This window comes from Camellia sinensis, chromosome 2 (genome assembly GCF_055761805.1).
Source record: "Camellia sinensis isolate YWXY chromosome 2, ASM5576180v1, whole genome shotgun sequence".
Lineage (NCBI taxonomy): Eukaryota > Viridiplantae > Streptophyta > Magnoliopsida > Ericales > Theaceae > Camellia > Camellia sinensis.
The window spans coordinates 144,230,821-144,807,536 of NC_138962.1; the positions used below are offsets into that span (position 1 = coordinate 144,230,821).

At 39.2% G+C, this 576,716-nt stretch overlaps 4 protein-coding genes, 2 long non-coding RNA genes and 1 pseudogene across 17 annotated transcripts; 4 read left to right on the forward strand and 3 right to left on the reverse strand.

Annotated features, from left to right (window-relative positions):
* Positions 1–97,559: 97,559 nt before the first annotated feature.
* LOC114304594 (serine carboxypeptidase-like 40) lies at positions 97,560–138,918 on the forward strand. Of its 2 annotated transcripts, XM_082915724.1 has the most exons (8): positions 97,560–98,346; positions 122,532–122,639; positions 122,877–123,151; positions 130,901–131,161; positions 134,258–134,376; positions 134,473–134,565; positions 136,834–136,939; positions 138,498–138,918. In XM_082915724.1, the coding sequence occupies exons 1-8, from the start codon at positions 97,968–97,970 to the stop codon at positions 138,657–138,659; spliced, it is 1,503 nt and encodes a 500-aa protein (XP_082771850.1). In that variant the 5' UTR covers positions 97,560–97,967; the 3' UTR covers positions 138,660–138,918. The 2 variants fall into 2 exon arrangements, with proteins under 2 accessions (XP_082771850.1, XP_082771851.1); XM_082915725.1 differs by lacking the exon at positions 130,901–131,161.
* A 5,836-nt stretch (positions 138,919–144,754) lies between these two features.
* On the reverse strand, positions 144,755–382,235 carry LOC145819125 (F-box/WD-40 repeat-containing protein At3g52030-like; annotated as a pseudogene).
* LOC145820353 (serine carboxypeptidase-like 40) lies at positions 301,666–339,237 on the forward strand. Of its 2 annotated transcripts, XM_082915726.1 has the most exons (8): positions 301,666–302,390; positions 318,194–318,301; positions 318,548–318,822; positions 323,851–324,105; positions 331,052–331,170; positions 331,267–331,359; positions 336,983–337,088; positions 338,807–339,237. In XM_082915726.1, the coding sequence occupies exons 1-8, from the start codon at positions 302,012–302,014 to the stop codon at positions 338,966–338,968; spliced, it is 1,497 nt and encodes a 498-aa protein (XP_082771852.1). In that variant the 5' UTR covers positions 301,666–302,011; the 3' UTR covers positions 338,969–339,237. The 2 variants fall into 2 exon arrangements, with proteins under 2 accessions (XP_082771852.1, XP_082771853.1); XM_082915727.1 differs by lacking the exon at positions 323,851–324,105.
* Positions 363,489–367,100, reverse strand: LOC114289988 (uncharacterized). 4 transcript variants are annotated; one of them, XR_014361671.1, is made up of 6 exons: positions 366,675–367,086; positions 366,493–366,562; positions 364,904–364,975; positions 364,606–364,713; positions 364,010–364,097; positions 363,489–363,816 (listed from the first exon to the last, which is right to left on the reverse strand). It is a non-coding gene; the product is annotated as an uncharacterized LOC114289988 (long non-coding RNA). The 4 variants fall into 4 exon arrangements; XR_014361672.1 differs by lacking the exon at positions 364,904–364,975 and having other exon boundaries at positions 366,675–367,081; XR_014361673.1 differs by lacking the exon at positions 364,606–364,713 and having other exon boundaries at positions 366,675–367,081.
* Positions 382,236–446,653: 64,418 nt separating the features above from the next.
* Positions 446,654–472,765, forward strand: LOC114298817 (serine carboxypeptidase-like 40). 2 transcript variants are annotated; one of them, XM_082915723.1, is made up of 8 exons: positions 446,654–446,909; positions 462,323–462,430; positions 462,658–462,932; positions 464,432–464,692; positions 467,692–467,810; positions 467,907–467,999; positions 470,704–470,809; positions 472,303–472,765. In XM_082915723.1, exons 1-8 carry the CDS (start codon positions 446,669–446,671, stop codon positions 472,462–472,464), a joined length of 1,365 nt encoding a protein of 454 aa, XP_082771849.1. In that variant the 5' UTR covers positions 446,654–446,668; the 3' UTR covers positions 472,465–472,765. The 2 variants fall into 2 exon arrangements, with proteins under 2 accessions (XP_082771849.1, XP_082771848.1); XM_082915722.1 differs by lacking the exon at positions 446,654–446,909 and adding an exon at positions 454,326–455,084.
* Positions 472,766–474,984: 2,219 nt separating this feature from the next.
* On the reverse strand, positions 474,985–521,803 carry LOC114298819 (F-box family protein with WD40/YVTN repeat doamin). 6 transcript variants are annotated; one of them, XM_028243449.2, is made up of 9 exons: positions 521,494–521,803; positions 519,934–520,134; positions 518,024–518,078; positions 516,731–516,829; positions 495,179–495,282; positions 492,324–492,413; positions 482,334–482,473; positions 478,945–479,029; positions 474,985–475,585 (listed from the first exon to the last, which is right to left on the reverse strand). In XM_028243449.2, the coding sequence occupies exons 1-9, from the start codon at positions 521,652–521,654 to the stop codon at positions 475,216–475,218; spliced, it is 1,305 nt and encodes a 434-aa protein (XP_028099250.2). In that variant the 5' UTR covers positions 521,655–521,803; the 3' UTR covers positions 474,985–475,215. The 6 variants fall into 6 exon arrangements, with proteins under 6 accessions (XP_028099250.2, XP_082771854.1, XP_028099251.2 ...); XM_082915728.1 differs by lacking the exon at positions 495,179–495,282 and adding an exon at positions 513,815–513,969; XM_028243450.2 differs by having other exon boundaries at positions 518,024–518,068; positions 519,939–520,134; positions 521,494–521,778.
* LOC145820354 (uncharacterized) lies at positions 482,358–494,694 on the forward strand. The gene is made up of 2 exons (XR_014361674.1): positions 482,358–482,493; positions 493,441–494,694. It is a non-coding gene; the product is annotated as an uncharacterized LOC145820354 (long non-coding RNA).
* Positions 521,804–576,716: the final 54,913 nt, after the last annotated feature.

Here is a 576,716-nt window from a genome sequence, read left to right on the forward strand (position 1 = left end):
TGTATGGAGCATGCAAAGGCCAACCAAACCAAACCAAAACAGAGTCATGACATGGTAAAACATCACCAAAAACATGCTGAAATGGGAAGAAAACAAGCTAGAATGACATGTCAAGGCATGAAGCATATAAAGCTAGTTTAAGGGATTTACACTACAGGCATGCATGGCAAGCATATTTCGACCAACAGGCCTCAAAACAAAGCTAAGGCAGCCCAAAATATGAACAAAATCAGTTTGGATCAAGGCCAAAATATGCTATAATGGAGGGCCAAACCATCATGCATTTCGAGCTAGTAAACATGATTTACACTACAAGCATATGAAGCATATGACAGGCTACCAAACCAACTAAAAATAGAATCATGGCATACCAAAAGATGGCCAAAAACCCACTGAGACATGACCAATACATGCAAGAATGAGGTGCTACTTTGATAAGCCATGAAAGAGATTACTCTACACATGCAAGAGGCAAACACAAGGTGACCAAACCAACCATAGAAAGAGTCTAGGAAGGTCCCAAAAGTCACCAAAAAGGGTCTGAACCAAGCCTTGGAAGTATGAAAGTATGTGCTCCTTTGAAAGACCAAAAATGCAAACAAACAAGACCAAAAGAGAGAGGGTCTCCCCTCTCTAATTTAGGCCCTCAAAACCACATGCCAACCACTAAAAATCCGCTAGATTTCAGTGGTTAAAAGGCCATGCAAAAATCAATACAAAGGCCTCATCGCATGGCACAAAACAAGGCTAAATAGAGCATGCAAGAGGGTAGATGACCCTTAACACCAAAAGAGCCTTAAACAAACATGAAAAACACTTAAATATGAAGTATTTTTTAGTTGACAACAAAGCTTAAATATGCATGCAAGTATGGCTAAGAGAATGATCAAGATAGAGCTTAAAACAAGGGAAAATGAGTTACCCTTGAAGCTCAGCAAAACCAGCAAGTTTTGCGACCAAAAGCCAACTCTTCAACCTCTGAAAATACTCTCCAAGAAGCTTAGATTAATGGTGGAGGTGTATGGCTATGAGGTGGTGCAATAGGTCAAGAACAATACACACTTTGAGCCAAAATATAGAGATATAGAGAGAGATATGTATTTTGCCCTAGGAAAATTTTCTGAACCTGTGCAAAGGAGAGGAAGGGCCTCTCTTATAGAAGAAACAAAGGGTTCAAGCTTCTTGGAGAAGCTAAACTTGGATGCAATCCCTCCATACACGTGTATGGAGGATACAGTCTGTGCTTTCCAGCTGGCACAGCTGGCATCCATTCAGTCAGACAAAACAAGAGGAAACCTGTCGACCAGAAAAAGTGGTCGGCCAGCCACTTTTAGTGGTCTCCCAAAAAAAAAGTGGTCTCCAAGGGTAATTGGTGGTCTCCACATTGAAAGAAAGCCAATGGTGTGGTGGAGACCAGTAAATGTGGCCCAAAGACCAAGAAAATCAATTTCCCGACCAGAAAATCGACTGGCGAGGAGAAAAGTGGTCTCCAAGGAGAAAAAGTGGTCTCCCACCCTTGTACCACCTCCCAAACAAGGAAAACAAGGTTCGTGCCAAAAATGAACCAACACAGATGCAAAACAAGAGTTCGGGAGGCAAAGCGCACGGCCGGGTGCCTCGAAAACTGACTGTTGAGCACCGAAAGTGGTGTGCGACCACAAAAGTGGTCTCCCAGGCCACAGTGTCCCTCTAGATAGAGGAAACAAGGTGTGTTCCAAAAACCATGCCAAACAGAGAATGTTAAGGGGTTCCAAGCCGAGGCGCGCGGTCGACGGCTCCGAAAATCAGAAACTAGTCTCCAAACGGGAACAGTGGCCTACGACCACGAAAAGTAGCCCATGGCCACTGAGAGGTGGTCTACAAGACCTCTCCCTTCCTCCGGGAAGAGAATATAAGACATGGTCCGCGGACCGAGTCAAAGTACAAAGGGTCCGGAGACGAGGCTTTCAACCAAAATTTTAAAACCTCAGAACGAGCACAATATGCACCATCACCGAGCACTCAATCGATGACGTCTGAGTCTTAGGGTCGGTCAAAAATGGGGTGTCTACACGATCTTGCGAAGACCTATGTGGAATCGCTCTTGAGATTGTGCAGCTTAGGATCGCTCTTAGCCTCAAGACCCAACCCCCTTTGCTTTCAAACCTTGAATCTCAATTTAGAATGTTCAAAGGTCAATCATGACGTGAGGCCCGTGTGGCCAGATTTGAAGTAGCCCTCGAACAAGAGGCAAGATAGTCAGATCAAGAAGGTTAGACGTCGTCAACAGAAGCTTGTGAAGTTAAGTCAGAAATACCCCTCGAATTAGGGGCAAACAAAAATGTCAGTTGAGCTCGAAGAGTCAAAATTGGGACATTTCTCAAGTTAACAAAGACTGTCAAGAATGCCAAATCCCAGAAGGGAGGAAAGAAGAAAGTATTGCCGAAGAACGATCGAGCTCCTATCCACAACACTAAGGGCAAATTCAGCCCCCATTGGATGGACTTCTATATCATCAGCGAACAGTAGCCATTCTCCTGGATTCAGATGGATTAAAGATCCTAAAACCATTTGACATGGACAAAGCTACACTTTTACCCTTGAGAGGCTCGTTGGGCCGAAAACCCGGAAGGGTGACCCAGGCAAAAGTTAGAGCAAAAAGAAAAAGAACAAAAAAAAAAAACAAAAAAAAGAAAAGAAATAAAAAAAAAGATGAAAAAAAAAGAAAAAAAAAAGAAAAGAAAAACAAAGCTCGCAAGGTTGAAAACCCGGAAGGGCGGCATTGGCAAAAGTTAGAGCGTAAAAGGTGAGGGTTAATACACGAGTGAACCTAAACCGGAACTACGTAAGGCTTGATTCTCATGTTTGGGATACGTAGGCAACTTCATTCTGAAGTCCAGCTATAAACACTTCCAAATCGATTATGTCCATGTAATGGTTTTGATCATCTTTGTCTTCGTTGTATCCGAGAATTCGGCTGCGGTCACCACTTTGAGGACTGGTTGCAGTGTGCTGCGATACTATTCAAACAAGGGACAACTTTTCGTTGCCATGCAGTATCCTTCAGACAAGGGGCAGTACTCCATCGTTGCAAATCTGAGGTTGTGCATCTTGAGAGTACATTCCATGTTAGTCGAGTAGTGGCCGTTTGCAAAAACAGCTTTTGAAAATTTTTACTGAGGTTGACTAATTTTCTTGAAAATTTATTCCATTTTTCCAAAATCGAACCATTTTCTTGGCCTCAAAACAGGAAAATTTTCAGTGCTCATAGCCTGACTTGCATGATTTCAAATCAGAAAATCGAACAGGTGTGTAAATCTAACTCTCATATTGATTAAAATTGTTTTAGTAGAAAGCAAAAACAAAAAGGGTCAAAATAATGAACTAGGGGCACAGTCAGGTGTTCTGTCTTTTCCCCATTATCAACATACTTGCCAAGAAGGGCACTCTACCTGCTAGAAAGGGTACAATTGAGGATAACAACAAAGGGCTGAAAGCTCTTACATCCTCCGAGCAACAAGGTATCAAGCCAAGTGCGAAGCACGAACTGGAATAGATCAAGATACTCTATTCCCTCATCCGGGGCATCAACTAGACATCATCGGAGGAAATAACCGCGAGCTAAATATACTGGGCATGAACCCACACCATTCCTGTTTATCCATTAACCACCCAAGAGAGGAATAAAAAATCAGAGAGATTGAAGAATAGAGAGGTGTGTGATGAGAGAAAAGTCAGAAAAGAATTTTGAGAGGAAAATAAAGTTTGAGTACCAGAGTGATGTAAGAATCACAAATGAGAAAGGGTGGGAACCAACACCCAAAGAAACTAGCTCCTCGTGATCCGAGAGGTCTCTCGTCTTTGTAATACATCTGAGTGTCGTATTTGTTGTCTGTCCCGATTCTTGTTTTGAGTCATTTCGGATGTTACTCGATGTGTTTAGGTTTTTTCCCCCTATTTTCCGTTGATTAGTCGTTTTCACTGTGTTCAGTCGAAGGCTCAATACCTAGTTAAGAACTCATTTTTCATATTCAAAAATAAATCGTTTTCTACTCGGAGTGCTATGTCGTTCCCCACATTTGTTGTGCAAAACAGAATTGGTTCTTTCATAAACTGGAAGGTTTAACCCAGGTCATGTCAGAACGGTAAAACCAGGACCTATTTGAAGCTATGGGCTCCGGATTGCGAAAAGAAGGAAAATAAGGAAAATTCGGAGCATCTGAGTCTGTTTCGACTCTCACAAATCTCGTCTTTCCACCCAGCGTGTTCAGAATGGACCGAGCATTGTGTTACGGGCTGTATGTTTCGAGTGGGCAGTGTTCGAAATGGGCTGACTATTCAGAATCGGCAATGTCCTGCATGAGCCGTGTGTTCAAAATAAGCAGAGTGCTGTGTTATGGACTGTGTGTTCGGAATGGGCTGTGTGTTCAGAAAAATAGAATGTTGTGTCACGGGCTGTGTGTTCGGAATGGGCCATGTGTTCAGAAAAACAGAGTGCTGTGTTATGGGCTGTGTGTTCAGAATGAGCTGTGTGTTCAGAAAAATAGAGTGCTGTGTCACGGGCTGTGTGTTCGGAATGGGCTGTATGTTCAGAAAAACAGAGTGCTGTGTCACGGGCTGTGTGTTCAGAATGGGCTGTGTGTTCAAAATAAATAGAATATTGTGCTGATTATTTTCGCGTCAGAATGGCAATCAGAATGTCCAGCCATAAACACTTCCCCGATCAACTTTGTCCATTTGATCACCTCGGTCATCTTTGTCTATTCGAGCATTCAAGAGCTCGATTGTGACCTCCGGTATAATGCTACTCAGACTAGGGGCAACTTTCCAGTTGTTGGAATCCGGAGTTGTGCATCTCAGTGACAAATCTCAGGCGTGTCCAGTTCTGATCCATATCGAAAATGGTTTTGACAAGTTTTAATGAAAGTTGATTTTGTTCAAATTAATCTTTTTACAACTTAGACCATTTTTGGACCAAACGAAAAATTTGCAGTACCACAACCTTCAATTTCATTGATTTCAATACAGAGTTCTCCTGCACTTGAATACAAAATTGAAGTTGATTTTCATTACATTCATAAAGAAAACTTGAAAGTTCTGATTAAAGCAAATAAATCCGGGGCATAGTCAGGTGTTCCTGCGTCCCCTCCTAGAGCTGGTTGGAGCCTCTGATGCCAAGCTAGGCCCGATTTGTGCCTTTTCATTAAGCCAATCTATGCACTCGTCAGAGAGGGTGCAACTGAAAACAGGAGCGGGGGCCAGAAGCTCTCTTATCCTCCATGCCATGGCATACCGAACTAGCTGTGCGCCTCGGACCGGAAATGTAGCAGGGTACTCAATCCCTTTTTCTGGGCAAGTCTGATCATGTCCAAACTGGCGCCAGAACCAGAACGGAAAGTAGAACAAGCAGTGTGTCAAGCCTATCAACTGGATCCCGGGCTGATGGGTCATATTGTAACTCATCGCCGGCAGATTGAGCCAAGGGAAACGCCAAGCAATGTGGTCCGCGGACAAATTTCACATCCAGCCGTACCACCATCCCTCATCCAGAGCATTGACTAAACGTCGTCGGAATGGATAGCTACGAGCTGAATATGCCAAACATGAGTCCACCACTCTCAGTTTGTCCATCAACCATACCTGGGAAGGGATGAAAAATGAGAGATTAAAGAATAGAGAGATGTAAGTTGAGAGAAAAAGTAAGCAAAGGGTTTTGAGCGAAAAACCGAGCCTGAAGACCCAGTGATGTGAGCAATATATGCGTGAGATGGGATAGAAAACATTACCTGCAATAGTAGTGGACTCCCTGCAAACCTAGCCGTCTCCCGACGATGAAAGGCGTCCAAGCCTATCATGTCTTGGCCAATGTCATGGCGATGCAACTCTTACCTTCTCTCAAACCCTCGACAACTTCGATCAAACGAGTACTGAACCTACCGGAGCTTGGTGCTAGTAAGAAATGAGATAGCATGCATAGGCAGAGTGCATGTCGTCGATAATCTTGCCAATGATGGTCGCCGCAGTCACCAGCATCAGAAAATCGACAAACCAAGCTTGGGATGTCCAACTCTCCATCATGAATCAATGACCGAGTGTCGTGCAAAGTAAGGCTGCACATCCGTCCTAAGGCTTGGACGTGGCCGAAGCGGAGTTGAGGCAAGATTTCTTCATCACGCTCGGATTCCATTAAAGCTTGGAAATCCTCGAAAGTGGGACACATCTCTTGCCCACCAAAGCTAAAGACATGTGTTATCGGATTCCAAAATCTTGCCGTGGCATAGAGGAACGGAAAACGCAACAGGGTGCGACCCAAGGTGAATAGTGCATTTATGCCGAAACCCCAGAAATTTAGCCTTTCCGAGCCATCCAAGTTGGCAATCCAAGTTGTGAGGTTTTGGACAAGAAACTCTTCCATTTGGTGCAAATCAGTGTTGAAATAAGGAAAACTACGAAGCTGAGGCTTTTGTAGAAGATAAGGTGTTGAGTGGAAGACAGGTGTCAACATTCTAGAGGTGCTTACCATTTTTGGTCGACCAGCCAAATGTAGTGCCGACCGATCATCATTTTTGGCCGATCGGCTAAGAATTTTGGCCGATCGCAATTTCTTGTAGCCGATGGCCTCTCCCTTTGGCCGATGGCCTTCCCTCTTGTTTTATGAGCAGTCTATGAGTTGAATATGCTGAGAATTTGTGATTGGCACCACTTCCAGTGCCATCTGGTGATGATTTTGCGAAGTCACGCCTGTTTGCTTATCGAGTTGTTGTACATTTGTTTATTGAGTTGTATTTTACATTCTTTAAGTCTTTGTTTTGCTTATCGAGTTGTACTTACACTTGGTTAACTTGCCAAGTTCTTTGTTTTGCTTATCGAGTTGTTTTGTCGTTAGTTGATTCACTACCCGACTTATCGCAATTTGAGTGTTTGGTTTTCAAAACAAAAGTTCAATCTCATTTACATTGTTATGTAATGCGATGCGATGCATAGAATATACAAATGTAACACTTTTTGAACAAAAGAGCTGTTTCATTTCATCATATGTCTTTTGCAAAAGTACATAGTTTTGAGAAAACAAAACCTGCCTAAGGCAGTACAATATGCTCAAACTACTAGTAAAAAGGAAAATAAAACAAAAAAGGAAAAGCAACAATGTCTAAACAAAGCAAAAAAAAAGAAAAACAACAATGTCTGGATCATCATCAAATCGTCTCAATCACGGGAATCCGTCCTGGTCCTCTTCCTGGACGAGGGTCCAGGATCACCACCGTCGGCTCCATAGTCAGAGTCTGACCTGTCTCCGGCCTCACCCTGGGACGACGCTGCCTCCTCATCGGAATCATCGGGGGAAGGCTCTCGCGAACTGCTCTCAATACGGGCGCGCCTATGTCTGCCTCGGCTGTGGATCGTCATCCTCCGCCTAACTCTCTCTCCTCTTCGAGCTGGTGCAGAAGGTCCAACTGGAGCACCTCCCGCAGCCGGAATCTGGAACGGGGCCTGAAAAGGACAAATGGCAAATGCATCAGTTATGCTACGCAGTACAGAGTATGAATACCGAATACGGTGTATGAGTACAGTGCATGAATGCTGTGAGTAGTGTATCAGTACAGAGTACAGTGTATGAATACAGTATGCGAATGCCGTGAGCAATGTATGATTATAGGGCATCAGTGCCATGAGTGCTGTGTATCAAGTGCCGTATTGAGAGTGCGATGCATCAGATCATGTATGGAACTGATTACGCAGAGTTTGAGACTGTAGTTGAAGGAACTCACCGGGATCCCGTAGATGGTGAGCAAATCGATGCTCCGCTGCAGCATCCCTATCACAGAGGCAGTCAGCTCCAGAGACTGCCGAGTGTACTCAACGGAAGCTTGCAAAAGTGTTAAAGGCATTAGTATTCTGCGGAATATCAAACGAAATGAAATGAAACGACTATACAGAATCCAAAGTATAGTAGTACATACCGAGGTTGAGCCGTAGATGCCAACCAGCTCGTGATCAGCCAGAGGAGGAGCGATGGGGATCTGGTAAGTCTCCCCACCTTATCCTCGGCATGTCATCGTCGTGGGCAGCTCCGGCCACCCAGCTCCCCGCCCTCTCCGAGATCCACTCTTGCTACGGGCCTGAGGTGCCCGCGATGCTCCTGCTCTCGCTGTTGGCGTTGCAGGTCTCTCCCGCTCAACTCGACGAGCGCCGGTTAGAGGCCGCATGATACAAGCCTGGATGTACTCGGCGTAGTCCCCCTCATCTTTGAAAGGCTCCGAGTCCCAGGCGATCGTGAAATCTGCCGTCTCCTCTAAAGTGTAAGTCTTTGTATGCCTCATGTGTATGGGAGGCGGCGCCGGAACCACCTGCTCCGGTAAACCTAAGGCCTGGCGCAACAAGCGCTCACCCAGGTACCAAGCCCGACAGACCGGGCCCTCTAGCAAGACCCTGAACTGGGCAGTCTCTCAAGCACCGGCATATCACTCCTAAACTGCGTCAGGCAACGGAACCCAAGGCTGCCAGGTGATCTGCAAATGATGTACAGTTTGTTAGCTACTATTGTTGAAAGTATAATGTAAAGTGAAGTAATGAACTGTAAAATTTCACATACCTCTGCGGTGGTGATGGTGTCGAAGTATCGGCGGAAGAACATGAAAGACTCCCGTGGCCTCCGCTCGCACTTCATATCGAAGCGGTGAAAGAACAGAACACCGAGGGGGATCTCCATGTCTGGCACTGGTGCAAGCCTAGGAAAGTAGGCATACACCTACAACTACCGAATGTAACAGAGCAGACATGAGTATGCTTATCAGATAAAGCAGTATACAGATAAAAGCAGAAATCAAAGAACAGTGTGCAGTGTATGGTGCAGCGTGTGTGCAGCGTATTGTGCAGTGTGTGCAGTGAATAGCTAGTGTAAAGCAGATTACGTGTGCGCAGTGTGTGTGGTGTACAGATATTGAAAAGCAGAATTGAAAAGACAGAAAGGGAATGTATACCTCCCAGGCTCACCGATAGCCTCTAAGCAACTGCCTGCTGCGGCAGAAGGATGAACTCATATATCCATAAAGGGTGGCCAAGCTTGCGCCACCCCAATCATAGGGGCGAATCCGCGTCACGTCCACCAGTGCACTCAGAAAGTAGAGGGCAACGGTGTTCGCCCAGTCGGCAAAAAGCGTGGTCCCCAGCAGGAACATAATGAAGCCACGGGCATACCGCTCCTCTTTTTCCCTGGTAATAGACGCCTGGACCCGGAAGTGGTCCTCGAACCACGAGTTCCTCACGAACCCTGGCCGGGCGAGAGGTGGCTGAGTGCCAAGAAAGTATAACTGAGCGGCATCTCACTCGTCCATATCGGTATCTAAGGGGATCGGATCACCCCCTATCCCGATGCCGGTGAGCATCGAGAAGTCAAATGGAGTCATCATCATCTCCCCTGTAGCAGAAAGGTGGAAAGAGTCAATGGTGTCCCACCATCTCTCCACCAAAGCAACCAGAAGGGGCCTACTCGCAGTGAGGCGCGAGAGTCCCGTGCAGAAGATGCCAAATCCGGCCTGGTCGACAATCCGGCGGACTCTGTCGGGCAGCTCCATATACCATCCTCGGGCGATGATGTTCCCATACCCTCGAAAGGAATGGGAATCTCCCTGTGTTAAAAAATAAACAGTTGCAAAGTAATGTTAGAAATACAGTGTTGAATGCACTCAGAATTAAAAATGCAGTGTGTGTGCATGTGTTGAGCCTACACAAATGCCAGGTGCAAGGGTGCTCATGATAAACTACAGCATGTGATGTGTCCGTATGTTCGGGTTATTCAATCGAAAATGTAGTGTGCGTGCATGTGTTGAGCCTACACAGATGCCGGGTGCAGGGGTGCTCGTGATAAACTACAGCATGTGATGTGTCAGTATGTTCGGGTTATTCAATCGAAAATGCAGTGTGTGTGCATGTGTTGAGCCTACACAGGTACCGGGTGCGGGTGTGCTCTCAATGAACTACGCATACGATGCATCAGTGTGTTTGGGTTATTCAGTTGGGAATGCAGTGTGTGTGCATATGTTCAAGACTACCTAGACTTCGGGTGTGGGTGTGCTTACAGTGAACTACAGCGTGTGATGCATCAGTGTGTCTGGGCTAAGCAGTTAAAGAACAGAATCGACTATTGCAGTTGTACATTCTACATTGCGAAAAATAAAACAGAGGAGGAGTGTACCTCAGCGGCATTGTAGGACAAATGCAACTCTAGCTCGAGCAACAAAAGCTCTGATAGCGCGCCTCGCACGTAGCTTCTAAAGTGGCGGATGCTATCAGGAGGAAGCACATGTATCGTCAACTTGTAGGTCGCCGGGTCGAATGGTCAAATGTGAAGAGGTAGGAGCTCGACCTCTTGGTCCACGTCCATCTTGGGGGGACCCCCACCCTGTGGAATGTCGTCTGCCATCTCAAGAAAGGTACAAAAATGGATTAAAGTGCGGAAAATGGGCGAGAATGTGAAAAGTCAACCCAAAAGTCAACCTCGAGAGGGTGAAAAATGAGAGAAAAAGTCGGAGTGTGGAAAAGACACGAGATCGAGGTATGACTCGGGAGAAACAAACCCTAAATAGTGGAAACTAAGAAAAAGGCATCGAAACCAAGATTTGTTTGGTTCAAAGTGTGCGAAATGGGAAGGGTTTTGCGAATCGAACGACGGAAAAGTGTCGAAAACAAGAGAAAAACACGGATCGAAGGAAGAAAAATCACCTAGGGAGAGAGGGGAACGGTTTTCGAGCTAGGGCAAAGTGAAAATATAAGGTTTGGAACCTTATATTTAAAGACCCGTGGCGAAAAGACAAAACTGCCCCGAAATTGCCATTTTTGGCTGGTTGGCCAAATTGTTAGCCGATCGGCCAAATATTTGGCCGATGAGCTTATTTTGTGGCCGATGGATGGCCGGTGGCCTCTCCTTGTGGTCGATGCACCTCCCACACCCTTGTTTGGGTCAAATATGATGTTTGGGACCTTCATTCCTCAAGAAAGTCCAAGAAAATACACTGTTGAAGCTCAAATCGGCCTCCGTGTTGACCTCGAACTGTGTCTTCTGTGTGCGATGCTCAGTACGCGCAAGGTGTATCCTTTTTCGTATCCTTTTTGTATCTTGCGAGATTCGGAAACTTCTTTAAATGCGTTGCATTACAATGTTTTTGTTTTGCTTATGATAGTCGCACATTTCTCGCATTGTTATGCATGTCTCTTATGTGTTGTAGCGCGCACCGTGCTTGCATTGTTATGCACGTATTATATGCGTTATAGCGCACACCACGTTTGCATTGTTATGCATGTTTCTTAAGCGTTGTAGCGCGCACCCCTTGCATTGTTATGCATGTCCCTTGTGCGTTGTAGCGCACACAACATTTGCATTGTTATGCACATACTATACGCGTTGTCACGCATACCATACTCGCATTGTGATGCACATCCTTCACGTTGCATTGTCTTGCGCCCCTCCATCCGCGTTGTTTCGCGGGTCTTATTGGCATTATCATATACCTTATCTTACACACATTGTCATGCGTACCTTACATGCATTGTCATGCATTTTAGTACATGCATTGTCATGCATTCTAGCACAATACATGCATTGTCATGCACGTCTCCCATGCATTGTCATGCACGTCTCACATGCATTGTCATGCATTTCAGTTCATGCATTGTCATGCACGTCTCCCATGCATTGTCGTGCACGTCTCACATGCATTGTCATGCATTTCAGTTCATGCATTGCCATGCACGTCTCCCATGCATTGTCATGCACGTCTCATTTGCATTGTCATGCATTTCAGTTCATGCATCGTCATGTATTTCAGCTCATTTGCATGATCATGCATTTCAATAATTCGCATTGTCATGCACTTCAGTAATTTGCATTGTCATGCATAATTTGCATTGTCATGCATTTTTTTCCCTTGCATTGTCTTGCACGTTTCTATTGCATTGTCATACGCGTCTCACTTGCATTGTTTTGCATACCCTTATAACTGGCATTGTTTTGCTCGTTATTTGCATTATTATGCATACCCTTATAACTGGCATTGTCTTGCTCATTATGTGCATTGTTTTGCACCCCCCTTATAACTGGCATTGTCTTGCTCGTTATGTGCATTGTTTTGCACCCCCTCTTATAACTGGCATTGTGTTGCCCGTTATGTGCGTTGTTTTGCACTTCCACTAACTTGTGTATTGTCTTGCACACCCTACTAACTTGTGCATTGTCATGCACTCCTACTAACTTGTGCATTGTCTTGCACACCTTTTAACTTGTGCATTGTCTTGCACTCCTACTAACTTGTGCATTGTCTTGCACACCCTTCTAACTTGTGCATTGTCTTGCACTCCTACTAACTTGTGCATTGTCTTGCACCATACTAACTTGTGCATTGTCTTGCACACCCTACTAACTTGTGCATTGTTTTACACTTCCACTAATGTGTGCATTGTCTTGCACTCCCCACTAACTCGCGTTGTTTCGCACCCCACTAACTTGCATTGTTTTGCAAACTATCTAACTTGCATTGTTTTGCAACTATCTAACTTGCATTGTTTTGCAATTATCTAACTTTCATTGTTTTGCAAACTATCTAACCTGCATTGTTTTGTAACTATCTAACTTGCATTGTTTTGCAAACCTTCTGACTTGCATTGTTTTGCAAACCTTCTGACTTGTATTGTTTTGCAACCTATCTAATTTGCGTTGTTTTGCAACCCTTTTAACTCGCGTTGTTTCACACCTTTTCTAACTCGCGTTGTTTCACATACCTTTAACTTACGTTGTTACGTTTGTTACTTACATTATTATGTACTCCTACATTGTTATGTACCCCTTTAACTTACACTGTTATGTTCGTTATTTACATTGTTATGTACATCATTAACTTACGTCGTTTCGCATGTTCTACCTGCATTGTTATGCACACTTTACTTGCGTTGTCACGCAGTTTTAATTTGCATTGTTATGTATGTTGCTAACGATATTGTACCTGTTGAGTTTCTTCCTTTTTCAGGCACGATATTGTATGTACGATTCATTTGAGGCTGGCGAGACTGAACAAACCACACAGGTATTGTATATTCTCCGTGTGAGACGTAGCGAGAATTGGATAATTCTCTTACATCCTTTCTGCATGTAATGTAGTTAGATTCGTATTCACTTGCTTAAAACTGTTGCATTATATGCTTCGTTACAGTTTTCTTTGCATGATCATAAGTTATGTTCGGCATCGTGCATCGTCTTTGCATCTTGCCCCTGCCTACGGTCGCATATCTTTATATGTATCTTGTATGTTTGTCTAAGTCTTCGGCCTTGTCAAAAATGGGTCATCTCTAGGCTTTGACATTCACTCACGTCATTGTTATGACTTTCGAGTTCTGTCAAAGAGGGGCAACTGTAGACACCCCATTTTTGACCGTCCTTAAGACTTGGACGTCATCATTAGAACACTCGATGATCGTCCATGCTCGTGTTCATTTTGAGTTCCCGGAGGTCTCAGTTGCGCGCCTTGCCTTAAGATCTCTCAACTTGTTTGTTTTGTGCTTGGTTGTGGACCAAACACTTGTGTTTTTGCTTCTGAGGGAAGATGATGGCTTGTCAACCATCCCCACACCCCACCGGCCATGGTTTGAGGCCATCGGCCTTGTTTTCTTGTTATCGGCCAATAGTGTTGGCAAGTCGGCACCGTATTTGGTTGATCGGCCGTTGTTTTGGTCGGTCGGCCATATTTTCTGGCCGAGGCCTTTTCTTTGCATTTTTTAGGCAATGTGCATGCCAGCTGTGCCAGCTGGTGAGCACAGACTCTTCCCTCTATACACATGTAAGGAGGGATTTGAACCAAAACTTAGCTTCTCTAAGAAGCTTGGAATTTCATTTCCTATAAGAGGGGAGCCCCCCTCCCTTTCCAGGGGTTCAGTCAATTAATATAGAAGATAGATATATCTCTCTCTCTATATCTCCTTCTCTCTATATATTTGTGTGTGTTTGTGACCTAAAGTGTGTTTTTGTTCATACTTTTGCACTAAACCACCTAGTATAGCACCTTCCTGTGGTTACTGAGGCTCTAGGAAGTTGGTTTCGGAGTTCTTGGACTGGTTTTGATCCAAGGAGGGGGCTGGAGTTGTGTTCTTGAAGGTGTTCTTCAAGGGTGAGCAACTAACCTTTTGTTCTCCCATTTTGGCTTAAGCTTTTAGACCTACTTGCATATTGTTTCAAGCTTAACCAAAAACTGAAAAAAAGTTCTGTTTTTACATGCTTAAGATGTTTGTTTAAGGTCTCTTTTGGGTTGGGGGTTGTTTACCCCCTCTTAGGCCTTATTTGGCATTATTTTGGGTCTTCCTTTTAGGCCTTTGTTCTTGTCTTGGCTTGACCTTTCTACCACTGAAATCCAGAGGATTTTAAGTGGTGGAAAGGTGATTTTGGAGTCTTGTATATGAGAGGGACACCCCCCTCTCCTTGTGGCTCATTTGCTTGTGTTAATGGCTTGTAATGGTAGCATGTTTGTTTAGCATGCTTTGGCTTCATTTCACCAAGTATTTGGTGCTATTTGGTCATGATATACCCATGTTTTAAGTTGGCATGATAGCCTCTTACATGCATCATGCACTTGTCTAGCAATCCTGTTATTCGCCTTAACATGAACCATACATTTAGACCATCATGCTTGCACCTCGGAATCCTCCTCGGCATCATCTCTACTACCGGAACCGGAACCAGAGTCCTCCTCTCTGACGGCGGATGTCTCTGATTGGGGATGTGCAGGCTCCTCCTCCTCACTGGACTCCTCCTCTACGACAGGTGCTCTGCGTCTGCCTTGGCCGCGAGTAGAACCCCCTCTCCCAGCTCTTCGAGGAGGCCTGGATGGCCCGGCCCGTGGCCCTGTATGTAGCGGAGGCATCTGAAAAGAAAGAGCGCAATTTGAATACATCAGCCAAAGTATGTATATCAGATACAGATGCAAGAAAACTACGAGGGGTGGGTGTATGCAGATACAGTACATGAATGTGGAGTGTGTCAGATGTGCTCTATACATACAGTCAATCAATGCAGTGAAATGTTCAAGTTCAGCATGTCGTCAGAAGTATGATAAATGCAAGAAAACTAAAGAGTATCGGGACACCGACGATGGACAACTGCGTCTCTCTCCAGAGGACCATGCCCTCGAGTGAGGCTACTAACCCAAGTAACCCCTTCGTATACTCCCTGGTAGGCTGCAGATACAAGCTCAAGTCATCAATGAGAAAACAAATGAGTACCTAGGTGGTAAACGAAAAGCAGTGGAACATACTAGTGGTGAGTCAGGATCGCTGACATATCGGTGATCGGGCATAGGGGGCTCTATCGGAATCGGGTATGAAGTCCCGTATCGCCATCCTGTCAGCTCAGTCGGGATAGCTGGTCATCCGGCCTGATAATACGTCGGGGGAATCAGGGGAACCAGCCCAGCCCCACCTCTAGATATACCGGCCCTGCTGGTAGAAGGGATATCTGCAGCCCAAGCTCGACTCGATGATGGTATGCCAGCAGACCTCCTCGTGGGAGTACGGACACCTGTCAATGGAGGCATCAAGTATGTATGACGGTAAGTCGCGTACTTCCCCTCCTCCAAATGTAGAAGTACGTCGGTACCTAACATGGCGCTATCGACATCCTGGGGAGTGAGCCCCTCAGTAGACTGCATATCGACCGGAGGTGCTGCGGGGACACTCTGCTCGGGGTAGCCCATAGTCTAATGCATGAGGCGATCCCCCAGAAACCAAGCCCTACCAACGGGCCCCTCAAATAAGATCCTGTACCAGGAAGCGGCCCACCCTCCAGCAAGCTGAAATCGGGTATTTCCACTCAAGGGCGCCCAGGGCTGCCATGTGATCTGCAGATAACCAATGCATGAGCCGATTAGAAATCATAAAGTGCAAAAGGAATCAGAGATGAAAACATGAAGAACTGAGAGTTCTGAATTACCTTTGTCGGCCGCACTATGTCAAAATACTGCCGCAGGTAGGGCAAAGTCTCTCGGGCCCTCGGCTGGTACTGACCCTCGAATACAAGTGAGTAAGGGATCCTGAGAGGCACTGCCACCTTGAGCTCCGGGGCTAGCGTCGGAGAGTACACGAAAACCCAGAGCTGTGGAAAACAAGGCAATAGCCATCAGAATACAGGATGCTGAGTGCAGAATGTGAATGAATGTACAGAGAATGCAGAATGCTGAGAGCAAAATGCAAAGTACAGAACATAAAGTATGCCGTGTGTGCAAGGTACAAAAAATGAAAAGTAGAAATGTAAATCAAGAGGGCAGAAGTACCTCCCAGGCTCTCCAATAGCCACCGACTATGTTTCCCCGCCCGCGGGAGGTCGCGCTCATATAGCAGTAGAGGGTAGCCAGGCTGGCGCCACCCCAGTCATACCGAATGACCTGTGGTAGGTCTACCAGAGCACTCAGAAGATAGAGTCCGACGGTGTTTCCCCTATCGGAGAATAGGATGGTCCCGAGGAGGAACATCAAGAACCCTCGAGTGTACTGCGCTATCTCCTCGGGAGTCTCGGGCTCGGTCCCCCTAAAATGTGTAGAAAACCAAGTGTACCAGACCCTGCCCGATGCTCTATCAACCGGTGGGCGAGCTCGCAATAGATAGATCCAGGCGGCCTCCCACTCGCCTATATCCTCATCATAAGGAATCGCCTAGCCTTCTACGTCAAGGCTTGTCAATACAGCAAAGTCGAATGGGGTCATAGTCATGTCCCCGGTAGCTGAGAAATGGAAGGAGTTGGTGGTGTCCCACCATCTCTCTACAAGGGCACCCATCAATGTCCTGCTAGCAAGATAACGAGATATCCCCGTGCAAAAGGGTCCGAACCCTACCTGGTCAACCCAATCACGAACGGCCTTCAGGAGCTTTGTGTACCACTCCCTCGCAACAATGGAGCCATATCCTCGTGTGACACGGGAAGACACCTGCATTCATAATGAACACATGTATTCAGTTTCAGAATGAAATGAATAAGCTACGTGCAAATGAAATGTATGAGCTGCGTGTAGACCAAATCAGACACTATGCTGTGAGCTGCGTGCAAATGCAAGTGTGTGCTGTGTGTTCACCTCAAATATGGGCTGCGTGTTCAGAAACTCAGAGTTTGGGCTGCGTGTTCAACTTTCAACAAGTGTGGGCTGTGTGTTCATCTAAAAGAATGGGATGTGTGTTCAGATTTCAAAGTTCGAGCTGTGTGTTCAACATCAAGTGTTTGAGCTGTGTGTTCAGATTTCAAAATCAGTGGGCTGTGTGTTCATCTCAAAGTTCGAGCTGTGTGTTCAACATCAAGTGTTTGGGTTGCGTGTTCAGACTTCAGAAATAGCAGGCTGTGTGTTCATCTCAAAGTTCGAGCTGCGTGTTCACATTCAAAAATGGGCTGCGTGTTCAGAAATTCAATAGTTTGGGCTGTGTGTTCAACTCTCAACAAGTGTGTGCTGCGTGTCCACAATCAACAATGGGCTGCAAGTTCAGAAATTCAACAGTTTGGGCTATGTGTTCAACTCTCAACAAGTGTGTGCTGCGTGTCCACAATCAACAATGGGCTGCGAGTTCAGAAATTCAACAGTTTGGGTTGCGTGTTCAACTCTCAACAACTGTGTGCTGTGTGTTCACAATCAATATGTGGGCTGCGTGTTCAAAAATTCAAGTGATTGAGCTGTGTGTTCAAGATACAAACGGAATGCTGTGTGATAGACTAAGTATTCAGAACAAGCTATGTGCTAGAATGAGCAGATAAACATAGCGAAAGCATGAAATGCACAGAAAATGCATAATACATTGCGGAAAACGTAAAAATAAAGTACATACCTCCTGTGCCTGATGAGAGAGGTGGGACTCCGGCTCCCGCAATAGCAGATCCACGGGCGCTTGATCATCAAAATCAGTAAAGTGGTAGAAAACGGCCCAAGGAAGGATATGCTCCCGAGGGTGATACCTCTCGGGGTCGAATGGTCGAACCCTCGGGGGTAAAGACATGATGTCTGGATCACCTTCGACACCAAGAGGACCTCCGCCATAAGGGAAATGACCTGCCATCTCGAAAAATCTGCAAAAAGAGCAAAAATGAGCAAAATGAGCCAAAATTGGAAAAATTCAACAAAAGTCAACTCTCGAGAAATGAAAAAGGCAACAAAAGTCAACTCCCGAGAAAATCTTCCAAATGTTGAGACAAACTTACCTCAAGTGGTGAAAATGAGGAAAAGAGCTCCGAAATCAAAATCTAATCGGTTCAAAGTGAAGAAAACTGAAAGATTTCGCGAAACAACTTTGCGTGGGGTGTTGAAAAACGCGTATAGAGCACAGATCTAAGAGGGAAAATGCTCTAGGGAGGGAGAGGGATTGATTTCAGACTTGGATTTGTGAGCAAAAGAGCTTTGGCCGAGTGTATTTAAAGAAACAAGGGTGAAAGTACCAAACTACCCCGGATTTTGGCTAGGTGGTTGGCCGACCACCTTTTCTGGTAGGCCGACCACCCCTCTTTACCAAACCTGGTCAGTGGCCTCCAATGACCTCCAAACCTGGTCGGTGGTGTTCCCAAGGGGGCCTCCAAGGTCTCTTTGAACTCCCTGCAAATTTTGGTAGTGATTGGAGTCCCCGGCACTCGAGGAAGTACAAGGAAAGTGCACTTTTAGTCGCGAAATCCCTCCGCGGGAACTTCAACTCCAACTTTCGATGCGTGTTTCGTCGTTACTCGTCAAGAGCGAGGTGTATCCTTTTTGAATATGTTGTGACCCTTCCGGGAGGTAAACCGGCGGCCGCGATTGAGTCGCCCTCATTAAAACTTACATTTCTTAGCTCGTTGTTTGTGTCAAATATGCATTCGAGTTTGCACTTATCCTGTATTGTTCTGCACGTCACTTGCATTCTCATGCACACCACTTGCATTGTTGTGCACGTTTAATTGGTATTGTCATGCCTCCATGTTTAACTTGCATTGTCACGCACATTTCTTCTTGCATTGCGATGCACTTTCTCATCGGCACCATGTGTGTCTGCGTTCGATATAGCGTTGGACATATGTTGCTAACTATGTTGTTCTTGTTAAGTTTCTCTCTTTTACAGGCATGATATTGTATGTACCGTTCATTTGAGGCTGGTGCGACCAGACGAACCGCGCAGGTATTGTATCTTCTCCGTGTGAGACGTAACGAAAATTGAATAATTCTCCACATTCTTAAACTGCATGAAATATAGTTGTTGCTTTGCATTCTTGCTTAAAACTGTTGCATCTATTGTGAATACTTGCCTCATTACAGCTTGCTGCTTTGCATGATCATGAGTTACGTCCAGCTCGGTGCATATCATTCTGCATCTTGCCCCCTGCCTGTGGGCACATCTCTTTTGTCTCGTCTGTTTGTCTAAGTCTTTGGCCTTATCAAAAATGGGTCGTCTCTGGGGCTTTGACATTCACTCGCATCACTTATGACTTCCGAGTTCTGTCAAAGAGGGAAAACTGTAGACACCCCATTTTTTACCAACCTGAAGACTCAGACATCACCGATTGAGCGCTCAGTGATGATGCATATTGTGCTCGTTCTGAGGTTTCAAAGTCTCGGCTGCGAGCCTTGCCTCCGGACTTCGGAGCTCTTTTGTGTTTTGTTTTGTCCATTTTCTTTTCCCGAAGGGAGGGAGAGGTCTCGTGGACCATCTCTCAGTGGCCGTAGGCTACGTTTCGTGGTCGTAGGTCACTTTTCCCGTTTGGAGACCAGTTACCAGTTTTCGGAGCCGTCGGCCGTGTGCCTCGGTTCGGGACCGCTTAACTACCTCCGTTTGTTTTGGTTTTTGGCACACACCTTATTTCCTCTCCCTAGAGGGACACTGTGGCCTGAGAGACCGCCTTCGTGGTCGCACGCCACCTCCGGTGCCTAACAGCCTATTTTCGGGGCTCTGGCCCGCGTGTTTTGGCCCCCGAACCCTCGTTTTGCATCGGTTAGGGTTCATTTTTGGTATGGACCCTATTTTCATTGTTTGGAAGGTGGTAGGATGGTGGGAGACCAACAATTCTTTTGAAAACCATTTTCTCTGTCCTCCAACCGATTTTCTTGACAGAAAGCTGGTTTTTCTCACTTTTGGACCTTAATTTCTGGTCTTTCATACCACCATTGTGTTGTACTCATCTGGGAGGCTACCAATATGGGTAGGCTGACCAGCTTTTCTTCTTGACCCTTTTGAACCTTGCTCGAAAGCTGGTTTTTCTCTCTTCTGGGTCACATTTTCTGGTCTCCCACTATACATCTATATTCTACTCATCTGGGAGGCCACCTTTTTGGTATGGCCGACCAGCATTTCAGCTTGACCCTTTTGAACCCTGGTCGGCCGACCAGGGTAAGTGGTCAGCCGAAAACTTGAACTGGTCGGCCAGCCTTCTGCTTTTTGGCCCTCTTGAGTGCAACACAACTGTGCCAGCTGTGAAGCACTTGACCCTTCCTCCGAGATTTTGAGCCTTTGTTTGTCTTCTTAAGGAAGATTTGATCCTTTTGCTTAACTTCAATGAGAAGCTTGACCCTTTTGGTTAAGCTTCTTTGAGAAGCTTTGACCCTCTCTTGAGGCTTCTCCAAGAAGCCTTGGCTCTCTTCCTCTATAAAACAATCATTCCCTCTCCATTTGCAAGGGTTAGAAACATTTGGCTGGAATAGATACACCCCACCCTCCATAGCTCTCTTCTTCAAGCTCCAAACCCTATTATTCTTGGCCATTTACACTACACCTCATAGCCTACCACCTCCACCATCCATTCAATCATCCCAAAGCTATTTTTCAGAGGTTGAAGGCTCACCTTCTTGGTCTAGAACTTGCTGCATTGCTGTGCTACAAGGGTAAGTCATCATTTCTCCCATTTTTGCATTATCTTGCTTCATTACTTAGCCCTATTTGCAAGCATTTCTGGGTTTTGTCTTAAACTAAAAAGTGTCTTATTTTGAGCTCCTCTTGAAGTTTGATTAAGGACACTTTTCTGTTTGAGGTACTCTACCTCGTTGTATGCTCCATCCCTCTTTGTAGGCTTATTTTGCTTTGTATCTTAGCCCTGTTTGCAAGCATTTTTGGTTTCGACATAAACTGAAAAAAGTTTTATTTTGAGCTTATAAACATGTTTTCTTAAGGTCAATTTTTTGTTTGGGGTCACCATCCCTTTTGCATGCTTCATTTCCCCACGTTTAGGACTATGCATTAGTGCATTTGTGTTGGCCTTGGATTGGTCTTTTAGCCACTGAAATCCAATGGATTTTTAGTGGCTTAAATGTGTTTTTGAGCTCTAAAATCAGAGAGGGGTGACCCTCTCACCCCTTGTTCTCTTTAGTAGCTTTGTTGGCCTTCCAAAGGACTCCCATTTTGCATGCTTTGAAGTCTCATTTTAGGCCCTATTTGGTGAGTTTTAAGGTCTTCCTTGACTCTGTCCGGAGCCCCTTTGGCCATATTTTGTGTCTATCATGCATGTGTAGAGCAATCCTCCTCAGGGCCTTTCAAAGAGACCTTTCATTGCATGCTTCATTGACCCATTCCAGGGCCTTTTTGGTGGGTTTTAGAACCCTCATAACCTATTTCCAGAGTTGGTTTTTCCATTTGGTGTGTCCATCATATAGGTGTGGAACAACCCCTTGCATGGCCCTCCAAAGGAGCCCATTATTTTTGCATGCATTGACTGAGTTTCAGCGGTTATTTGGGCATATTTTAGCATACCATATTGTAATTTTTGGCTGGTTTGATGACCTCTCTTGTGCTTCATATACATGTAATGTAAACCATGCTTACTAGCCTATGTTGCATGTTGTGTAAGCCCTTCATGTTAGCCTTTTTTGGCCATGCTTAGAACTGATTTGGTGCATGTTTAGGAATGCCTTGGCTCTGTTTTCATGCCTCATGGTCAAATAATGCTTGTTTTGCATACTTGTGGTTCAATGCATTTGCCTAGTTTTGAGTTTCGGGGCTTATTTCGTGCATTGGGTGACACGTTTCCATGATTTGGGACCATTGAGCATCTTATTTCAGAGCTGGAAATTACATGTTTGTATGCCATCTTTCATCCCTTGCCATGCTTTGGTAGAGTGGCATTTGATGCCTTAGGATCGGTCCCTTGCATCGTGCATGTTTGCATGTGTTTCGGTTATCTCATTTCCATCATATGGCCACTGATGTGGGTGTGGCTAAGGTCCACTCATATTGGTGTAAGTCCATCTTGCATTGAGCATGCTAGTTAGTTCATGTTGTTGCATGTTTGGGCTTTGCATTGCGTATGCTAGGTTGTTAGGTGCATTGTGCATGCCATGTCATTCCTCGCATTGTGTATGCTTGGTTGTTAGTTGCATTGAGTATGCCTTAGTTCATGAGCGTTGTGCATGTCATGTAGTTCATAGCATTTGTGCATGCTAGTCGCGTTTGCATCACTTAGTCGCATCGTATTAGGGTTGCATGATAGTTTTGCATTGGTGCATGCCATCTCATTGCATTGTGTTTGGGATAAGAGTTAGCCCAAATACGGGAAACGAGGGACGTTTCGTACTCAAAGTGACGAAATGTGTCTCAATTCCCGGTCGCCGACACTCCGGATTAACCATGATGGAGTCTAAGCCTTGTTGTGTTTATACTTGCATTCATTCCATTGAGTCGTGTAATTCGACTTCTCGGCCACCATGCATCGAGATACGTGATTGGTGGCACGAGGATCGAGGTCTACACTCCCTTGAGCTTGTGCAAGGACGGGGAGAGTGGTCTTGCACACATATGTTGAAAATACCTTGCTTTCTCTCCCTCTTGCCTTTGTTGCAGAAAAACCAGGATCTAGGGGCAGAAAGTGGTCGGCCGACCAGGTTTTCTGGCAGGCCGACCACCTTTTTTGGTTTTCACCACAAAGGGTGGTTGGCAGGTGTCTCCCAAGCCAATACCTGGTCAGCAGCCTTCCCAAGGTGGAGTTTCAGCCTTTTGGAGCTTTGTGCAAGTTTCTAAAATCAATTCCCAACAAAGGCGAGACGAGGCATCACGATGGAATTTCCCGACGAGGTGACTCGAGCATGCATGCATCTTTCATCATTCAGAACAGAGCTAAGGCGGTCCATGAATTTGCATACCAGTTTATTGCTTTCCTAGTTAATTTGTTAATTAATTAGGGTTTTGTAATATTTAATTATTCATTCGGACTGTAATTATTTATTCGGACTGTATTATTTATTCGGACCCTCCGAGCGAGGGCACAACTGTAATAAGTGTGCGTGTGTGTGGTGCATGTCTTCCAACCACACGTCTTTCTCCCTTTTATTTATCAGCTTATGATGGTTAGATTAGGATATGTTTCAATTTGCATACTTATGCTCGCATGTTTGCATTCATTCATCTGTCTTGCATGCACCGGGCTCGACGCATCATACTAACTGCATTGTACTTCAATTCCGAGTTGAATACTTGTTAGTCGTAGCATTTCACATGCCATCTTTAGAATAGCCGAGCCTATTGTAGTTGCATTCCTGCATGTGTTGCATTAGGCATTTCAGCATAGTTTGGATCATGCATGGATTTCTAACATAGCTTCTGTTTTAGCTTGGAGTACTCGGTAAGTGTTTATGCTTTAGCATCCTTGCATGTGTGTGAGTGACTGCCATTGTAGCATGCTTACCATGAGGCTATGTGCTTATGTGATATACCTGCCTGAATGCCTGTGGATAAAGGTTGGATTATCGGAATTGGAATAATGCATTGACTGTGAGTTTTAAGCCCACTAGATAGTGGCAAAACCATGTTTTCTAAGCCCACCCGAGGGTGGCAAATCCACATCTTAGCCTACTTTCGGGTAGCACTAACAAACCATTTTCAAAATAAACAAACCTGAGATGTGTTGTTCCAATTCAGGAGATCCAGTCTATACTTGTATGCTGTGCACATCACATAGTAAATCTAGGCTAATAACCGGAATAAGAATGCATAATGTTTTCAAAACTCGATATCATGGTTAGTAGAGGCCGATCTTTGATCGGGCAAGCGGGGGTGCTCACGAAGTGACCTTCCCCAATCGTACCCAAGTTCTCGAGCCGAGGCAACTTTGGTGATGACAGACACGTGGCCTTAGACAAACGAGTTAGGGTTTCCTAAATTCCCCCATAAAAAATATTTAGGTGGCGACTCTGTATCTGGCGAAGCAGTTCATGTTTGACACTTTTTTCTAAAAATCAGTTTTCCAAAACGATTTGACAGATTTGGACTCTTTAGTGATTTATCAATCTTGTATTGCACTTTGCAAAATCAGATTAAGAACCATGACAATTTGAGTCCGAACTGTAGTGAGCCCAAATGAACAAAACAGGATCTCCCTCCCAGGACGTTCGGGGACGTCTACAACTTCGCACTAGTTATTTCTGGCCTACTCTTAATCAAGATGCGACTGACTTCATGCTCAAATGTGATAAGTGCCAGCATTTTGCCAACATCCCCCATGCTCCTTCTACAAAATTGGTTACACTTTGCAGTCCCTACCCATCCGCCAAATGGGGGATCGACCTAGTTGGCCCATTGCCCACTGGCCGAGGCCAAACCAAATTCGCCATTGTTGCCATTGATTACTTCACTAAATGGGTAGAGACAGAACCCCTTGCCATGATTATTGTGCAGAACATAACCAGATTCATCTGGAAGTCGATCGTATGCAGATTTAGCATCCATCAAGCCATCGTCTCCGACAACGGCAAACAATTTGACAATGCCAAGTTCAGGAAATTCTGTGCAGAACTTCAAATCCAGCCATGTTTCTCTTCCCCAGGACATCCCCAAGCCAATGGCCACGTTGAGGTTACCAACTGTTTTCTTCTGAAGATCATCAAGACTAAGCTGGAAGCTGCTAAAGGACTCTGGGCTGAGGAATTACCGAATGTACTCTGGGCCTACCGCACTACCGCTCGAACCCCCACTGGGAAGACCCCTTTTCACTTAACATACGGCGCTGAGGCGGTCATCCAGTAGAAATCGGTCTGCCTACCCCAAGAATTCTACATCCGAATCTAGAACTAACTGAGGAGTTGTGTTGGGCAGACCTAGACCTAATTAAAGAGCTCCGAGAAACCACCGCTGTCAGACAGGCCTCATACCAATAGAAAATGAGAACACATTACAACTGCAAAGTCTGACCGAGGGAATTCGCCGTGGGCGACCTTGTCTTGAGCGAAGTAACCCTTGCCACCAAAAATCCAGCTAAGGGCAAATTGGAAGCCAAGTGGGAAGGACCCTACATTGTCAAAGCCAGACCTCATCCGGGAACTTACCGACTTTATGACATGGAAGGCCGAGACCTTCCCCATCCGTGGAACGCCGAACACTTGAAGTGTTATTTTCAATAAATCCCTATTTTTGTATTGATTAGTTATTGTATTTTCTTTTTGGCAATCTACACACTTGGATTTTCTTCTTCTTCTCTCACATGATGTAAATTTCTGATCAAATGGGCTACACTTTACACGACAACAATCTTATATCTCAATTATCTATGTGGTACCTCAATAACGTTTTGATTGCAGCACTCAGTTACAAGCCTCAGCCAGACTGAGCATGAAGAACTCAGCCAGACTGAGTCACTTAAAGCCTCAGCCAGACTGAGTACGACAAGCCTCAGCTAGACTGAGCATGAAGAGTTCAGCCAGACTGAGTCGCTTAAAGCCTCAGCCAGACTGAGAATGACAAGCCTTAGCCAGACTGAGCATGACAAGCCTCAGCCAGACTGAGCATGACAAGCCTCAGCCAGACTGAGCATGAAGAACTCAGCCAGACTGAGTCACTTAAAGCCTCAGCTAGATTGAGCACGACAAGCCTCAGCCAGACTAAGCATGAAGAGCTCAGCCAGAATGAGTCGCTTAAAGCCTCAGCCAGACTGAGTCACTTAAAGCCTCAACCAGACTGAGCATGAAGAGCTCAGCCAGACTGAGTTGCTTAAAGCCTCAATCAGACTGAACATGAAGAACTCAGCCAGATTGAGTCACTTAAAGCCTCAACCAGGCTGAGCATGAAGAGCTCAGCCAGACTGAGTTACTTGAAGAGACAGCCCGACCAAGTTAATCATGGCTCAACCCGAACTGAGCACGAATGGAGCGCTCGACCAAGGCCATTCTTGCAACTTCATGATTGTGGCATAGTTTCCATACTTAGTCAACTTCCAGTTTAACTTTTTCCAAGTCGGACAGGCTGCTCTCTGGGTCGTGATTCATAATTTCACTCTGCATTGAGGTTTTCTTACATTTTAAACTTCACTCTGCATTGAGATTTTCTTACATTTTAAACTTCACTTTGCATTGAGGTTTTCTTACATTTTAAACTTCACTCTGCATTGAGGTTTTCCTACATTTTAAACTTCACTCTGCATTGAGGTTTTCTTACATTTTAAACTTCATAATAATTTATACACAAGCCCTGTGTAAGTCACCACTTTCATTCTTTGCAGATCCTCAAACAATACAAACAATATCATAAAAACACAAACACAACTCATAATTTTATTCATTCACAAACTTATACATAAGTTTATTACAGAAATTCCAAAAAAAAAAAAAAACACAAAACAACCAACATTCTGAGTACAAATTTTGTTCCCCCCAATCATTCCTCTTCGTTTGAGATGAGGTCTTCTTCTTCAACGCCCTCGTCTAAGGCGCTCTGGGCCATGTTATCTTCGTCAATCTTCACACTGCTGAAGTCCAAGTCTGGGAACAACTCTTCTGCTTTGCGTTTAAACATCTTCTAGCCGTTGTCCTAGAACTCAGCCATATCATGTTTATAGAAGTCCGACCGTTGGAAGCTTTGGATCACTTCTTTTTCACTCTTACTCCCAGCGGTCGCCCCCGACTGGCCAGCCCCCCTCAGACCCCTTTCTCGCCAAGTTGTTGACGATCGCGGCATCGACAGCCATCTAAAAGTCAGCAGACCCCTTGAACTGCTCTACTGCTGCGACGCACAGGTCGGGGTATGCTGCCCTTTCAGAGGTTGCCTTGGTCTTTTCTTCCTCTAACTCCTTCTCCAACCCCGCCTTCTCTGCCGCTGCCCTGGTGTGCTCGTCTGCTAGATCCTTCTCCAACCCCGCGATTTTCATATTTGCTTCTTTCCTTTCTTTGATCGAACTGGCACGCAGATCCTCGTTACAAGTCATCGCCTCATCCCATCGTTCGTTGGCGACGGTGCAGGCTTTTTGGGTCTCTTCCAGCTACTTCTACTCGCTAGCCAGTTGGAACTCGAGTGACACCACCTTGCAGCGTTCGTCCTCTAGCTCCACTTTGGTCGTGCGCAGCTCAGCATGGGCATGATCGGCAACATTGCCCTGCACCACCGCCAACACCGCCATCTTCTTCGCCTTCTGAGCCTTCTCTAACCCCCAGGCGCATGCACTCCGCGCAGCCTTCCTCCAGCCTGTGCTCTCCTTCTTGAAATTCTCAAACTGGGCCTCCATCTGCCCCAACTTTTCCCTCTCCTTCCTCACTTCGCTCTTCGCCGCTGCCGCCTTGTTCAACAAGGCTCCTACCAAGGCAGTCACCTCCATCTGGGCAGAGCATAAACCCTTCAGCAGCTTAGCCTCAGTAAAACCAGCCACCGAGCGCACGGCTGCGTCTTCCACCACCCTTAAGAGGCGATCTGCAGCCATCCTGGCTTCTCTCCCTTCTCATTCCACTCGCCCAGACACCGCTGGGATGTGGTAGAAGGCAGTCTTCAACCTAGCCCTCTCTCATTCTCTTTGCGGCGTAAGACCCTACTTAAGCTGTGGCTCTGCCCTCTGCTCAATGCCGATCACCCCACTTTGCATTTGTTCTTTAGGGCCAGTCGCCTCACTCTCCACTCCCTTTGCTGCTTCCCCCAACCCCACATCGAGGGTCTCCTCCGCCGTCACCTCTTCATCCTCTTTAAGGCGGGCTCCCCCTCACTCTTTTCTTCTTCTTCAAAGTCTCCATCTCCTTTTTGTTTCTCTCCTTCAGAGGATCCACTGGGGGCGGTCGTGGCTCAAAGCCTCCTAGATCCTTCCCCCCCAGCGGCTTCGGGCGTGGTCAGATTCGCTTTCTCGCGATCGGCTTTGGGGCGGGCCCCAACTGTGTCTCCTTGTACTTGTTCGCTCGAGTGAACAGTCTCCTCTCCTCCTCTTCCTCCTCCTCTGCCTTTCTCTGCGCGTCCAGCTCTTCCCTTACTGGGTCCTCCCTCAACGGCTGTGGTCCCAATTTCAGGGCGAACAATGTTGAAGGCAGGACCAGCTCATCCCACCTCACCCCCTTCTCTTCTCTCTATTCCCTCACCCTTTTCATTCGATTCTCAGCCGCCTTGTCCAACTTGGTCTCGACTGATTTGGTTGGTACCTTTTACGTGGTACGAACTCCTGCCCCAGCGTTCGTCGTCACGAAGAACCATCTCGGCCTCCACTCCTTCACCGAAGATGGAAGACCCGTCACCAAACCTCGCCTCGCTACTGCTTGCAGCGTCACCCAAGTCTCCTGCTGACCGGAGGCCTTGTAGCACGAGAAGAACTCCTCTACAGTCATGGCCATCCCTCCGGTCGCTTGCTGCCAGGAACTCACACAGGCCATCAGTATTTTCTAGGCGTTCGACATCAACTGCTCTGGCGCCGCTTCTAGCTTATTCAGCACATTCACCACTACGTGAGGGAAAGGTAGCCTCAAACCTCCTCGCAACGGCTCCTCGTACAGACTGAATTCGTCCGACCGCACATCTGACGCCCTCTCCGTGGATGTAGGCAGCCTCAGCCCTATCTCCGAGGGAATTTGGTACTTCTTCCTTATGTCCTCCAACTCCGCCACGATCAGTACAGATCGATCCGTCTTAGTGTGCCAATGGTCCGGCTTCACCTGACTAATCGGTCTTACAGCCGAAATTATTGTCCTAGGGCGAGCTCGCACCGCCTGACTTGCTACCTCTCCCTCCCTGCGCTCTGTACGGTATTGTTCCGCCAAGTCCACTGCATCGTCGTCGCCTAAGGGATCAATCCTTGCGGTTGTTGCTTCCTCTTGGGCCATCTCTCTCGTGTGTCTGCGAATAGCTTCGGATGCGAGTACAAGAAAATTCACACAGTGTTGCAGGGGTGTATCACTACCGACGAAGGAGTTTGCAATTGGAATATTTTGGTTGTTTGCACAAAGATACATGAAACGGATAATACTAAAAGCCCAAGGTTTGCCTATATTCCAAGGGTCACAATTAAATTTCGCCAGTTTGAAATTTTTCAAAAATCTGTCAAAACTGTCTTTTTGACACCCTATAATGACTTATCGTTTCACTTCTTGCCCAACGCCTAACCTTCCCCACTACAAGATTCTGCCACGTGTACGACCACGATTCACTGCCCCCTCCCCCTACCCTGTCTTTTCCACTTCAAATCACTACGTGCCCCGCCGTCCTTGGAGCCCCGCACACCGCCACCCCTCCTTTCCGGTCGGCCCTCCTCTCGGTCGGTCCCTCCCTTCGACCACCCTTCGCGGTCGGCCCCCCTCATGGTCAGTCCATCCACTCGGTCACCCCTCGCGGTCGGCCCTCCTCATGGTTGGTCCCTCCACTCGGCCACCCCTCTCGGTCAGCCTTCCTCATGGTCGGTCCCTCCACTCGACTACCCCTCGCGGTCGGCCCTTCTCATGGTCGGTCCCTCCGCTCGGCCACCCTTCGCGGTCGGCCCTCCCCATGGTCGGTCCCTTCACTCGGGCACCCCTTGCGGTCGGCCCTCCTCCTGGTCGACCTTCACCTTGCTAGTCTCTCACAACCCACGTTTTCTTCATTATTCCCTTCGTTGGACTAAAGCAGCACTTGGGAATGAGGGACTACTGATATGGGTAAGCTCATAAAGATTATAGCCCACCATTTAGGGCCCAATACATAACTCAAATACTAAAGCCCAGCATTGTTGAAGCCCCACGTAGCAATAAGAACCAATGACATCAAGACACATGGCAAGAGAAGAGCAAGTCACATAAGCAGACAAAGATCTGCAAAGTTATTACCACTGCACATCGCCATTAATGAAGCCCCTTACAACATTTATTGCGATAAGCCCTTTCCGTCGAGATAGAACGTCTTTACCATGAACAAGGTAAGATAGAACATAGACTTTCGGCCAAGGTGACAGGTCGGAAGGGACAATGAAATGATTACCAAAGGATATAAGCAGACGTCGAAGACAAGAAGAAGGTTAAGCTTTCTATCTCTAATTCATCTCTACATTCCACTTTTCTCTCTAACTTGTTCGTTGGAGGGTTCGTTAGGGGACTCCCAGTTCCCCGTTGAACTCTTGTGCAGGTCTTCTGGTGGGCTTGGTCATTCGGACACAGGCTTGAAGAGCGTGGATCAATCCGATCCTTTCCACCTAAAAGAAACTGTATCATCAAAGATCATATATTTGATTGATGATAATTATTTATAAGTGAATGAAAAAGTGACACGGAAGCAAACTATTTGAAAATTATTCATGTAGATGGATTTCATTTACCATTAGTATTTCTCTTGTCCCACGTAAGAAATAAATAAAAAATTAAGTGACTTATTTAAGTCAAGTTTGCAGGAAGGCTTGAGTCCCAAGGCACTTAATTTTTGCAGAGACGGAAAGCCCAGCCAAATGTGGTATACAACCACACGCGCACAACGTGCTTGGGCCATGCCAATCGCATCTTTTTAGCATCTTTTTGTCATTATTGACTAAATTCTAACATTTCTGAACAAATTTCCCATCGCCTATATATAAACAATCCTTTTCAAACCATTCGATTTTTTTGCTATCGGCTTTCTTCTCTGCATCTCTCTACATACTTAGGTGTTATTTAGAAATAGATTATTTTAATAATTTTTTATAAAAAGACGTGCAGAAAAGTACATAGAGTAATTTTAATTTTTTGACTAAAATAACTACTCCCCAAACGAGGCCTTAGTATGTTCGAGAGCATAAAAATAGATCTCGATTCGCTGAACAGTGTGGTTGTAATGTTGCTTCAATCTACGAAGATCATTTTATTACTGCTTCTATCTGCAAAAATCATTTATCTTGGGAGATAAGTAACGTTCATTGATTTGTAAACATTAGTGCTATAGATGAATTTGCATTAAGGAAAAAGTATTAAACACTTCCCTTGATATGTTCTATTTGTTCTGCAAATTCAAATTTTCAATAAGTTTTGTTGTTTTGCTTTTTGTTTCGTTTTGATTATTGTTTTACATAATCATACATCTATACAAAAGATTATTCCATCAAAAGTCAGGTGTTAAACTTTGTTACTTTATATATGCATTATATACTACTCAAGTTTTCACATATTTAACTAAAGTGGTACAATTAAGTAATACATCCTCAATATTATATTTTAAAGTGTGAATGGTACAATTGAGAATCGAATTTCTATTTTGAAATCTCTTCTTTAGAAGATAAGATGCCTAAGTCACATTTTTCATTATTTATTATTATTTCTTTTTTGAACAAGTCATTATTTATTATTTATCTTGCCAAAAACATATTTGTTTGGTTTGATTTTCATAATCAATTTTTTATAAAAAAAAATAAAAAAATATTAAAAACAATTTTGGTGTATTTTTTTTTTTATAAAAAAAAATAGAAGTTATTTTCCTACGATTTTATAATTTTTGGGTAGAAATAATTTCAAAAAATTTAAAAATATTTTCTGGGTGTTTATATTTTAAAATTAATTTCTATTCTTTGAAATAAAAGGAAATAGAAGAGTGTACATGATAATATTGATTGGGACAGAATTAAAGAGTTGGATATACTCCCCTAGGAGGAGAAATGGGATTGGGCTGGGTGGGAATCAATATTCAAATGTTTGGGCCCAATGAGAATGTGGTTAATAGCATAGCACTCAACACTTTTAGTGGTGGTCTCCAATTCCAGTTGGTAACATCTACTTTACTTTCTGTGTTGATGTAAGTAGGTTGTGTATGGTTCTAAATGAGGGAAGCTTTAAATAATTTTTATTTTATTTATTTATTATTATTTTTTTTAACTTTTGAGATTCATCAAAAGGCATCGGGATAGATTTTTGACATTTTGCAATTTTTTCAACATTAATCTGGAAGGGGAGGCTGGTAAATGAGATAGTGCTTTTTGTCTCAAATTTTAAAATTCAAAATTCTCACAAGTCCCATGTTATAAATATAAATATATCTATACTATCTATATAACCAAATGTAATTGTTTTGTCAAAATCCTTCAAATATTTATTCTTAAATTCTCATAATTTTAAAACACCCTCTTTCCTACGTGGCAATCTTCTTTAATTGCCTTTCATGTTTTTTATTTTTCTTCATTTTTTATTTGTTTGATTAATTAAAATTAAAATTAATTTCATTATTTATGGATAAAGATTTGAATTTCAAAATTCGTCCATATAGATAAACATATAAAAACTGAAAATTAATTTTATAATCAACAGATAAAGATAAAAAATAAACAATTAATTTAAAAAAAATTAATTTCATAACTTATAGATAATTTAAAATTTCTTCCCATAAATAAACAAATAAAAGTTGATAAATAACTTATAAAAATTAATTTCATGGCTTACAAATAAAGATAAAGATTAAAAAAATTGATTTTTTTTTTTTAAAAAAAACAAAAGTACTCTCTTCCCCCCCCTCATTTCATACTTTAATAAATTTCATTATAGATAAACATATAAAAATTCATAAATAATTTATGAAAATTTATTTCATGACCTATAGATAAAGATAATTTTAAAAATTATTTAAAAAAAATAATTTCATGACTTATAGATAAAAAAACATATAAAAATTGATAAATAATTTATAAAGATTAATTTTACGACCTACAGATAAAGATAAAGATTAAATAATTGATTTTCAAAAAATTAAAATAATAAAATTTAGATAAAGATATGATTTGTTAATCTATATATCTATCAAAAACATATATATCTAAATCTTTATTTTGATTTACTCATTTTTTTTTTCTCCTATTACATATTATCTTTTTTTATTTTAAATTTTTTATTTTGTGAAATGCTTTTATCTATAACTTCTTATCTCCTATTAAATTCTTAACCTTCTCTTGATAATTTTTATTATTCGTTATTATCTACCAAATGATAAAGATTATAAAATAAAATAAATATTTATTCATAAATTCTCATTATTTTAAAACACTCTCTTTCCTACGTGGCAACCTTCTTTGATTGCCTTTCTTGTTTTTTATTTTTCTTCATTTTTTATTTGTTTGATTAATTAAAATTAAAATTAATTTCATTATTTATGGATAAAGATTTGAATTTCAAAATTTGTCCATATAGATAAACATATAAAAACTGAAAATTAATTTTATAATCTACAGATAAAGATAAAAAATAGACAATTAATTTAAAAAAATTAATTTCATAACTTATAGATAATTTAAAATTTCTTCCCATAAATAAGCAAATAAAAATTGGTAAATAACTTATAAAAATTAATTTCATGGCTTACAAATAAAGATAAAAATTAAATAATTGATTTTTTTTTTTAAAAAAAAAACAAAAGTACTCTCTTCCCCCCTTCATTTCATACTTTAATTAATTTCATCATAGATAAACATATAAAAATTCATAAATAATTTATGAAAATTTATTTCATGACCTATAGATAAAGATAAAAATTTTAAAAATTATTAAAAAAAATAATTTCATGACTTATAGATAAATAAACATATAAAAATTGATAAATAATTTATAAAGATTAATTTCATGGCCTACAGATAAAGATAAAGATTAAATAATTGATTTTCAAAAAATTAAAATAATAAAATTTAGATAAAGATATGATTTGTTAATCTATATATCTATCAAAAACATATATATCTAAATCTTTATTTTGATTTACACATTTTTTTTCTCCTATCACATATTATCTTTTTTTATTTTAAATTTTTTATCTTATAAAATGCTCTTATCTATAACTTCTTATCTCCTATTAAATTCTTAACCTTCTTTTGATGATTTTTATTATTCGTTATTATCTACCAAATGATAAAGATTATAAAATAAAATAAAAAATTATCGCTCTGAATGAGAATAGTATTAATAATGAAATAATAAAGGTTACATGGGAGAAAGTAGCACAAAAAACTCACAAAATTAATTTTCTTCACTATATTTATAAAAGGTAATAATTTGAGATTCTTTCTATTAGTTATTAAAAATAATTTGCATTAGATCATTATTATGTTTTTTTTTTAATTTTTTTTATAAGGTTGTCATTCGTTATAGTATTTCTTCAATCTCATCTCTAAATTCTCTCTTTGAAATTTTTGTTTTTTCAATAATTAAGTTTAGAATCAATTTCTTATCAAATTTGTTTTCTTGATCCTTATTTTATTGAAGGATCGAGACAAATAAAACTTTCATATAATATATGAAATTAATGAATATAATACAAAGATGATAGGAAAGTACTACATATTTGTCAATATCTCTATGTTATTATTAGTTGATTTGCTAGATTATACTATCAATTTAGAGCCCATATGATTTAATTCAATGTTCATGACTCTATTTGTATTTAACCATTTTTTCGTTGAGTAACCGATATAATTTTTTTTTGTTGTATATAATGATTAAAGCTATCATTTGTTATATTTTTTCAAGTACAATTCAAATAATTTTTTATCATTTTTTTATAAATAAAATGGATTAAAACTATTCTCTTATATAATTTTTATAATACTATGACATTCTTATCTTGATTAATTTTTTTAAAATGACGTAGGAACTATGCAAGTATTATTCAAACTATGGAGAATGATTTATACTTTGATATGATATGAGTATGTCATTGATAGAGGAAATCAAAGATAGAGAGTTGCTAATATAATCAATTAATGATTTGTTTGAGAAGTTCTTTTTATAAGCAAGGCAACAAACTTAGATTAAATTTTTTTAAAAACTACTTATAAATTATAATTAAAAGTTGACATTTATTCATAATTTGATCCCACAATAATAATATACACCACTGATTTAAAAGTCCAAGTAAATTTATGATAACTTTTCTGAGTTTATAGAATTTCTCTCTTTTAATGTTTTGTTTAGTTTGATATAAGTTATTTATGTTATCAAGTGATTGTGATACTATTATTCTCAACAATTTTTATAATTAATAATTTCTTATGCATATCAAATTTTATTGTAAAATTTTGTGAGTTAATTATTGTTAACATCTACCTAGATGGCTTAATATTATGGCTTGTCGCTATTAAGATATAATTTAAGATTAAGATGATTTATTTATCACATAAAATATATATAGTCTATTTTTTCGTGCATCGCACGGGTTACCGCTAGTATATATATATAGATTAGGGGTGAGAATTGTCCTATTTGTTTTGTGTCCTATTGTGTCATCTCGGATCAATGCTAATCTTATCCATTTGATTCATATTGTTGATGAAGAAATCTAACGAAAAAGATGATCAGAACTTCCATTTGATTGCTATCTACAAGATAGAGCTCCCCCAGCCATTGAACAATTGAGGGTCCTCCGATGCCCAAGTTAGTCTTTCAATATTATCAAAAATATTTAATGGACATATCATAAATAATAAATAACAAACAGCGTACGACACATTATAAATAATAAATAATAAACAACATACTTCAACCCATGGGGGTGTGGTCTATTTATAATAGCTAGTGACTTACCTATCAAGTAGTTTGAGTATTCCTGAAGTGTTTCTCAAACAATCTTCAGTTGTTCCTAAAGTGGTACAATTAAGTAATACATCCTCAATATGATACATTTTAAAGTGATTGGTATATTTGGGAAGTGAATTTCAATTTTAATGTGACATTTCATGATTGAATCTCTTTTTTAGAAGATAAGATGCCTAAATCTCATTTTTCATTATTTATTATTTATCTTGCCGAAAACATATTTGTTTGGTTTGATTTTCATAATCAATTTTTCATAAAAAAAAAATATTGAAAACAAATTTGGCGAAAAATTAAAAAAAAAAAAAATTATTTTCCTACGAATATTGAAATAAAAGGAAATAGAGGAGTGTATATGATAATATTGATTGGGACAGTATTAAAGAGTCGGATATACTCCCCTAGGAGGAGCAATGGGATTGGGCTGGGTGGGAATCAACATTCAAATGTTTGGACCCAATGAGAATGTGGTTTGCATTGAAGATAGCATAGCACTCAATACTTTTAGTGGTGGTCCCCAATTCCAGTTTATGACATTTCTTTACCTTCCGTGTTGATGTAGGTAGGTTATGTATGGTTCTAAACGAGGGAGGCTTTAAATAAATTTTTTTCTTTTGACGTTTGAGATTCATGAAAAAGCATTGGCATAGATTTTAGACATTTTGCAAGTTTTTCAACATTCAGAGAGGAAGGAGATTTTACTAAAAGGAAGCAACTCTATTTTATAATCTGGAAGGGGAGGCTCGAAAATGAGATAGTGCTTTTTGTCTCAAATTTTAAAATTCTCACAAGTCCTATGTTATAAATATATATATATATATATATATATATAGATTAGGGGTGAGAATTGTCCTATTTGTTTTGTGTCCTATTGTGTCATCTTGAATCAATGCTAATCTTATCCATTTGATTCATATTGTTGATGAAGAAATCCAACGAAAAAGATGATAAGAACTTCCACTTGATTGCCATCTACAAGATAAAACTCCTCCAACCGTTGAACGACTGAGGATATACACCTATGCCCAAATTAGTTTTCCAATATTATCAAAAATATTTAATGGACATATTTGTTGGCTTTTTGGCTTTTCGAAGGGTATTTTTGTGAATGTGAGCGTGCCAGTAAAGATCAATCAGTCCTTACAGAAATTGTGATTGCCAACCAATTATCAGACGATTGTGTTTTAGTTCTTTTCAGCCTCAATGAAGAGGACTTTTACTGGTGGCTTGACTTAGGAGAAATTAATAGAAATAATAGTAATATGAAGAACAATTGAAGTGTTTCATAAAAATGAACACTTACAATGGTTCGAACTCAGCCTCAGAGAGGTTTACAACAGCAATCTACTTGAATCTACTTGAAGCTACTCCTATGAATTGAAGTGCAGTGCGGGTATTTAAAGTGCAGGTATTTAAAGAATAGGTATTTAAAGACTGGAAATGTAAAAGACTGGAAAAGAAAATATATGAAGTAAATGACTGGTTTGTATGATCTGAGTCCGTCCTCTTTTTCTGGGGGCTGCTCTGCTATTTATACTCGTCAGTGATGACCTTCGAACTGTACTTCGAATTGTCGAACTGCTCCTCCATGATCGCTGATCATGCTTCCTTACAAGTAGCTCCATTATGCCATTACTGGCAGTTGAGTTTCCCTCTTGTACTTGAATTTGAATATGAGTAACCGTTGAAGATATGTCATCTTGCATCCCGTCATTGATCTAGTGTTACTCAGATCATGTGAGGACCAATATTTGTTGCCACGTGTACGATCAGGACTAAAGGCTTGAATAACCTCCCTTTATTACCCTTACTCTGCCACGTGTCGAACTGTAACTGGCTTTTACAAAATATGTAGCCAACATTACCCCCCGCACTAATATACCCAATACTTGGTGATATTAGTGGATTACAGTTTTCCCGCGCCTCTAGATCGTGTATGGAGTCCAAATTCTGGAAATACAACCGTCATCCATTTGGTGATTATTTGCATTAACTCGTTGAACATCCCAATACCTTAGTATTCGAACAGGCTATGGCTGCATCAACTTTCCTTACTACTGATCAAGCATATGAAGAGCCTTTGAGTGATGTTATTCCTCCTCGAAAGAATCTCCACGCATTCATTAGCCACCTTTATCCGCCCTTCTCTATTCAGGTAATGGAGGCTTTTGCAGATTATAAACCTTTGGACTACGAACACATTGCCTTCAATCCCTTGGTTTACAAACTTACAGACACAAAGAGTTCTTCCCCTAAGCTCCCTTTGTATTTTGACCGAACTACTCTCAAGCCTTTGCTTCGACAAGTTGAAAATATGGACTTAGGAAACTCTTCTTCACAGACCTCTGCATGGGATGAAATTGTAACCTCTCCACTCTCTGGGGCTTCTGGCTGGACAAGCTGGTCAACTCCTGAGACTTATGATTTAAGGGAGCGAATCAATCACCATTTTGTTGAGTTCACTGACCCCTTGGAGTTTCCCTCCTACGCTCGAAGCTCAGTGGTCTACCCTTACGTGCCCATTGACCTTCGACGTAGCTTGGAAGAGACTCTGCTTGTGGCTTGGTATACTTCTTCCATGCCTACAAAGATAATGCACCCTACCCGGCGACCAGAAGAAGCACAAGGGTATACCCCTTCATTCTTAGCCAAGAAGGCGAAGATTTGTTCTTCTGATTGGCTTGATTACATTAATGCCATTGTTCCTTCTGCTCCCGTGCCATCTCCCATAATAGAGGCATCCACACCCTCTTCTGCACCTTCTGAGATTGAAACATCTACTCCCTCCCCTTTGTCTTCTGAAGCAGAGCCATCTACTCTCTTCCCATCTTCCGAAGCAGGATCATCTTCTCCTTCTCCTTCTCCCATTCTTTCTTGGACAGAGAAACTAAGACTTGCCCTTCCAATGGACAAAATTTTTCCACCTTACCAACCTCCGTCACCCCCTTCTCCAACCGAGCGAAAGCAAGCTCAACTTTTGCTCGCGGCTTTCTCCCACCTGCCCTTCAATGTTCTTGAGGATGACATTCCTCTTAAGAACTTTCAATGGGCTTGTGATATCCTGACTAGGGGCCATGTCCTCAACCCTCTTGCCCAGGCAGAGCTTTATTTGTTTTTGGACCAACTCCCAGTGCTCCTCTACTGGCATCAGAATTCTAAGATCACCATCCAAAATCTGGATCAACTTTCATCTCTCCGAATTCATGCCCAGTATGAAGCAGAGAATTTTATCGAAGAGTTCGATGACTTCAGGAATAAAGATTCTGCGTACTGGGATGATTTGGTTATAGATAAATTGGAACAAAAATCGAGGGAAGAGGCTTTCGAAACAAAGGCTGAAGAACTCTATTATGAAGTGAGAGCTCATCAGCTTATGCAGTCAACTTTGGAAGAGATAGAAGAAATAATAAAGAAAGAACAGAAATTTATTGACCATTGCTGGACAAAATTTCATGACCTCGTTATTTATTCTATTCCTTATTTTTATGAACTTGAATTTGTACCCAGATAGGGTCACTTAATGTAATCGTCTTGGCTTTAATATAAACAAAGTCTTTCTGTACTTAACACTGTTTGACTCTGTTTCCTTTTATCTTTAACAGCTAACTCGTAACTTCGAATTTGAACAATCTCATCCTTCGAATCAAATGAAGTACTAAAAGAACCAATCATGTCTTTTTCCAATTCATGGTGTAAAATTGACAATTCTGGCAGATATTATTTTAGTACTTCGAATGACTTTACTCTTCAACACTAATTGTAACCAATATATGGTCATGGTTGATAAAGCCAATTAATTTTAAACTGATCTCTTTTGGCTTCGAAGGGCAACATATGGCAATTCCTTCTTGCTCATATAGAAACCAATGATTGGTCTTGGATGTTTCGAACAGTGCCCCTCTTCCTTAAAGAGTCCTAGGGTTTGCTTCGAATGTTGTCATTTTGACTGATAACCTTCAAACAGGTCTTTAGATTTTTTGAAGTAGACCAATACTTTGAGCATTCAAGCATTTTTAAGCATGTAGTATGCTCCGAACAGCGTTTCTCATACTCAGAGAATACTAGGTTTTGCTCCGAAGGTCGTTACTTTGATTTATAACCCCTAAACAGACCCATAACCAAGCAATTTAGCACCTTTAAGTATATACTAGGCTTCGAAGCCGACTTATGTATTTCGAAGCCGTTGTTATTTGATTTTTTGACGCCAAGATCTTGTTTTTGAAGCCAAATATTTCATTTCGAAGCTGGCCCCAATCCCTGGAATAAGCTTTTCCCTCCAAAACTATCAATATTGGAAGAAATTCCTCGCATTCGTACTTTTAATACTTAACGACTTACGGGGTATAATTTCGGACACAAAGGTTTTAAAACCCTCTCGTTTCGTGTTCCGAAATCTCTTGCCTTTTACAAACCCTTCTCTCTACTGGTTCTTCTAATCTTCTTTGCTCTTCTTTTGCTTACTACCAATGGATCCTTCCTCTCTAAAAGTACTTGCTGGCGACCATATCAGTCCTACCATGGCTTTGAAACATTGTATCGATGAAGAAATCAACAAGCTGACATCTGGTGAGTCAAGTAACATCGATGGTCGTCTTTTCGTTCCTCGCCACAGCAACAAACAGGAGTACGTCCTAGGTCCTATCTTCCAGGAGGTTCCTGCTCAACTCCCAGCTCTGTACCCTCGTTTGGAGGACCATTTCCTTCTTTACGAAGGAAGGCTTGATTGGGGAACTTGGAGGGTAAACCGTCCTCATCGCTGCTGGCCGACATTGAGGACTGACTGGGAGGAATGGTATGACAGAGTGGTGCCTGCGAGAGAAGATGACCTGCAAGAGCTTTATATCCTCGATGCCCTTCGACTTTCCAGGTTCATTATTCCTGCTGCCTTATGTTTTTGGAATATGGCTTTCAATTTCTTCCAATTTCGGTGCGGTATGATGGCCCCTACCGTTCTTGATATTTGCCATCTCCTAGGGCTTTCACCCCATGGTTCTCCTTTTACTCCCAACTATCCAGACCTTCCTGTCAAATTTTCTCTCCCAGCCCTAAACTCTTCTTATAGTGACTTCGTAAAGGCTGAAAATAAGAGAGAAGGTCCTGTGCGGGACAGAGAATTCTTCTCCTTCATATTATACTGGTTATGCAAATTCCTCTTTTGCACCTCATCTCAGAGGATTATGCCTGAGTTTGCTCCACTTGCGAAGGCACTCGTCTTGAAGAAACATATCGCTCTTGCTCCTTATCTTCTAGGTCATGTCTACAGAACCTGCTCCCAATTTTGCAAAAAACCCCTCGATGCTAACCAAGGAGGTCCCCTCTGGGTGCTCCAACTCTGGCTCTTTGCTTATTTCACTGACCTACATCCCAAGTGTTTAGGATTCCTTGTTCAGGATCCTAGTACTTACGGGGAAAAATATGCTAGGATTGCCCTTTACCCTGCTTCCTTTGCTTATTACTTCACCTTCTTTTATCAACTTCCTATCTCTCCATCTGCTTCCTTCTTTTGTCCTTTCGAAGCCAATAGAGGGCCAACCTGGCTACAATCTTTTCTGGCTGATAGGGAATGTTCCACTTCTCCCCACAAAGATATGTGGGCCTCTATATTATTACCAAGGGAGCTGTTCATTGGCACTCTGAACCCTCGAGCCTATAAATGCATATTTGAGGTATATTGCCCTTCTCAATTTGCAAGGCAATTTGGGCTCTCTCAAGGGATACCTGTTCCTCTTTGCAGTCTTTCAAATGTCCATCTTACTGCCAGAGATTTGAGAATACCCAAATCCAAGCCAGAGGCAGCAGTACTCAGACTGCTGAAGGAATTGAGTGAATTCCAATTTATCCCCTTTCGCCCCTTTGGCTCAGTCTTAAAAAGATTTAAGAACTGGTGGACAGCCAATATGGAAGTGCGCCTCTCTGCACACCCTCATGACTTGTTGGTGGGGTTGGGATTGCCTTCGAAGGATAAGTCAACAACCACCCAGAACACTTCTCCCCCTCCTGAAGTTGTCACCACTACTCCTGCCACTTTACCCCTTCCAGCCAGGGTTACTAGAGCTGCTTCGAAGAAGGGTGAGTATCTTCAAGTTCTTCTCCTCCTTTTTTATTTCTGAATCTTTTGTTGGTTTCCTTATACTCATGCTTTTGGTGTAGGGTCTCCACAAGAAGAGTCTCCCAAGAGAGCCGAAACTTTAGCTATTCTCAAGAAGAAACAACAACAAAAAACAAAAAGGAGACTAGTCCTTCCTCCTGAAGTACCTGAATCTCTTGAAGAAGAAAGAGAGGTTGAGTCAGAGAAGGAAGTGCCCTTACAAAGAACAAAGAGACAAAAGGTAGCTGTATCTTCATCTGATGTCATTGAAAATCCTGTTAGCGAGGCAACCACCATAATAGCGGAGAAAGAACTTATCTTCGGAGAGTCTGAACCCCGATCTGAAGAAGGGGAGGTTGGAAAAGAATTGGTTGTATCTCTGCCAAGGGAGAAGAGAAAGAAAATGACTGTTCCTGTCACTGACTATGTTGAGGACTCTACTCATAAAGCAGCCGCCAAGGCAGTCGAACAAGAACATTCCAAGGCAATCGTTGTATTTGAGAGGGCCAAGAAAAGATGGCAAGAGCAAAGAGAGGAAGCTGCTGCTGCCGATGCAACACAAGGGGAAATGGTAAGAAGGCAGCAGACTGCTGGACATTACTCTCTCCGCAGTTCTCCTATCAGTACTACCGCCTCTGGAACAAGTAATTTCTTTCATACCTCTGCTGTTTTTTACTTTATCAGCTTGTGGTATTGAAGTTTAACATTGTTCTGCATTTCTTCCTTTTGCAGTGACAACTACTGCACTCACCTTTCCAATGAGACCTTCCTCAATTTCGCTTGAGGTTGACCAAATACAGAATGTCAGGGTTGTTCGAGTCGTACTTCCACTTCCAAAGCCTATATTTGTCATACCTTCTTTAGACTCCAGTATTCCTGCATCTCCTTTTCTTGGATTAAAGCCATACCTCCCTTTTTTGGCTCGTATCCTACCTCAGTCTACTTTTCCTTTAAGCCTTGCTCTTTCTCCATCCTTTATAGAAACTCCAACTGCTACTCCATTCCCAATGGCAGTTGATTCTTCCACAGAAGACACTGGTAGCCCTTTAATTCATGGTTCATCACCAATGCTTGCTTCCAGTCCCTCTTCTCTTGATTTGCTGGTGGCCAAGACCATAGAGGCTGCCAAAGATGCTCCATCCGTTTCTCCCATCCCTATGCAGCCCTTTGCGTCTTCCACCACAACACTCTCTATGCCCTTCATGTCAAGGGATGAGGTAGACATTTTTGAAGGAAGACTAGCTAGTCTCTTTGACATACCTTCTACCTCTCCCACCTCCACTGCTGAAGCTGAGCCATTAGCCTTGGTTGACTCCCTATTGGAAATCTTCAAGAGTTCTCCTTCCTCCAGCAACAAGCCTTTTGCACCTTTAGTAGATTTGGACACATGCTTGCAACTGTTGACTTCTTTTTCAAGGATCCCCTTCGAGGCTCTACAAAGGCCCATCATCAGGAATGGGTTCCTTCAATGCTGTAACATTGCTGAGCAGTCTGCCATGAGTGTCTCATGTCATCTATCTCAGGATGCAGCTACTATTGATTTTTATCTCAATATTTGTCATGCTGCTAAAACTGCGGATGAGAAGCTGGCTAAGGACCAGAGTTTTGTTTCTCAAGTGCATACTGAAGTATCGACTCTGAAAGAACAACACTCTTCTGCCTCCCACTTTCGAGTCCAACTTCTGGAGAAAAAAGCTCAGCTTGAAGAAGAGTTAGCCGCAGTAAACCAAGCCTTGGTTCGAACTGATAAGAAACTGCACATCACCAATCAAGGGCTGGCTAATCGAAAAGAAGACATGGCTGTGGCTATCCAATTATTTCCTTCCCTTAGCAATAGGAAAGCTATTGTAGAAAAACAACTAAAGCATTGTAATGATTTTTGGGCCAATTTGTGGCACAATGTACTTGATTCTTTATGAAAGCACAATATTTTTGTATACCATTTGAGCAAGCTTGTGTTTTTGCATATGATGCTTGCATATGATGTTTACTCTATCCCCCGTGTTTCCCAAATGGTTGGAAAATAAGGTTTTAAATATCTGCCATTAATCTTTTTGGGATGTACATAACCATTCAAATTTCTTAAATGGTATGCTCTAAAAGGCAGAACCCTATGAATTTGATATGGTCCTTCCCAGTTAGGTGACCATTTGCCAAACTTATGGCTTTTAATCCCAATTGGGAGTATTGTCTTCCATACCAAATCACCTTCATCAAAGCCAATGTGTTTGACTTTCTTATTATAATTCTTGGCTGCTTTTTTCTTTTGGAAAAGAATGCTATTTAATGCCAAAATTCTGGCTTCATCTATGCCTTCTATTTCTAAGCACATACTTTGATGGTATTGTTCAGGATTCAATTGATCTTGACATCTTACTCTCAAAGATTTAACATTAATCTCTACTGGTAAGACTGCATCATGTCCATACACCAAGGCGTAGGGAGTGACTCCTGTGCTTGACCTCGGTGAGGTTCTATATGCCCACAAAACATCCAATAATAAGTTATGCCAATCCCTGGGATTGTCATCCACAACCTTCTGTATTCCTTTTTTCAAGGACTTATTGGATGACTCAGCTTGACCATTAGCTTGTGCATAATAGGGTGTGGAATTAACAAGGCTAATTCCAAATTTTGCCACAAAAGCCTTCACCATCTTCCCATCAAACACAGTTCCATTATCAACTGTTATGGTTTGCGGGATGCCAAATCTATGGATCAAATCTTTAATAAAACCAATAACCTCTGTTTGGTCTATAGCCTTGTATGGCTTAGCTTCGACCCATTTAGTGAAGTAGTCAGTGGCCACTAAAATGAAACAATGATGCTTCGAAGAAGGTGGGTGTATTTTTCCCATCATATCCATGGCCCACCCTCTGAATGGCCAAGGCTTCACTACTGCATGTAGGTCAGTTATGGGCACGTGCCTTATTGTGCCATGCTTTTGACATGCCTGACATCCCTTTGCATATTCTATGCAGTCTTTAAGGATGGTTGGCCAATAATAGGAATGCCTTCGAAGCAACCATCTCATTTTTACACCAGGTTGATGAGCACCACAAATGCCTTCATGAACCTCAGCCATGGCTGTTAATGCTTCTTTCGGGCCTAGACATTCTAACAATAAGCCATCTCCCCCCCTTTTGTAGAGAGCATTACCATATATCATATATTGCATAGACTGCAACTTAACTTTTCTACTGGCCTTCGAAGATGGACCAGCCAAGTACTGCATTATTGGATGCCTCCAATCTTGTTCTTGTAAGTCATTATAATTGACTTCCAAGATCACATTCCTTTTATTCAAAGGTTGTATTAATCTCTGATATGTTGTTTGGCTTATGTCCCTTTGGGTATTATCCCTTCTCTTGAAGTTCGAAGCCTTTTGAGCCACATCATTGGCTCTATTGTTCAAGAATCTTGGAACATGGGTTACATTTGCTATTTGAAACTGAGAAAGCAAATGTAATGCAACAACATAATATGGCAGGATACTTATGCTTTGACACTTGAAAATTCCTTTCACTTGGTTAACCACCAATTGAGAATCTCCAAATATGTCAACTGCATGTACTTGTAATCCAATAAGAATCTCTAGTCCCACAATTAAGGCTTCATATTCAGCCTGGTTATTGGAACAGGTAGCTTCATCCACTCTAAAACCATGGGTAGTTTCTGTACCCTGTGGAGACTTGATTACAATACCAATTCCAATTAACCCATTTGCTTTCGACCCATCGAACCACATTTGCCATGGCTCAACACTGGCCATACCAAGTTCCATTATCTCCTGGCTCTCTGTTTGAGATGGATGATCTGCCAAAAAATTGGCTAAAACCTGCCCTTTTACTGCCCTTTGAGGGACATATTCTAGATGAAATTCTGATAAGGCAAGCATCCATTTGCCAATTCTTCCCCTCAACATTGGTCTAGATAACATATATTTAACCAAATCCGTGGTTGCAATTACCAAGACAGTTGTAGGTAAAAGATAGTATCTCAATTTTATTGCAGCAAAATACAAAGCAAGGCACAGCTTTTCAACAGCTGAGTATTTACATTCACAAGAATTTAAAAACCTACTAAGGTAATAAACAGCTTGCTCTTTGCCTTCTTCATTGTCTTGGGCCAAGAAAGCTCCCAATGAATCTTCTGCTGCAGCTATGTACAACTTCAAGGGGTTGTTACCCTTTGGTGGCATCTGCACTGGAGGGTTGGCCAAGTAGGCCTTGATACCTTCGAAAGCAATTTGATGCTCTGCTGTCCACATAAATTCCTCTTCATCTTTCAGCCTTAACAAGGAAGAAAATACTTTAGTTTTCCCTGCAGTGTTAGAAATGAACCTTCGAAGAAAGTTAACCTGCCCAAGGAACCTTTGTAATTCTTTCTTACTTGATGGGGGTTTGGCTTCAATGATTGCTTTGGCTTTATTCTGATCAATCTGTATTCCTTTCTTGTGAACAACATAGCCCAAGAAATTTCCAGATGATACGCCAAAAGCACATTTAAGAGGATTGAGCTTTAACTTGAACTTCCTCATCCTTTCAAAAGCTGCTTCTGAGTGAAACAGGTGCTCCTCCATGGATTGGGACTTAACCACAATGTCATCAATATAACATTCCAAATATCCTCCAATAAGATCATGAAAGATAGTGTTCATGGCTCTTTGATATGTAGCTCCAGCATTCTTTAGACCAAATGGCATCTTAACCCATTCAAAGGTGCCAATATTCCCAGGACATCTGAATGCTGTCTTGTGGATATCTTCCTCTGCAATGCAGATTTGGTTATAGCCGGAATGCCCATCCATCATTGACAAGACATGGTGACCTGCTGAACCGTCCACCAGCAAGTCCACTATGGGCATAGGGTACTCATCTTTGGGAGTTGCCAGATTTAAATTTCTGAAATCAATACATACCCTCATTTTGCCATTCTTCTTGACTACAGGCACAATATTAGATAGCCACTCGACATACCTGGCTGTTCTAATAAAACCTGCCTTGAGGAGTCTAAGGATCTCTTCCTTGACCTTCTGAATTACTTCTGGACTCATCCTCCTTGATTTCTGCTTGTAAGGCTTGAAATTAGGCTTCATGGGGAGCCTATGTTCCACTAATGACCTATCCAATCCTGGTAGTTCATTATAAGACCATGCAAAGCAATCTTTGTATTTCTTCAGAACAACCAATAGCTGGTTTCTGTCCAGAGCATTCAAACAAGCACTTATATAGGTGGGCTGTTGTACAGAACCTTCCCCTAGATTTACTTCTTCTAAAGGATCTTGTGCATGAGAACTCCCTCTGGTTTCTTCTACCTTTGAAGTGATCTTCAAGCTTGGTTCTGCCCCCAGATTCTTCAATTCAATATCTCTGTCCTCCTCCTCATAGACAAAATCTGTCCACAAGGCTTCCTCTTCCTGTATCTTCTGGACTTTTGTCTCAATGTCCAAGGCACAGTACTTACCAAGAGTCAAGACTCTAGCCTGTTGCTGCTGCTGTTTGCAGCCAATTATCATGGCCTCTCTCTCTTGCTCCTGAACTTTCTGGACTATTGCTTTTATGTCCAATGCTGAAAATTTAATCAAAGCCAAGGACTTGGCTTCTTGTGGTTTCTCTCTTTGCCTATAACCAGGCATCATTGTCATCTCTGAGGACAACCTCTTCATCAGCACTTTTTTGGACTAAGTGCTTCAGGTGCGTCACCTCCTCATCAGCCGTCACTTCGGCTGAGCTGTCATCTTTCATCAGTATACTGAGAGGTGTCACTCCCTCAATATACAATTTAGCCTCTGCAAAGTCTGCACAGGCTATGAAGGGTTGAGGATCTGCATCGATTTCCTCTGTCTCTCCATTGCCTAAAGCCATCATGATTTTCTGATGTAAAGAAGAAGGCACACATTTGTTAGTGTGGATCCAATCCCTTCCAAGCAAAGCATTGTATTTAGCATTACTGTCGATTACGAAGAATGCTGTCATACAATCCCTGGTTCCCACACTTAAATTAATGGGTAGAATCCCCTGAGCCATTTGCTTATCTCCAGCAAAACCAGCAATGGTTGTGCTGGTTGGTATCAACCTGGGATTCTTTTTCCCTAGTTTCTTCAAAGAAGATTTCGGGAGTAGGTTTACTGCTGCCCCATTGTCTATCAGGACTCAGTTCAGCTGTATCCCATCAAAGAAAGCCTTGATGTACAATGGCCTGACGTGCTGCGTCATCGAATCTGAGGGGTACTCGAATGGATACGATAGATTGATGCTTACTACTTCCTCACTTTCATATTCATCTTCCATCGGGGTAACCATTTCGAAGTTATCTTGCACCATGCTTGCTTGTGAGTCTTCACTAGAGATCTGAACTAGATCAGCTTCCTGCCCCTCTTGATTTTCATCTCCAGCTTGGAATTCCTGTGGTAGTATGTGTACCATGTTCACTGATACTGGGGGAAACGAGCCAAACTGGATGGCTAGCTGTACTTGTTCACCCTCTTGGTTACTATAGTTGACTCCCTCAGAAACATCCTGCATGATGCATTCTAGTATTTCATTGCTAACTGATCCCTTCGAAGGATTTTTCTCAACTGGCTCTTCAGTCAGAAACGTTTGCTCAGCCATGAAGGCTTCGAACATCTCTTCTTCCACGACCTCTTTCTTCTGGCTTATGCTAATCTCTTCTTCGGTCTCGCTATCTGTCTCCATCAAAGCTTTCTCCAACCCTACTAAACTAGCCTTCTCTCTGGTTTTCAGTTCAGAATGAACTTTGGCCAACTGTTCTCGGCTGCAGACCACTTTGCTCTGTGGAACTGGCTTTGGAGCATGGTCTGACTTTGGGTTCTTCCTTCCTTCCGTTTTGACTGGTGAAGAATTTTCTCCACTTTCCTTCAGATCTTTTTGATACTTGGTGTACCTGCGCTGAATTTTTCTTCTCTGTGATCTTGAGATGACTGGGACCATATCTGGTTCCCTTGTCTTTGGGTGTTTAAGCAGCACCCAATTATTTGGAGCCACCATAGGAGGCCTGATCATCCTGCCTTGGTTTACAACATCTCCTCGAACAGGCAATTCTCTAGGTTTGTTTTGCATTACAAACCAGTCTGGGACTCCAGGTACCCATGAACTTGCTGATTCAGATGCTGAACTGCCCTTTTCCACCTTCGAAGCCATCTTCGAAACTGGCCGTAAAGGTAAGTGCTTGGTTTTGTCCTCATGTTTTGAATCTGATCCAGACCTTCGATAAGGGTGACCATTTTCTGTCCTGCGTAAAACTGGTCTAGGGGGCCAATCTCTGGCTTTGATTCCATGAACCGAACCTCTCTCCAGTTTTCTTTCAGAATGGCTACTCTCCATTCTATAATAGTTATGTGGCCTGGATTCATGCAAGAGCTTCTTGCCTTTGTCATGCATTCTGTTCACCACAGGCTCAACCACTGGTGGTCTCTGCCTATCACTAGCCGGATACGGCCTTTTGTTGTAAGCATTGGTTGACTTAGGACGTCTCTGAACGTCCCTGTAGTATTGCTTCCCATCAGTTGGGAGCCCCTTCAACAACTTGTAACTGAGTCTGCACCTGGGGCACATTCTCTGCATTACTGCTGCTTCTAAAGAATCATCATCCAGTGATTCTTCATCAGAATGTTCCTTCTGGTGCAAGAAACCTTGTTCAATAACTGGTAGGCTTCTAGCATTCTTCTTGATGTTGGTTTGATTAGCAACATGCATCTGCACATTGACTTCCTCCAATTCTGTCAAGGACAAGTTCTGAAAGTCTGATGTAATGACATTGGCTGCTGCCTCTCCAACTTCTGGAAAGGGATCACTGTCAATTCCCATGGCTTTTTCTGTTTTAGCTGAGAACTTCAAACTTCCTTTTCGAATCTGTTCTTGGATCCTGTCTCGAAAAACAATGCAGTTTTTAGTCGAGTGAGTCCAAGAATTATGCCATTTATAGTATACTTTTCCTTTTAGTTCATCTGGAGATGGTAGTTTTACTCCTTTAGGTAACTTAAGGAAATTAGCCGCGAGCAAATGATCAAAGATGTCATCTGCTTTTGTTAAATCGAAAGAGTATTTTCTATGAAAGTCTTTTTTTTTAAACTGCTGGTCTATAGTTGTATCCTTATGAATTAATGCTTCACAAATTACAGGTTCTTTGCCTACAATCTCTGCTGCATCTATTTCATAATTAGGATCTCTATAATATGTCTTATATGATGCATTATTTCGATCTTGTTCCTCTTCTAATAATGCTTCATATCGAGACACCTTATAGGTTAATTCGACCAAATCTCTGAATTCAGTTGAATCAAACTTCTTTCGAAGCCTGAATTCTAAACCATTTTGAGCCAATCTGACGAATTCTGGTTCTGGCAGGATGACTCTACATTTATTTCGAGCCTTTTTAAATCTGGCAATAAACTGAGTAGCCTTTTCTTCAGGCCTTTGACTCAATCTAGCCAAATCTGCCATAGATACTTCTGGCTCTGATTGGAAGAATTGGGCATGAAATGCCTCTTCCATTTGTTGCCAATTTTGAATGGAGCCAGGTGTAAGGTTGATGTACCATACGAATGCTCCCCCCGTTAGGGAATTTGGAAATAATCTCAGTTTCATATAGTCATGGTTAGTAAATTCACCGCATTGAGCGGCAAACCTAGCAATATGTTCTATCGTTGATTGATTTCCAGTCCCATAGAAAAGGGTAAAATCTGGTATCCTGAATCCCCTTGGGTATTCATGTACCCTATCTACCCATTCTGGGTATGGTTTTCTGTATATAGGAGTCTGGACCCCCCGAGCCATTGGTCCACATATCTCCCTAACAATATCAGCAATCTGGTCTCTAGGGACCATATTTTGTGCTTGCTGAACCACTACTGGAGGGGCAAACACAGGATTTGGTGGACAAACTTGTGCTTGTGGTCCTCTTGGTCCATAAGGTGGTAAATTTGGGGCTGGTTGTCCTTGCGGTGCAGGTTGCTATTGAGGGTATGGGTAACCCCTTTGAGCCTGACCTGCGAAAGGACCTGCAAAAGGTGCTAGAACAGGTGTCGTGTCTCTGCCATTTGTAGGAAAACCCTCCAACCCCCCGGGTGTAAATTCGAATAAGGGATTAGTGTACCCCCTTGTGCCAGGCATGGCTTCGAACATGGGATTTGTAACCATTCTTATGCCAGTTTCTTGTACTTGGCCAGATCCACCAACCTGTGTGGCTTCATTATTAAGTACTGAGGCATTTTGGCCTGCTATAGGCCTTGAAATGGGTTCATACCAAGACTGAGGTGATGGTCTTTCAAAGTTTTGGGTACTAGTTTGACCATTAGAATGTCCATTAACTTGCATAGGCTGTTTTTCTCTAGCCAATCTTTGTTGGGGGACATTTACAACTTCCTCCGTGTGTCTTGTGTTTGTTGGTTGGTGGGTATTCATTCGATCCAAAAAGGATGTTGCCCACCTTTCCATTGTTTTCATTAATTGTTGTCCCATGGCATTTACTAAACCATCCCATGGATTTGTTGGTTGAATAAATGGCACAGTGGACGGTCCAATTCCTTGGTTTTGTCCAATAATATGAACATATGGTTCTTGTCCAGAAGTACTGGTCTGTTCGACCATAGGTTCTGACAATATAGGAGTTTCCACAGGATGTGTTACCACATTATCCTCTGGATTTGGTATTTCTACCTCTCCTTCCACGCCTTCTTCCAAGCGTTCATTTTCTCCTTGTCGTCTTCTTCTAGCCATTTTTTAATTCGAGTCCCACTGGGCGTGCCAAAAATATATGTTGGCTTTTTGGCTTTTCGAAGGGTATTTTTGTGAATGTGAGCGTGCCAGTAAGGATCAATCAGTCCTTACAGAAATTGTGATTGCCAACCAATTATCAGACGATTGTGTTTTAGTTCTTTTCAGCCCCAATGAAGAGGACTTTTACTGGTGGCTTGACTTAGGAGAAATTAATAGAAATAATAGTAATATGAAGAACAATTGAAGTATTTCATAAAAATGAACACTTACAATGGTTCGAACTCAGCCTCAGAGAGGTTTACAACAGCAATCTACTTGAATCTACTTGAAGCTACTCCTATGAATTGAAGTGCAGTGCAGGTATTTAAAGTGCAGGTATTTAAAGAACAGGTATTTAAAGACTGGAAATGTAAAAGACTGGAAAAGAAAATATATGAAGTAAATGACTGGTTTGTATGATCTGAGTCCGTCCTCTTTTTCTGGGGGCTGCTCTGCTATTTATACTCGTCAGTGATGACCTTCGAACTGCACTTCGAACTGTCGAACCGCTCCTCCATGATCGCTGATCATGCTTCCTTACAAGTAGCTCCATTACGCCATTACTGGCAGTTGAGTTTCCCTCTTGTACTTGAATTTGAATATGAGTAACCGTTGAAGATATGTCATCTTGCATCCCGTCATTGATCTAGTGTTACTCAGATCATGTGAGGACCAATATTTGTTGCCACGTGTACGATCAGGACTAAAGGCTTGAATAACCTCCCTTTATTACCCTTACTCTGCCACGTGTCGAACTGTAACTGGCTTTTACAAAATATGTAGCCAACAATATTATAAATAATAAATAACAAACAATGTACGACATATTATAAATAATAAATAACAAACAACGTATCTCAACCCATAGGGATGTAGTCTATTTATAATAGTCAGTGACTTACCTAGCAAGTAGTTTGAGTACTCTAGAAGTGTTTCTCAAACAATTTTTCAAGACTTCTATATCAATACAATCTCATCTCATGATGAGTTTCGCACAATGTAAAAAAAAATATCATAGTGTTTAACAAGGATTTGACCACCGCTTTACAAGTGATAATTCATAACTGAGTCACGTGGTGGTGTTGGGACCCACGTAATTATTGTGTTGATTTTTATTCTCTTTCAGTTGCCTCTAACCATTCATTCTCTTTGAGCCCAGTGAAAGAGTAGAAACTTTCTGTTATTGCTTTGATAAAAATAGCTAGGTAATATTGCGTAACTAGAACGATATACGGATGCTAGGGCTTATTCCAATAATACCTAATGTTATTAGGATTAATTTTGAAAATGTCTAACATAATCATACAGCTACAAAAGATTATTTCAACAAAAGTCAGGTGTTAAACTTTGTTACTTTATATATGCATTATATATTACTCAAGTTTTCACATCTTTAACTAAAGCGGTACAATTAAGTAATACATCCTCAATATGATACATTTTAAAGTGTGATTGGTATAATTGGGAAGCGACTTTCAATTTTAATGTGACATTTCATGATTGAATCTCTTTTTCAGAAGGTAAGATGCCTAAATCTCATTTTTCATTATTTATTATTTATCTTGCCAAAAACATATTTGTTTGGTTTGATTTTCATAATCAATTTTTTATTAAAAAAAAAAATTAAAAACAAATTTGGTGAAAACTTGAAAAAAAAAAAAAGAAGAAGTTATTTTCCTACGATTTTATAATTTTTGGGTAGAAATAATTTCAAAAAATTTAAAAATATTTTCTGGGTGTTTATATTTTAAAAATTAATTTTATTCTTTGAAAAAAAATTTAAATAAAATTTTGAAATAAAAGGAAATAGAAGAGTGTATATGATAATATTGATTGGGACAGTATTAAAGAGTTGGATATACTCCCCTAGGAGGAGTAATGGGATTGGGCTGAGTGGAATCAATATTCAAATGTTTGGGCCCAATGAGAATGTGGTTTGCATTGAAGATAGCATGGCACTCAATACTTTTAGTGGTGGTCTCCAATTCCAGTTTATGACAACTTTACCTTCTGTGTTGATGTAGGTAGGTTATGTATGGTTCTAAACGAGGAATGCTTTAAAGAAATTTTTTTCTTTTGACTTTTGAGATTCATTAAAAAGCTTTGGTATAGACATTTGACATTTTGCAATTTTTTCAACATTTAGAGAGGAAAGGAAGCAAGTCTATTTTATAATCTGGAATGGGAGGCTGGAAAATGAGTTAGTGCTTTTTGTCTCAAATTTTAAAGTTCAAAATTCTCACAAGTCCTATGTTATAAAAAAAAAATATATCTATATATATAGATTAGGGGTGAGAATTGTTCTATTTGTTTCGTGTCCTATTGTGTCATCTCGGATCAATGCTAATCTTATCCATTCTATTCATATTGTTAATGAAGAAATTCAACGAAAAAGATGATTAGAACTTCCACTTGACTGCCACAAGATAAAACTCCCCTAGCCGTTGAACGACTGAGGGTCCTCCGATGCCAAGTTAGTCTTTCAATATTATCAAAAATATTTAATGGACATATTATAAATAATAAATAAGAAACAACGTACGACATTATAAATAATAAATAACAAACAACGTACCTCAACCTATGGGGGTATGGTCTATTTATAATAACCAGTGACTTACCTAGCAAGTAGTTTGGGTGCTCGAGAAGTGTTTCTTAAACAATTTTCAGTTGTTTAGGACTTCCATATCAATATAATGTCATCTCATGATGAGTTCCGTACAATATAAAGAACTATCAAAGTGTTTGACTAGGATTTGACCACCGCTTTACAAGTGTTAATTCATAACAGAGTCACGTGGTAGTGTTGGGACCCACGTGATTCTTGTGTTGATTTTATTCCCTTTTAGTTGCCTCAAAGCATTCGTTCTCTTTGAGCCCAGTGAAAGAGTAGAAGCTTTCTGTTATTGTTTTAATAAAAATAGCCAGGTAATATTGCCTAACTAGAACGATATACAAGTGCTAGGGCTTATTCCAATAATACTTAATCTTATTAGGATTTATTCTAAAATTATCTAACCTTACTAAGACTTATTCCAACAATGCCTAACCTTGCCACGTCTTATTCCAAGAATGCCTAGTCTTTCTAGGCCTTATTTCGAGAAAATGCCTGATCACAATTCATTTTGCCCTCGAATTTACCAAAGGGTAGAACAATTCGTCTTGCCCTTGATTTTACTGAAGGGAAAAGCAATTCGTTTTGTCTCCGAGTTTTCCATGGGACAGAGCAACTCGTCTTGCCCCCGGGATTACCAAGGTACATAGCAACTTGTCTTGCCCTTGAAATCCACGAAGTACGAACTTTATCTCTGCCTAGTGGCATATATGACCAAATGATCTCCAGTGGCATCCATTTAAAGAACATTTCAATGGCATGTTTGATGGCATATCCAACCAAAGAACATTTCAGTGGCATATCTGACCAAATGGTCTCCATTCAAGTTCAGTGGCATATCTAACCAAAAATACATATATCCAAGAAACTTCAATAATCTCATGTCTCCATACGATATCCATAATCATTCACATAATTTCAAGGTTTAAGTGTCAATTAAGCCAACCCCTATTATTTAATCAAGTTTAAAAACTAGGGTTTTTGATGAAATTGGGGCATTTCTCTCTTTTACACTTAAAGGGTCAATTTTTATCATCAACAACAATAATTAACAAAACATTCATAGTCTTCCTAAAAAAATGTGGGTATAAACACTTTTTATATAACTAAGAAAATATTACATATATCTCAAATTATAAATATATCAAGTTAAAAGTACCTCTACCTCAAGGGTGGAGACAAGAAGATGAAAACTCGAAGAGAGCTTTGAAGAAATCACAATCCAATCGGTCAAAATGTTGATCTTCACTTGTTCTTCACCTTTAATGCAAGATCTATAGTGGATTCTTAGTGAAAAATAGATGAAATCAAGGTTTTGAGATCTAGGGTTTTGGGTAAGAAGGAGAGCGAGAGAAGAAAGGAAGAAAGAATAAAAAGTTTAGATTAAAAAATGAAATAGATATTGGAACTAGCACTCCCACCAAATTCACAAATGACCTCTACTCAACAACGAGTTTCTAGAAGAGTCTCCCAACACAAAGGATTTCACGTGATGAATAAGAAACAACTTCCACGAAAGAAGATAAGGCAACACAATGATATAAGAGGTAGATTAACTCACAATAGAATTACAATCGCCACTCCAAAATCTAGTTCGAAATCTAGAAAAAAATTTCATTTTTCAGTCATATACCGGTATTCTATAATACCCCAAATGATATGAATAACAACTCGAAAATGGTGAGTCTCTCTTTCGACTCATTCGCAAGAAATACCTCTAACCAGCCACAAGAACCCATCGATCCTACAAAGCAAAAGTCAAGCAAAAGGTGTCACTAACATACCCTATAGTACTCGCATCTCAGATAAACTCAACCTCAAGGGAATAACTCTAGATTGTCTAACGACCTAAAATCTTAGAAAGATAAGCTCTCGCACCTCATTCAAACCCCAAGAAACAACTATCAGTAGCTTGGCAACCAAACTTTCAAATGATAACCTCACACCACATCAAAAGTCCTCAACCCCCTCTATTGAGAAATAAAAGATTCTAATAAGAGTTAAATCCACCAATCATGGCCTTCGACGAAACACAAAATTACGTTTTTACAACACAACTAGTATTCTATACCCACACATTACTCAATTTCATTTTTCGAATACTTAAGAACCCAAAATGCCCACACAAAAAAAAAAAAAAATATGAATTTTGAAATTAAAAGAGATTATTTTTGGTAGAAAGCCTTTAAAAATTTTTTAGATACATACAAGTGAATTGTAAAAATGAAGGGTTTGAAAAGATTTTTTTTTTGGGTTGAAATGGTTAGGAGTTATACACATCATAAGAATCGATACGCCCTCTTTACAACTATTTCTCCTTTACTCACTGATTTATCCATAACTATAAATTCTCAATTTTGGCAAAAACAAGATCATACCCAATAGGAAAACTCCATTATCAACTCTTTCCTCAAACATATTTCAACTAGTGACTCCTAAACGTCACCCAATTAATGATCCCACCACCATAGTGATGCCACTACCTAATCACAATCATACAAGCAACAACCATTCAAAATAATAACGATGAGGTTCAATAAAATAAACGAATACGTTTTACTCATAAACTTGGAAAATCGTTTTCCCTCACAACCACCATTACAATCTATCGACTACTCATTAAACTTTTCGAGCTTGCAAAAACAATTTTCGTAACTACCCTATCTTGGGAATCACCCGCGACCAACTAGAAACAATCAACAAGCAAGTAGCATGACTTGTCACTCCAGTGAGTGACACATACACACATACACACACACACACACACAAACACACACACACACCAATGAAGCAATTCTCATTCACATGCCTCATTACTAGACTTAAGACAAGTTTTAAGGTGATTCCCTATCAACCTCTCCTAACGCCACAACAATAGCTAACACACCACGTAAGAAAAATCATCTACCTATATGTGCATAATGGACTACATTCCTTGAAATCAACACCTTCACAATCCAATATCTTAATTCAAAGGTGAGCTACACCTCTTATCTAGGCAAAAACTTCCCAATTAACTATAAAAAGATAATCTCAAAGGTAACAGCTAGATCTGGAATTTTAATTATCTCAACTGATCAAATGTAAGGAAACTATTAACTACCTCAAAATCCAAACTATTTTCATTTACTAGGAGTTGAATACACAAGGATGACCTCAATAACTATGTTAGATTAACACACTAGTGCTCCAAAGTCTCCCCACACCTACGATGCATGAAAACCAAGACCAAGTCTCTAGGTCAACCGTTAAGAAAGAATTTCTTACCTGAAAATTACAATTACTCGTACTCACCGGCAACTAACTTAGTATAAGAAATTAATGAAAAGTAATCAAAAACTAAAGTCAACCTCTTACTTCCAAGGCCATTACACTCCAATCACTTAACAATCTCATCAAAATGAAAACGAAGATTTAACTCTCTTAACTAACATGGTCACAATACTATGGTACTAACTACCAACTCAACCGAACACAGAAAACTTATAAAGGAAGACTACCCCAAATAATTTCCATATTAACAGATAGCTCCACAAATTTGTCTAGCACCACTTACCACATCATTCCGACAATAGCATTGAAAGGCAAGGATATTGGTTAGCACACTTTCTACTCGTTATATAACTGTAACGACCCAAACCCACCCCTATAGGTTTAGCATTCTATAGGTTTAGCATTATAACCGGCGAGTAATCCTTAGATTACCAGAGGTCTCTTAACAGGATAATATTTAATTGGGGGCTGCGGAAGCAATTATACCAAATATGAATAGTCCATAGAGCCGTGCAAATATACATGGGACAAAAATTTGAAACCTTATGTGCTATATTTATATATATGACATCATGATGCATTAGTCTTCATCATATTTGATACTGTTGTAGCCCAAAAAAAGAAGATAACTTTTATACACAAAACAAAAGACTTGCTCGTATTACAAACAAAAACATAAGGTCTTTACTTATGCCACTCAGACTTGACTTGATCACACAAGGGAACTTCCTCGGAGGCACAACGGTTGGCAAACAAAATAGAAGTGCCAGATCCTCAACTTTGGGTCTGGTCGCGCGCCTGGTCACCTACATACATAATATAAACAGTGAACGGAAGCACAGTGAATAATAACAGAGTAAAGATTTTAATGAATGATGCCCAGAACAGATTTCAAATCTCGTAGCAAATCAAAATCATAATTAGGTTTATAGCAGAAACAGAGTTATAGTCTTATTTATATTCAAATCATGTGCGGTACATCCATTAGCATAAACATGTCTCTTTGGTCAAGCATATCAAGTTCCAAAAAGGAACCTCTGGTACTGGGTAACATATCTCATACATAAGCCGCGGTATTGTTTCCTCCGGGCGAGTGCTTGTGCCACGGTATTATCTCCCTCAGGCGAGGGCCTCGTGACCATAAGCCACAGTATTATGTCCCTTAGGCTAGGGCCTCTGCTAAGGATACCACAATTACTTTTTCAAGAAACTTGGACAATCATTCATTCATACAAAACGTAGCATTTCAGAAAACTGATCATTTCTTATCATCAGAAAATAATTAAAGTCAAACATAGCTTTACAGAGTTATTACTCACAGATAACCAGTGGCTCCAAGTAGACGAGTAGAGTAGGTAATTCACTTAACTTGAGGCGCGTGACCTACATAACATGACAGATACATACAATAAAGCACACGTTCAAATTGTACGTAACTTATTTCATTTATTTTAAGTGTGTTTCTAGCCTTTATCCTCATTATAGTGTTTTAATCTTGGCCTAAGAATGCTTTAGATGGAATGAGGATGCAAAAATGTACTTGAAAACATTTTTCAAAACTTGCTGAAAACAGGGTCCACGCTTGAGCTTGGTTTTCCTCGCTCAAGCGGACATGTAAAATGTGAAGGTATGCTCGAGCGTAACTTCTTTCACTCGAGCAGTCTGTAAACTTTGAGAAAAGTATTGGTTGGTTGATTTTCATGCTTGACGGACACTCGATCTTCGCTCGAGCATGGCTTTTGTCACTCGAGCGATCTACAAAACACATGAACTTCTGGGAGCATGCATTTTACGTTCGAACAAACTTCTGGTCACTCGAGCGAAGGTGCAAATTCTGGAATTTCCAGATTTGCTTCCAAGGTCCAAAACTCAATCTTAAAGCATCAAAAATCGATTTTTCTAGTCCAAAACTTGAGGGAGCACTTAGAAACTCATAAAACATCATGAATTAAGGATCATTTCAAGAAATCATGGCCCAATAGCTTGCCAATTGTGCAAAAAAAAAATTCAACTTAAAATTTGTGAATGTTCCATGAACATAACATGTATGAATTTCTTTGAACTTAAGCTTCTCAAAACATGATCAAATGTTACAAAACAACATGAAACTTGATGATTTCCCAAAATTAAGGTGAATCCAAAACATGCATGAGGGAATTCTTGGCAATTAAACTCAAAATATGAGAAAATATGCATGCATGTATGGTATGAGTTACAATTCTCCAATTCTAACTTAATTCTCTTGTCAATCCATTTCTCTCACTTGAATTCTTGTAAAATCTAACTCAATTACACAACCAAGAGTTTGATTCCTTACCTAGAGTCCTCAATTCCTTAAATGCCAATGTTCTCTTGCTTAATCTCTCTAATTCCCTTCAATTCCTCTAATAATTGCTAGCTTGGCCTCAAATTGACTCCAATCTCTCCCCCTTCTCCCTCTCTCACGGTTGGCATCAACAAAAAAAAAAAATGGTGAAGAAAAGAGAGTTGAGATGTATATAGAAGTCTTATATAGGCTTGGGCAAAAGTGTAATTATTTTTGGATCAAGTTAGTCAAGTAGACATTAAATTATTTTAATTTAATTGTTCTGAATCGAATTTCAATTAAACCTACCATAAAATTCTAATTAACACATAAATCAAGTCAATATCTGAATCGGATGCCGATAAAGCCTTCAATTCGTAATCCGAAACGGAAACATAAACAGATCTTTCTACATTAAACAGATATAAACACATATAATGCAATGTATGATGCAAAATTTCACTTTAATTTCTTTTTAGGTATAATTAAACATGGATTGACGTTAACTATGGGTTGGGGTTGTTACCGTTTTTCCCCCTTAAAGAGTTTGGTCCTCTAAACTCGAATTACCTTCGTTTCGGAAAAACGTTGGGTCCAACGGAAACAAATCCGGATATCTCTTAATCATGTCTTCTTTTGTTTCCCATGTAACATAATTTCCTCCGTAGTTTTGCGAATCAACCTTCACCAATGATATTTCTTTATTCCTTAATCTCTTGATTCGACAATTCACAATATGAATAGGTCTTTCTTCGTACGTTCAATCATCCTTCAAAAGCACATGTGTGGGTTCGATAACATGGTGCGGATCTCGTAAGTAATCCCATAACATTGAGACATAAAAGACATTATGCATATGCTCCATAACTAGTGGTAAGGCTACCTGATACGTCACCGGGTTGATTTTCTCCAGAACTTCATATGGCCCAACATATCTCGGTGCTAATTTTCCTTTAACACCAAACCGCGTTTGTCCTTTCATTGGAGTCACCTTAATAAACACATGATCCCCGACTTCATATTCTTTGTCTCTTCTTCGGACATTGGCATAACTCTTTTGCAGGCTCTGTGCAGTTTTCAGACATTATTAGATCAGTTTCGCTTTCTCGATTGTTTTTTGCACAAGTTTTGGCCCCAATAAAGGTCTATCACCTATTTCGGCCCAATATATCAGAGATCGGCATTTCCTACCATACAAAGCCTCGTAAGAAGCCATACCGATACTTGACTGGAAGTTGTTATTATACACAAACTCAGCCAATGGTAAGTAAATTTCCCAACTGCCTTGAAAGTCTAAAGCACACATCTGTAATAAATCTTCCAACATTTGAATGGTCCGTTTAGATTGGCCGTCTGTCTGTGGGTGATAAGTGCTGTTTAGCCTTAATTCAGTTTCCAAAGCCTGTTGTAGACTCAGCCAGAATCTTGAAGTGAATTTAGAATCTCTGTCGGATACAATAGATATTGGCACGCCATGTAATCTCACAATCTCATTAACATACAAGGTAGCTAACTTATCCACATTATACAATGATTTAACAGGTAAGAAATGTGCGGATTTAGTTAAGCGATCAACAATTACCTAGATAGAATCCATACCTCGAGGAGAGCGAGGCAAACCGACGATAAAGTCCATCGTGATTTGCTCCCATTTCCATTCCGGTATTGGAAGCGGCTAAAATAATTCGGTGGGTCATTGATGTTCAGCTTTAACTTGTTGGCAATGCAAGTATTTAGCCACAAAGTCTGTAATACACTTTTTCATTGCAGGCCACCAGAATTTCTGTTTCAAATCATGATACATCTTCGTATTCCCTGGATGCATAGCAAATTTAGAGCTGTGAGCTTCAGTCATAAGGCGTTTCCTCAAGTCAAAACAATTCGGCACACAAAGTCCATTCTAAAATTTCAAAACATTGTTTTTAAGTATAAACTCGGGCCTTGGTGTGGAGTCAATTTCATCTATGATCTTTTTCAAGAATTCATCTTGGAGCTATTTCTTTCTAATTTCTTCAATGATTGTAGGTTGTACGGAGGTAGCAGCTAAGATTCCACCTTGTTCTCGCAATACAATCTCAATCTCATTCTTTCCAAGTCGCATAATAATTCTTTTTGACCAGTGAGCAAACATGACAAATTTTCAATTGACTTTCGGCTTAAAGCATGTGCCACGGTATTAGCCTTCCCTGGATGGTACAAAATCTGTAAATCATAGTCTTTGATTAACTCTAACCATCTCCTCTGCCTCATGTTCAATTCTTTTTGGGTAAAGAAATATTTGAGACTTTATGGTCTGTGTACACTTCACAAGTTACTACGTATAAATAATGGCGCCAAATTTTCAAAGCAAACATTACAGCTGCAAGTTCAAGATCATGAGTCAGGTAATTTTTCTCATAAGGACGTAGTTGCCGAGAGGCATAAGCAATTACCTTCCCATTCTGCATTAGCACACAACCCAACCTTTTATATGAAGCGTCACTGTAAATTTGGAACCCATCGGTACCATTAGGTAAAGTTAAGATTGGTGCAGTCACTAATCTGGTTTTCAACTCTTGAAAAGCTGATTCACGCTGATCATTCCAATCAAACTGTACATTCTTTTATGTCAATTGTGTCAATGGCATGGCAAGTTTTGAGAAGTCTTTGACAAATCTTTTATAATAACCAGCAAGTCTCAGAAAACTTCTAACTTGTGATACGTTGGTCAACAATGGATTCAATTTTTTGTGGGTCTACTGATACACCATCCTTGTTGATCATATGTCCCAAAAATGCCACACTGTCAAGCCAGGATTCACATTTGGATAATTTTGCATACAGTTTCCTTTCTCTCAAAATCTGTAAAGCAGTTCGCAAATGGTTCTCATGTTCTTCCCTGCTTTTGGAGTATATTAGTATGTCATCAATAATGACAACAATGAATTCATCCAGAAATTGTTTGAACACCCTATGCATTAAATCCATAAACGAAGAACTGAATAGAGTAAATTAGTTTTGTTTGTTTGAACGCCCTATTCATTAAATCCATAACTATCGATTAGTTACCCCGAATGGCATTATTAAAAACTCATAGTGCCCATATCTAGTTCTGAATGTTGTTTTCTCTATATCTTCTGCTTTAACTTTTAACTGATGATAGCTTGATCGGAGGTCAATTTTTGAAAACACTTGGGCTTCCTGTAGTTGGTCAAATAAATCATCTATCCGGGGCAATGGATATTTATTCTTGATAGTTACTCTATTCTGTTCTCAGTAATCGATACATAATCTCAAGGACCCGTCATTCTTCTTAACAAACAAAACTGGAGCACCCCAAGGGGACGTACTCGGACGGATGAATTTCTTGTCTAACAATTCTTGGAGTTGGTCTTTTAACTCTTTTAGTTCAGAAGTTGACATTCTATATAGGGTTTTGGAAATAGGTTGTGTTCTAGGTACTACATCAATAGTGAACTCAATTTCCCTATCAACTAAGTTTTCAGGCAGGTCATTCAGAAACACATCGGGAAATTCACAAGCAACAAGAATAGTTTCCACATTAGAATTATCAGAAACCTTAGTCAAAACACAACACATATAACCCTTACATCCCTTCCTAAGCAGTTTCACAACTTTCATGGCAGAAATCAGGTATGGGGGAGGAATTACCCCATTCGTAGTAAACACAAACTCAGGTAAGCCAGGTGGACGAAATACAACAAATTTATTCACATAATCAATGGTGGCACAATACTTAGTCAACCAATCCATACCTAAAATACAATCAAAATAATCAATGTTCAAGGGTAGTAGATCAACATACAATGTCATTTCACTAATCATAAGATCACATGCCGGATAAACATAAGCATATATCATAGAACCCCCAGATAGTGTAGATACAGATAGCAAACAATTCATAGGTTCCAACGGTCTAGTTAATTTTCAAGAAAAAGCATGTGATACAAATGAATGCGTGGAACCAGAATCAATTAGCACATATGCATCCTGAGCACAGATAGAAATTATACCTAACACTACTAATTCAGTATTCTGTACATCCCCAGGCACCAAGGCGAATACTCTCTCTTGTCTTAATGTTTCATTCCCCTTGTTTTCCCTGGCATTAGTTTTGGAATTTGATCTGGCCACTGAAACAGACCCAGCTAAACTTGCTATGGGGTGACAGGCATTCCTGGATCCCAGTGGACAATCTTTTATCATATGGCCAACTTTGCCACATCGGTAACAGGCACCAGATACACGATAGCATACTCCTCTATGTTTTTTGCCACAATTTGGACAGTTTGGTATAGATCCACTACTTTGACCAGAACTACTAGATGATCTTGTGTTTTGTCTTTTCAAAAATGATCGGCCCTTCTTGAAATTAAACCTGGCCCTCTTGCCTTTCCATTCAGTCAGTGGAATTGTAGCTTGTTTCTTTACTGCTGGAATGGCCTCTGCCATCAGTGCTCTATAAAGGACGTCAACATATGTACATAATTTCAGCACACCTACTTGGTCATACACGTTCAAGTCTAATCCCCCTTCAAATTTTTGAGCCTTTTTGTAATCCGTGTCGACCATATGAGGAGCAAATCTGGCCAACTCAGTGAATTTAGCTTCGTACTCGGCTATAGATATCTTCCCTTGCTTAAGTTTTTGGAACTCGGACACTTTCCAATCTCTAAAGCATTGGGGAAAGTATTTGTCATAAAAGATCTCATTGAAATGGGTCCATGTCATATTCCCGTTACTTCCTCGAATTAACAGCCACCATCCACGGGTTTTATCTTTTAAGGTGTAGGTGGCCAAAAGAACTTTTTGCATCTCAGTATAGGGGAAGACCTTGAATAATTTTTCCATTTCAAGTAGCCATGATTCTGCCTTTAATGGCTCAATGCCACCCAAGAAAGTTGGTGGTTTCATTTTCATGAATTTTTGCGTTAGGTTGATGATGTCATTATTATCCAATTCAACTTGGACTGGAGGGGCTGGAGGAGGCATCGGTTGTTGTCTTTGTTGCTGTGCTATTGCTTTAGTTAGAGCGGTAATCATCTATTCCATTCGGCTCATGCGAGCCTCTAAGGAATCACTTGTATCATTACTTTTTGCATTCTCCATTACCTATAGGTAAACACAACAATTATAAATATAGGGATAATCTTGCTCATTTCCTTCAATTTTATTTGTCAAATTCAAATTCAGTTTTCACATTTATGAATGAAGATTACTACACACTCACACATGCTGATGAAATGTCCCTATTTCTTTCTAGGACATCCTATAGCTTTTATGGACTTGTGTGTGCGGCTTAACATGTGCTTTGATACCACTCTGTCACGATCCAAACCCGCCCCTATAGGTTTAGTGTCGTAATCGGCCAGTAATCCTTAGATTACCAAAGGCCTCTTAACAGGATAACATTTAATTGGGGGCTGCGGAAGCAATTATACCACACATGAATAGTCCATAGAGCCGTGCAAATATACATGGGACAAAAATTTGAAACCTTATGTGCTATATTTATATATATGACATTATGATGCATTAGTCTTCATCACATTTGATACAGTTGTAGCCCAAAAAAAGAAGACAGCTTTTATAAACAAAACAAAAGACTTGCTCGTATTATAAACAAAAACATAAGTTCTTTACTTATGCCACTTAGACTTGACTTGATCACACAAGGGAACCTCCTCGAAGGCACAACGGTTGGCAGACAAAACAGAAGTGCCAAATCCTCAACTTTGGGTCTGGTCACGCGCCTGGTCACCTATATACATAATATAAACAGTGAGCGAAAGCTCAGTGAATAATAGCAGAATAAAGATTTTAATGAATGATGCCCATAATAGATTTCAAATCTCGTAGCAAATCAAAATCATAATCAGGTTTATAGCAGAAACATAGTCATAGTCTTATTCATATTCAAATCATGTGTGGTACATCCATTAGCATAAACATGTCTCTTTGGTCAAGCATATCAAGTTCCAAAAAGGAAACTCCAGTACCGGGTAACATATCTCATACATAAGTCGCGGTATTGTTTCCCTCGGGCGAGTGCTTGTGCCACGATATTATCTCCCTCGGGCGAGGGCCTTATAAAAATAAGCCACAGTATTATGTCTCCTAGGCGAGGGCCTCTGCTAAGGATACCACAATTATTTTTTCAAGAAACTTGGACAATCATTCATTCATACAAAACGTAGCATTTTAGAAAACTGATCATTTCTTATCATCAGAAAATAATTAAAGTCAAACATAGCTTTACAGAGTTATTACTCATAGATAGCCGGTGGCTCCAAGTAGACGGGTAGAGTAGGTAATTCACTTAACTTGAGGGCATGACCTACATAACATGACAGATACATACATTGAAACACATGCTCGAATTGTACGTAACTTATTTCATTTGTTCTAAGTGTGTTTCTAGCCTTTATCCTCATTATAGTGTTTTAATCTTGGCCTAGGAATGCCTAGGATGGAATGAGGATGCAAAAATGTACTTGAAAACATTTTTCAAATCTTGCTGAAAATAGGGTCCACGCTCGAGCTTGGTTTTCCTCGCTCGAGCGGACATGTAAAATGTGAAGGTACGCTCGAGCATAACTTCCTTCACTCGAGCGGTCTGCAAACTTTGAGAAAAGTACTGGTTGGTTGATTTTCACGTTCGACGGACGCCCGATCCTCGCTCGAGTGTGACTTTTGTCGCTCGAGCGATCTGCAAAAACACATGAACTTCTGGGAGCATGAATTTCATGCTCAAGTATACTTCTGGTCCCGCGAGCGGAGGTGTGAAAACAAAGGTGGTCGCTCGAGCATACAATACTTTGCTCGAGCAGAGGGTGCAAATTTTGGAATTTCCAGATTTGCTTCCAAGGTCCAAAACTCAATCTTAAAGCATCAAAACTCGATTTTTCTGGGCCAAAACTTGAGGAAGCACTTAGAAACTCATAAAACATCATGAATTAAGGATCATTTCAAGAAATCATGGCTCAATAGCTTGCTAATTGTGCAAAAAAAAAAAAATTTAACTTAAAATTTATGAATGTTCCATGAACATGACATGCACGAATTTCTTTGAACTTAAGCTTCTCAAAACATTATCAAATGTTACAAAACAACATGAAACTTGATGATTTCCCGAAATTAAGGTGAATTCAAAACATGCATGAGGGAATTCTTGGCAATTAAACTCAAAATATGAGAAAATATGCATGCATGCATGGTATGAGTTACAATTCTCCAATTCTAACTTAATTCTCTTGTCAATCCATTTCTCTCACTAGAATTCTTGTAAAATCTAACTCTATTACACAGCTAAGAGTTTGATTCCTTACCTAGAGTCCTCAATTCCTTAAAAGCTACTTAATCTCTCCAATTTCCTTCAATTCCTCTAATAGTTGCTAGCTTGGCCTCAAATTGACTCCACTCTCTTCCCCTTCTCTCTCTCTCTCTCTCTCTCTCTCTCTCTCTCTCTCGGTTGGCATGAACAAACCAAAAAAAAAAATGGTGAAGAAAAGAGAGTTGAGATGTATATAGAAGCCTTATATAGGCTTGGGCCATAGTGTTAATATTTGTTGATCAAGTTAATAAAGTAGACATTAAATTATTTTAATTTAATCATTCCGAACCGAATTTCAATTAAACCTACCATAAAATTCTAAAAATTCTAATTAACACATAAATCAAGTCAATATCTGAATCGGATGCCAATAAGGCCTTCAATTCACAATTCGAAACGGTAACATAAACAGATCTTTCTACGTTAAATAGATATAAACACATACAATGCAATGTATGATGCAAAATTTCACTTTAATTTCTTTTTAGGTATAATTAAACATGGATTAACGTTAACTGTGGGTTGGGGTTATTACAATAACTAATGATTTCCCCTTAAGATTTTCATCCACCAAACGAGCAAGTACATTCATACCTTACGTATTTTGAAATAACCCCTCGAGGCTAAAAGGAATAGTAACCACTCACTAACTAGATTCACCTTTCAAAGAGTGGAACTCACTACGGTACACTCAAGACAACACTAAGACCAACACAATAGCTAGGGTAAAAGGCAATGGTTGAAAATTTTCTAGGCATTCTCAATTCAAGGTATTTGTTATCCACCTATCGGCAAACACACACGCCCAATTATGTTACAACTTAATAATATAGTAGATCAAGGTTCATACTTTGCAAGGTTTGCCTCACCCCCAAGGTGTAACAAAAATATTTCCCTTCTCACTAAACAACGGATACTCCCATATGCAACTATTTCAACATAATATACCGCAAAATGTCATCCTCACTCAAGGGGTAAAATGGAGGAGTTAATTTCAACTCTAATCACACAATTGACATAGTCACAACTCACACTCAATTCATTTATAAACACATGCATAATTCAAACCCTCGCGAAATTTGAGACCATTCCCTAAAACAACCATAAATGACAATGCTAATTATTATAAATTGAATATTTTATACTAAACTTATCTGCGGTACTAAACCTGTATATCAACGATGCATATTTCCATTATACTCATCGTGGGATAAGAATCACTACACAAATTTTGTGACTACCACACTCATAATACAAAATAATCATTACTGCAAGGAATAAGGACTTAGATTCATCTCCATTTCAAGCAACCAAATCACATAGTCAAGATACACCAAAGCCAACTCAAAAGGCTCACCCACAACTCCTACCTTAGAAATTTCTACCTATAGTTAGGAATGACCATAGCGTTTGACGTCAATTCATTTCAACATATCCAACAAGACTTTCCAAAAAAAGATCCCAAATTCTAACTACATTAGTAAATTTCAAAACACTTATCATCAACTTTTATGAATCTCAATAGTTTCACATGTTAACTCCAAAATTTAAGCTCAAAACAGACACACTTATAAGGGAAGAAAATCTTGGTGCTCTAATTATGCCTTCTTCTTCTTACTCCACTCGACAACCAACTCAAACATGACTAACTTCGTTCTTTCAAAAAATTTGGTTTAGTTCACTAGTTCCAGCATCCACATTTCTAACATTTGTTCTTAGTATATTCTAATCATCACTAAAGTCTCAACTGGACCATACCACACTCAATAGGTTTAACTTCTATCTCATTCTATTTTCAAAACTCTTCATAACAACAAAAAGTTCAACATACAACAAAATCTTTACTATCCTAAGGTCACAATTACTTCTCATGAACTTACAAGGTCGGTAAATTAAGGTTTCACACAAATCTCACAATCGCATTCTCATGTTTTCCCAAAACAATATATCTTACCAATAAAGTGTTGCCAATAATTCAAGCCCCAAAAGTTTTCCCCCATTTGGGGTCACACTCGTCATTACATCCTATAAGAAAAATAGTGGTAAGATTCAACCCACACTTAAGTACTCCACACGAGATCTCATATGCCACACGCGAGTTATACATAGGCCTATGCACGTATCCACTTCACATAAGGAAAACCACATAACCACATAGTCACATAGAGCCCATACGGATCACTCTCCTAAGATGTCAACTCGTCCCACGATGCTCAAAGACTTTCAAGTGGAACAAGAATTGATCGGGAGCCTTTTCAAAAAGATCTCAATGAATGCGATAGGCACAAATTGTGTTCTAGAAGCTTAACTCCATACCTACATAGTCACACAAACACATAAAGCATACAAGGTAAACTAACTTCCCTTCCTAGCATGATAAACTCATTGTGGCAAAAGTCACATCCCACGAGCTCAAGGTATTCAAAGCTGGTTAGCTTTGATACCAATTTGTAATGCCCTGATATTTATAATTACTTATCCTTTATTAATCTCCAATTTCACAATGTGAAGAAAGAGCTAAAGAAAATTAAGTAAAGTACAACCATTTCACAAGTCCAATATTTATCTCTTCTCATTAGATTTCTCATAGAAGTTACATTTCACTTTACAACATTAGTGTTTGAAATAATAATACATTATAGTTCAAGAAATAAAAGAAATACAATAAAATGTCTAAAGATGGCTTACACCTTTCAAGGCTAGGGCCTTGATTACACACATAAGTGAAATTCTATCCCAACCACATAAGTCCAATGGTTGTAATCACACAAAACATCGAAAGTGAGCTTCCATGCTCCATCAAGATCTCCACAAATTCCTAGCTGAATGGAGGCACATCATCACAACCTGAAATGTTTGTTCTGATAGGTATGAGCTAATCCCAGTAGGAAACGCTATTAACAAGACATATAAATAATCGAGATACATATGATCATGCCATGCACTAGTTAGAATAAAATTCATATTTTCTCTTTTAAAACTAAAAATGTTCAGTGCATTATTTCCATTCAGAGTCTCATCTACAACCATAAGGTGGTAAATACGATATGACATCCCTAGCAAAAGCCGCAAAACCATACATTCATATATAGATTTATATACAAAAAATATTCCCACATTTGTCAACTCCAAAAGCGGCAGGGCAATGGACAGCCAAAACCTTTTCGTTCCACATTTGCTGACTTTTGAAACGGCAAGCTTGTGGGCACCCAAAATCATATTTTTTCACATTTGATGACTCTAACAACAGCGGACTCATGGACACCCAAAAATCTTTCTCACATTTGTCTGGTGATAAAGACAAGACAATTGGGCACCTTGACTCCCCGCGCAGGTACGAAATACAACACACAACCCATTACCAAAACCCGACTCAACTACCTTGACTCATATGCTATTTACCCCCTTTGACATTTTCCAAACATCCACAACATTGTAAAATCATATGAGAAAATTATAATGCACATGATGCGTGAGTTTTCAAACCCAATTTCTCTAAGGTTTGTTCAATTCACAACAGCATTTGATAGTATCAACAATAAAGGGTTTCTCCAACCCCACCATTTTCCGCAATCTCAGTATTCATCAATTTTAATACATATATCCAAGAAAATTCAATAATCTCATGTGTCAACACTATATCCACAATCACTCACACAATTTTAAGGCTTAAGAGTCAATTGAGCCAAGCCCCCATTATTTAATCAAGTTTGAAAACTAGGGTCTTTTAGAAAATTGGGACCTTTTACACTTAAAGGGTCAATTTTTATCATCAACAACAATAATTAACAAAACATTCATAGCCTTCCTCAAAAAATTTGGGTATAAATGCTTTTTATTTATCAAACCCTCTTTATATCAAAATAATCATCTCATACATTGCTATGAGTAATAAAATAGCACATATATATCTCAAATCATAAATATATCAAGTTAAAGTACCCCTATCTCAAGGATGAAGGCAAGAAAAAGATGAAAACCCAAAGAGAACTTTGAAGAAATCACAATCCAATATGTCAAAATGTCAATCTTCACTTGTTCTTCACCTTTAATGCAAGATCTATGGTGGATTCTTGGTGAAAAATAGATGAAATCAAGGTTGGCAGGTCTAGGGTTTTGGGTAAGAAAGAGAAGGACAGAAGAGAGGGAGAAAGAATAAAAAGTTTATACAAAAAAGTGACTTTAAAGTGCCTGACTTCGAACAAATTGCTCGAGTGGTCAAAACTTGGCTCGAGCAGTGAAATTAAGCTCTCAAAATCTCAAAATGCTGAACAGACTGCTTGAACGGTCAAAAGTTCACTCGAGCAGACTTACATCTAACACAGTTGCTTAAATTTCAAAAGGGCATAACTCCCTCGTCTGAACACCGTTTTAGGTTATTTTGAGTCCAAATCGAAGCCCCAAAAACAAGCCCTTCGATGGTTCTAGCCTCACATCCAAATTAAAAGTGTAAAAAGAAAAAAAGATAAAAGAGTGAAGACTACTCATGGGACAATTATCTGAATCATTATTTTTGGTTTAATACTACTTTATCATTATGATACCACTCCAGTAAATACCCTAAAATGAATCAAAGCGGCTCCAAGTACGATACTAAGAGTGTCAAGAGAAATCTCACTAGTCCAAGGAATACGAAGTGTTTTTTTTTTGGGGTAAGTAAGTCATAAAATAAAACAATGAAATTTACAAGTTTACAAGGGGCATACCCCAGGCACGCCCAACAACAAATAAAAATGAACAAAACCAACATAAATTGCCGCAACACCCCCTAAGAAAGGGGGGTAAAACAAAAACAACTAAAGATATAAAACCCAACTCTGCCTATATATCCTCATTATAAATACGAAGTGTTATATACCCTTGTTATATTGGACTTTTCAACAATTTCTCTTAAAAATATGAAAAGTATTATACCAAACTAACTATTAGTTCAATAATAGTTAGAAAACTAACACCAAGCTCAACAACCACAACTAGCCCAGACTTACATACAAGCCCCAACAACCACATACAATTCCTATGATGGGAGATAATATTATAAATATTAAATTTCTCTCCATAAGAGTTGACTCGCAACCTCAAATTACAAAGTTGTGGTACACAAATCACTAGGCCAAGGACTTTGATTTACCAATATATTAGTGTAAGACACGAAAATTGATATTATAATGTCAACAATTGGGTGTATTTAAATTTGATTACAGTGACATTATTAAAAATTATAAATATAAAATCAATTTGGTTGTTTGAGTTGATTAGTACTTGCAATTTTCATATAGGAAGTTTTGAATTGGGTTAGGTTTCTCTTATGTTCACACCTCAACATGAGAGAATTTGAAGGGTTTGTGGAGCGCATCACATGTTCCGTTTAAGATTCGTTGAGTAAAATATTTATGCAAAAAATCAAAATAATAAGATATCGGAAACTATATGTTTAAATCAATTTTGTATTACAAAAAATGGGTGGTTATTCTTGAAATTATATTTGTCGTTTATTTTTTCAAAACAAATATTATTCAAATATATAGAAATCAATTCCAAAATGAGCCTATCAAATCCAAACGCTATCTCAAGTTGAGATGACAACTTGAGAGAAGCCCAACCCTTTTGAATTTGAACATTAAAGTGGATCAATGTTATTAATTCCTCATTTCTTGAGGCCACTCACAGCGTTTAGGGCCTGTTTGTTTTGCAGAGTTAGGTTAGGTGAGATTATTAGTATAGGGACTGTTAGCGAGAGAACTATTAGTGTGGGGACTGTTAGTAAGGGGATTAAAAAAAATTATATTTGTTTGTGATATATTTTAGTAAGGAGATTAATAATATGAAATACCATAAATACCCTTTGGTGTTTTTGATATATTTTAATATTAAAAAATTATATTTTATAAATATGTTTTATGTACTATATTATTTTAATATATATAATGACATAACACCAAAAAAGATTAAAAACCAAGCAAATACACAACACACAACATAGGCAAAATAGTCTTTTTTTCTAGGCTAATCCCCTCACTAGGTTTGAAATCCAACTCTTGGATGCCTTTTGCTAATCCCCTCCTACAAGGCCTATCACAGTCCTAAGGGACTATGAATCTCCTTCCCTATTTTGAAAACAAACACCATTATAGTGGGTCCCACATCTATTCTAGTTCAATCCTCTCATCTATCATCCAAAACAAACGACTCTTTGAGACTGAAAATTTCATGTCAAAATTACATAATTATTTATTTTTTAAAAAGAAATATATTATGATCACGTGATTATTAATATTCAAACTCTCTCTCTCAGTTTAGATAGGATAAAACCTCACATACTCCATCTATCTATCTGTGTATATACACAAAGATTGAGGGCTAGGCAAGTTCGCACACAACACTGATTTGTCGACTTTTTTTATATTTAAAAATATGCAGGACTTACGTTAAGTGCTAATAGGTGGACATATTATCCAATAGATCCTGTGAGAATTAATAGTGTTTTTCATTAAACACTATTAAAAACGTCACTAATTGTTAATTTTTAGTGACAACTTGAAAATTTTGTCACAAAAAATGTCACAAATTATAAGTTTTAGCGACAGTTTAAAAAATCATCATAAAAAAAGTCACTAATTTTTAAATTTCAGCGACGGTTTGAAAAATTTATCACAAAAAGTCACAAATTGTAAGTTTTAGTGACAAATTATAAAAATTGTGATAGAAAAAAAAATTCACTAATTGTCAATTTTTAGTAACATATGCAAAAAATAGTCACAAAAAAATTATTTTTAATGATAATTTTACTAGAACTTATTTTCAATAGGACTTTATGGGTTAATGTCTAACCAATTGGTAGTTTACCCTAAAAATATTGTGTAGACTCAACTCTAAAATTTTGCGTCTTCCCTTCTAAATTAATGCTTGCCCAAAAGTAAAATCATAGAGAAGAGAAATGGCTAATAAAAATATATGTAAGTGTAATTTTTATTTGAAAAGTCCTATAATACAAACTTTCATTTTGTACATCAAATGTAACTTGACATTTTGTGATTTTTTTTTTTTTTTTTTTTTTTGATCAGCAAAGAAAGAAAGCTTTATTGATGATATGAATATATATAAAGCAAAGTATACATCAAAAAAGCAGGGGGAGCGCTACAAGCATCATAACTAGACAAAGTGTAACACCCCCATCTTTTAATCCATTGGAGAGTGTATTTAATTCCTTTATTTTCATTTTTGGGAATCTTTAGAGTTGTTGAATGTTGGTTTTGGAGGAGTATGATTCGATTTAAACTCGTTGGGTTTGTTTTTTTGTGCTTGTTCTTGTCAAAAAGTTCCTTGGGAACATAGAAATTCTATTTTGGGGTTAACACCAGCCTTCCTAAGGGTCGACCCTTACCCGTTGGTGAAGGTTTTGGAAGTGTTGCTGGAATTTAGGGTCAACACCAGCCTTGGTGGTGTCGATACCTGCCTCTTGTTGCTGTCCACAAGGGTCGACACCAGTCTGGGAAGGGTCGACCTTTGTATATTGCAGAATTTGTATGTTAGTTGCTGAAAATTAGTGTTGACCCTTCCTGTCTAAGGGTCGACCCCTTGCTTGCTGCCAGATTGTCTTTTCTACCTGAAGGGTCGACACCTTTGCCCGAAGGGTTGACCCCTGTGTGTTTTTTTCAAAATTTTAGGGTTCGAATGGGCTCTACTTTTGGGGGTTTTGGACTTATCCTTTTTCATTGACCTTAGGGTTATTCTCTTCTACTATAAATAGACCCAAAATACACCTCTATCATAATTTTCTCCTCTTTTTCCTCTCACAGCCGAGAGTCTCTCTCTCTCTCTCTCTCTCTCTCTCTCCCTTTCTCTCAAAAACTCATTTTTTCCACTTCAATCCTTAGATCTACTCTCTTAGAGGTGTTTTCTCACCTTGATCCTTTGAGACAACTTGTAGCTCTCGTCAAGGGCTTCCTTTTGGTCTAATTAGTTCGTGGTTTCGTCTCCATTGATTTTTAGGTCGTCATCTCTTGGCTTCAAGAGGTAGGGGTTTCTAGTTCTCTTTCAATACTCTCATATATAGATGGATTTGTGGTATTTTCTTTATATAAATACAAAAGTTTATATTTTTATGCATATTGTGATTAATCATGAGATTGGGGGTTAGGGTTTGAAGAGTTAGGGTTTACTTGTTGGGTTATGGTTTGGGTCATGAGTTTGGGTGTAAAAGTAATAGAATGGTTGGAATAAAATGGGTTTTTGTGAAAAGCTTTAACTTCTCTTAAAAATCCTAGTTTGGCTCATGGAGATGGTTAATGGTTTTGCTTTAATTGATAGTAGAATCATGAAATTGAGGTGTTAAATTACACATGTACAAGTTTAATTGAAATTTTAAAGAGTTAGCAAATTTATGTAAAAGTTGCGATTGAACCCTCAATGTTGATGTTTTAAATTATATTATAATATGAAACCAAACTTGGGGGAAAAGAAATTACTAATGGTATGAATGATATGAGCTTTGTGTTGAATTTTGTTACGTATTATGTGAATTGTATTAGGTTATGTTGTGTTGAGTTAGTTGAATTGTGTTGTGTGGAGTTGAGTTGTGTTGGGTTGTGTTGTGGTTGGTACTCGTGGGGGGGAGTTGAAAAATGGTTTTTCGGTGCCCACGACCATCCGTATAATAGCCGGTAAATGTGGGGGATGGTTTTAAAAATTGAAAAATGGTTTTTCGGTGCCCATGGCCGTCCGTATAATAGCCGGTAAATATGGGGATGGTTTGAATTCAAGGTGCCCAATTGCCCTGTCTAGGCTTATCGCTAGACGAATGTAGGAAAAATGTTTTTGGGTGTCCACACCGTCCTGCCATATTATAGCTGGCAAAAGTGGAAAAATGATTTTTGAGTGTCCACACAGTCCTGTCGTATTGTAGCCGGTAAAAGTGAAAAAATAAATGGTTTTCGAAAATGTTTTGGGTGCCCACGTCCTGTTGTATAATAGCCCGCAAATATGGGGGATGATTTTAAAAAGTTGAACAATTGTTTTTGGAAAAATGTGGTTTTTGGAAGAAAATGGCTTTTGAGAAAATGATTTTTTGGAGTTCACTTCCCGCCGTATAATAGCCGGCAAAAGGTGGAAAGTGTTATAGATTGGGTGCCCGTTATCCCGCCGTATCAAGTCGGTAAAAGGTGAAATGTGTTGAGAAATGTATTGAGTCGATGATAATATGTGTGAATTGAGATGAACTTATGAAATTACAATTAATGTGTAATTTGGCATGGAAAGGGAATAGCTTGTATGTAGGATGTTATGGAATATTAAGGGAACTTGAACTTGACGTTATGACGTTATAATAAATGTAACTAATAAAAGGGGAGAATGGGAATAAAAAAAGGAATGTTAAGATGGAAATTTAATAAGGAATATTTTGGAATGGGTTAATAAATATAAAATGATGTGGTTCCTTAAACATATTTGTTTCCAAAAAAGGATTTATGGTTTTTTGATAAAAAAGATAGTTTTGACGGTCGAAGGTTTTCCTAAATGTTCAAAAAAATTTCGAGAAAAAGATACTCTACATATGATATTTTGAAATTACAAAGCATCACCTACTATATGGTATCACCTTGCATGCATGATCATTTCTATCTATAGGATGGTTATTGTTTTAGAACTATGAGATTCCTATTGGGCAATTGTGCTCACCCCTTGTTGTTTCATTTTTTTACAAGAAGAGAATTTCGAATTGATTGGTTGAAGGATTAGGAAGTTCATGTATATCTTGTGTGTAATCTCATTGTACTTTGATGTTTGTAATTATTTGTTTGTAACTCTGTAGCGGGAGCTTGGCATGTATTATTATTATTGTTGTATTCATCATGACAGAGACATGTACTATTATGTTTCTATTACTCAAGGGTAATAGATATTTGTTTTCAAAAAAAAAAAAAAAATGGACCTAAATTTCAAGCTCTTGGTAATGTTTCCGAGTAATTAAAATTCGGGGCGTGACACAAAGCAATCCCAAGTAGGTTGGCATCGCAAGCTAACACAATCATATCCTAGCAAACCCCTAGGTTAATGAGTAACCAACCAAAAGCAAAGAAGAATACAAGAACACCAACATCAGATACACCCAATTATCATTGGTATCCAAATAACCCAACCTTGATATGATCAAGATTGGTGACAATGTCCTGAACTGAATATTAAAGTCCCTTTAAATTAAATTTACTCCAAAGTGCTACCCTCACCTTCACCAATTCTGATAGCTCATTCCAATCAATTATCTTACCATTAAAGAGGCACCCATTCCTTGTTTTCCATACTGTAGACACCTCATTTTTGACCGCCCGCAAAACTTGTGCGCTTCGTCCAGGCACTCGATGATGAAAATAACATTGTGTTTGATCCAACTTCTCAATGAAGGAATCCGAGGATGGGCCTCAAAAACAATCCTAAAACCTTCATATTTACCTTGTTCTTACCTCAGAGGTCCATTTTTGAACATTATGGCATCCTCCACTGAACTTGGAACAGAGGAACAGGGGAGCACATTGGGGCCCGACCGTGCCTCATTGGGAGCCAGCCGTGGCCATTTGGGGCCAGCCGTGCCTTGTGGGCGATAAACACTATTCTGGGTGAGAGCCCACCAACTATCTATTTTTGAAGATATTTTGACCTAGTTTGCTCAAATTCTATAAATACAAGGTTATATCTCTGTTTTGAGGGTTGAACAATTTCTAAAGAGCCTATACACACACTTGAGAACTCATTCTTCCTTGCCAAGCCATCTTTGAGCAAGCTTACCATCTTTGAACTATATCTATATACCATACAAACTCTCAAACCTTAATCTTGGAGCCTTGGTTGAGCCTTGAGAATCATAATTCAAGCTTAAGAGTGTGTTTGGACCAAGTTTAATTCACAACAAAAGCTTGTCCTCTTCAAGAGGTATAACTTACCTTCTTTTCTATTGCTTTCATTTCTATCTCTTACTATCAATTTCTTGTGTCTTTGTATTGTTTTAGATCCATTTCAAGTGTTAGAACTTGGGTTTGAATAATTACGAAAGGTAAAAAGGTTTAACACCCTTTCTTGCCCCTTACTTCATAGCTCACACCCTTATCTTTACACTCCTTTTTTTCAGGCTTCAAACTGATTTTCAGAGTTCAAAAAAAGTTTAAAAAACGTGGTTTGTGGTCTCAAAAATGGAGGGGGTAGCCACCTCTCCTTGCTCTTGTTCACTAGCCTTGTAATTCCTTATTATTTCCTATCTTTTTTGTACTCTTCAAACATCATTTAGCCACTGTTTTTTCACATATTAGGGACTATTTTAGGGCTATCCTAATTTACTTAATTAGTATATGCTTTGAATACCTTACTTGTTGTGTTGAAAATCTTCATATCTTACTTGTTGTGTTGTGTTGTCCATGCTTTGATTATCTTTTAGTTATTCAAAGCATAGGAAAAAGACCTATGCTCAATGGCTTAATCTCTACAGAGGTTCATTGTCAATACATAGTCTCTTTTTCATGCTTAGGATCACTTCTCGTTTGGCATTTCTTTTCATGTAATGGATTAACCATCACTTTGAACAAATTGATTAAAGAATGGAAAAGACTAAAAAAAATGGACTTAAAATTGGACCAACCAACATAAACAAAATGAGTTAGATTGCTTGGGTTCGGCCAGACATTATGCCGAATCCTTCATGTCAATAGTCATCACACATCAATTCATGACGTTTTGACGAATCTTAAAGCGTCTCTAGCTCCCTCTTTGAGCTCACTTCATGATAAGAGGGAAGAGTAGTTGTTGTTCATTGCATTTATTGATTTTATGTCCAATTGTCTCCGAAATCATCAAGCGATCAATCTGCTTATTGATGGTTTTGGAACCAACTTCGTTCTTCTCTTCAGCTTTTCTATGACAGAGAAGAGCAGAAGGGACAAACAGAGCTTAGAAAGGCTCTGTCTGTACTGTTTTTACCTCAGAGCACAAAAATAAGGTTTTGCATGAAATTAGGGCCCGCTCGGACTTGTTTGGGCCCGACCGGGCCTTATTGAGGGCCGCCCAGGCTCCAATATTTGGTAAACAGTGTGTTTTTGCAGAAACAAAGGACAGTGGCTGAAGGTGAAATATGACAGATTCCTAGGGAGACAGACAGAGTGGTTTCTAGAAACTGTCCTCTATGATGTGCATGCATTGCTTTAATTCATTATTGATGTAATTAATTATTATTATTGTAATCATTATTGTTGTAAATTATTCTTGTTGTAATTAGTATTGTTGTAGTACTGGTTTATTTGTAATTATTATAGCTAGTTAAATTAGGTAACTAGTTTATTACTCATTATTAGCCTTCGTTGTAATAACTTAGCTAATTAGTTATTTATTCATTCATTTGGTTTTGTAATAATTAGTTTATTTCAGACACTTGGACACTCATTCGGACCCTCATGTGCGAGGGAAAAATTGTAATAAGTGTGTATGTCTTCTAACTCTCATTTCTTTCTCTTTTTTATTTCTCCGCTTATGATGGTAGCATAGAGCAACCCATTTTAATTAGCATTGTCCATGTCTCACATCCATTTGTCTTGCATACATAAGGGTTCGGCTCATCATTCTAAACCAACATCAAGATCAAATTCTTTGCTTGAATACATGTTTATCCCAAATCTTGGATTGAATCAAATGCCATGTTAGTAACCGAACTTGTTATTTGCATAATTGTGTGTGTTGTATTAGTTATATTGCATTGGTTAGGATCATGTATTTTTTTTTAACTCTTTTATCTTTTTGGCGTGCTTCGAAGTACTAGGTGAGTACTTATTGCTTTAGCATGCTGCATGCGTGTGATTGTTGCCATATCATCAAAGCATGATTCCATGAGGCTAAGTTCTTAAGTGATATATCTGTTTGAATGCCAGTGGATGAAAGCTAATTACTTGAATTGGAATAATTAATTAATGTACATATGAGCCCACTTTTTCAAGTGACGCATATTTAAAACATTTTTTTTTTTAACAAACATGAAATCAAATGTTCCAACTTCTACAAATTAGTCTATACTTGCGTGCATCACCTAGTAAAGTTAGTCTAATAATCAAAACAAAAGCGTATAATGTAAATAAAAATCACATCATGATTAGTAGAGGCTGATCTTTGATCGGGCGAGTAGGGTGCTCATTTCATGACCTTTCCCTCTCGTACTTAAGTTCCGGGCCGAGACAATCTTGGTGATGACAGACACGTGGCCTTTGGCACGAGTCATGGGTTTCCTAAATTTTTCAAAAATATGTAGGTAGCAACTCTGTATCTGGCAAACAAGTCCATTTTTGACATTTTGATTCAAAATTGATTTTCCAAAAAAATTGTCGGATTTGGACTCATTTGCGTTTATCTATTTCACATTGCACTTGTGGAATCAAATTCAAAATCACGAGAGTCCAAACTGTGGGGCTAGTCGTATCCGAAAGGAACATGAAAAGCTCAGCTACACATACTAGCCACATGACTGCTAAGTGTACTAATTTCCATATTTTAAGAACCATCTTATTAAATTTGGTACCTGCCCACCAAAGCAATAAGTCCTCTATTGAACTTGGCACAACCCACACCAAATCCCACCACTTTATCATACTAGTCCATACTTTCCAAACCAATGTGCAAAACAATAATACATGGTTTATAGACTTCTCCTCTGTTTTGCAAAATAGACACACTGAATTTGCTTTCTCATTTAGCACCCCAATCCTGTTCATAAAAGTTATTGTTTAAAGTCTGTCTCTCCATGCTAACCACCCTTAGAATTTTACCTTAGATGGAGCTGCATTGTTCCACAGTTCATTAGTTACTTTTACAAAAGGACCTTTTGAAGACTCCCACCAATTCCATGCTCCTGCTACTGTGAATGTACCTATTGGATTAGCCACCCAATTGCACGAATTTTGCACGAATCCTCATACTCCATTAAAAGGGTAGGTGTTTCCCTTAACAATTCATGAAGCCTAAGGGCCTCCTCCTCCTCCCAAGCTAGCAAACTTCTTCTGAAAAACAAATTCCATTCATTTGAAGGCCCCCTCCTTTAATAAACCTGCAAAATAGTACTTTCTTTTTCCTTTGATAAACTGTATAATCTAGGAAACTCCTCATTCAATCATTAATTATGAAGCCAATTATCATCTCACAACTTAATTCTTTCCTCATTCCCTACTTTTACTTTAAATTTTGATAAGTAGAACTCAACCAGTGCATGTCTGTGTGCAGCAAGCTTAAGAACATCAAACCAAATTCTAGAAACTGAACCATTATCTAGAATAATTGGAACCTAACTACCACCCACCACACCATATTTGCTAAACACAATTTGTTTCCAAAGAGCTTTATCTTCTATCCCAAACCTCCACCACCATTTGAGTAAAAGACAATCATTTACTTCTCTCAGGTTTCTAACCCTGAAACCCCCTTGATTTTTGTTTGCTGACATCTACTTCCAAATCACCATATGAACTTTCTTCCTAGTTTCAGAATCTCTCCATACCCGAAGTTTATCAATCTACTTTGCCACTCCCATAGGCATTCTAAAAATTGATAGAAAATATGATGGAAAATTAGAAAGAACTGACCTAATTAGTGTTAATCTACCAACAAACGAGAGAACTTTCCTCTTCCATGAAGCTAATTTCTTCTTCACTTTCTCAATAACTGGTTGCCAAGTTCTTAACCTTTTTGGATTTGTCCCAAGAGATAGGCCCAAATAATTAATGGAAGCTTTTAACTATGGCAATTAACACCTCACCATTCACACACCACACTCCACACTCTTATGAAAATTGATTTTTAATCCAGACAGTACCTCAAAACATCTTAAAATTCTCTTAATAATCACTATTTCCACCCTATCAGTCTCACAAAAAATAATAGTATCATCTATAAACTGCCAATGTGAGAATTTCAAGTCATTAGGACTCGCACATGCACCTTTTATAAGTCCTAACTCTTTTGCCCTTTCAATCTGCAAGTTTAGTCCTGCAACAATATTGAACAAGAATGGTGATAATGGATCAACCTGCTTAAGCCCTTTTTGAGGTATGAATTCTGCTGATGGAGATCCATTAACCAATACAGATATCTTAGCTGAAAATATGCATGATCTAATCCACGTCATCCATTTATCCCCAAACCCAAAATTGTTCATCATTGTTTAATGTAATAACAATTCCTTCCCAGATTCACCCATTTTCTCAAAACAATGTACATTTCCCCCAAAATAAATATTCAACAATGTTCAATGCAAATGAATGAGAAATTGATTTTTAATTCTCCTAACTCCTATGTAATTTCTAGAACAATCATAGTTATCCTCTTTCGATAGCCCAAAACAAATATCTCTAAACAAATAGATAATTTCAATAAAGATAAACTTTCCAAATTTCAAGTTGTGAGTGATAATACGCATCCAACTCCACCATCCTCATCTATAACAACTCAATGTCATCATTTCAATATCAATTCCATTTATCAATACAAAATCAACACTTGAGATTTCTAGGGCAGAGACCCTATTTCCTTTATAAAACCATTTCCTAAGATAAAAACCCTTATTTTCATCATGTCTCAACAATAACCATCTTTCTACAATCATTTTCGATAAACCATTTGAAAACCCCTCGTTTGTTTTCGAACCAAAACTCGAGATTGTTCAAATATCCATTTATTTCACAAAGTGATTTTATAAAAACAAATAACTAAGTTAAAACACATAAGGAAGTGTGGAAAATCCCTACCTCAAGCTTAGAAGGTGGAAGAGAAGAACTTGGAAACACTTGACGTTAACGAAACCATAAGCCACTCAAATTAAAAGAAAGCCCTTGAGACGATCTACAATCTATTTCAAATGACCAAGATGAAAGGATACCTCCAAGTGAGTAGATCTAGGGATCTAAGCGGGAAAAAGTTAAGTTTAGAGAGGGAATAGAGAAATCACAAGTTGGGAGGAAAAGAGAAGGAAAATAATAAGAGGAAAGTATTTTGGACCCTATTTATAGTGGCTAGGTATTAATAGAATAATAACTCCAAAGTCAAAATGAAAAGAACAAATCAAAAATCCCTAAATGTAGGGCCCAAGCCGAACAAAATATGGAAAAAGAGTCACAGGGGTCGATCACGACAGCGGTGTCAATCCTCAAGAAGAAAAGTTTAGACACTAGTGTTTGGCAGCAGATAAGAGTCAACCCTTGGAAGCAGTGGTGTCAACCTTATATTTCAGTAGACAACCCAGAACAACATAAGAAGAGAAGGGTCGACCCTGGGAACCTATGGTGTCGACCCTATATTTCAGTAGCTAATTTCAAGAACACAGCAGGACAGGTGTCGGCACCGCCAAGACTGGTGTCAACCCTCAGAGGCCAAAAATCAGGACAAGTGTTGACACCACCAAGATTGGTGTCGACCCTATTTTTTAGTAGCTCCACCAGGAACACAGCAACAAGGAGGCGTCGACACCACTAAGATAGGTGCCGACCCTGGGAGCAGAACAAAACAAGGAGAGGCAAAATGAACAATAACTATAGACATGGTTTTTCAGATTCAAAAGCATTAAATGGGTCGGGTCTAAGCCCGAATCGCTATAACCTTCCCCGTAAGGAATTTGGTCCCCGAAATTTTAAATTAACAACAATACCGTATTTAAGCCAATTACAATAATGATAGCAATTTAATTTCATCACCATGACCCATTCACCGGTCATTCATTCTCAACACTGTGATAAACACGTTCTCATTACTGAATATACAATTCATATTTCCAAAACATAGACAATGTTTATATTACGTTAACATGACAAGATTTTTCAATACAAGTTCAAACATTGACAAATAGGTTAAGGTATTTCTCACGAACTTTTGCCTCACATTCCCATGTTGTTTCCTCAACCTTGTGATGTTTCCATAACACCTTCACCAAAGGAATTGTCTTACCATGCAAGACTTGGTCTCGAGTATCTAAAACTCTAACATGTCTCTCCTCATACGAGGCAGTCCAACATGTGTGATGGATTCGGCTTATACTTCTGAAGCATATAAATGTGCAACATGTCATAAACCTCGAAAAGTTGTGGCGGCAAGGCCAAACGGTAAGCTACCTCTCCAATTCACTCTAGGATCTCAAAAGGACTAATAAACCTAGGGCACAACTTCTCACTCTTCCCAAACCTCATCAAACCTTGTCTAGGTGATATCTTCAAGAAGACGCGATCTCCTACCTCAAAGGCTAATGATATCCTCCTACGGTCGACATAGCTCTTCTGACGACTCTGAGCCGTGACCAACCACTTACGAATGAGCATAACCTTCTCTATCGTTTCCCGAACTAATTCAGGACCTAACATAGGTGCATCACCGACCTCGGCTCAACACACAGGAGATCAACAAGGTCGGCCATGCAAAGTCTTGAACGGTGCCATACTAATTACTCAACTAGAAGGTATTGTTATAGAAAAACTCTACTAAAGGCAAGTGTCTCTCCCATGACCCCTTAAAGTCAGAAACACAACCTCGAAGCATATCCTCAAGGATCTAGATGGTACGTTTTGACTGCCTGTCAGTTTGAGGATAATAAGCGGTACTAAAAGTCAACTTAGTGCCCAAGGCATTCTGCAGACTCTGCCACAATCGAGCTATGAAACGAGAATCTCTGTCCAAAATATTAGTCACAGGGACCAAATTAAGTCAAACAATGTCCCTGATATAAAGGTCGGAAAGATAATCTACTGAGTCACTCGTGCGCATAGATACAAAGTGTGCTGACTTAGTCAACCAATCAATTATCACCCAAATGGTATTATTATCCCGTTGAGTCCTCAGAAGACCCACAACAAAATCCATCTCAATATGCTCTCACTTCCACTTGGCTATAGGCAAGGGTTGCAACAAACCCGCTGGCCTCTGATACTTGGCCTTCACTTATTGATAAGTAAGGCACCTCGATACGAACAAGGCTACATTTTTCTTCATTCCCTTCCACCAAAACTGGCGGTCACAGTACATTTTTATGCCTCCTAAGTGCACCGTAAGGGGTGAATGGTGAAACTCTCAGAGTGCCTTTTCTTTACAAGACTCCAACACAAAGAGATGGTTAAGGTATCTAACAATCGCGTCATAATACACGTTCAAGTCACTCTATACCTTCCCACTAGATATCTTCTCCCAGAGGGCTTCTACCTTAAGATCATTTTGCTGTGCTTCTAAAACTTGGCTCATAAGTATAGGTTGTGCAACAACCGTAAACAAAGCAGTCGACTCGACGAACTCGCCTAAATGTAAGTCAAACTCACCAATAGCACCCAACATCTCCCATTCCCGGATGGCAATATTCACTACACTGCTAATGGCCTTTCTACTCAAGGCATCGGCCATTACATTGGCTTTCCTCGGATGATAGTGCAACTCAAAATCATAATTTTCCATAAATTCTATCCACCTCCTCTATCTTAGATTCATATCTTTCTGTGAAAACAGATAGTTCAAACTCTTGTGATCGGAAAATACCTTAAATCTGTCACTATTCAAGTAGTGCCTCCAAATCATCAAAGCAAATATCATAGTTGCTAGCTTTAAGTCATGCGTGGGTTAGTTTTCTCTCATGTGTTTAACTAATGTGAGCCATAGGTGACCTTCCCCCCTTGCATCATGACACAACCTAAACCTTCTCGAGATGCATCACAGTATACAGAATAGCCCAAACCTCTCTCTAAAATAATCAACATTGGGGTAGTGGTAAGTCTAACCTTAAGCTATTGGAACGCCTTCTCACAAGTCTCACTCCACACAAATTTGATTCCCTTCCTTGTAAGTCTAGTCAATGGTGAGGCTAATTTAGAGAAATCTTTCACAAACTGACGGTAATAACCAGCCAATCCCAAAAAACTACGAATCTCAAAGGTGTTCTTAGGTTGTTCCCAATCTTGTACTACTTTTATCTTAGAGGAATCTACAATCAGGTCTCGTTTGGGAACAGATTAATTTACTAACTTTTTGGCTATTTGGCTAAAATATGAACTAAAAAAAACTAGTATGTTTAGGATGACTTTTTGACTTTTTACGAAATATGTGTAAAAAGTAGAGAGAAAAGAGAATCTTTAACTTTTTGGTATGAGTTGTTGGCTTTTTGGCTAATTTAGTAACTTTTTGACTTTTTGGCTAAAAAGTTCGGTTGCCAAACGAGGCCTCACTCATTTCCCGGATACCATATGGTCTAAGAATTTTACTTTTTTCAACCGAGTTCACACTTTCTGAACTTAGCACATAATTTGTGGGTTCTAAGCAACTCAAACACAACTCGCAAGTGTTCCTCATGTTCTTTCCCAGAGGGTGAGTAAATCAAAATGTCATCAATAAAGACGACCACAAAACGGTCTAGGAACTCACAAAAGATCCGGTTCATCAAATCCATAAACATGACAGGTGCGTTGGTTAACCCAAAAAGCATCACTAGGAATTCGTAATGGTCGTACCACATACGGAATGCCGTTTTCTAGATATCCTCCTTCTTTACTTTCAAGTCAATCTTAGAAAAGCAAAAAGACCTCTTCAACTGATCAAACAAGTCATCTATATGAGGGATTGGGTATTTGTTCTTAACAGTTACCCAGTTCAATTTTTTATAAGTCGCAATGTGACATTCTTCTTTTTGGCAAAGAGAGCTAGTGTTCCCCAAGGCAATGTGCTAGGGCGGATAAAGCCCTTATCTAACAATTCTTAGAGTTGAACCTTCAACTCACTCAGCTCGGAAGGTGTAAACCTATACGGTGCCATAGAAATCAGTGAAATACTGGGCACTAAATCAATAGAGAACTCAATCTCATGGTGAGGTGGTAAACTAGTGAGATCCTCAAGAAAGACGTTCGGGTATTCACAAACTACCCTTAGTAACTCAACTAGAACAGTATCACTCTCAACACCCTAGAATATAGCAAGTAGGAGACTAGGCTCGCCCTGACTACGTGGATCACATACTGGCAACAAGGCACTATCAACTCTATCCCCAAGAAATAAAAACAATCACCACTCGAGGTACATATAGTAACCGTCTGACAGTAACAGTCTATAACAGCCCAATAAGATGACAACCAATCCATACCCAATATGACATCAAAGCTCAGCATATCAATTAACATAAATGCAAAAAGAAGTCGGTGACTGGCAACCGCTATCTCACAATCCCAATACCCCTGGTCCAACACAACCTCACCACCAATTGGTGACTATACCCTGATAGGAGATGCTAACCGAGCCATTTCTAACCCAAATGCTGATGTAAATGCAGACGAGATAAAAGAATGGGATGCACCCGTATCAATCAACACATTGGCAATATAATTATGTAACAAGAAGTTACCTCTTACTATAGAAGGTGTTGGCACTAAATCTAGCATGGTAATAGCATACACATGCCCTGTAGGTCTCTGCTTTACCTGCTCACCCCTCAGAGCATAAGTCTGATGCACAGATTGAGCCGAAGAGGTTCCCTGATTGGCCCTCAAGGCCTATACTGACTAGATAGGCTAGTGGCTCTGTGGCTACCTCGAACCTAACACACCAGATGTGCCACCCAATTAAGCTTAAAACCTCCTCACATGTCCAGACTACCCATACTAATAACAGATAGTCGGTTGTTCCTTCCCTTGACTCTAGCTCTGAGAACGAGCCACAGACAGTGCAGACTGTTGCCCTCATTCTCTCTATGGGCAAGCTGGAGACTTGTGACCCAACTGGCCACACTTAAAACAAGTGAAACCTTCCTGATTACCTTTCCCTGAACCTGAACTTGGCATAAGGAAGGCGGATCTAGATTGTGTTTCCTGAGACTGCTGTGGGGTGAAGCTCCTCTGTCTCTTGTTGTCCTTAGTGTTCCCTTGAACATCCTGACTCCTCTGCCTAGAGGCCCTCATCCATTCCTCTTCCGTCCAAATCACAGTCTCTAAATGAGCTACTGCCTCCACAAGGCGACCACAATCCCTAATCATAAACACGACCACCTTGAAAAGGAGTTCAGTCATCAACCTCTTCTCTAATTTCAAGCAACGACATTCCTCCATCGTTACCAACTCTAGTACAAATCTCGACAAACTAGTGAAAGCAACCTCAAACTTGGCCACTGGTGTGTTCAACTATTTGGGCTTCAAGAACTGCTCTCTCAACTTCTCTTTAACAGTGGAAGGTAAAAACTTATCTTGGAAGGCGTTGATAAAAGCCTCCCAAGTCCCTCCAATGCATCCTCGCAGAAACTTCTACCACTGACCAGCATCTCCCTTCAACTGGAAAGATGCCAAGGTTACTCTCAACCCATCGTCCTCGATGCCAAGCATCTCGAACGTCTTCACCATTTGCTCGAGCCACTCATCTGTTTTTAAGGGCTCTTTTGGATCCACCATAAACTCGTCTAGATTAGACCAGAAGAACTCTCTCTTCAGAAAAGATGGCCTTGTCTCCACTACTTAGGCTTGGACTTGATTCTCAACCCTGAGAATGTCCATGGATTTCTACAAAGCTTCGGCCATTTCATGAGCTAAAGCACCCATGGCCTGTTAACCAACCGGTTCGGCCACATTGGACTAAACAACCCCTTCCTCTTGTGCCAGAATACCATCCAATAATGGCACCTCCTGTTGTTTAGGCATGCTACGTCTACTACCACTACGACCACGTCCTGACATCCTAATAAAGGTAACACCAGATATTAGCACATTTACAAATGTGTTGAAGCTAACTCACTCGTGTTTTAATACGGTGGACTACAAATAATTCACTCCACATAAGCACATAATCACATAAACACATACGAACTTCCTTTCTAGATAGTGATTTTCCCGCGGCACTGCCAGGGTTCCAATTAGAAATAACAGTGATCAAGTACTCTTCTAACAGGACTTCCAAAAACCGATAGACCCAATCAACATCTTAGAAATTAAATTTCATACGTGTAGACGTCCCTCGAACGTCCCAGGAGGGAATCCCGTTTCGTTCATTTGGGCTCACTACAGTTCAGGACTCAAATTGTCACGGTTCTAAATCTGAACCAAATAGTCCAAATCCAGCAAATCGTTTTTGAAAACATAATTTTTGTAAAGAAGTGCCAAACATGGACTACTTTGCCAGATACAGAGTCGCCACCTAAATATTTTATTGGGGGAATTTAGGAAACCCTAACTCGTTTGCCTAAGGCCACATGTCCGTCATCACCAAAGTTGCCTCGGCTCGGGAACTTGGGTACGATTGGGGAAGGTCAGCTATGAGCACCCCCTCTCGCCCGATCAAAGATCGGCCTCTACTAACCATAATATCTAGTTTTGAAAACATTATGCGTTCTTATTCCGATTAATTAGCTAATCTTACTATGTGATGCGCATAACACAAAAGTATAGACTAGATCGTCTAATTTGGAACAAAGCATCGCATATCTGTTTGTTTGGAAATCAGTTTGAAATTTGCTACTCACAAGTAGGCTAAAACATGGATTTTGATGAGTTGTTCCAACTCAAACAATCCAACCTTCACCCACAGGCATTCAGGCAGATATATCACAGAAGCATATAGCCACATGGTAAGCATGCTGTCATGTTAACACTTACACTCATGCAAGGATGCTAAAACATAAATGCTTACCGAGTACTCTAAGCCAAAACAGAAACTAGTTAATAATCATATGCATGATCCTAGTTCATGTTAAGATGACTAATGCAACACATGCAAGATGCAACTACAATAGGCTCGGCTATTCTAAGATGGCATATGATGATGCTATAACTAACACATATTCAACTTGGAATTGAAATACAATGCAGTTAGTATGATACGCCGAGCCCGGTGCATGCAATACTGCTGAATGAATGCACGCATGCATAGCATAAGGTATGCTAAATTAAATATGCCCCAGTACTAACCATCAAAAGTAGGTAAGTAAAAGGGAGAAAGAAATGGGGGTTGGAAGACATGGACACACACACCCACACTTATTACACATTTGCCCTCGCTTGGAGGGACCAAAAGAATAATACAAACCGAATAATGAACCAACTATCCTAGCTAATTAATTATTACAAAAGTTCTAATTAATTAACAAATTAATTACAAAAACAGCCTAAATATGAAACTAAAGAGACCGCCGCAGCTCTGCCTCAGAATGCGTAGATGATGCATGCTCGATTTGTCTTGCCCGGAAACCCGCTGCCATGCCATTGTTGCCTCTGTTTGCACTGTCCTATACCTCTGAGGACTGTGAAAATCCTGGAGATGCCTCTGAATTGCTCCCTGAGCATTGTGAGATGCCACCGACCAATTGTTGAGCCATCGGCTAATTATTTTTGGTCGGTTGGTACTGTAGGTAGCCGGTCGGCCAAATCTTCCTGCAGGAACCTGTTTTGACAGCAGCAGAGGACAAACAAGGCATGGCATGGAATTTTCAAGCAAATGTGCGCATGTCCACTCTCCCTATCATGTTATAGACTCAAGGGAGTGTGACCCTTGGTCCTCGGGCCACCAATCACGCATTTTGATGCATAATGGCCAAAGGCACCAAGTTTGCAAATCAATGTGAATGCATGCGACAAAACAAATGAATGCTTTACGCCCTACCATGTTGAGGTCAAGGGCATCGGCGACCGAGGGTTGAGACGTGTTTCGTCATTTTGAGTACGAACACACCTCACCCCACATGCTTGGTTTGACACCCCAAACCAAACAAAATGTAATGCATGTATGCAATGTGGCTCAAGTATGCAACATGGGTCAAATATGCAACATGAGGCTAAGTTAACAAAGCATGCCAAATGTAATGCAACCTAAGCATGCAAATGTACAATGTGCTAAGCATGCAAGATGCAATGCAATGCAACCTAACATGCAAGCTAAACTAATGTAACAAGAACATGCAAACACGGTATAATGCAAGCCTGCAACTAGAGGCAACATGTCAAACATGCAACTATGTACAAGGATGGACTTAAACTGAAATGGGTGGCCTCAGCCATGCCCCAAAACAGTGGCCAAAACACCCAATTTAAGGGACTAAAAGGGGAGGCGGATACACACACAACATTGGCCCATAAGCTAGACCACTATGCACAACATTCAAGCATGAGCAAGATGGAGTAAACATGAGGATGTGGCAATACAACAAGCTCTGAAATCATGTCAATAATGCTACCAAATCATGCACCTAAGGTGAATAAAGCATGCTAAAGGGCTTAAGGTCCAAAGCTAGTCAAGATGCTTGAACTAAGGCCATATCAACCAAACCCCGCAAGGCCAAGATGACTAAAAATAGACTTAGGGCAGACCAAAATAAGACTAGAACATGCATGGAATATGGTCAAAACATGCCAAGAAATGGGCCCAAAACAAAGGCATTCAAAGCCACAAGGAGAGCACTCTACTACAACCACCTCAACCGCTCATGGCATGGACTAGACAACCAAAAACAGAGTTTCAATACATCAAAATGCACCCCAAAACCCACTGATATGGCAGCCCAAAGCCTCAAACACATAGGCATACACCAAGGCCCTAACATGGAGCATAAGATCACATCTCTTCAAGGCATTGAAAGGATAGCAAATACAAGCATGTAAGCACAAAACATGGACTGAAATAGCATAATAAGTGATTCCAAATCACTGAAATAGCCTAGGTAATGCAAGCTAATGACTCACACTCAAGGCTCACAAGCCAAAATGCAAAGAGGCTATACCAAACATGGCAAACATGATCAAATCAGCACCCAACAGACCTTAAGCATGATGAAATATGACCAAAAGCTTCATGAAGTCAAGCTAGAACATGCAAGCATTGAGGTCTAAAGGCAAGATGCATTTCTAAGCAAAATGGAGGAATACAAGGCAAGTATATTATGCAGGCAAGGGGTCAATAAACCAACATAGAACAGAGGTAAAACATGCTAAATAAACTCCAAATAACCTCTGAAACGAGACCAAACAAAACTAAGCGTGCATGCTACCCTTATGAGCCAAAAACATGAACAAATGAGACACAAAGGGAGAGGGGTGTCCCTCCCCTATGAAAGACTTCAAAACCTCTTCTTCACCACTGAAAATCTTCTGGATTTCAGTAGTGAGAAGGCCAATGCACAAAAGTATTCAAAGCTCAACCAAAGAAGGCACAAAAGGGGCCAAACAAGGCCTAAGAGGAGGAAGTCGACCCCAAACACAAAAGAGACCTTAATGAAACATCTTAAGCATGAAAAATCAAATTTTTTATCAGTTATACACAAAGCTCAAAACAGTATGCAAAGTAGGTTAAAGGCTAGTGCAAGATTGGGGAATATAAAACAATAGTGTTTACCCTTGAAGAACACTTCAAGAACAGCAAGTCCAGCCCCCTTTTTCTGATCAAAACCAACTCAAAACTCCAAGAACAAACTCTCAACACCTCCAAAACTGAAGTATGGTGTAATACTAGGTGTCTTAGTGCAAAATTAAAAACAAAACATCCTTTTAGGCCCTCTAACACACACAAATGAAGAGAGAGAGGGAGATATAGAGAAAGTGGTGTATATATGCTATATAACTCTGATTTGCTGAACCTCTTCAAAAGAGAAGAGAGGTCTCCTTTTATAGAGGAAGACAAAGGCCTAAGCTTCTTAAAGAAGCTAAGGCAAAAAGGTCACAGAGGTCAATCTTCTAAGAAAAGCTAAGGCAAAGGGTCAAGCTTCCTCAAGAAGCTTGAGCAAAGGGTGCAAGCTTCTCCAAGAAGCTTGAGCAAAAAAGAGTGCAAAGGGTGCAACTCCTCCATACACGCATGGAGGACAGGTCCGCGCACTCCAGCTGGCATAGCTGGTATGCACAATGCCTGAAAAAGGCAAAAAAGAGGTATCGGCCAGAGAAAGAGACTATCGGCTAAATAAATGGCCGGCCGACCACACAAAGAGCCAATACGCCTAACATAAGTGCTGACCGACCAAATATTTGGTCGGTAGCAGAAAAAGCAAGGCTGGTGGCTTCATGCCATGGCTGGTGAGTTTTAGGGGATGGCTAACAAGCCACTTCCTACCCTCAAGTGCAAAAACAAACAAGTTCTTGGTGCAAAACCAAGCACAGAATAGGCAAGTTAAGAGATCCCGAGGCAAGGTGCGCGGCTGAGACCTCCGAGAACTCAAAACGAACATGAACATAGATGATCACCGAGCATTCAAACGATGACGTCCAAGTCTTGAGGACGATCAAAAATGGGGTGTCTACAATACCCACTTAGTCACATAAGCATCTTATCATAACTATCTTTATCAAGCGAGATAAACCCATTGTGGTAAGACCCACTCCCCACGTACCCAATATATTCAAACTTGGTATGCTCTGATACCAAGTTGTAACACCCCGAAATAAACACAATAACTCAACTACAATATTAACAAATGACAACAACAAGAAGATAATTATATTCCATTAAGTTCCAGTTAAAGTTTATAAAAGAGTAACATATGTAGATATCCCTGAATCTATAGTATATATTACACAATAGAATGAACTTCAAGCAAAAGAAATGCCCTAAAGGCTTACAATTTTCCAATATGGTGCTTGGTTATAACAAAATGGATTTCAATCCCATACAGTTAAAACCCTAGGCTTGTACAAATACATACAACAAAATAAACAAGATGAAGCCCTCTCTTCCAAGTCCTCCCAAGTTATTGTCTTAGCGGAGGCGTATTATCAGCACCTGCAATGGTTTTCCCACATAGAGTGAGCTAAAACCCAGTAGAAATAATCCAAAACAACATATGAATCTTAACAAAGATATAAGGGTGAAATCTATATGCAATGCTAGTGACGAAACATTTTATATCTCCTTCAAACCATGCAATGACAGGTTTAGATCATAGTTCATAAAATATATTTTTTTCAATGGAAAACAGGACAGTGAATCATATCTCTAGAAATCTCCAAAACAAGTATCACATTTCACAAAAATTTCGTCCACGTGAAACTGTAAACCGACACCCATGTAAACATAGGCTATACAAGCACTATTATTGTCATTTTACGGATATTTCTTTTGCTAGATCGACACTCACATATACATGCATTTTTGGGATTTTCACCCTAGACACACATGCCAACTTATTTGATGTAACAACAATTCCTTTCTAGATTCACCCCTTTTCTCAAAACAATATACATTCTTTACGAAATAAATATACAACAATGCTCAATACAAATGAATGAGAAATTGGTTTTTAATTCTCCTAATTCCAATGCAATTTCTACAACAATCATAGTTATTCTTCACCGATAGCTCAAAATAGATATCTCTAAACGAATAGATAATTTCAATAAAGATAAACTTTCCAAATTTCATGATGGGTGATAATACATATCCAACTCCAACATCCCCAGCTATAACAACTTAGGGGTTGTTTGGGGTGTCCTAAATAAGTGCACTTTTTGTTTTTTTGGACTAAAAATTGAAGAAGAAAATATAGATGTTTGGGTTAACTTTTTGACTTTTTATGGAAAAATGTGTAATAAAAAAATTGTAAAAATTAGTTTGTAGGAGAAAATTAGGATTGAGAGTTGTGCAGCTGTAATTGTTGACTTTTGGTGAATAGTGTTAACTTTTAACTTTCTGAGTAACTTTTTGACTTTTTGGCTTTTCCTGGACATGCCAAACTTGGCCTTAATGTCACCATTTCAACATCAATTCCATTTATCAATACAAAATCAACATTTGAGATTTCTAGGGAAAATACCCTCTTTCCTTTATAAAACCATTTCCCAAGGTAAAAACCCTTCTTTTCATCATGCCTCAACAATAACCATATTTCTACAATCATTTTCGCTGAACCATTTGAAAACCATTTTTTTTTATTTTCGAACCAAAACCCGAGATTGTTCAAATATCCATTTCTTTCACAAAGTGGTTTTATAAAAACAAATAACTAAGTTAAAACTCATAAGTAAGTGTGGAGAATCCCTACCTGAAGCTTAGAATATGGAAGAAAAGAACTCAGAAAAACTTGATGTTAACGAAACCATGAGCCACTCGGATCAAAAGGAAGCCCTTGAGATGATCTATAATCTATTTCAAAGGACCAAGATGAAAGGATACCTCAAAGTGAGTAGATCTAGGGATCTAAGTAAGAAAAAGTTAAGTTTAGAGAGAAAAGAGAGAAATCATAGGTTGAGAGGAAAAGAGATGGAAAATAATAAGAGGAAAGTGTTTTGGACCCTATTTATAGTGGCTAGGTATTAATAGAATAATAGCTTCAAAGTCAAATGAAAAGAACAAGTCAAAAATCTCTAAAAGTAGGGTCCAAGCCGAACAAACCCTAGAAAGAGTCACAGGGGTCAACCTTCGCGACAGTGGTGTTGACCTTCAAGAAGAAAAACTAAGATACTAGTGTTTGGCAGCAGAGAAGGGTCGATCCATAGAAGTAGTGGTGTCGAGCCTATATTTTAGAAGACAACCTAGAATAACATAGGAAGAGAAGGATTGACCTTGGGAACCCATGGTGTCGACCCTATATTTCAGTAGCTAATTCCAAAAACACAGCAGGACAAGTGTCGACGCCGCCAAAACTGGTGTCGACCCCAAAAGGCCAAAAATCAGGACAAGTGTCGACACTACCAAGACTGGTGTCGACCCTATTTTTCAGTAGCTCCACTAGGAACACAGCAACAAGGAGGTGTTGACACCACCAAGATGGGTGTCGACCTTGGGAGCAAAACAAAACAAGGAGAGAGAGAATGAACAATAGCTATGGACATGGTTTCCCGGATTCAAGAGCATTAAATGGGTTGGGTCTAAGCCCGGATTTCTATAACTACCATCCACTAATGGCTACCAATGAATCCTCTGTTTATTCCGATTGGTGTTCTCCTTACATGTCTCCTTCAACTTCTATTGCTGAACTTCATTTCCATACGCTGCTATCCTCACCTTTAAGGCCTTGTCGTCACACCACAGTTCTTCAGCTTTTTAGATTACCATCATTGCTACAACCTCACAATCATATCTGACGAACTCGAATCTTGTTCCAGTTGCTTTCCCTCTTTTAATCAGGATGAATACATCCTTCACCACTCCGTAGTTGCTAAATAGGGTAAAGAGACTTCTTGGTTCCATAGATTCCGGTAGGTTATCCACAAAAATCGTGAACATCCCTGGTCCCCTTGATTGAACATGTTGATATCCTGGTGGCCTTCTAATGATCACCGAGTTCCACCATCCTCCTTTCATTTGTGTTTAAACCTTGACATTTTGTGATCTTAAAATCATTTTAATGTCAGTTTGCCACTTAATATCATTTTATTGTCTCATAACCAATAAATTATTTTTACAAAAATGTTATGTGAGACATTTGGTAGAAATTTTGGTAGAATTTTTAGGGTCTTTAGCATTACTCTTGTTTTTAATCATAATTAAAGAATCACAATCATAATTAAACATTACTTAAATCTTAAAGGGTTGACCAAGGTCATGAAGACTTGAAAATGAGAAAAATATTAAAGTTGTGTTAATTAAAACATAGTTGGTTCAAGAGAATGAGTACCTTATGAAAAAATTACTTTCAAGATGTCTTGGGTCTAACCATAATATGAGATATTGTGAAGTAAATGTCAATATTTAATGTCATTCATTATTAAATAAAAGGGTAAATTACAACTCCAACCCTTAATGTTTTCCAAAAATACATATTTTGTTCTTATGTTTTGAAAATTACAAATATTTTCTTATTAGAATTTGTCATTCAATTGACTTAACAGAAAAAATAAAATTATCTAAATATCCTCTAACATTAAAATAAAATTATCATATTACTCATTTTCATCCACTATTCACCAAATCACTCTACCAGCAACTACAATATTCTTCAATCTTCCTCTGCGACATACCAAATACTTGTATACAATAATAACGGTAGTGTTGATCAAGAGTAAGAACATTATGATGGTTGGTCAAAATGGTGTTACTAATTGAGAGAAAATAAAAAATAAAGGAGGTGAGATGGGGAAAAAAAGTGTATTATTTTATAAATGTTAATATATGTATTTTTTGGAAGAAAAAAAATTTATTACTTACATCATGCAGTATGTTAATTTGATTTAATAGTTTATTAATGGAGGTGGACATTTGTTATGTGATTGAAAACTTCTAATAGTAAAATATAATTTCCTAAATGTGATGAAAAAAGAAGTTATATTTTTTTATAAACCTCGTGGGATATATTTATCATTTATGTAAATTAAAATTACCCTTGAATATTGGTAATTAAAAACGAAAACTTTTCTATATTTATAACCCTCTTGTATATATATAAATGGATGTCATTATCATATTTCTTAAAAACTAATTATTTAAAATAAAATAAAATAAAATAAAAAGAAATTACAATGACTTGGACGTTTAAGTCAAAATTTGTGACTCATTGAAAAGCATCTTTCATTTAGCCGTTTGCCCACTCTCCACGCCTCTTTCTAAATTCTAGAACCACACGGTGTATGAACCAATAACAGCGAATATAATATAAAGAACACCAATCACGTGAGATCATGTTCTTCATAGCCCATCCCTTCTGATCTTCACGTGTCACAAAATGATAGGTTATTGATCATGCTTTGCCATATTGAGATTAAACATTTGTATTCCCGTAATTTCTTCCAAATCATTCACAATGATTGGATATATATTAAGATTTTTAAATCTTAAAATCCTCATATAATCTAATGATTATGAGTAATTTGAGACAGAAATAAGAATATTTAGGAATAGCGGATGCTTGCTCGTATTATCCGATCCTAGCCTTCCTTGTTGAGACTTTTACATATAAACATTGAACTCTTCCACCAAATTATATATAAACACACATATTTTGTATCCAAAACCTCTTAGCTATTTGTGAAGAGAGAAAGAAAGAGAAAACCAATGGTGAATAAGGCCTGTTTGTTAGTTTTCTTCTTTCTCTCAATCTCTTTATTTGTTGATATAAGCCATGGGAAGAAACAGAGTGAAGTTCTTGACGATCTGTACAGAGGCAAGTTGAAGAAGAACTCTGCGATCGACACGAGCCTTTTCGAGGCCATACGACATGTTGGTGGAGTTGAGGTTTATCCACAAGAGGGACTGAAGGAGAGAGATAGAATTGTGAGATTGCCGGGGCAACCGAATGTCGAGTTCACTCAGTATGGAGGGTATGTCACACTCAATGAGTCGGCGGGTCGAGCTTTCTATTATTACTTCGTTGAAGCGCAAGGACAACAACAGTCTAATCACTCATTGCCTCTTCTTCTTTGGCTTAATGGAGGTATTTTTGAATTTTGCTGCCCTCTCATTCCATACGCTTGTGTTTTTGGTTGGTGATGTAAATGTCACTAGCGTGAAGTAACTTGGTTGGGCTTGTCCTTCTTACTTTCCTCTCATTACTCTGTGTTTGATTTGAATTTTTTGGATTAAATTTTTTGAAAATTAAGTTTTTGAATTTTTGTATTTTTTTGTTTTTAGTGAATATTTTTAAAATTTTAAATATTTTTTTTATTTTTTTAAATACACATTACTTATATATATCTAAGAAGTAAAAAATTTGTGAAAAAAATTAATAAATACATAAAAATATAAAAAAATATACTGAATTATCGTATTTTTTTTTGTATTTTTGGTATTTAGTGAATTTTTAAAAGATTTTTTTCAAATTTTTTTTACTTTTTAGGTATATTTATGTTAGGTACACTACAAGAAAAAGCATTTTCAACGATTAAAAAATTCCCTTTCGTCGCTGAAAGTAGCATTTTCGGCGACTAAAAAAGCATTAGTAGTCAAAAGTGAAGACTTTTGGCGACAAAAACAATTTAGTAGCCAAATGTATAGGTATTGGCGACTAAAAATCTATTTGGTCGCCAATATATGACTTTTACCGACTACAAAAATTTTATTAGCCAAAAGTAAGGACCTTTGGCGACTAAAAGAATTTAGTAGCCTAAAGTGAGGCATTTGGCGACTAAAAACATGTTTAGTAGCTAAAAGTGAGGCTTTTACCGACTACAAACATTTTAGTAGCCAAAAGTAAGGCCCTTTGACGACTAAAAAAAATTTAGTAGCCTAAAGTGAGCTTTTCGGCGACTAAAAACATGTTTAGTAGCCAAAAGTGAGCTTTTTGGTGTCTAAAAAGAAGTTTAGTCGCCAAAAGTGGTAATTTTAGCGCGAGAAATTTATTTTTTAACAACTAAAAAATAATTAGTAACTAAAAGTATAAAATTGGCAACTAAAATTATGTTTAGTCGCCAAAAGCGGTCTCTTTTTTTCTACTAAATAATTTATTTTTAAATAAATTATGTTTAATAAAAAATGATTATGTTTATATATATACTTTTATATTAATACGGGTTTATGTAGTATATAAATAATATATGTTGCATATATAATTATATGGTGTTATGGAGGCGTAATGAAAAGAGTGTGTTGTATAAGGTTTATGGTGTGGGAGGTTCATGATTCGAAACTTCGGAAGAGCAAAGGGGTAATTTTTTTTTTCACAAATAAGCTTTTGGCGATTAAAATGTTTGGTCGCCAAAAGCTTGAGTATTGGCGACTAAAAAAATAGTCGGTAAATGTATAATTTTAAAAAAATATAATTGACCATTGGCGACTAAAAATTTAGCCGCCAAATGTATAATTTAAAAAATATACTTGAGCTTTGGCGACCAAAGTTTTAGTCACTACAGACTTAGTTTTTGGCGACTAAAAGTTTTTCTAGTCGTCAATACCTTTTCGCCACCGTTTTCCAGTGACCAAACCGGCGATTAAAAAATTTAGTCGGGGAAACTTAAAAACTGATTTTTGGCGACTACAAATTGACTTTTGGCGAAAAATTAAAAAAATTGCTTAAAATATTAAAAACATTCAGTAAAACAAAAAAAAACACGGAAAAATGATAAAATAAAATTTTCTGAAAAGTATTTTTGAAAAACTCTAACTAAGCAATAAGAAGTTCTTTTTTAAAAAGAGGTTAAAAGTCAAAATTATTATTATTATTATTATTTTTACATTATAAGGAGATCTTTTTTGAAAAGAGGTTAAAAGTAGTTTTTTTAGCTTTTGATCTCTTTTGAATCACATTATTTTTCTAATTTTTTTACACATTAAAAAAAATAAATAAAAAAATAAAAAAATTAACTTCTAACTTACTTTCCAGAATAACCCAAAATTAGTGAGTTAGTAATTCAATTATCATAAAAAATTAAAGGAAAATGTTTGGAACTCCACAAATGAGGATCCCCACGATTCCCATTGATGTTTTGACCATTGATATGTTTGAATTTTTTTTACTATCTCTAACAGTGATATGAATGATTCAAATCATTTTGAAAATTATGAAAGATTATTTTTTATGAAGATTTCTATAATTACTAAAAATTAAAATAATCCGTTGACTCAAATTCTTAACCTTTAATATTTTTACTATGGCTAATTTGGCATAATATAAAAAAGTCAAAAAGTTAATTATCCTATTTAAATCACATCATCTTATTTAAATTACATCACATCTCTATCATATTACTTCAAATCTAATTTATATTTTATAAAAAATCAAAAAATATACATATTTAAATCATTCTAAACAAACCCCACAAGAAACAGCTATATAAAGAGCACTTGGCCAATGCCCGAGTGTGAGTGGGATTTACTTTTTTCCAATGGTGAATTTTTCTTGGAGATACTAAAGATTCTCAACTACTACAACTACAATATGTGATATTTTGGTCATTGCAACTGTTAATCTTTCTTTGACACGCGTAGTGAATGGTATTATGACAATTATTTATTCCTTTTTTAAAACTTCTTAGTAAGAGTAGAAATTTTAACACAATTTAATAGTTATTTAGGATGTGTTATATAGATATATTTTTTAATTTTTTTTAGTTACAAAAATAGAGAAAAAAAGATGTAAATATGAGATAATTTTTTGATTTTTTACAAAAAAATGTGTAATAAAATATTGTAGTAAAATCAAGATGACCATTTTATCTTTTTGACTTTTTTAGTAGTTGAATTCAAAAGTCAAAATAATAATTTTGCCATAGTGACTTTCCCCACAAACTACCCTCGAATAGTATAAATTTTTTAACTTTTTAATAATTTTTTGATTTTTTAATTTTTTTAATTTATTTCAAACATGACCTTACTAATCAAGGTTGCTTAATTATTGACAAAAATATGTTACACGATACGCAAAAATATAAAAAATTGATGAGAAACAATATCAAACCAATATAAGTAACTCGCATAAACCATTTGAAGGTTGTTGCCAATTTTTGGAGTTATTTATGAACTATTTTGCATGACTTTTTTAATACCATCTTGTTATATTCTCCTAATTAAACTTCTCTAATATCACCTTAATGATGTGGATAAAAGAATAAAGTTTGAGAGAGAGACGGAGGAATGTGGGTAGGCCTTCACGTGAGTCTTAGCACGACATTGGAAGTGAAATTGGAAGCCCTCAATTGGGAATGAATCGTTTTTCTTTTGGATAATACAAAAATATTAATTTATATACAAATAAATATATCAATTAAAACACAAGACATGCATATGAGATATATAGGATGTGTTTGGTAACGTTTACGTTTTCAGTTTATATTTATAAAAATTTTATAAACTGATTTTTGTTTATTTTTTGTCTATTTTTAGAAAAACATAAACTACAAACGCGTTCGGTAATTGACAAAATGTTTAAAAAAAATTAAAAATATAAAAAAGAGTGAAAAACGACAGGTGATGGCAAGTGGCGGCGGAAGAGGGTGGTGGAAAGTGGTGACGGTGGGTGGTGGGTAGATGGTGGTGGGTGGATGGGTGGGTGGGTGGGTGACGGTGGCGAGTGGTGGGTAGTAGCGAGTGGGTGGTGGTGGTGGCAGGTGGATGGCAGGTGGTGGTGGCAGGTGGATGACGGGTGGTGGTAGTGGGTGGGTGACGGTGGCGGGTGGTGGGTGGTAGCGAGTGGGTGGTAGTGGCGGGTGGTGGTGGCAAGTGGGTGGCGGGTGGCGGGTGGGGGTGGGTGGTGGCGGGTGAGTGGTGGGTGGTGATGGTGGGTGGTGGGCGGTGATGGTGGATGAGTGGGTGACGGTAGCGGGTGGTGGGTGGTAGCGAGTGGGTGGTCATGGCGGTGGTGGCAGGTGGTGGGTGATGGTGGCAGGTGGGTGGCGAATGGCGGTGCTGGCGGTTAGGTAGCAGGTGGTGGTGGTGGTGGGTGGGTGGGTGACGGTGGCGAGTGGTAGGTGGTAGCAAGTGGGTAGTGGTGGTGGTGGTGGTGGTGGTAGTGGGTGGTGGCGGCAAGTGGGTGGCGGGTGGGTAATGAGTGAAGGTGGTGGTGGGTGGTGGGTGGTGGTGGCAGGTGGTAGATGGTGGTGGCTGGTGGGTAGTTAGTGGTGGTGGCAAGTAGGTGGCGGGTGGTGGTGGTGGCGGGCGGTGGATGGCAGTGGCGGGTGATGGGTGGTAGCAAGTGGATGGCAGGTGGGTGGTGGGTGGTGGTGGTAGTGGTGGTGGCGAGTGGGTGGCAGGTGGGTGGTGACTGGTGGTGGGTAGTTGCTGGTGGTGGCTAGTGGCGGCGGCGGGTGGTGGTTGGTGGTGGTAAGTGGGTGGTTAGTGGGGTAGTAGGTGGTGGTGGGGGGTGGGCGATAGGTGGTGGTGGCGGAAGACGGTGTTGGAAAATGGTGGCGGGTGGTGGCTAGTGTTGGGTGGTAAAAAAAAAAAAAAACTGAAAACTTAAAATGGAAACACATTTTTTGTGTTTTCATTTTTTGGCCAAATTTATAAACTGAGACCACTGATTTATAAATCAAAAATTTTACCAAACAAGTTTTTTTTTGAGTTTTTAAAATTTTTGTAAATATAAACAGAAAACTGAAAACGTAAGTGTTACCAAACGACACCATAGAGATGTAAAAATGACTGGCGACCTGTGGGTGGCCCAAAGCCCGCCCTCGGTCTGAGATGGGCCCGGCTCGTTTAGGCCTGCTTGGGCCAAGGCCCGAGCCCAACCCGAACCCTTAGGCTAGGGCTTGAGCCATCGTTTTGAAGCTCAACTCGGCTAGTGGGCCTGACCAGCTTGGCTCAGCCGGTGGCTTAGCCCATCAAGCAGTTTAAGGCCCACTTAGGGTTCGGCTCGCCCAAGGCCGAGTGTATTTTGTAGTGGAAAATAATAAACTTTTGGTAGAAAAAATTTTTAAAAATTAAAAAAAACTGATCAAGCCCGCCCAAGTTCGGCCCATGCCCGAGGCTAGCCCAAGTCCACTAGCCCAGCCCGAGGCCTGACCCACTGGGCCACCCAAGGCCTGAATACCCCTAGGCCTAGGCTAGGGCCTGGATTTAGGTTTTTGGCCTGTGGGCAGGCCCGGTCCGACCTGAATTTTTGACGAGAGCCTGCAAGGCCCGACATGGGTCGGGTCAGACCAGATTTACATCCCTAGAGATATACCACTTGACATATAGACAAAATCACATATCGTGTCTTCATGTGTGTTTATTTTTGGGATTTTTATTGATAAGTCCAATTTAGAAGTGTTTTAACCCAAGAAGTCCATGAAGGAATTTTTTAACCCATTTAGTCCCATGTATGTATAGTTTTATTTCATAAAGTCCATTTTCTTGATTTACACTATTTTCTTGGACACTTATGCCCTTATATTTAATTTTGATACCCATATAAATATTTTTTGAACGATTAGCAATTTAATGATGTAAACATTCATATTTTACAATTCACATTGGTAGGAATATAAAATTGGCCCATGGGCGGCCCGAAACCCGGCCGCGAGCCGGGGCAGGCCCGGCCCGTTGACAATGTGAATATTCACATTGACATATTAACATTCACATTAATAGAAGTGTAAAATTGACCCCCGTCCCGTGGCGGCACGAAACCCGCCTGCGACCCATGGCCTGCCCGGGGCGGTCCCGGTCTGGCCCGTCGACAATGTGAATATTCACATTGACATGTTAACATTCACATTGATAAGAGCATAAAATTGGGCCGCGGCCCATGGGCGGCCAAAAGCCCGTCCGCGGCCCGGGGCGGGCCTGGCCCGGCCCGTTGACAATATGAATATTCACATTGACATGTTAACATTCACATTGATAAGAGTATAAAACTGGACAGCAGCCTAGGGCGGGCCCGACCCGGCCCGGCCCGTTGACAATGTGAATATTCACATTGACATGTTAACATTCACATTAATAGGAGTGTAAAATTGGCCCCCGTCCCGTGACGGCGCGAAACTCGCCCGCGGCCCATGGGCGGCCCGGGGCGGGCCCGGTCCGGCCCATTGACAATGTGAATATTCACATTGACATGTTAACATTCACATTGATAAGAGTATAAAATTGGGCCGCGGCCCATGGGCGGCCAAAAGCACGCCCGCAGCCCGGGGCGGGCCCGGCCCGGCCCGTTAACAATGTGAATATTCACATTGACATGTTAACATTCACATTGATAGGAGTGTAAAATTAGCCCGCACCTCATGGCTGCCCGAAACCCGCCCACGGGCCGTGGGCGGGCCCGGCCTGCCTATTGACAATGTGAATGTTCACATTGACATGTTAACATTCACATTGATAAGAGTATAAAACTGGACAGCAGTCCAAGGCGGGCCGACCCGGCCCGGCCCGTTGATAATGTGAATATTTACATTGACATGTTAACATTCACATTAATAGGAGTGTAAAATTGGCCCCCGTCCCGTGGTGGCGTGAAACCCGCTCGCGGCCCATGGACGGCCCGGGGCGAGCCTGGTCCGGCCCGTTGACAATGTGAATATTCACATTGACATGTTAACATTCACATTGATGAGAGTATAAAATTGGCCCGCGGCCCATGGACAGCCAAAAGCCGGCCCGCTGCCCAGAGCAGGCCCGGCCCGGCCTGTTGACAATGTGAATATTCGCATTGACATGTTAACATTCACATTGATAAGAGTGTAAAATTGGCCCGCAGCCCGTGGGCGGCCCGAAGCCCGACCGCAGCTCGAGGCGGGCTTGGCCCGACTCGTGACAATGTGAATATTCGTATTGACATGTTAACATGCACATTGATAGGAGTGTAAAATTAGCCCGCGCCCCGTGGCTGCCCGAAACCCGCCCACGGCCCGTGGGTGGCCCGGGGCAGGCCCGGCCTGACCTGTTGACAATGTGAATATTCACATTGACATGTTAACATTCACATTGATAAGTGTGTACAATTGGCCCGTGACCCGTGTGCAGCCCGAAGCCTGATCTCAGGCCGGGGCGGGCTCGGCTCATTGGTAATGTGAATATTCACATTGACATGTTAACATTCACATTGATAGGAGTGTAAAATTGGTCCGCAGCCCGTGGGCGGCTCGAAGCCTGATCGCAGTCCGAGGCGGGCTTGGCCCGACCCGTGACAATGTGAATATTCACATTGACATGTTAACATTAACATTGATATGAGTGTAAAATTTGTCCGCTGTCCGAAGCTCGCCCGCGGCCCGGGGTAGGCCCGGACCCAAACTCGGGCAGCCCACGGGCTTCAGGCCGCCCGTGGGACGCGAGTCAATTTTACACTCTTATCAATGTGAATGTTAACATGTCAATGTGAATATTCACATTGTCAATAGGCCGGGTCGGGCCCGCCTCGGGCCGCCCACGGGCCGTCCACGGGCCGTGGGCGTATTTCGGGCAGCTACGGGGCACGGGCTAATGTTACACCCTTATCAATGTGAATGTTAATATGTCAATGTGAATATTCACGTTGTCAACGGGCCGGGCCCGCCCCGGCCCGGGGCCGGGCTTCGGGCTGCTCACGGGTCACGGGCCAATTTTACACTCTTATCAATGTTAATGTTAATATGTCAATGTAAATATTCACATTGTCAACGAGCCGGGCCGGGCCCGCCCTGGGCAGCGGGCGGGTTTCGGGCCGCCCACGGGCCACGGGCCAATTTTACACTCCTATCAATGTGAATGTTAATATGTCAATGTGAATATTCACATTGTCAACGGGCCGAACCGGGCTCGCCCCGCGCCGCCCACGGGCTTCGTGCCGCCCATGGGACGCGAGTCAATTTTACACTCTTATCAATGAGAATGTTAACATGTAATGTGAATATTCACATTGTCAACAGGCCGGGCCGGGCCCACCCCGGGCCGCCCCACGGGCCGTAGGCTAGTTTCGAGCAGCCACGGGGCGCGGGCTAATTTTATACTCTTGTCAATGTGAATGTTAACATGTCAATGTGAATATTCACATCATCAACGGGTCGCCCAGGGCAGCCCACGAGTTGCGGGCGGGTTTCGGGCCGGCCACAGGCCGTGGGCTAATTTTACGCTCCTATCAATGTGAATGTTAATATATCAATGTGAATATTCACATTGTCAACGGGCCGGGCCCGCCCCGACCCGGGCCCGGCCCGCCCCGACCCGGGCCCGGGCTTCGGGCTGCCCACGGATCATGGGCCAATTTTACACTCTTGTCAATGTTATTGTTAATGTTAATATGTCAATGTGAATATTCACATTGTGAACGGGCCGGTCCGGGCCCGCTCCAGGCGGCGGGCTGGTTTCGGGCCGCCCACGGGCCGCAGGCCAATTTTACACTCCTATCAATGTGAATGTTAACTTGTCAATGTGAATATTCATATTATCAACAGGCCGAGCCGGGCCTATTTTTTTGGCCTGTGGGCAGGCCCGACCCGACTCGAATTTTTCCGGGCACCCACGAGGATCGACATGGGCCGAGCCCCTACACATTGACGATATGAACATTTACGTTGACGGTGTGAACATTCACATTAAGGGTATTTTGGTAATTATGTCACCCATAGGACTTATTGAAGTATAAGAAAATAATGTGAACTAAATGGAACATAAGTAGATGAAAAGGGTATTTTGGTCTTCTTATCTCAAATTGGACCTAATGGAATAGTCAAAAAGAATATGGGTTGGATGGAATAAAACTCTTAGAAAATGGATTTATCAAAAAAGCTCCCTTTATTTTTTATTGGATTTTGTGCTATTTTGAAATATTTATCTAGCTATTTAAAAAAATCATGACTTAACAACCATGTTACTTGTACAAAAAAAACAAAAAATAAACATAAAAACAAAAAGTTTGTAAAAACTAAGACTTGATTTTCATATTTTGGACCCATTTCCTTGTCACACATTTGTAAATTATTTTGTATTTTATTTCCATAAATAAACATACTTTTTGGGGATTTATATTTTTAATCATTCGTGTAGTTATTTTAATTTCTACTTTTTGTTGTTTATTTATGAAGTTTTTTGGTTATATTAAAGTGTTGCTTGAGAAGTTGGAGTTTGGCTAAAAAAAATAAAAAATAAAATAAAATTAAATAACTAATAAAATAAAATATCACATCTTACACATCAATTAATTATTTTTTCTTTCACAATCATCTATTCAATTACAAAAAAGTTACAAATCATTTCAAATAAATAATTTTTTTTCATCTCATAAAATAGTAAAAAGGCCAACAAATTTTTTTTTATTAAAATAGCTAAATTACCAAACGAGTACTCATTAATATTGTCATTATAGATTTAGCACAAAATGTGTGTTTATTTGTGGACGGCTTAAACAAGTTGTGTTCATGTTAATAGTATCATGTCGTCGGTCATAGTTGAGTTAACGTGTTTAGATGAAATCAAAAGGCTTGTCAAAGTTAAGAAGTGCTTGGACCTCACCAAATCCCCTCTCCTCTGAACATGAGCTAAATTTATTGTCAAAAAATGAAAAAATCGAAGCTTGCATCAAATTTTAATCAAGTCCCACAGAGTCATTTTTTGCCACATTTAATTTTTTGCTAAAAATGCAACGGCTTTTTCCTACCAAAATTCACTACTTTATGAACCAAAAGTCGCAAATAAAAGTTTCAAAACTATTAAAAAAAATTCTACTAATTACAAAATCTAAAAAATAATAAAAAAATATAACTAAAATTTAAATTACCTCAATAATCACAATATATCTATCTTCAAAAAATATGAAATCAGGAAACCAAAAACTTGATATTGCTCTAAACCAATGATAGAGAAATAGTTTGATTAAATTAGAGTGGAGTATTCATAAAGTAGCCAGGTAATTGTGAAATGAAATTTAATTGTTAATCTCGTAATCCGTCTATAATCCATAAACATGTCATATTTCAAACTGTATTCATTTACATTATGTCTGTGAAATCGTCTATTTATATATGAGTTGAACGGATTAGACGAATTTTACGAATCGGATAAACCACCGGCCACTCTAAGATTAAAGAGAGAGTAATGCTAGAGATCCTAAATATTCTATCAAAAGTTTTACCAAATGTCTCACATGGGTGTGGGACTCACACAATGTGGGTCCCATGTGAGTCCCACACCTATGTGAGACATTTGGTAAAACTTTTGATAGAATTTTTGGAGCATCTAGCATTTTTGTTAAAGAGAAGCCTCTCCATTAATATTATTAAAATGGGTTTCATTGATTGATTGTGTGAACAGTATTTTAGTTGTAGTTATAGCTACTAAGTGCCATTTTGGGAACATGGTAATGTCCAAAAACGTGGCTGCCAAAAACGCCAGAAAAGTCATTTGGCAAGTGCCAAAAACGCAGGCATAAAATTACAAATTAGGGCGTATGAAAAAAAAATAAAAAAATAAATCTCTTATGTTGGGTAAGGGTATTTTGGTCATTTTAATTTGATTTGACACCATAAATAAATATTAAACTAAAAAACAAAAAGCCAGCTTTTTACCAACTTCCCAAATCACTTTCAAAAAAGCTAAAAAGCTTGGTAAAAAGCTAAAAGCCAGCTTTTTACCAACTTCTCAAAACAACCCTAAGTGTCATGACCTTTTGCCACCAGGTAAATGCGGAACGCCTGGTATTTCGCGCCGCTCGTTCTGTAACTTTTTTTTTTTTTTTTTTTGGTTTCAATTTTTTGAATCATAATGCTACGATGATACGTTTTCTTGCACCCTCGTTCCTTATTCTCATTAACTAATAATATCTATTGACATGGGTAGCCCACGAGGCATACGGCCCACAGCAAACCACCTCGAACCCATCGCTTAGGATCAATAGCATAACCCGGTTGGCAAAGCCCAGGACAGCTGGAGGCCATCTAGACATGGGGGGCTAATGGCATTCGGGCACATGGCAGGTGGAACACGGGCCACATCAGCAGACAAAGATCTGCAGAGTTATTACCACAACACATCACCATTAATGCATCCCATCACAGCATTTATTACGACAACACCTCTCCGTCGGAACAGAGCCCCCTCGCCCTGAACAAGGTAAGCTACGGCACAGGCTTTCGGCGGAAGGGGGGCACATCACGAGGGACATTGAAATGATTACCAAAGGATATAAGCAAGAGTAGGAAGACAAGAGAAATGTTAAGTTTTTTATCTCTCCATCTCTCTCTCTACATTTTCTTCTTCCTCTACTAATTCTCACGCCTGAGGGTTCACTGGGGGACTGCCCCGTTCCCCTTTGGACTTGCATGCAGGTCATTTGACGGAATCACCACCCCAAACCGGAACTTGAAGAGCCTGTACCAGCACGACCCATCCACCCGGGACGGATAGGGTCATCAGTTGGCGCCGTCTGTGGGAAACTTGTGGTTTATCCGTGCGCTAGTTGTGTTCGCTATCGCCGGAGCCCTCCTTTCTCACTATTACCTTTTTCCTCTCACCCGTCCAGGTGTATGGTCACGACTAGGTCCATGGCCTCCCACCATAATACTACCGATCATCAAACAGACCCTTCCCATCCAAACAACCCACCACAGTACATCATCGAACTTACTAACAGTATTAAACGCATGGTCGAGCAAAACCAGGCCCTGATCAATGCTTTGCTCCAAAGAAACCTCCCTGCTCCACCTCCAGACATTCCACCCAACCAAGAAAGAACCCCGGACCACACTGCTCCACAACCCCCTCCCCCCAACCTCCCCAACCCAGAAGGTTTACAACCCCCTCCTCCTCCAAATGTGAGCCTACCACCCCCGCCTCCACGCCCGCCGGTCGTGCCACTAGCCCCAGAGGGGGAAGCCAGCAGTGTCCAGCCCCCATTGACCGACCATGGCGACAACATTCCCCTCTGGAACGCAGAACTCCAAGCCATGAAACTCCAACTACAAGGGGTCATCCAGAACATCCAGCACAAGCCCTCAGCCACCGCTAACTCGCCTTTTGTTGCCTCCATCCGCGACAAACCGTTGCCCGCCAAGTTCAAAATGCCTACCATTGACTCCTTCGATGGCACGACGGACCCAGTCGACCATCTGGAAACCTACCGCACCCTCATGATCCTCCATGCTTTCCCTGACGAGATCATGTGCCGAGCCTTTCCAGTGACACTAAAGGGATCAGCACGATTGTGGTTTAGCCAGTTACCGGCGGACTCCGTCTCTACCTTCCAACACCTCAGTGACTCTTTCCTGAGCCACTTCATCGGGGCCCAGCGTCAGAGATACCCAGTCACCCAACTCCTAAACATTCGTCAGACCGAGGGGGAGTCGCTCCGCAGCTTCGTCACCCGCTTCAACACCGAGGCCCTTCAAGTAGCGGAGAATGACGACAAGGTCATCCTCACCGCCTTCATGGCCGGCCTGCGGTCGTCGGATTTCCTTTTCTCCCTCTCCAAAAACCCTCCCACCACCATGGCAGCCCTACTCTCCAAAGCCCAGAAATACATGAATGCTGAAGATTCCCTGGCCGCTCGGCAAAAGCCCACCCCTAAAAATCCGATCCCTAGAGACAAGAGGAAAGACCCCGAAAACAGAGCCGCCCAGTATAATAGCCAAACACCCCACTATAATGACCGACCCCCCCGTTCCGACCGATCGACTCCGACCCGACCGCCCGGTCGGTTTGAGCAACACACACCTCTCAGATCCAGCGGGACTACCCCCTCAAGTGGCCCCTACCTTCACGAAACCCTTACACTCGAAAAGATCAGTCCAAATATTGCCGTTTCCACCAAGACCATGGTCATACCACCGACGAGTGTATTAACCTCAATGATCAGATCGAGACCTTCATACGCCAGGGCCGCCTCAGCCGATTCACAGACACCCGCCCTCCACAGAGGCAAAGAACCGACCTCACCAGGAACAATCGCCGACAAACACCACCCCGCAATCAAGCCCCACCTAACCAAGGCCACGATCGCCCACCACCACAACCTCGGCCTCCTGGTAATCCCCCTCCACCAGTCGGAGAAATCCGAGTTATTTCAGGCGGCCTTGCTTGCGGGGGACCATCCCGCTCGGCTCAGAAGGCAGAACTCAGAAAAATCAAACAGGGCTCAGACAAAGCAGTGGTGACGGTGGATCGACCTCCCAAACAGTCAAAACAATGGATCGAACCTATCACCATCACCGACACTGACTGTGCAGGAGTCCGTTACCCACATGATGACCCCCTTGTCATTTCCGCCATCCTCTCCAACTACGAAGTCAGACGAGTCCTCATAGACAATGGCAGTTCTTCAGACATTATTTTCCTCAATTGCTTCCGCCAGCTCAAGATTGGGGAAGAAAGCTTGTCTCCTCTCCAAACCCCTCTGGTCGGCTTCACCGGCGACCGTGTGACCTCCATCGGCTCCATCGATCTACCTATCACCATTGGCGAGCACCCGCGGCAGACCACTAAGTTGCTCACCTTTCTGGTGGTCGACTGCCCCTCTGCTTACAACATCATCCTTGGCCGCACAGCCCTCAACGCCTTCCAAGCCATCACATCCACATATCATCTTGCCATCAAATTTCCCACCGATCTCGGTGTCGGAACTGTCAAAGGAGAACAGACCGTGGCCAGGGAGTGTTATGTCGCCTCACTCAAAGAAGTCAAGCTAAAAGAGGCCATGATCATCGAATGGCTCGACGTCCGAGACGAGGATGAGCTGGTCAGAGGTGAACCTGTAAAGGAACTTGTTGAAGTTAACATTGATCCCACCAACCCAATCAAAACCGCCAAGATTGGCAGCCAATTACCTTCCCAAGCCAAGGCCGACCTTATTGCTCTCCTGACCGAGCACAGAGATGTATTCGCATGGACCCATTTTGACATGCCAAGCATCGACCTCTCCTTCATAACCCATCGCCTCAGCATCGAACCCCACTTTCGACCCCACCGCCAGAAGCAACGCATTTTTCATCCGGAGCGCAACACCCTTATAGCCGCCGAAGTTAACAAACTCCTCGAGGCCCAGTTCATAAAAAATGTGGACTATCCTAGGTGGTTGTCCAACGTGGTCCTCGTCCGCAAACACAATGGCAAATGGCGGCTCTGTGTCGACTACTCTGACCTGAACTGAGCTTGTCCCAAAGACAGCTACCCCCTTCCCCGCATAGATCTGCTGGTCGACGCCACGGCCGGTCATCAAATGCTCAACTTCATGGATGCCTTCTCTGGGTACAACCAAATCCTGATGTACACATCTGATCGGGAGCACACATCATTTATTACCGACCGAGGTACCTACCACTATTGTGTAATACTGTTCGGATTGAAGAATGCTGGGGCCACTTATCAGCGGCTGGTTAACGCCATTTTCCATCACCAAATAGGTCGGAATATGGAAGTCTACGTCGATGACATGCTAGTCAAAAGCAAATACTCCTCCGATCACCTCACTGATTTACGTGAGACCTTTGCCACCTTGCGCAAGTACCAGATGAAGCTCAACCCAGAGAAGTGCGCCTTCGGCGTAGGGTCTGGCAAATTTTTGGGCTTTATGGTCAGTCAGCGCGGCATCGAAGCTAACCCTGAGAAGATCAAGGCCTTGGTTGAGATGCAGTCGCCTAGGACGGTCAAAGAGGTTCAGAGACTCACCGGCCGAGTGGCGGCCCTCAACCGCTTCATTTCCCGTGCGACAGATAAGTGCTTGCCCTTCTTCAAAGTTCTTCGGTAAACTTTTGAATGGACAGCTGAATCCGAAGAGGCCTTCCAACAGTTAAAGCAATGCATGGCCAACCCCCCCTTCTCTCCCAAGTAATCACGGGTGAACCCCTCTTCCTCTACCTAGCAGTATCGAGAACCGCAGTCAGTGCAGCTCTCCTCAGAGAAGATGGCTCAATTCAACGGCCGGTCTATTACATCAGTCGGGCTCTCAGGGGCGCGGAGCAAAACTACCCCTTGCTGGAAAAACTGTCCCTGGCCTTGGTCATTGCCTCCAGACGACTCCGCCCATACTTCCAAGCCCACTCCATAGTGGTCCTCACCGACCAGCCCCTGAAGAAGGTCATGCAGCAACCAGAACTCTCAGGTAGACTGATGCAATGGTCCGTAGAACTCAGCCAGTTCGACATCTCTTACCGCCCTCGGACAGCAATCAAGGGGCAGGCTGTAGCTGACTTCATCATGGAGTTCACCAAGCCGACCCCGACCACTACACCTTCGCCCCCACCAACTCCAACAGAGCCAGAAGATCCTCATTCTTGGACTCTTATTGTCGACGGTTCGTCCCGAAGAGAAGGAAGTGGTGCCGGCCTCATCCTCACCTCCCCTGAGGGCGGCTACTTCAAATGTGCCCTCCGTTTCTTGTTTGAAGCAAGCAACAATGAAGCCGAGTACGAGGCATTAATAGCAGGACTCCACCTTGCCAAGGACATAGGGATCAGCCACCTCCGAGTATTCAGCGACTCCCAACTCGTCGTCGGTCAGATGACGGGGGACTTTGATGCTAAGGAAGACACGATACGAGCTTACAGGGACCTGGCACTCTCCCTTGCTCGCCTCTTCAATACCTTCCACATCAGGCACATTCCTCGGGTGGAAAACTCCAAAGCAGATGAGATGGCTCAGTTGGCCTCTGCTGACCATCCTACTCTCAGCCATGATGTCCGCGTCGAATATCTACACCACCCAGCCATCTCACCTGATCTGCAGGCTGTACAATACATCCAAAACGAACCCATCCCTTGGGCATCCGACATTCTCCTATTCTTGACCACAGGAGCACTCCCAGATGACCAGCAGCAGGCTGCCAAAGTCCGATCCCAAGCGTCCAATTACGTCATTGTCGACAGTATATTGTACAAGTGCGGTTTCTCCCGGCCATATCTACAGTGCCTCAATCCAACTCAAGCAACTTATGTAATGCAGGAGATCCATGGGGGAATTTGTGGTAATCACTCAGGTGGCAGGTCCCTTGCCCAGAAGATACTCCGTACTGGGTATTTTTGGCCAACTCTTAATCAGGATGCGATCGACTTCGTGCTCAAATGCGATAAATGTCAACGCTTTGCCAACATCTCCCATGCTCCTCCTACAGAGTTAATCACACTCTGCAGCCCTTATCCGTTTGCCAAGTGGGGAATCGACCTGGTTGGTCCACTTCCCACCGGTCGAGGCCAGACCAAGTTCGCGATTGTCGCTATTGATTACTTCACCAAGTGGGTCGAGGCTGAACCCCTTGCCACAATCACCGAGCGAAACACCACCAGGTTTATCTGGCAATCGATCATTTGCCGATTTGGCATCCCTCAAGCCATCATCTCTGACAATGGCAAACAATTCGATAACGCGAAGTACAGAAAATTTTGTGCAGATCTCTAGATTCAACCATGCTTCTCTTTCCCCGGTCACCCCCAAGCAAACGGCCAAGTTGAGGTCACCAACCGTTCCCTTCTGAAAATCATCAAAACTAAGCTTGAAGCTGCTAAAGGCCTTTGGGCTGAAGAACTACCAAACGTACTCTGGGCTTACCGAACCACTGCTCGCACTCCCACTGGTGAAACCCTTTTTCGCTTAACATATGGCGCTGAGGCAGTTATTCCGGTAGAAGTCGGTTTGCCCGCTCCCAGGGTTTTACATCCGGATCTAGCCGCAGCCGAAGAACTCCATCGAACAGACTTGGACCTCGTCGAAGAGCTAAGAGAGACCACTGCTATCAGATTGGCTTCGTACCAGCAGAAAATGAGAACACACTACAACCGCCGAGTCTGACCACGAGAGTTCTCCGTAGGGGACCTTGTCTTACGAGAAGTGACTCTTGCCACAAAGAATCCAACCGAGGGCAAACTGGCAGCCAAATGGGAGGGGCCCTACGTTGTGAAAGCCCGACCACGACCAGACACTTACCGACTTCAAGACATGGAAGGTCGAGACCTGCCCCATCCCTGGAATGCGGAACATTTGAAGCGTTACTACCAATAAGTTCATACCTTTGTATTGTCAATATTGTTGTATTTCCCTTTTATACATAATGCAAATTCCGACTGGTGACCTCGGCTTTCATAATTCAACTGTCTCTATGTCGCTCCCATAACTTTTTCACTTGCAGCATTTCAAAAGCCTCAGCCAGACTGAGCACTTCAAAGCCTCGGCCAGACCGAGCACTTCAAAAGCCTCGGCCAGACCGAGCACTCAAAGCCTCGGCCAGACCGAGCACTTCAAAAGCCTAAGCCAGACTGAGCACTTCAAAAACCTCGGCCAGACCGAGCACTCAAAGCCTCGGCCAGACTGAGCACTTCCAAAGCCTCAGCCAGACTGAGCACTTCAAAGCCTCGGCCAGACCGAGCACTTCAAAAGCCTTAGCCAGACTGAGCACTTCAAAGCCTCGGCCAGACCGAGCATTTCAAAAGCCTCAGCCTGACTGAGCGCTTCAAAGACAAGCAGAACCACATTTCTTAACACTTAGTCACATTTTGAAGCTTCTTCATAATTCCAGGACCGCGTTTTTACCTAGTTAAATTCTAAACATGCTCTCACATATTTCATTTACTAATCAGATTATTTGCCGCCTCACCCAGTTTACAATTAACTGTTTAGTTACAATTTGCAATTAACTGTTTAGTCTTCATCCGTGCTTAATATTATGTTCTACAATTTGCTACTCCAATTTTTCGATCAAACACTATCATGCTTTCAATTTTCATACAACTCCAATCACACTCCGCAGGGAGGAACTTTTAACTTTAACTATACACGATATCTTTATTGACCCAATCTTTATGACCAGTTTTTATAACAACACTTCATTTATTCTGGCAACATAAACAAAATAAACAAAATTCAACTGGCAACATAAACGAAGTCACCTTTGTACACAAATTCATTACAATTAAATTCTTCATACATTCATTCATTCACTCATTCCTTTACATTGTGTTCACAAGTACATTACAAAAAAAAAAAAAAAAAACAAAAAACAAAACACACAAACACAGAGCACGCCCAGTTCTTCTTCTCCCTGGCTACTCCTCCTCACTAGACGCCAGATCTTCTTCTTCAATGCCTTCGTCCAGGGGGGTCTGGGCCACATTATCTTCACCTATCGTCACACTACTAAGGTCCAAGTGTGGGAACAGCTCTTCAGCTCTACGCTTGAACATCTTCCAACCGCTGTCCCAGAACTCGGCCATTTCGTGCTTGTAGAAGTCTGACTGCTGGAAGCTTTCAATCACCTCTTCCTCTGTCCTACCTCCAGCAGTCTTCCTTGATGGGCCCACCCCCCCAGACTCTTGCCCAGCCAGACTCCTGGCGACAGCGGCGTCTACCACCAGCTGAAATTCGGGGGACCCTTTATATTGCTCCACTGCTGCGACGCACAGATCCGGGTAGGCCGCCCTCTCAGACGCCGCCTTCGCCCTCTCCTCGTCCAGCTCCCTTTGTAGGGCCCCCCTTTCAGCAGCCGCCGTCGCCCTCTCATCTTCCACCCCCTTCTTCAGACTCTCCAGCTCCGCCACTGCCTTCGCCTTCTCTATTTCCCACTCCCTCAGAAGCCTCCCATTCTCCTCCTCCACTCTGGCACGCTCCTCCCCTAACTCCTTCAACAGATCCCCAATTCTGGAATCTGCTTCATCCTTTTGCCTGACCAGCTCTTCGTTGCTGGTCATGGCCTTTTCATGCCGCTCGACAGCCACGGCGCAGGCTCTTTTAGACTCCTCCAACTTTTTCTGTTCACCAGCCAGTTGGAACTCGAGCGACACGACCTTACGGCGTGTGTCCTCCAGCTCCAACTTGACTGCTGGCAGATCGGCATGGGCAGTCTTCCAGTCGGCACTGTCCTTCTTCAATTTGGCCAACTGGGCCTTGGCCTCCTCAGCCTTTAACTTGGCAGCCCCTGCCTTCCTAAGGAGGGCCCCTGCCAAGGTAGTTACCTCCATTTGGGCGGAGTATAACCCCTTCAGCAGGTCAGCCTCATTATATCCTGATGCCGCGCGCATAGCTGTCTCTTCCACAATCTTCACCAGGCGGTCTGACCGCGCCCTGGCTGGGCCTTCTTCTCCCTCCAACCTTCCAGCTACCGTGCGCGCATGATAGATCCCCGTCGCCAGACGAACCCCTCCTGCCTGGGGGTCAGGCCCCTTCTGGACCTGTTCCCTTCCGCTCGGCACTGCCTCAGTCAGCCCAGCCTCCACTTGCACTGCTGGAGCAATCTCCACAACCTCCACCATTGGGATGATCTCCACCACCTCTGGGGCGTCCTTAGCCACAGGGACCTCCACCTCAGTTGGGGCCACCTTAGCCCTCTTGGCCCCAGACTCATCTGCGACTTCGTCTGGGGCACTCCTCTTTTTCTTTTTCTTCTTCAGAGCCTCCCCCTCTCTTCTAGCCTGCTCTTTTACAGGGTCTACAGGAGGCGGCCGCAGCTCAAAACTACTTAAGTCTTTTTTCCCCAACGGCCTTGGGCGCGGTCGGATTCTCTCCCGGGCGATCGGTTGAGGCGGTCGGTCCCTTTGCGCTTCCTTCAACTTCGTGGCCTTGGCCAGAACGGCCCGATCCTTCACCTCCTGAGCTTTTCTCCTCGCCTCCAATTCTGCCCGGCCAAGGTCTCCGCCATTCGGCTGCGGTCCCAGCCCCGCCTCAAACAATGCAGACGGTTGGACAAGCTCATCCCATTTGGCCTTCTCTCTCTCTTTCCATTCCTTCACTCTCTTCACCCTCTCTTCCGCCACCGCCCCCAGTCTCGACTCCATCGACCTGGTAGGCACCTTCCAGATGGTGCGCACCCCCACTCCCCCAGTAGCAGACACGTAGAACCACCGTGGCCGCCACTCCTTGATCGACGTAGGCAGCCCCGCCACCAATCCCCTCCCCATCACCGCCTGTAGGGTGACCCAAGTTTCCTGCTGCCCCGACGCCTTGTAACATGAAAAGAACTCGTCTACCGTCATGGCCTCCCCCCCATTCGCCTTAGGCCACGCACTCGCACAGGCCAACAGAATCTTCCATGCATTGGGCATCAATTGCCCCAGCGCTACCTCCAGGCGATTCAGCACTTCAACCACCACTTGAGGCAGTGGCAACCTCAGCCCACCTTTTAACGCCTCCTCGTACGGGGAAAACTCCCCTGGCCTCGCGGTAGATGGCTTTTCCCTTGATGTTGGCAGCAGTAACTCTACCTCCACCGGAATCTGGTATCGTTCCCTGATAACCTCCAAATCCGCCGCTGTGAGTGTGGATCTGTCCGCCTTCGTGTGCCACTGATCTGGCTCCACCTGGCTTAGTGGCTTTGGAGCCAATATCAGGGCCGACGCCTGCGATTCCCCCACCCCCACCCCCACCATCCGTGTGTCCGTCCTGTATCGCGCTGCTAACTCCTCCTCATCATCATCCCCTAGCGGGTCCACCCTCACATTGACTACTTCTTCTTGTGCCATTTCTAGGGTTTACTTACAACTCACTTCTAGCACAGGAACAAGGAAGTTGAGAGAATGCTACACAGGTGTGTCGTACGCAGTGAAGGAATAAACACTTGGATATTTTGAGTTTTTGTACAAACGGTAGGTGAAACGCATTATACCCAACACCCCCGGTTTACCCGTATTCCATGGATCCACATTAATTTTCGCCCGTTTCAAAACCTTTCAAATCAACTGCCAAAACCGCCTTTTCAAAACCCCCCTCGTGACCTATCGTTTCATTTCTGCTCCAACGCTTCATTTCCCCCACGATATTACCACGTGTATGGCCACGATGCACTGTCCCCTCCCCTTTCCCTGTCCTTTCCATTTCAAATCATCACATGGCCCCACCCTACCCCCTCTCTTTTTGAGCCCCGTGCCGTCCTGGTCGGCACGCCTCTCGGTCGACCCCTCCCGCTCGGCCACTCTTGCGGTCGGCACGCCTCTCGGACGACCCCTCGACCGACCCCTCCCGCTCGGCCACCCTCGTGGTCGGCACACCTCTCGGACGACCCCTCCCGCTCGGCCACCCTCGCGGTCGGCACGCCTCTCGGACGACCCCTCCCGCTCGGCCACCCTCGCGGTCGGCACGCCTCTCGGACGACCCCTCCCGCTCGACCACCCTCGCGGTCGGCACGCCTCTTGGTCAACTTCTCCCGCTCAGTCACCCTTGCGATCGGCACGGCTCCCAGTCGACCTCTCCACTCGGTTCGAACTTCCCTTCCTTATTACTATTCCCTTCGTTGGACTAAAGCTGCACTCGGAAATGAGGGACTACTGACATGGGTAGGCCCACGAGGCATACGGCTCACAGCAAACCACCCCGAACCCATTGCTTAGGACCAATAGCATAACCCAGTTGGCAAAGCCCAGGACAACTGGAGGCCATCTAGACATGGGGGGCCAATGGCATTCGGGAGCATGGCAGGTGGAACACGGGCCACATCAGCAGACAAAGATCTGCAGAGTTATTATCACAACACATCACCATTAATGCATCCCATCACAGCATTTATTACGACAACACCTCCCCGTCGGAACAGAGCCCCCTCGCCCTGAACAAGGTAAGTTACGGCACAGGCTTTCGGCGGAAGGAGGGCACATCACGAGGGACATTGAAATGATTACCAAAGGATATAAGCAAGAGTAGGAAGACAAGAGAAAGGTTAAGTTTTTTATCTCTCCATCTCTCTCTCTACATTTTCTTCTTCCTCTACTAATTCTCACGCCTGAGGGTTCACTGGGGGACTGCCCCGTTCCCCTTTGGACTTGCATGCAGGTCATTTGACGGAATCACCACCCCAAACCGGAACTTGAAGAGCCTGGACCAGCACGACCCATCCACCCGGGACGGATAGTATCATCATCTATAATCTCATTTTTTAATTATATTTTCGTATTTTTAGAAGTAAAATAATGGCAGACTCACCCACTTGTATTTAGTCCTAAAAAATAAAGAATATAAAAATAAAATTATATATAACATTTTTTAATTTCAAATTTTATACAAATTTGTTGCACTTACGAAAATTAATTTCACCCTCTTAATTCTTAACGCCACTCACCACTACTAGTTTCGGCCACTTTTATCTGCCTTTCCCAACCCCTCCCACTATTTCCTAACCTCTCTATACAGTCCGTTCCTACTCTCCAATTCGTCACCACCCTTAGGTGTCACCTCTAGCCTTTTCTTACCCTTGGGAAGAATGAAAGAGAGACACAAAAGGCTGGAGAGGACTTGAAGGGTGGTAGCCGGATCTATGGATGGTGGAAGGAGGCTGGCTGGAGCTAGTGGTGGTGGGTGGTGGCTTACATAAGGCTAGGGTTAAAGTTAAAGCTTGGCAGGTAAGGGATGAAACAAAATTAAAATTTTATGAATGAATGAATTTGCAATAAATCTTTTCTTTTTGTATAAGTGGGGGTCAAATAACAAATTGGGGTGGTATTTGCCGCACCTATATGTATAGAAAAAAAAATACAAAAATAGACACACACAATAATAATAATGATGATGATGATGATGATGATGTGTGGCCATTTTTTGGGGTAGGGGGTTGAGAAAAGGAAAGGAAGTAGGAAAAGGAAAAAGTACATTTGCAATAATAAAACTTGAATTCAAGTATAACCCTTGACAACGGAGCAACTCAACCATGAGGTCAACCTAAAATTCGTTTTAAGTTGTATAGAATAACACAAAAGAAGAATTAGGATCATGTAATTAATTTTTCTTATTAATTAATTTTTTTACAATTTTATATACACCATTGTTGTTTAATGGAGGCACTAATGTTAATAGCAATGATAACTCCAACAGAAACACATGTGGATTCATTTCAATATATTTATGAAAATGGCATTGTCACATTATTATTGTAATTTTTTTTTTTGTATAAATTTTATGTATGGATAGTATTTTTTATAATATATTATTAAATTCCAATCATTTGGACTTAAAATTAAAAGTGTCAATTACACTAACACCCCCTTAATTATCAGTAAATATTAGTTTACCTCTCATATATGAGCCTGTACCTATATTGACTTCATCAATTATGAAAATCGTATAAATATACTTTTTTTAGAGGTGGCCTGAAGGGGGTCGCAAGGGTAAAGGTGATACATTTTGTAGTCGAGGGGGTCAAAATGTAAATTAATTGATAAGAAAATAAAATAATATTTACTTATAGTTGAAGGGTCTTGGTGTAATATCCCAAATTTAAAAAAAAAAAAAATAGTTATATGAGTCTTTCAGGGTCAATTATCACCTATATTTATGAAGTTGAGACGTATAGATTCCGACTGAAAAGGAAATGCCCAAATCCACCACACACATATGTGCCAATAGTTGAAGGGCCTTGGGTGTAATATCCCAAATTAATAAAAAAAAAAAAAAAAGGATTATATGAGTCTTTTAGAGTCAATTATCACCTATATTTATGAAGTTGAGACGTATAAATTCCGACTGAAAAGAAATGAGTCAAATCCAACATACGCATATGCTAATAGCTACAATGGTGGACAGAGTCACCCACCCATTTGTTAGATAGTCAATGCATTAGTTGTATTGCAAATTTGTGGCTAAACACCGAATATAGAAGTGGGACTACACCCACCCACAAGCACTTCTCTTATTAAATCCCATGCTTCAAAATTTGTATTACATGATGTATTATTTTTTTTTGATCGGCATGTGCTGATGTATTATTAATGTCACTACTGTTATTATATAAGAATTTCAGATAAATAAAATTATTTCCTCATCAATTAAAACATTGCATTTTTCTAGTGGGTATTAATTACATAACCCTTCTTCTCATTAATTTTCATATCAAATTTACTCATCACTAGAGATAGTGCTTTACATGTCACATTCATAAACTATGCCGTACAATACATGGACAAGAAAGATAGACATAATTGCTAGAATTTTCAATAGTTTATTGTGCCTCTGTTTGGCAAGATGGTTTTGAGGCTTTTTTGGCTATTTTAGCCACAAAAAACAAAATAGGCTATTTTAGCCATAACAAACAAAACATCACATCCAACCCATAATCATTACATTCTTCTCTCACAAAAAAAGCCAAAAAAGCCAAAAAGCCCTTCCCAAACCAAGTTTTTTAGCCCAGACTAAAATAGCCAAAAAAGCCAAAAAGCCAAAAAGCCAACCCACTTCCCAAACGGAGGCTGTATTTATGTAGCAAGATATCAGGAAGGTATAATATGATATGCACATTTTGTATAAAAATTTAATCATCACAACATTACATTTCCCCCCCTAAAAAGTTAATAAAATCAGGTAGCTTAATGTTACTACTTTATATGAACACAGGCCCAGGTTGTTCTTCTCTTGCCTATGGAGCAATGCAAGAGCTTGGACCATTCCGTGTCCATAGTGATGGCAAAACTCTCTACAGAAATAGATTTGCATGGAACAAAGGTATATGATCATCTTTCAGAAAAATTACATGTACAAAAAATATAAAGAAAAATCAATGTGCACTTCATTTTTATTTTAGGTATACTCAAAATGAATGTCACACTCGCACATTGATTTTTTTTTTTTTTTTCCTCGTCTTTTAATTTTTAATTTTTTTTTTTTAATTTTTTCTGAGAACCATGTGTTTTGAATATCTAAATTTTCTTATATATTCGAGTGTGGGGTGTTTACATACAGCTGCAAATGTATTGTTCTTGGAGTCCCCAGCTGGAGTAGGGTTTTCATACTCGAATACAACATCAGATTATGTGAGTGGGGGTGACAAAAGAACAGCTTCAGATAATTATGTGTTCTTGTTGAATTGGTTGGAGAGGTTTCCTGAGTACAAAACCAGGGATTTTTACATTGCTGGTGAAAGCTATGCTGGCCATTATGTGCCTCAGCTTGCACATACTATCCTTCACTATAACAAGGGCCCTAACAACACCTTTATCAACCTCAAAGGGATCATTGTAAGTCCCTCTCTCTCTCACTTGAAACTAGGTCCCTAGCAATTACAATTCTAAAATGTTTAATTAGGTGAATAAAGCAAAACTAAGAGGTGATGTTGATACCTTTATTTTTGTTCTGCGTATATTTTTGTGCATGTAACACGGCTCAGAGATAGACAAACATGGGTGGTCCATCCATGTGTTTTGTCCACATTGGAAGTTGGACTAATGTGGATAGAATAGAAGCATAGGCCAGTGCATATTCTTCCTAGCCAATTACAAGAACGAGAGTACAATTATTGAACAATATTTAACAAATTTACAAATATTGTTTATTCCAAACAGGAAAACTATAGAATTCTATTGTCACATAATTGGTGCATAGTCCAATCAGGCACTCAGGCCAGGCAAAACTGACCAGCCTGGACCTTTGCCAACTTCCACCTGTGAGTGGTGCTTATTGTTCCTTGCTCATAACATATAATTATATGAAAGAAGCATAGAATGCTAGAAATCAAAAAATAAGTAAATAAATAAAATAAAATAAATCTTAGAAATGTGAGTAGTATAGTGTGGGTGATACTCAAAACGAATCCTATCTACATATTTCATAGGGTAAATTACACATGATCGTCCTTGAGGTTGAAGAAAATATAGTAAGTTGCATAGTTGTGGCATTATTACGCTGACATTCCTTTCAGTAAAGTAAAGGAACCAAAACTAATGCAAATAGTGTAAAAACACAATAATAAACAAGATAAAATATATATTTGAATGTAAAACATATAACAATATCATTTTTTATTTATATGATTAACGAATTTTCAATAAAAAGAAAATTAAGTGTTTTGTGAAAATTGACGAAAGGTAAAATAAAATCTAAGATATCTTCATTGAATATTATAAGAGATTACAAGTCATATTTATATAGCAGTACAGGTAACAAACTAACAAACTAATTAACCTAACCACACTTCTAACTAACTACACATCATGTAACTAAGTAACTAACTAAAGCTGTTACAATCTAACTAAATCAGTTACAATCTGTTAAAGAATGTTGTCTACAGCTGCAACACATGACACTTGATGAACAGCACATTACACTGAATGATTACACTGAATGAACCTCTTGGACCTCTTCCTTATTAGGCCCCCTCAAGCTGAGAGGGGGAAGACCAACACGACGCTTGGAAGTGAGAAAAGAAAATCTGGCAGTGGACAGAGATTTGGTGAAGATGTCAGCCAATTGATCCAAAGAAGGAACATATTTGAGACAGAACTGACGACGAGCAACCTTTTCACGAATGAAATGACAGTCCACTTCAATGTGTTTAGAGCGGCTGTGAAAGACCGGATTAGCAACCAAGGACAAGGCAGACATGTTGTCACACTAAAGAACTGGTGGAGATGGTTGAGGAATGTGAAAATCAACAAGAAGCATTTGTAACCAAGTGAGTTCTGTAGCAGTGTGTGCTAAGGACCGATATTCAGCCTCGGTTGAGGAGCGAGACGCAGTGGACTATTTCTTGGAGGCCTAAGAGATGAGATTAGAACCTAAGAACACACAGTAACCAGAGGTGGAACGTCTGTCGGTGGCATCCCCAGCCCAATTAGAGTCAGAGTAGGCTGTGAGATGAAAAGAACCAGGAGCAAATAGAAGACCATGAGAAATGGAGCCTTTAATGTATCGTAAGATACGTTTAACAGCGGAGAAATGTGCCATAGTAGGGGCATGCATATGTTGGCAGGCTTGGTTGACAGCATAAGAGAGCTCAGGACGAGTTATAGTAAGATACTGAAGAGCACCTATAAGGCTGCGATAGAGAAAAGGTTGGGAGAATGAGAGAGAATTAGCAGCAGTAAGAGAAGGTTTAACTGATGTAGATGTAGCACAAGCCTTGCAGGTAGTCATGCCAGCTTTAAGAAGAAGCTCCAAGGCATATTTCTACTGGGAGAGAAAGAAGCCTTGAGCAGTGGACTGAACAGAAATACCTAAGAAATAGGAAATATCCTCTAATTCTTTCATGGAAAAAACATTGTGCATTTGAGTTAATAAGGAATGAAGGTAGGACTGATCAGAACCAGTAAGAAGAATGTCATCGACATATATAAGAAGAAAGGTAATGGAAGAAGAGGTAGAATGAATGAATAGAGAAGAATCACAACGACTCTAAAGAAAACCTTTAGAGAGAAAAAAGGAGGAGAAAGTAGAGTACCAGGTCCGAGGAGCCTGTTTCAAACCATAAAGAGCCTTGTGAAGTTTGCAAACAAGGGTAGGCTGAGAAGGATCCACAAAACCAGGAGGCTGTTCCATGTATACGTCTTCATCCAACTTGCCATGTAAAAAGGCATTAGATATGTCAAGTTGTTTTAGAGGCCAATGATGATGAAGAGCTAAAGAGATGAAAATGCGAATTGTGGGTTGCTTGGCCACAGGGCTAAAGGTATCATAAAAGTCAATACCATGTTGCTGATGAAAACCCTTAGCCACAAGTCGGGCTTTGTGCCGAGCAACTGAGCCATCAGAATTCTTTTTAACTTTGAAGACCCATTTACACCCTATAGCTTGCTTAGAAAGGGGTAGAGAAATAAGAGACCATGTGCCTTGATGTTGAAAAGCAGCATATTCATCAAACATGGCTTGGAACCAGACTGGAGAGTCAAGAGCAGATTGATAAGAGAGGGGCTCAACATCAGGAGAAGGAGAGGAGCCAGCAGGAGAAGTGAAAGTAGAAGAGAAACAAGTAAAATGAGATTTGGATCGGGTTTGCATATGATGAGAATTGATAGCAGCAGGAGGAGGAAGAAGTAAAACAACAGAAATAGAATTAATAGGAATGGATGGAGGGGAAGGATCAGAAGGAGACAAGGCAGAGGAAGGCTGTGCAGATATAGACTGTGCAAACTGGGCAGGAGGTGCCAGATCAGAAGACTGGGGTTGTGAAGAGGACTGTGGTTGGATAGATAGAGATGCTGGCTGGGAAGAGAACTGAGCCTGGGCAGATATAGACTGTGGCTGGGTAGATATAGTCTGAACACTAGACTTTGAAGCCAGAGCAGACTGAGAATAACTATGCTGAGGAGAGGGTGACCAAAAGAAATCCTGTAAAAGAGGAAGAGAAGAAACAGAAGAAACAAAAGTAGAAGAGGAAAAAGGAAACTCATGTTCATGAAAAGTAACATGTCTAGATAAATGAATGTGACCAGTCTGAGGATCTAAACATCTATAGCCCTTAACACTAGGATGATAACCTAGAAAAACACAAGGAGTCGACTTAGGTGCCAACTTATGAGAAGCATAAGGTTTAAGCCAGGGGAAGCAAAGACAACCGAAGACTTTTAGTAGAGAGTAATCAGGAGAAGTATGATACAACAACTCAAAAGGAGAGCAATTATTAAGAGAAATACTAGGTAAACGATTGATCAAATAGGTGGCAGCAGCGATGGCATCAAACCAATAAAGAAGAGGCATAGAGGACTGATGAAGAAGAGAAATAGCAGTTTCAGTGAGATGTAAGTGCTTCCTCTCAGCCACTCCATTTTGAGAGGGAGTATGTGGACAGGAAAACTGATGGTGAATGCCATGAGTGTGAAGATAATGTTGAAGAGGATGATTCTTGTATTCACCACCTCCATCACTACGAAGAATTTTGAGAGGAAAACCAAACTGTTTTGCCACAAAAGCTTTGAATTCCATAAATTTGGCACACACTTCACTTTTATAAACAAGAGGATAAAGCCAAGTGAATCTGGTAAAATCATCAATGAACAACACATAGTATTTGTAAAGAGAAGCAGATTTATTAAAGGGACCCCATACATCACTGTGAATCAAAGCCAGTGGATTATTTACAGTGGAATTAGACAATGTAAAAGGTAGCCTATGACATTTGGCTATAGAGCAATGTACACAAGAAAAGGTACTTTTATTGGAAACTACAGCCAAAGGTAATTTGTGCTTAAGCAAATGAAACTTAAGAGTAGAAGGATGGCCTAATCTCTGATGCCAAATGTTAGTAGAATCAGTAGAAGTAACTGAACTACTGTAGGTATGTGAGGAAGCAGTGGTTGGAGTGTGGAATTGATATAGTCCATTGGCGTAAAAACCTTTATGGAGTATGGCCTTGGAAAGCTTGTCCTGAATAGTAAAAGAAGAATGATCAAATGTGATAGAACAGTTATTATCTTTAGCCAAGTGATGCACAGAGACAAGATTAGAGTTAATAGAAGGTACATGCAAAACTTTGTTTAGTTTGAAAGAATGGTGAGGAGTAGGTAGTATACCTTGACCTGTATGAGTGATAGGAATGGAAGAGCCATTACCAATAGTGACTTGATTACCAACAGTGTAGGGTTGAATGGAGTTAAGTTGATGAAGATCATTAGTGATATGATCAGAAGCAGCTGAGTCCAAAAATCAGGGAGAACAAGAACCATTGTCCTCAGTTAAAGAGGTAACATATGCCTTTGATTGCTGAGACTGGTATGGCTGAGAGTGAGACTGATATGGCTTTGATTGATGGGATGGAGACACTTGTGAAGACTGAAATTGAGTATCTAGCCTATGCTAACAGTCATGAGCTATGTGATTAGCTTTACCACAGATTTGGCACACAATGCCAAATTGTCCTCTTCGTTGAGATCTGCCACGAGAGGATCTTCTTGAATAGAATCTATGAGAACCTCTAGAATCATCACGAGAAGAACCTCTGTTATGATGATAAGAGTTAAATCCTCTAGAAATATTAGAAGCAGCATGAGAGTCTGTCACAGTTGCATAAGCAACAGTTAGATCAGAACTGTGCTTTAATTTTCCTTCAATGTGAATAGGTTCTGAACAAAGTAGAGCAGAGAGATCCTCAATAGAAATAGATTATGTACGAGTTCGAATAGCTACTTTAACTGCATCATATTCAGAATGCAATCCATTCAATGTAAGAAGAACAATATCCCCATCTTCCACAAATGACGAAGCAACACTTAACTGATCAACAATACTTTTGATTTTGCTCAAATACACTTCCATTGAATCTGATTCCTTTGAAATAGAACTCAATTTGTTCTTTAACTGGTGAATATGAGACCTAGAGAGAGAGGTAAAGCGTTTATCAAGAAATTGCCAGACCTGAGCACTGGTGTGAAGATGTAACACAGAAGTGAAAATCGCAGGAGAGAGAGTAATAGTGATGCAGCTGAGTAGATGCGCATCAATCATCTTCCATCTAACAGCTTCTGGATTTTGAATTTCCATTCCGGCAGACTGTGGTATTGTGTCAACAGGACACTTCTTTGAGCCATCAACAATAGCGAGTAGATCTGTTGCTCGAAGCAGATTCTGTATTTGATTCTTCCAAATAACAAAATTCGAGCCATCCAGCTTCACTGTTACAAGAGAACTGAGATTCGATAGCAGTAGATTGAGATTGGAAGGAATAGCAGAGGACTCCATAGATGAAGCTTGAGAATTGCTCGCGAGAGCTTCTTGGTGCTCTGATACCATGACGAAAGGTAAAGTAAAATCTAAGATATCTTCATTGAATATTATAAGACATTACAAGTCATATTTATATACCAGTATAGGTAACAAACTAACAAACTAATTAACCTAACCACACTTCTAACTAACTACACATCATGTAACTAAGTAACTGACTAAAGCTGTTACAATCTAACTAAATCAGTTACAATCTGTTAAAGAATGTTGTCTACAGCTGCAGCACATGACACTTGATGAACAACACATTACACTAAATGATTACACTGAATGAACCTCTTGGACCTCTTCCTTATCAAAAATTAAGTGTTTTTTGAATTAAAACCTTTTTTATTTTTTATTTTTTTGTGAATTAAAACCTTAAAGGAGCTCAATACAATTACTATGCCAACCTCTAGTGCTTATTGTATTTTTTCATAACATTAGGGGAGATCAGTGTAATTTACTAATTTAATATTATGACAATTGTTGAAATATTTTTAAGGATGTAGCATTATTGTTTTAGCAAGTGTAATTATATTAAAAAAATAAAAATAAACTACGTATCATAGATCATGATAGAAACCTGTTATATAGCATAACACAAATTTTACCCCCTTTTTTTGGGTCACTTTTCATATGAATCTAATCAACAAATGCTATTTTTACATGTAGATTCAGTAAAACCAAAATCAATAAAATCAATAAGAAAAATTGGTCTACATAGTTATATTTTGATTTAAGATTTGAAAAAAAAGTTTGTGGATAAAAAGAAAAAGAAAAATTAGAAGGGAAAAAAAAAACAAAAAAAAAGTGACCAATATTTCCCTATACAAATTCATCCTCAAATCTTAAATCCGAATATAAGAAATGAAAAACTAATGAAATTGATGGGATGATGAATTGGAATTTGCATGATAAAATTAGCATATTGGTGTAATTGTACATAAAGTAGTAGTAGGTTGGTCTCTAAAACTCTCTCTCTCTCATTCTCTAAAAACCTCCGCCCCAGGCCTCTTTTGAGGCCGGCCGGCCGGCCACTGCCTTTGGCTATGGTGGTCGGCTGGCCTAGCACTTTTCGGTGTTTGTTTGTTAGTTATTTCCTTCAATAAACTTGATTCTCCCATTTTCCCCTCCTAGGTGTGTTTGCGTTACTGCGGTAAAAGTTTCTTTTTTGGTGATTCGAGGCCCGGTTTAGCTGCTTTATCAGGGGACGTCCAGGATCTTCATTCGAGCGCTCTTCTGCGAGTAGGAGCTTGAGGGATGAACAGTGGTTCAGATTTGATGGAGAAGTATCGATGCTTTGTTTGGACGGAAACATAGGTGTCGTAGGCGTTCCAGATCTGTTTGATTTTCATTCGTGCACTCCTCTCCGAATGAGAGTTTGAGGGGTGAAGAAGAGCTGCAGTGGGTAATAATTTTGGGTGATAATATATGAGTAATATAGCGGTGGCAATGAGTTAGAAGAACTGTTGGGAGATGATATAGGGGTGAGTCAGCGGTGGCAGTGGGTGATGAACTGCAGTAGGTGGAAATGCAGGGGAGCTGGAGCTGCAGTGGTTATCTTCGGCAGAGGTGTGGAGTGGGCAACAGCATAGGCGTGTTGATCTGCAGTGGGTGGAAATGCAGGGGAGTTGGAGCTGCAGTGGGTGTCTTCAGCAAGGGAGTTGTAGCAGGGGAGTTTTCCGGTGTTGGCTGTGGAGTCTTCTTCAGCAGGGGAGTTTTCCGGTGTTGGCTGTGGAGTCTTTTAGGCCGGATTAGCAGCATAGGTGTGGAGTGGTTGGTGTGGGCAGCAGCTCTGGCGTGGTTGGTGTATTGCAGAAGCTAAGGGGAGGCATGGGTAGCAGACTAGGCGTAAGTGTGGAGTGGTTGGTGTATTGCAGAAGCTTAGGGGAGGCATGGACAGCAGACTAGGCGTTGTGGGTTGATTGAATAGATTAGTTTGGGTGGTATGGGTTGCTTGGGTGTTGGAAAAATTGAGATTTGGTGGGTTGATTTTGTGGGATGTCTTGTATTTTATTTTTAGTTAAGTTCTTCTTAACTTTTTTAAAAAAAAAAAAAAAAACAAACAAACAAACACGAGAGACCAAGGAATTGGTTGTATAGTTGCGAGTAGTAGTAGTAGGGTATTGTTATACTTTCTGAATCTCTCTCGATGCATATAATTTATTTGTACTTTTAATTTCATACTGTTAAATGAAATTTTTCCTTGTGGATAAAAATAAAATAAAAAATTAAAAAAAAAAGTACTAGTAGGTTGGTGATTGGTGTTGTGTGTAATGTACGAAGTGCAGATTGGGAATGCAATAATAAATGATGAGACAGATACGAAAGGACTGGTGGATTACTTTGCAAGCCATGCTCTCATTTCCGACCAAACTTCATATGAAATCCAGAAATACTGTGATTTCTCACCCAATGCCACCACTCAGTCCAATGAATGCGATACTGCAATTACTGAAGCTGTCAAAGATATTGCCAATATTGATATCTATAACATCTATGCTCCTTTATGCACCTCTTTCAATGTCACTCCATTTCCCAAAAAGGCTTCTGTGAGTCTCTCTCTCTCTCTCTCTCTCTTCTATACATTTTACTATTCAATTTTAATGTTACAAGAATACTCAATGTTGTTGATAAAAAAAGAATACTCAGGGTTAGTTTGGGGTGTCTTAAAAAAGTGCACTTTTTGTCTTTTTACGAAAAGATATGCAGAAAAGTAGAGAGGTGATGTGATGGAAAAAAGATAAAAAGATGGATTATATAGATTATGCCAAACCAACCCTCAATGTTGTTCAAAAAAAGAATACTCAATGCCATTTTATTTTACACTCCGTTATTTCAGTAGAAATTTATTTTTTTAAAAAAATTTTGAATTTTTTTTCATAAAAACAATTTTAGAAAATATTTTTTTATGTTTAGTTGTATTTTTTAAACTAATGTACTAATAGTTACATTAGTGGCAGTAGTGGTGGCAACAGCAAGGTAGAAGTGGCAGTGAAGGTGTTAGGGTGGTGGTGGCGATAGTTGTGCAGCAGTAGTGATGTGGTGGTGATAGTGGTGGTGATGATAGTAATGTGGTGAAGGTTATAGTGGCGGCAACGCCGGCTTTGCTTTTTTTTGAGACACAAAGCATGCTTCTAATATGAGGGCTCTTATACACGCACATATGGATTGATTTTGTTAATCATTTTTGGTAAAATCAGATTAGTTGGTAATTCAAATTTTATTTAAAAATTTTGAACTTTGCATTTTTAGTAGCAAAATTACTAATCAAGCTTGTTTTAGCCAATTTATCAATCAAACTCATTCAATCTTTTCTTGTAACATAGTTCACTGAATGTATGATTTAATCAACTTTCAATTTGAAACATTTCTTTTTCCCATAAACAATTGTAAGTAATAACTAAAATCAATAATATTCTATAAATAATACATATATTTGGAAAACAACCATCAATTAGTTTTAAATATCAGTACTTTTTTTTAGGGTTTCTTTTTTATGAACAAGTATAACAAAAAAAATAAGATTTATTTGATATTTTTTTCAATTTTTTTGTAGTCTTTTTTCCAACCAATTTGCGGGGGCCCAAAGCGGCCACTTCTTCCGCTTGTGCCAAAAGCCGGCACTGAGTGGCAATGGGTTTAGGGCAGTGGAGGTGGCGGCAACGGCGACGGTGGTAATGGCGGTGGTGGTGTGTTGGTGATAGTAATGGTGGTAATGTGGTGGCATTTATAAAAATTTGATTCAGAAAACGTTTTCTGCTTTTTAAAGGTAGAAAATATTTTCTGATCAAATAGACTTGTTTTTTTATTAACCATAAAAAAAAAAAAAATTATTTTCCGTCATATCAAACGCTAAAAAGTACAAAAAGTATTTTCTGAAAAGTGTTTTCTATCAAAACAAACGGAGCATTATGGTAAACTTAGCATTACTCTTTACAATTATTATTTTTATCATAATACTTCAACCCACAAGCCTTTTGGCTTTATGTATTTTCTTACAAATTTTTCTTCGAATTGTGATAACTTTCATTAAGAATATAGAAACATCTTTGTGAAACCACATGACGCTTGATAAATTAAGGTGGTTTAACTCCCCTACCATTGGTGATCTAGTTGAAGAGGTACAATTGGGCATTGGTGGACCTATTTTGAAGGTTAATTTCAAATTTATTAAGAAGAGCATTCATGTATAAAAAAAATAATAATAAAAAAAGATTAATCGAACATTTATAATCAAATAGTTGAAATATATTTATCTTAGAAAAAATACTAAACTATTTATTTTGAAAACTATAATTGCCGTTCAATTTTATAAGACACATGATCTGAACATGTAATTAAGAATATTTTTTTAACCTAATTTTTTTTTATATAGATAACCTTCTCAAAATGTACACACCAAACCCAAAAACAAATTCATTTGCGCAACAGAAGTTGTGTCTGTTTGGTGTCCTTTTCTTTGGTTTACCAAGAGCTTGTTGTCGAAAACTATTTTTCAGAAGAAAATATTTTTGAAACAATCCAATTTTTAAAATCTACCTTTCTTCTGAGCTTATATACACTAGGGTTCGTTATATTTTGTACTCTTACATTTTTAATTATAAAGTTCAATCTTTTATATTTTAAATTGAATAAAAGTGTAATCTTACTTTTTCTTTCATTTAATGTTAGTAAGGCTTATGGAACTTATTATGTGAGTTATAAGTGATATTTTTCTCGACTCATTAATACTTTTATACTTTTATCATTTAAATTCTTACACTTTCATCAAAATATTTATTTGGTGATTTTTATTTTTAATTTTTTTCCAATCTCCTTAACGATAGATGGATGGACGAGTAACATTTCAACTCAACTTAAAATGTAAAAAGTTGATTATCACAAAGAAATTGAAATGACCAAAATGAGATTTTATTGAAAGTATAAAGCTGCTAAGTGTAATTAACTCTATATAATATAATACTAAAAATTATATAAACAAATATTTTAGGAACATATCTTAACCATATTGATATCTTATTTTTTTAATAGTACTCAAGCCAAACGTTTATTTCTGTAATTTTTATGCCTATTGGTCCAAGCTTAAATCTTTTTAGCTCAAAAGGACATTGATCTATCCAAAAGGATACACATCTGTCGTATATCCAAATGTCATCTATCTGTACATGTGTCACATATATATCCAAATGCCACATGTTTGTATATGTATCATTTATCTATTCACCTATTTGTCTATCTCACCGCCACTAGCTGCAGCAACCGGCCACTATTGCCAACCGCTTGCAACTTGTCCAACGCTGATTGCTTTTTTTGACAACATTTCAACGCATGTTTTATGACCAAAAAATATTAAACCTTAGACCAAATAATATATGACCCCATAAGTTTGAACCTTTTATTAATTAACATTTTTTTAGGAGAAATTTCAAATAAGGATAAAATTTGAAAACTAATTACAAATTGATGATAAACTTTATCAATATTAATAATTAAAATTATAAACTTTTCCATCCATATGTAATAATTTTTTCAAATTACAACTAAGGTTGATTTTCTCTTTTTTTCTTTAAAGGTTATAGTATTCCTATCTTATCATATCCTTTATCCATATTTCATAGACCTCTAAGGGTGAATATTTGTTGCAGGTGTTGAATTTTGATCCATGCAGTGATCATTATGTGTATGCTTATTTGAATCGTGCTGATGTTCAAGAGGCCCTACATGCCAATGTAACCAAACTCAGTTATGATTGGGAACCATGCAGGTATGTACTACTATGTGTTTGGCTCTCTGTCTCTGCTTGTGCCCAATAAGAGTATGAAATTATTAGCTGAAATGAAACTTAACAAAATAATTGCAGTCAAGTCATCAGACGTTGGGGAGATAGTCCATCAACAATTATTCCCCTCCTCCAAGAGTTAATGGCAAATGGACTTCGAGTGTGGGTATTTAGGTAAACACACACCCTTCCTTCTTTTCAATTCATCATCATTCATCATTGTTGTCCCCACTATTATTACTTCTATTTATAATGGTAGTGGGTAAAATCACGTCGTATGCTTTCCATTCCTATTAGGACAATGACATTAACTTTTGTAGAAAGAGAGAAATTAAAACGCTGACTTAATTATTGAAGTCGCCTTAATTAGGCAATAAGTATCACTAAATGAATAGGGGTCAAAACTCAAAAATGGGCCAATCAGAAGACCGAACCAGATTTGACCCATTCGGACCAAATGGCCCAGACCAAGAAGTGACCAAGGGAACTTGCTGAGGTACTACTTGCGGAGCTTCACTTGCTGAGGGAGACCCTACCTTTGCGCCACCATTTTTTATTACGATGCCTCCTTGTCACTTGTTGTCACTTGCTAAGGGAAAGGGAGTCGTAGCAATTCTAACCTCTGCAACTACCTTCTGAGGCACAACAGCCTTCGAGATAGGCCTCCTCCATATATACAAAACAATGTATAGACACTTGGGGTTGATAGTAGGCACCAAAGCATTAATAGCCAAGGGCTGATAGTAGGCCCGAAACTCATATAGCTTGGCGCTAATAGCAGCCCCAAAGCTTACTGGTTGGAGTTGATTTTAAGTACCAAAAATACTAGTATACCACGACGACCTCGTGAAGATGGGAATAGGGTAGCCCGAAAGTAAGGGACTCCCTTTTCTCAGCTCGGTTTCTCAAAACATGTACTCTCAGAACTTATGACCTGCTATTAGCCATACTGGTATCTACCTCAGTGACTCTTTCACCCTTAGTCACTTAACCACAAACTCCCTAGTTTCCTAGGACATGGGTCACAACAAAGGTTGTGCCTCGTACCAAACTCAATGGGGCTTTCTTGGTCTTGCTTGTGCAACCAAGGTGTCAGAGCAACTAGAACACCTCATTTTAAACCCTTTACAACTTTGAACTATGGACCTATTGTGGTCCAAATACATGATATACGTAAGACTTCACCTTTTTAAAGTGAAAAATGCTCATAATAGATGGACTGACCCTTGATTACTCTCTCCCTAGCTTCTACGTTCACAACTCAATCTCTAACTACTACAACATGGAATAAAAATTGAATGTTATGATGTTATTCACATGTAATAATTATATTTTAAAATAAAATATCATTTGAATGCCATTATTTAGATATAGTTTTAATCTAATAATTACAACTATATAAGATTCACTATGCCCACATCACATGCAGAGATAATTGTAGTGTGATCAAGAATATCATTTAGTAGGGTCATCATCAACTAGTAGTAATTAATTTCATAGGTTATATTTTTAAATTTACAAAATGTATATTGGAATCAACTTTCGTATGATGAACTATATTTTCTTACATTCTTAGTAATATTAACAAAGTAATTTGAACTAATCAAATGGCATGTAAAAACAAAAAGACATTAATTACTACTCCTTTAACAACACGCGCCCCCCCCCCCCCATAAAAAAAAAAAAAAAAGAAGTATATGTTTACAATTCTATAATTGTCCACTACAAGTTTTGCATATTTTTTAAAACGTTACAAGACAACCTCGTTATTTATGTTGTCAAACACATATTTTTCAATACATATAAACAAGTAATCATTTATCCACATTTTTTATATATTTTTTATTTTTTTTTGCGCATCCCCCCTCGTCATAGAATTTCTATATGGTGTTTTTTTAAATAAAAAAAAAAACCAAAATCAAAATTCAATGGTACTTAGATGCATGCTATACCCTTGAAGGACAGAGCTAGGATTTTTGACGTAACCATTACTCTATGCATTACAATCTAGATCGGGCAAGAACTCCAACAAAATAATCACGTTGAGTTGATTTTTATAGAAAAATCCGAATAATAAGTGATTTACTATTTCAGTTTGGATTGAGAAAATGTGGAATTTATTATTTTTCAAAATCCGAAGTTTGTGCTACTGCTACATCATATCACTTGTATACTAAATTTTTACTCGTGTGAATTGAGATATATGTGCTACTAAGCTATGCCTTCTGGTTGTAGTCATTTCGATCCTCTAAATTTTGATGAAATATTTCACTTTTCGTTGAAAACAAACTGAAAACAATTGAACGAGGGAAAAGTTATAAATAAATTAAAATAATCAAATTGTTATGAATGACACATTGAAACAATTAGACTATACCTTCATTATTTTTGTATATAGTGAAAATCTAAATTATTGAGTACATTTCTGTTGGTTGGTTGCAGCGGTGACGTAGATGGAAGGGTACCAGTGACTTCAACCAAGTATTCTATTAATAAGATGAAGCTTCATCTTAAGACTCCATGGCATCCTTGGTATCTCAATGGAGAGGTAATTAATTTACTTTATTTTATATTTTGTTTTCGTTTTCAATTTTTTATTTTTTATAATTAATTTCATTTGTGGTCGTTGTGTTAATGATAATATAATATGGAGGAAGGACTGTTTAAAATGATTAAGAATCACTTGTGGGCTCACAAGAACTTCCTATTGGAAATGGATTTTAGTGTTGAGATTAGGTTAGTTTTTTTGTTTTTTTTGGGTGTAAGTTGAGTAGCCGAATTTTGTCCCAAAGCAATTTTGTCAAACAACTTTAAGGAAAGTGTTAGGATATTTAACTTGTGAAAGAATTTATAGGGCAAAAATAGAAGGAAAGGGTAGAGAGAAATGAAGTAGGTACTTCTTTTCTTCCTTCTCTTCTCTGTTTTTCTTTTGTTTTTAACAAATTTCAAAATTTAAATATTTAATGTCATGATTTAAAAATAAAAATAAATAAATAAAAAAGTGGGGTGATTGAGAGTTACTTAAAAGAACCACTTTAAAATGTGTATATCACAAAAAAACAAAAAAACAAAAAAGGTTGTGCTTTTTAAAAAGGAAATGCATGTATATCACAAATTCCTTTTGTAGTTTTATATGTCCCAAATTCAGTAAAGTTGTTTTTATATTATGAATTTGTTAAGAGAAAAAACAAAGGACAAAATAAAAAAAAAATAAATTCAATCGACTAGACTCCAATACTTTGTTGTGAGAGGTTTTTGAGCGCTATAGTAGACACTTTGTGTTAGTGTCGTGGGACTCACAAGTTTCTCCTTGCTAAATGCTAATGAAAAATGCTTGGTACCTCGAATTTGTGTGGCCTGAATGGTTTGAATGTATCAAAACAACGTCATTTTACCTTCAAAACGACGTCGTTTTGAGACATTCAAGTCATTCGGGCCATGAAAATTCAGGCTACCAAGCAATGTTGAATGCTAATACATTGGGAAAAAGCAGTGCTTGGGTACAAATTTCTCTAAAAACTCAAGATCAAACAAAGCCTAAACAAAATTGTAAAAAATTACAAAAAAAAAAGAAAAAAAAAGGGTCCTTCTACAATACACTTTTTTTTGTGTGTGTGGATCATATACAAGTTATAACTATTTGTAGTGTTGATACCACAAATATCATAACTAAATCACTTCATGTCATAACTAAAAAACATACGATGAGACAAAACCAAATACCATTAGATAGAATCAAAGATGTCTTCAGTCATAACTAAATAATAACCATAATAGATCATAAACTAGCGTTATAATAAGTCAACCAACACAAAAATAAGTAATAACCAAACACCACTTGAGGCATAATCAAAAACGTTTGTTGTAACCAAAATAACAATCACAATACATCATATTTAAGTCTTAACCGACACTATAATGAGTCATAACTAAATTATAACAAATACCACAATTGATCATAACTAAAAACCACAACATAATCGTAATTAGGCATATGATACATTCTTTTTTAAAATGTGTATTATAGAATTTTTCTCAATAGAAAACAAAAGAAAATTGCTTTCCCATGTGATATTGCTTGTATTTGTTTGTGTACATATGATCAGGTTGGTGGGTACACTGAAGTATACAAGGGGGACCTAACATTTGCAACAGTAAGAGGAGCAGGGCACCAGGTTCCAAGCTACCAGCCTGCAAGGGCACTTTCACTTATTATGCACTTCCTGGCTGGGACTCCTCTCCCCAATTCTACAACACTTCTTCAATAACTATTACACCTTCTTTTTTTTTTCCCTGTTCTACTATAATCAACATTGTTTTCTGCTTGTTCCAAGGCCTCTATTTATTTTTTTGTTTTTGTTTTTCAATTATATTTTAGGTCTAATTATAGCGTTTGATTAAGGTTTAGCACCATTTTTCATTTCATTTCCAATGGTAATTTATCCTTATATGGGAAAATAATTAATGTCTATTGTATGAAGCAATTTATATTTTATAATAATCAATTTGTACAATGTTTACCTGCCATTGGTAAGTTTTAATAGTAACAAATTAAGCTTGTCAGTAGCTTCTTATTTTTTTTATGTTATCACAACATTTAATTTTGGAAGAGTTCTATTCCACACCCATGAGTGTTCTAAATATCTTTGTGTGATTGATTTATGTTTTATATATATATATATATATATTGTAAAATTTCTTGCAGATACTAACATAGAAAAGTAAAAATTTGAAATCAAATGCAATCTTCATTCATCAAGATTCTTTTAATTATAAACAAATTAGAAAATCAATTTACTACTTCAAAAAATAAATAAAAACATAGTGCCTTCTCTAGTCCTTTGCAATTTCGTTATTATTGCAAACTTCAACGTACATCCTACCAAGCCAATTTCATTTAAATAATTACGACTAAAAAAAAAGTTTGACAAGATTAATACAAAAATGGCATAACAATGGCAATTTTCAAAGGAGACTCCGTGATAGTTCCCTCATTATAAGTTTATAGGGTAAATTATGCTTTGTCTGCTTTTTGTTTGGTCATTTTTTTTATTTTGGTCCTTAAATTTTTTTTTTTCATATTTAAAGTTTTTCCCAATTTATCCAAAAGCTAACTTATATCCAAAATTAGACAAAAAAATAACTTATTGATAATCACATGACATAAAAATAATTTATTGTATATAACTTACACCTTTAACAGAAATCCAAACCTTATATAATAAAAATACTACATATAATCATATTTTTTACCTCATTTTCTCAATCAAAAATACAATTGGGTGGTTCCCTTACACATTTATGAATGTGGGTCCTATTGTTTTGTATCTAAAAGTGAGAAAATAAGAAATGACGTTATGTATAACATTATTTTATAATAATATATTTTTTATGTCATATATGACAGCTAACATGATATTTTCTATTTAATTTTGAACACAATTTAGCTTTAAAAGTAAATTGATAAAAAAAAATATCTTGAAACATGAATGACCAAAATGAAAAAAATAGTCAAACATAAGGGAGCAAAGTTTAATTTATCCAAAGTTTGCAGTCGTCAAATATTTTAGAGGTCAAATTTTTAACCAAAATACACTAAGACATAACTAAAATTTCAATGCTTTTTTCCTTTTAAATTATTTTGAAAACTTAGAAAATCTAATTACTTTTTTTATTCAAATTTAGGTTTTTCATAAATCTGCTATTTTAGAAATTAACCGTCAATGAATATAATGAATCTATTTTAGAAATTTTTAACCTATAATGAATATAATTTTTTTTTATTTAAAAAATACGCAATTGTTACAGAATTGTTATCCTCCAATAATGAGTCTATTTATGCCTAAACGTCAGTAAATTTTTCATTATACTGACCGCAAATCTCAATTGAGTTTTTAGAGTTGCAAAATTGGTGTACATGAACCACTCTTTCTTTATAAATAAATAAATAAAAAATATAAAAAATACATAATTTTTACAAAAATTGCTAACCTCCATTACAAGAAAAAGCACATTTGGCGACTAAATTTTTAGTCGCCAAAAGTCGACTTTTTACTTTCCCCAACTAATATTTTTAGTCGCTGGTTTTGTCGCGTATAGATGGTCGGCAGAGGTATTGGCGACTAAAACTTTTTTAGTAGCCAAAAAGCAGCTCTTTCGCGACCAACATTTTAGTCGCCAATAGTGATTTACACTTTTCAAAATTATACATTTAGCGACTAATCCTTTAGTCGCCAATATTCACTGAATCGCCGACTAATCCATTTAGTCTCCAAAATAAAGACTTTTGGCGACTAATAATTTCAGTCGCAAAAGGTGCTTCCGTGAAAAAAAAAAATTTACCAACTTTTTTGCTTTTTTTGAAATTCGAACCACGAACCTTCTACTTTGTAGACCTTTACCAACACACTCCCTCCACTATGCCACCACAAGATCACATGAATATATATGCAATATATATTATTTATATAGTATATTGACCCGTATTAATTTAAAACTATATATATAAATATAATTCTTTTTATTCAATATTAATTTATGTAAAAAATAAATTAATTATTAAAAAAAAAGGGAGCCACTTTTGGCGACTAAAATTTTTTTTAGTCGCCAAAAACCTTAGTTTTGGCTACTACCAATAATTTAGTCGCTAAAAAATTTAATTTCTGTCTAAAAATAACCACTTTCGGCGACTAAACTGATTTTTTGTCGCCAAAACCGCCACTTTTGCCGACTAAACTCAATTTTAGTCGCCAATTGTCCACTTTTAGCTACTAAAAATTTTTTAGTAGCAAAAAACCTTTACATTTGGCTACAACATTTTTTTGTCGGTAAAACACCTACAATCGGCGACCAAACCATTTTTTAGTCGCCAAAGCCTATACTTTTGGCTACTAATCTTTTTTAGTCGCCAAAAACCTTCACCTTTGGCTACTAAAATTGTTTTAGTCGCTAAAACCCATGTAATCAGCGACTAATCTGATTTTTAGTCGCCAATAAGTACACATTTGGCTACTAAATTGTTTTAGTCGCCAAAGGTTTTCACTTTTGGCTACTAATTCAATTTTAGTCGTCAATTGTCCTACTTTCAGCGACGAAATTTACATTTTTGGTCGCCAAAACTGCTTTTTGTTGTAGTGCTCAAACAATGAGTCAATTGAACATTATTTATGCCTAAACGTCAGCGAATTTTTCATTATAGTTAGTGAAATTTATAACTGATTGCAAATTTCAATTGAGTTCTTGGAGTTGCAAAATTAGTGTACATGAACCACTCTTTTTTATAAAATTTAAAAATAAAAAAGGTACATTTTAAAAAAATTGCTATACTCAAACAATGAGTTAGTTGAACATTATTTATACCTAAAACGTTAGCGAATTTTTCATTATAGTTAGTGAAATTTTATAACTGACTACAAATTTCAGTTGAGTTCTTAGAGTTGCAAAATTGGCATACATGAACCACTCTTCTTTTTTTTTTTTTTTTTAACATATAATTTTTACAAAAATTGCTATCCTCAAACTATGAATTAGTTGAACATTATTTATGCCTAAACATAAGTGAATTTTTCATTATAGGTAGTGAAATTTTACAATTAAATTTCAATTGAGTTCTTAGAGTTGCAAAATTGGTGTACATGGACCATTCTTTTTTTTCAAAAAAAATAATAATAATAATTTTTACAGAAATTGCTATCCTCAAACAATGAATCAGTTAAACATTATTTATGTCTAAACATCAGTGAATTTTTCATCATAATTAGTGAAATTTTATAACTAACTGCAAATTTCAATTGAGTTCTTAGAGTTGCAAAATTGGTGTACATGGGCCTCTTTTTTTTTTTTTTAAATATATATATATATATGTATATAATTTTTACAAAAATTGCTATCCTCAAACAATGAATCAATTAAACATTATTTATGCCTAAACGTCAATGAATTTTTCAGTATAGTTAGTGAAATTTTACAACTAACTACAAATTTCAATTGAATTCTTAGAGTTGCAAAATTAGTGTACATGAACCACTCTACAACCATGAAAATCTTACAAATATAACCCTTTTGAAGATAAAGAGTTAATAGTGTCACTCTCTCTCTCTCTCTCTCTCACTCTCTCACTCTCTTTCTTTCTCTCTCTCTTCTCTCTAAAAACCTCCTCCCCAAGCCTTATTTTGGGCCGGCCGGCCGCCGCCTTTGGCTCTGGTAGTCGGCTGGCCCAGCTCTTTCCTGTGTTTGTTTGTTAGTTTCCCCTTTAATAAACTCGATTCCCCTATTATTTTCCCACCTAGGTGTGCTTTGTTTGCTGTTGTAGATCTTATTTTTTGGTGCTTCGGTGCCCGCTATAGATGATTCATTGGGGTAGTGGTGTGTTGTTTTCATCAAAAATGCCTGGAACAAGAGTCAATATAGAGGAGGAGGTTGGTGTTGGACCGGCATAAAGGACGTCCAGATATGGTTAGGATCTTCATTCGAGCGCTCTTTTGCGAGTATGAGCTTGAGGGGTGAACTCTGGTTCAGATTTATGGACAAGTATCGATGCTTTGTTTGGGGGGAAACATGGGTGTCGAAGTCGATCCAAATCTGTTTGGTTTTCATTCGAACGCTCCTCTTCGAGTGGCAGTTTGAGGGGTGAACTTCATCCAGATGTATGGAGGTGTCTCAGCGGTTGTTCGGTGTTTGGATCGTCATCTTAGGAGTTTTGCAACAGGTGTGTTCAGTGTTTGGATAGGATAATAAGTTGTGTTCCGACCTTGTGGGTTTTCTTTTTTTTTTTTTGAAGGTGCTCCGGACATGGAGCAGGGTGGTTTCGATGCAACACTATTTGTTCAGCGAATCTATTCTAGAGCAAGGTGTTGTCCATGGGGGTGTTTGGCAACTTTTTTCTAGTGTGAGTTTGTTGTTCAGGTGTTTGCATAGAAGTTGGCCCTTAGGTATTGTCTTTGGATGTGTTTCGGCCATAGTTTTCGGTCCAGGGAGTTTTCCAGCCATGGAGCAGTCAGCTATGGAGTTTTTCAGCCATGGAACGTTCTTGGTCGGATCAGCGGAGCGTACGTAATGCTTTCTGATGCTATGGTATAGAGTTGTCAGGTGTGGGTCTTGGAATTGATTGGTGTGGGCTGTTGAAAAGATTTTAGTTTGGGTGGTGTGGGCATTGGGAGTGCAGCAGCATAGGTGAATAAAATATTTGGGTTGAATAGTAGAGTGTGGCTTGTTGAAAAGAGGAGTGCAGCAGCTTGGGTGTTGAAAAAGAAAATTTTAGTTTGTTGAAAAAAGGAATGTAGGAGCAGCTTCGGTGTTTTGGTTTTGGTTTTTGGTTTTGGGTTGTGTGGGTTGATTTTGTGGAGATTTTTGTATTTTATTTTTTAGTTAAGTCCTTCTTAACTTTTTTTGTTTAAAAAAAAAAATTCGTGAGGCCAATGGGTTGGTTGTATGGATGCGAGTAACAGTAGTAGGGGTAATTTGTACTTTTTGAATCTCTCTTGATACATGTCATCTTCTTGTACCTTTAATTTCATACTGTTAATGAAATTTTTCTTTGCTGATCAAAAAAATAACCCTTTTGAAGATGGTCTAGAACGAGTCTACTGGGGCTGAAAATGAAATATTTTTATAATTGAATGGGTCAAAATGTATAGATCCGTACATGAGAAAAATAAAGTAACATTAGCTAATAGTTGAAGGGGTCTTCGTATGAAATAACCTTGACACTCAACGATTCAATTCACTACCAAAAACAATTGAAGCAATATAACAACAAATAGAAGCAGCTGCCCTGTCGGGAAATGACTGAAGCACGTCTTCATTTGCTATTTTGATCAAGAATGAATGCTCAGCCCAAGAGGAGAGCTTTTCAAATCGAACTAATTTCTCCATGGCCGATAACTGGTGAATAAATACAGGTTCCAGGCTACACAACTGTTAGCAACAATCAAAATATGAAATAATGCCTCAAAAGGAAAGTAGTTTGTATTCCAACCAAAGAGATCCAATGCAAAAAACAATTGAGTCAATTGATGGAATGAAATAGAAAGACATTTAGTCACTTACCATGAATTGTGACAAAAGCTATATAAACAATTCATTCTTGAAGAAATCACCAAGCTACACCTCCCTCTAATGCCTTGAAGGCAAGATGAATAATCTGAAATTTATTGATCTAGTGTTGAAAAGATCATAATACATAGATAAGAGTACAACACACATAAATATGAAATACATCAAACTAATTGGAAAACTAACAATCACTTTTGATATTGTGGGAAACCATCATGCTTCTACAATGTCTGAGCCTATTTTTTTTATACCCATATTTTGTTCAACACTTCAAAGATCAAAATATCTGCTTTAGAAAAGAAACATTCAATTATCTATTGAATTTTCATATTCTGATATATTTTTCGTTGTGTGTTGTGACGACCTTTTGCGTTCCAACAGCCAAGCATCTTACAAAAGGTTGAGAAGTTCTAGGAATGAGATCAATGCGAGTGTCTTCTAAGATCCTTCTTGCTTTCTTTACTTGGACGACTCCATATGAATCTCTTGAGGAGTTTGATATGCTGCTGCTGCTTTCATTCATAATGCACCTTGAAAAAACCTCACTTGAGTCCTGCTCCAAGAATGGTAACACACCATCTATTCCACCCACAACTAATGTTGATTTGTCACTTCGCAAGTGATGCATAGAATATATAACATTTGGACTCACTCGGGTATTCCATAAAGTCCTCATTGTCCTGCAAGATAACAGAATAAGATCATATACGCCCTAGATTATGATTAGGTCTTCCAAAATAAAATCACAAAAGAACTTCCAAGCAAAAAAAAATGCCATCAATTTTTGTCTTAGATTTTCTAAAATCAACCTACATTTGATTTTCTATAGCACTGGCGCCTTTGTGTTCTTTTGTGTCCCACCATGGTTCACAATCAACCAATCAGTAGCAAATAATTCTACTGATTTAAGTCTTTGTAGTTCTACTAAAAATTTATTCACAAACCCATGGTATATATGTGTTAACCAGATAATTAAAAGTACAAAAGGTAGCCCATCGCATTTTGTGGTTGACTCAACCAATCACAAGCCGGTAGATTTACTGGTTTTAATTTTTGAATTCTACAAATAGTTGATTCAATAGGCTTAAATATGACAAGGTAAAATATAGCTAATGATAAGTAACTTTTGCCTTCCTGTTTATTTTTATGACAATAAATCCTGAAAGTACAACTACATCAACAAAAAGCTCCTCAAATGTCTCACTTTCCATACAACTTTTATTTCTCTTTGCTCGTCTTTCTTTCAATGTGCCGCTTACAAACTCCCAAAGAGCCACACACCGCAACTCTCTCTCTCTCTCTCTCTCTGAGCCAGGATTCAAATTAAATAATTATTAAAACGAATAAATCACTTAATAGATAAGCTATGAAATAAAGAGAACAATCTAAATGTATTCTAGCAACTTGAACTTCAATGATGCACCATAATATGTGTTGGTTATTAGTAAGAAGGGTATTATCGTAATCTTTTACATAAGAATAAATACTAAAAGAACACACTACAAGAAAATACACTTTTGGCGACTAAAAAACTAGTCGCCAAAAGTATTGATTTTAGTTGCCGAAACACTTTGCCGACTAAATAATTTGGTCGCTGGCTTTGTCGGGGATACATAGTCGTCGAAGGAATTAGCAACTAAAATACATTTAGTCGTCAAAAGTAGTACAAAATACCGACTAACGTTTTAGTAGGCAAAAATAATAGGTATTAGCGACGAAAAGAGTCTTAGTCGCTGATAACTGACATTAGCGACTAACATGTTAGTCGCCCAAACGGTTCATTAATTCCTTTAACTCACATATTTAGCTACTAAAGTTTTCATCGCCAAAAATTAAAATATCTACGACGACGACATTATTAGTCGCCAATAGTGCAACTTCAGCTACTACATGTTTAGTCGGCCATGATTCTTTTATTATGTTTTGGCGACTAAAACGTTATTCGCCAAAATATGTTGGATTTTAGCTATTAAACAGTTAGTCGCCATAACTGTTTTCGAGTTGTTTTGGCTACTAAATATTTAGTCGCCAAAAGTCTTTTGAGTTTTAGCTATTAAACATTTAGTCGCCATAACTGTTTTTGAGTTGTTTTGGCTACTAAATATTTAGTCGCCAAAAGTCGTTTGAGTTTTAGCTACTAAACATTTAGTCACCATAACTGTTTTTGATTCGTTTTGGCTACTAAATATTTAGTCGCCAAAACATTTAGTCACCATAACTCTTATTGGCCTTTCAAAGGGACATATCATTCTTGCATGCATTGATTGAGTTTCAGTGGGTTTTTGGTCATATTTTGGCATGGCATACTTCTATTTTTGGTTGGTTTGGTGACCTCTCATGTGCTTCATATAGTTATAGTGCAAATCATGGTTTACTAGCTTGTTTTGCGTGATGTTTTGGACGCCTTTCCTAGCATCTTTTGGCCATGCCTTAAACTGATTTGTGCATGTTTTGGACTGCCTTAGCTCTATTTTTGGGTCTCATGGTCGAATGATGTTTGTTTTGCATGCCTGTGGTTCAATATCCATGCTAAACTTTGAGTTTTGAGGTCCATCGCATGCATATACTGAGGTGTTTTCATGTTTTGGGGCCATTGCACATCATATTTCAGAGCTTATATGTATGCCATATTTCCATGATTTCCACTCTTTAAGTGCATTAGAGAGTCGGGCTTGTATGCCTCATTTACCGACCATTGCATGGGCTTCATTTGAATGCATTCCGGGCCATCATTTTAGACCAATTTCCCACTGTCTTAGACCTGCCTAGGGTCGTTTTGGGGTTGGTTTTTCCATTTGTGCATTGCTTTGTGTACCTCTAGTGTAACACACTTCACTAGTTTCGGTATTCGGGCCATTTAGCATGCATCGTATGAAGTGTTTGCATGATTCGGGACCATTGTGTATCATATTTCAGAGCTGGATCATGTGCCATTCTATGCCATATTTCATCCTTTGCCATGCTTTGTTAGAGTTGCATGTTGTGCCTTAGGATTGGTCCTTTGCATCCGTGCATGTTTGTATGTATTTCGGTTGTCTCATTTTCATCATATGGCCACTGATTTGGGTGTGGCTAAGGTCCACTCATGTTGGTTTAAGTCCATCTTGCATTGTGTATGCCATTTAGTTCACGTTGTTGCATGATTTGATCATTGCATTGTGTATGCCTTGTTCGTTTCGTTGTGTTTGTTAGTCTTCATATGGATTGTGTATGCCATATAGAATCATCTTGCATTGAGTATGCCATTGATTATTTCATAGTATTGTGTATGCTAGTAGCATGTTTGCATGTCATCCCTTGCATGTTTGCGTTATTCAGTGGCATTTGCATCTAGGTTGCATGTTAGAGTTGCATTCATGCATGTCATGCATATTGCATTGTGTTTGGAGTCGAGTTTAGTCCAAACACGGGAAACGAGGGATGTTTCGTACTCCAAGTGATGAATCATGCCTCAATTCTCGGTCGCCGACACTCTTGACTATCCATGATAGAGTCGTTGGCTTTAGTTGCTCATATGTGCATTCATGTCCCATTGAGTCGTGCAATTCGACTCCTCGGCCATTATGCATCGAGATGCGTGATTGATGGCATGAAGATCGAGGACTACACTCCCTAGAGCTTGTGTAATGATATGGAGAGTGGTCATGCATACATTTGTTGAAAATACAATGCATTTTCTCTCTCTTTCCTTTGTTGCAGAAAAACCAGAAACCAAAGGTGGAAACTGGTCGGCCGACTAGATTTTCTGGCAGGCCGACCACCCTCTTTGGTCTCCACCACAAAGGGTGGTCGGCAGGTGGTCTCCCATGCTAATAACTGGTCGGTGGCCTTCCCAAGGTGGAGTTTCAGCCTTCTAGAGCTTTGTGCAAGTTTCTGAGATCAATTGCAAACAAGGATGAGGCGAGGCATCACGATGGAATTTACCAACAAGGCGACTCGAGCATATATACACCTTTCATCATTCGGAACAGAGCTGAGGCGGTCCATTTAGCTTGCATGCTAATTTATTTGCTTTTCTAGTTAATTTGTTGATTAATTAGGGTTTTGTAATATTTAATTAGCTAGAGTAATTAATTATTTATTCGGACTGTATTATTTATTCGGACCCTCCGAGCGAGGGGACAATTGTAATAAGTGTGCATGTGTGTGATGTATGTCTTCCAACCCCACGTCTTTCTCCCTTTTATTTACCAGCTTATGATGGTTAGATTAGGGCATGTTTCAATTAGCATACTTATGCTTGCATGTTTGCATCATTCATCTGTATTGCATGCACCGGACTCGGTGCATCATACTAACTGCATTGTATTTCAATTCCGAGTTGAATACGTGTATCAGTTGTTGCATTTCATATGCCATTTTAGAATAGCCGAGCCTATCTTAGTTGCATCTTTGCATGTGTTGCATTAGCCATCTTAACATGAACTAGGATCATGCATTGATACTGTTTTGGCTTGGAGTACTCGGTAAGTACTTATGCTTTAGCATCCTTGCATGTGTGTGAGTGACTGCCATGATAGCATACTTACCATGAGGCTATGTGCTTATGTGATATAACTGCCTGAATGCCTGTGGGTGAAGGTTGGATTATCTAAATTGGAATAACGCATTGACTGTGAGTTTTAAGCCCACTTGAGAGTGGCAAATCATCTTGTTTTCTAAGCCCACCTGAGGGTGGCAAATTCGCATTTTTAGCCTACTTGCGAGTAGTAAACCATTTTCAAAACAAACATGAGGTGTTTTGTTCCAATTCAGGCGATCCAGTCTATACTTGTATGCTGTGCGCATCACGTAGTAAATCTAGGCTAATAACCGGAATAAGAGCACATATGTTTTCAAAACTCGATATCATGGTTAGTAGAGGCCGATCTTTGATCGGGCGAGCGGGGGTGCTCACGAAGTGACCTTCCCCAATCATACCCAAGTTCCCAAGCCGAGGCAACTTTGGTGATGATGGACACGTGGCCTTAGGCAAACGAGTCAGGGTTTCCTAAATTCTCCAAAATAAAATATTTAGGTGGCGACTCTGTATCTGACAAAGCAGTCCATGTTTGGCACTTTTTAAAAAAAAAATCTGTTTTCAAAAACGATTTGCCGGATTTGGACTCTTTGATGATTCATCGGTCTTGCATTGCACTCTGCGAGATTAGATATAGGACCATGACATTTGAATCCTGAACTGTAGTGAGCCTATATGAACAAAACGGGATTCCCTCCCGGGGCGTTCGGGGACGTCTACAGCTACCAATTGATTTGTCACCAAAAGCGTCATTTTATATTATTGTTTTGTTTGTTTCATTTTACTAAATTTTGTCTGAACCTGTGTACCTGTAATACGTATACAACCTATCTATATTATCACCTATTCCGTAATGCATGTTTCACTTAGAACCATGAAACAAAAATGAACACCTGCTATATATATTCCAACTACAAATAATAATGTAAACTTATGTACGAACCAACTATATATATTCTAATTACAAATAATAACGTCATACATTCCAAATACGTTACCAAAACAATGTCCTGTATACATAACATTTTTACTATACTATGCATTGTAATGACCATTTGACAAGGTACAAATTACTATGGTAATATGTACCACGACAAAAGGTAATCTATATTAATTAATACTAGAGCCATTAATACAAGCTCCAAAAATACTATGTACCCCACTAGAAATTATATGTACGATGCATCCAAATTCCAGGGTTCATTGATGCTATACCACCAGAGCAATTAATAAAAGCTCCAAAAATACTTTGTACCCTGCCAAAAATTATATGTTTGATGCATCCACTGTCCACACAAAAAGTATAGGACGATAAAAAACTTCCCAACTTTGCATAGGTGTGAATTATCTTCCGGGCAAAAAAACAGAAGATCTACATGTCAATGCCAAAAGCCATCTACACGACAAAAATTACACCCATTAGTTCCATTGTAAACAAAAAGTTATAGCCATCTACAAAACACAAATTGCAAGGATGCCAATTGTAATTGAAATTGAATGTATATATAGTTTGAATTTAGGAATTTCAATATAGTTTCTTTACACGTTAAATTGTATTTAAAGTGCAAAGAAATTTCCAAGCCAACCCCAAGTCAAGTTTAGTCTAATGTGTAAACATATATATATTTTATTCATAACTGTACATATATAGAGATGCTTATAGAACATATACATATTTGTATGCTTTAATATATAAGCTTTAATATATATGTATAAGCTTTATGCGTTTTTCACGCCAACTCCCAACGTACACGTGCTAATTACGTCCCGTCTGTCCCCACAGGTCGTATTTGACACGAGGAAGCTACCTGTGCCATCAATACAGTGGTTCGGGGGCTCCTCTCAATTTTCGGCCCTCGAAAGCCTTTTTTCGGCTAGTTCATGGCGTTTTCACGCCAACTCCCAACGTACATGTGCTAATTACGTCCCGTTTGTCCCCACAAGTCCTATTTCACACGAGGAAGCTACCCGTGCCATCCCCGCAGTGGTTCGGGGCTGCTCTCAATTTTTGGCCCTCGAAGGCCTTTTTTCGGCTAAGTTTATGACGTTTTTCACGCCAACTCCCAACGTACACCCGCTAATTACGTCCCGTTTATCCCCACAGGTCCTATTTGACATGAGGAAGCTACTCGTGCCATCCCCGCAGTGCTTTGGGGGCTGCTCTCAATTTTTGGCCCTCAAACGCCTTTTTTGGGCTAAGTTTATGGTGTTTTTCATGCCAACTCCCAACGTACACGCGCTAATTACGTCCCGTCTGTCCCCACAAGTCCTATTTGACACAAGGAAGCTACCCGTGCCATCCCCGCAGTGGTTCGCAGGCTGCTTTTAATTTTCAGCCCTCGAAGGCCTTTTTTCGATTAAGTTTATGGCATTTTTCACGCCAACTCCCAACGTACACGTGCTAATTACGTCTCGTCTGTCCCCACAATTCCTATTTAACACGAGGAAGCTACCCGTGCCATCCCCGCAGTGCTTCGGGGGCTGCTCCCAATTTTCGGCGCTCGAAGGCCTTTTTTCGGCTAAGTTTATGACGTTTTTCACGCCAACTCCCAACGTACACGTGCTAATTACATCCAGTCTATCCCTAGAAGTCCTATTTGACACGAGGAAGCTATTCGTGCCATCCCCGCACTGCTTCGGGGGTTGCTCTCAATTTTTAGCCCTCGAAGGCCTTCTTTCAGCTAAGTTTATGGCGAAGTTTATGGCGTTTTTCACGCCAACTCCCAACATACACATGCTAATTACATCCCGTCAGTCCCCATAAGTCCTGTTTGACACGAGGAAGCTACTCGTGCCATCCCCGCAGTGGTTCAGGGGCTGCTCCCAATTTTCGGCCCTCGAAGGCCTTTTTTCGGCTAAGTTTATGACTTTTTCACGCCAACTCTCGATGTACACGTGATAATTACATCCCGTTTGTCCCCACAGGTCCTATTTGACACGAGGAAGGTACTCATGCCATCCCCGCAGTGCTTCGGGGGTTGCTCTCAATTTTCGGCCCTCGAAGGCCTTTTTTCGGCTAAGTTTATGGCATTTTTCACGCCAACTCCCAACGTACACGTGCTAATTACGTCTTGTCTATCCCCATAAGTCCTATTTGACACGAGGAAGCTACCCATGCCATCCCCACAATGGTTCGAGGGCTGCTTTCAATTTTCGGCCCTCAAAGGCCTTTTTTCGATTAAGTTTATGACGTTTTTCACGCCAACTCCCAACACACACGTGCTAATTAGGTCCCGTCTATCCCCACAGGTCCTATGTGACATGATGAAGCTACCTGTGCCATCTTTACAGTGGTTCGGGGGCTGCTCTCAATTTTTGGCCTTCGAAGGCCTTTTTTCGGCTAAGTTTATGGCATTTTTCACGCCAACTCCCAACGTATACGTGCTAATTATGTCCCGTCTATCCCCACAAGTCCTATTTGACAAGACGAAGCTACCCGTGCCATCCTTGCAGTGGTTCATGCGCTGCTTTCAATTTTCGGCCCTCGAAGGCCTTTTTTCGATTAAGTTTATGCCGTTTTTCACGCCAACTCCCAATGTACACGTGCTAATTACGTCTCGTCCGTCCCTACAGGTCCTATTTGACATGACGAAGCTACCCGTGCCATCCCTACGGTGGTTCAGGGACTGCTGTCAATTTTCGACCCTCGAAGGCCTTTTTTGGGTTAAGTTCATGGCGCTTTTCATGCCAACGCCCAACGTACACGTGCTAATTACATCCCGTCTGTCCCCACAGGTCCTATTTTGCACGAGGAAGCTACCTGTGCCATCCCCGCAGTGCTTCGGGGGGTGCTTTCAATTTTCGCCCCTCGAAGGCCTTTTTTCGGCTATGTTTATGGCGTTTTTCACGCCAACTCTTAACGTACACGTGCTAATTACGTCCCGTCTGTCCCCACAGGTCCTATTTCACACGAGGAAGCTACTCGTGCTATCAATACACTGGTTCGGGGGTTGATCTCTATTTTCGGCCCTCAAAGGCCTTTTTTCGGCTAAGTTTATGGCGTTTTTAGCTGAATTACATCATTTGTATAATGCTTTAGCTGAATTATTATGTTTGCCTTTTTATCAGTGCATTAAGGTATGAACTCTTCATCAACTCAATTTGCCACTTCAGGAATGATTGGTTTATATGAGCCAATCCACCACCTGGTTAGCATGTGGGAGAACACATTTAATTGATTTTAGCCTGAACACAGGCGCATCTGCAATTGTACAGGTGGATGCAAGTGTAGGCAACAAGGTGAGGATTCATGGATTTTTCTCCCTTAGTTTAATGAAATTTGGTTGTTTATTCCTATGGCTATATTGTAACCGATTTCCTCGATTTGATTCTCTAGTCTGAATATACTTCTTATGAGTCAATAAGCTCTTGGAAAACAACAAAGAACCAAAGAAAATGTCTGATAAGGTGATTAGAATGCATGGCACACTCCTTCACCTTTCTCTCATAGAATCTCTTTCTCCTAAGTTGTAAGAAGTATGGAACAAGGGGGATTGGAGATAAAGAGAATGAAAGAGAAAGATGCACTATGCTTGTTGATTAACACATGCTTCTTGATTAAATGGTGGTGGAGGTTTGGTGTATAGAAAGATGCACTATGGAGAAGAATTATTTGCAGCAATTATATATTGGATGTGGGTAGTTGGCATTGTGTCCATTGCAAACCAGAATAATATCCTACTAAGGTTATAATTGTCAAATAAGAGTTGGGGATGGCCATAGAATAAAATTCTTGTCTGACAGATGGTGTGTTAGCAAGAGCCTGAAAGAAGAGTTTTCTATTCTATATAGATTGGTTGTGGATAAAGAAGTGTCCTTCAACTCAATGTCAGTGATGAAATAACGTGCAGGTGATTAGGAGTTTCAGTTTAGAAGATAGCTTATGATTGGGAAAATGTGGAGGTTTTAAAGATCAAAACTTTGTTTACATCAGCTCCTGTAACTAGGCCAAATCAGGTTGATAATCTGTTGTGGGCAGCCTCAAGCACAAGTGTTCATCCAAGCACAAGTGTTCATCCCAGCACGTTCCGGCCCACAACTCTTAACCAGTAAATTGGTATAGGTAAAGTTTATTCCCTCAGAGTGTAGTTCTTAGGTTGCTTAGTTTGGAAGAGAAGATTGAAGACAATTGAGTTTCTCCAAAAATAATACAAGCGAATAACCATATCAAAAAGGATCAACCTAAGAGTCTCAATATACAAATTAAAAACTCAAAAAACTGCTTTTGAAAAATCCAAACCAAATATTAATTTTCTTTTACACATTATTCAGTTCAAATTAGTGTTGGTTTTATTTGTATAGATTTATTATTAAGAAACTTAATATCACATATTCATTCTTCACAGTTACAGTTTTGAAATCAAAGCTCCTTTGTACTAGTTATATTGTACTAAATCAAAATTCATTTCAATTTCTCTTGGTTTCTTCAATTAGTCTTAAATCTGAAATGACATTCAATTGGACTTGGTTACCTTATGGAAATCAAATTACGGTCCTTTGTGTAATGTATCAAAGCACAAGGTCGGTTGCTGCAATGTCTACTCACATTATGCCTCAAAACCTATTCGAAGCACATCACAAAAAAATATTTGCATACCAACTTTAGAAAACAATTCTATGTCAATATGATCCATATTTTTTTGTAGAAGTTGCAGTACCTTGTCAAGAAAATTCTGTTTACCGAATAGTAGGATGACCATCTGAACCTTGCAACAGGGTTGTGAGCCGTGACACCACGTCGTTCAGATGATTGAGTTGTACTTGTTGTACCTCCCGTGCTTTTTTTTCTTTATCGACTTATTTGATCAGCTGCTCTCTTTCCCTCATAATTTCCTCCCGATCTCTTTGGTGCTCCTCTTTCTCCTTCAATAGCTCCTCCCGATCTCTTTGGCGCTCCTCTTTTTCCTTTAACAACTCCTCGTGATCACTTTGACGCTGCTCACGAAGAACCTCCAGTTTCGCTCTCATTGACTCCATATGTTTATCACGTGCTCGTGCTGCACTAGAAGCTGAGGAAGAGGGTTGTGGGCCTGTTCCACACACGCAAGTAATTTTTTTTTTTCCCGAGCACTTGCCTTGATATTTCTTCGTGGGTCAATGGCAACCCCGCATCGGTGGCTGCCACTTGTAGATTCACCATGTCATCCTGTAATGGTAAAAAAACAATAAAGTCAAGATGGGAGAAGGAATTTAAAACAACTTTATTAATTGATATGCATCACATTTGGTTTCAACATTCAATACTCACATGTAGCTCACCACATTTGGGGTCAATCCAATCTCCCGTCTTCTTGGACTTGTGTGCTTTCTTATAAAATTCAGGGAAATCTATATCTCCATCCTCATTTGCCTGTTACGTTAGGAAAAATTCCATTGACGAATTAGCACATGGTAATATTCAAAATCAAGAAGAATCAAGCATCCATTACATTACTAAATTAACTTCTCACCATAAGCGACATTGCTATAGGAAATGATCGCGATCCACTTGTATGATTATAGGGGAGCATACCCCTATTTGCTTTACTAGTCGTAAAGCATTTCTACAAAAATAGGAAAAAAAAAAAAAAACTCACATCAATAAGTTTCAGTGAAGAAGTTTGACATATATTAGTGAAGAAGTTTTACATATTAACACATAAATTAATTTCAATAATGGGGTTTCTAATTAATTTGTTACCAAGTGAGATTCGTCTTTCCAAGCAACATCAATCAGATATTTCAAGTCCTCCAAGCTCACTCCACTAGGCGGATGAGTATAGGGGTCATCAACACCCTTTTCCTGAAGTTCGAGGAACTCTTGCTTTAGATTATACCTCCAATCCTTGTATAGCAAATATGCCTTCCTATTGAGGATCTGTTGAGCTTGCTCATCATTATCAAAATCATCGCCGATAACAAACTTGTCCTACAAACATAGTAAGAGAATAGTAGAACAATTAATTTAACCAATTACAAATTACATAATAAAGACATTATGGCAAGATGAATCTCATACTAGCACTGCTTGGACGACCGCATCTTTGGTACTTTGATCAATTTTTATCCATGACTTCACGCTCTGAAGAGGGCACAACCATCTAATTTGAAGGCCCAACTCATTCGTCGCTAGGGTGGCATTCCCTCTTGTGATTGTGTTCAACACCTGATTGACATAGACGTGTAATTTCTCCCATTTTTTCCTAGCAATTTTTTTTGCACGCCTTTGCCTAATGTAGGTCCTCGAACACAAGTTGACCTCGTTTGCCCTAGTACAAAAGGGGAAGGTAGTCAAAATTACAAACATTACTAATGGACTACAAAAAAAAAATGCTGCTTCCTGGTCCTATTATTTTTTTTGCTGCCTACTGTTGCTGCCAGCTACCGTTTGGCTGCATAAAATCTTGGTAAATTATGCTACAACTTGGATAAAGTCTTGGTAAATTATGCATAAAGTCTTGGTAAATTGTTATGCCTATTGTTGCTGCCAACTTGGAAGGTTGTGTACCTAATATTTTATTTGTTGTGTAAGTGTCCTTGTTATGTGTAAAGTAATGTTTAGTTTTTTTTTTTCTTTGTTTTTATTTGTCTTTATGGGGTTTTCATTGCCTTACTTGATGACTTATGCACCCCCCCCCAAAAAAAAACCAAATTTTTTTTAAACAACTAAATAGTATGCTCTTACCCACTCCACCTGGCTGCGTCTCCTCCACCACAGTTTGTGTATCATCTGGTGGTTGCGGCTCATTAGAGAACGTCATCGGGGTGCCAATCTCCTGCGCACATGCTTCAGATGTTGATAGTATGTTGCCACTTGTTGCTCTCTTCCGTCGCCCCATCTTGATTCCCGAAACCATTGTGCCCACATTACGTAACAAACGTACATGAGTAATAAACATCGCATACATTAGTAGTGTAATTGCTGCAATAATGACACAACAATGTCTACCCAATAATAAATTGCTCGTTAAGCAATGGTAACTAATAAACTAAGAGAACATGATGATGATACAACAACAAACTTCTCAATTGTCCATTGTTCATTTAATACACTCATTACCCCAACAAATTTTGGAATTATTATTAACAACAAAATAATGATCAAATATCAATAGCACTATTCAGTCGACAAAACAACACCCTAACTCCGCCAACTGTCATCCTTATGCACAAGCTGTTCATTTTCTACAAATCAAATAACAATATAAAATGATAGACTATATGCTAAGGATATCTGAAATATACTATATACTTCACAGAACAGTGGCTTAATGTAATTGAAAACCGAATTCCAACTTGTTGAACTCATTCAGAGATGATCCCGTGTCCCTTAATACCTACTCATCAGTCTCGTGAAGGAATCTTATTCAACTGTGCTTTACTTGCTAATGTTAATGGAATAATTATTTTGCAGGATTTCTCTATGTAAGGGGATTTGACTAGTAACAACGGCACCTCGACCTCTCATTGCCAGGCTGCACTTTCTTGTGAGCAAGGTGACCATCACAAAAAATGAAGACAAATGAAACAAGGTGGCCATAGGATACATTGAAGAGTACCAATTTAAGGTGCCAGCCAGTTCTATTAATATATGGAGAAATATCCACCGTAAAGCATGGAAACAGATCATAGACTAGCATATTGTTGTACATTCAGTTGTTGCTCTTCTAACATGAGATGCATTCACATGTAATTCAATTTAGGTGGCAGAAAAGAATAAAAATTAAATCAAGTTATTTGAGGAGATCCCTGACAAGTAGGCTTTAGTCTTGTATAGTACGATTGTTTCAATTCAATGCTCAAACAGTGTCGTTGTTCAAAGACTAGCCAATGTCAAAAAAGAAAGAAAACGAGAAGAATAAGTAGAAGAACGTGGTCGGCTTCCAATTTTCGGCCCAAAAATTCTCAAATCAAAAGCAATCTTTCAAAGCTAGAGTATATATATATTTGGTGCAATGGTAACACAAAGCGTGAAGCAAACAATATGCAAAAAGATTTGCTACGATAAAGTATGCATATGCCACCAGAAACAAAAAGGATCATCCAGTAAATGAATGATATAGTTCCACATCTCCATAAAAATTTTATAGAAAACATTAAATTCAAAAGGGCATCAAAGTCAAAACAAACAGATACCAAAAGGGGAAAACTGATAAAAAAAATCCCGAAAAATCTGTTAAGCATTGGCTCACACTAAATTGCTCCCTAAAATAGCTCGAGTATAGAGAAAGAAGGTTTAGAAGATGCGGACTGGTTTCCCCATGGTACTCTTCAGGTGCAAGCACCTCACCTGATTTCCAATCAACAACAAAATGTCATTAAGATAATTTAACATTGAAAAATAAGAATCCAAACCCCCTAACAAAACACAGCAAAAGAGATTAGGATGAAAATTGCAATGAAGTTGTCAAGAGGTATTCGGCAGTGGTGTGTTCGACTTCTACACCGAAAACAGGAGTCCTTCAAAAGAGCCATGAAGAAATGCATAAAGCTTTATAAACTCGCCTTAACAATCATGGTCATCATAGCCATTTTAGGAACATGCTGCACTCTTTTCCTCCACAATTTTAACACACTATTATGGTGTGTGGCATATATATATTTCGATTCAATTTCAACACATTAATCTAGTTTGTGTTTATTGTATTAATTATTTTGATAAGCAATTTCACCACATTATTCTGTTATAATGCAGCTCTTCTTAAAGTCCTAAAGCTATGCTTGTGTGTAGCAGCTGAAATTTGAAAACATCGCAAATACACTAGTCAATTCAACAACCTAATTTCCTACAAAGGTAACTGTTCGATGATGCATAAGGGCAACCAATAATAGTAATATTTTTTTTATAAGTATTCTGTAAGAATCGAAATCAATAAAATGATTAAGATGGAAACGCCTAATAGAAAAGTAACAGCAGTGCCAGATTTGCTGCACAGCCCCTAGTAACAGTTGACTGCAATACTTCATGAATTCATGGCAACTTCATAGTTTAGTTGTGTAAAGAGAGAAAAATCACATTTTGCCAGGTCTTCTTCAACAATGAAACCAGAAAATTAACACTCATTTGCACATTTTGAAAAATATGCTTCTCTTCTATACTGAGGTTGCCAATAGCAACTCCCATGCAGAGAACCTTCTTCAGTTGAAATTTGACTGTCGCTTTAGTCTCAAATGCTAATTAGACTCGACAGATTCTTGATGAGTGACAAGGGTAGGAAACTTCCCTGCATTGGAAGAAATGGAACTAGTCAGATACGATCAATGGTAACTAACAAACTGACACATTCCACTCCAACCGTTGAGAATAAAAAGGATACAACTGCCTAATAAATGTAACTAGTCCCATATATAAAAATCATTTCCAGTGCAACTCCAACAAAGAGATGGAATGCACAGCACTAGTAGAATAATGAAGAACGAAAAAAAAAAAAAATTCAACTCTATAATCAGCCTGAAAAATATTTCAACTCTATAAATTACATAATCTTACAAATTTGTGGTACTACAGAACTTGGTGCCACTAATAGGCACCATTAAAATGAAATAAATAAATACGAAAGTTATATGAAGCAGAGAACAAATAAATAAATCCGAAAACTAAATTACATAATCTTACAAAATTGAGCATTAGTGACCAATTGGCCAAGAATAACAACCAAATCGATTAACAACCAAACAGCAGTACACAGCACAACAAAACAAGGCCTCACCAGAGCAGCATGAATACATTTAATCGACCAAGACAACATCCCAACTCAGCCAACCAACCATCCTACCATTAGCTGGCACCTAAGCATAGCAATGAAGCACTAAGCAGCCAAAGTGGACAAGTCATCACCCGAACTATCCAAGTCAGCAAACAGAGACAGTGCTGATTTGCAAATCTGCACAGACTGTGGGAAAAGCAGCCAAACAGCATAGCTGTCCGAATGGAAAATCTGAACTGAGTGTGAATTTGATTTTTAATTTGCTACCAAAGTTCATACAAATCGTAGAGGAAATTAAAATTACAAGGTTCAAATTACATGAAATTCAAGAGTAGGCATGAAATTCAAATTACAATTTCATCAATATTTTTAATTGCCCCATGACATCAACAAAACAAGCCGAACAAAGAAACAAACTGAGTTAAAACTCTAGGTCCGTATCTATATCAAAATCACTTTCCATCTCATCTTCTTCGTCATCACCCGAGATTGTTAGTTCATCATCTTCATCGCAGATGAAAGCATCAACCATAACATAGAAAACTTGTTGAACTTGGCTTGGGAACACAAACGAGTCATCTTTATACCATCGACTTCTTACGTCAACAGTTGTCACATGTGGTTCAACACGCAAAGTTCGACTACTACTAGTGTTATACCATTCATATTGGAACAAAACAACCCGATGTCCAAACAAATATGTCAGTTCCCACACTTTACAAAGGTAGCCGTAGAACTTTATCAACTGGCCTTGGTGGTCGCCTTCCACTACCAACCCACTATTTTGACATTTACGACAGTTATCACGATCAATAGTATGGAATCGGACGCCATTACAAATGCATCCCGAATATGTATTCACTAAGGCATTAGGTCCATTGGCTAATGACCACATCTCATCGGTTGCTTCGGGTGAGTTTTCATTTCGCAATTGGTTCATCTACACAAGAAAGTATGTCATGTCAATTCAAACTTAGAATAATTCAACGTTATCTCCACACTTTACAGTAACACGTTACATAATCTTACGCGATTTTTGAACCATTTAGGGAATTCTTTGCATTGTCGCATTGCAATGTTGCATGAACTTCCATATTTTTGTTGCAACACGAGCTTGTGTTCCCTAGTTAATACAATGTAAGTCATAAGTAATTGGAATAATGAAGACTTTAAAAAATAAAAATCATGTAGAAAAGGTATGTTGCATATATGATGAAGAAGCATACTCTAGATATTCGTCCACTTCCAAACTATTGTGTGGAACAAACCAATGAGCCAATTCACGGTCAGCTACGGACACATCAATTGCCCTTGGGAGTTGACCAAAAGGACGAAGATTTTGAGTGAAAATCGCCAACCCCGGGCCATTGTCAACCCCATCGTAGTTCCTTTCTTCCCCGTTAAACACCGTTTCAACTCTATGCAAATACATTGAACAAAACATCGTACACTCTTTCGATATGTGGGCCTCCGCAATGGATCCTTCTGGACGAGCTTTATTGCCCACAAATCCTTTAAGAAGTCCGAGCATCCTACACGTAAACATCAGTGTGATCGTTAGTATGTTCATATTGAACTATAATTACAAGAAAAAAGATCTGACTCGTTGTTATACCTCTCAATAGGATACATCCATCGATATTGGACAGGCCCTCCAAGCCTAGCCTCATAAGGCAAATGAATTTCCAAGTAGAGCATCACATTGAAAAAAGCAGGAGGAAAAATCTTTTCAAGCTTACAAAGTATAAGTACGATTTGTTCTTGCATTTTCTCCAAATCAGTCACCCTCAATGTCTTTGAGCACAACTGTTTAAAAAAAGTTCCAAACTCAAACAATGTGGTCCCAATCTCGGTAGGAAGGTATCCTCGCATCCCAATGGGAATAAGTCGTTGTAGAAGGACATGACAGTCATGACTCTTGAGGCCAACTAACTTACCACCATTCGCGGTGACACAATTGGATACATTGGCCGCCTAGCCATCAGGATACTTAATTGATTTCAAGAAATCAGAAAACCCTATTCGTTCTGCCGGGGACAATGTGTACAATGCCGGAGGCTTCTGGAAAGAGCCATTCGCATGCCTTATTAAGTGTAACTCCTTTCGTATTCGCATGTCCTCCAGATCCAAACGTGCTTTGTCGGTGTCCTTGTTCTTGCCATCAATGCTCAATAGTGTCCCAAGCAGATTGTCACATATATTCTTCTCTATGTGCATGACATCAAGGTTATGTCGAAGCTTAAGTGTTTTCCAATAGGGCAGGTCGAACAAAATGCTTCCTTTTGTCTAGTTTGGAGTTGGATTTTCAGTCCGTTGTCTTTTTTGGTTGGTTGGATGCTTTCCATACGGCTTGTACGTCCCCAAATTAATTTGTTCCAGTATTTGTTCTCCCAATAACTCCACAGGTTTGGACCGATTCTCAATTTCACCGTTAAATAGCTTACTTCTACGCCAATTATGATTCTTAGGTAAGTACCGCCGAGCACCCATATACCCTATCTTATTTCGCAAGCTCTGAGATGATGCATCCATGTTACAATTAGGGCAGGCCAGGTAACCTTTTGTACTCCAACCAGACAAGGAACCATATGTAGGGAAATCGTTGATGGTCCACATGACTGCTGCATGCATTGTAAATATTTGGCTATTTGAGGCATCATATGTTTGGACACCATGCTCCCACAGATTAGTTAACTCTTCTACTAATGGTTGCAAGTAAACATCGATGTCCCTTCCAGGTGCGGATCGTCCGGGAATAAGCAACGACATAATGACAAATGAATCTTCCATACACTTCCATGGGGATAGATTGCAAGGCATTAAGATTATGGGCCACATGCTATACGATGTACTCATATGTCCGAATGGATTGAAACCATTCGTGGCAAGCCCTAGCTGTACATTCTGAGGATCCGTAGAGAACGTAGGATGCAGCCTATCAAAGTCCTTCCATGCCTCACCATCAGTTGGATGTCACAATACTCCATTATCCACACGCTTATCTTTGTGCCATCTCGTGTATGCAACTATTTTTTTCGACATGTATAATCTCTTCAACCTCGGTGTCAAAGGAAAGTACCTCAGTATTTTGTGTGGAATTTTTTTACCCGTCTTGTCGTTTAACTTGTATCTAGACTCCGTACATGTAAGGTAATTCTCCAATGTGGCGTTGTCCTTCCAAAATAAAGTACAATCATTCTTGCATGCATGAATGGCTTCATATCCCAAACCCAACTCACGTAAGAACTTTTTCGCTTCATAAAGGGTCCATGGAACATTTTCACCACACTTTGGTAGAATGTCTTTGAAAACTTGCATAACCATATCGAAAGATTTGTTGCTCAATTTATTGTACACCTTCACGTGAAGCATCTTAAGTACGAAGGACAAGATGGAGAACTTTTCACACTCTGGATATACTTGACGTTGAGCATCATCGAACAACTTCATGAACTTCAACAAATTGTGCCTCTCCGAACTAGTACGTTCTTCGCCGATATGATCATCCATGAGACCACTCATCTAAATCTCTTGTAACATGGTTGGAAGTTCATCCACATTTTCGTGATTGGTTGTCATTCCAGCTCGGCCGGTTTGAGTATCATCATTTCGCATAGTAAGATGAGCACGAAACATGGGAACACGTTCCCCGTGGTGGACCCAAGTTCGATAAGAACATGCGATTCCTCTTCGAATCAAGTGCAACCGTACAACATGTCGAGGTAATTTTGTGTCGTTCAAGCAATCAACACAAGGACAACGGATTTCATCCTGCGGCCCTAAATTCTTCGTAGCGAACTCAATAAATGACTGAACACCTTGTACATACTCTTTACTTTTTAGCCTATTTGTTGTCATCATCCAACTCTTGTCCATTATTGGAACAGTACACATCAAGCGAAGATGAACCTGGGAATGGACGGCAACTTGGAAAAATACTTTGTAATGGAAGAGAGCTTGAGTAAGTTTAGGGGTTCGATTAGCATTGCTTTTTGAAGTGAACAAAATAGTAATAACATATCTGGATGTTTTGCCCCTTTATGTCAATTGCATATAGTTGGCTAATTTCACTACTAACTTGGCATGTATTCACATGCAAATGTGACATGCATTCACAATTCTATGTGAAGTCATCTGAGAGGGAGAGAAATAATTCTAACCAAATTTAAAGAGAAATTAAATTTGATATTCAATATAAACTTTCGTTGAATAGATAACAGCAAATACATTTTGTAAACATAAATTTTATGAAAATCAGATGGGTAAAACAAAAGTAATGAAATTTTAAAGTTTTGAAACATTTAAAAAAATAGAGTAATTGGTGTATACTATTAACTTAAAATAGACTATTAACCAAAAAACAAAAGTAATGAGACCACTAATGTAAATCTCATGTAAATACACTATTAACTTCAAATAGTTAAAAAAGTCAACAAAATCTAACAATCAATTAGTAAAATCCAAAATTCAAACCCAACAACTACTACTAATTACATTGTACATTTGGTTTAGAATGTTCGAATGTGATATATTTAGATAGATTAGCACCCCTTTATGAGTTCTCCACTTTCTGATGGCTTTCGTGTTCTTCCAATAAGGGCATTTTGGTCTACAGCAGAGATGGCTCAAGCCTATTGAGGGCCTAGACAAAAAAAACATAGTTATAATATGGTTTGGTGCCTTACATTGGCCATGGCCATTTTATTATTGTCCCCATTCTATAGTAACATAGTGCAACTTCTTGTGCAACTTAGAATGTAAAGTTAGGTGCTTTCAGAATCAACGGTATGGTTGAAAGGGTACAGCTATCCCAGGAGATCAGAGAGATTATTTTTCATCTTTTTTCAACAAATTATGAGTAAAAGGACGACCATGTTCTTTAATCGTCATATTGACCAGATTATACTCTATTGTTTCTTTGGAGTTCCAAAGGTTTGCAGTAGAAAGATGTGAGAGTATTTAGGTTATTGATTAATCACACTTTGTAATCCTAATTTCTTATGTGGTGGCCTCAGATTTCTCAACTGAGGCTGACTTTTAAAGAAATTATTTTCAATTATAGAAAGCAACGACAGTGTAAACCTTAAGTTTTTCGTAGTGTGTTTCTTGATTGGTCATCAACACGCCGTGATGGGGTATGTGTTCATAATGTATATGTTTCTCCGTTGTGGTCATCGAAGGTAGTTCTTTATTTTTTGAAATTTATTCGTATGCAATAAAGCTTACGTCGTAATGGGGTATGTGTTCACAAGGGTATTTGGCCTCGATTATTCTAAAAAAAAAAAAAAAAATCTCTCGTCTCATATATACCAGATAATCACCGGGCTTAAGCATTTGAAGTATATGTAGTTTCTCATTTTACATATACAAGATAATATTTACTTCTGATGTTGAAACCTATAAATCCTAGCTAACTGGCATAACCCTATTGGTTAAATGCTAATTTTATCTTTGTCTTACTCTTCTTGAAATGTCTAGAGAGAAGTACTGAACTATCTGAGTTTTAAGTTAGACAATAATCTATGGGTCATGAAGAGTATAGACTACAAAAACAAACCAATTTGGATGTGTCTAATTGTTTTAAAAGGTGAATCCAGATAGTTTATAATTTTAAACTTGCAATTCTTTATAAAAAAAAAAATATTGATTTGAGGTGTTTCAAACGACAACTACCTAACCCAATTTAGATGCAGAGCTTAATCACATCACTTGTCTTTCGTCTCTTGAATAAAGAAAATCAAGATAGGGATTGGGATATAGAATGACACAAGAATTTGGACAGACGATGTCATAAAGTGGTCAGGGGCTTATTCTCAAGTGATTTGGTGGATAGGAATTGGGATAGGTGATCTCATACGATGATCATCAGGCTTATTCTCAACTGATTTGGTGGTTAGGATTCGAGTTAGGGGAGAGCAAGGTTCAATTTGGTTTGGTTTTGAAGTAAACTAATATCGAATTATTAGCTACGATTTTATGAAATTTGGAATCAAACCGAATCTTGAAAATATTGAAATAAAACCAAACTATGAAAACGAGATTCATTCTGAATTTGGAACTACGATTTCTATAAACAAGTCATCATGCACAATATAATCACAACATTCTCAAATATCAAACAATATATAATCATTTTACAAATAATAATTATTTGAATAATTGTTTAAAATTAGTGTTATCATTATATAAGAACACACTTGCAGGAGAAGAGGGTTAAGAACTTATTTGCAAGAGGAGGGTTAAAAACTTATGAATATATAAGTGATATTGATAAGATACTTAAGTGTATGACAAATAACAAATCACACCATCGGTAAGTAGGAGGCACCACACGAGACTCATGTTCATTAGTCCTGTGTGCCACTGCCACTGGCTTCTTACCTCTATGTTTGAAGCCTCGTCTAAACTTTTCTTGTTTGACTCCACATCGAGTCATCCTCACAAGTAGTGGCTGAGCCAACAAATTAAGATAGTTGGAACATTTTATAATTTTAATTTTTTTTTCGATGAATTTAGTGGCTGAGCCAAAAAAAAAAATGAATTTAGAAATTATGTAATACACAGGATTGAAGAGTTCAGAAATGGAGCATTTTCGCCGAAACAGAGGCACATTTAAATGATAGAAAAAGAATCCAAAATCGACAATCCAAATCCACAATCCAAATCCAAATCCACAATCCAAAATCCAAAATCCAAATCCACAATCCGCAATTTCAACCACACCCATTCACGAAATCAAAAAAAGCCCTAAAAATTTGTTTACGAAATAAATGGAAAATGAAAGGAAAAAAACATGTCAAACCCTACTTGCATCGTGAGAGAAGGGGATGGGAGAGACATCGAGAAACAGATAGAGCCAAATCGACAGAGAGGGAGAGAGACGACAGAAACATACCTGCGATGGTGATGATCGCCGGTGGTGATGATTGCCGATTTGCAGTGGTCGTGGTGGCGAGCGCCAGTGGCCTGCGATGGTTATGATCGCCGGTGGTGAGTGACGGATTTGGTATGGACGGGTTTGGTATGTTGATGTTGGTGTGTGAGACAAAAGAGAACAAAAAAGTGTGTGTGTGTAATATATATACTGGGCGCCAAAATTAATTATTTTCCCTCTAAATTTTTTTTGAAGATTTAGCGACTAAATGACTATTTGTCGCCAAAAAACCTTAACAGCGACAAACAATTGGTCGCCTAAAGATGCTTCTTTGGCTACTAAATTCAAAAATTCGTCGGCAATATTAAATATACAACGACTAACCCGGCTTTGGTCGTCAAAAAGTAATAAAAAATATGCCCATTTTTTGGCGACAAAAATGTTTAGTCGCAAAATGAAATTACACGGCGACAAAATCAAATTTTAGTAGCCTAAATTGGTAACAAACGCGACTAAAGGTAAATTTGGTCACCAATTATACTATATGGCGACTAAAATAATTTAGTAGCTAAAAGGTTCAATCAATGCCGACTAAAGCAGATTTTTAGTCGCACAATCTGGTGTTTTTGGCGACTAAAATTGGTTTGGTCGCCAATTTTAGTCACCAAACATGCATTTTCTTGTAGTGACAAGAAGGGAACCTGGGGTCTCTCTCTCTCACATATCGGTGCCTCTCTTCTCTCTTCTCTCCTCTTTTTTCATTAATTCTTCAATATGAAGGGCCCAGCTAAATTAAGTACCACAAAATGTCAAAAAATTGTAATCCCAATACTATTTTCACATATCCCAAAACATTTCACAAATTTCAATACAATTTTTACACACTTCTTCAACACTAACAACAGTTGTAACTTGTAAGGCTGTTTTAAGCATTTTCCATATATGAATGGTAATGAATTACATACCACAGTGTAAAACATGTATATCATACAATTTTTTAAACAAAATCACAATGGTTCATAATTTTTCTCACCACAATAATTTGTAATATTTTACTGTTCATAACATAATGACAATAAGAAAAAGTAATAATTAATTATTTTATAGTAAAAAAAATATTTTCAGGAGATTAGGTGTATTTAAATATAGTATATAAATAATAAAATAAGAAAATTGGAGGGGCCAAGTATAATCACATTATATAAACTTCATAAAACTTACCCCATAATATAACAAGGTTAAGTGAAACTTAGCAGGCCCTTCTCTCTATGTCTCTTTCTCAATTTTCTGGCTCACATTTTCCAGTAGACCCTGCTACTACAGGATTACATGACTCTATCCTAAATTGACATTTTCCAGTAGGCCCTTTTAGTAATGATCAAACAGTGCTTATGCTGTATCCTTGTGGAGTACCATTTGTGGTGGCGTATGGAAAGTTATGGAAAGTTAGAACTAATACAGAGACTCAAGATTTAGATATTTTCATTCATTGATAGCTCTCTCACAAACATTACAATTCTCTCAAGATAGTATCTATATATAGAAGCCTAATACAATCTTCTAAAATCTCTAATAGATTTGCATATCACAAGTTAGTTATAACTGCCATATCTTTCAGCACACTTGGATTACATAACTACTTTTGCAACTGTGGCTGAAGTGTGACTTGCTTCTGCAACTGTGGCTAAAGTGTGGATGGAGCTGAAGCTGAAGCTGAGACTGCAGCTGAACTATGTTCAATCCTTGTTGGCTCAGTAGTCTCAACATTCCCCTGCAAGTTGATGGGCTGCTCAAAGACCATGAGCTTGTCCTTGAGATACTGAAACCTTGAAACAGACAAAGGCTTGGTAAACAAATCAGCTAGTTGATCAACAGTAAGAATGTACTGAATAACAAACTGTTTAGCCAAAATTTTATCTCGCACAAAATGACAATCGATTTCGATATGCTTGGAGCGAGAATGAAATACGGGGTTGGAAGCCAAAGCCATTGCAAATAGATTATCACACCAAAGCACAGGTGTGGTAGGCGAAGAGATACCCATTTTAGTGAGTAACATGACAATCGAACTAAGCTCAGCAGCAGTATGTGCTAAAGCATGATATTCTGCTTCAGTTGAAGATTTGGACGCAGTGGCCTGTTTCTTGGTAGACCAAGACACCAGATTAGCTCCCAAAAACACACAATAACCTGAGTTAGACTTTCTATCATGAATATCACCAGCCCAATTAGCATCTGAAAACCCATGAAGATCAAATGAATTGGGAGTAAAATGCAATCCATGAGGGAGAGTACCCTGCACAAATCTGAAAATCCGTTTAACAGCAGCAAGTGACCCACTGTAGGAGCATGCATGTGCTGACATGCTTGATTGACAACCAAAGATAGTTCAGGTCTAGTAATTGTAAGGTATTGTAAGGCTCCAACAAGACTCCTATAAAGAGCAGGATTATCAAATGGAAGAGAAGCATTTGGAGGAGTGTTGGGCTTGACAGATATAGGAGAGGAACAAGGTTTACAAGCAGAGAGACCTACTTTCAAAAGGACGTCCTTGGCATATTTTTACTGGGCGAGAAAATACCCTGTACTGGTAGACTAAATAGATATGCAAAGGAAATAGGAAATATTCCCTAATTCGTTCATAGAAAAAGCATTATGCATGTGAGTGATAAGATGCTGAATATGGACAAAATTATTTCCAGTAATTAAGATATCATCAACATAGATGAGTAAGTTAGTGACTGAGGTGGAAGTTCTCTGAATGAAGAGAGAGGAATCACATTTACTATTGACAAAACCTTGGGAGAGTAAGAAGGTAGAAAAGGTGGAATACCATGCCCTTGGAGCTTGTTCGAGACCATATAAGGCTTTGTGAAGCTTGCAAACATGAGTAGGGAAGGAAATGTCCACAAACCCTAGAGGTTGAAGCATAAACACCTCTTCATCAAGAATGCCATGAAGAAAAGCATTGGAAATATCCAATTGCTTAAGAGACCAGTTATGATGAAGAGCAAGGCAAAGCAAAACTCGAATAGTAAGTTGCTTAGCTACGGGGCTAAAAGTTTCATGAAAATCAAGTCCTCGTTGTAAGTACCATTTGGCCACTAATCGAGCTTTATATCATGCAATAGATCCATCGGAGTTCCTTTTCACCTTGAAGACCCATTTACATCCAATAGCAATTTTATTAGATGGAAGAGAAACTAAGGACCAAGTGTGTTGTTTTTGCAAGGCGTGAAATTTTTCAAGCATAGCCTTATGCCAGATGGGCGAGAGTAAGGCCTCTTTGTAGGAAGGTGGTTCTGAGTCTAAAAAAGAAGCAACAAACTTAGCAGTAGCTAAACAATGAGGAGATGCAACAAATTTGGATCTAGTGATCATAGGATGGATATTAGAGGAAGTAGAAGGTAACGGAGGTAACTGGATGGCAATAGATTGAATAGGAATGAGAGACACTGGAGGAGAAGAAACCAAGGGAAGAGAAGAACTAGAAGTGGCTGAATTGAGAGACTGAGAAGGAGTAGAGAAATCCCGATTCTGTGCCTGATTCTGATGATTCTGTGGCTGAAAGAAATGTTGATTCTGTGTTTGAGAAGCAGACAGTTGGGCCTGAACCTGGGGCTGTACTGGAGAAATATGAGAAGAAGAATGTGCTGGTGAGGATGAAGGCCAGAAAAAGGAATGTAAATGAGAAATAGAAGTAGTAGGTGAAGAGGAGGAAGCAAAAGGAAAGATATGCTCATGAAAGAAAACATGTCTAGAGAGATAAACTTTTCCTGATTTAGGATCAAGACACCAGTAGCCTTTAGCAAAAGGATGATAGCCAAGAAAGACACATAGATTTGGGTTGAAGTTTAGTAGACTGATAAGGCTTGAGCCAAGGAAAGCATTGACAGCCAAAAGTTCTAAAATAGGAGTAGTCTAGAATGGATTTAAAAAGAACTTCAAATGGAGATTTGTGATTAAGATTGGAGGATGGCAGTCTGTTAATAAGAAAGGTAGCAATAGCTATGGCATCAAACCAGTAGTGCAAAGGTACAAAAGAATGATGAAGAAGAGTTGTAGCTGTCTTAGTGATATGTATGTGCTTTATCTCAGCAATACCATTCTGATAGGAAGTATAGGGACAAGAATGTTGATGAATAATTCCATGAGTAGTCAAATATGTTTTCATTTTGGATGTAAAATATTCTGAGCCTCCATCAGTTCGTAAAATATGCAAAGTAGTGGCAAACTGATTTTCAACATAAGCCTTAAACTCCATGAATTTAGCACATGCTTCACTCTTATAAGCCAAAGGATAAAGCCAATTAAACCTACTAAAATCATCAACAAACAGGACATAATACTTGTAACCAGAACTAGAAGCATATGGGCCCCAAGCATCACTATGGATGAGGGAAAGTGGTGTATTTACAGTAGAATTGGACAGATGAAAAGGAAGCTTATGACTCTTAGCTACACAACAGTCAGTACAATCAGAAGTGCTAGACTTATGATCAGACTTAGAAACATACAAGTTAGGTATGAGATGATGCAACTTTATTACAGATGGATGGCCTAATCTATTGTTCCAAATAGAAGTAGAAACATGTACAGCAGCATGAGAAGAACTGAGATGAGCATGCAACATAGGAGGTGAGATGGCAGCAGCAGAAAGAGATGGATGAAAATGGTATAAGCCATTGATATTAGAACCTTGATAGAGAATTTTCTTCGAAGCCTTGTCCTGAACCACAAATGTAGAATCATCAAAAGTAATGGAACAATTATTATCTTTGGCTAATTTGTGAACAGAAACAAGATTAGAGGAAATAGAAGGAGTATGTAAAACATTGTTTAGTCGGAAAGAAAAATGAGGTGTAGGAAGTAATCCTTTACCAGTGTCATGTAAAGGAACTTTATTACCATCACCAATTGTTATTTGATCAGATCTGTGATAAGGATGAGAAGAACTGAGATTGTTCAAATTAGGTGTAATATGCTCAGTGGCTGCAGAGTCGAGGTACCAAGGGGCTGAAGAGAAAGAAGCTGTATGAGAGGAAGCAACAAAGGCCTTTGAATTGTTCTATGTAGAAGTGGTAGATTGACACTGTGGATCCATTCTATACTAGCAATCTAAAGCTACGTGATCATGGCCTCCACAAATTTGACAGGTCAGAGAAGAACCAGATCGACCTCTTCCTCGAAATCAACCACGGCCAGCATGATTCCTAGGATAACTAGAAGGATAGGAAGAACCAGAGAAATTTTGATTCTGATTCTGTGAATGACTATTTTGAGATCCATTTGATCCATATGAGTGACCTCCTCGTCCTCTTCTAGAATATCTTCCTTGAGATCCAGAACCTCGATAGGTATAATTCGAAGAACCTCGAACAGAAGAGAAGGCCACAGTAGGGTCAGTATGATCTTTGTGGTGTTTAAACTCAACATGTATGGCTTCAGAAAGAAGCAGAGAACTCAGTTCATCCATTGAAATGGATTATGAACGAGCTCTAATTGTCGTCTTAAATGCATCATATTTTTTAGGAAGTCCGTTCAAGATCAGAAGCACGAGATCTTCATTATCAATGAATGCAGAGGCAAGAGCTAACTGACTAACCAACTCTTTGAATTTTGTGAGATATGCCTCCATGGAATCAGTTTTCTTGGTAACACTGTTCAGTTTGTTCTTGAGTTGATGCACATGAAATCGAGAAAGTGCAGTAAACCTTTTGTGCAAAGCACTCCAAACCTCAGAACAACTATGGAAATGAAGAACTGTGGAATAGATTGCAGGTGATAAAGTTGCAGTTATGCAACTAAGAAGATGTGCATCTACAAGTTTCCATTGGAAATAGGCAGGATTATCAACATCTGATCTAGAATCATCTTTGATTGTGATGGATGGACAAGGTGAAGTACCATAAACAATTCCAAGTAAATCAGTAGCTTTGAAAATATTCTGAGTTTGATTTTTCCAAATCAGAAAATTTGAAGCATCAAGTTTGACATTGATAAACGAAGACAGATTTTATATTAGAAGAGAAAGATTAGAAGGAATTAAAGACATTGAATTAACTAGAATAGGAAGATGAATTAGATTTGAACACAGATGAGGATCAACTCGCAAGAGATTGAAGCTCTGATACCATGTGGAAAGTTATGGAAAGTTAGAACTCAATACAGAGACTCAAGATTTAGATATTTTCATTCATTGATAGCTCTCTCACACACATTACAATTCTCTCAAGATAGTATCTATATATAGAAGCCTAATACATTCTTCTAGAATCTCTAACAGATTTGCATATCACAAGTTAGTTATAACTGCCATATCTTTCAGCACACGTCAATTGCATGACTACTTTTGCAACTGTGGCTTGCTTCTGCAACTGTGGCTGAAATGTAGATGGAGCTGAAGCTGAAGCTGAGACTGCAGCTGAACTATGCTCAGTCCTTGTTGGCTCAGTAGTCTCAACATGGCAGACTCAGAAATTGTTATTTAGATTTTAGAGGGGACAAAGTAAAATTATTTAGATTTTGGAGGGACCAAAATATTATCCTTTCATAAGTATTCAAAATTGCATGGAACTAACCCAATTTTTCCACTACCAAGTATGATCATATTTTATGTTTAATTAATTTTGTTAAAGGTTCTCATTTTCAATCAATTTGTTCTAGCACGAAGATAAATCCAACTGTTAAGCTAAAGCTCAAGAAGAACTTTTTTCTATTAATACCTTTCTCTGTTATTAGAATCTTACGATTCGCGATTCGATTCTCAATTTTTGAAAAATCGATACGAATCTATGGGTGAATCTATTTTGGAAGTGAATCTCTAGTGAATCGTACGATTCACAATCGATTCACAATTTGATTCACTTTTTACGATTCATGCAATTTTTGAAATTATTGTATCCGACATATTTTCGACTTTTTTTTTCTCCATCTTTTTAGTGAAAATGACATAATACAGCTTCTAATGGCATTTAATACCAAAATAACCAACATATATATACATGATTTTTTGTTATTTTAGTGATCATGGAGTTTTTAATAGGATCCAATTAGATTCAATTAGACCCAACATATTTTTAACCTTTTTTTCTCATTTTTTTCCCCTTTAAAAAAGCACAATATATCTTCTAAAGATATTCAAGATTAAAGTTACACTAGAATTATCTAGGGTAAATTACAAATACACCACTTGAAGTTTGCTTAAAATACAGATCGTCCCATGTGATTTGAAAAATTACAAATACACTCTTATTAGAATTTTTTATTTAACAAAATTAACTAAAAAAATGAAATTCAGAATTGCTATCCTTTACAATAATAAAATTACCTAAATTATTAATTGAAACATGTTTTTAACATCATTAAAAACTATTAATTAACTTGATAATTTATTAATAAAAGGGATGATTTGTTATGAAATTAGAAATCTCAGGGAGTGGAATGTAATTTTCAAAACTATATGGGGCGATTCGTATTTTAATCAAATATCAAGGGGTGTATTTGTAATTTACCCAATTATCTATTGTTATTTTATTAAATTGAATATAATTGAATATTACATGTGTGAGATTAGTTATAACTTTTAAAATATTTTAGGTTTTAAAAAAAAAGATTTGAAATAATTCTTTCTTATTATTTACTTACTGTTACTTAAAAAAGTACATATGCTTATTGTCCAAATATTAATATCGTTATTAATTATTATTACTTTGAAAATTGATAGTTTGTCTATTTGGTTATTATCTTTATTAAGAATGGTTAATAAGAAATATCTATAAAAAAAAGAAAAGAAAAAAGGTAAGATAGTAATCTTACATAGGAACTTTTGTTAATTTTTTACCTATTAAACTACGTGATTATCATTCAAAATAACATTTTCATTGATTTAAGTCTAAATATTTTATATTCATAAGATATATTTAACATTTAAATGTGCAGATATAAGTTTTTAAGTAATTTAGAAAAATGACCAAATCTTTATGATTCACGATTTGATTCAATTCGCGATTCGGTACAAGACTATTTCAATTCATGATACGAATCTCGATTTGACAACTATGGTACCTTTACTTAAGCCACTGCATCAAGTTTTAGTTATTACCAAAAATATGCATTACTATCAGGTTATATATGAGAGAGAATGCAATAGCATGTCGTAGCTTATTTAGCATAAGTTCATGTGATATGATGGACCCAACCAATAAGAGAATTGAAATCGATGAAATGATACAGTGTCTTAACAAGTTTGGCATACCTAAGGTCCTAACAAGATACATATCCTGCAGCTGATCCAGCCAAGACTAAATGTGAACTAGGGTTGAAACACAAGATCCTTACGCCTATCATGAGATAAGAAACAAGTTCATGTTTTATTAACTGCAAGATACAATGCCGCAACAAATTCTAGAGAGAGAGACAGAAGAAAAATCTAGCTACTGCAAATATCAAATGAAAGCAATATACTAAAGAAATACACCATATTAAAATGCAAATTGTTAAAAACCTTTTACCTTTTCACAGTATGAAGAATACTCAATTTAACAAGGACAGAAGTGTATATGATCAAAGTTTCAGAGAGCCATTTATCAAATTAAAATACATAAGAGGTAACCAATAAATCATAGTCCTTACACAATTCCATTCGAGGAACATGTTAGTAGTGCCCTTACTGGTGTTAGAGATCGAAAAAATCATTGTTCAACTTGCACAGACATGTCTCCAAGCCAAAAAGGAAAATGAAAAGATGAGTCAAAATGTAGCTCAAAATGAGTAATTGCATGGTATCTCTTATTTCCATATTAACCACCATCTCTATACTGCTATAGTCACTACAAGAATTTTCACTTTTGGCGACTAAATTTTTAGTCGCCAAAAGTCAGTTTTTAGTCGCCAAAAGGCTTTAGCGACTAAATTTTTTGGTTGCAGAATTAGCAGCCAAAGAGTAGTCGGGAAAGCTAATTGGTGACTAAACTTATTTTAATCGCCAAATGTATTTATTTGCCGACTAAATATTTAGTCGCCAAAAGGTTGAAAAAAAATTAAATAAACATTTTCGGTGACCAATTTTTTTGTCACCAAAAGCCTTAATATTGTTAACTGCCAAAGATTTAGTTGCGGAAAATGTTTTTAGCTACTAAATATGTTAGTCGCCTAAAGTAAATACTAGTGTTTTGGCTACTAAAATTTTAATCGCCTAAAGTCAATTTTTTTTGGCTACTTAAATTTTAGTCGGCAAATAGTTTTTGTTTGGGCTACTAAAAATTTAGTCGCCTAAAGTCAAATTTTTTTGGCTACTAAAATTTTAGTCGGTAAATATTTTTTGTTTTGGGCTACTAAAAATTTAGTCGCCTAAACTCCCACATTTTTGGCTACTAAAATTTTAGTCGGCAAAAGTGTTTTTATTCTTCATTTTTTGTTTTTATCTACGAATTATCTTAGTCTCCAAATATTTGATTTTCTTTTGGTTACAAAACTTTTAGTCACCAAATGTTTGATTTTCTTTCGGCTACAAAACGTTTAGTCACCAAATGTTTGATTTTTTTTTTTTTTTGCTACAAAACTTTTAGTCGCCAAAAACATGTTATTATGTTTTATTGCAAATTTTATAATTTGTCCATAACCTATCTATATTCCATGCAACCTGTAATACATATATAAATAAAATGATACATATACTGTCAATCATTCCACAATCTGCATCCATATACAAAAAATAAATAACTTTAACTGTCAAATTACATACAAACCAACTATTGTCCAAACTAAAATAATAATTCCATACAAAATATAGAATCATACAAAAATCAAAGCCTTCCATATACAAAAATTACATTTACTACCATGTAAAATGACCATTTGGCATGGTACAAATTACCATCGTAATATGTACCACGACAAAAGGTGATGTATGTACCAAGACAAAAAGTACATCTATGTACCACGACAAAAAATCATATATATGTACGGCCACAAAAGGTGATCTATGTAACATGCCAGTAATTATCTGTTGGCTGCAAAAAGTTTTCTGTATCAGTAATAGGGAACTGCACAAAAGCTGGGGACGGCAAAAGTATTATATTAGTTCTATACAAAAGTGAAATTTCTTCTCCATACACCCAAATATTACTTTGAAAGTCTACGCAACAAAGTCATCTACAAAAAACAAAAAAAAAAAAAAATTAGAATTGAACCCAAAAATGCCCAACTTCATGAATGAATTTGGCAACAAGTGACAAATAACATATCAAAGAAGTAACCTTCCATGATGAATCAATTATCAGTATTTCTAAAGTCTTTTGTTATAAGAAGCATTGTTAAATGCAGAACAATCATTACTAAATCTGTCATTACTAACATAAAGCTAATGCAACAATCTTCTATTTGTATACAACGTGTATCCAAATTCTGTGGCTAAACCAATATCAAAGCCCAATGTGAATAGAAGTATTATTTTTACCAACTTCCTCATTAATTGTTTGCAAAAGGCACCTGAATCATTAGATTGGATACAAAACTATCCCTACTTTTTAATATCTGACAGTGCCATTTCATTCAGGATATTAGAACATGTAAGAAAAATAATAACAAAAATAAAGTTCAATCACAGAAGGAAATATGTAGATATGTATGTTGAGACACTTATAAATGGTTCATCAAAGAAAGAATACGGGATATCTCATGAAGCACATGGTCTCAGAAACACCATTTAGAGTTTGATACTTGTATGAAAGCTTAAATATAATACAACACACTTGTATACGTCAAGGAAATTAATATAATATAACAAGGCGTATTCGGCTGTTTTGACATTTTGCCCTCGAAACGTCATTTTTTGACTAAGTTTTGGGCGTATTTGGCTACGGGTCTGGATTACATTCCTTCAGTTGTCACAAGTCAATTTGTCATGGGGAAGTTGCCCGTGAGAGTCACACGGTGGTTCAGGGGCTGTTTTGAATTTTCGTCCCCGAAACGTCCATTTCGACTAAGTTTTGAGCGTATTCGGCTCTAACTCCCAACCTACGGGTCTGAATAACATTCCATCAATTCTCACAAGTCCTATTTGTCATGGGGAAATTGCCTGTGAGAGTCACACGATGGTTCGGGGGCTGTTTTGAATTTTGCCCCTAAAATGCCCTTTTTTGACTAAGTTTTGGACGTATTCGGCTCTAACTCCCAACTTACGAGTCCGAATAACATTCCGTCGATTGTCACAAGTCCTATTTGTCATGGAAAAGCTACCCGTGAGAGTAACTCGGTGGTTCGAGGGCTGTTTTGAATTTTCACTGTCGAAATATCCCTTTTCGCATAAATTTTGAGCGTATTAAGCTCTAACTCCCAACCTACGGGTCCGAATAACATTCTGTCAGTCGTCACAAGTCCTATTTGTCATGGGGAGGCTGCTCGTGTGAGTCAAATGAAGGTTGGGGGCTGTTTTGAATTTACGCCCATGAAACACCCATTTTCGACTAAGTTTTGGGCATATTCGGCACGAACTCCCAACCTGCGGGTCCGAATAACATTCCATCTGTTGTCACAACTCCTATTTGTCGTGGAAAGCTGCCGGCGAGAGTCACATAGTGGTTCGGGGACTGTTTTGAATTTTTGCCCTCGAAACGCCCTCGAAATGCCTTTTTTCGATGAAATTTTGGGCGTATTCATCTCTAACTCCCAACCTACGGGTTCGAATAACATTCCGCCAGTTGTCACAAGTCCTATTTGTCATAGGGAAGCTGCGCGTGAGAGTCACATGGAGGTTCGGGGGCTGTTTTGAATTTTCGCCACAGAAATGCCATTTTCCAGCTAAGTTTTGGGCGTATTAGGCTCTAACTCCCAACCTACAGTTCGAATAACATTCCATCAGTTGTCACAAGTCCTCTTTGTAATGGGGAAGCTGCCTGTGAGAGTCACACGGTGGTTCAGGGGCTGTTTTGAATTTTCACTCCTGAAACGCCCTTTTTCCACTTTATTTTGGGCGTATTTGGCACTAACTCCAAACCTACGGGTCCGAATAACATTCTGTCAGTTGTCACAAGTCATATTTGTCATAGAGAAGCTGCCCATGAGAGTCACACGGTAGTTCGGGGGCTGTTTTACATTTTCACCCTCGAAACGCTATTTTTCAATTAAGTTTTGAGCGTATTCGGCTCTAACTCCCAACCTACAGGTTCGAATAACATTCCCGTGAGAGTCACATGAGGTTCGGGGGCTGTTTTGAATTTTGGCCTCCGAAACGTCCTTTTCCGAGTTAGTTTTGGGCGTATTCGGTTCTAACTACCAACCTACGGGCCGAATAACATTCCATCAGTTGTCACAAGTCTTATTTATCATGGGGAAGCTGCCTTTAGAGTCACATGGTTGTTCAGGGGATGTTTTCAATTTTCACCCCCGAAATGCCCTTTTTCGACTAAATTTTGGATGTATCCAGCTCTAACTGCCAACCTACGCGTCCGAATAACATTCTGTTAGTTGTCACAAGTCCTATTTGTAATGGGAAAGTGGCCGGTGGGAGTAAGAAGGTGGTTCGCAGGCTGTTTTAAATTTTCGCCCCCGAAACGGTCTTTTTCGACTAAGTTTTGGGCGTATTCGACTCTAACTCCCAACCTACGGGTCCAAATAACATTCCATCAGTTGTCACAAGTCCTATTTGTCATGGGGAAGCTGCCTGTGAGAGTAACACAGTGGTTTTGGGGCTATTTTGAATTTTTGCCCCTAAAACGTCCTTTTTCGACAATGTTCTGGGCATATTCGGCTCTAACTCCGAACCCACGGGTCCGAATAACATTCCGCCAGTTGTCACAAGTCCTATTTGTCATGGGGAAGATGCTCGTGAGAGTCACATGGTGGTTCGGGGGTTGTTGTGGATTTTCACCCTTGAAACGGCCTTTTTTCACTCAGTTTTGGGCGTATTCGACTTTAACTCCCAACCTACGGGTCTGAATAACATTTTGTCAGTTGTCACAAGTCCTATTTGTTATGGGGAAGCGGCTCGTGGGAGTAAGAAGGTGGTTCGGAGGCTATTTTAAATTTTCGCACCCGAAACGCCCTTTTTTGACTAAGTTTTGGGCGTATTCGGCTCTAACTCCCAACCTACAGGTCCGAATAACATTCCGTCAGTTGTCACAAGTTCTATTTGTCATAGGGAAGCTGCCTATGAGAGTAACACAGTGGTTCGGGGGCTGTTTTGAATTTTCTCCCCTAAAACGTCCTTTTTTTATTATGTTTTGGGCGTATTCGGCTTGAACTCCTAACCCACGGGTCCGAATAACATTCCGTCTATTGTTACAAGTCCTATTTGTCATGGGGAAGGTGCTCGTGAGAGTCACATAGTGGTTCGGGGGCTGTTTTGAATTTTCGCCCCTGAAACGACCTTTTTTAACTCAGTTTTGGGCGTATTCGACTCTAACTCCAAACCTATGGGTCTGAATATCATTTTGTCAGTTGTCACAAGTCCTATTTGTCAGGGGGAAGCTTCCCGTGAGAGTCACGCAGAGGTCCGAGAGCTGTTTTGAATTTTCTCCCCCAAAACGCCCTTTTTCAACTAAGTTTTGGGTGTACTCGGCTCTAACTCCCAACCTACAGGTCAGAATAACATTCTGTCAGTTGTCACAAGTCGTATTTTTCATGGGAAGCTTCCCGTGAGAGTGAAATGGTGGTTCGGGGGCCCTTTTGAAATTTTGCCCCCAAAACGCCCTTTTTCGACTAAGTTTTAGATGTATTCGGCTCTAACTCCCAACCTACGGGTCCGAATAACATTCCGTTAGTTGTCACAAGTCTTGTTTGTCATAGGAAAGCTGCCCGTGAGAGTCAAATGGTTGTTCGGGGCCTGTTTTGAATTTTCACCCCTGAAACGCCCTTTTCCGAAAATGTTTTGGCGTCTTCGCCTCTAACTCCCAACCTACGGGTCCGAATAACATTCCGTTAGTTGTCATAAGTCATATTTGTCATGGCGAAGCTCCCTGTGAGAGTCAAACGATGGTTTGGGGGCTGTTTTGAATTCTCACTCCCGAAACTCCCTTTTTCGACTAAGTTTTGGGTGTATTCGGCTCTAACTCCCAACCTACAGGTCCGAATAACATTCCGTCAGTTGTCACAAGTCCTATTTGTCATGGGGAAGCTGCCAATGAGAGTAGCATAGTGGTTCAGGGGCTGTTTTGAATTTTCTCCCCTAAAATGTCCTTTTTCGATTATGTTTTGGGCGTATTCGGCTTGAACTCCCTACCCACGGGTCCGAATAACATTCCGTCTGTTGTTACAAGCCCTATTTGTAATGGGGAAGGTGCTCGTGAGAGTCACATAGTGGTTCGGGGGCTGTTTTAAATTTTCACCCCTGAAATGACCTTTTTTGACTTAGTTTTGGGCGTATTCAACTCTAACTCCCAGCCTACGGGTCTGAATATCATTTTGTCAGTTGTCACAAGTCCTATTTGTCATGAGGAAGCTTCCCATGAGAGTCACACAGAGGTCCGGGGGCTGTTCTGAATTTTCTCCCCCAAAATGCCCTTTTTCGACTAAGTTGTGGGTGTATTCGGCTCTAACTCCTAACCTACTGGTCCGAATAACATTCCGTCAGTTGTCACAAGTCGTATTTTTCATGTGGAAGCTTCTCGTGAGAGTCAAATGGTGGTTCGGGGGCAGTTTTGAATTTTTGCCCCCAAAATGCCCTTTTTCGACTAAGTTTTGGGTGTATCCGGCTCTAACTCCCAACCTACAGGCCCGAATAACATTTCGTTAGTTGTCACAAGTTGTATTTGTCATGGAGAAGCTTCCTGTGAGAGTGTAATGGTGGTTCGGGGGCCCTTTTGAAATTTTGCCCCCAAAACGCCTTTTTTCGACTAATTTGGGGTGTATTCAGCTCTAACTCCCAACCTACGGGTCCAAATAGCATCCCGTTAGTTGTCACAAGTCTTGTTTGCCATGGGGAAACTACCCGTGAGGGTCAAATGGTTGTTTGGGGCCTGTTTTGAATTTTCACCCCTGAAACGCCCTTTTCCGAAAATATTTTGGGCGTCTTCGCCTCTAACTCCCAACCTACGGGTCCGAATAACATTCCGTCAGTTGTCATAAGTCATATTTGTCATGGGGAAGCTACCTGTGAGAGTCAAACGGTGGTTTCGGGGCTGTTTTGAATTCTCACCCCCGAAACGCCCTTTTCCGACTAAGTTTTGGGTTTATTCGGCTTTAACTCCCAACCTACAAGTCCGAATAACATTTTGTCAGTTGTCAGAAGTGCTATTTGTCATGGGGAAGCTGCCCATGAGAGTCACACTGGGGTACGGGGGCTGTGTTGAATTTTGCGCCTGAAATGCCTCTTTTCGACTAAGTTTTTGGCGTATTCGCCTCTAACTCCCAACCTACGAGCCCGAATAACATTCCGTCAGTTGTCAAAAGCCATATTTGTCATTGGGAAGATGCCTGTGAGAGTAACATGGAGGGTCAGGGGCTGTTTTGAATTTTCGCCCCCAAAACGTCCATTTTCGAGTAAGTTATGGCCGTATTCGGTTCTAATTCCCAGCCTACGGGTCTGAATAACATTCCGTCATTTGTCACAAGTCCTATTTCTAACGGAGAAGTTGCCCGTGAGAGTCACACGGTGGTTCGGAGGCTATTTTGAATTTATGCCCTCGAAACGCCATTTTTCGACTAAGTTTTGGCCGTATTCGGTTCTAACTCCCAACCTACGGGTCCGAAAAACATTCCGCCAGTTGTCACAAGTCCTATATGTCATGGGGAAGTTGCCCATGGGAGTAACACGGTGGTTCGGGGGTTGTTTTGAATTTTCGCCCCCGAAACGCCCTTTTTCGACCAAGTTTAGGGTGTATTTGGCTCTAACTCCCAACCGACAAGAATGAATAACATTCCGTCGGTTGTCATAAGTTCTATTTGTCATGGGGAAGCTTCCCGTGAGAGTCACACTGAGGTTCGGGGGCTATTTTGAATTTTTGGCCACGAAACGTCCCTTTTCGACTAAGTTTTTGGCATATTCGGCTCTAAATCCCAACCTACCGGATCCGAATAGCATTACGTCAGTTGTCACAAGTCTTATTTGTCATGGGGAAGCTGCACGTGAGAGTCACACGGTGGCTCGGGGGCTGTTTTGAATTTTCGCTTCTGAAACGGCCTTTTCTGACTAAGTTTTGGGTGTATTCGGCTCTAACTCCCAGCCTGCGGGTCCGAATAACATTTTGTTTGTTGTCACCAGCCCTATTTGTCCATGGGAAGTTGACCGTGAGAATCACACGGAGGGTTGGGGGTTGTTTTGAATTTTCGCCCCGAAACGCCCTTTTTCGACTAAGTTTTGGGCGTATTCGGCTCTAACTCCCAACCTACGGGTCTGAATAACATTCCGTCAATTGTCACAAGTCCTATTTCTCGTGGGGAAGCTTCCAGTGAGAGTCAAACCGTGGTTCGGGGGATGTTTTGAATTTCGCTCTCGAAACGCCCTTTTTCGACGAAGTTTTGGGCGTATTTAGCTCTAACTCCAAGCCTGCATGTCCGAATAACAATCCGCCAGTTGTCACAAGACCTGTTTGTCATGGGGAAGCTGCCCGTGAGAGTCACATGGTGGTTCGGAGGCTATTTTAAATTTTCGGCCCCAAAATGCCTTTTTTCCACTAAGTTTTGGGTGTATTCGACTCTAACTCCAAACCTACGGGTCCGAAAAACATTCCGCCAGTTGTCACAAGTCCTATTTGTCATGGGGAAGTTGCCCGTGAGAGTCACATAGTGGTTTGGGGCCTGTTTTGAATTTTTTCCCTCAAAACAACCTTTTTGGACCAAGTTTTGGCTGTATTTGGCTCTAACTCCCAATCTGCGAGCCTGAATAACATTCCATCAACGGTCACAGATCCTATTTGTAATGGAGAAGCTATCCGTGAGAGTTACACAGCGGTTCGGGGGATATTTTGAATTTCACCCCCGAAACGGCCTTTTTCGACTAAGTTTTTGGTGTATTTGGCTCTAACTCGCAAGTTACAGGTCCGAATAACATTCCATCAGTTGTCACAAGTCCTACTTGTCGTGGGGAAGCTGCACATGAGGGTAACACAGAGGTTCGGTGGCTGTTTTGAATTTTCGCCCCTGAAACGCCCTTTTTCGACTATGTTTTGGGCGTTTTCAGCTCTAACTCCCAACCTACGGGTCCGAATAACATTCCGTCAGTTGTCACAAGTCGTATTTATCGTGGGGAAGCTTCCCGTGAGAGTCAAATGGTTGTGCGGGGCCTGTTTTGAATTTAGCCCCCGAAAAGCCCTTTTTCGACTAAGTTTTGGGTGTATTCGGCTCTGACTTGCAACCTACGGGTCCGAATAACATTCCGTCACTTGTCACAAGTCCTATTTGTCATGGGGAAGCGGCCAGTGAGAGTCAAACGGTGGTTCGGGGTCTGTTTAAATTTTTGCACCAGAAACGCCTTTTTCCGAGTCTGTTTTGGGCCTATTTGGCTCTAACTCCCAACCTACGGATCCAAATAAGATTTCGTCAGTTGTCATAAGTCCCATTTGTCATGGGAAAGCTGCCCGTGAGAGTCACACAGAGGTTCAGGGGCTGTTCTGAATTTCCTACCCCGAAACGACCTTTTTCGACTAAATTTTGGGTGTATTCAGCTCTAACTCCCAACCTACGAGTTCGAATAACATGCCGTCAGTTGTCATAAGTCGTATTTGTCATGGGGAAGCTTCCCGTGAGAGTCAAACGGCGGTGCGGGGCCTGTTTTGAATTTTCGCCCTCGAAAAGCCCTTTTTCGACTAAGTTTTGGGCGTATTCAGCTCTAACTCCCAACGTACGGGTCTGAATAAAATTTCGTCAGTTGTTACAATTCATATTTGTCATGGGGAAGCTGCCCGTGAGAGTCAAACGGTGGTTCGGGGGCTGTTTTGAATTTTCACCCCTGAAACGCCCTTTTTTCGACTAGGTTTTTGGTATATTCGACTCTAACACCCAACCTACGGGTCCGAATAACATTCCGCCGGTTGTCACAAGTCATATTTGTCATGGGGAAGCTGCCTGTAAGAGTCAAACGGTGGTTTGGGGGCTGTTTTGAATTTTTAACCCCGAAATGCCCTTTTTTCGACTAAGTTTTTCGTGTATTCGACTCTAACTCCCAACCTACGGGTCCGAATAACATTCCGTCAGCTGTCAGAAGTCCTATTTGTCATGGGGAAGCTGCCCATGAGGGTTACACTGAGGTTCTAGGGCTGTGTTGAATTTTTGCGACAAAAACGCCCCTTTTCGACTATGTTTTGGGCGTATTCGGCTCTAACTCCCAACCTGCAGATCCGAATAACATTCTGTCAGTTGCCAAAGGCCATATTTGTCATTGTGAAGCTACCTGTGAGAGTCACACGGAGGTTCGGGCACAATTTTGAATTTTTACCCCCAAAACGCCCATTTTCGAGTAAGTTTTGGCCGTATTTGCTCTAATTCCTAGCCTACGGGTCTGCATACCATTCCGTCATTTGTCACAAGTCCTATTTGTAACAGGGAAGCTGCCCGTGAGAGTCACAAGGTGGTTCGAAGGCTATTTTAAATTTTTGCCCCCGAATAACATTCCGTCAATTGTCACAAGACCTATTTGTCATGGGGAGGCTGCCCGTGAGAGGCGCACGGAAGTTCGGGGGCTGTTTTTAATTTACGCCTTCGAAACGTCCATTTTTTGACTAAGTTCGGGGCCTATTCGGCTCTAACTCCCAACTACGGGTCCGAATAACATTTCATCAATAGTCACAAGTCCTTTTTGTCATGGAGAAGTTGCCCGTGATAGTCAAACAACGGTTCGACGGCTGTTTTGAATTTTGGCTCTCGAAACGCCCTTTATCGACGAAGTTTTGGGTGTATTTAGCTTTAACTCCCAACCTGCAGGTCTGAATAACATTTCTCCAATTGTCACAAGTCCTATTTGTCATGGGAAAGCTGCCTGTGAGTGTCACACGGTGTTTTGAGGCATTTTTAGTTTTTGGCCCCGAAACACCTTTTTCGCCTAAGTTTTGGGCGTATTCAGCTCTAACTCCAAACCTACGGGTCCAAAAAACATTCCGCCAGTTGTAACAAGTCCTATTTGTCATGGGGAAGTTGCCCGTGAGAGTCATGGGCTGTTTTGAATTTTTGCCTCCGAAACGACCTTTTTGGAACACGTTTTGGGCGTATTTTCTCTAATACCCAACCTAAGGGTCCAAATAACATTCCATCAGCTGTCACAAGTCCTATTTTTAATGGGGAAGCTGCCCGTGAGAGTCACACGATGCTTCGAGGGCTATTTTGAATTTTCGCCCCCAAAACGCCCTTGTTCGACTAAGTTTTGGGTGTATTGGGCTCTAACTCGCAGCCTACGGGTCCGAATAACATTTCGTCAGTTGTCACAAGTCCTATCTATCATGGGGAAGCTGTCCGTGAGTGCCAAACCGTGGTTCGGAGGTTATTTTGAATTTTCGCCTCCGAAATGCCCTTTTTCGACTAAGTTTTGGGTGTATACTGCTCTAACTCCCAACCTACAGGTCTGAATAACATTCCATCTATTGTCACAAGTAATATTTGTCTTGGAGAAGCTACCCGTGAGTGTTACACAAAGGTTCGGGGGCTGTTTTTAATTTTCGCCACCGAAATGCCCTTTTTCGACTAAGTTTTGGACGTATTTGGCTTTGACTCCTAACTAGCGTGACCAAGTAACATTCTGTCAGTTGTCACAAGTCCTATTTGTCATGGGAAAGCTGGCCGTGATAGTCACACGGTGGTTCGGCGGCTGTTTTGAATTTTCGCCCACGCAACGCCTTTTTCCAAGTAAGTTTTGGGCGTATTCGGGCTTAACTTAGAACCTTCAGGTCAAAATTACATTCCTCCAGTTGTCACAAGTCATATTTGTCTTGGGGAAACTGCCCGTGAGAGTCACATGGTAGTTCGAGGGCTGTTTTGAATTTTGGCCCCTAAAATGCCCTTTTCCGAGTAAGTTTTGGGCGTATTTAGCTCTAACTCCCAGCCTACGGGTGCGAATAACATTCCGTCAGATGTCACAAGTCCTATTTGTAATAAGGAAGCTGTCCATGAGAGTAACATGGTGGTTCATGTGCTATTTTGAATTTTTGCCCGTGAAATGCCCCTTTTCGACTAAGTTTTGGGCGTATTTGGCTCTAACTTGCAACCTACGGGTCCGAATAACATTCCGTCGGTTGTCGCAAGTCCTATTTTTCATCAGGAAGCTGCCCGTGAGATTAACATGGTGGTTTGGCAGCTGTTTTTAATTTTCGCCCGCGAAACGTACTTTTTCGATTAAGTTTTGGGCGTATTCGGCTCTAACTCCCAACCTACCGGTCCAGATAACATTCTGTCAGCTGTCACAAGTCCTATTCGTCAGGGGGGGAAGCAACCTGTGAAAGTCACACGGTGGTTCGGGGGTTGTTTTGAATTTTTGCCGCCAAAATGCCCATTTTCGCCAAAATTTTGGGCGTATTCGGCTTTAACTCCCAGCCGACCGGTCTGAATAACATTCCGTCAGTTGTGACAAGACCTATTTGTCATGGGGAGGCTTCTCGTGAGAGTTGCGTAGAGGTTCGGGGGCTGTTGTCAATTTACGCCCCCAAAACGCCTCTTTTCGACTAAGTTTTGGGCGCATTCGGCTATAATTCCCAACCTACGGGCCCGAATAACATTCCGTCAGTTGTCACAAGTCCTATTTGTCATGGGGAAGTTACCCGTGGGAGTCAAACAGTAGTTCGGAGGCTGTTTTGAATTTTGGCTCTCGAAACGCCCTTTTTCGACGAAGTTTTAGGCGTATTTAGCTCTAACTCCCAACCTGCGGGTCCGAATAACATTCCGCCAGTTGTCACAAGTCCTATTTGTCATAGGGAAACTACCCGTGAGAGTCAGATGGTGGTTCGCGGGCTATTTTAAATTTTCACACCCAAAACGCCCTTTTTCGACTAGGTTTTTGGCGTATTCGGCTCTAACTCCAAACCTACGGGTCCGAAAAACATTCTGCCAGTTGTAAGAAGTCCTGTTTGTCATTGGAAACCTGCCTGTGAGAGTCACATGATGGTTCGGGGGCTGTTTTGAATTTTCGCCCCTGAAACGACCTTTTTGAACCAAGTTTTGGGCGTATTAGGCTCTAACTCCCAACTTACGGGTCCGAATAACATTTTGTCAGTTGTCACAAGTCCTATTTTTAATGGAGAAGCTGCCCGTGAGAGTCACACGGTGGTTCAGGGGGCTATTTTGAATTTTCGTTCCTGAAACGCCCTTTTTTGACTAAGTTTTTGGTGTATTGGGCTCTAACTCGCAACCTACAGGTCCGAACAATATTCCGTCAGTTGTCAGAAGTCCTATCTGTCATGGGAAAGCTGTCCGTAAGAGTCACAACGTGGTTCGGGGGTTGTTTTGAATTTTCGTCCCCAAAATGCCCTTTTACGACTAAGTTTTGCATGTATTCGGCTCTAACTCCCAACCTACAGGTCCGAATAACATTCTGTCAGTTGTCACAAGTAATATTTGTCATGGGGAAGTTGCCCGTGAGAGTCACACAAAGGTTCGGGAGATGTTTTGAATTTTCGTCCCTGAAGCGTCCTTTTCTGAGCAAGTTTTGGGCCTATTCGGCTCTAAATCCCAACCTACGGGTCCGAATAACATTTCGTCTATTGTCACAAGTCGTATTTGTCATGGGGAAACCACCCGTCAAAGCCACATGGTGGTTCGGGGGCTGTTTTGATTTTTCACCCTCGAAATGCCCTTTTTCGACTAAGTTTTGGACGTATTCGGCTCAAACTCCCAACCTACTTGTCCGAATAACATTATGTCAGTTGTCACAAGTCCTATTTGTCATGGGAAAGCTTTCCGTGAGAGTCACAAGGCAGTTTGGGGGCTATTTTTAATTTTCGCCCCTAGAACGCCCTTTTTTGATTAAGTTCTGGGTGCATTTGGCTCTAACTCCCAACTTACTGAGCCGAATTACATTCCGTCAGTTGTCACAATTCCTATTTGTCATGGGGAAGCTGCTCGAGAGTGTCATATAGTGGTTCGAGGGCAGCTTTGAATTTTCACCGTCAAAACGCCATTTTCCGACTAAGTTTTGACCGTATTCGGCTCTAACTCCCAACCTATGGCTCTGAATAACATTCAGTCACTTGTCACAAGTCCTATTTGTCATGGGGAAGCTACCCGTGAGAGTCACAAAGAGGATCGGGGGCTGTTTTGAATTTTCGCCCTTGAAACGCCATTTTTCCAATAAATTTTGGGCATATTCGGCTCTAACTCTGAACCTATGGGTCCGAATAACATTCCGTCACTTGTCACAAGTCTTATTTGTAATGGGGAAACTGCCCGTGAGAGTCACACAGTGGTTCGGGCGCTATTTTGAATTTTCGCACCCGAAACGCCCATTTTTTACTAAGTTTTGGGCGTATTCGATTCTAACTCCTAACCTACAGGCCCGAATAATATTTTGTCAGTTGTCACAAGTCATATTTTTCATGGGAAAGCTGCCCATGAGAGTCACACATAGTTTCGGGGGCCGCTTTGAATTTTCGCTGCCGAAACGCCCTTTTCCAAGCAAGGTTTGTGCGTATTCGGCTCTAACTCCCAACCTACGGGTCCGAATAACATTCCATCAGTTGTCACGAGTCCTATTTGTCATGTGGAAACTGCCCGTTAGAGTCATACGGTGGCTCGGGGGCTGTTTTTAATTTTTGCCACCGAAACGCCCTTTTTCGACTAAGTTTTGGACGTATTCGGCTTTGACTCCCAACCAGCGTGACCAAGTAACATTCTGTCAGTTGTCACAAGTCCTATTTGTCATGGGAAAGCTGGCCGTGAGAGTCACAAGGTGGTTCGGGGGCTGTCTTGAATTTTCGACCACGAAACGCCCTTTTTCGACTTAGTTTTGGACGTATTCGGCTCTAACTCCCAACCTATGGGTCCGAATAACATTCCATCAGTTGTCACAAGTCCTATATGTCATGGGAATGCTGCCCGTGAGAGTCACACGGACGTTCGGTGGGTGTTTTGAATTTTCGCTCCTGAAACGCCCTTTTTTTCGACTAAGTTCTGGGCGTATTCGGCTCTAACTCCCAACCTACGGGTCCAAATAACATTCCTTCAGTTGTCACAAGTGCTATTTGTCATGGGGAAGCTGCCCGTGGAGAGACACACAAGGGTTCGGGGGCTGTTTTGAATTTTCTGCCCCGAAACGGGCTTTTTCGATTAAATTTTGGGTGTATTCAGCTTAAACTGCCAACCTTCTGGTCCGAATAACATTTCGTCTATTGTCACAAGACGTATTTGTCATGGGGAAGCTTCCCGTGAGAGTCAAACAATGGTTTGGGGGCTGTTTTCAATTTTCGCCCCTGAAACGCCTTTTTTCGACTAAGTTTTGGGTTCGGCTCTAACTCCCAACCTACGGGTACGAATAACATTCCGTCAATTGTCACAAGTCCTATTTGTCATGGGGAAGCTGCCCGTGAGAGTCATAAGGTGGTTTGGGGCCTGTTTTTAATTTTCCCACCCCGAAACGCCCATTTTCAACTAAGTTTTAGGTGTATTCAGCTCCAACTCTCAACCTACGGGTCCGAATTACATTCCGTTAGTTGTCACAATTCCTATTTGTCATGGGGAAGCAGCCCGAGAGTGTCACATAGTGGTCCAGAGGCAGTTTTGAATTTTCGCCCTCGAAACGCCGTTTTCTGACTATGTTTTCGGAGTATTCGACTCAAACTCCCAACCTACAGGCCTGAATAACATTTCGCTAGTTGTCACAAGTCCTATTTGTCATGGGGAAGCAGTTCGTGAGAGTCACACAGAGGATAGGGGGCTATTTTGAATTTTTGCCCCTGAAACGTCCTTTTTCCAATAAGTTTTTGGCATATTCGGCTCTAACGCTCGACCTACGAGTCTGAATAACATTCCGCCACTTGTCACAAGTCTTATTTGTAATGGGGAAGCTACCCGTGAGAGTCTTACGGTGGTTGAGGGGCTGTTTTGAATTTTCGCCTCCAAAACGCCTTTTTCGACTAAGTTTTGGGCGTATTCAGCTCTAACTCCCAACCTACAGGTCCGAATAACATTCTGCCAGTTGTCACAAGTCGTATTTGGCATGGGGAAGCTGCCCGTGAGAGTCACACGGGGTTCGGAGGCTGTTTTAAAATTTCGCTCCCGAAACGCCCTTTTCCAAGCTAGTTTTGTGCGTATTCGGCTCTAACTCCCAATCTACGGGTCCGAATAACATTCCGTCAGTTGTCACAAGTCCTATTTGTCGTGGGGAAGCTTCCCATGAGAGTCCCACGGTGGTTCAAGGGCTGTTTTGAATTTTTGCCCCTGAAACGCCCTTTTTTGACTAAGTTTTGGACGTTTTCGGTTCTAAATCCCAGCCTACGGGTCCGAATAACATTCTGCCAGTTGTCACAAGTCATATTTCTCATCGAGAAGCTACCCATGAGAGTCACATGGTGGTTCAGAGGCTGTTTTGAATTTTCGCTCTCGAAATGTCTATTTTCGACTAAGTTTTGGACGTATTCGGCTCTAGCTCCCAACCTACAGGTCTGAATAACATTACATCAGTTGTCAGAAGTCATATTTGTCATGGGGAAGCTGCCCGTGAGAGTCACATGGTGGTTCGGGTGTTGTTTTGAATTTTCGTACCCGAAACGCCATTTTTCGAGTAAGTTTTGAGCATATTCGGCTCTAACTCCCAACCAACAGGTCCGAATAACATTCCGTTAGTTGTGACAAGCCCTATTTGTCATGGGGAAGCTGCCCATGACACTCACACGGTGGTTCAGGGACTGTTTTGAATTTTCGACCCCGAAACGCCCTTTTTCGACAAAGTTTTGGACATATTCGGCTCTAAATCCGAACCTATGTATCCGAATAACATTCCGTCAGTTGTCACAAGTCTTATTTGTCATGGGAAAGCTGCTCGTGAGAGTCACACTGTGGTTCGGGGGCTGTTTTGAATTTTCAACCCCGAAATGCCCTTTTTTTACTAAGTTTTGGGCGTATTCAGCTCTAACTACCAATCTACGGGTACGAATAACATTCTGTTGGTTGTCACAAGTCCTATTTGTCATGGAAAAGCTACCCGTGAGAGTCACACGGTGGTTCGGGGTTTGTTTTAAATTTTTGCCCTCGAAACGTCCTTTTTTTTACTAAGTTTCGGGCGTATTGAGCTCTAACTACGAACCTATGGGTACGAATAAAATTCTGTTGGTTGTCACAAGTCCTATTTGTCCTGGAGAAACTGTCTGTGAGAGTCACAAGGAGGTTCGGGGACTGTTTTTAATTTTTGCCCCTGAAACGTCCTTTTTCGATTAAGTTTTGGGCGATATTCGACTCTAAGTCCGTACCTACGGGTGCGAATAACATTTCGTCAGGTGTCACAAGTCATATTTGTCATGGGAAAGCTGCCCGTGAGAGTAAAACAGTGGTTTGGTTGCTGTTTTGAATTTTCGCCATCAAAATGCCCTTTTTTGATTAAGTTTTGGGCGTATTCGGCTCTAACTCCCAACTTACGGGTCCAAATAACATTCCGCCAATTGTGACAAGTCATATTTGTCATGGGGCAGCTGCCGGTGTGGGTCACATGGAGGTTTGGTTGCTGTTTTGAATTTTCGCCCCTGAAACGCCCTTTTCCAAGTAAGTTATGGGCGTATTTGGCTCTGACTCCCAACCTGCGGGTCCGAATAACATTCAATCTGTTGTCACAAGACCTATTTGTAATGGGGAAGCTGACCGTGAGAGTCACATGGTGGTCAGCGGGCTATTTTGAATTTTTGCCCCCGAAACGCCTTTTTTCAACAAAGTTTTGGATGTATTTGGCTCTAACTACCAACCTACAAGTCCGAATAACATTCCATCAGTTGTCACAAGTTCTATTTTCATGGGGAACCTGCCCGCGAGAGTCACACTGTGGTTCGAGTGCTGTTTTGAATTTTCGCCCTCGAAACACACTTTTTTGACTAAGTTTTAGGCGTATTCGGCTCTAACTCCCAACCTACGGGTCCGAATAACATTCTGTCAGTTGTCAAAAGTCATATTTGTCACGGGTGTAGACACCCCATTTTTGACCGTCCTCAAGACTTGGACGTCACTGTTTGAACACACGGTGATCTTCCATGATTGTGTTCGTTTGGAGTTCCCGGAGGTCTCGGCTCGCGCGCCTTGCCTCAGGATCCCCGAACTCGACTGTTTAGTGTCTGGTTTTGCACCGAACACTTTTGTTTTGCCTTAGAGGGGCAGGGAATGCCTTGTGAGACATCCCCATACACCACCGGCAGTGGCTGGAGGCCACCGGCTGGTCTTTTTCTTCCATCGGCAATTTTGTTTGCCGGTCGGCACACTTTATTGCCGGTCGGCATAATATGTTGCCGGTCGGCACTGTTTTTTGCCGGAATAGCTTTTTTGGGCAGCCGACCACTGTTCCTCCACTTTATGGAGATATTTTGTGCCAGCTGTGATAGCTGGCACCAACTCCTTTCCCCTCCATACACGTGTATGGAGGGATTTCCCTCTAGCCAAGCTTGTTGAATAAGCTTTGCAAGAGGGATCCTTATAAGAGGGAGGCTTTCCTCTTGGTTCTAGGTTAGAAAAACAGAAGCAAAATCAGCCTTTAGAGATATAGATACATATTATCTCTATACCTCTCTCCCTCTCCCTTCTTGTGTGTGTTTCTTGGCCCAAAAGGTGTGTTTTACCTTACTTTTGCACCATTACACACACCATTACACCTTAGTCCGAGATTGAGGGACTTGGGGGAGTTGTTTCTTGAGTTTTGGACTGGTTTTGATCCAAAGAAGGAGGTTAGGCCATTTGTTCTTCAAGGGTTCTTCAAGGGTGAGCATTTTCCCTTTTATTCCCCAAACTTGCATTGGTTTTCTACCTATTTTGTTTATTGTTTTGGCTCTTGTGTATAACATAAAAAAGGCTCATATTTTCCTGCTCTAACACTTTCATTAAGGTCACTTTGTGGTTAGATTGCAAACTCACCCTCTTAGGCCTTGTTTAGCCTATTTTGGTGCCATTTTGATAAGGTTTTGTTCACTTCAGCATTTTGATCTTTTGATCACCAAAAATCAGTGTATTTTAGTGTCAAAAAAGTTGGTTTGAAGTCTTGCATAGGGGAGGGACACCCCTCTCCCTTTTTGGTTTTGTTTCCTTACTTTTTGGGCTCAAAAGGATAGCATGTGTGCTTGTTGTTTCTTGGCTTCATTTCAGCATTTTTTTAGGCATGTTAGGTCATATATAACCTCTGTTTTTGGTCAAATTCGTGCCTCCTTGTATGCTTATAATACTTGCTTTGTATTGCTCTACTTTGCTTAGAAGTACACATCATGGTTAGGCCATGATTTTTGTGAGAGTTGGCTTAGTTCCGTGAAGTTCTTGGTGATGTTTTTCCATGCTTAAGGTTTATTGGTTATCCATTTAGCCATGTTTGACATGTTTGTTAGGGTTGCTTGGTATTCTAGCTTAAAAGCTTTGAGCATGATGGCCTCTAGCATATATGTTTGTGACTACCCTCTTGGTTTAATATCATCTAAGGACTTTCTTTTTAGTCCAAGAATCATGCTTACATATGTGCATGCATGGCCTTTTTCATGTCTTGAGGGTGTGTCCTCTTATGCCTAAGAATGAGCCTTAGGGTATTTGCTTCATGGGGGATATCTTAGTTGCCATATTAGGAGTTTTGGGGTCCTATTTTGCATGCATAAATTCTGTTTTTACTTGTTTTGATCATGCCATGAGTGGTCATGTCAATGGGGGTGAGTTGTCTCCTGTAGTGCCTTAGCTTTGGGACCATGAGTTTGCTTGTTAACATGAGTTGATTGTCTATCATTTCAAGCACTTTTGGCCACTGTTTTGAGAAGGGTAAGGGCCTGCCCCCTTTGCCACTTCAAGCCCTCTATTTGTCCCATTAAGCTTTGTAGCACATCAATTCCATGGTCAATTTGCTCCATGTTTGCATCATGTTTGTATCTTGTGCGCTTGGTATCATACATTTTGTCATGATAATTGCATATTGCTTGTTGTGTTTTATATCTTGGTGGCATGTTACATTTGAGGCTTGTGAGCATTACATGCATTGCATTTACTTGGTTTGGGGTGTCAAACCAAGTGCGGGAGTCAAGGACCATTCATACTCCAAGTGATGTAATGTGCCTTGATCCCCGGTCATCAGGACCTTTGACTCCAACTTGATAAGGCCCCGGTTTTCGTGTTGTTTATTGCATGCATTTTCATATCAAGTGGCAAATTCGGTCCTTTGACCCACCATGTACCATTGATGGTTCAAGGATTGAAAGTCATGCTTCTTTGAGTCCAAAATATGATAAGAAGTAGGACCATGCTTACATGTGTCCAAAAACTCCATGCTATGCACTGCCTGTACTCTGTTTGCTGTCAAATTGTCTATTGCAGGAAGTTTCTGCCGACCGGCAGAATTTAGTGCCGACCGGCACTATCTGGAGTGCCGATGAATCTGATAAAGTGCCGACGGGAATTTTGAAGTGCCGGTGGCAATTCTGTCTGGCCGGTGGTGCTCTGCAGGATGCAGAGAGCTTGTTCCAGTACTTTGGCAATTTTCAGAAAGACAAGGCAGTACAAACAGAGGCGACAAGAGTATAGTACGGGTTTTCCGGGCAGGACGGATTCGAGCATGCATCATCTGCGCATCCCGAGGCAGAGGCTATGGCCACCCTCTTCTTTCCTTTTGCTTCCTTTCTTTTAATTAATTAGAGAAATTTTGTAATAATTTTATTTGTTCATTATTCTGGGACTGTAATATTAATTCGAACCCTCTGAGTGAGGGGAAACATGTAATAAGTGTGGGTGAGTGTGTGTATGTCTTCCAATCCCCATTTCTTTCTTCCCTTTTATTTACCTGCTTATAATGGTAGATTAGGGCATTTTTGAGATTAGCATACCTTATGATATGCATGCGTGCATTCATGCATCTGTTGGCATGCACCAGGCTCGGTACATCATACTAACCGCATTCGTATTTTCAAATTCCAAAATTGAATACATGAAACAGTTGGTTGCATATCATATGCCATATTTAGGTTAACCGAGCCTAACTAAAATTGCATCTTGTATGTGTTGCATTAGGCAAAATAACATGAACTAGGACACGCATATTTGCTAACTAGTTTATTGTTTTGGCACGGAGTACAATGTAAGTGGTTATGTTTTAGCATCCAACATGCGTGTGAATGTTGCCATAAAAGTATGCTTGCCATGCGGCTAAGTGTTTACATGAGATAAATTGCTTGAATGCCTGTGGGTGGAGGTCAAACTGCTTAAATTGGGATAATGCGTTAAAACTATATTTGTTTTAAGCCCACTAGATAGTGGCAAAATCATCTTTTCTAAAAGCCCACTTGAGGGTGGCAAAATCCGCATTTTAGCCTACTTGCGAGTAGCAAACCATTTTCAAAACAAACATGAAATGTTTTGTTCCAATTTGGGCGATTTGGTCTATACTTGTTTGCTGCGCGCATAACATAGTAATTCTAGGCTAACAATTGGTTTAAGAACACATAAAGTTTTCAAAAACGGATATCACGGTTAGTAGAGGCCGGTCTTCGGACCGGGCGAAAGGGGGTGCTCATAGCTGACCTTCCCCGATCGTACCCAAGCTCCCGAGCCGAGACAACTCCGGTGATGACGGACATGTGGCCTTCGGCACCGAGTCAGGGTTTCCTAAATTTCCCCATTTTAAAATATTTAGGTGGCGACTCTGTATCTGGCAAAGCAGTCCATGCTTGGCACTACTTTTTCAAAAATCTGTTTCTTAAAACGATTTGCCAGATTTGGACTCTTTGGTTCAGATTAAGAACCGTGACACAAATTGAGTCCGAACTGTAGCATTGAGGCCCACGGGCGCGTCTACAACGGGGAAGCAGCTCGTGAGAGTCACATGGTTGTTCGGGGGCTGTTTTGAATTTTCACCCACGAAACGCACTTTTCCAAGTAAGTTTTGGGCGTATTCGGCTCTAATTGCCAACCTACGAGTCCGATTAACATTCCGCCAGTTGTCACAAGTCATATTTGTCATGGGAAAGCTTCTTGTGAGAGTCACACGGTAGTTTGGGGGCTGTTTTGAATTTCGCCCCTGAAATGCCTTTTTTTGAGTAATGTTTGTGCGTATTTAGCTTTAACTGCCAGCCTACGGGTCCGAATAACATTCCGTCAGCTGTCACAAGTCCTATTTGTAATGAGGAAGCTACCCGTGAGAGTCACACGGTGGTTCAGGGCTATTTTGAATTTTTGCCCCCAAACTACCCTTTTTCGACTAAGTTTTGGCCGTATTTGGCTCTGACACGCAACTTACGGGTCCGAATAACATTCCGTTAGTTGTTGTAAGTCGTATTTGTGATAGGGAAGCTACCCGTGAGAGTAACACGGTGGTTCGGCGGCTGTTTTGAATTTTTTCTCGCGAAAGGCATTTTTTCAACTAAGTTTGGGCGTATTCGGCTCTAACTCCCAACCTATGGGTCTAAATAACATTCTGTTAGCTGTCAAAAGTCCTATTCGTCATGGGGAAGCAGCCTATGAGAGTCACACAGTGGTTCGGGGGTTGTTTTCAATTTTCGCCGACGAAACGCCCAGCCGTCGAAATGCCCATTTTTGCCTAAATTTTGGCCGTATTCGGCTTTAACTCCCAACTGACGGGTCCAAATAACATTCATTCGGTTGGTACAAATCGTATTTGTCATGGGAAGGCTGCCCGTGAGAGTCACACAGAGGTTCAGCGGCTGTTATTAATTTACGCCCCCAAAACACCCCTTTTCCACTATGTTTTCAGCGTATTCGGCTCAAACTCCCAACCTATGGGACCGAATAACATTCTGCCAGTTGTCACAAGTCCTATTTGTCATGGGGAAACTGCCTGTGAGAGTCAAATAGCGGTTCGATGTCTGTTTCAAATTTTTACTCTTGAAACGCCCTTTTTTCGACGAAGTTTTGGTCGTATTTACCTCTAACTCCCAACCTGCGGGTCCGAATAACATTCCGCCAGTTGTCACAAGTCCTATTTGGCATGGGGAAGCTGCCCATGAGAGTCACACGGTGGTTCAGAGGCTATTTTAAATTTTTGTCCTCGAAACGCCTTTTTCGACTATGTTTTGGGCGTATTCGGCTCTAACTCCAAACCTACGGGTCCGAAAAATATTCCGCCAGTTGTCACAAGTCCTATTTGTCATGGGGAAGTTACCCGTGAGAGTCACACAGTGGTTCAGGGGCTGTTGTGAATTTTCGCCCTCGAATTGGACCAAGTTTTGGGCGTATTCGACTCTAACTCCTAACCTATGGGTCCGAATAACATTCCGTCAACTGTCACAAGTCCTATTTGTAATTGGGAAGCTGGCCGTGAGAGTCACACATTGGTTCGGGGGCTATTTTGAATTTTCGCGCCAGAAACCCCCTTTTTCGCCTAAGTTTTGAGTGTATTTGGCTCTAACTCGCAACCTACCGGTCTGAATAACATTCCGTCAGTGGTCACAAGTCTTATCTGTCACATGGAAGCGGTCCGTGAGAGTCACACCATGTTTCGGGGACTATTTTGAATTTTCACCCCCGAAATGCCCTTTTTGACTAAGTTTTCGGCGTATTCGGCTCTAACTCCCAGCCTATAGGTCCGAATAACATTCCATCAGTTGTCACAAGTAATATTTGTCATGGGGAAGTTGCCCGTGAGAGTCACACAATGGTTCGAGGGCTGTTTTGAATTTTTTGCCCCCGAAACGGCCTTTTCCGAACAAGTTTTAGGCGTATTCGGCTCTAACTCCCAACTTACGGGTCCAATAACATTTCGTCAGTTGTCACAAGTTGTATTTGTCATGTGGAAACTGCCCGTTAGAGCCACATGGTGGTTCAGGGGCTATTTTGAATTTTCGCCTCCGGAACGCCCTTTTTCGACTACGTTTTGGATGAATTCGGCTCTAACTCAAAACCTACGTGCCCACATAACATTTTGTCAGTTGTCACAAGTCTTACTTGTCATGGGGAAGCTGCCCATGGGAGTCACAAGGTAGTTCGGGGGCAGTTCTTAATTTTCGCCCTCGAAACGCCATTTTTCGACTAAGTTTTGTGTGTATTCGTCTCCAACTCCCGACCTACGGGTCCAGATTACATTCTGTCAGTTGTCACAATTCCTATTTGTCATGGAGAAGCTGCTCGAGAGTGTCACATAGTGGTTCGGAGGCAGTTTTGAATTTTTTCCCTCGAAACGTCTCTTTTCTGACTTTGTTTTGGGCGTATTCGGCTTTAACTCCCAACCTACGGGTCTGAATAACATTCTGTCACATGCCATAAGTCCTATTTGTCATGGAGAAGCTGCCCCTGAAACGCCCATTTTCCAATAAGTTTTGGGCATATTCGGCTCTAACTCCTAACCGACGGGTCTGAATAACATTTCGTCACTTGTCACAAGTCTTATTTGTAAAGGGGAAGTAGCCCATGAGAGACACACGATGGTTCGGGGGCTGTCTTGAATTTTTGTCCCTGAAACACCCTTTTTCAACTAAGTTTTCGGCGTATTTGGCTCTAACTCCCAACCTACAGGTCCGAATAACATTCTGTCAGTTGTCACAACTCATATTTTTCATGAGGAAGCTGCCCATGAGAGTGACACGAAGGTTCGGGTGTTGTTTTGAATTTTCGCTCCCGAAATGCCCTTTTCGAAGCAAGTTTTGGTCGTATTCGGCTCTAACTCACAACCTACGGGTCCGAATAATATTCCGTCAGTTGTCACATGTCCTATTTGTCATGGGCAAACTGTTCGTTAGCGTCACACAGCGGTTCGGGGGCTGTTTTTAATTTTTGCCACCGAAATACCCTTTTTCGACTAAGTTTTGGACGTATTCGGCTCTGACTCGTAACCTATCTGTCCAAGTAACATTCTGTTAGTTGTCAGAAGTCCTACTTGTCATGGGGAAGCTACCTGTGAGAGTAACAAGTTGGTTCGGGGACTGTCCTGAATTTTCGGCCACGAAATGCCATTTTTTGACTAAGCTTTAGGCGTATTCGGCTCTGATTCCCAACCTATGGGTCCGAATAACATTCCGTCAGTTGTTACAAGTCCTATTTGTCATTGGAAAGCTGCTCATGAGAGTCAAAAGATGGTTCGGGTGCTGTTTTGAATTTTTGCCTCAGAAACGCCCATTTTCCACTAAGTTTTGGGCGTATTCAGCTCTAACTCCCAACCTACGGGTCCGAATAACATTCTGTCAGCTGTCACAACTCATATATGTCATGGGAAGCTACCCGTGAGAGTCAGACTGTGGTTCAGGGGCTGTTTTGAATTTTCACCCCCGAAACGCCCTTTTACGAGTAAGTTTTGGGCGTATTCGGCCCTAACTCCCAACCTACATGTCTGAATAACATTCCGCCAGTTGTCACAAGTCATATTTGTCATGGGTAAGTTGCCCGTGAGAGTCATACGGTGGTTCGGGGGTTGCTTTTAATTTTCACCCTTAAAACGCCCATTTTCGAGTAAATTTTGAGCGTATTTTCCTCTAACTCCCAACCTACGGGTCCAAATAACATTCCGTCAGTTGTCATAAGTCCTATTTGTAATGGGGAAGCTGCCTGTGAGAGTCACATGGTGGTTCGGGGGCTATTTTGAATTTTATTCCCTGAAACGCCCTTTTTCGTTTAAGTTTTGTGCGTATTTGGCTCTAACTCGCGACTTACGGGTCTGAATAACATTCTATCAGTTGTCACAAGTCCTATTTCTCAAGGAGAAACTGCCCGTGAGAGTCACACAGTGGTTTAGGGGCTGTTTTGAAATTTCATCACCAAAACATCCTTTTTCGACCAAGTTTTGGGCATATTCGGCTCTTACTCCCGACCTACAGGTCCGAATAATATTCCGTCAGTTGTCACAAGTCATATTTGTCATGAAGAAGCTGACCGTAAGAGTCACCAGGAGGTTCGGGTTCTGTTTTCAATTTTTGCCCCCGAAATGCCCTTTTTCGTGCAAGTTTTGGGCGTATTCGGCCCTAACTCTCAACTTACGGATCCGAATAACATTCCATCAGTTGTCAAGAGTCCAATTTGTCATGAGGAAACTGGCTATTGGAATCACATGGTGGTTCGGGGTCTATTTTGAATTTTCGCCCCCGAAACGTCCTTTTTCGACTAAGTTTTGGGCGTATTCGGCTCTAACTCCCAACCTACGGGTCCGTATAATATTCCGTCAGTTGTCACAAGTCATATTTGTCATGGGGAAGCTGCCCGTGAGAGTCACATGGTAGTTCGGGGGCTATTTTGAATTTTCGCCCCTGAAACGCCCTTTTAAGACTAAGTTTTGGGCGTATTTCGCTCTAACTCCCAACCTACAGGTCCGAATAACATTCCATCTATTTTCACAAGTCATATTTTTCATGGGAAAGCTACCCATGAGAGTCACACGGTGATCCGAGGGTTTTTCTGAATTTTCGCCAATGAAACGCCCTTTTTTCGAGTAAGTTTTGGGCGTATACAACACTAACTCCCATCCTACGGGTCCGAATAGCATTCCGTCAGTTCTCACAAGTCCTATTTGTAATGGGGAAGCTGCCCGTGTGAGTCACATGGTGGTTCGGGGGCTATTTTGAATTTTTGCCCTCGAAACGCCGTTTTTTGACTAAGTTTTAGGCTTATTTGGCTCTAACTCGCAACCTACGGGTCCGAATAACATTTCGTCAGTTGTCACAAGTCCTCATTTACATGGGGAAGCTGACCATGAGAGTTACATGGAGGTTCGGGGGCTGTTTTGAATTTTCGCCCTCGAAACGCCCCTTTTCGACATAGTTTTGGGCGTATTTGCCTCTAACACCCAACCTACAGGTCCGAATAACATTCCGTCTGTGGTCACAAGTCCTATTTGTCATAGGGAAGCTTCCTGTGAGGGTCGCATGGTTGTTTGGGGGCTGTTTTGAGTTTTCGCCCCCGAAACACACATTTTAGACTAAGTTTTGGGTGTTTTTGGCTCTAACTCCCAACCTACGGCTCCGAATAACATTCCGTCAGTTGTCACAAGTCATATTTGTCATGGGGAAGCTGCCTGTGATAGTCACATGGTGGTTCGGGGTTGTTTTGAACTTTGGCCCCTGAAACACCCTTTTTAGAGTAAGTTTTGGGCGTATTCGGCTCTTACTCCCAACCTATGGGTCCGAATAACATTCCGTCAGTTGTTAGAAGTCCTATCTGTAATGGAGAAGCTGCCCGTGAGAGTGACATGGTGGTTCGGGTGCTGTTTTGAATTTTCGCCCCCGAAATGCCTTTTTTTCGACTAAGTTTTGGGCGTATTAGGATCTAACTCCGCACCTACGGGTTCGAATAACATTCCGTCAAGTGTCACAAGTCCTATTTGTCACGGGGAAGCTTCCCGTGAGAGTCACATGGAGATTCGGTGGCTGTTTTGAATATTCGCCGTCGTAATGCCCATTTTCGACTTAGTTTTGGGCGTATTTGCCTTTAACTCCCAACCTAGGGGTCCGAATAACATTCCGTCAGATGTCAGAAGTCCTATTTGTCAGGGGGAAGCTAACCGTGAGAGTCACACGGTGGTTTGGTGGTTGTTTTGAATTTTCACCCCCGAAACACCCTTGTTCGACTAAGTTTTAGGCGTATTCAGCTCTAACTCCCAACCTACGGGTCCGAATAACATTCCGCCAGTTGTCACAAGTCCTATTGGTTAAGGGGAAGCCGCCCGTGAGAGTTACATGGTGGTTCGGCGACTGTTTTGAATTTTTTCCCCCAAAACGCCCTTTTCCGAGTAAGTTTTGGTCGTATTCGGCTCTAACTCCCAACCTATGGGTCCTAATAACATTCCGTCAATTGTCACAAGTCATATTTATCATAGGGAAGCTTCCCGTTAGAGTCACACAGATGTTCAGGGGGTGTTTTGAATTTTTGACTCCGAAACGCCCTCTTTTGACTAAGCTCTAGGCATATTCGGCTCTAACTCCCAATATACAGGTCTGAATAACATTCCGTTAGTTGTCACAAGTCATAGTTGTCATGGGAAAGCTGCCCGTGTGAGTCACATAGAGGTTCGGGGGCTGTTTTGAATTTTCGCCCAAGAAACGCCCATTTTCGAGTAAGTTTTGGTGTATTCAGCTCTAACTGTCAACCTACGGGTCTGAATAATATTCCGTCCATTGTCACAAGACCTACTTGTCATGGGGAAGCTGCAAGTTAAGAGTCACACAATGGCTTGGGGGTCGTTCTGAATTTTCGCCCCCGAAACGCCCTTTTTCGACTAAGTTTTGGACGTATTTGTCTCTAACTCCCAACCTACGTATTTGAATAATATTCTGTCAGTTGTCACAAGTCCCATTTGTCATGGGGAAGCTGGCCGTAAGAGTCACAAGGTGGTTCGGGCGCTGTTTTGAATTTTTGCATCCGAAACGCCCTTTTTCCACTAAGTTTTGGGCGTATTCGGCTCTAACTCCCAGCCTACGTGTCTGAATAACATTCCATCAATTGTCACAAGTCCCATTTGTCATGGGGAAGCTGCCCGTGAGAGTCACACGGAGGTACGGTGGCTGTTTTGAATTTTCGCCACTGAAACGCCCTTTTTTGACTAAGTGTTTGGCGTATTCGGCTCTAACTCCCAACCCATGGGTCCGAATAATATTCCATCCATTGTCATAACTTCTATTTGTCATTAGAAAGCTGCCCGTAAGAGTCACACGATGGTTTGGGGGCCGTTTCGAATTTTCGGCCCCGCAACGCCCTTTTTTGACTAAATTTTGGGCATGTTTAGCTCTAACTCCCAACCTACAGGTCCAAATAACAATCCTTCAGTTGTCACAAGTCCTATTTGTGATGGGAAAGCTGCCCAGGAGAGTCACATAGAGGTTCGGGGGCTGTTTTGCATTTTCTTCCCCGAAACGCCCTTTTTCGACTAAGTTTTGGGTGTATTCGGCTCTAACTCCTAACCTACGGGTCTGAATAACATTCCGTCAGTTGTCACAAGTCGTATTCGTCTTGGGAAAGCTTCCTATGAGAGTCAAATGGTGGTTCGGGGGTTGTTTTGAATTTTCGCCTCTGAAACGCCCCTTTTCGAATAAGTTTTGGACGTATTCGGTTCTAACTTCCAACTTATGCGTCCGAACAACATTCCACCACTTGTCACAAGTCCTATTTGTCATGGGAAAGCTGACCGTGAGAGTCACGCGGTGGTTCGGGGGCTAGTTTGAATTTTCACCCTCGAAACGCCATTTTTCTACTAAGTTTTGGGCGTATTCGGCTCTAACTCCCAACCTATGGGTATGAATAACATTTTGTCGGTTGTCATAAGTCCTATTTATCATGGCGAAGCTGCCCGTGAGAGTCACACGGAGTTTCGGGGGCTGTTTTTGAATTTTTGCACCCGAAACACACCTTTTCAACTAAGTTTTGGGTGTATACGGCTCTAACTCCCAACCTACGGGGTCCAAATAAAATTCTGCCAGTTGTCATAAGTCCTATTTGTCATGGAGAAGCTGCCCATGAGAGTGACACGGTGGCTCGGGGGCTATTTTGAATTTTCCTCCCCGAAACGCTCTTTTTCGACTAAGTTTTGAACGTATTCGGCTTCAACTCCTAACGTACGGATCCGAATAACATTCCATCAGTTGTCACAAATCCTATTTGTCATTGGCAAGCTGCCCGTGATAGTCACATGGAGGTTTTGGGGCTGTTTTGTATTTTCGCTATCGAAACGCCTTTTTTCGACATTGTTTTCAGAAGTATTCAGCTCTAACTCCCAACCTACGGGTCCAAATAACATTCTGTCAGGTATCACAAAATATTTGTCATGGGGAAGCTGCCCGTGAGTGTAACACGGAGGTTAGGGGGTTGTTTTGAATTTTCGCACCCTAAACACCTTTTTCCAAGTATGTTTTGGGCGTATTTGGCTCTAACTCCCAACCTACGGGTCCGAATATCATTCCGTCAATTGTCACAAGTCTTATTCGTAATGGAGAAGCTGCCCGTGAGAGTCACATGGTGGTTTGGGGGCTATTTTGAATTATCGCCCCCAAAACGCTCTTTTTCAACTAAGTTTTGGGTGTATTTGGCTCTAACTCCCAACCTACGAGTCCAAATAACATTCCGTCAATTGTCACAAGTCCTATTTGTCATGGGGAAGCTTCCCGTTAGAGTCACACGGTGGTTCGGGGGCTGTTTTGAATTTTTGCCCCGAAACGCGCTTTTTTGACTAAGTTTTGGGTGTATTCGGCTCAACTCCCAACCTACGGGTCTGAATAACATTCCGTCATTTGTGACAAGTTGTATTTTTCATGGGGAAGCTACCCGTGAGAGTCACATGGTGGTTTGGGGGCTGTTTTTTTCACCCCTGAAATGCCATTTTCTAAGTAAGTTTTGGGCATATTCAACTCTTACTCCCAACCTACGGGTCTAAATAACATTCCGTCAGTTGTGACAAGTCCTTTTTGTCATGGGGAAGCTTCCCGTGAGAGTCACACATTGGTTCGGCGGCTAGTCAGAATTTTTGCCCCCGAAACGCACTTTTTTGACTAAGTTTCGGGTGTATTCGGCTCTAACTCCCAACCTATGGGTCTGAATAACATTCCGTCAGCTGTCACTAGTCGTATTTGTCATGGGGAAGCTACCTGTAAGAGTCACACGGTGGTTCAGGTGCTGTTTTGAATTTTCGCCCCGAAACGCACTTTTTTGACTAAGTTTTGGGCATATTTGGCTCTAACTCCCAACCTATAGGTCCGAATAAAATTCCATCAGTTGTCACAAGTTGTATTTTTCATGGAGAAGCTGCCCCGTGAGAGTCACACAGTGGTTCAGGGGTTTTTTAAATTTTTGCCCCTGAAACGCCCTTTTTAGAGTAAGTTTTGGGCGTATTCGGCTCTAACCCCCAACCTACGGGTCCGACTAACATTCCGTCCGTTGTCACAAGTAATATTTGTCGTGGGGAAGCTACCTATGATAGTCACATGGTGGTTCGGGAGCTTTTTTGAATTTTTGACCCTAAAACGTCCTTTTCCGAGTAAGTTTTCAACGTATTCAGCTCTTACTCCCAACCTACGGGTCTGAATGACATTCCGTCAGTTGTCACAAGTCCTATTTGTGATAGGGAAGCTAATCGTGAGAGTCACACGGTGGTTAGGGGGCTGTTTCAAATTTTCGCCCCCTAAACACCCTTTTTCGACTAACTTTTGGGTGTATTTTGCTCTAACTCGCAACCTACGGGTCCGAATAACATTTCATCAGTTGTCATAAGTCCTATTTTTCTTGGGGAAGCTGACTGTGAGAGTCACACGGTGGTTCGGTGGCTGTTTTGAATTTTCGCACCCAAAACGCCCCATTTTGACTTAGTTTTGGGCGTATTTGACTCTAACTCCTAACCTACAGGTCCGAATAACATTCCGTCAGTTGTCACAAGTCCTATTTTTCATGGGGAAGCTTCCTGTGAGGGTCACATGGTAGTTCGGGGACTGTTTTGAATTTTTACCCGCGAAACGCACTTTTTTGACTAAGTTTTTGGCGTATTCGGCTCTAACTACCAACCTACGGGTCTGAATAAAATTCCGTCAGTTGTCACAAGTTGTATTTTTCATGGGGGAAGCTGCCCGTGAGAGTCACACAGTGGTTCAGGGGTTGTTTTAAATTTTTGCCCGAGAAACGCCCTTTTTTTAGGGTAAGTTTTGGGCATATTCGGCTCTAACCCCTAACCTACGAGTCCGAATAACATTCCGTCTGTTGTCACAAGTAATATTTGTTGTGGGGAAGCTACCTATGATAGTCACATGGTGGTTCGGGAGCTTTTTGGAATTTTGACCCTAAAACACCCTTTTCCGAGTAAGTTTCAGCGTATTCAGCTCTTACTCCCAACCTACGGGTTCGAATGACATTCCGTCAGTTGTCACAAGTCCTATTTGTGATAGGGAAGCAGCTCGTGAGAGTCACATGGTGGTTCGGGGGCTGTTTCAAATTTTCGCCCCCTAAACGCCCTTTTTCGACTAAGTTTTGGGCGTATTTCGCTCTAACTCGCAACCTACGGGTCCGAATAACATTTCGTCAGTTGTCATAAGTCCTATTTTTCTTGGGGAAGCTAACTGTGAGAGTCACACGGTGGTTCGATGGCTGTTTTGAATTTTCGCCCTCAAAATGCCCCATTTCGACTTAGTTTTGGGCGTATTTGCCTCTAACTCCTAACCTACAGGTCTGAATAACATTTCGTCAGTTGTCACAAGTCCTATTTTTCATGGGGAAGCTTCCTATGAGGGTCACATGGTAGTTCAGGGGCTGTTTTGAATTTTCGCCCTCGAAACGCACTTTTTTGACTAAGTTTTGGGCGTATTCGGCTCTAACTCCCAACCTACGGGTTTGAATAACATTCCGTCAGTTGTCACAAGTCCTATTTGTCATGGGGAAGGTGCTCGTGAGAGTCACATAGTGGTTCGGTGGCCATTTAGAGTTTTTGCCCTCGAAACGCCCTTTTTTGACTAAGTTTTGGGCGTATTTGGCTCTAACTCGCAACCTATGGGTCCGAATAACATTTTGCCAGTTGTCACAAGTCCTATTTTTCATGGGGAAGCTGACCGTTAGAGTCACACTTTGGTTCGGGGGCTGTTTTGAATTTTCGTCCTCGAAACGCCCCATTTCGACTTAGTTTTGGGCGTATTTGCCTCTAACTCCCAACCAACGGGTCCGAATAACATTCCGCCAATTGTCCCAAGTACTATTTGTCATGGGGAAGCTACCCGTTAGAGTCACGCGGTGGTTCGGGGGTAGTTTTAAATTTTCTCTCCCAAAACGCACTTTTTTGACTAAGGTTTTAGTGTATTTGGCTCTAACTTCCAACCTACGGGTCCGAATAACATTCTGTCAGCTGTCACAAATCGTATTTGTCATGGGGAAGCTTACCGTGAGAGGCACATAGTGGTTCGGGGGATGTTTTGAATTTTCGCCCCTGAAATGCCCTTTTAAGAGTAAGTTTTGTGCGTATTCGGCTCTGACTCCCAACCTTCGGGTCCAAATAACATTCCATCGGCTGTCACAAGTCCTATTTGTGATGGGAAAGTTGTCCGTGGGAGTCACAGTGGTTCGTGTGCTGTTTTGAATTTTTGCCCCCGAAACACCGTATTTCGACTATGTTTGGGGCATATTCGGCTCTAACTGCTAACCTACGGGTCCGAATAGCGTTCTGTCAGTTGTCACAAGTCGTATTTGTCATGGAGAAGCTGCTCGTGAGAGTCACGCTGTGGTTTGGTGGGTGTTTTAAACTTTTGGCTCCGAAATGCCCTTTTTCGACTATGTTTTCAGCGTATTCGGCTCTAACTCCCGACCTACCAGTCCAAATAACATTCCGTCGGGTATCACAAGACCTATTTGTCATTGGGAAGTTGCCTGTGAAAGTCATACGGAGGTTGGAGGGCTGTTTTAAATTTTCTCCCCTGAAACGCCGTTTTTCAACTAAGTTTAGGAGGTATTCGGCTCTAACTCCCAATCTACGGGTCCTAATAACATTCGGTCCGGTGACACAAGTCATATTTGTCATGGGGAAGCTGTCAGTTGTCACAAGTCCTATTTTTCACGGGGAAGCTGACCGTGAGAGGCACATGGTGGTTCGGGGGCCGTTTGGAATTTTCGCCCTCGAAAAGCCCCTTTTCAACTTAGTTTTACGCGTCTTTGCCTCTAACTCCCAACCTACCGGTCCAAATAACATTCCGTCAGCTGTTACAAGTTCTATTTGTCAGGGGAAAGCTTCCCGTGAGAGTCACAGATTGGTTCGGGGGCTGGTATGAATTTTCGCCCCCGAAACGCACTTTTTTGACTAAGTTTTGGGCGTATTCGGCTCTAACTCCCAACTTATGGGTCTGAATGATATTCCATCAGCTGTCACAAGTCGTATTTGTCATGGGGAAGCTGCCCGTGAGAGTCACACGATGGTTCGGGGTCTATTTTGTATTTTGGCCCCTGAAATGCCATTTTCAAAGTAAGTTTTGGGCGTATTCGGCTCTAACTCCCAATCTACGGGTCTGAATAAGATTTAGTCCATTGTCACAAGTCATATTTGTCATGAGGAAGCTGCCCATGAGAGTCACAATGTGGTTCGGGGGCTTTTTTGAATTTTCGCCCCTGAAACGCCCTTTTCCGAGTAAGTTTTAGGCGTATTGAGCTCTAACTCCTAACCTATGGGTCTGAATAATATTCCGTCAATTGTCACAAGTCCTATTTATAATAGGAAAGCTACCCGTGAGAGTCACACAGTGGTTCGGGGGCTATTTTGAATTTTCGCCCCCAAAACGCCTTTTTTAGACTAAGTTTTTGGCGTATTCGGATGTAACTCCCCACCTACAGGTCCAAATAACATTCCATCGGTTGTCATAAGTCCCATTTGTCCTGGGGAAGCTTCCCATGAGAGTCACATGGAGGTTCGGTGGCTGTTTTTAATTTTCGCCCTCGAAACGCCCCTTTTTCGACTTAGTTTTGGTCATATTTGCCTCTAACTCCCAACCTAGGGGTCCAAATAACATTCTGTCAGCTGTCACATGTCCTATTTGTCAGGGGGAAGCTACCCGTCAGAGTCACACGGTGGTTCGAGGGTCTGTATTGAATTTTTGCCCCCGAAACACCTTGTTCGACTAAGGTTTGGGCGTATTTAGCTCTAACTCCCAACCTACGGGTCCGAATAACATTCTGTCAGTTGTCAAAAGTTCTATTTGTTATGGCTAAGCGGCCCGTGAGAGTCACATGGTGGGTCGGCGGCTGTTTTGAATTTTTTCATCGAAACACCCTTGTTCGACTAAGTTTTGGACGTATTCAGCTCAAACTCCCAACATTCAGGTTCGAATAACATTCTGTCAGTTGTCACAAGTCCTATTTGTTATGGCGAAGCTTCCCGTGAGAGTCACACGATGGTTCGGCGGCTGTTTTCAATTTTCGTCCCTGAAATGCCCTTTTCCGAGTAAGTTTTGGTCGTATTCAGCTCTAACTCCCAACCTATAGGTCCGAATAACATCCCGTCAGTTGTTGCAAGTCATATTTGTCATAGGGAAGCTTCTTGTGAAAGTCACATGGATGTTCGGGGGGTGTTTTGAATTTTTGGCTCCGAAACGCCCTTTTTTGACTAAGTTTCGGGCGTATTTGGCAATAACTCTCAACCTACAAGTCCGAATAACATTCCATTAGTTGTTACACGTCACAGTTGTCATGGGGAAGCTGCCCGTGTGAGTCACCTGGAGGTTCGAGGGCTGTTTTGAATTTTCGCCCATGAAACGCCCTTTTTCGAGTAGGTTTTGGGTGTATTCGGCTCTAACTGCCAACCTATGGGTCCGAATAACATTATGTCTATTGTCTCAAGTCTTATTTGTCATGGGGAAGCAGCGAGTTAGAGTCTCACGGTTGGTCGGGGCTGTTTTGAATTTTAGCCCCCGAAACGCCCTTTTTCGACTAAGTTTTGGACGTATTCGTCTCTAAATGCTAACCTACAGGTCCGAATAATATTCTGTCAGTTGTCACAAGTCCTATTTGTCATGGAAAAGCTGCCCGTGAGTGTCACAAGGTGGTTCAGATGCTGTTTTGAATTTTTGCCTCCGAAACGCCCTTTTTCCACTAAGTTTTGGGCGTATTTGACTCTAACTCCCAACCTACGCATCCGAATAACATTCAGTAAATTTTCACAACTCCTATTTTTCGTGGGGAAGCTGCCTGTGAGAGTCGCACAGAGGTTCGGTGGCTGTTTTGAATTTTCACCCCTGAAACGGCCATTTTTGACTATGTTTTTGGCGTAATCGGCTCCAACTTCCTACCCACGGGTCCGTATAACATTCTGTCAATTGTCACAAGTCCTATTTGTCATTGGGAATCTGCCTGTGAGAGTCACATGGTGGTTCGGTGGCTGTTTTGAATTTTCACCCTCAGAACGCACTTTTTTTACTAAGTTTTGGGCGTATTCGGCTCTAACTCCCAACCTACGGGTCCGAATAACATTCCGTCAGTTGTCACAAGTCGTATTTGTCATGGTGAAGCTGCCCGTGAGAGTCACATGGTGGTTCGGGGGCTATTTTGAATTTTCGCCACTGAAACGCCCTTTTTAGAGTAAGTTTTGGTCGTATTCGGCTCTAACTCCCAACCTACGGGTCCGAATAACATTCCGTCCGTTGTCAAAAGTCATATTTCTCATGGGGAAGTTGCCCATGAGATTTACACGGTGGTTCAGGGGCTTTTTTGAATTTTTACCCCTGAAACGCCGTTTCCCGAGTAAGTTTTGGGCGTATTCAGCTCTACCTGCCAACCTACGGGTCCGACTAAGATTCCGTCAGTTGTCACAGCTCCTATTTGTAATGGGGAAGCTGCCTGTGAGAGTTACACTATGGTCCGGGGGCTATTTTGAATTTTCGCCTCCGAAACTCCTTTTTTCGACTAAGTTTTGGGTGTATTCGGATCTAACTCTCCACCTACGGGTCCGAATAATATTATGTCCATTGTCACAAGTCCTATTTGTCATGGGGAAACTTCCCATGATAGTCACATGGAGGTTCAGTGGCTGTTTTGAATTTTTGTCCTCGAAACGCCCCTTTTCGACTTAGTTTTGGGCGTATTTGCATCTCACTCCCAACCTAGGGGTCCGAATAACATTCCGTTAGCTGTCAAAAGTCCTATTTGTCAGGGGGAAGCTGCCCGTGAGAGCCACACGGCGGTTCGGGGGCTGTTTTGAATTTTCGCCCCCGAAACACCCTTGTTCGACAAAGTTTTGGGCGTATTCGGCTCTAACTCCCAACCTACGGGTCCGAATAACATTCCGTCACTTGTCACTAGTCCTATTTGTTATGGAGAAGCTTGCCATGAGAGTCACAAGGTGGTTCGGCAGCTCTTTTGAATTTTTGCCCCCGAAAAGCCATTTTCCGAGTAAGTTTTGGTCGTATTCGGCTCTAACTCCTTACCTACGGGTTCGAATAACCTTCCGTCAGGTGTCACAAGTCATATTTGTCATGGGGAAGCTTCCCGTGAGAGTCACATGGATGTTCGGGGGGTGTTTTGAATTTTTGGATCCGAAACGCACTTTTTTGACTAAATTTTGGGCATATTCAGCCCTAACTCCCAAGCTACAGGTCCGAATAACATTCCATTAGTTGTCACAAGTCATAGTTGTCATGGGGAAGCTGCCCGTGAGAGTCACCGGGAGGTTCGGGGGCTGTTTTGTATTTTCACCCATGAAACGCCCATTTTCAATTAAGTTTTGGGTGTATTTGGTTCTAACTGCCAACCCACGGGTCCGAATAACATTCCGTCTATTGTCACAAGTCCTATTTGTCATAGGGAAGCATGGTGTTAGAGTCACACAGTGGTTTGGGGGCTTTTTTTAATTTTCATCCCCGAAATGTCCATTTTTGACAAGTTTTGGATGCATTCGTGTCTAACTGCCAACCTACGTGTCCGAATAATATTATGTCAGTTGTCACAAGTCCTATTTGTCATGGGAAAGTTGCCGGTGAGAGTCACATGGTGGTTCGGTGCTGTTTTGAATATTTGGCTCTGAAACGCCTCTTTTCCACTAAGTTTTTGGCGTATTCGGCTTTGACTCCCAACCTATAGGTCCGAATAACATTCCGTCAGTTGTCACAAGTCCTATTTGTCAAGGGAAAGCTACCTGTCTGAGTCACATGGAGGTTCGGTCACTGTTTTGAATTTTGGCCCCAAAACGCCCCTTTTCGACTAAGTTTTTGGCGTATTCGGCTCTAACTCCCAACCCACGGGTCCGAATAACATTCCGTCAGTTGTCACAAGTGCTATTTGTCATTAGGAAGTTTCCCATGAGAGTCACATGGTGGTTCGGAGGTTGTTCTGAATTTTCGCCCCCGAAATCCCCTTTTTTGACTAAGTTTTGGGCGTATTCGGCTCTAACTCCTAACCTACCGGTCCGAATAACATTTAGTCAGTTGTCACAAGTTTTGTTGGTCATGCAGAAGCTACCCGTGAGAGTCACACAGAGGTTCGGGGACTGTTTTGAATTTTCTCCAGCGAAACGCCATTTTTCGTCTAAGTTTTGGGTGTATTCGGCTCTAACTCCTAACCTACAGGTTTGAATAACATTTCGTCAGTTGTCACAAGTCGTATTTGTCATGGGAAAGCTTTCCGTGAGAGTCAAATGGTTGTTCGGGGAATGTTTGGAATTTTTGCCCTCGAAACGCCCTTTTTCGACTAAGTTTTGCGCGTATTCAGCTCTAACTCCTAACCTACGGCTCCGAATAACATTCTGTCAGTTGTCACAAGTCATATTTATCATGGGGAAGCTGCCCATGAGAGTCAAATGGTGGTTCGGGGGCTGTTTTGAATGTTTGCCCACAAAATGCCTTTTTCCGAGTAAGTTTTGGGCGTATCCGGCTCTAACTCCGATCCTACGGGACTAAATAAAATTCCGTCAGTTGTCACAACTCATATTTGTCATTAGGACGCTACCCGTGAGAGTCACACGGTGGCTGGGGGCGGTTTGAATTTAAGCCCCTGAAATGCCCTTTTTCGACTAAGTTTTGCGCAAATTTGGCTCTAACACCAAACATACGGGTCCGAATAACATTTCGTCTGTTGTCACAAGTCCTATTTGTCCTAGAGAAGCTGCCTGTGGGAGACAAACGATGGTTCGGGGGCCGTTTTGAATTTGCTCCACCGAAACGTCATTTTTCGACTATGTTTTGGGTTTATTCGGCTCTAACTCCCAACTTACGAGTCAGAATAACGTACCGTCAGTTGTCACAAGTCCTATTTGACATGGGGAAGCTGCCCGTGACAATCACACTGAGTTTCGGGCCTGTTTTCAATTTTCGCCCCTGAAATGCCTTTTTCCGAGTAAGTTTTGGGCGTATTCGGCTCTAACTCCCGACCTACGAGTCTAAATAACATTCAGTCATTAGTCACATCTCCTATTTGTAATGGGGAAGCTGCCCATGAGAGTCACACGGTGGTTTGGAGGCTATTTTGAACTTTCACCCCTGAAACGCCTTTTTCGACTAAGGTTTGGCTGTATTCGGCTCTAAGTCCCAACCTACGGGGTCCGAATAAAATTCCGCCAGTGGTCATAAGTCTTAATTATGATGGGGAAGCTGCCCATGAGAGTCACACAGTGGTTCGGGGGCTGTTTTGAATTTTTGCCCCCAAAACGCCATTTTTCGACTAAGTTTTGAGCGTATTCGGCTCTAACTCCCAATCTACGGGAATGAAAAACATTCAGTTGGTTGTCACAAGTCCTATTTGTCATGGGGAAGCTGCTCGTGAGAGTCACATGGTGGTTGGGGGGTTGTTTTGAATTTTTGCCCCCGAAATGCCCTTTTTCGACTAAGTTTTGGACGTATTCGGCTCTATCTCCCAACTTAGGGATCCAAATAGCATTCCGTCAGTTGTCACAAGTCCTATTTGTCATTGGCAAGCTGCCCGTCAGAGTCACACGGAGGTTTGGGTGCTGTTTTGAATTTTTGCCCCCGAAACGCCCTTTTTCGACAAAGTTTTGGGCGTATTCGACTCTAACTCCCAACCTAAGGGTCCGAATAGCATTTCGTTAGTTGTCACAAGTCCTATTTGTCATGGAGAAGCTGCATGTGAGAGTGACACGGTGGTTCGGGGGCTGTTTTGAATTTTCGACCCTGAAACGCACTTTTTTGACTAAGTTTTGGACGTATTCGGCTCAAACTCCGAACCTACGGGTCCGAATAATATTCCATCAGTTGTCACAAGTATTATTTTTCAGGGGGAAGCTGCCCGTGAGTGTCACACAGTGGTTCGAGGGTTGTCTTGAATTTTAGCCATCGAAACGCCCTTTTTCTACTAAGTTCTGGGTGTATTCGACTCTAACTCCCAATCTACGGGTCCGAATAACATTCCATCACTTGTCACAAGTCCTATTTGTCACGGGGAAGCTGCCCGTGAGAGTCACATGGAGGATCGAGGGCTGTTTTGAATTTTTGCCCCTAAAACGCCCTCTTTCGACTAAGTTTCGGGCATATTCGGATCTAACTCCCAACCTATGGGTCCGAATAACATTCCGTCAGTTATCACCAGTCTTATTTGTCATGGAGAAGTTACCCGTGGTAGTCAAACGGTGGTTCGGGGGCTTTTTTGAATTTTCACCCTCGAAACGCCCATTTTCGATTAGGTTTTGGGCGTATTGGGCTCTAGCTCCCAACCTACAGGTCCAAATAACATTCCGTTAGTTGTCACAAGTCATCCTTGTCATGGGGAAGCTGCTTGTGAGAGTCACAGGGTGGTTCAAGGGCTGTTTTGAATTTTTGCACCCAAAACGCCCTTTTTTGAGTAAGTTTTGGGCGTATTGGGCTCTAACTCCAAACCTACGGGTCCGAATAACATTCCGTCAGTTATCACAAGTCCTATTTGTCATTGGGAAGCTACCCGTGAGAGTCACAGGGTGGTTCGGGGGCTGTTTGGAATTTTCGCCCCCGAAACGCCCTTTTTCGACAAAGTTTTGGGACGTATTCGGCCCTAAATCTCAACCTACGTGTCCGAATAACATTCCGTCAGTTGTCACAAGTCTTATTTGTCGTGGGGAAGCTGCCCGTGAGAGTAACACAGTGGGTCGAGGGATATTTAGAATTTTTGCCCCCGAAATGCCTTTTTTTGACTAAGTTTTAGGCGTATTTGTCTCTAACTCCCAACATACGAGTCCAAATAACATTCCGCCAGTTGTCAAAAGTTCAATTTGTCATGGATAAGTTGCCCGTGAGAGTCATACGGTGGTTCAGGGGCTGTTTTGAATTTTCGCCCCCAAAACGCCCTTATTGACTAAGTTTGGGCGTATTCAGCTCTAACTCTCAACCTACGGGTACGAATGACACGGTGGTTGGGGTGGTGTTTTGAATTTTCGCCCTTGAAACACCCTTTTTTGACTAAGTTTTGGGCGTATTCAGTTCTAACTTCCAACCTACGAGTTTGAATAGCATTCCGTCAGTTATCACAGGTCCTATTTGTCGTCGGGAAGCTGCCTGTGAGAGTCACACGGTGGTTCGGGGGCAGTTTGAAAATTTCGCCCCCGAATCGCCTTTTTCGACAAAGTTTTGGATATATTCGGCCCTAAATCCCAACCTATGTGTCCGAATAACATTCCGTCAATTGTCACAAGTCCTATTTGTCGTGGGAAAGCTACTCGTAAGAGTAACACAGTGGTTCAGTGGCTGTTTTGAATTTTCGCCCCCAAAACGCCTTTTTTGCGACTAAGTTTTGGCCATGTTTGTCTCTAACTCCCAACTTACGGGTCCAAATAACATTCCGTCAGTTGTCAAAAGTTCTATTTGTCTTGGGAAAGCTGCCCATGAGAGTCACACGGTGGTTCGAGGGCTGTTTTGAATTTTCACCCCCAGAAACGCCCTTATTGACTAAGTTTGGGCGTATTCAGCTCTAACTCCCAACCTACGGTGCGAATAACATGGTGGTTCGGGTGTTGTTTTGAATTTTCACCCTTGAAACGCCCTTTTTCGACAAAGTTTTGGGCGTCTTCAGCTCTAACTCCCAACCTACGAGCCCGAATAACATTCCCCAGTTGTCACAAGTTTTATTTGTCATGGGGTAGCTGTCCGTGAGAGTCAGACAGTGGTTCAGGGGTATTTTGAATTTTTGCCCCCGAAACGCCCTTTTTCAACTAAGCTTCGGGCGTATTCGGCTCTAATTGCCAACCTACTGGTCCGAATAGCATACGTCAGTTGTCACAAGTCCTATTAGTCATAGGGAAGCTGCCCGTGAGAGTCACACGGTGGTTCGGGCGATGTTTTGAATTTTCGCCTTCGAAACGCCCTTTTTCGACTTAGTTTTTGGCGTATTCAGCTCTAACTCCCAACCTACGGGTCTGAATAACATTCCGTTAGTTGTCACAAGTCCTATTTGTCATTAGGAAGCTGCCCATGATAGTCACACGGAGGTTCGGGGGCTGTTTTGAATTTTCGCCCCCGAAATGCCATTTTTGAACAATGTTTTCGGAGGTATTTAGCTCTAACTCCCAACCTACGGGTCCGAATAACATTCCGTCAGGTCTCACAAGTTCTATTTGTCATGGGGAAGCTACATGATAGAGTAAAACAGTGATTCGGGGGCGGTTTTGAATTTTTACCCCCGAAACGCCATTTTTTAACTATGTTTTCGGAGGTATTCAGCTCTAACTCCTAACCTACGGGTCCGAATAACATTCCGTCAGGTGTCACAAGTCCTATTTGTAATGGGAAAGTTGCCCGATAGAGCAAAACGGTGATTCGGGGGCTGTTTTGAATTTTCAGCCCAGCCACAACCTTTTTTAATTAAGTTTTTGGTGTATTTAGCTCTAACTCCCAACCTACGGGTCTAAATAGCATTCCGTCAATTGTGACATGTCATATTTGTCATGGGGAAGCTGCCCATGAGAGTCACACGAAGGTTCGGGGGCTATTTTGAATTTTCGTCCCCGAAACGCCCTTTTTCGAGTATGTTTTGGGCGTATTTGGCTCTAACTCCCAACCGAGGTGTCCGAATAACATTTCGTATGTTACCACAAGTCCTATTTGTAATGGGGAAGCTGCCCGTGAGAGTTACACAGTGGTTCGGGGGCTGTTTGAAGTTTTGACCCCGAAACGTCCTTTTTTGACTAAGTTTTGGACGTATTCGGCTCTAACTCCCAATCTATGAGTCCGAATAACATTTAGTTAGTTGTAACAAGTCATATTTGTCATGGCGAAGCCTCTTGTGATAGTCATGCGGAGGTTCGGGGGCTGTTTTGAATTTTCACCCCTGAAATGCCCTTTTCTGAGAAAGTTTTGGACGTATTCAGCTCTAACTCCCAACCTACTGGTCCGTATAACATTTCGTCAGTTGTCACATGTCCTATTGTAATGGGAAAGTGGCCCGTGAGAGTCACACAGTGGTTCGGGGGCTATTTTTAATTTTCGCCTCTGAATCGCCCTTTTTCGACGAAGTTTTGGCCGTATTTAGCTCTAACTCCCAACCTACGGGTCCGAATAACATTCCGTTAGTTGTCACATGTCTTATTTGTCATGGGGAAGCTGCTCGTGAGAGTGACACGGTGGTTTGGGGCCTGTTTTGAATATTCGCCCCCGAAACGTCCTTTTTCGACTAAGTTTTGGGCGTATTCGGGTCTAACTGCCGACCAACGAGTCCGAACAACATTCCGTCAATTGTCACAAGTCCTATTTGTTATGGGGAAGCAACCTGTGAGAGTCACACAGAGGTTCAGGGGGTGTTTGGAATTTTCGCCAATGAAACTTCGCTTTTCGACTTAGTTTTGGGCGTATTCGCCTCCATCTCCCAATCTACGGCTCCGAATAACATTCGGTCAGCTGTCACAAGTACTATTTGTGATGGGGACGCTGCCCGTGAGAATCACACGCTGGTCTGGGGATTGTTTTGAATTTTTACGGCCAAAAATGCTTTTTCGACTATGTTTTGGGCGTATTCGGCTCTAACTCCCAACCTACGAGTCCGAATAACATTCCGTTAGTTGTCACAAGTCGTATTAGTCATGGGGAACCTGGCCGTGAGAGTCACACGACTGTTCGGGGCCTGTTTCAAATTTTCACCCCCAAAACGCTCTTTTTCGACTAAGTTTTAGGCGCATTCGGCTCTAATTCCCAATCTACAGGTCCGAATAATATTCCGTCAGTTCTCACAAGTCCTATTTGTCATGGGGAAGTTGCTCGTGAGAGTCACACGGAGGTTCGGGTGCTGTTTTGAATTTTTGCCCCTGAAACGTCCCTTTTCGATTAAGTTCTGGGTGTGTTCGGCTCTAACTCCCAACCTACGGGTCCGAATAACATTCCGTCAGCTATCACAAGTCCTATTTGTCATAGGGAAGCTATCCGTGGGAGTCACACAGTGGTTCGGGTGGTGTTTTGAATTTTTGCCCTCAAAACGCCCTTTTTCGACTAAGTTTTGGGCGTATTCAGCTCTAACTCCCAACCTACGGGTCTGAATAACATTCCCTCAGTTGTCACAAGTCTTATTTGTCATGGGGAAGCTGCCCGTGAGAGTCACACGGTGGTTTAGGGGCTATTTTGAATTTTCGCCCCTGAAACGCCCTTTTTCGACTAAGTTTTTGGCGTATTCGGCTCTAACTCCTAACGAACGGTTCTGAATAACATTCTGTCAGTTGTCACATGTCCTATTTGTCATTGGGAAGCTACCCGTGAGAGTCACACCGTGGTTCGGGGGCTGTTTTAAATTTTCGCCCCCGTGACGCCTTTTTTCGACTTAGTTTTTGGCGTATTTGGCTCTAACTCCCAACCTGCGGGTCCGAATAACATTCCGTTAGTTGTCATAAGTCATATTTGCCATAGAGAAGCTACCCATGAGAGTCACATGGTGGTTCAGGGGCGGTTTTGAATTTTCGCCACGAAACACACTTTTTTGAGTAACTTTTGGGCGTATTAGGCTCTAACTCTCAACCTATGGGCCCGAATAGCATTACGTCAGCTGTCACAAGTACTATTTCTATTGGGGAAGCTGCCTGTCAGAGTCACATGGTGGTTTGGGTGCTATTTTGAATTTTTACCCCCGAAACGACCTTTTTCGACTTAGTTTTGGATGTATTCAGCTCTAACTCCCAACCTACGGGTCCGAATAACATTCCGTCAGTTGTCACAAGTCCTATTTGTCATGGGGAAGCTTCCTGTCAGAGTCAAAAGGTTGTTTGGGGGCTGTTTTGAATTTTCGCCCCCAAAACGACCTTTTTCTACTAAGTTTGGGGGGTATTCGGCTCTAACTCCCAACCTATGGATCGGAATAACATTTTGTTAGTTGCTAGAAGTCGTATTTGCCATGGGGAAGCTGCTCGTGAGAGTCAGACTGAGGTTCAGGGGCTGTTTTGACTTTTCGCCCCTGAAACGCACATTTTCGACTAAGTCTTGGGCGTATTCGGCTCTAACTCTCAACCTACGGGTCCAAATATCATTCCGTCAGTTGTCACAAGTCTTATTTGTCATGGGGAAGCTGCCCGTGAGGCTCACACATTGGTTCGGGGGCTGTTTTGAATTTTCGACCCTGAAACGCCCTTTTTTGGCTATGTTATGGGCGTATTCGGCTCTAACTCCCAACCTATGGGTCCGAATAACATTTTGTTAATCGTAACGAGTCATATTTGTCATGGGTAAGCCGCTTGTGAGAGTCACGTCGAGGTTCGGGGGCTGTTTTCAATTTTTGCCCCTGAAACGCCATTTTCCGAGTAAGTTTTGGGTGTATTAAGCTCTAACTCCCAACCTACGGGTCCGTATAACATTCCGTCAGTTGGCACATGTCCTATTTGTAATGGGAAAGCTTCCCGTGAGAGTCACACGATGGTTCGGGGGCTATTTTTAATTTTTGCCTCTGAATCGCCATTTTTCGACTAAGTTTTCGCCGTATTCAGCTCTAACTCCCAACCTATGGGTCCGAATAAAATTCCATCAGTTGTCACAACTCCTATTTGTCATGGGGAAGCTACCCGTGAGAGTCACACGCTGGTTCGTGGCCTGTTTTGAATATTCACCCCCAAAATGCCCTTTTTCAACTAAGTTTTGGGCGTATTCGGGTCTAATTGCCGACCAATGGGTCCGAACAACAATCCGTCAGTTGTCACAAGTCCTATTTGTCATGGGAAAGGGGGCCGTGATAGTCACACGGAGGCTCAGGGGGTGTTTTGAATTTTCGCCCTTGAAACTCCCCTTTTCGACTTAGTTTTGGGCGTATTTGCCTCCAACTCCCAACCTACGGCTTCGAATAACATTCGGTCAGTTGTCAAAAGTCCTATTTGTCAAGGGGAAGCTGTCCATGAAAGTGACACGCTGGTCCGAGTGCTGTTTGAATTTTCACAGCCAAAACGGCTTTTTCGACTAAGTTTTAGGCGTATTCGGCTCTAACTCCCAACCTACGAGTCCGAATAATATTCTTTCAGTTGTCACAAGTCTTATTTTTCATGGGAAAGCTGCCCGTGAGAGTCACACGATTGTTCGGGGCCTGTTTCAAATTTTTGCCTCCGAAACGCTCTTTTTTGCCTAAGTTTTGGGCGTATTCAGCTCTAACTCCCAACCTACGGGTCCGAATAATATTCTGTCAATTCTCACAAGTCCTATTTGTAATGGGGAACCTGTCAATGAGAGTCACATGGAGGTTCGGGTGTTGTTTTGAATTTTCGCCCCTGAAACGCCCCTTTTTGATTAAGTTATGGGCGTATTTGGCTCTAACTCCCAACCTACGGGTCCGAATAACATTCCGTCAGCTGTCACAAGTCCTATTTGTCATGGGGAAGCTGTCCGTGGGAGTCACACAGTGGTTCGGGTGGTGTTTTGAATTTTTGCCCTCAAAATGCCTTTTTTCGACTAAGTTTTGGGCGTATTCAGCTCTAACTCCCAACCTACGGGTCCGAATAACATTCCCTTAGTTATCACAAGTCCTATTTGTGATGGGGTGGCTGCCCGTGGGAATCAGACAGTGGTTCGAGGGCTGTTTTGAATTTTTGCCCCCAAAACCCCTTTTTTCGACTAAGTTTTTGGCATATTCGGCTCCAACTCCCGACCTAAGGTTCCGAACAACATTCCGTTAGTTGTTACATTCCGTATTTGTCATTGGGAAGCTACCCGTGAGAGTCACACGATGGTTCAGGGGCTGTTTTACATTTTCGCCTCCGTGACGCCTTTTTTCGATTTGCTTTTGGGCTTATTTGGCTCTAACTCCCAACCTACGGGTCCGAATAACATTCCGTCAGTTGTCATAAGGGATATTTGTCATGGAGAAGCTACCCATGAGAGTCACACGGTGGTTCGGGGGCCGTTTTAAATTTTCACCACGAAACACACTTTTCTGAGTAAGTTTTGGGCGTATTAGGCTCTAACTCTCAACCTAAGGGTCCGAATAGCATTACGTCAGCTATCACAAGTACTATTGTATTGGGGAAGCTGCCCGTGAGGGTCACACGGTGGTTCGGGGGCTATTTTGAATTTTTGCCCCCGAAACACCCTTCTTCGACTAAGTTTTTGGCGTATTCGGCTCTAACTCCCAACCTACGGGTCCAAATAACATTCCGTCAGTTGTCACAAGTCCTATTTGTCATGCGGAAACTGCCCGTGTGAGTCACATGGTGGTTCGGGGGCTGTTTTGAATTTTCGCCCCCGAAATGCTCTTTTTCGACTTAGTTTTGGACGTATTCGGCTCTAACTCCCAACCTATGGGTCCGAATAACATTCCGTTAGTTGTCACAAGTTCTATTTGTCATGGGGAAGCTTCTTGTCAGAGTCAAAAGGTTGTTCGGGGGCTTTTTTGAATTTTCGCTCTCGAAACGCCCTTTTTCAACTAAGTTTTGGGTGTACTCGGCTCTAACTCCCAACCTACGGGTCTAAATAACATTCTATTAGTGGTCAGAAGTCGTATTTTCCATGGGGAAGCTACTCGTGAGAGTCGTACAGAGGTTCGGGGGCTGTTTTGACTTTTCACCCCCGAAACGCACCTTTTCGACTAAGTTTTGGGCATATTCGGCTCTAACTCTCAACCTACGGGTCGGAATATCATTCCGTCAATTGTCAAAAGTCTTATTTGTCATGGGGAAGCTGCCCATGAGATTCACACATTGGTGGTGCAGCTGTTTTGAATTTTCGCCTTCGAAACGCCCTTTTTTTACTATGTTTTGGAAGTATTCTGCTCTAATTCCCAACCTACGGGTTTGAATAACATTCCGTTAGTTGTCACAAGTCATATTTGTCATGGGGAAGCTGCATGTGAGAGTCACATGGAGGTTTGGAGGCTGTTTTGAATTTTCGTCCCCGAAACGCCCTTTTCCGTGTAAGTTTTGGGCATATACGGTTCTAACTCCCAACCTACAGGTCCGAATCACATTCCGTCAGTTGTCACAAGTCCTATTTGTGATGGGGAAGCTTCTCGTGAGAGTCACATGGTGGTTTTGGGGTTATTTTGAATTTCCGCCCTCGAAATGCCTTTTTTCAACTAAGTTTTGGGCATATTCGGCTCTAACTCCCAGCCTACGGGTCTACATAACATTCTGTCAGTTGTCACAAGTCCTATTTGTCATGGGGACGCTGGCCGTAAGAGTCACATGGTGGTTGGGGGCTTTTTTGAATTTTCGCCCCCGAAACGCCCTTTTTCAACTAAGTTTTGGGCGTATTTTGACCTCACTCCCAACCTACAGGTCCGAATAACATTCCGTCAGTTGTCACAAGTCCTATTTGTCATGGGAAAGCTGCCCGTGAGAGTCACACTGAGGTTCAGGGGCTATTTTGAATTTTCACCCCAGAAATGCCTCTTTTCGACTAAGTTTTGGGCGTATTCGGCTCTAACTCCCAACGTACGAGTCCGAATAACATGTCGTCAGTTGTCACAAGTCCTATTTGTGACAGGGAAGCTGCCCGTGAGAGTCACACGGTGGTTTAGGGGCTGTTTTGAATTTTCGCCCCTGAAACGCCCTTTTTCGACTAAGTTTTGGACGTATTTGGTTCTAGCTCCCAACCTACAGGTCTGAATAAGATTCTGTCAGTTGTCACAAGTCCTACCTGTCATGGGAAGTTCCCGTGAGAGTCACACGGTAATTCGGGGGCTGTTTTGAATTTTTACCCCCGAAACGCCCTTTTCCAACTAAGTTTTGGACGTATTTGGCTCTAACTCCCAACCTATGGGTCCGAATAAGATTTCGTCAGTTGTCACAAGTCATATTTGTCATGGGAAAGCTTCCTGGGCGAGTCACTGGAGGTTCGGGGGCTGTTTTGAATTTTTGCCCCTGAAACGCTCTTTTTCGACTAAGCTTATGGCGTATTCGATCCTAACTCCCATCCTACGAGTCCGAATAACATTCCGTCAGTTGTCACAAGTCCTATTTGTCATGAAGAAGCTGCCCGTGAGAGTCATACGGTGATTCGATGGTTGTTTTGAATTTTTGCCGCCGTAATCCATCTTTAGCATAGCATTTCTCACTCCCACCACCACTACTACTCTCCAAATCAAGATATATATATCTAGCAAAGAATGAGTTAGCTATTTGCCATTGAACTCTATGTGGTTAAATGGAAACCAATTTAAATTTATGTCCCCAAAATGTAATCTTTAGGGTGTTCTTTGATTGTAAAATCCAATTTAGAATCTGGTTTTGGGAAAACAGCAGCACAGAGGAGATGGATTTGCGGTTTAGATTCTGTTTTACCAGTTTGAGATAGCAAAAATTCATGTCTTTGTAGTTGGAGCTTGATGATCTTGGGTGGTCTTGGTAATTTTGTGTAATTTATTTAGTGGTTTCAGACATGTGTTCTTCATTATTTATTCTGCATTCAGATATATATATATATATATATATGTAAAAACTGCTTTTCTAATTTGTTAATTCAACCATGGAAAAAGAGAGGAACCCAAAAGGAGTATTAGCTTGTTGAAGAGTTCATAGATACCACCTTTTCTCATTTGGGGTTTTTTGAAATATTTCAATGCATATCAGAGGCAGAGATTGTTGTTCTTGAGTAGTTTATTATATAAAATGGAGACAAGATGGGGTTTAGTGATAGATTCTATCATCTGGGTCTTGAAAATCACGACAATCAGAGCTAGATTTCTTGCTTTTTTTGTGTTGATTTCAGATTTAGGGAGGTTGGTTTTAGGCCTAGGCTCATTGTCCTCCATTGCCATTTTTTATGGTGAGAATGGCCCTGTTTTCTATGGTCTTAAACTAGATGGAATTGATCTTGTGGACTGCTATGGATCAAATTAAGCTATAATCTTCGCAACCCCATCTCATTTCCCATTCGCTGGTCTAACCGCTGGCAATGGCTTTGTCTGTGGGCTTCTAAAGGGTTCAAACCAACCTTATTGTTGGGGAAGCAGTGCCTTTATTCAAATGGGGGTTCCTCAACCTATGGTTAATGGGTCTGAATACTCTGAAATCAGCGCTGGAAACCACAATTTGTGTAGTTTCAGAAAACCCTTTATCGAAAAGCTAAGAAATGCAATCACAAACACTAGTACTACTTCCATTGTTGATTGTTGGGGCTATAACATGACTGCAAAGCATGTCTTTGATGATGGACCTGTGAAGTCTGTCTCAGCTGGTTCCGAGTTCAATTGTGGATTGTTTTCTCAAAACAATGGTGTTTTCTATTGAGGTGATGAGACCAGTAGCAAAGTCATTAGCTTGATTCCTTAACAAATGAGGTTTCAGAAGAAGTGAATCTGTTGAGTATATAAAGTAGGTACATATTGTATCACTGACATTTGTTGTATAAAATTGTCTTCTTATTTAATCAAAATGATTTGAAATTTACAAATGGTGTTATGTAATAATAAGATGGTGGTGACCTTACAGTTGTCAAAAGGGGTTAAATTTGTGAATTCCAAAAAGAAGCTATTCAATAAAAAGATTCAACATTTTAAGAGTGGTTATGAGGAGTCTGCTTGGTATTTCCAAGTTTTTTTGGTAAACAACTATAAGTTTTAGTAACTTAAAAGGGTCCCTGCTGGTCCCCCATGGCCCTACCCCTGAGGCATACAACAATATGATGGCCGATGGGATGATCACACCACACCACAATATTGTTGGAACCCCTTGTACCTTATCACTCTGCAGAAGGTTCTAAAGTTTGGAAAAATTGTGACCTATTATAGAGAGACATCAAGAGATCTATAGAAGGGTGCCTTGGATAACCCTTTTCGGTCAATTTAAAATTATCCACTCATGAATGTCTCAGTGCTCACTAAGGGAGAATTTGGGGGAGACAGAGAGAGAAAGAGAATCATTCAACATGAAAGAATATCAAATACTAGGAAATAATTTCAAACTCACAGGGCTTCCAAACAACTAAAGTAAATTTCAAATTTCTTTTATAAGTTTGTACAGATAGACATAACTATTGGACAATAAACACACAAATCTTAAACACACAATTCATAACTATTATGAATTTTCGCCCCCAGAAAGCTCTTTTTCGAGTAAGTTTTGGGCGGATTCAGCTCTAACTCTCTACCTACGAGTCCGAATGACGTTCTGTCAGTTGTCACAAGTCCTACTTGTCATGGGCAAACTGTCCGTGAGAGTCACACAGTCATTCGGGGGCTGTTTTAAATTTTCGCCCCCGAAATGCCCTTTTTTGACTAAGTTTTGGGCGGATCCGGCTCTAACTATCTACCTACGGGTCCGAATTACGTTCCATCAGTTGTCGCAAGTCCTATTTGACATGGGGAAGCTATCCGTGTCAGCCACACAGTTGTTCAAGGGTTGTCTTCAATTTTTACCCCAAAACGCCCTTTTTAAGGGAATTTTCTATGAGTTATCCTGACAGTGAGCTCAATGGATATGTAGATAACAAATAGTATTACGACAATATAATAGCACAACATTGGTGTTATTGGTGCCAAACAAAAGAATCTCCATTTGTCTATTGTTCCAGCTAGAAAGTGGCCATACTCAATAATATTTGGCACATTATATTTGTACTGTCACTATATGACAATTTACATGTCTGATGTCTCCATACAGTTACAATTAGCAACCAATTTAGTGAACATAAATATACACATTGCAAATGACTTCCCTCCATTGTGTAATATAATATGTCGAACCAATTTAGAGACTAAAAACTGTTACTTGAGTCCAACAACATTGCTTGAGTCTTCACTAAGATTTTTCATTTCTTCTTTCCTGTGTAACAAATTATCGAACTCAACAACCGAAATTAACATCCAACAATTCTTGGACAATAAGCCTCATCTGAAAGATCAAAATTTCAGCCTATTGACAAAATGAAAAATAAAAATAAAAAATTTAACCACAACTCTAATGAGATTAGTCTAGCTCTAAAAGATTAGTGATAGAAGCATTCAAGGTCAAAATCGCATAATGGGTACTATGATAGGCCCTCTCTACCTACATGTATTTTAATTCTTCAATTACACGATTTTTTCTTGCCCTCATGCTTAACAACAAAGAGATAGTATTGTTTAGTGAATAAGTAAATCTAAGTTTGTATATGTGTTAGTATGATACGAATGAAATTCTTCTTACCAAATACGACGATGCCCGTCTGAACGCTCCAACAGTGTTGAGAGTCGTAAAACCACAGAGTTCAAACGATTAAGTTGTTCTTGTTATGCCTCCCTTGCTTTTTTTCCTTCTTCTACTTCTTTCATCAACTCCTCTCTCTCCCTCATCATCTCTTCACCATCTCTCTGGCACTCTTCTTTCTCCTTCATCAAATTTTCTTGAAGAACATCAGCCTCAGATTGCATTGCCTCCATTTGTTTGTCACAAGATCGTGCCATACTATCAGATGGCGAATAGGGTCATGGGCCTATCCCAAATCCACGCAAGTAATTCTTTCTCTGTCCAAGCACATACCGTGAGAGTTCCTCATGTGTCAATGGGATCCCCGCATCCGTGGTTGTCGCTTGCAGATTCACCATCGCATCCTGTCATTACCAAAAAAAGTAGACTATTCAACAAAGGCACAGAGAATCACATGCAATTTTGTGCTAAGATAGGCATTAATATTAAATACAATTGGCCAAAAAAGTTTACTCCTTACATGTAGCTCACCACATTTGGGATCAATCCATTCGTTTGTTTTCTTCGATTTGTGTGATTTGGAATAAAATTCCGGAAAATCCAACTCCCCATTTTCATCTACCTATTAGCTTCAAATAACAAAATTAATTTGTCACAATAGTAACCATGACTTTCATCTTACATATATAAGTGATGAGAAATCTGTTCCAAATGTATCTAACTCACCATGAACGACATTGTTATTGGAAAGGAGCGAGATCCACTGGTGTGATTGTATGGTAGCAAACTCCGGTTTGCATTACCAGTTTTAGAGCATTTCTAAAAAAAAAGAATTATTCAAGAAATAGTACATATCAATGCATAATACACAAATAAAGCAATAGAGTCGTTTATATTTGTTTGTTACCAAATAGGATTCATCCTTCCAAGCCATATCAATCATGTGTTTCCAATCATCCAAGCAAACTCCTTTAGGCGGATGACTATATGGGTCATCAACACCCTCTTGTACAAGTTTTTTCGTAGTGTTGCTTCATGGTGTACCTCCATTCCTTGTACAAGAGATACGCCTTCGTATCAACGATCTCTTGAGCTTGTTGATTAGAGTGAAAATCCTCACCAATTTCAAATGTGTCCTGAAAGCATAAGTGTGTGACATATTACAGAAATGGAATGCAGAAATTGCAACTTTACATAATGAAGACATTTAGTTTAAGGTTCAAAATTACTAGCACAACTTGTACTACAGCATCTTTGATACTCTGATCAATTTTCTTCCATGACTTCACTCCTTTCAAGGGGCACAACCGCCTTATCTGTAAGCCCAACTCATTTGTTGCAGGCATTGCATTCCCTCTAGTGAATGCATTCATCATACGATTGACATATACATGTAGTTTCTCCCTTTTTTTTCTCGCAAGCCTTTTTGGTACTCCTTTTCTGACTGTAGGACCGCGTACACGAGTTGACGTACTTTTCTCTAGTCAAGAAGGGGCAACAAGTGTAAGGCCTTCACATGCAATTAGTGCCCCAAACATATAATTGACAATAATTAATAATAAATTTAACAATCATCCAAGCAAATTTTGTAAGGGATTATAAATTTTTTATACATGCAAGAAATTTTCCTTCTAGATGAAGAAAACCATTTGCTTAATTCAAGTAAAGTGATCTTTAGGGGCCGAAACACACCTACAAAACTACCAAGAAGAAGAATAAACATTGTAGTTCGCAGTCAGTCAACCCTGAAGATGCAACAAAAACGTACAATGGTCTTACCTACATCGTGTGCCTGTGTCTCTTTCACAAATGTTTGTGTGTCATCCGGCGGTTGTGTCTCATCGAATAAAGTCTGTGGTATGACAATGACATGTGCAAATGTTCCTGAGGGTGATGCTATGGGGTCAGTTGCTGTTTTCTTACGTCGCTCTGTCTTCATCCCAGGAACCATACTGGTACCTGCAAAGTAGCTGCAAACATGATATATTAAGTAAACATAGCACATGCATCATCGATATTATGACCAATATGGATTGTTTACAGAAGCTAAAGTATTCAAAAAATTACAACAACACAACAATAGGAAAATAATTGATAATGATTGTCAAATAAAAGTGATGTACATAAACCAATGGTAAGCATAAATGTCAAATGAGAAGGTTCATCAATTTAACAGGTGCAACATTGCGAAAAAGTTTACAATATAGCTCAGCATGATGACATAAAGAATAATATAAACAAAAGGACCAAACTCTTATCTAATTACATTACACATAAAGAACAACAATCTCCTTCATTCCTTTCCCCATTACATCAACAAAACGACAAAAAGACAAAACAATAACTACCAAGAACACACATCGAAATTTAGAACTCATACATCAACATTCTATTTCCATATCTGAATCAAAATCACTGTCAAGCTCATCTTCTTCTTCATTGTCACCCTCCATTGTCGGTTCATCTTCATCATCACATATGAAGTCATCGTCCATACCAACTAAGGGTTGTACACGGTTATCAGACTGCAAAACTTCCATTGGAATAATTTCAGCGTCAATATCATCTCGATGCAACACCACATTGTCATCCATAGGCTCAGTTGGTACAACATCAGTGCTTTCATCTTGTTGGAACACATCATCAGGGTCTGGCACACCCACCTCGGGCACATCCCAAATTCTTCGATGTTGAAACTATTCTACTACTCTCCAATTGGCACCTAACTTCGTGTCATGCACGTTGAAAACTTGTTACACTTGACTTGGTAACACAAATGGGTCATCTTTATACCATCGACTTCTTACATCAATAGTAGTGTGTAGACATCCCATTTTTGACCGTCCTCAAGACTCGGTTGTGCTTGCAGGTACATCCGGACACAAGTTCGATTGCTCATCGGGTATTCGACTTTTGCGGCAGAACGTCACAGGTTCGAGCTTTCCAGACCCTGTATCTTTTATGCCTCATTCTTGGACCATGACTTGGTCCTTGCAGAATGCTTTTCTTGGTGCACTGTCTGCCATAGTCTGGTACTGCCGGCCATGCCTTTGTTGCTGCCGGCCATCAATGAGCCACTGCCGGCCACCGCTGATGGCCGGCAGAACCCCTGTCTCAACTGGTTTTACTCCAGATATTTTGAGCCAGCTGGAATCCTTTTATCTGCCCTCCATACACGTATATGGAGGGATGAAGCTCTTGCAAAGCTTCTTGTATAAGGAGAGAGCCCCTCCAATTAGAAGAGGTTCAGCATTTTGGAGAAGAAATATCTCTCTCTATATATATTGTTGTTCATTTGTGCCTTGAAGTCCATTTTCCTTGCACTTTTACACTACGACACATAGAGATACACCACCGCCATTGGATTGAGGTTCTTGGAAGGACTTTTTGAGCTCTGAAAGTGAGGTTTTACCCCCTGAGGTTGCTGATCTCAAAGTTGGTCTTCAAGGGTGAGTATTTTCCCCATTTTAGCACTTTTTTGTACCTCATTTTGGCCATCCTTGCATATTGTTTTAGGCCTTTCTTTCAACTGAAAAAAGTCTTGTTTTTAAGTGCTTTTGGTGGTTGTTTAAGGACTTTTGGCTGTTGAGGGTCTTCAAACCCTCTTGTTGGCCTTGTTTGGCCTTGTTTTGAGCCATGCCTTAAGGCCTCCGAGCTAGCCTTAGTTTGGCCTTCAAACCACTAAAATTCAGTGGATTTTTAGTGATAGGCATGAGGTTTTGAGGCCTCAAATCAGAGGGGGTGGCCCCCTCTCTTTTGGTTCTTGTTTGCTTGCATTTTTAGCCTTCCAAAGGAGCATGCCTCTATGTATTTTTGAGGCTTGGTTCAGGCCATTTTTTGTGACTTTTAGGACCTACCTTAAGTTTTTCCATGGCTGGTTTGGTCATATTTTGCATGCATCTTACATGTGTAGTGTAATCCCATTCGTAGCCTTACAAAGTAGTATGTTTGCCTAGCTTGTGTTGAGTCCATTTCAGTAGGTTTTTGGTGATCTTTTACCATGCCTTAGATCTTTTTTGGGTTGGTTTTGTCACTTCATGCATGTATGATGCACTTGTAGTGTAAATCTCATAAACTAACCTTATATGCTTCTTGCTTGAGCATGTCATCCTAGCTTATGTTCAGTCCATTTCAGCATGTATTTGGTAATCATTTGGCATGTCATAACTCTATCTTTTGCTGGTTTGGTCGTATTTTATATGCTCCATACACTTGTAGAAGAAATCTTACTTATTAGCTTTATGTGCATGATGCTTTGACTCATCATCCTACCATATTTTGGCTTTCCTCTAGCATGATTTTGTTCTTATTTTGAGGTGTTCTAACACTATTTTGGGCTGCCATGGCCATATCACTCTTGTTTTGTATAGCTATAGTGTAAATGCTTAGGCTAGTCTTGGTTTTTGAGGTCCCTAACATGACATACATGTGATATTTGCATGCTTTGCCATCATTCTAAGTGTTATTTCAGTCCATGAAATGTGGTCATACACTTGCATTTGACATGCTTTTAATGCCTTGGAGGTTTCGCTCTTTATGCTTCAAGAATGAATTTTTGTGCATGCCATTAAGCCTAAGCCCTTGGCTCATCATTTTAGTGCATTTTTGGTCTTGTTATACCATGATGTAACTCTGTTTTATGTAGTCCAAGTCATGCCATGTTTGGTTCTAATAGGTATGGTGTAATGCCTCTTTGTAGCTTTGCATGTTCTTTGTTTTCGGACTTGTGTTCTAGCTCGTGTTGGCTAACTTCGAGCTTGTTTTTGGTCTTGTTTGGACCTGCCTTGGGACTATTTTAGGTCCCCTTGGCCCTTGGGGGCTTGCTTTGTATGGCCATGGCTTAAGTCCCTTTACTTATTTTGAGCTTTGAGCATCCTAACATGCCATACTTGCATTGTTGAGTTGATTTGGCATCAATTTACATGAGATTTCAGAGCTTAGGGTGCTGTCACATATCCATGCTTATCACTCTTTAAGTATCCTTAAGAGTTGCATCATTGTGTCTTAATCCTTGAGCCAATTGGCATGCATGTTTGTCTCGCCATTTCATGTTTTTCATACCACCATTCCAACACTTTTGGCCACTGATTTTAGGCATGGCTGAGGCCTATCCATCTTTAGTGTAAGCCCATCTTACCATGTTGTCACATGCTTGTCCCATTTCGTATGTTGTTGCATACTTGTCTACCTTCACATGCCTTGCATGTTTGTATGATCATGTTGCATTTTATCATGTAATTCAAGGTTGTTACCTCACATCATGCTTATATGCTTGTTGCATGCTTGATTTATCACATTGCTTGTTTGCATGCTTGTTGCATTGCATGTTTGCCATGCTTGTTTTGCATGGTTGTTTGGGTTAAGTGTTAACCCGAACACGAGGAACGACGGGCGTTTCATACTTCAAGTGATGAAACGTGTCTCAATTCTTGGTCGCCAACGCTCTTGATGATTTATGATAGAGTTTTAGGCTTTATGTGTCTATTTGTGCATTCATTTCATATTGATTTGCACAAGTTGGATCTTTGGCCATCATGCATCGGGATGCGTGATTGATGGTCGTGGATTCGACTATGCCTCTCCTTGATATTTTGAGATGATATGGGGTGGCATAGTGCGTACATATCCTTGGGAGACCCTCATTTTTCTCTATTTTGTGCTCTACTGCAGCTTGGTGTCCCAGCACATCAGTGGCTGGCAGTGCCCTACAGATGGCCAGCACCTCCTCATCCTTGGCCGGCAGGTGGTCGGCAGCAGCTCCCCATGGCCGGCAGGCCACTGATGCATTCCCCAGACTGGCTTTGGTAAGGTTCAGCAGGAATTCTTTGAGGACACCCTGCAGACAGAGCCTCTAAAGAGCAACCGGAAAGCGTTTCGAGGCGAGAAACCGAGCGCGAGCATGCATACCCTTCTGCTTCTATGAACAGAGCTGGAGCAGCATTAGTTGTCGTTTTTCATTTGTAATTAGTTAATTTATTAATTAATTAAGTTTTGTAATAATTAGTTGTAGCTAGTTATTCATTCGGTTATGTAATAATCAATTAGCTTATTAGTTAGTTAATTAGTTGGCATGTCATGTATCATTCATTCAGAACCTCCGTCGAGAGGGTGAATTTTGTAATAAGTGTGAGTGCGTGTGTGCATGTCTTCCAACCTCTATTTCTTTCTCCCTTTTACTTACCTGCTTTTGTTGGTTAGTTTTAGGTCATTTTTTTAATTAGCATACTTATGCTTTGCATGTTTGCATTCATTCATTTGTCTAGCATACTTATGCCTGCATGTTTGCATCTATTCATCTATCTTGCATGCACTGGGCTCGGTGCATCATACTAACTGCATTGTATTTCGATTCAAATTTGAATACATGATTATCAAACTTAGCACCTCATATGCCATATTAGAATAGCCGAGCCTATTTCTAGTTACATTTTGCATGTGTTGCATTAGCCATCTCAACATGAACTAGGATCACACATGATTTCTAACTAGTTCTCTGTTTTGGCTCGGAGTACACTGTGAGTGTTTATGCTTTAGCATCTTGCATGTGTATTATTGATTACCATGAAAGCATGCTTGCCATGAGGCTAACTGCTTAGTTGATATAACTGCCTGAATGCCTGTGGGTGAAGGTTGGATTACTTGAATTGGAACAATTCATTGAAATCCGTGTTTTAGCCTACTTGCGAGTAGCAAACTTCAAATCATTTCCAAACAAACGGATATGCGATGCTTTGTTCCAAATTAGGTGATCTAGTCTATACTTGTGTGTTGTGCGCATCACATAGTAATTCTAGCAAATTAACCAGAATAAGAACACATGTATTTTCAAAAACTAGATATCATGCTTAGAACAGGCCGATATTTGATCGGGCGAGCGGGGGTGCTCATAGCTAACCTTCCCCAATCGTACCCAAGTTCCCGAGCCGAGGCAACTTTGGTGATGACGGACACGTGGCCTTAGGCACGAGTTAGGGTTTCCTAAATTTCCCCAAAATAAAATATTTAGGTGGCGAATCTGTATCTGGCAAAGCAGTCCATGTTTGGCACTTCTTTACAAAAATCAGTTTTCCAAAACGATTTGCCGAATTTGGACTCTTTGGTGATTTATCGATCTTGCATTGCACTTTGCGAGATCAGATTCAGAACTATGACATTTGAGTCCGAACTGTAGCATGAGGCCCTCGGGGCGCGTCTACATAGTGAAATGTGGTTCAACACGCAAAGTTTTATTACTATTGGTGTTATACCATTCACATTGGAATAAAACAACACGGTGCCTAAACAAATATGTTATTTCCCAAACTTTGCAAATGTAACCGTAGAACTTTATGAATTGGCCTTCATGATCCCCTTCCACTACCAAGCCACTATTTTGAGTTTTACGACGGTTGTTACGGTCGCGAGCATGGAATCGGACGCCATTACAAATGCATTCTAAATATGTGTTCACTAAGCTGTTAGGACCATTTGCCATTGACCACATCTCATCGGTTGCTTCGGGTGACTTTTTGTGCCGCAATTGGTTCATTTACATTAAAAAAAAAAATGTCATGTTATTTTTGACATAACTTAACTTGATGTGTAAAGTACACTACAAGGAATTTTAGCATACACGATCTTTGAACTATTTAGAAAATTCTTTGCATTGTATCTTCGCAATGTGGCATGCACTTCCATGTTGTTGTTGTTGCAACAACATCTTGTGTTCCCTAAGTAAGACAATGTAATTCATAAGTAATTTGAAGAATGATTACTAAAAAAAAGCATATAGGTCAACAAAGAGATAGTACGGCACAAGATCGACTCGAACTCTAGATATTCTTCCACTTCTAAGCTGTTGTGTAGGACAAACCAATGAGCCCTTTCACGATCAGCTATAGACACATTAGTTTCCCTTGTTAGTAGACCAAACGGACGAACATTTTGAGTGAAACCCGCCAACCCCGGGCCATTGTCACCCTCGTCATAGTTCCTTTCTTCCCGATTAAACACCGTTTCAATGCCGTCTAAATACATTGAACAAAACGTCGTACACTTTTTTGAAATGTAAGCTTCCGCAATGGAACCTTCTGGCCGAGCTTTATTGCGCACAAATCCTTTCAGAAGTCCGAGCATCCTACATGCCAATAAGATTTGAATGTTAATGTTTACATTATCTACTATATGTAAATAGGGATGTTCAGGAACTTGTGGTATTACCTCTCAATGGGATACATCCATCGATATTGCACAATTCCTCCAAGCATAGCCTCGTGAGGCAAATGAATTGCCAAGTGGACCATGACATCAAAAAAATGCAGGAGGAAAAATCTTCTCAAGCTTACAAAGTATAAGTACGATTTGTTCCTCCATTTTCTCCAAATCAGTCACCCTCAATGTCTTTGAGCACAACTGTTTGAAAAAATTTCCCAACTTAAAAAGTGTGGTCACAATCTCCTTGAAAAGATATCCACGCATCCTAATTGGAAGTAGTCGTTGTAGAAGGACATGATAGTCATGAGTTTTGAGGCCAGCTAATTTTCCACCATGAGCGGTGACACAGTTGGATATATTTGCTGCATAGTCATCAGGGTACTTAATCGATTTCAAGAAATCACAAAAACCTTGTCGCTCTACCGAGGACAATGTGTACGATGCCGGAGGCTTCTCAAATGAGCCATTGGAATGCCTCTTCAAGTGTAACTCCTTTCGAATCCGCATGTCTTCTAGATCCAAGCGGGCTTTATCCATGTCCTTGTTCTTGCCATCATTGCTCAGTAGTGTCCCAACCAGATTATCACATATATTCTTCTCTATGTGCATGACATCAAGGTTGTGTCGAAACTTCAGCGTTTTCCAATAGGGTAGGTTGAACATAATGCTTCTTTTTGTCCAATTGGAAGGTAGACTTTCATTCTGTTGTCTTTTTCGATTGTTTGGATGCTTGCCATACGGCCTATATGTCCCCGAATCAATTTGCTGCAATATTTGTTCTCCTGTTAACTCCGCAGGTTTGGACCAATGCTCATTCTGACCATTGAAGAGCTTACTTTTTTGCCAAATATGGTTGTCGGGCAAGTGGCGGCGGACACCCATATACCCTATCTTACTTCGCAGACGCTGAGATGATGCATCCATGTTACAATTAGGGCAAGCAAAGTAACCTTTTGTAGTCCAACCAGAGAGGGTACCATATGCGGGGAAGTCATTGATGGTCCACATGACTACTGCATGCATTGTAAATATTTGACCATTTGTGGCATCATATATTTGCACACCATGCTACCACAAATTCTTTGACTCCTCCACTAATGATTGCAAGTAAACATCGATGTCTCTTCCAGGAAAAGATGGACCGAGAATAAGCATTGACATCATCAGATATGGCTCTTTCATACACTTCCATGGGAGAAGATTGTAAGGCATTAACAGTACGGGCCACATGTTGTACGATGTGCTCATATTTCCAAACGGATTGAAACCATCCGTGGCAAGCCCTACCCTTACATGTCGGGGTTCCATAGAAAATGTAGGATGCTGCATATCGAAGTTGTTCCATGCTTGATCATCGGCTGGATGCCTTAACACTCCATCATCCACACGCTTCTCTTTGTGCCATCTCATATTTGCGGCGGTTTTTTTCGACATGTACAATCTCTTCAACCTCGATGTCAAAGGACAGTACCTCAATATTTTGTGAGGAATCTTTTTACCACTCTGATTGTTGAACTTGTATCTAGACTCCTTACATGTAGGGCAATTCTCTAGTTTTGCATTATCCTTCCAAAACAAAATACAATCATTCTTGCATGCATGAATGGCCTCGTATGCCAAACCCAATTCACATAAGAACTTTTTTGCTTCATAAAGGGTCCACAGAACTGTTTCATCACACTTTAGGAGAATGTCTTTGAAAACTTGCATAACCATATCGAAAGATTTGTTGCTCCATTTATTGTACACCTTAATATGAAGCATCTTAATAACGAAGGACAACACGGAAAACTTTTCACACTCCGGGTACACTTTGCATCGAGCATCATCAAACAACCTAATGAACTTCACCAAATTTTCTCTCTCCGAGCTATTAGGTTCTTCATCGACATGATCATCCATGAGGCCACTCATGTAAATCCCTTCCAACATAGTAGGCAACTTGCCCAAATTATCATCAATGTCAAAAATTGCAGCTCCATATCTTTCACCATCAATATTTGATGCACTAGGTTGATCATGACACAATGGAACATATTCCCTGTGCTGCACCCAAGTTCTATAAGAACACATGATTCCTCTTCGAAATCAAGTGCAGCCGTACAACTTGTCGACTATGTTTTGTGCCATTCAAGCAATCGACACACGAACAACGAATGTCATCGTGTGGGCCTAAATCCTTCGTATCAAAGTCAATAAATGACTTAACACTTTGTTGGTACTCTTTACTTTTCAACCTATCTTTTATCGTCATCCAACTCTTGTCCGTCTTGTGAACCCTACAAGTCAAGCAAACTTTAACGTAGGAATGGACAACAAATAAACAAAAATACTCAACAACGGAATGATATGATTGTATATTTTGACTTTTTAATTAAGATAGATGATGTTTATATATATTTAAGTTTTAGACAAATAAGTATATTTTTGGACAGATGATTGTAAATATAATGTATTCCCTATGTGGAATCTACCAATGTGATAATTAGCAAGTTGAAATAAATAGACTGATTACATTTACATATTGGATTTATCATCTTTATTGCCATATTAGTGCTGCCTCTGATTAATGGACCCCTCATCAAAAAAGACCATTCTATCTACATCATCAAAAAAGAAGCATTGCAAAAGAGACTTGAGCCATGTGCTACTATGCATTTAAAATCACATAAATGAAGCACAAATAGTGTGATAAAACATTACATGTAGAAAAATCCTTAAATGTTATGCAGTTATTATCTAAAAACAATACAACTATAGAATTAATTATAGAACCTCAAATGTTTCTTGAGTAGGGCTTCATCTAAACCCTAACGGTAAGAAGATTAGATACATATGATTGTAGAAATTGTCATACTCTCTTGGAAGAGACCTTGCAAAAAGAAAACTTCCTCTACACACTCTACTTCTCTTCTTTTCCCCATTTGATCAACCCAATCTTTCTATTTATAGAGAAAATACATGTACAAAGTCACCCCTCTCCAAATATTTAAAGACTAGTGTATACCCATACCTGAAGGCACGGTGTAAATAAAAATAAGTGAACAAAAAGAAAAAAAAATTAAATAAACAGGGAGGAAAATAAAAAAAATAAAAAAATGGAGGAGGGGAGAAAAGGAAAAAATAAAAAGAAAATGGGGAAGGTGGGATCATAGTAGGACAAATGGGAAGGTGGGTGAGAAAAAGAAAAAGTAAGAGAGAGAAGTGGGAATGTAGGATACATCATAGCCGTTGTTTTGTAGTTTGAACAGATCTAAGCTGTCCAAATGTCCTAGTAGGACAAATGTGTGTTGGACAAATTCAAAAACTATCCTGCTTTATTATATGGATATTCTCATAAATGCAACTAACAATAGTTGAATATAGAAGATTTGGAAAGTCCAATTTGGTGGCTAATTGTTGAACACATTTAGTTATGTCTGATATTTTGTTCTCTTCCATGCAATGAATTTCAACATGAATCTAGTTTCATTTGAAACTAGACTTCTAGGGCTTCAATTTAGACAGTAGATTTGTACGGTTTGGACTTGAATGAATGAGATAAGATTTTCAAAATTGGTGGATGCAATTTGTCTTGTGTGCAGAATTTTAGATTTTTTTACCTTAAATGTATCTTCTTTTTTGACCTCCAATATGGCTGAGTTGAGAAATTATTGTGAGATAATGATTTGTATCCCTTTGAGTTAAATTTCCAATTTCACTTGATTCATCTCAATTTGATGTCGTATGAAGAAGATATGTCCAAAATACCAACTACTATGCAAAGAACTTCCAACTCAAAAATTCAAGTTTTTATTTTTAAATTTGACTGGATAATCCTTTCTTCTAAAAGTTCATTTAAGCTTTGGAAAATTCATTCAACTCATGCCATTTGAGTGTAAAGACTTGAAAAACACACAATTACATAGAACAACACCAAATCATCATATAATATAGAATTATGGACCCGTGAAAATTCACTTAACAGTTGATTAATGGAAAAATGTCATTTGTTATATGATTAGAAACATCAAGGGTTAAGATATAATTTTCCAAACATGAGGGGAAAAAAAAATATGCTTCTAATAAACTTCAAAAGGTGTATTTATAACAGGGAAAAAAAACAGAAAAGTGGTTGTAGACACCCCATTTTGACCGGCCCTAAGACTTTGGCGCTTTCTTTTGATTACCTGATGATGAAAATAAGAATATGCCATCTCACAAAATTCTCAGCAAAAAAAATGGAATTTAAGCTTTAATCCCGACCTACACCTGTTTTAACCAAATTATTTTAAACCATATATTTGATTAATATTGTACATATTTTAAATACTTTATATTTTTATAATTAAATTTCGGTGGTGCATGTCACCACCATGCACTCGTTATATATATATATATATATTATAGTAATAAAAATAAATAAATAATAAAAAAAATTGATTGATATGTTTCTAACTTTCGGTGGTGCATGCTAGCACCATCCCACCATTATATATTATATTATATTATATTATATTATTATTTTGTTTGTTTGCTATGTCCATTCTCTATAAAATGGGAGAAGAATCAGGGGTTCAAGGGCTGGGGAGAGAGGGGATGGAAAAAGAGAGAATCAGAGAGAAAAAAAAGAAGTGGTGCGAGAGAGATTGAAAGGAAAAGAATCAGAAAGAAGGAAAATTAGTTTTTCTTAGAAAGAGGGGGAAAATAAACTATTTTCTTAAATATTTTATTTTTCTGAACCAAACTTTTATTCGTATTTCATCAATATACCATGCCAAAACCAATCACCAAGGCTGTAATTCCAAATTTTGAACTGAGAATTGAGAACATATTCCACGGACTTAAGGGTGATCAAAATAAAGTTTGTGAATCAGAAAATTCATCATTTCTCCAAAAGGTAAGTTTTCACAAACTTTCATTTAATTTAAAAATGTGATATAACTTGCTTAAATATTTCATTTACTGCTTTTCATAACTGTTTTTTGTCGCTTTAATGGGAAGGCTGCACCACCCACATATCTGTTGTAATTTATCTTTTTATTGTTTTAATGGAAAGGCTGCACCACCCACATATCTGTTATAATTTATTTTTTTATTATTTTAACGAGAAGGCTGCACCACCCACATATCTGCTGTAATTTATTATTGTATATAAACTATTGTAATTTACATAAAATGTTGTAGTTTACTATTTATAAATTGTTGTAATTTTACCACTTTAAATGGTTGGTGGAACCACCTAATTTATTAAAAGATGTGACCCCACTGGATGAATAGTGATCGGTGGTGAATAGTAACCTCCGGCGGTAAATAGTAACTTCCGGTGGTGAATAGTAACCCCGACGATGAATAGTAGCCCCATCGATGAATAGTACCTCCGACGATGAATAGTAACTGCAGATAAAAAATGCCCGGTAAGATGAATAACGATCAAGAAAGGTGAATAGTAATGGCCATGGTGAATAGTAACTTCCGGCAGTGAATAGTATCTCAGGATGAATAGTGCTCCTACAAAATAAGTTTCCCCAGACAGAACAGAGCAGTCTTCCTACGTCAAGTAGAATATTTTCCGACGCACATGAAGTTTCTTTATTTTATTTTTTATATTGAGAGTTTGTGAGGATTTTTTATAGTTTGATGTACTATTTGTTCTCCTCCTCCTCCTTTATTTGGATATGTAATAATTCAAGTGTTGTAATAATTCCCCATCCCCGTTTTTTTCTATCCCATTCTTTTACTTGCTTTCCTTATTTGTACATAAACATCATATTTATTTTTCATCATATTCATGCTTTGCATCCATGTTTCATGCATCTTGATTCAGCTAAGTTTGCATTTGTGGATTTAATCAATTCCTATATGATTATGTGCACTACCTCATGTTCTTGAGATGATTCACATGTCATATCTTAGAAGCCGAATCTTTAGTTGCATCTCATGAGTGAATTGCATTAGGATTTTGTATATAAGATCATGCATATTTTACTAACTTTGTTTTGTAGCTTGTTCGCGGGTCGTCAAACATGTAAGTTTTTATGCTTTAGCATCCCGTTTGTGTGTGTGTTTTTTTTCTTACTATGTTTAGCATTATACCATGAGGCTATTTGCTTACGTGATATAACTCTATGAATGCCAGTGGATGAAGGCTGTATCGCTTAATTTGGAATGATGTTGATTTTCATGTTTGTAAGCTCAATTTATTTGGGTTGTACATTTTCAAAACTCTTTCAAAACTACATGAAATCAAGTTGTTCCAAAGTAGGTGACATAGTCTATACTTGTATGTTTCACATAGTAAATTTTAGGATTTATTAAATAATCAAAACATGAACATATAAAGAAAATAAAAGTCATATCATGGTTCAGTAGAGGCCGATCTTCTGATCGGGTGAGCGGGGGTGCTCAATTAATGACCTTCCCCCTTCATACCTAAAGTTCCGAGCCAAGCATCCTTGGTTATGACGAACAGTGGCCTTGGCACGAGTCATGGGTTTCCTAATTTCTCAAAAATATTAGGTGGCGACTCTGAGATCTGATGACAAAGTCCATTTTTTGACAAAATTGCAATAAAATGAATTTTCAATAAAAGTTACCAAATCTGGACTCTCACCTACGTTTCACATTGCACTCGTGAGACTAGATCAAAGAGATCTCGGGTGTCCGAACTGTTTAACGCGCACGGGTTTCCCCCCCGGGCATGTTACAGTGGTATAAAAAAAATTACAAAAAAATGATAAATATTAATAATTAAATTATTAACTTTTTCTCATGTAATAATTTTCAAAAACATCCCTTGAATGATAATTTCCCCTTTATAATATCCTCTGAAAAAATGTTAAACATTTCTGTAAAATCTAATCCACTTTAAGACTATAAACAAAACAACCAACTCGGCATGCTTCAAAATCCAATCCATTCACAACACTATAAACAAATAAACAAAAAACCAAAAAAAAAAAAAAAAGAACAAAAGAACAAAAACATAGTAACTTTTTTCAAAATCAAATCCATTCAAATATGAGCTATTGCAATCCCAAATTAATGAAACCCAGTATTGTTTTCATCACCTTATTGCAAGGTTAGTTTCACACACATTAAACATCATGTTTGAAATTTTTAATCAATTACAGCAACATATTTGAATGAACCCTACAGCAACAATGTCAGAAATGGGGGAAACATAGAAAGGGGGAGACAGAGAGAGAGAGAAAAAGATAGAGACAGATAGATAGATAGACCGTGTGAGAGAGCGAGAGCGAGAGAGCGAGAGATAGACGTAGAGACAGACTGAGAAGTAGAGCGTGAAAGTGTGTGTGTGTGTGTGTGAGAGAGAGAGAGAGAGAGAGAGAACCTGTGATGTGCAGCTACGATGGTGGTGATTGGCGCCAGTGGCGGTAGCTGTGGCCGTCGCAATGTTACCCGTACAGTAGAATACGGTGAGGGGGGCTGATTTCTGTGAGATTTGGTGAGGTGTGTGTGTAATACACTGTTGTTCACTTGTGTGTGATACACTGTTGCCTATAGATCAACGCGCGGTTGTCAATTAATGAAGTGGCGCGAGTTGAAATTTGAACCTATAGCGACTAATTTTGTACTTAGTCAGGAAAGGAATCAATTATCACTCAACAGTGACGAAATTTTTGGTCGCTAAAAGTTTTATTTCGCGACTAAGTTTTATTTTAATCGGGGAAAAGAAATATTACATATTAAAAAAATATATTTAGCCTAAATTGTACACTAACAGCGACTAATATCCTATTTCGTCGCTGAAAAGTTAAATTTTTGCCGACTAAATTTAAATTTAGTCGCCAATTACAAATATTTATCAACTAAAATATTTTAGTAGGTAAATATTGAACCAATGCCAACAAAATTAAATTTTAGTCGCCAAAAATTGTACTTTTGGCAACTAAAAATGTTTTAGTCGCCAAAGGTGCATTTTCTTGTAGTGAGTGTTGTACATTATATAACTTGCAATTCACAAATAATTCTTAACTTTAACTTTATTTACTAGGAAGACATGATTATCAAACATCTAGGTGTCTTCCTGCTAATGATTAATGAATATGTTTAGTTGACATTAACTGGGTCAGGGTGACAACACATTTTCGGTTCATGATTAAGACCTCAGTTGTGGGTTTTGAGAAGAGAGAGAAAGGGCTAAAATGTTGTGACATTCAGTTGGCACAGTTGCTTGTATGAAATTTCTTATTGATAAAAACTCTCTTCAAGTTTGAAGCATTACCTTATAAAGAATTCAGGATAAAATCCATTTATTTTCCTCTCCACATGTTTCTTTTTCCAAAGAGTAAAAGTCAGGGGCAGAGCCAGGACTCCTTCACTGGGGGTGGGGGGGCTGATGGGGCAAATTTCGCTAGACAGATGGTAGGTCGGACAGGGTTTTAATAGATTAAATAATTATTAAAACATAATTTAATATAGGCCAATTAACCTAGTCGAAACTTTTAGGAGAGAAGTCTCAGTATAGACATGTTACCGACTTCTCATAAGTCTATGTAATTATTTGAATATTTGTCAATGTTCTTAGGCTCATAAAGCTTCACAAGTGGTTCAATTAAAAAAACTATAGGAAACCACATAAAAAATCAATCTATTTTCTTTGACAAAATTTAATTACTTTTAGCAAATATATATATATATATATATATATTAATATGATTTCACATTAATCAAACCAAACCAAACCAAACCAAACCAAGCCTTAAGTCTCATCAAATGGGGTCGGCTACATGAATCCTTATTTTCCACATGGCCCTATCAAAAGCCATTTCATTTGTCAAATTAAGTAGATTCATATCTCTATTTACAATGCTAACCAACGTTAATCTAGGCCTACCTCATCCCTTAACACTTCCATCTACCGTTACAGCATCGCATATCTTTACTACTGCCTCTGTTGGTCTCCGTTGAATATGACCAAACCATCTCAATCGATTCTTTCTCAACTTATCTTCTATCGGTGCTACTCCTTCCAATTACCGAATACACTCATTCCTAATTCTGTCTTGTCTAGTCTTGCCACACATCTACCTTAGCGTTCTCATCTCAGCCACACTCATCTTATTTACATGTTATTTTTTGGTCGCCCAACACTTCGTCCCATACAACATCGCTGGTCTAATAGCCATTCTATAACCTTACCTTTAAATCTAGTGGGTATTCGTTTATCGTACAGTACTCCAGACGCACTTCTCCACTTACACCATTCTGCATTGATCCTATGGGCCACATCCACATCAATCTCCCTCGCTGATGTGATAATCGACCCTAAATAATGAAACTGTTCACTCTTAGGCAGTTCTTGGTTCTCAATCTTCATTTCTCCTCTGCTTTCATTGTTACTGTTACTAAATTTACATACCATGTACTCTGTCTTAGTTCTGCTTATTCGGAATCCTTTAGATTCAAGAGATTTTCTCCAAATTTCCAACTTTGTATTTCACATTAATCAAATAGACTATATTTTTATTTACCAAAAATAAAAAAGTAGACTATATTTCTTATTTATTGAATTATTAGGAGTTTGTTTTTTAATACGTGATTACTAATAGCTTCTTAATAGGAGGCCGAATTAATTTTTTGGAGACCATTATATGAGACATTAAATTTCAAAGGACAACCCTATGTTACCTGGAATGTCGAATGTGGACAATTCTAGTATGTGGAACGAAAACAAGAACACGGTACACTACACGTTCTAAATTGTGGTATGATAGGGATAACTTGTATAGTTTACACTATAAGAATTTAAGGTATTTCTAGTCTAGAGCAATTTATTTTAACAACTAGGCATTCAATGAAATGTGGTTATTTTCAAAATTAATCATGTACCAACACAATTCTATGAGCATTGTGACCAATTTATGACGTTTTGTTATGTAAAAACCTCACTCACCTTATATTTTAGTTCATTATATTTGATAAAAGGAAATATATTGAAAAAAAAAAACTTTTGAGATTGTTTTGGATTGATAAACTTTAGGTTGTATTTGGATCATGGATTTGGGTATGGAGTTAGAAAGGGAAAGATAAAAGGTGAGTAAAATGCGATGCCCATTTGGGAAGTGGCTTTTTAGTTAAATTATGAGATGAAAAAAACAATATGTTTGGAAAGGGTTTTTTGACTTTTTACGAGAAGAAGTGCAAATAGTAGAGTGAATGGGAAGGAATTTTTGACTTTCTTGTACGAATTGAAAATTTGTTGGTTTTTTGACTTTTTTAGCAGCTTTTTGGCTAAAATATTAATGACTCCGAAATATAAGATAATTTTTTTTCCCTTTTCCCTTTCCCTGTTTAAATTTCTATCCAAATTCATAATCCAAACACAATGTTACCGTTTTGGAATGGACTGTACATATTTTGGAACGTGCATTCCAAATCGTAATTCGCTAGATTATCAACGTTTTCTGGTAACACCGGGACAACCTTTTGTGCAAAGTGGTCTTTCCAATTTTTTTGGGAATGCTATTAATTTTATTTTGGGGGGCTATTAATTATTTTTTTTTTGGGGGGGGGGGGCTATTAATTTTTTGAGGGTTTCACAAATATAAAAATGGGTTTTCAAAAAATGTATTGTTCCCCTGGCCACAATTTTGAGTGGTTGGGTAGTTAGAAGTCGCTTAAGCTGATTGAACAGCTCCCTGATTGCAAGAGTGAAATTCAATTTTCACAAGTGTTCCCTAGGTAATCTTGGACTGTAAAAAAGTGAAGGCATCTTCAGGAATGAAGCAGGAAATACTGCTCTTTTGTTCTCAATTTAGCAAGGTGGGGCTTCCCAAACAATGCTAAGAAGAGAATTTTCGACTCTCTTCATCAAAGCGGGTATTCAATAGTTTCCTGGGTTGGTTAATGAGAAGGCATGGTTGCCATTGAATCATCCTAGTGAGGAGTCATTTAATCCCTCTTTTGGTCCTTGTACGGGTAGGGGGTTCGAGTTAGCCTTCACATTCCTTTTCCTCAGCTGGTGCAATGAGTTGTATATCCTTTCAGTTTTTATGAAGGGTTCATCATCCTCCCCACCTTTTTTCTGTCCTGGTTGTACCCATACAATTCCTTAGTGTTCTCATCAAAAGGCATACAAACACAGGCACGTGCCTAGAGTTGTATATTTGAAACAAACTACTAGTACAGCCAGAAATGCAATGATGATTAGATGTATATTAATAGAGAAGGGATATCATGCAACCTCCAGAATTGGTTGACCTTAATGCAGCTACCCGCTGATCAGAGGAAAGATCTGACAGCGACACACTACTAAGACAGGAACCGCTAACAATCAATTGATCATCACTTAAACCTAAGCATGTCACAGGTCCAACATGCATCCTGCAAACAAGAATACCAAGGTACATAAAATTACCATGTAATACATAAATAATTTGCTTTCCACTCATTGTTTCAACAACATTTACGAATACAGCAAAAAAAAAAAAAATTCATTGCATACTAATGTCATAGAGAAGGCAAGTTGCCATTAGGCAGAAAAAACTGACTGCATGGGCTTAAACTTTTACTTCTTACAGGCAAGTACCAGTGAAAAAAGTAATTTTCTAGTATCATGTATAAACTGACTACATTGGTACGTGTAGAGGATGCGTATCTAAACCCTGTATGAAAATTAGATACTTGGAACCTCTTATATCACATGATGTAAGAAGTAGCTCATAATTGACAAGGAAGAATGCTTTCAAGCTTCTCACATGGGTAGGACATAAATGATCACTTTTTGCACCTTACTTCATAGCTCACACCCTTGTTTTTACACTCTTTTTTTTTAAGTCTTCAAACTGATTTTTAGAGTTCAAAAAAAGCTAAAAAAACATGGTTTAAGGTCTCAAAAATGGAGGGCTAGCTACCTCTCCTTGCTTTTGTTCACTAGCCTTGTAATTCCTTGTTATTTCCTGTTTTGTACTCTTCAAACATCATTTAGCCACTATTTTTTTCACATATTAGGGCTATCCTAATTTACTTAATTAGCATATGCTTTGAATACCTTACTTGTTGTGTCGAAAATCTTCATATCTTACTTGTTGTGTTGTGTTGTCCATGCTTTGATTATCTTTTGGTTTCCTTTGCTTGGTTTTCATGTCAAGAGTCTTATTCTAATAATCAATCTCGCACAATCATGTCTGCAACCTTCTTCTTTTCTTCTTTTTTTTTTGTTTGAGAGTTATGTCAAAAGATTGATAGTTATTCAAAGCATGGGAAAAAGACCTACGCTCAATGGCTTAATCTCTACAGAGGTTCATCGTCAATGCATAGTCTCTCTTTCATGCTTAGGACCACTTCTCATTTGACATTTCTTCTCATGTAACAGATTTAACCATCACTTTGGACAAATTGATTAAAGAATATAAAAGGCTAAAAAAAATGGGCTTAAAATTAGACCAACCAATATAAAGAAAATGAGTTAGATTGCTTGGGTTCGGCCGGACGTTATGCCGAATCCATCATGTCAAGAGTGGTTGTTGTTCATTGCATTTATTGATTTTTGTCCAATTGTCTCCGAAATCATCAAGCGATTAATTTTATTATTGATGGTTTTGGAACCAACTTCGTTCTTGTCTTGATCCTCTCCATGACAGAGAAGAGCAAAAGGGACAAACAGAACTCAGAAAGGCTCTGTCTGCACTGTTTTTACCATAGAGCACAAAAATAGGGTTTTGCATGAAATCAGGGCCTCATTGGAGGCTAGTTGGGCACCAATGTTTGGTAAATAGTGTGTTTTTGCAGAAACATAGAGCAGTGGCTGTGAAATATGACAGATTTCTAGGGAGGCAGACAGAGTGGCTTCTGAAAACTGTCCTTTTTGACATGCATGTATTGCTTTAATTCATTATTGATGTAATTAATTATTATTATTGTAATCATTATTGTTATAAATTATTCTTGTTGTAATTAGTATTATTGTAGTACTGGTTTATTTGTATTTATTATAGCTAGTTAAATTAGGCAATTAGTTTATTACTCATTATTAGCCTTTGTTGTAATAACTTAGCTAATTAGTTATTTATTCATTCATTTGGTTTTGTAATAGTTGGTTTATTTCGGACACTTGGACACTCATTCGAACCCTCCTACGCAAGGGAAAAATTGTAATAAGTATGTATGTCTTCCAACCCCCATTTATTTCTCCCTTTTATTTCTCCGCTTATGATGGTAGCATAGAGCATCACGTTTTAGTTAGCATTGTCCGTGTCTCGCATCCATTTGTCTTGTATACATAAGGGTTTAACTCATCATTCTAAACCAACATCAAGATCACATTCTTCGCTTGAATACATGTTTATCCCATATCTTCGATTGAATCAAATGCCATGTTAGTAGCTGAACTTGTTATTTGCATAATTGTGTGTATTGCATTGGTTAGGATCACGCATTTTTTCTAACTCATTTATCTTTTTGGCTTGCCTCGGAGTACTAGGTGAGCACTTATTGTTTTAGCATACCGCATGCATGTGATTGTTGCCATGTCATCAAAGCATGATTCCATAAGGCTAAGTGCTTAAGTGATATATCTGTTTGAATGCCGGTGGATGAAGGCAAATTGTTTGAATTGGAATAAATTGATTAATGTACATACGCACCGTCTTTTTCAAATGACGCGTATTCAAAACATTTTTTTTTTAACAAACATGAAATCAAATGTTCCAACTTTTGCAAATTAGTCTATACTTGCATGCATCACCTAGTAAAGTTAGTCTAATAATCAGAACAAGAGCATATAATTTAATAAAAATCACATCATGATTATTAGAGGTCGATCTTTGATCGGGCGAGTAGAGTGCTCACTTCATGGCCTTCTCCTCTCGTACCTAAGTTCCCGAGCTGAGGCAATCTTGGTGATGACGGACACGTGGCCTTAGGCATGAGTCACCAGTTTCCTAAATTTTTCAAAAATATTTAGGTGGCGACTCTGTATCTGGCAAAGCAGTCCAGTTTTGACATTTTGATTCAAAATCGATTTTCCAAAAGAATTGTCGGATTTGGAGTCATTTGCGTTTATCTATTTCACATTGCACTTATGGAATCTGATTCAAAACCACAGGAGTTCGAACTGTTGAGCTAGTTGTATTTGAAAAGAGCACGAAAAGCTCAGCTACACATACTAACCACATGACTGCTAGGGGTACTAATTTCCATATTTTAAGAACCACCTTATTAAATTTGGCACCTCCCTACCAAAGCAATAAGTCCTCTATTAAACTTAGCACAACCCACACCAAATCCCACCACTTTGTCATACCAGTCCATACTTTCCAAACCAATGGGCAAAACAATAATACATGGTTTATATACTTCTCCTCAGTTTTGTAAAATAGACACTGAATTTGCGTTCTCATTTAACACTCCAATCCTGTTCATAAAAGTTGTTGTTTTAAGTCTGTCTCTCCATGCAAACCACCCTCAGAATTTTATCTTGGGTGGAGCTGCATTGTTCCACAGTTCATTAGTTACTTTTACAATAGGACCTTTTGAAGACTCCCACCAATTCCATGCTCATGTTACTATGAATGAACCTACTGGATTAGCCACCCAATTGCACGAATCCGTATACTCCATTAAAAGAGATTGCTTCCCTTAACAATTCATGAAGCCTAAGGGCCTTCTCCTCCTCCCAAGCTAGCAAACTTCTTTTGAAAACAAATTCCATTCATTTGAAGGCCCCTTCCTTTAATAAACCTACAAAATTCTACTTTATTTTTCCTCTATTAAACTGTATAATTTGGGAAATTCCTCCTTCAAGCATTAATTATGAAGCCAATTATCGTCTCAAAACTTAATTCTTTCCTCATTCCCTACTTCTGGTTTAAAATTTGATAATTAAAACTCAACTAGTGCATGTCTGTGTGTAGCAAGCTTAAGCACATCAAGCCAAATTCTGGAAACAGAACCACTATCTGGAATAATTGGAACCTAACTACCACCAACCACTCCATATTTGCTAAACACAATTTGTTTCCAAAGAGTTTTATCTTCCATTCAAAACCTCCACCACCATTTGAGTAAAAGACAATTATTTACGTCTCAGGTTTCTAACCCGCAAACCCCCTTGATTTTTGTTTGCTGACATCTCCTTCCAAATCACCATATGAACTTTCTTCCTAGTCTTAGAATCTCTCCACAAAAAGGCTACCTGAAGCTTATCAATTTGCTTAGCCACTCCCATAGGCATTCTAAAAATTGGTAGAAAGTATGATGGCAAATTAGAAAGAATTGACCTGATTAGTGTTAATCTACCAGCAAACGAAAGAACTTTCCTCTTCCATGAAGCTAATTTCTTCTTCACTTTCTTAATAACGGGTTGCCAAGTTCTTATCCTTTTTGGATTTTTCCCAAGAGGTTGGTCCAAATAATTAATGGGAAGCTTTTGACTATGGCAATTAGGAATCGAGGCAAAGTCATTAAGCACCTCACCATTCATTCTAACCCCGCACACCACACTCCACACTCTTATGAAAATTGATTTTTAATCCAGACAGTACCTCAAAACATCTTAAAATTCTCTTAATAATCACTGTTTCCACCCTATCAGCCTCACAAAAAATAATAGTATCATCTACAAACTACTAATGTGAGAATTTCAAGTCATTAGGACTCGCACATGTACCTTTTATAAGTCCAAACTCTTTTGCCCTTTCAATCTGCAAGTTTAGTCCTACAACAATATTGAACAAGAATGGTGATAATGGATCACCTTGCCTAAGACCTTTTTGAGATATGAATTATGCTGATGGAGATCCATTAACCAATACAAATACCTTAGCTAAAAATACGCATGATCTAATCCACCTCATCCATTTATCCCCAAACCCAAAATTCTTCATCATTGTTTAATGTAACAATAATTCCTTCCCAAATTCACCCATTTTCTCAAAACAATATACATTCTCCATGAAATAAATATACAACAATGCTCAATGCAAATGAATGAAAAATTGATTTTTGATTCTCCTAACTCCCACGCAATTTCTAGAACAATCATAGTTATCCTCCACAGATAGCCCAAAACAAGTATCTCTAAGCAAATAGATAATTTCAATAAAGATAAACTTTCCCAATTTCAAGTTGTGGGTGATAATATGTATCCAACTCCACCATCCTCATCCATAACAACTCAATGCCACTGTTTCAATATCAATTCCATTTATCAACACAAAATCAACATTTGAGATTTTTAGGGCAAAGACCCTCTTTCCTTTATAAAACCATTTCCCAAGGTAAAAACACTTCTTTTCATCATGCCTCAACAATAACCATCTTTCTACAATCATTGTCGATAAACCATTTGAAAACCCCTCTTTTGTTTTCAAACCAAAACCCGAGATTGTTCAAATATCCATTTATTGCACAAAGTAGTTTTATAAAAACAAATAATTAAGTTAAAACACATAAGGAAGTGTGGAGAATCCCTATCTCAAGCTTAGAAGGTAGAAGAGAAGAACTCGAAAACACTCGACGCTAACGAAACCATGAGCCACTTGGATTAAAAGGAAGCCCTTGAGACGATCTATAATCTATTTCAAAGGACCAAGATGAAAGGATACCTCCAAGTGTGTAGATCTAGGGATCTAAGCGGGAAAAAGTTAAGTTTAGAGAGGGAAAGGAGAAATCACGAGTTGGGAGGAAAAAAGGAGACTAATAAGAGGAAAGTGTTTTGAACCCTATTTATAGTGGCTAGGTATTAATAGAATAATAACTCCAAAGTCAAATGAAAAGAACAAGTCAAAAATCCCCAAAAGTAGGGCCCAAGCTGAACAAAATATGGAAAAAGAGTCACAACGGTCGACCCATGCAACAATGGTGTCGACCCTCAAGAAGAAAAGTTGAGACACTAGTGTTTGGCAGCAGACAAGGGTCAACCCTTAGAAGTAGTGGTGTCGACCCTATATTTCAGTAGACAACCTAGAATAACACAAGAAGAGAAGGGTCGACCCTGGGAACCTATGGTGTCGACCCTATATTTCAGTAGCTAATTCTAAGAATACAGCAGGACAGGTGTCGATATCGCCAAGACTGGTGTCGACCATCGGATGCCAAAAATCAGGACAAGTGTCGACACCACCAAGACTGGTGTCAACCCTATTTTTCAGTAGCTCCACCAGGAACACATCAACAAGGAGGTGTCGACACCACCAAGATGGGTGCCAACCCTAACAAAACAAGGAGAGAGAGAATGAAAAATAACTACAGACATGGTTTTCCAGATTCAAAAGCATTAAATGGGTCGGGTCTAAGCCCGAATCGCTATAACTTCCCCCCTTAAGGAATTTCATCCTCGCAATTTCAAATTAACAACAATATCGTATTTAAGCCAATTACAATAATGATAGCAATTTAATTTCATTACCATGACCCATCCACCGGTCATTTATTCTCACCACTGTGATAAACCGGTTGGTTACATTTCCAAAACATTACAATGTTTATATTACGTTAACAGAACAAGATTTTTCAATACAAGTTCAAACATTGACAAATAGGTTCGGGTATTTCTCACGAACTTCTGCCTTACGTTCCCAAGTTGTTTCGTCAACCCCGCGATGTTTCCACAACACCTTCACCAAAGGAATTGTCTTGCCACACAAGACGTGGTCTCAAGTATCTAAAACTCTAACATGTCTCTCCTCATACGAGGCAATCCAACACGTGTGATGGATCCGGCTCATACTTCCAGCATACAAATATGAAACATGTCATAAATCCCGGAAAGTTGTGGCGGCAAGGCCAAACGGTAAGTTACCTCCCCAATCTCTCTAGGATCTCAAAAGGCCCGATAAACCTTGGACAAAACATCTCACTCTTCCCAAACCTCATCAAACCTTGTCTAGTAATATCTCCTAGTGCAAGCAGCCTCAAACTCGGCCACCGGTGTGTTCAATTGTTTGAGCTTCAAGAACTGCTCTCTCAACTTCTCCCTAATAGTGGGAGGTAAAAACTTGTTTTCGAAGGCGTTGACAAAAGCCTCCCAAGTCCCCCTGATGCGTCCCCGCACAAACTTCCACCACTGACCCATATCTCCCTTCAGCTGGAATGATGCCAAGGTTACTCTCAACCCATCGTCCTCGATGCCAATCCGCTCGAAAGTCTTCACCATCTGCTTGAGCCATTCATCCACTTTCAAGGGCTCTTTCGGATCCCCCATAAACTCGTCTAGATTAGACTAGAAGAACTCTTTCATTAGAAAAGATGGCCCTATCTCCACTACTTGGGCTTGGACTTGATTCCCAGCCCTGAGAATGTCCATAGATTCCCGCAAAGTTTTGGCCATTTCACGAGCTAAAGCACCCATGGCCTGTTAACCAGCTGGTTCGGCCACATTGGACTGAACAAGCCCTTCCTATTGTGCCAGAATACCATCCGGTAATGGCACCTCTTGCCGTCCAGGCCTGCCACGCCTACTACCACTACGACCACATCCTGACGTCCTAATAAAGGTAACACCAGAGATTAGCACATTTACAAATGTGCCGAAGCTAACTCACTCGCGTCCAAATACTGTGGACAACAAATAATTCACTCTACATAAGCACATAATCACATAAACACATACGAACTTCTTTTCTAGATAGTGATTGTCCCACGGCACTGCCAAAGCTCCAATTAAAAATAGCAGTGATCAAATGCTCTTCTAACAGGACTTCTAGAAACCCATAGACCCAATCAACATCTGAGAAATTAAATTCCATACACACGTAGTCACATAAACATGTTGTCATAACTACCTCTATCAAGCGAGATAAACCTACTGTGGTAAGAACCACTCCCTACGTACCCAAAATATTCAAACTCAGTACACTCTGATACCAAGTTGTAACACCCCGAAATAAACACAATAACTCAACAACAATATTAACAAATGACAACAATAAGAAGACAATTATATTTCATTAAGTTCCAATTAAAGTTTATAAAAGAGTATCATATGCGGATATACATTCAAAAGCCTATCCCAGAATCTATAGCATATGTTACATAATAGAATGAACTTCAAGCAAAAGAAATGCCCTAAAGGCTTACAATTTTCCAAGACAGTGCTTAGTTACAACAAAATGTAGACTTGTACAAATACATACAACAAAATAAACAAGATGAAGCCCTTGCTTCAAAGTCCTCCCAAGTTATTGTCTTGGCGGAGGCTGTAGACACCCCATTTTTTACCGCCTTTAAGACTTGGACGCGACTGGTGGTTTTGGAAGTTGTGCAGTGCAAAGGGTCGATTTCTTCGGCAAGAGGAGAGTCAAATCTCAACGTCATACCCCTTTTTGGACCAAAACAATTTTGATCAAAAGATTTTAGACCTTAAAACCCCCTGTTTCAAAATGTTTTTGAAATAAAGTTTTTACGATGTTCTGAGGCTCACATTTTGTCAAATGTTGCGCTTTTCGGTAAACCGAGCAAGGACAAAGTGGAAATGAACAAAAGAGAGATGAAATATTTGAAAAATCTTTCAAAACACCTTGTCTAGGGGTTTGGAGTTGAAGAAAAGAGGAGAAGAGAAAGGAAAACTAGTTTGGGAGAAGTTCGGCATGAATCCGGGTAGGACCAAATCTGCGCGGCTTCACCGAAACGGGCATAACTCTTTGCACAGGAGGAATTATAATGCGAGGTTGGCGCCATTGCAAAGCTAACTTCTGGGGCTTCAATGTGGCCGCATGGCAAACCAGAAAATCAGATGGCCAACCAGCTTTTTTGGTCAAAAGTCGTTCAGTATGAATCCGGGAAGGAGAGAAAACATCTGCGCGGGTTCACCGAAATGGGCATAACTCTTTGCACAGGAGGAATTAAGATATGAGGCCACCACCGTTGGAAAGCTTACTTCTGGGGCTTCATTTTTCACCGAAGAATCTCCTAAGGACAAGTCTGGGTGGCGGAGATATGGTTGGCTGAAGTCCGTTTGGACAGAATCTGCGCGGCTTCACCAAAACTGGCATAACTTTTTGCACAGGAGGAATTTTAATGCAAGGTTTGCGGCATTGGAAAGCTAACTTCAAGGGATTGATGGATGAGCAGCTTTGGGGCTTGAACCTTCTGACCCCTGGTCGGCCGACCAGGCCAAGTGGTCAGCCGACCACCTAGGACCTGTTTAACTGGTCGGCCAGCTTTGTCTCAGTAAGTGTATTCCAGCTGTGCCAACTGTTTGCCATTTGCTGCATCCTCTATACACGTGTATGGAGGATGTTTAACCTAGTTTTAAAGCTTCTTTGAAAGGCTTTAGCCCCTCTCTTCTATAAATGGAAGCCTCTTCTTCCATTGCAAGGGTTCAAGTTTTTTGGTTAAGAGATATACATACATCCCTCTCCATCTCTCTCTTTTGTGCTCAAAAGTCCATTTTTCTTGCATATTTACACTACATCTCTTAGCCTAACCCCTCCAATACCAACCTAAGCTTCTTGGAAGGTCTTGAGAGGTCCTAACATTTGAGTTTTTGGCCTCAAAAGCTGCTGGAGTCATTGGCTACAAGGGTAACACTCCTATTCCCTCTTTTTGGTCATTATCTTGCTTCATCTATTAGCTATACTTGCAAGCATTTTCAAGTCTTGGTGTAAACTGAAAATAGTCTTATTTTGGGCTCCTCTTCATGTTTGTTTAAGAGAATTTTTCTGTTGGGGGTCATCTACCCCCTTGTATGCTTCATCTCTCTTTTAGGGCTATTTTTTGCATCCTAGCTTAGCCTTACTTGCAAGAATTTTTGGACTTCGACATAAACTAAAAAAAGTCTTGTTTTGATATTATAAACTTGTTTATTTAAGGACTCTTTTCTGTTGGGGGTCATCTACCCCCTTGTATGCTTTATCTCTCTTTTAGGGCTATTTTTGCATCCTAGCTTAGCCTTACTTTCAAGCATTTTTGGACTTTGACATAAACTAGAAAAGGTCTTGTTTTGATATTCTAAACATGTTTTTTTAAGCACTCTTTTATGTTTGGAGTCATCTTCCCCCTATGCATGCTTCATCTCTTCATGATTAGGGTTATATATTAGAGCACTTGCAGTGGCTTAGATGCATTTTTGAGAGCCAAAATCAGAGGGGAGTGACCCCCTCTCTCCTTGTCTTGTTGGTTGGCCCTATTGGCCTTCCAAAGGGCCCCTCACTTGCATGTTGTGAAGTCACTTTTTGGGCCCAATTTGGTGAGTTTCAAGGTCTGCCCTAGCTCTGTCCAGGGCCTCTTTGACCATATTTTATGTCTATAATGCATATGTAGAACAATTCCATTCAAGGCCTTTTGAGGGGGCCTTTCATTGTATGATTCATTGACCCATTTCAGGGCCAATTTGGTGAGTTTTAGGCTTGTCATATTTGATTTCCAGAGTTTGTTTTGCCATGCTAAGTGTCCTTGTTGTATGTGTTGAGTAACCCCTTGTATGGCCTTCTAAAGAAGCTCATCATTTTTGCATGCATTGGCTGCATTTCGGTGGTAATTTGGGCATATTTTGTCATGTTTTATTCACTATTTTTGGCTGGTTTGATGAGTTCTCATACGCTTCATATACATGCCATGTAAACAATGCTTGCTAGCCAAATTTGCATGCTATTTTAGTCTGTCATGTTAGCACTTTTTGGCCATGCTTTAAACTAGAAATGTGCATGTTTTGGGACTGCCTTGCCTCTGTCTTTGTACCTCATAGCCAAATAGTGCTTGCTTTGCATAGTTGTAATTCAATACATGTGCCTAGCTTTGAGTTTCGGGGCTTATTTCATGCATCAGGTGCCTTATTTCCATGATTCGGGATCATTTAGCATCATGTTTCAGTGCTGGAGATTACATGCTTGTATGTCATCTTTCATCCCTTGCCATGCTTTGGTAGAGTGGCATTTTATGCCTTAGGTTCGGTCCTCGGTATGCGTCCACGTGTACACGCATTTCGGTTGTCTCTTTTCCATCTAATGGCCACTGATGTGAGTGTGGCTGAGGTCCATTCATGTTGGTGTAAGTCCATCGTGCATTGTGTATGTCATTTCAGTCTATAGCATTGCGTATGCTAGATTGCATGTTAGAGCATCGTGTATACCATGTCACATCGAGCATTGTGTATGCCATTTCATAGCATTGCGTATGCTAGGTTGTATGTTAATCGCATTGTGTATGCCATCTCATTTGCATTGTGTTTGGAATAGGAGTTAGCCCAAGCATGGGAAACGAGGTACGTTTCGTACCCCGAGTGACGGAACGTGTCTCAATTCCCTGTCGCCGACACTCCGGATTACCCATGATGGAGTTTAAGTGTTGTTGTGTTTTCATGTGCATTCATTTCATATTGAGTCGTGCAATTCGACTCCTCGGCCATCATGCAACGATATGCGTGATTGGTGGCATGAGGATCAAGGACTACACTCCCTGAAGAGTAGTCATGCAGACATATGTGAAAATACTTTGCCATGCCCCTTTGTTGCTCTCTGTTGCAGTAAATCAGAAATCAGCGGCCTTCTGGAGCGTTGCGCAATATTCCAAGAACAATTGCAAACAGAGGCAAACTGGGGCATCGTAATGGATTTCTGCGCAAGGTAACTCAAGCATGCATCATTCATCATTTGGAACAGAGCTGAGGCGGTCCATGGATTTGCGTGCTAATTTACCTGTTTTCCTAGATTAATTTGTTAATTAATTAGGATTTTGTATTTATTCAGACTATACTATTTATTCGGACTGTATATTATTTAATCGGACCCTCCGAGCAAGGGCACGACTGTAATAAGTGTGCGTGCGTGTGATGTATGTCTTCCAACCCCACGTCTTTCTCCCTTTTATTTACCAGCTTATGATGGTTAGATTAGGACATGTTTCAATTAACATACAGCATGATAGCATGTTTGCATTCATTCATCTGTTTTGCATGCACCAGGCTCGGCGCATCATACTAACTGCATTTTTATTTCAATTCCGAGTTGAATACTTGTTAGTTGTAGCATTTCACATGCCATCTTTAGAATAGCCGAGCCTATCTTAGTTTCATTTTGAATGTGTTGCATTAGGCATTTCTGTATAGTTAGGACCATGCATGGATTTCTAATTAGCTTCTGTTTTGGCTTGGAGTACCCGGTAAGCGGTTATGCTTTAGCATTCTTGCACGCGTGTGAGTGACTGCCATGATAGCATGCTTTACCATGAGGCTATTTGCTTATATGATATAACAGTCCGAATGCCTGTGGGTGAAGGTTAGGTTATTTGAATTGGAATAATGCATTGACAGTGAGTTTTAAGCCCACTAGATAGTGGCAAAACCATCTTTTCTAAGCCCACCCAAGGGTGACAAAATCTGCATTTCAAGCCTACTTGCGAGTAGCAAACCGCTTTCAAAAACCAAAATGAAATGTTTTGTTCCAATTCAGGCGATCCAGTCTATACTTGTATGCTGTGTGCATCACATAGTAAATCTAGGCTAATAACCGGAATAAGAACGCATAATGTTTTCAAAACTAGATATCATGGTTAGTAGAGACCGATCTTTGATCGGGCGAGCGGGGGTGCTCACGAAGTGACCTTCCCCAATCGTGCCCAATTTCCCGAGCCGAGGCAACTTTGGTGATGACGGACACGTGGCCTTAGGCAACGAGTCACGGTTTCTTAAATTCCCCCAAAATAAATATTTAGGTGGCGACTCTGTATCTGGCAAAGCAGTCCATGTTTGGCACTTCTTTCTAAAAAATCTGTTTTCCAAAACGATTTGCCGGATTTGGACTCTTTGATGAGTCATCGGTCTTGCATTGCACTCTGCGAGATTAGATACAGGACAGTGACACAAATTGAGTCCGAACTGTAGTGAGGCCCGAAGGCGCGTCTACAGTTTCTGGCGACTCCGCTGGGGAGTTAGAGAACTTGACTCGAACTCATGATATCTTGTTTTGAATACACTTATGTGTTTCTTTGCATTGCATTTTGCATTGGTGTGCCTAGGACACCGTGTTTGCCGTATGCTATTCCTAAACGGTTTGCCGGAGGCTCGCTTCGAGAAGCGTGCCATAAGGCTGACCGGTTACGGGCTCTGCCACGACAGGAACACAAACCCCAGTTTTACCAGGGCACTCTTTTTGACCATTCGGCCTAGTGCATATTGAAATCCGTAGTGACCATTCCAAACTAGGACAGGTTGCTTACTCGATCTTAGGTTGTTTGAAACCGCTACGTGCGTAGTGAAACCCTAGCTCCTGACAAGATAGGGCAGGGAAACCCTACCCCTCCATAGGGGTGTTTTGGCTCTTACTTGCTTGATACGTGCTGTCAGAGTGTGTCTCTACAGGTTGTATGTGTTGGTTTGCAAGTCTGGGTATCAGGCCTGCAGGCATCAGTATTTGGAAGAATCAGTTTTACCTGAGGGTATCAGTTCACCGGCAGAATTTTGGGCAGAATTCAATAGAGAGCACACTCATTCAACTATGCTTATATCTGCTCAGGTGAAATCAGGCTGAGATGCTGTCTGTTTTCTCTTTTGCTAGGGTAGTCTTGGAACCATAGCTTCAGAAGGCTCCAATATCCCCCGGGTACACCGAACTTGTGTTAATAGACTTTGTTGGGTCAGAAATTCAATTCAAGGGCAATCAGTGTTCCTTTACCAGAGGCAGGGTGAAAAGGTCGGTCAGGCACAGACCACCAGTACAGCAGCTACCGGCTCAGTGGTCTTTGAACAGCCAGGTTGAGATTTCGAGTCTACTGCAGAGATAGATATACGGGTGGTTCAATCAGATCAGGACAGTATGTCAGGCTTAGAAGAGATGGTACACCTACTCCAGGATAGTATGAAAGCCATGCAGCAAGACGCTGCCCGTCAAATGGAATTCGCCAAGCAACAGGCCGTGGTCATAGCCCAACAGGCAGAGACAATTGCCAGGTTAGAGCAGCAAACTGGTGTATCTACTTCACACCAGGCTCCTCCCCCACCAAGACTTCCCATACTCGGGGAGGCAACCCACGTTCAGGATGATACAAACATTCCAGGTGGGCCAGCTCCCCCCCCCCCCGGTTCTACCCCAGCTATCTAAAACACTCACTAACCTACCAGACTCCCCCTTTAAGTTCGAGACGGTCCCCACAGCATTGAAAGTGAGCAAGCTTGAGAAATTGTTCAAAAAGTCTTAGAGGGCCCACTCTATTCCTGATATAGAGGATGGTTATACCGACTCAGTGGTGACCTTGCCGGAGCGGTTTAAAATGCCGCATATCGATCGGTTCGATGGCTCTGAAGACCCAATGGTGCACCTCCAACTGTTTTCCGACATCTTGAGGCCAATGGGTTTGACCACAGCCCAGAAATTCTCACTATTCGGCCGAAGCCTGTCTGGGATAGCCGCAATCTGGTATGCAAAATTGGAGAACTCTGTGAAACAGAACTGGGAAGAGCTGGCTGAGGCCTTTATTGCTCAATACTCCTACAACACACAGATTGAGGTCACAACTCGTGATCTTGAAGTCACCCGCCAAGAGCCAAAGAAGGGTTTCTCAGAGTTCGTGACGAGATGGAGAGCAAAGGCCTCAATGATGACTACAAGGCTTTCCGACAAAGATCAGATCAGGATGATTGTTCGGAATCTGCATGGCAAGTTGCTGCAAAAGATGGTCGTTCTACCTCTGTTTACCTTTCTAGCCCTTCATTAAGTAGGGGTTCAAATCGAGGATGCCATCAGACAAGGGATCTTTGCAGAAGATAATGAGCCTTTGAAGAGGAATGTTGCTCGCAGTTCCAATGCTACTACTGATGGTAGCACAGCTGCGAAATGCTCAGAAGTAGACACCATCACCACTTCCCTTAATGGCCAAAAACCAACCCCTTCAACTCGGCTCCAAGCCCGAAAATTCCATCCTCTTTACATGAGTCTCTCTCAAGCTTTGGAAAAGCTACGAGAAGAAGGGCACCTAGAACTTGTAGAACCCCAACCCCTTCCAAACCCTCTTCCACCAAGATATGACCCAGCTAAATACTGTGCCTATCATCAACAACACGGTCATGATACGAACCGCTGCATCCGCCTCCGTCATAAGATTCAGGATCTTATTAACGAAGAGACCCTAGCTCCACCAAAAGGACCTCAGGTTAGTACTGACCCATCACCTCTACATCTCAACCTCATCCATATACTGCCGTCCACCTACGACCCCAGCGTATACATCACCCCGACCCATCTACCCAAGCCTGAGGTGTTTATCCCGGAAAGCATGGACTTATGCATGATGGGTGCATCTGAACCCCAATCATCCCAAACCCATGAACCCACTACTTCTGAGCTGAAGAGAATGATCGAAGATCTTCAGAGAACTGTGACAGATCTGGTCTCCGGGACATTGTCTCCGTCATCAACCACATCACATACCAGGGAGTTCATGTCAAAAGGCTCCCTAGTCTTGGAACGGGCTGCATTTGAGGAATGCCAATCCCTTGGCAAAGTGGAGGCGAGTGGAAAGAACAAGATAGGGGCGGACATGGATCCCCATGAACATCTTCTGTTGGCTGTTGAGGCTTTGAAAGCCGAGGGACTGAACAAAGAGCAAGTGCTCGCAGTTGTTGCAAAAACTGTGGACGACATTTTTGCCACTCAAGTTGGGGGCAGTTTGAATCAAGGGGCAAGTCGGGAAAGGGCCATTGTACCAAGAATATTCCTTTCAGCTCTAATCCCGTGCACAGAAGAAATTAGCAAACCCTGTCAGCGCTTGCCAATCCCTTTACTGGTGCGTCCAGCAAAAATCCACAAACTTCGAAGTATCTACCCCGAGGACAGAGGGTCTTCCATGCCCTCTATATGCCTTTGTCCAAAGCTCTCCAAATCCTTGTTGAACAAGGCCATCTCAAACCCCTTGAGCCTCGGCTTCTTCTGAACCCTCTTCCGGCTACGCATGATGCTACCCAGTACTGCGCGTACCATCAGTAAACTGGCCATACTACCGACAACTGCTTCCGTCTTCGCCATAAAGTACAGGATCTATTTGACAATGGGGTCATCCTCCCGCCGAGCTCAGCAAAGTCTATCAGCACTGGATCGGTGAACTTGGGGGACAATGTGATGTGATCGGGGGATGAACCAGCTGCGGGTGGTGCTCGATTAACTCCAGACGTGGAAATGGCACGCACTGTTCTGAGCAATATGCAAATACCGGTTTTTGTGCTTTCTGACTTGGGTATTGAGTCAGTCTTGTTGTTTTGTATAGAGTCAGTCTTTTCTTACTGAGTCAGTTGGGTCTGCCTTGTTGTACCGAGTCAGTCATGTTTTGTTGGAGTCTGGTGAGTTTGGGGGTGTTACCTCGGATATAACTATTTTGTTTTGTGTTTGTCTTTTCACTTTCTTTTGAGTCTGTTTCTGCCTTGGAGCCAGTAATGCCAACAGATTTGAATGAACAGCAGTGATTTTCACATTCTTGTGTTGGCTTCTGCCTTGTGCCAGTTGTGCCAGAACTTTGAATGAAACGAGTGCTTTTCACCTACTTTTCTGTGCTTTGAAAATCATTGCATTGACCTAAGTTTTTTTAAAAATTGTTTTGAACATTGTGATGAAAACGAAGATGAAGGAATTCCTCGGGTTTTGCAAAATTTGATCATTTGAAAGAAAGAGAGGCACGCTAAGCCCTTAATGAATGAAATCATGTTTGTTAATGTAAGTACCAAGAAGGATCCTGGCTTGATCCAGATTGGTTCTACATTGTCTTTCGCGCGAGCGATTAGTCGCTTTCTTAAAAGATTTCAAAAAATATTTTGCACAGTCCTGCGAAGACCTGTGTGGAATCATTCTCGAGATTGTGCAGCTTAGGATCGCTCTCAGCCTCGAGACTCGACCCCCCTTTGCTTTTAAACCTTGATCCTTAACTCAGAATGTTCAACGGTCAACCGCAATGTGAGGCCTGTGTGGCCAGATTCGAAGCTGTCCTCGACCTAGGGGCAGAAAAATGTCAGATGTGCTCGAAGAGCTAAAGATTGATCATCTTGCGAATCAATGAAGACTGGCAAGAATGCCAAATCCCAGAAGGGAAGAAAGAAGAAAGTATTGCTGAAGGATAACTGAGTTCCTACCCACAACACTAGGGGCAGATTCAGCCCCCCTTTGGATAGACTCCTGCATCGTCAGCAAACAGCAGCCATTCTCCTGGATTCAAATGACTTCAGGATCTCAAAACCATTTGTCATGGACAAAGCTACACTTTTACCCTTGAGAGGCTCGCTGGGTCGAAAACCCGGAAGGACAACCCAGGCAAAAGTTAGAGCAAGAAAAAAAAATGCAAAAAAAAATGAAGAAAAAGAAATGAAAAAAAAAATCGGAAAGATTAAAGAAAAGAAAATGAAAAGAAATGAAAAGAATAGAAGAACAAAGCTCGCAAGGTTGAAAACCCAAAAGGGCGGCCTTGGCAAAAGTTAGAGCGCAAAAGGAGAGGTTAATACCCGAGTGTACCTTAACCCCGAACTACGTAAGGCTTGATTCCCATCTTTGAGATACGTAGGCAACTTCATCCTGAAGTCCAGCCGTAAAACACTTCAAATTGATTATGCCCGTGTAATGGTTTTGATCATCTTCGCCTTCTCTGTATCCGAGAATTTGGTTGTGTTCGTCACTCTGAGGACTGACTACAATGCGTTGCGGTGCCATTCAAACAAGGGGCAACTTTCTGTTGCCATTCAATGCGCCGTGGTGCCGCTCAAACAAGGGGCAACTTTCCGTTGCCATGCAGCTCTCTTCACGCAAGGGACAATTTTCCTTCAGATCTGAAGTTGTGCATCTCAAGAGTAGGTTCTGTGCTCGTTGAGCAGTGACCATTTGCAAAAATAGTTTTCGAGAATTTTTTAATGAGGTTGACTAATCCTCTCGAAAATTATTCCATTCTTCTGAAACTAGACCATTTCTTGGACCCAAAAAAGGAAAATTTTCAGTGCTCATAGCCTGACTTGCATGATTTTAAATCAGAAAATTGAACAAGCATGTTAATCTAACTCTCATGTTGGTCAAAATTGTTTTAACAGAAAGCCAAAAACAAAAAATGGTCAAAATGATGAACTAGGGGCACAGTTGAGTCAGGTGTTCTGTCTTTTCCCCATTGTCAACACACTTGCTAGAAAGGGCACTCTATCTGCCAGAAAGGGCATTCTACCTGCCAGAAAGGGGCACCACTGAAGCTAACAGAAAAGGGCTAAAAGCTCTCTCATCCTCCAAGCAGCGAGGTATCGAGTCAAGTGTGAACCACGAACTGGAATGGATCAAGATATCCACTCCCTTATCCGGACGGATCTGGTCACGTCCAAACTCCCCAGCAGAGCATCATCAACAGATGTTAGTTGCAGATTTACTACACATCCTGTTGTAGCACAACCCCTCTGTGGGAGAAACTCACTGTTGTGAGCAGAAGAAAGAGAATCTAGCAAAATGCTAGGGGCAAGAGCCCGCAACTTCTTGTTTATCCATCAACCACCCAGGGGAGGTATAAAAAATGAGAGATTAAAGAAAAGAGAGATGTGCGCTGAGAGAAAAAGTGAGGAAAAGGGTTTTGTGAGAAAAACCGAGCCTGAGGGCCGAGTGATGTGAGAATCACAAATATGAAATGGGGGGAAACAATACCCGGAGAAACTGGCTCCTCGTGCACCAAGAGGTATCTTGCCTTTGTAACACAGCTGAGTGTTGTGTCTGTGTGTTTTGTTTGTCTCGATCCTTGTGGTGAGTCGTTTAGGCGTCAATAAATGTGTTTAGGTTGTTTTATCTTGTTTTTCCTTTGTTGAGTTGTGTTTAAGTTATTTTACCTTTTGTTTTTCGTTGTTCAGTCTTTTTCGCTGTGTTCAGTCGTAGGCTCAATACCCGGTTAAGAATTTGTTTCTCCATTCCAAAATGATTCGTTTTGTGCTCAGGAGTGCCGTGCCGTTCTCCACATTTGTGCAAAACAAGATTTGTTCTTTCACAAAACCACAGGGCTCAACCCAGATCATGTGAAAACGATAAAACCAGGACCTATCTGAAGCTATGAAAGTTCCGGACTGCAAAGCAAAAGAAAAGAGGGAAAATTTGGAGCATCCGAGTTTGTTTCAACTTCTACAGGTTCCGTTTTTGCATCCCGTCTTTTCAGATCGGACTGTCTGTTCAGACTGAGTTGTGTACCGAGTAAACCGAATACTGTGTTATGAGCTGCATGTTCAGAATGAGCAGTGTGCTGATACAAGCAGTGTGTTCAAAGTGAACAGAATACTGTGTTGACTGTTTCACTATTTCAAGCCAGAATGGCGATCAGAAGTACTCTCCTTGAATACCATACCCCGTCAGAGTAAAGCGGTTTACCGCCACTCACTCCATTAGGTGTTTTCTAAAGTGCCACTATGTTTGTTTATTGCATTCCCTAAATGTCATGCTCTACATGGCTTGTAACATGTACTGTATCATCGCACTTGTTGCATTCATTTGCATCTTGTATTATCTCTTATTGTTTATCCTTTTACGCCGGGCAGCGTTTAGGATCCTGGTCCCTCGGGACTTAACTTAGGATGCGTGGAACGCGCTCCTGAGTTACCTGACCTCTTCTCACGATTTCAGTGTGGTTTGAGTGCCCGTTTCCTCACACGATTTCAGCGTGTTTGGAATTTATCTCAGGTTGCGTTGTGTACGCACCTGGGCGATTGTTTTCGGACCTCTTCTCACGATTTCAGCATGGTTAGAGTGTTCCCATTCCTTACGCGGTTTCAGCGTGTTTGGAATTTATCCCAGGTTGCATTGTAGACGCACTGGGCGGGTTGTTGGACCTCCTCTCACGATTTCAGCGTGGTTTGAGTATCCCGTTCCTCACACGATTTCAGCGTGTTTGGATCTGATCTCAGGTTGCGTTCTGCGCGCACTTGAGAGGTTGTTTTCAGACCTCTTCTCACGATTTCAGCGTGGTTAGAGTGTTTCCATTCCTTACGCGGTTTCAGCATGTTTGGAATTTTTCCCAGGTTGCGTTGTAGACGCGCTGGATGGGTTGCTGGATCTCCTCTCACGATTTCAGCGTGGTTTGAGTGTCCCGTTCCTCACACGATTTCAGCGTGTTTGGATCTTATCTCAGGTTGCGTTGTGCGCGCACTTGAGCGGTGGTTTTCGGACCTCTTCTCACGATTTCAGCGTGGTTAGAGTGTTCCCATTCCTTACGCGGTTTTAGCGTGTTTGGAATTTAACCCAGGTTGCGTTGTAGACGCGCTGGGCGGGTTGTTTTTGGACCTCCTCTCACGAGTTCAGCGTGATTGGAGCCTCCCATTCCTCACACGATTTCAGCGTGTTTGGAATTTATCTTAGGTTGCGTGGAACACGCTCCTGATTGATTTTCTTTGTTCTTCCTCCACTCACAAGTCTAGCGTGGTTGTAGTGTGTTCACCCTTTGCCTCTATTGTACTCTCTGTTGCATCGCATCTATTATCTATTGCATCACATCTATTTTATCTATTACATCATATCTATTTTACTCCTTGGTCCAGGAGACCTTAAATCCTACATCTTCATTCGCACTGTCTTATGCACTTTCTGGTCTAGGAGACCTTAAATCCTCTAAAGGTGCAATTTCTTTGGTGTTTGTCGTGCCCAAACGACTTCCGGTGGTCTGGTATAGCCACCTGCCTGTGTTTGCGGTGAGTTCCTAGGAGACCAACTGAGACGGTGGAAACTAGAGTTCGAATGGCTCTTGCCTAGAACGTAAAGGTTCGGGATTTTTGAGACTAAAGTCTGGTTTAAATACCCAGGGGTATATCCTTGGCTTGAAATCTGCATGGAAGCCCCATAGATTGAGATAGCCTATGTATGCGCCTTAATTCTGGATAACGAATCAACCTAGTCTGTCACCCTGTTGGAGAATAGGGAAAGCTGCAACCATAGTCAGGAAGAAAAGTAGTACCTGTGGTTCAATTGAAAAGAAGAAGAAGGTTCCCACATCAGCATGAGGTAGGACATTGCCGAGGTAAGTCATTGCCAATTGCCTCTGTAAGGTACCTCCCTTTTCTTAGCTATCACATTGCATTTTAGTCATTACAGTGCATTGCATAAATCCTGAATTTGCAAACCGGCTTCGCATAGCGTATAAGTCCAATTTTCAAAACCGGCTTCGCGTAACTTATAAGTCCAATTTTCAAACCGGCTTCGCATAACGTATAAGTCCAATTTTCAAACCGGCTTCACGCAGCGTATAAGTCCAATTATCAAAATCTTCCCACATATCATTTTGCATCCTGCCCCTGAACTACGCTGGTTTGATTCCTTGCAAAGGAATACGTAGGCAGCCTGCGGGCACAACCATTTATTTATCTATATTTTGTTTGTTTGTCCAAGTCTTCGGCCTTGTCAAAAATGGGTCGTCTCTAGGCTTTGACACTCACTCCCGTCACTTCTTGACTTCCGAGTTCTGTCAAAGAGGGGCAACTGTAGACACCCCATTTTTGACCGCCTTTAAGACTTGGACGCGATTGGTGGTTTTGGAAGTTGTGCAGTGCAAAGGGTCAATTTCTTCGGCAAGAGGAGAGTCAAATCTCAACTTCATACCCCTTTTTGGACCAAAATAATCCTGATCAAAAGATTTTAGACCTTAAAACCCTCTCTTTCAAAATGTTTTTGAAATAAAGTTTTTACGATGTTCCGAGGCTCGTATTTTGTCAAATGTTACGCTTTTCGGTAAACCGAGCAAGGACAAAGTGGAAATGAAAGAAAGAGAGATGAAATCTTTGAAAAATCTTTCAAAACACCTTGTCTAGGGGTTTGAAGTTGAAGAAAAGAGGAGAAGAGAAAGGAAAACTAGTTTGGGAGAAGTTCGGCATGAATCCGGGTAGGACCAAATCTGCGCGGCTTCACCGAAACGGGCATAACTCTTTGCACAGGAGGAATTTTAATGCGAGGTTGGCACCATTGCAAACCTAACTTCTGGGGCTTCAATGTGGCCACATGGAAAACCAGAAAATCAGATGGCTAACCTCCCTTTTTGGTCAAAAGTGTTTCAATATGAATCTAAGAAGGAGAGAAAGTATCTGCGCGGCTTCACCGAAACAGGAATAACTCTTTGCACAGAAGGAATTACGATATGAGGCCACCACCATTGGAAATATTACTTCTGGGGCTTCATTTTTCACTCAAGAATCTCCTAAGGACAAGTCCGGGTGGGGGAGATATGGTTGGTTGAAGTCCGTTTGGACCGAATCTGCGCAGCTTCACAAAAACTGGCATAACTTTTTGCACAGGAGGAATTTTAATGCAAGGTTTGCGGCATTGGAAAGCTAACTTCAAGGGCTTCATGTACGACCAGATTTGGTGCTTGAACCTTCTGACCCCTGGTCGGTCGACCAGGCCAAGTGGTCGGCCGACCACCTTGGACCTGTTTAACTGGTCGGCCAGCTTTGTCTCAGTAAGTGTATTCCAGCTGTGCCAGCTGTTTGCCATTTGCTGCATCCTCCATACACGAGTATGGAGGATGTATAACCTAGTTTTAAAGCTTCTTTGAGAAGCTTTAGCCCCTCTCTTCTATAAATGGAAGCCTCTTCTTCCATTGCAAGGGTTCAAGTTTTTTGGTTAAGAGATATACATACATCCCTCTCTATCTCTCTCTTTTGTGCTCAAAAGTCCATTTTTCTTGCATATTTACACTACATCTCTTAGCCTAACCCCTCCAATACCAACCTAAGCTTCTTGGAAGGTCTTGAGAGGTCCTAAGATTTGAGTTTTTGGCCTCAAAAGCTGCTGGAGTCATTGGCTACAAGGGTAACACTCCTATTCCCATTTTTTGGTCATTATCTTGCTTCATCTATTAGCTATACTTGCAAGCATTTTCGAGTCTTGGTGTAAACTGAAAATAGTCTTATTTTGGGCTCCTCTTCATGTTTGTTTAAGAGCATTTTTCTGTTGGGGGTCATCTACCCCCTTGTATGCTTCATCTCTCTTTTAGGGCTATTTTTTGCATCCAAGCTTAGCCTTACTTGCAAGAATTTTTGGACTTCAACATAAACTAAAAAAAAGTCTTGTTTTGATATTATAGACATATTTGTTTAAGGACTCTTTTCTGTTGGGGGTCATCTACCCCCTTGTATGCTTTATCTCTCTTTTAGGGCTATTTTTGCATCCTAGCTTAGCCTTACTTTCAAGCATTTTTGGACTTCGAAATAAACTAGAAAAAGTATTTTTTTGATATTCTAAATTTGTTTTTTTAAGGACTCTTTTCTGTTTGAAGTCATCTTCCCCCTATGCATGCTTCATCTCTTCATGATTAGGGCTATGCATTAGAGCACTTGCATTGGCCACGGTTTGGCCTCTTAGCTACTGAAATCTAGTGGATTTTCAGTGGCTTAGATGCATTTTTGAGAGCCAAAATCAGAGGGGAGTGACCCCCTCTCTCCTTGTCTTGTTGGTTGGCCCTATTGGCCTTCCAAAGAGCCCCTCACTTGCATGTTGTGAAGACACTTTTTGGGCCCAATTTGGTGAGTTTCAAGGTCTGCCCTAGCTCTGTCCGAGGCCTCTTTGACCATATTTTATGTCTATAATGCATGTGTAGAACAATTCCATTCAAGGCCATTTGTGGGGGCCTTTCATTGTATGATTCATTGACCCATTTCAGGGCCAATTTGGTGAGTTTTAGGCTTGTCATATTTGATTTCTAGAGTTGGTTTTCCATGCTAAGTGTCCTTGTTGTATGTGTTGAGTTACCCCTTGTATGGCCTTCTAAAGAAGCTCATCATTTTTGCATGCATTGGCTGCATTTCAGTAGTTATTTGGTCATATTTTGTCATGTTTTATGCACTATTTTTGGCTGGTTTGATGAGTTCTCATGCGCTTCATATACATGCCATGTAAACCATGCTTGCTAGCCAAATTTGCATGCTATTTTAGTCTATCATGTTAGCACTTTTTGGCCATGCTTTAAACTAGAAATGTGCATGTTTTGGGACTGCCTTGGCTCTATCTTTGTACCTCATGGCCAAATAACGCTTGCTTTGCATAGTTATAATTCAATACATGTGCCTAGCTTTGAGTTTCGGGGCTTATTTCATGCATCGGGTGCTTTATTTCCATGTTTCGGGATCATTTAGCATCATGTTTCAGTGCTGGAGATTACTTGTTTGTATGCCATCTTTCATCCCTTGCCATGCTTTGGTAAAGTGGCAATTTATGCCTTAGGTTCGGTCCTCGGTATGTGTGCACGTGTACACGCATTTCGGTTGTCTCTTTTCCATCTAATGGCCACTGATGTGAGTGTGGCTGAGGTCCATTCATGTTGGTGTAAGTCCATCGTGCATTGTGTATGTCATTTCGGTCCATAGCATTGCGTATGCTAGATTGCATGTTAGAGCATCGTGTATGCCATGTCACATCGAGCATTGTGTATGCCATTTTATAGCATTGCGTATGCTAGGTTGTATGTTAATTGCATTGTGTATGCCATCTCATTTGCATCGTGTTTGGGATAGGAGTTAGCCCAAGCACGGGAAACGAGGTACGTTTCGTACTCCGAGTGACGGAACGTGTCTCAATTCCCTGTCACCGACACTCCGGATTACCCGTGACGGAGTTTAGGTGTTGTTGTGTTTTCATGTGCATTCATTTCATATTGAGTCGTGCAATTCGACTCCTCAGCCATCATGCATCGATATGCGTGATTGGTGGCACGAGGATCAAGGACTACACTCCCTGAAGAGTAGTCATGCAGACATATGTGAAAATACTTTGCCATGCCCCTTTGTTGCTCTCTGTTGCAGTAAATCAGAAATCAGCGGCCTTCTGGAGCGTTGCGCAATATTCCAAGAACAATTGCAAACAGAGGCAAACTGGGGCATCGAAATGGATTTCTGTGCAAGGCAACTCAAGCATGCATCATTCATCATTTGGAACAGAGCTGAGGCGGTCCATGGATTTGCGTGCTAATTTACCTATTTTCCTAGATTAATTTGTTAATTAATTAGGATTTTGTATTTATTCAGACTGTACTATTTATTCGGACTGTATATTATTTAATCGGACCCTCCGAGCAAGGGCACGACTGTAATAAGTGTGCGTGCGTGTGATGTATGTCTTCCAACCCCACGTCTTTCTCCCTTTTATTTACCAGCTTATGATGGTTAGATTAGGGCATGTTTCAATTAACATACAGCATGATAGCATGTTTGCATTCATTCATCTGTTTTGCATGCACCAGGCTCGGCGCATCATACTAACTGCATTTGTATTTCAATTCCGAGTTGAATACTTGTTAGTTGTAGCATTTCACATGCCATCTTTAGAATAGCCGAGCCTATCTTAATTGCATTTTGAATGTGTTGCATTAGGCATTTCTGTATAGTTAGGACCATGCATGGATTTCTAATTAGCTTCTGTTTTGGCTTGGAGTACCCGATAAGTGGTTATGCTTTAGCATTCTTGCACTCGTGTGAGTGACTGCCATGATAGCATGCTTTACCATGAGGCTATTTGCTTATATGATATAACTGCCCGAATGCCTGTGGGTGAAGGTTGGGTTATTTGAATTGGAATAATGCATTGACTGTGAGTTTTATGCCCACTAGATAGTGGCAAAACCATCTTTTCTAAGCCCACCCGAAGGTGACAAAATCTTTATTTCAAGCCTACTTGCGAGTAGAAAACCACTTTCAAAAACCAAAATGAAATGTTTTGTTCCAATTCAGGCGATCCAGTCTATACTTGTATGCTGTGTGCATCACATAGTAAATCTAGGCTAATAACCGGAATAAGAACGCATAATGTTTTCAAAACTAGATATCATGATTAGTAGAGGCCGATCTTTGATCGGGCGAGCGGGGGTGCTCACGAAGTGAGCTTCCCCAATCGTGCCCAATTTCCCGAGCCGAGGCAACTTTGGTGATGACGGATACGTGGCCTTAGGCAACGAGTCAGGGTTTCCTAAATTCCCCCAAAATAAATATTTAGGTGGCGACTCTGTATCTGGCAAAGCAGTCCATGTTTAGCACTTCTTTCTAAAAAATCTGTATTCTAAAACGATTTGCCGGATTTGGACTCTTTGATGAGTCATCGGTCTTGCATTGCACTCTACGAGATTAGATACAGGACCGTGACACAAATTGAGTCCGAACTGTAGTGAGGCTCGAGGGCGCGTCTACAGTTTCTGGCGACTCCACTGGGGAGTTAGAGAACTTGACTCGAACTCATGATATCTTGTTTTGAATACACTTATGTGTTTCTTTGCATTGCATTTTGCATTGGTGTGCCTAGGACACCGTGTTTGCCGTATGCTATTCCTAAACGGTTTGCCGGAGGCTCGCTTCCAGAGGCGTGCCATAAGGCTGACCGGTTACGGGCTCTGCCACGACGGGAACACAAACCCCAGTTTTACCAGGGCACCCTTTTTGACCATTCGGCCTTGTGCATATTGAAATCCGTAGTGACCATTCCAAACTAGGACAGGTTGTTTGAAACCGCTACGTGCGTAGTGAAACCCTAGCTCCTGACAAGATAGGACAGGGAAACCCTACCCCTCCATAGGGGTGTTTTGGCTCTTACTTGCTTGATACGTGCTGTCAGAGTGTGTCTCTACAGGTTGTATGTGTTGGTTTGCAAGTCTGGGTATCAGGCCTGCAGGCATCAGTATTTGGAAGAATCAGTTTTACCTGAGGGTATCAGTTCACCGGCAGAATTTTGGGCAGAATTCAGTAGAGAGCACACTCATTCAACTATACTTATATCTGCTCAGGTGAAATCAGGCTGAGATGCTGTCTGTTTTCTCTTTTGCTAGGGTAGTCTTGGAACCATAGCTTCAGAAGGCTCCAATATCCCCCGGGTACACCGAACTTGTGTTAATAGACTTTGTTGGGTCAGAAATTCAGTTCAAGGGCAATCAGTATTCCTTTACCAAAGGCAGGGTGAAAAGGTCGGTCAGGCACAGACCACCAGTACAGCAGCTACCAGCTCAGTGGTCTTTGAACAGCCAGGTTGAGATTTTGAGTCTACTGCAGAGATAGATATACTGGTGGTTCAATTAGATCAGGACAGTATGTCAGGCTTAGAAGAGATGGTACGCCTCCTCCGGGATAGTATGAAAGCCATGCAGCAAGACGCTGCCCGTCAAATGGAATTCGCCAAGCAACAGGCCGTGGTCATAGCCCAACAGGCAGAGACAATTGCCAGGTTAGAGCAGCAAATTGGTGTATCTACTTCACACCAAGCTCCTCCCCCACCAAGAGTTCCCATACTCGGGGAGGCAACCCACATTTAGGATGATACAAACATTCCAGGCGGGCCAGCTCCCCCCCCCCCCCCCCGCGGTTCTACCCCAGCTATCTAAAACACTCACCAACCTACCAGACTCCTGCTTTGAGTTCGAGACAGACCCCACAGCATTGAAAGTGAGCAAGCTTGAGAAATTGTTCAAAAAGTCTCAGGGGGCCCACTCTATTCCTGATATAGAGGATGGTTATACTGACTCAGTGGTGACCTTGCCGGAGCGGTTTAAAATGCCGTATATAGATCGGTTCGATGGCTCTGAAGACCCAATGGTGCACCTCCAACTGTTTTCTGACATCTTGAGGCCAATGGGTTTGACCACAGCCCAGAAATTCTCACTATTTGGCCAAAGCCTGTCTGGGATAGCCGCAATCTGGTATGCAAAATTGGAGAACTCTGTGAAACAAAACTGGGAAGAGCTGGCTGAGGCCTTTATTGCTCAATATTCCTACAACGCACGGATTGAGGTCACAACTCGTGATCTTGAAGTCATCCGCCAAGAGCCAAATGAGGGTTTCTCAGAGTTCGTGACGAGATGGAGAGCAAAGGCCTCAATGTTGACTATAAGGCTTTCTGACAAAGATCAGATCAGGATGATTGTTCGGAATCTGCATGGCAAGTTGCTGCAAAAGATGGTCGTTCTACCTCTATTTACCTTTCGAGCCCTTCATTAAATGGGGGTTCAAATCGAGGATGCCATCAGACAAGGGATCTTTGCAGAAGATAATGAGCCTTTGAAGAGGAATGTTGCTCGCAGTTCCAATGCTACTACTGATGGTAGCACAGCTGCAAAATGCTCAAAAGTAGACACCATCACCACTTCCCTTAATGGCCAAAAAACAACCCCTTCAACTCGGTCCCAAGCCCAAAAATTCCATCCTCTTTACATGAGTCTCTCTCAAGCTTTGGAAAAGCTGCGAGAAGAAGGGCACCTAGAACTTCTAGAACCCCAACCCCTTCCAAACCCTCTTCCACCAAGATATGACCCAGCTAAATACTGTGCCTATCATCAACAACATGGTCATGATACGAATCACTGCATCCGCCTCCGTCATAAGATTCAGGATCTTATTAACGAAGAGACCCTAGCTCCACAAAAAGGACCTCAGGTTAGTACTGACCCATCACCTCTATATCTCAACCTCATCCATATACTGTCGTCCACCTACGACCCCAGCATATACATCACCCCAACCCATCTACCCAAGCTTGAGGTGTTTATCCCGGAAAGCATGGACTTATGCATGATAGGTGCATCTGAACCCCAATCATCCCAAACCCATGAACCCACTACTTCTGAGCTGAAGAGAATGATCGAAGATCTTCAGAGAACTGTGACAGATCTGGTCTCCGGGACATTGGCTCCGTCATCAACCACATCACATACCAGGGAGTTCATGTCAAAAGGCTCCCTAGTCTTGGAACGGACTGCATTTGAGGAATGCCAATCCCTTGGCAAAGTGGAAGCGAGTGGAAAGAACAAGATAGGGGCGGACATGGATCCCCATGAACATCTTCTGTTGGCTGTTGAGGCTTTGAAAGCCGAGGGACTGAACAAAGAGCAAGTGCTCGCAGTTGTTGCAAAACCTGTGGACGAAATTTTCGCCACTCAAGTTGGGGGTAGTTTGAATCAAGGGGCAAGCCGGGAGAAAGGCCATTGTACCAAGAATGTTCCTTTCAGCTCTAATCCCGCGCACAGAAGAAATCAGCAAACCGTGTCAGCGCATGCCAATCCCTTTACTGGTGCGTCCAGAAAAAATCCACAAACCTCGAAGTATCTACCCCGAGGACAGAGGGTCTTCCATGCCCTTTATATGCCTTTGTCCAAAGCTCTCCAAATCCTTGTTGAACAAGGCCATCTCAAACCCCTTGAGCCTCGGCTTCTTCGGAACCCTCTTCCGGCTACGCATGATGCTACCCAGTACTACGCGTACCATCAGTAAACTGGCCATACTACCGACAACTGCTTCCGTTTTCGCCATGAAGTACAGGATCTATTTGACAATGGGGTCATCCTCCCGCCGAGCTCAGCAAAGTCTATCGGCACTGGATCGGTGAACTTGGGGGATAATGTGATGTGATCGGGGGATGAACCAGCTGTGAGTGGTGCTCGATTAACTCCAGACGTGGGAATGGCAGGCACTGTTTTGAGCAATATGCAAATACCAGTTTTTGTGCTTTCTGACTTGGGTATTGAGTCAGTCTTGTTGTTTTGTATGGAGTCAGTCTTTTCTTACTTAGTCAGTTGGGTCTGCCTTGTTGTACCGAGTCAGTCATGTTTTGTTGGAGTCTGGTGATTTTGAGGGTGTTACCTCGGATATAACTATTTTGTTTTGTGTTTGTCTTTTCACTTTTTTTTGAGTCTATTTCTGCCTTGGAGCCAGTAATGCCAACAGATTTGAATGAACAGTAGTGATTTTCACATTCTTGTGTTCGCTTCTGCCTTGTGCCAGTTGTGTCAGAACTTTGACTGAAACGATAGTGCTTTTCACCTACTTTTCTGTGCTTTGAAAATCATTGCATTGACCTAAGTTTTTTTAAAAATTGTTTTGAACATTGTGATGAAAACGAAGATGAAGGAATTCTTCGGGTTTTGCAAAATTTGATCATTTGAAAGAAAGAGAGGCACGCTAAGCCCTTAATGAATGAAATCATGTTTGTTAATGTAAGTACCGAGAAGGATCCTGGCTTGATCCAGATTGGTTCTACATTGTCTTTCGCGCGAGCGATTAGTCGCTTTCTTAAAAGATTTCAAAAAATGTTTTGCGCAGTCCTGCAAAGACCTGTGTGGAATCGTTCTTGAGATTGTGCAGCTTAGGATCGCTCTCAGCCTCGAGACTCGAACCCCCTTTGCTTTTAAACCTTGATCCTTAACTCAGAATGTTCAACGGTCAACCGCAATGTAAGGCCTGTGTGGCCAGATTCGAAGCTGCCCTCGACCTAGGGGCAGAAAAATGTCAGATGTGCTCGAAGAGCTAAAGATGGATCATCTTGTGAATCAATGAAGACTGGCAAGAATGCCAAATCCCAGAAGGGAAGAAAGAAGAAAGTATTGCTGAAGGATAACTGAGTTCCTACCCACAACACTAGGGGCAGATTCAGCCCCCCTTTGGATAGACTCCTGCATCGTCAACAAACAGCAGCCATTCTCCTGGATTCAAATGACTTCAGGATCTCAAAACCATTTGACATGGACAAAGCTACACTTTTACCCTTGAGAGGCTCGCTGGGTCGAAAACCCGGAAGGACAACCCAAGCAAAAGTTAGAGCAAGAAAAAAAAAAAAAAGAAAAATGCAAAAAAAAAATGAAAAAAATGAAATGAAAAAAAAAATCTTGAAAAGATTAAAGAAAAGAAAATGAAAAAAAAAGAAGAACAAAGCTCGCAAGGTTGAAAACCCAGAAGGGCGGCCTTGGCAAAAGTTAGAGCGCAAAAGGAGAGGTTAATACCCAAGTGTACCTTAACCCTAAACTACGTAAGGCTTGATTCCCATCTTTGAGATACGTAGGCAACTTCATCCTGAAGTCCAGCCGTAAAACACTTCAAATTGATTGTGCCCATGTAATGGTTTTGATCATCTTCGCCTTCTTTGTATCCGAGAATTTGGTTGTGTTCGTCACTCTGAGGACTGACTACAATGCGCTGCGGTGCCATTCAAACAAGGGGCAACTTTCTGTTGCCATTCAATGCGTCGTGGTGCTGCTCAAACAAGGGGCAACTTTCCGTTGCCATGCAGCTCTCTTCACGCAAGGGACAATTTTCCTTCAGATCTGAAGTTGTGCATCTCAAGAGTAGGTTCTATGCTCGTTGAGCAGTGACCATTTGCAAAAATAGTTTTTGAGAATTTTTAATGAGGTTGACTAATCCTCTCGAAAATTATTCCATTCTTCTGAAACTAGACCATTTCTTGGACCCAAAAAAGGAAAATTTTCAGTGCTCATAACCTGACTTGTATGATTTTAAATTAGAAAATTGAACAAGCATGTTAATCTAACTCTCATGTTGGTCAAAATTGTTTTAACAGAAAGTCAAAAACAAAAAATGGTCAAAATGATGAACTAGGGGCACAGTTGAGTCAGGTGTTCTGTCTTTTCCCCATTGTCAACACACTTGCTAGAAAGGGCACTCTATCTGCCAGAAAGGGCATTCTACCTGCCAGAAAGGGGCACCACTGAAGCTAACAGAAAAGGGCTGAAAGCTCTCTCATCCTCCAAGCAGCGAGGTATCGAGTCAAGTGTGAACCACGAACTGGAATGGATCAAGATATCCACTCCCTTATCCGGACAGATTTGGTCACATCCAAACTCCCCAGTAGAGCATCATCAACAGATGTTAGTTGCAGATTTACTACACATCCTGTTGTAGCACAACCCCTCTGTGGGAGAAACTCACTGTTGTGAGCAGAAGAAAGAGAATCTAGCAGAATGCTAGGGGCAAGAACCCGCAACTTCTTGTTTATCCATCAACCACCCAGGGGAGGTATAAAAAATGAGAGATTAAAGAAAAGGGAGATGTGCGCTGAGAGAAAAAGTGAGGAAAAGGGTTTTGTGAGAAAAACCGAGCCTGAGGGCCGAGTGATGTGAGAATCACAAATATGAAATGGTGGGAAACAATACCCGGAGAAACTGGCTCCTCGTGCACCAAGAGGTATCTTGCCTTTGTAACACAGCTGAGTGTTGTGTCTGTGTGTTTTGTTTGTCTCGATCCTTGTTTTGAGTCGTTTAGGCGTCAATAAATGTGTTTAGGTTGTTTTATCTTATTTTTCCTTTGTTGAGTTGTGTTTAAGTTGTTTTACCTTTTGTTTTCCGTTGTTCAGTCTTTTTCGCTGTGTTCAGTCGTAGGCTCAATACCCGGTTAAGAATTCGTTTCTCCATTCCAAAATGATTCGTTTTGTGCTCAGGAGTGCCGTGCCGTTCTCCACATTTGTGCAAAACAAGATTTGTTCTTTCACAAAACCACAGGGCTCAACCCAGATCGTGTGAAAACGATAAAACCAGGACCTATCTGAAGCTATGAAAGTTCCGGACTGCAAAGCAAAAGAAAAGAGGGAAAATTTGGAGCATCCGAGTTTGTTTCAACTTCTACAGGTTCCGTTTTTGCATCCCGTCTTTTTAGATGGGACTGTCTGTTCAGACTGAGCTGTGTGCCGAGTAAACCGAATACTGTGTTATGAGCTGCATGTTCAGAATGAGCAGTGTGCTGATATAAGCAGTGTGTTCAAAGTGAATAGAATACTGTGTTGATTGTTTCACTGTTTCAAGCCAGAATGGCGATCAGAAGTACTCTCCTTGAATACCATACCCCGTCAGAGTAAAGCGGTTTACCGCCACTCACTCCATTAGGTGCTTTCTAAAGTGCCACTATGTTTGTTTATTGCATTCCCTAAATGTCATGCTCTACATGGCTTGTAACATGTACTGTATCATCGCACTTGTTGCATTCATTTGCATCTTGTATTATCTCTTATTGTTTATCCTTTTACGCCGGGCAGCGTTTAGGATCCTGGTCCCTTGGGACTTAACTTAGGATGCGTGGAACGCGCTCCTGAGTTACCTGACCTCTTCTCACGATTTCAGTGTGGTTTGAGTGCCCGTTTCCTCACACGATTTCAGCGTGTTTGGAATTTATCTCAGGTTGCGTTGTGTACGCACCTGGGCGATTGTTTTCGGACCTCTTCTCACGATTTCAGCATGGTTAGAGTGTTCCCATTCCTTACGCGGTTTCAACGTGTTTGGAATTTATCCCAGGTTGCACTGTAGACGCACTGGGCGGGTTGTTGGACCTCCTCTCACGATTTCAACGTGGTTTGAGTGTCCCGTTCCTCACATGATTTCAGCGTGTTTGGATCTTATCTCAGGTTGCATTCTGCGCGCACTTGAGAGGTTGTTTTCAGACCTCTTCTCACGATTTCAGCGTGGTTAGAGTGTTTCCATTCCTTACGCAGTTTCAGCGTGTTTGGAATTTTTCCCAGGTTGCGTTGTAGACGCGCTGGACGGGTTGCTGGACCTCCTCTCACGATTTCAGCGTGGTTTGAGTGTCCCGTTCCTCACACGATTTCAGCGTGTTTGGATCTTATCTCAGGCTGCGTTGTGCGCGCACTTGAGCGGTTGTTTTCGGACCTCTTCTCACGATTTCAGCGTGGTTAGAGTGTTCCCGTTCCTTACGCGGTTTCAGCGTGTTTGGAATTTATCCCAAGTTGCGTTGTTGACGCGCTGGGTGGGTTGTTTTTGGACCTCTTCTCACGAGTTCAGCGTGATTGGAGCCTCCCATTCCTCACACGATTTCAGCGTGTTTGGAATTTATCTTAGGTTGCGTGGAACACGCTCCTGATTGATTTTCTTTGTTCTTCCTCCACTCACAAGTCTAGCGTGGTTGTAGTGTGTTCACCCTTTGCCTCTATTGTACTCTCTATTGCATCGCATCTATTATCTATTGCATCACATCTATTTTATCTATTGCATCATATCTATTTTGCTCCTTGGTCCAGGAGACCTTAAATCTTGCATCTTCATTGGCACTGTCTTGTGCACTTTCTGGTCTAGGAGACCTTAAATCCTCTAAAGGTGCAATTTCTTTGGTGTTTGTCGTACCCAAACGACTTCCGGTAGTCTGGTAGAGCCACATGCCTGTGTTTGCGGTGAGTTCCAAGGAGACCAACTGAGACGGTGGAAACTAGAGTTCGAATGGCTCTTGCCTAGAACGTAAAGGTTCGGGATTTCTGAGACTAAAGTCTGGTTTAAATACCCAGGGGTATATCCTCGGCTTGAAATCTGTATGGCAGCCCCATAGATTGAGATAGCATATGTATGCGCCTCAATTCTGGATACCGAATCAACCTAGTCTGTCACCCTGTTGGAGAATAGGGAAAGCTGCAACCATAGTCGGGAAGAAAAGTAGTACCCGTGGTTCAACTAAAAAGAAGAGGAAGGTTCCCACATCAGCATGAGGTTGGACATTGCCGAGGTAAGTCATTGCCAATTGCCTCTGTAAGGTACCTCCCTTTTCCTAGCTATCACATTGCATTTTAGTCATTACAGTGCATTGCATAAATCCTGAATTTGCAAACCGGCTTCGCATAGCGTATAAGTCCAATTTTCAAAACCGGCTTCGCGTAACGTATAAGTCCAATTTTCAAACCGGCTTCACGTAACGTATAAGTCCAATTTTCAAACCGGCTTCGCGCAGCGTATAAGTCCAATTTTCAAAATCTTCCCACATATCATTTTGCATCCTGCCCCTGAACTACGCTGGTTTGATTCCTTGCAAAGGAATACGTAGGCAGCCTGCGGGCACAACCATTTATTTATCTATATTTTGTTTGTTTGTCCAAGTCTTCGGCCTTGTCAAAAATGGGTCGTCTCTAGGCTTTGACACTCACTCCCGTCACTTCTTGACTTCCGAGTTCTGTCAAAGAGGGGCAATTGTAGACACCCCATTTTTGACCGCCTTTAAGACTTGGACGCGACTGGTGGTTTTGGAAGTTGTGCAGTGCAAAGGGTCAATTTCTTCGGCAAGAGGAGAGTCAAATCTCAACTTCATACCCCTTTTTGGACCAAAACAATCCTGATCAAAAGATTTTAGACCTTAAAACCCTCTCTTTCAAAATGTTTTTGAAATAAAGTTTTTACGATGTTCCGAGGCTCGTATTTTGTCAAATGTTACGCTTTTCGGTAAACCGAGCAAGGACAAAGTGGAAATGAATGAAAGAGAGATGAAATCTTTGAAAAATCTTTCAAAACACCTTGTCTAGGGGTTTGGAGTTGAAGAAAAGGGGAGAAGAGAAAGGAAAACTAGTTTGGGAGAAGTTCGGCATGAATCCGGGTAGGACCAAATCTGCGCGGCTTCACCGAAACGGGCATAACTCTTTGCACAGGAGGAATTTTAATGCGAAGTTGGCGCCATTGGAAAGCTAACTTCTGGGGCTTCGATGTGGCCAAATGGAAAACCAGAAATTCAGATGGCTAACCACTTTTTTTGGTCAAAAGTGTTTCAACATGAATCTGAGAAGGAGAGAAAGCATCTACGCGGCTTCACCGAAACGGGCATAACTCTTTGCACAGGAGGAATTACGATATGAGGCCACCATCGTTGGAAATATTACTTCTAGGGCTTCATTTTTCACTCAAGAATCTCCTAAGGACAAGTCCAGGTGGGGGAGATATGGTTGGTTGAAGTCCGTTTGGACCGAATCTGCGTAGCTTCACAAAAACTGGCATAACGTTTTGCACAGGAGGAATTTTAATGCAAGGTTTGCGGCATTGGAAAGCTAACTTCAAGGGCTTCATGGACGACCAGCTTTGGTGCTTGAACCTTCTGACCCCTGGTCGGCCGACCAGGCCAAGTGGTCGGCCGACCACCTTGGACCTGTTTAACTGGTCGGCCAGCTTTGTCTCAGTAAGTGTATTCCAGCAGTGCCAGCTGTTTGCCATTTGCTGCATCCTCCATACTCGTGAATGGAGGATGTTTATCCTAGTTTTAAAGCTTCTTTGAGAAGCTTTAGCCCCTCTCTTCTATAAATGGAAGCCTCTTCTTCCATTGCAAGGGTTCAAGTTTTTTGGTTAAGAGATATACATACATCCCTCTCTATCTCTCTCTTTTGTGCTCAAAAGTCCATTTTTCTTGCATATTTACACTACATCTCTTAGCCTAACCCCTCCAATACCAACCTAAGCTTCTTGGAAGGTCTTGAGAGGTCCTAAGATTTGAGTTTTTGGCCTCAAAAGCTGCTGGAGTCATTGGCTACAAGGGTAACACTCCTATTCCCTCTTTTTGGTCATTATCTTGCTTTATCTATTAGCTATACTTGCAAGCATTTTCGAGTCTTGGTGTAAACTGAAAATAGTCTTATTTTCGGCTCCTCTTCATGTTTGTTTAAGAGCATTTTTCTGTTGGGGGTCATCTACCCCCTTGTATGCTTCATCTCTCTTTTAGGGCTATTTTTTCCATCCTAGCTTAGCCTTACTTGCAAGAATTTTTGGACTTCAACATAAACTAAAAAAAGTCTTGTTTTGATATTATAAACATGTTTGTTTAAGGACTCTTTTCTGTTGGGGGTCATCTACCCCCTTGTATGCTTTATCTCTCTTTTAGCGCTATTTTTGCATCCTAGCTTAGCCTTACTTTCAAGCATTTTTGGACTTCGAAATAAACTAGAAAAAGTCTTTTTTTGATATTCTAAATTTGTTTTTTTAAGGACTCTTTTCTGTTTGGAGTCATCTTCCCCCTATGCATGCTTCATCTCTTCATGATTAGGGCTATGCATTAGAGCACTTGCATTGGCCATGGTTTGGCCTCTTAGCTACTGAAATCCAATGGATTTTCAGTGGCTTAGATGCATTTTTGAGAGCCAAAATCAGAGGGGAGTGACCCCCTCTCTCCTTGTCTTGTTGGTTGGCCCTATTGGCCTTCCAAAGGGCCCCTCACTTGCATGTTGTGAAGTCACTTTTTGGGCCCAATTTGGTGAGTTTCAAGGTCTTCCCTAGCTCTGTTCGGGGCCTCTTTGACCATATTTTATGTCTATAATGCATGTGTAGAACAATTCCATTCAAGGCCTTTTGAGGGGGCCTTTCATTGTATGATTCATTGACCCATTTCAGGGCCAATTTGGTGAGTTTTAGGCTTGTCATATTTGATTTCTAGAGTTGGTTTTCCATGCTAAGTGTCCTTGTTGTATGTGTTGAGTTACCCCTTGTATGGCCTTCTAAAGAAGCTCATCATTTTTGCATGCATTGGCTGCATTTCAGTGGTTATTTGGGTATATTTTGTCATGTTTTATTCACTATTTTTGGCTGGTTTGAGGAGTTGTCATGCGCTTCATATACATGCCATGTAAACCATGCTTGCTAGCCAAATTTGCATGCTATTTTAGTCTATCATGTTAGCACTTTTTGGCCATGCTTTAAACTAGAAATGTGCATGTTTTGGGACTGCCTTGGCTCTGTCTTTGTACCTCATGGACAAATAATGCTTGCTTTGCATAGTTATAATTCAATACATGTGCCTAGCTTTGAATTTCGGGGCTTATTTCATGCATCGGGTGCCTTATTTCCATGTTTCGGGATCATTTAGCATCATGTTTCAGTGCTGGAGATTACTTGTTTGTATGCCATCTTTCATCCCTTGCCATGCTTTGGTAGAGTGGCATTTTATGCCTTAGGTTCGGTCATCGGTATGTGTGCACATGTACACGCATTTCGGTTGTCTCTTTTCCATCTAATGGCCACTGATGTGAGTGTGGCTGAGGTCCATTCATGTTGGTGTAAGTCCATCGTGCATCGTGTATGTCATTTCGGTCCATAGCATTGCGTATGCTAGATTGCATGTTAGAGCATCGTGTATGCCATGTCACATCGAGCATTGTGTATGCCATTTCATAGCATTGCGTATGCTAGGTTGTATGTTAATCGCATTGTGTATGCCATCTCATTTGCATCGTGTTTGGGATAGGAGTTAGCCCAAGCACGGGAAACAAGGTATGTTTCGTACTCCGAGTGACGGAACGTGTCTCAATTCCCTGTCGCCAACACTCCGGATTACCCGTGATGGAGTTTAGGTGTTGTTGTGTTTTCATGTGCATTCATTTCATATTGAGTCGTGCAATTCGACTCCTCGACCATCTTGCATCGATATGCGTGATTGGTGGCACGAGATTCGAGGACTACACTCCCTGAAGAGTAGTCATGCAGACATATGTGAAAATACTTTGCCATGCCCCTTTGTTGCTCTCTGTTGCAGTAAATCAGAAATCAGCGGCCTTCTGGAGCGTTGCGCAATATTCCAAAAACAATTGCAAACAGAGGCAAATTGGGGCATCGTAATGGATTTCTGCGCAAGGCAACTCAAGCATGCATCATTCATCATTTGGAACAGAGCTGAGGGGGTCCATGGATTTGCGTGCTAATTTACCTGTTTTCCTAGATTAATTTGTTAATTAATTAGGATTTTGTATTTATTCAGACTGTACTATTTATTCGGACTGTATATTATTTAATCGGACCCTCCGAGCAAGGGCACAATTGTAATAAGTGTGTGTGCGTGTGATGTATGTCTTCCAACCCCACGTCTTTCTCCCTTTTATTTACCAGCTTATGATGGTTAGATTAGGGCATGTTTCAATTAACATACAACATGATAGCATGTTTGCATTCATTCATCTGTTTTGCAAGCACCGTGCTCGGCGGATCATACTAACTGCATTTGTATTTCAATTCCGAGTTGAATACTTGTTAGTTGTAGCATTTCACATGCCATCTTTAGAATAGCCGAGCCGATCTTAGTTGCATTTTGAATGTGTTGCATTAGGCATTTCTGTATAGTTAGGACCATGCATGGATTTCTAATTAGCTTCTGTTTTGGCTTGGAGTACCCGGTAAGTGGTTATGCTTTAGCATTCTTGCACGCGTGTGAGTGACTGCCATGATAGCATGCTTTACCATGAGACTATTTGCTTATATGATATAACTGCCCGAATGCCTATGGGTGAAGGTTGGGTTATTTGAATTGGAATAATGCATTGACTGTGAGTTTTAAGCCCACTAGATAGTGGCAAAACCATCTTTTCTAAGCCCACCCGAGGGTGACAAAATCTACATTTCAAGCCTACTTGCGAGTAGCAACCGCTTTCAAAAACCAAAATGAAATGTTTTGTTCCAATTCAGGCGATCCAGTCTATACTTGTATGCTGTGTGCATCACATAGTAAATCTAGGCTAATAATCGGAATAAGAACGCATAATGTTTTCAAAACTAGATATCATGGTTAGTAGAGGCCGATCTTTGATTGGGCGAGCAGGGGTGCTCACAAAGTGACCTTCCCCAATCGTGCCCAATTTCCCAAGCCGAGGCAACTTTGGTGATGACGGACACGTGGCCTTAGGCAACGAGTCACGGTTTCCTAAATTCCCCCAAAACAAATATTTAGGTGGCGACTCTGTATCTGGCAAAGTAGTCCATGTTTGGCACTTCTTTCTAAAAAATCTGTTTTCCAAAACGATTTGCCGGATTTGGACTCTTTGATGAGTCATCGGTCTTGCATTGCACTCTGCGAGATTAGATACAGGACCGTGACACAAATTGAGTACGAACTGTAGTGAGGCCCAAGGGCGCGTTTACAGTTTCTGGCGACTCCACTGTGGAGTTAGAGAACTTGACTCGAACTCGTGATATCTTGTTTTGAATACACTTATGTGTTTCTTTGCATTGCATTTTGCATTGGTGTGCCTAGGACACCGTGTTTGCCGTATGCTATTCCTAAACGGTTTGCTGGAGGCTCGCTTCGAGAAGCGTGCCATAAGGCTGACCGGTTGCGGGCTCTGCCACGACGGGAACACAAACCCCGGTTTTACCATGGCACCCTTTTTGACCATTCGGCCTAGTGCATATTGAAATTCGTAGTGACCATTCCAAACTAGGACAAGTTGCTTACTCGATTTTAGGTTGTTTGAAACTGCTACGTGCGTAGTGAAACCCTAGCTCCTGACAAGATAGGACAGGGAAACCCTACCCCTCCATAGGGGTGTTTTGGCTCTTACTTGCTTGATACGTGCTGTCAGAGTGTGTCTTTACAGGTTGTATGTGTTAGTTTGCAAGTTTGGGTATCAAGCCTGCAGGCATCAATATTTGGAAGAATCAGTTTTACCTGAGGGTATCATTTCACCGACAAAATTTTGGGCAGAATTCAGTAGAGAGCACACTCATTCAACTATGCTTATATCTGTTCAGGTGAAATTAGGCTGAGATGCTGTCTGTTTTCTCTTTTGCTAGGGTAGTCTTGGAACCATAGCTTCAGAAGGCTCCAATATCCCCCGGGTACACCGAACTTGTGTTAATAGACTTTGTTGGGTCATAAATTCAGTTCAAGGGCAATCAGTGTTCCTTTACTAGAGGCAGGGTGAAAAGGTCGGTCAGGCACAGACTACCAGTACAGCAGCTACCAGCTCAGTGGTCTTTGAACAGCTAGGTTGAGATTTCGAGTCTACTGCAGAGATAGATATACTGGTGGTTCAATCAGATCAGGACAGTATGTCAGGCTTAGAAGAGATGGTACGCCTGCTCCAGGATAGTATGAAAGCCATGCCGCAAGACGTTGTCCGTCAAATGGAATTCACCAAGCAACAGGCCGTGGTCATAGCCCAACAGGCAGAGACAATTGCCAGGTTAGAGCAGCAAACTGGTGTATCTACTTCACACCAGGCTCCTCTCCCACCAAGAGTTCCCATACTCGGGGAGGCAACCCACGTTTAGGATGATACAAACATTCCAAGCGGGCCAGCTCCCCTCCCGGTTCTACCCCAGCTATCTAAAACACTCACCAACCTACCAGACTCCTGCTTTGAGTTCGAGACGGACCCCACAGCATTGAAAGTGAGCAAGCTTGAGAAATTGTTCAAAAAGTCTCAGGGGGCCCACTCTATTCCTGATATAGAGGATGGTTATACCGACTCAGTGGCGACCTTACCGGAGCGGTTTAAAATGCCGCATATCGATCGGTTCGATGGCTCTGAAGACCCAATGGTGCACCTCCAACTGTTTTCTGACATCTTGAGGCCAATGGGTTTGACCACAGCCCAGAAATTCTCACTATTCGGCCGAAGCCTGTCTGGGATAGCCGCAATCTGGTATGCAAAATTGGAGAACTCTGTGAAACAAAACTGGGAAGAGCTGGCTGAGGCCTTTATTGCTCAATACTCCAACAACACACAGATTGAGGTCACAACTCGTGATCTTAAAGTCACCCGCCAAGAGCCAAAGGAGGGTTTCTCAGAGTTCGTGACGAGATGGAGAGCAAAGGCCTCAATGATGACTACAAGGCTTTCCGACAAAGATCAGATCAGGATGATTGTTCGGAATCTGCATGGCAAGTTGCTGCAAAAGATGGTCGTTCTACCTCTGGAAACCTTTCTAGCCCTTCATTAAATGGGGGTTCAAATCGAGGATGCCATCAGACAAGGGATCTTTGCAGAAGATAATGAGCCTTTGAAGAGGAATGTTGCTCGCAGTTCCAATGCTACTACTGATGGTAGCACAGCTGCGAAATGCTCAGAAGTAGACACCATCACCACTTCCCTTAATGGCCAAAAACCAACCCCTTCAACTCGGCCCCAAGCCCGAAAATTCCATCCTCTTTACATGAGTCTCTCTCAAGCTTTGGAAAAGCTGCGAGAAGAAGGGCACCTAGAACTTCTAGAATCCCAACCCCTTCCAAACCCTCTTCCACCAAGATATGACCCAGCTAAATACTGTGCCTATCATCAACAACACGGTCATGATACGAACCGCTGCATCCGCCTCCGTCATAAGATTCAGGATCTTATCAACAAAGAGACCCTAGCTCCACCAAAAAGACCTCAGGTTAGTACTGACCCATCACCTCTACATCTCAACCTCATCCATATACTGCCGTCCACCTACGACCCCAGCGTATACATCACCCCGACCCATTTACCCAAGCCTGAGGTGTTTATCCCGGAAAGCATGGACTTATGCATGATGGGTGCATCTGAACCCCAATCATCCCAAACCCATGAACCCACTACTTCTGAGCTGAAGAGAATGATCGAAGATCTTCAGAGAACTGTGACAGATCTGGTCTCCGGGACATTGGCTCCGTCATCAACCACATTACATACCAGGGAGTTCATGTCAAAAGGCTCCCTAGTCTTGGAACGGGCTGCATTTGAGGAATGCCAATCCCTTGGCAAAGTGGACGCGAGTGGAAAGAACAAGATAGGGGCGGACATGGATCCCCATGAACATCTTCTGTTGGCTGTTGAGGCTTTGAAAGCCGAGGGATTGAACAAAGAGCAAGTGCTCGCAGTTGTTGCAAAAACTGTGGATGACATTTTCGCCACTCAAGTTGGGGGTAGTTTGAATCAAGGGGCAAGCCGGGAGAAAGGCCATTGTACCAAGAATGTTCCTTTCAGCTCTAATCCCGTGCACAAAAGAAATCAGCAAACCCTGTCAGCGCATGCCAATCCCTTTACTGGTGCATCCAGCAAAAATCCACAAACCTCGAATTATCCACCCCGAGGACAGAGGATCTTCCATGCCCTCTATATTCCTTTGTCCAAAGCTCTCCAAATCCTTGTTGAACATGGCCATCTCAAACCCCTTGAGCCTCGGCTTTTTCCGAACCCTCTTCCGGCTACGCATGATGCTACCCAGTACTGCGTGTACCATTAGTAAACTGGCCATACTACCGACAACTGCTTCCGTCTTCGCCATGAAGTACAGGATCTATTTGACAATGGGGTCATCCTCCTGCCGAGCTCAGCAAAGTCTATCGGCACTGGATCGGTGAACTTGGAGGATAATGTGATGTGATCGGGGGATGAACCAGCTGCGAGTGGTGCTCGATTAACTCCAGACGTGGGAATGGCAGGCACTGTTTTGAGCAATATGCAAATACCAGTTTTTGTGCTTTCTGACTTGGGTATTGAGTCAGTCTTGTTGTTTTGTATAGAGTCAGTCTTTTCTTACTTAGTCAGTTGGGTCTGCCTTGTTGTACCGAGTCAGTCATGTTTTGTTAGAGTCTGGTGATTTTGAGGGTGTTACCTCGGATATAACTATTTTGTTTTGTGTTTGTCTTTTCACTTTCTTTTGAGTCTGTTTCTGCCTTGGAGCCAGTAATGCCAACAAATTTGAATGAACAGCAGTGATTTTCACATTCTTGTGTTCGCTTCTGCTATGTGCCAGTTGTGCCAGAACTTTAAATGAAACGATAGTGCTTTTCACCTACTTTTTTGTGCTTTGAAAATCATTGCATTGACCTAAGTTTTTTTAAAAATTGTTTTGAACATTGTGATGAAAACGAAGATGAAGGAATTCCTCGGGTTTTGCAAAATTTGATCATTTGAAAGAAAGAGAGGCACGCTAAGCCCTTAATGAATGAAATCATGTTTGTTAATGTAAGTACCGAGAAGGATCCTGGCTTGATCTAGATTGGTTCTACATTGTCTTTCTCACGAGCAATTAGTCGCTTTCTTAAAAGATTTCAAAAAATGTTTTGCGCAGTCCAGCAAAGACCTTTGTGGAATCGTTCTTGAGATTGTGCAGCTTAGGATCGCTCTCAGCCTCGAGACTCGACCCCCCTTTGCTTTTAAACCTTGATCCTTAACTCAGAATGTTCAACGGTCAACCGCAATGTGAGGCCTGTGTGGCCAGATTCGAAGCTGCCCTCGACCTAGGGGCAGAAAAATGTCAGATGTGCTCGAAGAGCTAAAGATGGATCATCTTGCGAATCGATGAAGATTGGCAAGAATGCCAAATCCCAGAAGGGAAGAAAGAAGAAAGTATTGCTAAAGGATAACTGAGTTCCTACCCACAACACTAGGGGTAGATTTAGTCCCTCTTTGGATAGACTCCTGCATCGTCAACAAACAGCAGCCATTCTCCTGGATTCAAATGACTTCAGGATCTCAAAACCATTTGACATGGACAAAGCTACACTTTTACCCTTGAGAGGCTCGCTGGGTCGAAAACCCGGAAGGACAACCCAGGCAAAAGTTAGAGCAAGAAAAAAAAAAGAAAAATGCAAAAAAAAATGAAGAAAATGAAATAAAAGAAAAAATCTTGAAAAGATTAAAGAAAAGAAAATGAAAAAAAAGAAGAACAAAGCTCGCAAGGTTGAAAACCCAGAAGGGCGGCCTTGGCAAAAGTTAGAGCGCAAAAGGAGAGGTTAATACCCAAGTGTACCTTAACCCTAAACTACGTAAGACTTGATTCCCATCTTTGGGATACGTAGGCAACTTCATCCTGAAGTCCAGCCGTAAAACACTTCAAATTGATTGTGCCCATGTAATGGTTTTGATCATCTTCGCCTTCTCTGTATCCGAGAATTTGGTTGTGTTCGTCACTCTGAGGACTGACTACAATGCGCTGCGGTGCCATTCAAACAAGGGGCAACTTTCTGTTGCCATTCAATGCGCCGCGGTGCCGCTCAAACAAGGGGCAACTTTCCATTGCCATGCAGCTCTCTTCAAGCAAGGGACAATTTTCCTTCGGATCTGAAGTTGTGCATCTCAAGAGTAGGTTCTGTGCTCGTTGAGCAATGACCATTTGCAAAAATAGTTTTTGAGAATTTTTTAATGAGGTTGACTAATCCTCTCAAAAACTATTCCATTCTTCTGAAACTGGACCATTTCTTGGACCCAAAAAAGGAAAATTTTCAGTGCTCATAACTTGACTTGCATGATTTTAAATCAGAAAATTGAACAAGCATGTTAATCTAACTCTCATTTTGGTCAAAATTGTTTTAACAGAAAGTCAAAAACAAAAAATGGTCAAAATGATGAACTTGGGGCACAGTTGAGTCAGATGTTCTGTCTTTTCCCCATTGTCAACACACTTGCTAGAAAGGGCACTCTATCTGCCAGAAAGGGCATTCTACCTGCCAGAAAGGGGCACCACTGAAGCTAACAGAAAAGGGCTGAAAGCTCTCTCATCCTCCAAACAGCGAGGTATCGAGTCAAGTGAGAACCACGAACTGGAATGGATCAAGATATCCACTCCCTTATCCGGACAGATCTGGTCATGTCCAAACTCCCCAGCAGAGCATTATCAACCGATGTTAGTTGTAGATTTGCTACACATCCTGTTGTAGCACAACCCCTCTGTGGGAGAAACTCACTGTTGTGAGCAGAAGAAAGAGAATCTAGCAGAATGCTAGGGGCAAGAACCCACAACTTCTTGTTTATCCATCAACCACCCAGGGGAGGGATAAAAAATGAGAGATTAAAGAAAAGAGAGATGTGCGCTGAGAGAAAAAGTGAGGAAAAGGGTTTTGTGAGAAAAGCCGAGCCTGAGGGCCGAGTGATGTGAGAATCACAAATAAGAAAGGGTGGGAAACAATACCCAGAGAAACTGGCTCCTCATGCACCAAGAGGTATCTTGCCTTTGTAACACAGCTGAGTGTTGTGTCTGTGTATTTTGTTTGTCTCGATCCTCGTTTTGAGTCGTTTGGGCGTCAATAAATGTGTTTAGGTTGTTTTACCTTGTTTTTCCTTTGTTGAGTTGTGTTTAAGTTGTTTTACCTTTTGTTTTCCATTGTTCAGTCTTTTCCGATGTGTTCAGTCGTAGGCTCAATACCCGGTTAAGAATTCGTTTCTCCATTTCAAAATGATTCGTTTTGTGCTCAGGAGTGCCGTGCCGTTCTCCACATTTGTGCAAAACAAGATTTGTTCTTTCACAAAACCACAGGGCTCAACCCAGATCGTGTGAAAACGGTAAAACCAGGACCTATCTGAAGCTATGAAAGTTTCGGACTGCAAAGCAAAAGAAAAGAGGGAAAATTTGGAGCATCTGAGTTTGTTTCAACTTCTACAGGTTCCGTTTTTGCATCCCGTCTTTTCAGATCGGACTGTCTGTTCAGACTGAGCATTGTGCCGAGTAAATTGAATACTGTGTTATGAGCTGCATGTTCAGAATGAGCAGTGTGCTGATACAAGCTGTGTGTTAAAAGTGAACAGAATACTGTGTTGACTGTTTCACTGTTTCAAGCCAGAATGGCGATCAGAAGTACTCTCCTTGAATACCACTCCCCGTCAGAGTAAAGCGGTTTACCGCCACTCACTCCATGAGGTGCTTTCTAAAGTGCCACTTTGTTTGTTTATTGCATTCCCTAAATGTCATGCTCTACATGGCTTGTAACATGTACTGTATCATCGCACTTGTTGTATTCATTTGCATCTTGTATTATCTCTTATTGTTTATCCTTTTACGCCGGACAGCGTTTAGAATCGTGGTCCCCCGGGACTTAACTTAGGATGCGTGGAACGCGCTCCTGAGTTACCTGACCTCTTCTCACGATTTCAGCGTGGTTTGAGTGCCCGTTTCCTCACACGATTTCAGCGTGTTTGGAATTTATCTCAGGTTGCATTGTGTACGCGCCTGGGCGATTGTTTTCGGACCTCTTCTCACGATTTCAGCGTGGTTAGAGTGTTCCTATTCCTTACGCAGTTTCAGCGTGTTTAGAATTTATCCCAGGTTGCGTTGTAGACGCGCTGGGCGGGTTGTTAGACCTCCTCTCACGATTTCAGCGTGGTTTGAGTGTCCCGTTCCTCACACGATTTCAGCGTGTTTGGATCTTATCTCAGGTTGCGTTGTGCGCGCACTTGAGCGGTTTTTTTCAGACCTCTTCTCACGATTTCAGCATGGTTAGAGTGTTCCCATTCCTTACGCGGTTTCAGCGTGTTTGGAATTTTTCCCAGGTTGCGTTGTAGACGCGCTAGACGGGTTGTTAGACCTCCTCTCAGGATTTCAACGTGGTTTAAGTGTCCCGTTCCTCACACGATTTCAGCGTGTTTGGATCTTATCTGAGGTTGCGTTGTGTGCGCACTTGAGCGGTTGTTTTCAGACCTCTTCTCACGATTTTAGCGTGGTTAGAGTGTTCCCATTCCTTACGCGGTTTCAGCGTGTTTGGAATTTATCCCAAGTTGCGTTGTAGACGCGCTGGGCGGGTTGTTTTTGGACCTCCTCTCACGATTTCAGCGTGTTTGGAATTTATCTTAGGTTGCGTGGAACACGCTCCTGATTGATTTTCTTTGTTCTTCCTCCACTCACGAGTCTAGCGTGGTTGTAGTGTGTTCACCCTTTGCCTCTATTGTACTCTCTGTTGCATCGCATCTATTATCTATTGCATCACATCTATTTTATCTATTGCATCATATCTATTTTACTCCTTGGTCAAGGAGACCTTAAACCTTGCATCTTCATTCGCACTGTCTTGTGCACTTTCTAGTCTAGGAGACCTTAAATCCTCTAAAGGTGCAATTCTTTTGGTGTTTGTCGTACCCAAACGACTTCCAGTGGTCTGGTATAGCCACCTGCCTGTGTTTGCGGTGAGTTCCTAGGAGACCAACTGAGACGGTGGAAACTAGAGTTCGAATGGCTCTTGCCTAGAACGCAAAGGTTCGGGATTTCTGAGACTAAAGTCTGGTTTAAATACCCAGGGGTATATCCTCGGCTTGAAATCTGTATCGCAGCCCCATAGATTGAGATAGCATATGTATGCGCCTCAATTCTGGATACCGAATCAACCTAGTCTGTCACCCTGTTGGAGAATAAGGAAAGCTGCAACCATAGTCAGGAAGAAAAGTAGTACCTGTGGTTCAACTGAAAAGAAGAGGAAGATTCCCACATCAGCATGAGGTAGGACATTGCTGAGGTAAGTCATTGCCAATTGCCCCTGTAAGGTACCTCCCTTTTCCTAGCTATCATATTGCATTTTAGTCATTACAGTGCATTGCATAAATCTTGAATTTTCAAACCGGCTTTGCATAGCGTATAAGTCCAATTTTCAAAACCAGCTTCACGTAGCGTATAAGTCCAATTTTCAAACCGGCTTCGCGTAATGTATAAGTCCAATTTTCAAACCGGCTTCGCGTAGCGTATATGTCCAATTATCAAAATCTTCCCACTTATCATTTTGCATCCTGCCCCGAATTACGCTGGTTTGATTCCTTGCAAAGGGATACGTAGGCAGCCTGCGGGCACAACCATTTATTTATCTATATTTTGTTTGTTTGTCCAAGTCTTCGGCCTTGTCAAAAATGGGTCGTCTCTGGGCTTTGACACTCACTCCTGTCACTTCTTGACTTTCGAGTTCTGTCAAAGAGGGGCAACTGTAGACACCCCATTTTTGACCGCCTTTAAGACTTGGACGTGACTGGTGGTTTTGGAAGTTGTGCAGTGCAAAGGGTCAATTTCTTCGGCAAGAGGAGAGTCAAATCTCAACTTCATACCCCTTTTTGGACCAAAACAATCTTGATCAAAATATTTTAGACCTTAAAACCCTCTCTTTCAAGATGTTTTTGAAATAAAGTTTTTACGATGTTCCGAGGCTCGCATTTTGTCAAATATTGCGTTTTTCGGTAAACCGAGCAAGAACAAAGTGGAAATGAATGAAAGAGAGATGAAATCTTTGAAAAATCTTTCAAAACACCTTGTCTAGGGGTTTGGAGTTGAAGAAAAGAGGAGAAGAGAAAGGAAAACTAATTTGGGAGAAGTTCGGCATGAATCAGGGTAGGACCAAATCTGCGCGGCTTCACCGAAACGGGCATAACCCTTTGCACAGAAGGAATTTTAATGCGAGGTTGGCACCATTGGAAAGCTAACTTCTGGGGCTTCAATGTGGACACATGGAAAACCAGAAAATCAGATGGCCGACCACCTTTTTTGGTCAAAAGTAGTTCACCATGAATTTGAGAAGGAGAGAAAACATCTGCGCGGCTTCACCGAAACGGGCATAACTCTTTGCACAGGAGGAATTATGATATGAGGCAACCACCGTTGGAAAGCTTACTTCTGGGGCTTCGTTTTTCACTCAAGAATCTCCTAAGGACAAGTCCGGGTGGGGGAGATATGGTTGGTTGAAGTCCGTTTGGACCGAATCTGCGTGGCTTCACCAAAACTTGCATAACTTTTTGCACAGGAGGAATTTTAATGCAAGGTTTGTGGCATTGGAAAGCTAACTTCAAGGTCATCATGGACAACCAGCTTCTGGGCTTGAACCTTCTAACCCCTGGTCGGCCGACCAGGCCAAGTGGTCGGCCGACCACCTTGGACCTGTTTAACTGGTCGGCCAGCTTTGTCTCAGTAAGTGTATTCCAGCTGTGCCACCTGTTTGCCATTTGCTGCATCCTCCATACACGCGTATGGAGGATGTTTAACCTAGTTTTAAAGCTTCTTTGAGAAGCTTTAGCCCCTCTCTTCTATAAATGGAAGCCTCTTCTTCCATTGCAAGGGTTCAAGTTTTTTGGTTAAGAGATATACATACATCCCTCTCTATCTCTCTCTTTTGTGCTCAAAAGTCCATTTTTCTTGCATATTTACACTACATCTCTTAGCCTAACCCCTCCAATACCAACCTAAGCTTCTTGGAAGGTCTTGAGAGGTCCTAAGATTTGAGTTTTTGGCCTCAAAAGCTGCTGGAGTCATTGGCTACAAGGGTAACACTCCTATTCCCTCTTTTTGGTCATTATCTTGCTTCATCTATTAGCTATACTTGCAAGCATTTTCGAGTCTTGGTGTAAACTGGAAATAGTCTTATTTTGGGCTCCTCTTCATGTTTGTTTAAGAGCATTTTTCTGTTGGGGGTCATCTACCCCCTTGTATGCTTCATCTCTCTTTTATGGCTATTTTTTGCATCCTAGCTTAGCCTTACTTGCAAGAATTTTTGGACTTCGACATAAACTAAAAAAAGTCTTGTTTTGATATTATAAACATGTTTTTTTAAGGACTCTTTTCTGTTGGGGGTCATCTACCCCCTTGTATGCTTTATCTCTCTTTTAGGACTATTTTTGCATCCTAGCTTAGCCCTACTTTCAAGCATTTTTGGACTTCAAAATAAACTATAAAAAGTCTTTTTTTGATATTCTAAACATGTTTGTTTAAGGACTCTTTTCTATTTGGAGTCATCTTCCCCCTATGCATGCTTCATCTCCTCATGATTAGGGCTATGCATTAGAGCACTTGCATTGGCCATGGTTTAGCCTCTTAGCCACTGAAATCCTGTGGATTTTCAGTGGCTTAGATTCATTTTTGAGAGCCAAAATCAGAGGGGAGTGACCCCCTCTCTCCTTGTCTTGTTGGTTGGCCCTATTGGCCTTCCAAAGGGCCCCTCACTTGCATGTTGTGAAGTCACTTTTTGAGCCCAATTTGGTGAGTTTCAAGGTCTTCCCTAGCTCTGTTCGGGGCCTCTTTGACCATATTTTATGTCTATAATGCATGTGTAGAACAATTCCATTCAAGGTCTTTTGAGGGGGCCTTTCATTGTATGATTCATTGACCCATTTCAGGGCCAATTTGGTGAGTTTTAGGCTTGTCATATTTTATTTCTAGAGTTGGTTTTTCCATGCTAAGTGTCCTTGTTGTATGTGTTGAGTAACCCCTTGTATGGCCCTCTAAAGAAGCTCATCATTTTTGCACGCATTGGCTGTATTTCAGTGGTTATTTGGGTATATTTTGTCATGTTTTATTCACTGTTTTTGGCTGGTTTGATGAGTTCTCATGCGCTTCATATACATGCCATGTAAACCATGCTTGCTAGCCAAATTTGCATGCTATTTTAGTCTATCATGTTAGCACTTTTTTGCCATGCTTTAAACTAGAAATGTGCATGTTTTGGGACTGCCTTAGCTCTGTCTTTGTACCTCATAGCCAAATAATGCTTGCTTTGCATAGTTATAATTCAATACATGTGCCTAGCTTTGAGTTTCGGGGCTTATTTCATGCATCGGGTGCCTTATTTCCATGTTTCGGGATCATTTAGCATCATGTTTCAGTGCTAGAGATTACTTGTTTGTATGCCATCTTTCATCCCTTGCCATGCTTTGGTAGAGTGACATTTTATGCCTTAGGTTCGGTCCTCGGTATGCGTGCACGTGTACACGCATTTCGGTTGTCTCTTTTCCATCTAATGGCCACTGATGTGAGTGTGGCTGAGGTCCATTCATGTTGGTGTAAGTCTATCGTGCATTGTGTATGTCATTTTGGTCCATAGCATTGCGTATGCTAGATTGCATGTTAGAGCATCGTGTATGCCATGTCACATCGAGTATTGTGTATGCCATTTCATAGCATTGTGTATGCTAGGTTGTATGTTAATCGCATTGTGTATGCCATCTCATTTGCATCGTGTTTAGGATAGGAGTTAGCCCAAGCACGGGAAACGAGGTACATTTCGTACTCCGAGGGACGAAACGTGTCTCAATTCCCTGTCGTCGACACTCCGAATTACCCGTGATGGAGTTTAGGTGTTGTTGTGTTTTCATGTGCATTCATTTCATATTGAGTCGTGCAATTCGACTCCTCGGCCATCATGCATCGATATGCGTGATTGGTGGCACGAGGATCGAGGACTACACTCCCTGAAGAGTAGTCATGCAGACATATGTGAAAATACTTTGCCATGCCCTTTTGTTGCTCTCTATTGCAGTAAATCAGAAATCAGCGACCTTCTGGAGCGTTGCGCAATATTCCAAGAACAATTGCAAACAGAGGCAAACTGGGGCATCGTAATGGATTTCTGCGCAAGGCAACTCAAGCATGCATCATTCATCATTTGGAACAGAGCTAAGGCGGTCCATGGATTTGCGTGCTAATTTACCTGTTTTCCTAGATTAATTTGTTAATTAATTAGGATTTTGTATTTATTCAGACTGTACTATTTATCCGGATTGTATATTATTTAATCGGACCCTCCGAGCAAGGGCACGATTGTAATAAGTGTGCGTGCGTGTGATGTATGTCTTCCAACCCCACGTCTTTCTCCCTTTTATTTACCAGCTTATGATGGTTAGATTAGGGCATGTTTCAATTAACATACAACATGATAGCATGTTTGCATTCATTCATCTGTTTTGCATGCACCGGGCTCGGCTCATCATACTAACTACATTTGTATTTCAATTCCGAGTTGAATACTTGTTAGTTGTAGCATTTCACATGCCATCTTTAGAATAGCCGAGCCTATCTTAGTTGCATTTTGTATGTGTTGCATTAGGCATTTCTGTATAGTTAGGACCATGCATGGATTTCTAATTAGCTTATGTTTTGGCTTGGAGTACCCGGTAAGTGGTTATGCTTTAGCATTCTTGCACGCATGTGAGTGACTGCCATGATAGCATGCTTTACCATGAGGCTATTTGCTTATATGATATAACAGCCCAAATGCCTGTGGGTGAAGGTTGGGTTATTTGAATTGGAATAATGCATTGACTGTGAGTTTTAAGCCCACTGGATAGTGGCAAAACCATCTTTTCTAAGCCCACCCGAGGGTGACAAAATCTGCATTTCAAGCCTATTTACGAGTAGCAAACCGCTTTCAAAAACCAAAATGAAATGTTTTGTTCCAATTTAGGCGATCCAGTCTATACTTGTATGCTGTGTGCATCACATAGTAAATCTAGGCTAATAACCGGAATAAGAACGCATAATGTTTTCAAAACTAGATATCATGGTTAGTAGAGGCATTGATTGGGTGAGCGGGGGTGCTCATGAAATGACCTTCCCCAATCATACCCAAGTTCCCGAGCCGAGGCAACTTTGGTGATGACGGACACGTGGCCTTAGGCAACGAGTCAGGGTTTCCTAAATTCCCCCAAAATAAATTTTTAGGTGGCGACTCTGTATCTAGCAAAGTAGTCCATGTTTGGCACTTCTTTCTAAAAAATCTGTTTTCCAAAACGATTTGCTGGATTTGGACTCTTTGATGAGTCATCAGTCTTGCATTGCACTCTGTGAGATTAGATACAGGACCGTGACACAAATTAAGTCCGAACTGTAGTGAGGCCCGAGGGCGTGTCTACAGAGGCATATCATCAGCACCTGAAATAGTTTTCCCACATAGGGTGAGCTAAAGCCTAGTAGAAATAATCCAACACAACATATGAATCTTAACAAAGATATAAGGGTGAAATGCATATGCAATGCTAGTAACGAAACATTTTATATCTCCTTCAAACCATGCAATGACAGATTTAGACCATAGTTCATAAAATATTCTTTTCTCAATGGAAAATAGGACAGTGAATCATATCTCTAGGAATCTCCAAAACAAGTATTACATTTCACAGAAATTTCATCCACGGGAAATCGTAAATCGGCACCCATGTAAACGTAGGTTATACAAGCACTATTATTGTCATTTTACAGATATTTCTTCTACGGGATCGACACTCATGTATGCGCGCATTTTTGAGACTTTCACCCTAGACACACAGACCAACTTATTTGATGTAACAACAATTCCTTCCCAGATTCACCCATTTTCTCAAAACAATATACATTCTCCACGAAATAAATATACAACAATGGTCAATACAAATGAATGAGAAATTGGTTTTCAATTCTCCTAATTCCAATGCAATTTCTACAACAATCATGGCTATCCTCCACCGATAGCCCAAAACAGATATCTCTAAACAAATACATAATTTTAATAAAGATAAACTTTCCAAATTTCATGATGTGAATGATAATACATATCCAACTCCACCATCCTCCTCTATAACAACTCAATGTCACCATTTCAACATCAATTCCATTTATCAATACAAAATCAACATTTGAGATTTCTAGGGCAAAAACACTCTTTTCTTTATAAAACCATTTCCCAAGGTAAAAATCCTTATTTTCATCATGCCTCAACAATAACCATCTTTCTACAATCATTTTCAATAAACCATTTGAAAACCCTTCTGTTGTTTTCGAACCAAAACTTGAGATTGCTCAAATATCCATTTTTTTCACAAAGTGATTTTATAAAAACAAATAACTAAGTTAAAACACATAAGGAAGTGTGGAGAATCCATACCTCAAGCTTAGAAGGTAAAAGAGAAGTCCTTGGAAAAACTTGACGTTAACAAAACCACGAGCCACTCAGATCAAAAGGAAGCCCTTGAGACGATCTACAATCTATTTTAAAGGACCAACATGAAAGGATACCTCCAAGTGAGTAGATCTAGGGATCTAAGTAGGAAAAAGTTAAGTTTAGAGAGAGAAGAGAGAAATCACAAGTTAAGAGGAAAAGAGAAGGAAAATAATAAAAGGAAAGTGTTTTGGACCCTATTTATAGTGGCTAGGTATTAATAAAATAATAACTCCAAAGTCAATTGAAAAGAATAAGTCAAAAATCTCCAAAAGTAGGGCCCAAGCAGAACAAAATCTAGAAAAAGAGTCACAGTGGTCGACCCTCGTGACAGTGGTATCGACCCTCAAGAACAAAAACTGAGACACTAGTGTTTGGCAGCAGGCAAAGGTCGACCCTTGGAAGTAGTGGTGTCAACCCTATATTTCAGTAGACAACCCATAGTAACACAGGAAGAGAAGGGTCGACCTTGGGAACCCATGGTGTCGACCCTATATTTCAGTAGCTAATTCCAAGAACACAATAGAACAAGTGTTGACATTGCCAAGACTGATGTCGACCCGCAAAGGCCAAAAATCAAGACAAGTCTCGACACTACTAAGACTGGTGTCAACCCTACTTTCCAGTAGCTCCACCAGGAACACAACAACAAGGAGGTGTTGACACCACCAAGATGGGTGTCGACCTTAGGAGCAAAACAAAACAAGGAGAGAGAGAGAATGAACAATAGCAACGGACATGGTTTCCCGGATTCAAAAGCATTAAATGGGTTGGGTCTAAGCCCGGATTGCTATAACTGCCCTCCACTAATGGCTGCCAATGAATCCTCTGTTTATTCCAATTAGTATTATACTTACATGTCTCCTTCAGCTTCTATTGTTGAACTTCATTTCCATACACAGCTATCCTCACCTTTAAGACCTTGTCATCACACCACAGTTCTTCAACTTTTTAGACTACCATCGTTGCTACAACCTCACAATCATATTTGATGAACCCGATCTTGTTCCAGTTGTTTTCCCTCTTTTAATCAAGATGAATACATCCTTCACCACTCCATAGTTGCTAAATAGGGTATAGAAACTCCTTGGTTCCATAGAATCCGGTAGGTTATCCACAAAAACCGTGAACATCCCTGGTCCCCTTGATTGAACACACTAATATCCTGGTGGTTTTCTAATGATCACCGGGTTCCACCATCCTCCTTCCATTTGTGTTCAAACCTTGACATTTTGTGATCTTAAAATCATTTTAATGTCAGTTTGCCACTTAATATCATTTTATTATCTCATAACCAATAAATTATTTTTACAAAAATGTTAGAAATTCTAAAAATTCTATCAAATATCTCACATGGGTGCAGGATCCACATGGGACCCATATTGTGTGGGTTTCACACCCATGTGAGATATTTGGTAGAAATTTTGATACAATTTTTGGGTCTCTAATATTACTTTTATTTTTAATCATAATTAAAGAATCACAATCATAATTAAACATTACTTAAATCCTAAAGGGTTGACCGAGGTCATGAAAACTTGAAAATGAAAAAAATATTAAAGCTGTGTTAATTATAACATAGTTGGTTCAAGAGAATGAGTACCTTAAGAAAAAATTACTTTCAAGATGCCTTGGGTCTAACCATAATATGAGAACGATTGTGAAGTAAATGTCAACATTTAAATGTCATTCATTATAAAATAAAAGGATAAATTACAATTCCAACCCTTAATGTTTTCAAAAAGTACATATTTTGTTCTTATGTTTTGAAAATTACAAATATTTTCTTATCAGAATTTGTCATTCAATTGACTTAACAGAAAAAATAAAATTATCCAAATATCTTCAAACATTAAAATAAAATTATCATATTACTCTCATTTTCATTCACTATTCACTAAATCTCTCTATCTACAACTATAATATTCTTCAATCTTCCTCTACAACACACCAAATACTTGTATACAATAATAACGGTAGTGCTGATCGAGAGTAAGAACATTGTGATGGTTGGTCAAAATGGTGTTACTAGTTGAGAGAAAATAAAAAATAAGGAAAGTGAGATGAAAAAAAAAAGTGTATTATTTTATAAATGTTAATATATGTATTTTTTGGAAGAAAAAAAAAATTTGTTACTTACATCATACGTTATGTTAGTTTGATTTAATAGTTAATTAATGGAGGTGGACATTAGTTATGTAATTGAAAACTTCACATGGTGAAGTATAATTTTCTAAATGTGATGAAAAAAGAAGTTATATATATATATTTTTTTTTATAAATGAGATATATTTATAATTTATCTAAAATAAAATTACCCTTGAATATTGGTAATTAAAAACGAAAACTTTTCTATATTCATAACCTTCTTGGTATATATATAAATGGATGTCATTATCATATTTCTTAAAAACTAATTATTTAAAATAAAATAAAAAGAAATTACAATGACTTGGATGTTTAAGTCAAAAATTGTGACTCATTGAAAAGCATCTTTCATTTAGCTGTTTGCCCACGCTCCACGGCTCTTTCTAAGTTCTAGAACCACACGGTGTATCAACCAATAACTGCGAATATAACATAACGAACACCAACCACATGAGATCATGTTCTTCATAGCCAAACTAACCAATCACATGTCACTCCATCCCTTGTGATCTTGACGTGTCACAAAATGATAGGCTAATCATGCTTTGCCGTATTGAGGTTAAACATTTGTATTATCCGACCCTAGCCTTCCTTCTTGTTGAGACTATTACATATAAACATTGAACTCTTCCACCAAATTATATATAAACACACATATTTTGTATCCAAAACCTCTTAGCTCTTTGTGAAGAGAGAAAGAAAGAGAAAAACAATGTTGAATGAGGCCTGTTTGTTAGTTTTCTTCTTTCTCTCAATCTCTTTATTTATTGATATAAGCCATGGGAAGAAACAGAGTGAAGCTCTTGACGATCTCTACAGAGGCAAGCTGAAGAAGAACTCTGCGATCGACACAAGCCTTTTCGAGGCCATTCAACATGTTGATCGAGTTGAGGTTTATCCACAAGAGGGACTGAAGGAGAGAGATAGAATTGTGAGATTGCCGGGGCAACCGAATGTGGAGTTCACTCAGTATGGAGGGTACGTCACACTGAATGAGTCAGCGGGTCGAGCTTTCTATTATTACTTCGTTGAAGCGCAAGGACAACAACAGTTTAATCACTCATTGCCTCTTCTTCTTTGGCTTAATGGAGGTATTTTTGAATTTTGTTGCCCTCTCATTCCATTCCCATTTTTTTTGGTTGGTGATGTCAATGCCACTGGCGTGAACTAACTTGGTTGGGCTTACCCTTTCTTACTTTCCTCTCATTATTGGTAGTGTGTTTGGCTTGAATTTTTTATATTAAGTTTTTTAAAAATTAAATTTTTAGGATTTCGTATTTTTTTCATTTTTAATGAATTTTTTAAAATTTTAAATATTTTTTTTTACTTTTTTAAATGCACCTTACTTAGATATATCTAAAAAGTAAAAAATTGTGAAAAAATTAATAAATACATAAAAATATAAAAAATTTATTGAATTCTCATATATATTTTTTTTTTGTATTTTTGGTATTTAGTGAATTTTTAAAATGTTTTTTCACAAATTTTTTTACTTTTAGGTATATTTATGTTAGGTATGTCTAAAAATTTTTATAAAAAAATTGCTTAAAATATTAAAAAAATTCAATAAAAACAAAAAAACACGAAAAAAAATAAATTAAAGTTTTCTAAAAAGTATTTTTGGAAAATTCTAACCAAGCTATAAGAAGGTCTTTTTTAAAAAGTGGTTAAAAGTCAAAATTATTAAAAAAAAATTTAACATTATGAGGAGATCTTTTTTGGAAAGAGGTTAAAAGTTAATTTTTTGGCTTTTAATCTCTTTTGAATCACATCATTTTTCTAATTTTTTTACACATTTAAAAAAAATAAATTAAAAAATCAAAAAATTAACTTCTAACCTACTTCCCAAAATTAGTGAGTTAGTAATTCAATTATCATAAAAAATTAAAGGAAAATGTTCGGGACTCCCACAAAGCAGGATCCCCATGACTCCCATTGATGTATTAACCACAAAGCAGGTCACCTTTTTGGACCCACTCCAAAAGACGTTTGGGACCCATTCAATTTTGGGCTCAAAGTTGACCCAAAATAAGCCTTATAAAACCAAATTTTCCAACAATCCCCCACATGAATGGAATTTGACGGAGAGAAAATGCAACAGCATGATCTAATTACAGAGAGTACGAAAATTTAAAATATTCTGCAAAGGATAAGTAGCTTTTGGCTTTGAACCTTTCCTTGTGAGACACTATCGGATTTACTAGCTAACCAGTGAACATGATGTCTTGAACTATTCGGCCATTTGTGTAAACTAAGACAATAGAACTCACACAGTATATCCCCAGACATAGTTTAGTTCTTACTATTGTGTTCATTTTGGCCCTGAACAACCTGGATTTTCATGAGTACTCTAGATAATTGTAGCCCTTCACAAATCTCATAGAACCGGGCCAGTTCACACTCACATAGGTGATTCTTATGAAGAGTATTCTGCCATACTCCACTAGGTATACCTAGATATAAGAATCAGTAAAAGTTGTACTTAACCTAAACCACAGTAGACATCACTATTTCATCATAGAAATGGGTAGGAGTTTAACTCTCCAGTGATCCTTCTGAGTCATACACAACTCGGTTGTCCCTTTGAACCTAGATCTTGGGATCTCCAGTCACCTAGGTTGGGTTGCCGTTGTGGTAACTCTTATTTAATAGGCTTAAGTCCTATTCCCCTCGACGAGTTCTCAACTAACTCTCTTGTTAACCCTTTGGTTAGTGGATCCGCTATGTTATCTTTAGACTGCACATATTCAATAGAAATAATTCTATTAGAGAGTAGTTGTCTCACGGTGTTATGTTGACGACGAATGTGTCGGGACTTGCCGTTATACATATGACTCTGTGCTCTACCTATTGATGATTGACTATCGCAATGTATGCATATAGTAAGCACCTGTTTTGGCCATATTGGAATATCTTCAAGTAAGCGACGAAGCCATTCTACTTCTTCCCCAGCTTTATCTAAAGTTATGAATTTTGATTCCATAGAAGACCTAGCTATGCAAGTTTGTTTGGAAGATTTTCAAGATACAGCCGCCCCACCAAGAGTAAAGACATACCCACTGGTGGACTTTGAGTCTCTAGTATTCGATATCTAGTTTGCATCACAGTACCCTTCAAGTGCTGATGGATATCTAGTATCATTTAACCCAATGTTACGAGTAAATCGGAGATATTTAAGAACCCTTATAATAGCTTTCCATTGTTCTACTCCTGGATTACTCGTATATCTACTTAATTTACTTACTGCATAAGCTATATCTGGGCGAGTGCAGTTCATCAAGTACATTAAGCTTCCAATAATTTGGGCATACTCTAATTGAGAAATATTTTCCTGTACATTCTTAGAAAGAAAGAAATTAACATCCACAGGTGTTCTAGTAAGATGATCATCATCTTTGCTAAATTTGTCAAGTATTTTCTCAATGTAATGAGATTGTGACAAAGTATAACCTTCTGATGTTTTGGTAACTTTTATACCAAGAATTACATCAGTAATGCCCATGTCCTTCATGTCAAAATGTTTATTCAACATTTTCGTGGTAGTTTTAATCATATCATTATTACTACATATGATGAGCATATCATCTACATAAAGACATACAATGACATAACATTTGTCTGTGTTTTTAATATAAACACATCTGTTATACTCATTAATTTTAAATCCATTTGACATCATTGCCTTGTCAAATTTCTTATGCCATTACTTTGGCGCTTGTTTTAAACTATATAATGATTTAACCAATTTACACGCTCTTTTATTTACCTGGAATAGAAAAACCTTCTGGTTATTCCATGTAAATTTCTTTATCTAACTCACCATTTAAGAAAGCGGTTTTCACATTCATTTGATGAATTTCTAGATTCTACAAAGACGCAATAGCAATCAGCATTCTAATGGATGTTATTCTAGTAACCAGTGAGTATGTGTCAAAGTAATCTAGACCTTCTTTTTGTCTAAATCATTTGACCACAAGTCTTGCCTTATATTTGTCAATTGATCCATCAGTTTTCATTTTTCTTTTGAAAATCCACTTGTGCCCAAGAGGTTTACAACCTGGTGGTAAGTCCACTAATTCCTAAGTGTGATTTTGCAAGATGGATTCAACTTCACTATTGACAGTTTCTTTCCATAAAGGAGTTTCAGGACTGGACATAGCCTCTTTAAAAGTTAAAGGCTCATTTTCTAACAGATATGTTAAAAAATCTGGACCAAAAGATTTTGAGGTTTTAGCACGTTTACTACGCCTAGGTTCCTCTTCATTAATTTCATCTTGCTCTTGTTCTTGACCATCACTAGTAATAGCACCAAAAGATTTTTTCTTATTACTAGTCTCTTGTTCAATCTTATTCGGAAACATATGTTCAAAGAAAGATACATTTCGAGATTCAATAATAGTATTTACATGCATTTCGGAATGTTCTGATTTATGAACCAAAAACTGATATGCACTACTATTCTTGGCAAAACCAATGAAAATGCAATCAACTATTTTAGGACCTATCTTAGTCTTTTTAGGACTAAGAATAGCCACTTTAGCCAAACACCCCCACACTTTTAAGTATTTATAGGATGGTACTATCCTATGTCACAATTCATAAGGTGTTTGATCCACTTTCTTTCGGAGTACTTTATTAAGTATATAATTAGTAGAAAGTATTGCTTCCCTCCACAAGTTCTGCGGTAATCCAGAACTTATTAACATGGCATTCATCATTTCTTTTAAAGTCCTATTTTTTCTTTCAGCAATTCCATTTTGCTGAGGTGAGTAAGGAACGGTGGTTTGATGAATTATTCCATGTTCTTTACAAAACTCACCAAATGGTGATTTATATTTACCACCTCTATCACTTCTTAGTTTTTTTATTTTCTTACCAAGTTGATTTTCAACTTCATTCTTATATTGAACGAAAGTTTCCAAAGCTTCAACCTTGGTTCGAATTAAATAAACATAACTATATCTAGTATAGTCATCTATAAAAGTGATAAAATATTTTTTCCCACCTCTAGTTTGAATTGATTTAAAATCACAAATGTCACTATGAATTAATTCTGTACTTCTTTCAATTGAATGAAAATGAGTTTTGGATAATTTTGTCTCAACGCAAATTTCACATTTATGATTTGAATCAATGTCAAATTTAGGTAAACATTCTATATTAATTAATTTACTCAAAAATCCATAATTAACATGTCTAAGTTTACCATGCCATAAATTTGAAGACTCATCAAGCAAGTAAGAAGAATATGTATTTTTATTAATAACTAAGGGTAGGTCATTACATTCATCTTGAAAATGCCATCAGACATGAAACATTTTCCTACATACATCCCATTCTTAGTAAGTACAAATTTATCACTCTCAAACACTAGCTTAAATCCATTCTTACTCAACAAAGATCCGAAAAATAAGATTCTTGTGAATGTCTGGTACATACAGCACATTGTTGAGAGTGAGTTTTTTTTCCAGATGTCATCTTCAGAACAATCTTTCCTTATCCTTTAACTTTGGAAGTTGAGGAGTTGCCTATAAAAAGTTATTCACCGTTGTCCATTATAGAATAAGATGTGAACATCTTTTTGTCGGCACAAATGTGACGAATAGCACTAGTGTCCACCCACCATTCCTTAGGATTTCTGACAAAATTTGCCTCGAAAATAACTGCAGAAAGGTTGATGTCATCTACACCATCGAAAATATTGTCCACATCGGTCATATGGGCTTGAGCAAGCTTCTTGCTTGTTCTTCTTTTTCTTTGGCTTTTGCCTTTGCTACGGCAATCTTTGGCACGATGTCCCTCTTTGTCACAAATGTAATAGTTGCCACAAAACTTGTACTTTTTAATTTTCCCTCCTTTAGAGCCTTGGGATGAACTTTCTCCAAAAAACTTCTATTTCTTTGCTTTTAGAGTATGTTCCATCACATTTTCCATAGACTCCATAGGATGCTTACCAGCCCGCTTTTCAGAATTGCGGTTGTCCTCCTCAATCCTCAAACGCACAATTAATTCTTCTAAAGACATTTCTTTACGCTTGTGTTTGAGGTAGTTCTTGAATTCCTTCCAGCCTTGCGGTAATTTCTCAATTAAAGCTGCAACTTGGAAGGATTTACTGAGAGACATGCCTTCTGCGTGAATGTCATGTAGAATGAGTTGGAGATTTTAAACTTAGCTGATCACAGTTTTAGAATCAACCATCACAAAGTCCAGGAATTTGCCAACCACAAATTTCTTTGAGCCGACATCTTTCGTTTTGTACTTTTTCTTCAAAGATTCCCAAAGTTCCTTTGCTGTCTTGATAGGATTGTAGACGTTGTATAACGTGTTGTCAAGTTCGTTCAAGATGTAGTTCCGACAAAAGAAATTAGCATGTTTCCAGGCATCGACCGCAGCAACCACTTGCCGGTTAGTTTCATCATCGTTCAGAGTAGGAGCATTCTCACGGAGAAAACGAACTAAGTTCAGAGTTGTAAGATAGAACAACATTTTCCGTTGCCATTTTTTAAAATAAATTCTTGAGAACTTCTCGGGCTTCTCACCGTAATTTACCTTTATTATGGCAACAGGAGAGGGGGTTGGCGCAATTGCAGCCACCATACCAGTACTCGTTTGAGCATGTGTTTCAGTAGCCATGAATTCTAAATTATAAAACAAAATTAGAATTAGAATTTTATACTACACAAAAAATTAATCCAAATTCACAGGATTAAATTCTGTAAAAATAAAATAAACAAGATTGTAACTTTTATTTCCAATTAATTTGAAAATAAAATAAAATTTATTTAAACAAATTAATTCCACACGGAAAATTAAATTTATGTAATATTTCAATAATTAAAATACTAAAACAAAATTTTAATTAATGAACACTCAGAAATAATTTCTGAAAATCAAAATTAATTTCCAAAAAAATTCCACAAATAAATATTCTGAATTTTAATGACACCAGTATATTATTACTAGTTGTCAAAGAAAATAGACAGTATATTACTACTATCTGTCAAATAGTATGTAACCATTATTTGTTTTTCTATCCAGAATATTATTTTGTAAAACCATAGAAAATAATTTTTGTAAGAAGAAGAAAGAGAAAGGGAAACAAACGAAAAATTCTGTAAACAGAATAATTCGAGTCTGTCTTAAGATTGTTGGAACAATCTTTTGTGTACAATAAATAAATTGAAACAAATAAAACAAATAAATTAAATTACATACCGAATTTATTTTTACCAAACCGAATGAATATTTAAAGACCAAGTCGAGTGTCTGATACTCTGTCTTTAAGACAGATTCGCTCCGCTACGGTACTTACGGTTAAGTGGCGTCTATCTCTCAAGATACAATGATCTTCACAAATTTGTAGTAGCACTCCAAATAAATTTGGCTGGCGAACTAGAACCTTGTGTTCTATACTCTCTTTAATTTTCTCTAAAACTAGAATGAAGAAGAAATAATGCAAAGGAGACAAATGAAAGCAAGGAAAATGAATTTTCGAAATGAGCGACTGTTGGAAAATGGTCTGCTATTTATAGACCTGAACAGGTTCAAAAATTCAAACTGAACATGTGGAATTTGAATCCAACAAGTGAATAACAGTTTAAATAGATGTAGCACTATTTCAACAGATAACTACTGGGCAGTTAAATCTGTTGAAATTGCAGCAGTTTAAAAAACCTATCTGGCATATTTGAATCTGTCCGAGTTCAAACAGATTTGAAACCTGTATGGACAGTTTAATATGTTAGGAATAAATGGACTGGAGGAGGTAAAAATGGACAGAAAATTTAAATTGAAATTTTGAATTAAGTTCTTACAATAATTTTTGGAAAAAATTCAAATGAATTTTGTCCGAAAAATTAATATAAGAACCGACCCGACCCAACCCACGCCCACGCCTGGCACGGCGGCGGCACACGAGCGGTAGTTTGGGCTAAGATTCACTTTATCCATAACTTCTCCCTTCTACAAACTTGGGCCCCTTGGGGCCGAACCCAAGTTAGTACACCAAGAGCTTATATACCCACAAAAACTCTCTTAAAGTTTCAATGTGGAACAACCCATTTCAAGGAAACCCGCATTTACTTCTTTAATTATCCATTCCACGAACCTGAAAATGACGTCAACTTCCCATTCACTCATAAATAGTTTTGACGAACTGTCTTCACTATGTGATTTTCCATGCGGCAAGGAACACGTCACCTCTTCGGACCCACCCCAAAAAATGTTTGGGGCCCACTCAATTTTGAGCTCAAAATTGAGCCCAAAATAAGCCTTATTAAACCAAATTTTCCAACAGTTATTTCAATTTCTACTTTTTGTTGTTTATTTATGAAATTGTATGGTTATATTCAAGTGTTGTTTGAGAAGTTAGAGTTTGGCTAAAAATAAAAAAATAAATTAAATAACTAATAAAATAAAATATCACATCTTACACATTAATTAATTACTTTTTCTTTCACAGTCATCTATTCAATTACAAAAAAAATTACAAATCATTTCAAACAAATAATTTTTTTCATCTCATAAAATAGTAAAAATGCCAAAAAGAAAACTATTAAAATAGCTAAATTACCAAACGAGCACTCATTGATATTGTCATTATAGATGTAGAACAAAATGTGTGTTTATTTGTAGACGGCTTAAACAAGTTGTGTTCATGTTAATAGTATCATGTTTTTTTTTTTTTATCAGCAAAGAGAATTTTATTGATAAAACATATGAGGAATGAAAAGATACAATAAAAAAGGAGGTGCAAAAGTATCACTGTGAAACATCAAGATCCCAACCAGGTTGGCACCAAGATGCACACAAAATCATCTGCAAGCACAAACTCCAGAACTCGAAGTTGGTGAGCAACCAACCAACAAAACAACACACAAGAAAACCAAAACAAAACAACCCCCGAAAACACACCAAGACAGAAAGTGTAAAACAAAACAAAACAAACCAACCCCTAATTACACACCAAAACAGCCCCATGCTACCATAAAACACCACCCAGCAGCATGCCAATGACAGACCAAAACTCAACCCAGCAGCATCTGCATCAAGCCAAAACAGAACAAAACAGCAACTGCAACATGCCAAACAGGACAAAAAACAGCAGCTAACCTAGCAGCATCTTCAACTGGTAGGCATGGTTATAGTTTGCTGTAGGTTATAAATGAAGTCCTGAATTGAGTAAGAGCAACCCTTAGAATATGCTGTGACCCAGAATGCCATCCTCGCCTTAACCAAATCACAAAAATCATCGATCCAAAATTGGCTTCCATTAAAGATTACTTCATTCCTAAGTTTCCAAATGGACCACATAATTGCCAAAGGGATGGCCTTCCAGATTTGAGTTGCAAGTTGACCCCACTTAAATCCCAACCACCAATGAAACAAGCCCTCCACACTACCAGGTAAAACCCACTGTAAACCCCACCAATTCAACAATCTTGACCAAACTTGCCAAGCAAAGGGACACCATAGTAATACATGGATAACGGATTCCTCCTCATTTCTGCAAAAAACACAATTAACTGAACTGTTTTGATTCAGCACTCCAATCCTTCGCAGGAAAACAATAGTCTTCAATCTTCCTCTCCAAGCCAGCCAACAAAGGAATTGGACTTTTGGTGGAACCAGCTTATTCCAGAGCAGATTAGTGCTCAACAAAGGAGTGCTAGAAACATACTCTCTCAAAAGGGAGGCAATACTAAACTGTTGTGATGAACACAGCAGCCATTCCAAACAATCCTCGCACTCTGCTGCCCCCAACTCAACCTGGCTCACAAGTGATACCAACCTAGCTAATTCCTCAGTCTCCCATGCAAATAATGATCTTCGAAAATTAAAATTCCATTCCCCTGATACACTTCTTCTTTCCAATAACACTCCCAAGGATATCTCCTTTTCTGTTGACAGACTATACAGCCTTGGAAACTCCAACCTAAGACATTGCTGCCCAATCCATTGATCAATCCAAAAATGAGTCCTGTGCCCATTTCCCACCACCAGTTTTGAGTTGTGAAGAAAAATACTTAACAGGAGAGGGTTTGCTTGGCCAACACTTAAAATCCCTCCCCATATTCTAAAGATAGAATCTGTAGAGCATGAAAATGGTGCCCATCTTCCTTCACTAAACTAATATCTACTACACAGAACTCTCTTCCACAAGGAATTATCTTCAATGCCGAATCTCTACCACCATTTAGTGAGTAGACAGTCATTTACATCCTTTAACTTCCTAATCCCCAATCCTCCATGTTCTTTGCTGACAGTGATCTCCTCCCATTTGACCATATGGATCTTTTTCCTTAATTCAGACCCACCCCAAAGAAAGGCCGCCCGCAGATGGTCAATGGTCATGATCACAGATTGAGGCATCTTGAAAATGGATAAGTAATACATAGGGAGACTAGACAAAACAGACTTTATGAGAGTCAGCCGACCCCCAAAGGATAGCAGTTTCCTTTTCCAGGATGCTAACTTAACCCTCACCTTGTCAATAACGGGTTTCCAAGTCTTCTTTAATCTTGGACTAGCACCAAGAGGCAAGCCAAGATACAAGAAAGGAAGGCTTTGAGATTTACAATTAAGTCTACCAGCACACTCCATAACCACCTGCGTAGGAACCCCAACTCCACACACAAGGCTTTTGTGGAAGTTTATTTTCAACCCTGAGACTAACTGGAAGCATCTCAGAATTCTCTTAATTACCAAAACCTCCACCACATCTGCCTTGCAAAAAATTATCGTATCATCTGGGAACTGTAGATGTGATACAGTTACGCTTGATCCATTCTGACCTAAAACTGCTCCTGAGATTAACCCTGCTGAACATGCCCTTTGTAATAACATATTCAATCCCTCAGCTACGATGTTAAATAGGAAAGGTGACAGGGGATCCCCCTGTCTGAGTCCTTTTCCGGGAGTGAATTCAGACGTCGGAGACCTATTAACAAGGACTGAGATTCTGGACGAACATAAACACTCCTGTATCCATTTTCTCCACTTAATTCCAAACCCAAACCTACTCATCATATCCAACAAACAGTCCCAGTTAACAGAATCGTATGCATTTTCAAAGTCTAACTTTAATATCAACCCCATCTGCCCACTCTTCTTCCACCAGTCAACCACTTCGTTGGCTATCAAAACCCCATCCAAGATGTTTCGCCCCCTTAGGAAAGCAGATTGTGCCTCCTCGATAACTCGAGGCATCACTTTCCTCAGTCTATTAGTGAGTACTTTAGCTAGGATTTTATAAAGTGACCTAATGAGACTTATTGGTCTATAATCCGAAATAGTAGCTGGACCATCAATCTTGGGAATTAAAGTGATGAAAGAACTATTCACACCGCGAACTAACTTCCCATTCTCATAAAAATCATTGAAAAACTAAAAAACATCAGCCTTAAAAACCTTCCAGCACTTCTGAAAACACATTAAGTTGAACCCATCCGGACCAGGAGCTTTGTTTCCGTCGCAACTCTTAACAGCAGCCCATACCTCCTCCTTGGTAAAGCTAGCTTCAAGACTCTCTGTTATGCCATCATTGCCAATAGATTGAAACTGGCCAAGAATTTTTGGTCTAATCCTCCACTGCTCGGAGAAGACTTCCTTAAAGTGTGCAAGGACCTCCTGTTTTACCCCCTGGGGGTCCTCAACCACCTCATCTCCCATCGATATTGAGTTCAACAGATTCCTATTTGCCTGCTGGATGCCACAATGTGGAAGAACCTCGTATTTTTATCACCCTTCATACTCCAGTCCAATCTGGACTTCTGAAGCCAAATCCATTCTTGTTTTTTTTACAGAGACCAAACTAGTTTCCTAAGCTCACACCTCCTTCCAGCTTCAGTTATAGACAACTCCCTAGATTCAGCCATCAAGTCAAGATTGTGCAGTTCATTTTCAGCTAACTTGGCAGAATGTGAGACATTCCCAAATTCCTCAATGTTCCATTTCTTCAAAGTCCACCAAAGGGTTCGAAGCTTCACTAGAATGACATAGCCAGCCCAGCCTGTGACTACTGTTCCAAGCCAAGCAGCCTTAATAACTGACAAAAACTGGGGGTGCAGAGTCCAAACATTGATGAACCGAAATGGTTTTGGACCCCAATCTCTATCATCCTCCATCAGAAGTAAAGGGCAGTGATTAGAGACCCCTCTTGGAAGACCCCATAACTTAAAATTATACTTCTCTAACCACTCTGTTGAGAGCAAAACTCTATCAATTCTGCTCCAACTGCCTCTCACACTTGAATTGCTCCATGTATATTGCCTACCTTGCATAGGTAAGTCAGATAGTTCCATATCCTCAATAAAATCATTGAAATCCTTCATCCCTCTATCCCTTCTTGTGCATCCTTTTCTTTCTCCCAGACTTCTAATCTCATTAAAGTCACCTCCCAAACACCAAGGATGACTGAACTGTGACTTTAAATTCCGTAACGAATTCCAGACAATTCCTCTCAAGGACACGTCATTCGGGGCATAAACATTAATGAAAACACAATTAAAATCAGGAAGAAGCTTACCTGCTAGAATGATGAAATTTCTGGAGCTGCAGCAGTGAGACAGTGCAAACACACTAGGCTTTCATACACACAAAATTCCACCGGATAGACCTTCTGCGTCTACCACCATATACTCCATGTCATCGCAAGGACATAGAGAGTTTACTAGCTTCGTGGACACTTCTGCTTTCTTCGTCTCTTGCAAAAATAATACATCAACTTTCCTTTCCTGAACAATACTCCTAATCTTTTTACGTTTAACCGAAGTCCCAAGACCCCTTATATTCCATGACATAAGCTTCATTAAAATGGTAGTTAAACTCCCAAAATCTCCACTGATGAATATCTACATTCGGACATCATCATGCCCCTGAGTTGCATTCCTTACATCCTCACCTTCAAGCTCAACAATTCTTCGAATCGCCACCTCTTCATTGCCCAAGAAATCAATTCCCAAAGCTTTACCCAACTTAATAGTTTCCTTTGCCTCATTTATAATCTCTTTCTCTTTGGTCAGGCCCTGGCCGAGTGATCTTGACTATGATAGAACTGACGCCGCCACTCGGAACACCAGACCTTTATGCCAGATGGCCATGGATGATGGCCCTTCACCCTATGAACCAGCTCTTCTTCTTCGAACATATGTCCCTCCCTTGAACCTTCTTTTTGATTCGATGACTCCATGAGCCCTAGACCCTTCAATGGTCTGAGTTTGGCCCCTGCTTGACATTTCACCTCTATCTCCTATTAGCACGATAGTTTGATTTTTGGGCGTAGATGGACGAAGCCCAGCTTGATCTTGAGCCAACCCACTAGTAAGATGTGTCTGGGCCAGTGCAAATGAGTTAGCATTGGGCCTACTAACATCCTTAATTAAATGGGCCTTGTCCAACACAACCTGAAGATTAATCCCAGGCCCAACAACTCTATCCTCACTCAAACTTTTCATAGACCCAGGTGTGATAGCCCTCACCACCTCTTTATCTTCAATCACATTAATGCACTTTTGAATTGCCAACGGTCCGCCCTCCCCTACACGGATTGTATCAACCTCAGCCGCCATTGAATTTCCCATACATGGGTTCGCAGTTTCCACCACAATAGAAGGATAGGAACCGTCATCCACTCTGTCATCCACTCGGTCATAGTTAGGTTAACATGTTTAGATCAAATCAAAAGGCTTGTCAAAGTTAAGAAGTGCTTCACCAAATCCCCTCTCCTCTGAAAATGAGCTAAATTTATTGTCAAAAAATGACAAAATCAAATCTTGCATCAAATTTTAATCAAGTCCCACAAAGTCATTTTTTGTCACATTTAATTTTTTGCTAAAAATGCAACGATTTTTTCCTATCAAAATTCACTACTTTATGAACCAAAATTCACAAATAAAAGTTTTAAAACTATTAAAAAAAATTCTACTAATTACAAAATCTAAAAAATAAAAAATATATATAATTAAAAATTTAAATTACCTCAATAATCACACTATATCTATCTTCAAAAAATATGAAATCAAGAAACCAAAAACTTGATATTGGTCTAAATCAATGACAGAGAAATAGTTTGATTAAATTAGAGTTGAGCATCCATAAAGTAGTCAGATAATTGTGAAATGAAATTTAATTGTTAATTCCGTAATCTGTAAACATGTCATATTTCAAATCATATTCACTTATATTGTGTCTGCGAAACCGTCCATTTATCTACGAGTTGAGCGGATTAGACGAATTTTACGAATCGGATAACCCATCGGCCACTCTAACATTAGAGAGAAGCCTCTCCATTAATATTATTAAAATGGGTTTCATTGATTGATTGTGTGAACAATATTTTAGTTGTAGTTATAGCTAATAAATTTCATGGCCTTTTGCCCCCAGCTAAATGCGGAACGCCTGGTATTTCATATCGCTTGCTTCACTCATCGAGGATTTCGCGCCGTTAGTTCTGCAGCTTTTTTTTTTTTTTTTTTATTTCAATTTTTTGATTCATAATGCTATGATGAGACGTTTTCTTTGCACCCTCGTTGCCTTATTCTCATTAACTAATAATATCTATAATCTCATTTTTTAATTATATTTTCTTATTTTTAGAAGTAAAATAATGGGAGACTCACCCACTTGTATTTAGTCCTAAAAAAAAAGAATATAAAAATAAGATTATATATATAACATTTGCTAATTTCAAATTTTATACAAATTTATTGCACTTACAAAAATTAATTTCACCCTCTCAAATCTTAACGCCACTCATCACTACCAGTTTCGGCCACTTCTATCTATCCTTTTCCAACCCCTCCCACTACTTCCTAACCTCTCTATATAGCCCATTCCCACTCGCCAATTCGTCCCCACCCTCGGGTGTCACCTCTAGCCTTTTCTTACCCTCGGGGAGAATGAAATAGAGACACAAAAGGTTGGAGAGGACTTGAAGGGTGGTAGCCGGATCTATGGATGGTGGAAGGAGGTTGGCTGGAGCTAGTGGTGGTGGGTGGTGGCTTACATAAGGCTAGGGTTAAAGTTAAAGCTTGGAAGGTAAGGGATGAAACAAAATTAAAATTTTATGAATGACTGAATGAATTTGTAATAAATCTTTTCTTTTTTGTATAAGTGGGGATCAAATAACAAATTGGGGTGGTATTTGCCGCACCTATATGTATAGAAAAAAAATACAAAAATAGACACACAACAACAACAACAACAATAATAATAATAATGTGTGGCCATTTTTTGGGGGGAGGGGGTTGAGAAAAGGAAAGGAAGTAGGAAAAAGAAAAAGTACATTTGCAATAATAAAACTTGAATTCAAGTATAACCCTTGACAACGGAGTAACTCAACTATGAGGTCAACCTAAAATTCGTTTTAAGTTGTATAGAATAACACGTATGTAGAATTTGGATCATGTAATTAATTTTTCTTATTAATTAATTGTTTTTACAATTTTATATACACCATTGTTGTTTAATGGAGGCACTAATGTTAATAGCAATGATAACTCCAACAGAAACACATGTGGATTCATTTCAATATATTTATCAAAATGGCATTGTCACATTATTATTATAATTTTTTTTTAATAAATTTTATATATGGATAGTATTTTTTATAATATATTATTAAATTCCAATCATTTGGACTTAAAATTAAAAGGGTCAATTACACTAACACCCCCTTAATTATTAGTAAATATTATTTTACCTCTCATATATGAGCCTGTACCTATATTGACTTCATCAATTATGAAAATCTTATAAATATACTCTTTTTAGAGGTGGTCTGAAGGGGGTCGCAAGGGTAAAGGTGATACATTTTGCAGTCGAGGGGGTCAAAATGTAAATTAATTGATGAGAAAATAAAATAATATTTATTAATAGTTGAAGGGTTTTGGTATAATATCCCAAATTAAAAAAAAAGAAAAAGAAAAAAGTTATATGAGTCTTTCAAGGTCAATTATCACCTATACCTATATTTATGAAGTTGAGACGTATAGATTCCGTCTGAAAAGGAAATGAGCCAAATCCACCACACACATATGTGCCAATAGTTGAAGGGCCCTGGTGCAATATCCCAAATTAAAAGAAAAAAGAAAAAAAAAAAAAAAGAAGGTTATATGAGTCTTTTAGAGTCAATTATCACCTATATTTATGCAGTTGAGATGTATAAATTCTGATTGAAAAGAAATGAGCCAAATCCAATACACACATATGCTAATAGCTACAATGGTAGACAGAGTCATCCACCCATTTGTTAGATTAGTCAATGCATCAGTTTTGCCTAATCAAACACACAGCTTGCTCATCATCATCATCATCATCATCATGTGCATATAGTTGATGCCAACCGATATTGATTGGGACTTTTGTATTGCAAATTTGTGGCTAAACACCAAAAATAGAAGTGGGACTGCACCCACCCACAAGCACTTCTCTTATTAAATCCCATGCTTCAAAATTTGTATTACATGTGCTGATGTATTATTTTTTTTTTTGATCGGCATGTGCTGACATATTATTGATGTCTCTACTGTTATTATATAAGAATTTTAGATAAATAAAATTATTTCTTCATCAATTAAAACATTGCGTTTTTCTAGTGGGTATCAATTACATAACCCTTTTTCTCATTAATTTTCATCTCAAATTTACTCATCACCAGAGATAGCACTTTACTTGTCACATTCATATATTATGCCGTACAATACATGGACAAGAAAGATAGACATAATTGCTAGAATTTTCAATAGTTTATTGTATTTATGTAGCAAGATATCAGGAAGGTATAATATGATATGCAAATTTTGTATAAAAATTTAATCATCACAACATTACATTTCCCCCCCTAAAAAGTTAATAACATGAGGTAGCTTAATGTTACTACTTGATATGAACACAGGCCCAGGTTGTTCTTCTCTTGCCTATGGAGCAATGCAAGAGCTTGGACCATTCCGTGTCCATAGTGATGGCAAAACTCTCTACACAAATAGATTTGCATGGAACAAAGGTATATGATCATCTTTCAGAAAAATTACATGTACAAAAAATATGAAGAAAAATCAATGTGCACTTCATTTTTATTTTAGGTATACTCAAAATGAATGTCACACTCGCACATTGATTTTTTTTTTTTTTTTTCCTCTTGTCTATGCATTTTTAATTATTTTATTTTATTTTATTTTTTTCCTGAGAACCATGTGTTTTGAATATCTAAATTTTCTTATATATTCGAGTGTGGGGTGTTTACATACAGCTGCAAATGTATTGTTCTTGGAATCCCCAACTGGAGTAGGGTTTTCATACTCGAATACAACATCAGATTATGTGAGTGAGGGTGACAAAAGAACAGCTTCAGATAATTATGTGTTCTTGTTGAATTGGTTGGAGAGGTTTCCTGAGTACAAAACCAGGGATTTTTACATTGCTGGTGAAAGCTATGCTGGCCATTATGTGCCTCAGCTTGCACATACTATCCTTCACTATAACAAGGACCCTAACAACACCTTTATCAATCTCAAAGGGATCATTGTAAGTTCCTCTCTCTCTCTCTCTCTCTCTCTCTCTCTCTCTTTCTCTCTCACTCACTTGAAACTAGGTCCCTAGCAATTACAATTCGAAAATGTTTAATTAGGTGCATAAAGCAAAACTAAGAGGTGATGTTGATACCTTTATTTTTGTTCTGCGTATATTTTTGTGCATGTAACACGGCTCAGAGATAGACAAACATGGGTGGTCCATCCATGTGTTTTGTGGAAGTTGGACTAATGTGGATAGAATAGAAGCATAGGCCAGTGCATATTCTTCCTAGCAAATTACAAGAACGAGAGTACAATTATTGAACAATATTTAACAAATTTACAAATATTGTTTATTCCAAATAGGAAAACTATAGAATTCTATTGTCACATAATTGGTGCATAGTCCAATCAGGCACTCAGGCCAGACAAAACTGACCAGCCTGGTCCTTTGCCAACTTCCACCTGTGAGCGGTGCTTATTGTTCCTTGCTCATAACATATAATTATATGAAAGAAGCATAGAATGCTAGAAATCCAAAAATAAGTAAATAAATAAAATAAATTAAATCTTAGAAATGTGAGTAGTATAGTGTGGGTGATACTCAAAATGAATCCTATCTACAAATTTCATAGGGTCAATTACACATGACCGTCCTTGAGGTCGAAGAAAATATAGTAAGTTGCATAGTTGTGGCATTATTACACTGACAATATCATTCCTTTCAGTAAGGTTAAGGAACCAAAACTAATGCAAATAGTATAAAAACACAATAATAAATAAGATAAAATATATATTTGAATGTAAAAGATATGACAATATCATTTTTTATCTATATGATTAACGAATTTTCAATAAAAAGAAAATTAAGTGTTTTGTGAAAATTAAGTGTTTTTTGAATTAAAATCTTCTTTTTATTTATTTATTTTTTTTTTTTTTTTTTTGTGAATTAAAACCTTAAAGGAGCTCAATATAATTACTATGCCAAGCTCTAGTGCTTATATATTGTATTTTTTCATAACATTAGGGGAGATCAGTGTAATTTACTAATTTAATATTATGACAATTGTTGAAATATTTTTAAGGATGTAGCATTATTGTTTTAGCAAGTGTAATTATATTAAAAAAATAAAAATAAAAATAAAAAAACTATATATCATAGATCATGAAAGAAAGCCGTTATATATCATAACACAAATTTTACCCCTTTTTTTTGGGTCACTTTTCATATGAATCTAATCAACAAATGCTATTTTTACATGTAGATCCAGTAAAACCAAAATCCATAAAATCAATAAGAAAAACTGGTCTACATAGTTATATTTTGATTTAAGATTTGAAAAAAAGTTTGTGGATAAAAAGAAAAAGAAAAATTAGAAGGGGGCAAAAAAAAAGTGACCAATATTGTTGGCTCCATCCACTACCCACATGGTAATGAGCCCACCATTCACATAGTGTAGGTAGCACCATGTTGTAAAAGAAGGTGGTGGAGGGCTACACCAACTCACTAAAGGAAGATAGTGAGGGTGGCACTACCTTGGCCAATTATGGCTAGCACTTCACCTATTCCTCCTCTCTTGGTTATAAATTGAGATGAGTAAGGAGAGGTTTGTATCATCAGAAATTGGAGAGTGAGAGCTGTGAGTTGAGTGAGTTTCATCTCCTCCTCTGTAATTGTATTTTTGCTCCATTTTAGTAATAATTCTCATTTCTGTCCGTGGATGTAGGCATTGGGCCGAACCACGTAAATATTGTGTTCCCTGTGTGTGTGAGATAATTCTCTGGGTGTCTTTGATCCTAACAAGTGGTATCAGAGCCACGTTGGTGGCGTTTCGGAACAAAAACAACGTGTTGTTCGAAACTGCCCAGAAATCGTATTGCTCAAAATCAGTTTTTGATCATACTAGGAGCAAGGGCTCGACGAGAGGAGTCCAGCAATATAAAGCAAACACCCAACGGAGGCCGGACGCACTCTCACGCGCCCATGGAAGTTGGTGCGTGAATCCCAGTCGTGACACGCGCCGTTCAGGCACCCGGCGCGTGATCCCAGTCTCACCCACGCGCTCCACGCGCGGACAGAGGAAGACAACGCGTGATTGCACGCGCGACACGCGCGCGCACCAAGCCGCCCGAGCCGGAGCCGCTGACCAAGCCGCTGATTGAGCCGATGACGTCAGCCTGACGTCAGCAGAACCGGAGGAGTAATCTGGTGCTTCGCAGGCGCACCAGATTCTGCCAATCTGAACCGTTAAAATTGTTTTGGCTTCATCTAAGCCATTTGAGATCCGATTTGGGTGATCCAATAGTGCTTTCCAACTATTTGGAATATTTCGGACACATCCGTACGGTCAGATTTTTCAAATAAGCTTTCAAAAATTTGCAGTTTTTATTTTGGCAATCCGAAGTGCTTTTCCGGCTAATTTGAGCCGTCCGGACTTCACAGCAAAGCCTGTTTTTTCAAACAGAGATTACTTTCTGGATGATGGAGGAATCCACATCAGTTTCAGGGCCGATGATACGGTTGAACGCTTCTAATTATGCGATATGGAAGCCGCGGATGGAGGACGTCCTGTATTGTAGAGATTTGTTTGACCCTATAGCGCTAAAGGGGGTCAAACCAGATGGAGACAAGGATGGGAACTGGATAAAAACCAACCGGAAGACTGTTGGTCAAATCAGACAGTGGATTGACCACAGTGTGTTCCACCATGTTGCCCAAGAGACAGACGCCTATGCCCTATGGATGAAATTGGAGGGCATGTACCAGTCCAAGACCGCACGGAACAAAGCCTTGATAATGAGAAGGCTTATAAACCTGAAGCTGAAGAATGGTGTGTCTGTTGCTGAACACACCAGTGAATTCCACAGCCTTGTGAACCAGCTTGCATCAATCAAAATGGAGTTGGAGGATGAGATGCAAGCATTATTATTACTCAGTTACTTACCATACAGCTGGGAGACGTTGGTGGTTTCTCTCAGTAATTCTGCACCCGAAGGGAAGCTGACCATGGGGATGGTCACAGACGCCTTATTCAATGAGGAGGCAAGGAAGAAAGAGATGGAAGGAGAGCAGTCACATGCCCTTGTCACAGAAAGTAGAGGCAGAGATAGAGAAAGGGGCAGAGGTAGAGGAAGAAGTAAAAGCAGAGGGCGTTCACAGTCCAGACAGGACAACACGAGGAGGTGTTTTTACTGTGATCAAGAGGATCACGTAATAAGAGATTGCCCAGAGAAGAAGGCGGACAGACAAGCCAAAGAGAAGGCTAAGGGACACGGAGGTTCCTCAACTACAGCAGTTGCAGTGCATTCCTCTGACGATGAAGAGGTGATGCTTACAATCTCGTCAGAGTTGGAAACACCCGGCTGGATTTTGGATTCAGGGTGTACGTTTCACATATGTGCGGATAGGAAGCTTTTCTCCACTTACCGAAGAGTCAGCGGTAGCATTATCCGGATGGCCAACAACACAGTGAACAGAGTTGTCGGCATAGGGACAGTGCGATTCCTTACTAAGGATGGAAGAAAAGTAATTTTATCTGAGGTCTGACATGTGCCAGGAGTACGGAGGAATCTAATCTCCCTGAGTATGCTAGATCTAAAAGGAAATTGTTTCTCATCTAGTGGCGGGGTTCTTCATGTACACAGAGGTGATAAAGAATTGTTGCAAGGCAAATTGTGCAACAAATTGTACAGACTGGAAGGAGAAGTTTTGACAAAGATGAGTGTTGTCAAATGCCAGTCGAAGGGTACAAAGAGAGAACATACGCAACCAAAGCGTATGATTGAGCAAGGCTTTCATCAGGAATGGCGAAAACGGTACACGGGAACGCAAGGAGGCAGTTCAAAGGTGCACAGAGCTGAGCCAATGAAGCCAATCTTGAAGAAAGTTCAGAGCAAAGAAACCAAGTCTGTAGAGACTATGCCAGTGAAGAAGAGAGTTTCTTTTGCTTCCGTGTTAGAGACATTTTGCAACCTCTCAAAAGATGCATGGAAAGGAGGGATGCAATCTCGAGTCGCAAAGTGAGCGTTGCAATGCACTCCAATAAGGGGGTGCGAGCACTATGCACGGAGTTGCATAGTGATAACTTGTACAGACCGATGGAAGTTGTCTTGGCAGAAGGGCTAACTGTCAAACATCAGTACGGACGTACAAGTGAGACTGAACCGAACATCAGGGATTGCAGCACAGACAACGGGCGTATGAGATCGCTGGGAAGTTGTTCTAAAGTGCAGAAAGCAAAGGCTGGTTGTTCAGAAATAAGCTCCGAGCAAGGAAAATTGAGGATGTTGATGTGTCACACTCTGAAGTTTTCTAGTTGCTCCCGTGTTCATCATGCAAGGAGTTGCACGGTAATGCAAGGGTATCCCGAGCAGGGGGTACAGGGCATCCAATCAGGGGGAGCTGTGTCTTGGCAGTCCAAGCTGAGAAGTCAGTTGTCCATGTGGGCGTGAAGGGGGAGAATTGTTGGCTCCATCCACTACCCACATGGTAATGAGCCCACCATTCACATAGTGTAGGTAGCACCATGTTGTAAAAGAAGGTGGTGGAGGGCTACACCAACTCACTAAAGGAAGATAGTGAGGGTGGCACTACCTTGGCCAATTATGGCTAGCACTTCACCTACTCCTCCTCTCTTGGTTATAAATTGAGATGAGTGAGGAGAGGTTTGTATCATCAGAAATTGGAGAGTGAGAGCTGTGAGTTGAGTGAGTTTCATCTCCTCCTCTGTAATTGTATTTTTGCTCCATTTTAGTAATAATTCTCATTTCTGTCCGTGGATGTAGGCATTGGGCCGAACCACGTAAATATTGTGTTCTGTGTGTGTGTGAGATAATTCTCTGGGTGTCTTTGATCCTAACAAATATTTCCCTATACAAATTCATCCTCAATTCTTAAATCCAAATATAAGAAATGAAAAACTGATGAAATTGATGGGATGATGAATTGGAATTTGCATGATAAAATTAGCATATTGATGTAATTGTACATAAAGCAGTAGTAGGTTGGTGATTGATGTTGTGTGTAATGTACGAAGTGCAGATTGGGAATGCAATAATAAATGATGAGACAGATAGGAAAGGACTGTTTGATTACTTTGCAAGCCATGCTCTCATTTCCGACCAAACTTCATATAAAATCCAGAAATACTGTAATTTCTCACCCAATGCCACCACTCAGTCCAGTGACTGCTATGCTGCAACCAGTGAAGCTGATATTGGCAATATTGATATCTATAACATCTATGCTCCTTTATGCACCTCTTTCAATATCACTCCATTTCCCAAAAAGGCTTCTGTAAGTCTCTCTCTCTCTCTCTCTCCTATACATTTTACTATTCAATTTTAATGTTACAAGAATACTCAATGTTGTTGATCAAAAAAGAATAATCAATGTTGTTCAAAAAAAGAATACTCAATGCCATTTTATTTTACGCTCCGTTATTTTGGTAGAATTTTTTTTTTTTTTTAAATTTTGAATTTTTTTTCATAAAAACAATTTTAGAAAATATTTTTTTATGTTTAGTTGTATTTTTTAAACTAATGTACTAATGGTTGCATTAGTAGTGGTAGCGGTGGCAACGACAAGGTAGAAGTGGCAGTGAAGGTGTTAGGGTGGTGGTGGCAATAGTTGTCCAGCAGTAGTGATGTGGTGGTGATAGTAACGTGGTGAAGGTTATAGTGGTGGCAGGGTCGGCTTTGCTTTTTTTTGAGGCACAAAGCATGCTTCTAATATGAGGGCTCTTATACACACACATATGGATTGATTTTTTTAATCATTTTTGGTAAAATCAGATTAGTTGGTAATTCAAATTTTATTTAAACATTTTGAACTTTGCATTTTTAGTAGCAAAATTACTAATCAAGCTTGTTTTGGCCAATTTATCAACCAAACTCATTCAATCTTTTCTTGTAACATAGTTCACTAAATGTATAATTTAATCAACTTTCAATTTGAAACATTTCTTTTTTCTCATAAACAATTGTAAGTAATAACTAAAATCAATAATATTCTATAAATAATACATACATTTGGAAAATAACCATACATCAGTTTTAAATATCAATACTTTTTTTTAGGGTTTCGATTTTATGAACAAGTATAACAAAAAAAAAATAAGACTTATTTGATATTTTTGTAGTCTTTTTTCCAACCAATTTGCCGGGGGCCCAAAGCGGCCACTTCTTCCGCTTGTGCCAAAAGCCGGCACTGAGTGGCAATGGGTTTAGGGCGGTGGAGGTGGTGGCAGCGGCGACGGTGGTAATGGCGATGGTGGTGTGTTGGTGATGGTAATGGTGGTAATGTGGTGGCATTTATAAAAATTTGATTCGGAAAATGTTTTTTGCTTTTTAAAGGTAGAAAATATTTTCTGATCAAATAGACTTGTTTTTTTATTAACCATAAAAAAAAAAAATATATATATATATATATATGTTGACTTTTATTTTCCGTTGTATCAAACGCTAAAAAGTACAAAAAGTATTTTCTAAAAAATGTTTTCTATCAAAACAAACGGAGCGTTATGGTAAACTTAGCATTACTCTTTACAATTATTATTTTTGATCATAATACTTCAACGCACAAGCCTTTTAGCTCTATGTATTTTCTAACAAATTTTTCTTCGAGTTGTGATAACTTTCATTAAGAATATAGAAACATCTTTGTGAAACCATATGAGGCCTGATAAATTAAGGTGGTTTAACTCCCCTACCATTGGTGATCTAGTTGAAGAGGTGCAATTGGGCTTTGGTGGACCTATTTTGAAGGTTAATTTCGAATTTATTGAGAAGAGTATTCATGTATAAAAAAATAAAAAATAAATAAAAAATAGATTAATCGAATATTTATAATCAAATAATTGAAATACATTTATCTTAGAAAAAAATACTAAACTATTTATTCTGAAAACTATGATTGCCGTTCAATTTTATAAGACACATGATCTGAACATGTAATTATGAATATTTTTTTAACCTAATTTTTTTTTTATATAGATTATGTTCTCAAAATGTACACACCAAACCCAAAAACAAATTCATTTGTGCAACAGAAGTTGTGTCTGTTTGGTGTCCTTTCTTTGGTTTACCAAGAGCTTGTTGTCAAAAACTATTTTTTAGAAGAAAATATTTTTGAAACAATCCAATTTTTAAAATCTACCTTTCTTCTGAGCTTATATACACTAGGGTTCGTTATATTTTGTACTCTTACATTTTTAATTATAAAGTTCAATCTTTTATATTTTAAATTGAATAAAATTGTAATCTTAATTTTTCTTTCATTTAATGTTTTTTTTGAACGGCAAATAGAAGACTTTATTGATGAAAACATACGGAGTATGAAAAATACATCAATAAAGAGGAGCTAGGAGCTAGAACAAAGCTCCGACCTCCTAGTTGGTGAGAAACCAACAGAGAAGAAGAAAAGAAAACAAACCAAGAAAACCAGACTACATCAAAACAGAGCAAAAAAGCAGAGTAAAATGCAGTCCTCAACAACAATGGAGTAGTCCTCAACAAAGCAGTCCTCAAAGCTTTGTAGCAACAAGAAGCCCTTTCAAGATAGATAGAAAAAATGCAGAACTGAGACCAACACCACTGGTAGCAGAACAGAACCAATCCCACTGAAACAGACCAACCCCACTGGTATTACAAGTAACAGAGAGGGTAACAAACCAACAGATACCATTAGTACAAGATAACAGAAAGCGCACTGCTGAGTATTACTCAGATACCACTGCTGAGTATAGCATCATAAAAACAGATTGAGAAAGCAAATTCACACCCATCAACAGATACACTTCCTAATGCCAGAGATGTTATAGAGGAAATCATTTATGGAGAATGAAGGACCTTGGTAGAGGCCTTAAGCCAAATTGCTAACCTTATGATTATGAGCTCCTATAACTCCGGCATGTTTTGTTGTGAATCTAGAAAGAGATGCTCATTTATGAGCTTTCATAATAACCAAAGGGTGACTAGTGGTATTGCACGCCAAATTCTCTGTTCATGTTTCCTACAAGAATGACCAGCTCACCATTGCAACAAACCCTCTACAGAGCCTGGAGCCACCCACAGAGCCCCTCACCATTGTAGCAACCCAGTCCAGACTCTCCACACCAGAGGACAATGAAGAAGCACATGTTCAATAGTTTTCTGCTATGATTTGCAGAAAATACATAGAGTAGATGCAGACCTATCCAGCACACCAGAACACGGAGGTTTTAACCTTTTGTTTCCAAGCGAGCCAACCGAAGAACTACACTTTGGGAGGTAGATATTTTAACCAGACCAAACTTTAGGAACTGACATTACCACCATAAGCGAGATTAGAATGGTTGTAGAAAAAAGATACAAGAGATTACCTTGATTTTGCTGCTAACCATGTAGAACTATCTTGGACCAACAGATTCAGTGCAGGTATTGGTGCAATGATGCCAATTAATCTAAGAAGCTTCTCTTTCTCCCAATCAAATAGAGACCTTCTAAAGGAAAACAACCAATTGTTAAAGGAGTGATCCACAAAATCTTTGAGTATTCCCTCTTTATTATTAGATAATTGGAATAGCCTTGGAAACTCTTCTTTAATACATAAGGCTCCACACCATTGATCACTCTAGAACCTGATTCTACAACCATTCCCTACTAACATAGAACTCCATAAGAGACTGTTGATGTTTAATAGCAGCTATGATACTACCCCAGATTTTAGAGAAGGTGGTGCTAGAGCTAAGATTAGGTAGCCAGGCCCTATCTTGAAAATTGTACTTGCTGCAAATAAGCCTCTTCCATAATGAATCGTGTTCAGAGGCAAACCTCCACCGCCACTTTAGAAGTAAACACACATTCACATCCCTAAGCCTTCTAACACCCAGCCCACCTTGTTTTAAGCTTTTTGTGACCTCTATCCATTTCACAAGATAGATTTTCCTTCTTAGATCTGAACCACCCCATAGAAAAGTAGCTTGTATTGTATCTAGCTCCTTAGCTATTCCTTCAGGAAACCTGAACATAGACAAGAAAAACGCAGGTAGCCGTGATAGCACTACTTTCACCAAGATCAACCTCCCTGCAAAAGAAAGAAGCTTCCTTTTCCAGCCAGCAAGCCGCAATTTGAACTTATCAATAACTAGTTTCCAAAACCTTTTCCTCCTTGGATTAGCACCTAATGGCAGACCTAGATACTTAAGAGGTAAGTTTTGGGTCTTACAATTTAACAAGGAAGCAAACTCAACCAGAATAGAATCAACGACACCAATCCCACAAACTATACTTTGGTGGTAATTGATTTTGAGACCAGATGCTACTTCAAAAGACCTGAGGATCCTTTTTAAGCTCAAAAATTCTGATAGCTCGGCTTCACAGAATAGAAGAGAGTTATCTGCAAATTGAAGATGGGAGAGTTGCACTTGATTATTGCCTATAAGTACCCCTTTTAGCAAACTCAAACCCCTTGCTCTCTCAAGAAGAATGTTTAATGTTTCTACAACCAAGTTAAAAAGGAATGGGGATAAGGGATCGCCTTGCCTGAGACCTTTCTGGGGGCTAAACTCCTTGGTTGGTGAGCCATTCACAAGTATTGAGATCCTTGCAGTAGAGACACATTCCTTAATCCAATAAGTCCATTTGGAACCAAATCCAAAGTTTTCTAGCATTGAAAAGGGGAAGTTCTAATTGAGAGAATCAAATGCATTTTCAAAATCTATTTTTAGCAGCCGCCCTGACTTTTTAGATTTAAACCAACCATCCACAACTTCATTAGCAACCAACACACCATCAAGAATATTCCTACCACCCAGAAAGGCTGACTGTGTGTCACCAATGATCATGGGCATGACCTTTTTGAGCGTGGATACAAGAACTTTAGAAAGTGTTTTGTACAAAGACCCAACTAAGCTTATAGGTCTAAACTCACTTAAAGTGACAGCTTTATCTAGCTTTGGAATTAAAGTAATGAAGGTACTGTTCAAACCAGGGCCTAGTTTGCCACTGACATGAAATTCTTTCATAAAGTTAATCACCTCCACCTTCAGCACTTTCCAATATTTTTGAAAAAACATCAGATTGAAGCCATTTGGGCCAGGAGCTTTGTTCCCATTACAATCCATAACTGATGACCAAATTTCTTCTTTAGTGAATTCTGCCTCAAGCATATGGAAGGAGTCACTAAGTCTTACACTCTTAAAATTTCCAGCAAGCCTTTGTCTGTTGTTGCAAACTTCAGTGAAATGATTTGAAAAGTGAGTCCACACTGCATGTTTAACTTAACTTGGCTCCTCTAAAACCACATCCCCCACTTTGATGGAGTTGAGAGTGTTCTTAGTTTGTCTGTTGCTAGCTATAACATGGAAGAATCTAGTGTTCCTGTCACCCTTCAGATCGCAATCTAACCTTGATTTTTGGAGCCATTCCCATTCTAACTTCCTACTCAACATCCACATGTTATTTCTTTTTTCTCTTTGCAGCTTCAATTCAACCTCCTCCAATGGTCTAGATTCAGCTGCCAGGTCAAAGTCATGAAGTTTAGTTCCAATGGCTTGTAATTTGAATGCAACATTGCTATAAACCTCTTTACTCCATGTTTTTAATATCAACTTGAGGGTATGTAATTTTCTCTGTAGAATGAAACCAGATGACCCAAGAAAATGAGATTCCTGCCATGTTTGTTCCACTAAAGGAGCAAGATGTGAGTGTAACAACCAAGCATTTAAAAATTGAAAGGCCTGGGTCCCCAATCCCTAACATCCTCCATTAGCACAATAGGACAATGGTCAGATGCAATTCTAGGAAGGCCCCATAGTTTGAACTTGTCTCTCTCCAGCCATTCAAGGCTTAAAAGGAACCTATCAATACAACTCCATTTATTCCCATCAAAAGCATTGCACCAGTTGTATTTTCTGCCTAATATTTGCAAGTCCACCACCTCACATGTATCTATGAATTCGTTGAATTCTTTCATGCCCCTATCCCTTATTGATATACCTACTATTTCCTCTGTGTTTCTGATCTCGTTGAAATCACCACCAAGACACCAGGGTTTGGGAAATGAATCCTTCCAATTCAACAAAATCTGCCAGAGTTTCCTTCTCCTAATGACATCATTAGAAGCAAAAATATTAACAATTACACAATCGAATGAGTTGTAGAGCTTACCTGATAGTAGAATAAAGTTTCTATTGCTACAACACTCTGAGAGTTGGAAAATCTCAGGGTCCCAAATGCAAAGTAAACCACCTTCCATCCCTTCAGCATCCACAACCATAGACTCTATCCTATCCTTGGGCCAAAGACTTTTCTTTCATTTAATGTTAGTAAGGCTTATGGAACTTATTATGTGAGTCATAAGTGATATTTTTCTCGACTCATAAATACTTTTATACTTTTATCATTTAAATTCTTACACTTTCATCAAAATATTACTTTGGTGATTTTTATTTTTAATTTTTTTCCAATCTCCTTAGTGATAGATGGATGGACGAGTAACATTTCAACTTAACTTAAAATGTAAAAGTTGTTTATCACAATGAAATTGAAATGACAAAAATGAGATTTTGTTGAAAGTATAAAGGTGCTAAGTGTAATTAACTCTATATAATATAATACTAAAATTTATATATACAAATATTTTAGGAACATATCTTAACCATATTGATATCTTATTTTTTTAATAATACTCAAGCCAAGCGTTTATTTCTGTAATGTTTATGCCTATTGGTCCAAGCTTAAATCTTTTTAGCTCAAAAAAACATTAATCTATCCAAAAGGATACCCATCTGTCGTATATCCAAATGTCACATGTTTGTACATGTATCATTTATCTATTCACCTATTTGTCTATCTCACCGCCACTACCTACAGCCACCGGCCACTATTGCCAACCGCTTGCAACTTTTCCAACGCTAACTACTTTTTTTGACAACATTTCAGTGCGTGTTTTATCACCAAAAAAGATTAAACCTTAGACCAAATAATATATGACCCCATAAGTTTGAACCTTTTATTAATTAACATTTTTTTAGGAGAAATTTCAAATGAGTATAAAATTTGAAAATTAATTACAAATTGATGATAAACTTTATCAATATTAATAATTAAAATTATAAACTTTTCCATCCATATGTAACAATTTTTTCAAATTACAACTAAGGGTAATTTTCTCTTTTTTTCTTTAAATGTTATAGTATTCCTATCTTATCATATCCTTTATCCATATTTCATAGACCTCTAAGGGTGAATATTTGTTACAGGTGTTGAATTTTGATCCATGCAGTGATCATTATGTGTATGCTTATTTGAATCGTGTTGATGTTCAAGAGGCCCTACATGCCAATGTAACCAAACTCAGTTATGATTGGGAACCATGCAGGTATGTACTACTATGTGTTTGGCTCTTTGTCTCTGCTTGTGCCCAATAAGAGTATGAAATTATTAGCTGAAATGAAACTTAACAAAATAATTGCAGTCGAGTCATCAGACGTTGGGAAGATAGTCCATCAACAATTATTCCCCTTCTCCAAGAGTTAATGGCAAATGGACTACGAGTGTGGGTATTTAGGTAAACACACACCCTTTCTTCTTTCTCTTCATCATCATTCATCATTGTTGTCCTCACTATTATTACTTCTATTTATAATGGTAGTCGGTAAAATCATGCCACATATATGTTTTCCATTCCTGTTAGGAAAATGACATTCACTTTCGTAGAAGGAGAGAAATTAAAACACTGACTTAATTATTAAAGTCGCCTCAATTAGGCGAATAAGTATCACTAAATGAATAGGGGTCAAAACTCAAAAATGGGCCAATCAGAAGACCGAACCAGATTTGACCCATTCGGACCAAATGGCCCAGACCAAGAAGTGACCAAGGGAACTTGCTGAGGTACTACTTGTCGAGCTTCACTTGCTGAGGGAGACCCTACCTTTGCGCCACCATTTTTTATTACGACACCGCCTTGTCACTTGTTGTCACTTGCTAAGGGAAAGGGAGTCATAGCAATTCTAACCTCTGCAACTACCTTCTGAGGCACAACAGCCTTTGAGATAGGCCTTCTCTATACAAGATAATGCACAGACACTTGGCGTTGATAGTAGGCACCAAGCCATTAATAGCCAAGGGCTGATAGTAGGCCTGAAACTCATATAGCTTGGCGCTAATAGTAGCCCCAAAGATTATTGGTTGGAGCTGATAGGAAGTACCAAAAACACCAGTATATCACAACAACCTCATGAAGATGGGAATAGGGTAGCCCGAAAGTAAGGGACTCCCTTTCCATATACCTAGGTCAAGGACTTGACTTGGTTGCATAAGCAGGACCAAGAAAGCCCCATTGAGTTTGGTACGAGGCATAACCTTTGTTGTGACTCGTGTCCTGGGAAATTAGGGAGTTTGTGGTTAAGTGACTAAGGGTGAAAGAGTCACTGAGGTAGATACAAGTATGGCTAATAGTAGGTCATAAGTCACGAGAGTACATGTTTTGGGAAACCAAGCTAAGAATGCAGGTGTCGAGGCAATTAGAACACCTCATTTTAAACCCTTTACAACTTTGAACTATGGACCTATTGTGGTCCAAATACATGATATACCTAAGACTTCACTTTTTGAAAGTGAAAAATGCTCATAATAGATGGACTGACCCCTTGATTACTCTCTCCCTAGCTTCTACGTTCACAACTCAATCTCTAACTACTATAACACGGAATAAAAATTGTATGTCGTGATGTTATTCACATGTAATAATTATATTTTAAAATAAAATATCATTTGAATGCCATTATTTAGATATAGTTTTAATCTAATTATTATAACTATATAAGATTCACTATGCCCACATCACATGCAGAGATAATTGTAGTGTGATCAAGAATATCACACTACACCAAAACAAGGCATTAACGGCGATTTTTTTAACGGCAATTTTCGTTACCGCCGTTAAAGATACTATTAACGGCGGTAACGAAACTGCCGTTAATACCGCCGTTAAAAAAACCGCCGCTAAAGTATCTTTAACGGCGGTAATGAAACCGCCATTAAAAAAACTGCCACTAAAGCCCTCTTTTAACGGCGGTAACGAAACCGCCGCTAAAGCCCTCTCATTACCGCCGTTAATGATGGTAGTCTTTGCCTGCAGAGCTCCGGCGGAACTCCAGTGAGTGGTGACCACGCGCAGCCAGAGGTTAAACATGACCATCTACAACAAAACAAAAATAATGTTTAAATATTTATTTAGGGAATATATCTCATATAGAGTGGTTGTGGTGGAGTGGTTGGTGTGTGTGGATTAGAGGTTAAGGGTTCAAGGCCTAGGGGTGCAAGAAGAGAGAATTACTTTTTTAAAAATTTGAGCCTATTTACGGCGGTAAAGAACCGCCGTTTTTGGTCCTATATTACTGCCGTTTTTGGTCGACTTTTAACAACGATAATTTACCATTTTATGACGATTGTACCTCTTCCGACACGAGTATAAACGGCGGTCCTAAATTACTGCCGTTAAAGGCTTTAACAGCGGTTTTACATCCTTTAGCGGTGGTAAAAAATTGCCGCTAAAGCCCAATTTTGGCGTAGTGTCATTTAGTAGGGTTATCATCAACTACTAGTAATTAATTTCATAGGTTATATTTTTAAATTTACAAAATGTATATTGGAATCAACTTTGATGAACTATATTTTCTTACATTCTTAGTAATATTAACAAAGTAATTTGAACTAATCAAATGGTATGTAAAAATAAAAAGACATTAATTACTACTCCTTTAACCAACCCTCCCCCCCTCCCCAAAAAAAAAAGAAGTATATATTTACAGTTCTATAATTGTCCACTACAAGTTTTGCATATTTTTTAAAACGTTACAAGACAACCTCGTTATTTATGTTGTCAAACACATATTTTGCAATATATATAAACAAGTAATCATTTATCCACATTTTATTTTTTTTGCGCATCCCCCTTGTCATAGAATTTCTATACGGGTGTTTTTTTAAATTTAAAAAAAAAATCAAAATTCAATGGTACTTAGATGCATGCTATGCCCTTGAAGGATAGAGCTAGGATTTTTGACGTAACCATTACTCTATGCATTACAATCTAGATTGGCAAGAACTCCAACAAAATAATCACGTTGAGTTGATTTTTATAGAAAAATATGAATAATAAGTGATTTACTATTTCAGTTTGGATCGAGAAAATGTGGAATTTATTATTTTTCGAAATCCAAAGTTTGTGTTACTGCTACATCATATTACCTGTATTCTAAATTTTTTCTCGTGTGAATTGAGATATATGTGCTACTAAGTTATGCCTTCAGGTTGTAGTCATTTCGGTCCTCCTCTAAATTTTGATGAAATATTTCACTTTTCGTTTGAAACACGGAGCAGATAAAAAGAGTAGTTAGGTCTCATTTTCAGAAGTTTTTCTCCAAAAAATGGCCTTCAAGACCCACATTTTTAGAACCTTTTCAGCGCTCACTTTTCTGATTTGGATGCAGCTCTGCTAGAACAACCTTTTTCTAAAACTGAGATTCTGGAAGCAATAAATCAATGTGAAGGAAATAGGGCTCCTGGTCCTGATGGCTTCAATATGAAATTCATCAAAAAATGCTGGGCCTTCATAAAAGCAGATCTTTGTCTCTTTTTCAATGAATTCCATCTTAACAGCAAGATCAAGAAAGGCCTGAATTCTACCTTCTTAACCCTGATTCCAAAAATTCCAAACCCATCTTCTTTATCTGATTACAGACCCATCAGTTTGTTAGGCTGTATTTATAAGGTTCTAGCCAAGGTCTTATCTAGTAAATTAAAATCTGTTTTGCCAAAACTGATAGATGAAACTCAATCACCTTTTGTAAAAGGGAGGCAAATATTGGATGGTATTCTCATTGCCAGTGAAGTTGTTGATTTGTGGAAGCGCAATTCTTCAGGAGGGCTTCTTCTCAAATTGGATTTTCAGAAGGCTTTTGATATTGTCAAATGGAACTTTCTTTTTCATATTCTTCAAAATTTCGATTTTGGTGAAAAGTGAATCTCATGGGTAAGGAATGTGTTTCTTCCCCTCATATTTCTGTATTGGTGAATGGATCCCCTTCTCAAGAATTTCCTCCTCAGAGAGGCTTAAAGCAAGGTGACCCTCTCTCCCCCTTTCTCTTTAATCTTGTGGTTGAACGGCTAAATATTCTCATCCAAAGAGCCAAAAATCTTAATCTTATCAAGGGAGTGGATATCGGTGGCTCGGAGTTGAACCTTTCATATCTGCAATTCGCAGATGATACTCTTATGTTCTGCAATCCAGATTGGGATGAGATAATAAATTTGAAAAGAATTCTCAGTTGCTTCGAGTTAATTTCTGGGCTGAAGATTAATTACCAAAAGTCTGTAATTTGTGGAGTTGGGGTTAACAGGGACTTCACCTCTCAAGTAGCTGAATTCTTCAACTGCAGGGTGAGTTCGCTACTAATCAATTATCTTGGAATGCCTCTAGGGGCCAACCCAAAAAGAGTGTCTACTTGGGGGCCTATCATAAACAAAGTGAAAAAAAGACTAGCCTCATGGAAGAGGAGGTATCTTTCTCTTGGAGGGCGAATCACTTTGATTAAATCTGTACTTTCTTCACTTCCAATCTATTATATGTCCCTTTCCAAAATTCCTACCCAAGTGGCAAACTTAATTGATAAATATCAGAGATCCTTTTTATGGGGCGATAGTGATGTCAAAAGGAAATTGCATCTACTCAACTAGGAGGCATGCTCTGTTAGCAAACACTTTGGAGGTTTGGGCTTCAGAAAGACTAAGGAAGGCAATGATACTCTCCTATGCAAATGGTGGTGGAGATTTGCCACCGAAAAAAGTTCCTTGTGGAGAAAGTTCTTTGTGCCAAAAACAATGTGAATGAAGATTGTTGGTTACCAAATGGCTCAAGCTTCAGATTTTCATCTGCAGTGTGAAAAAGTATCTCATCTATGGAAAGGTATGGATCTAGAGCAATTGCATTATTTTTGGAAAATATTCAGTTCAAGCTAGGGGATGGTAAAAGAATTAAATTTTGGTTGGATGCATGGGTCTCATGTACTCCTTTGTCCAACCTTTATCATAGACTTTTCTCTCTAGCTACAAGCAAAGATTCATTCGTCCACCAGTATTTGTATCAGGCTGTGGATAATCAAACTCATTGGAATATCTCATACAGGAGAACCTTGAGAGCTTGGGAAGATGAGTTGCATCTTGAGCTGATCAGTAGATTGCCACAACCTCTCAGCATTAATAACAATTGTGTGGATCATTTGTTATGGACTCCTTTCCCATCAGGCTCCTTTAAAGTTAAATCTCTTTATGAATTTTTTGAAAATTCTCTTCGTTTAACCCCTTTTCCGATTATGAAGATGTGGAAATCAGCAGCCCCTCCCAAAATTAAAGCTTTTGATTGGCTTGTTTGGTGGAAGCGAATCGCCTTTTCGGATCTCCTTGCTCGCAGGCTCATTATCCCCGCAATCAATCACTGTGCATTCTGCGGTATTGATAACGAATCTACATTGCATTTGCTCTTGCATTGTAATTTCGCTTCGAAGGTTTGGGCTGAAATTATTTGTTGGTGGGGCTCCCAATGGGTCTCCCCTAGTTCCTTACAAGACTTGTTTTTATGGTGGTATGGTCAAAAGTACAAAAACCTGGTAAACTCATCTGGGAAGTAATTCCATTGGCTGTGGTTTGGAGTTTATGGATTGTAAGAAACAACATGGTTTTCAACTCTAAAGTTCCTGCTTGGGGAAATATTGTGGATAGTATCAAGATTAAAGTGGCCACATGGGTGAAGTTTTCTAGTCATTTGCCTAATTACACAATCCATGATTTCATGCACTGTTTGGATGGATTGAAGGGCCATAAATTGTAGTTTCCAGCAGGATGTAGTCCTCTGTTGTTTTATTTTTTCATTTCCAGTTTTGGTTGAGGTCTCATCAACCTTTGTATCGGCCTTGGCTTGCATATGATTGGGCTCAATTATAGGTGCCAACCTCGTTGGGATGTATTTTTGAGCTATGATGCAATTCAGTCAAGTCCTTCTTTTCTATCTATTTATCAATAATATTCTTTCTTTGCTGATCAAAAAAAAAAAAAAGATTATATCTTCATTATTTTTGTATATAGTGAAAATCTAAATTATTGAGTACATTTCTGTTGGTTGGTTGCAGCGGTGACGTAGATGGAAGGGTACCAGTGACTTCAACCAAGTATTCTATTAATAAGATGAAGCTTCATCTTAAGACTCCATGGCATCCCTGGTATCTCAATGGAGAGGTAATTTACTTTATTTTATATTTTGTTTTCATTTTCAATTTTTTTTTTATAATTAATTTCATTTGTGGTCGTTGTGTTAATGATAATATAATATGGAGGAAGGAGTGTTTAAAATGATTAAGAATCACATGTGGGCTCACAAGAACTTCCTATTGGAAATGGACTTTAGTTTTGAGATTAGGTTAGTTTTTTTGTTTTTTTTTTCCGTGAAAGTTGAGTAGCTGAATTCAAGTGTAGATCCAATAGTATACATCAGCCCAAAAATCACACTTATTTTGTCCCAAAGCAAATTTGTCAAACAACTTTAAGGAAAGTGTTCGGATATTTAATTTGTGAAAGAATTTATAGGGCAAAAATAGAAGGAAAGGGTAGAGAGAAATGAAGTAGGAGGTACTTCTTTTCTTCCTTCTCTTTTCTCTGTTTTTCTTTTCTTTTTAACAAATTTCAAAATTTAAATATTTAATCTCATGATTTAAAAATAAAAATAAATAAATAAAAAACTGGTTCTTTTAAGTAACTCTCAATCACCCCACCAATTATGTGAGCATGTGAAACCTGATTTGAGAGATTGAGAATTCAGAACTTGGGGCATAAGGATTACAAGACTTTGGGGGTACTTCATCATCAGGCAAAGAGAAAAAGGAGGTTCAAAAACAAAAATAAAAAAACAAAAAAGCAAAAAAGGTTGTGCTTTTTAAAAAGGAAATGCATGTATATCACAAATTCCTTTTGTAGTTTTATATGTCCCAAATTCAGTAAAGTTGTTTTTATATTATGAATTTGTTAAGAGAAAAAACAAAGAACAAAATAAATAAAATTTTCTTTAATCGACTGGACTTCAATACTCTGTTGTGAGAGGTTTTTGAGCCCCATTAGTAGACACTTTGTGTTAGTGTCGTGGGACTCACAAGTTTCTCCTTGCTAAATGCTAAAGAAAAATGCTTGGTAGCTCGAATTTGTGTGGCCCGAATGGCTCAAATGTATCAAAACGACGTCGTTTTACCTCCAAAACGATGTCGTTTTGAGACATTCGAGTCATTCGAGGCATGAAAATTTAGGCTACCAAGCAATGTTGAATGCTAATACATTGGGAAAAAGCAGAGCTGGGCTACAAATTTCTCTAAAAACTCAAGATCAAACAAAGTCTAAACAAAACTGTAAAAAATTATTATAAAAAAAAAAATGGTTCCTTCTACAATACACTTTGTTTTGTGTGTGTGGATCATATACAAGTTACAACTAGTTGTAGTGTTGATACCACAAATATCATAACTAAATCACTTCATGTCATAACTAAAAAACACACGACGACACAACCAAATACCACTAGATATAATCAAAGATGTCTTCGGTTATAACTAAATAATAACCATAATAGATCATAAACTAACGTCATAATAAGTCAAAACCAACACAAAAATAAGTAATAACCAAACACCACTTGAGGCATAATCAAAAACCTTTGTCATAACCAAAATAACAATCACAATACATCATATTTAAGTCATAACCGACACTATAATGAGTCATAACTAAATTATAACAAATACCACAATTGATCATAACTAAAAACCACAATATAATCGTAATTAGGCATATGATACATCCTTTTTTAAAATGTGTATTATAGAATTTTTCTCAATAGAAAACAAAAGAAAAAAGAAAATTGCTTTCCCATGTGATATTGTTTGTATTTGTGTGTGTGTGTGTATGATTAGGTTGGTGGGTACACTGAAGTATACAAGGGGGACCTGACATTTGCAACAGTAAGAGGAGCAGGGCACCTGGTTCCAAGCTACCAGCCTGCAAGGGCACTTTCACTTATTATGCACTTCCTGGCTGGGACACCTCTCCCCAATTCTACAACACTTCTTCAATAACTATTACACCTTTTCTTTTTTCCTTTTTTTTTTTTTTCCTGTTCTACTATAATCAACATTGTTTTCTGCTTGTTCCAAGGCCTCTATTTATTTTTTTGTTTTTGTTTTTCAATTATATTTTAGGTCTAATTATAGCGTTTGATTAAGGTTTAGCACCATTTTTCATTTCATTTCCCATGGTGATTTATCATTATTTGGGAAAATAATTAATGTCTATTGTATGAAACAATTTATATTTTATAATAATCAATTTGTATGTTTACCTGCCATTGGTAAGTTTTACTAGTAACAAATTAAGCTTGTCAGTAGCTTCTTATTTTTTTTATGTTATCGCAACATTTAATTTTGGAAGAGTTCTATTCCACACCCATGAGTGTTCTACATATCTTTGTGTGATTGATTTATGTTTTATATATATATATATATATTGTAAAATTTCTTGCAGATACTAACATAGAAGAGTACAAATTTGGAATCAAATGCAATCTTCATTCATCAAGATTCTTTTAATTATAAACAAATTAGAAAATCAATTTACTACTTAAAAAAAATAAAAACATAATGCCTTCTCTAGTCCTTTGCAATTTGGTTATTATTGCAAACTTCAACGTACATCCCACCAAGCCAATTTCATTTAAATAATTACAACTAAAAATAAAGTTCGACAAGATTAATACAAAAATGACATAACAATGGCAATTTTCAAAGGAGACTCCGCGATAGTTCCCTCATTATAAGTTTATAGGGTAAATAATGCCTTGTCTGCTTTGTGTTTGGTCATTTTTTTATTTTGGTCCTTAAAATATTTTTTTTTCATATTTAAAGTTTTTCCTAATTTATCCAAAAGCTAACCTATATCCAAAATTAGACAAAAAAATAACCTATTGATAATCACATGACATAAAAATAATTTATTGTATATAACTTACACCTTTAACACAAATCCAAACCCAATATAATAAAAATACTACATATAATCATATTTTTTACCTCATTTTCTCAATGAAAAATGCAAGTGGGTGGTTCCCTTACACATTTATGAATATGGGTCCTATTGCTTTGTATCTAAAAGTGAGAAAATAAGAAATGACGTTATGTATAACATTATGTTATAATAATATATTTTTTATATCATATGACAACTAACATGATATTTTTTATTTAATTTTGAACATAAATTAGCTTTAAAAGTAAATTGATAAAAGAAAATATCTTGAAACATGAATGACCAAAATGAAAAAAATAGTCAAACATAAGGGAGCAAAGTTTAATTTATCCAAAGTTTGCAGTCGTCTAATATTTTAGAGGTCAAATTTTAACCAAAATACACTAAGACATAACTAAAATTTCAATGCTTTTTTCCTTTTAAATTATTTTGAAAACTTAGAAAATTTACACTACAATATTTTCTTAGTTTAGTGACATTTGAAAATGTCACAAAACTATTGGTTTAATGACATTTTTTAGCCTTGTGGCATTTTGAACAAGTGCCATTTGTATCCGTGCCACGGTAGATACTTGCAAGTGTCACTACACCATCATAGCTAAAAACTTTCAATGATATTTTGATGTCATGGTAGATATTATTTGTGGCACTATCAAGCGACATTAAAAAAAGAGTTAGTGACACTTATAAGTGTCATTACACCATCAAAACTAAAACCTTTTAGTGACACTTTAATGTCATGGTAGGCACTATTCGTGACACTATCAAGTGCCATTCGTGACGATAATTCGTTGTAGAACAATTTGATCCGCTCTTGTGGAGACTCGAACCGCCAACCTCCCGCACCATAAACCTTATACACCACACTCTTTCCACTACACCTCTATAGCACCACATGATTATATATGCAACATATATTATTTATATAGTACATACATCCATATTAATATAAAAGTATATGTATAAACATAATTATTTTATTGAACATAATTTATTTAAAATAAACTATTTACTAGCAAAAATAAAAAAAGATCACTTTTGGATTTTTAGTGGCCAATTCTATACTTTTGGCTACTTTTTTTTTTTAGTTGCTAAAAAACTTAACTTTTGCCGACCAAAATCGGATTTGGTCGTCGAAGATGCACTTTCAGCTACCAAAATTTTGGTTGCCAAAAAATTTAATTCCCGCCTTAGGATTTTAGTTCTCCCACGCTAAAAATGACCACCTTTGGCGACTAAACTTATTTTTTAGTCGCTAATTGTAGACTTTTGGCTACTAAACTTTTTTTTGGCATCAACAAGCTTTATTTTTGGCTACTAATGTTTTTTTTAGTCGGCAAAACCCATATAAGCAGCGATCAAACTTATTTTTAGTTGCCAATTGTAGACTTTTGGCTACTAAATTTTTTTTGTCGCCAAAAAGCTTTATTTTGGGCTACTAAAAAATTTTTAGTCACTAAAACCCATATAATCAGTGACCAATAAACTTAGTTTTAGTCGCCAATTGTAAACTTTTGGCTACTAAAATTGTTTAGTCGCCAAAAAACTTTACTTTTGGCAACTAATGCTGTTTTGGTTGCTGAAAGCTATACTTTCAGCGACCAAATTTTTTTTGGTCAGGAAATTTAGTCGCCGAATGTGCTTTTTCCTGTAGTGTATATTGAGTTTAATTTATTTATTTTTAGTCATTTACTGCATTTTAAAATTTTAGAAAATATATTGGCATTTTTTGTTTTTTCAAAAATACCATTATAAGCTTGGAAAGTTTTTGTCTTAGTGGCATTTCTCAAAATGCTATAAAATATTTGTTTATGACACTTTTCACCTAAGTACCATAAAAAGTAATTTGCACCTACCTAGTGTCCTGACATTTTTAAAAAATGTCATTGCGACTAAAGTTTAATGGCATCTGTTGATAAATGTCACAAACATAATTTTGTGTCATTATTTTATAAAATGTCATAAAATTAATATGACATTTCTTTATTGAAATGCCACTAGAGCCTTATATGTTTGTGGTTCTGTGGCATTTTTCTAAAATATTTAATGCCAATTTTTATTTTTGTGGCATTTTCTAAAAACATGCCACAAGTGTAGTGTCACTAAAGTGTAAATTTGTTGTAGTGACATTTTTGTTGTAATGAAGTGACACTTTTTTTAATTGAAATGCCACTAGAACCTTGTATGTTTGTGGCTCTATGACATTTTTCTAAAAAATGCCACAAAATATTCTTTTTGTGACATTTTTTAAGAACATGCCACTAGTATGGTGTCACTAAAATGTGTTTTTGTTGAAAATTAATAACTTTTTTATTCAAATTTAAGTTTTTCATAAATCTGCTATTTTAGAAATTAACCGTCAATGAATATAATGAGTCTATTTTAGAAATTTTTAACTTACAATGAATATAATTTTTTTATTTAAAAAATACGCAATTGTTACAGAATTGTTATCCTCAAATAATGAGCCTATTTATGCCTAAACGCCAGTAAATTTTTCATTATGCTGACGGCAAATTTCAATTGAGTTCTTAGAGTTGCAAAATTGGTATACATGAACCACTCTTCTTCTTTTTTTTTTTTTGAACATATAATGATTACAAAAATTGCTATCCTCAAATTATGAATTAGTTGAACATTATTTATGCCTAAACGTAAGTGAATTTTTCATTATAGTTAGTGAAATTTTACAAGCAAATTTCAATTGAGTTCTTAGAGTTGCAAAATTGGTGTACATGGACCATTCTTTTTTTTCCAAAAAAAATAATTTTTACAGAAATTGCTATCCTCAAACAATGAATCAGTTAAACATTATTTATGTCTAAACATCAGTGAATTTTTCGTTATAGTTAGTGAAATTTTACAACTGACTGCAAATTTCAATTGAGTTCTTAGAGTTGCAAAATTGGGGTACATGGGCCTCTTTTTTCTTCTTTTTTTTTTAAAAATATATATATATATATATATAATTTTTACAGAAATTGCTATCCTCAAACAATGAATCAATTGAACATTATTTATGCCTAAACGTCAATGAATTTTTCATTATAGTTAGTGAAATTTTACAACTAACTGCAAATTTCAATTGACTTCTTAGAGTTGCAAAATTAGTGTAGATGAACCACTCTACAACCATGAAAATCTTACAAATATAACCCTTTTGAAGATGATCTAGAACGAGTCTACTGGGGCTGAAAATGAAATATTTTTATAATTGAATGGGTCAAAATATATAGATTCATACATGAGAAAATAAAGTAACATTAGCTAATAGTTGAAGGGGTCTTCGTATGAAATAACCTTGACACTCAAGGATTCAATTCACTACCAAAAACAATTGAAGCAATATATAACAGCAAATAGAAGCAGCTGCCTCATCGGGAAATGACTGAAGCACATCTTCATTTGCTATTTTGATCAAGAATGAATGCTCAGCCCAAGAGGAGAGCATTTCAAATCGAACTAATTCCTCCATGGCTGATAACTGGTGAATAAATACAGGTTCCAGGCCACACAACTGTTAGCAACAATCAAAATATGAAATAATGCCTCAAAAGAAAAGTACTTTGCATTCCAACCAAAGAGATCCAATGCAAAAAACAATTGAGTCAATTGATGGAATGAAATAGAAAGACATTTATTCACTTACCGTGAATTGTGACAAAAGCTGTATAAACAATTCATTCTTGAAGAAATCACTAAGCTACACCTCCTTCTAATGCCTTGAAGGCAAGATGAATAATCTGAATTTTATTGATTTAGGGCCCCGTTTGTTTTCAGAGGTAGAATAGAAGGGATTGATAGTGAGGGGATTAAGTAAAATTGTGTTTGTTTTGATGATAGTTGTTAATGTAGGAATTGTTAAATTATATATATATAAAATAATAAAACAAATAAAAAAATATAAAAAATTAAACATTAATATTTAAAAAAAAATTCCTAATATATAAAAAATAAAAAAAATTTCTAATCCCCTCACTATTTTTTTAATACCACCTCCACCTCCTGTATCTCAATCCCCCTTCCAACCTCCATCTTAATCCCCTCTTCCATCATAATCCCTTCCCCAACTCTACAGACAAACACAATACTAAATAACTCCATCTCTATCATAATCCCCTCCCATCTATTACACCCCAAAACAAACAGGGCCCTAGTGTTGAAAAGATCATAATACATAGATAAGAGTACAACACACATAAATATGAAATACATCAAACTAATTGGAAAACTAACAATCACTTTTGATATTGTGGAAACCATCATGCTTCTACAATGTCTGAGCCTATTTTTTGTTATACCCATATTTTGTTCAACATTTTGTTCAATACTTCAAAGATCAAAATATCTGCTTTAGAAAAGAAACATTCAGTTATCTGTTGAATTTCCATATTCTGATATATCTTTCATTGTGTGTTGTGACGACCTTTTGCATTCCAACAGCCAAGCATCTTACAGAAGGTTGAGAAGTTCTAGGAATGAGATCAATGTGAGTGTCTTCTGAGAGCCTTCTTGCTTTCTTTACTTGGACGACTCCATATGAATCTCTCGAGGAGTTTGATATGCTGCTGCTGCTTTCATTCATAATGCACCTTGAAAAAGCCTCACCTGAAGTCCTGCTCCAAGAATCGTAACACATCATCTATTCCACCCACAACTAATGTTGATTTGTCACTTCGCAAGTGATGCATAGAATATATAACATTTGGACTCACTCGGGTATTCCATAAAGTCCTCATTGTCCTGCAAGATAACAGAATAAGATCATATACGTTCTAGATTATGATTAGGTCTTCCAAAATAAAATCACAAAAGAACTTCCAAGAAAAAAAAATGCCATCAATTTTTTTCTTAGATTTTCTAAAATCAACCTATATTTGATTCTATAGCACTGGCGCCTTTGTGTTCTTTTGTGTCCCATCATGGTTCACAATCAACCAATCAGTAGCAGATAATTCTACTGATTTAAGTCTTTGTAGTTTTACAAAAAAATTATTCACAAACTCATGGTATATATGTGTTAACCAGATAATTAAAAGTACAAAAGGTAGCCCATGGCATTTTGTGGTTGACTCAACCAATCACAAGCTGGCAGATTTACTGGTTTTAATTTTTGAATTCTACAAATAGTTGATTCAATAAGCTTAAATATGACGAGCTAAAATATAGATAATTATAAGTAACTTTTGTCTTCCTGTTTATTTTTATGACAATAAATCCTGAAATTACAACTACATCAACAAAAAGCTCCTCAAATGTCTTACTTTCCATACAACTTTTATTTCTCTCTGCTAGTCTTTCTGTCAATGTGCTGCTTACAAACTCCCAAAGAACCACACGCCACAACTCTCTTTCTCTCTAAGCCAGGATTCGAATTAAATAATTATTAAAACGAATAAATCACTTGATAGATAAGCTATGACATAATGAGAACAATCTAAATGTATTCTAGCAACTTGAACTTCAATGAAGCACCATAATATATGTGTTGGTTATTAGTAAGAATGGTATTATCATTATAGCGATCCTGGTTTTTTCCTTTTGTTATTGTATTCCGAACTCGGGTTCCATGGTTGGTTGTTGTTCTCTATATCTTGTTTCCATCCTTTAATTCCTTGTATTTAAATTTTGGGATGTGCTGGGTAAATTTGGAACAGGTTGGTTGTGAGTTGAAACAAATGGTTGCTGCCCAAGTTTTGGCTTCTTCACTCGAGCGAGGCTTTTTGCGCTCGAGCGAGCCTTGGGTATTTGCTTCTTCGCTCGAGCGAGGATTCTTATGCTCGAGTGAGCCTTGTGTCTTGTGTCTTTTCGCTTGAGCGAGCACTCTTGCGCTTGAGCGTGCGTCTGCATCTCTGAAAGACCTGAAGGTTGGTATTCTTCGCTCGAGCGAGCTTTCTTGCGCTTGAGCGAGCCAGCCAGCCAGCCCTATGTTTTGTGTTCCTTCGCTCGAGCAAGAACTCTTGCACTCGAGCGTGCGTCTGAGTGGTAGTAGACTTGAAGTTTTGCATTGTTCGCTCGAGCGAGCCTCGTATATATCAGTTCGCAGTAGCGGGTTTCACATCACCTGTTCATCCCCTTTTCATTCCAAACCCTAAATCCGGTTGCCTCTCTCTCTAAACTCTTTCTCTCTCTCTCTCTACAAATACACCTTGCTTTAGAGGTTCTCTACCTTGGTCCCTTTGTAAAAAGGTTAGAGCTTGGCGTGGGCTAGCTATTGATCCGAAGAAGTTTAGATTTGGAGCACTTTCAAGTTTCTTCTTCTTCTCCTTTGAGCTCCTAACTTTGCGGTAGGGATAAACTACTCTTTATTATGAATTTTAACATAAATGTTGGTCATTTGTATAAATGGTGGGATATGGGAGGTTTGGTGAAACTTAGGGTTTTGAGTTTGAAATTATGAAATAGGGGTTTTCTATTTTTGGGCTCCATTGTGTATGTGAGGTCTTGAAATGGGGTTATGTGTGTATAATTGGTAAAATTTGGCCTTAGGTGCAATATTTGATAAAGGGGAAAAAAAGCCCTAACTGGAAACAAATGGATTATTTGTTTAAATAATGAAGAGAATTGTGGAAATATGAAATTGGTTTAAGAATCATGAAATTGAAAGAAAATGTGATTAAAAAGTGTAGTTGGATCGATAAATCACTCACCTATGGAAAAGTTAATAAATTATCTGTGTGATAAAATTATTTATCTGTTTAGAAATATCTGTCTTGGGCTATCGGTGGAGGATAGTCTTGATTGTTGTAGAAACTGCATGATGATTAGGTAAATTGAAACTAATCCGGTGGAATATGTCATTGAATATGACGGGTGAGTACAAACATTGAGTATGTGAATTGTTGGGTCATTGTATATGACTACGTGTTTAAATACATTGTATATGTATATTGTGTGTGAGGAGATAGAAGATGTACTTCATTGTTTGGGAGGAGATAGGGGATGGACTTCATTGATAATTAAGTTGGCCGAAGTGTCCAAAGTGAAAGACCCGAAATCTTATTTATTTATGGGTGCCGGTTCCTTCAGACGTAGTTCCGTAAAATGGCATGTGAATAAAGTGTTGAATGATGCTTGTTATTGAAGTGTTGTTATATGAGTTGTAGTCTCATTTTAAACTGTTTGAATGATATTGGACTATGTCAATGAATTGATTGGGATAAATAATGGAAAGTGAATTGAATATGATGAAAATGTTGATTGGTTATGGAAATGGTATAAGTTGGTTTACAAGTGTTAAACATTTATCGAATGCTTATGTTTTAGTTAATTCTCATATACTGTTTAGTATATCTCTACTGGGCTTTGGCTCACCGTACTTGGGACACCATTTTCAGGTTCAGGTGATATGCCGCCTCCAAGGTCATAGCTTGGGAGGTCTTGGGACTGAAGTCTCTGTTTTGCTATTTTATTTTATGTTTATATGTTTTTTTTTCTTTCTTTCCAAGCCGAGGGATTTAAATTGTAAAGGGCTTCTGACCCTCTTTTATTGTAACCAAGTTATACTTGGAAAGTTGTAAGCCCGTAGGGCATCCATTTTGTTGATTAACATGTACTACCCTTTGTATAGAACACTCTGATAAATGAAATATAATGTTTCCTTTATGATTATGGATCTCATGGATGGATGCTTCGTGTTGTAAATATGAGGGCGTGACAATCATAATCTTTTACATGAGAATAAATATTAAAAGAACAGGCAGGGATCCTTGGTTCTCTCTCTCTCTCTCTCTCTCTCTCTCTCTCTCATATCGGTGCCTCTCTTCTCTCCTCTTTTTTTTATTAATTCTTCAATATGAAGGGTCTTGCTCATAGTTCTAAATCGCGGTATCAGGTAACGTAACGGTATCGATCGCGGAGTATCGGTATCGGTAGTATCGGCCGATACAAATCGGGAATCAGGTGTCACGACCGTGAAATTTTAAAAATCATTAACAATCCCTCTAAAACTAAATTTTATGCATTTTTTTTTTTTTACTCTTTTAACCTTAATTTGTTACATTTTAATCAAAATTTCGATATGTAGGAGCATTTTTAACTCATTTTCAACTAAATGATATGTATTTTTTTAGTCTCAAACTTTTTTTTGACATATGTTAAACTTTTAATAAAAAAATTAATTTGATTATTTATTTTTCATGTACTGAGAATATATATATATATATATATATTAATATAAATAGAGGTGTAAGTGTATAAACAAATAAATAGAAGAAAAAAAAAATCTAACAATTACAATCTACAAATCCACCATAAACACACGCACCTCTATGTACCTAAGTACCTCTCCCTTCCTATCCATTTCAATCTCATACTCCCAATGCACCTCCATGTACCTAATTATCTTTCTCTTCTTATCCATTCCAACCTTAGACACCCATACCATAATACAAGACTGCAAGACGCTGACCAGAAGCAAGACACCCATACCACCACCTATCCCCTCTCTCTCTCTCTCTGTGTAAAAATGTTGACCGAAAGCTGCAGAATCCTGCCAACCCAGACAAACATTTCTGCTTTAGATCGACGACAAAAAAAAAAAAAAAAAAAGAAGAGAGAGAGAGACCAGAAACAGAGCACAACAACAACAACAAAAACAGAGTACAACAACAACACAACAAATCTGTATCGGACTGTATCGCTGCATGTATCGGATTCGAGCCGCTACGTACTGGGACTCGGACGGTACGGCTGTGAATTTCATTCTCACAGGTATACCGGTTGATATCCGAATCAGTGATATGATTTTCCAGTACGAATCGGCCAGCACGTACCGTATCAGCCGATATTTAGAACTATGGTCCTGCTAAATTAAGTACCACAAAATGCTAAAACATTGTAATCCCAATACTATTTTCACATATCCCAAAATCTTTTTGTTTTTTAACATATCAGAAAATTCAATACAATTTTTACACACTTCTTCAACACTAACAACAATTAGCATTTTCACAGTGTAAAACGTGTATGTCATACAATTTTTTAAAACTAAATCACAATTATTTGTTACAAAACCACAATGGTTCATAATTTCTCACCACAATAATTTGTAATATTTTAGTGTTTATAACATAATCACAATAAGAAAAAGTAATACTTAATTATTTTATAGTAAAAAAATCCTTTCAGGAGATTAGGTGTATTTAAGTATAGTACATAAATAATAATATAAGAAAATTGGAGGGGCCAAGTATAATCACATTGTATAAACTTCATAAAACTTACCCATAATATAAAAGGTTATGTGAAACTTGGCAGGCCCTTCTCTCTGTCTTTTTCTCAATTTTCTGGCTCACATTTTGCAGGCTACTTAGGAATGGCAATTTGAACACGACCCGATGGGGACCCAATCCCCCAACCCCGATTAGAATGATTTTTTCCCGAAAAATACCCCCGTGGGAACGGGGATGGTATTCGAAATTAAATCCCCGATTAGTTTTGGGCCGGGGACGATGATCAGTGTTCAAGCCCCGACCCCGGCCCTAGCCCAGTCCCCGTCCCTGTCCCCGAATTTCCCCGAAGTAAAATTACTATTTTACCCCTCTATATATATAAACCAACCCTTTCACTCACACAGCACTGTGCACCTCACACTCACTCATTACCGCCTCTCATCTCTCTCTCTCTCTCTCTCTCTCTCTCTCTCTCTCTCTCTCTAAAACCCTTCGCCGATCTCCATCATCCCATCACCGCCGATCTCCCTCCTCTCCCTCTTCCCATCACCGCCGAGATCTGAGTTCACTTTCCCCGACCTCCGTCACTATCTCTGACCGCCGATTGAGCCACCCCAACTCCACCCCGAAGTGATATATTTTTTTTTTCAATTTATAGCTGCAGAACTACTTCGTGAGATCTCGGTGATGAAGATGGTGAAGCATCCTAACATTGTCCTAATTAAGATCTACTCTGCCATGGAGACTAAGATCTACTTCTACTCTTCCATGGTTCCAAGACTTTTTTGAACAGATCTCTGTGTGTGTATGTGTGTGTGTGTGGATTCAGATCTAATTTTGTTTTTTTTTTAACAAATCTAAATTTTCTAATATTTTTTTTTTGGATTCAAATTTTCATTCTCTGATAATCTGGATCTTTAGATTTATATATATATACATGAATTCAAATAAGATCTGATTTTTTTTTTAACATGTCTAAATTTTTAAATGTTTTTTTTTTTTTTTTGGATTCAGATCTTCATTCTCTGATTCGGATCTTTATTCTCTGATTATTTTTGTTTTTTTGGCTGGGGAATTTTCAGGGTCGAGGAACCTCGATCCCCGTTAGGAGACGGGAGTGGGGACAGTGATAGGTTCCCAGTCGGGGATCGGGAACGGGGACGGGAATGGGGAAATTTGCACCATCAGGGATTGGGGACAGGGGTGTGATCCTCGGCCCCGCCCCGCCCCGTTGTCATTCCTACTGCTACTATAGCATTACACTAAATTGACATCCTCACATGCACTGCATGTGCACTGCCTTCTAGTAATGCTCAAACAGTGCTTATGTTGTTTCCTTATGGAGTACCATTCATGGTGGTGGACCCAGAAATTGTTATTTAGATTTTTGAGGGGCCAAAGTAAAATTATTTAGATTTTGGAGGGACCAAAATATTATCCTTTCATAAATTTTCAAAATTGCATGGAACTAACCTAATTTTTCCACTACTGAGTACTATCATATTTTATGTTTAATTAATTTTGTTGAAGGTTCTCATTTTCAATCAATTTGTTCTAGAACGAAGATAAATCCAAGTGTTAAGCTAAAGCTCAAGAATTTTTTTCTATTAATACCTTTCTCTGTTATTAGAATCTTATGATTCGCAATTTTTGCAAAATCAATACAAATCTATGGGTGAATTTATTTTAAAAGTGAATCTCTAATGAATCGTACGATTCACAATCGATTCATGATTTGATTTACTTTTTACGATTCATGCAATTTTGAAATTATTGTGTCTGACATATTTTCAACTCTTTTTTTCTCCATCTTTTTAATGAAAATGACTACACTACGAGAAAAGGTGCCTATAATGGCGCTTCAATCAAGACGTTTTATAAAATGCCGTGTTATATCTTAATAGTCAACGCGTTTTTCAAGGTGTGATGAATGTTGATGATATGAATGAGCCAAGTCTGTTTAACGTAACAGAACACTTAACCCCATTTCAATTACCAAAAGTGACACAATCTCTCATGAACTGCTTTTCTCTCTCTCGCGATTAATATCGATCTCTATCACTATAGCTGTTCTTCATCAAACTCTCTCTCTCTCTCTCTCTCTCTCTCTCTCTCTCTCTCACACACACACACACACACACACACACACACACATCACAGATCCGAAATTGAACAATAAAGTCGATCTAATCTGATCGAAATTCGAACTCGATCTGATCTGATCTGATCTCTCTTGCATTTTGTTAGATCTGTTCTTGCTCTAGCTTTTCTTCATCGAACTCGAACTCGATCTCTCTCGCAAATTGCAGATCTGAAATCGAACAAGAAAGTCAATCTAATCTGATCAAAATCCGAACTCGATCTGATTTGATCTCTCTCGCATTGTGTTAGATCTACTGATTAACAAGGTTTCAAGGAAGTCGTTTTTATTTTGCTTTTCATTAACAAGTATTAATCGGTGTTTGATTTCTTTGTAGGTAGCGATGAAGTGTAGAGATTAGTTACATGAACTAGTAAAGAAAGAGATAGAGAATAAGGATTCGAGTACAGAGGAGTGGAAGATCGCGATGGAGAGAAGCTTCAATCGCATGGACATCCTGATAAGATCATCGTTGCCAACTGCGGAGATTCCAAAGCTTTATTGTGCCACAACAGCAAGGCCATCCATCTCTCAACCAATCACAAGGTTAGCTCTCGTTGATTGCTAACGGGTGGTCTTGGTTTATTGTTATTATGATTTTCGTTTGTTTATACGAAATTACGGTTTTGTCCTAATTTGTAAATCTGGTGTTTGGATTGAAGCCTGATCGGACAGATGAGCTGAGTAGGATCCAAGCCGCCGGAAGGCGGGTTATATACTGGGACGGCCCACGGGTTCTCGGTGTTGATTATTATTGTTTAATATTATTCAATACTGATTTGTAAATATGGTGTTGTTTGTTTTTGTTCATGTAATCGATCTCTGTGAATCTGCTTTATAACTGCAAGCATTAGTTCCAATTCATTCCAGATAACTTAACCTATATCCCAAGTTCCTAACTTCAATATGTCTTGCTAACAAGTGTGCACACCAAAGAGGAAAAAAAAGAAGCTTCTATTTCTTTTTTTTCCCTTTCTCTTCCCAAAGCACTCCTCAAATCCTTTATTTAAGCACAACCCCAATGTTATGATACTTGGTAGAGTTATTGAGCGATTACTTTTTTCCCCATTTCTTATGACTTGTAGGTTCCATTTTGCCCAATGGTTGGATCAGAAGTGTGTTATTCAGAAATGAAGAAAACTGAGGTTTTAATGAAAAATTTTCGTCGTGCAATTGGTCTACACATCAAGGAAAATAAGAAAGTTTATGAAGGAAAGGCAAGTTGCCCTTATCTATTTTTATCAATCGTAGTTTATTTTGTCCAAGGATCTTGTGACCTTTTGTATATTATTGTCCTTACGGTTTTGGTTCCACTTCTGATGTGTTTTGGTTGTATTATTTTCTAGGTGATTGAAGTTTATGAATGTACTATTGAATGATTATATGTTTATTTCAATTGTAGTGGATATAATTGCTATTGAAATTTTGGTTATCGAAATGGGCTTGTTTTGGAATTGTTAGGTTAAGCCCAAGGGTGTGACTATGACTTTATCTATGCTGGTGTAGTTGGATCTTTATCTGTTGTTGGAGTTGGTAGAAAAAGCACGGGCCAAGCAACTTCAGCCCCATGAGTACAATTCAGGTTTTTAATATTTTGTTTTTGTAAACTTGACTGCAAACATGTCTCTAATACTAAGTCAAAAAGGAAAATGAAAAGATAAGTCAAATGTGGCTCAAAATGAGTGATTGCATGGTATCTCTTATTTCCATATTAACCACCATCTCTATACTGCTACAGTGTCGTACATTATATAACCTGCAATTCACAAATAATTCTTAAATTTAACTTTATTTACTAGGAAAACACAATTATCAAACATCTGGGTGTCTTCCTGCTAATCATTAATGAATATGTTTAGTTGACATTAGCTGGGTCAGGGTGACGACACATTTTCAGTTCATGATTAAGACCTCAGTTGTGGATTTTCAGAAGAGAGAGAAAGGGCTAAAATGTTGTGACATTGCTGGCAAAGTTGCTTGTATGAAATTTCTTATTGATAAAAACTCTCTTCAAGTTCGAAGCATTACCTTATAAAGAATTTAGGATAAAACCCATTTATTTTCCTCTCCACATGTTTCCTTTTCCAAAGAGTAAAAGTCAAGGGCAGAGCCAGGACTCCTTCACCCGGGGGGGGGGGGAGGGGGAATTTTGCTCGACAGATGGTAGGTCGGACATGGTTTTAATAGATTAAATAATCATTAAAACATTATTTAATATAGGCCAGTTAACCTAGTCGAAAATTTTAGGAGAGGAGTCTCAATATAGACATATTACTCACTTCTCATAAGTCTATGTAATTATTTGAATATTAGTCAATGTTCTTAGGCTCATAAAGCTTCGCAAGTGGTTTAATTAAAAAAAAACTAAAGGAAACCACATAAAAAATCAATCTATTTTCTCTAACAAAATTTAATTGCTTTTAGCAAATGTTTTTTTGTTTGTTGGTTGGTTTGTTTGTTTAATATGATTTCACATTAATCAAACCAAACCAAATCAAACCAAACCAAGCCTTAAGTCCCATCAAATGGGGTCGGCAACATGAATCCTTTTTCTCCACGCGGCCCTATCAAAGACCATTTCATTAGTCAAATTAAGGAGATCCATATCTCTATTTACAACGCTAACTGTAGACACCCCATTTTTTACCGCCCTTAAGGCTTGGGCGCTATTGATTGTTTACTTGGTGGTGAAAGTTGTGCAATGCAAATGCTCGATTTCTTCGGCAAGAAAAGAGTCAAACCCTAACCTCACACCCCATTTTGGACCAAAGCTATTTTGGATGGTTTTTAGACCTTAAAACCCTCTCTTTCAAAATATTTTTGAAAAGAAGTTTCTACGATGTTCTGAGACTCGTATTTTGTCAAATGTTGCGCTTTTCAGTAAACCGAGCAAGGACAAAGTGAAAATGAATGAAAGAGAAATGAACTCTTTGAAAAATCTTTCAAAACACCTTGCTTAGGGGTTTGGAGTTGAAGAAAATTGGAGGAGAGGGAAGAAACCAAGTTAAAGAAGAAGGTGGGTATGAATCGTTAAGAAAGAGTCGAGCGGTCCTCGCTAAATCAGGCATATCTGTCTATACACTTGGATTTAAGCTATAAGGCCACCACCATTGGAAAGAAGACTTCTGGGGCTTCATTTTACACTCAAGAATCTCCTAAAGACGAGTCCGGATGGGGGAGATATGATTGGTTGAAGTTGGGCATCATTCTGGTTGGACCGAAACTGAGCAGCCTTCACTAAAAGAGGTATATCTCTTAGCACACATGGAATTTTGATGTAAGGCTTCCATAATTGGAAATAAGACTTCCGGGGCTACAGTTTAGGCTCAAGAATGACCTGAAAAGGAGTCCAGATGAAGGAGTTAGGCTTGCTTCAAGTCAGGGACCAAGACTGATTTTTTCCGTCGGCCTCTATGGGAGCGCATCGGCCACAATTGGAGCTCATCGGCCATAGGTTGGCCAAAAGTGAACCTTATTGGCCACAAATAGTGGCCGGTTGGCACCAAAGATGGCCGGTCGGCCAGAAGTGTCCAAAACTCATATTTTTTGCAGATATTTCTCCTCCAGCTGTTTCCAGCTTGTGCCACCTGCCCTAGCTCAGATATTTCGACCAAAGTTGATATTTTGCTATATACGAGAGCCTTATATCTCATATTCAAGGGGTTAGAACATAGGAGGATAGATTAGAACAATTTTGGCAAAAGATTTGGGAGCCTCTCTCTCTAAAAACTCTCTAGATTTCACTATCTCTAAGGATTTTGTGCTTGAAGGCTTGCATACATCCATCTTCAACTTATCAACCCTTAAGAAGACTTGATCACCATTGGGCTGAGGTCCCTTGGAACTTGTTTTGGGCTGCTAAAGCTTGGTTTTAACTCAGAAATCTTGATGTTTTGCTGTTTGGCTTCAAAGGTAAGCACTTGTCCCTCTAAAGCTTTGTTTTGCATGCTTGTTTTACCACCTTTGCAAACTGTTTTTGGCTTGGTTTTGAACTAAAGAAAACTCTGTTTTTTAGTCCTAAAGATTATGGTTTAGGCCTATTTTGTGTTAGGGGGTTGTCTCTCCCTTTTGTTCCTTAACTTGTATAGCTTTTGAGCCATCTTTCAAGGCCTTTCAAAACAACTTTTCGTGGCCTTTTAACCACTGAAAGCCAGAGAATTTTCAGTGGTAAAAACCCTATTTTGAGGTCCCAAATAGGAGAGGGTGGTCCCCTCTCCTCTTGTCTTGCTTGCTTGTGTTGATGGCTAACCAAATGAGCATGTGTTTTTACTTCTTTATGGCTTTGTTTAGGGTCATTTTTGTGACTTCTTAGACCTGCCATAACTCTCTTTTTGGCTTGTTTGATCACTGGTTGCATGCTTCATGCACTTGTAGTGTAAATCATCTTTGCTAGCCTTGCATGCCTAATGAGTTAGCTTGTTATTCTAACATGTGCTGGCTTAGTCTCAGCCCATTTTTGGTGTTATTTTGACATGCTCTAACTCTGTTTTGAGTGGTCTTCATCACTCAAGCTTTGCTTTGTATACTTGTAGTGCAATTGTGCTAAACTGCCTGACATGTGCTATTGTTTTGGCCTCTAAATCTAGCCATTCTTAGCTTATTTCAAGCATGTTTTAGAACTCCATTTGGGCTGTTTTAGGACTATTTTGGGCTGCCTTGGTCATATGACTCATGTTTTGTATAGCTATAGTGCAAATGCCTTGACTAATCTTGAGTTTTGAGGTCCCTACCATGCTATACTTGTGATGTTTACAGGCCTTGGCATCATTTAACATGTTATTTCAGAGCACATAACATTGTCATATCCTCATGCATATCACTCTTTGATTGACTTGGAGAGTTGTGCTTTATGCCTTATTCATGGGACAATGCATGAGCATGCATCTTCTTGCTTTTAATGCTAGCATTTTGGAGCATTTTGGCCACTGTTTTGGCATACATGAGGTCTGTCCATAGGTGGTTTAAGTCCATTAAGCATTGTATTGCATGCCTCTTCTATGATGCTCTTTACTTGCTTTGATGCTTTAGCCTTCAAATATGCCATGCATGCATTATTCACATAATAGAATCTTGTGCATGCCATTAGCATTGATAGGTTGAGCATGTTGTTTGCATGTGTGTTGCATTGCATTGTGTTTGGATCGAATGTTGATCCAAACACGAGAAACGAGGGACGTTTCATACTTGAAGTGATGAAACGTGCCTCATTTCTTTGTCACCGACACCTTTGATCATGCATGATAAGGTGGAGGTTCATTGAGTCCTATGTGTTACTTGTGCATTCATCAACATTGTGCAAACTTGGCTTCTTTGGCCATCATGCATTGAGATACGTGATTGGTGGCTTGAGAGCCGAGCACTACACTCCTTTGAGCTTGAGAATGATAAGGAGTGTGGTTGCACACACATTCCCTTGTAAATACACTGTCATGCCTCTGTTTGTGCTCTGTTGCAGCAAAAGGAGAAATTGCAGGAAACAATGGCCGACCGGCCATCAAATCTGCCGATCGGCCACCAAGTCTGCCGATTGGCTATCAGAAGCAAGCGATGGTCATCAACTCTGGCCGATGGCTATCTCTCTTGGCCGACCATTCCTCAACATGTTTCTAAGGTGGGTCAGAAATATTCTAGAAGTTGGCATAATTTTTCAAAGGTACAAAAGAGTGCAAACAAAGGCATCATACGGCACGGTAGTGGATTTCCGAGCGAAACCAACCGAGCATGCATGCACCCCTCGTCACGAGGCCATTTCAGTGCTTTTGTTAACTTAGAATAAGCTGTTATTTTATTTATAAAAGTGTTGTAATTAATTAGTTAATGCGTTTAATTAATTGATTCGTTTTATAATAATTAGTTGTAGCTAGTTATTTGATTTGTGTTGTGTAATAATTAGTCTAATTAGATTATTATATTAGTTAAGTAGTTTAGCTTAGCGTAGCTAGCTTGTATTGTTATTCGGACCCTCTGTTGAGAGGGCACAAATGTTGTAATAAGTGTGCGTGTGTGTGTGAATGTCTTCCAGCCCCACGTCTTTCTCCCTTTTACTTATCCGCTTTCAGTGGTTAGATTACGGCATATTCTGATTAGCATACCTTATGCTTTGCATGCGTGCATCATTCATTCATATTGCATGCACCGGGCTTGGCGCATCATACAAACTGCATTGTATTTCAATACTAATTTGAACACATGTTATCAAGAGTTGTATTCACATGACATCTTAGAATAGCCGAGCCTATCTTAGTCGCATTTTGCATGTGTTGCATTAGGCATTCTTGACATAGTTAGGATCATGCATTGATTACTAACTAGCTTCTTTTTTGGCTCGGAGTACTAGGTAAGTTTTTACGCTTTAGCATACCGCATGAGATGTGTATGTTGCCATATATAGCATGCTTGCCATGAGGCTAACTGCTTAAGTGATTAACTGCTTGAATGTCTGTGGATGGAGGCTTGATTGCTTAAATTGGGACAATTCATCAAATGAGAGTTTTAAGCCCACTTGAGAGTGGCAAATCATGTTATTTTCTAAGCCCACTTGAGGGTGGCAAAATCCACGACTTAGCCTACTTACGAGTAACACCTTCAAACCATTTTCAAACAAACAAACATGAGATGTTTTGTTCCAATTCGAGTGATTTAGTTTATACTTGTATGTTGTGCGCATCATTTAGTAAGCTAGCTAATAAACCGGAATAAGAACACATGTGTTTTCAAAAACAACATATCATGTTAGTAAAGGTCGATCTTTGATCGGGCGAGCGGGGATGCTCATTGCATGACCTTTCCCTCTCGTACCCAATTTCCCGAGCCGAGGTAACTTTGGTGATGACGGACACGTGGCCTTAGGCACGAGTCAGAGTTTCCTAAATTTTTCAAAATAAAATATTTAGGTGGCGACTCTGAAATCTGACAAAGCAGTCCATGTTTGGCGCTTTTTTATTAAAATCGATTTTCCAAAACGATTTGCCGGATTTGGACTTTTTGGTGATTTATCAGTCTTACATTACACTTTGTGAGATTAGATTCAGAACCGTGACATGAGTCCGAACTATAGTAGCCAAGAACAACAATTCAGGCCCTCGCGCGCGGAGCAAAGTTCCGAGCGGTTTACACTAACCAACGTTAATCTAGGTCTACCCCATCCTCTAACACTTCCATCTACCATTACAGTATTGCATCTCTTCACTACTGCCTCTGTTGGTCTCCGTTGAATATGACCAAACCATCTCAATCGATTCTCTCTCAACTTATCTTCTATCGGTGTTACTCCTACCCATTCCCGAATACACTCATTCCTAATTCTATCTTGTGTAGTCTTGCCACACATCCACCTTAACATTCTCATCTCAGCCACACTCATCTTATCTACATGTTATTTTTTGGTTGCCCAACACTCTGTCCCATGCAACATCGCTGGTCTAATAGTCGTTCTATATAACTTACCTTTAAGTCTAGTGGGTATTCGTTTATCGCACAGTACTCCAGAAGCACTTCTCCACTTACACTATCCCGTCTTAATCCTATGGGTCACATCCACATCAATCTCTCCCGTTGATGTGATAATCGACCCTAAATAATGAAACTGTTCACTCTTAGGCAGTTCTTGGTTCTCAATCTTCACTTCTACTTTGCTTTCATTGTTACTGTTACTAAATTTACACATCATGTACTCTGCCTTAGTTCTGCTTATCCAGAATCCTTTAGATTCAAGAGTTTTTCTCCAAATCTCCAACTTTGTATTTCACATTAATCAAATAGACTATATTTTTAATTACCAAAAATAACAAAAAATGATTTTTACGGCGTGCAATGCACGCCGTGAAAACCCTTCTACGATGTGTCAGCGTGCCTCATATTATGACCAATCATGAAAAGTCATTCACTTTCAACGACATGCTTCGTACGCCATTAAAAACTATTTAACAGTAGATTTTGTGCATCGTACACAGTTAAAAACTATTTAACGGCAAATTTTGTGCGTTGTTGCTTTTTCTATGACTACTTTTGCACGCCGTTAATTGGTGAAACAAATAACGACGATACTTGCACGCTGTAAAATATGTAATATAACGACTTAGGGGTTGTTTGGGATGATCTAAATAAGTGCATTTTTTGACTTTTTATAAAATATGAGTTGGGTTTGAAGTGATGTGTTAGAGAGGTGATGTGATTTAAATAAGATGGTGTAACTTAAATAGGATAGTGACTTTTTGACTTTTTGTCTTTTTCAAGACATGCCAAACTTGACCTTATTATGCCTGTCGTAGAATATGCAGTTTTTTTATTATTTTATTTTTAAATTTAGCAGGTTCTATTTGGCTAATTTTGTACAATCTAATAAATATTACAAACAAGCATCACAAAACATCAATTAACTGCTAAAATATTGTTTGAAACATAAAAAAAAAAAAAAACTATATCCATAAATTATAAACATTCAACAATAGTCTATACATTTCAAACATTCGAAAACTATATCCTTAAGTTCTAAATTGTACAAAAAGTTTAAACCATCCAAAACTATGCATATCTAACTTTCTGAAAATATCGACAACTATTAAGAGATTATCTAAAACTACTGACAACAGTTCCTATAACAGTTATAACTACAGCTGTAGCAAATCCACTTGCTCCTATCACAGGGATGAGGGTGCCCAATGTATGTGTTAAGGCACCTAAACCCGCGGTAATAGCTAGAGTAACTAACCCTGATGTATTTCTTGTCTGCGTGAGAAAGGAAACTTCACATAAGTACAAAAACCAACGGCTCAGGGATTAAAATATTTCTTGAGGTATTAAAAAATGATCAAGAAATTTTAAAACATCAACAAAACATTTCCAAAATTAATAAGATAATTCAATGGCCCCATAAAAAGCAATGTCATAATGAAAAATTAGCAAAAATTCAAAATCTCAATAGTCTCAACGTATATACAAATAAAATCCACATAAAACAAAATCTTTTTTTTCATACCTCAAATGAAATTACCTCTAATGAAGTTACCTCTTTTGTTGCAAGGGAAATGAGTAGGAATCTTCAAAAAAATCATTAAGTTTGTACAGAAAAATATAGTTTGCTACTAAATCTAGGCCATAAGAAGCTTAAGAGAAAATAAATTTAAAAAGAGGAAGATATAATTAATCTACTTCAATGCAGCACCGACTTGGGACTTGCATAATTATGTTATAAGATCTCTATGTATGAGGTTTAGGTTTGTATAGGTTTTATCCCTTACTATTGTAAGTTCCAAACTAAAGAGTCCAAGTCAAATTAGAGTATTACTTACAAGTTTAAAAAGAAACTTTCAATCCATTATAGAAGAAATGTAGGTAAATTTTAGTAGCTTTAGGCACTTTTTGGGACAATGTGATATAATTCTATCTGAGTACTTAGTAACAAATACATAAGATAAGGAACTATAGGAATAATCCCTACGCTAATCTTTTTTTTCTTCTCCAATTTTTCACTAGTATCTAATTCAATCACAAGCTATTACTAATTCCATTGACTCTTGAACCTTATAGCCTACTTCCTCATATTATATGCCTTTTCTCTAATAATTCAACCCTAAAAAGTATGCCACTTGAAAAAACTAACAATATTCATAAATAACATAGTTGCTTCATCCATACCATTTATAATCTACAAGCCACATCCTCCTAGTGTTTCCAAAAACCGACCGCCACAATTATGTAAGGGCATGTTTGATTGGGTGGATTAGAGCATGGGATTGAGATTACTAATCCGTGAGCCCAATTATTCTATGTTTGTTTTAATATTTTGGTTTAGGATTATTAATCCAATGGATAATTAATCCAACAAATTTATAGGATTATTAGTAATGGGGTAGGGATAGGATTATTAATCCAATGGATATTAATTCAATTGGATAGTGAATACTACACTAATTTAATAGGATTATTAATACTTCACTATTAGTCTTGTGAATCAAACATGACCTAAGAGTATTAGTGGCTCCACCACTCCAAAAGGGATGTATTAACCTCACTTGCAGAAAATCAATGAACCTATCACGGGTATGACAATAATATAGGAGACAAATGTATATGCAAATGCAAGAACATGCAGTCATCATTAGGGAATTTCAACCTATCAAAGGAATAATAACAATTAAGAAGATGTAAATATATGAAATGTTTGAGTATGGAGATATATGCAATCATAATTAATAATTCCAGCTAATCTGAGATGCTGGAATAAAAGACTTGTTCCAATTAGTAAAAGTTCATTATCTTGAACTCATTAATAGCCTCTTAAATGTAGTTCAAGGCAACAATGACCCATTGTGTTTTATTTTGTGAAACATTTCAGGGCAACATTTACAAATAGCCTCTGACTTTGGCCGAATCATCCAATCATATGAGATTATATGATAATTAAACAACCTTATAATTAGGCAGAGTACATATATTGAGCAATGCTTTATTTCACCAAATTCCTGAGGATCCATTTTCAAGATCTAAGATACACCTAGAGCATTTGTTCCAACCTAAAGCATAAACACCTGAATACCTAAATCTCACGCAAAACTCAGGCCTTCCTTCAAGCCCAAAGGACCAAGGTAAAATGCCACCATAATTGCCATTACTAAACCTGGGAAGCATACTTAGTCCAGCCATCTAAATCATGGACTTCTCACAATGTGATAAATTTGCTCTCAAATGGTTTTGCTGCCATGAATGATATAAAGTGACTGTTCAATATCCAGAATATATATATATATATATAATATGACATAATATATAAATTGCAATTTATAGGGCAAAGAGAGAGAACCACAGCTGCGAATTTGTCAACAGAAAAAAGAAGAAGCTGAAATTCTTGGGGGAAAAACAATGAACCATAACCATAACTACCTAACTTGACTATAATTGTCTAACTAAACCATATAGTTAACCTTTAACAAACTAACAGCTAATTTGCAACTTGCTTTGCAATTCACACGTGCTTGAAATGAGAGAGAGACTTCAGCTGATGAGAGGGCTGCAGCTGATGCTGCAGCTACTGTAGCATTAGCAGCTGTGTCTGTTCTGAGCTGCAGCCTTGGCTGTGGCTGTGGCTACTAGCTGCTGAGGTGTGGCCTTGGTTGCTGGACTATGGCCTTGGCTGCAACTGGCTGTTCTGCCTTATCACTGTGGCCTTGGCTGCAGCTGGCTAGTTTTCACTACCTTGACTGCTGTGGCTGTGGCTGTGGCTGTGGCTGTGGCTGTGGCTATGGCTGTGGCTGTGACTGGCTGTTGTGGCTGCTCTGCATCACACACAAGGATACCAAATAGCCAATCTCACTTTAATGAGGTCACACAGCCACCCTAACCTTCACTACTTCACCCAAAAATGAGTTAGCTTACCCCATAAAGCCACACTAACCTTCACTACTTCACCCAACTCAACACAAGAAGGCTGCCCATCTCCTCTCATCTCTCCCCAAAAACCTTCATCCAATGTTCCTAAATTGGAGACCATTGTTGAAGAAGGATCCAACAAGTTTGACCTAGTGCACAACCACAAGTTGATGTATCTTCTTCATGTGGTTCTTTCTATTGTTTCCTACATATTGATAGACAAATACATCATTGCTTGAATTGTAGTCCTTTTCACACATATCATATTGATAGACAAATACATCATTGCTTGATGGACAAAGAACCCCTTTGTTGTTCTGCCTCAAAACAATCCCAACCGTTTGATCATTTGATAACCTAGAGACATGATCTAATTGCTATGAATATTTTGGGATAGCAAGACAGAGGAGGTGAGATATGTGTGTCTATGAATTTGGTTGAGATTGTACCTGCCCTTTCAAATATCTCCAAAGACATTCATTCTATAAAAATAGACACATTTCTTGAAGAAAAGGTCTAACTAGTTTGATGTTGTGCACATCATGTTTCTGTGATCTTGTGTTTCTATCTTTTCTCTGTATAGCTAAATAGATATGTTCTTAATTGATGTCAACAAGATTGTACAAGGGATAAGAGAGATGTGAGCTGCTAGAAAATTAGATATGGAGAAGTGTACTAACAGATTATATGCCCCCACAAGGGTTAGGTGTTTCTAAAGATAGCATCTTAAAAATAAAAATAAAAATAAAAAATCTCATTCTATTCATAAATATATATAGCAATAAAAAAACTTCAGTTTTAATAAAGTAACATACAATTAATCATAAACAAGATTAAACTAGAATAAGGCTGCAAAGACAAAATCAAAAACTTCTTGAGAGCAGTGCAAACAAGTTAACGGGAAAGCTTAACAGCTTCTTTAGGCACAAAAAATATTTTACACAAAATCAAGTTGTCAATGGAGTCTAAAATGCAATATGAAGCAAGGGATGATATCAACAAAGCTCACTTTTTCTTTCCTCCCGTCAGCAAAACAAGATTAAGACAGTCAATATGTATGTAAATAGCATTCTATTGAAAAGCAATCCAAGCAAAGTTGAAAAGCACAAATTAGATGTGCTGGTTATCAAAGAAATATCACCCTAACACGCGACAAAACCAACCCAACTCCATAAGTTTTCAACCTTCCAAGAACCATCTACACCATAATCTCTGAAGAAGCCTACAAAAATGAAGCCATAATTAACAACACTACTCCATTCATTTATACAAGTAAATTTCCTTGCACCTTGAAGAAAAAAATTATTATGTCTCTTTAATTAGCTTTGAGGGGATTGCTAAAAGAAATTATCTTCACGGTAAAAAGTAACTTTTTCCAAGCAAATTTTTTTCGACAAAATAGAGTGTCAACTTGCCTATCTGCTACAAAGAGAAACCAAGAGGACCAAGATATTGTGGGGGCATCGGCATGGATTCTCTTGTCATTGTGTGGTGTGTTGTCATCTATGAAAAGAGCAGTTTGAAGTCAAGTCAATGTTTCTTTTCCATTACTTCAGTGCATTCTCTAACAAAACGACATCATGTTCTGTAAGATTTTGTTTTCCTTTTAAAATTCAATGATTGATTATAACAAAATATGATTTAACAATTTTCACAACTTAAAAAAAAATGCATAACAAAGTACATATAGTGCATCCAAGTTAGACATGTTTCAACTTAATTCTGTTAGCTCAATAATTCATCTGATTTTAAATTAAAATGTCCAAATAAGCATAATTTACAACAGTAAATACTTACCAAATCATCATAATTAGCCCCCAAAAATAATTTTTTTTACAGGAATCAGACCATCAATTTTCACCAAATCAACACTACCAAGTTCACATACTACTTCAATCTCTTAGTCATATCTTATAATCAAGTAAAACACAAGTAGAACTTAGAATTTGCATTATCAATGCAAAAACGTGTGCACAGCAGTAGATATATAAACAATAAATGCATAGGTCACCAGTATAATCAATGTCGCGATAGCATGAACCGTCGATTTGCTGCCACAAGACAGAGTGGAACATATACCCCTTGTTTGCTGTGCTCTATAAAGGAACATAGTCTATGTCTGATAGACAAAAGAAAAGTTAAAATGAACAGCATTTTCTAGTAAAATAAATTATGAATGGAAAAGAAAATTAAGGTAGGCTCTTTGACAAGCAGATTAGCCAGTGATTAATGAAAAACACTGCAGCAAACATCAACTGTGGGGCAAAAAATTGATTACAAAATATTATTATGAACAATATAAAGCATACCTGCAAGAGTGCAATGATAGTACCAAAAGAGTTCGACAAAAGTGGAGCCAAATCTAGAAATAATTCTCTCTTCTAAACATATAAACAAAGACAAACACAAGGCATGAGTAAAAAGGCATAGTACAAAACAATTTTCTCTTCTTTCTAGATTTTTTCCCCTTCTTGGTAAGGTACAAGAGGAAGGGGAAAAGTTGACACAGTAGAGACATAAGTAACAAGGCATAGTACAAAACAAAAGTTAGGCACTGGTAAGTAGTATATAAGGTGGCTTCACACATTCTTTTATAAATGTATAGTATGTGAATATATACCAACATATGAATTTTGTGAAACCATCTAGAAGGGGAAGGGAGGGGAAAAATAAAAGAAAACAGCAAAGAATTTTTAAAAAAATAACAATACAAAGGAAGTTCTTCAATAATTGTAATTTATCAAATTAAGAATCGAAAGAACACAAATTAACTAATCAAAGACCTTACAAAGGTCAATGTTTCTCCCCCACTTTCATTCCCATTGCCAAACTCTCTTTTAACTTTATATTTATAATTTGTATGAATGCCAACAAAAACACATGTCCTTCCATGTTTATCCCCTGTTCATTTCATTCCCAAACTATTTCACTCTATATTAATAATTTGTATGAATGGCAACCCAAAAAAAAAAAAAATTTCCTTTTGCTTCTTATAGAAAGAAAAATAAAAATGATACACAAATATAATTGTTAATGCATTTTAATGTTTGACTATCTATAAGGTGTATAATTGTTAATACCACATGAGTGCTTTGAGAGTATTCTATAACTACCTCTAAAAGTGGGGAAAAAAAAAAAGGAATAGCGCCTTTCAGTCCACAATTCAGGAGGCAGACCAAAAAAATAAAATAAAACCTCTGGAAGAAATTTAACTGAAGGAGAATGAAAAAAAGAGACTGCACAGGGCGTTAAAAGTGGAGATCATTGATCCATCTTTCAACACTCTCACTTAACTGCCAAACTTCACACAAAATCTTTTCTTAAATACCAAACAAACAAAAAGAAAAATCTTTCCTTCAATTTAACTAATCTTCTTCATTCATCAAACTGTGGCATCGCATTCTGCACCCAAATGCTAGCAAATTTAAAAACAAACATTGGTAAAAGATTTCATTATGAGATTATTTAATCCTATCCTGCTGTTATCTTTGAATCAAATGTGGGACTTAGTTCAGTAGTACAATATGAAAAACACTGAAGAAACAAAAACATACCGGATTGAGCCTATGACAATGCCTGATCCATTCACAGTCAAGAGGCACAACCAAAGGGCCTTCTGGAAACTGAGACTCGGTATGTATGTTTACCCAAAATAACAATCAATTTAAACTTTCATTCTCTCGTGTTAAATCTTCAATACAACCACAAACCCAGAAAATTCCGATTCCAACAGATCTTAGACCCAAAATTCCCAATTCACAAACGTTTGTTCATCGAAATTGTACAATAATTAGCAAAGAAACACAAATTGAGGACTTAATTGCACAACAATTAATCCAAATTCAAAACTCAAACACAACTCAAAGTCGAAGAGAGAAGAAGAAAGAGGAAGACTCACTTAGCTAGGTCGCCGAGCTGACGCAAGACGCCAACGAGACCGGCCATGGGTACTTTTTACTTTTGCAATTCTTGAAGGCATGTATGTAATTTTGGTAAAAAATATCAGAAAATAGAGAAGAAAACAGAAACCCATAAAAAAAAATCAAAAATTGAAACTTGAGGGAAATGGGTAGTAGTTACTTTTACAATTCTGAAGGCTAAGGACTCCAAAGCAAGTGAATGAATTAGCGATGACAGAGAGATCAGAGTTGATGACGCTAGGGTAGAAGGACCTGGAGATTGACTGAGAGAGATCGAGCTCATGGAGGCGAGTGAAGCGAGCGGCCATATTGCGAAGCATGTGGGGTCCGGCACGGGCGGCGAGCTTACGCCGCTCAGTGCTTTGCAAATGGAGTCACCACTTGCAGACGAGTCAGAGATGCAGACGAAGGTTTGCTAAGGAGGGAGGAGCAGCGACGGCGGTGAGGAGAGTGGGTGTCGACGAAAATGAAGAGGCAAAGTTGCTGCGGAAGAGGCAAAGTTGATGTTGTGGTCGTGGTGGAGAAGTGAGAGAGAAGGAGACAGATAGATGAGGTAGGGCACAGATTGTGTTAGGATGAAATAGTTAGGGCTTTTGTTGTTTCCCTTTTTTTTATTTTTTTATTTTTATTTTTTTAGTGTTTGGCGTTCAAAATTTTCATATTGGGGCTACTGTTTTTTGTCTGTACCTTTCACGGCAGCAATTCTGTGTCGTCATACTTTTAACGACAGTTGTGTGTGTCATAAAAAGTAGAATACTTTAACGGCAGATGTTGTGTGAGCTGTGAAAAGTGCAATACTTTTCATGGCTGGAATATGTGTCGTGTGTAGTTGATGTATTAACGGCAATAAAAAAGTGCAATAAAAAAATAGACTATATTTCTTATTTGTTAAATTATTAGAAGTTTGTTTTTTAATAGGTGATTACTAATAGCTTCTTAATAGAAGGCCGAGTTAATTTTTTGGAGACCATTATATGAGAGATTAAAGTCTTGTTTGGTTTGTGTTTCTCAAAAAATTTTGGAAAAAATTCTCTATAAATAAGTTTTCAAAAGTAATCAAACCAAACAAATTTTTCCAAAACTTGTTTGGTTTACAAGTTTTCTAAACAAATCTCTCTCTCATACACATCAAATCAATCACTTTTTCCAAAACTCTCTATCAAAATAATTTTTCAAAACATCTTTTGAAAAAAAACCAAACCAAACAAATTTTCGTACTTTTTATCTCAAAACATGTTTCTCAAATACAAACCAAACAAGCCCTAAATTTCAAAGGACAACCCTATGTTACCTGGAACGTGGACAATTCTAGTATGTGAAACGGAAACAAGAACACGGTACACTACACGTTCTAAATTGTGGTATGATAGGGATAACTTGTATAGTTTACACTATAAGAATTTAAGGTACTTCTAGTCTAAAGCAATTTATTTTAACAACTACGCATTCAATAAAATGTGGTTATTTTCAAAATTAATCATGTACCAATACAATTCTATGAGCATTGTGACCTATTTATGACGTTTTGTTTTGTCAAAACCTCACTCACCTTATATTTTAGTTCATTATATTTGATAAAAAGAAATATATTGAAAAAAAACATTTGGGATTGTTTTGGATCAATAAACTTTAGGTTGTGTTTGGATTATGGATTTGGGTATGGAGTTAGAAAGGAAAAGAGAAAATGTGAGTAAAATGTGATCCCCGTTTGGGAAGTGGCTTTTTGGTTAAATTATGAGATGAAAAAAATAATATGTTTGAGAAGGGTTTTTTGACTTTTTACAAGAATTACAAATAGTAAAGTGAATGGGAAGGAATTTTTGACTTTCTTGTATGAATTGAAAATTTATTGGCTTTTTGACTTTTTTAGTAACTTTTTGGCTAAAATATTAATGACCCCGAAATATAAGATAGGTTTTTTTCCCTTTTTCCTTTTCCTGTTTAAATTCCTATCGAAATCCATAATCCAAACACAATGTTACCGTTTTGGAATGGAGTGTACATATTTTGGAACATGCATTCCAAATCATAATTCGCTAGATTATCAACGTTTTCTGGTAACACTGGGACAACCTTTTGTACAAAGCGGTCTTTCTAATTTTTTTGGGAATGCCAGATTTATTTTGGGGGCGCTATTACACGAAATACAATAATTTTTTTAGGGTTTCACAAATATAAAAATGGGTTTTCAAAAAATGTATTGTCCCCCTGGCCACAATTTTGAGTGTTTGGGTAGTTAGAAGTCGCTGAAGCTGATTGAACAGCTCCCTGATTGCAAGAGTGAAATTCAACTTTCACAAGTGTTCCCTGGGTAATCTTGGACTGTAAAAAAGTGAAGGCATCTTCAGGAATGAAGCAGGAAATACTGCTCTTTTGTTCTCAATTTAGCAGGGTGGGGCTTCCCAAACAATGCTAAGAAGAGAATTTTCGGCTCTCTTCATCAAAGCGGGTATTCAATAGTTTCCTGGGTTGGTTAATGAGAAGGCATGGTTGCCATTGAATCATCCCAGTGAGGAGTCATTTAATCCCTCTTTAGGTCCTTGTAGGGGTAGGGAGTTCGAGTTAGCTTTCACATTCCTTGTCCTCAGCTGGTGCAATGAGTTGTATATCCTTTCAGTTTTTATAAAGGGTTCATCATCCTCCCCACCTTTTTTTCTATCCTGGTCAATGTTTTAAAAACCGGACCGGTGAACGAACCGGAAAAGGCATCGGGTGGACGGGTCACCGGTTCAACCGTCGGGTTGAACCGGAATCGAACCGTGACGTAATAAATATATTAAAATTATATTTAAATAAAAATATAAGTAATAAAATTATAAATTAAAAATATTAAAAATATTAAATTATCTTAAATATTTGTCCTAATATTTTTTTTACTGAAAAATATAATAATATATTTTAAAATATTATTAATTTCAATTTTGGAAGATGAAATCAAATATTTAATATTCCCTCCATATGATTTTAATTCAAATAATTTGATTGAAAGGAAAGCAAAAATTTTGGAGGGATATCAAAATTTCAATATTCCCTCCAATACATTTGATTAAATCCCACATAGATTTCTTGAGTTTTTTTGAAAGAGTTTTTTTCTTATAAATAGGTGAAGACTTTCACAATAATTTCATCAAACTCTTAATGGGATTCCTCACAAGAGGAGACCCTTGAAAAAGAGTTTGAAATTAAAATTTTCTTATATTCTTATATTTTATATATATATATATATATATATATAAAATAAGAAAGAAAGAAAGAAAAGAAAGAAAGAAGATAAAAAAAAACACAGAAAAATTAAAAAAAAAAAAAATTCAAACCGGTCCGGTTCGGTCAACCCGTCGCCGGGTCGACCGGTTCACCGGTTTAACCGGTGGGTTCACCGGTTTTCACTAAAGAGGCCGGTTTTTACCTTTGGCCGGTTTTAGGGGGCTGACCGGACCGGAACCCCATCCGGTCACCGGTTCAACCGGTTGAACCGGCCGGTCCGGTCCGGTTTTTAAAACCATGATCCTGGTTATACCTATACAATTCCTTACTGTTCTCATCAAAAGGCATACAAACACAGGCACATGTGTCTAGAGGTGTATAGTTGAAACAAACTACAAGTACAGCCAGAAAATGCAATGATGATTAGATGTATATTAATAGAGAAGGGATATCATACAACCTCTATAATTAGTTGACCTTAATGCAGCTACCCGCTGATCAGAGGAAAGATCTGACAGCAACACACTACCAAGAGAGGAACCGCTAACAATCAATTGATCATCACTTAAACCTAAGCATGTCACAGGTCAGCATGCATCTTGCAAACAAGAATACCAAGGTACATAAAATTACCATGTAATACGTAAATAATTTGCTTTCCACTCATTGTTTCAACAATATTTAAGAATACAGCAAAAAAATAAATTTTCATTACATAGTAATGTCATAGAGAAGCCAAGTTGCCATTGGGCAGAAAAAACTGACTGCATGGGCTTAAACTTTTACTTTTTACAGGAAAGTACCAGTTAAAAAAGTAATTTTCTGGTGTCATGTATAAACTGACTACATTGGTACATGTAGAGGATGAGTATCTAAACCCTGTATGAAAATTAGATACTTGGAACCTCTCATATCACATGATGTAAGTAGCAGCTCATAATTAACAGGGAAGAATGCTTTCAAGCTTCTCACATGGATAGGACATAAAAGATCACTTTTTGCACTAAAATGATAACAACATCCTCCAATAAAATGCTATGCAAAATACATGTATTTAAAGGCACAAAACATGTCTATGTACCTAATCCAACTTAACTTTTGGTAAATATCCCTGTATCCTAAGGTTGAGGTTGAGGTTGGGGAGTGTATGAGAGGGTTCAAGAACGTCATTGGAAAATTTGAAGATCCTTAAAGAAAAATTTGAATTCTCTAGAAGATGATGAGAGGCTTAGATTCTTCAATAGTCTCAACTCAGAACACAAAAGCAAAGAGATGATAGAAATAAGAGATTGGGTGGAGAAGAAGGCAAAATAGTTAGAGAGAGAATAATGGCAAGGCTCTCCCGTGGATCTCCCACTTTCACTCTCAAGGTTGATAATGGAGAAGGGAAATTAGTTCTTTTCCAAGAGTTTTCTCTCCAAAATCTATCCCTTGTAAAGCTATGGGTGGGTGCTATTTATAGGCACCTCATGATATAGGATGGAGCCCATGTGCAAGGCACATGGGAAATATTCTCTCTAACCACCTTGTCCAAGGAGGTGACCTCTCCGAGGATGAGGAAAACCCCGAAGAGGAAATCAACCTCTCTGCGAACCCTTCTTCTTAGCCACATCTAACCAATGATCCCCAATCATCCCAAAGGGTCAGGGGTAGTCCCAGAGGACGTCTTGCCGCAGAAGGGTCAGGAGTAGTTCAAGAGAACGCCCTGCTGCAAATATTGCTGAGTCTCAGGGACCCCCTAGATCATGCCACTTCGACCCGGGTATAGGCTAGTTTAACCGAAGAGTGAATTTATCTCCACTCACCGTCCTCGAGATCGGGTCCTTTGTTCGGACTCCATTACGTCCATGGTTCTGGTATGTAGGTCCCGGAGAGCTCCGAGTCCACAAGTGTTCTGGGACTCATTAATGGAGCGGCTTCTAGATTGCGTCTAAATCCGTTCGAAGCCAAGTGCTTCGGATCTCTAGGTTCGTGGATCCGAACCCTTTTGAGTCCGAGCCCGAGTAAGTCTCTAAGTTCGTGGATCCGAACCCTTTCGAGGCTTAGAGCGATTCGGCCCGTTTGATGGCGATAAATCCGGGCCCACCAATCTTGGACTTGCGATAAATTCGGGCCCACCAATCTTGGTCTATTGGGCCTAATTATTTTGGTGGGCTCAAATTAGCTCCTCTTACATTTGCCCCTTCCATGTATGAGAAATTGTAGTTTTCTTGGACATGCATAGTTTCACCTTATCAGCCATGCTTCACATTACGTCTTCAAGAATATTTGGTCTTCATGTGACTTTTGGATAAAATTGATGACTCATAATATAAATTATGGGTAAAGTTGACAACTAATAAAGATAAGAAATTTTTTTTCCTTTTTTTTTTTTGTATGAACTTTTTTTTAACTTTTTTTTTTTTTTTTCAAAAGTCAATTTGAATTCTTCAATTCCATAAATCAGTAAGCATGAGTCTAAATCTTTTTTTTTTTAACTTATAGAATATCTAACGTCCACTTTTTTATTCCAAGTCAAAGAACAATAAAGCATCTATTTTTTTATTCTAAAAAAAAAAAAGATCCAAACACTTTTTTTTTTATTGGAAAATGTCAGACACATTATATATATATATATATATATAGAAAAAAGCTTCATACCCCCACTGGGGGTCGACCCCCAGTGAGGTGTCGGCCCCGGATTGGTCCAAAAAAAAAACTGTTTTTTTTTTTTTTTTTTTAAGTTTTCAGCCAGTGGGGGCGCGCCACGTCACTGGGGGCGCGACCCCCACTGGGGGTATGCAGCATATTTGTATATATATATATATATGTATATAGAGTAGCAGAATAATCTGAGAGGCCTTCTTTGTCTTTTCTTTTGTTTGGAAACAGCGGGCCCATTGTATGCATATATACACACACTAGAATATTTGAAAGAATATCCAAGCATCACACCTTTTTTTTTTCTATTTAATGAAAGGGGCCAAAACCCTATTTCATAGCTCACCTTTTTTATTTGTTGCACAGCGGCGCTCTCTCTTTACACAGAGAGCCCCATCTTCTTCGTTTTTTTTGGTCTTTTGAAACCAATGGCATACACTCTCTCTAACCCACCTTTTCTTCTTCTTGAACAAACCAGAGCTACTGTCATTTGCACTGACCTCCATCGCGGCTTCAAGCAACGCTGCCAATCTGCCCCAATGTCACGACACAGCCACTGTCCTGTTTCAGCATCACGACTGCCGCAGACGTACGATCCAAGCTGTTGCTCACCATCGGTGCTTCAATTCAGCCTAGTGAGCTCAGACATTTGGGCACGCTAGATCTTGGTTTCACTCCTGCAGCCGTTGAAGTCCACCTCTGCTTGCATATCGATTGTCGTCTCAACCCTCCGAGTGCCGCTGTCGACTTACGTGAGAACCAACCCCGGCATTATCTTGCATGCGACCACCTCAACTCGCATGGCTTGTGCGTCTCATGCCCAGCTCTTGCACCATTGCTGTATTTTTCAACCGTAACTGAGCAGTGACGACCACGCCGCCCACTCAACACGGCGTCGGTCCATCCATATCCATTCTCATCCACTGTCTGTGCTATCACTGATCTATTCCGGTTATCGTTGCTGCTGATTTTACCAATCCGTGGCCTATTTTCTGCTTCCTGCAATGACTCTGACTCAACCGTGCTCTTCCTCTGTTGGTATAAATCTGTGGGTAAGCTCTTTTAATTTTTTTATTTTGGTGGAAGCTCTTGTGTAAACCCACTTTCCTTTCTTGTTTTGATGGACTCTTGTGCTCAGAATAAATAAATCCATGCACTGATACATTTTTTTTTTGAATTTATCAATTCTGGTAATAATTTTGAGTTCAATCTTGAACTGTACTCTGTGCCAAATCTGGTCTGATGCCTACCTGATTGATTTTGTGGATATATATATTGAAACCCTCGCTTGAGATTGGTGCTTCTCGGAATTTTCTAATAGTGCTTGAGATTTGTACCCCTTGGAATTTTCTGATAGTGCTTGAGATTTGTGCTTCTCGGAACTTTCAGTGTGATCCATGAATCTTTGTTGTTGATTGCTTCATGAAACAAAACGTAGTTGCCAATCGTCATATAAGTTGAGCCATTGATGTTTGGGATTGTTGTTTAAACATTATATCCCTTGAAATCCATACTATTGAATCTTAAACTCATAATTCGAACTCTATAGCTTTTGTTGTTGATGATGAAACCTGAGGAAATAAACCCCTTATATTGTATATAAATCTTGTTATCAAATGATTGATTGTTGTAACCTTGAGAATATTAGATATCATGCTTGAACTCCTGATGTAGAATTCATCGTAGGACTTGTTGATATGATGAAATACCTCGTTGAATAATAAAGATGATATATTGTTGTTTGTTTAACTTGTGGATGCTCGAAAGATAAGTAGTTGATGCATGATGCTAAGATTTTGTTTGAACATTGTTGCTTTACGTCGGCTAGAGAGGAACTGACCCAAGGAGACAACACCTTGATTGTTGCATTTTCATGAACTTGCTCAGAGGAGCAGAATTGTTCTAGCTTAAACAGATCATTACTATTATTGATGTCGCCTCTATTTCGATAATGTTTGAATCATAATCTGAACTCGATATTGTTTGTCTAGTTTGTCAGTTTTACTATTTCAGGCAAATAAATTTTTGTACGAAATCCACGACCCCGGGGCCCTCAAAACCTACACTAATGAGAACAAGGGCTGTCCTTCAGAAGTTTGAACGAGAGCAAAACTGTCCCTTGGGAGTTCAGAAGTAGCATACACCCTACTTCAGCAAGAAAGATCCCTCTGGAAGGTAACCGAGTCTACCAAGCTTGCACTGATAGAAGTAAAGATTGTCTCTCAGAAGTCCAAGCAAAAACAAGGCTATCCCTCAGAAGTCCGAGCGGAAACAAGGTTGTCCCTCAAAAGTCTGAGTGGATGCGCACTTTTACTTTGGCAACTAATGAAAGCAAAGGCTATCCCTCTGGAGTTCGAGTAGGGGTCCACTCTACTTTGAAAAAAAAGATCCTCAAAGCTCGTATTGATGAAAGCAAGGGCTATTCTTCGGACCCGCACTAATGAGAGCAAGAGCTGTCCCTCGGGAGTCCAAACGAAAGCAAGGCTGTCCCTTAGGAGTTTGAATAGTAGCATATACCCTACTTTGGCAAGAAGATCCCTTCTGATAGGCCATCTCGAGGGCTATTTTTCGAAAGTCTGAGTAGGAGAACACACTATACTTCAGCAAGAAAGATCCTTGACACTCTTTGAAAGTCTGAGAAGAAGAACACACTCTACTTCGGTAAGAAAGATCCTTGAGGCTCGCACTAATAGAAGCGAGGTCTGTTTTTTGAAAGTCTGAGTGAGAGCACACACTTTACTTCAACAAAAAAGATCCTCGAAGCTTGCACTGATGGAAATAAGATTTGCTCTTCGAAAGTCTGAGTGGAAGCACACACTCTACTTCAACAAGAGAGATCCTCGAAGCTCGCACTAATGGAAACAAGGCCTAATCTTCGAAAGTCTGAGTGAGAGCACATACTTTACTTCAATGAGAAAGATCCTCGAAGCTCGCCGAGTGGGAACATACACTCTGCTTCAATAAGAAAGCCCCTCGAAGCTTGCACTGATGGAAGTAAATGTTGTTCTTCAGAAGCTTGAATACAAGCAAGGGTTGTCCCTCAGAAGTCCGAACCCACACTAATAAGAGCAAGAGATATCCCTCGGAAGTCCGAACAGAAGCAAGGCGACAGAAGTCCGAATAGTGGCATACACACGCTACTTCGGCAAGAAAGATCCTTTCTGGTAGGCAACTGAGTCTACCAAGCCTGTACTAACAGAAGTAAAGATTGTTCCCTTGGAAATTCCAGTGGATGTATACTCTCTTCTTCGGCAATCAATGGAAGCAAATGCTATCCCTCAAAGCTCGCACTGACGGAAGCGAGATCTATTCTTCAAAAGTCTGAGTGGAAGCACACACTCTACTTCAACAAGAAAGATCTCCGAAGCTCGCATTGATGGAAGCAAGGGCTATTCTTCGAAAGTCTGAGTGGGAGCACACACTCTACTTCAGCAAGAAAGACCCTTAAAGCTTGCATTGATGGAAGCAATGGATGCCCTTCGGAGGTCCGAGTGGGAGTACACTTCTACTACATTAAGAAAGATCCCTTTAGGTTGGTAACCGAGTCTACTATTCCTCTTTCTTCTTCGAGGGGCAACAAAAATTACATACTGTTTCAAGCAGCATAACACAATGAAGATATACAATACAAAGAAAATAACTTCTAATGGAGATACACAATATGGAGGAAATGACTTTCTTCATAACATAAGAAAGAAAGATAGAAAATTCTTAGACAATGCAGGAAATACAAATTGTAAATGTCATAGATAGACTTCTTCTACGGAATGTTGACATTTGCCCCTAGAATTGCGAGGTCATTTGGAAAGCTTTCACCAGCTGCTCAAGTTGTAGCCGTCATATGCCATCATAACCACGTCTTCTAAGATATCCTGGGGCCCTTCTTTGAACTCTAGCTCATCTGTTTCCACTTTCTTTCTAAAGATCTTCTTCAGCGTCCGATACTTTTCTGTAAGAAGTCCTAGTGATCGGTGGAAAACACAGTAATTAGGGCCCTTGCGATCCTTCTTCGGCAAAAGCTCTTCGATACGAGGCAACTTCAGTTCCCCGTCTGCCACTCATTCTTTCACTAAGGCCTTCACCTCCTCAACACTACATGGAAAATGAGTGTCATCTTCGTAGTTTTTCCACTTCTGACCTCTGAATTCCTCCCCCTGCAACTTTCGGGTAGAAGACGCGGAAGTCGCAGTGACAGAAGGTCCTCGGGATGACTTAAACCTAGTTTTATAACTAGTCTCGAACCCAATCTCCTGAGATTGAGGTAGGTTGATGTTCCGAGATGCTTCAATTAGTGCCGAGAAGGTGGGTAGCTTGTGATTAACAAGAAGTATCTTGTATCCGTTCAATGCCCCTTCAACACAGATTTGGACCAGGTAGCTTTCCTCCACAGTCTCGTGACAATCTACGGCTCTGTCTTGGAACCTCTTCACATATTTAAGAATGTCTTCACTTTCCCGTTGCTTTTCCTTACACAGGGTAAGTGTGGTCACTTTCTTGGCCACCTGAAAGAATTTGGCGTGGAATTTGTTGACCATCTCTTCCTAACTTCGAACAGAGTTTGGGGCCAAGTTAACGTGCCAACTATATGCTCGGTCGGTGAGGGACTTTGAGAATTCTCTCAGTCGGAGGACATGATTTGTACCATGAATCCCCAAAGTCTCAATGAACCGAGCAACATGTTCTCGAGCATTTCCTTGCTTGCCATTGAATTTGATGAACTTCGGCACCGTGTACCCCTCTGGGTATGGATAACTCAACATCTCGATAGGGTATGGTGGCTTGACATCCGAATCAGGCAAAGAGGGTAAAGTCCTCTTGCCCTGTTCGAGATTGAACATGGCTTGTACATCGGCGAGAGTGAGAAATTGTTGAGGGAGAAAGTTTGATGGTGGCATTCCCGGAACTTGGTTTATGGACCCCAACACTGAACTAGGAGCAACTTGGCCACTCTGGTGTTGAGAATTCATCATCATTAAAGACACATGACGATATTGGCCATCGGCACGTATAGACATGCCATTTGGTGATGGGACGTTGCATTGGGTCCCATAAAGTTCATTGCACACCACGACTATACTGGGTTGGACTTGCAAACTTGGCATCGGAGCCAAAGGAGACTCACTCGATACATGAGTAGAATTTACAATCGGCGGAACAAAATTAGGCATGGATAGAGCAACATTTTGTAGAGGAATTTCTGTAGGCCTTCCTTGAACTTCCATAGCCGTTGGAACACCATTTATTGCACCGAAAACTCCTCCAAACCACCACTGGACCATGGCTCGATCCTCCAGGTGTGTGATTTTGCACACCATTTTGTACAACTTCAGGAAGAATTTGGCGTGGATCTTGATGGTTTTGACCATTCTCAACACTTCCATGAAGTTGTTGATGCATGTCGATGCCAATTTGACCTTCATTGTTGCTGGTGGTGCGAAATTCGAACCCATCACCAATATGGTGTGGGCAAGATTTTGAAGGGTCGTGAGAATCTCTTGTTGAGTGTATTGGAGTCCTTGAATGGCTTCTAGGATGAGAGGTGAGTCTTGAACTTCAATCCTTTCATCACCACCATTGGAAGAGCCTTGTTGATGAACTTCTTCTTCTCCCGCCATCTTCACCGGAGTTGTGTAGATTCCAGATCTTGTTGAGACCATTAACCAATCCGCCTCCCCAGCTGAGTCGCCAAATGTATGAGAGGGTTCAAGAACGTCGTTGGAAAATTCGAAGGTCTTCGAAGATCCTTGAAGAAAAATTCGAATTCTCTAGAAGATGATGAGAGGCTTAGATTCTTCAATAGCCTCAACTAAGAACACAAAAGCAATGAGATGATGGAGATAAGAGATTGGGTGGAGAAGAAGGAAAAATAGTTAGAGAGAGAATAATGGCAAGGCTCTCCCATGGATTTCCCACTTTCACTCTCAAGGTTGATAATGGAGAAGGGAAATTAGTTTTTTCCCAAGAGTTTTCTCTCCAAAATTCATCCCTTGTAAAGCTATGGGTAGGTGTTATTTATAGGCACCTCATGATGTAGGATGGAGCCCATGTGCAAGGCACATGGGGAATATTCTCTCTAAGAACCTTGTCTAAGGAGGTGTCCTCTCCGAGGATGAGGAAAACCCTGAAGAGGAGATCAACCTCTCGGTGAACCCTTCTTCTTAGCCACGCCTAACCAATGATCCCCAATCATCCTAAAGGGTTAGGGGTAGTCCCAGAGGATGTCCTGCCGCAGAAGGGTCAGGGGTAGTTCAAGAGAACGCCCTACCGCAAATATTGTCGAGTCTCAGGGACCCCCTAGATCATGCCACCTCGACCCGGGTATAGGCTAGTTTAACCGAAGAGTGAATTTATCTCCACTCACCGTCCTCGAGATCGGGTGTTTTGTTCAGACTCCATTACGCCCATGGTTCTGGTACGTAGGTCTCAGAAAGCTCCGAGTCCGCAAGTGTTTTGGGACTCATTCATGGAGCGGCTTCTAGATTGCGTCTAAATCCGTTCGAAGACAAGTGCTTCGGATCTCTAGGTTCGTGGATCCGAACCCTTTTGAGTCCAAGCCTGAGTAAGTCTCTACGTTCGTGGATCCGAACCCTTTCGAGACTTAGAGCGATTAGGCCCGTTTGATGATGATAAATCCGAGCCCACCAATCTTGGACTTGCAATAAATTCAGGCCCACCAACCTTGGACTATTGGGCCTAATTATTTTAGTGGGTTCAAATTAGCTCCTCTTACAGGGAGAACCAACATCTAGACAGACGCACACCAATGCCTATACCTATACTTAACCTAGGTCCATGTAATAGAGCTCACTACAGAGAAAACTAACTCAGTAGGAGAATGTAAACAACTATTATTAGTTCTGCCTCTCGTTGCAAAAATAGTGCTATATGTTCCACTGTCATTGTAAAATAGAATTGTAAAACAAACTAAACAACACAGGAAATCAGAAACTGTTCTAGAAAATCAAAACAGTGTAGAAATAGAACAGTGACAAACAGAATATGAAACTGTTTATATCAAACAGAAACAAAAAATTACAAAAACTGTAAACTTACAAAACTCGGATAAACGGAATGATCAAGGCTAGTGTATGACATTATGTCCTTAAGACAAAATTCGTCTCTCGCACTAGTGCTTACAAACTTCTTGGATGTCTACCTCCCAGGATATAATGATTGTTACACACAGGGAAGCAACACTGTATCTGTGTGCCTAGCGAACCAAAATTGTGATTGAACTATCTCTCACAAACTATACTGATGGTATGATTGTATACAAAACTGGTAAAAATGCAAGTAAGGGATGGATGGTGTTTATAGAGTTGTTCGCGGCTGTTCTCGACAGTCATGAAGGCAACAAATGCATCCAATTGCAAACCAATCTATCTATTGGAGCAAAATTTTAAATAATAAATAAATAAATTTTGTCCAAAAAATAAATACTGATATAGGGTCAGATCTGTTCCATTTTTCAATAACCCAATCTGGCTTGGCTCGGTTAGGGTAGTGGCGTACACATGCATGTAGTTCAAACCTACTTTGGCTAGGTCTTTCCCCTTACGTAAAACTTGGGTGCCCCTTAGAGTTCAAACCCAAGTCTAAGGAAAGACCATATAAACACGACAAAATTTTCCTATAAAACTAGTGTGGGAAAGACTAGCTTACCATTCTTCAACCAATATCAAGTGGTGATTTTAGGAGTTAATTTCTCACTCACTCCTTGATGGTTTTGAGCAAACAAAAGTTGGCGAACACATTATAGCATGGACCCGTCATAAAAAATATGTCGGTCCCACCCTTATTTTGGCTTACATACAACGAAAAAATTATGTATCAAAACCATTTTTCTAACACCTCTAACTTCCTGCCTCCTCGCCACCTACCTCTACTCACCTATATGAAGATGCTAAGGAGTTCTACAAAAAAGTTAAAACTTGAAAGGCAGAAAGTACATATCCCAAATACAAGTTAAATTGGTGAAAACACCCAGCCTTCTCAAATCAACCTTCTTTATTCTCTTATTTGCACTTACGTATTGCCAACCACTTCAAAGAGCAATTGAATATATCTTTGAATGTTTCCACGTAGTTTTTTTTCTTCCCCTGGTAAATGGCTTGAAAGTGTGATTCATCAATTTGTCCATCTGGGAGTGGTTTTGGATGTACTTTTATTCAGCAATCTTGCTAAACTATTATGGTTTAAGTGATCTTACATAGTTTTACTTTTCAATCTCCCTAAAATAACAATCACATGTGTTAATTGATAGATAAATGATTCGATGCAGATCCTTTATGCTGTGTTTGGTTGGGGAATTTGGAGAGAGATTTAGAAAATAAAAGGGAAAAGGTATGTGAAACTATGTGAAATGTACATATATTTTATTCATATTTCACCCTCATTTTCCCTTTTCATTTACAAATCTGTTCCCAAATCCCCCAACCAAACACAGCATTATGGAAGAAATAAAAATTGGGACATTTCTTTGGACTTCTAAAGTTCACTTGATACAAGTAATAGTTGTATTTCTTCCTTTTTGTTTTCTTTTTTTCCTTTTCTTTTTCCTTTTCCATTTCTTCTTTGTTGTGGGAGGAGCATTAGTTTCTCAAATAACTCTCACGGCATGAAATCACAATAGTCCCAAAAGCTACATTGTAGCAAATACTTTCAACAGGATGAAAAGAAAAACGCTCCGTTTCCCCCCCTTTTTTTATCTTGCAAAGACTTATAAGTTACTGAACAATATGAATAAAATGAGCAATTCTTTCCATTTGCCTAGTCAATAAAATACTAGCTTTATAGAGAGAGAGAGAGAGAGATAGAGATTTAACCAAGCTAGTGAAAAAAGACACACACACAAATCTGTTTAACGTCAATTGGCTTCTTTAACAACTTAAAACCACTGATAAAATACTGAGAGAGAGAGAGAGAGAGAAAGAGAGAGAGAGATAACCAAGCTGGTGAAAAAAAACACGCACACAAATCTGTTTAACTTCAATTGGCTTCTTCAACAACTTAAAACCGCTGATAAAATACTGAGAAGGCCAATAGAAACACAAATTATTATAAATAGTGCAATTTCATGGTATACATACTTTATGATTTGGGAACATTTCCGACTATACATGTCAAATAATCGAGCTGTCCCATCCTCGCATCCAACCACAGCCTCTGGATCTACATAACTGCAGGAGAAAAAAATAAAAAATAAAAGATGAAGAAGAAAGTATATGTATGTGTATATGTATTGAAGACATTTTTCTTCATCAACAAAAGCATGTTTTGCCAAATAAAAACCTAATTCAAGTGCATGAGTTCATGTAGGAATAGAAATTATAAGGGCCTACAGGCATAGTTTTTAGAAAATAGTTCTCGGTGATCTGAGAATTGAGAAAATTTTGAGATATGGAGTTTTGGTCATTTTAGTAAAATAGAAAACAAAAGAAAAACAATTTTTAGTGTTTTCAAGTTGTTATGTTTTCTGTTTTCTGCAGCCCTGAGAACAGAAAACTATTTTTAAAAAACTCTGCCAAACACAACCTTCTACTAATTAGGGGGCTATGTGGATCAAGTGAACAAATTTTGTAAGACAGACATGTAATTATGAAAGTTGGTATTGTCATACAACGAAATTATCACGGAAATAAATGGTAATCAACAATCATTTCACTATAATTGTTGCCATAAAGGTCTAGGATAAGAGTTTCTAGGAATTAATGTATCTTAAGCAAGGTTCTAAATATCGGCCGGTATGTGCCATACCGGCCGGTTTGTACCGAAAAATTGGAGTGCCGAGTCGGATACTCACCGGTATATCGGTGAGAATGAATTTCGTATCTGTAGCAGCCGATTCCCGATACGTATCGGCCTGAATCCGATACATGAGCGATACAATTCCGATACAGTCTGATACGGCTGAAAATGGAGTAAAGCACCTGCAAAAATAATTGAGCAAAGCATGCTTGCTGTGTTCGGTTTATAATGCTTGTTGGAGCAAAGCACCTGCTTCTCTCATGCTCTGTTTGTATTTGTCATGTTCTGTTTTTTTCTTTTGGCTAAATAAGTCATGCTGCTTGTGTTCGGTTTATAATTTGTTTTTTTTTTTTTTCCTTTTTTTTGCTTGTTCTGTGGCTATTTTTTATTTATATTATGGTATGGGATGGGAATGGGATATATTTTAAATATATTTATGATTGTTCAAATATTTATATATATATATATATATTAGGAGCTTTTATATATATTGAAGCAAAGCTCTGCAGATCCCCATCAACCTTTATATTTGCTGTCCCACTTTGTTTTTCTATTTCAGTCTCCCATGTGTTGATTAGTTTCTTTGTAGAGTCCAACATTATGTGCACCAATTCTGAATTATATTTTTCCCATTTAATCATTTTGTTTGAAAAATTATCTAACATTATGATGAGAGGTGGAGGTTAGTATTGTATTAGTACCAAATAAAAGCTTGAGACTAAAATAAATAGATATCATTTAGTTGAAAATGAGTCAAAAGTGTCTTTACATATCAAAATTTTGATTAAAATGTGATAAATTAAGGCTAAAAGAGAAAAAAATTCATAAAATTGAGTTTTAGAGGGATTGCTAATGATTTTTGAAATTTCACAGCCACGACGCCCGATGCCCGATACGTACCGGTCGATACTACCGATACCGATACTCCGCGATCGATACTGTTACGTTACTCGATACCGCGATTTAGAACTATCATCTTAAGTACTTAAAGTGCTGGAAAAGGCATACTATATCAAACCAGTTTGTCACCCAGTCTGAGACTGCCACCTTCACCAACACTGCTGCACCCCCACTGAATTACCACTTCACCACTGAAACCCAATACAGACAACCCCCTGCCCAACATTTCCAAAGAAAAAAATTCTCTTCCATCAATACCAGAACCATTAAATCTTGAAAATGCATTACGTCACACCCACCAGTTTTAAGGTTACAAATCTATAATAACTAAGAAGTAAAATGGTAGGCTGATATATAAAGATAGTGTTGTCCTACTTTATGTTGATCTTTACATGGTGGCTTGTTGCAGAACATTTGGACCCTAATAATGTTAAGAATGCGGAGCTGAGGAAGGCATTGGAAGCTACAGTAGAGCAAAACTACTTGAAAGCATGTAATACACGTCACCATCATAGTAAAGGACTCTAAAGGTGAATAACACTTCAAGTCAGTCGCAAAACTTTCGATGTCATTTTGAAGTGTTTCTGCTTGCTCATATGTTTCCCGAAGCATCTAGAGGTTGGATGAGGAGGGCTTTGCTTCAATGCTCTACGACCCGAGAGGTTTTTCTAGTAACGGGGTAACCCAAGGTCATATGTGGACATGGCAGCTTTTCGGGGATGTCTAGAAAGAGGCGTTGTGACTAGGAGATAAATGAAGACGGATTATGATGTTGATGTTGAGGTGTTGCAATCTTCTACTCTCTGCCTATGTAGACATAGTAGAGTTTCTGGATTGTTGCTTGGCGGATTCGGGGAACACAGATATGGATCCTATGTCCGCGACAGGTGATCTGAAAAGGTGGGATGACCATTATTGGTAAGTCCTAATGAGGGTGTAGGTTCTAGATGGTTAAGGTGCCTCCTACCTTTTAATGTTCCCATTGAAGGAGGAAACAAACAGGATCTTATAGACGGAGTAGATCTTTGCAGGGCAACCTTTGATGCTCAACTGGTGGTCTCTAGTGGGGTGCTGTTAGGGGCCAAGGTTGGCACCACAGAAGGATTCGGTTAAGGTTATGTCCTTGCCAGCTCACTTGTAGGAGGAAGTCTTCTAAGCTGTGGCGGATTCGTGTCGAGGCTATTTGGGGTGGACGATGATACTGCATTGAGGAAGCACACTTGAGGTGGGCTTTCTTGTAAATCAAGGCGGATGTAGGATTCCAGTGTCGGTGAAGATCTGTTGGTTTGAGGTTTGTGGTTCCTCTTTGGACGGAGTTAGGCCCAAACATCAAGTTTCAGATAGAGTTTTTACCAAGTGAGAAAAACACTATACCAAAAATGAGGTAGTGGAGGCACGTGAAGGCTAGGGGACAAAGGTGCAAATTGTTAAAATTAATGTCATATTTATATTAGATACATTGGATACATTCTTTGTATTCATTTATTTTTATATTCATGTATTTTATATTTATTAAGTACATTGTCTAGATTATATTCGTGTACCTAGTTCATTGCAAGGTTGTTTAGGTTCATGGATCTTATTCATTGAACTTATGTATAACCTTCTTTATATAAAAAGATGTAAGCCTATAGGCAAATGACATGAATAATAAGAGAGAAAAATTCAATATAAAATAATAGTTCATTCTAGAGAGAGTTTTATCAAAAGCTAACAAAAGTGGTATCAGAGCTTTGGTTGGGTCAAGAACAAGCTGGGCGTAGAGATCGGATACGGGAAAACAAGCCCGAAGAAGAACAAACCGACGTCTCGTGCGTGAGACGCAAGGGCTGACTCTTCAAAACCTTAGATGTTCTGTACAGACTTTACTGAGGCTGGGTATGGACCTCTCTTGGCTCACCTACAAACACATGAATGAGCGTGAGCGAAAGCCCAGTGAATAATATCAAATAAAGAAAATACATTGGAACAATATACATCAAATGGCCTTGGCCCAATTTATATTTCTAACTAATATATACATACATAGACATACGTAAGTTAGGTAACTGCGGTTCCAAACACATCATACGGCCTCGGGCCCAATTCATTAGTATCATTCAGGTCAAACTGGCCTTTGGCGCATTCGTACTTTCATGCCAAACTTTCATTTGTGTCAAAACGGCCTTTGGCCCATTCAGATGACAAACTGGCCTTTGGCCCATTCATTTGTCCATGTCGAAACGGCCTCCGGCCCATTCTTTCATGTCAAAACGGCTTCCAGCCCATTCATTCATGTCAAAACGGCCTCCGGCCCATTCTTTCATGTCAAAACGACCTCTAACCCATTCACTCTATTATTCAGATCAAACTGGCCTCTTAGGCCTTTCAAACTTCCATATCAAACTGGCCTTTTAGGCCTCTCAAACTTTCATATCAAACTGGCCTTTTAGGCCTCTCAAACTTTCATTCATATCAGATTGTCATTCACATCAGATTATCATTCATATTGGATTATCATTCGTGTCAGACTTGTAGGAAGCTAAGCAATTGGACAAATAGCATATTTCAAATATCTTTATTAAGATACTACTCACAGTGATCGGCTGATTGATTTGCCCTGGAGCTTGACCCTACATATCACATAACACATATGGGTCACAAATAATTCAATCCGTTCTTTAATTCACATATTCCTCTTTAGGCTTCATTCTTATCTCTTTAATTCAATTATAATGCTCAATGTATGCCTAAAAGTGCTTAGAAGTGAAAGGGAACGGAAAACAGAACACAGAATGCATTTTCAAAATTTCAGAAAATAGGATCCTCGCTCGAGCGTGGATTTCCCCGCTCGAGCGGACCCTTAAGGCCTGCAAAAGTACTGGTTATGTCGAATTTACGCTCGAGCGGAAGGCCTCTCTACATGGCTCCCCGCTCGAGCGTACGCTATGTCTGCAAAAAAATACTGGGAACACAAATTTCACGCTCGAGCGGCAGTTTCCCCGCTCGAGCGGACATCAAACTTTCTGGAAATTCCAGAACTGTTCTTAGAGTTCAATTTTGATGTTCAAAGGTCTCAACTCATGATTTCAGTCCCAAAAACATATAAACACATTATATTTCAAGGGTACACAAACAATATGAAGCTAATTACTCAAAATCATGGTTCAATTTTCCAAAATCAATCATCATTCTTGTGTAATCATGGCTTATGCTTTCAAATCCCATATGAGCTTCATATCTTCAATAATCAAACATGCATGCAATCTTTTAACTCCAATTCCATTTTAAATAGGTCAAATGATGCTTAAACACATGAAATTCATCCAAATCATGCTTGCATGTAAATTTGACTTCAATCCTATTTCAAAACATGCAAGTGACACTTATTATTGTGGAATCCATGAAAATCATGCATGCATGTAAAGATTGATGCCCAATCCTCCATATTCAACATTATACATGTTAGCTCATGCAAATTTCAAGCTCAAACACACAATCCATGGCAATTTCCTACATGCATGTGTACATTGACTCCCAATTCTTCAAGACCAACTCATTTCACATTCTTTATCATCATTCAACCTTGAATTTACAAATTACAAACAAAATCCATGAGACAATGGTTGGTTACTCACCTAGGAGCCTTGATTTTGTCAATTGTGGCCAAGTCTTGCACTTAGCCTTCCCAATTCACAAATTATAAGCCAAAATACACCAAGATGGTTCCTTTCCCTCTCAAGGTCGGCTCTCTCTCTTTTCTAAGACACAAAATCTAATTTTGAGCTCAAGTGTACAAATTGAGTGTATAGTGCCTCTCTTAGCAAGTCCCACTAATAGATATTCTTACGGTGAATAGATAGAATTTAAAACCACATATTTTCACATAATGGCACACAAAATCATATTAAACACATAATCACATTCATGTTAAGGACCAATTAACATATTACGGAACAGGGATATCACACTAACACCAAGCTCAACAATCACAACTAGACCAGACTTACATACAAGCCCCAACAACCACATACAATTCCTAGATAATATTATAAATATTAAATTTCTCACCATAAGAGTTGACTCGCAATCTCACATTACAAAGTTATGCTACACAAATCACTAGGCCAAGGACTTTGATTTACCAATATATTAGTGTAAGACAAGAAAATTGATATAATAATATCAACAATTGGGTATATTTAAATTTGATTACTGTGACATTATTAAAAATTAAAAAGATAAAATCAATTTGGTTGTTTGAGTTGATTAGTACTTGCAATTTTCATATAGGAAGTTTTGAATTGGGTTAAGTTTCTCTTATGTTCACATCTCAACATGAGAGAATTTGAGGGATTTGTGGAACCCATCACATGTTCCGTTTAAGATTCGTTGAGTAAAATATTTATGCAAAAATCAAAACAATCAGATATTGGTAATAATATTTTTAAATCAATTTTGTATTACAAAAAATGGGAGGTTGTTCTTGAAATTATATTTGTCATTCATTTTTCCAACACAAATATTATTCAAACATATAGTTACCGATAGCCAATCTTCTTATTTTTTTGCATGAATATTCTACTCAACGAGTCTAAAAAAATGAATGGTTCGGATCCTTGAAATCAATTCCAAAATGAGCCTATCAAATCCAAACGCTTTCTCAAGTTGAGATGAGAGAAACCCAACCCTTTTGAATTTGAACATTAAAGTGGATCAATATTATTAATTCCTCATTCTTTGAGGTCACTCACAGCGTTTAGGGCCCGTTTGTTTTGCAGAGTTAGGTTAGGTGGGATTATTAGTATAGGGACTGTTAGCGAGAGAACTATTAGTGTGGGGACTGTTAGTAAGGGGATTAAAAAAAAATTATGTTCGTTTGTGATATATTTTAGTAAGGAGATTAATAATATGAAATACCATAAATACCTTTTGGTGTTTTTGATATATTTTAATATTAAAAAATTATATTTTATAAATATGTTTTTTGTACTATATTATTTTAATATATATATAATGACATAACACAAAAAAAGATTTTGAAAAAAGAAGCAAAAACACAACACATAACATAGGCAAAATAGTCTTTTTTTCTAAGCTAATCCCCTCACTAGGTTTGAAATCTAACTCTTGGAGGCCTTTGCTAATCCCCTCCTCCAAGGCCTATCACAGTCCTAAGGGACTATGAATCTCCTTCCCTATTTTGCAAAGAAACACCATTATAGTGGGTCCCACATCTATTCTAGTTCAATCCCCTCATCTATCATCCAAAACAAACGGATCCTTGAGACTGAAAATTTCATGTCAAAATTACATAATTATTTATTTTTTAAAAACAAATATATTATGATCATGTGATTATTAATATTCAAACTCTCTCTCTCTCTCTCTCTCACACAACTTAGATAGGATAAAACCTCACATACTCCATCTATCTATCTATGTATATACACAAAGATTGAGGGCTAGGCAAGTTCGCACATAACACTGATTTCTTGACTTTTTTATATTTAAAAATATGGAGGACTTACGTTAAGTCCTAATAGGTGGACATATTATCCAATAGATCCTATGAGAATTAGTAGTGTTTTTCATCAAACACTATTAAAAACGTTACTAATTGAAAATTTTCAAATTGTTAATTTTCAGTGACAACTTGAAAATTTTGTCACAAAAAATGTCACTAATTATAACTTTTAGTGACAGTTTAAAAAATCATCATAAAAAAGTTACTAATTTTAACTTTTAGTGACGGTTTGAAAAATTTATCACATAAAAAGTCACTAATTGTAAGTTTTAGCGAGAATTCATAAAAACTGTGATAGAAAAAAAATTCACTAATTGTCAATTTTTAATAACATATGCAAAAAATCATCACAAAAAAATTATTTTTAACGATAATTTTACTAGAACTTATTTTCAATAGGACTTGATGGGGTTAATGTCTAACCAATTGGTAGTTTACTCTAAAAATATTGTGTAGACTTGACTCTAAAATTTTGCACCTCCCTTCTAAATTAATGCTTGCCTAAAAGTAAAATCATAGAGAAGGGAAATGGCTAATAAAAACATATGTAAGTGTAATTTTTATTTGAAAAGTTTTATAACACAAACTTTCATTTTGTACATCAAATGTAACTTGACATATTGTGATTTTTTTTTTTTTTGATCAACAAAGAAAGAAAGCTTTATTGATGATATGAATATATATATATATATATATATAAAGCAAAGCATACATCAAAAAAGCAAGGGGAGCACTACAAGCATCATAACTAGACAAAGCAATCCCAAGTAGGTTGGTGCCACAAGCTAACACAATCATATGCTAGCAAACCCCCAGGTTAATGAGTAACCAACCAAAAGCAAAGAAGAATACAAGAACACCAACATCAAATACACCCAATTATCACTGGCATCCAAATAACCCAACCTTGATATGATCAAGTTTGGTGACAATGTCCTGAACTGAATACTTAAGCCCCTTTACATTAAATTTACTCCAAAGTGCTAGCCTCACCTTCACCAATTCTGATAGCTCATTCCAATAAACTATCTTACCATTAAAGAGGCACCCATTCCTTGCTTTCCATACTGTTGACACCCCATTTTTGACTGCCCGCCCGCAAGACTAGTGCGCTTCGTCCTAGGCACTCGATGATGAAAATAGCATTGTGTTTGATTCAACTTTTCAATGAAGGAATCCAAGGATGGGCCTCAAAAACAATCCTAAAACCTTCATATTTACCTTGTTCTTACCTCATGAGTCCATTTTTGAACATTATGCCATCCTACACTGAGCTTGGAATAGAGGGATAGGGGAGCACAATGGGGCCCGGTTGTACCTCATCGAGAGCCGGTCGTGGCCATTTGGGGCCAGCCGTGCCTTGTGGGCGATAAACATTATTCTGGGTGGGAGCCCACCAGCTGTCTATTTTTGAAGATATTTTTGACCTATTTTGCTCAAATTCTATAAATACAAGGTTGTATCTCTGTTTTGAGGGTTAAACAATTTTCAAAGAGTTTATACACACACTTGAGAGCTCATTCTTCCTTGCCAAGCCATTTTTGAGCAAGCTTACCATCTTTGAACTATATCTATACACCATACAAACTCTCAAGCCTTAACCTTGGAGCCTTGGTTGAGCCTTGAGAATCACAATTCAAGATTGAGAGTGCGTTTGGACCAAGCTTGATTCACAACAAGAACTTGTCCTCTTTAAGAGGTATAAGCTTACCTTCTTTTCTCTTGTTTTCATTTCTCGTGTCTTTGTATTTTTTTGGATCCATTTCAAGTGTTTGAACTTGGGTTTGAATAGTTACCAAAGGTAGAAAGGTTTAACACCCTTTCTTGCACCTTACTTCATAGCTCACACCCTAATCTTTACACTCATTTTTTTAAGTCTTCAAACTGATTTTCAGAGTTCAAAAAAAGCTAAAAAAACATGGTTTGAGGTCTCAAAAATGGAGGGGCTAGCCACCTCTCCTTGCTCTTGTTCACTAGCCTTGTAATTCCTTGTTATTTCCTATCTTTTTTGTACTCTTAAAACATCATTTAGCCACTTTTTTTTTTGCATATATTAGGGGTTATTTTAGGGCTGTCCTAATTTACGTAATTAGTATATGCTTCGAATACCTTACTTGTTGTGTTGAAAATCTTCATATCTTACTTGTTGTGTTGTGTTGTCCATGCTTTGATTATCTTTTGGTTTCCTTTGCTTGGTTTACATGTCAAGAGTCTTATTCTAATAATCAATCTCGCACAATCATGTCTACAACCTCCATCTTTTCTTCTTTTCTTTTGTTTGAGAGTTGTGTCAAAAGATTGATAGTTATTCAAAGCATGGGAAAAAGACCTATGTTCAATGACTTAATCTCTACAGAGGTGCATCATCAAGGCATAGTCTCTCTTTCATGCTTAGAATCACTTCTCGTTTGACATTTCTTCTCATGTAACGGATTTAACCATCACTTTGGACAAATTAATTGAAGACTGGAAAAGACTAAAAAAAATGGGCTTAAAATTGGACCAGCCAACATAAAGAAAATGAGTTAGATTACTTGCGTTCGGCCAGACGTTATGCCAAACCCGTCATGTCAAGAGTCATCACACATCAATTCAGGATATTTTGATGAATCTTAAAGCATCTCTACCTCCCTTTTTGAGCTCACTTCATGATAAGAGGGAAGAGTGGTTATTGTTCATTGTATTTATTGATTTTTTTCCAATTGTCTCCAAAATCATTAAGCGATCAATTTGCTTATTAATGGTTTTGGAACCAAAATCGTTCTTCTCTTGAGCCTCTCCATGATAGAGAAGAGCAGAAGGGACAAACAGAGCTCAGAAAGGCTCTGTCTGCACTGTTTTTACCTCAAAGCACAAAAATAGGATTTTGCATGAAATCAAGGCCCGCCTGAGCTTGTTTGGGCCCACCCGGGCTCCAATGTGTCACACGCCAAAATTTGGACAATTAAATATTAAATTAGGACTAAACCCCAATTAATATTCCATCATCCAAATCCTAGGAGTGAAACCAAAAAACTAAACACCAACCAAACCATCCACTATAATTTCATAACTAACCAATACCTCCAACAATAAAGTAACAATACGTAGTCAAAATAACTTAAATAATGTACGGTTACAAACTGTAACGCCCTCGAAATAACAACAATAAACCCATCAGATAAGACATGCATTTACATATAAACTAACCACACTCTTTTATTCATTAGAGTTTCATTACACGAGTATTACATGTTACTATCAAAAACAAAATGCCCTACGGGCTTACAGCTTTCCAAGTTAACACTTGGTTACAACAAAAGAGTACTAACTCATTTACACATTAAGCCCTAGGCTTGAAGTTACATGTAATACATCAAAAGTTAAGCGACAAAAGTATGTCCGCCACTAGCCTCCCAGCTATGTCCTTGGAGGTGGCATGCTTCCTGCACCTGAAAATGATATTCCCATATAGGGTGAGCCACGACCCAGTAGAAATACACTAAACCAACCATGGACAATGACTAAAATATTAGCAATTGATAGATGGTCAATACTGATACAATCACATAAATCACATATTTATGTCTTACAACTTATGAGTCTAAGTTACCTTTCATTTTCCATTTTTCAACAGATAAGCATGCTAGCTCTATCATCATTTCCACAGATATGTATAAAAACTATATCTCACATTCAGATAAGCATAAAAGCTATATCCACATTCTCAACAGATATGTATAACAACAATATCCCACATTCACAGATAAGCATATAAGCTGTATCCACACTTCACAAAGATAAGCATATGAGCTCTATCTTCACTTCTCTAGACAAGCATATGAGCTGTGTCTACGGAGTTCATCCCCTATCTCCTCCCAATACTTGTCCGGTTTAGAGGTACATCCCCTATCTTCCCCTAAACCGCGGAGTACATCCCCTATCTCCTCCTCTACACATAACGTAAATAAACACATTGGTTCTATATACAATCACCCAATACATACAATTAATGTATTCTATCAACCGTCAAGTTCCATGACACATTTCATTGATTAGTTTCAGTTTACCTAATCATCAAGCATTGTCTACAACAATCACGACTATCCTCCACCGATAGCCCAAAGCAGTTATTTCTAAACAGAAAATAAATGCACAATGGATATTCAATCAACATTTCATTTCTTCATTCCTCTCAATTAATTATCCCAATTAATTAAACAATGTAATTAGGTCAATTCCCATAATTAACATTTCAACCCTTAGGTCCCATTTTCATCAATGATTCAACAATCATTCCATTTTTTTCATGCCAAACATGCATCTAGGTTTATTATGAATAAAACCCCAACTTTTGTAAAATTACACAAAAGCCCCAAACTTTCACAGAATTACCAAACCAAGCCCAACATCTCAAAATACCAAAATTTAAAGACAAAACCCATAGAGAGGAGTAGGATATCCCTACCTCAAATTCGGAGTCCCAAAGGAGAAGACGACAAAACTCAACGTGCTCCAAAACCCGAGATTTTCAGATTAAAATGAAGCCCTCGACGATCAACAACTTTTTTGTAAAGGCCAAAGGTGAGTAAATCACTCCTACTAGATCAAAACCTAGAGAGAAGGTAGAGTCTAGAGTGAGAGGCTCAACAATGGTGATTTTGGAAAAGTAAGAGAGAGAAGAGGAAGTGAAAAAGTGATTTGAAGAGTCACAAATTCGGGACTTTAACCCAGGTCTCCGCTCAAGCATAAAACACCCCGCTCGAGCGGCCACTCACAGACTTCCGCTCGAGCGACCAATCGCCCGCTCGAGCTCAGAATGCACTTGCCCAGCACTTTTGCAGAACCAGGCCTCCGCTCGAGCTCCCAACCCTACGCTCGAGCGTACAACACTGCACAACAAATACTGGATGGGTGTATTCCCCGCTCGAGCGCCAACACCTCCGCTCGAGCGGACAGGCCAAAAATCTGGGCAACTAGTTTTGGTTTCTAAACTCAACCAACCTGAAACAAATCCGCCCAACACATCCTATAACTCAAATACGAAGAAAAAGGAATGTAAACACGATAATAACCAACTACCAACATCCACGGACACATGTCCGGATCACTGTACAACAAGGGTAAACCCGGGATCGCTATAACCTCCCCCCCTTAAAGAATTTCGCCCCCGAAATTAAGCACAAGTTTTCAAAACAAGTTTTCCTTCATTTTAGACAATGTTACAGTTTAACATTCAACAATTCGACCCATTACCGGTCATCCCATCCCTTTAACAAGAGACATATCACAATATGTAAACAGCATATGTATTATCAACATGCATCAACATTATGCACTATCTTTTCAAGTTCAACAATATATTCAACACATATAGTGTCACATTCAACTTCCATATGAGGCAAGTTCCAAACATACTTCCAATAATCAAAACATTTTCAATGTTTCACAACTTAAGACATATATAAAAGCTCTTAAGTTCAACAAAATGTAAAATTTAAATACAAGATTACATATCAACAAACAAGTCCGGATATTTCTCACGGACTCCCAACTCACGTTCCCAAGTGGCTTCCTCCACTCCGTGATGTTTCCACAAGACTTTTACCAAAGGAATGGTCTTGCCACGCAGGATCTGATCCCGCCTATCCAAGACCCGTACCGGTCTCTCCTCATACGAGGCATCCTCATCTACCTCTAAATCAGTCCAATCCAACACATGTGATGGATCTGGCTCATACTTCCGAAGCATACTCACATGAAACACGTCATGCACTCCGGACAACTGCGGTGGTAAGGCTAATCGATAAGCAACCTCACCAATCCTCTCAAGGATCTCAAAAGGACCAATAAACCGAGGGGATAACTTCCCACTCTTCCCAAACCTCATCAGGCCTCGTCTAGGTGATATCTTCAGAAAGACATGATCACCTACCTCAAACGCCAAAGGCCTCCTGCTACGGTCGGCATAACTCTTTTGTCGACTCTGGGCTGTAACAAGCCTCCTACGGATAAGCTCAACTTTCTCCGTCGTCTCCCTAACTAACTCTGGACCCAACAAAGGTGCATCACCCACCTCGGCCCAACACACTGGAGACCTACACGGTCGGCCATACAAGGCCTCAAACGGTGCCATACCGATGCTAGACTGAAAACTATTGTTGTAGGCAAACTCTACCAATGGCAAGTGCCTCTCCCACGTCCCACTGAAGTCCAGGACACAACCCCGAAGCATATCCTCGAGGATCTGAATAGTACGCTCGGACTGCCCGTCAGTCTGAGGATGATAAGCCGTACTAAAGGTCAACTTAGTGCCCAGGGCACTCTGCAAACTCTGCCACAACCTAGCAGTAAAACGAGGATCTCTATCTGAGACGATCGTCACTGGGACCCCGTGCAATCTCACTACGTCCCGAATATACAGGTCGGCAAGATGATCTATCGAATCTCTCAGGCGCATAGGAATAAAGTGCGCCGACTTAGTCAGCCGGTCTACAACCACCCAAATAGCATCACTACCCCGCTGCGTCGTCGGAAGACCTACAACGAAATCCATAGTGACATGCTCCCACTTCCACTCGGCAATAGGCAAGGGTTGCAACAAACCCGCGGGCCTCTGATGCTCGGCCTTCACTTGCTGGCAAGTAAGGCACTTCGATACGAAAACAACCACATCTCTCTTCATACCCCGCCACCAAAACTGGCGACCCAAATCCTGATACATCTTAGTACCTCCCGGATGCACCGCAAGGCGCGAATGATGAAATTCTCGGAGTACTTCCTCTCGGCAAGACTCCGGTACAAACAAACGGTCTCGGTATCTCACACTCAGGTCGGGATACACCGTCAAACCCTTCTCAACTATCCCACTAGAGATCTTCTCTCGGAGGGATTCTACCTCAAGGTCACCTCTCTGTGCCTCTAACACTCTAATCACAAGTGTAGGCTGCGCAACAACAGAAAACAAGGCCGCAGCCTCAACAGATTCGCCCAGTAGCAAATCAAACTCGCCAAGTGCTCCCAACATCTCCCATTCCCGGATGGCTATACAAGCTACATCACTAATGGTCTTCCTACTAAGGGCATCGGCCACAACATTGGCCTTTCCCGGATGATAATACAACTCAAAATCATAATCCTCGATGAACTCCATCCACCTCCTCTGCCTCAAATTCAAGTCTCTCTGTGTAAACAGGTACTTCAAACTCTTATGATCCGAGAATACCTCGAACTTCTCACCATAAAGGTAGTGCCTCCAGATTTTCAAGGCAAAGATCACTGCTGCTAACTCTAGGTCGTGTGTAGGGTAATTCTTCTCGTGTATTTTCAACTGACGTGAACCATAAGCTACCACTTTCCCTTCTTGCATCAACACACAACCCAAACCCTCTCGTGAGGCATCACAATATACAGCATAACCCAACCCTCTCTCCGGAATAATCAACACCGGAGCGGTGGTCAATCTAACTTTCAACTCTTGGAACGACTTTTCACAAGTCTCACTCCACACAAACTTGACTCCCTTCCGAGTCAGTCTAGTCAACGGTGACGCTAACCTGGAGAAATCTTTCACAAACCGACGATAATACCCAGCTAATCCCAGAAAACTGCGGATCTCAAACACACTCTTAGGCTGTGCCCAATCCTGCACTGCCTCAACCTTGGATGTATCAACAGACACCCCTTCCCCGGATACCACGTGGCCTAAGAATTTGACTTCCCTCAGCCAGAACTCACACTTCCCAAACTTGGCATACAGCCTATGGGCTCTAAATAACTCAAGCAGCACTCTCAAGTGTGCCTCATGCTCCTCCTCAGTAGGCGAATAGATAAGAATGTCGTCCACGAAGACGACCACAAATCGGTCTAAGAACTCCCGGAAAACCCGGTTCATCAAGTCCATAAAGACTGCCAGTGCATTGGTAAGCCCAAATGGCATCACCAGAAACTCATAATGGCCATACCGCGTACGGAATGCCGTTTTCGGAATATCCTCATCCCTGACCCTCAACTGGTGGTAACCCGATCTCAAGTCTATCTTAGAGAAACAACGGGAACCCTTCAACTGGTCAAACAAATCATCTATACGGGGCATAGGATATTTATTCTTAACCGTAGCCCGATTCAACTTCCGGTAGTCAATACACAATCTCAAGGCACCATCTTTCTTTTTAACAAAGAGTGCCGGTGCTCCCCACGGTGAAACACTAGGGTGAACAAAACCCTTATCGAGCAATTCCTGGAGCTGAACTTTCAACTCAACCAACTCTGCTGGAGCAAAACGGTAAGGTGCCATAGAAATCGGCGCCGTGCCAGGCACTAAATCAATAGAGAACTCTATCTCTCGGTGAGGTGGCAAACTAACAAGATCTTCGGAAAAAACATCCGAATACTCACAAACCACCCTCGGTAACACAACCTGGGTCTCACCACTCTCACCACTCTTAAAGCTAGCAAGTAAACCACTAAGCTCATTTCGCCCTCGCGAATCATACCCCGGTGGCAACACACTACCAACCCGGTCTCCCAAGAAATGGAACCACTCCCCGCTCAAGGTACATAACGTGACCCTCTGGCGGTAGCAATCGATAACAGCCCGGTATGACGATAACCAGTCCATACCCAAAATAACATCAAAACCCTTCATGGGCATGACAACAAACGGAAAAGAAAGCCTATAGTCGGCGACCTCTATATCACATCCTCTAACACCCTGTTTCAGGATCAACTCACCACCCAAAGGCGATACCACACAAATAGGAGATGCTAACTGTGCTAACTCCAATTCCAAAACAGATGCAAATGCAGCAGATACAAAAGAATGAGATGCACCCGTGTCTATCAACACACTAGCAACTGAGTTGCAAAACAGAAAAGTACCTCTCACTACTGATGGAGCCGGTACTAAATCCTGCGCGGTAACAGCATACACGCGCCCCGTAGGCCCCTGGTCTACCTGCTCACCTCTCGGAGCAAAAGACTGCTGCACAGACTGGGATGACGAAACTCCCGGATTGGCCCTCGAGGCCTGCACAGACTGAGCTGGCTGAAAACCCTGCGTCTGCCTAGAACCAGACGCTCCCGAAGTGGCACTCAACTGCGGGCAAAACCTCTTCATGTGCCCAGGTTGTCCACACTGATAACAAGTCAAGAGCTGCCCCCTGCCTAAACTCTGACTCTGCGGTCTAGCTGAAGAAGAAGCAGCTTTCTGACCCCCACCCTTCTGCGGGCAAACCGAAACCTTGTGACCCAGCTGGCCACACTTGTAACAAGTGAATTCCCCCTGACTGCCTCTCCCCGAGCCTACACTCGGCACTGGAAAGGTCGATCTAGAGACTGCACCCTGAGACTGCTGAGGGTTATAACCCTTCTGTCTCCTGCCATCACTCTGACTATCCTGGCTCCTCTTGGAGCCCCTCTGTTCTTCCTCCTCCTCCTGCATCATAATCTCCATATGAGCAGCAGCATCAACTAGGTGTCTATACTCTCGGATGTAAGACCCACTAACTCTCAACTTGAGGCCCCGCCTCAACTTCCGCTCAAACTCATAGCAACGGCGTTCCTCAGACGCCACCAGTTCCGGTGCAAACCTGGACAGACTGGTAAAAGTAGCCTCAAACTCGGCCACTGACAAGCCCTGCTGTTTAAGCCGGCTAAACTGATCCCTCAGCTTCTCCCTAGCTGCTGCAGACAAAAACCTCTCCTGAAAAGCATTTATAAACGCCTCCCAAGTACCACCAACACGAGCCTTCTCGTACTTCCACCATTGACCCGCATCTCCCTTCAGCTGGAAGGATGCCAAGGTCACTTTCAGTGCTCCGTCCTCAATGCCAAGCATCTCGAACGTCTTACTCATCTGTTCTAACCACTCATCAGCCTTCAGTGGCTCCTTTGGATCCCCGATAAACTCATCCGGATTAGACCGGAAGAACTCCCTCTTCAAGAAAGAAGGCCCTGTCTCAGCTGCCTGATTCCCAGCTCTAAGAATACCCAAAGCTCCTGCTATCTCTCTGGCCAAGGCACCCATAGCCTGCTGACCTACTGGCTCGGCCACAGTGGCCTGCCCAACCCCCTCCTGTACTGCCGGAATCTCACCAGGTAACGGTACTTCCTGCCTCGTAGGTCTACCACGCCTAGCACCTCTTCCTCGTCCTGACATCCTAATAAAGGCAACACAGAACATTGGCACATTCATAAATGTGCCGAAACTAAACACTCACGTCCTAATACATGGACAACTATAATTCACTCCACATAAGCACATAAACACATAAGCACTTACGAATTTCATTTCCGGATAATGATAGTCCCGAGACGTTACTAGAGTTCCGGTTAGAAACAGCATTGATCAAGTGCTTTTCCAACAAGACTCCCAGAAACTCAAGGATCCAATCAATATCCCAGAAATTAAATCCCATACCCACATAGTCACATAAGCATGTTATCAATTAAGCACATAGCATATGATACTACATCTAAGTCTCTATCAAGCGAGACAAACCCATTGTGATACTAATCACTTCCCACGTACCCAAAGTATTCGAACCCGGTACGCTCTGATACCAAGTTGTAACGCCCTCGAAATAACAACAATAAACCCATTAGATAAGACATGCATTTACATATAAACTAACCACACTCTTTTATTCATTAGAGTTTCATTACACGAGTATTACATGTTACTATCAAAAACAAAATGCCCTACGGGCTTACAGCTTTCCAAGTTAACACTTGGTTACAACAAAAGAGTACTAACTCATTTACACATTAAGCCCTAGGCTTGAAGTTACATGTAATACATCAAAAGTTAAGCGACAAAAGTATGTCCGCCACTAGCCTCCCAGCTATGTCCTTGGAGGTGGCATGCTTCCTGCACCTGAAAATGATATTCCCATATAGGGTGAGCCACGGCCCAGTAGAAATACACTAAACCAACCATGGACAATGACTAAAATATTAGCAATTGATAGATGGTCAACACTGATACAATCACATAAATCACATATTTATGTCTTACAACTTATGAGTCTAAGTTACCTTTCATTTTCCATTTTTCAACAGATAAGCATGCTAGCTCTATCATCATTTCCACAGATATGTATAAAAACTATATCTCACATTCAGATAAGCATAAAAGCTATATCCACATTCTCAACAGATATGTATAACAACAATATCCCACATTCACAGATAAGCATATAAGCTGTATCCACACTTCACAAAGATAAGCATATGAGCTCTATCTTCACTTCTCTAGACAAGCATATGAGCTGTGTCTACGGAGTTCATCCCCTATCTCCTCCCAATACTTATCCAGTTTAGAGGTACATCCCCTATCTTCCCCTAAACCGCGGAGTACATCCCCTATCTCCTCCTCTACACATAACGTAAATAAACACATTGGTTCTATATACAATCACCCAATACATACAATTAATGTATTCTATCAACCGTCAAGTTCCATGACACATTTCATTGATTAGTTTCAGTTTACCTAATCATCAAGCATTGTCTACAACAATCACGACTATCCTCCACCGATAGCCCAAAGCAGTTATTTCTAAACAGAAAATAAATGCACAATGGATATTCAATCAATATTTCATTTCTTCATTCCTCTCAATTAATTATCCCAATTAATTAAACAATGTAATTAGGTTAATTCCCATAATTAACATTTCAACCCTTAGGTCCCATTTTCATCAATGATTCAACAATCATTCCATTTTTTTCATGCCAAACATGCATCTAGGTTTATTATGAATAAAACCCCAACTTTTGTAAAATTACACAAAAGCCCCAAACTTTCACAGAATTACCAAACCAAGCCCAACATCTCAAAATACCAAAATTTAAAGACAAAACCCATAGAGAGGAGTAGGATATCCCTACCTCAAATTCGGAGTCCCAAAGGAGAAGACGACAAAACTCAACGTGCTCCAAAACCCGAGATTTTCAGATTAAAATGAAGCCCTAGACGATCAACAACTTTTTTGTAAAGGCCAAAGGTGAGTAAATCACTCCTACTAGATCAAAACCTAGAGAGAAGGTAGAGTCTAGAGTGAGAGGCTCAACAATGGTGATTTTGGAAAAGTAAGAAAGAGAAGAGGAAGTGAAAAAGTGATTTGAAGAGTCACAAATTCGGGACTTTAACCCAGGTCTCCGCTCGAGCGTAAAACACCCCGCTCGAGCGGCCACTCACAGACTTCCGCTCGAGCGACCAATCGCCCGCTCGAGCTCAGAATGCACTCGCCCAGCACTTTCGCAGAACCAGGCCTCCGCTCGAGCTCCCAACCCTACGCTCGAGCGTACAACACTGCACAACAAATACTGGATGGGTGTATTCCCCGCTCGAGCGCCAACACCTCCGCTCGAGTGGACAGGCCAAAAATCTGGGCAACTAGTTTTGGTTTCTAAACTCAACCAACCTGAAACAAATCCGCCCAACACATCCTATAACTCAAATACGAAGAAAAAGGAATGTAAACACGATAATAACCAACTACCAACATCCACGGACACATGTCCGGATCACTGTACAACAAGGGTAAACCCGGGATCGCTATACAAACCATGCCAAATTGTCCCAATACTAAAGCCATAAAAAATATATATATATACATAAACTAATATCAACCCTAAGCTCAAGAAAACAAAAGAAATCCAAGAGACATGTCCAACAACTATAGTTATTCCACGTCACCACCGTAGCCCTAACTAATCCTACAAAGGAAGCTCGGTTGCGCTCAAACAGAACGCACCCGAGTTGCTAAGAGACAAAACGGGTCTGTATACAGGTATACTGTTATGAGTACAAGATTTAACACCCACGTGTCTGCCAGACACAAAAAAAAAATACATTTAATTCTTGTTACGGGACAAGACAAGTAGTTCCATCCGCACCGAGACGAATGGGTAGTTTCCCGAGATACGATGGCATTTAGTTTCTTGCCCGTACACAATGAAATATAAATTGAGTATAAAATAAACAAAATAGAAATAAAAATATGGTGGGTCAGCCCTACATAAAAAAAAAAATTAGTAAGACCCACCATCTTGCAAAAAAATAAAGTTAGTATAATTTAATCATAAGTACCTTGCTAAAGAAGTATAAAAATACACCGTTTCATACTTAAATAATTCGAATTGACCAAAACTCAACAAACAAAAGTTGTACAGAATCAAATTTCCTAAAAGACAGCGCAAACGAACTTAATAGAAACTGAATAGGTTGAGAGAAAAACTTGATAGAAGAACCTAGACGGAATTCAACCGAAAAATCTGAAGCTGAAAACGAACAGAAACTGCCCTAAGATGATTTTTTTCGGAAAAGTTCAAAACACAAAAAGTGTGCAAAATAATGTTTTACTTTGGTTTTTAAGAAACCGATAAAAATGAGCTCCTTTCGTGAGTTAAAACAACCTCTAAAATCTACATTGCTAAAATGAATCAAAACTACTATAACCATGATCATCCAATTATAAATTCTAATCGATCTTTTTAATAAAAAGTTAAAACACAAAAGTTGTTTAGAATTACGTATACATGCCTTTGCTCAAATTTCATAATTTATTGAGGTCGTTTACTATTTTTAAGGATATACAAATCAACACAATTCGCACTATACCAATAAACTCATAATTAAATTCTTTGTACCTTAACTCCACCACTTCGGCCACCATTTTCGGCCTACACATATATCCCATGTGCCTCTTGTATACCTAACATCGCTCCTAAGACAAACTTGCACAGGGATATCGTTCCGAGCTTGACTCACACTCCCCGGATGGTTAGCATATACGTACGCACGTAAATCAAAGTACTCGTCTACTCATAAGAACAAGGCAACAATATACATATACAAAACATCTCACTTATGAGAACAAAAATAATAATGCCAAGCTTAACGCATTCAAATAAATCTCATAATCCTTACCTTTTTTTTTTATACATTCTTTCTCACCAACACTCAAATAAAACACAATCCATGGAGTCATGGTGGAGTGTAAGGAATTTATCTATGGGTTCCTAATTTATTTTAATTTCATATGTCCAAGAGTGTAATTACAATCATAAAATAAATACATATAGAAACCCTAAACCTGGCATACACAACTAATCAAAATAATTAACATCGATCAATCATCTAAAAACCTTAAACCTTACATACACAACTAAACAAAATAATTAAAATCAATCAATCATCTAAAAACCCTAAACCTTACCTACACAACTAACACTACAACATTTTCTTAGTTTAGTGACATTTGAAAGTACCACCAAACTATTCTTTTAATGACATTTTTTAGTCTTGTGACATTTTGAACAAGTGCCATTTCTATCGGTGCCACAATAGATACTAGTGCCACGGTAGATATTTGCAAGTGCCACCACACCATCATGGCTAAAAATTTTCAATGACATTTTGATGTCATGATAGACACTATTTGTGACACTATCAAGCGCCATTAAAAAAAATTAGTCACATTTCTAAGTGCCATTACACCATCAAGGCTACACACTTTCAGTGACACTTTAATGTCATGGTAAACACTATTCATGATGCTATCAAGTGCCATTAAAGAAGACTTGCAATTTAAAAAATGCCACTACATGGATTTTTAATGACATTTGTTATCTTACAATTGATATAAATGCCACTAAATCCAATTCATTTATGCCATTAAATGGATATAAGTGACATTGAAACTTATTAGTGACACTTCGCAAAACTACTATCATTATAATCAAAATAATTAAAATCGATTAATCATCTACATGCAAATACGAAATCAATTCAACATCAAATAAATAAAAATAAATAAATTAAAACAACGAATTAAATATAAATCAATGGAAGTGAATTTTGTACTCACAATTATTTTTTTGAAGATCAAAGAAATATTTAAAGAACTAATGGAGCCACCAAAACAAAACCCTAATCTTTTATTTCTCCACTCTTGTTCTGTCGTTGTCCCTCTTTTCTCTTGCGCTCTCTCTCTCTCTCTCTCTCACACACACACACACACACACATACACACGCACAACCTCATGCAAAGCCCTCTCTTTCTTTTCTTTTCTTTTCTTTTTTCTTTTCTTTCTAAGTGACTGCCTCTAATAGTTATAACCTAATAGGCAACATATTATATTATATTTTATTAATATAATATATATAAATATGCTTTATAAAATCAATACATACAATACCTTATTTCATATATATATATATATATATTTGAATTAATTATATATAACTAAATAACACATTAAATTAGTTAAATATCACATTAAATTCTCGTATACCCACACAATTAATAAAACCAAAAATAAAATAAAGTAATAATAATAAAAAATAAATAATGACTTACGAAAAATCAGGATCGCTACACAATGTTTGGTAAGCAGTGTGTTTTTGCGGAAACGGATGGTAGTGGCTGAAGGTGAAACAGGACAGATTCCCAAGGAGGCAGACAGAGTGACTTCTGAAGACTGTCCTTTTTGATCTACATTCATTGCTATAATTCATTATTGATGTAATTAATTATTATTATTGTAATCATTATTGTTGTAAATTATTCTTGTTGTAATTAGTATTGTTGTAGTACTGGTTTATTTGTAATTATTATAGCTAGTTAAATTAGGTAGCTAGTTTATTACTCATTATTGCCCTTTGTTGTAACAACTTAGCTAATTAGTTATTTATTCATTCATTTGGTTTTGTAATAGTTAGTTTATTTCGGACATTTGGACACTCATTCGGCCCTCCTGCACGAGGGCAAAATTGTAATAAGTGTGTATGTTTTCCAACCCCTATTTCTTTCTCCCTTTTATTTCTCCGCTTATGATGGTAGCATAAAGCATCACGTTTTAATTAGCATTGTCCATGTCTCGCATCCATTTGTCTTGCATACATAAGGGTTCGGCTCATCATTCTAAACCAACATCAAGATCAAATTCTTTGCTTGAATGCATGTTTATCCCATATCTTGGATTGAATCAAATGCCATGTTAGTAGCCGAACTTGTTATTTGCATAATTGTGTGTGTTGGATTAGTCATATTACATTGGTTAGTATCACACATTTTTTCTTACTCTTTTATCTTTTTGGCTTGCCTCGGAGTACTAGGTGAACACTTATTGCTTTAGCATACTGCATACGTGTGATTGCTACCATGTCATCAAAGCATGATTCCATGAGGCTGAGTGTTTAAGTGATATATATATGTTTGAATGCCGATGGATGGAGGCTAGTTGCTTGAATTGGAATAAATTGATTAATGTACATACGAGCCCACTTTTTCAAGTGACACATATTCAAAACATTTTTTTTGTTAACAAACATGAAATCAAATATTCCAACTTTTGCAAATTAGTCTATACTTGCGTGCATCACCTAGTAAAGGTAGTCTAATAATTATAACAAGAGCATATAACGTAAATAAAAATCACATCATGATTAGTAGAGGGCGATCTTTGATCGGGCGAGTGGGGTGTTCACTTCATGACCTTCCCCTTTCATACCTAAGTTCCCAAGCTGAGACAATCTTGCTGATGACGAACACGTTGCCTTTGGCACGAGTCATGGGTTTCCTAAATTTTCCAAAAATATTTAGGTAGCGACTCTGTATCTGGCAAAGCAGTCCATTTTTGGCATTTTGATTCAAAATAGATTTTCCAAAAGAATTGTCAAATTTGGACTCATTTGCATTTATCTATTTCACATTGCCTTATGGAATCAGATTCAAAACCATGGAAGTCTGAACTGTGGGGCTAGTCGTATCCAAAAGGAGCACGAAAAGCTCAGCTACATATACCAACCACATGACTGATAGGGGCACTAATTTCCATATTTTAAGAACCACCTTATTAAATTTGGTACCTGCCCACCAAAGCAATAAGTCCTCTATTGAACTTGGCACAACCCACACCAAATCCCATCATTTTATCATACCAGTCCATACTTTCCAAACAAATGGCAAAACAATAATACATAGTTTATAAACTTCTTCTCTGTTTTGCAAAATAGACACACTGAATTTGCTTTCTCTTTTAACACCCCAATCCTATTCATAAAGTTGTTGTTTAAGTTTGTCTCTCCATGCTAACCACCCTCAGAATTTTACCTTGGGTGGAGCTGCATTGTTCCATAGTTCATTAGTTACTTTTACAATAGGACCTTTTGAAGACTCCCACCAATTCCATGTTCTTGCTACTGTGAATGTACCTACTGGATTAGGCACCCAATTGCACGAATCCTCATACTCCATTAAAAGGGTAGGTGCTTCCATTAACAATTCATGATGCCTAAGGACCTCCTCCTCCTCCCAAGCTAGCAAACTTCTTCTGAAAAATAGATTCCATTCATTTGAAGGCTCCTTCCTTTAATAAACTTGCAAAATAGTACTTCGTTTTTCCTCTGATAAACTGTATAATCTAGGAAACTCCTCCTTCAAGCATTAATTATGAAGCCAATTATCATCTCAAAACTTAATTCTTTCCTCATTCCCTACTTCTACTTTAAAATTTGATAAGTAAAACTCAACCAGTGCAGGTCTGTGTGCAACAAGCTTAAGCACATCAACCCAAATTCTGGAAACTGAACCACCGCGCCATATTTCCCAAACACAATTTGTTTCCAAAGAGCTTTATCTTCTATCCCAAACCTCCACCATCATTTGAGTAAAATACAATCATTTACTTCTCTCAGGTTTCTAATCCCCAAGCCCCCTTAATTTTTGTTTGCTGACATCTCCTTCCAAATCACCATATGAACTTTCTTCCTAGTTTCAAAATCTCTCCATACCTGAAGCTTATCAATCTGCTTAGCCACATACATTGGCATTCTAAAAATTGATAGAAAATATGATGGCAAATTAGAAAGAACTGGCCTGATTAGTGTTAATCTACCAGCAAACAAGAAACTTTCCTCTTCCATGAAGCTAATTTCTTCTTCACTCTCTCAATAACTGGTTGCCAAGTTCTTATCATTTTTGGATTTGCCTCAAGAGGTAGGCCCAAATAATTAATGAGAAGCTTTTGACTATGGCAATTAAGAATCGAGGCAAACTCATTAAGCACCTCACCATTCATTCTAACCCCACACACCACACTCCACACTCTTACGAAAATTGATTATTAATCCAGACAACACCTCAAAACATCTTAAAATTCTCTTAATAATCACTGTTTCTACCCTATCAGCCTCACAAAAAATAATAGTATCATCTGTAAACTACCAATGTGAGAATTTCAAGTCATTAGGACTCGCACATGCACCTTTTATAAGTCGTAACTCTTCTGCCCTTTCAATCTGCAAGTTTAGTCTTGCAACAATATTGAACAAGAATGGTGATAATAGATCACCCTGCTTAAGCCCTTTTTAAGGTATGAATTCTGCTGATGGCGATCCATTAACCAATACAGATACCTTAGCTAAAAATATGCATGATCTAATCCACCTCATCCATTTATCCCCAAACCCGAAATTCTTCATCATTGTTTAATGTAATAACAATTCCTTTCCAAATTCACCCATTTTCTCAAAACAATATGCATTCTCTATGAAATAAATATACAACAATTCTCAATGCAAATGAATGAGAAATTGATTTTCAATTCCCCTAACTCCCATGCAATTTCTAGAACAATCATAGTTATCCTCTACCGATAGCCCAAAGTAGATATTTCTAAACAAATAGATAATTTCAATAAAGATAAACTTTCCAAATTTCAAGTTGTGAGTGATAATACACATCCAACTTCACCATCCTCATTTATAATAACTCAATGTCATCGTTTCAATATCAATTCCATTTATCAATACAAAATCAACATTTGAGATTTCTAGGGCAAAGACCCTCTTTCCTTTATAAAACCATTTCCAAAAAGTAAAAACCCTTCTTTTCATCATGCCTTAACAATAACCATCTTTTTACAATAATTTTCAATAAACCATTTGAAAAGCCCTCTTTTGTTTTCCAACCAAAACTCGAGATTGTTCAAATATCCATTTATTTCACAAAGTGGTATTATAAAAACAAATAACTAAGTTAAAACACATAAGGAAGTGTGGAGAATCTCTACCTCAAGCTTAGAAGGTAGAAGAGAAGAACTCGGAAAAACTCGACGTTAACGAAACCATGAGCCACTCGTATTAAAAGGAAGCCCTTGAGACGATCCACAATCTGTTTCAAAGGACCAAGATGAAAGGATACCTCCAAGTGAGTAGATCTAGGGATCTAAGCGGGAAAAAGTTAAGTTTAGAGAGGGAGGAGAGAAATCACGAGTTGGGAGGAAAAGAGAAAGAAAATAATAAGAGGAAAGTGTTTTGGACCCTATTTATAGTGGCTAGGTTTTAATAGAATAATAACTCCAAAGTCAAAGGAAAAGAACAAGTCAAAAATCCCTAAAAGTAGAGCCCAAGCCGAACTAAATATGGAAAAAGAGTCACAAGGGTCGACCCTCACAACAGTGGTGTCTACCTTCAAGAAGAAAAGTTGAGACACTAGTGTTTGGCAATAGACAAGGGTCAACCCTTGGAAGCAGTGCTGTCGACCCTATATTTCAGTAGACAACCCAGAACAACACAAGAAGAGAAGGGTCGACCCTGGGTGTCAACCCTATATTTCAGTAGCTAATTCCAAGAACATAGCAGGACAGGTGTTAACACTGCCAAGACTGGTGTCGATCCTCAGAAGCCAAAAATCAAGACAAGTGTCGACACCACCAAGAATGGTGTCGACCCTATTTTTCAGTAGCTTCACTAGGAACACAACAACAAGGAGGTGTCGACACCATCAAGATGGGTGCCGACCCTGGAAGCAGAACAAAACAAGGAGAGAGAGAATGAACAATAACTACGGACATTGTTTTCCGGATTCGAAAGCATTAAATGGGTCGGGTCTAAGCCCGAATCGCTATAACCTCCCCCTTTAAGGAATTTCGTCCCCAAAATTTTAAATTAACAACAATACCGTATTTAAGCCAATTACAATAATGATAGCAATTTAATTTCATCACCATGACCCATCCACCGGTCATTCATTCTCACCACCGTGATCAACACATTCTTATTACTGAATATACAATTCACATTTCCAAAATATATACAATGTTTATATTACGTTAACATGACAAGATTTTTCAATACAAGTTCAAACATTGACAAATAAGTTTGGGTATTTCTCACGGACTTCTGCCTCATGTTCCCAAGTTGTTTCCTCAACCTCGTGATGTTTCCACAACACCTTCACCAAAGGAATTGTCTTTCCATGCAAGACTTGGTCTCAAGTATCTAAAACTCTAACCTGTCTCTCCTCATACGAGGCAGTCCAACACGTGTGATGGATCCGGCTCATACTTCCAGAGCATACAAATGTGTAATATGTCATGAACCCAAGAAAGTTGTGACGGCAAGGCCAAACATTAAGCTACCTCCCTAATTCGCTCTAGGATCTCAAAAGGCCCAATAAACCTAGGACACAACTTCTCACTCTTCCCAAACCTCATCAAACCTTGTCTAGGTGATATCTTCAAGAAGACGTGATCTCCTACCTCAAAGGATAATGGTCTCCTCCTACGGTCGGCATAGCTCTTCTGACGACTCTAAATCGTGACCAACCTCTTATGAATGAGCACAACCTTTTCCATCATTTCCCGAACTAACTCAGGACCTAACATAGGTGCATCACCCACCTCGGCCCAACACACAGGAGATCTACACGATCAACCATATAAGGCCTCAAACGGTGCCATACCAATACTCAACTGGAAGCTATTGTCATAAGCAAACTCTACTAAAGGCAAGTGTCTCTCCCACGACCCCTTAAAGTTAGGAACACATCCCTCAAAGCATATCCTCAAGGATCTAGATGGTACATTCTGACTGCCTGTCAATTTGAAGATGATAAGCGGTACTAATAGTCAACTTAGTGCCCAAGGCATTCTGCAGACTCTACTATAATCAAGCCGTGAAACGAGAATCTCTATCCAAAATAATAGTCACAGGGACCCCATTAAGTCAAACAATGTCCCTAATATAAAGGTCGACAAGATAATCTACCGAGTCACTCGTGTGTATAGATATAAAGTTTGCTGACTTAGTCAACTGATCAACTATCACCCAAATGGTATCATTACCTCGTTGAGTCCTCAAAAGACCCACAACGAAATCCATCGCAATATGCTCCCACTTCCACTTGGCTATAGGCAAGGGTTGCAACAAACCAGCTGGCCTCTGATACCTGGCCTTCACTTGTTGACAAGTAAGGCACCTCGATACGAACAAGGCTACATCTTTCTTCATTCCCTTCCACCAAAATTGGCGGTCGCAGTACATTTTTATGCCTCCTGGGTGCACTGCAAGGTGCGAATGGTGAAACTCTTGGAGTACCTCCTCTCTACAAGACTCTGACACAAAGAGATGGTTAAGGTATCTAACAATCGAGTCGTAATACATGTTCAAGTCATTCTCTAGCTTTCCACTGCATATCTTCTCCTGGAGGGTTTCTACCTCAAGATCACTCTGTTGTGCTTCTACAACTCGGTTCATAAGTATAGGTTGTGCAACCACTATAAACAAAGCAATCGACTCGATGCAAGTCAAACTCACCAATGGCACCCAACATCTCCCATTATCGAATGGCAATACTCGTTACACTGCTAATGGTCCTTCTACTCAAGGCATTGGCCACTATATTGGCTTCCTCAGATGATAATGCAACTCAAAATCATAATCTTTCATAAATTCCATCCACCTCCTCTATCTCAGATTCAGATCTTTCTATGAAAACAGATAGTTCAAACTCTTGTGATCGGAAAATACCTCAAATCTCTCACCATACAAGTAGTGCCTCCAAATCTTCAAAGAAAATATTACAGCTGCTAGCTCTAAGTCATGCGTGAAATAGTTTCTCTCATGTGTTTTCAACTGACGTGAGCCATAGGCCACTACCTTCCCCCCTTGCATCAAGATACAACCTAAACATTCTCAGGATACATCACAGTATATAGAATAGCCCAAACCTCTCTCTGAAACAATCAACACTGGGGCAGTGGTAAGTCTAACCTTAAGCTATTGGAACGACTTCTCACAAGTCTCACTCCATACAAATTTGATTCCTTTCCTCGTAATTCTAGTCAATGGTGAGGCTAATTTAGAGAAATCTTTCATAAACTACAATCACTCACTTCCCGAATACCACATGGCCTAAGAATTTTTCTTCTTTCAACCAGAGTTCACACTTTTCGAACTTAGCATACAATTTGTGGGTTCTAAGCAACTCAAGCACAATTAGCAAGTGTTCCTCGTGTTCTTCCTCAGAGGGTGAGTAAGTCAAAATGTCATCAATAAAGACGACCACAAAACGGTCTAGGAACACACAAAAGATCCGGTTCATCAAATCCATAAACATGGCAGGTGCGTTGGTTAACCCAAAAGGCATCACTAGGAATTCGTAATGGTCATACCACGTACGGAATGTTGTTTTCTAGATGCCCTCCTTGTAGACACCCCATTTTTGACCGCCCTTAAGACTTGGGCGCCACTGATTGATCATTCGATGGTGCAGGCTATCTTGTGTAAAGGTTCGATTTCTTCGGCAAGGAGAGCGTCAAATCCAAACCTCACACCCCACTTTTGGACCAAACCTATTTTGACCAAAATGATTTTTAGACCTTAAAACCTTCTCTTTCAAAACATTTTTGAAAAAGTTCCTACGATGTTCCGAGGCTCGCATTTCGTTAAATGTTGCACTTTTCGATAAACCGAGCAAGGACAAGGTGGAATAAATGAAGGAGAGGTGAACTCTTTGGAAAAAAATCTTTAAAACACCTTATTTAGGGATTTGGAGTTGAAGAAAATTGGAGGAGAGGGAAGAAACCCAGTTAGGAAAGAAGTTGGGCATGAATCGTTAAGGGAGAGTCGAGCGGCCCTCGCTAAATCAGGCCTATCCGTTTGCACACTTGGATTTTAGCTATGAGGCCATCACCATTGGGAAGAAGAGTTCCAGGGCTTCATTTTGCACTCAAGAATCTCCTAAAGCTGAGTCCGGATGAGGGAGATATGGTTGGTTGAAGTTAGGCATCAATCTAATTGAGCTGGAAATGAACAGTCTTCACTAAAATGAGCATAACTTTTTTTTACACTTGAATTTTGATGTGAGGCTGCTACCATTGGAAATCTTACTTCTGGGGCTTCAATTTAGACACAAGAATGACCTGAAAAGGAGTCCAGATGAAGGAGTTATGCCCATTTGAAATCGAGCCCAAAAAGTAGATTTTTGTGGCCAGTCGGCCAGAAAAGTGGCCGGTCGGCTAGAAAAGTGGGTTGTCAGCCACTAATGTCCCAAACTCAGATTTTTTTGCAGATATTTCTCCTCCAGCTATTTTCATATTGCTCCAGCTATTTGTTTTGCAGATATTTCGACCAAGGCATGTATTTTGCTATATATGGAGGTCATATTTCTCATTTGAAAAGGTTAGAAAGCTTGGGAGGCTCTCTCTCTCTCTCTCTCTCTCTCCCTCTCTCTCTAATCCTCTCTCTTTGGACTTCTTCCTCTCTTGCCTTTTGTGCATGCAAGTAGAGAAACACCTCTCCTTTGCCTAGACATCCTTGATGAAAGTGATTCATCTTTGGGCTGCGGTTTCTTGAAGCTCTCTTGGAGCTTCCTTTGAGCTCTAGAAGGTGGTTTAAGCTCAAATTATTGCTTAAGTTGTGTCTTCCCATCAAGAGGTATAAGACTCACCTATTTAAGCTTGTTTCGCATGCTTGTTTTGCTACCTTTTCAAACTGTTTTTGGCCTGATTTTCAACTACAAAAACCTCTATTTTTCAGTCCTAAAAATGGTGGTTTAAAGTTATTTTGTGTTAAGGGGTTGTCTCCTCTTCTTATTGTTTATTTGCATGAGCCTTTGCATCATCTTCTAGCATATTAAAGTCAAACTTTTTTGGGCCTTTAAACCACTGAAATTCAGAGAATTTTCAGTGGTAAAAACCATGTTTTTAGGTCCAAAATAGGAGGGGGTAGCCTCCCCTCCTTGTATCTTGTTTGCAAGTGTAGATGGCCTAGTATTTGAGCATGCTTTTCTACCTTTTTGTAGCCCCGTTCAAGCATGTTTTTTGCCTTATTTTAAAATGTTATAACTCTGTTTTTGGCTGGTTGGAGCACCTCTTGTTCACTTCTTACATTTGTAGTGTAATTTTGCTCACTAGCCTAGCATGCCTAATGAGTTAGCCTATCATTCTAGCTTGTGTTAGCTCAACCCCAGCACATTTTTGCTACTGATTTAGCATGCTTTAGCTCTGTTCTGGGTGGTCTTGGTCTTATGTGCTTTGCTTTGTACCGTTATAGTGTAAATGGCCTTTACTAGCTTTGAGTTTTAGGGCCTCTAGCATGCTTTGTTTGTGAGTTTGCATGATATGGCATCATTTTGCATGTGATTTCAAAGCATATATTACTGTCACACTCTCACATATCCCACTCTTTCATTGCTTTTGAGAGTTGTGCTTTGTGTCTTGTTTGTGAGCCAACATGCGAGCATGTTTTTCTTGCCTTTTGTGCCAAAGTTTCAGCTTGTTTAGGTCACTGATTTGGCATAATTAAGCTCTGTTTTGAGCTAGTTTGATCACATGAGCTTTGCTTTATATGCTTGTAGTGCAATTGTGCTAAATTACCTAGCATGTGCTATTGTTTTGGCCTCTTAATATAGCTATTCTTAGCTTATTTCAAGCATGTTTTAGAACTCTATTTAGGGTGTTTTAGGACTGTTTTGGACTATTGGTCCCTTTTGAGCATTGTATTGCATGCCTCTAGTGTTGTGTCCATCACTAGTTTCAATGCTTTTGGCCTTTAACATGTTGTGCATGTGTTGCTTGCATGGTTTAAGGTCTTTAGCATGCCATATAAGCACTGAAATTCTGCAACCTCCCTCATTTCTTCATTTTTCTATTTGTTTTGAGGGTTGGTTGGCCTTAAGGTTGTGTTTAAGCTTGAGATTGAGGCTTGTGCTCAATGGCTTTAACTCTCTTGAGGGTTTCTACTATCCAAAGGCATGGTCTCTCTCATGCCTTAAACTATCCTTTGGTTGATCCTTTTCTCATTAGAGAACAATCACATTGAACTTAATCGGTTAAAGAATTAATCAGTAATGTAAAATGTGTAAATAAAATTGAATCAAGTAAAACATAACTAAGATAAGCATGTTGTTTGCATTGCATATGTTTGGATCGGACATTAATCCAAACATAAGAAATGTGGAATGTTTCATACTCAAAGTGATGAAACGTGTCACGTTTCTTGGTCGTCGTCACCCTTGATCATGCATGATAGGGTGGTGCCATTTGAGTCTTATGTGCACATTCACTAAGCTTATACAAGCTTGATTCTTTGGCCATCATGCATTGAGATGCTTGATTGGTGGCTTGAGAGTCAAGTGCCACACTCCTTTGAGCTTGAGAAATGATGAGGAGAGTGGCAGTGCACACAGTTCCTTGCAAATACATTGTTGTGCCTCTGTTGTTCTCCGTTGTAGTAAAACTAGAAGCCTGGAAAAGCAGGTGGCCGACCGGCCAGTTAAGGTGGCCGACAGCCACTTTTTGTGGCCGACCGGCCACCAGTCCATTTTTGTGCAAAGTGTTCCTATTTTGAAGCAAAAGCAGTCTGGAATGTTGGTTCAATTTTCAAAGATTAAGGCAAGTGCAAACAGAGACAACCGACGGCAATGCAACAGATTTTCAGGAAGAAGCCGACCGAGCATACATGTCTCCCTCGCCCGCGAGGCTGCTTTATTTCTTTAATTAGTTTAGTGTAGCTAATTATTCAATTTGGTTTGTAATATCTTAATTAGCTTAGCGTAGTTAATCATTCAATTTGTTTTGTAATATCATAATTAGCTAAGTTAGTTAATTAGTTGGTTTGTAATAATTAGCTTAGCGTAGTTAGCTTAGCTTATTTATTCGGACCCTCCTTTAAGAGGGCATAATGCTGTAATAAGTGTGCGTGTGTGTGTTCATGTCTTCCAACCCCACGTCTTTCTCCCTTTTATTTAACCGCTTTCGATAGTTAGATTAGGGCACATTTTGTTTAGCATACCTTATGCCTTGCATGTTTGCATCGTTCATTTGCCTTTCATGTTTGCATCATTCATTTACCTTGCATACACTGGGCTCGGCGCATCATTCAAACTGCATCGTATTTTATTACTTATTTGAATACGTGTATCAAATTGTTGCATTCATATGCCATCTTAGATAGCCGAGCCTATTAGATGCATATTGCATGTGTTGCATTAGGCATTCTACATAGTTAGGATCATGCGTATTTTTAACTAGCTTTTGTTTTGGCTCGGAGTACACTGTAAGCGTTACGCTTTAGCATACTTGCATGAGTGTGAGTGTTACCATGACAGCATGCTTGCCATGAGGCTATTTGCTTATTTGCTAAACTGCATGAATGCTTGTGGGTGGAGGCTTTGTTGCTTGAATTGGGACAATTCGATTATTGTGAGTTTTAAGCCCACTTTGCGAAGTGGCAAATCATGTTTTTAAGCCCACCTGAGGGTGGCAAATCCACACTTTAGCCCACTTGCAAGTGGCACTTTCAAACCATTTTTTAAAACAAACATGAGTTGATTTGTTCCAATTCTCGCGACTTAGTCTATACTTGTATGTGTGCGCCACATAGTAAAGTTAGCTAATAATCAGAATAAGAATACGTGTGTTTATAAAACAACATATCATGCTTAGTAGAGGCCGATCCTTTGATCGGGCGAGCGGGGGTGCTCATTTCAGGACCTTCCGCTCTCGTACCCAAGTTCCCGAGCCGAGGCAACTTTGGTGATGACGGACACATGGCCTTTGGCACAAGTTAGGGTTTCCTAAATTTTCCAAAAATAAAACATTTAGGTGGCGACTCTGTAATCTGGCAAAGCAGTCCAGTTTTGGCATTATTTGATTTAAAATCTGATTTTCCAAAATGATTTGCCGGATTGGACTCTTTGGTGTTTATCAGTTTCACATTGCACTTTGTGAGATTAGATTCAGAACCGTGACAGGAGTCCGAACTGTAGTCAGACCAATTCGCGCCTCTCCGAAAGGGGGGCACGCGGAGAAAGTCGAGTCTATACTCCTCCTTTACTCTTAACTGATGATAACCTGATCTCAAGTCTATCTTAGAAAAACAACGAGACCTCTTCAACTGATCAAACAAGTCATCTATACGAGGGCTTAGGTATTTGTTCTTAATAGTTATCGGGTTCAATTTTCGATAGTCAATACAAAGTTGCAATGTTCCATTATTCTTTTTGGCAAAGAGAGTCGGTGCTCCCCAAGGCAATGTGCTAGTGCGGATAAAGCCCTTATCTAACAATTCCTAGAGTTGAACTTTCAACTCACTTAACTCGGCAGGTGTAAACCTATACGGTGCCATAGAAATTAGTGAAATACTGGGCACTAAATCAATAGAGAACTCAATCTCACGGTGAGGTGGTAAACTAGTGAAATCCTCAAGAAAGACGTTTGGGTATTCACAAACTACCTTTGGTAACTCAACTAGAACAGTATCACTCTCAACACCCAAGAATTTAGCAATTAGGAGACTAAGCTCGCCCTGACCATGCAGATCACATACTAGCAACAAGGCTCTATCAACTCTATCCCCAAGAAATAAAAACAATCACCACTAGAGGTACATATAGTAACCCTATGACAGTAACAGTTTATAACAGTCTAATAACATGACAACCAATCCATACCCAATATGACATCAAAGATCAACATATCAATTAACACAAATACAAAAGGAAGTCAGTGATCGGCAATCTCTATCTCACAATCCCAATACCCTTGGTCCAACAAAACCTCACCACTAATTGGTGACTACCTTGATATGAGATGCTAACCGAGCCACTTCTAACCCCAATGCTGATACAAATGCAGACAAGATAAAAGAATGGGATGCACCCGTATCAATCAACACATTGGCAATAGAATGATATAATAAGAAGTTACCTCTCAATACTGAATCTGCTGGCACTAAATCTAGCATGGTAATAGCATACACACGCCCTGTAGGTCTCTGCTCTACCTGCTCACCCCTTGGAGCATAAGTCTGATGCACAGATTGAGCCGAAGAGGCTTCCTAATTGGCCCTCGAGGCCTATACTGATTGGTTAGGCCGGTGGCTCTGTGGCAGCCTGGAACCTGACGCACCAGGTGTGCCACCCAACTAAGGGTAAAACCTCCTCACATGTCCAGACTACCCACACTGATAACAGATAGTCGGCTGTCCCTTCCCTTGACTCTAGCTCTGAGAACGCACAGACGGTGCAAACTGTTGCCCTCCTCCTCTCTACAGGTAAGTTGGAGACTTGTGACCCAACTGGCCACACTTGAAACAAGTGAAACCTTCTTGATTACCTTTCCCTAAACTTGAACTCGGCATAGGGAAGGCAGATCTAGATTGTGTTTCCTGGGACTATTATGGGGTGAAACTCCTTTGTCTCTTTTTATCCCTAGTGTTCCCTTGAACATCCTGACTCCTCTACCTGTGGCACCTTATCCGCTCCTCCTCCGTCTGAATCACAGTCTCTAAATAAGCTACTGCCTTCACAAGGCGACCATAATCCCTAATCATAAACAAGGCCACCTCGAAAAGGAGTCCAATCCTCAACTTCTTCTCAAATTCCAAGCAACAACGTCCCTCCATCGCTACCAACTCTGGTGCAAATCTCGAATAACTAGTGAAAGTAGCCTCAAACTCAGCCACCAGTGTGTTCAACTGTTTGAGCTTCAAGAACTGCTTTCTCAACTTCTCCCTAACATTGGGAGGTAAAAACTTGTCTTGGAAGGCATCGATAAAAGCCTCCCAAGTCCCTCCAATGCGTCCCTGCACAAACTTCTATCACTGACCAGCATCTCCCTTCAGTTGGAAGGATGCCAAGGTTACTCTCAACCCATTGTCCTCGATGCCAAGTATCTCGAATGTCTTCACCATCTGCTCGAGCCATTCATCCACTTTCAAGGGCTCTTTCGGATCCCCTATAAACTCGTTTAGATTAGATCGGAAGAACTCTCTCTTCAGAAAAGATGGCCCTGTCTCCACTACTTGGACTTGGACTTGATTCTCAGCCCTGAGACAGTCCATGGATTCCGCAAAGCTTCGGCCATTTTAGGAGCTAAAGCACCTATGGCCTATTGACCAACCAGTTCGGCCACATTGGACTGAACAACTCCTTCCTCTTGTGCCGGAATACCATCTGGTAACGTCACATCCTACCGTCTAGGCCTATCACACCTATTACCACTATGACCACGTCCTGACATCCTAATAAAGGTAACACCAGAGATTAGCACATTTAAAAATGTGCTGAAGCTAACTCACTCGCATCTTAATACGGTGGACAACAGATAATTCACTCCACATAAACACATAATCACATAAATACATACAAACTTCCTTTCTAGATAGTGACTGTCCTATGGCGCTGCTAGAGTTTCAATTAGAAATGGTCGTGATCAAGTGCTCTTCTAGCAGGACTTCTAGAAACCTATAGACCTAATCAACATCTTAGAAATTAAATTTCATACCCACTTAATCACATAAGCATGTTATCATAACTATCTCTATCAAGCGAGATAAACCCATTGTGGTAAGAACCACTCCCCACGTACCCAAAATATTCAAACCCCGTATGCTATGATACCAAGTTGTAACGCCCCGAAATAAACACAATAACTCAACTACAATATTAACAAATGACAACAATAAAAAGATAATTATATTCCATTAAGTTCTAGTTAAAGTTTATAAAAGAGTAACATATGCGGATATACATTCAAAAGCCTATCCCTGAATCTATAGCATATGTTACACAATAGAATGAACTTCAAGCAAAAGAAATGCCCTAAAGGCTTACAATTTTTCAAGACAGTGCTTGGTTACAACAAAATGGATTTCGATCCCATACAGTTAAAACCCTAGGCTTGTATAAATACATACAACAAAATAAACAATATGAAGCCCGTGCTTCCAAGTCCTCCCAAGCTATTGTCTTGGCGGAGGCATACCATCAGCACCTGAAATAGTTTTCCCACATAGGGTGAGCTAAAGCCCAGTAGAAATAATCCAACACAACATATGAATCTTAACAAAAATATAAGAGTGAAATGCATATGCAATTTTAGTGACGAAACATTTTATATCTCCTTCAAACCATGCAATGACAGATTTAGATCACAGTTCATAAAATATTCTTTTTTCAATGGAAAACAGGATAGTGAATCATATCTCTAGGAACCTCCAAAACAAGTATCACATTTCATAGAAATTTCATCCACAGGAAACCGTAAACTGGCACCCATGTAAACGTTGGCTATACAAGCACTATTATTGTCATTTTATGGATATTTCTTCTGCAGGATCGACACTTATGTATACACGCATTTTTGGGACTTTTACCTTAGATACACAGGCCAACTTATTTTACGTAACAACAATTCTTTCCAAGATTCACCCATTTTCTCAAAACAATATACATTCTCTATGAAATAAATATACAACAATGCTCAATGCAAATGAATGAGAAATTGGTTTTCAATTCTCCTAATTCCAATGTAATTTCTACAACAATCATAACTATCCTCCACCGATAGCCCAAAACGGATATCTCTAAACAAATAGATAATTTCAATAAAGATAAACTTTCCAAATTTCATGATGTGAGTGATAATAGATATCCAACTCCACCATCCTCATCTATAACAACTTAATGTCACCATTTCAACATCAATTCCATTTATCAATACAAAATCAACATTTGAGATTTCTAGGGCAAAGATCTCTTTCCTTTATAAAACCATTTCCCAAGGTAAAAACCCTTCTTTTCATCATGCCTCAACAATAACCATCTTTCTACAATCATTTTCGATAAACCATTTGAAAACCCTTCTTTTGTTTTCGAACCAAAACCTGAGATTGTTCAAATATCCATTTCTTTCACAAAGTGGTATTATAAAAACAAATAACTAAGTTAAAACTCATAAGGAAGTGTGGAGAATCCCTACCTCAAGCTTAGAAGGTGGAAGAGAAGAACTCGAAAAAAATTCATGTTAACAAAACCACAAGCCACTCAGATCAAAAGAAAGCCCTTAAGATGATCTACAATCTATTTCAAAGAACCAAGATGAAAGGATACCTTCAAGTGAGTAGATCTAGGGATCTAAGTAGGAAAAAGTTAAGTTTAGAGAGAGAAGAGGGAATTCACAGGTTGAGAGGAAAAGATAAGGAAAATAATAAGAGAAAAGTGTTTTGGACCCTATTTATAGTGGTTAGGTATTAATAGAATAATAGCTCCAAAGTCAAATGAAAAGAACAAGTCAAAAATCTCCAAAAGTAGAGCCCAAGCCGAACAAAATCTAGAAAAAGAGTCACAGGGGTCAACCCTCTCGACAATGGTGTCGACCCTAAAGAAGAAAAACTGAGACATTAGTGTTTGGCAGCAGACAAGGGTCGACCCTTGAAAGTAGTGGTGTCGACCCTATATTTTCGTAGACAACCCAGAATAACACAGGAAGAGAAAGGTCGACCTTGGGAACCCATGGTGTCAACCCTATATTTCAGTAGCTCATTCCAGGAACACAGCAGGACAAGTGTCAACACTTCCAAGACTAGTGTCAACCCGCAAAGACCAAAAATCAAGACAAGTATCGACACTACTAAGACTGGTGTCAACCCTATTTTTCAGTAGCTCCACCAGGAACACAGCAACAAGGAGGTGTTGACACCACGAAGATGGGTGTCGACCTTGGGAGCAGAGTAGAATAAAACAAAAAGAGAGAGAATGAACAATAGCTACAGACATGGTTTCCCGGATTCAAAAGCATTACATGGGTCGGCTCTAAGCCCGGATTTCTATAACTACCCTCCACTATTGGCTACCAATGAATCCTCTGTTTATTCTGATTAGTATTCTCTTTACATGTCTCTTTTAGCTTCTATTGCTAAACTTTATTTACATACACAGCTATCCTCACCTTTAAGGCCTTGTCGTCACACCACAGTTCTTTAGCTTTTTGGACTACCATCGTTGCTACAACCTTGCAATCATATCTGACGAACCCGAATCTTGTTTCAGTTGTTTTCCCTCTATTAATCAGGATGAATACATCCTTCACCACTCCATAATTGCTAAATAAGGTAAAGAGACTCCTTGGTTCCATAGATTCCGGTAGGTTATCCACAAAAATCGCGAACATCCCTGGTCCCCTTGATTGAACATGCTGATATCCGGGTGGTCTTCTCCTAATCACCAGGTTCCATCATCCTCCTTCCATTTGTGTTCAAACCTTGACATTTTGTGATCTTAAAATCATTTTAATGTCAGTTTGCCGCTTAATATCATTTTATTATCTCATAACCAATAAATTATTTTTAATCATAATTAAATAATCATAATCATAATTAAACATTACTTAAATTCTAAACGGTTGACCGAGGCCATGAAGACTTGAAAATGAAAAAAATATATATTAAAGTTGTGTTAATTATAACATAGTTGTTTCAAGAGAATGAGTACCTTATCAAAAAAATTACTTTCAAGATGTCTTAGGTCTAACCATAATATGAGAACTATTGTGAAGTAAATGTCAATATTTTAATGTCATTCATTATAAATTAAAAGGGTAAATTATAATTCCAACCCTTAATGTTTTCCAAAAATACATATTTTGTTCTTATGTTTTGAAAATTACAAATATTTTCTGATCAAAACTTGTCATTCAATTGACTTAACAGAAAAAATAAAATTATCCAAATATCTTCTAACATTAAAATAAAATTATCATATTACTCTTATTTTCATCCACTATTCACTAAATCTCTCTATCTACAACTACAACATTCTTTAATCTTCCTTCGCGGCACACTAAAATACTTGTATAGAATAATAATGGTAGTTCTGATCGAGAGTAAAAATGGTGTTACTAGTAGAGAGAAAATAAAAAAATTAAGGTGGTGAGATGGGAAAAAGAAAAAAAAAAGTGTATTATTTCATAAATGTTAATATATGTATTTTTTGGAAGAAAAAAAAAATTGTTACTTACATCATACATTATGTTAATTTGATTTAATAGTTAATTAATGGAGGTGGACATTAGTTATGTGATTGTGTAGACACCCCATTTTTGACCGACCTTAAGACTTAGACGTCATCGATTGAGCGCTCAATGATGGTGCATGTTGTGCTTGTTCTGAAGTTTCAGAGTTTTAGCTGAGAGCCTTACCTTCCGAGCCTCGGAACTTTTTGTGCCTTGACTTGGTCTGCGGACTAGGTCTTGTTTTCTCTTCCCGAAGGGAGGGAGAGGTCTTGTAGACCATCTCTCAATGGTCGTAGGCTACTGTTTCCGTTTGGAGACTTGTTTCCAATTTTCAGAGCCGTCGGCCGCGCGCCTCGGCTCGGGACCGCTTAACATTCTCCGTTTGGCATGGTTTTTGGAACACACCTTGTTTCCTCTGTCTAGAGGGACACTATGGTCTGGGAGACCACTTTTGTGGCCGTACGCCACTTTTGGTGCTCAACAGCCAGTTTTCGGGGCACCCAGCCACGCGCTTTGCCCCCCGAACTCTCGTTTTACATCCGTGTTGGTTCATTTTTGGCATGAACCTTGTTTTCCTTGTTTGGGAGGTGGTACAAGGGTGGGAGACCACCTTTCTCCTTGGAGACCACTTTCTCCCCGCCAGCCAATTTTCTTGTCGGGAAGCTGGTTTTCTTGCTTTTTGGGCCACATTTGCTGGTCTCCCACCACACCACTAGCTTGCTTTCAAAGTGGAGACCACCAAATAGAGCCACCGACCACTTTTTGTGTGGGAGACCACCTACTCTGGTCGGCTGACCACCCTTTCTGGTGGGCCAGCTCCCTCCTGTTCTGTCTGTTTGAGTGGGTGCCAGTTGTGCCAGCTGGAAGGCACAGACTGTATCCTCCATACACGTGTATGAAGGATCTTGAGCCTTGTTTTTAGCTTCTTGAAGAAGCTTTGGCCTTGTTTGTCTATAAGAGAGGCCCTCCCCCTCCTTGAACCAGGTTGAAAAAATTGCTCTAAGGCAAAGCTTATATCTCTCTCTTTGTCTCTATATTTTAGGCTTAGAAAGTGCTTTGTTCTTGGCCTATTGCACACCACCTCATAACCATACACCTCCACCATTGTTACTGAGTTGCTAGAGGGTTTTGAGAGGTCTCAAAAGTTGGGTTTTGGTTTAGAAAAGTTGCTGGTTTTGCTGAGCTTCAAGGGTAACTCATTTTCCCTCTTTTTAAGCATTGTTTGGATCCTTCTCTTAGCCTCATTTGCATGCTTATTTGAGCTTTGTTGTCAACTGAAAAAAGCTTCATATTTAAGTATTTTTCATGTTTGTTTAAGACTCCTTTGGTGTTGAGGGTCATCTACCCTCTTGCATGCTCTATTTAGCCTTGTTTTGTGCCATGCCATAAGGCATTCGAGCTAGTCTTTGCTTGGCCTTCCTACCACTGAAATCCAGTGGATTTTCAGTGGTGAGAATATGGCTTTGAGGGCCTAAATCAGAGAGGGGTGACCCTCTCTCTTGTTGTCTTGTTTACTAGCATTTTTGGCCTACCAAAGGAGCATATGTTTATACCATTTGGAGGCCTAGTTCAGGCACTTTTTGGTGACTTCTAGGACCTGCCTAGGCTCTGATCATGGTTGGTTTGGTCTCCTTTTGCTTGCTTCTTGCATGTGTAGAGTAATCCCTTTCATGGCTTATCAAAGGAGCATGTCATTCTTGTATGTATTGGTCATGTTTCAGTGGGTTTTTGGCCATCATTTGGCATGCGATGACTTTGTTTTTGCTTGGTTTGGTAGTCCTTCACATGCTTCATATGCTTGTAGTGTAACTCGTGTTCACTAGCTCACAATGCATGTTGTTTTGGCCCTCTATTCTAGCATATTTTGTCCATACTTCAAACTGATTTTGTTCATTTTTTGGGCTACCTTAGCTCTGTCTTGAGGCCTCCTCATCGAAAAATGCTAGCCATGCATACTTGTTGTGTAATAGCATTGACTAGCTTTGAGTTTGGAGGTCCCTTGCATGCTTAACTTGAGCTATTTACATGTTTTGGCATCATTGGGCATGATATTTCAGAGCTTATAGGGGTGCTAAACTTCCATATTTTCCATGCTTTAAGTGCTCTTTAGAGTTGTGCATTTATGCCCTATTTGGAGCCATTGCATGAGCTTCACTTTTGTGCCTTTCAAGCCATCATCCCAACCCATTTTGCTACTGTTTTGGGCCTACATAGGGTCTTTTTGGGTTTGGTTTCATCATTTGAGCATTGCTTTGCATGCCTCTAGTGTAATGTGCTTCACTAGCTTCGGTACTTGAGCCTTTCAACATGCATTGTGTGAGTTGTTTGCATGATTCGGAGCCATTTTGTATGTCATTTCAGAGTTGGAACATGTGTCATTGTATGCCATATTTCATCCTTTCAATGCTTTTGTAGAGTTGCATTTTGTGCCCTTGGGCTTAGGTCCTTGCATTGTGTATGCTAGCATGAGTTTTGGAGTCTTGCTTTCATCATCTTTGGCCACTGATTTGGGTGTGGCTGAGGCCCATCCATTTTGGTTTAAGTCCATTTTGCATCGAGTATGCCATTGTAGTTCATAGCATTGAGTATGCCACGTTGTCGCATGATTGATCATTGCATTGTGCATGTCTTGTTCATCTCATTGTGTATATTAGTTCCATGTGCATTGTGTATGCCATATAGCTTATAGCATTGTGTATGCTAGTTGCATGTTTGCATGTTATCCCTTGCATGTTTGCATCACTTAGTTGCATTGCATTAGGATTGCATGCTAGAGTTGCATTTGTGCATGCCATGTTTGTTGCATTGTGTTTGGGATAGGAGTTAGTCCGAACACGGGAAACGAGGGACGTCTCGTACTCAAAGTGACGAAACGTGCCTTGATTCCCGATCGTCGACATTCTTAACTACCCATGATGGAGTTGTTGGCTTTAGGTGCTTGTATGTGCATTCATTTCACATTGAGTCGTGCAATTCGGCTCCTCGGCCAACATGTATTGAAATGTGTGATTGGTGGCCCGAGGGTCGAGGACTACACTCCTTTGAGCTTATGCAATGATGGGGAAAGTGGTCATGCACACATGTGTTGCAAATACCTTGTCGTGCCTCTCTCTTTCTCTTTGTTGCAGAAAAACAGAATCCAGGAGAAGAAACTGGTCGGCCGACCAGGTTTTCTGGTAGGCCGACCACCTTCTTTGGTTTCCACCACAAAAGGTGGTCGATAGTTGGTCTCTCATGCCTATAAGCTGGTCGGCAGCCTTCCCACAGTTTCCCGGGGTGAAGTTTCATCTCTCTGGAGCTTTGTGCAAATTTATGAAATCAATTGCAAATAAAGGCAAGCCGGGGCATCGCGATGGATTTCTCGACAAGGTGACTCGAGCATGCATGCATCCTTTATCATTCAAGGCAGAGCTAAGGCAGTCCACATTCATGTAGTTTGCATGCTAGTTTAATTGCTTACTTAGTTAGTTTGTTAATTAATTAGAGTTGTGTAATAATTAGCTGTAATTTATTATTCATTTTGGTTGTGTAATAACTAGCTTAATTAGATTAGCTTAGATTAGCTAGTTGGTGTTGTATTATTTATTCGGACCCTTCGTCGAGAGGGCCAACTGTTGTAATAAGTGTGCGTGTGTATGATGCATGTCTTCCAACCCCACATCATTCTCCTTTTATTTACCAGCTCATGATGGTTAGTTTTAGGGCATGTTTCAATTAGCATCCTTATGCTCGTATGATTGCATCCATTTATCTGTCTTGCATGCACCGGGCTCGGCGCATCATACTAACTGTATTGTATTTCAATTCCAAGTTGAATAGATGTTATCTGTAACATCTCATATGCTATTTTAGAATAGCCGAGCCTATCTTAGTTGCATCCTGCATGTGTTGCATTAGGCATCTCCGCATAGTTAGGATTCATGCATAATTTCTAATTAGCTTCTTTCTTTGGCTCGGAGTACTCGGTGAGTGTTTATGCTTTAGCATCCTTGCATGTATGTGAGTGACTGTCATGATAGCATGCTTGTCATGAGGCTAACTGCTTATGTGATATACCTGCCTGAATGCCTGTGGGTGAAGGTTATATTATTTAAATTGGAACAATTCATCGATTGCAAGTTTTAAGCCCACTTGAGAGTGGCAAATCACCATGTTTTCTAAGTCCACTTGAGGGTGGCAAAATTCACATTTTAGCCTACTTGCGAGTAGCAAACCACTTTCAAAAACAAACATGAGATGTTTCGTTCCAACTTAGACGATCCAGTCTATATTTGTATGCTGTGCACATCACGTAGCAATTCTAGGCTAATAAACCGAAATAAGAGCACATATGTTTTGAAAAACTCGATATCATGTTTAGTAAAGGTCAATCTTTGATCGGGCGAGCGGGGGTGCTCATTGCATGACCTTCTCTAATCGTACTCAAGTTCCCGAGCCGAGGCAACTTTGGTGATGACGGACACGTGGCCTTAGGCACGAGTCAGGGTTTCCTAAATTCTCCCAAAATAAAATATTTAGGTGGCGACTCTGTATCTTGCAAAGCAGTCCATGTTTGGCACTTCTTTCTAAAAATCAGTTTTTCAAAATGATTTGTCAGATTTGGACTCTTTGGTGATTTATCAATCTCGCATTGCACTTTGCGGGATTAGATTCAGAACCGTGTCATTTGAGTCCGAACTGTAGTGAGCCCAATGAACAAAACGGGATTTTCCCGGGACGTTCGGGGACGTTTACAGTTTCTAGCAACTCTGCTGGGGAGTTAGAGAACTTGACTCGAACTTATGATATCTTGTTTTGACTATACTCATGTGTTTCTTTGCATTGCATGTGCATTGGTGCGCCTAGGACACCATGTTTGCCATCTGCTATTCCTAAACGGTTGGTCGGAGGCTCACTTTGAGAAGCGTGCCATAAGGCTGACTGGTTACGGGCTCTGCCACGATGGGAACACAAACCCCGATTTTTACCGGGGCACCCTTTTTGACCATTCGACCTAGTTCATATCGGAATCCGTAGTGACTATTCCAAACTAGGACAGGTTGCTTACCCGATTGTAGGTTGTTTGAAACCGCTGTGTGCGTAGTAAAACCCTAGCTCCTGACAAAATAGGACAGGGAAACCCTACCCCTCCATAGGGGTGTTTTGGCTCTCACTTGTTTGCTATGTGCTTTTAGAGTGTGTCTCTACAGGAATGCATGTATCAGTTTGCAAGTCTGGATATCAGGCCTGTAGGCGTCAGTATCAGTATTTGGGAATCAGTTTTACCTGTGGGTATCAGATTCAGATTTGAGGCAGTGATTTGGGAACAATGATCAGTATTGAGAACAGTATATTCAGCTTACAAATGCCAACTGTGTGTTGTCATAACCGACTGTGTGTTGTGTTTATTTAAGCCATTATGCTGTCCATTTTTCTAGTTGTTTATTTCCTTATAATGCTTTATTTATCTTTTTGCCAGGGTAGTTTAGCACAATTGCTTCCAACCAAGCAGATATTCCCCAAGCACTCTGGACTAGAGGTCGCAGACTCCATCGATCTGAGGATCTGGTAGACGGATAACCAATGTTCCACTCATTACCCCCGGTTACTAGACGAAGGGCAGTTAGGTAGAGGATATTAGTTCAGCAGTCAATTCAGAGGGCTTTGTCTACCCCACCTGAGTACAGTAGGGATCAGAGTTCTGTTTCTCCCGCAGAGAGGGAACATATATCGGATATTCAGCTAGATCAGCAGAACATGGCAGGGATGGAGGAGATGATGCGTCAACTCCAAGAAAGTATGAAAATCATGCAGCAGGACGCTGTCCGCCAAGCGAAATTTGCCAAACAGCAGGCCGAGGTCATGGCCCAGTAAGCAGAGCTAATCACCAGACTCCAGCAACAAGTCGGGGCATCCGCTTCACACCAAGCTCCTCCCCCGCCAAGGGTTCTAATACTCGGGGAGACACCAAATGTCCAGGAAGATACGGACATTCCAACGGGGCAGGCTCCGCCCCCAATCCTACCCCAGCTGTCCAAAACACCTACCAACCTACCAGATTCTCCCTTTGAATTCGAGGTGGACCCTACCGCATTAAAAGTGAGCAAGCTTGAAAGGCTATTCAAGAAATCTCAGGGTGTCAAGTCCATTCCAGATATCGAAGATGGGTACACCGACGCGGCCGTAATGCTACCGGACAGGTTTAAGATGCCACACATTGATCGTTTTGACGGATCTGGGGATCCCATGGTGCACTTGCGGCTATTTTCCGACATACTAAGGCTGATGGGCCTCACCAGATTACAGAAGCTTTCTTTATTCGGCCGGACCCTGTCGGGTGTAGCAGCCATATGGTATGCAAAACTGGAAGATTCCGTTAAGAGGAATTCGGAGGAGATGGCCGAGGCCTTCATAGCTCAGTACTCTTATAACACGCAGATCGAGATCACAACTCGTGATCTTGAGACGACTAGACAGGAGCCAAAGGAGAGCTTTTCTAATTTCGTAACCCGCTGGAGGGCCAAGGCCTCAATGATGATCGTTAGGCCAACTGACAAAGATCAATTATGAATGGTTGTGCGTAACCTCCAACCCAAGCTCATGCAGAGGATGATCGTTCTCCCTCACCCCACTTTTGCAGATCTACAAGATTGGGGTGCAGATCGAGGACGCTTTGAAGCAGGGTCTGATCGACAATAAGAGAGAACAGCCCATACGGACCTTCAACCGCAACGCAAATGCAGGCACTAGTAGTGCTGCGATTGTCAGAGCCTCAGAAGTGAGCATGGTCACCACCACTCCCCCCCCCAAGAGCCCTTGCGGCTACACCATTCACCGGTGCATCCAGTAGCAACTCACAGACAACCAAGTACCAACCCCGAGGCCAAAGAACCTTCACCCCATTATATATGCCCCTGTCCAAAACTCTGGGGGTTTTAATCAGAAAAGGACACTTGAAGCCCCTAGAGCTACGGCCATTGCCAGAAACACTTCCCCCCTCCCATAACCCAGCCAAATATTGCGTCTTTCACCAGCAACATGGTCATGACACTGACTATTGCTTTAGATTGCATCAGGAGATTCAGGATCTCGTCGACAACAGGGTGATCGTGCCTCCGGAGACGCCGAACGTCACAACCAACCCTCTTCCACCACACAACCAAGCCCCACCTCCCAAACGCATCAACTCAATCCAAACTGGGGTCGTGTCATACGACCTTATCATATATATCACCCCGTCTCACCTACCCAAGCCGGAGGTGTTCATTCTTGACAGCACTGACTTGTGCATGTTGGACATCTCCTGAGCCCAACCTGAACCAATGGTGGTGATCATCGAAGATGGAACAGGGATGATTTCGGAGGAAAGTGGGGCTGTTGATTCAGAATCTGAGGAAATTGGGAGCTGTGCTGAGGAGGTATATGATCCGAGTGGCTACATTGTATCAGCAGGTCAGGTTAGGCCGAATCTGGAATTGCCAGCAGGGGCAGAACTTTGTGTAATACGGGGGAAAGGACTTGATCAGGGGATAGATGACTTAACAGCTCTAGAAGGGGACATTGCTAACCTTCAGTTTTTCAACAAATAAGATCCGGGAGACATGACAGTCAACTGGTTTGATTTTGAGGAGTCAGCAGAGGTTATAGGGTGGCTTGACGACCAACCAGATATTGTTGAAGAATCTCAGCTGGAAAAGGGCCCGTCAGGGGTAAGGACATCAATTGTGGCCGGAAGGACCGGGGATTAGAATGCGTCGCCGGAGAGCGCTGGTGCCAAGAATTTTGCTCAGGATTTGGGCATTTTGAATACAAAAAATTTTGAACAGCAGGTTGCATTGACGCAGTTAGAACCGGAAGGAATCGAAGACTTTGAGAGAGCCAGAAAAGCCGAGGCCCCTGTGGGGACTGAACCTGCTGTGTGCACAAAGATAGAGTGTGCTGCGAGCACATGGATGAAAGGTACTACGAGTACAAGGATAGTTGCAACGGAGCTGGACAGGTGTCTGTCGGCTGTCGATGGCATATGCTGGAAAGACGATGATTTATGTCTTGCCCACACAGATGAGGATTGGGGAAGTAACCAACCGGACGATACCTGGTACATTGGCGAAGTTGATCATATGACTAGGAGCGGGCGGTATTTCAAGCCCCCACACCTAGACCAACCAGAGGCGTCCGAGAAGGACAAGGAGTCGGAAAAATAAAAAGAGAAGCTACTTGAAGAAAAGGCTGTGCTGAAGCAGTTGAAAAAGATACTGGCAGACATCTCCATCTGGGGACTGCTTATGGCTTCACATGTTCATAGACAAGCTGTCCTATTGGCAATGGACAAGGCCAAACTCTCAATAGACACCACGCCTGAACAGCTGGTGGGATTGGTCTTTCCGGGAGGAGGTTCCCCGATGTTGACCTTTTCTGACAAAAAACTGCCGCTTGAGGGCGCAAATCATAACAAACCATTCTACATCTCTGTGGAATGTAGAAGCAAATAGATACCGGTGGTTCTTGTCGATACAAGATCTGCTATTAACGTGTGCCCGTCAAGGACGGCATATGCAATCGGGTTGAAGCCCGCGGACTTTGTGCCAACAGCCCAGGTGATAAGGGCGTATGATAACACAAGCAGAGAGGTGATGGGGACTGTGAAAATTCAGACCCAGGTTGGTCCGGGACAACATGAGATTGACTTTCATGTCTTGGACGTTCCCGCAACCTTTAACCTACTTTTGGGGCAGCCGTGGCTGCACCAGGTAAAGGCAATCTCTTCCACCTTGCACCAGATGTTGAAATACCCCCACGGGAAGGGGGTGCCTATTGTTTTCGGGAATTCGTCAATCCATCCGCCGCCAGAAGTGTCTACACTAGTTTTGGAAATCGAGCACGGCATGGAGGATGTGTTCCTATTAGGTTTACTCTGGCTGAGGCCCGGGTCGTACAGAGCATCTTAGCTGTTGATGAGGGGTTATATGTCAGTGCACAATCAGTGTACCTCATGAACAAGCTCCAACACATCCTCGGGATGGGATTGGGAAAGAGTGGCCGGAAAGGCATTGCAGTATCGGCCGAAGTGCCGCACCACCCGCATACCTTTGGCTTGAGTTATCTGCCCACCAAAGAGGATTGGGTAAGGAGAGGCAAGGAGGTGGCCGGGAGAGCCAAAGCAAAGAAGGCAGGGAAGCCTTATGAGTTAATGCACCGACCCATCCAGGGTACCCTAAACGGACGCTTTGTCCAAGAGGGGGAGGATTTTCCATTCTGCGGCTTCCCAGAGCCATGGTTGAATGCGGAGAAGCGTTGCTGGCCAAGGTTTGAGATCTTGTTTGACCTGCAGTTATCCGGGGATGATGTTGCCGAGGAGCAGACAGACCCATCAGCTGAGGTTGAGCAGAATGGGAAAGTGGATTCTGAGAGCACCGAAATTGAAATGGGGGTAGCGCTGGTTTGTCTACTTTCAGATCCTCCGATCGTACAGAAGTGCTTGGAGGATAACTTCTCGGTGTCCATAATTGGGAATGAAATAGCTGCGAGCCCACCTTCAAGCATTTTGGATGCATCCATCGCACCCTCTCTTATCTGGCAATACGAGGAGGGATTTTTGTCAAGCAGCACTAGGTCAGGTAGTGAGCCGGAATCTGATTCCACCGAGTCTGTGGAGTCGGAATCAGGTTCCAGCTCGTCTGAGTCTGAGTCTGGTATTCCTGGGGGTGATAACCCGGATGCCACAGTCCTGTCTAGGTCATTTTTTTCTTTCTCTTTTGAGTCTGTTGTAACAGAGGAATCAGACGATTTGGAAATGATTAATGAGAATGGAATGGCTGTGGCTTCTGAGTACTTTTCTGTGCCTTTGATTTAGTGTATTAATCAGGACTTTCAAAATTTTGATGAAAACGACGAGGAAGAAATTCCTCCTGTTTTACAATGTTTAATTGATCAAGTGCAGGAGAGATTTGTTAAACCTTTAGTTGATGAAATCACTACAGTTAATATTGGTACTAAGAAGGACCCGCGACTGGTCCAGATCGGGTCCATGTTGTCTTCGGAGGAACGTGAGCGCTTAGTCGCTTTATCAAAAGATTTCAAAGATGTTTTCGCGTGGTCCTACGAAGACATGCCTAGAATCAATCCTGAGATTGTACAGCACTGGATCCCTCTTGACCCCGAGGCCCGACCCGTTAAACAAAAACTCAGATGCCCGAACTGGGCTCTCAAGATTAAAGAAGAGCTCACCAAGTAAATTGACGCAGGGTTCCTGCTGGTATCTGAGTACCCAACTTGGTTGGCCAACATCGTTTCGGTGCCGAAGAAAGATGGTAGGATCCGGGTATGCATGGATTTCAGGGATTTGAACAGAGCCAGTCCGAAGGACGACTTTCCTTTACCGCATATCGATGAGTTAGTGGACTTTACAGCGGGCATGCTTTGTTTTCATTCATGGATGGCTTTTCGGGCTACAACCAGATTGTGATGGCACCCGAAGACCGGGAGAAGACTGCTTTCACCACCCCGTGGGGGACCTACTGTTACAGAGTGATGCCATTTGGGTTGAAGAATGCTAGAGCCACATATCAATGGGCCGCAACCACGATATTGCACGACATGATCCACAAAGAGGTTAAGGTGTACGTGGACGACATGATCGTCAAGTCCAAAGAAAGAGAGGGCCACTACACCGCCTTACAAAAGTTCTTCCAAAGGATCAGAGAATTCCGGTTGTGGTTAAATCCTCAGAAGTGTACGTTCGGTGTTATAGCAGGGAAAATGCTGGGGTTCTTGATTACACAGAGAGGTATCGAAGTCGACCCTTCCAAAATCAAGGCCATCTTAAAAATGCCACCACCGAGGACTGAAAAGGAGGTGCGAGGCTTTCTGGGTAAAGTGCAATTCATAAGATGGTTTATTTCTAAATTAACCTTGACTTGTGAGCCACTCTTTGGTCTCCTGAAGAAAGGAAAGAAGTTCCAATGTGACGGCCGATGTCAAGCTGTTTTTGAACAGATCAAGCAATACTTACAGAACCCACCTGTGTTGTCACCACCTGAACCAGGGAAACCGTTGATTTTGTACCTTTCAGTAACTGAAATTACAATGGGTTGCATGCTCGCACAGGAGTCCGAGGACAAAGTAGAAAAAGCTATCTACTACCTGAGCAAGAAGATGTCGGATTACGAGACCCGCTACACTCCACTCGAGAAGGCTTGTTTGGCCTTGGTAAAGGCTACCAGGAAGCTGCGGCACTACCTGTTAGCTCACTCTGTAATGTTGGTTTCAAGATTAGATCCCATCAAATATCTCTTCGAGAAACCAACACTTACGGGTAGGCTAGCCCGTTGGTTGCTTCTGCTTTTCGAATTCGATCTGAAGTATGTGACTCGCAAGTCAGTAAATGGGAGAGCGGTAGTGGAGTTCCTAGCCGATCACCCAGTTGAGGGGGATGAAGCAGTTGAATACATATTCCCAAACAAGGCTATTTTGCATATCGAAGATGAGTTTTGGACGATGTATTTTGGCGGAGCGTCAAACCAGTACGGGTATAGGATAGGGGTGTTGCTGATAGAACTCAACAATTCCCATATCACTCTAGCATTTAAACTCTGGTTCAAACTCTCGAACAACAAAGCAGAGTATGAGGCATGCATTACTGGTCTAGAAGTAGCCCTAGAACTAGGGGCAAAACGGTTGGACGTCATTGGGGACTCAAACCTTGTTGTGTCTCAAACAAAAAGAGATTGGAAAGTCAAAGAAGAAAATATGAGAATCTACCACCAGACCTTGGACTTGCTGATTCCTCGGTTTGAGAAGCTGAACTTCGCTCATCTACTAAGAGAAAACAACAGGTTCGCAGATTCACTAGCAACTCTATCTTCCGTGATAGACATCCCTTTCGGAGTCCAGATGCATCCGATCATCATCGACCAGAAATTTACGCCAGCCTATGAGTCAGTTGCTGCCATAGAAGAGGTTCAAGATGAGAACCCTTGGTATTACGATGTCTGGAACTTCTTGGAGAAAGAAGCGTATCCACCAAGGGCAAATGCCAAAAACAAGAGGCAATCCGAAGAATGGTTGCTCAGTTCATCATCTGCGGAGGAAAACTATATAAGAGAGGTCATCTAGGGATGCATAAGCTGTGTGTTGATGCCAAAGAATCGAAGTGCCTGATGGAGGCCATCTATGGAGGAGAGTGTGGAGCACACATGAACGGGGGTGATGCTAGCCCGAAAAATCCTGAGACACGGTTACTACTGGTCCACCATGGAGGAGGATTGTATCGATTTTGTCCGGCGATGCCACAAATGTCAGGTCCATGCAAACTGCATGAACATTCCGCCGTCGAAGCTGTACAATATGACTTCGCCATGGCCATTTTCAGTTTGGGGAATCGATGTGATCGGGGCTGTCACTCCAAAAGGGTCTAATGGGCATGAGTTCATTCTGGTCACGATTGATTATTTCACAAAATAGGTTGAGGCCCAATCTTATGCGGTGTTGAAGGCTTCGCACGTTGCAAAGTTCATCAGGAACAATATCATCTGTCGCTACGGGGTCCCAAACGAGATTATTTCAGATAACGGTTCTCACTTCAAGAAGGAAGTGATTGACCTGTTGGAAAAATACAACGTGGCTTTTCATAAGTCATCCACATATCGGCCACAGACCAACGGAGCAGTTGAGGCCGCCAACAAGAATATCAAACACATACTGCAGAAGATGATGGAAACCTACCAGGACTGGCCAGATAAGTTACCATTTTCTCTGTGGGGCTACCGGACTTCAATTAGAACGTCTACTGGGGTGACTCCGTATCCATTAGTTTATGGGATGGAGGCTGTTCTACCTATCGAGATTGAAGTTCTATCTTTGCGAGTATTGGCTGAGTGTCAGATAGCTCAAGCAGATTGGCAGCAGAGCAGATTCGAAGAACTCATGCTCTTCAACGAGCGCAGGCTAAAAGCACTATACCATGTTCAGGGTTATCAACAAAGAATCACCAGGGCTTTCAACAAGAAGGTTAAGTCCAGAAATTTGAAGGAAGGAGATTTGGTGCTCAAAGACAACTGAGCTCACATCCATGACCCTAAGGGCAAGTTCAAACCCAATTGGACTGGTCCCTACATCATTAAGTCTATCTGGTCGGGTGGAGCTGCTGTTCTGATGGACCTAGATAGCCTAGAGTTCTCACAGCCGATCAACATGGACAAGTTGAAGATATATTTCCCCTGAGAGGCTCGCTAGGCCAAAAACCCGAAAGGGCGACCTAGGCAAAAATTAGAGCACAGAAAATTCGAAATTATAAAAACTGAGCTCGCAAGGTTGAAAATCCGCAAAGGGCGGCCTTGGCAAAAGTTAGAGCGTAAAAGGTGAGGGTTAATACACAAGTGAACCTGAGCCGAGCTACATAAGGCTTGATTCCCATCTTTGGGATACGTAGGCAACTTTATCTTGAAGTCCAGCCATAAACTCTTCCCCGATCAACTTGGTCCATTTGATCATCTCAGTCATCTTTGTCTGTTCCACATTCAAGAGCTTCGGTTGTCATCTTCGGTGTAGTGCTATTCAGACTAGGGGCAACTTTTCAGTTGCAGGAATCCGGGATTGTGCATCTCAGTGACAGATCTCTGGCGTGTCCAGTTCTGATCCATTTCGAAAATGGTTTTGAAGAGTTTTAATAAAAGTTGATTTTGTTCAAATTAATCTTTTTACAACTTAGACCATTTTTGGACCAAAGTGGAAAATTTTCAATACCCACAACCTTCAATTTCATTGATTTCAATACAGAGTTCTCCTACTCTTGAATATAAATTGAAGTTGCTTTTTGGTTACATTCATAAAGAAAAACTTGAAAGTAGTGATTAAAGCAATAAATTCGGGGCATAGATAAGTCAGGTGTTCCTACGCCCCCTCCTAGAGCTGGTCGAAGCTTCTGATGCCAAGTTGGGCCCAATCTGCGCTTCTTCATTGAGCCAATCTATGCACTCATCAGAGAAAGTGCAACTGAAAGTGGGAATAGGGGCCAGAAGCTCTCTCATCCTCCATGTCGTGGCATACCGAGCTAGCTGTGCGCCTCGGATCGGAAATGCAGCTGGATACTCTATCTCCTCCGCTGGGCAAATCTGATCATGGCCGAAGTGGCGTTGGAATCGGAAAGGAAAGTAGAACACGCAGTGCATTAGGCCAATCAACTGAATCCCAAGCTGCCGGGACATGCTCTAGCTTATTGCCGGCAGATTGAGCCAAGGGCACCGCCAAGCAATATGGTCTACGGACAAATTGCACATCTAGTCAAACCACCATCCCTCATCAAGGGCATCGGCTAGACGTCGTCGGAAGAAGTAGCCGCGAGCTGAGTATGCTGGGCAAGAGTCCACAACTTGCAATTTGTCCATCAACCACACCTGGGGAGGGATGAAAAATGAGAGTTAAAGAATAGAGAGGTGTATGTTGAGAGAAAAGTGAGAAAGGGTTTTGAGAGAAAAACCGAGCCTGAGGGTCAAGTGACGTGAGCAGTATATGTGTGAGGAAGAGTGGGAACATTACCTACAGCAGTAAGGGACTCCCTGCAAATCTGGTCATTTCCTTACGATGGAAAGCATCCAAGCCCATCAATGTCTCGGCTAATGTCATGGCAATGCAGTTCTTGCCCGCTTTTAAGCCTTGGGCAACTTCGATCAAACGAACACTAGGCCCACTGAAGCCAGAGGTAAGCAAAAAGTGAGACAACATACACAAGCAAAGGGCATGTTGCCGAAAACCTTGCCAGTAATGGTCGCTGCGGTCACCGGCATCAGAAAATTGATGAATCAAGCTGAGGATGTCCAATTCTCCGTCGCGGATCAAAGACCGGGCGTCATGCATAGTGAGCCCACACATTCATCCTAAGGCTTGGGCGTGGCCAAAGCGAAGCTGGGGCAAGGTTTCCTCGTTGCGCTCGGACTCCATCAAAGCTTGGAAATCTTCGAAAGTAGGACACACTTCTTGCCTGCCAAAGCTAAAGACATGTGTTACCGGATTCCAAAACCTTGCCGCGACATGGAGGAATGGAAGATGCAGCGGAGTGCGACTCAGCGTGAATAGTGTATTTATGTCGAAGCCCCGGAAGTTCAACTTTTCCGAGCCGTCTAAAGTAGCAATCCAAGCTGTGAGATTTTGGATGAGAAATGGCTCCATTTTGATGCAAAATTGAGATGAAATGAAAGAACCACGAACCTGGAACTTTTATGGAGGATAAGGCACTGTTTGGAGGACATGTGTAAAAAATCTAGACGTTGCCAAGCCAACTGGTCGGCCGACCACTTTTTCTGGTCGGCCAGTCAGTTTTTCTAGTCGGTCGACCACACAACTGGTCTCCAAGGCAAGAAACTGGTCGGCCAGCCACTTTTGGTGGTCGGCCATGGAGAAAAGCTGGTTTTTGGTCTTTTCCTGGTCTCTAGCAGAGAGCTCCTGGTCTTTCCATGTATTGGGAGTGTTGAAAGTCCAAGTTTACCTCTGTTTCGGATGCATTCTGTCGTCCGGTTTGTCCGAAATGCATTTGCTTATCGAGTTGTTGTTCTTTATTTATCGAGTTGTTGTTAAGTTTGTTTATCGAGTTGTTAAGTTTGCTTATCGAGTTGTCGAGTTTAGTGCATCGAGTTGTTACTCTTTGTTTAATCAACATTGTCAGGATTTGTTTATCGAGTTGTAAACTTGCTAAGGTTTTGTTGTTTCTTAATAAGTTAAGTTGTTTAGTTTGTTGCGTCGGTTCACTACCTGACTTGGCAATGTACAATGCTCGATTTTCATTCAGTCTCATTTTTGTGCAAAATGATGCAATGCAATGCTAAAAAAACAAAATACAACACTTTTTTGAACAAAAAGTTGTTTCATTCCATCATGATCCTTTTGTTACAACATTTTACAACAAGGGTACAAAGTTTTAAAGAAAATGAAACTGCCTAACACTGTACAATGTGCTACAACTACTAGTAGAAAAGGAAAATAAAGCAAGAACATTTGCATCAGGGCTATTAAGCGCAAGACTGAGAGGCCATCTTCGTCCTCTTCGACTGAGCAACCTCTGCGCCATCACCATCCGAATCGGAGCTGCCATCCTCGGAACCCTCCCTAGCATCACCTCCACTCTCAGAACTAGAGCCAGAGTCCTCCTCTCTGCCTGCGGATGTCTCCGACTGAGGATGCGCGGACTCCTCCTCCTCGCTAGACTCCTCATCATCTCTGATAGGTGCTCTACGCCTGCCTCGGCTGCGAGTCGAGCCCCCTATCCCAGCTCCTCGAGAAGGCCTAGATGGCCCAGCCTGTAGCAGTGGCATCTGAAACAAAAAAGAAGGGGGGCAATTTGAATACATCAGCTAAAGTATGTATATCAGATGCAGATGCAAGAACGCTGCGTAGAGTGTGTGCTAGCAGATATAGCGTATGAATGTGGTGTGTCAGATGTGCTCTACACATGCAGTCAACCAATGTAATGGAATGTTCAATTGCAGTATGTCATCAGAAGTATGCTAAGTGCAAGGAAATTGAAAAATACCGAGACGCCGACGATGAACAGCAGTGTCTCCCTCCACAGAACCATGCCCTCAAGTGAGGCCACCACTCCGAGCAGCCCATCCATGTACTCTCTGGGAGGCTGCAGATGTAAGTACAACTTATCAGTGAATGAATGAATGTCTAAATATCTGAGTTGGTAAATCAAAGCTGTAAAGCATACCGGTGGTGAGTCAGGGTCACTTATGTATCGATGATCAGGCAATGAAGGCTCCAACGGAATCGGGTAGGATGTCCCATACCGCTAGCCTGTCAGCTCGGTCGGAAGATCCGGCCACCCAGCATGCTGGTAAGTCGGGGGAATCAGTCTAGCCCCACCCCTCGATGTACCGGCTGCTAGTCGAAGGGGTATCTGCAACCCGGACTCGACTCGATGATGGCATGCCAACAGCCCTCCTCATGGGGGTACAGACACCTGTTAGTGGAGGCATCAAGTACGTATGGCGGTAGGTCGTGTACTCCCCCTCCTCCAAGAGCAGAACTACATCAATGCCCATCATAGCCTCCTCGACCTTCAAGGGAGTGAGTCTCTCAGTGGACCGCATATCCTCTGGAGGTGCTGTCGGGATACCCTGATCGGGGACGCCCATCGTCTGACGCATGAAGTGATCTCCCAGAAACCAGGCCCTGCCCACTAGCCCCTCAAATAAAATCCGATATCGAGAAGAAGCCCACGCCCCAGGAAATCGGAAACGGGTATCTCCTCCTAAAGGTATCCAGGGCTCCCAAGTGATCTGCGGATAACAAGTGCACAAACTGATTAGATGTCACAAATATGCAAGATGAACCAAAGCACTGCCGAAGAACTGAGAGTTCTAGATTACCTCGGTCGCACGCATAGTATCAAAGAACTGCCGAAGGAAGGGCAGAGTCTCCTGAGTCCTCGGCCGGCACCGGCCCTCGAATCTGCGAGAGTAGGGGATCTCAAGAGGTGCCTCCACCTCAAGTTCTGGGGCCAACGTCGGGAAGTATGCATAAACCCATAGCTGTGAAAAACAGAACAATGGCCATCAGAATACAGAATGTATACAAAATACAGAGTGCTGAGTGCATAATATGAATACAAAATATACGAAAAATACAGAATGCTGAGTGTAGAATGTAGAGTATAGAATGAAAAGTGTGTCGTGTGTGTAGTGTACAGATAATGAAAAGCATGAGTGTAAATCAAGAGGACAGAAAGTACCTTCCAGGCTCTCCAGTAGCCACCGACTATGTTCCCCCGCCCGCGGGAGGTCGCACTCATATAACAGTAAAAGGTAGCGAGGCCGGCGCCGCCCAATCATACTTGTTGACCTAGGATAGGTCTACTGAAGCACTGAACAGATAAAGTCCAACTGTGTTCCCCCTGTCGGAGAACAAAGTGGTCCCGAGGAGGAACATCAAAAACCCCCGAGCATACTGCTCTATCTCCTCAAAGGTCTCGGGCATAGTCCCCCTATACTGCATGGGAAACCAGGTGTATCTAACTCTACTTGATGATCTGTCGATCGGCGGGCGGACTCCCAGCAGATAAATCTAAGCCACCTCCCACTCGCCCATATCTGCGTCATAAAGGACCGGTCGGCCGGCCATGTCAAGGCCAGTCAGCATAGAAAAGTCAAATGGGGTCATCGTCATGTCCCTAGTAGCTGAAAAGTGGAACGAGTTGGTGGTGTCCCACCATCTCTCCACAAGTGCCCCTATCAGGGTCTTGCTCACCGGATAACGAGATAGCCCTGCGCAGAAAGGTCCTAATCCTGCCTCATCCACGATATGGCGAACTGTATCTGGGAGCTCCGCGTACCACTCCCTAGCAAGGATCGATCCATAGCCCCATGTGGAACGGGAAGATACCTGCATTCAAAACGAACAGATGTATTCAGTTTCGGAATAAAACAGATAAGCCGCGTGCAAATAAAGTAACTAGACTATGTATTCAATATGAGCTGCGTGCAAATGAAGTAAGTGGACTGTGTGTTCAGAATGAGCTGCGTGCAAATGAAATGTATGAGCTGCGTGTTCAAAATTAAAATGTGTGAGTTGCATATTCAAAATGAAGTGAATGAGTTGTGTGTTCAGAAATTAAAATTTATGACCTGCGTGTTTAGAATTAAGAATGAGCTACGTGCAAATGAAAATGTATGAGCCGTGTGTTCAAAGTGAGCAGTACGAAGAATGAGTTGCGTGCCCGAAAATGAGCTGTGTGCCTGAGAAATGAGTTGCGTGCCCGAAAGTGAGCTGTGTGCCCGAGAAATGAGCTGTGTGCCCGAAAAATAAGCTGTGTGCCCGGAAGACAAGTTGTGTGCCCGAAAGGTATGCTGGTGTGCCAGAAGAATGAGTTGTGTGCCAGAAAAAAAAAAAAAAAAACAACGAGCTGCGTGCCCGAAAATGTGCTGTGTGCTCGAGACAAATTGTGTGATAAGAATGAACCGCGTGTTCAGAACAAGCTGCGTGCCCAAATGGACAGAATACTGTGTTGTGAGCTGTATGCTAAAATGAGCAAAGTATGGTTACATATGAGTTGTGTGCCAAATGGATCGAATAGTGCGTGAATGTGTTCAGAACGAGCAGATAAAAAATACATGGCGAAAGCATAAAATGTGCAGGAAATATAGAGTACATTGCGGAGAATGTAAAAGGGAAGTACGTACCTCTAGCGCCTGGTGAGATAAGTGAGACTCAAGCTCCCATAGCAGTAGGTCCGCGGGTGCTCGTCGCTCAAAGTCGGTAAAATTATGGAAGGTGACGGGAGGTAGGACGTGCTCCTGAGGGTCGTACCGCTCTGGATCGAAAGGACGAATCCTCGGAGGCAATGACATGATGTCTAGTTCGTCCCCGGCATGTGGGGGACCTCCGCCGTGATCCGCCATTCGAAGAAATCTGCAAAAATGAGCAAAAATGAGCGAAATGAGCCAAAATAGGAAAAAGTCAACAAACGTCAACTCTCGGGAAAGAAAAAAGTCAACTCCCGAGAAAATGTGCCAAACTTCGTGACAAACATACCTCGAGTGGTGAAAATGGAGAAAGAATCTCTGAAATCAAATTTAATCGGTTCAAAGTGAAGAGAACTGAAAGTTTTTGCGAAACAACTTCGCGTGGGGTGTTGGAAAACGCGTATAAAGCCCAAATCTGAGGGATAAAATGGTCTAGGAAGGAAGGGGGCTGATTTCGGCCTAAGGGGTGTGAGCAAAAGTGATTGGGATGTGTGTATTTAAAGAACCGAGCATAAAAGGGCCAAACTGCCCCAAGTTTAGTAAACTGGTCGGCCGACCAGGTTTTCTGGCTGGCTGACCACCCTGTGAGCAAAAACTGGTCGGTGGCCCTCCTGGGTGGTCTCCCAAGTCCCTCTGTTCTCCCTGTGAATTTTGGTGATGATTGGAGTCCCCGACTCTCGAGAAAGTACAAGAAAAGTGCACTCTTCGTCGCGAAACGCCTCCGCGGGAACTTCAAATGAAGTCTTTGATGCGTGGCTCGCCATTACTCGCCAAGAGCAAGGTGTACCCTTTTTGAGTACGTTGCGACCCCTCCGAGAGGTAAATCGGAGGTCGTGTTTGAGTTGCTCTCTTCGAGGCTTGCACTTCTTTACTCAGCGTTTTGTTTCAAACATGCTTTGAAGTTGCACTTGTCCTGCATTGTTATACACACTATTTGCATCGTTGTACACGTTTCACTGGTATGACCACGCATCCATACTTAACTTGCGTCGTCACGCATGTTTCACTTGCATTGCTATGCGCTTTTCCATCAGCGTCGTACATATCCGCGTTCAATGTAGCGTTGAACATGTGTTGCTAACTATATTGTACCTGTTAAGTTTCTCTCTTTTACAGGCACGATATTGTATGTACAGTTCATTCGAGGCTGGTGCGACTAGACGATATTGTATGTACGGTTCATTTGAAGCTGGTGCGACCAGACGAACCGAATGGTATTGTATTCTCCGTGTGAGACGTAGCGAGAATTGTATAATTCTCTTACATTCTTACTGCATGAAATGTAGTTTGATTTGCATTCTTGCTTAAAATTGTTGCGTTTATTGTGTATATTTGCTTCATTACAGCTTTCTTTGCATGATCATAAGTTATACTCGACCTTGTGCATACCCTTTGCATTTTGCCCCTGCTTGCGGGCACTTCTCTTTGATTATCTCGCCTGTTTGTCTAAGTCTTCGGCCTTGTCAAAAATGGGTCATCTCTGGGCTTTGACATTCACTCCCGTCACCTATGACTTTCGAGTTCTATCAAAGAGGGGCAACTGTAGACACCCCATTTTTGAAAGACCTTAAGACTCAGACGTTATCGATTGAGCGCTCGGTGATGGTGCATGTTGTGCTCGTTCTGAAGTTTCAAAGTTTTGGCTGAGAGCCTTACCCTCCGAGCCTCGAAACTTTTTGTGCCTTGCCTCGATCTGCGGACCCAGTCTTGTTTTCTCTTCCCGAAGGGAGGGAGAGGTCTTGTAAACCATCTCTCAGTGGTCGTAGGCTACTTTACGTGGTCGTAGGCCACTGTTCCCGTTTGGAGACTTGTTTCCGATTTTCAGAGCCGTCGGCCGTGCGCCTCAGCTCGGGACAACTTAACATTCTCCGTTTGGCACGGTTTTTGGAACACACCTTGTTTCCTCTGTCTAGAGGGACACTGTGGTCTGGGAGACCACTTTTGTGGCCGTACGCCACTTTTGGTGCTCAACAGCTAGTTTTTAGGGCACTCGGCCGTGCGCTTTGCCCCCCGAACTCTTGTTTTGCATCCGTATTGGTTCATTTTTGGCATGAACCTTGTTTTTCTTGTTTGGGAGGTGGTACAAGGGTGGGAGACCACCTTTTCTCCTTGGAGACCACTTTCTCCCAGCCAGCCGATTTTCTTGTCGGGAAACTGGTTTTCTTGTTCTTTGGACCACATTTGCTGGTCTCCCACCACACCACTGGCTTGCTTTCAAAGTGGAGACCACTAAATGGAGCCACCGACCACTTTTTGTGTGGGAGAAAACCTACCCTGGTCGGCCGACCAGGGGAAGTGGTCGGCCGACCACCCTTTCTGGTCGGCCAGTTCCCTCCTGTTTTGTCTGTTTGAGTGAGTGCCAGCTGTGCCAGCTGTGCCAGCTGGAAGGCACAGACTGTATCCTCCATACATGTGTATGAAGGATCTTGAGCCTTGTTTTTAGCTTCTTGAAGAAGCTTTGGCCTTGTTTGTCTATAAGAGAGGCCCTCCCCCTCCTTGAACCAGGTTAAAAAAATTGCTCTAAGGCAAAGCTTATATCTCTCTCTTTGTCTCTATATTTTAGGCTTAGAAAGTTCTTTGTTCTTGGCCTATTGCACACCAACTCATAACCATACACCTCCACCATTGTTACTGAGTTGCTGGAGGGTTTTGAGAGGTCTCCAAAGTTGGGTTTTGGTTCAGAAAAGTTGCTGGTTTTGCTGAGCTTCAAGGGTAACTCATTTTCACTCTTTTTAAGCATTGTTTTGATCCTTCTCTTAGCCTCATTTGCATGCTTATTTGAGCTTTGTTGTCAACTGAAAAAAGCTTCATATTTAAGTGTTTTTCTTGTTTGTTTAAGACTCTTTTGGTATTGAGGGTCATTTACTCTCTTGCATGCTCTATTTAGCCTTGTTTTGTGCCATGCCATAAGGCATTCGAGCTAGTCTTTGCTTGGCCTTCCTACCACTGAAATCCAGTGGATTTTCAGTGGTGAGAATATGGCTTTGAGGGCCTAAATCAGAGAGGGGTGACCCTTTCTCTTGTTGTCTTGTTTACTAGCATTTTTGGCCTACCAAAGGAGCATATGTTTATACCATTTGGAGGCCTAGTTCAGGCACTTTTTGGTGACTTCTAGGACCTGCCTAGGCTCTGATCATGGCTGGTTTGTTCCCCTTTTGCTTGCTTCTTGCATGTGTAGAGTAATCCCTTTCATGGCTTATCAAAGGAGCATGTCATTCTTGCATGTATTGGTCATGTTTCAGTGGGTTTTTGGCCATCATTTGGCATGCGATGACTTTGTTTTTGCTTGATTTGGTAGTCCTTCACATGCTTCATATGCTTGTAGTGTAACTCATGTTCACTAGCTCACAATGCATGTTGTTTTGGCCCTCTATTGTAGCATATTTTGGCCATACTTCAAACTGATTTTGTTCATTTTTGGGCTGCCTTAGCTCTATCTTGAGGCCTCTTGGTCGAAAAAAGCTAGCCATGCATACTTGTTGTGTAATAGCATTGACTAGCTTTGAGTTTGGAGGTCCCTTGTATGCTTAACTTGAGCTATTTACATGTTTTGGCATCATTGGGCATGATATTTCAGAGCTTATAGGGGTGCAACACTTCCATATTTTTCATGCTTTAAGTGCTCTTTAGAGTTGTGCATTTATGCCCTATTTGCGAGCCATTGCATGAGCTTTACTTTTGTACCTTTAAAGCCATCATCCCAACCCATTTTGCTACTGTTTTGGGCCTGCATAGGGTCTTTTTGGGGTTGGTTTCATCATTTGAGCATTGCCTTGCATGCCTCTAGTGTAATGTGCTTCATTAGCTTCGGTACTTGAGCCTTTCAACATGCATTGTGTGAGTTGTTTGCATGATTCGGAGCCATTTTGTATGTCATTTCAGAGCTGGAACATGTGTCATTGTATGTCATATTTCATCCTTTCAATGCTTTTGTAGAGTTGCATTTTGTGCCCTTGGGCTTAGGTCCTTGCATTGTGTATGCTAGCATGAGTTTTGGAGTCTTGCTTTCATCATCTTTGGCCACTGATTTGGGTGTGGCTGAGGCCCATCCATTTTGGTTTAAGTCCATTTTGCATCGAGTATGCTATTGTAGTTCATAGCATTGAGTATGCCACGTTGTCGCATGATTGATCATTGCATTGTGCATGCCTTGTTCATCTCATTGTGTATATTAGTTCCATGTGCATTGTGTATGCCATGTAGCTTATAGCATTGTGTATGCTAGTTGCATGTTTGCATGTTATCCTTTGCATGTTTGCATCACTTAGTTGCATTGCATTAAGATTGCATGTTAGAGTTGCATTTGTGCATGCCATGTTTGTTGCATTGCGTTTGGGATAGAAGTTAGTCTGAACACGGGAAACAAGGGACGTCTCGTACTCAAAGTGACGAAACGTGCCTCGATTCCCGGTCACCGACATTCTTGACTACCCATGATGGAGTTGTTGGCTTTAGGTGCTTGTATGTGCATTCATTTCACATTGAGTTGTGCAATTCGACTCCTCGGCCATCATACATCGAAATGCGTGATTGGTGGCCCGAGGGTCGAGGACTACACTCCCTTGAGCTTATGCAGTGATGGGGAAAGTGGTCGTGCACACGTGTTGCAAATACCTTGTCGTGCCTCTCTCTTTCCCTTTGTTGTAGAAAAGCAGAATCCAAGAGAGGAAATTGGTCGGCCGACCAGGTTTTCTGGCAGGCCGACCACCTTCTTTGGTTTCCACCACAAAAGGTGGTCGGTAGTTGGTCTTCCATGCCTATAAGCTGGTCGGCAGCCTTCCCACAGTTTCCCAGGGTGGAGTTTCATCTCTCTGGAGCTTTGTGCAAATTTTTGAAATCAATTGCAAACAAAGGCAAGCCGGGGCATCGCGATGGATTTCTTGACAAGGCGACTCGAGCATGCATGCATCCTTTATCATTCAAGGCAGAGCTGAGGCAGTCCACATTCATGTAGTTTGCATGCTAGTTTAATTGCTTACTTAGTTAGTTTGTTAATTAATTAGAGTTGTGTAATAATTAGTTGTAATTTATTATTCATTTTGGTTGTGTAATAACTAGCTTAATTAGATTAGCTAGTTGGTGTTGTATTATTTATTCGAACCCTCCGTCGAGAGGGCCAACTGTTGTAATAAGTGTGCGTGTGTGTGAAGTATGTCTTCCAACCCCACGTCTTTCACCCTTTTATTTACCAGCTCATGATGGTTAGTTTTAGGGCATGTTTCAATTAGCATCCTTATGCTCGCATGATTGCATCCATTCATCTGTCTTGCATACACCGGGCTCGGCATATCATACTAACTGCATTGTATTTCAATTCCAAGTTGAATAGATGTTATCTGTAACATCTCATATGCCATTTTAGAATAGCCGAGCCTATCTTAGTTACATCCTGCATGTGTTGCATTAGGCATCTCAGCATAGTTAGGATTCATGCATGATTTCTAATTAGCTTCTTTCTTTGGCTCGGAGTACTCGGCGAGTGTTTATGCTTTAGCATCCTTGCATGTATGTGAGTGACTGCCATGATAGCATGCTTGCCATGAGGCTAATTGCTTATGTGATATACCTGCCTAAATGCCTGTGGGTGAAGGTTGGATTATTTAAATTGAAGCAATTCATCGATTGCGAGTTTTAAGCCCACTTGAGAGTAGCAAATCACCATGTTTTCTAAGTCTACTTGAGGGTGGCAAAATCCGCATTTTAGCTCTTTGCGAAGAGAGAAAGAAAGAGAAAAACAATGTTGAATAAGGCCTGTTTGTTAGTTTTCTTCTTCTCTCAATCTCTTTATTTGTTGATATAAGCCATAGGAAGAAACAGAGTGAAGCCCTTGACAATCTGTACAGAGCCAAGTTGAAGAAGAACTCTGCGATCGACATGAACCTTTTCGAGGCCATTCGACATGTTGGTGGAGTTGAGGTTTATCCACAAGAGGGACTGAAGGAGAGAGATAGAATTGTAAGATTGCCGAGGCAACTAAATGTCGAGTTCACTCAGTATGGAGGGTATGTCACACTCAATGAGTCGGCAGGTCGAGCTTTCTATTATTACTTCGTTGAAGCAAATGGACAACAACAGTTTAATCACTCATTGCCTCTTCTTCTTTGGCTTAATGGAGGTATTTTTGAATTTTGTTGCCCCTCATTCTATTTCCATGTTTTTGTGTTTTGTGATGTCAATGCCACTAGCGTGAACTAACTTGGTTGGGCTTATCCTTTTGTTTAGTTGGGGGATTTGGAAGGAGATTTGAAAAAGAAAAGAGAAAAGGTACATGAAACTAAGTGAAATATAAATATATTTTATTCACATTTTACCTAACTTTTATTTTTCATTTTCAAATCCCTCATCAAATCCCCTAACCAAATACAACGTTACTTTTCTCTGGTTATTGTTATTATTATTTTATTTTTAACACAAAAAAAAGGTTTTTTTTTTTACGTTATTTCTTTATTTTTTACACGTTTTTAAAAAAAATTAAAATATAAATTTTAACTTATTTTCTAAAATAACTTAAAATTAATAGGTTAATAAATAATTTAATTATCATAAAAAGTTAAAGTCGCTTAGTCAACTCAAAGTCTAAACTTTTTAATATTTTTATTATATATTTTATAGTGATGCTAAAAATTTCTAATTTCGAGGCTCTAAATACACCTCTAATAAGGTGAAAAAAAAAAAAGAAAGACACAATACTGACAGTGACAGTAGATCGTACACACCTCTAATTCTAAAGCATTTTTGTATATCTTAAGAAACAACAATAAAGAGCACTTGGCCAATGCCCTCTACTAATTTCCTGTTGTTAATGTGCGTGTGAGTGGGATGTACTTTTTTCCAATGGGAAATTTTTCTTGGACATCCCAAAGATTCTCAACTACTACAACTACAATATGTGATATTTTGATGATTGCAACTGTTCTTAGTCTTTCTTTGAAACGCATAGATAATGGCATTATGACAATTTTTATTTTTATTTTTTTATACTTTTTAGTAAGAGTATAAATTTTTTATATGACATGAATTTAACACAAAATTTGCTAATCCGGGCTACTTAGGTCTCATTTGGCATGTGAGTATTTTAATTTAAAAGTAAAAAAATTACTAAAAAAATATAAAAAGTCTATAACTTATATTAAAAAGTCAAATGTTCATTTTTCTCTCTATTTTTTGTACATCTTTTTGTAAAAAAATCAAAAAGTCATTCTAAACATATTAGTTTTTTTTTTATTTTATATTTTAGTTAAAAAATCAAAAAAATATTAAAATAACATGTTCCCAAACAAGACTCTAATAATTAACAAAAATATGTTATACGCTACGCGAAAATACAAAAAATTAATGAGAAACAATATCAAACCAATGTAAGTAATTTGCATAAACAATATCGACCCTCGCGACAATGGTGTCAACCCTCAAGAAGAAAAGTTGAGACACTAGTGTTTGGCAGCAGACAAGGGTCGATCCTTGGAAGCAGTGGTGTCGACCCTATATTTCAGTAGATAACCCAGAACAACACAAGAAGAGAAGGGTCGACCTTGGGAACCTATGGTGTCAATCCTATATTTCAATAACTAATTCTAAGAACACAACAGGACAGGTGTCGACACTGCCAAGACTGGTGTCGACCTTCGGAGGCCAAAAATCAGGACAAGTGTCGACACCACCAAGACTGGTGTCGATCCTATTTTTCAGTAGCTCCACCAGAAACACAACAACAAGGAGGTGTCAACACCACCAAAATGGGTGCCGACCCTGGGAGCAGAACAAAACAAGGAGAGAGAGAATGAACAATAACTACGGACATGGTTTTCCAGATTTGAAAGCATTAAATAGGTCGGGTCTAAGCCCAAATCGCTATAACTTTCCCCCTTAAGAAATTTCGTCCCCGCAATTTTAAATTAACAACAGTACCGTATTTAAGCCAATTACAATAATGATAGCAATTTAATTTCATCACCATGACCCATCCACTGGTCATTCATTCTCACCACCGTAATAAACACGTTCTCATTACTAAATATACAATTCACATTTTCAAAACATATACAATGTTTATATTACATTAACATGACAAGATTTTTCAATACAAGTTCAAACATTGACAAATAGGTTTGGGTATTTCTCACGGACTTCTGCCTCGCGTTCCCAAGTTGTTTCCTCAGCCCCGTGATGTTTCCACAACACCTTCACCAAAGGAATTGTCTTGCCACGCAAGACTTGGTCTCGCCACGTAAGACTTGGTCTCGAGTATCTAAAACTCTAACCTGTCTCTCCTCATACGAGGCAGTCCAACATGTGTGATGGATCTGGCTCATACTTTCGGAGCATACAAATGTGAAACATGTCACAAGCCCGGAAAGTTGTGGCTGCAAGGCCAAACAGTAAGCTACCTCCCTAATTCGCTCTAGGATCTCAAAAAGCCCAATAAACCTTGGACACAACTTCTCACTCTTCCCAAACCTCATCAAACCTTGTCTAGTAATATCTCCTAGTGAAAGTAGCCTCAAACTCGGCCACCAGTGTATTCAATTGTTTGAGCTTCAAGAACTGCTCTCTCAACTTCTCCCTAACAGTACGAGGTAAAAACTTGTCTTGGAAGGCGTTGACAAAAGCATCCCAAGTCCCTCTGATGCATCCCTGCACAAACTTCCACTACTGACCCGCATCTCCCTTCAGTTGGAATGATGCCAAGGTTACTCTCAACCCATCGTCCTCGATGCCAAGCATTTCAAACGTCTTCACCATCTGCTTGAGCCATTCATCCACTTTCAAGGGCTCTTTCGGATACCCCACAAACTCATCTAGATTAGACTAGAAGAACTCTCTCTTTAGAAAAGATGGCCCTATCTCCACTATTTGGCTTGGACTTGATTCTCAGCCCTGAGAATGTCCATGGATTCCCGCAAAGCTTTGGCCATTTCACGAGCACCCATGGCCTGTTGACTAACCGGTTCGGCCACATTGGACTGAACAACCCCTTCCTCTTGTGCCGGAATACCATCTGGTAATGGCACCTCCAGCCATCTAGGCCTACCATGCCTACTACCACTACGACCACATCCTGACATCCTAATAAAGGTAACACCAAAGATTAGCACATTTACAAATGTGTCGAAACTAACTCACTCATGTCCTAATACGGTGAACAACAAATAATTCACTCCACATAAGCACATAATCACATAAACACATACAAACTTCCTTTCTAGATAGTGATTGTCCGGCGACGCTGCCAAAGTTCCAATTAGAAATAACAGTGATCAAGTGCTCTTCTAACAAGACTTCTAGAAACCCATAGACCCAATTAACATTTTAGAAATTAAATTACATACACACTTAGTCACATAAACATGTTATCCTAACTATCTCTATCAAGCGAGATAAATCCATTGTGGTAAGAACCACTCCCTATGTACCCAAAATATTCAAACCCGGTAAACTCTGATACCAAGTTGTAACACCCCGAAATAAACACAATAACTCAACCACAATATTAACAAATGACAACAATAAGAAGATAATTATATTTCATTAAGTTCCAATTAAAGTTTATAAAAGAGTAACATATGCGAATATACATTCAAAAGCCTATCCCTGAATCTATAGCATATGTTACACAATAGAATGAACTTCAAGCAAAAGAAATGCCCTAAAGGCTTACAATTTTCCAAGACAGTGCTTGGTTACAAAAAAATGGATTTCAATCCCATACAGTTAAAACCCTGGACTTGTACAAATACATACAACAAAATAAACAAGATGAAGCCCTTGCTTCTAAGTCCTCCCAAGCTATTGTCTTGGCGGAGGCATATCATCAGCACCTGAAATAGTTTTCCCACATAGGATGAGCTAAAACCCAGTAGAAATAATCCAACACAACATATGAATCTTAACAAAGATATAAGGGTGAAATGCATATGCAATGCTAGTGACGAAACATTTTATATCTCCTTCAAACCATGCAATGACAGATTTAGATCACAATTCATAAAATATTCTTTTTTCAATGGAAAATATGACAGTGAATCATATCTTTAGGAATCTCCAAAACAAGTATCACATTTCACAGAAATTTCGTCCACAGGAAACCGTAAATCGGCACCCATGTAAACGTAGGCTATACAAGCACTATTATTGTCATTTTACAGATATTTCTTCAGCGGGATCGACAATCATGTATACGCGCATTTTTGAGACTTTCACCCTAGACACACAGGCCAACTTATTTAATGTAACAACAATTCCTTTCTAGATTCACCTCTTTTCTCAAAACAATATACATTCTCCACGAAATAAATATACAACAATGCTCAATGCAAATGAATGAGAAATTGGTTTTCAATTCTCTGAATTCCAATGTAATTTCTACAGCAGTCATAGTTATCCTCCACCGATAGCCCAAAACAGATATCTCTAAACAAATAGATAATTTTAATAAAGATAAACTTTCCAAATTTCATGATATGAGTGATAATACATATCCAACTCCACCATCCTCCTCTATAACAACTCAATGTCACCATTTCAACATCAATTTCATTTATCAATACAAAATCAACATTTGAGATTTCTAGGGCAAAGACCCTATTTTCTTTATAAAATCATTTCCCAAGGTAAAAATCCTTCTTTTCACCATGCCTCAACAATAACCATCTTTCTACAATCATTTTCAATAAACCATTTGAAAACCCTTCTATTGTTTTTTAACCAAAACCTAAGATTGTTCAAATATCCATTTCTTTCACAAAGTGGTTTTATGAAAACAAATAACTAAGTTAAAACACATAAGGAAGTATAGAGAATCCCTATCTCAAGCTTAGAAGGTGGAAGAGAAGAACTCGGAAAAACTTGACGTTAACAAAATCACGAGCCACTCAGATCAAAAAGAAGCCCTTGAGACGATCTACAATCTATTTCAAAGGACCAAGATGAAAGGAAACCTCCAAGTGTGTAGATCTAGGGATCTAAGCAGGAAAAAGTTAAGTTTAGAGAGGGAAGAGAGAAATCACGAGTTGGGAGGAAAAGAGAATGAAAATAATAAGAGGAAAGTGTTTTGGACCCTATTTATAGTGGCTAGGTATTAATAGAATAATAACTTCAAAGTCAAATGAAAAGAACAAGTCAAAAATCTCCAAAAGTAGGGCCCAAGCCGAACAAAATCTAGAAAAATAGTCACAGGAGTCGACCCTCGTGACAGTGGTGTCGACTCTCAAGAAGAAAAGCTGAGACACTAGTGTTTGGCAGCAGACAAGGGTCGACCCTTGGAAGTAGTGGTATCGACCTTATATTTCAGTAGACAACCCAGAATAACACAGGAAGAGAAGGGTCGACCTGGGAACCCATGATGTCGACCCTATATTTCAGTAGCTAATTCCAGGAACACAACAGGACAAGTGTCGACACTGCCAAGACTGGTGTCGACCCGCAAAAGCCAAAAATCAAGACAAGTGTCGACACTACCAAGACTGTCTCCACCAGGAACACAACAACAAGGAGGTGTTGACACCACCAAGATGGGTGTCGACCTTGGGAGCAAAACAAAACAAGAAGAGAGAGAATGAACAATAGCAAAGGACATGGTTTCCCGAATTCAAAAGCATTAAATGGGTCAGGTCTAAGCCTGGATTACTATAACTACTTTTCACTAATGGCTACCAATGAATCCTTTGTTTATTTCGATTAATATTCTCCTTACATGTCTCATTCAGCTCCTATTGCTTAACTTCATTTCCATACGCAGCTATCCTCACCTTTAAGGCCTTGTTGTCACACCACAATTCTTCAGCTTTTTAGACTACCATCATTGTTATAACCTCGCAATCATATTTGACAAACCTGAATCTTGTTCCAGTTGCTTTCCCTCCTTTAATCAGGATGAATACATCCTTCACCACTCCATAGTTGCTAAATAGGGTAAAGAGACTCCTTGGTTCCATAGATTCCAGTAGGTTATCCACAAAAACCGTGAACATCCCTGGTCCCCTTGATTAAACATGCTGATATCCTGGTGATCTTCTAATGATCACCGGGTTCCACCATCCTCCTTCCATTTGTGTTCAAACCTTGACATTTTGTGTTCTTAAAATTATTTTAATGTCAGTTTGCCACTTAATATCATTTTATTATCTCATAACTAATAAATTATTTTTACAAAAATGTTAGAGACTTCAAAAATTCTACCAAATGTCTCACATGGGTGTGGGACTCACATTGTGTGAGTCTTACACCCATGTGAGACATTTGGTAGAAATTTTAGGGTCTCTAACATTACTTTTATTTTTAATCATAATTAAAGAATCACAATTAGATTACTTAAATCCTAAAGGGTTGACTGAGGTCATGAAGACTTGAAAATGAAAAAAATATTAAAGTTGTGTTAATTATAACATAGTTGGTTCAAGAGAATGAGTACCTTACGACAAAATTACTTTCAAGATGTCTTGGGTCTAACCATAATATGAGAACGATTGTGAAGTAAATGTCAATCATTATAAAATAAAAGGGTAAATTACAATTCTAACCCTTAATGTTTTCTAAAAATACATATTTTGTTCTTATGTTTTGAAAATTACAAATGTTTTCTTATCAAAATTTGTCATTCAATTGACTTAACGGAAAAAATAAAATTATCCAAATATCTTCTAACTTTAAAATAAAATTATCATATTACTCTCATTTTCATTCACTATTCACTAAATCTCTCTATCTACAACTACAATATTCTTCAATCTTTCTCTACGACACACCAAATACTGGTATACAATAACCCCCAAGGATTGGCCTAGTGGTGTAGGATTGAGACTTAGGAGTTTGCTCATCTCTAAGTCTCAAGTTCAAAACCTCTTAGGTGCTATCAATTCTTGTGTTGGGTCAGTCCATACAAAGCTTTGATCTGGCTTTAAATGGGCCCCCCGCTAGTGGACGGTAGAATTGGTCTCTCAGGGCTTAGTCGAAGTGCGCGCAAACTGGTCCAGACACCCTGAGTTATCAAAAAAATAAAAAATACTGGTATACAATAATAACAGTAGTGCTTATCCAGAGTAAGAACATTATGATGGTTGGTCAAAATGATGTTACTAGTTGAGAGAAAATAAAAAATAAGGAAGGTGAGATGGGAAAAAGAAAAAAAAATTGTATTATTTTATAAATGTTAATATATGTATTTTTTTGAAGAAAAAAAATTTGTTACTTACATCATACCTTATGTTAGTTTGATTTAATAGTTAATTAATGGAGGTGAACATTAGTTATGTGATTAAAAACTTCACATGGTGAAGTATAATTTCCTAAATGTGATGAAAAAAGAAGTTATATTTTTTTATAAATGAGATATATTTATAATTTATCTAAAATAAAATTACCCTTGAATATTGGTAATTAAAAACGAAAACTTTTCTATATTCATAACCCTCTTGGTATATATATAAATGGATGTCATTATCATATTTCTTAAAAACTAATTATTTAAAATAAAATAAAAAGAAATTACAATTACTTGGATGTTTAAGTCAAAATTTGTGACTCATTGAAAAGCATCTTTGATTTAGCTGTTTCTATAATGCTGGGTTCCACATTGCCCACGCTCCACGCCTCTTTCTAAATTCTAGAACCACACGGTGAATCAACCAACAACGGTGCTATAATATAACGAACACTAATCACATGAGATCATGTTCTTCATAGCCAAACTAACCAATCACACACTTGTGATCTTGACGTGTCACAAAATGATAGGTTATTGATCATGCTTTTCCATATTGAGATTAAACATTTGTATCATCCGATCCTAGCCTTCCTTCTTGTTGAGACTTTTACATATAAACATTGAACTCTTCTTCCAGATTATATATAAACACACACATTTGGATCAAAACCTCTTAGCTCTTTGTGAAGAGAGAAAGGAAGAGAAGAACAATGGTGAATAAGGCCTGTTTGTTAGTTTTCTTCTTTCTCTCAATCTCTTTATTTGTTGATATAAGCCATGGGAAGAAACAGAGTGAAGCTCTTGACAATCTGCACAGAGCCAAGTTGAAGAAGAACTCTGCGATCGACACGAGCCTTTTCGAGGCCATACGACATGTTGGTGGAGTAGAGGTTTATCCACAAGAGGGACTGAAGGAGAGAGATAGAATTGTGAGATTGCCGGGGCAACCGAATGTCGAGTTCACTCAGTATGGAGGGTATGTCACACTCAATGAGTCGGCGGGTCGAGCTTTCTATTATTACTTCGTTGAAGCGCAAGGACAACAACAGTCTAATCACTCATTGCCTCTTCTTCTTTGGCTTAATGGAGGTATTTTTGAATTTTTTTGCCCTCTCATTTCATTCCCATGTTTTTGTGTTTTGTGATGTCAATGCCACTAGCGTGAACTAACTTGGTTGGGCTTATCCTTCTAATGCCGTGTTTGGTCGGAGATTTGGGAAGCAATTTAAAAAGGAAAAGAAAAAAGGTGTATGAAATTAAGTGAAATGTAAGTATATTTTATTCACATTTCACTTAATTTATCTTTTTCCGTTTCCAAATCCCTCTTCAAATTTCTCAACCAAACACAGCCTTACTTTTCTCTAATTATTGTTATTATTATTTTATTTTTAACATGAAAAAGAGTTTTTTTTTTTTTTTACTTTATTTCTCTATTTTTTACACGTTTTAAAAAAAAAATTAAAATATAAACTTTTAACTTATTTTTTAAAACAACTTAATATTAATAGGTTAATAAATAATTTAATTATCATAAAAAGTTAAAGTCGCTTCGTCAACTCAAAGTCTAAACCTTTTAATATTTTTACTATACATCTTAAGAAACAACTATACAGAGCACTTGGCCAATGCCCTATCCTAATTTCCTGTTGTTATAATGTGGGTGTGAGTGGGATATACTTTTTTCCAATGGTGAATTTTTCTAGGAGATCCCAAAGATTCTCAACTACTATAACTACAATATGCGATATTTTGGTCATTGCAACTGTTCTTAGTCTTTCTTTGAAACGCGTAGTGAATGGTATTATGACAATAATTATTTATTTATTTTTTAAAACTTTTGAGTTAAGAGAAGAAATTTTTTATATGACATGAATTTAACACAAAATTTGCAAGTCAGGATTACTTAATAATTGACAAAAATATGTTATACGGTACGCAAAAATTCAAAAAATTAATGAGAAACCATATCAAACCAATGTAAGTAACTTGCATAAACCATTTGAAGGTTGTTACCAATTTTTGGAGTTATTTATGAACTATTTTGCATGACTTTTTTTTAATACAATCTCGCTACATTTTTCTAATTGGACTTCTCCAATTTCACTCTAATGATATGGATAAAAAATAAAGTTTAAGAGAGAGAAAAGGCGTGAGTATGTTTTTTTGTGAATCTTAACATGTTATTGAATGTAAAATTAGAAAGTCTCAATTAGAGATAAATCATTTTTCTTTTGGATAATACCAAAAATATTAATTAATATAGAAATAAATATGTCAATTAAAACACATGACATGCATATGAGATATACCACTTGACATAAGGACAAAATCACCTGTCGTGTCTTCATGCGTGTTTATTTTTTATTCGATTTTGTGCTATTTAGAAATATTTATCTAGCTGTTTATAAAAATCATGACTTATCAACCATGTTACTTGTACAAAAAAAATAAACATAAAAACAAAAAAGTTGTAAAAACAAAGACTTGATTTTCATATTTGGGACCCATTTACCTGTCACACATTTGTAATTTTTTTGTATTTTATTTCTATAAATAAACTTACTTTTGGGGGATTTATATTTTTAATTATTCGTGTAGTTATTTTAATTTCTACTTTTTGTTGTTTATTTATGAAATTGTTTAGTTATATTCAAGTGTTGTTTGAGAAGTTGGAGTTTGGCCAAAACAGTCAATAAGGATTAAAAAAAAAAATTAAATAACCAATAAAATAAAATATCGTATTTTACACATTAATTAATTATTTTTTCTTTCACAATCATCTATTCAATTACACAAAAAAAAAAAGTTACAAATCATTTAAAATGCATAAATTTTTTCATCTCATAAAAAATAAAAAATAAATAATAAATAAATAAATAAACTATTAAAATAGCTAAATTACCAAGCGAGCACTCATTAATATTGTCATTATCGATGTAGAACAAAATGTGTGTTTATTCAACAATGATTCATCCCACTAAAAATATCACCACTAATAGCACTAATGTATTAAAAAAATAAAAAAAATAAAAAAAAAATTACAACTCCAAAACCAAAACATCACATCATTCATGACGGGACCCACTGCCACCTAATTAGTGGGAGCACTAATTAATCCTCCCAAGCATTTTTCGTGTTTATTTTGTTGACGACTTAAACAAGTAAGTGTTCATGTTAATAGTATCATGTTGTCGGCCATTGTTGGGTTAACATGTTTAGATCAAATCAAACGGCTTGTCAGAGTTAAGAAGTGCTTAGACCTCACCAAACCCCCTCTCCTCTGACAATGAGCTAAATTTATTGCAAAAAAACATGACAAAATCAAATCTTACATCGAATTTTACTCAAGTCCCACAAAGCCATTTTTTGCCACATTTAATTTTTTTGCTAAAAGTGCAGCTTGCTTGTTTTCATTTTTCAGAAAACACTTTTTAGAAAATTCTATTTTTTTATTTTTCGTATTTTTTTATTTTTACTGAATTTTTTTAATATTTTAAGTAATTTTTTTAGTTTTTAGACACACCTAACATAAATACACCTAAAAAGTAAAAAATTGTAAAAAAAAATCTTTTAAAAATTCACTAAATAACAAAAATACAAAAAGAAATACAAGAATTCAGTACATTTCTTGTATTTTTATGTATTTATTAATTTTTAAAAATATTTTTTCACAAATTTTTTACTTTTTAGATACATCCAACTAAGGTGCATCTAAAAAAGTAAAAAAAAATGTTTAAAATTTAAAAAATAATCACTAAAAACAAAAAAGAATACGAAAACCAAAAAATTCTGTTTTCAAAAAATTTAATTCAGAAAACTCAAACCAAACACATGTTTTTTCCTATCAAAATTCACTACTTTATGAACCAAAATTCACAACTAAAAGTTTTAAAACTATTAAAAAAAATTCTACTAATTACAAAATCTAAAAAATAATTAAAAATTCAAATTACCTCAATAGTTACAATATATCTATCTTCAAAAAATATGAAATCAAGAAACCAAAAACTTGATATTGGTCTAAATCAATGATAGAGAAATAGTTCGGTTAAATTACAGTTGAGCATTAATTCATAAAGTAGTCTGAGATAATTGTGAGATGAAATTTAATTGTGTTAAAATGACAAGTAATCATTCGAGTGATATGATCAAAATATAATTTTTGATAATCTAGCAACTTAAAAATGATTTTGGCAAAATAATTTTGACTTTGACAATTAGAGTTGTTCTTACAAACAAGTCAAAATATTGTTAGAATACTTAATACAATTAGGAAAAAACCAGATTGGATTAGTAATTAAGGAAAGTCTAATAGAAACCTAAAACCCAAAAATGAGAGGAGAGGAGCACAAGTCGGACACGCTTGAAAGTTGTGATTGCATGAATCTTGATCTAACAATAATAGATGTATGAATGTATATATTGAAAATTTGACCCGTTGTGTGTTATTAGGGGTTGTTTAGGATGTCCTAAATAAATATACTTTTTAACTTTTTGGACTAAAAAGTTGAGGAAAAAAATATAGTTGTTTGGGTTAACTTTTTGACTTTTTATAAAAAAATGTGTATTAAAAAATTGTATAAATTAGTGTACAGGAGAAAATTAAGATTGAGAGTTGTGCAGTCGTACTTTTTGACTTTTGGTAAATAATGATAACTTTTTAACTTTTTAAGTAACTTTTTGACTTTTTAGACACATGTCAAACTTGACCTTAAATAGAATAATGACTTTTTAACTTTTTTGACTTTTTTAATTTATGCCAAACAAGACCTAATATTTGGGAGAGACTTCTCTTCCGGGTGTTGTTGGACTTTTGTGGATCTGCTACGGAGTTCATATTGATAATTCAAATCGTTTAACGTGTAAAAATCATTGAGTATTTTATCCTTACTAAAAATTACGATGATTAGATATTAATAGCAATTAGATTAAATCACATTTATGTAAAAAAATAATTTTTAAAAAACATAGTTATTGTTGACATAAATATGATTTGATCAAATAACTATCACTATCCGATCAATATAATTTTTTATAGAGATAAAATATTTTATGAGCCTTACACATTGAATAGGGTGTAAATCTGGCTTGGCCCATATCAGGCCTCGCCGGCTCCAACCAAAATTCGGGCCAGGCCAAGGGCCAAAAAATTAAACCCAAACCTAGGGGTGTTCGGACCTTGGGTGGGCCGGCCCAATGAGTTTGGGCCTAGCCTCAGGCTTGAGCCGGGCTTGGGCAAACCTAACCATTTTTTTATTTTTTTATCAAAATTTTATTATTTTTCATTAAAAAATACACTAGGCCTCGGGCGGGCCGGGCTTCAGGTCGGGCCCTAAGTGGGCCTTAAACTGGCCAATAGGCTGGCCCACGAGCCAGGCCGGACCGGGCTTCAAAACGATAGCCCAAACCCTAACCCAAGGGCTCGAACTAAGATTGGGCCTAGGCCCAAACGGACCTAAACGGGTTGAACTCATCTCGAGCCACCAGCGAGCTTCATGCGGCCCACGAATTGCGGGCCATTGGCCATTTCACACCCCCAACATCGAATTATCAATGTAAATTTCATAATAAATTTACAAAATCTAACAACACTCTTAAATTCGATATAGATTAAATAGAAACCTCTTCATTGATATTATTATAATGGGTATGATTGATTTATTGTGCGAACAGTATTTTAGTTGTAGTTACAGCTAATAAATGTCATGACCTTTTTGCCTCCCGCTAAATGCGGAATGCCTGGTATCCATATCCCTTACTTCACTCATCGAGGATTTCGCGCCGTTCATGTTGCAGCCTTTTTTTTGTTTTTGTTTTTTTTCAATTTTTTGAATCATAATGCCATGATGCTACATTTTCTTTGCACCCTCGTTGCCTTATTCTCATTAATCTATAATCTCATTTTTTAATTATATTTTCTTATTTTTAAAAATAAAATAATGGGAGACTCACTCACTAAGTACTGAAAATTAATTTCAGTATATAGCATTTGTTAATTTCAAATTTTATACAAATTTGTTGCACTTACGAAAATTAATTTCACCCCTCTCAAATCTTAACAACACTCATCACTGTAAAGAGATAAGGGAGGCTGGACAGGACTTGAAGCGTGGTAGCCAGATCTATGGATGGTGGAAGGAGGCTGGCTGGAGCTAGTGGTGGTGGGTGGTGGCGGCTTACCTAAGGCTAGGGTTAAAGTTAAAGCTTGAAAGGCAAGGGATGAAACAAAATTGAAATTTTATGAATGAATGAATTTGTAATAAATCTTTTCTTTTTGTATAAGCGGGGGTCAAATAGCAAATATTTGAATGGTATTAGCCGCACCTATATGTATAGAAAAAAGAAAAACAAAAATAGACACACACAAAATAATAATAATAATAGAATAATGCTTGGGACCCCTTTTTGGGGGTCACCCCCTCACCCCCTTTGCTACGTGACAGGTGGTGATTGGAGAAACAGGAAAAAAAAGAAAAAGAAAAAGAAAATGTAACCAATGAGAGGGGAAAAGGAGGGATGAATCATTGTTGATAATAATAATAATGTGTGGCCATTTTTGGGGGGAGGGAAGGGGGTTGAGAAAAGGAAAGGAAGGAGAAAAAAGAAAAAAATATATTTGCAATAATAAAATTTGAATTCAAGTATAACCCTTGATAATGGGGTGACTCAACTAAACCCTTGATCTCGGCTAAAATTCGTTTTAGGTGGTATAGAATAACACATAAAAAGAATTTGGATTATATAATTATTTTTTCTTATTAATTAAATGGCCTTTGAGATGGTTTGGTCATATTTAACGGAGACCAACAGAGACAGTAGTGAATAGATGCGATGCTGTAACAATAGATGGAAGTGTTAGGGGACGGAGTAGGCCTAGATTAACGTTGTCTAGTATTATAAATAGAGATATGAATCTACTTAATTTGACTAATGAAATGGCCTTTGATAGGGCCGCGTGGAGAAGAAGGATTCATGTAGCAGACCCCATTTGATGGGATTTAAGGCTTGGTTTGGTTAATTAAATTTTTTGCAATTTTCTATACATGACTGTTGTTTAATGGAGGCACTAATGTTAATAGCAATGATGACAACTCAAACAGAAACACATGTGGATTCATTTACTTTTCAATATATTTATCAAAATGGCATTGTAACATTATTATTATAATTTATTTATTTATTATAAATTTTATGTATAGATAGTATTTTTTATAATATATTATTAAATTCCAATCATTTGGATTTAAAATTAAAAGGGTCAATTACACTAACACCTCCTTAATTCTTCGTAAATATTATTTTACCTCTCATATATGAGCATGTATCTATTGACTTCATCAATTATGAAAATCGTTTAAATATACTCTTTTTAGAGGGGTCTGGAGGGGGTCGCAAGGGTAAAGGTGATACATTTTTGTAGTAGTGGGGGGTCAAAATGTAAATTCATTAATGAGAAAAATAAAATGATATTTGCTAATAGTTGAAGGGTCTTGATGTAATATCCCAAATTAAAAAAAAAAAACAAAAATAGTTATATGAGTCTTTCAGGATCAATTATCACCTATTTTTATGAAGTTGAGACGTATAGATTCCGACTGAAAAGGAAATGAGCCAAATCCAACACAGACATTTGTGCTAATAGCTACAATGGTAGACAGAGTCCCATTTGTTAGATTAGTCAATGTATTAGTTGTACCTAATCAAACACACAGCTGGCTCATCATCATCATCATCATCATGTGCATATAGTTGATGCCAACCGATATTGATTGGGACATTTGTATGGCAAATTTGTGACTAAACATCAAAAATAGAAGTGGGACTACACCCACCCACAAGCACTTCTCTTATTAAATCCCATGCTTCAAAATATGTGTTACATTACATGTGCTGATGTATTATTGATGTCACTACTCTTATTATATAAGAATTTCAAATAAATAAAATTATTTCCTCATCGATTAAAACATTGCATTTTTCTAACTAGTAGTTTTTTTTTTTTTGATCAGCTTCTAACTAATAGTTAGCGGGTATTAATTACATAACCCTTCTTCTCATTAACTTTCGTATCAAATTTACTTATCACCAGAGATGGTACTTTATATGTCACATTCATATACTATGTCGTACAATACATGGACAATAAAGATAGACATAGTTGCTAGAATTTTGAGTAGTTTATTGTATTTATGCAGCAAGATATCAGGAAGATATAGTATGATATGCACATTTTGTATAAAAATTTAATCATCACAACATTACATTTTTTTCCCCTAAAAGGTTAATAAAATGAGGTAGCTTAATGTTACTACTTGATATGAACACAGGCCCAGGTTGTTCTTCTCTTGCCTATGGAGCAATGCAAGAGCTTGGACCATTCCGTGTCCATAGTGATGGCAAAACTCTCTACACAAATAGATTTGCATGGAACAAAGGTATATGATCATCTTTCAGAAAAATTACATGTACAAAAAATATAAAAAAAAATCAATGTGCACTTCATTTTTAATTTAGGTATATCAAAATGAATGTCTCACTTGCACATTGATAATTTTTTTTCCTCTCTTCTATACATTTTTTTTTTATTTTTTATTTTTTTTTGAACCATGTGTTTAAATATCTAAATTTTCTTATATATTCAAGTGTGGGGTGTTTACTACAGCTGCAAATGTATTGTTCTTGGAGTCCCCAGCTGGAGTAGGGTTTTCATACTCGAATACAACATCAGATTATGTGAGTGGGGGTGACAAAAGAACAGCTTCAGATAATTATGTGTTCTTGTTGAATTGGTTGGAGAGGTTTCCTGAGTACAAAACCAGGGATTTTTACATTGCTGGTGAAAGCTATGCTGGCCATTATGTGCCTCAGCTTGCACATACTATCCTTCACTATAACAAGGACCCTAACAACACCTTTATCAACCTCAAAGGGATCATTGTAAGTCCCTCTCTCTCTCTCTCTCTCTCTCTGACTTGAAACTAGGTCCCTAGCAATTACAATTCTAAAATGTTTAATTAGGTGCATAAAGCAAAACTAAGAGGTGATGTTGATACCTTTTTTTTTTTTTTTTCTGCGTATATTTTTGTGCATGTAACACGGCTCAGAGATAGACAAACAAGGGTGGTCCATCCATGTGTCCTGTCCACATGGAGAAATAATTGGAAGTTGGACTAATATGGACAGAATAGAAGCATAGGCCAGTGCATATTCTACCTAGCAAATTACAAGAACAAGAGTACAATTATTGAACAATATTTCCGTATCTTCATCTAACAAACTTACAAATATTGTTTATTCCAAATAGGAAAACTACAGAATTCTATTGTCACATAATTCGTGCATAGTCCAATCAGACACTCAGGCCACACAAAACTGACCAGCCTGGACCTTTGCCAACTTCCACCTGTGAGTGGTACTATTTGTTCCTTGCTAATAACATATAATTATATGAAAGAAACATAGAATGCTAGACATCCAAAAATAAGTAAATAAATAAAATAAAATAAATCTTAGAAATGTGACTAGTATAGTGTGGGTGATACTCAAAATGAATCCTATCTACAAATTTCATAGGGTAAATTACACATGACCCTCCTTGAGGTTGAAGACAATATAGTAAGTTGCATAGTTTTGGCATTATTACACTAACATTCCTTTCAGTAAGATTAAGGGACGAAAACTAATGCAAATAGTGTAAAAACACAATGATAAATAAGATAAAAATATATATTTGAATGTAAAAGAGATGACAACATCATTTTTTATCCATATGATTAATGAATTTTTAATGAAAATAAAATTAAACGTTTTCTGAATTAAAACCTTAAAGGAGCTCAATACAATTACTATGCCAACCTGTAGTGCTGATTGTATTTTTTCATAACATTAGGGGAGATCAGTGTAATTTACTAATTTAATATTATGACAATTGTTGACATATTTTTAAGGACGTAGCATTATTGTTTTAGCGAGTGTAATTATATTTAAAAATAAATAATAAATAAGAAGAAGAAGAAGAAGAAGAAGAAGAAGCCAAAGCTACATATCATACATCATGAAAGAAAGCTGTCATATATCATAACACAAATTTTACCCCTTTTTTTGGGTCACTTTTCATATGAATCTAAACAATAAATGCTATTTTTACTTGTAGATTCAATAAAACCAAAATCAATGAAAAAAATTTGTCTACATAGTTATATTTTGATTTAAGATTTGAAAAAAAAAAAAAAAAAAAAAAAAAAAATTGTGAATAAAATATTTCCCTATACAAATTCTTCCTCAAATCTTAAATCCGAATATAAGAAATGAAAAATTGATGAAATTGATGGAATGATAAATTGGAATTTGCATGATAAAAATAGCATATTAGTGTAATTGTACATAAAGTAGTAGTAGGTTGGTGATTGGTGCTGTGTGTAATGTACGAAGTGCAGATTGGGAATGCAGTAATAAATGATGAGACAGATACGAAAGGAATGTATGATTACTTTGCAAGCCATGCTCTCATTTCCGACCAAACTTCATATGAAATCCAGAAATACTGTGATTTCTCACCCAATGCCACCACTCAGTCCAATGAATGCGATACTGCAACTACTGAAGCTAGCAAAGATATTGCCAATATTGATATCTATAACATCTATGCTCCTTTATGCACCTCTTTCAATATCACTCCATTTCCCAAAAAGGCTTCTGTAAGTCTCTCTCTCTCTCTCTCTCTCTCTCTCTCTCTCTCTCTCTCTCTCTCTCTCTCTCTCTCTCTCTCTCTCTCTCTCTCTCTCCTATACATTTTACTATTCAATTTTAATGTTACAAGAATACTCATTGTTGTTCAAAAAAAGAATACTCAATGTCATTTTATTTTACAGCTCCGTTATTTCGGTAGAATTTTTTTTTAAAATTTTGAATTTTTTTTCATAAAAACAATTTTAGAAAATATTTTTTTATATTTAGTTGTATTTTTGAAACTAATGTACATTATTGGTAGCGGTGGCAACGACAGGGTAGAAGTGGCAGTGAAGGTGTTAGGGTGGTGGTGGCGATAGTTGTGCAGCAGTAGTGATGTGGTGGTGGTAGTGGTGGTCGTGATAGTAATGTGGTGAAGGTTATAGTGGCGGCAGGGCCGGCTCTGCTTTTTTTTTTTAGGCACAAAGCATGCTTCTAGGAGGGCTACACACACATATGGATTGATTTTTTTACTTATTTTTGGCAAAATGAGATTAGTTGGTAATTCAAATTTTATTTAAAAATTTTGAACTTCTACATTTTTAGCAGCAAAATTACTAATCAAGCTTGTTTTAGCCAATTTATTAACCAAACTCATTCAATCTTTTCTTGTAACATAGTTCATTGAATGTATGATTTAATCAATTTTCAATTTGAAACATTTCTTTTTCCCATAAACAATTGTAAGTAATAACTAAAATCAATAATATTCTATAAATAATACATACATTTGGAAAACAACCATCAATTAGTTTTAAATATCAGAACTTCTTTTAGGGTTTCTTTTTATGAACAAGTATAACAAAAAAAATAAGACTTATTTGATATTTTTTTCAATTTTTTTGTTGTCTTTTTTCCAACCAATTTGCGGGGGCCCAAAGCGGCCACTTCTTCTACTTGTGCCAAAAGCCGGCACTGAGTGGCAATGGGTTTAGGGCGGTGGAGGTGGCAGCAACGGCGACGGTGGTAATGGTGGTGGTGGTGTGTTGGTGATGGTAATGGTAATGGTGATAATGTGGTGGCATTTATAAAAATTTGATTCGGAAAGCGTTTTTTGCTTTTTAAAGGTAAAAACTATTTTCTGATCAAATAGACTTATTTTTTATTAACCATAAAAAATGTTTTATGTTGACTTTTATTTTTCGTTGTATCAAACGCTAAAAAGTACAAAAAGTATTCTCTGAAAAATGTTTTCTATCAAAACAAACGGAGCATTATAGTGAACTTAGCATTACTCTTTACAATTATTATTTTTTATCATAATACTTCAACCCACAAGCCTTTTGGTTCTATGTATTTTCTTACAAATTTTTCTTCGAATTGTGATAACTCTCATTAAGAATATAGAAACATCTTTGTGAAACCACATGAGGCCTGATAAATTAAGCTGGTTTAACTCCCCTACCATTGGTGATGTAGTTGAAGAGGTACAATTGGGCTTTGGTGGACCTATTTTGAAGGTTAATTTTGAATTATTCGAATTATTCATATTTTAAGAAAAATTGAGAAGAGCATTCATGTATTAAAAAAAAAATAGATTAATCGAACATTTATAATCAAATAATTGAAATACATTTATCTTAGAAAAAAAATACTAAACTATTTATTCTGAAAACTATAATTGCCATTCAATTTTGTAAGACACATGATCTGAACATGTAATTATGAATATTTTTTTTAACCTAATTTTTTTTATATAGATTATCTTCTCAAAATGTACACACCAAACCCAAAAACAAATTTATTTGCGCAACAGAAGTTGTGTTTGTTTGGTGTCCTTTTCTTTGGTTTACCAAGAGCTTGTTGTCGAAAACTATTTTTTAGAAGAAAATATTTTTTGAAACAACCCAATTTTAAAATCTACCTTTCTTCTGAGCTTATATATACTAGGGTTCGTTATATTTTATACTCTTGCATTTTTAATTATAAAGTTCAATCCTTTATATTTTAAATTGAATAAAATTGTAATCTTACTTTTTCTGTCATTTAATGTTAGTAAGGCTTATGGAACTTATTATGTGAGTTAGAGGTGACATTTTTTTCGACTCATTAATACTTTTATACTTTTATCATTTAAATTCTTACACTTTCATTGAAATATTACTTTGGTGATTTTTATTTTTAATTTTTTTCCAATCTCCTTAATGATAGATGGATGGACGAGTAACATTGCAACTTAATTTAAAATGTAAAAAGTTGATTATCACAATGAAATTGAAATGACTAAAATGAGATTTTGTTGAAAGTATAAAGGTGAAAGTGTAATTAACTCTATATAATATAATACTAAAAATTATATATACAAATATTTTAGGAACATATCTAAACCATATTGATATCTTATTTTTGTAATAGTACTCAAGCCAAACGTTTATTTCTGTAATTTTTATGCCTATTGGTCCAAGTTTAAATCTTTTTAGCTCAAAAGGACATTGATTTATCCAAAACGATACCCATCTGTCATATGTCCAAATGTCACCTATTTGTACACATGTCACATATATATCCAAATGCCACATATTTGTACATGTATCATCTATCTATTCACCTATCTGTCTATCTCAACACCACTAGCTGCAGCTACCAGCCACTGCTGCCAACCGTTTGCAACTTTTCCAACGCTGACTACTTTTTTTTACTACTGTTCAGCGCGTGTTTTATCACCAAAAAAGATTAAACCTTAGACCAAATAATATATGATGCCATAAGTTTAAACCTTTTATTAATTAACATTTTTTTAGGAGAAATTTCAAATAAGGATAAAATTTGAAAATTAATTACAAATTGATGATAAACTTTATCTATATTAATAATTAAAATTATAAACTTTTCCATCCATATGTAATAATTTTTTCAAATTACAACTAAGGGTAATTTTCTCTTTTTTCTTTAAATGTTTTAGTATTCCTATCTTATCATATCCTTTATCCATATTTCATAGACCTCTAAGGGTGAATATTTGTTGCAGGTGTTGAATGTTGATCCATGCAGTGATTATTATGTGTATGCTTATTTGAATCGTGCTGATGTTCAAGAGGCCCTACATGCCAATGTAACCAAACTCAGTTATGATTGGGAACCATGCAGGTATGTACTACTATGTTTTTGGCTCTCTGTCTCTGCTTGTGCCCAAGAAGAGTATGAAATTATTAGCTGAAATGAAACTTAACAAAATAATTGCAGTGAAGTAATCAGACATTGGGAAGATAGTTCATCAACAATTATTCCCCTCCTCCAAGAGTTCATGGCAAATGGACTTCGAGTATGGGTATTTAGGTAAACACACACCCTTCCTTCTTTTCTCTTCATCATCATTCATCATTGTTGTCCTCACTATTATTACTTTTATTTATAATGGTAGTGGGTAAAATCATGTCGTATATATGCTTTCCATTCCTGTTAGGAAAATGACATTCATAATGCTTTCCATTCCTGTTAGGAAAATGACATTCACTTTTGTAGAAGGAGAGAAATTAAAACACTGACTTAATTATTGAAGTCGCCTCAATTAGGCGAATAAGTATCACTAAATGAATAGGGGTCAAAACTCAAAAATGGGCCAATCAAAAGACCGAACCAGATTCAACTCATTCAGACCAAATGGCCCAAACCAAGAAGTGACCAAGGGAACTTGCTGAGGTACTACTTGCCGAGCTTCACTTGCTGAGGGAGACCCTACCTCTGCGCCACCATTTTTTATTACGATGCCGCCTTGTCACTTGTTGTCACTTGCTAACGGAAAGGGAGTCGTAGCAATTCCAACCTCAGCAACTACCTTCTAAGTCACAATAGCCTTCGAGATAGGCCTCCCCCATACAAGATAATGTACAAATAGTTGGCATTGATAGTAGGCACCAAGGCATTAATAGCCAAGGGCTGATAGTAGGCCCGAAACACATATAGCATGGTGCTAATAGCAGCCCCAACGCTTACTGGTTGGAGTTGATAGCAAGTACCAAAAATACCAGTATACCACAGCGACCTCGTGAAGATGGGAACAAGGTAACCCGAAAGTAAGGGACTCCCTTTCCATATACCTAGGTTAAGGACTTGACTTGGTTGCACAAGACCAAGAAAGCCCCATTGAGTTTGGTACGAGGCACAACCTTTGCTATGACCTGTGTATTGGAAAATTAGGGAGTTTGTGGTTAAGTGACTAAAGGTAAAAGAGTCACTGAGGTAGACACCAGTATGGCTAATAGCAGGTCATAAGTCCTGAGAGTACATGTTTTGAGAAATCGAGCTGAGAAGGCAGGTGTCGCGACAACTAGAACACCAACTGAGGTTTGTACCAAAAAAGTATATGCTGAGACTCGTGCCAAACATATAGTATAGTGACACTCGTTGAGATTTTTATACCAAACAAATAGTACATGTTAAGGGACACATGTGTACCAAGGCCTAGTGGTTCAAGATGGAATATCCTGCGACACATGTCGCCACACTATTTGGTCACTTGTATATTTTGGTATCAAAGAAAAGCATATAAATAGAGCCTAATTCCCAAGGTTCAAGAGAGAATGTTTTGGGGATTGAGAGGATACGTTGCCCATTTGATTGCACTATTATTTCCTTCTTCTGGACCAATTGCTCCACCCTCACCCTGTTACACACTCTCCAACCTTCTCAAATTATTGACCCATTAACATAACTTTACCCCTCCAAATAATATTATTATTACTGTTCATTTTAAACCCTTTACAACTTTGAACTATGGACCTATTGTGGTCCAAATACATGATATACGTAAGACTTTACTTCTTTAAAGTGAAAAATGCTCATAATAGATGGACTGACCCCTTGATTACTCTCACCCTTGCTTCTACGTTTACAACTCAATCTCTAACTACTACAACATGGAATAAAAATTGAATGTTATGATGTTATTCACATGTAATAATTATATTTTAAAATAAAATATCATTTGAATACCATTATTTAGATATAGTTTTAATCTAATAATTACAACTATATAAGATTCACTATGCCCACATCACATGTAGAGATAATTGTAGTGTGATCAAGAATATCATTTAGTAGGGTCATCATCAACTAGTAGTCACTAATTTCATAGGTTACATTTTTAAATTTACAAAATGTATATTGGAATCAACTTTCATATGATGAACTATATTTTCTTACATTCTTAGTAATATTAACAAAGCAATTTGAACTAATCAAATGGCATATGTAAAAACAAAAAGACATTAATTACTACTCCTTTAACCCAAAAAAAAGAAGTATATATTTACAATTCTATAATTGTCCACTAACAAGTTTTCATATTTTTTAAAACGTTACCAGACAACCTCGTTATTTATGTTGTCAAACACATATTTTTCAATATATATAACCAAGTAATCATTTATCCACATTTTTTTTTTTTTGGCGCATCCCCCCTTGTCATAGAATTTCTATACCGGCGTTTTTTTAAATAAAAAAAAAAATCAAAATCAAAATTCAGTGGTACTTAGATGCATGCTATGCCCTTGAAGGACAGAGCTAGGATTTTTGACGTAACCATTACTCTATGCATTACAATCTAGATCAGGCAAGAACTCCAACAAAATAATCACGTTGAGTTGATTTTTATAGAAAAATCCGAATAATAAGTGATTTACCTTTTCAGTTTGGATCGAGAAAATGAGGAATTTGTTATTTTTTGAAATCCAAAGTTTGTGCTACTGCTACATCATATCACCTGTATACTAAATTTTTACTTGTGCGAATTGAGATATATGTGCTACTAAGCTATGCCTTCTGGTTGTAGTCATTTCGGTCCTCCTCTTAATTTTGATGAAATATTTCACTTTTCGTTGAAAACAAACCGAAAACAATTGAACGAGGGAAAAGTTATAAATGAATTAAAATAATCAAATTGTTATGAATGACACATTGAAACAATTAGACTATATCTCCATTATTTTTGGATATAGTGAAAATCTAAATTATTGAGTACATTTCTATTGGTTGGTTGCAGCGGTGACATAGATGGAAGGATACCAGTGACTTCAACCAAGTATTCTATTAATAAGATGAAGCTTCATCTTAAGACTCCATGGCATCCTTGGTATCTCAATGGAGAGGTAATTAATTTACTTTATTTTATATTTTGTCTTCATTTTCAATTTTTATTTTTTTTTTTATAATTAATTTCATTTGTGGTCATTGTGTTAAGAATCACATGTGGGCTCACAAGAACTTCCTATTGGAAATGGACTTTAGTTTTGAGATTAGGTTAGTTTTTTTGTTTTTTTTGGTGAAAGTTGAGTAGCTGAATTCAAGTGTAGATCCAATAGTATACATCAGCCCAAAAATCATACTTATTCTGTCCCAAAGCAAATTTGTCAAACAACTTTAAATAAAGTGTTCGGATATTTAATTTGTGAAAGAATTTATAAGGCAAAAATAGAAGGAAAGGGTAGAGAGAAATGAAGTAGGAGGTACTTTTCTTCTTCCTCTTTTCTGTGTTTTTCTTTTCTTTTTAACAAATTTCAAAATTTAAATATTTGATCGCATGATTTAAAAATTAAAATTGGTTCTTTTAAGTAACTCTCAATCACCCCACCAATTATGTGAGCATGTGAAACCTCATTTGAGAGATTGAGAATTCAAAAGTTGGGCCATAAAGATTACAAGACTGTGGGGGTACTTCATCATCAGGCAAAGAGAAAAAGGAGGATAAAAAACCAAACAAAAAAAGTTGTGCTTTTTAAAAAGGAAATGCATGTATATCACAAATTCCTTTTGTAGTTTTATATGTCACAAATTCATTAAAGTTGTTTTTGTATTATGAGTTTGTTAAGAGAAAAGATAAAGAACAAAATAAATGAATTTTTCTTCAGTCGTCTAGACTCCAATACACTGTTGTGAGAGGTTTTTGAGCCCCACAGTAGACACTACTGGTGTTAGTGTCGTGGGACTCACATGTTTCTCCTTGCTAATACATTGGGAAAAAGCAAGGCTTGGGTACGAATTTCTCTAAAAATTCAAGATCAAACAAAGCCTAAACAAAACTGTCAAAAAAAAAAAGAAAAGGGGGTCCTTCTACAAAACACAGTGGTTTTTTTTTTTTTTTTGTGTGTGGATCATATACAAGTTATAACAATTTCTAGTGTTAATATCACAAATATCATAACTAAATCACTTTATGTCATAACTAAAAAACACGCAATGAGACAACCAAATACCACTAGATATAATCAAAGATGTCTTTGGTCATAACTAAAATAATAACCACAATAAATCATAAACCAACGTCATAATAAGTCATAATCAACACAAAAATAAGTAATAACCAAGCAACAGTAGAGGCATAATCAAAAACCTTTATCGTAACCAAAATAATAATCGCAATACATCATATTTAAGTCATAACTGACACTATAATGAGTCATAATTAAATTATAACAAATATAACAATTGATCATAACTAAAAGCCACAATATAATCGTAATTAGGCATATGATACATCTTTTTTTAAATGTGTATTATAGAATTTTTCTCAATAGAAAACAAAAGAAAAAAGAAAATTGCTTACCCATGTGATATTCTTTGTATTTGTGTGTGTGATGATCAGGTTGGTGGGTACACTGAAGTATACAAGGGGGACTTAACATTTGCAACAGTAAGAGGAGCAGGGCACCAGGTTCCAGGCTACCAGCCTGCAAGGGCACTTTCACTTATTGTGCACTTCCTGGCTGGGACACCTCTCCCCAATTCTACAACACTTCTTCATTAACTATTGCACCCTCTTCTTTTCTTCTTCTTCTTCTTCTTCTTCTTCTTCTTCTTCTTCTTCTTTTTTTTTTTCTATTCTACTATAATCAACATTGTTTTCTGCTTGTTCCAAGGCCTTTATTTATCCTTTTGTTTTTGTTTTTCAATTAGATTTTTGGTCTAATTTTAGCATTTGATTAAGGTTTAGCACCATTTTTCATTTCATTTCCAATGGTAATTTATCATTATGTGGGAAAATAATTAATGTCTATTGTATAAAACAATTTATATTTTATAATAATCAATTTGTTGTTTACCTGCCATTGGTAAGTTTTACTAGTAACAAATTAAGCTTGTCAATAGCTTCTTATTTTTTTATGTTATCGCAACATGTAATTAGCTTGTCAATACTACATATAATCATATTTTTTACCTCATTTTCTCAATCAAAAATACAAGTGGGTGGGTTCCCTTATACATTTATGAGTATGGGTCCTATTGTTTTGTATCTAAAAGTGACTTTATGTATAACATTATTTTATAATAATATATTTTTTATGTCATATGACAGCTGACATGGTATTTTCTATTTAATTTTGAACATAAATTAGCTTTAAGAGTAAATTGATAAAAAAAATATCTTGAAACATGAATGTCCGAAATAAAAAAATAAAAAACATAGTCAAACATATGGGAACAAAGTTTAATTTACCCAAAGTTTGCAGTCGTCTAATATTTTAGAGGTCAAATTTTTAACCAAAATACACTAAGACATAACTAACATTTCAATGCTTTTTAATTTTAAATTATTTTGAAAACTTAGAAAATTTAATAACTTTTTATTCAAATTTAAGTTTTTCATAAATCTATAATTTTAGAAATTAACCGTCAATATCTATTAGATAAGACCTACAATGAATATAATTTTTTTTATTTAAAAAATACGCAATTGTTACAGAATTGTTATCCTCAAATAATGAGTCTATTTATGCCTAAACGTCAATAAATTTTTCATTATGCGGACAGCAAATTTCAATTGAGTTCTTAAAGTTGCAAAATTGGTGTACATGAGCCACTCTTTCTTTATAAATAAATAAATACATAATTTTTACAAAAATTGCTATCCTCAAACAATGAGTCAATTGAACATTATTTATGCAATTTTTCATTATAATTAGTGAAATTTACAACTGACTGCAAATTTCAATTGAGTTCTTGGAGTTGCAAAATTAGTGTACATGAGCCACTCTTTTTTATAAAATTTAAAAATAAAAAAAAATTAAAAAAAATAAAAAAAACAGGTACATTTTACAAAAATTGCTATCCTCAAACAATGAGTTGAACATTATTTATACCTAAAACGTCAGCGAATTTTTCATTATAGTTATTGAAATTTTATAACTGGTTACAAATTTCAATTGAGTTCTTAGAGTTGCAAAATTGGTGTGCATGAGCCACTTTCTTTTTTTATTTTTATTTTATATATTTTTTTAACTCAAGTTTTACGAAAATCGCTCTCCTCAAACTATGAATTAGTTAAACATTATTTATGCCTAAAGGTCAGTGAGTTTTTCATTATAGTAAGTAAAATTTTACAAGCAAATTTCATCTTAGAGTTGCAAAATTGCTGTACATGGGCCACTTTTTTTTTCTTTTCTTTTTTTTTTTTTTTAAAAAAAAAAAACATAATTTTTACAAAAATTGCTATCCTCAAACAATGAATAAGTTGAACATTATTTATGCCTAAACGTTAGTGAATTTTTCATTATAGTTAGTGAAATTTTTTACAGAAATTGCTATCCTTAAACAATTAATCAGTTGAACATTATTTATGCCTAAATGTCAATGAATTTTTCATTATAGTTAGTGAAATTTTACAACTGCAAATTTCTATTGAGTTCTTAGAGCTGCAAATTAGTGTACATGAACCACTCTACAACCATGAAAATCTTACAAATATAACCCTTTTGAAGATGATCTAGAACGAATCTACTGGGGCTGAAAATGAAATATTTTTATAATTGAATAGGTCAAAATATACAGATTCATAGATGAGAAAAATAAAATAATATTAGCTAATAGTTGAAGTGTCTTCGTATGAAATAACCCTGACACTCAAGGATGCAATTCACTACCAAAAACAATTGAAGCAATATAACAGCAAATAAAAGCAGCTGCCTCATCGGGAAATGACTGAAGCATATCTTCATTTGCTATTTTGATCAAGAATGAATGCTCAGCCCAAGAGGAGAGCCTTTCAAATCGAACTAATTTCTCTATGGCTGATAACTGGTGAATAAATACAGGTTCCAGGCCACACAACTGTTAGCAACAATCAAAATATGAAATAATGCCTCAAATAGAAAGTACTTTGTATTCCTACCAAAGAGATCCAATGCAAAAAACAACTGAGTCAATTGATGGAATGAAATAGAAAGACACATTTATTCACTTACCATCAATTGTGACAAAAGCTGTAAAAACAATTCATTCTAGAAAAAATCACTAAGCTACACCTCCCCCTAATGCCTTGAAGGCAAGATGAATAATCTGAATTTTATTGATCTAGTGTTGAAAAGATCATAATAAATAGGTAAGAGTACAACACATACATAAATATGAAATACATCAAACTACTTTGAAAACTAACAATCACTTAAATGTTGTGGGAAACCATCATGCTTCTACAATGTCTGAACCTATTTTTGTTATTCCCATATTTTGTTCAACACTTCAAAGATCAAAATATCTGCTTTAGAAAAGAAACATTCGGTTATCTGTTGAATTTCCATACTCTGATATATTTCTCATTGTGTATTGTGACGACCTTTTGCATTCCAACAGCCAAGCATCTTACAGAAGGTCGAGAAGTTTTAGGAATGAGATCAATGCGAGTATCTTCTGAGAGCCTTCTTGCTTTCTTTACTTCGATGACTCCATATGAATCTCTCGAGGAATTTGATATGCTGCTGCTGCTTTCATTCATAATGCACCTTGAAAAAACCTCACCTGAATCCTGGTCCAAGAATCGTAACACACCATCTATTCCACCCACAACTAATGTTGATTTGTCACTTCGCAAGTGATGCATAGAATATATAACATTTGGACTCACTCGGGTATTCCATAAAGTCCTCATTGTCCTGCAATATAACAGAATAAGATCATATATGTTCTAGATTATGATTAGGTCTTCCAAAATAAAATCAAAAAAGAACTTCCAAGAAAAAAAAATGCCATCAATTTTTTTCTTAGATTTTCTAAAATCAACCTATATTTGATTCTATAGCACTGGCGCCTTTGTGTTCTTTTGTGTCCCATCATGGTTCACAATCAACCAATCAGTAGCAGATAATTCTACTGATTTAAGTCTTTGTAGTTCTACAAAAAATTTATTCACAAACCCATGGTATGACAAGAAAACATATAGTTGTGTTAACCAGATAATTAAAAGTACAAAAGGTAGCCAGCTGATGGCATTTTGTGGTTGATTCAACCAATCACAAGCTGGCAGATTTACTGGTTTTAATTTTTGAATTCTACAAATAGTTGATTCAATAAGCTTAAATATGATGAGCTAAAATATAGCTAATTATAAGTAACTTTTGTCTTCCTGATTATTTTTATGACAATAAATCCTGAAATTACACCTACATCAACAAAAAGCGCCTCAAATGTCTCACTTTCCATACAACTTTTATTTCTCTCTGCTAGTCTTTCTGTCAATGTGCTGCTTACAAACTCCCAAAGAACCACACACCGCCCCACAACTCTCTGTCTCTCTCTCTCTGAGCCAGGATTTGAATTAAATAATTATTAAAACGAATAAATCACTTAATAGATAAGCTATGAAATAATGAGAACAATCTAAATGTATTCAAGCAACTTGAACTTCAATGATGCACCATAATATGTGTTGGTTATTAGTAAGAAGGGTATTATCATAATCTTTTACATAAGAATAAATATTAAAAGAACAGAAAGGGAACCTTGGTTCTCTCTCTCTCTCTCTCTCTCTCTCTCATGTTGGTGCCTCTCTTCTCTCTTCTCTCCTCTTTTTTCATTAATTCTTCAATATGAAGGGTCCAGCTAAATTAAGTACCACAAAATGCCAAAAAATTGTAATCCCAATACTATTTTCACATATCCCAAAACACTTCACAAATTTCAATACAATTTTTACACACTTCTTCAACACTAACAACAGTTGTAACTTGTAAGGCTGTTTTTAGCATTTTCCATATATGAATGGTAATGAATTACATATCACAGTGTAAAACGTGTATATCATACAATTTTTTAAACTAAATCACCACAATGGTCCATAATTTTTCTCACCACAATAATTTGTAATATTTTAATGTTCATAACACAATCACAATAAGAAAAAGTAATACTTAATTATTTTATAGTAAAAAAATCCTTTTAGGAGATTAGGTGTATTTAAATATAGTATATAAATAATAATATAAGAAAATTAGAGGGGCCAAGTATAATCACATTGTATAAACTTCATAAAACATACCCAAAATATAACAATGTTATGTGAAACTTAGCAGGCCCTTCTCTCTGTCTCTTTCTCAATTTTCTGGCTCACATTTCCCAGTAGCCCCTGCTACTACAGGATTACATGACTCTATCCTAAATTGACATTCTCACATGCACTGCATGTGCACTGCCTTCTAGTAATGCTCAAACAGTGCTTATGCTGTTTCCTTGTGGAGTACCATTTGTGGTGGCGGACCCAGAAATTGCTATTTAGATTTTGGAGGGACCAAAATATTATCCTTTCATAAATATTCAAAATTGCATGGAACTAACCCAATTTTTCCAAAGTATGATCATATTTTATGTTTAATTAATTTTGTTGAAGGTTCTCATTTTCAATCAATTTGTCGTAGCACGAAGATAAATCCAAGTGTTAAGCTAAAGCTCAAGAACTTTTTTCTATTAATACCTTTTTTCTATTATTAGAATCTTACGATTCGCGATTTGATTCACGATTCGATTCGCAATTTTTGCAAAATCGATACGAATCTATGGATGAATCTATTTTGGAAGTGAATCTCTAGTGAATCATGTGATTCACAATCGATTCAGAATTTGATTCACTTTTTAAGATTCATGCAATTTTTGAAATTATTGTCTTCGACATATTTTCGACTTTTTTTTTCTCCATCTTTTTAGTGAAAATGACATAATACAGCTTCTAATAGCATTTAATACCAAAACAACCAACATATATACATGATTTGTTGTTATTTTAGTGATCATGGAGTTTTTAATAGAATCTAATTAGATTCAGTCAAACCCAACATATTTTTAACCTTTTTTCTCATTTTTTTCCCCTTTAAAAAAGCATAATATATCTTCTAAAGATGTTCAAGATTAAAGTTACACTAGAATTATCTAGGGTAAATTATAAATACACCCCTTGAGGTTTGCTTAAAATATAGATTGCCCCCTGTGGTTTGAAAAATTACAAATACCCCCTTATTATAATTTTTTATTTAACAGAATTAACTAAAAAAATGAAATTCATAATTGCTATCCTATACAATAATAAAATTACCTAAATTGTTAATTGAAACATATTTTTAACGTCATTAAAAATTGTTCATTGACTTGATAATTTATTAATAAAATGAGCGATTTACTATGAAATTAGAAACCTCAGGGGGTAGAATGTAATTTTCAAAACTATATGGGGCAATTCGTATTTTAATCAAAAATCAAGGGGTGTATTTGTAATTTACCCAATTATCTATTACTATTTTATTAAATTGAATATAATTGAATATTACATGTGTGAGGTCAGTAATACCTATTAAAATGTTTTAGGTTTTAAAATAAAAGTTTTGAAATAATTGTTTCTTGTTATTTGCTGACTGTTACTTAAAAATGTATATATGCTTATTGTCCAAATATTAATATCGTTATTAATTATTATTACTTTGAAAATTGATAGTTTGTCTATTTGGCTATTATCTTTATTAAGAATGGTTAATAAGAAATATCTATTAAAAACATAAATAAATAAATAAGGTAAGATGGTAATCTTACAAAGGAACTTTGGTTAATTTTTTGGCCATCAAATTACGTGATTATCATTTAAAATAACATTTTCATTTATTTAAGTCTAAATATTTCATATTCATAAGATATATTTAATATTTAAATGTGTAGATATAAGTTTTTAAGTAATTTAGAAAAATGACCGAATCTTTACGATTCGCGATTCAATTCAATTCGCGATTTGGTACGAGGCTATTTCGATTCATGATACGAATTCCGATTTGACAACTATGATACCTTTACTTAAGCCACTGCCTCAAGTTTCAGTTATTACCAAAAATATGCATTACTGTCAGGTTACATATGAGAGAGAATGCAATAGGATGTTGTAGCTTATTTAGCATGAGTTCATGTGATATGATGGACTCAACCAATAAGAGAACTGAAATCGATGAAATGATACAGTGTCTTAACAAGTTTGGCATACCTAAGGTCCCAACAAGATACATATCCTGCAGTTGATCCAGCAAAGACTAAATGTGAACTAGGGTTGAAACACAAGGTCCTTACGCCTGTCATGAGATAAGAAACACGTTCTTGTTCTGTTAACTGCAAGATACAATGCCACAACAAATTCTAGAGAGAGAGAGAAGAAAAATCTAGCAACTGCAAAATATCAAATGAAAGCAGTATACTAAAGAAATACACCATATTAAAATGCAAATTGTTAAAAACCTTTTACCTTTTCACAGTATGAAGAATACTCAATTTAACAAGGACAAAAGTGTATATGATCAAAATTTCAGAGAGCCATTCATTAAATTAAAATACATAAAAGGTAACCAATAAATCATAGTCCTTACGCAATTCCATTCGAGGAACATGTTAGTAGTGCCCTTACTGGTGCCAGAGATAGAAAAAATCATTGTTCAACATGCACAGACATGTCTCTAATACTAAGTCAAAAAGGAAAATGAAAAGATAAGTCAAAATGTAGCTCAAAATGAGTAATTGCATGGTTTCTCTTATTTCCATATTAACCACCATCTCTATACTGCTACAGTAACTTTAACTTTATTTACTAGGAAGACACGATTATCAAACATCTGGGTGTCTTCCTGCTAATGATTAATGAATATGTTTAGTTGACATTAGCTGGATCAGGGTGACAGCACATTTTCAGTTCATGATTAAGACCTCAGTTGTGGGTTTTCAGACGAGAGAAAAAGGGCTAAAATGTTGCGACATTCAGCTGGCACAGTTGCTTGTATGAAATGTCTTATTGATAAAAACTCTCTTCAAGTTCGAAGCATTACCTTAAAAAGAATTCAGGATAAAACCCATTTCTTTTCCTCCCAACATGTTTCTTTTTCCAAAGAGTAAAAGTCAGGGGCAGAGCCAGGACTCCTTCACTGGGGGGGCCTGATGGGGCAAATTTCTCCAGACAGATGGTAGGTCAGACAGGGTTTTAATAGATTAAATAATTATTAAAACATTATTTAATATAGGCCAATTAACCTAGTCGAAAATTTTAGGAGAGGAGTCTCAATATAGACATGTTACTCACTTCTCATAAGTCTATGTAATTATTTGAATATTAATCAATGTTCTTAGGCTCATAAAGCTTCACAAGTGGTTCAATTAAAAAACTATAGGAAACCACATAAAAAATCAATCTCTTTTCTCTAACAAAATTTAATTGCTTTTAGCAAATGTTTTTTCTGTTTGTTTAATATGATTTTACAAAAATAAAAAAGTAGACTATATTTCTTATTTATTAAATTATTAGAAGTTGTTTTTAATACGTGATTACTAATGGCTTCTTAATAGGAGGCCAAATTAACTTTTTGGAGACCATTATATGAGACATTAAATTTCAAAGGACAACCCTATGTTACCTAGAACGTGGACAATTCTAGTATGTGGAACGGAAACAAGAGCACGGTACACTACATGTTCTAAATTGTGGTATGATAGGGATAACTTGTATAGTTTACACTAAGAATTTAAGGTACTTCTAGTCTAGAGCAATTTATTTTAACTAGGCATTCAATAAAATGTGGTTATTTTCAAAATTAATCATGTAGCAACACAATTTTATGAGCATTGTGACCTATTTATGACGTTTTGTTATGTCAAAACCTCACTCACCTTATATTTTAGTTCATTATATTTGATAAAAGGAAATATATTGAAAAAAAAAACTTTTGGGATTGTTTTGGATCGATAAACTTTAGGTTGTGTTTGAATCATTGATTTGGGTATGGGGTTAGAAAGGGAAAGAGAAAAGGTGAGTAAAATGTGATGCCCATTTGGGAAGTGGCTTTTTGGTTAAATTATGAGATGAAAAAATCAATCAGTGTATTTGGTTTGAGTTTTGGAATTAAGTTTTTTGAAAACTGAGTTTTTTAGTTTTCGTGTTTTTTTTGTTTTTAGTGAATGTTTTTAAAATTTTAAACAATTTTTTTACTTTTTTAGATGCACCTTACTTAAGATATATCTAAAAAGTAAAAAAATTGTGAAAAAATATTTTTAAAAATTAATAAATAAATAAAAATACAAAAAATGTACTGAATTCTTGTATTTTTTTTTGTATTTTTGGTATTTAGTGAATTTTTAAAAGGTCCTTTTCATTTTTTTTTTAATTTTTAGGTATATATATGTTAGGTATGTCTAAAAATTTTAAAAATTGCTCAAAATATTAAAAAAATTCAGTAAAAACAAAAAAAAACACGGAAAATAAAAAAGTAGAATTTTCTGAAAAGTGTTTTTGAAAAATGATAACCAAGCATACTGAATATGTTTGGAAAGGGCTTTTTGACTTTTTACGAAGAGAAGTACAAACAGTAGAGTGAATGGGAAGGAATTTTTTACTTTCTTGTAGGAATTGAAAATTTGTTTGCTTTTTGACTTTTTTAATATCTTTTTGGCTAAAATATTGAGTTACCAAATGATCCCGAAATATAAGATAAATTTTTTTTCCATTTCCCTTTCCCTGTTTAAATTCCTATCCAAATCCATGATCGAAACACAATGTTACCATTTTGGAATGGAGTGCACATATTTTGGAACGTGCAATCCAAATCGTAATTCGCTAGACTATCAACGCTTTCTGGTAACACTGGGACAACCTTCTGTACAAAGTGGTCTTTCCAAATTTTTGGGAATGCCAGATTTTTTTTTTTTTTTTTTTTTTTTTTGGGGGGGGGGGGGGGGGGGGGGTGGTTTGTTTCACAAATATAAAAATGGGTTTTCAAAAAATGTATTGTCCCCCTGGCCACAATTTTGAGTGGTTGGGTAGTTAGAAGTCACTTAAGCTGATTGAACAGCTCCCTGATTGCAAGAGTGAAATTCAACTTTCACAAGTGTTCCCTAGGTAATCTTGGACTGTAAAAAAGTGAAGGCATCTTTAGGAATGAAGCAGGAGATACTGCTTTTTTGTTCTCAATTTAGCAGGGTGGGGCTTCCCAAACAATGCTAAGAAGAGAATTTTCGGCTCTCCTCATCAAAGCAGGTATTCAATAGTTTCCTGGGTTGGTTAATGAGCATGGTTGCCATTGAATCATCCCAGTGAGGAGTCATTTAATCCCTCTTTAGGTCCTTGTAGGGGTAGGGAGTTTGAGTTAGCCTTCACATTCTTTTTCCTCGGCTGGTGCAATGAGTTGTATATCCTTTCAGTTTTTATGAAGGGTTCATCATCCTCCCCACCTTTTTTCTGTCCTGGTTGTACTCATGCAATTCCTTAGTGTTCTCATCGAAATGCATACAAGCACAGGCACATGTGTCTAGAGGTGTATATTTGAAACAAACTACAAGTATAGCCAGAAATGCAATGATGATTAGATGTATATTACTAGAGAAGGGATATCATACAACCTCCAGAATTGGTTGACCTTAATGCAGCTACCCGCTGATCAGAGGAAAGATCTGACAGCGACACACTACCAAGAGAGGAACCGCAGACAATCAATTGATCATCACTTAAACCTAAGCATGTCACAGGGCCAGCATGCATCCTGCAAACAAGAACACCAAGGTACATAAAATTACCATGTAATACATAAATAATTTGCTTTCCACCCATTGTTTCAACAACATTTAAGAATACAGCAAAAAATAAATTTTCATTACGTAGTAATGTCATAGAGAAGCCAGGTTGCCATTGGGCAGAAAAAACTAACTGCATGGGCTTAAACTTTTACTTCTCATCTGGTGTCATGTATAAACTGACTACATGGGTACGTGTAGAGGATGAGTATCTAAACCCTGTATGAAAATTAGATACTTGGAACCTCTTATATCTCATGATGTAAGAAGTAGCTCATAATTGACAGGGACGAATGCTTTCTAGCTTCTCACATGGATAGGACATAAAAGTTCACTTTTTGCACTAAAATGATAACAACATCCTCCAATAAAATGCTATGCAAAATACATGTATTTAAAGGCACAAAACATGTCTATGTACCTAATCCAACTTTTGGTAAATATCCCTGTATCCTAAGGTTGAGGTTGGAGTTGGGAAGAACCAACATCTAGACAGATGCACACCAATGCCTATACCTATACTTAACCTAAGCCCATGTAACAGAGCTCCCTACAGAGAAAACTAACTCAGTAGGAGAATGTAAACAACTATTCCTATTTCTTGAAAATTTGCAGTCATGAGAAAATACCATAACCATTTAAGTACATTGAGCTTAGTAACACTATTATTAGTTCTGCCTCTTGTTGGAAAAACAGTGCTATATGTACTACTGTAATTGTAAAACAAACTAAACAACACAGGAAATCAGAAACTGTTCTACAAAATCAAAACAGTGTAGAAACAAAACAGTGACAAACAGAATGTGAAACTGTTTTTATTAAACAGAAACAGAAAATTACAAAAACTGTAAACTTACAAAACTTGGATAAACGGAATGATCAAGGCTAGCGTATGACATTATGTCCTTAAGACAGAATTCGTCTCTCACACTAGTGCTTACAAACTTCTTGGATGTCTACCTCCCAGGATACAATGATCGTTACACACAGGGAAGCAGCACTGTATCTGTGTGCCTTGCGAACCAAAACTGTGATTGAACTATCTCTCACAAACTCTACTGATAGTATGATTGCCAATACAAAACTGGTGAAAATGTGAGTGATGGATGGATGGTGTTTATAGAGTTGTTCGTGGCTGTTCTCGACAGCCATGAAGGCAACAAATGCATCCAATTGCAAACCAATCTATCTGTTGGAGCAAAATTTTAAATATTAAATAAATAAATTGTCCAAAAAATAAATACCGGTATAGGGTCAGATCTGATCCATTTTTCAATAACCCAATCTGGCTTGGCTCGGTGTCACACACCGGCTGTGCGGAAGCCTTGTCAAGAGATAAGCAAGTGTGTGTGGCGCTAGTTAACTCTCCTCACTAGTCCGCCAATAAAGCTCGAAGTGTTTGCAAAGACAAACAACCACAATTTAAGTTAGTTTATGAGCCACTAGGTTGGAGACAAGCCACAAATTAGCAAGCAACAAGCTAAATTTAAAGCAAGCAACACTAGAAAAGCTTTGCACAATTTAAAGGTGAAATAAACTTTTCATTGATCAAAAGAAGGCATTACAATAGTTGAACAATGCACCAAAAGTGCTACAAGAGTTGCCTTACCATTGGCTAGGTTGGGGTACTTTAAAGGCACAAGCATAGTTGTTAAATCGGGATTCGTATCGTGAATCGAAATGACCTCGTACCGAATCGCGAATCGAATCGAATCGTGAATCGTAAAGATTCGGTCATTTTTTCTAAATTACTTAAAACATATATCTACACATTTAGATGTTAAATATATCTTATGAATATAAAATATTTAGACTTAAATTTATGAAAATATTATTTTGAATGATAATCACATAGTTTAATAGGTAAAAAGGTAAAAAGGTAACAAAGGTTCCTATGTAAGATCATCATCTTACCTTTTTTTTCTTTTTTAGATATGTCTTATCAACCATTCTTAATAAAAAAATAATAACCAAATAGACAAACTATCAATTTCTAAAGCAATAATAATTAACGATATTGATATTTGGACAATAAGTATACATACTTTTCTAAGTAACAGTGAGCAAATAATAAGAAAGAATTATTTAGAATCTTTTATTTTAAAACCTAAGACATTTTAAAAGATATAACTGATCTCAGCAATAGATAATTCATAGTTTAACTTTAATTTTAAACATCATTAGAAGATATATTATGATTTTTTAAAGGAAAAAAAATGAGAAGAAAGGTTAAAAATATGTTGGGTCTGATTAAATCTGATTGGACCCTATTAAAAACTCCATAATTACTAAAATAACAACAAATCATGTATATACGTTAGTTATTTTGGTATTAAACACTACTAGAAGTTGTATTATGTAATTTTCACCAAAAAGATGGACAAAAAAAGAGACGAAATATGTCAGACACAATAATTTCAAAAATTGCATGAATCGTAAAAAGTGAATCGAATCGTGAATCGATTGTGAATCGTACGATTCACTAGAGATTCACTTCCAAAATAGATTCACCCATAGATTCGTATCGATTTTACAAAAATTGTGAATCGAATCGTGAATCGAATCGCGAATCGTAAGATTCTGATAACAGAGGGCACAAGTGGTTTGGTTCAACACTTGGGTACCCCCTCCTTAATATAGCTTGTTAAGCCATTTCTTAGTTGGCAAGAGGAAACATCCATTATATTTGAGGAATGATAATATATTTTTAAAAATTCTACAAAAAAAGAAAAATTACAATACTTGAATCCAAAACACCTTTAATATTAAGGTATTTAAATAAAAATTTACAAGGCAAAAAGACTACATTTGACCCTCCAAAAGTTGGCCTAAAGTTCCTGCTGGGCTTCTTGTTGGCCTGGGCTGCTTCATGGCATGCCATGGGCTGTCTTACACCATGCCTTGGGCCTTGGCTTGCACTTGCACCAACAACTTCCCGGGCATGTTTTTGGCTCTCCAAAGGGCACAAATGAGTGTGGCATCACGATGCTGACCCTTGGATGGGCGCACCTTGATAGTCTCCTCCACTTGAACGGTCGACGCCCTCGACGACTTTGCCCAATAAGCATCAATCTCGTATTGAAAAGCCAACAAATCCGCCTCCCTTTCCCAGCTGATTTCTTCATCTCCAAGGTCTCTCCATTTTATCAAGTATTGCCTTTGTTTCTTCTTGGAAACCATTTTCACCCGATTAGCCAAGATAGATTCAACAAACTTTTTCCTTGCTTTGGCTGTGATGGTTTGGCATTTCAGCTCATTTCGGGTTGAATCTTCATTGCTTGGAAAATAAGGCTTCAAATAACTCACATAGAAAACCGGGTGCACTTTTAGCCAAGATAGAGCATCTATCTTATAAGCACACTTGCCAATTCTCTTCAGAATAATGAACGGTCCCTCATATTTGCACACTAGCCTTTTGTCTCTTCCCCTCATGAACTTGCATTGCTCAGGATTGAGTTTGACAAGAACTTGATCCCCAACTCTAAACTCATGTAGCCTCCTCTTTTCATCATTCCATTTCTTCATTTTACTTGCTACTTTTTCGAGATAGGCACAAGTAATGTCATGGTTTCTCTTCCATTCCTTGGCAAATTGGTAAGCCCTGGGTGACTTTCCTTCATAAGGTCCATCCACTGTGTGGGGCAACAGTAGCTGTTGTCCATTCACTGTCTCAAAAGCACTCTTGCCCGTAGAGCTACTCTTTTGAGAGTTGAAGCATAACTGTGCTACATCAAGAAGTTGCACCCAATTTCGTTGATTAGCATTGACAAAGTGGCGCAAATACTCCTTGAGCATACAATTAAAGCATTCGGTTTGCACATCCGTCTCCAGATGATAGCTTGATGAAGTATTAAGTTGTGACCCAAGAAGCTTGAATAACTCTGTCCAGAAGTTGCCAACGAAACGCGAATCTTGGTCACTAACAATACTTTTAGGCACACCCCAATATTTAACAATGTGCTTGAAGAAGAGTTGGGCGGTCTCCTCCGGTGAAACATACTTTCGGGCAGCTACAAATGTGGCATACTTGGAAAATCGGTCCACAATAGTCAAGATAGTCCTGATATCTCCCACTTTAGGTAGTCCAGTGATGAAGTCAAGTGATACACTTTTCCACGGACATTTAGGCACGAGCAAAGGTTCAAGCAAGCCTGCTTTCTTCTTATGTTCAGCCTTGTCTTGCTGGCAAGTGAGACAAGTGCGGTCATATTCTTCCATATCATCACGCATCTGAGGCCAATAATATCCTTGCTTCACCAAGGCCAATGTTCACTCCCAACCCGGATGTCCTATCCAAAGTGTATCATGGCACTCCCTTAGAAGTGTCTTTCTCAAATCACCAGCCCTGGGTATAAAGACACGGTTGCCTAATGCCATTAGTAGTCCATCTTGCACCCAAAATTGGCGAGTATTGTCTATTTTGACAAGGTTCATAAGATTCTCTACCATAGTATTCTTGTCTAGATAAGGCTTGATTTTCTCCTTGATGCTGGTTGAAATAGAAGTGAACATACATGTTGGCACACGGCAAGCTCCGCCTTCCTACTTAGTGCATCTGCAACATGGTTGGTGGCACCAGCCTTGTATTCTAAGGCAAAATCAAACTCTGTCAGCTTCTCTTGCCACCGTGCTTGTCGTGCGCTTAGCTTGGGCTGTGTTAAGAAATAGCTAACCATTGTGTTGTTAGTCTTTGCAACAAACCGTGAGCCCAAGATGTAGTGCCTCCAATGCACTATTGCAAGCAACTGTTTCTCATGAGCCGGATATCTCCGTTCGGCATCATTGAGCTTCTTACTCTCATAGGCAATTGACCATCCTGCAAAAAAAACACTACCTAAAGCAAAATCAGATGCATCAGTTTGCATCTCAAAAGCTTTACCTAAGTCAGGTAGAGCAATAACAAGGTCTTTAGACATAGCTTCTTTCAAGGCCTAAAAGGCTTGTTGACACTCTTCCACCCAAACTTATGGCTTGCCCTTCTTTAGTAACTCTATCAATGGGGAAGCTAGTCTTGAGTAGCCTTCAGCAAACTTGCGATAATAATTAGCCGACCCAAGGAAAGACTGCAACTCTGAGACATTAGTGGGTGGCTGCCACTCTTGAATAGTCTTAACCTTCTCTTGGTCCATTTTGATGCATCCATACTCAACAATGTGCCCTAGGAACTTAATCCTCTCTTGGGCAAAAGAACACTTCTCTAGCTTGACATAAAGTTTGTGCTCCCTCAACTTGGACAATGCTTTCCTGAGATGTTCCACGTGCTCTTCTAGAGTGAGCTATAAATTACAATGTTGTCTAAGTATACTACCACGAATTGGTCTAAGTACTCTTGAAAAACTTCATTCATCAAGGTGCAAAATGTTGCTGGGGTATTGGTCAAGCCAAATGACATGACTAGGAACTCATAGGAACCATAGCGAGTAACACATGTAGTTTTGGGCCCGTCCCCCTCAGCAATTCTTACTTAATAGTACCCCGATCGAAGATCTAACTTTGTAAAATAACTCGCTTTGCTCAATTGATCAAATGAATCTGTAATTAGAGGAAGGGGATACTTGTTCTTGATGGTCAGCTTGTTGAGTGCCCGATAATCCACACATAAGCAAAGACTACCGTCATACTTTTTTTAAAACAAGACAGATGCACCAAATGGGGCCTTTGATGACCTAATGAAGCCTGCTTCCGATAACTCCATAAGTTGCTTCCTTAGTTCATTCAACGCAGGAATAGCCATTCTATACGGTGCACGAACTGGTGGCTTTGCCGCTGGCACCAACTCAATAGCATGATCCACACCCCGGCATGGAGGCAACTCCTTAGGCAACTGTTCAAGCATAACATCTGCAAATTACCTTAAGACCTTGACTGCGGCTGGGATAGGAGTAGATTCAAGAGCTTCATTCAACTTCAATGCGACAACCCAAGTTTGTTCACCATGCCTAACACCCGCCTTGAGTTGCATAGTTGAGACAAATCGGTCACTGTTGGTGGTGGCCATAGCAGGAATAAGACATGGCTTGTCCCCCATGACACACTATTAGAACGTCTTTGTGCTTCTCAAGAAATCCAACCCAAGGATGGCTTGGAAGTCATCCATGGGTACTGCAATGAAATCTACTCTTCCTTCCCAAGTGCCAACCTTCAAATGAACAGATTTTGCAACCCCATATATAGGCTGCACTGCCGAGTTAACCGCCTTGATGCAGCTGCCATCCTTCTCTAAAGATAGCCCAAGTCTTTCAACTTCAGTTCCAGCAACAAAGTTGTGGATGACTTGCCTGATGATTTCCCACTATACATGGGTTTCTTCTCTTTGCCTTCATCTTTAGACTCCACAAGTTGTTTAGGCTCTGAATGCTTGCCCACTTTGCCACTCTTGGCATTCTTCTTAGGCCTCCCTATAGAAGCCTTCATCTCCATGGCATTCATCATATGAAAGGCTCCCACTCTAGAGCTAGCTGCCTTAGAACCCTTGCCACTTCGCCTAGACTACACGTCTTCTTCCTTGCTATCATCGTCACTTGGTTGAGAGACATGGTCAGGCACTGCTGCTAGAGCATTCAAGGTACGCTTTTGTGGACATTCAGATAACCGATGTGGCCCATTGCATAAGAAACAAGAGATAGGGCATTTTGCTTTGCTTGTAGAGAACTGTTGAGCTGCTTTTGCCTTGTCACCATAGCTCTTCTGTTGCCATTGTCCTCCACCCGAATGGCTTTTGGATGTAGAAGTGTTGGCTCCCCCACTCTTAGGTTTGCCATGGCCTTGGGACTTTCCACCTCCCCTACTCTTGCGCGGGGAACCACCGTCCCGTTGCTTAGGTTCGGTGTAATCCGTAAGGCACTCAGCTATTACTTGTGCATGGGATAAATCTTACACTCTTTGCCTTTGGAGTTCAACTCTGGCCCATGGCTTCAATCCCTCAAGAAAGAAGAAGAGCTTGTCTTTCTCTAACATGTCTTTGATGTCTAGCATAAGCCTAGAGAATTGTTTTACATAATCTCTTATAGTGCCAGTGTGCTTGAGATTCCGCAAAGCACGCCGGGCATTATACTCAACATTTTCAGGGAAGAACTAGAGCTTAAGTTTGTGCTTAAGCTACTCCCAAGTCTCAATTGTGTATAAGTCGCGTTGCATCTCATCATGTTTAGTCCGTCACCACAACTTGGCATCACCGGACAAATACATTGTGGCCATAGAAATCCTAATCTCCTCAACTTCGGCTTTCACATCTTTGAAATATTGCTCCATATCGAAGAGAAAGTTGTCTAACTCCTTGGCATCTTGGGCGCCACCGTAGGCACAGGGCTTGGGCACACGCACCCTGGGGAATTCCATGCCACCACCAAGTGCGTTGCCAAAGGCACGGGTAAGAACACCAACCCGGCCACTAAGATCTTCAATCTCTAGCTTGAGTTTAGTGACAACATCCTCCCAATCTTGCACTTGAGTAAGGCCATGAGTTTGCTCAAGATCATGAACCCGTTGCTCAAGGTTGGCTAATGAAACTGCCAAGGGATCCATATTGTCCATACACTGCTCCAAGAGCTCAATTCTCTCCCTTTGCGTGGGTTGTCGGTTGCCAAGAGCATCCATTTAGAAAGCCAAGAATAGAGAAAGCCAAATAAACTAGACTCAGATACCAACTGTCAGACACCAACTGTGCGGAAGCCTTGTCAAGAGATAAGCAAGTGTGTGTGGCACTAGTTAACTGTCTTCACTAGCCCGCCAATAAAGCTCAAAGTGTTTGCAAAGACAAGCAACCACAATATAAGTTAGTTTATGAGCCACTAGGTTGGAGACAAACCACAAATTAGCATACAACAAGCTAAATTTAAAGCAAGCAATACTAGAAAAGCTTTGCACAATTTAAAGGCGAAATAAACTTTTCTTTGATCAAAAGAAGGCATTACAATAGTTGAACAATGCACCAAAAGTGCCACAAGAGTTGCCTTACCATTGACTAGGTTGGGGTACTTTAAAGGCACAAATACTTTGATTCAACACTTTGGTACCCCCTCCTTAATATAGCTTGTTAAGCTATTTCCTAGTTGACAAGAGGAAACATCCACTATGTTTGAGGAGTCATAATAGATTTTTAAAAATTCTACAAAAAGAGAAAAATTACAATATTTGGACCCAAAACACCTTTAATACTAAGGTATTTATATAAAAATTTACAAAGCAAAAAGACTACATTTGACCCTCCAAAAGTTGGCCTAAAGTGGCTGCTGGGCTAGTTGTTGGCATGGGCTGCTTCATGGCATGCTGTGGGCTGTCTTGCACCATACCTTGGGCCTTGGCTTGCACTTGCACCAACAACTTCTTGGGCATGTTTTTGGCTCTCCAAAGGGCACAAATGAGTGTGGCATCAAGGTGTTGACCCTTGGATGGGCGCACCTTGACACTCGGTTAGGGCAGCGGCGCACGCATGCGTGTAGTTCAAACCTACTTTGGCTAGGTCTTCCCCCTTACATAAAACTTGGGTGCCCCTTAGAGTCCAAACCCAAGTCTTAAGACCATATAAACACGACAAAATTTTCCTATAAAACTAGTGTGGGAAAGGCTAGCTTACCATTCTTCAACCAATATCAAATGGTGATTTTAGGAGTTAATTTCTCACTCACTCCTTGATGGTTTTGAGGAAACAAAAGATGGCGAACACATTACAACATGGACCCGTCATAAAAAATATGTCGGTCCCACCCTTATTTTGGCTCAAATACAACCAAAAAATTATGTATCAAAACCATTTTTCTAACACCTCTGACTTCCTGCCTCCTCACCACTTACCTCTACTCACCTATATGAAGATGCCAAGGAGTTCTACAAAAAAGTTACAACTTGAAAGGCAGAAAGTACATATCCCAAATACAAGTTAAATTGGTGAAAACACCTAGCCTTCTCAAATCAACCTTCTTTATTCTCTTATCTGCACTTAAGTATTGCCAACCACTTCAAAGAGCAATTGAATATATCTTTGAATGTTTCCACTTAGTTTTTTTTCTTCCCCTGGTGAATGGCTTGAGTGTGTGATTCATCATTTGTCCATCTGTAAGTGGTTTTGGATGTACTTTTATTCAGCAATCTTGCTAAACTATTAAGGTTTAAGTGATCTTACATAGTTTTACTTTTCAATCTCTCTAAAATAACAATCACATGCATTAATTGACAGATAAATGATTCGATGCAGATCCTTTAGGGAAGAAATAAAAATTGGGACATCTCTTCTGCCTTCTAAAGTTCACTTGATACAAATAATAGTTGTATTTCTTCCTTTTTCTTTTCTTTGTTTTTTTCCTTTTCTTTTTCCTTTTTCCTTTTCCATTTCTTCTTTGTTGTGGGAGGAGCATTACTTTCTCAAGTAACTCTCACAGCATTAAATCACAATAGTCCCAAAAGCTACATTGTAGCAAATGCTTTCAACAGGATGAAAAGAAAAGCGCTCTATTTTTTCCCCTTCTTATCTTGCAAAGACTTGTTGAACGGTATGAATAAAATGAGCAATTCTTTCCATTTGCCTAGTCAATAAAATACTAGCTTGAGAGAGAGAGAGAGAGAGAGAGATTTAACCAAGCTGGTGAAAAAAGACACGCACACAAATCTGTTTAACTTCAATTGGCTTCTTCAACAACTTAAAACCACTGATAAAATACTCTGAGAGAGAGAGAGATAACTAAGCTGGTGAAAAAAAACAAGCACACAAATCTGTTTAACTTCAATTGGCTTCTTCAACAACTTAAAACCACTGATAAAATACTGAGAAGGCCAAAAGAAACACAAATTATTATAAATAGTGCAATTTCATGGTATACATACTTAATGATTTGAGAACATTTCCGACTATACATGTCAAATAATCGAACTGTCCCATCCTCGCATCCAACCACAGCCTCTGGATCTACATAACTGCAGGAGAAAAAAAATAAAGAATAAAAAATAAAAGAAGAAGAAGAAGAAGAAGAAGAAGAAGAAGAAGAAAGTATATGTATGTGTCTATATATTGAAGACATTATTCTCTGTCGACAAAAGCATGTTTTGCCAAATAAAAACCTAATTCAAGTGCATGAGTTCATGTAGAAATGGAAAATATAAGGGCCTACAGGCATAGTTTTCATAAAACAGTTCAGTAATATGAGAACTGTGAAAATTTGAGAATATGGAGTTTTGGTCATTTTAGTGAAACAGAAAACAGAAGAAAAACAATTTTTAGTGTTTTCAAGTTGTTGTGTTTTCTGTTTTCTGCAGCCCTGAGAACAGAAAACAGTTTTTAAAAAACTCTGCCAAACACAACCTTCTACTAATTAGGGCTATGTGGATCAAGTGAACAAATTTTGTAAGTACTACATGTAATAATGAAAGTTGGTATTGTCATACAACATTATCACGGAAATAAATGGTAATCAACAATCATTTGACTGCAATTGTAGCCATAAAGGTCTAGGATAAGAGTTTCTAGGAATTAGGCCTCATTTGGCAAGTGCTTTTTTAGCCAAAAAGTCACTAAAAAAACCAAAAAGCCAACGACCCATACCAAAAAGTCAAAGATTCCCTTTTCTCTCTAATTTTTGCACATCTTTTCTCTCTAAGGTATCTAAAGTACTTAAAGTGCTGAAAAAGGCATACTATATCAAACCAGTTTGTCACCCAGTCTGAGACTGCCACCTTCACCAACACTGCAGCACCCCCACTGAATTACCACTATCACCACTGAAACCCAATACAGACAACCCCCCTGCCCAACATTTCCAAAGAAAAAAAATTCTCTTCCATCAATACCAGAACCATTAAATCATGAAAATGCATTACGTCACACCCACCCGTAACCCGTTTTAAGGTTACAAATCCATAATAACTAAGAAGTAAAATGGTGGCTGATATATAAAGATAGTGTTGTCCTGCTTTATGTTGATCTTTACATGGTGGCTTGTTGCAGAACATTTGGACCCTAATAATGTTAAGAATGCTGAGCTGAGGAAGGCATTGGAAGCTACAGCAGAGCAAAACTACTTGAAAGCATGTGATACACGTCACCATCATAGTAAAGGACTCTAAAGGTGAATAACACTTCAAGTCAGTCGCAAAACTTTCGATGTCATTTTGAAGTGTTGCTGCTTGCTCATATGTTTCCTGAAGCATCTAGAGGTTGGATGAGGAGGGCTTTGCTTCAATGCTCTACGACCCAAGAGGTTTTTCTAGTAATGGGGTAACCCAATTTCATATGTGGACATGGCAGCTTTTCGGGGATGTCTAGACAGAGGCGTTGCGGCTAGGAGATAAATGAAGACAGATTGTGATGTTGATGTTGAGGTGTTGCAATCTTCTACTCTCTCCCTATGTGGACGTACCAGAGTTTCTGGATTGTTGCTTGGCGGATTTGGGGAACACAGATATGGATCCTATGCCGGTGGCAAGTGATCTGAAAAGGTGGGATGACCATTATTGGGAAGTCCCAATGAGGGTGTAGGTTCTAGATGGTTAAGGTGCCTCCTACCTTTTAATGTTCCCATTGGGGGAGATAAACAGGATCTTATAGACGGAGTGGATCTTTGCAGGGCAACCTTTGATGCTCAACTAGTGGTCTCTAGTGGGGTGCTGTTAGGGACCAAGGTTGGCACCACAGGAGGATTCGGTTAAGGTTATGTCCTTGCCGGCTCACTTGTAGGAGGAAGTCTTCCAAGCTGTGGGGGATTCGTGTCAAGGCTATTTGGGGGTGGATGATGATACTGCATTGAGGAAGCACACTTGAGGGGGGCTTTCTTGTAAATCAAGGGGGATGTAGGATCCCGGTGTCGGCGAAGATCAGTTAGTGGTTTGACGTTTGTGGTTCCTCTTTGGACGGAGTAAGGCCCAAACATCAAGTTTCAGTGTTTACCAAGTGGGAAAAACACTACCAAAAATGAGACAATGAAGGTATGTGAAGGCTAGGGGACAAAGGTGCAAATGCAGTGGACACATGGCGGATTTTGAAGCAACAATTTATATTTTAACAAAGGTGTGGTACAACTGTTGATGGGTATAGAGATGGATAATCTGCTACATAGCTGATAAATTTTAACTCCAATCAAGGCCCGAGTCCAATTGGATCAGGGCAATGCCTTTATACCTATGGCCAATATCTTTGTTTAAACCCTTCGTTCAGCTTCACACTTAGTGGTATATACTTCTTGAATGATTACTAAACAGTTTATTAATTTTTGGCACTACTCCATCCAACCTTATAGTTCCAGCAATATTGACTTTCTGAATATGTTACATATTTTGTTAATCACTTTTCACTGCCTTACGGTAAGGTTTCAATCTTTTTTAATTTTCAGGAATTTTAGAAATATTTAGTTCATATTTGTGTGGGAAAATAAAATAGGAGATGTATAGTGTATATGGAGCTACATGAGATCTGCTGAGACAAGGGCAAAAACTGATATTAACATAATGATCAGCTCCAGTCTTTATGGTGAAAAAAAATTATGCAGTAAAAAATTTCTTCATGATAGCGCAAGTTCTGAAAAAGAGTACGTTAATCTTTACATCCTGGATTCTTCGCCAAGAGTTGTATATATTTTCAATGAAACATACGATGTCGGCTGCAAGAAAGGTTGGAGCCACCTAGTTTAATATATACTGATTTTAAACTCTAGCAATAATAAGATCAGGGTAATAATAACAAAACGAACCGCATACATAAACCCCTTGTAAATAGGCCTTCACGTGAGGAAAATATATTTCTTTTCCCATTTCGCCTCCATATGCATATACGAGTCCCAACCAAACCAACAACCTACAAAAAAAAATAATAAAGAAATCTAATTGTTATACAGTATGCACAGGTTCCAATTGAATTATTAAATAAATCCGTCCATAATACTACAACAGTCTAATCCTTCGAGTAGAGAGTTATTTTCATAAGCTAGTGATGTATGTGATGACACTGACATCAAAGAATGCTGGTTTAACTCCAAGGAACCAGTCTTCAAAGCATTAGGATAGTATTGTATGTTGTTCGTTGTTTCTCTTATAAGCAAATATTAAATTAAAAAAGGTTCCAATGGGGCACCACTCAATTACACAAGCAAACAAAAGAGGATCATCTACATCAGCTCAAGCCTCCATGACAGTTGAAAAGACCGTAAAAAAGCGACAAAAAATTGACCTATCCAATACTCTAAGCAATAACCTAGGGCAGCCATGCCAAGCCCCTCTACCTCCCATTCCAACCCCCTTTTCTCTACTATCATAATTGACGGTGCTAACAAAATTCTTTAACTCCCTTCCACTTCTAGATTCGCTTCCCCCACTCCTTGCAACCATAGCATCCATATTTTGGCCTCTTTTTTGCTTTGATTGTGTCACATGTCCACATTGAGCAAGAGACTCTAACCGTAATAAAACAAGGTGAATAAATCTTCACAAGACATTAGGAGTGTTTGATCTTTCATATTTTTGGGACTTCTTATTTATCAAATTTTTGTTTGGGATGTTTCTATTTTTGGGACTTCTTTTTTGCTTTGTTTGTTTGATCTTTTCTATTCATATTTTTGGGACTTCCTATTTTCTTGAGATACTAGTTGTTGAGTTTTAGGCGAATAGTTTCATTCTATTTGTATTTATTGTAATCATCTACTACATTACATGGAATCAGGTACGAGTCTCAGGTGCGGGTATGTATCTAAGGGTCGGACTCGGCAAATCTCTAAATGAGGGATACATAGGTACGTCTAAAAAGTATCCAAAATTAGATACAGGTACGTGGGTACGGCAAAACAAAGATATTAAATATATTTTTAAATAAATATTATGTATTTTTTCATAGAATTATAATAATTTGATATTATAAATTTTTATAGTAATATTACGTATTTTTATAATGATGTTACCACATATTGTGGTTAAAAAATATTTAAACCAAAAACGTGTAACATTACTAAAAAAGAATAACATTATTTCTAAATCACAAAATTGTTATAACTCTAAAAATAAAAAAGTAAAAATCTAATATTTAAAATAACAATATATAACATGTATTATAAAAATAAGGGCACATATATAGAATGCAAATAGTAGGTGCCAGCTGCCTCCGCAAGTTCCAACACACTTAAGTTATTATCTCTTTTTGATCTATTTTCCAGTCAAAGCAATAAACAACTATTTTCATATCAAACAACTAAAGGAGACCAAAGGGGAAGACAAAGGAACACCAAGAAAGATGAAAGGAGACCAAGCAAAAGTCATCAGAATGCACCAACGAAGCAAAAAATGTTGAAATAAGCCACCGGCGACTTCAACTCTACTTCAACCTTTCTGGTGACCTCAACCTTCAACTCTGATTCAACATTCCATGTTTCTTTTCCTTTCTCCTCAAATCAAGTTGTGAATTTTTGTATTTTGTTGGTTTGTTTCTTCTCATCTATGTTACCTTCTTCCTGTTCAAACCAAGAACAAGAGATAAATTTTGTAACAAAATATTACCCAAACAAAAATATTAGAACAACCAATCAGCCGTATCCGTTTGTATTTTGCCGTATTGCGGTCATATTCTATACCCATACCCGTACCCGTACCAGTGTTGTGTCGACATGGGTACCTCTAAAAAATCAACGAGTCCGTGTAACGTAGATCATCTAAGAGACTCAAATGATATGCAAAAAATCACCCAAAACTTAGTGTTGTTAGAGGATTAAGGTTTCCGTCAAAGTAAACCTATTTCCAATTTATCTAGATTCTAACACTCTTTCTAGTAACGAAGTTTTGTTCTTCTCCATCAAAAATAGATAGACCCAAAAACAAAAGCCTCAGCTTTGCAACATTCAAACGTAAGCATTTTGGTAATAGAGTCAACCGCCAAATCAAGTATCGGATTGAAAGCAACCTATGCGAGTATGGGATCTAATGAGTTGTGATTTGCAATCGTGTCATAGAAGGGAGGGTTGCTACCCGTAAGATAGAGTACACGAAGTCACCTAACTGGGAATGATGGGCCACTAGGACGTCAGCAACAAAGCGTGGTGGAATGTTATGATCCTACATCGGTTAACAAATCGGTTTTCAAGGGTGAGTTCTACCCAAGAGTTTGTACCATTGTAGAGAAATTTCTAAATGTGAAATATTTCAACACATTTTGAAATTCATGTTACAAATGTACACTATATAGTTTTTGGACCAAACAATGTTGATTATTTGATAACAAGCACCTATTTCTGATCTGTATTCTAGATCGTTAATTACACATTTTAATCCAAAAAACCTCTGATTAGTGAAGCACATAAAATTTGATAGAAGGAAAACTTAAGGAAAAGAAATATTTTTATTGAATTGCCAGGGTTTAAAACCCCTAAATATACAAGGTATAATTGTTGGACTTGAAACCTCTACCTATTGCTCGCCATTATATGTTTGTAGTGTAGGCTCTTGAGTTCTCTCTTCTTTCTTATGAAGACTTCTTTGACTTCTAATTTCTCTATCTCTCTAGTCGATCTCTGATTTCTCTTTGATTTCTCCAATTCCTGATCCCTTTCTTTTGTGTGATGGTTGCCATATTTATAGAAGTCCATTCATGTGATAAGAGAGCCTTATCTCAATTTCAAATTTCAAATTGTTATGATAACACTGTGATGTTATCATAACGGACTAAGTTGATTGTGTTGATCTTCCAGATTTTATACCTTGTAGTGTTCTTGTAGGCTCCACAGGAGTCATCCTTTGGTTCAGAGTATTCTAATTCAAGTCTTGTAGGCTTCACATGTGACTTGAATATTTTGATTAACATTTTTAAAATATGACATTATTGTACCCTATCATATACTTCAATGGATCATATTGATGCTTTTAATAAGTGATTTCCTACAACATTTCTACCGTAGTCCCCTATGTGTCATCGACTGATTGACCTTGTCATTCTCCACATATTTGTTTGTTTAAGAGAAATCAAACTCAGGTTGTGATTAGGTTATCACTCCCTTTTATATTGATAACTAGAAACTTATATTAGAAGCCGTTAAGCAAAATAAGGAAACATACAACTAATGACAACTAATAACAGCTAATAAAAGATAATGCTATCACTCGCGCTCAAACTGGTACAAAAATCTCTTATGTCCAGCTTGTTAAGAGCATCATGAAACAGTTTGTTCCCAACTCCTTTTGTGAGAATATGAGCAAGTTGTTAGCCAGTTTTCACAAAAGGAGTACATATAGTGCCACTAGTGAGTTTTTCCTTAATGACATGACGATCAATTTCAACGTGTTTTGTCAGGTCATGCTAAACTAGATTGTGAACTATGTTGATAGCAGCCTTATTTTCACAATATAGCCAAATGGAATCCGTTTGATCAAGACCCATATCACTTAACAACTTAATCCACAAGAGTTCACACACACCTTGTGCCATGGCTCTAAATTCTACCTCTACACTAGACCTAGCCACCACGTTCTACTCAAGTGAAGAGGCATCAATAAAGAAATATAAGGTTGAGTCCGACCCAAAAGAGGATGAGCCTATGGAAGATCTAGTGGAGGTGATTGAGATTGAGTCTTCACTCTAAGAAGGAGCCCATAGAGGGGAGCACAGATGAGAGCATAGGAGATGCTGAGGCGGTTTGAGGATTGTGATATCCAAAATGGGCTGGAAATTAGTTCGCATGTATTTTGTTAGAATTTACCATAAACCTACCACCACTACCACCTCACCTACTCCACTAAACCTAACCCACTACACCACTACCACCTCCACTTCACCTACTCTCCACCTACTCCCAAACACACTCCTATATAATAGGAATCCTTGTAATTGTAATATACATATCAATAAATACAGATCTATCAATAATATCAATCATCAATACATATTTCATTCTCTCTATTTTTTTCCATACATTAAATTTGACTTGGTATCAGAGCTTGGTTAAGAACCTCGTAATTTCGCTTCACCGGCAGGCGGCAGCCTCGCCTTGGCCGCCTGCCGGACCTCAGCCCTCGTTATCGGAGCACTGTCTACTCTTCCCGTGGTCTACTCACTGTTTGCATGTACTCTTCAAGTTCTTCCTCGCTGTAGTTTCCTTCTGCACTGAGCTGACGTTTCATGTCCTCTTGAAGCTGGATCAAAGCAATTGCACCTGTTGCGGCTGCAACTTGGGATTTAATGAAGTGGCCTTTGTTTCTGAACCACTCAGCAATGAAAGGTTGAGTCGACCTTTCAGTATTTCGGCAAGCTTCTCTTCTCTTTCCCTTTGAACAACCCTCATTTTCTCTTGCAATTTTTTAGCAAACTACTCTCCTTCTGTAAAAATATCCAATGAAGCCATTGAGGCCATGGCAAGCTGGCCAATGTAATCCTCAAAAAGCTCACTCCCAAAGAGCATTGCAAAAAAAAAAAAAAAAATTGCAGCAGGATCAATGATTGCATCAGTTGAAATTCCAGACTTCCCACAAGCATCATAAGCCTGTCGTTGGGTTGGATCACTCAGCACTTGGGTCTCTTATCCCACAAGCATCATAAGCCTCTCTCTGGATCTCTTATCTCTCTCTCTCGGGTTGCATTTTGAGGGGGGGAAGCTGGGCACACATACACAAGCACACACACCATTCACACTGCCACATACACAGCACATGCACGACACCATTCACACCCATCCTTTCTTTTTATTTTAATACACACATCCACTACCTCACCTTTATTTTCATTATTATAAAGCACTATCCCCAATTTTATATAAACTTTTCTATTCTAAACTTTTCTCCACCACCCAACACCATCATCACATTTTCCACCTCCCATCTTTTTTAATATTTCAACTCGACTTGCCTCATTTAAAAAAAAAAAAAAAAAAAAAAAAAAAAAAACCAAAAACCAAAAATCCCAAAACCGTGGTTTTTACCAAAACCGTGGTCCCATCTTTTTTAATATTTCAACTCCACTTGCCATAATGATGCTGTCCATGCCTTGGATCCTCTTCTTATTCTTATTACAAAAAAAAAAAAAAAAAAAAAAAACAAACCAATTTCCATATTTGCACAACACACCATATTTTATTCATATTGGGGATCAACCCCGATCACACTTTTACAGCAAAAAAAAAAAAAAACCAAACCCAAACACCCACATCCACAGGCGGGATTTTTTCTTCTCTACTCTGCCGCTGGTCTCTTCTTTTTGCCTCCGTCCTGGGCGGTCCTTGACGGTGTTGCCTCTGTGTTTCCCACTCCACTGGGCACGATCACTACCCCCTGCTCCTCCACTGCAGCATATGGCGGCCCTCCAAATCGGAACATCACGGTGGCCTTCCGCTTCAGCTCCTTATTTTCTGCTTTCAGCACACTTATCTCTGCTCGCGGATCCTTATACATGCGTTGGAGCAGAGCCAGTTGGGCGTTTAAATGCTGCACCTCATTTGTCCTACTCTGCAGCCGGTTCGACAAGTTTGTGACCGCCGTCATGGTTTCCACACATGACTTCAAAGTATACTGATTGGCCTCCACATCCGACTGCACTGATTGGCCTCCACCTTTTGATGGCACGCCTTTTTATGGATTGGGCACGCCTTTTGATGGCACGTTTTTTGAAAAATTGGGCACACCTTTTGAGGGTGCGACTTTTTATGGGTCCGACAAGACTCTGTAAACTGTCCCGACATTGATTCTGGTTAGCTCCTTCAAGGGTCCGACAAGACTCTGTAAACTGTCCCGACATTGATTCCGGTTAGTTTCTACAAGGGTCCTGCAAGACTCCGTAAACTGTCACAACATTGTCTGCTACAACGGTCCGACATGACCCCATAAACTGTCTTCTACATCGGTCTGACACCGCCATCCAGTGTCCTCTACACCGTTATGACACCACCATACAGTGTCCTCTACAACGTTATGACACCCCATACAGTGTCCTCTACAACCAAGGTTTTAAAAAGCGGCCGCAACCGTTACGTAACGATGTTACGTAACGGTTTTGGCGGTTACCGCCACCCGTTACGGCCGTTTTTGCAGTGTGAATGAGATTCACAGGTGTGTCGGTTGTAGCGGCTATCGTAGCGGTCGTAACGGTGCCGTAACGGCCTGTTACGCACTGTTACGTAACGGTTCCAAACTATTTCTTTCAAAAAAACACAAAAAAAAGCTGAAAATGGGGGAAAAGGGATGGAGAGAAGAGGGAAGATAAAGAGAGAAAATGGAGGAGCAAGAGATAGAGAGAGAGAAAAGGGAAGATGAAGAACATGTTATTGATTTGTTGAAACTGTAAGACCTATGCTATTCTATTCAGTTGCTATCACTAAACCATTTTGTTTGTGTGTGTCTATCTATGTATTGTTTGAAAATAATAATAATAATAAGTGTGGTCATTATCTATTTGGCTTGGTAAAAATATGTATATATATATTTAGACTCTTATTTATTCTCTTACTTTTGTCATTGTTTATCTTATATATAATAGTTAGTGATTGATTTTTTGTATAATATAAAGTCATTAATTATTAAAATAAAATGTAAAAAACTCAGTTTATAGTTATTTAAAAATATGAAATATATTGAATCATATTTAAAAATTTACAAAAATTGATCAATATTTATTTTTAACCCAATAAATATGATCATGGAAAAAAAATATGCATATCGGTAAGTTTTTTTCAAATTGTGCGAAAAATAAAAAAATTCACGGTTTCGGTTACCGCAACCGTTACACTACGGCCTTTACACCCCGCAACCGCAACCGCGTCACCGCCACCGTTACGGCGACCGCAACCGCTTTTCAGAACCTTGTCTACAACGTTATGACACCACCATCCAGTGTCTTCACCAATGGTCTGACACGACCATACAGTGTCACCTATCCTCTTTTATTTTCTTGTTTTGTTCCTCTCTTCAAACTCAAGTTGGTTAGTTTCTATCCTCCTTGAGTTTGCGGGGGGCTGTTAGAATTTACCATAAACCTACCACCACTACCACCTCACCTACTCCACTAAACCTAACCCACTACACCACTACCACCTCCACTTCACCTACTCTCCACCTACTCCCAAACACACTCCTATATAATAGGAATCCTTGTAATTGTAATATACATATCAATAAATACAGATCTATCAATAATATCAATCATCAATACATATTTCATTCTCTCTATTTTTTTCCATACATTAAATTTGACATATTTGTTAGAATTTACCCACAGGAGGTTGTGCATGGAAGTCTAAAAATTGAGTGGGCACATATATTGGGCCTGTCCAAATCCTAAAGGAGGAGAACCCTTGGTTGTACCAATTAGGCCCCTTTCCCGATGGTTTCACTGAGAGGATGTGCAATCTCTTTGCATCTGGAGCATTCAATACCTTATGCCCAACCCAAATAGGATTGTGAAAACCAATGGTTTTGTTAATTTTAGAGAGATTGAAGGACCTACCAAGAAGAACCCATACCATTGTTAGGGTATTATGTGAATGAAATTGGTGTTTCTGTGAGAGAACTGTGACGATTCTTTGGACTTTTTCAAGCCACAAGGGAGCCGAAAGCCCTTGTGCGAAGGGACTATCCATGGTTGTTTGATTTCCTTGGTTAGAAACCTTGTGGGTAGACAAACTAGGTTGCTAATTGTTTTGTAAGCTTACAATGTCTAATTGCCTAGTTTAGTGTTTATCCTTTTCTGTTAGTATTGGTAGCTATGACGATGGTTTGTATTAACTGACTTAGTAAGGATATTTTGTGCTAGTTACTAGTTCATGTGTCTTATAATTTTTTTTTTAACAGCAACAAAAGAAGAATTTTATTCAAATAGAGAAAAAAGAAATACAAAGGACAAGAAGCCGTCAAAGGTGAAAACCAAAAAATCTACCAATCGCAAATAGACTTCCAATCGCTAGAATTCAAAAAAAGAGGAATTCCCCTAAATGGTGGGGCAGCTGAAGCCCAAAAAGATATAAGGAATCTGTTTCTCTCCCACATCGAATATACGTCAGTAATTTTGTTCTCAAAGATCCTCGCAGTCATTTCCAACCATATGACCTAGAAAAGAGCAAAAACTGCACAAAGCCCTAATACCTTTGCTTTTTTGTTTAGGCCTAAGAATCGAAAATCAATAGAGAGCATTGAACTACATGATTCTGGAGGCACCCAAGCAAGGCCACCCCAAGCAAAAAATTGCTATCACTGAACAGTGCAAATAAAGATGATTCAGACCCTCCTCCCCCTTCCTTACACAAAATGCACCATTGAGGACAAAGATAGCAATTAGGCCTCCTCTTTTGAAGGAACTCATTGGTCAAAATGTTTCCATGAACCAAGGACCATATAAAAACCTTCACTTTGAGAGGTGCAACAGACTTCCAGATTCTATTGTGAAGGGGGGAAAATGGAATATTTGGCTTTTCAATGATTTTTTCAAAAGAAGGATTTGCAAGAAAATACACCAGAAGTATGCAAAAGCCAAACGAATTCATCACCCAAGGAAGAATCCAACAATAAATGATCAATGCGAGACAAGGTGGAGGCTAAATCACTAGCCTCTCTATCAGTAAGATTTCTAGCAAAGCTAAGATTCCATGCAATTGGAGCCAAACTAGAGCACGCCAATGATGCAATGGAAAAACCATGAGAGTTTGCAACCCTATAAAGATCTGGGAAATCACTAGCAAAAGAAGAATTTCCAACCCAAATATCCTCCCAAAACCAAATCAACTCCCCATTTCTCACCCTTAAAGATAGAAATCTAGAGAAAGAGTAAAAACATGACATATCGACTTCCAAGGAGAACGACAATTACCCCTCAAAACCAAATGAATAGACCTACCATCATCATGAATCCCATACTTGCTCTTAATAATAGAATACCGTAATGAATCACTCTCCAAAGAGAAATCTCCATAGCCACTTTCCGAAAAGAGCAAGATTTCTTGCTACAATGTTTCCCTAAAGCAAGGCCCCCTTTATCCTTAGATAACGAAACAGTCTTCCATCTCACCAAATGCATCTTTTTGCCCTCATCCTTTCCTTTCCATTAAAAATCTCTCTCAATAGATTTAGCAATCCTAACCGGCACCTTGAATGAAGTCTTCTTTGAAAACTTCGATACCTTTAACTATTGTCTTTGTAAAAAAAATATATATATATATATAATTAATAATAATAATAAAATAAATAAATAAATTTACAAACAATTCTATCATGCAAAATGGCTAGGCGAGGGAGAAATAATAACAATGGTAACGGAGTGTCTGACGGCAATGTTGCTCAAATTATACATACAATAGCCAATAGTGTGGGCAATATAGCACCCCGAAACCGCGAGCAAAGCAAATTTGAAATGACTGCAAAATTTGAGAAATTACACTACCACAAATTCTTTGGTGGGTCTAATCCGTATGAAGCTGAAGCATGGCTAAGGCAAAATAAGAAGCTTTTAGACACTTCTGACATTTAGAATGAACAAGATTGAGTGACCATGGCAACATTTCAAATGGAAGGGGAAGCAGACCATTGAAGAGAAATGATTAAAAGTACACGACAAGTATAGACACTGACTTGGAGGCAGTGTTAGGACTTGTTTATGGAAAAATATTTCCCCAACTCGCTTAGGCAAGAGATAGTTCAAGAGTTCCTTCAATTAAAGCAAGGAAAAATGTTAGTGACCCAATATGCAAACCGTTTTGAGGCTCTCTCGAGGTATGCTTCGGGAATAGTATGAAGATGATAAAGTTAGGCGATTCGAGTGGGGTTTGGATACAAATATTAGGGTAATGTTGATCGCAGTATAGCTTTCCACATATGCTCAAATGGTGGATCGAGCCTTAATTGTGGAAAGTGAATTGGCAGATGCCGAGCGCATTCGAAGTCAGCAAGCAAGAAATAATAACTAACCATGAGGAGGAGGTCCAATTCGAAACACTAGAAACCATTATGCACCTGCACCCTATGCTGGTGGATTGGAGCAGTAGAAAAGGCAAAACCAAGGAAACCAACAATGAGGAAATTTTGCAAATGAATGAATAGGAAGGTGTTTCAAATGTGGTCAACCGGGACATCATTGGAATGAGTGCCCTCAAGGCGGAAGTGTTTTATGGATCAACAAGGGGCACAACAATAATGTCAACCAGGATAAAGGCCACATTTATGTTAAGACCAAACCTCCCTTGAACCCATCATGGAGGTTGGGCTAGCCCATGGTCCATGTCCATAACCTGACCTTGAAAACAAAAGTCCAAATGTCCCCTTCTTTCCATCTTTTTCAGCTTCATTCCAACAAACTATTTTTCTATCTTAAATCAATTGATAAAAAAAACTGCAAATGGGGCCTTTCCCTCTATTGGGTTAATTATAATTGAGAAAGACACATTCAGTTTGCTGATATGGATTAACTATGGTTATTCATAAACTAAGTGGACAAACTAAATAACAAGCACAAGACAAAGTAATCATACACAGAGACTCGTGGTATTAACATGGAAAACCCAAACAAGAAAAACCGCAAGACCAATCTAGGTCCGACTCAAATCAGCACTATTATCAACAGAACTGTTACAAGACGCAACAAACAGACCAAACTGTCCAATCCTCAACCTATGGACTTCAGCACTCCTGTTGAATCCACATAACCTGTTCCCAAGTGCTTGAACCACCAAGTATCAATGACTTAATATGTAATGCCCCAAATTTTATTAACCAATTACATTACCAAATTCCTTTATTAAAGTCCATTTCCAAGATATAATTGAGGAAGCAAGATAGAATAGTTAAACAATTGAGGTTCTCTCGTGTTCATATATAATGATTGAATGCCCAAATATTTAATTACAAATGCCAATAGGCTTACATTGAAAAAAATAAAATGAAGAAAACGAGAGGAGAGAAATTAACTCTCTTTACAACAAAATGGCATTCCTGCGTACAAGATGGACCCCTTGGCCAACAATTAATGAGACATCCTAATCTTGACACAATGCTCCGACTTTGTACTTGGAAAATGGTTAACATGGGATGAACACAAATGTCCAGTAGGAATTTCCATTTGCTCTCAAACAATAACAATCAATAGATATATATCATCATGAATGCTCAAGTGATAATTATACTATTGTCATCTTTATATATCAAAATATACATATATAGATATACATTTTCCGAAAGAAGTCATCTTTGACCAATCAAGAAAATATTTCTCGCTTTCCAAATCACCTTCCATTATTAAAATAAAAATTAAAAAACTTTACTTCATTTGTCCTTAAAACCCTTACGCAATCGGTTCCAATAATTTCATAGGTAATGGAGTACACTAAAACTAGCAACTATCATCAAGCCGAGCACCCCTCACAAAACAAAACCGATTTAAATTTCACTATATAAAGATCCAATAATACATTCTCAATGAGAATTTCCGTATACACCATCATCAGGCATCTCAACAAATATACATGCATCTATGATAAAACCTGAAACACATCCATACCTCATAGTGTCACCAGGCCCCACATCACAACCCCACTTTACCGGTGGCTAGCCGGAAGGAATGTGGTACTTCTGTATAGCCCAACTTGCTTTACCGGTGTGACAACCAAACCCATTCATGCATCATGTATATCTAATTGTTTACGCATTCATGTCATATGTTATGTACTTGTGTGACTTAGGACTTACTAGCATTAGAATGAGAAGAAGAAGAAGAAGTTTGAAAAGTTATGTTAGAATTTGTTTGCTATGTGATTTGTTTGCTATGTTAAAACTTGATTTGAGAATAGTAGAATGAGCCAATACCTTAAGTGGAGAGCTAAAAGACCTTAGTCTAATAAACTTGACCATTTCATGCTATTTGCAAATTTGCTAATTAGGATTAGTGTTAATTAAGTATGATTAGCGAACCTTAAAGCAGGATTAAGTATAAGCTTGATTAATTAGTTCTACCCTAGATTAGCTAAACTAAGTAAGATTAGCTAGTTAACAATGTTACAACTTTTGCCCCAGCCACACATAATAGAACCTCATGCCCAAATCAAACAAAAGGAAGAAGAAGCTGGAGAAATCAAGAATAACGGGAGAAGAAGAAGAAAGGAGAAGAAAAGAGGAAAAAAGGGGAGAAAATGAAGGAAAATTCAAAGGAGCTGAGGATTGAAGCCCAGAAATCCTAAGAAAATCACTACAAGGTAAGAAACTCAATCCTCTTCCATAAATTGATGTCAAAATCTAGATAAAAATTCATTAGAAACAAGTTTTGAGAAGATTAAAGTGAAAGAAAATAGGAAAGTTAGAAGTTAGGAAAAAGCTTGAAGATATGTTGAAAGAAAACATGTTTTGAATTGGTTTTGAGCTAGATTTGGTTAATACAATGGATATACCACAAACCTATATCATTTATCTACACTTAGGAAGCCTTAAAACTTGTTTTGATGGATTGAAATTTCTTAATCAAATCTTATCTTTTAGTTGTTTTCATCTCAAATTCATTCATACAAATATGTTTTCATTGGTTTTTGTTAAAACCTATCACCTACTTCACCCACTAAACCTAACCCACTACACCACTACCACCTCACCTACTCCACTAAACCTAACCCACTACACCACTACCACCTCACCTACTCCACTAAACCCACTACACCACTACCACCTCCACTTCACCTACTCCACCTACCACCTCCACTTTACCTACTCCATCTACCACCTACTACCACCTACTCTTCTATATATAGGAATCATTGTAGCATTCAATAATTCAACAATTACAAATATCAATCAATAATACAATTCTCTTTTTCTCTTTATACATTAAATTTCTACATGGTATCAGAGCAAGGTTAAGCACTTAGTATTTTTCGCTTCACCGGCGGGCGGCAACCTCGCCTTGGCCGTCCGCCGGACCTCAACCTAATCTGCTAAAATTTTTCTACACATACCTTGAAATTTCCTTTCTGAGTGCACTACTGTTCAGTCGCCGGAGACCACCACCGCTTGCACGTCGATGTCCCTTTGCCAAAGCTCCGTCGCGACACCGGCCTTCCTTGCGTCTGGTTTCAATCCCCTGCTATTCCAAGCCACAAAATAGGGCACGACTTTTGAGGGCTCGATATCTATATCCATGTATATCTTTTGGGCAGTCTATATACACACTCATACAGTGTCTTCTACACCGGTAACATGGTACAAGGGCCCAACCCTTCTTGATGCCCTCGACATGATTACAGAGCCCAAGAGGCCATCAGACAAGCCTCTTCGTCTCCCACTTCAGGATGTCTACAAGATTGGCGGTATTGGTAATTTGGCCCACTTTTTTGATCAACACCAGCATATAGTTTCAAAGAGATAACTATATTATATAATTTTTTCTATTTTAAAATATTTTTCCACCGTCCAAACCTTTTTTTTTTATCTTATATATATAAAAAATTGGATGGAACTCACGTGGGTGCTACTTTTTCTTTTTCTTCTTTCCACAGCCCAACTTTTCCTTGAACCTCAATTTTTTATTATTAAAAATAAAAAAATAAAAAATAAAAAAAATTCATTCCATCTAAGTTTTCTGCTCAGTCTTGTACCTTCAAGCCATTCGGATTTGCACAATACACTCATTTTATTTCTATCGGGATTTCGCCCGGATCACAATTTTACACCAAAAAAAAAAAAAAAAAAAAAAAAAACAACAACAACAACAACAACAAACCCAAACAACCACATCCACAGGCAGGATTTTTCTTCTCTACTCTGCCGCCGGTCTCTTCTTCTTGCCTCCGTCCTGGGCGGCCCTTGCCGGTGCTGCCTCCGTGTTTCCTACGCCGCCGAGCACGTTCACTCCCCCAAGCTCCTCCACTACAGCATATGGTGGACCTCCAAATCGGAACATCACGGTGGCCTTCCGCTTCAGCTCCTTGTTTTCTGTCTTTAGCACACTTATCTCTGCTCGCGCATCCTTATACATGCGTTGGAGCAGAGCCAGCTGGGAGTTTAACTGTTGCACCTCATTTGTCCTGCTCTGCAGCCGGTGCGACAAGTTTGTGACCGCAGTCATGGTTTCCACACATGACTTCAGAGTATACTGATTGGCCTCAATATCAGTTTGCACCGCCATTTTTTGCTCCACCGACCGCATCGGAAAGTTCAACGGAGCAAAACCAGAGGTGTTTGGTTGAGGTTCACGGGCCACCGCACCTGTTATCTCTCCTGTTGACTCGTTGAGGTCGGGAAAGAGAATGAGCAGACCACGGGAAGATGAGGCCATGTTCTTGGTAGCTGAACGGGAAGAAGAGGCCATGTTTTTTGGGTTGCTGAGTGTTTCCGAGAAGGGTTGGATACAGAGTATTTACAGATTGTTTCAGAATGACAAGTTCAGAGGTTTCAGTCTGGTTTGGTTTCCTCCGCCTCCGCATTGGTTTATATTGACACTGACGACGCGGCCGACACGCCGCTCTGTCGCTCACGTGCCTTGCCGCGTCTCCGGCTCACCTTTTGATGGCTCGACGCTTTCTGTCGGGCACGACTTTTGATGAAGTGGGCGCGCCTTTTGAGGGCGCAACTTTTGATAGCACGCCTTTTTATGGATTGGGCACGCATTTTGATGGCACGTCTTTTTATGGATTGGGCACGCCTTTTGATGGCACGCCTTTTTTGAAAAATTGGGCACACCTTTTGAGGGTGCGACTTTTTAAGGGTCCGACAAGACTCTGTAAACTGTCCCGACATTGATTCCGGTGAGCTCCTTCATGGGTCCGACAAGACTCTGTAAACTGTCCCTACATTGATTCCGGTTAGCTCCTTTATGGGTCCGACAAGACTCTGTAAACTGTCCCGACATTGATTCCGGTTAGTTTCTACAAGGGTCCAGCAAGACTCCGTAAACTGTCTTCTACAACGGTCCGACATGACCCCATAAACTGTCTTCTACATTGGTCCGACACGAGCCAGTGTCTTCTACATCGGTCTTCTACAACGGTCTGACACGACCATACAGTGTCTCCTATCCTTTTTTATTTTTTATGTATTTTCTTATTTTGTTACTCTCTCCAAACTCAAGTTGGTTAGTTCCTATCCCCCTTGAGTTTGCGGGGGGCTGTTAAAACCTATCACCTACTTCACCCACTAAACCTAACCCACTACACCACTACCACCTCACCTACTCCACTAAACCTAACCCACTACACCACTACCACCTCACCTACTCCACTAAACCCACTACACCACTACCACCTCCACTTCACCTACTCCACCTACCACCTCCACTTTACCTACTCCATCTACCACCTACTACCACCTACTCTTCTATATATAGGAATCATTGTAGCATTCAATAATTCAACAATTACAAATATCAATCAATAATACAATTCTCTTTTTCTCTTTATACATTAAATTTCTACAGTTTTACATCATATATATGCATATTAGGATGTTATAGAACATGTTTTGGGCTTAGAAAATGTGAAAAATGAGTTTGGCAGCCCTAGAACCACGAAGAACAGCCCAGCCCAGCCCCGAAATCCTGCTCTTCTCCCGTACGTGCGGCCAAAAGCACCGCACGTGCAGCACACCCCCCGCATGTGCAAAAATGGCCTTTGCACCTGCAGCCAGCCAACCCAGAAAACATTTCAAGACAGCTTTAATTGCACACACATCCCCACACGTGCAGCTAGGGTTCCACACGTGCAACCCTGTTCCACCACATGTGTGGATTTCAAGGGAGATGCCTGCTTCGTTTTCTTCAACCCTTAGGCCTCCTTATATGCGTTTTGAACCTATAAGTCAAATACACTTAGAAACCAATCTAAATTTAGAATAAGAAAGAAAAACTAAAGTTAAATTTAAGAACCGATTTGCTATGTTAATGTGTAGGAAATCCAATGTGTTTTGTTCTTGTTTCTGTAAGCCAAGTCTTGAAGAAGTTAAACCTTTGAGCAAGGAGCCAATTGTGAGGAGTAGTGTAGTAAAATTATGTTCATTTAAATTATGATTCGAAATACAAACATATGATATGTTTAGAAGATTATGCTCAAGGTTTTAAAAAGCGGCTGCAACCGTTACGGTTTTGGCGGTTACCGCCACCCGTTACGGCTGCTTTTGCAGTGTGAATGAGATTCACAGGTATGTCGGTCGTAGCGGCTGCCGTAGCGGTCATAACGGCCTGTTACGCACCGTTACGTAATGGTTCCAAACTATTTCTTTCAAAAAAAACACACAAAAAAAAGCTGAAAATGGGGAAAGAGAGATGGAGAGAAGAGGGAAGATAAAGAGAGAATGGAGGAGCAAGAGATAGAGAGAGAGAAAAGGGAAGATGAAGAACATGTTATTGATTTGTTAAAACTGTAAGACCTATGCTATTCTATTCAGCTGCTATCACTAAACCATTTTGTTTGTGTGTGTCTATCTATATATTGTTTGACAATAATAATAATAATAATAAGTGTGGTCATTATCTATTTGGTTTGGTTAAAATATGTGTATATATATATATATTTAGGCTCTTATTTATTTTCTTACTTTTGTCATTGTTTATCTTATATATAATAGTTAATGATTGATTTTTTATATAATATAAAGTCATTAATTATTAAAATAAAACATAAAAAACTTAGTTTATAGTGATTTAAAAATATGAAATATATTGAATCATACTTAAAATTTTACAAAAATTAATCAATATTTATTTTTAACCCAATAAATATGATCATGGAAAAAAAATATGCGTATCGGTAAATTTTTTTCAAATTGTGCGAAAAATAAAAAAATTCACGGTTCTGGTTACCGCAACTGTTACACGACGGCCTTTACACCCCGCAACCACAACCGCGTCATCGCCACCGTTACGGCGACCGCAACCGCTTTTCAGAATCTTGTTCATAACACAAAAGGTTTCATTTCAACCTATTACTCCTAAATCCTACAACAAATAATTCCATCATCCACAGATGGCCAAGGACAAAACCTCTAAACAAAGAAATAACGTAAACTCTCATAATCTCAATATCCTTCACCTTACCCAAGTCCAAGTAAGCATTCACATTAACAAGTAACTTTTATAATTAATTACATTAATTCCAATCATCAACATAATATAAGTTTCATACCAATAATTAATCTCTCTCATTCACAACTTCAATCCCAAGAATTTAGTTTAGATTCATCACCCGTCATATGATACATAGCTTCTATGATTTAATTTCCATTAATCTCATTTCAAAAAAAATTAATAACCAAGTGAATAAAATTAAGGTTTTTCACTTTAAATTGCTCAAACATGTTCTAATAGCTTAAAACCTCCAAAATCCCCAACAAATCATAAGTTTAACTTCTTTTATTTCAAAATCCTAACTTTCTCCTACATATTTTTCGAAAATCTCTTCCCAAAGTTATGTTTTTTATGCAATAGAAAATAGCACATAGCCATCTATACGAAAGTATTGAAAATAAGTAAGAAATCCCTACCTCTTGAAGAGAGAAAAGAAAGCTCAAAAATCCGCCGGCGATGAAAAGACGATCCGCTCAGATCAAGAGGAAGCTCTCGCCGCGCTCTACATATAGAACTAGGGGTCAAAGATGTTTAGAAATAGATGAAACCATGGGTTAAAGAGCTTGGAAGTTCAAAAATGGCGGAAAGAGAGATGAGAGAGAAAAGTGAAGAAAAATGGGCCAAAAGCGACTTTTAAATGACTAATGTCGAACAGACCGCTCAAGCGGTCAAAACTGCACTCAAGCAGTGAATGAAAGCTTTCAGTATCTATACTTTCTTGAACAGACCGCTCGAGCGGTGAAAAATGCGTTCGAGCAATGAATCAAGGCTTGCAGTATCTCAGACAATTTTGAAAAACAGAGCTGGAAGGGTCTATAGACCGCTCGAGCAGTCAATCTTGTGCTCAAGCAAACTATGCCCACAGCTCAAGTACACAAATTTCGAACAGGCATAACTCTCTCGTCCAGACTCCGTTTTAGGTCGTTTTTGTGTCTAAATCGAAACCCCGGAAATAAGCTTTCCAATGGTTCTAGCCTCATGTCGAGATTCAAAGTGTGGAGAGAGAAAATGATAAAAGAGTGAAGACTATTCAAGAACAACTATTGGAATATGGAGTTTTTTATCCAATCTCACCCAACCATTATGGTAACGCCTCAACCAAGACTCAAATATGAACTACGAAGGTTATCAATTATGATAATCAAAGATCAAATATAATTCTGTTAGAGCATCCCTAACAGTCTCCCTAAACCCACCGCTTACCTATTTTAAGGGATTGAAATCCCAAAATACACCTCCATCAGTTCTCCTAAACAGGCCCCCAAATATAAGTGTTGCTACAATGACTCCCCATTTGTGGGGAGGCACTGTAGCTCCCTTATATCTGATAAAAGACGTGAAGGGATACCTTTTCGGAAGGCCTCCCGGACGTCCGCTTAGATGTCCAATGATTGCACTGTAGCTGAAGAAAAAAAAAACACAAAATTGGCCTGACTGGTCGACCGCTCTGCTTTGCTTCTGCTTTCCATGTGCTCCTTTGAATGTGCTGCTGCTTTGCTTTACCTTCATAATAATTAAAAATATTATTTTAATAAAATAGAGAAAGTGTTGCTGCTTTGCTTTCATAATAATTAAAAATATTATTTTAATAAAATATAGAAAGAATAGGGAGTTTGTTGGGGGAGGTAGATGAAAAAGTGATTTCTAAAATATGGAATGAATTTTTTAATAATATTTTAAGGTAAAATTTAAGTAAACTGGTGGGGATGCTCTTATACCAAGAAGTACGAAGTGCTACATGATACTCCAACAATGCCTTCGGAATTCACCAAGGACTTAGAACAACCTTCAATCAAAAAATGAGAAGCTTGGAGAGTTGTAATCTTTAGCACAACAGCATAAACTGATGATTGTATCTTGCAAAACATATTTTGCTAAGAAGCATGGATACGGACACATGACACGACACGAATACAACACGGACACGTTGACACGTTAATTTTCAAAAAATGCAAGACACGACACGTGGGGTACACACATGAAATATATAATTTTATATATTTCTTATATGTTATATATATGAATTTATCATTCAAAGATAATAAAAAATGTAATATGACACTAATTCTTATAAATTTATATGGTTTTTGTTTTGTTATTGTATCTTAAGTTATTTTATTCAAACTTATAATTAGTTTCACATATGTCTAATCGTTAGACACGTTTGTTTAAACGATTGACATGTGTGTCCTTCAAGTATCCAACGAGTGTCCAAGTCTGTCGGACACGTGTCCTAAGAGTGTCCAAAGAGTGTCGGTGTCCAACACGGACACGACACGGATACGTCACCTTCTTAGAAGTGTTTGTGCTTGTTAGATATTTTACCCTAGGCCTCTATTTATAATTCAAGTGTCCGAGAATATCTGAAAGACCTCTCTAAGGTCTCTCCATATGATAAACTGCTTATATCTCACAAAATCAGCACCTTCGCTCAAGCCCATAAACCGATGATTGTAATCCCACTCGAGCACGCCCTGACACCGCTCAAGCACACTTTTTCTAGAAATGTTGAATACATCCTCCGCTGCATTAAAAGCTTGTACTGTGCTGCTTCTCAAACTTGTGTTGTGCTTAGCATTGTTTGGACCCACTTGATAATGTTAAGATGCTTGCAATCCTTGTTGATGTAAAGCACTTGAATCCAAGACTAATGCAAATTCTTTAATGACTCGAACACCAACTTAAATCAAAATTACAACTTGACTCAAACCCCAACTTAAATTAAAATTACAACTCGATTAGGACTTGTTTTGTCAACAAAATTTCCAATCCAAATAGAACACTGACAATAATCAATTATTATGTTACTAAAGACCACTAAAATATGGAGTATAGGGTTTCTTAGGGTGCAGGAAAGGGATAATAGTTTTCACTAAATGGCTGGCCCAATTTTTGCTCTAATGTTTTTCAAAATGGACTCATTACACAAATGGTCCCTGATGTATGCATTATGTGGAATTTTGCTCCCCATTTTCAATTGTGTCAATTTAGTCCCTAAAATATGACATGCGTGTTCATGTGGTCCCCATTCCTGATGATGTTTCAAATCACTAATGGAACCAAGGGTATTTTTGGAGGAACCAACAAACTATGCCCTTTGTGGCACTTTTATCTCACCCATGTTCCGTTAGTGTAATTAGTTTGGTAGTTCCTCAAAAAATACCCTTTCTTTCCGTTGGTGATTTGGAACACCGTCAAGCATATTTTGGAGACTACATTGACTTGGGCCTCATTTGTCAATAGGCTATTTTAGTCTTAAAGCTAGTACAAGTTATCACATCACTCTCTCTATTTTTCTACATGTCTTTTCTTTAAAAGTCAAAAAAACACTAAAATAGCCAATTCCCAAACGAGCCCTTAATTGGAATATTAGTGACCAAAATACCATAGGGCACATTCATTGGACACCATTAGTGTAATTACTCCTTTAAAAACTTAGCAAATGTGAAAATAAATTTAAAATGCAAAGACTCATACATCTTTTACTTTCAATTCAATAAATCACAGAAGCAACAAACTTCTTCTTTTCTCTTCTTTTTTTTTCCCCTTTTTTTTGGGGGGGAGATTAGTAACAAAACAAAATTATTAGAGAATATGCCAAGGGGGCACGAATCTTATACAATCACAAGAAAAAGAAAAATACGGGAAACAAGAAAAGAGTACAAACATAGACCCAAAATGTGATCCAAAAGATATCCGCTACCAACAAATAAACATCAAAATTGCACCACTTTTGCAAAAAATGCTCTCTCATCTTTTATGTCATCGACTGCCAGTTTTCTCAGGGGAAAGAATCAAGAAAGATAAGTTGATCACAAAGAAAGATGGTTATCACATTTGTTCCAATCATGTAGAACCACGCAAGAAAAATATCGAAATACCCATATAAAGGCATAAATGCACATCTGCACATGCATCTAAACAACCACAAACACCTGTGCAGACATAACAAATACAAATACATATATGACTGAGTGCATGAGCAGATGTGAGAGATTGGTGTGCCTTTTCTTCCTTTTGGAAATGGGGGAAGGTGGGAGGAGGATAAACACTTGTGTCGTAATGCAGGGATCGTAACTATATACCTCCCCTTTGGGAATGGCAACCTGAGAGTTAACTGTTGAACTTTAACAACTAGTGATCAAAGATTGATGTGTAATTTGCAAGATGAACAATAGGTGTGAAGCGATTGCAAGAGGTGGACAAGAATAAGGTTTCATATTCATAAAAACCATAAAGAAAGAAGTTTATTTCTTCATGTTACCTTGCTCTCGTCGAAATCAAAATCAACTAGAGGAGCTCTATCTGGGAGGGAAAATTCATCCAAACATTTGTAGTTTTCCGCTGACCAAAGCCGCATAACCTGCAAAATTAGAAATGAAACAATTATAGTTAGGTGCATACCGCCTTCCCAATATAAGGAAACAAAACAGGACTAAAAAATAAAAATAAATGTGTGTATATATATGAATCAGTTGATACGGACAATGTGATGTAGTATGTAAATAATCTTACAGATTCCTAGAAACTAGAGCACTAAATGAAGACTAGTGGACAGAAAACCGAAAGACCAAAGTCACACAAAACAATAAACAAAATTGCACAAGGAGAAGGCCCAAAAGAATGCAGGTTGGGCTAGCAATAACAGAAATGTATGCCTATATTACTCAAAAATTATCACCGCAATAAAGATGTATTTGACCAGCCAACACAAAGTTGCAACAAATTTTTCCCAGCCTTGTCACTAACCTATGGCAATTTGAGAGTGTTTAATGAATCATTTAATAAACCCAAGTTTCCTGGCAATTTTTTTTTTTTTTTCTTTTTCAGATGGGGAGTTTGCAACTTGGAGTAGAGGGAAATGATGTCAGGCAAATTGGAATTCATGAATGCAATAAAACACCAGTCCAAAACATTAAGGAAACCACACAAAAAGAAAATATTTGGAAGCCAGAAATAAAAAATAAAAAATAAAAAAACTTCATTGAGATAGAAAAACACCAATGGTTTTTTTTTTAAATAAAAAATAGGAATGCCTCTAATCAAGAAAAGAGTTGCAGAGTGTGTAGAGGTCTAATAGGTGGTTTTAAAACCATGTTCACACTCAAAATTGCCATTTGATAAACATATTGACACCCAAGCAACTACAAAGCAACATCCTTCAATGGGGCAATATTTTTAAGAGATATCCTCTGTAGCAATATTAGAGCATCTTTTAATAATAACACCATCTAACCCATAATCCAGGCGAAGTTGAAGTTATTAACATGTTCATCTTGCCCCTTAACTATAAGAAAAACAAGTCTCTTGATCAAAATCTTGATTATTGCCTTCCCAACTTTATGGTTGGTGTTGGCTGCAGATCCACAGGAAAACTAGATGAACTTTGTTCAATAATTATTTAGATACACTTCCTCCCTCAAAAAAAAATTAAAAAATTAAAAATATTAAAAATATTAAAAAAAATTAAAAATTAAAATAAAGAAGAAAAAAGAGTTCCACTAACAGTTTATGGAGTAATAATTCCTACGGTACATAGTGTACATAGGGACCATACCTTATCACCTACACCAGTAAGAATCAATCCTGTCTTCATTCGACACTGGTCAACCCTAATAGACAGATAATTAGAAGAATGATACATACACATACCAAGCATACATAAAAGTTTTTAATACATCTCAAGATATAACAAGCTGTAATAGCTTTGTAGTAAATTGATTTCTTGTTTTCCCAACAGTAATGAGGAATAAATGCACAAAATTGGAGGTTCAATTTTGTTGATGAGTGTTAGAAACATTGTTTAATACAATTCACCAAACTCTCTTTGGCAAAAAATGTCATATACCCCCATCCAAAAGAATCTTCGCTTGAGGACTTATCAACAACAGTACTGGCTTTCCTCTTTCTTTTCCTTTATCCATACTCTCACCGAAGACAAAGAATACATATTTTGCATTAAGAAAATTAAATAACATTGTCTACTATGGTGTTTGGAAGTCCAAAAACTGTTTAGATCAATCAATTATGGCTTAGATAGTGTGTGAAACACCACCTAGGAGGCCAATGTGGAGAAATAACATAATGTATTTCACTCCTAACCAAGAACATTATTAGAGATAAAATAAAAATAAAAAATAAAAAATTAAATAAAGGGCCCAGTTGATTCAAATTTCATTAGACAATCCAATTACAGAAATAGAACTCTGAATTTATGAATTATCATCCAATTTCCGATATGACACAAAAAATATTTTTAAAAAATATAATAGTTTCCAACCAAACAGATATAGCCCAATCAATTATATGTAATGGTTAAGATATTTACTATGCCTTTTTTGTAGATGTTAGATTTTATATTTATTTGTGCATATATATAAGGCTACACATTGAAAAACAAATTGAGGTCGAAATTCAAGAATTCATTGATGATGTGAGGGGATGTGACACATGCAAACAATTAAAAGGCAAACTTGGGAGTTCCATACAGGAGTCAAGATCCTCTAGAGTGATTTTTCTCAGAGTGATTGTAGAGAGATAATGTTAGGCTTTGAGAGTTGGAAAGTGAAATGATATTGTACCCTTAACTTTGGTATCAACCATCCAAAAAATCACTCTAAGATCACTCTAAGAAAAATCACTCTAGAAGATCCTCACTCTCCATACAGGAGCTGCTTGGGACTTTTTTGTGGTCTAAGGCCTCGTTTGGGAACAGGCTATTTTAGTAACTTTTTGATTTTTTGGCGAAAATATGAGGTAAAAAAAAATTAGTATGTTTGGGATGACTTTTTGGTTTTTTACGAAAAGATGTGCAAAAAGTAAAGAGAAAATGAAATCTTTGACTTTTTTGTATAGTTTGTTGGATTTTTGGCTTTTTTTAATGACTTTTTGACTTTTAGGCTAAAAATTGATGTTCCCAAAGTTTGGTTTGTAAGTTTTATTTAGTGTTTTCTAAGCTGGAATGCTGCTGGTCTATTTGGTGATTTCTAAGTTTGGTTTAGTCTTATTCCAGCTTTAAGATTATGTAATCCAATCCTACCCCTAAAGGATGAAGCCTGAAGTATTTAAGTTGAAATTCTTCTGTGTATATAAAATACATTTTTATATCACTATCATCCCTTAAATTCTTCCATTCCTAGTTGACAAGCCTTTTTTCCTCACACAGTGCCCTAAAATAGTTATTACTTCAAATTCTAACAACAGTTTTTTTTTTTTTTTTTTTTTTTTCTGAGAATGCAGTAACATTTGTGTTTAAAATCAAGGCAATTTGAAACCTTTTTGGTTATGCCAATACCTGTACTTCACATTAAAATTAGTCAAGATCATAGAGATCAAATAAATTGTGATTAATATGTAAAATCCATGATATAAATACAGTACATGGTTGATTATAGAACTCCATGCCTTATTTCTAACAGATAACATCCAATGAGCAAAAAACTATGAGCATAAAAAAAAAAGATTTACCCAACTGAATGACCTTTCCACTGAAAAACATTGATGGGACCTTCTTGCATAGAGAACCTATGGCAATCCATAGCCAGCTTCTGCAGATGTAAGTTCAATAATCTTTCTGAACTGGTAGACAAATCGAAAGTACTGCCAGAATTCTTCTGTTGCTTGCAGTAAAGTGTTTGCAGTAACTTGGATTTGGAAATAATTATATTCCTTCAGAGGTTAAAAAAAGAAAAGAAAAGAGAAGGAAAGAAAAAAACAAGAGTCGTCAGCAATTTTGCAAGTAAAAAAAGGGATCCAAAAAAACAGCATGAATTATAAAAAGAACTGAATGGTGTCAAATAATCCCATTGAAATTCATTTAAAATAAATAAATGAAACCTAAAAGTGTCCAATTCAATATTAAGGAAAATAAAGAATTCTCATAGAAGCCTACTCTATTTTCTGAGAAGGGTGGGTTAAGAAACTTTTATTACATAAAAAATTAAGTCAAAATCTTACCAGCAGAATTTCTTTTTTCTTATTTTTTTTTTTAAACTGACAAAATTAGTTTTATTTTCTTCTAATATAAGGTTAACCTAGTAGGTTTGGGTAAAAATTCACATAATTTGTTCTTCATGTTTGTCGTGATCAGTGTTTTTAGCCAAATTTATACAAAAGATACATTCTAACAACATGTTATGATGAGGTCGGTCTCTATAGTCTACGATTGAAGGTTGATAATTAGAATTTTTACTTCATCTTCTGAAGGACATCAAAACACTGCCCGGTATAGAAGTTAGTTCAACCATTTTTTAAGCTCAAGGTAGTCTAAAAATTAGAAACAATGAGCATAGTTCAAAATGCCAATAAACTTCACACAGGGTTCTTGCTCTGATGAAATCATCAGTATCGCTGCAATGAAGATTCTGAAACCCTAAAATAAAGACAGAAACTAACCATATGTTCCACTTCATTATCCATATAAGCCTTTTAACTCCATCTAATTAATGCCACAAAATACAGTAGTTCTGACCAAACTCAAATCAATCAACTAATAGGGAAAATACAATGGTACACACCCCAAACTAAAAGATAAAATGATATACCTTCATGCTTTCTTAGTCATATAACTTTATAAAAAAAAAAAAAAAAAAAGTTATCATAACTAAACATACCACCATGAACCATAAGTAAAGAACACATCAGTTATAACTAAAATAATGTAAGAAAATTGAAAATAGCATAACTAGGTGTCATATTAGAATTTCCCAACTAATAGACCTAAAACTGTTCTGCATAACATTAGCCTAACTGGTCATACCCATGTCTTATGGAATTGCAATATATAACTCAATCAATCTTTAAATTTGGCTTTTTTTCTAGAACATTGAAAAAATAACCATAAATTTTAAGAGAATCTGGTTGAAATAGCATAATTTGAGGTAACATGCAGTTTGGGTGCTTAAAAGTTGTATGAAATAGGAAATAGAAAATAGAAAGAAGAAACTGTAAAATTTTCTACGCCGTTTCACAACTTTCCTGTGTTTTCTGGGCAACCAAACGTATATGAAAGTGAAGGAGAAGGGGTACCAGGATTTGCAGACGGCAGAGCAGCGAACGAGGTCGAGGAGGTCGAGGAAAGAGAACAGAGTAGAGAGAATGTCGTGGCTGAGGGCATAGATAGTGGTCCGATGTCTTGTGCTCCTCTTCTTTTTCGACGGTGGGTGGCCTCCGGTGGTAGTGGCGTCCATTGTCGACCTCGCTCCCCTCAATTTCTGAGTTCCCACCGTCAAGCCAGACTTGACCCGTCCCGCAAAGCCATCGCCCCGACCCAAACGATCTTAAATACTACATACTTTTGATTTTCTCCAATTACGAATATTGTAGCCCGGTTGGGAGTCGAATTTGGCGTAGAATACTTAGGGCTAGTTTGGCATGTACTAAATAAGTCAAAAAGTCACTATCTTATTTAAGTCACATTATCTTATTTAAGTCACATCATTTTATTTAAATCACATCACCTCTCTAACACATCACATCAAACCCAACCCAAACCCACCAATAAGTCAAAAAGTGCACTTTTTTAGGACATCCCAAACCAACCATTAATAAAAATATAATAATTAATAAAATAAAATGTTATATTTAAATTATAATTATTTTATTTTTTATTTTTACAACTGTCAGTCAATTACAAAAAAAAGTTAATTATCTTTATAAACACAACTTTTTTAACTAGGATTAAAAGGCCAACTAAAATAGTCTATTCTCAAAGTGGGACTATATTTGGGTTTCAAATTTTATTAATTTCACCTTCTATTAAGTTAGCTTGGGAATTAGCTTTTTTGGTATTTTTTGAATTTTTACAAAAATATGTGTAAAAGTAAAAGTGTGTTCGGGCGATAAATCCAATTTTGACCTTTCATTGCCCGTTGGTCTTGGCGCTCAAACTATTCATAAGGACAAGGTGGTGCAAAATTATCACACTACCTATGTATGTAGGGGTGTGCGCGGTGCGGGTCGGTGCGGTTTGAGAGAAAAATAGAAATCGTATGGCGGGTGGCAGATTGATAAAAGTGTCACTAGAATTTGCTATTTTCCTTATCAAAAATCGGCGGTTCGATTGGCAAATAATGACGGATTTGCCTTGGCGGTTTGGGCAGATTGGCGGTTTATAAAAAATATAATTCAAATTACAAAACTTAAATCAAAGAGTAAAAAAAAGACGAGAGATACCGTGATGTTAAGCATCTTGCGAAGCTTGTTTCTGATGCAGCAAGTGTAGCAACAACATGATAATATCAACGACTATGCCATCAGTTCATTACAAGCATCTGTGGAAGCTACAATGATCAAATACAATACATAAAATTAATATCATTCAGGGTTTACAATATATTGAAAATGTTTACCATTGAAAAGTATTTAGATTGAAAAGTGAGCTGATGCAAGTTTGCAACATGGCCAGAAAAAAAAAAAGATTGAAAAGTGAATTGGAATCCAATTTTATTTTGGATTACTGACATCTTGAATTCCCTTCGAACAGTAATGTAATACTATATTCTAAGGTATAGAACAACAAGCAAACTTAAGTAAAAAAGAATTTTTAAAATCTTATAAAACATGATTTAATAGCGGTGCGGGTCGGTGCGGTTTGGAAGAAAAATAGAAACTGGCGGATTGATAAAAGTGTTACTAGAATTTACCATTTTTCTTACCAAAAACCGGCGGTTAGATTGGCAAATAATAACGAATTTGCCTTGGCGGTGCGGTTCGGTGCTGTTTTGGCGGTTTCGGCGGTTTCGGCGGTATTATGCACACCCCTATATGTATGTATATTCTATCAGCACTCCCATTTATTTCCAACCCCCATTTTCCAATAACCTCTTTATCTCTATCTATATATATATATATATATATATCTCTCTCTCTCTCAAACTTCATTGTCCTCCGTCGCAACGTCGCAACACCTCCTCTACTGTTATCCATCGTAGTACTACCGCACCTCATCCATCATCCTCTGTCACTGCACTGCCATAACACTTCTTTATCTCTCTCGTTTTCGTTTTTCTCTCCTCTGACTCCAACTCTTATCTCTCTTCTCTAATCTCCGATCTTTACCTCGGTGACTCAAATCTACAACTCAAGCGAGTCAACCTCACTTAGATCTATTTGTACAGAAATTAGCAGAGTCCGCTCACTATGGAAGCCATGGTTGCTATGGCGGACATCGACCGTTGCCATATTGATGCTAATGAATAAAGATCAAGAGAGCGATGTAAAGCCAGTGCTTCAAGTGGTAGACCTGAGGTTGATGAACACATAAAAACAGAGCAACGAACTCTCTGATGATTCAAATCTCTAGCAAAGTATCTCTCTGTATCTCTCTCTTTATCTCTCTTTCTCTTCTCAGATCTCACATCTCTCTATTCACATCTCTGTAGATTTATCTCTCTTCTCACATCTTTGAAGATCTAGCCAACAGATTGAAAATATGACATATAAGACTTCATGTGATGCAGATTTGTATTTTCATCTGTATATTTAACTATAAATTTGTATATATGTATATCTAAGTATGTATTTTCATCATTGAGGATCTAGAGCTACAAGAAGAGTCAGGTTTTGTATATTCAATGCTTTGATAGTCCATTGTGTAGATTTTCTAATGTTTTGATGATAATGATGATAAAATAGATTGTAATAGATTAAACAAAAAATTTAGACAAATTTGTTTAATTTTAAACAGATAGGTTGAGAAGAATTTATATTGGATATGTTCAATTTCGAACAGATAGGGAAAATTAGGACAGGAATTTCAACATAAGGCATTTCACACAGATAGATTTTGAACAGATAGAATAAAAAATTCAATAAATAAAAGTTCGACAGATAGAATTCAAGAAAAAAAAAATGAACAACGTCGCATCGACGCCGTTATTATTGTTGTTATCCGTTGGAAAGCAAGATAATCTCGCCGTCAACATCATTAGAGAGCATGGATGTGTGTGAAAGAAAGAGTGGAGATTGATAAGGTTTGGTGCATTGTTTGAAGAAAACAAAACCCTAGGTGGAGAGATTAGAAATGTGTGACAATTCATTTCAAGTGGTCGCTCGAGTGGTGAAAAGACCGCTCGAGTAGAGATAAGATGCTTCTAGTAATTTGGTTTACAGGTCGATGGACCGCTCGAGCGAACAAGTGGTCACTCGAGCAAAGATGAGGGAGTTCCCAATATCTCATTTTGCAGGTAGAGATACTGAGAGGTTTTATTCACTGCTCGAGCGGTGAAAAGACCGATCAAGCGGTTTGCGCGATTTTAGCAACTGAAAAAGTCACTTTTTAGATCATTTCTCTCAGTTTTTTTTTCTCTCTTCTCCCTCCCTCTCTAGTTCCGAAAACCCTAGCTTATTCTCTCTAGAAATCTCTCATTTCTACTTCACAAACCATTGCTTACAAAAATTGAAGTTTAAGTTAAGACCAAGCTTTCTACCGATTAGATTGGGTTTTTCCAAAGAGTTGGTTGATCGTCTAGCTTTTTGCTCTTGAAACTTGAAGTGAGACTACTTTTATCTTTGTATCTCTTTGATTTGGAGATGAATATGTGGTGTTACCATAACATTGTTGAGTTAATGGATATGGAAGCTATAAATGAAGCTTTTCTTACAAAAAATAATTTTTTTCTCCACAAATTTTCTTAGGATTTCTACTTTTGGCCATGGATTATGGGAGTTCTTGATGAAAATTAATATTATATATGTCTGTGGGGTAAAACCCCTAAATTTTACAAAAAAAACCCTAATTTTGAAATTTTAAAAATGATGTAATAAAGGGAAATTGACTCTTTATTCTTGAAATTGATGATTGGATTATGATATTTCGAATATGTATTGATTGAGACTTGCGAAATTGAAACCTCTTAAGATTTTCTTAAATTATGAATATTGTTCCTTATTACTCCTTGCTTAAAGAATGTACGAATACTTGGAATTCTTAGAAACATTGTTAAGGGGGAGGTAAATAGCATGTGAGTTAAATTAGAGAGTCGTTCTTTTTTGTTTTTTTTTTTTTTGTTTTTGGGAGGGGGGAAAGATGTAAATGTGTTGTGTTGGTACCCGTGCGGAGAAGTCTAGGTGCCGAATTGCCCTGTCTTGAGCTTATCACCGAATGAATGTGGAAAAATATTTTTGGGTTTATCCCATATAAAAATGTGTGTCTGTGTGTGTGAGAGAGAGAGAGTAAATCCATAATAATAATAATATAAATTTCATGACTACCTTTTTCCCATTAAACTATTCCAATGATTACATCATTGTTTGTTTACTTCTATCAACAAAATAAAATAGTTCAAAAGACAAGAGATAATGTAAAGAAAGAGCCAAAAAGGAAAACATCTTCTCGAGGAGCTTTCCAATGATTACATCAACATCGTTTCTTGAAAGTTGAGCTAGTGCCCAGTAGGAAATACATTTAACAAATTATATAAATATTTGAGATGCTTATGATCATGTCATGCATTTGTTAGGATAAAATCTACATTTTCTCATTTAAAACCAAAATTTTTCCATGCATGATTTTCATTCAAAGTCTCATCTACTACCATAGGATGGTGAATCTGCTATGATATCCCAAGCAAGAGTCACAAAACCATACATACATATGTAGATTTATATACAGAAAATATTTCCACGTACGTTTGCCGACTCTAAAAACAGCGAGGCGATGGGCACCCAAAATCTTTCCCTCTCCACTTTCATCGGCTCCTAAAATGGCGGGCTTGTAGACACCCAAAATCAAGTTTGTCCACATTTGCTGACTCTATAAATGGCAGGCTCGTGGACACCCAAAAACCTTTCCCACATTCGTTCGACGATATGTACTACCAAGGCAATTGGGCACCTTGACTTCCTGCGTGGGTACCAGATACAACACAACTCAATTCCCAAAACTTTACTCAACTACTCGAACTCATACACTATTTACCCCCCTTTGACATTTTCCAAACATCCAAAAGATGGTAAAATCACATAAGAAATTGTGATGCACATGATGAATGAGTTTTCAAAATGAATTTTCCCTATAGTTTGTTCAATCCACAACAACATTAATAACAATATTCATTACATAACAAATTTCATCATCCCAATCACAAGGATTTCTTTCCACAAGTTATCAAACATCCATATCTCCATGCCAAAATACCTTTAATACATCCAATTTTATCTTTCAAGAGTCAATTGAACAAAACCCCTTTTATCAATTCAATTGGAAAACTAGAGTTTAATAAAAATTTGGGGCTTTCCTTCCATTTGCATATAAAAAGTCAATATTCATCCTCAACATTAAGAAATCAACAAAAAAACTTTTACAATCTTTTTTAAAATCATTAGGTACAAGCTCCCATTAGTTAAACAACCCACTTTATTTAACAAAAACCTCTCATACATTGTTACACCTAAGAAATACCACATATATATCTCAAATCAAGAATATAATAAGTTATAAGTACCCCTACCTCAAAATGGCAGCTAAAAGATGAAGACCTAACAAGAATTTTGACCAAAAACACGATCCAACCGGTGAGAATCTTGAATCAAGCTTGCTCCTCACCTTTCTTGAAGGATTTAAGGTGAATCTATAGTAAAACTTGAGGACATCAAGTGTTTTTGGGGTTAGGATTCAAAAATGGGTGCTAGAGAGAGAAGAGAGTTGGAAAAAATGAGAGAGAAAAGTGTTTGGTTGACTTTTAAATAAGTTGTCCTTACCAGACTGCTCGAGTGAACTTTTCACCGCTCAAGCGGTAAATGCAAGGTTCCAAAAGTTTTGTAGAGTTACAGTGAAAATACTAGGAGCCTGGATTCTATGCTCAAGCGACCACTCCATTGCTCGAGCAGTCTCGCCTGCAAACAAGATACTGGGAACTGTGTATCTACGCTCGAGTGGTTATCCAAAACAAACTTTTACAATTGTAGTCAGTAAAAGTGAAAAAACAGATGATTTTGGGTATCCTGTTCCCGCTATATTAATAGTCGGCAAATGCAGGGATATTTTTGGTGGTGAACCTAGTTATATGTATGTATTGGGACTCTCCATAGGGACTTCATGGCATATTTACCCTAGGTGTTGAAATTGTGAAATTTGTGGAAACCATGAGTTCATGTTTTCTCTTTTAAAGTAATATTATGAGTTGAACTAAATATGTTTTGGATTGTGATGATGTCATATGGATCTTTGAATAATTAGATACTCTGTTAAAAGTATTTCTACTAGGTATCTAGCTCATTCTTATCTAACAAATTCTAGAAATTGGTGATGTGCAACCACCTTAGTGGCAAGGAGGGAGATACGTTTTTTTGTTGATGAAGCAAGATAGCTCTTGGATGTAATGTGTGGAAGCTCCGAGCATATATATTTTGGGACTAAGAGTTCATTTTGTTGTACAAGGCTATGCCTTATTTAATTGTAAGCCATTAAGGCATTTATTTTTTTATTCATCCTCTAGCTATTTGAACTATGGAATGATTTATGTATTTAATAGATGAAACATGGAACTTGTATTTTGAAACTTTGGTTCAATAAGAAAGAGGACTTTTGGGATAATGTCATTATGATTATGATAAGATTTTGGTTTAACCATGTTTTAAATTAAATAATTTGGGGCATTACAAATTGGTAATAGAGCTAACCAGATTTGAATATCTTGAGCTCGTGGGAAATGACTAATGCTATAGTGAGTCTGCATGCTAGGAAGGATGTTAATTGCTTAACATGATTATGTGTTCATGTAACTATATGGGTATGAGATCAAACTTCTAGGATACAACTTGGATCCAATACACTCATTGAAGTCCTTTTGGAAAGGCACTAGATCAATGCTTTTTTAGCTTGGAATTCTTTGAGCACCGTAGAACATGTTAATATCTTAGAGGGGTGGTTCATATGTGTTCTATATGACAAGGTGCTTATGTGGTTTGCTTAATGTGATTTAAATGTATGTATGGTCTTATGCTAGTACGGGTGGGAGGGTGAGACTAAGTATGGAAAGTGAGTCAGGAATTTAATTTTATCTCTATTTCTTATAAGATGTCTGGGCGTGTTAGATGCCGTGACAGAACTCACCGGGATGGTCAGATTATTCCAGCCTAACCAGAGATCCATCCACAAGAAGAATGAGTGGGTCAAAATAATGTGGTCGCTCCACCGGCCCAAGATACAATGAGGGCTTTGGCCAGGGAGACATATTGAGAGCCGAACAAGTGGCTAAGACCGTAGAATGAGAGACTAGAATTACTTTTCTGAAGAAGGAATTCTTCCATTCCAATCCCACTAAGTTTAGTGGCAGGCCAGACCCTATGAAAGCATATGAGTAGTTAAAGCAAATCGTCAAATCTTTTGAGATCTTGGACATTCGTGAGAGTGAGTTACGGGTGGCATTAGTGGCCTATCAACTAAAAGGAGAGGTCGGGCAATGGTGGAAGTATGCCAAAAATCACGATGAACACACTTGGGAGGCATTCATGCACACCTTTATTGCTAGGAAATGGTTGAGGAGGTAGTTTGAAAAGCTATTACAACGCTCAATACACATGTGGTCGAGTTTGAAGCCACATTTACTAGTTTATCCCGCTTTGCACTTGAGTTGATAGCGACTGAAAAGTGCCGATGCTTATAATTTGAGAAAAGGTTGAGACGGAAAATTTTAATAATTATAGTAGATAACATGATCAGAGAATATGACTGGCTTGTGAAAACAACAACTCATGTAGAGATTATGGTGGAGGCTGAAGAAGTCAGGCAAATGTCAAAAAGGTCAGGTTACTTGGAGTCTAAGGGTGATTCAGGGTTGTCAAAAAAGTCTAGGAGTTCATCATCCTTTTAGTCATTACTGCAACAGGTTAAGTCTTATAGTTCAATGACGATTAGAGGTTCGAGGAGCACGGGTCAAACCCGTGGTGCTTGCTATAGATGTGGCCAGTTAGGTCACAAGGCTTCAGAGTGTGGTCAGAGAGTTGGGGCTTAGACACAATGGGCTTGCTTCCAGAGCCAATCCCAGAATAGGGGCCAAGCACTATCTTGCTACCAGTGCAGCCAACCGGGGCACTTCAAGAAATTTTGCCCACAGAAAACAAGGACTGCTAATGTATCGGTATTTTAGGGAGCTTCTAGATAGTCTAGGGGCAAAGACAGTCTCATTAGTCAGCCTAATCGAGTCAGGCATCCAGGGTAGTACATGGAGCTACATTTGTGCAATCCGTGCAGTAAACTTATGTTCCGAGAGGTGACCTAGGAGAGTAAAAGCCACAGGGAAGGGATATGTCGTCATTGCATCAGAGCAGTCTTCAAGACCATCCATCGTAAAAGGTACATATCTTATTTTCAATACTTGGGCTAGTATGTTGATAAATACAGGAACATCTCACTCATTCTTGGCATCTACATTTGCATCTATGTTAGGGTTAGAAAGTGAACAACTAGAGTCTCCGCTTGTAGTTGAGTCACCCATTAGGGGTAAGACTATCTTGAATTGGGGATATCGTAGGCGTGTAATTGAGGTCTCTAATTGTCGACTTCCATTCAGCCTTGTGTTGTTAGATATGTCTGATTTTGATGTCATCCTCGGCATGGATTGGTTATCCTCCTACCATGCCATCATAGACTGCTACCATAGAAGAGTTACTGTGTACATCGGGTGGTGATTGCTTCTCTTTTCTGCAGGTATAAACACCCCATTTTTTTACTAGCCTTGAGACTTGGGCACTCCTTTTTGAGTTCCCAATGATGAAAATGAGAGGTGTTAATCTTTGCAAGTTTCAGGACAGGAGTTCAAAGGATCAAGCTTTAAACCATCCAACGACTTGTTTTGGACAAAATGTTTTTCGACCAAAGTGGAAACCTTTTTTTCAAAATGAGTTTTAGTGGTGCAACTCCAGACATCACTATAATGTCTTGATGCTCATATTTTTTAAGGTCAAAACGTTGTATTCTTTCAACAAGCAGAGCGAAGAATATAGTGACGTGAATGAGAATGATGAAACCTCTTAAATACATGTTTCTTCCTTCAATTCAAGCTAACCTGCTCTTGTTGATCTGACGATGTGCCCACTAGTTGGCCAAATACCAAATAATAGTCAACCATAAAAGTACTCGGCTGACCACCAAAAGGTGCAGCCACCTGAATGTTCGGGTACATAGTATTTTCAGGAATTTCAGCTTTCTTTTGCTTACCTACCACAAATATCTCAGATATCTATGACCTGAGCTCTATATATATAGCTCGCCAGCTCATTTCAAAGGGTTAAAAAAAAACTTACTAAGGCATATGCATGTCTGGGAGCTTTCTCTTCTTTTTTTCCTTGCTTCCCACTTACCACCTTACCTTTTAACATTGAACACTCCATTCAAGCTTGATGATAAGCTCTGGACAAAGGACTTGGACCTAAAAGAACACACTTACAAAGACCTTGAGGGAATCCAAAGGGAGTTTGTGAACCAAGTAACTCATAGTAAACACCCCATTTTTGACCGCCCTTAAGACTTGGGCGCCTCAAGTTGATCAGTCGATGATGAAAGTGACACTGTACAATTGTTCAAGTTCTTCAGCAAAAGGCTTCGATTTTTGAGCTTCTATTCCCAACCTTTCACCCCATTTTGACCAAAACTATTTTAGACCTTAAAACGCTTTTTTCAAAATATTTTTTTCAAATGTTTCTACGATGTTTCGAGGCTCGCATCTCGTTTAAAATATTGCACTTTTTGGTAAACCGAGTAAGGACAAAGTAGAAATAAATGGAAGGGAGGTGAACTTTTTGAAAAAAAATTAAAAACATCTTATTTAAGGTTTGGAGTTGAAGGAAACAGGCCGGGAGGGAAGAAAACTAGTTTGGAAAAGGTTGGGTATCAAACTATTAAGAAAAAATGAGTAGCCTTCACTAAATTACACATATATCTTTGTACACTTAGAATTGATATATGAGACCACCACCATTAGAAACTGGACTTCTGGGGCTTCAACTTAGACTTAAGAATCACTTAAAACTGAGTTCGGATAAGGGAGATATGCCTGTTTGACGTCGAGCTTGAAAATAGATTTTTCTTGCAAGTAGCTGGCCGGCCACCTAGTTAATGAGAAATTCGGCCATTTCAAGTGGAGTGGCCGGACGGCCATGTGTCTCGATAGGCCAATTTTGGTGGCCAGCTGTTGACTTACATGGCCAGTCAGCCAAGTTTCCTGATGGAGCATATATTTGTTGCCAGCTGTCCCCCCTATGTGTATGCACCGCACCAGCTGGATTAATACAGATATTTCCGAGATAGCAACCTGTTCTTCTATATATACTTGACCATCCCTTATGCTTTTAGGTTAGAAAATTTTCCAAGAGCTCAAATTCTTAATAATATATCTCTCTCTATCTTGCAACCTATATACACTCTACTTATACTCCTAAAACCAAATTTTTAGGGTTCCTTATTGAGGTTCTTGAGCTTAAATTTTAGCTCTTGAGGGTGATCACTAGCGAGTTTGTGAATCAAAGAGTTACTCCTCTTCAAGAGGTATAACTTTGGCCATCCTTACACTACTTCTTCCCTATCTTTCCTTGTAGTTTTTGAACTGTTTTTACACTGCTTTTATGGGTTGAAACTTGTGGCTTAAAGCTATCAAAAGTAGAGGAGTTAACCACCATTCTTTGAACCTTATTTTCCAAGTTTTTGCCCTTGTGTTTTCCATCTACTTTCCAACTTTTTACCACAATTTTCAGAGTTTTTTAGAGGCTAAAAATGTTGTGTTAAAGTTCAAAAAGTGGAGGGGTTAGCCACCCCTCCTTAGGCTTGCTTACTAGCTTCATTTCTCCATTATTTTAGCACTACACAAAATTTGACTTTTTGCGACGGCAAAATGCCGTCGCAAATACTCAAAATGCTGTCTCAAAAACGTTTTTGCGACGGCAACTGACCTTTAGCGATGGCAAGTGGGGGGTCGCAACAAAGGGCGTTGCTAAAGGGTTTTAGCGACGGCACAATACCATCGCCTTTTTTTTTGTCACGGTAAAGTTGCCTTTTTGCGACGGAATGCTGCTGTCGGCATTACTATGTAAAAAATCTGAGATTTTTTGAGACGGCACTATGTTGCTGTTGCTAAAAGTGTTATTTGCGACTGCAAAAATGCCGTCACGAAAGTGTTTTATTGCGACGGGTAACCTGCCGTCGCTAAAAGTTTATTTGAGACAGCACGACAACGCCGTCTCTAAAAGGTTATTTGCGATGGCAAATAATACTGTCGCGAAAGGTTTTTTTCAACTGTTGCCAATATCTTTTGCAACGACATTGCTTATGTTGCAAAAACAATTTGGTTCTAATGTTTTTTGAGACTGTGTGGTGCCGTCTCCAAAAAAAAAAAAAAAAAAAAAAATTGCAATAAAATTATTAAAAATATGAAAATTACCTGTATTAAATGAAAAATAACTAAAAAATAAACCGATAATTACATAATAATATAAAAATTCCAGTATAAAAATAACAATTCATCCATAATAAAATATTTTTCCATTCATAACAATACATCAGCAAAATTATCCCACTATATAATGTTGCATAATACATATACAATATTGAAATACATAATGTTGTTCACAATTCAAAATAACGGAAATAAAAAACAAAAGGTTTCGTCACGATTCTTCCGTGGGTAACAAAAACAAAAGTTAATCGCAATCTTTACATGCCTGCATTCCACAAGAAGCAAACTGCTACTGGGGAAATATCTAAAAACAAAAAATAAAAATAATTAATGACAATATAATTATGTGTTAATATTTTAATTACAAAAAAAATAAAAAATTAACTACTATATAATTACAAAGATAATTAAGTAAATAATTTTGGCTAGACAGAAATCCAGCTCTAACTCCCAAACCAGGAACCCGATTCGAGCCCCGTCTTCTCCCACAAGTCTCTCGTGCCTAGGCAGTCGTGTGTGCCAAGTTTCATGCTAATCCGACCCCGTTTGACGATTTTGGGGCGTCAATATCTCAAATTCAAATTTCTTAAGGAACTAGTTTGCCTAGACCGAAATCCGGCTCTAACTCCAAAACCGGGAACCTGATTGGAGTCTTGTCTTCTCCCATAAGTCTCTCGTGCCTAGGCGGTCATGTGTGCCAAGTTTCGTGTCAAACCAACGCCATTTGGCGATTTTGTGGTGTCAACACCTTGAATTCAAATTTCTTAAGGAACTAGTTTGCCAAGACCAAAATTCGGCTCTAACTCCCAAACCGGGAACCCGATTCGAGCCCCATCTTCTCCTACAAGTCTCTCGTTCCTAGGCGGTCGTGTGTGCCAAGTTTCGTGCCAAACCGACGCCGTTTGGTGATTTTGAGGCATCAACACCTCGAATTCAAGTTTCTTAAGGAATTAGTTTGCCTAGAGTGAAATCCGGCTCTAACTCCCAAGCTGGGAACCCGATTGGAGTCCCGTCTTCTCCCATGAGTCTCTTGTGCCTAGGTGGTCGTGTATACCAAGTTTCGTGCGAAACTAACATCGTTTGGTGATTTTGGGGTGTTAACATCTCGAATTCAAATTTTTTAAGGAACTAGTTTGCCTAGAACGAAATCCGGCTCTAACTCCCAAACCGGGAACCCGATTCGAGCCTCGTCTTCTCTCAAAAGTCTCTTGTGCCTAGGCGGTTGTGTGTGCCAAGTTTCATGCCAAATTGATGTCGTTTGGTAATTTTGGGGTATCAACACCTCAAATTCAAGTTTCTTAAGGAACTAGTTTGCCTAGAGTGAAATCCGGCTCTAACTCCCAAACCGGGAACCCGATTGGAGTCCCGTCTTGTCCCACAAGTCTCTCATGTCTAGGCGGTCGTGTGTGCCAAGTTTCGTGCCAAACCGACGCCGTTTTGGTTATTTTGGGGCATCAACACCTCGAATTCAAATTTCTAAAGGAACTGGTTTGGCTAGACCAAAATCCGACTCTAACTCCCAAACCAGGAACCCGATTCGAGCCCTATCTTCTCTCACAAGTCTCTCATGGCTAGGTGGTCGTGTGTGCCACGTTTCGTGCTAATCTGACCCCGTTTGGTAATTTTGGGGCGTCAACACCTCAAATTCAAATTTCTGAAGGAACTAGTTTGTCTAGAGTGAAATCCAGCTCTAACTCCCAAACTGGGAACTTGATTCAAGCTCCGTCTTCTCCCATAAGTCTCTCGTGCCTAGGCGGTCATGTGTGCCAATTTTCGTGTTATTAAAACGCCATTTGGTGATTTTGGGGCGTCAACACCTCTAATTCATGTTTCTTAGGGAACTAGTTTGCCTAGAGCGAAATCCGGCTCTAACTCCCAAACCGGGAACCCGATTCGAGCTCTGTCTTCTCCCATAAGTCTCTCGCGCCTAGGCGGTCGTGTGTGCCAAGTATCATGCTATTCCGACACTGTTTGGTGATTTTGGGGCGTCAACACCTCGAATTCAAGTTTCTTAAGGAACTAGTTTGCCTAGAGTGAAATTCGGCTCTAACTCCAAAACTGAGAACCTGATTCAAGTCCTGTCTTCTCCCACAAGTCTCTCATGCCTAGGCGGTCATGTGTGCCAAGTTTCGTGCTATTCTGACGCCATTTGGTGATTTTGGGGGCGTCAACACCTCGAATTCAAGTTTTTTAAGGAACTAGTTTGCCTAGAGCAAAATCCGACTCTAACTCCCAAACAGGGAACCCGATTCGAGCCTCGTCTTCTCTCACAAGTCTCTCGTGCCTAGGTGGTCGTATGTGCCAAGTATCGTGCTATTCTGATACTGTTTGGTGATTTTGGGTCATCAACATCTTGAATTTAAGTTTCTTAAGGAACTAGTTTGTCTAGAGTGAAATTCGGCTCTAACTGCAAAATCGAGAACCCGATTCGAGTCCTGTCTTCTCCCACAAGTCTCTCGTGCCTAGAGGGTCGTGTGTGCCAAGTTTCATTCTAATCCTACACCGTTTAGTAATTTTGGGGCATCAACACCTCAAATTCTAAGTTTCTTAAGGAACTAGTTTGCCTAGGGTGAAATCCGACTCTAACTCCCAAACCAAGAATCCGATTCGAGTCCCATTTTCTCCCACAAGTCTCTCGTGCCTAGGCAATCGTGTGTGCCAAGTTTCATGCTAATCCGACGACATTTGGTGATTTTGGGGCATCAACGCCTCGAATTCAAGATTTCTTAAGGAACTAGTTTGCCTAGATCGAAATCCGGCTCTAATTCCTAAATCGGGAACCCAATTCGAGTCCCGTCTTCTCCCATAATTCTCTCATGCCTAGGCGGTTGTGTGTGCCAAGTTTTGTGCTAATCCGACACTATTTGGTGATTTTGGGGGGTTAACACCTCGAATTCTAAGTTTCTTAAAGAACTAGTTTGCCTAGACCGAAATTCGGCTCTAACTCTCAACAACATCAAATACAACATTTTTTTTGTTAGTAATCAAATCCCACATGGATAATTAAACATCTCAATCAACAATGAGAACAACTGCATTTCTGAGAAAATTAAGCAATGGAAATAAGTTATGCTGGTGTTTACCTGTGCTGAGAACTCTTTTGGCTACACAAGGAAGTCTTATATGTGATTCTTAAATGTGGAAAGATAATTTCTTGACTCAAATAGTCCACTTACAAATTGGGTTAGTTGCAAAGTTCACCAAATAAGTGATATCTTGAGAGAAGATGGTGTTAGAATTATGTGTGCATTCCATAGCTCAGTTGTTGTCATGTTGGGGAATGATGTACCCAAAAGTTTTATGGTATATTCACGTACAAAAGGAAAAAAGGAAAAAGAAATTGTGTGTGTGTGTGTGTGTGTGTGAGAGAGAGAGAGAGAGAGAGAGAGAGAGAGAGAGAGAGAGAGTAGTCAAACAGCTAAAATGATCAAAAAAAACATTGCAGCCAAAATAACCCTATGGCAAATCTACGCCACATGGTACACTTCAACTATGGCTAGGAAACAGATTCATAAAGTAAACATATATGTGTTTGTCCATGCATATCAGGTGGTTTTACTAGCCCCATTTGCTTCCACTTATTTGAAACTTATGTAGTTTTACTTTGTTTTGATAAAAAATTTATGTAATTTTACTTCACATTCACACAGGTTTGGTGCTTGGTTCAACTTATTAGATTTTCAACTTATTTGCCATTTCAACGTAAAAAACTTATTTGCATTTTATGTTCCCAACTTTCTTCTTCTTATTCACCCAAAAAACTTCTTTCTTCTTTCTAATAGTTTTATTCCTCAATTGAAATAGTTACATAGTGGTATTATAGTTTTGTTATGAACATTAGAAAATTATTATGAATAATTACAACATAATAACAAATTAAGAAGTACAACATATAGGTACTTATAGGCATAAAATTAATGTGATGGAGGATTAAATTTCATGATAATCAAAATAATCAATGTTTTAGGGAAATAATGACGGAAATTGTAATCCTAGGACAACTTAGATTGAATTGAACTACTGACGGGAACTAGATATCCCAAGGTTGTCCAAATCCAACATTTGGTTTGCAAATCATACTTGGGTATAAAATTAATATTTGAAAAATACCCTTCATTTATGGGTTATGGATTTATGGAAGAGAGTGACAAAATCAAAATGTTGAGAGTAAGAATGGTATAATAGGTTTAAATCTTAACATTTTTTCTTGTCCAGTGGGCTAGAATTAAAAAAACCAACCCCATTCCCACCCTATTTAATAGAACAATGATATTATCAAGTTAGAAAATGGAACCTAAAAGTTTTCTTTCAATTATGCTATTTTCTTTCATTTGTTCTAATAAATAGGGCCTAAAAGGTACTCCAGAAAGTAAATACCCATCTTCAACGAATACAAAATAATCAGTAAAAGAAAAATTAAAAGATTACTCAACTAGATAGCACAAAATGAAATACTAAACCACAATGACAAAGGAGTCCTGCCAATAAACCAGCTGCACAAAATGGCACATCAATTTCAACAGTTTTCATATTTTCTCAATTGAATACAAAACAGCAACAAGTAACAACAATCAAAACACATTTTTTCAGACCATGCACCCAGACTAGAAGATGCATTATATCAAATTAATAATTTCTCTTTGATGATTTTGAAAATAGTTAACGTACACTATCATTATTGACAAATTTTCACTTTATTTTGTTTTAGAATATTACGATGTAACTCAATCTGATTCTATGAAATCACGCGTAACCAAGTGGCATTCCTTTGTAATACATGCGTGCCCCATAATTAACCTCACTCATAGCAAATGGATCCTCATTCTAGCTAATGTGTAATTAACCAGCTCAAAAACCGCCCATTAAAATTCTATATTCAAGCCATGTCAAATTTATTCCAACTATATTTTCAACCTTGACTCAAACTTATAAGAAATTTTAATTTGGGTAAAAACACTCAAAAACCTCTCTCTACTTCTTGTATCAAACTTATATCAAATTTTCTAAAATATTTACAACATATTTGCATATTACATATTTACAAAACAAAATTGAAGCCGAAACCCTAATTATTGAAAATAAATAAATAAATAAATAAATAACTAACAAAAACACAGAACAGTGTCTTGAGGACACACTGTCGCTGATCGCCAATCGAAGACAAGAAGATAAGAGAAGAGAAGAGCAGAGAAGAGGAGAATAGAAGAGAAGAATACCTTCGGATCGATGATTCGATTGCTGCTCACCGCCATTGTCGCCGATCGCCGATCGCCGCTCGTTGCTCGCCTCCGTGAGAGAGAGAGAGAGAGAGAGAGAGAGAGAGAGTGTGTGTGTGTGTGTGTGTGTTGTTTCAAAACTTAGGGCTCTACAAACCTGAAAGGAAATGAAAAAAAAAGGGGGGGAAAGACACAGGGAAAAAATGGGAGAAATTAAATTTGGGCGGGCGGGTTGGATGAGTCAGTGAAAAAAATGAGGAAACTTGTTTCATTTTTATTTTAATGATTTTTTTTTTTATTTGGTAGAAGTAGGATTAATATTTTAATGAAAAATATTTTTTGTTAAAGTAAAGTTAATTTTTTATGGTCAATGAAAAATATTTTTTTGTGGCCCATTTTTTTTTTGTGACTAAAAATCAAGAGCTGATTTTTGTGGTAGAGGAGAGGGAGCAGTAGTAGTGGTGAAGGTGGTGGATAAGAGGTGATAGTGGTGGTGGTGGCGGTGGTGGCAAAGGAGATTAGTGGTGAAGTTGTGGTAGTGGTAAAGGAGAAGTAATAGGAGTAGTAGTGGTAGATGTGGTGGCAGTGGTAGTGGAGTGGTAGCGATGGTAGTAGTAATGGTAGTCGTAGAGGTGGAGTGGCAACAGTGGTAATAATGGTGGTATTGGAATGACATTTGCAGTAGTGTTGAATGTGGTAAAGGAGATGGGTGGTGAGAGAGAGATGAGTGAAAAACAGATAGAGAAGAGAGATAGAGAGAGAGACAGAGTGATGAGCGAGAGAGAGACAAAGTGGTCGCTAAAAGTGCATTTTCTTGTAGTGGAGAGCTCGGTAAATAGAGAAGAGGAGAGAGAGAGAGTGAGCAAGGTGAACACAATGAGGGAGAGAGACAGATAGACAGATTGACACAAAGAGAGAAAAAAAGAGAGAAGAGTGATGAGTTCGAGAGAGACAAAGAGAGAGAGATATAGAGAAAGAGATAGAGAGAGAAAGAGACAGAAAAAGAGAAAGAAACAAGAGATGAGCGAGAGATAGACAAAGAGAGAGAGAAAGGGAGTAAAAAGAGATGATCGAGAGAAAGACATAGAAAAAGAAAGCGATAGAGAGAGACGAAAGATGAGCGAGAGAGACAGAGAGAGAGATAGAGAGAAGAGAGATGAGCGAGAGAGATAGAGAAATAAGAGAGAAGAGAGAGATAGAGAGAAGAGAGATGAGCGAGAGACAAAGAGAGAAAGAAACAGAGACAGAGACAAAGACAGACAGACAGAGAAGAGTGATGAGTGAGAGAGAGCAAAAGAAGAGAGAGAGAGACAAAGAAAGAAAGAGAGTGAGAGTGAGAGACAAAAAAATAGACAAAAAGAGAAGAGAGATGAATGAGAGAGACAGAGAGAGAGAGACAGAGAGAAGAGAGATGAACGAAAGAGACAGAGAGAGAAGAGAGATGAACGAGAGAGATAGAGAGAAGAGAGATGAGCGAAAGAGATAGAGAGAGAAAAGAGATGAGAGAAGAGATAGATGAGTGAGAGACACACAGAGAGAGAGACAGACAGACAGACAGAGAAGAGTGATGAGTGAGAAAGAGAAAGAGAAGAGAGAGAGGAAGATGAAAAATAAGTGAAAAGAGACAGACAAAGAGAGCGAGAGAGAAAAAGAGCAAAAATAGATAAACGAGAGAGAGAGATGAGCGAGTGAGCGAGACAGATAAAGAGAAGAGAGAGAGAGAGAAGAGAGACAGAGAGAGAAGAAAGATAAAAGAGATAGAGAGAAGAGAGATGAGCGAGAGACAAAGAGAGAAAGAGAGAGACAGACTAACAGACAAAGAAGAGTGATGAGTGAGAGAGATAAAAAGAAGAGAGACAGAGACAGCGACAACGACACAGAGAGTAAGAGAGAGAGAGATAGACAGAGAAGAGTGATGAGTGAGAGAGAGAAAGAGAAGAGAGACAGAGACACAAAGAGAAAGAGAGAGATAGACAGACAGAGAAGAGTGATGAGTGAGACAGAGAGAAAGAGAGGAGAGACAGATATAGAGAGACAGGAAGATGAAAAAATGAGTGAAAAGAGAAATGTTATATCAAAAGAGTAAGACGACGTCATTTTTTTTTATTTTTTTTATTTTTGTGACAGAAAAATATCGTTACATTTATTTAAACCATTTTGTGACTATATATATGAAGCCACAATATATATATATATATATATATTTTTGCAACGATACCTATTATAGTTGCAATTTTTTTTTTTTTTTTTTGTGACTGCAGCTGGTGCCGTCGCAAAAACACTATTTTTTTGCGACAGCAATCTCTTCCGTTGCAAATACTCTATTTTTTTAGCGACAGCAATTTTTGCCGTTGCAAATACTCTCATTTTTCGCGACAACATTTTTTGCCATTGCAAATACTCTATTTTTTGTGACAGCAAGTTGTGTTGTCGCAAAAAAGTCACATTTTTTGCGACGGCAAGCTGTGCCTTCGCAAAAAGTCACTTTTTGCGACGGCAAATGTGTCGTCGCAAAAAGTTTCATCTTTTAAGCCCACCTTTCTTGTAGTGTAGCTTACTTTTTCTAGTTTTTCCATGCTAATTCTAGCACTATTTTAGTGAGTTTTAGGACTCTTTTAGTGTGTTTACTTCATTCATGCTTTGTATAGTATACTTCTAGTGTTGTAGTCCCCATAGGTTTGGTGGTTTAGGCCTTAGACACCAACCTATTTGAGTTGATAGCCTTTATTTTATGCTTTTCATTTCTTGGTTTTTTTTGTTTGAGAGTCGTTTCAAACGAGTGTTGTTTAAGGTATGTGAAAAAGACCTTTCCATGCTTAATGGTTTAATATCTTCGGAGGTTCATTATCAAGGCATTACATCTCTCCCATGCCAAAAACAACTTCTTCTTTGACACATCTCTCCATTAGTGGACAATAACTCTCATTTTTGGACTAAAATGATTTAAGGATGGAACGGTAAGTAAAAGAGGCTAACAAAATTGGTCTAAAATGGTAACAAGAGTAATAAAATTTGTTTGGGTTTAATCGGACGTTAATTGAACCTATTGTGTCTCAAGTCATTACATATTCATTAGTGATGTTAATGATTCGAGAAGCGATGTCTACCACTTCCCTAGAGAGGTAACTCTATGATAGAGAGGAGGTTTTGTTGGTATTTTATTTTCATTTATTAAGCTTTTGTCCCATTGGTTCATAGATCATCACACAACTAGTTTGTGCCAATTGATGGTTTGCGAACCGAGTCTACCCCTCCCTTGATTTGTTTCACAATAAGGAGAGGTAGAACGGACAAACACCTCTTGGACACCCTCTACTTTTGCTCTGTTTCATTTCTATTGCAGCAAGGCAATGTTAAAAAATAGTTCCAACCGACCATTTTTCAAGGTCGGCCGACCGGCCATTTCATTTTGAGCAGACAGTGCCTCTTTTATGGCAGAACAGAGCAGAGGCTGGAGTGAAAACAGATAATTTTTTTGACTACAAAACATAATAGTTCTGGCAACAAAACAAAGGAGTATTTCGGGTGTGTAGACCGCCCGAACTCGCTCCGCGCGCCCCCCTTTCGGAGAGGGCGCAGATTTGGGTTCTAACTACTACAGTTCGGATTCCTGTCACTGTTTTGAATCTAATCTCGCAAAGTGCAATGTAAGACTGATAAATCACCAAAGAGTCCAAATCTGGCAAATCGATTTGAAAAATCGATTTTGAATCAAAAAGCACCAAACATGGACTGCTTTGCCAGATTTCAGAGTCGCCACCTAAATATTTTGTTTTGGGAAATTTAGGAAACCCTGACTCGTGCCTAAGGCCACGTGTCCGTCATCACCAAAGTTGCCTCGGCTCGGGAACTTGGGTACGAGAGGGGAAGGTCTTGAAATGAGCACCTCCGCTCGCCCGATCAAAGGATCGGCCTCTACTAACATGATATGTTGTTTTTGAAAACACACATGTTCTTATTCTGATTTATTAGCTAACTTACTATGTGATGCACACAACACACTAGTATAGACTATATCACTCAATTTGGAACAAAACATCTCATGTTTGTTTTTCGAAAATGGTTTGAAGTTGTTACTAGGGTTGTGCATAATACCGCCAAAATTGCACCGAATCGCACCGAACCGCGCAAAATTTCAGTTCTGGCGGGCGGGTTGGGCGGGTTGGAGGACCTGCAGTGGTGGGTCGGCGCGGGCGGTGGGTTAAAATTTTCAAACCGCCTGTCAACCCGACCCGACCGCCTAGGTTTTAAAAAAAAATTCCCAGCTGTTATACACCCTCTCACACACAATCATTCCTCCATTAAACCTAATACCCACACACAGCCACACATTTCGATTTCATCTCGTTCATCACATACACCCAGTGCCGCTGCTCGTCTCCTTCCCTTGCCTTGCTGATCGTCTCGCCGCTGTTTCTCCTTCCCTTGCCGATCGTCTCCCACTGGTTTCTTCTCCTCCTCGTCGGTACTCTCGCTACTCTCTCTCTCTCGATGCTCTCTCTGTCTTTTTTCTTTCACTCTCTCTTTGTTTTTTGTGTATACATATATACTGCAGTGCTGGTACTGCTCTACTCTCTCTATATATATATATATATCTATAGTGTTGTTGATTCATGCAATAATATTGCTCTACTCTATAATCTAATGTTATGTTGTCTCTGTTATTTTATTTTTATTTTATATAGTGTGTTATTTTGTTTATTTTGTTATATTTCAAGTTTGGCTGTTGATCTCAAAATCTAACATTCTAGAGCTTTTCCTTAGGTGTGACTATATAGGTGAATCCATGGAGAAATATGCAAACTTCAATATCTCCATTTAATTTTCAATTTGTGAAATTCAAGATCAAAGCTATACAAGTCATCATTTGTGTTTAGATCTCTGATATCTTTATTAGTTTACCTAATTTACATATAGGAAAACTGCAAAGCCCCTTGAGGAATTTGAGTTCTTTTTTGTGTTTTTGTAATTCATGTGCACCCAAACTCTTTCCTGCAATCATAGCAGTGGAATTGTATAGTTGGTAAAGTAGCTACAAATATGTAATTAAAGGCCTCAGGTCAATTTTTTCCACAGACAACATCTGTTTTGTGGAGGAAGACCTGTTGACATGATAACCTACATGGAGTACCTTCACAAATGAATGTCAAATTGGATATTTGAATGTTTGCTCAAATTTGTAGGGCTGCTATGTACATTATAAAATAGTGCCTTCATGGGAGAGAAATGATAAATGTTCTTGATGTTGCCATTAGAATTGTTTGCTGTTTCAACTTGAATAACTTTGTTGGTCTTATAGCTTTATACGAATTGATGTGGTGGACTGCGCAAAAGAAAGGAGAACATCACTGTTTTCAACCTAGTTAAACTCTATGAATTTACTTTAGGCCCATGAACTCATAAATTCAGTAGGAGAGTTGAGAATCTTTAATGAGCAAATTTATTGGAAACATACTGATGCTAACTGTGATTAGTCTTTAAGTCCATGAATTTACTGGAAACATACCCAGTTAAACTCTATGAATTTACTTTAGGCCCATGAACATCACTTCTCAGTCCTACTTCTCATTGCATATATATTTTTATTTTATATAGTGTGTTATTTTGTTTATTTTTATTTATTTACTTATCATTCATATAATTTTTTTGTAATAGTGAATGGATGACGAAAATACAAATGCTGGTGGAAACCCTCCTACACCAACTGCAGAATCAACCACTGTTGCTAGTTCTACCACTTCCACAATGGGTGACAAAAATTCTAGTAAAACTCGTCCATGCCCTAGTATTAATTTAGATAAAAAGAAATCTGAGGTTTGGGAACACTTCACTTTACTTGAAGATTGTGAGCCTGATAAACCTAGGGCTGCTTGTAATTATTGTGGTAAGGATTATGGTGCTCGTGGAAAACAAGATGGGACTAGTAATATGTGGAACCACCTTAAGCATCAATGTATGAAGTCTCCTATTAGGGAAGTGGACAAAAAACAAAAAACGCTCTCTTTTGTTAAAAAAGAAAGAGAAGGAAGGGTTGGATCTCTCAAAGCAATAGGATATGATGAAAAACTGCTTAGGGAAGCACTAACAAAGATGATTATAATTGATGAATTACCTTTTAAGCATGTGGCGAAGGAAGGGTTTAGAAATTTCTGTTTACTTATGGAACCTAGGTTCAATGTCCCTTCTCACACTACTATTGCTCGTGATTGTTTGAACTTACTTCTTGATGAAAAGCAAAAATTGAAGAAAGTTCTAAGGAAACAACGAGTATGCCTAACCACTGACACTTGGACATCAATTCAAAATCTAAATTATATGTGTGTCACCGGCCATTGGATTGATAATGATTGGAATTTGCACAAAAGAATTCTTAGTTTTTGTATAGTTCTTAATCATAAGGGTGAGACAATTGGCAAACAATTAGACAAATGCTTGCAAGATTGGGGGATTGATAAGATTTTCACTATTACAGTTGATAATGCAAGCTCTAATGATGGTGCTATTGCATTTTTGAAGAGAAGAACAAGAGATTGGCCTTCCACTATCTTGGCAAATGAGTTTTTGCATATGAGATGTTGTGCACACATAGTGAATTTAATTGTTTGTGATGGTTTAAAAGAACAAAATCACTCAATTGCCAAGATTCGAAAAGCTGTGAAATATGTAAAGTCATCTCCAGCTAGGCTACAAACTTTTAAAAATTGTGTGGAGCATAAAAAGATTACTTGTAAAAGTTTGTTATGCCTTGATGTTCCAACAAGGTGGAATTCCACCTATTTGATGTTGGAGGTAGTCGAGAAATTTCAAAAAGCTTTTGAGTGTTTAGAAGAGGATGACCCACGATTCAAGTTATTTTTCATGGAGAATGATGATGAAAATGAGAATGCAAATGAGAATGATGGTGGAAGAGGCAAAGGGAAAGGAAAAAGATTCATTTCATATCCTAAAGAAGAAGATTGGGAGGTAGCTAGAGTCTTTGTGAAATTTTTAAGACTTTTTTATCATGTTACTTTGCAACTTTCAGGGTCTTTGCATGTGACATCTAATGTTTTTTTTCATCAACTCGTGTCGGTGCAATCTAAATTAGTTCAATTGAGTAAAAGTGGAGATGCAGTGTTGAGTAACATGGCTGATAAGATGAAATTGAAATATGACAAATATTGGCAGAATCTCGATAATATCAATTTCTTATTATATGTTGCCGTTGTGTTAGACCCTCGCTACAAGTTGACATATCTTAAGTTTTCATTCAATAAAGTGTATGAAAATGACAAGGTAGAAATTTTAGTGGCGAGGGTGAAGGCAACATTGGAGCACTTGTTTGATCATTATGTTGAGAAGAACAATGTTGGTAATGTTGCACCTTCATATGCAAGTCAAGCTCCGCAAGTGATGGAAGTTGATGAAGAGGAAGAGGAAGATCCCATGACACTCTTTGCCTCTCAATATATTAACCATTTGGAGTCGGAAAAAAGTGTGGAGAACAAATCAGAGTTGGAAAAATATTTGGTTGATGATTGTGTAGACCCAAGAGTTCCAAACTTTGATATTTTGAATTGGTGGAAGGTTAATGGCAATAAGTATAAGGTTCTCTCTTTAATAGCAAAAGATGTGTTGGCTGTCCCAGTTTCTACAGTGGCTTCTGAGTTAGCTTTTAGTACCAGTGGACGTGTGCTTGATCCATTTAGGAGTTCTTTGACGCCAAAGATGGTGGAGGCTCTAATTTGTGCACAAAATTGGTTACGATCTTCATCAATTCCAATCAATCTTAGAGAATGTATGGATGATGTTGAACAATATGAAGAAATTGAGTCAGGTAATTTTTTTGATATGTGTTTATTTTAAAAAGATTATTCAATATTGATTTTAGCTTTTATGTAATTTTGAATAACATTAAAAATATTTTTTATTTTCCAGAATTTTTTTCATCATCTACTGCACAAGAAGCAACTATTGTTGAGGACTAATTTGTCTCCAAGTTAGTTTGGTTTTAAAGTTCTTGAGGTTAGACTTAATTCTTACTCTTGAATATTATTTTGTTATAATGTTTTTTTTTTATATTTTTTATAATGATTTTGATGATAGTTTTTTTGTTATTTATTTATGTTTTCTTTGCTCATGTCCACAAATTAATGAAGTTTTTGAAGTTTGGTTGAAGCAATTGTGAAGGATTGAAGTTATTGTGGAGTTTGATGAGTAGATTAATTTAATTGAATTCTTGGATTGTTTGTGGGTTGAATTATGTTGAACTATGTTGGTTGAACTATGTTGGATGTTGTAGAACTTTTTTTGTTGAACTATGTTGGATGTTGTATGAATTATGTTGGATGAATTATGTTGGATGTTGTATGAATTATGTTGTAGAACTATGTTAGATGAATTATGTTGAACTATGTTGGTTGAACTAATTTATTGATGGAATAGATAGATTTTTAACTTGAGCTGCTATTGTGTTGAATTTAGATGTTCTAATTGGCCAAGCTCTAGAAGTTGAATTTAGATGTTCTACAGGTTACTGAGTTCAGATTGCATGGTAATACTGCATTAGCATAATAGAATGACATCTATTGGGTCATATCACGTCATATAATTGTAGATATTATTTCTGTGGATTACATATGCTTCGTGCTAATTGTGCAGGACATTAAGAGGGAGAGATGGGCACTTACTGAGGAAGGGAGAACATATGCTGCTGCTGGATCACCTGAATTGCAAGTTTTCTTTGCCATACCACCAGAGGGTATTTCACCGGAACAATTGCAGGTTATGCATCTGTATATTAGGTTATGCATCTTTATTTTTAACTTTTGATTATTTTAATTTTGACTATTTCAGTTAATTTATAAATTAGATCTTTTTATTCTTTGATTCAAGTTTTATAATTTGAATTATATTGTTTATAAACCGCCAAACCACCTGAACCACCAAGGCAAATACACTATTATTTGCCAACTGAACCGCCGGTTTTTGATAAAAAAATGGCAAATTCTAATGACATTTTTATCAATCCGCCACACGCCATACGGTTTCTATTTTCCCCCTAAACCGTACCGACCCGCACCGCGCAAACCCCTAGTTGCTACCCTCAAGTAGGCTAAAGTGCGGATTTGCCACCCTCAAGTGGGCTTAGAAAATATGATTTGCCACTCTCAAGTGGGCTTAAAACGTACATTTTGATGAATTGTTCCAATTCAAGCGATAAAGCCTTCATCCACAGGCATTCATGCAGTTAAACACTTAAGTAGTTAGCCTCAAGGCAAACATGCTATCATGACAGTCACTTACACACATGCAAGGATGCTAAAGCATAAACACTCACAGTGTACTCCGAGCCAAAATAGAAGCAATGTTAGAAATCAATGCATGATCCTAGCTATGTTTGAAATGCCTAATGCAACACATGCAAAATGCAACTGAGTAGGGTCGGCTATCTAAGATGGCATATGAATGCAACAATTGATACATGTATTCAAATAGGTATTGAAATACAATGCAGTTTGAATAATGCGCCGAGCCCGGTGCATGCAAGACAAATGAATGATGCACACATGCAAGGATAAGGTATGCTATTTGAAATATACCCTAAAACTAACCATCGAAAGATAATAAGTAAAAGGGAGAAAGAAATGGGGTTGGAAGACATGCACATACACACGCGCCCTTATTATAATATTGTGCCCTCTCGACGGAGGGTCCGAATGAATTTAGCTAACTAGCTACACTAATTAAACTAATTATTACAAACCAACTAATTAACTATGCTAAGCTAATTAATTATTACAAAACTTTAACTAATTAATCAAATTAATTAAGTTACAAAGCCAACTAAGTAAGAAAAAGAAGCTAAATTAGGCTGCCACAGCTCTGCCTCGGAATAATGAATGATGCATGCTCAATTTCAGCCCCGAAAAGCTCTCCGGTTTGCTCTCAAGAGGCTTTGCTTGCAGGGTGTCTTCCAGTGCTTGCTGCTGAAAATTACCAAAACAGTGCTGGGGAGTGCACTAGTGGCCTGTCGGCCATGAATAGTTGCTGCTGACCCCCCTGCCGGCCAAGGATGCACACTGCCAGCCACAGATGAAGAGGTGCCAGCCAACAATGAGAGGGTGCCGGCCACTGGTGTGCTGTGACACCAAGCTGCAATAGAGCATAAAACAGAGAAAATGGAGGGTCTTCTAAGAACATGTGCGTACTATGCCCCTCCATATCATCTCAAAACATCAAGGGAGAGGCATCATTAGATCCAAAACCATCAATCAAGCATCTCGATGCATGATGACCAAAGATCCAACATGTACAAATTCAATAAATGCACGACAAACAAGGAACTTAGGCCATTTCCTTATCATGAGAAATCAAAGGCAATGGAGACCAAGGGAGATTGGCCCACTTCATCACTTCAAGTATGAAATGAACTAATCCACCTTGTGTTCAACACAACATTCGATTGAACACAATGCAAAGGAAGCAACATGACATGCAAACAACATGCTAATCTTGGCATGAAATGCAAGACTCTAACATGCTAACACTCATGCACAACATGCTAGAATACTTAAGCATTAAAAGCTAGTGAAAGACACAACACTAGAATCATGCCAAGCAATGCTCGATGGACTAAACCAACACCAAACAGACCCCATGCATGCCAAAACAGTGGCAAAATCCTACTGGAAATGAAGCACCAAAAGCTACAACAACATGCTCATGCATTAGCTCGCAAACTAGGCATTAAACACAACTCTCAAACACAATCAAAGAGTGATATGAATGGGAATATGACGATGCTATATGCTCTGAAATCAAGTGTTAAATGATGCCATACCATGCAAACATCATATGCACAACATGTTAAAGGCCCCAAAACTCAAAGCTAGTCAAGACCCTTTACACTACAACCATATTAAGCAATGCTCAAATGACCTTAACCATTCAAAACAGGTCTAAGGCAGGTCAAAATAGTGGCAAAAACATGCTAGACTTGTAGCATAGATGGCAAGAAAAATAAGCCCATGTATTAGCTCACAAACAAAGCAAAATGCTCAACTTTTCAAAAGCATTGAAAGAGTGATTTAAGTGGAAGTATGGAAAAGATATAAGCTCTAAAATTACCTACCAAATGATGCCATATCATGCACACATCACAAATATAGCATGCTAAGGGCCTCAAAACTCGAGACTAGTGAAGCCAATTACACTATAGCTATACAAAGCTAAGCATGCATGACCAAAACCACTCAAATTAGACCTAAAGCATGTTAAATCAAAGCCAAAAATGTGCTGGAGTAGAGCATACACATGCTAGATCAATAAGCTAAAACACCAAACATGCTAGGCTAGTGAACCAAAATTGCACTACAAGTGCAAGGAGCATGCAAGAGGAAACCAAACCAACTCAAATCAGAGTTATGACATGGCAAATAATGGCTAAAAACATGATGAAATGGAGCCAATTCAAGGCACAAAGACATGATACTTTGCAAGGCTACAAGTAGGATTACACTACAAGTATAAGAAGCATGCAAGAGGTGACCAAAACAGCCCAAAACAGAGTTATGGAAGGTCTGAAAAGTCACAAAAATGAGCCCAAACAAAGCCACTAAGAAGTAGAAACACATGCATTTTTGATGGGTCATCAACACATGCAAACAAGAGAAGAGAAGGGGGGACCACCCCCACCCATTTGGGACCTCAAAACCACTTTCCACCACTGAAATTCCTCTGAGTTTTAGTGGTGAGAAGGCCAAAAAGAAATGATCCTAAAGGCCTTAAAAGATGGCACAAAGCAAGGCAAAATAAGCCACCAAAGGGGGTAAACCACCCCTAACTCAAACAAAGCCTCAAACAACCATTTAAACACTTTAAAACAAAGTTTTTTTTAATTGAAAACAAAGCCTAGAATAGCATGCAAAGGTGGCTAAATAAGTAATGAAAATAAACCTTTAAAGAGGCTATTACTCACCCTTGAAGTACAACTTCAAAAACAGTAACTTCTGAGGCAAAACCAAGTCAAAACCACTCAAATAAGGCTCCCAAGTACCTCAACAATAAGATGAAGGTGTTTGAATAGGTGTTTGTGTGCAAAAGTAAGAAGAAACAACACTTTAAGGCACAAATATGGAGAGAGAGGGAGAGTTTTTGCCCTTTAAAATTCTCAACCCCCACAAAGGGGGAAGCACCTCCCTTTTATATAGGAAATGCAAGCCAAAGCTTGCTTGAAGCCCTCCCTACATGTAGGGAGGATGCATTCTGTGCCCAACAGCTGGCACAGCTGGCACCAAAAATACCTGCAAAAGCAGAAAAAAGGCCGTAGACCACTTAAAATGGTCGATCGACCACCCCCCCTAGTCGACCGACCACCTCAGGTGGTCGACAAGGGAAAAAGATGGCTGACAGGGGAGAAAAATGGTCTACAAAGAGAGGAGAAGGTGGTGGCAGGCTGTAGACCACTTAGGCTGGTCGACCGAACACCCACCCTAGCTGACCGACCACCAAAAGTGGTCTACAGGGGAGAAAACTGGCTGGCAGGAGAGAAAAGTGGTCTACACCCCTACTTCTCCTTCTAGGCAAAAGGGGACACCAAGGTTTGGCTTAAAACAAGCACAAAACCAAGAGAGTTCAGAGACTCCGGGGCAAGGCGCACAACCAAAAACCCCGGGGACTCCAAACAAGCGCGAACACGCGCAATCACCGAGCACTCAAACGATGACATCCAAGTCTTTAGGACGGTCAAAAATGGGGTGTCTACAGGGTGGAAACTCTTGCTCCATTAAATTAATGCTTTACTAGTGGTGTGTTGTAATTCATTACATAGATTTATTCGAATTTGTAATAGCTAGTTAATTTACTTACTTTATTAATTTGGTGTGTAATAATTTTCTAAATTAGGACATTCATTCGGACCCTCTTGTATGAGGGCAAAATTATAATATAGTATGTCATTCAACCCACATTTCTTTCTCCCTTTTATTTACTTGCTTATAATGGTAGCATCATGTTTTACATTTTTCATATCATTACCATGTGTAAAATTCATTTTTCACATGCATTAGGTTCGGTTCATCGTTCTAACCTCGTTGTTATGTCCCACTTAATTGAATACGTGCACATGCTTTAAGTTAAGCCATATGCCATGTTAATAAACTGAACCTATTAGTTACATTTTGTATGTGTTGCATTAGTCATTTGCATATTAGGAACATGCATTTTTTTCAAACTATTTTATTCTATTTTGGCTTGCCTCTGTTGAGTACTAGGTGAGCATTTCTTACTTTAGCATATTGCATGCATGTGATTGTTGTCATGTCAAGCATATTTACCATGAGGCTAAGTGCTTACTTGAGATATCTCTTGAATACCTGTGGATGAAGGCTAATTTGCTTAAATTGGGATGATTTGATTAAATGTATATATGAGATTATTTTTTCAAGTGGCACATATTCAAACAATTTTCAAAACAAACATGAAAATCAAAACGTTCCACATTGGGCAAATTAGTCTATACTTGTGTGCATCATCTAGTAAAGATAGCATAATAATCGGAACAAGAGCATATACTGTACATAAAAATTACATCATGATTAGTAGAGGCCGATCTTTGATCGGGTGAGTGGGGTGCTCAATTCATGACCTTCCCCTCTCATACCTAAGTTCCCGAGCCGAGACACTTTGGTGATGACGGATAAGTGGCTTTTTGGCACAAGTCACGGTTTCCTAAATTTCCCAAAAATATTTAGGTGGCGACTCTGAAATCTGGCAAAGCGATCCATTTTTGGCATTTTTGATTAAAAATCGATTTTCCAAAAGATTTGTTGGATTTGGACTCATATGTGTTTATCTATTTCACATCGCACTCATGAAATCAGATTCAGAATCACGGGAGTCCGAACTGTAAGGCTATCGTATCTGAGGAGACTAAACCCCTCAAAGGAGCACAAAAAACAAGCTATAGTTTCTGATGACTGTATTAGGGATTTAGAGAACTTGACTTGAACTTCATAATATGATATTTTATTTACATATATATGTTCTTTGCATTGCATTTGCATTTCATTTGTATTGGTGCTCTTAAGCCACTGTGTTTTCCATCTGCTATTCTTGGATAGCTTGCCAGAGGCTTGCCTAAAAAGCTTGCCAAAAGGCTGGCCGGTTGTGGGCTCTGCCATGTTGGAAACATAACCCTTGGATCTGGACTACCGCTATACCGCTTGATTCTCCTTTCACTTCTCGGTGTTAGGTTTGAGAGGTATATTAGGTAGTCTTGTTGAGGTACCCCTTTTGACCATTCGGCTTAGCTGCACATAGTAAAGCCATAGTGACTGTTCCAACATAGGAGAGGATGCTCACCCGTATTCAGGATTTTGTGAAATTGCTTGCTTGAAGTAGTAAAACCCTAGATTATGCCAAAACTACGACAGAGAAACCCTAGGTAGCGTTTGGTAGAGTTTTCTAAATATGATTTGAAAATAGAGTTGTATTTTGAGTTTGTGATTTTTTGAATTATGATTTGAGTGTAGAAAATTTGTTTGGTTATGGTTTTTGAATAGAGTGTTGAATTGAGTTTTGAATTGAATGTAAAATTGAATTTTGAAAGTTTAATGTAACATGTGAAATAAGAAAATTTGTTTGGTTATGAGTTTTTAAAAAAGTTTTCAAACTTTAATTCAAAAAGTTATAATTCATAATCAAATACACAACTCAAAACTTGATTGAAATTTTTGATCAACAGTCATAACCAAACTCATTTTAAAATTCAATTCAAAAAATGAATTAATAAAAAAAAATTTCAATTAATTTTTTTTGAAACATTTTTTTTTCAATTAATTTTTTTTTCAAATAATTTTTTTTTCAAATACTTTTTTTTTTCAAATAATTTTTTTTCAAGTAATTTTTTTTCAATTAATAATTTTTATTGCAATTATTTTTTTTCAATTATTTTTTTTTTCAATTAATGTTTTTTCAATTAATTTTTTTTTCCAATTATAATGTGTGATCCCATTGTCATAAAATAATAAAAAATAAATATAAATATTTTAGATCTGAATAAACATATTTTTTTTTTTGTTTATGTTTGTTAAATTTAGACAATAAAAATTTTGTTGAAACCAAACCCGTTTGTAGTTATGTTTTTCTAAAAATAAATAAAAACTAATTTATAAAACTTTTGTAAATATAAAGCAAAAACATAAACATTACCAAAGGCTACCTAAACATTTTTTCATTTGTTAAATTTTATCACTTTGATGAAAAATCTATGAACCTGTACCGTTGTCCTCACCTTCATTATTGTGCCTTACCTGTACTTTTCGCCCATGAAGTTCTCACCTGTGAAGTTCTGTACCATCAATAATATTATTGTGGCTATTCATTAATATGTTTGACATTGAAATGACCAAATTGCCTCTCTTTCATAGAATACTAAATTGGTATGTTAGAAAAAAATGAAAAGGACAACATCATAATTTAACTCATGTTCTGCAGAGCCATCACTTCTTTACAAAACCTCAGTTGGTCAGCTTTCGATAAAAGGAAAAAAAAAAAGTCAAAATAGTTGGTCAGCTTTCGATAAAAGGAACAAAAAAAAAAAAAAAAAAGAAGCCAAAACTCAGCTACAAATTTTTTGACCATTTGTTTGACTGAGGCTTTATATCACTCCTTCTTCACCATCTTTATTCCAACAACTTCATTACTTTTAGCAACTTCTTCACCATCTTCATTCCTACAACTTCATTACTTCACAACTTTCACCAACTTCTTTACCATCTTCATTTACATTCATTATTCAAATAGTAGCAATACAACTAGATCAGAGACCGGAACCATACAACCACCTCCTCCACCACCTACTTCAATTAATTTCACAATCAATTAATTTAAAAAATTCACTGTATATTTTTACAATTCATATCCGTGTAAAAGAAGAGGTGAAGAGCTTTGATTAGATGTTCATAACGCCAGAGCTTCACGATTTTAGAGTTGTTCACAATTTCAGAGTTGTAGATTAAGCCAAAAATTTCACCAAACAGGTCGACCTAGCGGTCAACCGGTGGGTCATCCGGCCGGTCAACTGGCTTCGCCTGTTCCTAGCTTCCAGCAAGACTTAACCTGAGGTTGAGCTTTGGCTATTTGTTGCTTTCCTTTTGCACACCATTTCATACATTTTGCTATACATTTTTCATACATTTTTGTTACCTTTTGTCATCTTTTTGCTTATGTTCATAAGCCATGCCGAAAGCTAGACTAGAACGTGGCAAAACCTCTAACCCTCCACTACGCTAACAAGAGCAGACCTATCCAACTATTGATTTTCTCACATACAATCATGAACAAGCTTATCCTAATTTTGCTAACCGACCAATTGTTACTGGGAGAAGGGTGAATCTACCTTCTCAATATGATCTTTTGTTGGTTGGCAGACTGGAGACGCTGGGATGGCTATCTTTAATCAATTTACCACAAAAGGTATATCCACGTCTTGTGTATTTATTTTACATTTACTTGAAACCTACTGAGGGAGAAGTTGGAGAGAATAGTCTGACATTTTACGTCAAAGGTAAACTAATCACATTAAACCCCTACACTTTGGCACGAATTATTGGAGTTCAGTAAGGGAATTTGCAAATTCATTTTCAGAGTGAGTCTGACCTAGTTAACATTGTTGGTGATATAAGTGAGGTTTATACTACAATTTGTGAGAACCGACTTACCGGCACTAATTTACAAGCAAGACATTTGAAACCCCACCTTCGTATTCTTCATCGAAGGACAATCGAAAATGTCACTCCCCAAAAAGGACATTTTGATGTTGTTCCATTTTATAATGTTTATTTGTTATATTATTTTGAAGTTGGGCAAACATTAGATTTATGCTACATACTACTGAAAGAAATGGTGGTTGCAAATCTTGGTACTCTCAGTGACCGGTCTCTATCTTTTGGAGCTTTACTAACCAAAATTTTCAAAGGTTATCATGTCAACCTTGTAGGTGAAGCAGATATGAAAATCACTTCACCAATTTCAGAGTATACACTGACTTGCGCTGGTGGCGCTGAAAACTTATTGAGATCTATGAATGTTGCAAATGCACCAATAGCTGATGATCCCGAAGACTCCAATAACAATGCCATGCCACCAAATCAACAACTCCAATACTGGATTGATTATTTGGTGCTGGAACAAGAATGACACAATCAGTACGTACAATGGGAACAACAAATGGCTAATCAGTTCAATGCATTGGGTAATCGGTTCAATGCATTTGCCGCCGCTCAGAACTCACTAATTCAATAATTTGGCGAGTTTCGTATAGACACTGAAAGATGTGATGAAGTGACAAGCAGCCGCATTGATCAGATTAACCATCGAGTCACTCAGGTCTACTATCACTACTTTCCTCCACCTCCACCACCACCACCACCACCACCACCACCACCACCACCACCACCTGACAATGACACTTAACTTGTTTTGATGAGCGATTAAATGGTTGATACATGTTGTGGTTTTTAGTTGTGTTGCAGATGTACTAGTACTTTCTGTTCTTATTTGTTTGTTTCATTTTCTTTCTTTCTTAATTTTTTAGTTCATGGATGTAAGCACCATTTGTCATTGTATTATTTTTGTTTTTTTTTCCCATATAATTTACTGTTATCTATTTTTATTTTTAAATGATGCACCTATCTGTTTATTTTATTTTGTTTTTTTAATTACTACCCATTGGGTTATGAAGCATAGTGTAAGAGTATCATCTTCAAAATTGTGTGCTGTATTGGTGCAACTGCAATTGTTTTTTTATTTATGAAATGTCAAATATAAATGTTATTTTGTTGGAGCGATAACAAAAGAATAAAAGAAAGGAAAAATAATTCTAATGGAATTTTGATTGAGTTATAATAACAATATTAAACATGAGTTAAAAAGGATTGTTGGCAAATTTGAAATTTGATATGAAAGATAACATACTTTTGTTATTTTCTGTAAAAGCTACAATTAATCCATCGTTACCAACTTGCAATAATTGATAAAAGTATGTAAAATGAAGGACCACAAAAAAAAAAAAAAAAAAAATTCAAAACAATTGTTCTTTCTACGTCCAAATGCTAATTGGATAACACTTTAAGAGTGTAAAGTGTAATTTATCTTAAAAAAAACATGAAGTCCAAAAATAGAATTAAAATAGATTGGTGTTGTGGATTTATATATTTTTTATATGTATGTAACCATTATGATTTCTCAACTTCGTATTTATAAAAGTTCCAATTTATTTGTCCTAATTTGAAATGAAAAATGTTCAACAATTCCTTACTTTTTTTTTTAATTTTTAAATATGTTATTTATAGTTCTATTTACGTCTGATTCTAAAATTTAATTATTTTTGTTTGTTTGTTTGTTTATTTATTTATTTATTTGACAATAGTGTTACATTCATATAATGTATTAACAGTCATAACCAAACTCTTTTCAAATTTCAATTCAAAAAATAATTATTAACAAAAAAACATTGTTAAGCAAACTTTTCTTAAAATTCAATTGGAAAAATTAATTATTAACCAAAAAAAAAAAAACTGTTATAACCAAACTTTTCCCTTCACTGTTGGACAACTTTTCAGTAAAATTTTAAATAAAATAACACTATTAGTAACTATATAACAGTTATAAAATATTCAATAAAATAACACTATTACTAACACTATTAGTAAAATTTTCAGTAAAATAACAATTATAACAAAAAAAATATTAAATAAGAAAATATTCAGTAGAATTTAAATTGAATTAAATGTAATTATTAACACTATTAGTTTTTTTCCCATTAATTTTTCATGGAAAGTTTCTCAAAATATGTAATTTGTGCGTAGCACCTAATTATAGGTATGGGAATGTACATCTAATTTATAAGTTGGCACCGTATTTGATACTATGTAACCTTTCGGAATAAGTCACTTTTTTTTATTATTAAATATACAACAAAAATATGTCTGCAATCATATTTTTTTCTTAAATTATGGTTGATTTTTTATTTTTATCCAGAGTAGATGAATTTTAAAATGTTTTTTTTTAATATTTTTGTTTTACTGAAAGGTTAAATTAATCCACTGTTACCAACTTTCAAGAATTGACAAAAGTAGTTATATAATTGTCCTACTTTTTTGGCAAAAAAAAAATGTTTTTCGTACTTAAAGATTAAAATTGGATAACACTTTTAAAAAGTTACGGTTGAAACTACAGTTGCATTGTACACATTAAAAAAAAAAGTTGAATGTAATAACCCATACAATACTACCAAATTCACATTATTTCTTCACATCACAAATCTACCCATGGCCAATATGATTTTGCCACATAACAGTAGCAATTGCATCCCTCAAGTTCGATTGGTACATCAACCCATATTGTGACATGTTAACATAGGCAGCTTGGCCTCTAACAAACCCATCTGCTGCCGTTTCTGCCGCCATTTCATTATCAGCTTCCATAAAGAATGGGTCCATAGCTACATGCAAACGGATCCAATTATGCACTACATAACATGCAATCACGAGGGGTCCTTATCTTGTGGGCTTGTAATTTGGCATGGACCGCAATATTGAAAAACGCTTCTTTAGAACACCAAATGTTCTTTTTATGACATTAAGTAACGACGAATGTTGATGGTTAAAAATTCCTTGGGTTTAGAATAATGACGGCCATGAGACTCTTGCAAGTGATAGCGTTGGGAACGAAATGGGGAAAGAAATCCAGGCATGTTTGTGAAGCCGACATCACTAACATGTAAATAATGTAGGCAATGCTCTTTCAAATACATGTACACAAAAATCAACATTTAAGACAGTATAGTGTGTTATTTGGTGACAGTCACCATAGGGTGGGTGTGAGAAATGTAAACCAGCTCTTGTAATTGAGTCAACTAAAATTGTGTTGCCGTGGGCACTACCTTCCCATCCAGAATTGATAAATGTGAACAACATGTCGAAGTTGCAAGCTGCGAGTACATTTTGCGATACCGTAGCTTTGCGACCACGGAATGTATTCTGTCTTGAGACAAGGACCCACGCATCCACTAATGTGCCATCGATAGCATCGACACATCCCTACTTGAAATATATTAGTTTGACATTAAACGCAAAACAAACCTAGATATTACTTTTAAAACATTAAAAAAAAAAATTCTTTCGTTACTATTATTGAAAACTTACAGGACAAATATGTAGTCATACCTTGAACCAGGGAAAAAATCTCTTGTCATTTAAAATTGGGCAAATTACATATACCCCCTTGAGGTTTAGCAAAATTACAGATAGCTCCTGAGCTTTGAGAAATTACAGATACCCCCCTAAAGGTACTATTTGCATAACAAATTATGGGACAAATTGTTATGAAAATATAAACCTTAGGGGGTAATTTGTTATGAAAATATAAACCTTAGAGGGGTATCTATAATTTTTGAAACCTCAAGGAGGTATCTGTAATTTAGCTAAACCTCGAGGGAGGTATATGTAATTTGCCCTTTAAAATTTTTGTCGGTATCTCGTCTTGGTTACGTGGTTTGATAACCGTTGATGCAAGCTTGCACAGTGCCCGCATAATGATTTTGATGTGCCGACAAATAGTTTCAGTGGAGTGTTGAAATCTATCGGCTAGTAGTCTATGCCGGTTATTTTGTGCGAAAGTGTACAAAAAAATGCCAAGCGATTCCTCGACACTGTTATGCATATGTTCAGTTTCGACAAAGCCATTTTGAAGCAAGGTGTCTTTTAATAAAATGAATGTTTGGGCATCCATTCGCATGATGTCCATCATTGTTTTTGGATGGCCATTTAATAAACTGAAGATGTAATCATCACCTTTGAATGGACAAGTTCGCTATAGTCGTCTGCTGGTTGACGCATTTATATGCTCATTCATAAAAACAATCATCAACAAATCCATAAAATCTTCAATAACCTCATCCTCCTCTGATGACCTCTTTATTGCATTGTTTTCTGTGTCGGATGACATATTGTTTCAGCTATATCATAACAAAGCATAATTATAAAAAAATGATTAACAACATGCTAACTGTTACCATTATTGGTGAAACTGAAATTAACCACTGGCTACAATTTGTCGGCCTTGGTCATTTATCGAACTAAATAGAAATATACATGCGAAGAAAAAACATATTAATATTTAGTTATCTTGTCATACCTACCTTTTCATATTGTATGCTATGTGTAAAATTGAAAGTTGAAGCAGAAAGAAAGAAAACAAACATGAAATAACGCAGAAGAATAAAGTCACATCTAAATGTAAAACAGAAACAATTTCAAAAAAATATAGAAATAAACATAAAAAGACGGATAAAAAAGAGCATGTCATCAAGTGAAAAAAAAAATTAATAAAAACAAAGCAGAAATCATCAAATCATGTTGCACAACCACAAAAAGAGCCGCAAACTTGATCAAGCCACAATTTCTCCCTTCACTGCAAAGCTAGGATCATAGCTAGGTGCATATGGGTAGGAGTACACATAAAAAACCTCTGCCATTCCTTGTCTTTGAATAATGTTAGTGCCCTAACGTACTGGACCGGCCGTATGTCCTCAAGCTCTAACAGGGCATCTTGACATGCATCAAGGGAATAGTCATCACCACCTGCACTTATTGCCTCTATGTTTTTTAATCGTGCACGGGAATGTTCCGTTTTTGCCTGTACATAGGTAGTGAAAGCTGCATAGTCACCATCAAAGCCACTTGACCATGACCTTTTAGAACGATCACTATCAGTCTGGCTATTTGTAAAGCCTCCCTTGTGACTTTTGCCCTTAGATGGTTCCATGTACTCATCACTGAATAAGTCAACAACAATAGGTTCAGCCGCATTACTCCCACCAGCTCTAGGCGACCAAAATTTATTAAGCATTTCATCCTCTTCATTAGAGTCAGGGGCTCTTTATATGGATGCACAGGCCAAGGTCCCTGTGGCACAACAATTTTCAACAATTTCGATCATTTCTTGAAAATATTGAAATCCTTTTGTCCTAAATTTCTTAACCTTTTTTGTTGCCTACAACAATTGAAAATATTAAAAATAAGCGTATTGTACGTGTGATCAAATGTTACAAAAAAAAAATTTGAAAATGGTACGGGTTAATTCAATACCTTATCCCAAAATTCATCGGGTGCAACAACTGTTCCTACAATGCGATCCCATCCCAGACCGGTCTGTGCCTGCAATCGCTTGAAGGTTTAGTGATCAGCTTTCAGTTGTTGATATTTTTGTCTCACTTGTTTTGGTGTGTATCGAAACCCATACAGATTTTGTAACTTAGTTGCAAATGGTTCCAATGCCTAACTGTCCACATAGTACTACGGTCTGTTGTTTTATTTTTTTGTATCTCGTCTCTCAACATGTTTATTAGCTTCATTTCAATTCTGGAACTCTACATTCTTGTGTCCTGATTGTCATCTGAATTGTTGCCATCCATCTAACAACACACAATTTATATCTAAACTAATCTGAAGTGGATATTAAAAAATAACAATGCAAGAATCATCTACAATTATGTTTCGGTAGGAAAAAAAGATTCATCAATTGAAGTTGTTAATAGTGTTGGGAAAAACAAATACAACAAGAAAAAGCAAGATATTGCATGCAAAAGGTTTGTGAAGGAAGTGTACACCGTAGACAACAAGCAGAAATAAACAAAAGGAGAGTAAAAGAAAAGAAGCATCAAAGGGGGTGAGTGGCGGTTGACCCAGATGGGAGGGAGTTGGAATGGTGGTCGACCGGCCGATTGACTGGCCGGAAGACTGGGGGGACGACCGGCTAGTTGTCCTGGCGATTGACGGTTTAGACAGATTAGAACTCATTTCTGCTTCTAAGCTACGCATAGCAGATCGATTGAAGGATACACGTACTAGCAAATCGATTGAAGGATATACGTACCAGAGCAGTAGGAGTGGAATTATTGTCACTGGTGACAGAGTGGGTACAGTGGGTAGATATGCACATCTTCGGTAGGCGTCTGATTCGAGAATACGCTTCACAAATTTGGCCTGACACAGATAATTTGGGAATGAATTTGGAGATGTGTGAGGAAATCAGTGAGTTGTACTTTAAAATTTGAGAGAAATTTGTGATTTATTTGACCTCGGTCTTGTCATTGTTTCATTGCCCGGAGAGTGAATCTTCCACAATGCACAAACTACAACTCACTTGATTTGTGGGAGCTGGTGGATGCAATTTTATGGGTGACGAGAGGGTTCACAGACATGGTTTAGATTTGAAGGTCTCAGTTCACAGAGAGAAACACAACCCGTGAAGAATCTTGAGTTGTAATCTTTCAAAGAGAGGAAGACGACTCATGAAGTTTAGCTTTAAATTTCTTTGCACATGAAGCTTTTCAGAAATGGAGAAGACCGAAGACACAAAGTATGTACCTTTGGAAGCTTTTCACAATAGAGAAATGAAGGGAGAAATCTGCCAAACAAGAAGTGAAGATGTATTTTGAATTATATGGTGCAATTATGATTTGAAAATTGTATCCAAATGTGAAGCGTAAATGGACTGGTGGAAATATATTTTGAGAATACAACCAGACACAGCCCTCACCTCTCATAGGGGTGTTTTGAATGCTTTTTGTGCAAAATGCGAAATATTTGGAAATGTATGATCTTGGAGAGTCTTAATCTTGAGGCGATTCTTTTCAAACTTGAGGGTCTTATCAGAATCAGAATTTGGGTCAAAATCCAAGGGTTTGTGTTTGATATGGTGAAAAAAATACCAGAACCAGAACCAAGACAAAAAAATTGTATCTTGCTTTACTTTGATTGGCATACCCAGTATCCTGATTTGATGGGGCATTTGTTTTTAATGCTATGTTTGTTTGAGCTAAAGAAGGAGTAGTACCCAACTTAGAAAAGGCCAAACCCAATCCGACCCGGAAAGTCTTAACCCATCACAGTTTATCCAATCCCAGAAAGAACCCACTTATCAAAGGTCCAGTCCTCTTGATCCCAAAAGGCCAACTCAGAAAAGATCCATCCAATGCCAAAAGACCTATTCTAAAAAAAAAATAAAAAATGCCTAATCCAGTCAAACCTGTCTAGACTAATCTAATCTAGATATATCAAGTATAACTGGGTCGAAATCCTTGTTAGTTAGCTCTCAGCTTACACCTTTCCATTTCCCCAATTGCTAAACTCAGCAGACCTGTGATGGCACAGAGTCCAGAAGAAGTTGTGGCCATGATACATATTGACCGTTTCGACGAGTCTGGAGATCCTATGGTACATATCCGGCTTTTTTCGGACGTCCTGAAATCGATGGGTCTGACTAAGCCTCAGAAACTCTCTCTTTTATGGAAGAACCATGTCGGGTATAGCAGCCACTTGGTACGCCAAGTTGGAGGATAAATTGAAGCAGAACTGGGAAGATTTGGTTGAGGCGTTTGTCAATCAGTATTCTTACAATATCCAAATTGAAATGACCACCCAAGAGCTTGAAGCAACCCACCAGAATCCTAAATAACCTTTTGTGGAATTTGTTGTAAGATAGAGAGCAAAGGCAGCATAAATGATAGATCAACTTTCTGAGAGGGACCAAGTGTGGATAGTTGTGCAGAACCTTGAGCGAGATATGTTACAAAAGTTAATAGTCGCTCCATGGTTCACTTTCAAAAATTTGCATGAATTAGGGGCTTAGATTGAGAGCGCATTTAACAGAGGGATTATTCCTAGAACAAGCGAACCAACAAGGATGGTGTTTTCTAGGAGTACCAATGCTAGCAGTAGCACTATTTCCAAACTCACTGAAATCAATACCATCGCCACTTCTAAAATTCCCGACCTTTTTGCCAATACTAACCCACAAATAGCCGGCCCAACCTGAGCTCAAGGTAGAACTTTCACCCCCCTCTATATGAGCCTAACCAACGCACTAAAAGTCCTAATGGAAAGAGGGTATCTTAAACCCCTTTATCCTCAACCTTTTCCTGACCCACTTCCAACTAGACATAACCCCACCAAATACTGTGCGTACCATCAGCAGCACGGTTATGGCTCCGATCGTTGCTACCGCTTTTGTCATGAGGTTCAAAATCTCATTGACAACCAGACAATGGCTCCATCCCAAGAACCCAATGTTACGACCAACTCACTTCCCATCCACAACCAAGTACCTCCTTCTCACCTTAACCTCATTCATACATTACCATCTACCTTCAACCCCAGCATATATATCACCTTAGCTTATCTATCCAAGCCAAAGGTGTTCATTGTTGAAAGTACTGATTTGTGCATGATGGATGCACCCAATCTGGTTCAGGTACGCCAAGAGTGCCAAATGGCCGAAACCACGGGAGTCTGAACTGTAGGGCTCACTGCATTTCATACAGAAAGAGGGAATATTGTAACCAAGGAAAGAGAAACCTAATGCATTTCATGCGAAAAGGTGAAAGCTCCATACCAAACTACGCCTTGCGTAGAAAGTGGGGAGGGTACAAGCCAAATCACACTCACGTGATAAGGGGAAGGGGTGCTAGCCAAACTAAGCTTCGTGTAGAGAGGGGAAAAGCTCCATTCCAAACTACGCTTCGTGTAGAGAGGGGAAAAGCTCCATTCCAAACTACGCTTCGCATAGAGAGGGTGGAGTGTGCAAGCCAAATCCCACTCACGTGATAAGGGGAAGGGGTGCTATCCAAACTACGCTTCGCGCAGAGAGGGGAAAAGCTCCATTCCAAACTATGCTTCGCGTAGAGAGGGTGGAGGGTGCAAGCCAAATCACACTTACGTGATAAGGGGAAGAGGTGCTAGCTAAACTACACTTCGCGTAGAGAGGGAAAATGCTCCATTCCAAACTACGCTTCGTGTAAAGAAGGTGGAGGGTGTAAGCCAAATCACACTCACGTGATAAGGAGAAAGGGTGCTAGTTAAACTACGCTTTGCACAGAAAGGGGAAAAGCTCTATTCTAAACTACGCTTCGCATAGAGAGGGTGGAGGGTGCAAGCCAAATTACACTTACGTGATAAGAAGAAGGGGTGCTAGCCGAATCGCACTCAAATGATAAGGGGGCATACAAAGAGTATAATGCATATGGATGCAACATAATATGATATAATTGATAAGAAATATGATACGATGCATGTTCCATGTAATGTAACAGAAAAGATGCACAAAATCGGTGTTATCGAAAGCTCTCTATGGGAGAGGTGGCAAGGAACACCCTACCGTGCACAGGAATATGCCATCGCATACCATAAGATAGAAATTTCCCGAGATCACGTCCAATGTATCTCGAGGAGAAAAAATTGCTCGAGAATGTGTTTCACACGTCTTGAGAAAAGAAAACTACTCGGGAATGGCCTTCATATGTCTTGAGAAAAGAACGGGGGACAATGATCCTAAACACACCTCGGCGTGAAAGGATAGATGGTACAAGGCAACACATGATGCAAAAGGATGCAATGGATGAGATGAACTGGATAAAAATAATGCCAAAAAATAAAGTAAAGTGGTATTGTTTTAGAAAACACCTCATAGAGACATCCATTTCACTCTCTGACTTACAGTTCGGAGGTCCTCAAATTTTTATAAAAGGATACAACTTGCTCCGACTAGAGATCAGGGCATATCCATGCATCAGAGAAATAGAGGGACTCAAAACGGTGCTGTAGATCGCCCGAACTCCACTCCGCGCACGAGGGCGCGAATTGTAGTTCTAGCTACTACAGTTCGGACTCATGTCATGGTTCTGAATCTAATCTCACAAAGTGCAATGTAAGACTGATAAATCACCAAAGAGTCCAAATCCGGCAAATTGTTTTGAAAAATCAATTTTAATCAAAAAGCGCCAAACATAGACTGCTTTGCCAGATTTCAGAGTTGCCACCTAAATATTTTGTTTTGAAAAAATTTAGGAAACCCTGACTCGTGCGTAAGGCCACGTGTCCGTCATCACCAAAGTTGCCTCGGTTCGTGAACTTGGGTACGAGGGGGGAAGGTCATGAAATGAGCACCCTCGCTCGCTCAATCAAAGATCGGCCTTTACTAACATGATATGTTACTTTTGAAAACACATGCGTTCTTATTCCGATTATTAATCTAGAATTACTATGTGATGCACACAACATACAAGTATAGACTAAATCGCTCAAGTTGGAACAAAACATCTCATGTTTGTTTGTTTGAAAATAGTTTGAAGGTGCTACTCGCAAGTAGGCTAAGTCGCGGATTTTGCCACCCTCAAGTGGGCTTAGAAAACAACATGATTTGCCACATCAAGTGGGGTTAAAACTTACATTTCGATGAATTGTTCCAATTCAAGCAATGAAGCCTTCATCCACAAGCATTCATGCAGTTAAACACTTAAGCAGTTAGCCTCATGGCAAACATGCTAATCATGATAATCACTTACACACATTCAAGGATGCTAAAGCATAAACACTCATAGTGTACTCCGAGCCAAAACAGAAGCTAGTTAGTAATCATGCATGATCCTAGCTATGTTAAGATGCCTAATGCAACACATGCAAAAATGCAACTAAAATAGGCTTGGCTATCTAGAATGGCATATGAATGCGACGCTTGATAACATGCTTTGAAACACGTATTCAAGAAAGTGTATTGAAATACAATGCAGTTTGAATGATGTGCCGAGCATGGTGTATGCAAGACAGATGGATGAATGCAAACATATGAAGCATAAGTATGCTAATTGAAACATGCCCTAAACTAACCATCAAAAGCTGGTAAATAAAAGGGAGAAAGACGTGGGGTTGGAAGACATTCACACACACACGCACACTTATTACAAAATTCGCCCTCTCGACGGAGGGTCCGAAAGAATAAGCTAAGTTAGTGACATTAAGCTAAGCTACTTAACTAATCTAATAATCTAATTAGACTAGTTATTACACAACAAATTGAATAACTAGCTACAACTAATTATTACACCATTTTAACTAATTAACAAATTAATTAAATTACATAAACATGCTAATTAACAAATAAGCATTAAACTACACTACTCAGCTCTGCTTTGGAAAGTTGAACAATGCATGCACTTGGCTTCTCACTCGGAAATCCATCGCTATGTCCCAACTTGCCTCTGTTTGTATTTGATCTCAGAACACTGCACAAACCTCCAGATAGCTTCTACTCCAAAATGGGGACCTCCAGGAAGGCTGCTGACCTGAAAAGGGTGGTGTAGACCACCTGTAGACCACCTAAACTTGCTGAAGACCAGAAAAAGTGGTCGGCCAGCTACTTTTTCTGGTCTGCCGACCAGAAAATTCTGCCAAGCTCCAATTTGCTGCAACAGAGAACAAGAAGGGGCACAGCAGTGTATTTACAAGGTATGTATGCACAACCACCTTCCCTATTATTTCTCAAGCTCAAGGGAGTGCGGTTCTCGACTCTCGGGGCACCAACCGAGCATCGCAATGCACGATGGCCGAGAAGCCAAGTTTGCACAATTCAATGTCAATGAATGCACAAATAACACATAAGAGCCTCCGCCTCTATCATGCATGATCAAGAGGGTCGGCGACCGAGAGATGAAGCATGTTTCATCACTTCAAGTATAAAACACCCCTCGTTTCTTGTGTTTGGATTAACGTTCAATCCAAACACAATGCAATGCAACAACATTCCGAACAACATGCAAACAACATGAGCATGTCAAGTTAGAGTCCTTAAGCATGAAAGCTAGTGAAGGATGCAACACAAGAGCTAGGTAATGCAATGCTCAATGGACCAAACCAACCCTAAACAAACCTCATGCATGCCAAGATAATGGCCAAAATGCTCTGAAATGAAGACATGAAAGGCAAGGTAATGTATACTCATGCATTGGCTCATCAACTAAGCATAAGAGCACAACTCTCAAATAAGATTAAGAAATGACAAATGTGAGAGTGTAGCTACACTATATGCACTGAAATCATGTATAAAATGATGCCAAATCATCCAAACAACACAAGCATAGCATGCTAGAAGGCCTAAGGCACAAGGCTACCAAAAGGGACTACACAAGAGGCATGGAATACATGGCAAAAATGATTGAACCAACCATAGACAGAGCTCAATAGGTCAAAACAAAGACCAAAACATGCTGGGATGGGAGCTCAAAAGCATAGACAAGCATGCATACGCATTGGGCCATAATCGAGGCACAAAGGCACAACTCTCAAACACATTGAAGGAGCGGAAAATGTGAGAGTGTGACAATGAAATATGCTATGAAATCACCTACCAAATGATGCCATATCATGCAAATATCTCAAATAAAGCATGCAAAAGGGCTTGAAATACAAAGCTAGTCAAGGGCTTTACACTACAACCATACCAAGCAATACTCAAATGACCTAAAGCATTCAAAAAAGACCTAAGGCATGTCAAAATGGTAGCAAAAACATGCTAGACTTGCAACAAAGATGGCAAGAAAGATAGGCTCCTGAATTAGCTCAAAAACAAGGCATAAGGGCGCAACTCTTAAACATGATGAAAGAGTGATAAACATGAGAGCATGGTAGAAGTTTATGGTCTGAAATTACCTACCAAATGATGCCATGCCATGCAAAAGGCTCAAATATGACATGCTAGGGGGCCCAAAGTGCAACGCTAACAAAGCCAAATACACTATAGCTATGCAAAACCAAACATGCATGACCAAAACCACTTAAATCAGACATCAAGCATGTTAAATCAAAGCCAAAAATGTGCTGGAGTAAAGCATACACATGCTAGATCAATAGGCTAAAACAACAGATATGCTAGGCTAGTGAACCAAAATTGCACTACAAGTGCAAGGAGCATGGAAGAGGCAACCAAACCAACCCAAATCAGAGTTATGACATGTCAAATAATGGCCAAAAACATGCTGAAATGGAGCCAATACATGCTAGAAAGACATGCTACTTTGCAAGGCTACAAGTAGGATTACACTACAAGTACCAAAACCAAGCATGAGGTGACTTCACCAACAAAAATTAGAGTTGTAACATGGAAAATAAACACCAAAAATGGGCTGAGACTAAGTCAAGACATGCTAGAATAACAAGCTAACTCATTAGGCATGCAAGGCTAGCAAAGAGGATTTACACTACAAGTGTAAGGAGCATGCAACAAGTGATCAAACCAACTAAAAATAGAGTTATAAAATGTTAAAAAAGTCACAAAAACATGCTCAAACTAAGCCTCAAGAAGGGAGAAATACATGCTCATTTGATGGGCCATTAACACAAGTAAACAAGAGAAGAGGAGGGGGGACAACCCCCACCCATTTAGGACCTCAAAACCCCCTTTTTACCATTAAAATTCATCTGGAATTCAGTGGTTTAAAGGCCAAAAAAGATGGTTTGAAAGGTGGTGAAAGATGGCTCAAAAGGCCTCACAAGCCAAGGGACAAAAAGGGAGAACAACGCCCTAGCCAAACAAGGCACAAACCAACACTCTTAGGACTGAAAAACAAAGGAAAAACAGAGGTTTTTGTAGTTCAACAACACCCCCAAAACAGCCCCAAAGTAGTGTGAAAAGATGGCCAAGCAAGCATGCAAAATAAGCTAAAAGGGAGAGAGTTCTTATTCTTGAAGCACAGCTGCAAAACAGGTCCAAATTTTGAGCCAAAACCACCTTAGGAGCTCCAAATGATCCTCAAAGAACCTCAGCCCAATGGTGGTTAAGTTTGATCAAGGATGCCTAGGCAAAGGAGAGGTATATCTCCAAATATATCTCTTCCATGCACACAAGGGTAAGAGGGAGTGAACTTCTAGAGAGAGGGGAAAAGATTTAGCTCTGGAAATTCTAGAGAGAGAGGACTCTTTTAGAGAGAGAGGCTCCCAAAATTGCTTCAATGTTCTTCTCCTTGCAAAATGAGTGAAATGCCTCATAATAGCAATAATAGAGCTTTAGTTCGAAATATCTGATTATAGGATAGCTGGAGGTTGTGAAAGACAGTTGGAGGGAAAAGATCTTAAAAAAATCTGAGTTTGGGACCTGCCAGCCACTTTTCTGGTCGACCGACCACCTTTTTGGGTCGACTGGATACTTTTCTGGTCGGCAGGCAAAATTCTGCTTTCCAAGCCCAACTTCAAATAGGCATATCTCCTTCATCTGAACTTCTTTTTAGGTCATTCTTATGTCCAAATTGAAGCCCCAGAAGCAAGATTTCCAATGGTGGAAGACTTGCATCAAAATTCCAACTGTGCAAAAAGTTATGCCTATTTTGGTGAAGCCGCTCAGTTTTAATCCTACCCGGATTCATGCCGAACTTCTCCTCAACTAGTTTTCTTCTCTTCTCTCTCATTTTCTTTGACTCCAAATCCCTAAACAAGGTGTTTTGAAAGATTTTTCAAATATTTCATCTCTCTTTCATTCATTTCCACTTTGTCCTTGCTCCGTTTACCGAAAAGTGCAACATTTAACAAAATGCGAGCCTCGAAACATCGTAGGAACTTTGTTTCAAAAGTATTTTGAAAGAGGGGGTTTCAAGGTCTAAAATCTATTCAAAATAGTTTTGGTCCAAAAAAAAGGGGTGTGAGTTTTGGATTTGACTCTCTCCTTGCCAAAGAAACCGAACCTTTACACTGCACAACTTTCAACACCAAGTAAACCATCAGTAACGCACAAGTCTTAAAGGCGGTCAAAAATGGGGTGTCTACAGTTGCCCCTCTTTGACAGAGCTCAGAGTCATGAAATGATATGAGTGAATGTCAAAGCCCAGAGACGACCCGTTTTTGACAAGGCCGAAGAGTTGGACAAACAAACAAAATACCGATACAGAAACAAATGGTTGCGCCCGCAGGCCGCCTATGTATCCCTTTGCAAGGAATCAAACCAGCGTAGTTCAGGGACAGGATGCAAAATGATATGCAATATTACAAAACAGTGTAATTGACATACAATGTAACAAAACAATGCAAATGATATGCAATGTAATTGAATTATCAGACCACAAGCAGTGCAAAATCACACAAATATCATAAAGGGATGGAGATGCAAAATCAAACTACGTTTAACATAGAAAAGGTGCCGAAGCCCTCAAACCACAATTCTCTTAGTGGAGTAGGCATATGCATAGGCTGAACTATGTGTTTCGCAGAAAGAATACAAGTAATTGGGTGGCATGATATAAGCGAGGAATGATTTGATGAGGAAAGATTGTGTTCCTACATGCTGGACACAACAAAATAACTACAATATAATAGGTGCAATGGATGAAGTGAATAAGGCGCACGGCCAAACCACATTTTACCTAGAAAAGGCATAGACACAAAACAGACCACATCTTACACAGAAAATGTGCCGACACTCTCAGACCACAATTCTCTTAGTGGAATAGGCGCGTACACATAAACACAAAACCATGCTTCAACGAAGGAAATGTATGAGCACATGCCAGACTAAGCTTAACATGGAAAGGATGCTTGTGATAAAATGGATAATGCAGTAGAGGCATGCGATAGATGCTATATATAATGCAATGTAGTAGCTAAAATGCAATGTAATAACTAGGAAGTGAAGGTACCTTACAAGGGCAATTGGCAATGACTTACCTCAGGCTGCTGGGGATCTTCCTTTTCTTCTCGGTTGAACCACAGGTACTACTTTTCTCCGTGACTATGGTTGCAGCTTTCCCTATTCTCCAACAGGGTGACAGACTAGGTTAGTTCAGTATCCAGAATTGAGGCGCATACCCGCTACCTCAACCTATGGGGCTGGCATACAGATTTCAAGTCGGGGATACACCCCTGGGTATTTAAACCGGACTTTAGTCTCGGAAATCCCGAACCTTTGCGTTCTAGGCATCGGCCATTTGAACTATAGTTTCCACTGTCTCAGTTGATCTCCTAAGAACTCACCGCAAACACAGGTAGGTGGCTATACCAGACCACCGGAAGTCGTTCGGGCACGACAAACACCAAAGGAATTGCACCTTCAGAGGATTTAAGGTCTCCTAGACCAGAGAGTGCACAAGACAGTGCGAATGGAGATGCAAGATTTAAGGTCTCCTAGACCAGAGGATTTAAGGTCTCCTAGACCAGAGAATGCACAAGACAGTGCGAGTGATACAAAAAAACAATGTGCACAAGACAGTGCAATGCAAGTTGAAATGCACAAGACAGTGTTAACAGGATGCACAAAACAGTGCGATGCAATGCACTAACAAGTACAGGTAAGGTGCGCAAGATAGCGTGATGCAATGCACTAATAGGTGCAAGAAAGGTGCGCAAAATAGCGCGAGCAATGCACTAATAGGTGCAAGAAAGGTGCACAAAATAGCGTGAGCAATGCACTAACAAGTGCAGGTAAGGTGCGCAGGAAAGCACGAGCAATGCACTAACAAGCGCAGGTAAGATGCGCAAAATAGCGTGACGCAAGTTCAATGCAAAAGATACAAGCACTTTCTATGCAATATGAGAGCATGTAACGAAATGCACAAGATAGTGCGATGCGCAAGAAAACGTGAGTGTAAACTGCACAAAACAATGCGATGCGCAAGAAAGCGTGAGTGATTTGAAATGCACTACACAGTGCGATATGCTAAACAGCGCGAGTGATTTGAAATGCATTAAACAGTGCGATACGCTAAACAGCGCGAGTGATTTGAAATGCACTAAACAGTGTGATACACTAAACAGCACGAGTGATTTGAAATGCACTAAACAGTGTGATGCGTTAAACAGCGTGAGTGTAATGCAATGCACAAGATAGTGCGAGTGAAACACAACCACAAGATGCACAAGACAGTGTGAGTGAGATACAAAGTGTAAGTGCACTAGACAGTGCGAGGAAGGTGCATAAAAGAAGTGCGATAAAATGCATCTTCTATGCAAGTAAGGTGTACAAAAAAGTGCGATAAAATGCATGCTCTATGCAAGTAAGGTGCACAAAAAAGTGTGATGGAATGCATGTTCTATGCAAATGAGGTGCATTTTCTATGCGAAAGATACGAGCATTTTCTATGCAAGTATGGAAGTGTGCATTTTCTATGCAAAAGATACAAGCATTTTCTATGCAAGTATGGGGGCATTTTCTATGCAACTTTGACAGCACATTCTATGCAATATTGAAAGCATATTCTATGCATGAGACAAGCATATTCTATGCAACATTGAAAGCATATTCTATCTATGATTGATAAACGATGCGTGGCATGTATGCAATAGAAGTGTATATGAAAATGCACATTCTATTCAAGAGAGAGGCATCAAATATGTACTTTGGTGCCTCCGATTTACCTCTCAGAGGACTTTGCAACATGCTCAGCTCAAAAAGGACACACCCTGTTCATACTGGTGAGGGGTAACATCTGCATGTGAAGACCACAGGTGCTGCTTGGACTACCATTCTGACTTGAAGCAGGCTTACACCTGGGGTCGAGATACACTCATACTCTAGAGAAATGGCGGGGCTTGAGAAGGTGCACCTGAAATGCAAACTCGGAATTTGCCGAAGTTGAAACACACTAAGATGCTCCAAATTTTCCCTCTTTTCTTTTGCTTTGCAGTCTGGAACCCATGTTGCTTTAGATAGGTCCTTGTTTTATTGTTCTTATGTGACCTGGGTTGAACCCTGCAGTTTTATAAAAGAACAAATCCTGTTTTGTACAAATGTGGAGAACGGCACAGCACTCTGAGCACAAAATGATTTATTTTTGAAATTGAAATTGAGAAATGAGTTCTTAATCGGGTATTGAGCCTGCGCCTGAACACAATCAAAACGACTCAACAAAGGAAAACAAAGGTAAAACAACCTAAACACATCTATTGACACTCGAATCGACTCAAAACAAGAATCGAGAGAAACAAAAACACACACACAACACTCGGATGTGTACCACCAGTGGGAGACCTCTTAGTTCACGAGGAGCCTGTTTCTTCGGGTATTGTTTCCCGTCCTTTTTTATTTGTGATTCTCACATCACTCTAGCACTCAATCTCTTGTTTTCTGAAAAAGCCATTTTCTCAATTTTTCTCTCATCGCACATCTCTCTATTCTTCAATCTCTCATTTTTTATCCCTCCCCTGAGTGGTTGATGGATAAACAAGAAGTTGTGGACTCTTGCCCCTAGTATTCAACTAGATTCTCCTTTCCGCTCACAAAAGTGAGCTTCCCCACAAACGGGTTATGATGCAACAAGATGTACAGTAGGCCTGCAACTGACATCGGTTGATGACGCCCTTGGCCAGTTTGAATGTGATCAGATCTGTCCAGATGAGGGAGTGGAATATCTTGCTCCATTCCAGTTCGTGCTTCGCACTTGGCTTGATACCTCATTGTTTGGAGGATGTGAGAGCTTTCAGCCTTTTACTGTTAGCTTCTGTTGCGCTCTTTCTAGCAAGTATGGTGCCCTTTCTGGCAAGTATGTTGACAACGGGAAAAAGATAGAAAACCTAACTCAACTGTGCCCCTAGTTCATCATTTTGACCATTTTTTGTTTTTGGCCTTCTATTAAAACAATTTTGACCAATATGAGAGTTAGATTAAGATACTTGTTCGATTTTCTGATTTAAAATCATGCAAGTTAGGTTGTGAGCACTGAAAATTTTCCTTTTTTGGATCCAAGAAATGGTCCAGTTTTGGAAAAATGGAATAATTTTTGATAGAATTAGTCAGCTTCATTAAAAATTCTCAAAACTTGTTTTTACCAATGGCCACTGCTCGACCAACACAGAATTTACTCTTGAGATGCATAACCTCAGATCTAAAACAATGAAAAATCGTCCCTTGTCTAAATGGCACTGCATGGCAACGGAAAGTTGCCCCTTATCTGAATGGCACCATAGCGCACTGTAATCAGTCCTCAAAGTGACGATCACAACCAAACTCTCGGATACAGAGAAGACAAAGATGATCAGAACCATTACATGGACATAATCGATTTGGAAGTGTTTATGGCTGGACTTCATAATGAAGTTGCCTACGTATCCCAAAGATGGGAATCAAGCCTTACGTAGTTCGGGGTTAAGGTACACTCGGTTATTTAACCTCTCCTTTTGCGCTCTAACTTTTGCCAAGGCCGCCCTTTTTGGGTTTTCAACCTTGCGAGCTATGTTTTTCTTTTCTTTTTCAATTCTTTTCATTTCTTCTTCTTTTTTATATTTTCATTTTTTTTCTTTTCTTCTTTTCTTTTTCTTGCTCTAACTTTTTCTTGGGTCGCCTTTTCGGGTTTTCGGCCCAGCGAGCCTCTCAAGGGTAAAAGTTGTAACTTGTCCATGTTGATCAGTTTGAGATCTCAAAGCCATATGAATCTAGGAGAGTGGCTGTTGTTTGCTGATGATGTAGGAGTTCATCCAATGGGGGCCGAACTTGCCCCTAGTGTTGTGGATAGGAACTCGATTGTTCTTCAGTAATACTTTCTTCTTTCCCCCCTTCTGGGATTTGTCATTCTTGCCGATCTCCGTTAGCTTGAGAAATATCCCAATTTTTGACTCTTCAAGCACATCTGACATTCTTTCTCTACCCCTAGTTCAAGGGCTGCTTCTCATCCAGCTTTGCAAGCTTTCTTTTGATCATATCTGACCTTCTTGCCCTTAGTTCGAGGGCTGCTTCGAATCTGGCCTGGCGGGCCTCCTTTGATGTCAAACAACCTTATTGCCCCTAGTTAATGGGCTACTTCAAATCTGGCCATACAAGCCTTACTTTGTGGTTGACCGCTGAACATTTTGAATCCAAGTTCAAGGTTTGAAAGCAAAAAGGGGTCGAGTCTCGAGGCTGAGAGCGATCCTAGGCTGCACAATCTTAAGAGCGATTCCACACAGGTCTTCGCAGAACCACGCAAAACAGTTTTTGAAATCTTTTAAGAAAGCGACTAATCGATTGCTGTAGACACCCCATTTTTGACCGACCTTAAGACACAGATGTCACTGATTGAGCGCTCGGTGATATTGTATATCGTGCTCGTTCAGAAGTATCAGAGTCCCGGCTACAAGCCTTGCCTCGGGACATCCGGACTCTTTCGTGCCTTGCCTCGGTTTGTGAACCGGGCTCTGTTTTCTCTATTTTTCTCTTCCCAAAGGGATAGAGAGGTCTCGTAGATCATCTCTCAGTGGCCGTAGGCTACGTTTCGTGGTCATAGGCCATTTTTCCCGATTGGAGCCCGGTTTTCGGTTTTTCGGAGCCGACGGCCGTGTGCCTCGGTTCGGGACTGCTTAACCACCTCCGTTTGCTTCAATTTTTGGCATACATCTTATTTCCTCCCTTTTGAGGGACACTGGTGTCCGAGAGACCAACTTCGTGGTCAAACGCCACCTCCGGTGCTTAACAGTCAGTTTTCGGGCCCCCGGACCGCGTGTTTTGGCCCCCTGAACCTTCGTTTTGTATCGGTTTGGGTTCATTTTTGGTGGAGACCTTATTTTCATTGTCAGGAAGCTTGTAGGAGGGTGGGAGGCCAGCAATTGTTCAAAAAAACTAGTTTTATTTCTTCATCGCTCTCCGACGCCCGTTTTCCTCACTTGAAAGCCAATGTTGACCACCCCGGGGCCACTTTCTTGAGCCCTAGACCCCATATTTGTGATGTACACACCTGGGAGGCCACCAATATTTGGTGGCCGACCAGTAATTGTTCCTGACCCTTTTGACCCCCTCTAAAAAATGGTCTTTTCTCTCTCCTGGTTCATTTTTTTGGGGTTTCAATCACATAGTTGTGTTGTGCACACATGGGAGACCACCAATATGAGGTGGCCGACCAGTAATTTTGCTTGACCCCTTTGACCCTTGGTCGGCCGGCCATGGGAGGTGGTCGGCCGACCACCTGAACCCCCAAAACCTGGCCGGCCATGACCCCCACTCCCTGTTCCTTCCAACTGTGACCTCTTTTCCCCCCCAGATCCTGTATCCAGGGGGGTACCCTTTTGGGGGGAAATTTGAATTCACTTTCCCCCATTTTTCCTCCCCTCCTTTGCCTATATAACCAGCCCCTCAGCTGCATTTTGAGGGGTTACAAAATTGGTTTAAGGCCATTGCATACAACTCTCTCTCTCTCCCTCTCTTCCAAGCCTCAAAACACCCTTAGCCCTACACCATTTACCCTACACCTTATAGCACAAGGCCTCCATCCTCCATTCCAGCAACTTGAGGCTGCTTTCCAGAGGTGAAGAACTCCCAAACTTGGCTCAAAAGTTGTTGGAGCATTGGTCTACAGGGGTGAGTCACTTTCTTCCATTTTCTAGTCTTTTTTTTCTTTGTATATAAGCCTTAGTTGCTTGCACTTTTGGGATCTGACCCTAACTGTAAATAGTCATATTTTGAGCCCCTTTTCATGTTTGATTAAGGGTCTTTCTCTGTTTGAGGCCTCCTGCTATCACTTGCTTCTTTAACTCTTTTTTAAGCCTTATTTTTGCATAGTATTTTTGGCCTGTTTGTGAGTTGTTTCGGACTTTTCCATAAACTGTAAAATAGCTTTTTATGAGCTTGTCTTCAATATTGTTGAAGGGCTCTACTCTGTTTGAGGCCTCCTGCTATCACTTGCTTCTTTAACTCTCTTTTAGGCCTTATTTTTGCATAGTATTTTAGGCCTATTTCCGAGTTGTTTTGGACTTTTCCATAAACTGTAAAATAGATTTTTTTGAGCTCCTATTCAACATTGTTGAAGGGATCTCCTCTTTTTGAGGCCTCCTTCTATCACTTGCTTCTCTATCTCTCTTTTAGGCCAATTTTTGCATAGTAC

What these genes read in the sequence shown, in the direction of transcription:
- LOC114304594 (XM_082915724.1), top strand. Translation starts at nt 97,968, where the DNA reads ATGGTGAATAAGGCCTGTTTGTTAGTTTTCTTCTTTCTCTCAATCTCT. An exon ending in TAGATTTGCATGGAACAAAG is followed by an intron (nt 122,640 to 122,876) that starts GTATATGATCAT and finishes GTTTACATACAG; the next exon opens with CTGCAAATGTATTGTTCTTG. An exon ending in TATGATTGGGAACCATGCAG is followed by an intron (nt 134,377 to 134,472) that starts GTATGTACTACT and finishes AAATAATTGCAG; the next exon opens with TCAAGTCATCAGACGTTGGG.
- LOC145820353 (XM_082915726.1), top strand. Translation starts at nt 302,012, where the DNA reads ATGTTGAATGAGGCCTGTTTGTTAGTTTTCTTCTTTCTCTCAATCTCT. An exon ending in TCTTCTTTGGCTTAATGGAG is followed by an intron (nt 302,391 to 318,193) that starts GTATTTTTGAAT and finishes ATATGAACACAG; the next exon opens with GCCCAGGTTGTTCTTCTCTT. An exon ending in CCTGGTATCTCAATGGAGAG is followed by an intron (nt 337,089 to 338,806) that starts GTAATTTACTTT and finishes GTGTATGATTAG; the next exon opens with GTTGGTGGGTACACTGAAGT.
- LOC114298817 (XM_082915722.1), top strand. Translation starts at nt 454,706, where the DNA reads ATGGTGAATAAGGCCTGTTTGTTAGTTTTCTTCTTTCTCTCAATCTCT. An exon ending in TCAACCTCAAAGGGATCATT is followed by an intron (nt 462,933 to 464,431) that starts GTAAGTCCCTCT and finishes TACGAAGTGCAG; the next exon opens with ATTGGGAATGCAGTAATAAA. An exon ending in TATGATTGGGAACCATGCAG is followed by an intron (nt 467,811 to 467,906) that starts GTATGTACTACT and finishes AAATAATTGCAG; the next exon opens with TGAAGTAATCAGACATTGGG.
- LOC114298819 (XM_082915728.1), bottom strand. Translation starts at nt 521,654, where the DNA reads ATGGACGCCACTACCACCGGAGGCCACCCACCGTCGAAAAAGAAGAGG. An exon ending in TGGAAAGGTCATTCAGTTGG is followed by an intron (nt 518,079 to 519,933) that starts GTAAATCTTTTT and finishes TCTGTCTATTAG; the next exon opens with GGTTGACCAGTGTCGAATGA. An exon ending in GTATCTTGTTGGGACCTTAG is followed by an intron (nt 475,586 to 478,944) that starts GTATGCCAAACT and finishes GTTATATTGCAG; the next exon opens with GACAATGAGGACTTTATGGA.